General features: G+C 40.3%; 9 protein-coding genes and 1 long non-coding RNA gene across 16 annotated transcripts; 3 read left to right on the top strand and 7 right to left on the bottom strand.

Annotated features, from left to right (window-relative positions):
- Positions 1–21,503: 21,503 nt before the first annotated feature.
- fam199x (family with sequence similarity 199, X-linked) lies at positions 21,504–75,566 on the bottom strand. The gene is made up of 7 exons (XM_076292648.1): positions 75,456–75,566; positions 57,507–57,693; positions 34,164–34,383; positions 31,485–31,637; positions 31,098–31,259; positions 26,613–26,882; positions 21,504–23,214 (listed from the first exon to the last, which is right to left on the bottom strand). Exons 2-7 carry the CDS (start codon positions 57,671–57,673, stop codon positions 23,041–23,043), a joined length of 1,146 nt encoding a protein of 381 aa, XP_076148763.1. The 5' UTR covers positions 57,674–57,693; positions 75,456–75,566; the 3' UTR covers positions 21,504–23,040.
- A 21,308-nt stretch (positions 75,567–96,874) lies between these two features.
- commd5 (COMM domain containing 5) lies at positions 96,875–115,575 on the bottom strand. Its single transcript, XM_076292665.1, has 7 exons — positions 115,272–115,575; positions 109,563–109,723; positions 109,437–109,465; positions 109,301–109,351; positions 106,080–106,175; positions 105,804–105,879; positions 96,875–97,185 (listed from the first exon to the last, which is right to left on the bottom strand). The coding sequence occupies exons 1-7, from the start codon at positions 115,411–115,413 to the stop codon at positions 97,084–97,086; spliced, it is 657 nt and encodes a 218-aa protein (XP_076148780.1). The 5' UTR covers positions 115,414–115,575; the 3' UTR covers positions 96,875–97,083.
- Positions 115,576–143,876: 28,301 nt separating this feature from the next.
- Positions 143,877–146,381, top strand: slitrk4 (SLIT and NTRK-like family, member 4). The gene has a single exon (XM_076293060.1). It carries the CDS (start codon positions 143,877–143,879, stop codon positions 146,379–146,381), a length of 2,505 nt encoding a protein of 834 aa, XP_076149175.1.
- A 40,060-nt stretch (positions 146,382–186,441) lies between these two features.
- zbtb49 (zinc finger and BTB domain containing 49) lies at positions 186,442–221,967 on the top strand. Of its 4 annotated transcripts, XM_076292645.1 has the most exons (10): positions 186,442–187,248; positions 190,805–196,975; positions 200,255–200,414; positions 200,667–201,739; positions 205,627–205,673; positions 211,349–211,422; positions 211,973–212,055; positions 215,301–215,462; positions 216,023–216,091; positions 217,860–221,967. In XM_076292645.1, exons 3-10 carry the CDS (start codon positions 200,263–200,265, stop codon positions 218,354–218,356), a joined length of 2,157 nt encoding a protein of 718 aa, XP_076148760.1. In that variant the 5' UTR covers positions 186,442–187,248; positions 190,805–196,975; positions 200,255–200,262; the 3' UTR covers positions 218,357–221,967. The 4 variants fall into 4 exon arrangements, with proteins under 4 accessions (XP_076148760.1, XP_076148759.1, XP_076148761.1 ...); XM_076292644.1 differs by lacking the exons at positions 186,442–187,248; positions 190,805–196,975 and having other exon boundaries at positions 199,682–200,414; XM_076292646.1 differs by lacking the exons at positions 186,442–187,248; positions 190,805–196,975; positions 216,023–216,091 and having other exon boundaries at positions 199,682–200,414.
- Positions 221,968–224,692: 2,725 nt separating this feature from the next.
- rab33a (RAB33A, member RAS oncogene family) lies at positions 224,693–242,545 on the bottom strand. Its single transcript, XM_076292641.1, has 2 exons — positions 242,294–242,545; positions 224,693–225,139 (listed from the first exon to the last, which is right to left on the bottom strand). Exons 1-2 carry the CDS (start codon positions 242,543–242,545, stop codon positions 224,693–224,695), a joined length of 699 nt encoding a protein of 232 aa, XP_076148756.1.
- A 1,291-nt stretch (positions 242,546–243,836) lies between these two features.
- On the bottom strand, positions 243,837–287,485 carry LOC143132832 (matrix-remodeling-associated protein 5). Its single transcript, XM_076292643.1, has 7 exons — positions 286,939–287,485; positions 285,947–286,170; positions 277,974–278,103; positions 256,245–256,635; positions 249,742–252,621; positions 248,461–249,355; positions 243,837–246,372 (listed from the first exon to the last, which is right to left on the bottom strand). Exons 2-7 carry the CDS (start codon positions 286,144–286,146, stop codon positions 244,482–244,484), a joined length of 6,387 nt encoding a protein of 2,128 aa, XP_076148758.1. The 5' UTR covers positions 286,147–286,170; positions 286,939–287,485; the 3' UTR covers positions 243,837–244,481.
- Positions 287,486–293,481: 5,996 nt separating this feature from the next.
- stx18 (syntaxin 18) lies at positions 293,482–343,777 on the bottom strand. The gene is made up of 11 exons (XM_076292640.1): positions 343,576–343,777; positions 337,123–337,190; positions 330,493–330,608; positions 309,120–309,197; positions 308,308–308,374; positions 307,792–307,886; positions 302,981–303,072; positions 302,051–302,109; positions 294,448–294,517; positions 293,811–293,891; positions 293,482–293,723 (listed from the first exon to the last, which is right to left on the bottom strand). Exons 1-11 carry the CDS (start codon positions 343,726–343,728, stop codon positions 293,628–293,630), a joined length of 975 nt encoding a protein of 324 aa, XP_076148755.1. The 5' UTR covers positions 343,729–343,777; the 3' UTR covers positions 293,482–293,627.
- Positions 343,778–346,618: 2,841 nt separating this feature from the next.
- On the bottom strand, positions 346,619–390,899 carry LOC143132829 (histone RNA hairpin-binding protein-like). Of its 3 annotated transcripts, none has more exons than XM_076292637.1 (8): positions 390,755–390,899; positions 364,325–364,465; positions 357,898–358,002; positions 354,428–354,490; positions 354,201–354,332; positions 351,725–351,871; positions 351,548–351,632; positions 346,619–347,025 (listed from the first exon to the last, which is right to left on the bottom strand). In XM_076292637.1, the coding sequence occupies exons 1-8, from the start codon at positions 390,802–390,804 to the stop codon at positions 346,966–346,968; spliced, it is 783 nt and encodes a 260-aa protein (XP_076148752.1). In that variant the 5' UTR covers positions 390,805–390,899; the 3' UTR covers positions 346,619–346,965. The 3 variants fall into 3 exon arrangements, with proteins under 3 accessions (XP_076148752.1, XP_076148753.1, XP_076148754.1); XM_076292638.1 differs by having other exon boundaries at positions 364,334–364,465; XM_076292639.1 differs by lacking the exon at positions 357,898–358,002 and having other exon boundaries at positions 364,334–364,465.
- Positions 390,900–396,131: 5,232 nt separating this feature from the next.
- LOC143132827 (dual specificity protein kinase CLK4-like) lies at positions 396,132–521,874 on the top strand. 2 transcript variants are annotated; one of them, XM_076292635.1, is made up of 12 exons: positions 396,132–396,235; positions 403,292–403,552; positions 403,994–404,084; positions 405,178–405,247; positions 414,873–414,989; positions 442,266–442,432; positions 459,348–459,442; positions 459,637–459,766; positions 495,191–495,273; positions 504,652–504,731; positions 520,295–520,385; positions 520,514–521,874. In XM_076292635.1, the coding sequence occupies exons 2-12, from the start codon at positions 403,364–403,366 to the stop codon at positions 520,658–520,660; spliced, it is 1,260 nt and encodes a 419-aa protein (XP_076148750.1). In that variant the 5' UTR covers positions 396,132–396,235; positions 403,292–403,363; the 3' UTR covers positions 520,661–521,874. The 2 variants fall into 2 exon arrangements, with proteins under 2 accessions (XP_076148750.1, XP_076148751.1); XM_076292636.1 differs by lacking the exon at positions 414,873–414,989.
- On the bottom strand, positions 431,645–433,696 carry LOC143132828 (uncharacterized). Its single transcript, XR_012988374.1, has 3 exons — positions 433,468–433,696; positions 432,241–432,442; positions 431,645–431,706 (listed from the first exon to the last, which is right to left on the bottom strand). It is a non-coding gene; the product is annotated as an uncharacterized LOC143132828 (long non-coding RNA).
- Positions 521,875–559,011: the final 37,137 nt, after the last annotated feature.

Here is a 559,011-nt window from a genome sequence, read left to right as displayed (position 1 = left end):
GTTTCGCTGCCCCTCCCTTTCGATAGAGCCAGAGCGCTGAAGCCATGACATAGCGTTGTCAAGGCAGCAATTTCACTGGATCTAAACAAATAAATCTAACCGCTGTAGCAGTGGTGGCCAAAGATTCTAGAGCGGAGCTCTGTTCTAGAATCTTTGGTGGTGGCTATGTTTCCGTCGGTTCTCAAACAAATAAATGCCCAATATATAGGCCTACCAACGCCCAAAATAAACCTCATGCACAGCATGACAACAACATCAAAACAGCAGATGAATTAAATTGTTTCCATACGATTTTTGAGAAAGTAGTAGGCTAATGTATGAATTTCGGCTGACATGCACACAAAACACAGGAGTCCATGGGTGACCCCCGAGGAATTTTCTTAAATGCTTATCAAATACTGCACGGACACAAGCGTCTGACTTTTACAACACTGACTGTAGTCTATAAGTTTAACTTGGGCTAGGCGTGGTTCAAGCTTCTTTTTTTTTAAAGTTCTGGAATGAGGGAGGTTTCTCCACTGGGAATTTGGGCTGCTAATCACACCATCTAAAAGCAGTTTGGGAGGGACAGAATAGAGAGGGAAAGTGAATGATGCCTATTGGGGCAGGTTTCTTGGCACACTGCCTGATCTTTTCCTCCAGAATCTTAGTGTAGCCTCTTGCTTTAATGTTACTGTTTACTTTGAGAAGGTCACCAGCCCCCCCCCCGTGGTTGAAAAACATCCCAAAAGAATACTTTTGTAATAACCCCACAATTGAAATGGACATGGTGTCATTGGAATGTAATGCTTCTTTTTTATGCCAATCTCAAACTGTTTTTATGCCAAAAAAACTGTTTTTATGTCAAAAAACATTCAACGAAAGCTAAATTCTTTGTCCAGGTGTGCCCTTATAAAGGTTTAGCTGAGTTGTGCATGTTTGGAGTGATCCATGATCAGCATCCAAGATGACCAAGTGATTCATTTTGAGATGGAGTGAACATTTCAACCACCAAAACACCATCCACAATGTGGAGAATAGCTGTAGAAATGTAGGCCTATTAGTTTTTTTGTGTTTTTCAGACAATGGGATCTGGTGAACTTCTCAAAGTAAACGGTAACACTAAAACAAGGGACAAATTGAGAATTTTGGAGCAGAAGATCAGACTGTCTGCCGAGAAACCTGCCCAAATAGGCAGCATTGGACCATTAAACCATACAATGATCCAAAACATACAGATAAACAAGGCAAGAAATGGTAAACCGAGAACAATACCAACATTTTAGAGTGGCCCAGCCATAGTCCAGACCTCAATCCGTCAAAAAAGTGAGCACAAAGCCAGAGGGATGGCAAATAAACGGTAATTGTAAAGCAATTTACAAAAGATTCACTGAACAAAAATGCTGATGTGGTACATGAAAATGTAGCTAAAATTGTGGAGAATGCAATGCAATCAAGCATTTTGGACGATATATTGTCACAAGCTGGCAGTATAGGCAACAGGCCGATGTGCGTTTTATTTGGAGACTGTTTTGCGAGACAGAGACTGAGTTTGCTGCTGATATTCTGGGGATAGGCTACAACATAGCCAATGTACGACTTTAGCCTTTTAATATATTTGCTGCATTGGATCAGTCTTCCTAGAACAGGCAAGGGCTTTCTAGCCTCACGTCAGCAGCGCTGCATCACCCATATAGCCTACATTAAAACAACCAGCGGATGGTGGGCGGGTGCCGTTTCGAAGATTGGTCAAAAAACTTTGGTGTTGATGGATGGCTGATGGATGATAAGTTTTGCTATGCAGTTATGGTTGAAATAATAGCCCATCAGCGCATCTCTAGTGTGTGTGCCTCTCTCTCGCTCAGAGGGGAGGGAGAGGCTGAGGGTCGATCCAGCATGGATTCTAAACTCTGTGGTGGATAGGATCTACAATTAGGTGTTAACAATACTACTACGCTAGGTCGAAGTACTCCCAAGTGCTATTGCGCCACACATTGTAGTTCTCCGGTTTATTCGCTTGGAAAATCGCCACGTTTCATGTTGCGTGGCCGTAGCATTTCTATCAACTACTCGTGCAACTGTATTTAAGTCGGTAAAACGTGGATGTTTTTGATTACTTCTACGCTTAGTTGCCGTCAAAGCCCGCTAGCATAGCAACATGCTAACACAGTCCAGCCGCGCACCAGAGCGTTTGAGTGCACGTTTGAGTGCCTGCTGTCAGTCAGCCGCCCCCCAGGACGGCACTCCAGGTATGGGAGAGCATATATGCTCCCTCATCTCTGTTCATCGTCTTAAGTTCCGCTTTCTTATTTCAATCGCCTCCTTTATCCAGCGGTGGTATCGATTGTTCTCCTGCTTAATGACCCTGGCATGCAGGAGGTGTGGTCCACCTGTCAAAAAACTGACAGGTGGATCACACCTCCGTAACAACATCAGCTGATAAAAACGCGTCACACTACTCCACCGTGTGACCTTCTGATGAAGATGGAAGTATACGTCGAAACATGTCAAGGTAAAGAAAAAACATCTACCAATATATGTGTATGTGATAAAAGAAAAAACAAACTTATGGATTTTGTACTTCCTAACCAACAGACCTCAGTCTGTTAGGTTAGATAATCGCACCTCCTCAACCATCGAACACCAGTGTACCACAGGGATGTGTGCTGAGCCCTCTCCTCTACTCCCTCTTCACCTACGACTGCACACCTGTACATGGCTCTAACACCATTGTCAAGTTTGCAGATGACACTACGGTGATTGGGCTCATCAGCAATAACGATGAGACGGCCTACAGGGAGGAGGTCCAGCACCTAACATCGTGGTGCACTGATAACAACCTGGCTCTCAACACCAAGAAGACCAAAGAGCTCATTATGGACTTCAGGAAGTCTAAAGCTAGCACACACACACCCATTCTCATCAACAGGACTGAGGTGGAGCATGTCACCAGCTTCAAGTTTCTGGGTGTCCACATCTCTGAGGACCTCTCTTGGACCCTCAACACCTCTACCCTGATCAAAAAGGCTCACCAGCGTCTCTTCTTTCTGAGGTCCATCTGTCTCCTCAGATCCTGGTGAACGTCTACCGCTGCAACATCGAGAGCATCCTCACCAACTGTGTCACAGGTATGGCAACTGCTCTGCCCACGACCGGAAAGCACTGCAGAGGGCTGCCCAACACATCACCAGTTCCTCACTCCCCTCCATCGAGGCCATCCAGGGCAGGGATGCTTGCGTAAGGCGCGCATCATCAAAGTCTGTTCTCACCCCAACCACAGACTGTTCACCCCACTCTCCTCCGGGAGGCGTTACAGGTCTCGCCGCATCCGAACCAGCAGGTTCAGAGGAAGCTTCTTTCCTGCGGCTGTCACCCTACTGAACTCTAGCTCTGCATCCCGGTGACATCCAACGAACTAAGCCCCCATCACCCCCTGCCCCGCCCCCGCCTGATGCCTCCTTGTCTGTGCCTGTTGAGGTGTACACAACCATGGCAACCTTGACAGGGACAACAAGGAGGCGGACATCCCCTAGCCGCCCCCCCCCCCCCTACAACTGCACTACCCTATCCCACCCATCTATCCCATCCATCTATTTATTTACAAATGTACATACTGTAATTACACTTATACTGTACATAGCCATATTCTACTGCTTTTCATCCTGCACATACACTTATTATTAATACTATTGTAATGTTACTGTTTCTGCACTACAATGGTACTGTTACCACACTGCACATAGTTGTACATATCTGTCTATATGGTTCATACTAAATATCCATATTTATTCAGTTTTTCTGTAATATATTCTGTTAATTCACTGCATATATCTATATTGTTCTTACTACTACTATAATGGTACCGCCACTACATTGCACATACCTGTACATGTTGTTCATACATTGTTCATATTACAGTACATAGCCATATTTATTCTGCTCTTATAAGGTAACTGCTAATACACTGCACATATTTATATTTAATTTATGCTACTCTAAACCACCTTCTGCAAAACAACACTACTGTCTACACTGCACTATATTTCTTGTCCTGTCTATGCACCACCTGCCTATACTGTGTATATCACATTGCACTTTTCTGCTTTTTTGCACTTCTGGTTAGACGCAAACTGCATTTTGTTGTCTCTGTACTTGTTCTCTGCATAATGACAATAAAGTTAAATCTAATTTAATTTAATCTAAAAAAGTATCTGCCTCTGCTTTGCCTCTTTACGGATCATGCTATGAATAGCAGCAGCAATGTCTGCATAAGTTGAGACATTGTTATTGACCTTCTGGACCAGAGACATTCCATCAATGATTGTTGCTGTATTATATTCATCTGGAAGATTATCTGATAGTGATGCAAGTTTCTGCAAATGCTTTGCAAGTGCTGCTTTAGAGGTTTTCCTTGGGGTCCCCTCAGGTGTCGCCAATGACCATGGTTAAGGTCCAAGAGGGTGACAAAAGACTTATCTCATGTCCAATCTTTAACATCATGGTCTTGCCATGTGCCTGTATTTTCTTTTTTGACTCATGCTCGTAAATGTCTTTAATTTTTGCTTTGTCAATGTATCATGGAATTTGTGCTTAGGTGTATCTGACTCCAGCCTCTATGTCATGATCTTTGCCTGCAGTATGAGCCTGAATCAGATCAGATGCTTTGCCTGCTGTAGATATGCAAATTAACTCATGTTCCTCTGAAAATGGATTGATCTCATCAGATCTAACTGTGTAGAATTTTTAAAACTGTTGTAAATGTATGTACTTGTAGCTCAAGTCTTGAAATAGTTATTATTTATTTTTTCAATGGAAATGATTTTAACATCAGATGAAAGACAATTTTAAGTATGATAATAATAATAATAATAATAATAATAATTGTACATAATGACAACAATGTGTAAAGTATGAATATTTTCACCAACCAGTTCATCTACATCTCATTCCCACATTCTTACTAGTCAAAAGTACAACTGAAATGTATAATGTAGATCATTTTAGCACCTGTGATGCAATTACCATAATTTCCCAACTATTAGCTGCAGCTTTTTCATTGATTTTGCAAAATTTCTTCAGCTATGAGGTTAATACACAGGGGCAGTTAATATGGTATATGGTTTTGTTTCTTTTAACTTGCATAAAATACTGTCCTGTGGCTTATACACAATATGGCTAATACACAGGAAATGACTGTATGTATTTCATGTGCCCTGGACATTATAAAATTATACTATTTATGTTAAGCTGGGTACATGTGGTGATGTGAACTATTTTCATATGGTATTCCTTGAATGTAAAGGTAATATGTGATTGGTAATCATGATGCTTTGATCTCTTGGAATATCTCTTATGGGTAGTTTCAATAAAATACTAATTTACTGAATTTTGGGGTGTTTCCGAATAGTACATTTACAAATAGTAAATAGCATAGCAATGCAGACCTATGTAATCATTTGTATTTCAAGTCTCTGCTGAGAGGTAGGAGGGTATAAATACATTGATTAATGAGGTAGTGGGCATTTCAATTAGTGCTGCAACACGTTGTGTCTCTGAAAACGTAGATTTGCTCATTATTAGTCAAGTCAAGTCAAGTCAGTTTTATTTTTAAAGTGCATTTAACATGCACATAGTGCAACCCAAAGCGCTCCAACAAAGACACATAACAAGACAAACGATGCCGGATGGAGCGGCGTAATCGCCAGCGTACCCGTGACACCAAGACATACAAGACAGACAACAAAACAAATAAACAAATAAAAGTGAAAAAGAAAAGAAAATATAGGCTATTTAAAAAGGGGAAAGGTGATGTTAAAATTAGTCCAATTTCCAAACCAGCTGAAAATGTCCAAGGGCAATGACGACCCGTGAAAACTGCACAGAGTGTCTTCACAACCGATATGCCATGATCAACCCGGTGAATTCACTGGCAGTCTGGAGACCACGCCAACGCCAGGTCTTGTAGACCGCAGTCCGGAGATCACTGGAAGCACAGTCCGAAGCAGTGGGCGACTGTGCAGATCCGCAACTCGGTGGACTTCCAACAGCGACCGTCCGTTACTCCGCGAGACCGCAGCTCCTCACCGCTAGGCCAACGCTAGTCTGCAGTCGGCATGGCAGCTCGCAGGTCAGCAACAGCTCGGCGGCCACGGCAGATCTCCCGCAGAGCAGCCCAGGTCCAGCTGTCCCGAGAGATCCCCTCGACCAGACAGCGAAGTGCAGCACCGCTCACGGATGGATGGAAGGATGTCCGATGCCCAGCTAGCAAAAGCTAGCCATATCAAGCTCCCAATGGACAAACGTCAACGACGTCTCAGCTGACTTAGAAGCAGTAAAAAGGACTAAGAATAACACGAAAACTATCAAAAATAACGTAAATAAATAGGGAAAACATTTAACTAGACAAACCAATACAAAAAATAAACATGACATTACATAAAATTACGAACATTACATAAAAACAAACAAAAACATGATGCCAGACGGAGCGGCGTGACTCGCCAGCGTCCCCGTAACCTAGCAAATTTGGTTGAATTTTATCAACCAAAATGAAGGGCAAAATCACATAATGATTCAAAATATGTATGCCAACATCAAACACCACATATGCATCAGTAATAATGAGGTTTGGATTATTTTCTGGGCTCTTATGAGTGGTTTAACAAAAAAAAGCCAATAGGCGGAATTTCCTTTTTTCAAATCAGAGGTCAACTTTGAAGGCCTGTACAGCCACAAAGCTACAAGATCCAACTTGCTATCATACCATTTTATACTCCAGAGATATGTAGCTTTCAGAAAAATATAGTGAGAATTTGCCCCCCCAAGTGGTAGGGACACGCCCCTTTTTGGGCCTGTGGCTCATGGACTAACTGTTGGACTTACTCATTTGCACTATCACCATGACCACTATCACCATTGCACTACCATCATGACACTCATTCACACAGAGCACCTTAGAGCACCTTACCATACCTTACTATGCACAGAGAATCACAGGCTCAGTCCCTGCCTCAGTCATTGCAAGCGCCTCTGATTGATTAATCACCACTATGTGGATACTGTTTTTAGAATTTAGATTAAGTGTTAGTTAGCCCTTAAGAACGTAGGTTTTATTTAAACCGTACTCCACTGGGTGAGTTTTTTGGGCTGCGTCACTAGAGTTCTACACTGACATTCTAGTCATTATTAGGTGGCCTACAATCTATGCAGTGCAGCATGGCCTGATCTGTTTTATTTCACGTGAATATTGCAAAGTACCACACACACACATGCTTTCATCATGTGATCACATCATAGCTGTCAACCCTCCCGTTTTTTCCGGGTTTCTCACGTATTTTAACTTTTTTCCCGCTGTCTTCCCGTTTGAATATTTTCCCGTAAATATCCCGTATTTTAACAATCTCATAACATTAGCTCTACCATCGGACTTGTCAGTCTCTGTACTGTTGTCCTGTGTACTGTTGTCCTTGGAACGAAACAGATGTTTTCAAAGCATCGTTTTGCTTGCTTGAAGGCGACAGTGAGACTATTTAAGATGCACGAGAGCACGATTCAGTGGCACCTGCATAGTGTAGGCTACGGCCGAACGCTGTGTGTATCGGCCTACCACTCAGCTACGAGTAGGGAAAGAATTCCCCTGTTTGTATATTCACTCCAAGTTGGCCTACCATAACTTCCCAACTATCCAATAAAGCCCATAAACTGCATGACAGGCTATTTATATTTTCTCTCTAAAATCTCTAAAATAACCAAATGCATTTGTTCAACTTTATGAAGAAGAACTACGCACTATAGGCTACTTAACGCACACATTTTGTTTGCGCAGGAGAGAGAATGACAGCGCACAGGGCCATCGATTAGGCTACAGAACTTTAGCCTTGCTAGGGCTGTATAAAGTTGACCAAATTAATATAGGGGGACGAATGTTGACATTTTCCCGTATTCTGCGTGAGAAACCCGGGAAATCTCCCTTATTTTCAAAGCTCAATGTTGACAGCTATGGATCACATGTGTTGCATGCATGCACCTGATTACGCAAATGAAGTCGCGCTGACAACGTGTTACAATTGTCACGAGGATAACAGGACACGCGAATATCTCTGCTCTTACCTCAGACGGATGTTCAATGTCCACATCAGAGTCGTCATTAGATGTAAAAATAACCCTGATCTCTTCATCAGTAAACTGACGCCTTTTCAAATGTGCCATGACTAATATTATCGATGAAATTGTATAGCGTCTGTAAATACTACGATTGTTTTCTGAATGAATGAACTTCGAGATGCCGGTCGCTGTAATGTTTTGCATTGACGGACTTGATGGATCCACTGCTATTGCGCAAATAAAGTGATTATAATGGGACAAGATAAATATGTATGCGCATTTCTTGTGCGAGTTTTAATGTCATGAATGTAGCAAACTATGTTTCCTGAGCGGCGTGCGTTACTCAAAGCTACATAGCTCGTGAATGAACGATGTTTGTTTCCAGCATTCCGTACATTTCGCGGTCATTTTGATTTTCATCTTATCAGTGGCCATGAGATTTGACTAAACACTGAATAACATCATCATTTATTTTTTTAAAAAGCACTAATTTTGCTTGTTTTATTGTGCTTGGTGTAATGACTGACATTCAGAAATATGGCAATAAATGGCAGTGAAGCTAGCAACATTTGTAGCCTCCTGTAAGTAAACGTCTTCCCAATACTTGCCACTTCCGTGGATTTTGTCATGTATAGCCCGACCACACAATCATAATATAAACTAGATCTGCAAAATGTGGACATAACAAAATGGTAGTGGCAAAGTGATTTGCGAGAGATCTTTGACTTTGAGAATGTACAATGTCAGCCCACGTTAGCCAACAAGTGGTAGCCCATTGTTAAGCAGCAATTAGAATAGTTATGTAGCAACATTCCAAACACAAAAGTGTGACGGTACGCTTTTACGGAGTTAACGGCCGTCACACCAGTGTGACGGTACGTTCTTAAGGGTTAGTATAATTTGTATTTTTGTAATTTGTATTTTAGTATATTTTTATATATGGTATTTAAGTGTCAGTTAGTATAATTTGTATTTTAGTATATTTAGCATATTCTTTATCTTCTACTGTCCTTATTGCTTAGTTGTGTTTTTATATTATATACTTTAATTACTCTTTCTGCTGTTAAAGAATGTGTTTGTGTTGTCTGTATGCTGCTGAGACCTTGAATTTCCCCTGGGGATCAATAAAGTATCTATCTATCTATCTATCTATCTATCTATCTATCTATCTAAATGAAATCATTTTCCCATCAAAACCAGTTGCAAACTATTACAAAATGCTTTGTTCATCATTTGTTCAAGTATTTGTACACACAGTTATAAATGGTTTGTTCATAGTAAATAAGCCTATATCTAAAATATGTTTATAAATTATTGTTAATAATACTTAATCAATTATGTAATAATATTGTGTTGATGAAGTAATATTTCCATTATATAACAGTTGTTACATACACATGCACTAATGATTAGTTAGGGTGAGGATACATATTTTATAAACCACTTCCTAATACTATAATTCATGATTAACTCAGGAGTTACAAGTGGTTAGTTAATGATATCTTCATAAATGATGAATTGTGTGTAGTTATTATAAAGTGTTACTCTACACACTGAAAAATATTTTTGGTGGATAAATTCGCTGATTTAGCTTCATAATATATATATATATAAAGCTAATATGAAGCTAAATCAGCGAAGTTATCCACCAAAAATATTTTTCAGTGTGTAGGCTATACAATCTATTAATCTACTAACTGTATTGTAGGCTATACCTGTAGGCCCTATCCATAATTCTCAGTTTGAAGCACTGTCACTATATCTGTAGGCCTACTAAGTGTTGTCTCTGTGTGAAAGCAGCCGACTCACTCTACTGCAAACCAAATCTACCCTTGGGTATAAATAAAGTTACTTTACCTTAACTGTGAAAATGTCAGACCCTATTTTGCCTTCTTTAAAAAAAAAAAGAACGAAATTGCTCCTTTCGTTTCATAAACAGACTAGGCCTAAAACTAGAAGTCAGTGACTTTACCCTTCGACGTTAGGCTACTCATGTAGCATGGTTTGTTTATTAGTCTGGTTAGTGTTGACACTTAACACTTAGGCTACTGCCAGCTCTCATGTGAGTAGGACACAAGTTACCCTAACTTAACACAAGTTACCCTAACATAATGGTGGTGGAACAGTGGAACCAGTGCCCATGTCGGGGCACATCCTTATCAGGGTCCCTAGTCTGTCCAAGTAAAGGGAACGACCTTCCGATGTCATCCATTTTCGGCAGAGGAAACGATCCCACTTCCAGACACCAGTGTAATGCCGATGAGAAGTTAGTAGACGGGGAGGCTGAGATATCGTTCCAAAACTCCGGTAATTTATTTTCTAAAGGATGTACAGGCTAAGGTACGGGCAGCAGGAGGTGTCCACTACAAAGCAACAAACTGATCACTGATAAACCACGTCTCAATCACTCGTTATTCACTCTCATCGGCCAACAACACAACGCAACACAACCCACTCGCACGTAATTCACTTCTACTCTGACTAAACTTACTAGACGTCTTCTGGTGCATTCAGAGCACCTCGGAATGACAAGGACCGCCCCCATGGCTACTTTGTTTTTCCGACAGCAAGTGTTCAAGTGCTTTGCCATCGAATGTGTGACAAACACGGATGCCACAACAAAGGTTAAAACATACACTCACTAATCCTAAACAAACAACTGTACTTGCTTAAAATATAGTGTAAGATGCTCGGTAAAGAAAGATATGCAGCTTTTCAAGTGATAAAAAGGGCAAATTCCCAAGTTCACATTAAAACTGTTGGACATGAAAGGCCACATGGACTACAAACGGACTACAACGTGACGACAAAAGTGATGACGAGCCCCTAACTGGGCAACTCTGTTAGCAAAATCTAGCCCCAGTTTCCGACCTCTGACTCACACATTAAGTGACGTGAATGACGCGGAATGATGATGTTTTCACTCGGAGAAAGGTTTTTCCGAAGCACATGAACGCTAGGTTAGAACCCCCTATTCTATTCCCTCCCCTTATCAATCGCTAACCTATCTGAACCCCTAAATATTCCCTCCCGGACACCTCCCCCCAATCAAAACACTACAGAACTCATTGACACATTCTATGACACAGGAGGGAGAGGGAGACACAAACACTCTTGCGCACACACACACACACGCGCGCGCACACGCCGGGAAATCAGAAGACACAGAACACAGGGGAAAGTCCAACACGGGGGCAAATAGCCTCGGCGCTACAGTATATTTAGTATTTCGTTTTGTTAGTTTTTCTTATCTTCTACTGTCTCTATTGTACAGTGGAGTTTTGCTATATGTATATACTTATATATTTACCCTTTCTGCTGTAAGTGCATGTTGTGTGTGATGTCTGTATGCTACTAAGACCTTGAATTTCCCCTTGGGGATCAAACCAAATGCTGTCTAGGCCCTAATACTCTGACTTATGATGCAAGGCAGTGCCAGCATGCTCCAGGGCCTCTTGCAGCTGTCAGTCAGATGGACCTCCATGCACCAACTACTGCCATTGCAAAGGTGGCGAACAGTGTGCAAATACAAATTCTAAGATGGCTACACTTTCAGTGGAGGATACTGATGATGAATAATGGAGAAATGTCTGATTGAATGAGTGTTTTTTGGAGGAGACATTTGATGTTTGTGATGTGTACAAGGCCAGGTTGGCAACATGTTCTGTATATAGTTGCTTTCAGAATCTGACAAAGTACTTTGTTCCTAATTGTAACTTTGTCTATTTGATTAATTGTTGAGGGTTGAGACAATTTGTTGCTCAGCCTACCATTTCAGCGGTGTGACCTTACCAGACTTTACAAATATTATTTTCTCTGGAGGGACTTGAACTCATTTTTAACATTTTGTATTGACATAGTTTATTTCTGTTTGAGAAGAGCTTTCATTTGATACCATACATGATGGGTCTATACAGTAATGTCCATCTAGTTATTTTTTTATGGTAAAAAAAGGGGCGTGGCAGATTATGTCATTTAAAAAAATGCTCAAGGGTGCATCAGCCATCAGATTCTGAGTCTACACCCCCTAAACTATCAATGTATGCCAAAAATTTGCATTTGTACCTTATTTCACACCTATCCTGGGGTTCTACCTGACTAAGTGGGAACCAATTACTGATAATTTCTGTTCATATCTAATCTGTTTAAATTACGAGCTACACATTTTGTTTACCACCAAGTTACCATTAACTTCCTGTACCACCGGAAGTATTATAGGACCAAACATACAGTTTGTAGCTCCGACTCATGTGTGAATTGGCTAGGCTAGGGGAGAACTGGGACGGATTAAACACTTTTTAATTAAACATAATTTACAAAGACATCATAAAACACTGAAAGCTAATATTTTGTCACTAGCAACCTACAGTCCTTTGTCAAATACAGTTGCATTTTCAGCTCTGAACAAAACCGTTCAGGAGTTATTTAAGCAAAAGTCAAACGTGCATTTTGTTTCATTCGTCCCTCCTGGCCGGGGACGAAAGAAACATACTGCTTAGGTCCTAAGCTATGTGAGCTTCCCATAACTTCAATATTTGACAGCATATCATGAATGGTAGGTGTGATGTCCTTAGGGTGTTGAGGAATCCGCATTCACTTTACTACATTCCCTCCTCTCAAAAAAATAGTAACAATCAATAAACACATAGGGAAAGTTGGCATTTTTTTGCCAATCTGCAAAAAAGTTCTTACCAATAGCTTTTTTTTACTACTTGTTCCCTAGGTGTCTAGTAACATCTCCTATTTTATCCACGGCCAAATCCTCGGGGAAACGCCTGGAGAACCAATCAAGTTTGGGGTGCCCAGAGGGTCTGGATGAAAATAATGAAAATCTTTTATTTTACTAATATTAGCTTTTAAGATGTCTAACTATGGTTTTTTAGGGTTGCTGAATCTATCCCAGCCATTGGTTGGCAACAAAAGTGAGTACATCCCTAAGTGAAAATGTCCAAATCATGCCCAAAGTGTAAATATTTTGTGTGGCCACCATTATTTTCCAGCACTGCCTTAACCCTCTTGGGCACAATTTAGACATTTTCACTTAGAGGTGTACTCACTTTTGTTGCAAGCGGTTTAGACATCAATTATCAGATATTAATTATCATCATTAATGGCTGTGTGTTGAGTTATTTTGAGGGGACAACAAATGTACACTCTTATACAAGCTGTACACTTGTTAGATTGGGCTTTTACTAGACACCTATAGGAACATGTAGTAAAAAAGCTATTGGTAAAAAATGCCTAATTTTCCCTAACTATTCCAACAGAACCATACACACATGCACCATTTAAATTACTCTTTCAAATTAACAGCAACACACTGATGTGCTTTAAATAAAACACTGCAGTATTTGGGCCCTATCATGACATTCTAAAGTGCATCGTCACTCGTCAAAAGTCTATTCAAATTTAGTAGGATGTCCAGTTCACATTGGGAGGGGTTTCATTATCAAACGTGGAGCGCATGGCGCAACAAGGTGTTCCTAGGTTTTTTAATCAGTCATATGGGTGTGTTTGGGGCGTAACATCATTTTAAACCAATGAGAATGACATCTGTCATTCCCTTTACCGGCGCAAAGCGCGATATGTCAAATAAGTGCATCGGTATTTTGGCATTCAACGGCGCATTTGAAGGAGGCTGCTTGCGAGACCGTATGAAATAGTCATTCTTAAACCATGCTTTACTAAAACCTAGCATAGCCTTCACGCATTTGCACTCGTCTATTATTTGAACTCATTGGCAAAGTGAAACTAACTTCACCAAGGAGTCAGTAAACGACAAGACAGTTATATGCAGTTACTTTCACTATTGACTGACAATGGGTTACCACCGAACACATAGGCTGGAAAAAGCAACACTTACCCTAATATTGCTCAAATGACTGAATAAAACAACATTTATCCTGCAGAGAAGTTGCTTATATCTCGTGACAGTGCGTCTTCAGCTGTGCTCCATATGTGTCTCTCGCCTCTCCCCTAATCACTTTTAACCGTCATTACCAATTTGCAAATGATGGTGAATAACTACTCATCATGAGATGTACAGTATTTCGTAATATCTTTATTCTAATTATGTTTCCCATTGTAATGGTGCAATTTGTAATGCTTTGCATGGACGTGCGCTGGTGTGCGTTCATGAATGATAGAAGGATGGTGCGTGCACCTGCCAATATGACTGTTGACATGCGCTCTTAAAATAGCATATGAACAACTCGCCATTGACTTCTGACCAGGTTTAGGTGGTGTATGATAGCGATTTTTAGACAACGCGCCAGGCCCCTCTCTAGGTTGTTAATTGCCACACCCCTGGGCGCAATGCTTAAAAAATAAACGTGAAAAATACCAAATTAAACTTTCCGCGGGTGAAAAACGAACTTTACGCCATGCGCTGGTGCCCAAAATACAGCCCTTTGTGTTTCTAATTTTATTGTCATTTTCTCAGACTCATTCTTCTGTGAAACTCAAAAGTAGAATTTCTGCAGTAATCAGCTGACATTTTTTTTGCGAACAAAAGTTTTTTAGAAAAAAACAAACATTCTTACAGAATCACAGTTATCAATGTAATACTGTAAGTGAATGTACTGGAAGTGAATGTACAAATAAAAAGTAAAAGAAAAAAATACTGGAGAAATTGCTATTGAAAAAAAAATTGTGTGTGTGTAAGTGTGTGTGTGTAAGTGTGTGTGTGTGTGTGTGAGGCGGAGGTGGGGTGCGGGCGTTCTGGGATCCTGCCTTCTGTTCAGATCTGGCCACAAGTCCTCGTCGACATCCACCCTTGAACTGACCCCACCTCAATGTATCTGCATGCAGGTATGTGGTTGGTGGTCATATACATTCTTCAATAGGTTTTAGAAATGGGGAGTAAAGGGGCAAATACAGAACTGTACAAAGATACTCAATGTAAATGTACTCTCTTGAACAGGTACACAATAATTTACCCTAATGTCTATTTGTTTGTAGTGTTAAGCCTCAGACCAACAGTTTTCTCTGTTTTCCCAATGATAACAGGAGATTTCACTTCTGAACAAAGTGTCTAATGTAAGAAATTGTGTGTAATGTTGCAGAATTGCAAACAATGTGCAAAGCAGAAAATGTGTTAAGCTATGGTTACAGGGTGTTTAAGGTTTGCCACAAGAAGTATAGGCTTTGATCTAAGCATTCATTATTAGTGTGTAAGCAATGGGCAAAAACTGTAACAGTACAGTACGGGTAACAAAATATCAAAATATGTGACCTATCCTGCTGAAGTCCACCTGTTTACAGGAGTGATGTGAGCTCTTTGGTTAAAGAGGGATGGTAAGAGGAGTCACCTGAGATGGTTTTGTACGGCGCCCGGGAAGGGTCAGGGTAGAGATTTATTTAGGGCAATAGTTTTGTGTTCCCTCGCAGTACGTTTGCATTCCCTCGCAATGTTTTTGCATTCCCTCACAATACTTTTGCGTTCCCTCGCAAAGATTTTGCATTTCCTCGTGATACTTTTATATTTCCTTGCAATGCTTTTGTGTTCTGATCACACACAGGAGAGGGAGAGGCTAATGGAGGAGCTCATATGACCCCAGGCCATGTGAACAGGGAGCTGCAGAAGGTGGAGGTTTAGCTTGTGCTGAGAAGGACGAGGCCGAATAAAGCACCAGGGCCGGATCAGATCTGCGGCCACTTGCTGAAGGCCTGCTGCAGCCAGCTTGGCGGTGTCTGCTGTTACCTCTTCAATCACTGCCTGGCTGAACACTGAGGGCCAGATGTACTAACGTTTTTGCGCCCATTTCAGGCGTATTTGATTCGCAACGTGCACGTTAAAACACTGCGAGGTATGTACAAACAGGCCGCACTGAGGAAAAAGCGCAGACTGCCTGTTGCAGGAGCTGCGAATGGCTATTTGCGCTTTTCCGTGCATTCATAGGAGGGTCAGGGGAAAGTGGGAGTAGGCCTATTGCGCAAACACACGGGAGGAGAAGTGCTACACTGTAATACCGATTGATTAAGTATTCTGCCATATGTATGAAAACAGTTCACGTCTGTTTTGCGGTGAAAAACGTACGCCTGTTAAAAGCAGGTTTAATCCAAAACGCGGTTAAATGTGTCAATTAGAGAAACTTTTAGAGACAGCTAAATCAGTATTCAGAGCATCGCTTTTCTTCATTGTACTATATCAAAAGCAACCTTAACTTTTGTTTGCCTTTCTAATATTGTAGTTTCACTTTCACAACATACTTCCCAATCTGCTAGACTGTATTAAGTCATAGCCCTAGTCTACGTGCAGTAGCCTAAATAGTTCAAGTAGATTAGTAGAACTACTATGCCTGCTCTGTATGTCGCTGCTCGTTGACATCTTATTATCATGTATGATCGCTAAACTTTTATTCTTTTTAATGTCGCAATTGGTTAACTCTATTCAACTGCGCTTGTGGTTCAGCTGTTTGCACGCAATTAGCGTTGTAGAGGGTGCGGGGATGGACGGTGATGAGCGCTGTTTACGTAATGAAGTGACAGCTTAGTAAATTCCCTGCAACATGGCAAAGCACAGCGTTCGCTTTCTGCGCATAGAAAAACTCTGTATTAGCCCTTTCTCTGTACATCCGGCCCTGAATCCCTTTAGTCTGGAAATCCTCAATCATATGCCCTGTGGCTAAAAAGAGCAATCCCACTTGCGACAACGACTACCGACCTGTGGCCTTAACATCCCTGGCTATGAAAGGCTTTGAGAGGCTAATTCTCAACCAACTACAGGAGGTCAGTATGCATGCTGACCCGCTGTAGTTTGCATACATACGCCACATGAGATATGAGCAAAACGATTATTGAGATAAGGGCAAAACGGCAACATGAGGTAGTCAAATCTAGGCGCCAGCAGGAGATAGATGAACTCATCAGGGAGAGGAGGCAGCTTAAGAAGCGGTGGAGAAAAGCTACAGATGATGAGAAGGAAGGTATTGACTGTCTACAGGCAGATATGTGTGAGGGAGTGGTTGGCAGTGCTAAGAAGAGCCGAAAATATTAGGAAAAATAGGAAGAAGAAATCACGAGCTCGAATAGCATTCTATAAAGACCCATTTAAATTTGTTAAGTCGTTATTCGTCATGCAGAAGAGTGGTAGTCTTTTGGAACCTAAGCAGAAGCTTGAGGAGTATTTGGAGGGAGTGCACAAAGATAGGGAGAGGTTCAGAGAGATGGTACTTCCCGCTGATATCCCACCTATTGGTGAATTAAGTAGCCAGTGCGACGATAGTCCACCAAGGTGGAAGGAGGTGCAAGAAGTAATAAAACGTGCAAGGGCTTCTTCAGCCCCGGGACCTAATGGAGTGCCCTACCGGTTGTAAAAGAGTGCACCAGATGTTTTAAGATTTCTATGGCAATTAATGAAAATAGTTTGGAAAAAGCAGAGTATTCCCAAGGCATAGGGCTGGGGGAATATTTATTCCCAAAGAAAAGGACGCAGTGGAGATTAATCAATTTAGGCCAATTAGTCTAGTGAATGTTGAAGGGTTGAAAGGTTTTCTTCAGTGTTGTGGCATGGAGACTGACAAGTTATCTTGGAAGGAAGCACGCAACACGCCTTACTCTCTTTTAAATGTACACATTAGGTTGCACACATCATACTTCCACCAATAACAAGAACAACAAAACAGACTAGGGTAAGTGAGGTGTGCATGCAGATGCCTCAGCAGGTGTTTCACTGCACGCCTCGCTTCTTTTAATGCACACATTCCAGAGGAGGCATATATCCAGTAGTACGCAGGGTGAGTGCGTCGTGCAGGGGGAAATCTGGGCAGATATTCACCCTGCATGTCCACTTCTTTTAATGCATTACATTAGAGAAAGCCCACAATCTAGCCATTCACACTCATACATAGGACAAGAGTGGTGTGTTGGGTGATGGTCTGGGGTCGGGGTGTGGTTGATCGTGGGGGGGGGGGGGGGGATATGTGCTGGGGGCCGGATGGCATGCAGGGCCTTTCTTCCCTCTGCCGTCTCACCATGGTATACCTTGTGCAGGGGCCGGGCGGCACTGTGGCCATGCATGGGTGCCCAGGCAGTCTGTTTAATCAGTCTCAGACAATCAAATATTTCTATTTTTATTCCACTTATTTTTATCCTACGTAAAGAACATAACACTCATTTCCTCTGTAACTAGGGTTGCCACCTGTCCAGGATTTTCCTGATTGTCCAGGATTTTCATGGTCTGTCCACGAAAATAAAAATAAAAATCCTGGACACTGAATGTCCTGGATTTTTGTACATGATGTGCAAAATGTGTATTTCAGTTTAATTGAAGGGTGCCTACGTCCATAAACGTATGCACAGCCTTATTGGCTCTACAAAAATGACGTAGCATAACATGGGTGGTGGTGGTGGGGGCACGCACCGTGGAGGTTCATTAGAAATGGTAAGGTGGAGAGGGAGAGTGTGTGGGACAAGGAGAGACAGAGAAAGGAAAGTTTATTCCACATAAGCAAAAAAGCAGAACCTAATTATGTATTCCCCCTTTTTTCTCAATACTGCCCCCAGGTGTCCACAACTAAAAACTGTTGAAAATATAACAAAATAATAAAGGTCTGCTATTAAATAAAGCAATTAACTAAACAAATAACTAGAAATTGTCATTCTTACTAATTTTAGCTATATAATTGTCGCTTAGAATGACGGTTTTTATCTTGGGTTAGATGTGCGAAAGGCACGATTGGATGGTCAAAATGTCCAGGATTTTTGTCAGACACAGGTGGCAACCCTATCTGTAACCCTCCTCTTCTGTGATCCAGCTTCCATCTTCCCGGCCCAACAGTAAGCCAGCATTACTTATATACACCCCCCCCCCTCACACACACATGTAATGGTGAGATACACTGTTCTTTGACTGTATTGAGTCCCGCAAGATATTAGCCTAACGTTGTTAATCTTAATTTTAAACTATAGCCTAGGCTACTAAGTAACGTCAAGAGTATTCAATTTCCTGTTATGAATTAATTGTATACTGTTTGTTGTCTTTCTTAATGGGGTTTTGTAATGTCGGGACAATTTATCTTAGGATAGCTTAATGTTTAAACCATAGATTATACGTTGGAGAGAGATGCCGTTGAAGACACGGCGTGCGCTGAAAACGCTATTTAACATGTTGGTTGACGACAGGTAATTTAGGCTTGTTATGTATTGTCCTTTTTATTTTTCTTCTGAGTTGATGTTTATGCTGAGTGAGGCAGGGCTTGATCTGACTTTATCCCGTGCCTTCCTGTTTTGTGTGAACATGTTGGTTGACGACAGGAGCTGCAAACCCCTTAAATAAAAAAGCAGTTAACGCATTGGTGTGAGCGTCTACGTCCTTTGTGGTGGAGCTGGAGAGATCCGCTACAAATTGGTGCCGTGACCTTTGGACACATCATCACCAGTGCCTGTGAAACGAACTCGGTTGGAGTGCAGCTGTCAACATCGGATCACCATCGTTACCAGCACCTGTGGAGTGAACTCTGGGGGGCGTGGTAGGCAGTGCAGTGTGAAACTGCCGCAATTTGCATACGAAGGGTTCAGATGCAAAAGCCTCTAAATGCCACCTATGTCAAAAATGAGATAAAGATGGTGAGGGGATGCTCTCCACACATAGGCTAGTATACGTTAATCAAATAATTTAACTTCTAAACCCACTAAATACCACTCTCTTCCTGGTCTGAAATATCGATTTATAGGCAAAAACCTATAGGAGCGTGAATTTAAATGCTCATTTAAAAGAAAAGTGGTCAGACGGATTTAGAGGGTTTTGCATCTGAACTCTTCATACGCAACTCAGACATATAGAAAGTGTTAGAATTAGTACATAACGCAGACCTAGGAAAATTATCACAGCTTTCATACACGTAGAGTTATATAAATGATTTTGGTTTAGATACAACACTATACAGGCCTAAGCTACACCATGTCACATTCTGAAATGCAATGTAATGCAATCCCTGATAATGTGGTTAATATAGAGGGTGATTTGTCATGTTCACCTGGGTTTACCACTGGAGTAGGGCAGGATTCTCAGTTGAATAGCATGATCGGGCATGGTGTTTCCATTGTAGGTCCATCAGGATATAATACAAATGGACTAGGTCCGAGCAGTAACATACCAATTAGTGAAAGTGAGCCCAGGGTAGGCCCAGCAGGAGATAATACAGACGGACTAGGTCCAAGCGGTAACATCCCAGTAACATCCCAGTAAGTGGAAGTGAACCCAGTGCTTTAGGATATGAACAGGTCAACCAGTGGCAAGTAATGACAGAGTTAGTGAGACAAATGGGTTGTCAGATAGGTGACCAGATTGCAGCCAGCCTGTCTTCGTCAAGACAAGATACGCCAAGAACAGATAACACACAGTGCTCAGCTCCTGACTGGTCAAAAATTAATGTAGTCTTCAGATCCGACATCAAAAAACCTCCAACCTTCAGAGAAGATAGCTCAGACCGATACACTGCTAGAGAATGGCAAGAGTCAATGCAAGTTTACCTAAATAAGGGCTACAGTACAGCAGAGCAGGGCCAAGAAATCCTTGACAAACTAATGGGTCGTGCCAGAGATGTAGTAAGAGCTTGCATCCATAACAACCCTTGATTAACATTCAAAGAGACCCACAAGTCATCTTCTCTATTCTCAGACAACATTTTGGGGAAGCAATATTATCCACTACACCAATGAGAGATTTTTATGAAACATTACCTAAACAATCAGAAAGTAGCTTGGATTATTGGATCAGACTCAACAAGGCCATTGATATGGCAGATGAATCTTTGCAAAGACAAGGGAGGAGAGTAGAGAACGCTAGTCATGTAGTGACATGATGTTCATAAGGCATTGTCCCGAGCCTGGTCTGTACACAGCCTTCAGGAGTAAGCCATTAGAGGGGTGGAGTGCTACAGAAGTCCAGGCGTTGATAGAGAGCCACCACAAAGACAGACAGTCAGCCAGAATGGACAGATTACAGAGCAATGCCAAATCTGATGAATGGACCCCTGATATGTGTTGCATGACCCAACAGCAGGACACAAACAGCAACCAGTTGAATGGATTTGACCCAGCGTTGCTTGGGAAGGCAGTATCCCTCCTAGAGCAGATGCTTAGTGCGCAGCATTTATCTCCTGTTAGAACTAGAACCTTTTCTCCCACACCTGTTGCCGGGTCCACAGGCCCATGTAGAATATGCCAAGCCCCTGATCATTCCACAAAGGCACACTGTTTTAAAGAGGGATTGTGTTTTAAGTGCCACAAGGTAGGACACAGAGGTTTTGAATGTCCTGAGAGAAAGCCAGCAAGACAGAGTACAAGGCCCACCGCAACAAGTCTAGAACCCGCTTTAAACTAGACTAAACCGATTCACACAATCTAAGAGGCTTTGATGGAAATTCTGGCAGACATACCTGGAATACCTTTGCATCTAGATGGGACAAGTATCAAAACAGTGTCTAGAAATTTTATTTGAGACAAACACATTGTACATCTTATTTTTGTACCTATGTACAAAAAATAAATATGCGCTTTAAATATGAAGAACACAGATTATTTTGACTCCCTACTTTTCCTGGCTATCAACATCAAGCAAAATCATCCTGTATATAGTTCTCAAATGTTCCATTTCTTGTGAAATTGACCATTTATATCTTTTATACCAAGACATAAATTTTAGCTGTACATCATAAATGACGTTTTAGACAAGATAATGAAGATGTCAAACAACTTCAGAGTTCATAGTCCATTGATCCACAGGGCGCATTAAGACAGAGAAGTTCAAATAAACCATTTGTAGTGTGTACTGATAAATCTATTGAAAGAAGGTTAACATAAATCTGGTAGAGCCTTCAACACTAAAAGATCCTTAAGCATGGCATTTTATCAATTTGTCACTCTCCCAGTAACGGCTTGCCCCTTTTGCATACATCGATAAACTACTAATAATTGTGAATTATACATAAAGCAAAAAAATAAAAAGAATAGTGATGTTTTGTACAATCTGTGCATGAGATATTTAATTACCTTACATTGAATGTAGAGAAATCATAAAGTACTGCAAAGGTTTAAGTCCACCTTGAATACAGTGATTGCATCAGACATTAGGCTGATTTTATAAGATTCCTTAATCCTTATGTCATCTTACTTGAACTTTTCAACTGACCATCCATTTTGCAACATTTTGCCAATTTTAAAACCCAACAAAAACGCATAATAGAGCGTCTTTTGTGGAGGTCCAAGATGCTTTCTGTTTGAATAAGTCCCTTACTTGACAAGTTTCATGACTGCATTTTACTGCAGTCTTACCTCACTTCTGGACACTTGTGAGTTACACTAATATTTTTGGAAAAGGACATAATGAAATACAGAGTAATGAAATGTTTACTGTTTGATGGTCAATTGAAACATGCCTATAATGAAATAACAGGGTGGTGCAATCTCATGCAATTCAATTACTGATGCAATAACTGCACTCAGGAGAAAAGTACATTTTCTCAAGGGTACTCTTACACTTTTGAATACAACTGAAATGAAAATGTAATTAGGTCTACAACTGGACCATGGAATGTAAATCCATTTTCCATGCTTTGACAGCATTTTGGATAATGGTAATGATGCTTTTGAGATTAAATGTTATTCTGAAAGACAGGTCATCATTGCTTTAAATAGATTTCCAGACCTGATTTGAAAAGTTTCAGTGTTCCCTCTAAGGCAAATGCAACAATTATACTGATGAGTAGGGCAGAGGCTATAGGTAAACAATAGTTTGCGATAGGAAATTATAAGCATTATATATATTTAAAAAAAAATTACAAATAAATAAAAAATAAAAATAAAGCAGCCGCGGAAAAAGACTTCTTGGCCAAAACTAATGCATTTATTGACAGTTGATAACATAGAAGTGACAGGGATGGAACAAGGGTTAGTATGTAGCAGGAAGCTGCTGGTGCTCTAGGCATAGAGGGAACACTGAGGGATTCACTGTTGTCACATAAGGACATCTACATCATCAGCATGGTCCTCATCCTCAGTCACCTTGAGGGACAGCACTTCCTCATTAAGAAAGAGGCCACTGAGACGTTCCTTACGTGCCTGACGCTGTTCTTTAAGCTGCCGTTTTCGCAGAGCCTTCTGCTGAAGCTTCCTTTGTTTTGAGCGTTTCTGGAGAAAATGACAAAAAGAGAAATATAAGGTCCCAAAATTGCTATGCATACAATACATTTATTTCCAAACTGTGTAAATCAGTGAAATAAAATGATCCCACAACTGAGGTTGACTTCCCCACTCTATCTAATCAAAGTATGGGCAATAAAATCCTGGGGGGGGGGGGATTTTTGATCATTTTATGGTTTAATGGTCCAATGATGCCTATTGGGGCTGGTCTCTTGGCACACTGCCTGATCTTTTCCTCCAGAATCTCAGTGTAGCCTCTTTGCTTTAGTGTTACCATTTACTTTGAGACGGTCACCAGGTCCCCCTGGTTGAAAAACATCCCAAAAGAATACTTTTCTAACCCCCACAATAATGGACATGGTGTCATTGGAATTGAATTGAGTGATCCATGATCAGCATCCAAGATGACCAAGTGATCCATTTTGAGATGGAATGAATTTCAACCATCAAAACACCATCCACAATGTGGAGAATAGCTATAGAAATGTATACGTTTTTGGGTGTTTTTCAGACAATGGAACCTGGTGAACTTCTCAAAGTAAACGGTAACACCAAAACAAGGGGCTACAATCTTTTTTGGTGAAAAGATCTTTTTTGGTGAAGAGACCTGCATCAATGGGCATCATTGGACCATTAAAGGAACACGCCACCCAATGTCAGTAGTAATATATGTTCTTACCTTAACTTTCACGAGTTGAGTCATACCTCTCCCGTGTCCGTACGTGCACTCAAACGCTCTGGTGCGCGGCTGGACTGTGTTAGCATGTTGCTATGCTAGCGGGCTTTGACGGCAACTAAGCGTAGAAGTAATCAAAAACATCCACGTTTTACCGACTTAAATACAGTTGCACGAGTAGTTGATAGAAATGCTACGGCCACGCAACGTGAAACGTGGCGATTTTCCAAGCGAATAAACCGGAGAACTACAATGTGTGGCGCAATAGCACTTGGGAGTACTTCGACTTAGCGTAGTAGTATTGTTAACACCTAATTGTAGATCCTATCCACCACAGAGTTTAGAATCCATGCTGGATCGACCCTCAGCCTCTCCCTCCCCTCTGAGCGAGAGAGGCACACACACTAGAGATGCGCTGATGGGCTATTATTTCAACCATAACTGCATAGCAAAACTTATCATCCATCAGCCATCCATCAACACCAAAGTTTTTTGACCAATCTTCGAAACGGCACCCGCCCACCATCCGCTGGTTGTTTTAATGTAGGCTATATGGGTGATGCAGCGCTGCTGACGTGAGGCTAGAAAGCCCTTGCCTGTTCTAGGAAGACTGATCCAATGCAGCAAATATATTAAAAGGCTAAAGTCGTACATTGGCTATGTTGTAGCCTATCCCCAGAATATCAGCAGCAAACTCAGTCTCTGTCTCGCAAAACAGTCTCCAAATAAAACGCACATCGGCCTGTTGCCTATACTGCCAGCTTGTGACAATATATCGTCCAAAATGCTTGATTGCATTGCATTCTCCACATTTTTAGCTACATTTTCATGTACCACATCAGCATTTTTGTTCAGTGAATCTTTTGTAAATTGCTTTAAAATGAATTGCGCTGTCTGTCTGAAAAAGACGCGCTCTTGCAGTCAAAATGAATGGGAGTCTTCAGAACAGGCTTTCAGTCACCCTGACATAACAGTGTGTAAAGTAGCCTATAATATGAATGACTTGTTATTTTATCAAGGATTTCTTTCTTTTTGCAAAAAATAAAGTACAATAGGCATTAATTAGTAGGCCAGGAGCATGTTGAAATTATGTGGCAAATTGCGTTTTTTATTACAATGATAAAATTGTAAAAGGACGTGACCGAAGCTGAGGCAAGCCAGGCAATAGGCCCGACGGTAATTGTAAAGCAATTTACAAAAGATTCACTGAACAAAAATGCTGATGTGGTACATGAAAATGTAGCTAAAAATGTGGAGAATGCAATGCAATCAAGCATTTTGGACGATATATTTTCACAAGCTGGCAGAAAAGGCAACAGGCCGATGTGCGTTTTATTTGGAGACTGTTTTGCGAGACAGAGACTGAGTTTGCTGCTGATATTCTGGGGATAGGCTACAACATAGCCAATGTACGACTTTAGCCTTTTAATATATTTGCTGCATTGGATCAGTCTTCCTAGAACAGGCAAGGGCTTTCTAGCCTCACGTCAGCAGCGCTGCATCACCCATATAGCCTACATTAAAACAACCAGCGGATGGTGGGCGGGTGCCGTTTCGAAGATTGGTCAAAAAACTTTGGTGTTGATGGATGGCTGATGGATGATAAGTTTTGCTATGCAGTTATGGTTGAAATAATAGCCCATCAGCGCATCTCTAGTGTGTGTGCCTCTCTCTCGCTCAGAGGGGAGGGAGAGGCTGAGGGTCGATCCAGCATGGATTCTAAACTCTGTGGTGGATAGGATCTACAATTAGGTGTTAACAATACTACTACGCTAGGTCGAAGTACTCCCAAGTGCTATTGCGCCACACATTGTAGTTCTCCGGTTTATTCGCTTGGAAAATCGCCACGTTTCACGTTGCGTGGCCGTAGCATTTCTATCAACTACTCGTGCAACTGTATTTAAGTCGGTAAAACGTGGATGTTTTTGATTACTTCTACGCTTAGTTGCCGTCAAAGCCCGCTAGCATAGCAACATGCTAACACAGTCCAGCCGCGCACCAGAGCGTTTGAGTGCACGTACGGACACGGGAGAGGTATGACTCAACTCGTGAAAGTTAAGGTAAGAACATATATTACTACTGACATTGGGTGGCGTGTTCCTTTAAACCACACAATGATCCAAAACATACAGCCAAAAAAGGCAAGAAATGGTTAACTGTGAACAATATCAACATTTTAGAGTGGCAGAGCCAGAGTCCAGACCTCAATCCATCAAAAAAGTGAGCACAAGGCCAGAGTGATGGCAAATAATCGTTCCTGACTGAAAACCCGGATTGCTGTTGCGGTGCAGTCTAGAATCATTGTGGAGACATGGAGAGGCTTGGTAGATAGTATAAGAACCATTTTGAGAGTTGTGAATGCAAATAACGATGTTTCCATTGATTATTTTAAAAGGGTATGAATAATTTTGGACTTGCCATTTTTCATAAAAATGTTAAAAAAGATGAAAACGCTTCTTTTTTTAATTCCATGTTTCTCCCACATTGTCTTACAAACTTTTGGCATGTGACTGTCATTTTCAGTCAGAACAAACATATTGATAAAGAGAAAATCAGCATTAAATCAATATTTGCCAGGGGTATGAATAATTTTGTACAGTTAAGAACGAAATTATATATATATATATATATATGTATATATATATATATATATATATATATATATATATATATATAATATGAAGGTATATGAAGGTAAATCTAATCAAACCTTAGAGTCACGGATGCGCTCAGCTGCAGTTGGCAGGTTTCCTTCGCTGTGTGCGCGGCTTATGGAGTTGTTGGTGAAGTTAGAACCAGCGGAGGTAGCACTGCTGGCTGTGCTTACCATGCTGGCATTGCTACTACTGGTGTTACTCTGGCCACTGGTGGTGCTGCTCACACCACTGGTGCTTCCATTGTTGGTTAAACTGCGCTTCCAGCCCTCTCGTAGACTGCTGTTGCGCTGACGTGGTCCATGATCACAGATGTAGCTCCGCACCTATGCAAAATACAGGCAACAAAGCTTGTGATAGTGCTTTTTATGGCATTACATAAGCATAAGTGAGATCATTACGAAGAATGCCTAAAGTAACACATAGGGTGGGTTGCATCAACAATTATTCATCGGTTTAGGCCTAATCAAGGATTTGTTAACACGCTGTGTTGCACCATTTAATTTTATGCCCAAGTGCTGAGAGGTCCTCTGTAATGTGTGTGCCCAGGAATTTGAAGCTAGACACCCTGTCAAACTTCTCCCTGTTGATGTAGTGGTGCATGATGATCCTGCCTCTTCTTGAAATCGACTATGATTTCTTTTGTTTTCCTGGAGTGAGATTATTTCCTGTGCACCACTCTGTCAGCTTCTGTACCTCCTCTCTGTAGGCAGACTCGTCACCTTTGGTGATCAACCCCACCACAGTCGTGTCATTGACGAATTTGACTGTTGCAGTGTTGTCATGCGGTGGAGCAGTCATGGGTGTACAGAGAGTAGAGGAACAGGCTCAGCACTTGTGGGGCTACTGTGCTGAGTGTCAGAGTGAAGTAGTAGTGAGTGCCCATTCTGACTGACTGTGGCTGCTTTATTAGGAAGTCCTTAATCCATCAGGGATCAGGGGTGTGATTGGCAAAGGTAAAAAAAGGAAAATATACGTAGCACGGAGTGACCCCTCCCCCCCCCACCCCCCCACGGTTCGAGTACTATTGTGCACTATAGTGTTGGCTACCGTATGCATTTACATCACCTACACTTCATAAAATTCATGAGGCAAATCCTATGCAGGGGTGGCACTAGAAAAGGGCCTTAAAGGAAATATGGGCCAAATACTAGGGGGGTCCGGGGGCATGTCCCCCCGGAAGAACATTTTGAAAAATAACCCCTTAAATTATGACATCTGATGACTTTTATGGGAAGTATTGATACATTGAGATACATATATTTCAAACATTATAGCATATTACAATACATCCTATAAGGCCTAAAGAAAACTAGATGTAGCCTATAGACATACACAAGACTAAACCAAATATGGCTGAAATATATAGGCCATCATGATCATTTTGCCAACAGTGACGCAGAACCATGGATTTTTTCCATTTATAGCATGTTTTGTTTATAACTTAAACCAACATTGAGTTAATGTTGACTCAATTATTTACTATAGACCTACTTGATGAAAATATATAGCCTGCCCCCTAACAGTCCTCTGGGCCTACTATGTACAAAATAGTGAATCATGTGATAGGCCTACTGATATTGATGCTGATTGAAGAGGTTGCAACTTGAAGGTTGTTGATATTTCAGTTCCAAAGATAATCAAATTACATTGATTCCTCTTCTCCCAAAGTAACACTGTAGGTCCTACACCTCTCCTCCTAAAATAAATGGTAGGCTCTAACTGTTTTATGCTACAGCGCCAGGATTGTGTAGGCTACAACACTAGTTTTACAAGTGCACACACTAAATGGAGAGCTAGGGTTAAAATGCGGACTGCGGCTTTAAATAGGCGACAAATAAATAGGCATCAGCACAATGCTATTTCCACTAAATATTCAGCTCAATATTATGTGCAAGACTAATGTTTACTAAGCATGCCAAAGCTTTGATCTCTTAGCACTGTCACCATAACGTTAGGTTTTCTCATGGTGAGATGGCATCCCGAAATATGTTTTAGATGACAAACGCGAAATGACAAGGTGTTAACTTAACAATTTAGAAGGCCTAAGGTAGACAGGCTTTGTGGTTAAAACTATGAAAACCAGTAACGTTAGACCAGTGCGCCACAGCTAACTTCAAGTACAGCTTACACGCGCAGAAAATAAAATTCAATATCAGCATCTCAAGATTTATTATCGGAAAATCCTGACAGCGAACACGATGCACTTCATACATGAGGTCTTTTTAAATCAATTTGTTGACCTTTACCGTTTCATGGCTTCTGCTGAGAAACTAATTCGCCACACACACTGAACTTGAATCAAGCATTCTTCAGAACGCAGCTGATCAACCCGTCTACTTTCACTTTCAATGAAATCCACTAGTAAACGGACTAGGCTACTTACGGCGTGATATTCGGAAACAAAACCTGTCGTCATTGTCAGCGGCCTGTTACAGCCTACATAACAAAAAAACCCTCAGCGGATCTATACGAATTGCGTGGGTCTCATTTTCAGGTCGAAAAAAAAAAACAGAAAAATCACACCCCTGATCCATAGGCAGGTGTTGTGTTGTATGCCCAAGTCCAATACCTTGAAAAACAGTCTGCTCGGTAAGATGGTATTAAATACAGTGCTGCAGTCCACAAACAGCTTACGTGCGTATATGTCCCCTGCTGTTCCAGGTGGTGTATTAGTGTGGTGGGCATAGGAGATGGCATCTTCCATTGACCTGTTTGCTCTGTAATGGTGAGAGTCCAGGGTGGGTGGCAGAGCAGCCATGATGTGTTGCAGGACCAGTCTCTCCAGACACTTCATGATTACAGGTGTCAATGCCACAGGCCTGTAATCATTGAAGGTTGTTCTAACAGTCTGCTTTGGGACTGGCACAATTGTGAACATCTTCAGGCAAGTGGGGATAGTGCATTGTGCCAGAGAAAGGTTGAAGATATTAGTAAATACATCCCCTAACTCCACAGCACAGTCTCTGAGGACCCACCCTGAGACACCAACTGGGCCAGCTGCTTTCACGTGTTGATTTTACAGAGTGTCTGTATCCAATCAGCAAACTGGGATGACAAGTGCCTGGCTGTTGGTGGCTGGAGCTGGGTTGATGATCTGACTCTGGTTGAGCTGCTCTGCTACTGGGGCGCTGCTGCTGGTCAGGCTGTTGGTGTTATTCTGCCTGGTGATGTGACGTATCCCCTACCATGCCCGACAGGGGTCCGAGTGATGAATGGTAGAATCTTTCAATTGACGACATTCTACAACTGTCAATTGTAAACATTTTCAGTAGCTGGGCCCAGGTTGTGGAACAACCTGCCTTTTCACATTAGATCCACACCATTGGTGCTTTTAAAGCCAAGTTAAAAGAACATATGCTATCAATGGCTTTTAAACTTTTTGGCTCAAGGGCCACATTGGGTTTTGAAAAATGGCCGGCGGGCCGCACAAGACAAAATGCTCTGCGGGCCGGATGAAAGTGCTTGGCGGGCCGGATCCGGGCCGCAGTTTGCCCACCCCTGACCTTAGCGACGTTAGCTAACATGTTTAGTATGGTTAACATCATTAGCATAGTTAACATAACTGCTAAAACACATTAACTAAGTTAGCTAAGTAACATGGTTAACATAGGTAACATCGTTAACATAGTTAACATAATTGCTAGAAAACATTAGCGAAGCTAAGTAACATAGTTAGCATGGTTATCATTGTAAGCAGAATTGCTAGCAAACATAAGCTAAGTTAGCTAAGTAATACTTTTAGCAACAAACATGATTACCCTCGCAACCATCATAAAAACAGCTTTATTTAGCATTGCAACAACCATGTCTACCTAAGCAAACCCATTGTAACCATCTCTACAGTATCGGTTTTAACACTATATTTTACACCATTTTTGCATTTTCATGCACTGGTAATTCCTTGGAATTACATTTCTAGTTTAATATATTGTGCTTTTGACATTAATAAGTTATCCTAAATATATGCATACACGGTCAGTTAGGCTATTCTCTGCCAAGCAAGATCTCGTTCCTTGGACGCTCAAGTATTGCTCTTTTTTGTTATTACAGCTCTCTCCTCCTCGTAAGCCTCGAGGAGAACTTCACCCCACCTCTGAAAAATACAGTGCTCTTCATTTTGCCGTTTTCACTCATGGTTTGCACTCTCAATAGATGATGTCTTTATAAGTTTGCCGTGAACGCTCACAACTCTAGGTTAACACACGGGGTTGATTGAACTAATTGGTAACCAGTGTTTTGGAACTGACAGCTCGGGTTTAGTCGCCACGTGTTCAGACAACCCAGAGGTTAAGTTTTATCTGTGTTTGTTAAGCCTCCTTTTTGGAATACCCCCCTGGATAGGAAATTACTTCCATAGAAAGTGACACATTCCTGTTGCGGTACAAATGTACATGTTTTTTTTTTAAATAACAATAACGTTGGTTCTACTTTATTGATCTGAAAAACACTTAGCTTATCATGATCCCTGAACCCTTCCCTTTCGATAGACACCAGCGGCAGTTCTAAGGGTTAATGGTGTGAGATTGCAGGCTCCTTACCTGTTTGAGCTTCTCATCTGTTAGACGATTCAGCTCAATTATGAATTCACTGTCTGTGGGAGATATCTGTGCCATTGGGTCAATAATCTTTATAATGTCCAGTTGCTCTCGAAGACCCATTTCAGTACTGACTTTGCGGCTGAGGTATTCAATATATTCCACCTAGAAAGCAACACACCAGAGAAAGGTTCATGTACATAACTGAGAATCCATTATAACTAATCTGTGCAGAGGTAGGATCATTTTTTTGTGATCACAACACTGTTACTTAACTATTAGAAAATGTTGACATTTTTGCTTTTGAACAAAATTTTACATTGCAGATCTCAGAAGAATCAATAGTTCTCTAAATAACTAGGTACTTTGCGTAGTTTAGAATAGTTAGACCTGTTCATCATTGGTCATAGCACTCCATGGAAGTTCATCAAGGTTCCTGTGAAGTTTGCTCCTTCTCTTAGAGATCAGACAAGGTGAGCTTGGTATGCTGGGGATGATGTCAGACAGCACATCACTTCCACTGGCAATGTCACTTCCGGGCAACTAAAACATAAAATCATGACAGGAGTTCACATTCGTCATACTACAGTACAAATACCAGTGTTTACAGGTGCCAACCAGGTCACTTTTATCAATCATTACCAATTTGCAAATGACGTTCATGTAGTTTAATGGCAAAGACAACAAAAGGAGGAACATTTCACAACTAATTAGGCACCATGATATGGTATAAAAAGACCATCCAAGAGAGGCAAAGCTCAGATAGCTGTATGTATCGAAAAAAAACACAGTTACAATTTTAAGCATTTTCAAGCATTTTATCCAAAATTCAAGCACTTTTCAAACCTTGAAAACACAACATTAAAATTCAAGCATTTTCAAGGATTTCAAGCACCCGTACGAACCCTGCTTTAACCCAGGAAGTTAACCCAGAAGCTCCATGGAAGCTCATGTTGTGTTGCTGTGTTCTGCTCAGCTTAGCTTCCTAGCAAGCTATGGGTGTGCTGTATTAGTTCAAGCCAGTAGTTGCCGTTAGCATCACACTGCAATAGTTTATTTCAGCAATATCTCTAGAGGTGAAATCAACACTCTTTCGCTTTCTTTCAGGATACCATCCCTAAAGGCTAGAGGCCTCTTCCTCCAGCCTTTCCCTGCTGGTCACCTGCTCGTAAGAAATGTGTAGAGCCTATTATTTTGTTTATCTTACATGATCTTACATTACAATTATGTTGTATCCATTAAATTGAGAATAAATATTCTATAAGGTTAATAGCCCATATGATGTAGTGACGCTATCTGCCATATTGAAGCCTAATTCCTTGTTGCCTGTGGTTGCAGAAAAGGAGCGCTAAATAGGCTACGCATCATTCTAAAAAATGAGCAGGTGGCAACTAATTTATCTAGTTGACGGCACCTAGCATGGCACATGACACCTCCCAGCTCCTTTTCTGTCTTTTTAGCGATCCTTTTCCAAGATTGATACTTTGTATCTCTAATGCAGCTTTATGGTCAATACTCTCTTTTGTGCTTTTACGTGTCACACGCACACCAACCATGTTGCTGCATCTGTAGAATAATAACACTGGCCTGCACTTCACAACACCAGTCTGCACCTGAGTGCGTGTGCCTCCAAAGGAAGTGAGGTGGTAGTGTTGCTATGTTGCTTGTACACTTTCACTGCCCTCCTAGAACTCTGAGGTCCTCAAATAAACTACTGCTCTCAGTACCTCTGAGTCGTCTAAAAAATAAAGGTGACCGTGCTTTTTCAGTAGCTGGGCCCCAAGTTGTGGAACAATCTGCCTTTTCATATTAGATCCACACCAACTATTGGTGCTTTTAAAGCCAAGTTAAAAGAACATATGCTATCAATGGATTTTAAATGAAGTGTGGAATGTAATTATATAGACTATATATATGTACATATCATTTTAGTTTTATTTTCCTGTTGTGCTTTTTTGTCTTTATTCATTTTGTCTTCTATTATCTATTTCTTTTTTTTTGAGCACTTTGGTCCACTGCTTTGTTCATTTGGCAGTATGTTTAGGATAATTGTCGTGTTGGAAGGTGAATGACCTGCCCATCCTGTGTTTCGGGTGGTTTTCGCCAAACATAGCGCTTGGAGTTCAGTCCAAAAAGTTCAATCTTGCACTTGCAATCTTGCAAAAGAAAGCTCTACGAAGTATTAAATCAGGGGGTTGATGACTTTTCCAACCCTGCTATTCTAGTTTTTCATTTTTTATTAATTTTCAGAACTGTTTTTTGCCTTTTTTCCCCCATTATTTTGATGTTGTACAGCTAAATTTGTAAATAAAACTGGAAAAACATTTTTTTTTTAAATGGGTTTTGATTTCAGGCTGTATGACAAATAAAGTAACTATTTCAAAGGGGTATGATGATTTTCTATAGGCACTGTATATGTCCGACTTCGACATCGTTCAATTAATCCCTTTTGTTTCAAATTTGCGGATAGGCTGATGGTAAGCTTGTTTTTATGGTGGCAACAAAACAAAAGGGTTCACAAAAGTTATTCTCTATTCTAAATGCTTATCGCCATGGCGATAAAGAGAAAGAAGTAGGCTATGATATGAAATGTAAGCTGACTGTTGTCAAATTTGCCAAAAAATACGGGAGAAACAATATGGTTCATGCTCTCTCATGCTGTTTCATTCATGCCGAAAAGGAGGGAGAATTAAACATTAAGCATGTTCCACTTTTGCATAAATAAATCCTGAACGGTTTTGCTGAAAATGCAACTGTATTTGACAGAGGACAGATTGCTAGTGACAAAATATGAGCTTTCAGTGTGATACGATCTCTTTGTAAATTACATTTTATTAAAACGTGTGTCATCTGTTCTGGCTATCCCCGCTATTTGGATCTTATCTCACTCAATGAATAACATCTCAACACTATTATTATTTGGAGTATTTGGCTATTATTTGGAGTTTTACGGTATGATTTCTTGTCTTTTTAGGACCTACATTTTTTTTTTGCTTTGAAACATTGGTATTTCTTTCAGGACAAGCAAATAATGAAATAATGTTGCAAATCATGTAAACACCATCATACCTGCCATTCAAACTCACTGTCAGACCAGTCCCAGTATGTACTGATGGACGACGACACATCACTGCAGACACTGCCTTCTGGGAACAGATCATAGGAGGTAAACTCTTGGTCATCTAGCAGAGAGAAACTGTCATCCTGGTCTCCAACTGACACTGAGGAGAACAATTCCTCGCTGCATTCTGAACTTGCCACACTTGTGCCACAAGATGTCAGGTTCCATCTGTAAAAAAACAAAAAAAACAATTTCATTACATGAAATTCCTTGTGCTCAAGAGCCAGCAATACTTTTTAAGAATAAAAACTTTATTTTAAGAATAAAATGGTGTATACTTTTCAAAAAACCTTGGAGTGAGATTTGGTGGGGGCAACCAAAATTTTGCTGCGTAGGCTACATAGAATTTTTTTTGTTTGGCTCATTCAGCATTATTACCATACAGCAAAAAATAAATAATAAAAAAAAAAACGTACATCAGTGGTTCTCAGGTGTAGGGACCAGGGTCCCAGAGTTAAATTAACATTGGTATCAAAGGGATCTACTACTAGGACCTTGGCCCTGAACCTGCGTTCATCTGATGCGGTGTCGTCCTAATAGCCTAGAAATCTAGACGCGCCCCTAGCTAGTCTAGCAACTCTCCGTTGGCTTGTGAGCTCCAGATATCGAAACTTCTCCGGGCCAATGAAATCGTGTATAGAGTCGTTAGGTGGGCTTAACATAATGATTGATGGCAGAGTTGCAACGGTTTGGCTTGAATTCCCTGCTACTTGAAAACAAATAAGATGGATGTTGCTGTTGGCGAACAGTGTGACACTAGTTAAGCTTTTATTAAGTTGGCAAACGTTTGAACTAGCCAACTAGCTCCGCTGGTGGGAAACGCATGGGACTCATAGCGCTGCCGCTGTCCTATTGCGTGCAGAGGGAATTTGAAAGACAACTGATTATCCCGCCCCTCGGACTGAGCACTGCGAACGGTGAGTGTCCAGACCCTACATGTTAATGTGGGTCTGGCTCGCTAGGCTATCGTCCTAAGGGTGTTTTGTAAGAATTTAAGAAATGTTTGTATATTTTAACTTTTAAATGCATCAATCGGGTGCACTTTCAAAATACATTCAGAGGTCAGACTTGCTTATTATGCTTATTTTTATGGAAAAAAAGAGCATATTTTATATCAAGAAAAAAAATATTTGTGTCTCATTATTTGATTTGTCATATTTTTGCACTAATGTCACTAGGAAGTAGGGCTGTCACTTTACGTTCGAAAATCGATTGCACAATCGATTGGACCAAACAACACAAGTTTCGAAAACTAAAATAGGGAATCGATTTTAACCAAATATGTACACTATTAATTTTAAACGAATTAAACAACTAAAAAGGATAGATGTAACAAAATTCACAAACAACTATATAAGAATATATATACAATATAAGGATATAAGAATTAGAGCCCGACCGATAAAGGATTTTGAAGGCCGATACCGATACAAATATTTGTTGATTTAAAAATCCGATATTCCGATATATCGGCCGATATATTTATTTTTTTCAGAAACGCGCAACAAAACATTAACAGATATCCCTAACATTAGTTATTTGTAGTTATTTATGAGTATTGACAAAAATAATATGATAATGCATTTTAAAAACAAACTTGTTTATTTTTAAATAATATTGTCACAGTGGAACAGAGGAACATCGAAATATATTAAAGTTCTGATAAATAAAATGTATAAAACTAGATATGAAACAACCAAATCAAAGTTACCAGTATTAAAAGACTTGGTAAGCTTCATAAATATAACTTTGAACTAAGACTTAATAATTACAAAAAATAATGATGACATTATTACTATCATCATCATTTGTATTATCATTAAACAAGATAAATATACTATTTAGTGATCTAAATCCATTATGTAACTCGTTAATGCTGCGGCTGAACGACAGTCTGAAACGCACACTTGGCGTCATTGGATTTCACACACGTGTAAAAGAAAAGCTAACTTTTATGCACAAGCTACGTTTTGCACAAGCTACGTTTGATACTTTTTCTCTGTCTAAATGTTCACTCCTCGCACGTCTAACTTACATTTTACAATGCACGGACTGTAACTACAGATATACTAGTTATAAATACAGTAATCATTACTTTATTTAGGCAGAATAAGTTTGTTGTGGTTTCCAAGCTCATTAATGTTAACATTAGCGGTCTTCCACTGATATTCATGGCATTAGCTAGCTTTGTGGTTAGCTAGTCTATGATGAGCCATACTTTAGCAATGGATAACGTCATACTGCAAATTGTAAAACATGCGCTTTCAAAATAACAGGCAGGGGAGAGATGATACATCTCACTGCTATAACTGTCGCGCTATTAAAGAAATACATCTTCAGTCACATTGTCAAAAGTTAAAAGGACAGACAGTCAACTACACTGTAACAACGTAACGTAATTACTAACGTTAGCTAATTCCGCTTCACTCTCGACTTATTTAATAGCAGCAAAACTGGACATTGTTTTCACGAATTTTGTCATGCTTATTTGAGTTAAGAGAACTGATGGGGATGTTCTTTTAATTGTTATTCAAGCAATGTATGTCTCGTGACCAAATCACCATGAACACACTTCACTGATGATCTCACTCGCGGATAACTGGTTCTCTCTGCCCGACTCGGCTGGATCAGCAGGTTGCAGGATGTGTGGCGCGTTATACAGGAGTGTTGCCAGCAGGGACGGTGTAGAGTGCCCTCTGGTGGACAAACTATACAACGCCAACATTCATGACATGGTTGAAGTGTTTCGTCCGTTTTTATTTTATTTTTAAAATATTAATTTATCGGCCATTATAAATGCCGATACCGATAGTTTGGAAAATGCCTAATATCAACCGATAATATCGGCCCGCCGATAAATCGGTCGGGCTCTAATAAGAATATAAAAGTTCCGAAGTGCAGTAGGCTAAGCATTGCGAAAGCTAAAAAGAAAATTCCCACCAATTTTACGCACCGGAAACAGCTGTTTCAATCAGCTGCTGTGCTGCTCGTGTTTTGCCAAAAAATGGAGGACAACGCGATCAACCTGTGCGACATGAGAGAGACGAGTGATAGGCCCTAATAACTTGAGGAGTGAGATGTGGAAGTACTTCGGATTTTTGGTATATCAAACTATGGAGAAGAACAAAGCGGTAGGCAAACTGTGCAATCGAGTTCTACGTAGGCAAAATTTGCAGACACGAAACTGCAGACACGAAACTTCACGCCAATAAATCATCAGAAATATTGCTGGCTTGCGTCTACAAGCGCCCTCTTTACGTTCGTCCTAATGCCTGTTTGTGAATTGGCCTATATTTGCCGTTGAAACTGGAAACGTCTTTAGACATGAAAAATCGATTTTACAATCGATTCAATGAACACTTATGTCTCAAAAATCAAACAGGATTTTTTTCACAAAAACACAGCAATACTAGGAAGCATGTCAATAGAAATATATTCATGTATCTGTGTAAGTGGGATTGGCTGGAACCTGGCAATATAAGAACCATGAAAGTGGGATAATCAATGGCGGAGCAATTTACAAAAATTTATGTACTGACAAATAGTTTACATTAGAATACATTATAATTTCACCCCAATAAGACTATGTAGAAATGTGTTGCAATTTCAAAACCGGATTACTCAGGAACCACTTATTGTACAGAGGCATGCTGTGGTACTCAGGAACCACTTATTGCACAGAGGCATGCTGTGTGCATTGCTGAGGCATTCTTTGGGGCAGCCGTGGCCTACTGGTTAGCACTTTGGACCTGTAACCGGAGGGTTGCCGGTTCGAACCCCGACCAGTAGGCACGGCTGAAGTGCCCTTGAGCAAGGCACCTAACCCCTCATTGCTCCCCGAGCGCCGCTGTTGATGCAGGCAGCTCACTGCGCCGGGATTAGTGTGTGCTTCACCTCACTGTGTGTACACTGTGTGCTGTGTGTGTTTCACTAATTCACAGATTGGGATAAATGCAGAGACCAAATTTCCCCTCACGGGATCAAAAGAGTATATATACACAATATACTTATACTGTATATCCTCGTATTCGGTACGGTTTGCTGTTTATTGTGATATTGGGTTTGCCATGTGTTGTGTGAAGGGTTAGTGAGATATTTAACCGAGAGTAATGGGTGTGCAGTGTGCAAAATGCAAATATGATTAAATTGCATGTAAGTTCAATGTTAATTTTCTCGCGAACCATTTATCACAGCAACTTGGCGCTCATATCTGTATAGGTTTAGTTTAGTTGAACCTCATCTGCCAGGTATTTGACCTACAAGGTTGACACTTCAACGTAAAAAATACTCAATAAATACTCAAAGCATACCTGAAGCCGGGAAAATGCGGGGGGAAATGCGCCTGGGATGGCTTGTGAAGTAGCAAATGAGAGAACATTTTGAAAATTCCACAGACAGGGGGTGCTATTGAACCCCCTCACCGTCTCTGAAAGCATAACTAGTCGATCATGAGTGGCTCAACAGGTAGATCTATAGATAAACTCATCTTTCAGGCATTTGGCCAACCTGGTTGACACTTCAGCGTGAGAAATCGGGGGTGTGGCGTGTGAACCTAATCAAATGTGTAGGTCTCACGGCCAATGCGTGAGAATTGGCAGCACTGTGCTAGGCTGGAGCTAAAAGTGGTATCGCCACACTCAGAGAACGGCTGGATGAACTGGATAAAGGTAAAAATCAATTGTTTAACTCAAGGGGGTGTGGAAAATGAGTGTAATTCCCCAAATGGTGGAATATCCCTTTAAGAATAAAATAATAGTAGTAAATGTAATTCCGAGGAATTACCAGTGCATGAAAATGCAAAACATACGATGTAAAATATGCAGTTAGATAATGTAGAGATAGTTACAATGGTAGACATGGTTGTTGCAACGTTAAATAAAGCTGTTTCTATGATGGTTGCTAGAGTAATCATGTTGGTTGCTATGGAAACTGACATAGACTCTTTATATCAATGGTTGCTATGTTGGTTGCCAGGTAGGTGATGGTTTAATATAGTTGGCTGGAGGCATAGTATGCTGAGGCATAGGCATAACTGACAGTTGGAATGGCTGAACTGCTAAATAGTTGAGTAGTTTAAACGGTTACATTATTTAATAGTGAATTATTGTAGTGAGGACTTTTATCTTGAAATAGTTGTGGGTAGAGGAAACAGTTGGCGGGAGTCACAGTCAGTGTTGGGGAGTAACGGAATACATGTACCGGCGTTACGTATTCAGAATACAAATTATGAGTAACTGTATTCCGATACAGTTACAAGTTAAATAGTTGGTATTTAGAATACAGTTACATTGTTGAAATCAATGGATTACATGACGATACTTCTCTGTTTCATAAGTTTATTCACTCTCTAAATAAATTAAGGCAACTCCATTTCCCAGAAGCTCCTGAAAGCAATCTATGATGAAATTGTTTACATGTTAAATCCAAGCCCCGCCGTCTTGCACTAGCCTCAAAACGCAGCCAGCGCACATTATGGACGCGTCATCGGAGACCCTGAGATGACTGTTTGCACAGCAATTTAGGAGTAAAGTAAGTGGAGGTAACTCCTGTTCCTCACTGATTGTGGTTCCCGATGTCTGTTCAAAGGATATTTTCCCAAGTATTAATAGCTCAGGCTACTTCGGCCAATCGGTTACACAGTTTGCTAAGCAATAAGCAAAGCCTAGTTCACGTGTTGATTTAGACCTAGGCCTACAATAAAACCAATCTCTAAAATAGGCACTGCATTCGAAGTTTTTTATTTCTAACTTAAAATAGCAAAATAGCTTTATGGATTTTTTTTTTTTCTAATTAGATCTACATTTACGTTTTAAAATGAATTATATGGTGCAGCCTCTGAAGAATTATTCTTGCGAGTAGGCCGATCATATTTTAACGTGCGGTTTTTGATTGTCATTACGCGATCACGTTCATTTTGAGAGCACTGATATACAGTAGCTCATAGTGTTTACATTTACAGGTCATTTGTGTTCCACCTGTCATATGCGCCCCTCACTTGTACTGGGTTGATGCCACCGAAAAATCTCACAGGCACACCTTAATTATAATTTCTGTCTACGCCCTTAAAGTAGCCTATTTATTTTGTTTGTTTTAATTAGCCTAGTCACCTGCTGTAGTTTTAGTGGTCACCTTGCTATTTTAAACTTGTATCAGGTAGCTTAGTTGACTTTACATTCTCCTATGTGGGCCTAACACTTCAGCCATTTGGAACAGAAGAACACACCAGAATAGGCCTGTTTAGTAGGCCTAAGCAGGATTTGATGGCCGCATACCTACACTTATAAAATGCAATTCAATGCGGAAGTAATCTAAGTATTCAGAATACGTTACTCAGATTGAGTAACATAACGGAATACGTTACAGATTACATGTTTGGGCATGTATTCTGCATTCTGTAACGGAATACGTTTTGAAAGTAACCCTCCCAACACTGGTCATTGTTGATGACAACTGACAGTTGGAATGGCTGAACAGTTAAATAGTTAGATAGTTTAAATCAGGGTCTCAAACTACCGGCCTGCGCCCGGCCAGCGACCTACTGTCAAAATAATAATGTAATTCGGCCCTTGAGGGTATTTTTAATTATAACAAACAACAACACTGATTAAAATAGACGATAGATCCAAGTATGGTGACAAATCCCATTTGTACTCTCCTCCACTAGTTGCTAGACATCCAGAGCTTCGATTCAAGCCCAAATTCCCTGCACAAAGTTTTCAGGAAATACTTGTAGCCTATTAGGCTACACGGGAGAAACACAAAGACGTACTTTTGTTTGTAATGACGCAATGCAGTCAACAGTTTTGCATAAAGAAATAACAAGAAATAGGCCTACACCAAATGTTGAAATTTTTTTTATGTGTGATGAAGTTTTGGGTAGGCTATGTTATTCACCTATTCTCAGGGTGCGATTTGTGTAAAAGGGGGGGATGATTTTGAATAAGTTTGTAACCCCCCGCCCCCCAAAAAAAATAAATAAAAATTAACGAATGATTCATAGCCTAGTAATGTCATGGCTAATAATGGCCTATATTAATTTTGCCACCTTTGTAACATTTTAGTTTTAGTTTACCGTGGTGTATGACTTTAAACAGCGAGTGTGCTTGGTATGATGATCAGCTCCTCTAATGCAGGCTAGGACTACGTTTTGACAAGCATACAAATTCACCTTGTTCTTGCCTCATCTGAAATGACTCCTCTACTTTTGCTGCCTCCATCCTTTCTGTATTTGTTGTGTACAAAAACGTTGTATATGATGGCACTGAAGTCTTAAGTTAGTGAATTGGCTAACAGTATTAGTTGGTAACCAAATAGCCTACACATTGCGCTACACGCTGCGTAGGCTACGTGCACTCACGGAGGCGATTGCTCATCAGAGGCGATTGCTCTAAGACTACAGGTGAAGCTCAGCCTCCTCTAAAATATCACGGAATATCGCATCAAATAACACTATTACAATATAGCCGCAAGCGGCAATGGCGGGCCCGAGCACCTGCGGGCCGCAACCCGTGACATGTCGGAATCCAACAAAGCACCGACGTGGTGCGTTTGTGAAATGTACATATTTGATGCGTGTGCTATTTGTTTTTGTATTTGATTTTCTGCCACATGTACTTGCTTAGCCAGGTGGGGGCGCAATGCAAGGCAGGCCCATTGGGTGTCATTATAATCATAATATATATTAACCTGAGAAATTTCAGACCATTCATTTTAAGCAAAGAACATTTCTGATACACTTTTTGGTTGGCCAGATGGTGGCGCTATGATAGGCATGGAAATTACACATGTGAATATCATCACAATAATGATATCCACATTTTTTGTAAACTTTCAGATCAATCACTTAAGGCATTGTCCATTTTCTGGCACATTTCCTGCTTGACCAGGTGGTGGCGCTATGCCAGGCAGGCCCATTGGGTGTCTGGATATCATCATAATTATAATATTTATTAACATGAGAAGTTTCAGACCATTTATTCAAAGCATAGAGCATTTCTGGCACATTTCCTGCTTGGCCAGATGGTGGCGCTATGCTAGGCCTGTGAATTACGAATGTGAATATCATCACAATAATGATATCTGATATTTTATAAAGTTTCAGATCAATCACTTAAGGCATTGTCCATTTCTGGCACATTTCCTGCTTGGCCAGGTGGTGGCGCTATGCCAGGCAGGTCCATTGGGTGTCTGAATATCATCATAAACATGATATCTATTAACCTCAGAAGTTTCAGACCATTCATTCAATGAACTGTGATTTATGACACATTTCCTCTTTATGTGGTGAGATATTAAAATCATATCAAATATATAACATATCAAAAATCCCTTCACAATTTAACATCAGCGACATCTTGGCATAATGTTTGCCAAATTTCAAATGAATCTGACAAACCGTCTAGGAGGAGTATGTTCAAATTGATCATGTGAAATCAGCATAATTGCAATTCTTTCTGTTGCCAGTTGGTGGCGCTATGCCAAACATGCATTATGGGCATGTGAATATTATCATTAACATGGTCTTTAATGACCTGTGAAATTTAAAACATTTCAAGCCATGCATGGTGAATTATGACACATTTATTGTTTGTGTGGAACGGTATTAAAATTAACAATTTCGCAATTTTGTCAAATTACAACATATCAAAAAAAGGCTTCACAATTTAGAATCAGGAACATCTCGGCGTCATGTATACCAACTTTGACATGAATCGGATCAACCGTCTAGGAGGAGTACGTTAAAATTGATCATGTCCACAACGCACAAAATCTCAATTACCTCACTTCCTGTGGGCGTGGCTAATGGCATGTTAATACAAAAGTTGTTTGTTTTTGGGAGTTACATACACCCACCAAATTTGGTGTGTGTATCTAAAACTATATGCCAACCACAAGTCACTGTGACGTAAGGGGGCGCTATGGAGTTCCTGGGCAACGCCCGGTGCCAAGCTTTTATCCCTGTCTATTCACTGTACCACTTGATGTGTGTGCTAAATTTCATGCGTTTTCGACTATGTTAACCACCTCAAAATATTTGCCAACCACGAGAGCAGTCACCTAAGGAGGCGCTAGCGAGTCCCTGGGCCACGCCCGGGGTCAAGCTCTTGTACCTAACTGCGATGCATGACACCTGACGTGTGTGCCAAATTTCAAGAGGTTTCGACCATGTTAACCACCTCAAAAACAGGAAAGCAAAAAAGTGAAATAACAATAATAAATATAGCCGCAAGCGGCAATGGCGGGCCCGAGCACCTGCGGGCCGCAAGCCATGACATGTCGGAATCCAACAAAGCACCGACGTGGTTCATTTGTGAAATGTACATATTTGATGCGTGTGCTATTTGTTTTTGTATTTTATTTTCTGCCACATTTACTTGCTTGGCCAGGTGGGGGCACAATGCAAGGCAGGCCCATTGGGTGTCATCATAATCATAATATATATTAACCTGAGAAATTTCAGACCATTCATTTTAAGCAAAGAACATTTCTGATACACTTTTTGGTTGGCCAGATGGTGGCGCTATGTTAGACATGGAAATTAGACATGTGAATATCATCACAATAATGATATCCAAAATTTGTGTAAACTTTCAGATCAATCACTTAAGGCATCGTCCATTTCTGGCACATTTCCTGCTTGACGAGGTGGTGGCGCTATGCTAAGCATGTGAATTCCACATGTGAATGTCATCACAATAATATCCAATATTTTATAAAGTTTCAGATTAATCAGTTAAGGCATCGTCCATTTCTGGCACATTTCCTGCTTGACCAGGTGGTGGCGCTATGCCAGGCAGGCCCATTGGGTGTCTGGATATCATCATAATCCTAATATGTATTAACCTGTTAAGTTTCAGACCATTCATTCTAAGCATAGAGCATTTCTGGCACATTTCATGCTTGGCCAGATGGTGGCGGTATACTAGGCATCAGAATTACACATGTGAATATCATCACAATAATGATTTCAAATATTTTATACCTACCAAGTTTCAAATAAATCAGTTAAGGCATTACTCATTTCTGGCACATTTCCTGTTTGGCCAGATGGTGGCGCTATGTTAGACATGGAAATTAGACATGTGAATATCATCACAATAATTACATCCAATATTTTGTAAAGTTTCAGATCAACCAATAAAGGCATTACCAATTTCTGGCACATTTTCCTGCTTGGCCAGGTGGTGGCGCTATGCCAGGCAGGCCCATTGGGTGTCTGGATATCATCATAATCATAATATCTATTAACCTGAAAAGTTTCAGACCATTTATTCAAAGCATAGAGCATTTCTGGCACATTTCCTGCTTGGCCAGAAGGTGGCGCTATGTTAGGCCTGTGAATTACGAATGTGAATATCATCACAATAATGATATCCAATATTTTATAAAGTTTCAGATCAATCACTTAAGGCATTGTCCATTTCTGGCACATTTCCTGCTTGGCCAGGTGGTGGCGCTATGCCAGGCAGGCCCATTTGGTGTCTGGATACCATCATAATCATGATATCTATTAACCTGAGAAGTTTCAGACCATTCATTCAATGCACTGTGATTTATGACACATTTCCTGTTTATGTGGTGAGATATTAAAATCATATCAAATATATTACAACATTCAAAAATACCTTCACAATTTAACATCAGCGACATCTTGGCATAATGTTTGCCAAATTTCAAATGAATCTGACAAACCGTCTAGGAGGAGTATGTTCAAATTGATCATATGACATCAGTATAATTGTCATTCTTTCTGTTGCCAGTTGGAGGCGCTATGCCAAACATGCATTATGGGCATGTGAATATTATCATTAACATGGTCTTCCATGACCTGTGAAATTGAAAACATTTCAAGCCATGCATGGTTAATTATGACACATTTATTGTTTATGTGGAAGGGTATTAAAATTAATAATTTCGCCATTTTGTCAAATTACAACATATCAAAAAAACGCTTCACAATTTATCATCAGGAACATCTCGGCGTCATGTATACCAACTTTGACATGAATCGGATCAACCGTCTAGGAGGAGTACGTTAAAATTGATCATGTCCACAACGCACAAAATCTCAATTACCTCACTTCCTGTGGGCGTGGCTAATGGCATGTTAATACAAAAGTTGTTTGTTTTTGGGAGTTACATACACCCACCAAATTTGGTGTGTGTATCTAAAACTATATGCCAACCACAAGTCACTGTGACATAAGGGGGCGCTATGGAGTTACTGGGCAACGCCCGGTGCCAAGCTTTTATTCCTGTCTATTCACTGTACCACTTGATGTGTGTGCCAAATTTCATGCGTTTTCGACCATGTTAACCACCTCAAAATATATGCCAACCACGGGATCAGTCACCTAAGGGGGCGCTAGCGAGTCTCTGGGCCACACCCGAGGTCAAGCTCTTGTACCTAACTGCGTTGCGTGACACCTGACGTGTGTGCCAAATTTCAAGAATTTTCGACCATGTTATTAACCACCTCAAAAAAAGGAAAGCAAAAAAGTGGAATAACAATAATAATAATAATAATCCTTACAAAAACAATAGGGCCTTGCGCCCTTCGGTGCTCGGGCCCTAATAATAATAATCCTTACAAAAACAATAGGGCCTTGCGCCCTTTCGGTGCTCGGGCCCTAATAATAATAATCCTTACAAAAACAATAGGGCCTTGCGCCCTTCGGTGCTCAGGCCCTAATAATAATCCTTACAAAAACAATAGGGCCTTGCGCCCTTCGGTGCTCGGGCCCTAATAATAATAATCCTTACAAAAACAATAGGGCCTTGCGCCCTTTCGGTGCTCGGGCCCTAATAATAATAATCCTTACAAAAACAATAGGGCCTTGCGCCCTTCGGTGCTCAGGCCCTAATAATAATCCTTACAAAAACAATAGGGCCTTGCGCCCTTCGGTGCTCGGGCCCTAATTAGCTTCTAGCCTACTATTCCAACTACAACATGCTGAAAACATGTTCATTTTCATGGCTGGTTTGTTCAGCAATAAGGTTTTGCCGGTCATTTATTGTGATTTCGCACCCGTAATACATTGCTGTGACGACACGATCCATCAAAAAACCATGCAAAAAAAAACATAGACGCTCGGCTTCACTGGACTTTCAATGGCACTACAGAGTGGGCTGATCTCAGTGCATAAAAGCTAGATCTTTATTGGACAAACGCCACAAAATCGTCATTTCCAGGGAAGCCCGGCGTCTCTGGGAGTGAATGGGACAGTGGGATGGCTCGGACGCCGAGTTTCTGTATGATGATTGGAGGAACCGTCATAGAGGCTGGACTTTTTTTGATTGACAGCATATTTCGCGATCTGACAGGAAGTGGTTCAAGTTCAAGGGATGCGTTAACGTCAGTGTTGGCAGGTGAAGTCAAGAGGCAAAGCAAGTTGCAGCTCAAATTCTCATAACTTGTGAGCAATACAGTCGGTTTCTATTTGTCTTTGTAAATAGCATACTGTAAATAAAACCATAATGTGGAGTTACAGAGTTTGTGACTTGCTTTTGTTTCAGTTGTGTATTTAGGCTAAGTTAGGTAGCGTGCTATATAACGGTGTAGGCTACATTATGCTAATGTTTACTTGAATTTTAAAAGCCCATCATGGGAGATTAAAAAATAAAACAGCAAGGCAGATGAACATATACAGAGAAGTACAGTGGGCAGTGCTTTGACTTGGTCAGCTTCCCTCGTGGTCCGCGCGCGGGATCACGCGGTATTAGGGCTGGGCGATAAAACGATAGCGATATGTATCGCAATAGACATGTAATCGATATCAATAAAAAATGCGTTCGATAGAACATTCGATAAAAGCAACACACACCTCCCGCCTTACGTTGTCCATAAATAAATAGGCTAAATATATCTTGCATTGTAGCTAGTGTGCAACTCTACCAGAGTGACGATAGAAGTAGGCCTACCTCAACACAGACTCTCAATGAGTCCTTGCCCCGTGCGCTCTCTCTCACTCTCTCTCTCTAGGTGCATCCCTCCTCAGCATGCGCATGTAATCCAAACATGCACAATCGTGCAAGACGACTGAATTGCTATTAAATCCGGTTAGCATCATTAGCACGCTGCACGAATTTGTTCAAAACTGTTGCATTCAAATTGACTGCTAAATTCTAATCAACTCAATCCCGATGCAAATGGAAAAGTATTTTCCAATACTCAAACGGGCCTGTCCCAAGGAGAAAAAGTATTCATTTGAAACTTAAACACAGTGGGGAAACTGAACAGTCTAACCAGTAGACTTACTATGATAAACTAGCAAATTACTTTGTTTACAATATTTCCAGGCTTCCACCAGTGCTGCTCATTCAGACTTATGTGCACAATTATTTATTTGAGTGTTTTTCATGATTGTGTTGCTATTTCTTTTCCCTGTTTGCTTTGATTAATAACTGAGGTGATTCAAATCAGAGTAAGGTTAAGTTTAAAATAAAAGTGTTTAAAAAGTGTTTAAATTGAACGTTTTTCCCCTTCTGGTCCTTATCTGAAATAGATTTTAAAAAAATCAATAATTATCGATATCGACCGATATGAAATACTTATATTGTAATACAGTTTTCAGCCATATCGCCAAGCCCTACGCGGCATCACGCGACTTTAATTTGTATTTTTCCAGTGATGCTGCAACGACGCTGCAACAACCCAAACAACTGGCAGATGTCTCAAGTGAGCAGGGTGTCTCGTAAAAAGAAATGGAGCCTGGAAAACCCTACACCGACTTCACTACAGACTTTAGCAGACTGGTTTAGAAATAATTTAATAGCCAGAAATATGCCTGCCCTGCCCTAATAAAGAAATATTTGGTTAACTGTGAATCCCGTTTGCAGCCGTAGAAGAAACGCAGGACAAATTAAACATTCTGGTTTTCTCCGAGTGCAACGATGATAGACAGACATCATTTGGACAAAATATAGAGCATATTAACCTCCATTGCTCAGCCAAATGCCTTCCTGTTACGACCTGTTATCACGGAGTTACAGGCGATAAACGATTTTTGATGGTCACAAGTTTACTTCATTAGGGACTGTTCGTTATTTATTTAAGGGGCTACCGGAGGAGTTTTGGGAGCATTAGTCAAAAAAGACGTGACCCTCCCTCGCCAGCAAGAAATTTTTCTATGACCCTCCAAAGTGATTATGAAAAAACGCATGACCCTCCCCTTCAATTTATTGATGCCTTCTGTAGGCGTCTGGGTCAATTTGGGAGCTTGCATGCTACCACTCCTTTCTTAAAATGCCTTGAAAAGGCTGTCGTTTGCACAATTTCATAAATAATCACCGGGACCGAAACATAGCCTACATAAGGCTACTTTTAGAACATTTCCTAATTCACCCGACACTAATATTCAAAATGTTGAAAACTATTTCGGCATAGCCTATAAGCAGTTTAATTAAATGCAATGTTAGTTGTAAACAAACGGGCTACTTGGTGAGGCTTGGCCTCACAGATGCGCTCGTGCCTTAGATGGCAAGAAAAATCTTCACGATATAGGCCTATTAACTGACCGCCCGATTCACGTTGGCTGGGGGGCAGGGGGGGCCATCAGACATTTGTGCCCAGTGAAGTGAAATTCTTACTTTGGAAAACAAACATTTGCCGATATCATTGGATAGGGGGTAGGCCTACTTGTTTATTTTTTACGTAGCCTACAATGGCCAGTTCAGACAAAGCCGAAATGACTCATTTTGAAACATTTGTATGGTTATATTGCTTGACTTAAATCCCAGAGAGTAGGCTACCGCACCCCACAGTGATGGGCCTATAGCGGTCTTACGCGTTCAGTGGGGTATAATCAAGCTGAGAATTTAGCGGTGTCACGTCTGCCTGTCACAGATGTGGGGAGCTGAAGCTTGGGACACAGTTATTACTAGGGTTGGGCACGAAACACGGTTCTAATATGGCACCGGTGCCAACACAAACGGTAGTAACTGCATCGAATAACAATGTGGATTTCGGTGCCTCATTTCGGAGATTAAATAGCGTTTTTTTTTTTATACGAGGCATCACTGCATGTCATGCGCCATCTCTAACGCTCTGATAGCAACACACCCAGATACAGTTAGCTAACATATGATAAACACTGGATGTATAAACCAGAGGGGTGCACCACATAGGCGAGTGGACAGTTTGACAGCTTGCTGAGCCCAAAGTAGCTTACTTTTAAGCGATATCGCGAGCTCCTGTCAAAATATAGCAGTGGGCCTAACTACACACAAGCAAAAGGCTAACATCAACAGTAGGCTAGTCTATACATCACACAATATCCTTGCTAATGCGCTAACTGACATTTATTTGAAATGTAATCAGCAAAGTTGTAAGGTGAAAACTTTATTTCACGGTGTGTTATGGCATGATATTAATATTTCATATGCACGAGGCCCATATAGCATCACAATGAATATGAAGATTATGTTAAACGTTAGCTGGCAAAAACATAAATATGTAGGTTTACATACCTGAAGTCACTGAGCTGTCAAAGAGGCTACTAAACCATTTCCGTACATTATCGCTAATTAAACTCAGCTGACTGGTGTTAGCGCATAGCCATATTTGCTGTTAAAATGCCTACTAGGCTAGCGCTGGGAATCTAAACACTTCAACACCGACATGTAGCCTAACATGTTCAAAACTACTGCGTGTTATGGGTTAAGACATTAAATTTCTTGAAGCATTTGGGAACACACTGAATTAACTGGAAAGTAGAGTCCCGTTAGATTAGCTTGCTTGCAAATGCCATTGTCCATGACCTGGCAGTTTTATGGCAAGCGGTTTTAACATACCTTATAGCAAACCGCCTACACTGGGTAAACTTGAAAGCAGAGCTTACCATTGTGTGTGCATGCATGGCAAGCTGTTTTAACATTTAAATTTATTATTCATAGGAGCAATGAGATATTGATAGTAAATTGGATATAACAGTTAAATTTCATGTTCAAATTTGTCTTATTAATAAAAAACAGCAATTCATGCTTTAGACCATTTTAATTTAAAACATTTTAAAAACAAAGTACCGGTTCAGGCACCGTTTCGGCACAGGCACCGTTTTAAAAGTATCGATTTAGCACCGGTATCACCCAAACGATACCCAACCCTAGTTACTACAGTAACAGTATTTTATTTTACTTTTTTTTTCACTTTTATAAATGCTTTGTTTGAATGCTGTTGGAACACATAGTAGTTGATTATAAAGGCAACTTTCTGTTGCAATATTCTGTGTGTTCTGGACTGCAGGTAACTTGTTACAGTAAGCCAGTGGTTCTCAAACTTTTTCTTTCATTCCCCACTTTGATCAAGGGGGCATTGACTGATCGTGTAGATAACGTGTTATCCCGAGGCCTTTGCAAGTCAGCATCTCCGACGGTAGTCTACCCTATTAAAAATATGGTGGTAAAAATAAGTTTTCGATGTCCCAAACGGAGAGACATACTTTATTGTTTTAACGATCTCTATGCTACTCACCAAAATTTACTGAATTTACTGAAAGGTAAAAGAGATAAAAAAGATAGGGGATAAAAAAGACAATTTTGTGTAGTATTTGTGGAAAAAAAACATTGCATTTTTAGAAATAGCAGTTCTTTTATTATTCTTTAACACTGACGTGGCCCTCCAATCAGATGACATTGGCAGAAATGGCCCCCAGCTCATTTGAGTTTGAGACCCCTGGTTTAAATAGTTATTTAATACTGAAATATTGTAGTGAGGACTTTTATTTTGAAACAGTTGAGGGAAGAGGAAACAGTTGGCGGGTCATAGCTGATTACAACTGACAGTTGGAATGGCTGAACAGTTAAATAGTTGGCTTTCTGACACTAAATAGGATTCATGCATTATCATACCGGATATGTAACCATCCCACCTCTTCTAACATACACCTCAGGTGGCTTTAAACACCATGTCCTATTCCAGGGTCGGACTGGGAACAAAATTCGGCCCTGGCAATTTTCTCCTGGACCGGCCCACCACTGGACCGACGAACCCACCCCCCCCCCCCCACACACACACACACACACACAAGCCCACCGATACCAAAATCCCCCGATTCCCCCCATAAATAACAAACACGCAATATTATGCTGTAGCAACACTTCATAAACTGACCCCAAACATTTAGATTTGGACCTATAGCCTAATCACAATAACATGGGTGTCTGGGGGTGTCTCTCAGGGATTTTTTTTCATTCTGGTTGCTAATCACACCATTTTAAAGTGATTTGAGAGGGACAAGATTCAGGGATGGGCTACTAAAGACAGGCTCATCTTCTGTCTGTCTCACGTCATGTTACCCCATGCATTAAACCACCACATGTCACTGCTTGACTAAATGAAAAAATATAGGCTACTGAACATGGACATCGTCATAGTTGACAGAAATTACGTTTTGTGCCAACATGTTGTAGAAACACAACCACAGCCTTTATTTGGTGCAAATCATCTCCTTTACTTTCTTTGGTTATAGTCCGCGATTCACATTAACTGTAGGCTATCACCACAAGTGCATACTAAACGTTTTTGTCCAAGTTGGTGTGCTGTTGCCACATTTTGCAAAATTACCTTCGTAACTAACCTACCAGTTGATACTTTTGATTGATTGTGCATCTAATGTAACAGTCGGTGGAGAGACTTCCACTTTCCAAGTTTCACTTTCACTGTCGTTGTGAACTAAAAGGCTACTATGTGAAATACTTTGAAGTTCCTTTTGAGTAGGATCAGCTTGAAAAATTAATGGGTTTTCTTTAACCTGTGCTACACTTTTCCACCAAGTTGTGCGAAAATTGTACCGTAGTTTTTTTTATGTTGGCAGACAAACCGCACTACAGTAGCCTACATGGTGCAGTAAATGGAAGCTCTTGGTAGCGCGTGCAAATAACGTCTATAAAAACAATATATTTATGGAATAAAACTACACCTCTGATTGCTGTTCACGGTTCAACTGCGATGATGTGAACACCAGCCAGCGGAGGGCACTTTATATAGGCTACCATGCACTAGGCTGCTTGGACAAATCCACTTTAGGGGTGGGGCAGGGGGGCGCGATCGTAACACACACTGAACCGGTCATGAAGATGCCAAAAATATTGACCTGTCACCCCCCCAAGCCAAATGGATGCAACTGCATTTATAGGCTAGGCCTACATGACGGGCCGCAAATAGGCTAAATAACTTTAAAAATAAAATAAAAATCACAAAGGTCACCGTCCCACAAGTGGACCGGCCCACCGGTTGTACAGATTGCCAGTCGGAGCCTGTCCTATTCTCTACTAGGGGTGTAACGGTACATGCATTCGTATTGAACCTGCGTGTGAATTAATTAAAGCAATGCAGAACTACTGTTCGATGCGCAAGTTCATCAGGGACACCTAATCTGTAGTCCCGCTTTAGCTCTGTGAAGCTCTCATTGGCGCATAGGTAGCCGAGGTCCGCCTACAGTTTTTTGTCAGGTCGTCGGTCAGTGAGTCAGTCAGAAATAGCAGCAGCAATAAGGATGGGTATGGCGATTGGTGGCGACCCACAAAGGTTGCAAGTTTGGGAAAACTTCGGTTTCCCAGTCAGTTACAGTAGAGCAGGCGAGAGAGTGGTGGATAAGACTGTCGGCATTGTTTCATCAGTTGTTGGGTATGTGAGTGGAAATACATTGAACATGCTAACACACGACTCCATCACTCAGAGGTCTACCAATCACTGGAACGAGACAAAAAACATCTCCCTGCATTTCTTACCAGCCTTTAGTACATACAAATAGGGCCAAAACCAAATAGGGCCAAAACGCTTAAAATTATTTTGTAATAATGGAAAGCGGTGTAAACCGTGTGGTGATCACCTTTATGTTAGGGTAGGCTAACTTGTGTTGTGCTCTCACATGAAGAGCTGGCAGTAAGTGTCAAGTGTCAACGCTAACCAGGACAAACCATGCGAACGGTAAAGTCATGTGACTTTTAGTTAGGCTCTGTTTATGAAACGAAAGGAGCAATTTCGTTTTTTTTTCTTTTTCAAAATAGTGACATTTTCACAGTTAGTATATTATTACTGTATACACACTGACAAACTGTAGACCCTTCCATATACAACCAAACACGGATGTTGAAAATCTCGCTTAAGTGGCTAAAAATCATTATTCTATGTAATTTGCACTTTCATAAATAAGAGATGCTGTAGGCCTATTTTCAGTTTTATAGCTGATCCGTCTTATTTTGTTTACAAGTTACAGATTGAGTCTGTAGATAATGTGGGGTACTTGTTTACTGTTTACATCTTACTTTGCACACTTCAGTGGGCTATACTACGAATCTCGATTAGTGGGTTAGCGAGGTATGTTGCGTTCAAAGCCAGGGTATGCTGTGATACGAAAGTGGCTCTGTTTCCGCGTCGCTGTATCACCATGGTGTCTTATGCTGTCAAACAAACCTGGGGCCGTATTCACGAAAAAAATCTTAAGATAAATCTTAAGTAGATTCCTAAGAAAAAAAATAAGAAGTCCTTAAGAATGTTCTTAAATGCTATTCACCAATATTTTCTTAAGAACTGTCGTATTTCTTAGGAACTTCTTTATTTTCTCACTTAAGAACTTAGATAAGAAAGGCCTGCATCATTCATCAACAGTGTTAACGTTACCTATACCTAGTTTAAAACTATGAAACCACGTTTCAATGATACACACACCATTCAGTGCCATTCATAGACTGTATAAAGTGCCATTTGAATCTGACTAGCGAGTTATCTGCTACAAACTTAACGTTAGTTTTGTTTACAAGTGGCAACCGTTGCTAAGGGGGAAAAGCCATGCCTTTAACAGCACTCGCGTTAGCTTATGTTTGAAACGGTAGGCTAGGTCTCTATTATCTAGATCTAGGTATTTCTAGGTTGAAATGTGCAGTTTTTACTAGAAAATACGGTCATTTCCATGGACGTTGAGTTTAAGAAATGAAACATGTTCTAAACGCTGACGTCGATGTGCGTCACATTCTGCCAAGAACCCTTTGGTTATGCCAGTTTTCAGTAGCCTAGAAATCTAGACGCACCCTAGCGGCAGCAAATTCATTTGCTCAGCCTGTACGTCTAGTATCAAACCATAGGGATTTCTATTGGCTGACGCCGTGGACTTCATCCAATCACAGCGCTCTATTTTGTTAGAGAGTCTTAAGGCGGGCTTAACAGGATAACGACAGTCCTGCAATGGTGAACAACAAGGAAGGTGGCTATAACGAAGAGCGGTTGTTTGAATCGGCGTTGGCGTCAACTTTGGAGGAGTTGGACTTGTGCTTTTCTTTGAAAGTTGAGCAACACAATGCACTTAAGTCATTCCTTTCGAAGAAGGATGTATTTGCCGTTTTGCCGACCGGATAGGGATATGGTCGTAGCGCTGGCCTATTGCATGCCTAGGCAGTTTGAAAGACAATTCTCTGCCCGCCCCTTGGATTAAGCAAGGTGAATGGTTCGATTCCAGACTATACATTTCAATGATAATGGATGGCCCGCCAGGCTAAGTTTTCAGTATACAGAGGGCTTACCGAAAAGAATAGCAGTAAGCTAAAATTAGCAATAAATGGTAACCTTATATATTGTAAGTACAAGTAATAAAGGCTGATATTTTAAACGAGCTGTCTAAAACAGTTAAATGTGTTTATAAGAATGACTTTAAGAGGCTCAACTTCACACTAACATTTTTAAGACAGGTGCAGGGTTGTCTTAAAGTTACGAGGAAAATTGAGAAGAAATGTAAGAACTTTGTTTTTAAGAATCTCATTTGTTCTTAAGTGTTTTTCTTATGAAACATCTTAAGAAGAAAGTAAGGAAAAATCATAAGATATTCATGAATGTTATTCATGAATATCAAATCTTCTTAAATTTGTTCTTAAGACAAAAGATAAGAAGAAAGCACGACTTAAGAAGTATTTTTGTCTTAAGAGAGCTTTGTGAATACGGCCCCTGGTTCTGTGCTAAGTTATAGCTCAAATCGTGTAAAACTACCGCCCACTGACCAATCAATTATCTCTCACGTGTAGGATTCTGTCATATATCTTACAGGTGGAGCTATGCCTCTACAAACATTTTGGATATCAAATGCGCTCTAATAGTTTTGTGCGTGCAAATATGCAACTATGGATGTGCATACCATACAACATCTGATGACAATCGATTTATTTCTCCCCCTAGCGTCTGTACATGTCGATATGTGTACGAGCCCTCGCTTGGTCTGAAGTTCTTTTGCTTTTCTTTGCATCTTCCATCAAGGGTTTTCGCTGCTTCTTCGCCGGCTTTGCCATATATGCACACGTTTGCAACAATCGCTAGCGTTTCGTTAGCCTGCCTCTGTGCTGTGGATGCAGGATGTAAACTGATCCTGCTTCTCGCGATGTCTAAGACTTTGTGAGACTGAAGGTCGGCGGGTACGATACACTGAACTTGCAAGCGGGATATTATATTATATCCTTGAGTCAAGGCTTTGTGTAGCCTGGATATATCTAGATAGCCTAGATATGTCTAACGTGCTTCGTAGTATACCCCACAGGCTGTTGCAGCTAGCTCAGGGGAGAGATTTTATCACTAAGTAGTAGGCCCTACAGCCTGAGACATTCACAATAAAAAAATTGCCTTCTGCATTTTTTATTTGCTTTTCCCTCCATTGTACCAAACTTGTACTTTTACAGGATCCTTACGAGGCACCACTCTGCGTGTTTAACACAGTAATTGTGAAGAAAGAATACAATCCCAGTGTTTTGACTTTACAGGAAGCAACTAAGGGAAACGGAGGTATGTGACTGCTTGTACCAACACTGGATTTATACTGTTTCTTCACAATTACGGAGGAAAACACACATAGTGGTGTCGTGAGGATCCTGTTCATGTTGCACAGTAATAACATTTTAAGTCTGTTAAGATGCAGAAACACAGTCTAAAATCTGCCCCCATAGCATAACTTTGTAGCCATCACTCACACGCCAATTATGGGCAAAATGATTATCACGATTATTCATCACGATTCATTGATTTTAGTAAAAAAAAATAAAAAATTGTTGCACGGTCACATAAACATTTTGGACCGCTATCTGGCTCACCGCTTGGGAAGCTCCCAATTCTTTCACCTCTTCTTTTTCTGCTCCTTTATGCTCACTCCCTTTAACTCTCTTGCAGGTAGTTCTTGCAAAGACTCAAAGTTAACGTGAGGAAGAGCAAGCATGTGTGGCATGATGTTTTGTGAGATCTGTCAATTACGTGTCTCCTTTTAACAAGAGTTGTGTGCCCTGCTTAGCTTATAATTTGAAGGGTTCAGATGCAAAAGCCTCTAAATGCCACCTATGTCAAAATTGAGATAAAGATGGTGAGTGGATGCTCTCCACACATAGTATACGCTAATTAAATAATTTAACTTCAAAACCCACTAAATACCACTCTCTTCCTTGGTCTGAAATATCAATTTATAGGCAATAACCTATAGGAGCCTGATTTTAAATGCTCATTTAAAAGAAAAGTGGTCAGATGGATTTAGAGGGTTTTGCATCTGAACTCTTCATTTGTTCTTAGTTAATTTAGGTAAATCTGAAATATTTCCGAATAACAGATGATCCGCCTCAAGGGACAAGCTCCTTGCCTTCTTCTATGTCAGACATGTGCTGTCACTCTTTTAACAGAATGCTGCCTGCCCACACTGATCCACATGGTCAGACCGGTTTAGGGAGCGCTTGACTTATTTTGTTCTATGCACTGCAAAAACTGCTTATCTAATAAAATCTAACCAAGTGTTATTAATCTTGTATCAAGATGAAAAATCTAGTTAATATTGTTTTCAGTGTAAAGAGACTTACCTAGCTCTTTCACATAAAATCATTTAACTTAATTTAAGAAGAATTTGACTCCTTTTAAGACGTCTCATCCTGAAAAAAAGCAAATTTGTATGCCAGTGCGTTAAGCAAATTTGTCTGCCAGTGCGTTAAGTAAATTTGTCTTGATAAGACTCCTTAAAATAAGTCAAAGTCTTCCTAAATTAAGTCAAAATGATCTTTCGAGAGTGTGCTAGGTAAGTCTCTTCATACTAAAAACAATCCCAAATAGATTGTTTGATCTTAATATAAGATTAATAACACTTGGTTAGATTTTATTTTTTGCAGTGTGGGCCAATTTTATTATGGGTTGACAATGTTCATTTAATTGTGGGAGGCCAAAATTGTGATCAAGGTCAAAATTCGATTAACTGTGCAGGCCTCATTGTTGGAAATTAATCTCATGTAGGTACTGCATTGATACAGGTTTCAGGTGATGTTCGAATGTGGTAACCTTTCATTACCTGTTGGTGTTGAAACGATGCAGTGGATCTGTGCGATGACAAGAAGACAACTGACATTCAAACTCGCTTATATCCGGTGTGCCATCATCACTCAAGTTTACCCTCTGGGACAGAAGCGGGCAGGGATCCTCAGGTGTAAGAAACTTCTCATAAAGGTCCTCCGACATTAGGAACAGCTGAGACAGCACTGAAAAGAACAAGCAGAAATGTTTAACTTAAATGTACAAACCTTTTGCAAAGAATGCAAAAATGACATGCTAGTTGTTGACATCAAATGTCATACTGTTTAGAAATTCCTGAGGGTCCTTATTGGTCATTATTAGGCCATGACAAAATTAGCCTTCAGTGTAGATCAGTGATTCTCAAACTTGGGGGTGTGCCCCTCTGGTGGAACACAAAGACCTCACAAATGGTCGTGGACATCTCACTTGCAAAATGCACCAAGCTTGCTAGTGGGCAAGGAATAGGTGCGCTCAACTCAACGTAAAAAAGAGGATTTTGAGTGCGTAAGCAAAGGAAGCACTGGATGAAACAAAAAGTTAACACACTCTCGAGCTTTAGCTCATTTTATTTTTTCAGAAAGCATGTCACAAGACGGATGCGTTTCGGCCAATGTCGTCTTCAGCGTCTTACCGAGGATAGGACAAGCTGTTACTTAAGCTGGTAAGATGTGACATCAGCTAATTGACATTTTATTAAATAACATTTCAATAGCCTACCTTGGAACACCAAGGTTAGAATATATTATTGTATATCTTTAGTATATTATATCCTGATAGAAAAAGAGAAAATACTGAATTTCTGATTTTCATGAAAGCACACTTTATGCAGATTATAGCCTACTATTTCTATTAGGACTATTTCTATAATAAATACCTCTTTAATTCAGCTGTCTGGTTGAAGCCTGGAAATATTGTAATAAAATGTAATACATTTTCTCTTTGGGACAGGCCCATTTGAGTCTTGGAAAACATTGATATGAGATGATCAGTCAACTTGAATGCAAGAGTGAATGCATACTAATGAATGCATACTAATGATGCTAACCGGATTAAATAGTAATTTAGCTAGTCGTCTTATATGCGTCCTTGCTTTCACGATTGTGAATGTTTTATTTGGATTAAATGTGCATGCCGAGGGGCGCGTGTCCATTGAGCACACGCGAAAAAGAGAGGGAAAGAGGAAGAGAGAGAGCGGGGCAAGAAGAGGGGGTTTACTTCTATACTGTTTGGTAAAGTTGCACGCATAGTCTACAATGAAAACTACGAGAGCTATGAAATTTATTTACATATATTTTATTTTTGGACAACGTACCGGTAACTAAAGCGGGAGATGTGTGTTGCTTATGCAGCCGTGTAAGCTGCAAAGCGCTGCAGGAAACAATAAAAGGGTTGTGTCACGATTCTGCCTTCAGACCCCGACACAGGTTTGTGGATATGAGTGTCACAAATTTGGTTTTAATATGCATATCATTACAGCCCTAGTAAACGACAAAAAACGATCGACATTAAATTCTCCCTCTTACAGAGTATTTTCTGCCAGTGCGTGGATGAACAAATGAGTCGCCCTTTATCATTGCATTACAGCAGCGGTTTTCAATAGGTGAGGCGCGCCTCCCCTGGGGGGCGCCAAAGAGTCACAGGGGAGGCGCGACACGTGAAGAAAAAAATAACGGTCCACATCCAGTGTTTCCCATACATTGACTAATCTGTGGCGGGGCGCCACACAATAAAAATCGGCCGCCACATATAAATATTTTATGTTTAATTTAATGTAATTTAATTGAAATTAAATATAAGATCAAATAAATTGCCATTGAGCTGCGCTTTTTACGCACGCAGCCTTTCCTTGCCCCGCCCCGCTCTCCCTCTCGTAGCCTGCTGCCCCTCCTCTGCATGTGCATTTAACAAAATATTCACGATTGTTGAAGGATTGTTGTTGCCACATAGAAGCATTGCATAGAAGACGTCTGGCTAAATTGCTATTAAATCCGCTTAGCATCGTGACCATGCTGCGCAGATTTTTTCAAAACTGCTGCATTGAAGTTAACTCTGCTAAGATCTTATCACAACATAGTTTAGCCCAAGTTAAGTTATGCAATCAAGCAGTATCTCAAAGCTAACGTTAGAATAGGCTACTGTTTGGATGTCGAATTTAACATGCTTAGCCTACTTACAGCTGCTTGTCAATTCGTTGACATGCATAATATGTTCCCTATTCTAAAGTTGGGTCTTTGTTCACATTTAATTCACAATTAATTTGGCACTTATTAACCCCCATGTGTTCCCTAAACTAAAGTTGTCTCCTATTCACACTTTTTAAGTGTATTACAGCGCACACAAGAAGAAGAAGAAGACAGCCAAGTTAGCACAAATACAAAAATCGATTTTAGACCCAACTTTAGAATAGGGAACATATTCTGCATTACAAAGACTTAATTATGAGTTATTTGTACACTATTAGCACTTGTGGTTTAGTGTCTAGTTCCATTTGAAAAGAGCATCTTTGATAAGTATTATTAGGAGTGAATAACTGTTCTTGTGGTACTACCACCTTACAAGCCCCATACTGAGCCATGCATATTTAGGTCATAATTCACAACTTATTTAATAACTATGAATAAGGGGTAATTAGGAGCTTACATAGGGGAAATTCTTAATTAAGGGTCTAGTAAGGGTAGAATAAGGTCTTGCAGAATAAGGTATTAATTAGTGACTTATAATGACTAACAAATGGCTAGTATGCTACTAATATACATGTTAGTAAGCAGCTAATTAATGTTGAATATGTGTGTCTTAATATAAAGTGTTACCACTCTTTCAACTAGGCTACATGAAACTTAATTGTGAACCATCAGATACCCCCCATATTTCAGTGTCCATCAGTCCCAACATTTAGCAATATCAAACAGTCCAAAAGTAAATTAAATCCCAAACCAAAACAAAAATCTTCTGCTTTTTATATGCATGTAGGCGCTCCAAAAGAAACGCGTTATAAATATATCCAGAACTTGCTCTTATCTACGCTAATTTGTTATTGTTCATGAAGGCGTGTCTAGCAAGTTGTTATTTTATGAGTAGCCTTTTAGCCTACTTTATTTCTAAAAATAAAATTCTACAACAGAAGCCTAATAAAAAATAAAGGCCTGCCTCGAATATAAGCCTGTCCTTAAATAAAGACCTGTGCTTTCCTAGCAGTTGATGCCGCTTGTAGCGCAAATGACGTGAATGGCTTTTTGTTTGTTGTTTAAATCTGAGGTTTTATGTGGCTGAAATCATAAAAATAAAATGTGATGAAAATATGTGAATCTGTTCGATCTGATAACATGCATTCAATGCAGTTGACTGATAAATGTTATATATAAGTATATAAGTATATATACTTTTTTGATCCCGTGAGGGAAATTTGGTCTCTGCATTTAACCCAATCGGTGAATTAGTGAAACACAAACAGCACACAGTGAACACACAGTGAGGTGAAGCACACACTAATCCCGGCGCAGTGAGCTGCCTGCTACAAAGGCGGCGCTCGGGGAGCAGTGAGGGGTTAGGTGCCTTGCTCAATGGCACTTCAGCCGCGGCCCACTGGTCAGGGCTCGAACCGGCAACCCTCCGGTTACTAGTCCAGAGTGCTAACCAGTGGGCCACGGCTGCCCACTCACTCACACACTGTTATGTGTTCCGTATACAAACAGCGTCGTTGTTCATTGCTCAGAGAGCTGTCCATTGTGCGGATTTTGTTGGGGTTTTTTTTCCCTTTCTTTGACTTTTCCTTTTGTTTGGCTAAGTGTGTTTTTTTATTTTAGATAATTTAATGACAACTCTCCACTCAAAGCACATTGTGTCTATGTATGCCATATGAAATGTGCTATATAAATAAACTGACTTGACTTCGAGACGATGTTTATCTCCTTCACATGTGCGCTTATAAGGCCCAGACACCGCACCGATTTCAGCTGTCGGGTGTTGTCAGTTGTATCGTTGGCGCTGAATACATGTTAAGCATGTTTTGTTGACTTGTGGATAGGCCTACTGGTGTTCAGTGATTTTAAGCCTCAATTAGGCCAGCATGAAGTTGGAAATGATTTGCTGGCAAAGAATCATTTATAAATGCACTTTTAAAAAAGTTGTGGCAATAAAATGTCTTCAATCAGTTATTGAAAGTCATCATTGCCTGGAACACACAAAAGATGGCATTTACTGCAGAGGCGTGTGAGGGTTAGGGCCGGCGGACGGGATTTTGGGGGGCAGGGGGGCTCAGCTGTCCTTACCTACTCTAAGGGGAGGCTCACATTCACCCAATTTGAAAAGCCCTCAGTGCATACAATTTCGGCAAGGAAAATTACCAGGGGGAAGTTCAGTGAGCCATAGGGTTGTGGCGATGGATGAGATCATCCATCGTGATGGTTGACAGACATCACGATGGGAAGCAACCAGGCTAACAGGCTGTAACAGGCTAAAACATTTTAAAAAAACGAAATTGAGCCTACTTTAAAGGCTGTCAGCCAAACAGTTATGTAGGGGATAACGGCCGCTGAGGTGTCCTGTTATACGAAATTAATGGACGAGGCCTCCGCCTGAGTCCATTAATTCCGTATAACAGGACACACCTCGAAGGCCGTTATCCCGCTTATCACCCGGGTTGCCACTGTAAAGCAAAGGAAACACGCGGTTCCGTTTAAAAAGAAGCTCACTAGTTCAGCTTGTTGTACAACTTTCGTTGGCCCTATAACAGCGATAACATGGACAGTTAGCTTGTTTACAGTTGATTCCATTGTTGTGAATCCTGCCTCCAGGCTCAACCGTCGTCCTACTATCGTTGTTATAGTTACCATTCCTAAGCATTGATATGGAACAGCGATTAAACCTTTTTTACCAGATCTACTTCATAGCTGTCCCGTTATTCAGAATTAAAAGCCACCCCGCCAGCCAATCAGAAAAGAGGTCCTTCTCCACAAATAGGTCCTTCTCCTCTGTGTTAAAATAAACCATTTATTTCGTTAATTATAGGATCAGAAGGTAGCCTATCCATCTTTCACTGTAAGGCTTGTAATTTCATGCATTTAGCAAAAGTCCCAGACAGCAGCGGAGTGGTAATCGTGATTTGTTATTTGTAAAAGTTTTTTTACTTCGCCCTCCTATAGCCTGTACTGCGTGATCGCAGCCCTTTACTTTCACTTCCCGCCGCCCTCATAGTCAGCATAGACGGTAGCCTGATAACGTGGGATGCTGCATAGCGTAGCCTACTACTGAAGATTTTAAATGAGTGACCACGATAGGGCATAAAAAAAAAAAATTCTTGGGTTCCGGTTTCCGACCGACCCTGTCAATTTATGTGCGACCCAAATTTATTTTATGAGCTTGGGGAAGAAATAACACTAAATATATGAAATAAATCCACAAATAAAAGGCGAACTATAATTACATTAATTACCCCTTGTGTTATGTATAGGGATGAGCGTATTCTCTCTTTTACAAAGTAGCATATGCACAGCTGTTCACGAAGACGATTGTTTTCGTCACTTACCAAGGCACTCGCAATTTTGTCCAAACACCGCAACTTTTTCGCAAATTTGACCAATCATCGTAGTTTCACCGTGAAATTTCACCTACCACAACAGTCCCTCGCGCAGAATATTGAGCCAGATGGCACAATTACTTCTGCACCTTTTGCATATGACACCAAAGACTGCCCTAACGTGTTCGTTCCTCTACAGTTTTGATGACAATAAATAGAAGGCTAACGTTAATGATCTGCTTACTTGCATCTCTCAACCTGGTGTTGCTAACCTACCTAGGCTATGAAAGTAAGTTAATTAAGGCCTACTTGGTTTACTGATTTTTGAGTAGGCTATGCAACCCATTGGCAAACGTTTACCTGGATATGTCCTTTTATCTTATGTCATGTTTGCTAGCTTGTGGGCTTAGCAGTGGGCTCAGAGTAGTGCTACCAAAATCATAGAAATTAATAAAATTGCAAGACATTTACCTCTTCTATGATCCAAGAATGATTTCATTCGAGTTGTGTTTTTAACATTTATTTTAACTAATGACATAGAAGACATTCCCAATTGCATCCACATATCGTAATGCACTATGCAAAAAGTGATTTACACTCGTAGCCGAACACAGTGAGATGCAAGCCTTCCAATCCACTCAGAAATGTACTTAGGCTACTCTCACGTCCTTAAAGGGGCAGGCAGTCAATTAGACGTACACCACCAATAGTTTAAATCAATATGAAATTACTAGATACTTACTTGGCTATTAGTAATTATGCAGGCCACATACTATGAATTATTAAAAAGATATGAACTTAATATGAATTACAAAATATATGAATGTATTGAAACATATAACATGATGCCATCTCTTTAGGTGACTGTCTTTTTTGGACAGTTCTACTATAATGCTTTGTGAATGACCTCAGTCAAAGCATTTTCACAAATAAAGTAGGCCTACTTTGATTTTCTGTAATCCTTACTGTTTACCTTTGATTATCCTTTTTAATAAGCATCAAGATTATCAGTGTGATTTTGGTCTTACTAACCTTAATTGCCCTAAATTTAAACTATTTTTGCAATTTTCACTTCCTCCCGCAATTTCTCCACAAGAAACAGCTAAAATCACCGCAACTTCCATCAAGGCATTTTAGGTCGCAACAGTCTCAAAAAACCTCGCGAAATCCTGGTGGGTCAGGGAACTGTGCTCTCTCCAGTCCTGTTCACCCTGTACACATCTGACTTCTGCTACAACACCGAGTCATGCCACATGCAGAAGTTTTCTGATGATACTGCAATTGTGGGGTGTATCAGGAACGGGCAGGAGGAGGAGTACAGGAGCCTGGTGGAGGACTTTGTGCAATGGTGCAAACTCAATCATCTTCAACTTAACACGTCAAAGACCAAGGAAATGGTGGTGGATTTCCGCAGGTCTAAGCCCACTCTGCTACCAGTCCACATTGATGGGGTCAATGTGGAGGTGGTTAGCACCTACAAATATCTGGGTCTCCACCTGGACAATAAACTGGTCAGCCAACACTGATGCACTCTACAAGAAAGGGCAGAGCAGGCTGTACTTCCTGAGGAGGCTGCGGTTAGGGCTGGGCGATATAAACGGTATAAGCGGTATGCGATAAAAATTTGGCCAACGATTTTTGTTATACCGGCATATTGCGATAGGTCATTATGTCATCAAATTGCAACACGCTTGGCCTGCCGGGACCGGCAGCAACCACGAGGAGGCCACAGGTGTGGAAAAATGGCTGCGAGCGGTGAAGGTATTGTAACGATTTGATACCGACACAGACAGTTGTCCAATCAAAAGGTTTATTAGCTGAGAACGAGAGCAGGGACACAGACCCAGAACACAATACACACGGAGCAGGTCAAGTAGGCTACACACACACGCTACACATACAGGGGTGGACGCAGCCCCCCACACAAAAAGGATCACACACGAGGGAGAACTAAAAGGGAAACATGTCACGATAAAGACGCTAACTTTAGACTTATAACTTAGGAGAAATACAGACATAAACCCCCAAACAGGGTAGGAATTTCACGGCGGCCACGTCGTTGCCTCTTGCGTTGTCCGTGAGGCCCCTTTGAAAATCAGAGGTTTACAGGCCACGGTGGCCTTGGTGCCCCCTTCTTTCAATATTCTGCTTCCTACTAATAGCGTCCTACTAATAGCGATTTTTATTTAGCCTGTGTGGCCTGTCAAAATAATCTAAGCATTCACAGCGCAAATTAATTGAGTATTTTACGCAGTGGAGAAAGTGACAGCGCAAGAAAGAAAGTGCGTCCAAATTCCATTCATCTCAGTTGAACTACTTGCGAAGTAGCCTATTCATCACACAGACATCACAAGTATCACACGAAAGAGCTTTTTCTCAGCTTTTAAACGATGTTACCCGATAATTGCTTAGTGGAACGGTTCGCGAGAAAAGTAAATAATATAATTCAATTTAATCATACATTCTACTGAAGGTTTCGCGTCCCATGATCTCCCAACCCATTCATCTCGGTGGAATACTTCACGAACCCTTCTTTTAACACACGACCAACCTCATATCAAAATAAACAGCAGACCTTACCGAACACAAAGGTGTAAATCAGTCCCCTGTACAGTTAGCCGTTCCAGAGTAATCCATGCATGTCGAAATTTACTGCAAATTCAAAACTGTATGTCTCCAAATTTGTTTTACAATGTGTTTAAATTGTTCCACATGATTTCATAACGGGCCAAATACAAAATAAATGTTACAAATATCGCCTAGATATTGGTAAATCAGAGGACAGCTGACTGAGTTTGTGAAAGTAGCCTTAGCCTAATGATCACAAAATGCTAAGCATGCATCTAGGCTATTTGAGTTTATTAAAGCTGAGCTGTGGTTAAATTGTTCAATACATGATTTTATTACAGGCCAAATATAAAATAAATGTTATATATAGCCTAGATATCTGTAAATATTAGATGATTAGATGATTTACAGTTCTATGTAATATGTCAAGTTTCATGTTTTTGTAATGTTTCATACAGTGATGTCTACTGCAGTGAATAGGCTAAATAAAACTTTGATCATTTTTATAGCCAATACATTTTTAAATAAGTAACAATCTTGACTATTTTATGCAAGAACCTGCTAGACCTATATTGAAATTCACACACCAAATTATACCGCAATATATACCATTTACCGTCTGTGTCCCAAATTATACCGCAATATGAATTTTAGGCCATATCGCCCACCCCTAGCTGCGGTCCTTCAATGTGTGCAGTAAGCTCCTCAGGATGTTCTACCAGTCTGTTGTTGCCAGTGTCCTCTTCTATGCAGTGGTGTGTTGGGGAGGAAGCACAAGGAAGAAGGATGCGGGGCGAATTGACAGGCTGGTAAGGAAAGCTGGCTCTGTAGTGGGAGCTGAACTGGAGTGCATCACTTCACTATCTGACAAAAGGACCCTGAACAAACTGATCAACATCTTGGACAATGAGTGTCACCCACTCCACAGCACCATTGTTAAGCAGAAGAGCCTGATCAGCTGGAGACTTCGGTCACTGCCTTGCACAACGGACAGACTGAGAAAGTCATTTGTCCCCAGGGCCATTGAACTGTTTAATGCCTCACTTAAGGGAAGAGGAGAGATAGACTTCTCTGCATAGTCTGTCTGCCTCTTCACCCCTCCATGTTTGGTACTGTCTGTCCACTAGCCACTTGTATCACTGTCTTTATGCCTCACTGTTTGCGTGCTATATTAGCACATATGCATAACCCCCCCCCCTCCATGCCACAGCCAAACTGTGGCCACACTTATACATTTTCTTAAATAGTTAAATATATAGATTTTACCTTACTTTACTTCTGCACTGCTGCACTGTTGGACTTACTCATTTGCACCATCACCATGACCACTACCACTATCACCTATCACCATTGCACTACCACCATGACACTCATTCGCACAGAGCACCTTACCATATCTTACTATGCACAGAGAATCATTGCAAGCGCCTCTGATTAATCACCACTATGTGGATACTGTTTCTAGAATGACTTAGATTAAGTGTTAGTTAGTATAATTTGTATTTTTGTAATTTGTATTTTAGTATATTTTTATATATTGCATTAAGTGTTAGTTATATAATTTGTATTTTAGTATATTTAGCATTCTTTCTCTTCTACTGTCCTTATTGCTTAGTTTATATTATATACTTTATTACTCTTTCTGATGTTAAAGAATGTGTTTGTGTTGTATGTATGCTGCTGAGACCTTGAATTTCCCCTGGGGATCAATAAAGTATCTATCTATCTATCTATCTATCTACAACTTAGCCTGGTCAGTATGTCTCTCTTAGCTGTCCACTTTCATCAGGCCGTATAGCCTATATAATATAGTTTTTATTATGTTATGTAGAAAATTAAATGTATTTCTGTACAGACATATGGTAACTAATTATTACCATATGTCTGTACATATAACCCCCCCCCCCCTTTACTGTACACATCGTCAAATGCCAATTTAGTGGACATCGCCCAACCCTAGTGAGCCAATTAGAGGTTCCGGTTCAATCATCCGGTTCCGGCGCCGACAAGAGTGGCAGCGTGTCGAGGTAGCTCCGTGTCTGTGTTTTCTTCTACGTCTTTTGTTTACTTTTTACTTCGCAACCTTGAATTTCTCCTTGGGGATCAATAAAGTATCTATCTATCTATCTATCTATCTATCTAGAGCAGCGGTTCCCAAACTTTTTTCCCCGCGGACCACCTTCTACATCCTGACTCGGCTCACGTACCCCCACCATCCAACACATAAAAAAGTAACTCATTCTATTGACGCATTCCAGGCATCGTTGTTTAATTAGCCGCCCTACATGATAACATAATCAAAATGTGCAACTGGTCTATGAGCTCTCACGTTAAAAAAAAACAGTGTGGAGAACCACATTAGAATGGTTAGGTAGCATCTCACTGCAGACCACACACTGTGGCTTTGGGCAGTCTGTCTCCCAATTCACGTGAAGCCTAGGGCTATATGCCTCATCATACTTTCGTTTTCTTCACCTTCATTAGTCTGCCCCCCATCCCATTCCATCGTTACCTGTGTCCTTCTCTGTTTCTCTCGCTTCTCCTCTTCGATCGCTTTAATTAGGCCTTTTGGACAGTGTCCCTGTTTTTAGCCAGTTTTCCATGTTTACGCAGACTTCTACCTAGCCTATACTTCAACGAAACTAACGCGCCAGATATTCTGGCTGCCCGCAGGAAATCACATGTAGCCTATTGTGTGTAGCTTATTTTTTAATGAAAACATACCCTATTATAGAGTTTACAAATGATTTACTTTAATTTCACGTTTCCATATCATTATAACCCGATTTGAAATTATGTATTATTTATGAATTAATTAAAGTATTAATTAATTAATCATTTTTAACTCCTTTCCGCCATTGCCCTTTTCATCTCGCGTACCCCCTAGTGGCAGCTCGCGTACCACCGGGGGTAGGCGTACCACAGTTTGGGAATCCCTGATCTAGAGGGTGGGGTATACGAGTCTACTTTAACCAGAGTGATTATTTAATCTTGTATGAGCAAAATGTGGAGGGTTTGCAAAAGAATGACCAACTTGTGGATCAGTAGACAAAATATGCCAATGCTTTTTGATAATTAACTTGAGGTCGTCTGACAATGGAGAGAATGTGTTGACCATGGTCAATCGCGGCTCATCTTGCCTGACCACCCTCTTCTCCAATAGCGCAGTGTGAATGGTGCACGCCTTCTGTAGGCAAGAATCGAGGTTAGCCTTTAGAGAGAAAACTATCATGAATAATTTTGGCTGGGATTTCAAATTATATGTGCTCCTTTTCTTTAGTATAACTATTTGGAGTTTTGTTTTTATTTTGTAGCACATTTTGAGTATCATTTGAGTTTGTGATCTTTTTCCTTTTTTTCTTTTCTCCACTCAATCCTGTGCCAATTTGGCAATTAGCTGGCGTCACATCTTACCTCCTTAAAGGGATATTCCACCATTTGGGGAATTACACTCATTTTCCACCTCCCTTTGAGTTAAACAATTGATTTTTACCTTTCTCCAGTTCATCCAGCCATTCTCTGAGTCTGGTGATACCACTTTTAGCTCCAGCCTAGCATAGATCATTGAATCTGATTAGACCATTAGCTTCTCGCCTGCTAGCATCACGTTTAAAAGTGACTAAGATTTCCGGTAATTTTCCTATTTACTTGTCTCCTCTTAGTTAGATTGTAATAAGACCAACGAAAAATTAAACGTGGCGATTTTTCCATGATTTGACATGGAACTATACTCTCATTCCAGCGTAATAATCAAGGAAAACCATGGGCACAGCAGTACAATGATATCATGCAGCACCTGAAAATAGTCCCCGTAGGCTAACTTCCAGCAACAAGGTTGAGCTGCAGGGTTCGGAGTCAGACGAAAAGGTCTCAGATGAATAGTTATCAGAGTCAGGTTTCAGGCATCACGTCATAATACTGGTGCCTGACTGGCAGCCTGTTACAGTAACTCCATTACATTTGTACAATTTCTCGCTATTTTCATTGTTTTTTCTCACTTGTCACGGCTCTAGTTTTGCGCAGGACTGTGTATGTATATAGTCTGATAATTATGCTTCAGTTTTCAGTGCGTTTTTGATCAGTTTAGATAACTTTTGCATTTTTACGCTCATAAGTTGCCAGGCTGCGAGCGCTCCCCTGCCCAATATACCTGTAGAGATACGAAGGCATAGACGAGGTACCAGAGCTGGAGTGAGAGTGAGACGCAAACGAGGGGCTAAGGTACAGAGTCAGAAAACACCCGGACATTTAAAAAGTGACCATAGATGGAGAAGCTCCGTCACCATCGCCAGGTTCAGAAAGCGGCCCTATCGTCCGGCCTTGCCAGCTCTACTGCTCCCCAATGTAAGATCTATCAGGAATAAAATGGACGAGCTTTTACTTCAGACCCACAGCAACTGGAAGTACAAGGAATGCTCTGCTATCTGCTTGACTGAGACCTAGCTGGATGAGTACACCCCGGATGCGGAGGTCACACCTCCCGGCTTTTCAACATACCGGGCAGACAGGTCAGCTAATCTATCACTTAAGTCTAAAAGTTGGTGGTGTATGCTTTTTAGTCTACGATCAATGGTGCACCAACTTTACCATTGTAACACAGTTCTGATTCCCGGATCTGGAGTTTCTTATAGTCACATACAGACCCTTTTACCTACCACGAGAGTTTGCGTCTATCGTGCTAATTGGTGTTTACATCCCACCACAAGCCAATGCTATCACTGCCACCTGTGTACTAGAACAACATAGCCGCAACTGACACACACATTCAGACTCTGCCGTAACAGTTCTGGGGGACTTCAACCACTGCAATCTGTCTGACGAGCTCCCAAACTACACTCAACAGGTGACATCTGACAAAAGGAGATAACATTCTGGATCACTGCTACACCACTTTGGCTTACCGTGCATTCCCGAGTGCTCCGCTGGGAAAGTCTGACCATGCAACACTCTTCCTCGTCCCAGAGTATCGTCAGAAATTTAAATCTGTGAAGCCGAAGTCCAACATCGTGAAAGTATGGTCCACAGATGCTATCGATACCCTGAAAGGCTGCTTTGAATGCACTGACTGGAACATCTTTAAACACACGTGTGTCAGCCTAGACGATTACACAGAGGCTGTGACCTCATACATCCGGTTTTGTGTAGATGACTACTTTGGGACCGAATGCATCAAGTCATATGCAGGGCTCTCAAGTTTTGAGGGACAGGTAAGAGTGACATTCCCCGTCGACAATCACCCCCGTCCGGGGGTCAAAGGGGTTGCTGGTCACAACAGAGGTCATTTCGTCCGCCGCTCACGGCCCTTGAACCCGCCACCTCAACACACACCGGCATGGGAGTCGAGCGCTCTAACCACTGAGTTAAAAGCCCAAGCTTCCAACTCAGCGGTTAGAACCGTTCTTAAGATTAGGGGTGTGAAGATTTACACGCGCAACTAGCTTCACCATAGGCCTACACCAGCTAGCATACACCAGCCCCAGGTCGGTTACCAATTGATCCAATATTAGTTGTGCAGATATATAGTACATCTTATACACACCAATTGAATTGAAATAGAAATTGTAAAGATTTGTATTTTTGTGTAATTATTGCATATTTAGTGTAGTCATATCAGAACCTGAAGTACAATCCAAATGCAAGCATGAAACTTCAGAGTATTAGCTTTCATTTGAGGCCAAGCTTATGCTTATAAGCATTTGATTGTCAGTATGCATTTTGAATAACCAAAAGTCCTATGGGGTAGCCTGGCGGGGCCATCCTATATCATTGAGATGTATAGTCTGGCATCGAATCATTCACCTCGCTTAATCCAAGGGGCGGGCAGAGAATTGTCTTTCAAACTGCCTAGGCATGCAATAGGCCAGCGCTACGACCATATCCGTATCCGGTAGGCAAAACGGCAAACACATCCTTAGAAAGGAATGACTTAAGTGCATTGTGTTGCTCAACTTTCAAAGAAAAGCACAAGTCCAACTCCTCCAAAGTTGACGCCAACGCCGATTCAAACAACCGCTCTTCGTTCGCCATAGCCACCTTCCTTGTTGTTCACCGTCACAGGACTGTCGTTATCCTGTTAAGCCCGCCTTAAGACTCTGTAACGAAATAGAGCGCTGTGATTGGATAACATCCACGGTGTTAAGCCAAAAGAAATTCCTATGGTTCGATACTAGACGTACAGGCTGAGCAAATTAATTTGCCGCCGCTAGGGTGCGTCTAGATTTCTAGGCTACCTATGGGGAGTTTTCATAGGGCATTTTACAAAATGCATGAGCATACCTTGGCAAAAAATGGTCTAAAGTACTCATATTGTCATTCTATATTGATCTACTTTTGCACACAGCTTCACAAGACCTAATGCTAGGACTCAAGTCATATCAAGTCAAGACCTAGAGGGCTGAAATGTGGTCAGTTCAAAGATGCTTGTTATCTGGTAGAAAAATAAAAGAATATTCTAGCCAGGGCTTTGAACCGATTTTTTTTTCCAATCGGTTCGTCCCGAACAGAAACGGAATTATAACGTTTCCGGTTATGAGTTCCACCAATAAATTGACGTTCCCGAACCGGTTAGAACAAAAAAATACTCTTCCCGGAACGGTTAATTTCGTTCCTGCCAGCTGTTTAATGCTATAGAATTATGTCACATCTTTCTCATCCAGCTTAAACCAAATGTAATAATATTACAACTATTATTAAATAATAATGATTATATTATTAATAATAATGAAATAGGCCTACAATTATTTCAAATGTGTAGTTTATTGTTAAAAGAGAAAATTTCCACACAAACGTAACGACATTATTAAGACACGTGGTTATGCCACTCGGGCAACAACAAATTCCAACTGTCGGGGGGGAAAGGCCATCCAGTAGGCCTACTCATACCGTAACAAGTCTTTTGTTTTGTCTTGCTTAGAGGTGTTGGCGCCATTTAGCCAAATGTTCGCTAGTCCATCATTAACGTGGAGTCGACAAATATAGCTATTGATATTGTGTTTGGAATGAGCGTTTTAATTAACGATGGATCGTAATTTACCTCTTATTTAAGATGTGGAGTGGAGACTTTGTAATCCACCACTGTCTCTCCATTCAGTCAGCGAATGTCTGATGTGATGTCACACAGGAAGTGAACCTCAGCCGTCATGGTAACGTGCGCAGGAAAATAATTACTTTTTTTTTTTAGTTAATTAGGCAACGAAAACTTTGAGGAACGAAATAAAACCGGTATTAACCGGTTACCATTATTTTTAAATAAGTGTTCCTGTTCCAGAACATAAAAAATAATAACGTTTCCGGTTTCGTTTCTGTTCCCTGTAAAATACAAAAAGTTCCCGGTTTTCGTTTTCGTTCCTTGAACCGGTTCAAAGCCCTGATTCTAGCCAGGATATAATTATATAATATGACATGATTTTAAAAGTGACAATAGGCAATACGCTACACTTTAATTTGTTTAGTGCTACTAAAATGATTAAGCATATTTGGAGAGAGAGATGTTTAGAATGTGACAATATGTCAGTCATCGTGTGGACGAAAATATGAGCATAGTTGTTCTGAGCAAGTGTTGTCAATGAACAGGCTGTAAAACTGTTGACTAAGTTACAGACACTCATGAACTGATTCTAATTATCTGGGAAACATTCTCTAGCAGCAGTCCCATTGTCATTGTTTGTGTCAAACAAGTTGTGGATTTGTTGTAACATTAAAAGATGACTTACTCTGTGCTGAAACCATGAACTGATGCTCGAAGCTCCAGTGGTTTCCTCTGAAGGTGAACGAAGAAGTAGGTAACAGTTTCACGTCAACCCTAACCCTAACAATTCCAGGATACGCGTTTTTTCATTGGTTGTTGCGCTAAATCTTACCCAGATACAATAGTGCTATTTTCTGATTGGCTATTGTGTAGCCCCTCTCGTTATTTTTGATTGGCTGATAAGTGGCAGGCTCAACTCCAGGGGAGACGCGCTTGATTCCTGCCGGTTTCATAGTGAGAGCGGTGCGGCCAGAGACATTTTGGGCGCTGCGGCATATTAAATATATAAATAGTTTTTCAGCGTGAGAAATACAATGTGTGGCGGGAGAACGTGACAAAAGACTGAAATGAGTGACTGTCACGCTCAATGCGTGACACTTGAGAGCCCTGCATATGCCGATGGTAAACCCTGGTTCACCAAAGAGGTTGTTGCACTCTGCAGGAAAAAAAGTTCTGCATTTAAGACTTCGTTCTGCTATCAGAAAAGCTAAAGCTGATTATGCATTGACACTGGAGCATCAACTGGCCACCAACAACCCCAGGTCAGTCTGGAAAAGACTGAAGGAGATGACCAATTTCAATAGAGGGCCTACTTCACCACCAGATGAGGACCCTGAGCTTTCTGATAGTCTCAATGCATTTTATGCACCGGCAGTCCTCCCACCTCCCCCACTCCTCCCTTTGTCATCCAGGAGGCAGAGGTGTGCAAACATTTTAAAAAACAGAAGGCCAGGAAAGCAGCAGGACCAGATCAGCTTTCCCCAGCTGTTTTTAGATTGGAAACTGTCTTCACTGACATTTTCAACTCCTCTCTGCAGCAGGGACAACAACTGGGCTTAATGACTTCAGGCCCGTTGCCCTCACTTCAGTGGCTATGAAGGTGTTTGAACGTGTGTGTAGCCTACGGGTTCAACATGTTAATTAGGGGTTTGCACATGGTAGCCCAGCACGTGCGGCCATATTGGCAATATTCAGTAATGGAGTATTATGCACTTTGGATATCTTACGTGATTGTAGCCGTGTCTAAACAACAGAAAAGCTCATCAAAATGCGTCTAAGATGCAAAGGCATATAGGGCAGGACTTGCAGCGCAGATCCATAGGAGTTGGGTGAGGGAGACAAAGTACCAACCACAACCACAAGTTCAACCACAAGCGCCCCCCTTCCTCTGATAACTTCTGGCATTATTTCCTTTCTCCCTGTTTTTTTAATAACTTTTGGAAGTCGATACCTACACCAGATGTTTTTCTCAGTCGGACCTATTGGTACAACCTAAAACACGGCAATAATTAACCATTTTCGTTGACGATGTTAGGGATTTACTTCAGTGCCTAATGCTTTCTAATGAGGCGAGTATCTCCAATATGGCGACGTCCAGATCTGATGACACTCCGTGCAAACCCCTAATAGGAAAGGGACAGCATCTGTGACATTATCTTTAAAATTGACAACACTAAAAACAGGTTGCAGACACGTTTCTGTTTTATGGCAGTTGTTTACTGTTGTTTTTCCAGCTTGGTTAAACCTGTGTTTCATGTCACAACACTATGAATTGCTAATTCCCTTCCCTGCATAAATCCTGATTTATGGAAAGGCCACAGAAAGGGTGCGAGCGAACCCTCGTGCAATTCACAATTTCACCGTGGGACAACCCTAGGCGCACACGAAGTTAGCGGCAACGCGCAAGTCTGTGAGTCCGTGAGGGGTACATTGAGACTCAGGCAAAGTATGTAGAACTGGTAGCAAGTAGGAGCGTGGCTGGCAAGCAAACACAATACCAGTGGACGTGTCTAGACCCTTCTCATCTCTTTCCCGTGACGTCGATTCAACATGGCGTCGATCGGATTGCAAAACAAGAACAGACAAGTAATCTCCGTTTTAAGCGTTTAAGCTTTTTCGTTTTACATTTAGAGATAACAATACAGGCAGCAAGTGCTTAATATCGAGCATACATTTTGTATCTCCGACTTCAATCGCGTAAATTACTGTGTAGGAACCTAGCCTACGTCATATTTCCTGCATGGGGGGAAAACAGTATGATACAAACTGTGATTCGTAGCCCAATCAGCAGTATGTTTAAATACATAATCAACTATAGACCTTCGTGGATGACAAACCTGCGTTTGATTGTAGTCTGCTGGCGATTTATAACTGGACAGAACAGCTGCTGGTAACTCCTTCTGATACTGCAGCTCCGTGCGTGTAACTAGCGTCAACGGAAATTCTAATATGGCCGTCATTCGTTGTTTTTTCTTCCAAAATAAAAGTCGGAATTTTATCGTTTTAATTATACAACTACATGGGTAATAAAAAAAAAGGTCATCCTTACCATGAGAAAAACGTGTGAGCATACAAATAGAACTGTTGCTAAAATGTTCATTTATCGTTATGAGATTTGGCAGACGCCTTTGTCCAAAGCGACACACACAAAAACAACATATTTAAAATTTAACAGGGTACAAATTAGAAAGTTGGTCAAACTATAATAAGGAGAATAGCAATAATAAACAACAATGTCAATTCAATCAATAGCCTAATAAAATAAGCAATGAAAATGAGGGAAAGCAATAATAAACAATAATGTCCATTCAATCAATAATACATGTATTAAAACAATGACATGGTAAGACTACATTAAGGAGAATATCAATAATAAACAATAATGTCAAATTAATCAACAGCCTAATGGAAATAAAACAATATTATACAAACCATAACGCATAAGAAGCGCTTAAAGACGTATGTTGAACAGGAATGTCTTTAGACCCCTCTTAAACGACCCAAAACTACCACAGAAACGGAGAGCACTGGGCAACTTATTCCACCAACATGGAACCACTGAGGAAAAGAGTCTTGAATTAGACCTAGTGTTAATGACTGGTCAACACAACAGACGCTCATCAGAAGACCGCAGTGGGCGGTTGGGGATGTACGTCTTGATTATTTAGGCCTATTTATTATGAAACCTATCTGATTGAATTTGATAGAAAATTGCACTCTTTCATCATAATGTGTAGCCTACAGTCATACAGAAAAAAAGAGGATAAATGGATTTAAATGTAGCGAGTACGATGGGGGAAACTGGGAATGCAGCTTGGTGCCCTGCTTTCAGGTACCCTGGCTAACGCCAGACCTCATCTCATAGGGAGGGAAACCACCTACTGGTTGCGTTCCTAGAGTTTAGCGGAATGGATGGGATTTTTTTTTTTGAAAAAATATGTCGATGCACATTGGGAACTTAATTTAATGCCTTCCATTTGCTATGCACTGGAAGGAAAAAAAGTTTATTTCATTTTAGAACTATCTATGTTTTTTTCAATGATTATGTAATTGTCAACATTATAAAATCGAAATAAATCACAGAGGAGATGTATACTAAATCTTTGGGATAGTGGAAAGTATTATTGATCCCTATCCTGTGTGAGAATGTATTGTGCCAAACTTCATAACGTAACTTAGCAACAGTGCCGCCAGCCGAGCTAGCTGCAAGTTACCAGTGAACGGTTAGCCCGAGAATTCTCGTCGGCAAATAAAAAATTGCACTGGAGCTCCAAGCGGATTTGTACACGCAGCCTTACAACACTGTTTACAGCTCTTTGAGTCACGGTAAAATGTAATTTTTGGTACATAGCTAATTTAGATGATGAACTTATGGTGTGGGTGCTTGCGTTTCTTTAGGAATCCGCCGCCTTGGTTTGTATAGAAATGAATATAGGGAGGGAAAGTAATCTCATCGCCACCTACTGGTTGCGTTCCTAGAGTTTAGCGGAGTGGATGGAATTTTTTTTTAGAAAAAAATATATCTCGGTGCACATTGGGATCTTAATTTAATGCATTCCATATGCTAGGCACTGGGGTCACCTCTATTGCTTCTAGTGGTCATACCTTATTTTTAGGATCAGTTGAATTGTTTTGAGTTTTTGTCGTAACATGGTGATAAACTACAGTTGCATGTGACGTCACAGGTTTGGGCGCTTAGTCTCTAACTATAAATAGAGCTGGTAAGTCCCGCCCATCCGCTAAACCCCCAGTGGACCTCTAGATTGAAAAATCGTCAATGCAAGTGAATGTGAGAAAAAAAATATTTTCTGGTCTCGTTTGAATTGTGCCATGAATGTGAACATATGCTGTCTGTGAATTTTTTATATAATTTTTCATGTTACAAGTTTGACAGTATATTGTATGATTCTTCTTCTAGCAGTTGTGGAAAAGACATAACGAGAAAGACATATGTGACGTGAGCTAATCGCTAACATTAGCTGAGATGCTAGTTTTTGTAACGGCAAGAATAAACACTCAAGGTAACAAAAATATTCGAAACATGTCTAGCTTCACTCAACACATTAACACTATGATACAGTGTAATTGTCAAGTTGTATGGTTCACTGTGTTAAAAGTCGATCTTAATAACCCTCTTCATCTCGACCATCTGATGGTTGTTATGGGAAACTAGTTAGCTGTCGTCTAGGGGAAAGTTGTAGTCCACAAAGTGCTCTCACACAAAATCTAACCGCATCAAACTTCTACCCGCTAAATTGTAGCATTCTTTACACGAAAATTTATATTAAAAATTCAAAGACAACATATGTTGACATTCATGGCAAAATTCAAACGGGACCAGAAAATAATTATTTTCTCACATTCACTTGCATTAACGATTTTTCAACCTAGAGGTCCAGCGGAGTTAGCGGAAGGGGCAGGACTTACCAGCTCTATACGGCAATTTGCTTAACTGGCTTAACATATTTTTGTAATAACGGAGCGTAATGTAAACCGCGTGGTGATTACCTTTATGTCTGGATAACTGGTGTTGTGCTTCTACTCACATGAAGAGCTGGCAGTAAGTGGTAAGTGTCAATGCTAACCAGGCTAATAAACAAACCATGCTACCGTGAGTAACGTCAGAGAATGTCTAATAAGGGGAGAACTGCCACTCTCCGACAACTTCCGGTTGCAGTTCATTCTGTGGTTCCACATGAGGGCGCTCGTCCACGAGTGCAGAATGCATGGAGGTCTATGGAGCTGTACCCCTCAAAATCCACTTTTCTCGGGATATAATTTTTTTTCAAGTAATTTGAATATTATATTCGAAAGGGGAGGCAAAGAAAATACACTTGGTTGAGTATTATATTTTTTAAAGTCAATTGTTCTAAAAAGCCTTTCAAACGTGTCAATGACATCATTCATTAGCACAATGCTAGCGTGTTATGAGCAACAACGACCCAACCTATAAGAAATCAAAAGGACAAAAGTACTCGTTCATTCAACTTTTGACCTATAACCCATGTTGTTATACAAACTACAATCAAATCCGAGATTTGTCAACGACAATCAGGTGAGAGAGACAAATGTAGCCGTCTAGCTCCATTGACTCCGATTCATTCTGCACTCATGTCGATCGCCCCCAGTGGAACTCTGGTGGAACTGCAACCAAAATTCGGTACAATGGGACTTAATACGGAGTGGCCAGGCTCTCCATAGACGGGCTCTGGTAACGTCAAAGGGTAAAGTCACGTGACTTCTTTTGTAGTCCGTTTATGAAACAAAAGGAGCAATTTCGATTTTTTTAAATAAGGCAAAATAGGGCCTGACATTTTCACAGTTAGAAGATTATTAGTGTATACACACTGAAAAATATTTTTGGTGGATAACTGATTTGAAGCTGATTTGGCTTCACAATATTTTTTTACAAATAGGTCTATGGGACTTAACATTGGAGCTGCTCTTCGATAGGAATGCAACCACTTGGGGCACTGGTTTTCACTTTCCCTCCCTATTAAGTGACACATACACGTAAGAGGTTGGACATACGTGACGGTTGGTAATATGTGATGTCCCGATAGCTAACTTAACTCATTGAGTGCCAAAAACGTAATATTAAGTTTTTAGCTTTTTTTTTAAATTACGAAACTAGACACTCTAACACACCTTATATGTGATTTTGGGAACTCTGTGATGAATGGAAATGAAATATATGACGATCGAAAACTCATGAAAATGCACAATCTGGACATTTTATCTGGACATTTTATCATAACTCGGTTGCCGCTTTGGGTCGAATCAGTGACGCATGCACGTCATCTCAAAACCAGGCCATTTTCGTGGGTCTATCACTAGGTGGCAGTCTCGCCAGGTCTCGCTGATCACTTCCCGGAAAGTTTACAGGCAACACTTCATATTTCACGAAAGACGTTATATCTCCATTTCTAGAAAAAACAGCGATTTTGATGAAAACTAGCCACTGTTTAGCTTGGGATTTCTCAGGAACAGAGGCGTGTAGAAATACACGGTTTGCACCCACTGAGAGCTTAAAGTCTCACCTTTTAAAGTCTCACCGCCATTGTATGTGTTCATAGCTATAACACAGAATATGCTGTGGCTGTACAAAAACATCAACAATGGTCTAGATTGCTGGCACTCTTTGCTGGACAAAGCTTCTGAAAACAGCTTGGCATTCAATGAGTTAAAATGGACAGATTTGTCAGAATCGCTGCACGGCCCGAGCCTGATATGGGCAACAAAGCCAAACGTCGAAAATATGATGAAAACTCATTGCATTGCATAGTATAGCATAGTATAGCACCGATTTAAGTGGCTTAACTGAAGTGAATATCATTATGACCGCCGCACAGCGAAGCGGTGGTCATATAGGTTTAGTCAGATTTTTTTTTGTCCAAATTTCCGTCAAGGATTCCCGGGACAATGTAAGACCGGGGTACACGAAACTTGGTGGGCATGTAACCCCACATGGATAGCATGGAACCTCCTTTTTTCGTTTTGATCTGTAGCCCCCCCGCTGGACTGGACCCCCGAAAGGAGGGTAGGGCAGACACAGTTTTCTGTGAATATCTCGAGAACCGTAGGGTTTAGGAGGACCATTTTTTTTGTATGTTGATCTCAAAGGGCCATGTCAACCCATTCCATAACCACTCATTTCATGTATAGCACCACCTAGTTAAACACAAAAAAGTAAAAATGAGGTGTTGTAATCGCAGGTATCTGTGACCTAACATAGTCAAAACTGCACGAAATTGGAAGTGTAGGATCATTATGACACCCTCTGAATACACGCCCAGTTTCGTGTAATTCCGTTCATGGGGGGCCACACAATAAATTAATTTATGTTACTATACACCAACTGGCCTGTAGGTGGCCGGAGACAGTTTTCTGTGAATATCTCGAGAACTGTAGGGCCTAGGAGGTCCACCTTTTTTTGGTATGTTGGTCTTAAGGGGGCATGTCAACCTATCCCATTACCACTTATTTCATGTAGCGCCACCTAGTTAAAAATTAAAAAGCAAAATATTAGGTGTTTTCATCACAATATCTCTGGCTGACATGGTCAAAACTGCACGAAATTGAAAGTGTAAGATCATTATGACACCCTCCGAATGCATGCCAAGTGTCGTGGACTTTCGTTCATAGGGGGCCTTACAATAAAATAATTTATGTGTACATTTAGTGACCGTACACCAACAAGGATTCCCGGGACACTGAAAGACCGGGGTACACGAAACTTGGTGGGCATGTAACCCCACATGGATAGCATGGAACCATCGCTTTTCGTTTTGATCTGTAGCCCCCCCGCTGGACTGGACCCCCCGAAAGGAGGGTAGGGCAGACACAGTTTTCTGTGAATATCTTGAGAACCGTAGGGCCTAGGATGACCAATTTTTTGTGTATGTTTGCCTCCAGGGGTCATGTAAACCCATTCCATATGCACATATGTGCATAAACAGATACACACGCACACACATACATTCACAGTAATCCTACGTATGACACATACTCACACAGTAGACATATATACGCATGCATGCACATGCACGCACACACACCCACCCACACACACATAAACATAAACATGTACACGCACACATGCACACAATTCAAGAATTTCTCAGAATTATGAACAGGCAAGAAGGGGTTGGGGTTGTATAAAATGTATATTACATGTGAAATCTATGAACTAATCATGTTTTGGTACTTGTTGTCTAGCAGATACCAGTGAGAATTGAGTGTGCATAATGCAATTCAGTGAGACAGTTAGAATCATATATGCCTTTCAGCATTACTTATTTTTGTGGAAAACATGTGCTGGACTGGGCGGCGGTCATATTTTGTACCGCTCTGCGGTACATCTAGTTATTTGAAAATGATTGTCGGGGAGGGGTTTGGGAACCCATGGCCTATGGTGATGACACAGCCTTTATAACATTTATTTCACTCTCGCTGGAGTGAACGCAGAACGGGTTGTAAACAAATGAATTAGGGTGATCTGCATCTCCGTTCACCAAAAGCTATGGTTTTGTTAACCCATTCGCAAAATAAATCATTTCTGAAAAGTTCTCTCCATTGTTAACATGCAACATTTCTCCATGTGGGGTAGTGTCAAGCAGTGAAGTTATGGTTATGGTTATGGGATTTGGCAGACGCCTTTGTCCAAATCGACACACAAATACAAAAACAACATAATATTTAAAATTAAAAAAAGGGAACAGAATGTTGGTCAAACTATAATAAGAAGAATAGCAATAATAAACAACAATGTCAATTCAATCAATAGCCTAATAAAATAAGCAATGAAAATAAGGGAAAAAGCAATAATAAACAATAATGTCCATTCAATCAATAAAGTTTTATGAACGAATGAAGTGATAGCCTATTACAGGTAGGCAATGTTCAGACGGATGAAGGGCACTGCTTTCAGACAGATGATGGGCACTGCTTTCTCTGTTGGTATTTCTGTCCCTCCCAATAATTGTGTTTTTAGCAGTCAAAATACCCCGCTCACATCATCCGCATCCCGAATAGGTTAGTGACTGGATTATTACGCCTGAATGAGAGTATAGTTCCATGTCAAATGTCAGACAAGTTTTAAATAGGAAAATTACCGTAAATCTTAGTCACTTTTAAGCGTGATGCTAGCGGGCGAGATGCTAATGGTCTAATCTGATTCAATGATCTATGCTAGGCTGGAGCTAAAAGTGGTATAGGCAGACTCAGAGAACGGCTGGATGAACTTGAGAAAGGTAAAAATCAATTGTTTAACTCAAGAGGGGTTGGGAAATCAGTGTAATTCCCCAATACACCTCTGAAGTTCGCCTACAAAAAAGAACCAAAATGGCCATCTTTGCCCATATAAGGAGATCCGGTTGTTAATTGAAGCTAACTACCTATGGCAAGTTGCATTGCAAGTTAGCTCTGGGGTAGCAAAAATCTAAGTGTGCCGCTTTCACATACCGGAGATCACAGTATCCACTCGAAGGCAGAGGACAAAAGTGTGTTCAGGAAAACGTCTGTATTTCAGACTTTTTCATCCCCTCGAGAGTTTAACAGGTGCGATAATTATAAATCCCCATGTTATTTTCCCATAGAAAAAATTGGCAGATACCGGATGTCAAAGATGGCAGCTTTTTTGTAGGCGAACATCAGAGGTCTATTGGTGGAATATCCCTTTAAGTTGTTGGCTTCAGGGGCGGAGCCAGACATTGTAAACATTCGGGGCTTAGCCCATTTAAAACATTTTTTTAAATAACCCCTTAAATAATGACTTCTAGTGAATTTTGTGTAAACTAATGGACACATTGAGACTTAAAAAATGTGAAACTAACATTCAACAGATTCAAGGTATCTGACTGGCACTACACTGTGTAAAATTATAGTTTTAGGTCTTTCAAGAGGCAATATCTGTTCATATCGGTTTAGCATGTACTTAGTTAATTAAGCGTTTCTTATGGTTTGTATATTATAGTATTTGTTTATTTTCATTAGGCTATTGTTTGATATGACATTATTGTTTATTATTGCTATTCTCCTTCTTCCTCTTCCCTGATCTCATCTGTGTGACAAATATATAGAATATATTATACTATAATATACATAATATTATGATATATTTTACAGTATGGCCAGTCATCATGATACAAGGGTATTTTAGAAGGAATGCATTATCATCTTGACATAGGCGTTTCTAAATGTAATTTAGCAAGATTATTCATAGGTTTCATCAGGTCCCTTTACACAGGTGCATAAAATCAAGCACCTAGATTATGAATGCAGACTGCATGGTGCTTGATTAACACACTTATGGAAAGGGCCCTTTCCTCTCAATATATCATTGTAATGTTTTTTTTTTTTTAGTTAATAATTAGTTAGGCAGCCAAAACAACATAACATGACTTTTATATTTTGTGGACTCTTGGATTATAAGATCTGTGGTGGTGGATAGGATATCAACAAGGTTTTAAGGTAGGCTAACAGTTAACATTCTTTTGTGCAACATATGACACTGAAAAGTTGACATGGGCAGATAACTGTAACGGTTTTTCTGACATTTCAAGCCTAATTTATTAGCTACAAGACGAGGATCGATCACTTTGTTTTGGGAGCTGGAATTTCTTATTCTGCAGTAGGCTTAGCTAGCCTATGAGAGTACTGAATTTGCCTTTTCCGCCGACGAACGAGGACATTTAACGTAAACGTTAAGCATTTAGTGCTAGGGAGCTAGCCAAGTAGCCTAACGTTAGCCTGCCTAACTGACTGAAAGCTCTTAATGTGAAATCACCAACCTGAAACCAAGGGCGTAGGTTTGGTCTGAGCTTTGGTGGGGACACTACCCACTAACCCCCCCCCCCCGAAAAAACAAAACAAAAAAACACTCAACTCTTTCACCAGCCACTATAGATATATATAATTATTAAAATGTGCTACTGTCCAACTACTATCCATGATTGAAATGTGCTACTGTCCAACTTGATGTAACTACACTGTGTAGCCTACATAATCTGATTTTAATATGTAGGCTACAGATATATATTTAACATTTATTTTCTATTTGGTCTGTTATGAAATCATGCCCATTTAAGCACAGCTCAGTTTTAAGAAACTTAAATACATGCATGCTTAGCATTTTGTGAAAAGAAATCATTAAGGCTACATTGACAAACTCTTCACTGTGAGCTGCCTGTATATTCTGTGATTCTAATATTTACAGATATATAGGCGATGTAAGCACAGCTCAGTTTTAAGAAATGCAGCCAAAAGACCATGTTGAATTTTGCTATAATTTATTTCAAAATCGGATTACTCTGGAACAGCTAACTATACACGGGAATGCATTACACCTTTGTGTTCGGTAAGGTCTGCTGTTTATTCTGATATATGGTTTGTCATGTGTTGCGTGAAGAGTGTGTAGGCCTAATATATTTCAACCGAGACGAATGGATGTGGAGATGGGCGCAGAGAATAATTATTAAATCTCTTGAAGTTATTTTTCTTGCGAACTGTTTATTACAGCAAACAGTGGCTAGCTAGCACCGTTTAAAAGCTGAGAAAAGGCTCTTTCATGTTATACATGTGTGATGAGTAGCCTACTTCTCGAGGAGTTCAACAGAGAAGAATGGGTGAATTTGGACGCACTTCATGCTTGTAGTGAAGTAAAGCTGAAGCGCTGCATGCTGCGCAGGAGACTGCGGCTCACTGGTAGTTATTATAGGTAACTTCAAATCAGCGCGATTTACCCTTATAGGCTACTGCACATTACAAGATCAACCTGAATATTGGTGGGGACATTTCAGTCGTAATTTGACATTGGTGTGGACACGTCCTTCGGTCCCCACGCAAATCTACGCCCCTGCCTGAAACAACACTATCCGTCAGTTCACTGGGCAATGCTGTTGCTTGAACGGAGCTGGGTGGTCTTTTGAAAAACTTTCTAATATCCATAACGTTTCAACAACATGTACACAAAGTGTTTTATCACAGACTGTAAAAGTGACAGACTTCTGACAGAGGCTTTTTGGAACACCGAAGCCATGACATAGCGTTGTCAAGGCAGCATTTTCACTGGATCTAAACAAATCAATCTAACCATTGAAATCACCATAGCGGATAGCCCAGAGACCTGGCATAGATCGTGTAGCAAGTCAAATTATTTTTCAATATTGGGCTTTGAAAATAAGGGATATATTTCCTCAGTAATAGAGCATTTTGTGACATTTATAGAGAAACCGAGGGGAAGTTATATTGGAAATAAGAATTGCCGGGAATTTAAAACACTAAAAAAAGATTCGGGGCTTTTGAAAAAAGATTCGGGGCTTAAGCCCCCTAAGCCACCCCCTAGCTCCGCCACTGGTTGGCTTTTAGGCTGGGTATCCAGTAAACAATTTCAAGTTTAAAGGGCAAATTCTCTCACCTAAGAGGATAAACAACTTTTTGTTTTTCATGAAATCTGCATTTTGAGTTGATGGTCTACCAACGAGGCTGTACAATCACAAAGCTACCACATCAAACTTGAAAAGATATGCTCAAGAGATCCATAGCTTTCAGAAAAATGTTTTACTTTTGTTGTGGATGTTGTTATTGATGATGTTTTGTTTTTAGAAAGCTGTAATTTTCATTCATGTCAATAAAATGTTTTTCTCATAATCAAAATGTAATTTGTCATGGAATAGACTAGGTAGGAGAGTACCAATAGTACAATTCTAAATCATACTAATATTATACTTAAATTGCATGCCTTTATGATGCTTAAATTATCATATGACTATACTGTTATGATCATAATTGCAAACTATCAAGGCACTTATTATAGTCAGGAAGTACATTTGAAGTTAATTTCAAATATTACAGAAGCATGCTAAATTAATAGAAATGAGGATGATAAGAGTGTATTCAAAATACACTACTACACTATTATTAGTTATACTGTAATACCTTTTAAGTACATTTCCAATGCTCATGAATCACTTTTTGTATAATGTACTTAAAAAACACTTTGTAAAAAGTTTGTAAAAAGTTGTTCCATTTTAGCATACTATTTACACTTGGTGTAGTCAAGTAGTTATTAAGTTGTACTTAATACATCATTGAATACACTTCAGTACACTTGGATTTAACAAATAAAGTACAAACTATACTTATTACACTTTATAAAAAGTATAATTTAAGTAGATTTTTTTCACCTGGGATGTCAATAACATATTGAAGAGATGAGTTTGAAAAAGTAAAGCAGATAGAAAGAACTGTGCAGGGGAGAGAGAGCGTGCACAGGTCTTTTATGATTGTTGACTTCTGATGTTATCTTGATAATTCACTGAAGCCTTATGATTATGGATAGAAGGAACATTCTGAAAAGGAAAGGATTAAGGCAATAAGGAACAGTGCTATAGCAGTGTTAGACTCATGTTGCTGTATCAACAGATGAGAAGGACCTGAGAGTGCCACTGGCGTGACTACCTCATAGGCTCACAGGTTGGTGAAGGAGAAAGCTACATCTAGCTAGCTAGTTGAGCAGTAACTATGTTTTTGTGATAAGGCACACCATTCATGAAAGTAATATCCCTGGCAGACCTTCACAAAATATGACACCATACCTGTTACACCACAGTTTGAGAACCACTGCCTCCATTTACTGTCGGCTAATGCACTTTTAGCTGGAAGTCTGGTTGGATAGGCTATATCTTGTTTTTTTAACAGTGTGATGTCCCCATGAAATCTAATTTCTGTTTATAAAAACAAAGCAAAATGTTTTTCTTCTAGTTTGTGGTCAATTTCCCTTGTGAGTTAAACTGTTTTTATGCATATGTCTGGATAATGGGAGAGTGTTCAGGGAGAGTCAAACGACGGATCATGCATGCGTGTTTTAGGCATATTGCAGGTCCTGTTCTGTGACGAGAAGTGCGCAGAAAGTGTGCCTTTACTTAACAGCATTTAAGAAATGTCCTCGGGGGTGACCGTGCTTACACACAGTTGCGTGCAATGCAGTTCTGGAGACGCATCTCGTCCAATTTACATGAGCTTACGTCATCCGTTGCCGAACTGAATTGTGGGTCCGTTGATTCGCATTGCTCCCATCGCCCCCATCGAAAAAATTCAACTTTTGCTGCACCAACGGAGAGCAATGGAAGGCACCAGCCAATCAAATTACGGTTATAGGCCTACTTCAAGGCATTTGCATAGTAGGCTACACACCCCCGACCGTCTGGAACACCCACTGGCATGCAGTGACGGAACGCATTTGTGTGTAAGCACCTTGACTCCCATGGACACCCGCAAACTATTTTGCTGTTTTTGTGTGTGTGTCGGCTGCTGTTGATTTCCTAAGTAGTACTTTCTCAAAAATTGTACGGCAACAATTCATGCGCTATGTTTTTTGCATGCGCTTTATTTTGGACTTTGGTATTGGGCATTTAATTGCAATCACCCACCGATGGAAACATAAATCAGTGCCTATGGCTCAAGGGGAATCGGCTAATTGAGCAGCCAGACAGCTAGAGTGTAGATGCGTAAATTCAGCAACATAAATCCAACAGCACAAGGCCATAGCCATGATGTCAACATTGGGGGGGACCAAATCTGTGGTGCGGTGTGAATTTCAATAACAGAATTTCAATACATTTCCTGCCATGCAAAAATATTATTAAAATCACAAACAAGTCATTAGTTAAGTCAGTCAATTAGGATATACCAAACTTTTGGCGGACATAGGCATGGATGGATTATGAACCCCTGGGCATAGATGCAAAAAAACCCTCCCCTGTTAAGATAGGGGGGCCCGGGGGCATACTTCCCCGGAAGACTTTAAAAAAAAAATGACCCTTTATATTGAGTTGTGAGTTTTGTGGAAATAGAAGAAAAGGGCGGAGAAGCAACTTCACACAGTCTTAGGCTTCAGGGCCCCCTGAGCTCTTGGGCCCAGTAGGCCCATTCAATAATCCATCCCTGGATATAGACCTGTGGTATGACTCCATTTGTCTCCAAAATTTATATTTTAAAAGAAAATACAAACTAGAGTATCTTTGATAACCTCTATATTACACTGAATGCTTACTCATAGGTTTGGACCTAGCCCAATCATATTTTGTATTTTGATTTTATTATTCTGGCGGCTAATCACACAATTTTAAGGTTGTTTGAAAGGGATGGGATTTAATATAGGCTAGTAAGACCGGTCCCTTTTCTGTCTGACTCACCTCAAGTTACCCTATGCATTATAGGCTGGTTTCTGACAGAAATTATGTTTCGTATTAAAATGTAGAAACACAGCCTTTATTTGGTGAATGGAGGTGGAAATTCCTTTCTTTGGTTAATGTCCGCGATTCACATTAACTGTAGGCTATCACCGACATTGTAAAAGTTTTTTCAACTTTTGTGCCGTCGCCACATTTGAGTGCTGCTACGTTTTGCCTGCATGGATGCGCGATTGAGTCTGCATCTAAATGTAACATGCAAGATGCAACAGCCATTGACATTAGGCCTACTACTAGCATATGAATGCATTATTTATGTTGTAAGACATGTGAAAGAAATGAATGACACAGGCACGCACAAATTCAAATGAAAGGACACTACGTTTCACTTTCGCTATCATTGCGAGAAAATAGGCTACAATATGGAAAATGCTTCAAAGTTACCTTTAAGTCTGATCAGCTTCAAAAATGAATGGGGTTTCCTTAGACAGTGCTACACCTTTCCAACAAGTTTTGTGAGAATTGTACCGGTATCTTTTGCGATATTGTTGACAGCCTGCACCGCAGTAGGGTGCAGGAAGCTTTTGATAGCGCACGCCTCAAATGATAAACGCAAAACCTCCAGGACAAACCACTCACAGTGTACTCTCTGAAACTATGAATAGGTCACTAATTAGTGTGTTATTTACGTTTGATTGCATTTCAGATGGCGGGACTTGTTGGTTTCCTGTAATAGCCTATAGCGTTTTTTTCTTTATTTTTTTGTATGTCCGAATATTGGGGGGGACATTTTGGTCACATCTGAATATTGGGGGGGACACGTCCCCCGCAAAGTGTATGGTGACTACGGCCCTGCAACAGCATAAGTCTGGTAACATGGTCTAAATCCAACAGTGTAAGTCCAGCAGCATAAGTTCAACAACAAAAGTTCATATCGTTAGTCCATTGTTCCAAGGCCCCCGCAGCCCGGTTCCAAACCGCTTTTGATCTGGCATAAATTACTGTAAGCAAGCCGCAGGTGTGCCACTCACCTTCAGCCAGCCGGAATCAATCAGCCAGCCAGTCAGCAGGGGTGTGGTCGACACAGCCAGTAGACAGAGTTCACTACAGTACTATTGCAAACGATGCGACCCCGCTTAGAGTGAGGCCCTATTAACAGTTACTGTGACATCAAAATGATTTTAAAATAATAATAATAATAATAATAATAATTTGGCTGCTTTAAAAGGCATAAAATTTAATCACATCAGTGTTTCCGCTAGATTTTTTTTTAACAGTGACATGTTTTTTTTTTACTCTTAAGAACCCCTAGAACAAAGATATAATACTCTCCAAAAATTAACATGTGAATCCCACAAGCCCCCAAATTAGATACATACGCCCCCACACTATAACCCATGCATTAAACCACATGTCACTTGAACGCTTAAACATACCGGTAGTTCACGTTGACAATAGAGAAACGCTTAGCTTACTTCGTTTATGACAGAAATTGAGTTTTGTGCCAACATGTTGTAGAAACACAATCCACAACACTGCCTTTTGTTAAGACCGCTTGGCTCAAGGCAGACTCAACATAGGGGAGAACACACTTTAGCGTAACGTTTTAAATGATATTTATTAACATAAAAGTAGAGAATGTCAGTTTAGGTACAAAAGTAAAGTGTTGTGCAATGTGTGTCTAGGGGTAGATGAATAAACTAAATATAATATGACGGAGACGCAGAAGGAGGCGAGATCCCCAGAAGGGCAGCGAGTCGAGGCAGCTCCCAACGAGCTCTCCCGTCAGAGCAGGCCAGGGAAATGAGTGAGAGAGCGACATCATGCCAGAGCCGGCCCTCTTATGGCCACGACAATTAACCTCAGGAGGCGTCACCTCTGAACTCAGCAGCCTGTAGGAGACAGACGAAATAGCAGTAGCACAAATAGGGGCGGAGCCACCACACAAAGACCCACCGGGTCGTAACACTTTGTTTGGTGCAAATCTCCTTTACTTTATAGTCCGCAATTCACATTAAGCCTACTAGGCCATCACCGCGAGTGCATATAAAAAGTTGCCATTTACCTTCGTTACTAACAGTCGTTGCATTTTTACTGCGTCGATTCACGATTGAATGCGCATCTAATGTAACAGCGGTGTCTTCGCGGAGACATCCACTATCCAGTTTCATTTTTGCTGTTGTTGCGAGCGAGCTAATAGGCTACGATTTGGGAAATACTTTCAATATGATCAGCTTCAGAAATGAATGGGTTTTCCTTAGCCTGTGCTACACCTTTCCACCAAGTTGTGCGAAAATTGTAGTTTTTGCGATGTTGACAAACATGCGTAGCACATGGAAGCTTTTGATGCATGCCACTAACGTCTATAAAAAACAATATATTTATGGAATAAAACTAGACGGGTACCTCGGATAAGAATTGCTGTTTATTGTTAAACTGCAATTTTCAGCAGCCGGCGGAGGGCATTATGCTTCCGGACAATATTTTTGCGTCTCCCCTAATTCTGAAGCAGTGGCACCGCTAAATGAAGAGGAAACACTGAGAAGAAAGTTAATGTTTCAAATAGGCTACATCAATACAATATATAATATGTGAAGTGAAACTGGATGGGCCAAAATAACCTCTGAATAGTTTTAGGCTACTTATTGTTAAATTGCAATGTGAGCGGCAGCCAGCAGGGGAGGATATGTCTGATACGATTATTATGACCGCCGCGCAGCGAAGCGGCGGTTATATAGGTTTAGTCAGATTTTTTTTTTTTTTTCGCATGCCCAAATTTCCGTCAAGGATTCCCAGGACACTGAAAGACCGGGGTACACGAAACTTGGTGGGCATGTAACCCCACATGGATAGCATGGAACCATCGTTTTTCGTTTTGATCTGTAGCCCTCCCGCTGGACTGGACCCCCCGAAAGGAGGGTAGGGCAGACACAGTTTTCTGTGAATATCTCAAGAACCGTAGGGTTTAGGAGGACCATTTTTTTTTGTATGTTGATCTCCTGGGGCCATGTCAACCCATTTCATGTATAGCGCCACCTAGTTAAACACAAAAAAGTAAAAATGAGGTGTTGTAATCGCAGGTATCTGTGACCTAACATAGTCAAAACTGCACGAAATTGGAAGTGTAGGATCATTATGACACCCTCTGTATGCACGCCAAGTTTTGTGGAATTCCGTTCATGGGGGGCCACACAATAAATTAATGTATGTTACTATACACCAACTGGCCTGTAGGTGGCCGGAGACAGTTTTCTTTGAATATCTCAAGAACCGTAGGGCCTAGGAGGTCCACCTTTTGTATGTATGTTGGTCTTAAGGGGGCATGTCAACCCATCCCATTACCACTTATTTCATGTATAGCGCCACCTAGTTAAAAATTAAAAAGCAAAAAATTAGGTGTTTTCATCACAATATCTCTGGCTGACATGGTCAAAACTGCACGAAATTAAAAGTGTAGGATCATTATGACACCCTCCGAATGCATGCCAAGTTTTGTGTACTTTCATTCATAGGGGGCCTTACAATAAAATAATTTATGTGTACATTTAGTGACGTACACCAACAAGGATTCCCGGGACACTGAAAGACCGGGGTACACAAAACTTGGTGGGCATGTAACCCCACATGGATAGCATGGAACCGTCGTTTTTTGTTTTGATCTGTAGCCCCCCCGCTGGACTGGACCCCCCGAAAGGAGGGTAGGGCAGACACAGTTCTCTGTGAATATCTTGAGAACTGTAGGGCTTAGGATGACCATTTTTTTCCGTATGTTTGCCTCCAGGGGTCATGTTAACCCATTTCATGTACACACATGTGCACAAACAGATACACACACACACACACATACATTCACAGTAATGTAATACTCACACAGTAGACATATGTACGCTTGCATAGGCACATACGCAGGCACACACACAAGCACGCACACACACACATAACATAAACATGTATACGCACACATGCACAGAATTCAAGAATTTCTCAGAATTATGAACAGGCAAGATGGAGGTGAGGTTGTATAAAATGAATTTTACATGTGAAATCTATGAACTAATCATGTTTTGGTACTTGTTGTCTAGCAGATACCAGTGAGAATTGAGTGTGGATAATGCAATTTAGTGAGACAGTTAGAATCATATAGGCCTTTCAGCGTGATTTATTTTTGTGGAAAAAATGTGCTGGACTGGGCGGCGGTCATATTTTGTACATCTAGTTTAAAAAGTAACTGCAACTATTGTGCGTCTGCCCTGATTCTGATACCGTGTGAAAGTAATTGTAGGTGAATAATTACTTAATATTGATCTTAGACTGGCGAACTTCAGGAAAAACTCAGGAATCAGGTTTATTATGTTACAAGCTGAGAGAGAGTACAAAAAAGGTCTATGGTCTATGTAGGCCTAGCCCAGGCCTGAGGCCTAGGTTGGCCTGTAGCCAACTTATCCTCTCTTCCGCTACATCCTTAGTCCAAGTCTAGAAAATCTGATCTCACAAACATTGCAGTTTAGTTACTTTTAAATGGTTTAAACAAAGAACAAAGTGGCGCCAAGAACAAGCCCACTTGATTGGTTCTACAGTTGGTATCAGACACACCTACTCACACCCACTTCACACCTATGAATTCTTGTCAGAATAGCATGAGGAGAGATATCTTATATATCAGAAATATCACTTATAGAATGTTCCAAACATTCTCACAATCACATCATTACAATCCTTGTAATGAGACTATCAAAATGATACCAGACATGAATACATTTACATTTCATGATACATGGATACATTATATCAAGGAAGCATCCTTTGTCTTGTGTAAGTGATAGGCCTTAAACCAGCACATTAGCATTCCATTGGGGGAGGGGATAGTGTCTTTGTTTAAAACCAAGATGGGTTACATGGCTAACTAAAAGTAGTCTTGAAGTTAAATTATTATCCATTTTAACCATACATTTTATTGCTATCAATTCCCCCTTTTCAAGTCTGAATGACTTGAAGTTTAAAATAAGATTCCATAACATGAGCCTTCTTGAACAATTTTACAAAATTTTTTTGTTGTTTTTTTTTTTTTTATAAAGTCCATAATCAATGTAAGTGTGTGCGTGAGCAAGGAAAGCAGCGTTCAGCATACATCCTTTCTTGCGTTACTCTTCCGTTGAAGAAGGGTCCTCTTATGAAACTTGAATGTGTCTGCATTGTTTCAGTGTAAGTGTAAGTGTATGCGAGTGCAAAGGGTGTGCATGGCAGGCCGCGTTCGGCGTGCACCCTTGTGTCAGTCCAAATATGTCCACATGAACAATGGGCCATGAGTGTCTTTGATGATGCGGAGTGCGATGCTGCTTTCGGCACCCCCTTTCGTTGCTTTCAGTCAGTCCAGTTTTGTTGCTTCCAGAGTCATGGCAGTTGCTTCTGCCACAGGTTCCGTTGGACCTGTGGTTCCTGAGTCTCGTCCAGTCTCGTCTCATGACTGGCCTGGCCCCCACCGCTGCTGCTGGCTGTACCTGAGCCCAGGGCAGAGTTGTCTGGTCCATCAATCTCGTCCAGTGGCATGGCCTGGTCTCCACGGCTGCTGCTCTGGCGTGGTAGCTGAGCCTGGTTGGTGGAGCCATTCGCCATCTTGAAAGGATCTTCTTGAGATGTTTGCGTAGTGGTAGTCGAAGACAAAGGCATGTCACACCTCCCTTTGTCCCTTCTGGCATGAAAGAGATTCTGGAGAGTGGATTCACAACAACTTTGAGAGACATTAGCATGAGTGTAAACAGAGTCAAACAGTGTCTCGTGAATGCAGATTCACAAGTCAACAACAGTATGCTAATGTATTCAGTTTCTCAATTGGAGACAGTCACACCTACAGCATGGGTCTTCTAACATAGCAGGGCTATTTATCTCCAAACAGAGACTACACATTTGCATCTATTGGCAAAAGGCCAATATAAAGAAAATAAATAAACTTTGGTTAAGTTTAGATGTTTAAAAGAAAAATAATCCACAGACTCACGTGGGTAGGGTACCCCTGCATGTCTTTTAAAGAGATTTTGCATTAGAAGTGAGGGTCAGTAAAACAAAACAGTAGGCATTTAAAAAAATGACCATTTGAGCAATAAAACCAGTAAACTTAGATGGTATTTCAATTCAATACCATCTATCTCCCCCTTTTTATAGTTTCTTAACTATAACAAAAAAATACAAACTAAAAACAAATAAAAGGTAATTTCAAACAGAAAGAAACTCAAGTTGTGGGTATGAATCCATTCAATTGAACATTTGCCCACATCAAACAAGGCGTAAACATGTAGCAAACATTTCCCATTGGCATACAAGCAAAAATAAAAATATGTCTTAACATGTTAACCCCAAAAGATGTCCCTCAAATGAAAGAAAGAAAATGGTTGAAATCAACAATGGTTTCCCATTATCACTCCTCTTAGGTTCATATCTCCCCAGTGAAGTTCCTTTTGTGTCCATGGGGGAGAAGCTGGGGGGTTGGTTATAGAATACAGTGCTGCTAGAACAAAGGCAGTGAGATAAGATAGCAAAAGGTGTGAAAACTTTTGACCCAAGAAAACAAAGAAGGACTTGAAACAAAAAATGGAAACAAACACATATAACGAAATAAACAAATTTCACACACACAGGGCCGGCCCACACGCGCATTCATTCATACTGGACACACAGACACACACAGCTCCATGGAGCTGGAGGACAACTTTAAACGGGCTGCAGGAAGAATTTCCTGCTTAAAAGAACAAAAGAAGTTTAGTCAAGCCTTTTCAGTTAGCTCATATTAGCTCACAAAGACATCTAGACGCCCCTAGCGGCAGCTAGTTAGCTCAGGCGTACTTAAAAGAGGCCTAACCATGCTCTCTTGAGGTTATGCTGTTTGAGCTTATGCTGTTTGCACACTTGAAAAAGATTACGACAAAAATCCTGGATTCATCATCTGAGTGTAGATGTAGCCTAAAACAAAACACCACATCTACTCAAAAACAAAACAAGACTAGTGTTAGCTTGGATTCTAGCCGCTCATACGCTCTTGGTGATAAAAACAAAAAGGGCAGCACCAAGTTCTGTCTAATATTCTGTTTTGGTAGTGAAGGAATAAAATGTTCTGTAAACTCAAAGGGGCATAAGCTACGTAGCTTGTTAGGACATGATGTCCCTAAAACCCGCGAAAAATAGATTGCACACGAACCACCGTGTTTAATACTGAGCTGCCTAGCACACTCGCTAATCTATTTACTCCTTATATCCAATAAAGAGGCACCATTGGACTTCAATCCAACACATATATAGACGCTTTACAAAATATGGATTAATTCGTCTTGTGCGACGTTTTGCCAAAATCGGGGAAGCACAAATTTATGTCCACTATTAAATTACGGTTTTGCCAAAATATTGCCAAAATCGGGGAAGCACAATTTTGTGTCCACTATTAAGTTACGGTTTTGCCAAAATGTCTACTCACTTAGAATGCCTTTTCCGATATCTTACCGCCCATTCCAAACTGTGGTTAGTAGGAACCGCCCGGATTTACAGATACACCTTCATTCAGCACCAAAGCAGAAAAGCAGATAAAAAGCGTCCTTACCTGAGAGCTGTCACCAGAGCGATGAGGAAAAAAAAAAAAAAAAAACTGCGGCATCTTAGAATCAGCGACAAAAGTATATTATCTCTGCGGTTGGAACCTCCATGAAAGTAATTGTAGGTGAATAATTACTTAATATTGATCTTAGACTGGCGAACTTCAGGAAAAACTCAGGAATCAGGTTTATTATGTTACAAGCTGAGAGAGAGTACAAAAAAGGTCTATGGTCTATGTAGGCCTAGCCCAGGCCTGAGGCCTAGGTTGGCCTGTAGCCAACTTATCCTCTCTTCCGCTACATCCTTAGTCCAAGTCTAGAAAATCTGATCTCACAAACATTGCAGTTTAGTTACTTTTAAATGGTTTAAACAAAGAACAAAGTGGCGCCAAGAACAAGCCCACTTGATTGGTTCTACAGTTGGTATCAGACACACCTACTCACACCCACTTCACACCTATGAATTCTTGTCAGAATAGCATGAGGAGAGATATCTTATATATCAGAAATATCACTTATAGAATGTTCCAAACATTCTCACAATCACATCATTACAATCCTTGTAATGAGACTATCAAAATGATACCAGACATGAATACATTTACATTTCATGATACATGGATACATTATATCAAGGAAGCATCCTTTGTCTTGTGTAAGTGATAGGCCTTAAACCAGCACATTAGCATTCCATTGGGGGAGGGGATAGTGTCTTTGTTTAAAACCAAGATGGGTTACATGGCTAACTAAAAGTAGTCTTGAAGTTAAATTATTATCCATTTTAACCATACATTTTATTGCTATCACGTGGGGGTATTAATTAAACCGTGGCGGGCCGCCATGCTGAAATAAACGTAGAGGAAACACTGCACATGGACCTCACAGCTGTAATCTTCCCCACCCACATTTCCTCCACATTCCATGACAGACAATTGTTTATCCTAATATATAATGTTTCTTATTACAGGACATAAAGTTACAATACAATCGATTTAATATGTTTATTGTATTTGCAAAAATTAAAACAGCACATGATCATACAGTGGATTTCTGAAGTGTTTGTCAAATATTTTTTGTCTGTTATATACATCTGTCATGTAATATTTTGCTGGTTACACACATTTTTTTTATCCAGGCTGGTTTTCAGGACAATGACATGGCATAGCAGGCAATTGAATTGTTGAAAAAGTAATGTTTCAGTCTTGAATCTTGAGAATGTTTTTTCTTTCTAGGTCATTCATCTCCTTTAGAATGAGTGCAACATTATAGCGTAATTCTTGGAACTTCGAAACAGGAATCTGGAAAAGAAAAAAAACAGGTCATAAAATGATGTAAAACAAAAACACTTGATAGGGTAATGTTAGTTTGGTTTCTGATATATGCAAGGTGTGGTTTGTGGAATGGGGGATTTAGTGGCAGCTACTTCGGAGCGGTCGCTCTCTCTCCAGTTTCTCTCAACTAGTTTTGATGGACATGTCAAGATGAAATGTCAAGATTAAAGTCGATATGTCAACTTTATTTTAAAAAAAGAAAAAGAGTTTAATGTCAACACGTCGAGATTAAAGTTGACATGATATTTCAACTTTATTCTGGAAATTTCGAGTTTAATGTCGACAGCAAAGGGTTTCTCCTTAGCAAACCATAACTAAACAGTACTCCACCACATCTGTGGATTAACAGTGCTTACAACAGTTTCATGCAGTGCAGTGCTGGAGACACATCTCGTTCACTTTACATGGGCTTACGTCATCCGTTGCTTAACTGAATTGTGGGTCCGTTGCGTCGCGTTACTCCCGTCGCTCCCGTCGAAAAGTTCAACTTTTGCTGCACCGACGGAGAGCAACCGAAGGCACCAGCTAATTAAATCACGGTTATTAGGCCTACTTCAAGGCATTTGCATAGTAGGCTACACACCCCTGACTGTCGGGAACACCCACTGGCATGTGGTGACGGAACGCAACTGTGTAAGCACGGTAAGCCACACAGTCAACTCAATGTTAGTAAGATAGACAAGGATGTTTATTCTAATGTAAGCCAGCATTGTGTATAATATGATTGTCACTTGGAGGAGACTTGTAGATAATTAATATTAGGATAGTTCCACCTCCGCTAATGTGCTAGCATCGTCACCTCAGAAAACGAGTGGGTAAGGAGTGGGTAAGACTGTCTTTAGTGGCAGGCTAGCACATACCGTTGACTTGCGCTAGCCTAGCACCTGCGAACTCTGCAATTAGAAGGACTGGATGAAACGTGTTGAAAACGGTCTCCACTGATAAATATCACACTTGCTTACATGGAAATGAGGTCTTATGTCCAAAATCCTGAACCACCCCTTTAATGTACCCAGGGATTAAAGTGAAAAAAAAATTGTTTGACTGAACTTTTTTCAGGCCATAAGTCATACGTTGTTCTTATCTACCTATAGAGAAAACCTATTGGTTTTTAATGTACAAAAAGATGCAAACAGCAAAGTAAAGGGAGTATTCGCCTTATTCACACAGCGGCCATTGTTTAAACCAAAACGAGGCTACAGGGTACAATTAATGCCACCTACAGGTGAATGCATAGAACATAACAATCCTATGGGTTGTGTACCCTGTAGCCTCGTTTTAGCTGCCAATGGCCGCCATGTGAATAAGGCGAATTGAGAGTGTTCTTGATTGAGATTGAGCTTTCCTGATGAAAAAAAATATATTTTAGTACCATCCCTGACCATTGCTGATTAGCCATTGCTGTTCTTTTCTACTGCAGCAATATTGTAGAAAGGCTTTAACACACTCTTATTTAATTACTTCAGGCCAAAAGTGTTTACAGGGGAGATTTTTTTCTTGTTAATATGCAATTCAACACCAAGTAAAATCTATAAAATCAAGTTTGCAAGACTTCCCATTTCCTCATCAAAGTAACGAATCAGAACATTCTAGATATTTTTCATATTTCCATTTGTTGCCTCATCCGCATTTAATGAAAACATGGTAATTTTGAGTTTTACAGACAACTCAGTTTTCCAATGAGCAGCAATACTGTGTGTGCTCATGCAGGAGGTCTGCGCATTTGATAACGACAATCTGCGATTGTATAAGGTTGACAAGAGGTTGCGATGGTGAGGGACAGGTCGTGTTGCGCTATGAAAGAACATGCGTAGCCTACTTTCTAAACGTAAAAACGGTCAGCCATAGATAAACGTAGCCTACCTCTGTCGTGGTGGTTAGTTGCACCAGGTAGGGAAGATGTCCTGAAGTGCACGAACGTTAACCTTATGGCGGTCTTCTGATTGGTGACGTGCTAAAACGTTTTCCTATTGCATCCATAAACAATTTTCTTGCAGCGAACCGCACAAAAGCAAACCCCTGGCACTTTCATTTCTTTACACCATGGCTTGTTAGTTCTCCCCCGTTTCCAACAGCTGCCCATCTCCATTTATTTTTAAACTTTTGACACCTGCCTTCCTTTAGCAACAATGCATCCATGACAGCTAGTGGCCTTGCCAAATAGACGCACACAAATCATGACGCTAATATGCGAGGTTCTGGTAGGCCTACTGGTTATGGTTTTGTGCTATAAATTATTAATATTTTATAGCAAAGTTTTAAGTTGACTATTTTAATTGTATGGTTATTTTTTGTCAACGTACACTCACATCCTACTGTCGTTAAAAGTGAGGCCTAAGCAAAATAGGCTACAAGGCTGTCTGTGCTTCACAAACAGACTGACCCCCTTAAACAGTTCGCGATGATGACAGTGATATATTTTTTTTATGCTAACACGCTCAGTCAAAACCTTCCATCGCAAATTGTGAAAAACATTGTTGTACATGTCATAACAGACGGGATAATAAATTGCATAGGCTACGGTTTACATTGCGTCGCTTTACACATAATGTTAGTTGCATTGATTAAAAACTGTAACAATAATAGTAGCCTACATCGGGTGGCACAGAAGGCTATCTGTTCAAGTCATAGGTGACACCCAAAATGAATGACCTCCCCTGACAAGAGTTCGCAATAGTAAGAAATTGTCTACATTGATGCACGGAAAGAACACAGCCTACGCTTCTTCTCCGAATTCGCACATAGAGCTCACAATATCATATCCAAAAAAGTTAAACGGATTGGCCAACCTCATCAGCTGTATCTAATGTGTCACTATAATCCAACTTTTAGACCGTTATAGTCCTCCATACGTGTTCTTTGGAAAAGCAAAGGTGATAGTCCCCCCCCCTCATTTTTTTTCTCATCGGATCTGCATCGATCTCAAATATGACATTTCTAAAATCAAATTGACGGAAATCCGTCCTATGACGGAGAACTTTAATCCTTGTGTACCAGGTTGTAAGACAAATTATATTTAATTAAAATATCACTATAGTTATTAATTCCATCCTAACATTACTGCTCTCTCACTTCTTTAGGGTTAGGGGTAAGTAACTAGTTAGTAGTAATAACTATATAATAGTCGTATGGCAAAGGTATGTTTTTCCCCATCCAAGCAGTGACTCTCAGGTAGGCAGCCAACAGAAGGCACCCAGGGACCATGTCCATGTGCTCAGTCTGAGTCCTGGTCAGGGACACAAAAGAAGAGTTTACTGTTTTGATAATGAATACCTTCCCAATACAAAACATGCATGCATGCATCCAAGGGCATAATATAAATCTAATCTACAAAACAGGAAAAACAATATCATGCCAAATAATCTGAAACAATAGAGTTGCTAGCCTAGAAATCTAGACGCACCCTAGCTAGAAGATGGATCTTGCTGTTGGCGAACAGCTTGACACGAGTTAAGCTTTTTTTAAGTTGGCAAAAATTTGAACTAGCCAACTAGCTCCGCTGGTGGGAAAACGCATGGGACGCGTGCTAGCGCTGTCCTATTGCGTGCAGAGGGAATTTGAAAGTCAACCAATTATCCCGCCCCTCGGACTGAGCACTGCGAATGGTGAGTACCCAGACCCTACATTTTAATGTGGGTCTGGCTCGTCAGGCTATATAGTTGCATATAATGTGGCAAAACTCAATAATAATGATGTGAGTACCTGAGTATTCTTGCACCGAGCTGCACAGGCACATCCACATGTACCACTACAAAATATTCCACTTTTTTGACATTGCCTGGTACTGCACTGACTTCCACTTTCCTCCACATATCGTCAGCTCCAAGCACCTGGCCTGTACAGGTTCTTTGGTTAAAAGCTGGGGGACAAGCATTCCATCCTTCATGTGCCAACCACAACTGGTTGGTAAGGGCAACTGTGGATGGGTCACTTGTGACTGTTTCCAAACCTTTGTTTGATAGTGGGCCCTCATTAGGTGCAGAGACAAGGCATCCTGAGTTGGTGGTAAAGTATCCAAATTGGCTTTCACTTTCCAAAACAGGGCACAGTGAACATCATGGATTGAAGTGCTGGTCGTTTTTGGATCATACAGTTTGTAGTTTATCGACCAGTAGGCATGGCCGAAGTGGTAGATGTCAAAAAAGTGGAATATTTTGTAGTGGTACATGTGGATGTGCCTGTGCAGCTCAGTGCAAGAATACTCAGGTACTCGCATCATTATTATTGAGTTTTGCCACATTACATGCAACTACATTGTTTCAGATTATTTGGCATGATATTGTTTTTCTTGTTTTGTAGATTAGATTTATATTATGCCCTTGGATGCATGCATGCATGTTTTGTATCAGGAAGGTATTCATTCTCCAAACGGTAAACTCTTCTTTTGTGTCCCTGACTAGGACTCAGATTGAGCACATGGACATGGTCCCTGGGTGCCTTCTGTTGGCTGCCTTCCTGAGTGTCACTGCTTGGAAGGGGAAAAACATACCTTTGCCATACAACTATTAGTTATTACATTACATTACATTTGGCTGACGCATTTTTAAACAAAGCAACTAACAACATGGTTAACAGTTTAAGCTTTATAAAGCAATTCTCTCAACACTTATAGGACCATTTTAAAAAGTACAATAATAGTACAATAAGAATAAGTGCATCAGTGAGTGCTGTTTTTTAAACAATCGAGAGTCAGTTCTAGTCAGGTAAGTGCTAGGATCAGCAAGACTAGTTATTACTACTAACTAGTTACTAACCCCTTACCCTAAAGAAGTGAGAGAGCAGTTATGTTAGGATGGAATTAATAACTATAGTGATATGTCAATTAAATATAATTTGTGTTACAACCTGGTACATTAATGAAGTCAAATAGCACCATAGACTACCATCTACAGTTCTACATTGCTGCCTTGACATTAAAGAATTACAACTTGTGCAGCATTGCACTGTCTCTCCCTATAAGCTTTAAACTTGGCTTGACTTAAACTTGGCATTCCCATAGATAGGGGTACTGATTGATAGAGGTTTTGGGATACTATGTCATGTTTCCAAGCTGATATTCACTTTGAAAACTGGTTCTCTTTAGGTGAAGATTGTTTTTTTCATGTTCTAGTTCTGTTCTCTTACACTGTACAATACATGTTCATTCTGACACTTCTGCAGACAGCCCATGAGTGTTGTGATACCATTTCTATGTATATGGTCCTTGTGGTTGTGGAGATATTCAACATTTAGTGTTGGTATGTCATGTTGAGCAGGAAACCAACAAATTGGCCTGAAATTGCTTAAAGTCATACACACAAAAAAAAAATCAGCTTGACAACCACCCTAATGATCATGCTTGCACATAAATTGGATTATATTGCACATTTGCCCAAAATTACAGTAGGTAACATGGAAGAAAATGAAAGCACTTTGGGGGAAAAAATCCGCTTTTACCACTTATAAGAATATGGTGTTAAAATGGACAAAAAAACATTTTCTAAGCTGACAACCTGGCTAGAACACATGTTAAGGGGTTAAATGTTAATACTGGATAGGTTGTATGCTTGTACCAAAAAGTGTCCGACAGAGTTTTAATATCAGTTTTGGCCCCCTGACTAGACTGTTTCCCGAACATGCTCGTAGCGTGAACGCTCGTGCACTGCTCTTAAGATGCTCTTAAGGGGAGCTGTCCACGTTAATAGTTCTGAAATATCTACCGTTTAAACTTGGGGTCTACACTTTAATTCACATCAATGCGAAAATAGAAAAACTTTGACATCCCCATGTAAGCATCCTTCAAAGCCAACCTTCGTTTCCCAGCCCGCTCCATTTTCCAACTGGCCGGCTTTACACCTGGCTGTCACGGAATGAGGTTTATCCCCGACGTACAAAGTTAATTTGCCTAACCCCTTTACTAGCTGCTAATGAATTGACTTCTCTCCTTTTATCCTCAATTGCCGCTGCCACACATTTCAATACCTGGTTATGACGCCACGTATACCGCCCCTGGGTGAGACTTACCTTGCACCCTGATAGGATATGGTGGAGGCTGCCCACACCACAAACAAAGTGTGCATTTATCATCCTCACCAAACCATTGACTTAAGTTCTTGGGAGATGGGAGCAAATCATATGTAGCACCTAACATAAATCTGATCCTACCAGCTTCCATACCCCGTAGATCTTTCCATCTAATCCGTCTTTTTTCCACGCCTTCCCAGTTCACCCACTGCCCTCGTTTCTCCTGCAGAAGCCTTTACTTACGTCCACCCCTAGACCCCCCCGCCCATGCTGCACATGGCCCATTATATCCCTATGCCTCAATGCTGATTGAGCTTGCTTGCCTGTTCTGGGTTCCACTTCCTCCCTGCATTAACTGTGGGTGCAACTCTCCTCATCACTGGGTCCTTGGACTGAGTAAGAGTCATTTCCAATCTAACCTTAGCACACTTAAATTCCTGTCAGACTAGATATTGGCAACTCTACAATGCCCTGTTGGTGCATGGAATGGCTGACGTCCGCTTCAAAGTCATGATACCGTAAGGCTAGTAATAGCTGTGTCCTCACACTATCGCATGTGACAATTTACTTAAAAAGGTGATTTTTTTCCTCTTCTGGCGTATCGTGACAGGAGAACCATGGCAACTTTGGATGCGGTTATCTTAGCGATACTTTTTGCAATACCCTCGATATACATATTGTTGGAAAGCTTAGTCAATGGCCGTTCATGTGAGCACATTAACTTAATTTTGTAAATTTGACCAAAACGACTGGTTTCGCCTTGCAGGGTCACATTTAGGCCTAAACTGTTCACCAAAGGCCATCACCTCTGGCCCCAGTTTGATACAAAAAAGTAGGCTCTGATTTAGCCTAGTCTACTGTATGACTTTAACGAGGTGATCTTTAGTATCATTCTGTAGCTTACAGCAGTGTTTGCCCAACTTTTTTTCTGGGGACCCACTTTTTAAAAATGACAAGACTATCGCGACCCAATCCACTTCAGATCTAACATGCAACCACCAATATTGCCCAAAACGTCGATGTTTTAGGCCACAGGTTCTCAAACTTTTCTATAACCATTCTACAGTGCCATATCTAGGTGGTTGGATAGATAGCGCCTACTAGGTCTGGCCCACTACTATTATAGGGTTTGGTGATGCACTGACTCCTCAGTTTTCCCACAATTCTGCAATCTCAATTACACTCATGAAACAATGTTAAATATGTTCAAAGCTGTTCAATTCTAGCTCAGTTTTGTTCACACACACAACCTCAGGTTGTCCTCATCCTGCTTTGAACATGGTTGTGTTGCATTTTAGCACCATCAGCTTGTGAAGTTGGAAATGACTAGCCTACCGAAAAGATCAATTTTAATGTACATCTGGGAGTTTGGGGATATTCTGGCATGCTACGCAGTCATCACTCTTCAGCATATGCTCCTGTATTTCTTAAGATAGATGTTGTTGTAGCCATGTCGCGTTGCAGATAAATGGACCCATAACACCGTGGACAATTCCGATTTAAACAGCAAATAACTCAAGTCGTTATATTGTAGCCTATTTGTTGGTGTTGTGTTTATGTTGTTATCAGAACAAAAGACTTTTGCGAAATAGCCGAAAGATAAATGATAATGTGCCATACTGTAGCCTATAGTAGGCCTAGGCTAAAGTTTGCGAGATGGAAAGAAGAAAATAGTGTTTAAATGTACATTTAAATTATAGCCTAATCTAATGCACTGTTGTTAAATCCGAAACAAGAAGGAATGTGAGGAAACTGCTATTAACTTTAAAGAGTATAGGCCTATCTACAATTGAAACTACCGGTAGGCTATCTGCAGCCTGTGACACAAATGTAATAGCCTTATCCATCAAATAATTATATAAAATTAAAAATAAATGAATTGCTAATTGAAAATGGTAATTGTTATCTTTGCAAATTTCACAGTGGTTTACCATTACACAGGTAACCTTTACATCCTTAACAACTTGTGAACTTGAGTGCTTGGCGGAAGAATCATCACTGCATTGGGTGTTAGATGAGAACCAAGACTTGTGTTGCGCTTGGCGCCATGATGCACCAGGTGTAAAATGTATAAGGTTTCATTTCTTTAAGACTGTTTAAGCATTTTTTTATTCCTGCGCAAACGTGCACAAATGATGCACAATGTATCAACATACTTTTATTCTTTACACGGGGTGGCAACTTCACATGAGATCAATCTCTCCTTCTATCTACATCAATCCATTCATCTCTTATCCTAGCAACCATTTCAATTAACCTAGCAACACCCTAGCAAACACTTTCATAATGTCAACCGATCCACCATTACCAAGGGAAATATTCTCATCCCGATGTATTGTCTCTCTGTTTCGAGGGACAAGGGGTAAGGGAAGGGGAAGGGGTAAGAATGAGAAATGGGATTGGTCCTTAGTCCCTTCTGCACAGTGAGAGGGAAATCATATTCTGAGAGACAATGCAAAGAGAATATATGCATAGATTATATGAATAAATGCATAGAGAATATAACAATACTCCTTTGGGGATGGATAAAGTAACTTAGCCAGCTAGTGATACCTGCAGAAAAATTTGGAACCAAAGTTTACCTCAAAGCAATGTCTTGTTTCATCTGAGAGCTTAATCTGCCCAAGTATTGAAGGTTGAAGAGCCCGGGAAATAGAGCTTTATAGAAGGAAACAGACAGTTTATTATAGTACTTAAAAGCACTTGTAACAAAAACCTTAAATCAAAGCCTCTGGCTATTGAAATTAGAGAAGGAAAATATACGGCATGATTTGCACATGTTCATGTTGAAAGTTAAACATTTTAGATGACTATACACAAACATCTTATGTAGTTATGTTAGAAACATTGGGCTATACCTTGTAGAAATGGCAACATCTACTCTCCATGTGAATTCCTTGATGCTGGGTAACTGTGTAACCTGATGAGTGCCTATAGATTCCAGAACCATTCGTCTAAAAACAAATAACATAAGTTGTCAAACAGTCAAGATGTATGAATTAAATAATTCTGGTGATTTTTCACATAGATGTCTGTTTCTCAAGGTCACAGACTACTGTCTGTAAAAAAAACGGTTCTGAAACATTCGGTTCTACCTAGCTGGAGTTGCTGCAGCTAACAGCTGCCAGGCAGCTACAGTGCTACACTCTGGGGGCATGTTCCTGAGCCCCCATGTTCATGCCCCTAGAGTGTACACTGCAAAAACTGCTTATCTAACAAAATCTAACCAAGTGTTATTAATCTTATATCAAGATAAGAAAAACTAGTTGGTATTGTTTTCAGTATAAAGAAACTTACCTAGTGCTTTCTTGTGAAATCATTTGACTTAATTAAAAAAAATTGACTTATTTTAAGACATCTCATCTTGAAAACAAGCAAATTTGTCTGCCAGTGCGTTAAGCAAATTTGTCCTAAAAACAAGCAAATTTGTCTGCCAGTGCGTTAAGCAAATTTGTCCTAAAAACAAGCAAATTTGTCTGCCAGTGAGTTAAGCAAATTTGTCCTAAAAACAAGCAAATTTGTCTGCCAGTGCGTTGAGTAAATTTGTCTTGATAAGACTCCTTAAAATAAGTCTTCATAAATTAAGTCAAAATTATCTTTTGAGAGGGTGCTAGGTAAGTCTTTTCATACTAAAAACAATACCAAATAGATTTTTTAATCTTAATATAAGATCAATAACACTTGGTTAGAATTCATTTTTTGCAGTGTAGTACTATGGCTGCCTGCAGATCTAGCTGGTGGCTGAAGCAACTCGAGCTAAGTAGTCTGAGTGCTGTTTTTGTTTTTTTCATACCAAAAGTAGATCTATGTGAATAATCGCAGGAATTCTCCTTACCATAGTACATGTAGTAGTAAGTCAGGGACAGACAACTACAATTTCAACCACTTGCCAACAAGCTGCTGGTTCTCATAAACACTGTACTGTAAACAAGTTTATAACCCCTCCTCCAGCAAACGTTTTTAATTTCTTTAACAAAAGTAAACCTCATGGCTAAGTATTTCTGGTTTGGGAACCCTATCTTGACTGACTTGTGAGAGTCAGAAATATTTTCCAAATATTTTTTAGCTCCGGCTGCAGGCGTTGCAGTGTTTCCTGCAGGAATTTGGATGGGGGCCTTTATTGATACATTGATAATCAATTGATATACAGCCCCCTTGATAACGAGTTATGGATTATGAATTTTGTGCCACCATCACAGCCAATTAAACTTTAGACAGCCGAAGTAACTTCAAAGATTACTGGGCCAAATGCTTCAGACATGAAAGAAATAAGCAGTTTATCAACAAGGCTATCACGATTTTAGTGGTTAAGTTAAATTCTTAACAAACTAGAACATAAAACTTTCATGGAGTACTTAAACATGTATGACTCCTTTCTGGCCAAATTCCACAGTTTTCAAGTCTAACTTCTTTGTGTAAATGGAGTTTGAACGGAGAGAATAGAAAGTGTTACGATTGTGCCAGTTCTCCCCTACTCTCACATAGTAAACAAATGGAATGTTGGAACATTGCGCTCCCCAACACAAACGCAAAAAGGTTGGGTTTGCTTCATCTTTTGATGATAAGTTTTGAAGTTTTGTTTTGAAAACCTTGAATCAATGTCATAAGATGGTTCATCACATTACACATCACGACATTACACACTATGTGCACACATGTGCAGGCCAATAGGGGGATTCGACTTCATGTAGCCGCCTGCAGACGTCTTAAAGCTGACTGCATAACGTGTTTAATGTAATGTTTATTTCTGAGATTCTGATACATTTTCAATAGGGCTGTCAAATTAACTGATTCATTTCGATTAATTAATTTGAGAAAAAATAACTGATTAAAAAAAATAACGCCGATTAATCGATTCTGTATGAACTTTGACCCCGAGCCCTTGTAGTCTGTAAAATGAAGGAGAGAGAAGAAAATGTGCTGCCTAGATCATTGATTGGAACATTTACTTTTCAAAAACGGCTTGATGGTGTTGATAAAAATAAAGTGTTGATTAAAATAAAGTCCTCTGCAATGTATGTGATAAAAAAAACTTCTTCCCGAAGCACTTTTGAATTTATTTCCTCAGCATATTAGGTCATATCATAGTTTATTATGGCCATTATTAAAATAATAATAAAAGAGTTTTTGAACTTTAATGTCACTAAAATACTTTCACAGCGAAAATCATATATGCGATTCATTTAGATGAATTAATCACAGAGTATGTAATTAATTAGATAATTTTTTTTAATCGATTGACAGCCCTAGTATTGACAGATGCAGTACTAATTACTATCCAAGTAAACGAACCAATTACCAACCATTTTGTTTGAAAATTCTAAAACAACGATGTCTTTTAATACTTCAAAATAATATTTGATAAATGAACCTTATATTTTTCAGTAGCCATAGGTGTATAGATTTGAACAAAATCTGGTTTGGTTCTTACCGGGGCTTTTACTGCCTGAAATATCTGATTTTGTTTACCACACCCGGAGGTTAGTGCTGGCCTGGTGGGTCGCTGATTTCCAACCTTTCTCACGGCACATCAACGGTTAGACCAAGAATTCTCGTCGCAAATCAAAATTCTACTGGAGCTCCAAGCAGATTTGTACACTGTTTTTACAGCTCTTCGAGTCACGGTAAAATGTAACTTTTGGTACATAGCTAATTTAGATACTTATGGTGTGGGTGCTTGCGTTTCTTTAGGAATCCGCCGTCTTGGTTTGTATAGAAATGAATATGTGACACAAACACGTAAGAGGTAGGTAATAGGTGACGTTCCTATACTAATCTACCGAAGGTCTCCTCTGCACTGTATCTTGAATGCTATTCTCTTGGTGTAAGTCACTTTGGATAAAAGCGTCCGGTAGCGTCTGGTAAATTAATAAATGTAAATGTGACTGATATTTCCTTTATGAATATTATTATTTTTATTATTACAATTATTATTATTATTTACTCGATTTTGCATCAATTTTGTTGTTATTTACCTTGATCATAACAGTGGTCCCTTCCCTTGTCATAACAGTGTACCACCTTTTAACTTCAATACATAGAAGGAAATAGAGATCTCTGAAGCCTGAAAGTACCTTACCGGTTTCCAAACACAACACTAGAAAAGTCTGCTATACACTCCTCTGATATCCTGCAAATAAGAAGATAATAATTTAAACATTGATCAAATGAATTTCAGACCTAGATATCTTCACAAATTGGAAAAAAATGTATACCTAAGTGCCCGCAAGTCCTCTTGGAACACCTTTAAAGAAAAGACATATTGCATAAGACAATAAAGATGAGGGTGATTGTCCATCAGACCACTATCACTAAGTGTATGATTGATTTATCTTGATTACCTCGTGCTTTAACGATGACTTAGGTAGACGTAAAGCTTCTTTCAGCAGACCAAACATTCCTGCAATGATGTGACTTAATTTCTCTTCTGTAACAATGCCACTTTCAACAGTAGCCTTCAATGCTTCAGAACAGTCATTTCCTTCGATTGCATTAACCACAGCTGTGAAACATTGGGGGGGGGGGGGGGGTGCAGACAAGAACTATGTATTTGTGGCTTGAAATCTTTGCAGGGAACAATGAAATCTCTAGAAGGCATTCTGCAGCGCAACATACATCTGGGGCTTCAACTAGGGGTTGAGGTTCAAACAAAACAGAGACATAGCTCGCTACTCCCTCCCATGCAATTGAAACTCTCCTAAATGTGCATCTCATCGGTGATTGGTTGGAACGCAATTTATTTTGGTTTTGATTAGTAGCACCAATTGTTTTTGTGTACAGATCTCAGAGCCATAGGCTGCCAACTGAGACGCGTTTTTTTGAAAACATTATTAACGCAACTGTGCTTTATTCTGAATAACGGGTCCCCCACTAACACAAAACGTTAAGGGAACACTAACATCCTGTGTGAAGAAAAAATAAACATACCATAGCCTAAAATTTCAAATAATACACAGATATGGCCTTATTATGGCTTCTATGCAAGACCTGCTCAATAAAACAAGCGCCCTCTGTTTCATTTGTAGATGACTATATCTAATTTAATTGTTGTTATGAACTGGATAGTGATGATTCTGTGAATACTGGATATGGGGCCCCCGTTGTACAATAGATACAGTCGGTTAAGACGTTCGGAAAGGTTACCGCCCCCCACGAGGGGGAAAGCATGCTAACCTCACACAATGGAAGTCAATGGGCGAACTAGCTAACAGTTAGACTTTATACATTCGTTTTACATTCAGGTGGAGTTCTGCTTGTTTCTGAACACAATAATTTGAAGGAATTGTGTTTACTTAACTGCCCAGTGTATGCTAACAACTTAATTCACCCTCGATTGCCCAATGTTGACGACAAATTTCTCTGGAAGCTATATTTAATGGTAGCATCATTAGGTTGCTAACTGGCTAACTTTATACTGTCAGTGTAACATAACCAACTGGTACACATTACTTGTTAAAACTATTCCCACGGCCATTGTAGGGAATGTGCATTAATGTGAGAATAAATTCAGATGCAACTTACGAGTATGTGATGTTAAGGCAAAAGGGTTAGCTTGCTAAACTGAGCTACACAGTCCGGCCATTGAAAGCAGTTCTACAATGAGTACACTCGAGACAGTTCTGGCCGTTTAACTGGAATTAGCAAAATGAGGGAACTTAATGTTACCCTTAACCTCCTTGACACACAGATAACTCTCAGTTGAAACGTGTTTGTGCCGTTTAGTGATGTTTGCTAAAAGATTTAATATTTTTATAGGTGCTTTCTGTACTCCTCCATTAGATTACATGCAATCGAAACAAATGTTTTCCCCCTCGGGGGCTTTTCAGCCACGGTAACCACGGCAACTGGGGGCGGTAACCACGATTATGACTAGTTGCCGACTGTATGTATGCCTGCATACCACAAATAGTGCAATCATACAATCAATGGGCGCTTGTGGTTATAAATTCTTTGATGCAACAGTTGCTTTTCTGGACCAGTGAGTGACATTTGGGTAATTTTCTGCGGCACACCTGATGATCTCTCACGGCACACTAGTGTGCCCCGGCACAGTGGTTGAAAAACACTGTTGTAGTCAATGCCACACAGGCGGCGGCGATCCATACCAGAGGGACCAGATGGACATCCACTAAGTAAGTACACTATACAAGTTATGTTACATCGGAGCTATTATTTCTGATAGGCCTATATTGAGCAAATTACGTTTGATTTTAGTTCACATCGCCTGCCTGTATATGTGAACCAGACGTGAACGGTAATGTGTTTCTTTTTAATAAACTGCCTGTACACTTACAAAGTTCTCAATGCTTCGGTTTACATGTAGAGACCCTCATTATGCTACTGTGTAAGTGTGGTGCTATTTTGAGCCTTGTTAGTGGTATAGAAATAGCGATTTCTTTCTACTGTACGTGTGCCCCGAAGGCTAGCGTTAAACGCTAATAAGCGGTTTGCAATAAAACTGGTCACATTCGACCAGCATGAAAACAAATCCCAGCGAACGGTCGAACTCGGTACACATGTTATTAACCCCTAGGTTCATTTTGCGCCGGAATTGTCCTTTAAGTCCTTTCACTTGTAGGGCTTTGTTAAATTCCGATTCTGCCAAGTTTGTAATTTACCAGAGCACATTGCTCGTTCGTCTTTGTTTGCTGCAGTTCTCAACGTGTTATGTTTTGCCGCATTGTATGTTTTGTGTCATCGTGTTAACCTCCTCGCGTTGATGTTACAAATAATAGCACTAGGCTACCGTTTCTTTTAATTCGTTTTAGTGTACAGTCAGTCCTTTTAGGCAAGTCACTCGGCAGCAGTGGTGTAGTCTAGTAGGCTAGTGGATATACTGTATGTAGCTGGATCTAGGCTACTGTGATGTAGGCTAGTAGTTAGCTGTAGTGGGTAGGCTATACTGTGATCAACCCCAAATGTATCCTAGTCTATTTTAAGTGGGTATACTGAGATGGTGATGCTTTTTAAGTGGGTATAACCTACTGAACAGTCCTGCATATATAGGCTACACTAGAGCCATAGAGATGGCTATAGATAATGTATACACTGTCGGCGGCCATCTTGTAACACAGTTGATCGGATAGACGATTCAAGTGAATAGACCTCTGAATTTTGCCTTCAAAAAGCTAAGATCCGGTAGCCTATCTTACAATTTTTGCTATGGGAAAATAACATGGGGAGAGAATTATTGCACTCTCCCGGGGACGAAGAAGTCTGAAATGCAGACATTTTGCTCAACACACGTTTGTCCTCTGCCTTCGAGTGGTAGGCTAACTGTGATCTTCAATAGGCCTACGTTAAGACAGCAACTTAGATTTTTGCTACCCCAGACCTAACTTGCAATGTAACTTGTCATAGGTAGTTAGGTTAAATTAACACCCTGATCTCCTTATAGGCAAAGATGGCAGTTTTGGTTCCTTTTTGTAGGCGAACTTTAGAGGTCTGTTGGGAAGCATACAGTAAGGGGCGGAATGTGTGTAGTAGGCTATACACAGCTGCCATACTGGCTTTACAAACTAAGCCCATGCATTTCTATGGATGCTGTGTCTCCCCATTAGAAATGCTCTGGGCTACAATACAAAAATCAAGTCAAAAGCTGGGCCAAATATCCAGTCAAGAAAATCTGGTTGTGTACAGGTGACTGATTGCTGCAATACTATCAATAATAGTTTTCTCTGTATGGAAATACTGCTTTGTTCTACTACTGGCTCACAAAAACTTTGTTCTCTTAACGTAGATTCATACACCAAAGCTATGGAAAAATGTCAGCGGCTGATGGACACTTCTAGCATTGAGGCGGAAGAAGATGTGAGCGTCCACAAAAGGCAGTGCATGGTCACGTGATGGTAAGACCTCTTAAATACAGACTACATTATTTGCACAATTCAAATATTCTTTTTGCAATCAGTGCAGATTGTATGGTCTTTTATTTCAGATTAATCCGTTCCGCAAGCTAGAAAGCATTCCAGGATGGTGCGTGTGCCTGGAAGCCCTGTCTGTAAGTTCATTTATACATGTATTTAAGAAAACCAGTTGAGTCATATTTCCTACCATGGAACTACTGACATTCATGTTTATTAACCTGGTGCATATCATGTTACTGTTCTAATGTATTTGTCTCTTCCTGCCTTTTATTAGGTCAGCAGATGTCACTGCCTCCACCACCTGCATGTGAGTTTTTCTTTTTAGCGATTGTTTAATGTAACAGCATAGGTTTATCTTTTGCAAATGTCATGTGCAAGAAACCTACCATAAATGAACTGACCAATATTCATATTTACTTTATTTTTAGATGAGTCAACACCACACAGGCAACCAGCTCATTGCCCAGAGCTGGATGGGTCTATTATAACGCCTGCCACTTCATCTTGGGACCCAGTTGAAGGTACAGTGTCTTTGAATTTTCCATTTCCAAGTAAATACAATTTCATGACAAGGAACTTGAGAGTAACTAACTTTTTTTTTGTTGTAAACAGCACAAGTGACTCATCACACAGAGGGAGGTGGCTTGGCCATGGAGACGGAAATAAGAGGTAAGAAGACTTAATTTGTTCACATATGCAGGTATATAATGTATTTAACAACTAAAACTAACACCATCCATTTTTCCATAGCAATAAGGACAACCATTACCGCATGGCACAGCGAATGGACGCATTTCAGGAGAAGATGGATGAGCTGCTCATGCTCTTAAGGAGCTCCCAGTCACCTCCCTCTGCTCCAGTCGATGACATATTGCTGTCGTCCTGCTCGACAGTCACTGAGCTGCAGGAGAGGAGGAACAAAATGCCCTCCCTCCAGGACTTCTGGTACCTAAGCGGGCAGAGACCATCACCAAAGACTCCACATATCCTCACACACTCTTTAACTTCCTCCCCTCTGGCAGAGAACAAGAACAACTCTTTTCCCACTGCCGTCACTCTCCTGAACTGCAGATAAGTGGGGTCATCCCCACTTTGACCGTTTACCTGCACATTACATACTTTATCATTCCAATATGTGTCTTGCACACTACATTTGCACTATTACTTTGCACTCTACATCACACTCCATGTGTACTTATATTGGTATTATGTCTTATTTGTATAGTGTTTTGTATATTGTGTTGGTATCTGCCACAATGTATATTGTTGTCTCTATTCTACAGTATGTCTGTCTATTTGTTGAATGTATAGAGCACCTACCAAAGTTAAATTCCTTGTGTTAGTATACTTGGGTAACATGGAGTCTGATGTTTATATATATTTTTAGACCTTTTATATTTGTTTGTATTTTGATTATTTTATATTAAAGTTATAAATCCCATCAATTTTGCCTGTTGATTAATTCCTGCAAATATAAAATAATGCATTCCTGCTCATGCAGTTTGAAGTAGTTTAAAGTAGGCTAATAATAAAATTGGTATGCAAAGGTTGCAATGTTAGGGGAAGGTTCCCTAAATGCTGCAACGTTTAGGGAACAGTTTATGTTATATTTATATAACCAAGAACTAACGTTCCCGGAACATTCAGCAAACTTTCCATGGGAACCAAAACTTACTCAAAAACTAACCTTCGGGGAACGTTTGGGAACCAAAAACTATGGTTCCCAGAACGTTCTGGGAACCATAAATTGTTAGCTGGGTCATATTTCTCACTTTATTTGTATTTATGGTATATTTAAATATTTAACTAGTGCTATACATCTGTTTTATTTGACTGCTTCATTTCCACTTTAACGTTAGCTAAGGCCAGCTGCGCTTGTGAACAAGTGTTCAGCGCACCACTGTTTCCCTGAAATACTTTTTTGTCGGCCTTGAACTCACACCTGAACGTGCAGAAATCGTAGCAAAACTGTGACAACTGCGTTTTAAGTTGTAATTAAATAGGCTATTTTCTCAGTATCGATCTCATTGCGATAACATAAGCTAAGTTAATTGGACAACCAAATATTCAACATCCAACAGCCTAAAGTCAACGTTACAGGCCGAAAATCGGTCATAGACTATGACAACGGCTAACGTGACGTTACATTATATTTCCCATAGGCTACGTTAAAAACCAACCAACCTTTAAGTATGTAGCGAAACCGTTCCTTATCAAGTTCTTTCAGATATTTTGACATGATCTCAACCTCCGGGAGTACTCCACTGCCTAGAAAGGTGACATTATCGCCCATCGCACACCCCGCTTTCCCATATCCTGATGCCATCACTTCCCACCTCTAAACGTGGAAATACAAACACCTATATGGTCACTTGAAATAAAAAAAATAAGCTATGCAATTGCTTCTCGAATTAACATAGCAATCCTACTAAGAAGCCTCAGAGTTCAGCCAGAGCCCGTTTAACATTTTCTGGTTCAGCCTCTAGTTGAATTCACTGTCATGTGATCACTGGAAACGAAGCGCCGCCTATTTGGGGCACGTTCAATCTCAACATGTTTTGCACCGTTTTGCTACGATCCCCGATGTTTGCTCGAAAATGCGTTCAACAGTTTTCTCATTAAGGGCATAACATTTTTTGTCAGCGTAAATCATGGCTCGCTGTCTTTTACACAAGCACATTCAAGAATCTACGAAACAAGCAAATTGTGCAATAGGCGAGAAGGAAGAAATAGGCTGCATGCATGGGGAAAAGGTTCACTATTCACTATTATTTGAGGGCGTTTTTGATCAGGCGGTTACCAGGTACGAGGTACTAGGTGCAAACAAACGCTGCCATTGAGATCACATAGGCCCTATGATCCCTTCTTTTTGAAAACACCAATTTGACTTGTCTTATGCAAATCCTTCTTTTTTATTTTCCACCCTGAACATGGGCAAAATGCCTCATATATGTTTTATATAGAGTCACCACACTGCCACCTGTGGTTGTATAGAGTAACCTGTGGTAGCTCTATACAGTACAAAACATATTGATGTCAATGGTGCATTTTGCCCATGTTCAGGGTGGAAAGTGAAAAAGAAAGATTTGCATAAGACAAGTCAAATTGGTGTTTTTAAAAAGAAAAGATCATGGAGAATAAAGAAAAAATATTTAAAAATTCTTTATATATTCCCACAAGGTGTTTGGGTGCTCTAAAAATGAGAACCAAAACGATTTTTTAGACTTGTAAGGTCTGCTGTTCAGACCCTGAAGGAATTTATTTTCTGTTCATTGTTTTTTGTGAGAGTGTTTCTACTTATCTCAGTAAGGAAAATAAATCAAGAGCCTATGTTGAGTACAAATATGTCTTCTGAAGGCTTAAACAGAGCCCAGCCAAAAACTCCAATAAAATGTGTATCAACTTTGAGGGACAGCTATGACCATGCAGGATTATCCAGACCAAATGTGACGATTTTGCTACATACTATTCCTATTTATGTACCAGCATGCAAAATTTGAGCCTCCTACATGGTTTAGTTCTTGCGCTGTGGGCTTACACCCCCCTCCCCCTGTGAAACTGGCTGTATCTTGGAAAGTATTGATCTTACATAAGAGTAATTTTACAGTGTGTCTCCTGGGTAACATAGGTACACCTGGTAATTTTTTCAGAATTTTTTGAGACCTAAGTGCGTGGGCCCTGGTTGAATTGATGTGGAATGACCCAGTAGGCCTGCTGAGGAGGATCTCAGTGAGCGGGCAGGGGTGTAAACTTCCAGGACATCAGTGAGGTAGGTGGGGGTATAATTGTGTAGGGCCTTGTAGATTAGAATAGATTAGATTAGATTAAACTTTATTGTCATTGTGCAGAGTACAAGTACAGAGACAACGAAATGCAGTTTGTGTCTAACCAGAAGTGCAAAAAAGCAGAATGTGATATAAAAAATAGTTGGTGCATAGACAGGAAAAAAGGTATAGGGCAGTGTAGACAGAAGTATACAGTTGTTTTCAGAAGGTGGTTTAGAGTATTATAAAGTATGTGCAGTGTATTAGCAGTAACTTTATAAGAGCAGAATAAATGGCTATGTAATATGAACAATATATGAACAACATGTACATATATGTGCAATGTAGTGGCAGTACCATTGTAGTAGTAGTAAGAACAATATAGATGTAGTGTATTAGAATATATTACAGAAAAACTGAATAAATATGGATTTTTAGTATTAACCATATAAACAGATATGTACAGTATGTACAGCTATGTGCAGTGTGGTAACAGTACCATTGTAGTACAGTAACATTATAATAGTATTAAGAATAAGTATTATGTATAAGTGTAATTACAGTATGTACATTTGTAAATAAATAGACACTATGGATGTGATAGGGTAGTGCAGTTGTGTGTGTGTGTGTGGGGGGGGGGGGTGTCCGCCTCCTTGTTGTCCCTGTCAAGGCTGCCATGGTCGTGGACACCTGAACAGGCACAGGCAAGGAGGCATCAGGTGGGGAGGGGGGTGATGGGGGGCTTAGTTCGTTGGATGTCACCGGGATGCAGAGCTAGAGATTAGTAGGGTGACAGCAGCAGGACAGAAGCTTCCTCTGAACCTGCTGGTTCAGGTGCGGAGAGACCTGTACCGCCTCCCTGAGGGAAGTGGGGTCTGTGGTTGGGGTGAAAACAGTCTTTGATGATGTTGCGCGCCTTATGCAAGCATTGCTTGTCCTGGATGGCCTCGATGGAGGGGAGTGAGGAACCGGTGATGCGTTGATCAGTTTTCACCACCCTCTGCAGTGCTTTGACGTGTTGCCTGAACACCATCCGTATGGACCACAGAGCGGTAGCACAAAACCAATACGTCTTACAAGGCGAAAACGCAGAAAGGCTAGATTCAGCGCTAGCTATTAAGGTAATCTATCTAGAAAATATGATTAGGCAAATTAGGAAAGAAACTGACCAGGAATTTAATCGTAATGTTAAACCAATGACTTTGCAACCTACTCTTGAATTAAGTTCACCTGAAAGTGTGGAAGTGAATGAATGTGCTGTAACAGATGTTGAACAATGGGATTACTAAACCAGATTACCCTGACCTCAGAAATACTTGATGATTATTGAATGTGAATAAAAGAATGGAAAATGAGCCATAACTGCAAACAATGACCTCATAATAAATAGTAATGTGTGATGAATGAAATGTATCAATACAAGTACTTTAGTAGCCTGACATTGTAAAGTTTAGGGAATTATGTACTTAGGGAATTGGACTGTATGTCTCAAATCTGTGAAATATGTAAAGTGCCTTAAACTGTTTAAATGAATGTATTCAGATTGCATTGTGTGAAGAGTTAATGCCATACGTGTTTGTAACTTGTTAAAATGCAACCGAACTCTCTTGATGACTGTAAAAGTGTACATTGCTACATGTAATTTGTCACATTGTTATAATTGTTGTTGAATGTAAACTGTCGGTGTAACTTCTGGAAATGATCTGTAAACCTGCGGTACTGAATGTAATGTTAGCATCTCCGAAATGTAACCCGGAGAAGTAATGTGTGTCATTTTAAATTGATGTGACTTCTAGAATGTATTAGCTACCGTGAGAATATTCCCAGCTACCGTGGGAATATTCCCAGCTATTGTGGGAACCTTCTAGAAGGTTCTAAACTGTCGTGGGAAAGATTGATTTGCCTTAGGAATGTGTGGGGGAGGATTAGTCTACCTAGTATAAATAGGGGTCGAACTAAACGAACGGGGCTGCTGCTTCTTCTTTTTTCCTTCCTTCAACTCGTTGGGTTTTTGCTTTATGATGTCGCGTGCGGTTGTTAGAATTCGTCCTCCGAAATTCGTTGAGAAGCAAAGTGTTGGACGTCGTGCCAGGCTGAGTCGCGGACCGAAACTCCGTGGAACCTGTTGCAGATATCAGACCTGCTACTCCGACAGGGAGTGACTACAGAATGACAATCAGCTGATTTTTCCCCTTTTTGAGGACTTACTTTTTCCCTTATATTCTCTTTTTCTCCAGTTGTGGATGTAGCCTACCCTGGAAATCCAGAGTTCTCGCGAGAGCACAATTTGAATTGTGCCCGCAAGATACTCTGGCCCCGAACAATGATCCAAATTTGCGGCTTTGGCCGCTACAATAAAGGATTTAGATTTGGCTTTTCAACTAAAAGAGGACCAAATCGTTCCTTTGCAAGAACTGGATACGTCACACCGTGAATTGTTGTAATTGGTCGTAGCGTTATCCAACTGCGTGCAGTGAGAGTTTCAAATGCATGCTTGGTGCCGCCCCTCGAATTGGGCCATTTTCATTACTCGTGGCCAGACCCTTAATCTGAAAGATTCCAGGGTCTGGTTTACCAGGCTAGATGTAGCCTACAATTTTGATTGTATTCTCTTTTATTATTTGTGGATTTACTAATTTTTCCTATTTTGTGGATTTACTCTTTTTACATTTTCTACAACATTGTAACCTGCAAGTGGATATTACGCCACATTTTGTAACATCACCAAAGTGCTGAAAAGTAAAGAACTCATTTAACCTTGGCATCCAATTCTTCAAGCAGTATTTTTGTATTTTCTTGGTTTTTCTACGAATTCCAGCAGGAGGGTAAGATAACTTGACTCTTCTGTGGTTATTCATCTGCTCTGTCTAAGACTCGGGTTAGTTGGACTTTAGTACTGCAGGACGGTAATAAAATCTCCATCCTTATAAAACCTGAGCGAGAAGTAGCCTATAACCTGTGTCTGTAGATAATCTCTAGGGTCAAACATCTTTGCACGTTAGCCAACTGTCCGAGACCTAGGCGTAGCTGCTCCTTATTTTATAGCATCCCAAAAAATCCTCTACGGATCAACTTCCAAGGGGGATATTTATATAAAATAGGAGTAATAGGTTATCTGCGCCGCAGAAGGAAGACGTGCAACTTCGCTCGACAGTAGGTCCCTGCTACCTGCAATAACCTCTTGGGGGTATCGTGGGTCCTAACTGCCTAGGCCTAGTGTTACGTCTGAGAAACGTCTGACGTTGACTAGGTTCTGGGGGTTACCTGCAGGGGGCAACACAGCCTTCCGGTCATGGGTAGAGCAGTTGCCATACCAAACTGTGACACAGTTGGTGAGGATGCTCTTGATGGTGCAGCGGTAGAAGTTCACCAGGATCTGAGGAGACAGATGGACCTTCTTTAGTCTCCTCATAAAAGAAGAGACGCCAGGATGTATGCCAGGAGCAGGACTTGAAACATATTCTGTAGGCAACTGGAAGCCAGCAGTTGCATAAGCAATGGTGTTACACTAGTTGATTTGGAGCCTATTATAATCCTAGCTGTAGAATTCTGAATCAGTTGGAGCCGATGGAGTAGCTTATTAGGGATTCCAGACAAGATGGAATTACAGTAATCAAGGCGGGATGTCACATACGCATTTACAAGGACTTCTGCACTCTGCTGAGTGAGCACTGGGCGAAGCCGTGCAATGTTCCTTAGATGGAAAAAGGCACTTTGAGACATTCTGTTTATGTGCCACTATTGTCCAGTATGACATCAAGGCTCTTGACCTGGTTGGAGCAAGGGATGGTGCTGCCATCTACACAAAGAGTGAAAGGTTCCATCTTAGCAAGAGCTGATTTGGAGCCAACCACTAGCAGCTCAGTCTTACTGCTATTCAGCTTCAAGTAGTTTTGTGTCATCCTCAAGTTTATGTCATGGAGGGAGGCAGTAATTGCAGCTGGCGGAAGAGTGGCAGTGGGTTTTGTAGATAAGTAGAGCTGGGTGTCATCAGCATAGCAGTGAAATTGAACACCATGTTGCCTGAGGATAGTGCCAAGTGAGAGAAGGTAGATAATAAACAACAGAGGGCCCAACACAAACCCCTGGGGCCTTTTGTCAGAGCACTATTCTCAGACCTGCAAATCAGCATTTGTACATACTGTTTCCTTCCAGAGGGATAGGAGGTGAACCACTGGTGAACACTGCCCCGCACTCCAATATTGGCTAAACATTCCAGGAGAAGAGGGTGGGAGATGGTGTCAAAGGCTGCTCTGAGATCAAGGAGAATCAGAATGGAAATAAGTCCATCAGCAGCTGCACAGTGGAGGTCATTAGTAATCTTAATCATGGCCGTTTCAGTACTGTGCATAGGACGAAATCCAGACTGGAACGGCTCAAAGAGGTCATTGTCCTTCAGATGATCCTGGAGTTGAGTTGCCACTATCTTCTCAAGAAATTTGGAGAGAAAAGGCAAGTTGGAAATAGGCCTGTAGTTGTTGAAGTTGTCAGAATCCAATCCAGGTTTTTTCAGCGTTGGTCTGACAATAGCAGTTTTAAAGGATGGTGGTACAGTGCCAGAGAGAAGAGAGGTGTGAAATAGTGATGTAATCATCGGAGCAATAGATGGCAGGCAGCTCTTAACCAGCATGGTTGGAAGAGGGTCCAGCTGACAGGTGGAGGAATTGCACTTTTTGATGAGGCCACAGATGGTACTTTCAGCAGGGAGATTGAATTCACAGAGTTCATTGATGGAAGATGAGCCCAGAGTGCTCAGTGAGTATAGTTGTTTCAACTGAGTAATTGAACATTCTAATTGCTGGTGGATTGCCTCAATTTTGGTATTGAAAAAGTTCAGGAAGGCTGAGCAGCGTTCATCAGAGAGTTCCTGGTGGGTGATGTTATCAGGTGGCTTAAGGAGGCCATTAACAGTAGAAAAGAGAGCCCTGGTGTTTCCTTGTCCTTCACTGATTATCTTTGCATAGTATGACGTTTTTGCAACACAGAGTGCTTCTAGCTCTTTGGGTATGAATTTGGTAACTCTAGCGGACTATTTGAACACTAAACATATCGGAGGTGTTAATGTTGAGTTGCTCAAGTCTAATTTTTTTGACGTAATCACTCCTTTGATGTATTGCTATTGTCTATCCAAAGTAAAATGCCTGTTGCAAAGTTAACTGATGGTCAAATAACCAAAAATCCAATTGTTTGCACCTCCAAGTGGTCTGTGACGTAGGCATCTGTGACGTATCACCTATTTAAATTGCTAATATTGGACCTTTATTTTGTTAGGATTTATTTGTATATGTAACAGATCATGCTAGACATAATTTTAGCGGTAAACGCAAGATGACCCTGAATATTTGAAGTATGATATGGATTCACTTATTATAAAGAGATACGTATTAGTTATTGATATTAATTGTGGCTTCCGTCACATCTGTCCGGAAAGTTCTGTAAATTTGTTTTGTTGCTTGCTTCCCAGCAAGCCCCTGACATTCCGGGAACATTCCCTAAAGGTTAGCTGAAGGTCCTTTAGAAAACTTTCTGAGGACGTCCTCTAAAACAGTGTTTCCCAACCTTTTTTCCTTGAAGGCCCCCTTGCCTGTGACAAGCCAGAGCCCCCTACCCAAACTCCTAACCGCATACACACACTGTAATAAAGTGACTAGGCTTCACGGTTAACTTAAATGTTTTTATTCCGTTCCAACTTCAGGCATCCTCTACATCACTTTCTAGCATCCTGTAGATCACTTGCTGACCTGACTCACTGGACCCCCTAGTGGTTCTGACTGCCTAACATTCACGATGCAACATTCCCTCCCCCCCATAGTCCACAAAGATTTTTTTTCATTTTTTTTCAAACAATGAACAACAAACTCTAACTACGAGGTAGGGGTTGACTACCCTCCTCGAGACACCTACGGGGTTTATTCTGCCCCAGAAAGGACATAATCCTTGAGATAAGTAGGTGCCTTCCTAACTCTCATTTGATGACGCCCACCCTCCTCCAGACACTGTTCAGGGGGTGCTTGCTCAACAGTCTCTGGTGCCCGATGCTCAGGCTCTGCCAGAGGTGGGCCCGTCGGATCCACCGGTAAACTTTCTTGTTGGAGACTGGTGGGCTAAGTCAGTTTCTGATCATACCGTGGACGAATTTGATCCTGATGTCGTCTTACCAGCTTACCATCCTGTGTTTTCACCTTCCATGATACTGGTCCCGTCCTCTCCATGAGCATGGCCGGAATCCACTTTTGGCCCGAGTACCCTCTCACATAGACTGGGTCAGACTGTGTGAACGCCCGGTCATGCTGGTCATGATATTCTTTTTGTGTGGCCTGTTTCAGTCCAACTTTGTCAGCTAGTGACGGCCGCACTAAATCTAACTGAGTCCTGATTCTCCGGTTCATGAGAAGCTCAGCAGGTGTGACTCCAGTGGTGGTCTGAGGGGTTGATCGATACTTAAACAAGAATCGGGATAGCTTGGTCTCCACACTCCCCTCCCCCATCTTCTTTATTCCGTCCTTGAACACGCGCACAGCGCGCTCTGCAGCAGTAATGCTGTAGTTACGTGTTTTATGCCGTTTTTCTGTAGGAATTGTTTGAACTCAGCACTGACCATGCTTTCATCTTAGAAACTCCTGGATGGGCTTCATGCAACTCTTCAATCATGGTCTGTCTCCCTTGAGGTGGTATTACCACTCTACTCCCCCACAGTATGCACCCATCCTCCACGCTGAGTTCATGTTGTCGTTTCACATAGTGCTGCATTTTAGGGTCTGTGCACACATTTGGCCAAGAGCCTTGCATGAGCCACTGCTGTATTCTGGACAGTACATGGTCTCTCCGAGTCCAGTCCCGAATCTGCTTGACTTGCAGCGGTGTGCCATTCATGTGTTCCAGGAGCATCACCACCTCCCCTTCTCTGTGTGTGACCATGGGTGTGCTTGGCAGCGGAAGCCTGCTCAGAGCATCTGCATTCCCATGCTTTGAGCCCTCCTTGTACTCCAAGGTGTATTCGTAGGCTGCCAGTGTCAATGCCCATCTTTGCATCCTGGCAGCCGCCAGTTGCGGGATGCCCTTGTTTTCACCCAACAGGCCAAGCAACGGCTTGTGGTCTGTGACAATGGTACAGTGCTTTCCAAACAGGTACTGGTGGAATTTCTTCCTGCATGTAAGTTAGTTTTTTGTGTGTGTGTGTGTGTGTGTGTGTGTTTGTGCATGTCGTGTGTGTGCATGTATGTGTGTGTGCATGTGTAGTGTGATATTCAACTACTTTACCAATACCCTAGCCCATCTGTTACAATAATGCATACAGAACTGGTACCTTCCAGGGGCGTCACTAGACCTTATTCACTGGGGCACGTGCCTTAGTAAAAGTCTCCAGTGCCCCAGTAAAATTCTAGCGCGGCTCTAGCTGGAAACGGCATTCATGAGCGCATCTCCGTGCCTGCTTTACTCATGGCTCGAGCCTGTCACTTACCAGCCAATAAAAAAAAAACAAGGAATAAAGAAAGGGGCCATAATAGCCAATCAGGAAATAGCATCTCTGTAGCTGGGTAAGATTGAACGCAACAACCAATGAAAATCGTTCACATGATTCTTCCGAGTGTTTCGTTGTACTGCACACACATACACTGTGGAATCGGCTGGAGCTCATTACATCACTTTGAGCACAGAGTAAGTCTTCCCCTAAAATTCACAACTTGTTTGACAGAAAAAATGACAAGTTGATCGCTGTTAGAGAGTGTTGCACATAACTAGCATCTGTTTTTCAATGCTTAGCGTCATTGTAGCCTTAGCAACAGTTTACCAGCTTGTGCTCTCTCACTCACCATGCGTAGGCTGCATGCACACATGCGGACAATTAACAACGATTTATACTATACTGTAGAAAGAGTCCTGTAAAAGTAGCCTATACTGTTTGTTAAGCTGTCCTACTGTAAAACTAAACATAGCCTTCTGATAAACTATATAGAGATGGACATCATAAAATTCTTCCTGAACAGAGGCAGAGGGAGAGGAACAGTGAGGAGGATGAGGGAGGTATGATCATTTTGCCCACATTAACGGTAACATTAACATTTATGCTGGTAATAGCCAGTGCTGTGATTTGATCAATGATTTAATGGCAAACTCAAATAAGTTTGCTGCATTTGCAAATGTAGCCTATAATAATACACAGAATCAGATAGCCATCTGTGTAAATTATTATAGGCTACATTTGCAAATGATCACCAAAAGTCAGTATGAAGGCTTTAGTAGGCTATTTAAGCTACAAAGAACTGCAGTATTGCCAGGATGTCTATAGGACCCTTGCCTGGGAGGGAAGTATATCTCAATTTTGACTAAAAATAAGCTTCCCTTGTGTTAGTAGGAAAGCCTATTAAATTAATGCAGTGAGTATAGGCCTTATGCCTATGTGTTTGGATGTTGCTGGATAGTGGCTGCTACAACAATTGAGTGAGAGAGTGCTGGAGGAGGAGAAGGAGGAGAAGAAGGTCGAAGAGAGGGAGAAGAGAGGGGAGAATTTATTTATTTCATATTGCGCGCACAGTTATTTATTTAATTTTTTTTATGTATTGGGAGTTGGGGGCCTGTGCCCCAGCAAAGCTCTAGGTCTAGAATCGCCCCTGGTACCTTCCTTCAAAATACTGTAGGGGACTATTGAATCACCATCATGTAACAATGTTAACAAACATCAAATGTAAAGTTTGGGCAGCCGTGGCCCACTGGTTAGCACTCTGGACTTGTAGCTGGAGGGTTGCCGGTTCGAGCCCCGACCAGTGAAGTGCCCTTGAGCAAGGCACCTAACCCCTCACTGCTCCCTGAGCACCGCTGTTGAAGCAGGCAGCTCACTGCGCTGGAATTGGTGTGTGCTTCACCTCACTGTGTGTTCACTGTGTGCTGTTTGTGTTTCACTAATTCACCGATTGGGTTAAATGCAGAGACCAAATTTCCCTCACGGGATCAAAAAAGTATATATACTTATACTTACTTAAGTGTATATATATATACAGTACCCTCCAGAATTATTGGCACCTCTGCTAAAGTTGACTAAGAACCTGTATCATACATAATCTGTTGGTGATTTATTGTAATCTCACAATGAAAAAAATAGGTAAAATCCAACCTTGAAGGGAAGCAAATTTATTCTGAGAAAAAGGAAAATCTCATAAAGAAATAAATATTTTTAACAAAATCATGTCGCTCACAATTATTGGCACCCCTCATCATTGTTTTCATTGTGAGATTACAAATCACCAACGGATTATTTGTTATACCTGTTTTTAGTCAACTTTACCAAAGGTGCCAATAATTCCGGCGGGTACTGTATATATATAAGGGGTAGGGTGGGGTGAGAAGGGTTAATGTAAAAACAACATATTACAGTTATAGCACTTTCCTTGACACTCAGGGCCAGATGTACGTACATTTGCGTACGTAGCGTTATCAGCACCATGGACAAACTGCAGATTGCGAACGCTGTCAGCTCAAGTTTCCGTCGAATTTATCAAACTTTCAATCCATAGTGTAAACTGCGCCTTTCTCTGCCTTCCTCCGCCAATTTCCGCAATTTTACGAACGTCCACAACTGAACGGCAGAGCCTACAAGTGCAGTTGAATGAAGTTAACTGATGACAACATTAAAAAGAATCAAACGTTTAGCGATCATGAAATAATACCATACATGATAAGATGTTAACAAGCAGGGAGATAAGGAAGATCAGTAGTTCTACTCAAACTACTTGTGCACGTAGGCTATGGAAGATTGGTCAAATCTAGCAAGTAGGAGAGTTTTAAGTGAATGACGTGAAAGTGAAAGTAAGACATTCGAAAGGCCAACGAAAGTTAGCTTTTGCTTTTATTTTTTTTGGGGCTTTTTATGCCTTTTAATTTGATAGGACAGTAGAGAACGACAGGAAGCGAGTGGGAGAGAGAGCCGGGGCGGGATCTGGAAAGGACCACGGGGCGGGAATCGAACAGCCAGCCGCCCCACAGCCGGGGCCAATTTTTGCTTTTGATAGTACAAATACTTACAAAAATGCTGCTCTAAATAGCGATTTTGTCTTTAAAAGGATCAGTCTTTGTACATACCACGGAATACATAATTAGGTGCTCTTTACGCTTCCCCTCCCATCCCTTTATGCCAAAATCCCTCTTTCCCCTTGACCCTCCCATGAATGCATGAGCGCAATTTGCCATTTTCAGCTCCCGCGACAGGCAGTCTGCGCTTTTACCTCAGTGTGGCCTGTTTGTACATACCTCGCCATGATTTTACACGCACGTTGCGAAACAAATACGCCTGAAGTGAGCGCAAAAGCGTTAGTACATCTGGCCCCTAGTCTTGCCTCTGCATTGTGCCGCAACATGTCCAAACCTTTGACATTTAAAACATCTTAATGGGGGTGGCATGTACTCTCTTACTGGATAGCTCACATATCCCAGCTGAACTTTAGTAGACATTTCCACCTTAAAATAGCAAGATTGACAAACTCTCAACTTTCTCTTTTCCTTTAGTCAGCCTTTTTGCATCCATTAGTTCACCTCCTTATAGACTATTTTTGATTTCTTCAATGGAAACCGATATCGGTATTCCTGTTATCACTCCTCTTGATTTTGATGTTGTACCTGGTACAGTGTGTAATCTTGACCCCATTTAGTGTTTCTTTGTTTAATACTTTTGTATACTGTTCTTCAGATTCTGCAAAGATAAGCAATTTACCGTTTCCCATGAATCTAGCATGATTGCTAGATGTCTCAATTGGTTTCCTTGGTTGGCTTTGTAACGGACGCTGGCCAGATGTGCCGCTCCGTATGGCTATACTTTCTTTGATTTATGCTCATTATTTTCGTTACTCAGTGTTGTTTTTATTACAGTTTTTATTTGCCAATTTTTTTTTTACATTTATTTTCACACGATCTTAGTTTTTATCGGAGTTCAAGTTTTTGCCTATGGAACGTTGAGGCAACACTGGGATACTTTGTAACAAAACTCTGGATACAGATGTGCTGCAGACAAGAATAAGAAAATGCTGTTACAAAAACGTAGGCTAGCATTACAGCTGCACCTCAGACTGAGTCACAAGCAGCTGCTTGGGCTTGCCTTCTCTTCCTCATCCGCGCTATCTCCTCTACGAACATCTGTGGCTGCAATATAGTCGGTTGACTGTCGGCACAGCGGAGAAGGCGGTGTCTGCGGCACAACTCTTAGTTGAATTTGTGCTTTCCAGGGATGAAGGTCTTCCGATACTCTGCCCAAGAACTTCTGCAGTTCACCTTAACCCACGCCAAGATCAGCGACGGTGTGCTCAACCTATGCCGGATAGTGGGGATTGTTCGCCAGAAACCCTACTTACACCGTGGCACTGGCAGCAACTTCACTAAAACAAATGGCGTTCCTGCGCTATGCCAAGGACTCCAAGCCGTGCATCGAGATCTCATCTCCCCGGTGTCATCCTGCGGGCCTAGAGAAGAACCTTGTCCCCGGAGCGTGATCGCAGCGCAGATCAACCAGCCTGGATGGAGTGAGTCTTCTACACCCAACTCCCCAAAACTTCATTGTGAGATCACTACAGACAGCGCACCATCCTCTCAACATGCTGAATTACGGCATATGAATCATGCGGCACTGGTGAGACCTGATCCAAGACTATGCCCTCTACAGCATACTACAGGCCTATCTGTTCTGAAGATGGCTCTGTTAAATGGTGCCAGTTCACTACAACAATCAACAACGCGGCGAGACCCTGCCTTCAACCCTGGAGAAATGTTGGACGAGGTCGATTGAGATCCGGATGCCACCACAGCCTGGTCCGCAACACTCGATGCTGATGTCACAAGGTCGGTTTGTTCGCCGCTCACAGGCCTCGAACCCGCCACCTTGACACACACACCGGCATGGGAGAAGAACGCTCTAACCACTGAGCTAAAAGCCCAGGCTTCCAACTCAGCGGTTAGAAGCGTTCTTAAGGTTAGCGCTGTGAAGATTTACACGGGCAACTAGCACGCTAGCTCAGTCTGCCTCCGTTACACTCACCTCCCTAAATCCTCACTCCCATCCGGGTCACGGCACCAATATCACAAGGTCGGTTCGTTCACCACTCACAGGCCTCGAACCCGCCACCTTGACACACACACCAGCATGGGAGACGAACGCTCTAACCACTGAGCTAAAAGCCCAGGCTTCCAACTCAGCGGTTAGAAGCGTTCTTAAGGTTAGGGCTGTGAGGATTTATACGGGCAACTAGCACGTTAGCTCAGTCTGCCTCCGTTACACTGAGCCACCACATCTGAGAGCGCGGCCACGAACCAGCGAGACAGATGTCCAGTATGGGCCAGCTCGGCGGAGTTCCCCCTCAGGTGATGGCTCTCCCTCTTTGGGTGTGAGCCATGGACAACGGCCTTCCATGTCGGCGCTGCATGCCACCACTACCGACAACTTCAGTCGGCAGTCCCACCAGAGCTGCCTGTGATGCCATGCCCTGGCTGTCTACGGACTGCAGCTGTTTCGGCCAACTCGGGATTACGTGATACAGACTTAAAGTATGCTTCTCTAACCCACAGTACTAGACCACCAATTAGACTGGCACTTTTAAATACAAGATCACTTGCCGACAAATCACTATTAGTCAACGATCTAATCTCATCACAGCAATTCGATTTTTTGTTCTTAACTGAAACATGGTTAGAGAGTAATGGTAGTGCAACAGTTCTCATTGAGACAGCCCCCCCCACATTTTAATTTTCAAGAGGTCTCCCGTGTTGGCAGGAGAGGTGGGGGTGTTGCTGTTTTGTTCAAAGAGACTTTTGAATGTAAACAAATCTCACTTGGGAAATTTAATTCTATTGATTATCTCTGTACTGTGCTAAAAAAAAAAGTGTGCCTAAGGTTTTACTAGTTGTTTTATACAGACCCCCAAAATATTGCTCCAATTTCATTCACGATTTTTTCAGAAATGCTGTCAATAATATCTACAGATTTTGATTCTTTTTATCATTGCTGGTGATTTTAATATTCACATTGACAATCCTACAGACATCTCTTCTAAAGAGCTCACTGTTTTATTTGATATGTTTAATCTTGTACAACATGTTAACAGCCCCACTCATATCAAAGGTCACACCTTGGATCTAGTTATCAGTAAGGGTATCTGTATTTCTTCAATGAATGCTATAGACGTAGCACTTTCTGATAATTTTTGTGTATTCTTTCTGGACAGGTCTATCCAATTAGCCAAACTCAATCGAAAACTGTCCCTAAGAGGTATATTAATGAGAATACCTGCAGTCTGTTTAAAGAAGTCATGGCTATTACACCATGCATAACAACTCTGGGTGTGGAGGACCATCAAGCTTCAGGTTGACAATAATATATTCAAAGACAAACTTCAATCTTACAACTATGAGTTAAGAAAGGCTAGACAATGTTATTTCTCTAACTCTTTCTCAAGAGTTTATGTCATCTGATAAATGCAGTGAGTTTGCTTTCTTCTTCCAAAACAAAATTGAAAATATTAGAAAAAACATTAGCTCCACCTGCTTATGTAATGTCTTGGTTAAATCATCAAATACACATGTAGCCTCTTTATCTGAATTTACTGCCATTGATAGCAAAACTCTTAAAAAACAGTGATGCAGCTCAGCTCATCTAGTAAGTAAGTTAGTAAGTTTAATTTATAAGGGCACACAACACAGACATACATAGGATGAGCAGAAGTACAGGGTTAGGGAACAAGGAAGGCCATGGAGTAAAGATGGGTTTTTAGCCTGGATTTGAAGGCAGAAATGGAGGGAGCAGATCTAATATCCAGGGGGAGCTGGTTCCACAGACGTGGAGCAGCAACTGCAAAGGCTCTATCACCCCTCTGTTTGAGCCGTGAGCGGGGCACATGCAGAAGCCCTTTATTTGAGGATCTCAGGGACCTTTGAACTGAGTAGGGCTGTACAAGGTCGGTGATGTAGGTTGGGGCCTGCCCATTAAGTGCCTTAAAAACAAATAATAAAACTTAAAACTGAATCCTAAAAACAACTGGGAGCCAGTGCAAGGAGGCCAGAATTGGGTGATATGTTCACGCCTCCTGGTGCCAGTTAGAAGACGCGCAGCTGCATTTTGGACCAGCTGCAAACATCTAAGTGAGGACTGGGGGAGGCCAAGGTAGAGGGAATTGCAATAATCCAGCCGTTATGTAATAAAGGCATGGATAACTATCTACTTGCTGTCTTGACACCTTGCCCTCAAGTTTCTTTAAAGGTACACTATGCAGGTTTTTTAGCTGAATATGCACATTTCTTAGCTTTATTTACCTTCATTTAACAGCTTCAGAGTCATTGGAATTGTTATATGACTTTTTTCGGGTGGAATGGTGGCCGTTTCGCTTTCCCCTAGCGCCTGTGAGCGGAAAAACCACCCTTGCAACTGTGGGCCGGCGGGCCGACGGCCTCAGTGTCAGGAAGTATAACGAGTGTAACGAATTGCTTTACTGCATTCAAATACACATACACGCCAGGCACCGGCTAGAAAAAGGTAGCGATGGAGTTTCTCAGACATTCGTCATGACAGAGCCAGCGAAAAAGAAGCAAAAACCGAGAAAACAGTAAGGAAATTGCCAGTAGTTTACCTTTAAAAGCATCTTTGATTTGAGCTTCTAAAGATTGTGAATGGCTCTCTTATTTCAGGCATTTTCCCAGCCTCTCTTAAGACTGCAGTTATCAAACCCCTCATAAAAAAAAGAAACCTTAATCCCTCTGTGCTTAACAACTACAGGCTCATATCAAACCTCCCCTTTATAGGCAAAGTTATTGAGAAAGTTGTATTCAACCAAGTCAATAACTATTTAAATACAAATGGCATCTATGATCAACTACAATCAGGCTTTCGCCAACACCACAGTACCGAAACTGCACTTGTAAACGTATTAAATGATATCCGCCTGAATACAGACTCTGTATCTGAGAAACATACTATGCCATATGGGGTGCCACAGGGATCCATTCTTGGGCCACTCTTATTTAACTTGTACATGTTCCCCCTTGGTGAAATATTTCAAGGGTACAAGATTGCATATCATAGCTATGCAGATGACACACAGGTCTACCTTGCATTGTCACCAAACGAATTGAGTCCTATTGACTCCTTATGTCTTTGCCTTGAAAAAGTAAATACCTGGATGCAGCAGAATTTGTAATTCTTAATTTTATTTTTTAATTCTTAATCAGAGCAAAACTGAGACTATTTTATTTGGTAACAAAGAGGATAGAGCACATGCTTACTTAGAATCTAAAGCACTTACAACTAGGACTCAAGTAAGAAACTTGGGAGTCATCTTAGATGGGGACCTGAGTATGAATGATCACATCAAAAGCATGACTAAATCAGCATTCTGGCATCTCAGAAACATAACTAAGATCAGAGATTTTGTTTCTAGACAGGATTTAGAAAAGCTTATTCATGCTTTCATATCCTGTAGAGTAGATTATTGTAATAGTCTCCTAACTGGCCTCCCCAAGAAGTCCATTAGACAGATTCAATTAATTCAAAACGCTGCTGCTAGACTGTTAACCAAGACTAAAAAGAGAGATCATATTTCACCCATTCTTAAATCTTTATCGGCTCCCAGTTAATTTCAGAATTGATTTCAAGGTTCTACTCCTAGTATATAAGTCACTGAATGGACTTGGCCCCAAATATTTTTCTGAAATGCTTTCCCAATATACACCTAGTAGAGAGCTTAGATCTAGTGGAACTTGTCAATTAATAGTTCCCAGGGTTAAAACCAAGCAAGGAGATTTGGTCAATACAAATTCAATATATTAAAGTAATCAGTACCACTTTATATAGTTAGGGGAATCGTGTAATTTTAGGAACGGTTCATATAGATTTTTGCAACTGGTGATTTTTTACTTGCTAGGACCCCATTGAATACAAAACAACCTGTTTCCAATTTTTTTCTTCATTTTCACTGCCAAAATTCAAGATGACGGACAATATATGCGGAAAAATAATATAAAGGTTTAAAGTGGTCGACTTTTTGATAAATATACACTTAATAAGGTAGATAAGTGAGATACAGACTATTTTAAAAAGATGTATTTCATCATTTGCCAAAAAATTTGGAGAAAAAATGGAAAAAAATGAAAGATCTGCATCTTGTTTCATTATTGAAGAGTTCAACAAAACATTGTCATTGTCATTCAAGTATTTATCCTCACCACTGTCACTGTCTTTTTAATATTGGTGTACATCTCCTCAGAGCCTTCACACCTGCAAAGTTGTGTGAATGGTAAGCTGTTACTCTTGCAAGAACACCTTCTACTGCATTGGCTGGCAAGACAACAACACTTCACAAGTTCCACAACAGCCTCTGGTACTGGTGGAAGTTTTGACAGAACAGGAGCCCATTGCCCATCAACAATTTGTCTCCATCCCAGTGATAGTGAGTCAAGAATCTTTGGAGCAGGCACTGTAGCTTGTGCCCAAACATTTGCTTGCCTGTGTGCTCTCAGAATTTCAATTTCAATTTAATTTCACTTATAGAGCGTCAAAACAGTACACATGTCTCATGGCGCTTTACAGAGTGTTAAACATTCAGACAGGGGTGAGGGAAAACTCCCAAGAATTGGAGAAACATATAGGATGAAACCTCAAGCAGATCCACGACTCAAGGGCCTGACCCATCTGCCTGGGGTCAGTTACAGGACAGTATACAGAGAATAGAACATGGTATTTAGAGCCACCTGAGGTATATGTTACAAAGTGGTTGGATGGTTACATAACCAGTATGATAATGCATGAATCCTATTTAGTGTTAAGTTCAAATAGTCCAGTGTAGGGGATGAATTGTCCATAGGAATTAGGAGTTGTCGCTAGTCTGCGCAGGCAGGAATCCGAGCATGGGGACAGCAATAGGCGATGGTAGGGCAATCATAGGGATGGGATTTCCCTAGTTCCCGAGTTTTTCCACTCCCTGGTTGGGTTTTAGAGTTTTAAACATGTTCCACCGAAGGGCTTTAGCTGTTTGAAAACCATGTTTTGAGGAGCTGACACACAAATTTCTCACATCCAGCTAACACGTCTGGAGATGGATGAGGACCTACTACAAGCCTACAAAGTGTGTTAATGACACCATCATCACTTGATTGACTTGAAACAGAAACCTTTCCTTTCCCACGGGATAAACAGTAAATGGCGGGACAAACGGTTGACTTTCAATTTCCTGATAGGATAGGATACAATAGGATACCCAATAGGTCCACCGACTCTATACACGATGTGATTGGCCTGACCGAAGTTTGTTTTTTCCACCTCACAAGCCAACGGAGAGTTGCTAGACTACCCTGGCTGCAAATGACATTTGCTGCCGCTAGGGTGCGTCAAGATTTCTAGGGTGAGATGTATCTTTTGTCGAAGTTCTCCAGTGGCTATGATAATGAGACTGTCTTTGTTGATGTCTGGTACCCTGCGAAGGGCAAGCACCAATACATCTGTGTGACATGTGTAGATATGTGGGGTTTTGCCAAAATGACTTATTGCTACTGCCACCTTTGTGTGTGTGAACTGTGACTGGCAGTTTACATAGTTCAACAGCTTTATGAGCAAGATAGAGGACGGGGTTGGCTTTGGTTTCCTTCGGTCTTTGATTGATGTGGAGTCTTGTATTTTTAATCCCTTATCATGTGCTTTTCCCATTGTATGGATCTGTCTTGTCCTGTCTTTCATGGAGTTTGTGATGGTATAGTTGTTAAATAATAAGTATATGTCATTGTAGCCTTGTGCCTTACTTTCAACATTTTCAAAGAAGCATTCTGCCAGATCTTGGCAACAGTTTATGTCACTTTTCCTGACAACCATCTCCTGCACAACAGCCATACCATCTATTAAGATGCTATCCAATGTGTGTGTTAATTGCACTGAGCTACTCTCTGTAGATTGTTCAGAGGATGCTGTTTCTGAAACCAGTCACAATTCATGGATGAAGGCAGACTTAGCTGTAGTGGACAGCATTAGGCTTGCATATAATCAACAAATTCATATGTTCCCACAATTTCCGGCAAGTCCTGTTAACAGAATTATTGAAGACCAAAGAGCTCATTGTGGACTTCAGGAAGTCTAAGCACACACCCCCATTCTCATCAATGGGACTGAAGTGGAGTGTATCACCAGCTTCAGATTTCTGGGTGTCCACATCTCTGAGGACCTCTCTTGGACCCTCAACACCTCTACCCTGATCAAGAAGGCTTACCAGCGTCTCTTCTATCTGAGGAGGCTAAAGAAGGTCCACCGGCCTCCTCAGATCCTGGTTAACTTCTACCCCTGCACCATCAACTGTGTCACAGTTTGGTATGGCAACTGCTCTGCCTACGACCGAAAAGCAATGCAGAGGATGGTGAAAACTACTCAACACATCACCATTTCCTCACTCCCCTCCATTGAGGCCATCCAGGGCAAGCAATGCTTGCATAAGGCGCACAGCAGGTTCAGGAAGCTTCTTTCCTGCAGCCAGGGGCGGAGCTACGTGGTGGCCAGGGGGGGCCACGGCCACCACTGGTCAAAGCTTGGCCACCCTGCTGGCCCCCCCAGCTCCATTCAGTGAAAAGTAAAAAAAAAAAAATTGCTGCCGTTTTTCGACGGCACTTTGCCAACACTTTGCAAAGCAGGGACTGAACCAATTACTGCACTCTATCTACGACCATTGGCCCAGTCAGGAAGTGTAGCCCACAGTTGTGATCAAATCGTGAGTAGGCTAGTGCAGCAGTAGGACAATTCAAGTCATCTGTTAAAAGCACTTAGTAGATTAGCCTATTACTTAACCTCAGTAACAACAGGTGAGTTGATGATGAGTTGGAACATTAATGCTAATAAGATGTTAGAATGTGTCACGATAGCCAAGTGAGCTGCGTTGGGCTGTCCTTAGGTAGGCTCTGACATTGACGTGGGGCTGATCAGAAATAATCGGATGCCCGCGGTAACTCTTTACAAAAATATTTCGATAAAATTCGGGTGAAATGCAAGCATATTAGGCACATATCTCCGGATGGCTCCAATAAAAGTAGGCTAATAGGGCCTAGGCTAGGCTACTTTATAAAAAACATAATTTGCTGACTGCGTGTGGTTCTTGCCATAGCAGCTGGTCAGGCAGAGGCAGGCTGCTTTGCCTGAGTTCTTTGTTACATTACTCCAGAACTGTTCATCGCAACGAGATGAAACCTTAATTGCGTGACAGGGCAGAAGTGGGGCTTTCCAACGAGACTAAACTCTTGCCTGTGCGATCAAGTAGGCTATGAAAATCATGAAATTAAATCAAATTAATTCATATTTATAGTTTACCTGCGCACCCAATACTCTCGTTTGAATTACTCACGAACCCGTGATCGCATAGATATGGCAAGCATACCAGAAGAAAGAGGAGACACAGGGCTATCTATTGGTACCAAGTATATCGATGCTTCTGGGCTATAAAAACAGACAACGTGACTGCAAAATAACATCATGTACAAAAACCAACTCTCGTTTGAATTAGGCTACTCACGAACCCGTGATCGTATAGATAGGCTATGCCACGCATGTCAGATGAAAGAGGAGATAGAGAGCTACCATTTGATACCAAGTACATCCTTCTGGGTTATAAAACAGACGAAATGACATCAAAATAATAACTTCATATAGCTCGACTTACCCCACGTTTTTGTGTGTTGTGGTGGCAAGGCATGTACATAATCCAACGCTATCATGTGTTTCTCTATGGCAAAGTTCATACGGTTTTGAGATCCCAGCAAATTCCTGCATGGCATCCAATTCGAGACACACATTGCATCTCAATTTATTCGACAAAGAAACACCTTTTTGCCTTCACTTTGTTCATGACAGTAAAGTTGTTTTAGAATCATCATGAGTGTACACACATAATAAAACTGATTAAGTAAGGTGCATTATCATAATGTACTTTTTTATAGCATTGGCCTTTTTATGGAAAACGATTTGGAGTGGACAACAAACTGACCTGTGTATCAGTGTTGGCTTTACACAATTTATTGCCATTATTAAAATAGGCTATCCTAATCTTCAAAACTTTTTGAGTAGTTTTCAAATAGTAGTTTTGATTCCCAAGTGCCACCCCAATAAAAAGTCTGGACCCAGCTGGTCCCCCCTATAAAATAATCCTGGCTACGCCCCTGCCTGCAGCTGAACTCTACAGTAGCTCTCCATCCCAGTGACAACCAACCAACTAAGCCCCCCCCCGGTCCAATGCCTCCTTGCCTGTGCCTGTTGAGGTGTCCACGACCATGGCAACCTTGACAGGGACAACAAGGAGGCAGACCCCCCCCCCCGCCCCCAATGTATGTTGTTACATTCACATTACATAGCCATATTTATTCTGCTCTTATAAGGTAACTGCTAATACACTCTACATATTTATATTACTCTAAACCTCTCTACCTTATATAAATCAACTGTATACTACTGTCTACACTGCACTATATTTCTTGACCTGTCTATGCACCACCTGTCTATAATTTGTATATCACATTGCACTTTTCTCCTTTTTTGCACTTCTGGTTAGACGCAAACCACATTTCGGGATGTATTTTGGGTCACCAGCGCATGGCATAAAGTTCGTTATTCACCCGCGCAAAGTTGAATTCGGTATTTTGCACGTTTATTTTTTAAGCATTGCGCCCAGGGGTGTGGCAATTAGTTATTCACCATCATTTGCAAATTGGTAATGACGGTTAAAAGTGATTAGGGGAGAGGCGAGAGACACGTATGGAGCACAGCTGAAGACGCACTGTCACGAGATATAAGCAACTCCTCTGCAGGATAAATGTTGTTTTATTCAGTCATTTGAGCAATATTAGGGTAAGTGTTGCTTTTTCCAGCCTATGTTTTCGGTGGTAACCCATTGTCCTTGGTGAAGTTAGTTTCACTTTGCCAATGAGTTCAAATAGACGAGTGCAAATGCGTGAAGGCTATGCTAGGTTTTAGTAAAGCATGGTTTAAGAATGACTATTCTATACGGTCTCGCAAGCAGCCTCCTTCAAATGCGCCTTTGAATGCCAAAATACCGATGCATTTATTTGACATATCACGCGTTGCGCCGTTGAAGGGAATGACAGATCATTCTGTCATTGGTTTAAAATGATGTTACGCCCCAAACACACCCATATGACTGATTAAAAGACCTAGGAACACCTTGTTACGCCATGCGCTCCACTTTTGATAGCGAAACCCCTCCCAATGTGAACTGGACATCCTACTAAATTTGAATAGACTTTTGACGAGTGACGATGCACTTTAGAATGTCATGATAGGGCCCTTCGTTGTGTTCATACTTGTACTCTGCAATGACAATAAAGTTGAATCTAATCTACTCTAATCTAATCTATTGTGGTGAGTGCAGAACATTACTTTAATTCAAATGATTATTAGGTTATGTGAAGGAAACTTTTAATCAGTCAATGTGTTTTTCCGGGTATGTCAATAAATAGCATAATGGTGGTTACACCCATCACTGGTTGATAATCATGACATCTCATGTCACCCATGGTTATATTTATCACCTAAGTCATTCAATTTTATTAGAAAATGTATGTATATAATGATAATACCTAACATATATCCATTTAAAATGTTTAAAAAGGCGATTATTTGCAATTTTTGGTGATATATCCGCCATCTTGGATTTTGGACCATTTTGGAAGTTGCATCCACTAAATAGAATGTTGTGTTAACCAGTGTTGCCACAGTTACCTTGAAAAAGTAATCTGATTACTGATTACTCCTTTAAAAAGTAACTTAGTTACTTTTCTGATTACTTGATTTTAAAAGTAACTAAGTTTGATTACAAGTTACTTTATTAGTTACTTTCAGCAGCTGCCGACAACACCCCCAACGCCTCAACATAAAAATGATAACCGGTTTTGCCAATACTCACTATACTGGAAGTGCATTTTAACAGCAATGTATAGCAGACATCCCAACCTAACCTACTTAGATACTGAAATTCAGATGTTTGTTCAATAATGTCTAAGTACACCAAATAAGGAAGGCCTATTGATAGAAATTGTTATAGTAAATTATGTAGATTTTTTTTCATGTAGCCTTGGCAACTAGCCATCTTGTACAGGCCTGAGTAATATGCAAATGAAATTACACTTGTTAAACTCACCTCAACAAGTCTTTTGCAAATAATTTAACCTGCCGTGAGCAATGCTAAAGTCGCTGTTACAAACAGTGCAGTGTGCAAGATTATCATTATGTTTTAATCTTTTGAGACAATTGGGTACACTTTTGTGTAGTCTGATGTGAAATGGGTCTTAAATCTTCCTTTTTGAGGGGCACTGACGCTGCCATGACGCTTCTGTTCCTGACTGAACTGATTAATTATGTTTGGGAGAAAAGAGATAAAAGCACACTTACACTGAAAACTGATTGGTTGATTTAGCAAAACAGACCAGGATGCTCTCTGTCTTGGATGCGCTTCAGGCACAAACGCACCACTCCTCTCTCTCTCCCTCTCCGTTGTGTGCGCATTAAGCTCATATGCACACGCGATTCTAGAATCTTTGATTTGAAGTCCGGTCTGGCTTGCGTGCTCTTGTTCGCTCTAGGTTCCGGGAGATTTTATGTAATTTGCGGGCGTCAGGAAGCCGCTATCAATATGTGGGAGACTCCCAAAACTTCGGGAGACTTCGGATGTCTAGCTAGACAGCACTTTGTCGCAAGCACAGAATGTACAATGTACCTTAATGTTGTCATGTTTAGCTGACACAAACTCAAAGTAATGACTGATGAAATGTGCATCTCTCTCTCTCCCTCCATTGTTGTTTACGTTTGTGTCGCTGCACGTGAATTGTCTTCATGCTGAAAACGTGAGCATAGCCGCCTACATGACATTAATCCCCAAGACAAGAAGAAAGCAAAGAATATATCTTTTTATCAAGGAAAATGACAAAAATAGTAACGCACAGTAACTTAGATAAGTAACTTTAATCTGATTACTGGTTTTTTAAATAGTAGCGCGTTAGATTAGGCCTACTCGTTACTGAAAAAAGTAACGTGTTACTGGCATCACTGGTGTTAACAATGACTCCTTAGTTGATGGAACAGGTCTGTCAGATCAACTACACAACAGAACAACACAACTTAATTGCCTCATTTAGCTAACTGTATTCAGGGATGGGCAGTATTTCTATTTAAAATACGTATTTCAAATACAAAATACTATTTTGTAATTTGTATTTTATTGAGATGATGAAAAGGCCTTCATATTTTGTATCAAAATACTTCAGTGTGGTGTATTTTTGTATTTTCAAAATACTGTAAAATACTTTCTGTGAAACACTGTGATGACATCTATCTAACTATCTATAAAGCACACAATCTCTGTCTCTGTCTGTCTGTGGCACCCTCGCATGGTCAAGCCCCTCTGCTTAAAGGCATCAACTGAGGAGACAGGACTAGCTAAGGTTACACACACTCCTTTGCTCACACAAGGAAGGACTTGAGTTCACACTTGAGTTTGCTATTTTCCTTTCTTTTTTCTGTTTTACAGTCTTTTTCAAGACTTTAAAATTGTCTGTGTTCTCTGACCTATGAAATATGTCAGTGTATGGTAACTTGACAAGATACCTCAAACAAGGACATTTCCATAATAATTCTTCTAATCGGCTTAACTGATTGGATGGTATTAATGTGACCTGATTTTTTGTTTTTTATTTTTACTTTTTTTGTATTTACATTGATAGAGGTTGTGCACACACCAGTTTCAAATAACTAACAAACGTGAGGTGAGGTGCCCCCCGTCAGTGCTCATGCACCCCCCCCCCCTGCTCTGGCGGACCCTGGCAGAGGTTTGTATTGGGATGTCTAACATGAGGGGTCAGCATATCTAATCTGTTGACTGATTATGGAAGGAGTCTCTTGCTTTCAGATGTTTTTCCAGGTAGTGTACATGTGAAGGGATAGACGAAAAAGGCTTTTAGAAAGAAGTATTTTGTAGTATTTATTAGGGCTGTCAAAATAACTGATTAATTTCGATTAATTAATTTGAGAAAAAATAACTGATTAAAAAAAATAGTGCAGATTAATCGATTCCATATGACCTTTGACCCCGAGCCGTTCTAGTCAGTAACCATTAGACTGTAAAATGAAGGAGAGAGAAGAAAATGTGCTGCCTAGATCATTGATTGGAACATTTACTTTTAAAAAATGGCCTGATGGTGTTAAAAATATAAAGTGTTGATTAAAATAAAGTCCTCTGCAATGTCTGCAGCAAGGAATTTGCATATCACTGGAGTTCAATGCAAAGAAATAGTGTTGACATTGAGGGGAGTGTTAATTTATTTTCATTGTGTCCCCTAGGTTATATCTGTGGCCTGAAATGCCTTGTAGTGAAAAAAAAACTTCTTCCCTAAGCACTTTTGAATTTATTTTCTCAGCATATTACATGTAGGTCATATCATAGATTATTATGGCCATTATTTGAACAGTGAAAATAATAATAAAAGAGTTTTTGAACTTTAATGTCACTAATGATGATTATTCAATGATTCGATTTGAATTTAAATATTTCAAATACTGTCACAGCAAAAAATATATATGCGATTAATTTAGATTAATTAATCACAGAGTGTGTAATTAATTCGATTACATTTTTTAATCAATTGACAGCCCTAGTATTTATACAAAAATACAATATTTTATTTTGATACATTTTTTGGCTGCTGTATTTTGTAGCTTATTTTGATACATTTTTAATGTGGGTATTTGGTATTTTATTTGGAAATACATTTTGATGTATTTGTGCCCATCCCTGACTGTATTGTATTTAATTAACTCAACATTCCAAGGCAACCAGGTTACACACGTTTTTAAGTTGAATCAATTCATATTTTTTTACAGTGTAATTCATCTACTTAGATGCAGTGACTGTTGTAATTATATGCACTGCCAAGAAACAAATCACCTTTAGCCTACAATAGTAAGATAATAATGCATTATTTTTTTATTATATTTATTTTTATTTACATTGCTAAAAAAATTTGCTAAATTATTTGATGGGCATGGTGCAGCCCTACAGCACATACACTAACCCACAAAAGTAAAGCTAGTCAACAATAATTACCACCAGATGAGGGCGCCATTTTTGACGTCGACTATGCACTGAAATGTATCGTGACGCTTCATCCTGTAACCGCAAGCTAATTAACATGCGGTGCGGTAGTAGAACTTCAAAGCCGTTGATGTATGTCCTAACCTGTAGGTGATGTCCTCCGGAGAGAAATGCATGAACATGTTATATCGCCTGCTAAAAGTATTTTGAACATAACTGATCATGGCATGTCAGTAACACGAGGAAAAAGAGCACCTGTTGTATGATGGTTACTATCAAGCCTACGTCAGGTTGCAAGCAAAATAACAGTGTCTAAGCCAAATGAAAGTTCCTGCAAATGTACCTCTTCCCTGAATGACACAAGGCCTGCTGCAGCTCTTATAGAAACACTTTGAAATGCACCTCACGCGCTCTGTCGTTTTCAGTGGTCTTATATTAAAACAGATCACCACTGGTTGACTCTGACAGCGCGATCACCATATTTTATAATCTAAATATTGTAAGAACATCTTCTTTTCTAATTCCTCGACTATCAGGTATTCTCTAACACGATCACTGTAATATTGGGACAAAACATAGTTGGCAAATGTTAATTGTTATGTACATATTTCGTTTTGCTCCATCTCAATGCCCCCTCCCCCATCTCTGCATTCTATCTCCCCCCTCCTGTCGTGGGAAGCTCAATGCAGCTGTATACCAGTAGCCTACTCTTTGGGAGGAATGACACAAAATACAATTTCAAGCTAGGCTCTATAAGCTCGTCGAGGCTGATTTCTGCTGAAAGAAAATCTCGTTTTAACACTAGAATATGAGGAGGAACAGCCGTCTGCATTTGACTGAGCTGAATAATTCATTTTCCGCGTCAGTTCAGTCGCCTATCTTGCTTTTCTGAATGTCTGTTCACGTAAGCTACTTTCTTTCCTTCTTTCCGAGTAGCCTATTACCTTAGTGTGACAACGCACTGACAATCCTACAGACTGCAGAATCTGACATAAGGAGCCTGTCAAAAATTGTGTGCAAAGGGTGAGTAAAACGCAAAGGATTATATCGATTTTTCAGAATTCAACAGAATTAACCAAAGCAAATTCTAACATTTTGTAGATTCGTGGACGTATTGTTTTTTAGGGCATCATTTTGACGATTTTCTGGGGTGTTTTTTGCTGGCGAATGTTGGACTTGTGTTCCAACCAATACACCCCTCTCGAAGTATTTCAAGGCAGACGGTCCTTTGAATGCATTTATAACTGAAATACCTCAAGGACATACAATGGTCTGGGTTATTGGCCTACACAATAATATGCGTTTGAAGGAGGACAGCCTGACTGGAAGGGGCGCAGGGGCTGATATTTGAAACCACTGCGATACTGACGTCTCAATGGGAACAGTGCGTCTCTATTCTCTGCCGATTTTCGCTGTAATCGGATCAGAAAAATACATAACAGCCTCATTGGGTGAGTTTTCAATTTCTTACTAGCTAATCATAGATGCGTACAATTTCGTTTAATGATATGCCCATTTCATTCCTGTGATGCGACTAGAGAACGTTGTATCAGCTGTTGTGTATCTGGTGTGTGTGTGTGTGTGTGTGTGTGTGTGTGATGAGCGTGTGCACACGCGCGCACACGTCCATGTGTGTGTATGCATGTGAATGTGTTTTGGACACAACCAGGCTAATAAGGTTTTTTTTTTTTATCTCTCCCTTCAAATAGTGTAATGGCAGAGAAACACATATTTGCCATGGTGTGGATTCTATCTGGACCTATTATTATTACTATTATTATTAGTAGTAGTAGTAGTATTAGTAGTAGTATTATTATTATTAGTATTAATATTATTCGTTTGATTGAAAAAATAATGCACATTTGTAAAATTAATTTATCTTTTTCATTCCTTTAAGGTTGCTAAATGGTTCACTGGGGAATTTTAAAGGCAAAATGCTGCTGTTTGTTCTATTGGCACTTTCTGTATCAAGATCGTTTTCTAACTCGGATTCTGGCCTTTCCACGGAGACCTGCAGTGTTTGTTCTTGTATGTCCATTGAAAATGTCCTTTATGTGAACTGTGAGAAAATAACTGTTTACAGACCTACAGAGCTGCAACCACCTGCAACTTCTAGCCTGTACCATCTGAATTTTCAGAATAACCTCCTGTACATTCTTTACCCTAATTCTTTTCTGAATTTCACGCATGCAGTATCTCTACAGCTGGGAAACAACAAATTACAGAACATCGAAGGAGGGGCCTTTTCTGGGCTGAGTGCACTAAAGCAGTTGCACTTAAATAACAATGAATTAAAAGAGCTACGTGCTGACACTTTCCGTGGAATCGAGAACTTGGAATACCTCCAGGCCGACTACAATTTAATCAAATTTATTGAAAAGGGAGCCTTCAACAAGCTACATAAACTCAAAGTTGTTATACTTAATGATAATCTCATCCAGATCTTACCTGAGAACATTTTTCGCTTTGCTTCCCTGACACATTTGGATATTCGAGGAAACAGGATACAAAAGCTACCCTACCTTGGACTTTTGGAGCATATTGGTAGAATTGTGGAGTTGCAGCTTGACGACAACCCATGGAATTGCACTTGTGAATTATTGCCATTAAAGGCCTGGCTAGAAAACATGCCCTATAATATTTTCATTGGTGAAGCTGTATGTGAAACCCCCACTGACTTATATGGACGGCTTTTGAAAGAGACAAATAAGCAAGAACTTTGTCCCATGGGAGCAGGTAGTGATTTTGATGTCAGAATGCCACCCTCCCATCCTGAGGATGGCCAGGCAACATCAAATGTAGTATCAACCACAATAGCATCAACAGCTACCAAAGTACCCAAAACAACCAGCTCCTCAAAAGTTTATGGCAATGGAATCGTTGCTGGTATTCCATTTGGTAAAAATGGTCCAATTATTTCCTATCAAACCAGAGTCCCACCCCTTTCCTGTCCACAGCCATGCACTTGCAAAGCTCATTCATCTGACTTTGGGATTAGTGTCAGCTGCCAGGAGAGGAATATCAACAGTTTAGCAGATATTGCACCCAAGCCACCAAATTCCAAGAAGTTGCATCTCAGTGGTAATTATATCAAGGATCTAAGTCCATCTGATTTCCAGGGTTTTGAGGGCTTAGATTTACTACATTTGGGTAGTAATCAAATAGCTACAGTTCGAAAGGGAGTCTTTGCAAATTTGACAAACCTAAGGAGACTGTATTTAAATGGAAATCAGATTGAGCAGCTCCACCCTGAGATGTTTCTTGGCCTTTCTAACCTTCAATATTTATTCTTGGAATTCAATGCCATAAAGGAGATATTAGCTGGAACATTTGATTCCATGCCAAGTCTTCAACTCTTATATCTTAATAATAATGTCCTTAGGAGTTTGCCTGCCTACATATTTGATAATGTTCCCCTGGCTCGACTGAATCTGAAATACAACCAGTTTATGAATTTGCCTGTAAGTGGTGTTTTGGATCAGCTGAGGTCACTCACTCAGATAGATCTGGAAGGGAATCCCTGGGAGTGTTCATGTGATTTAGTGGCTTTGAAGCTGTGGCTTGAGAAGCATGATGGACAGGTCGCTGTAAAAGAGGTCAAATGTGCATCCCCTTTACAATTCTTTAATATAGAATTGCGCAATCTTAAGAATGAAATTCTGTGCCCCAAGCTTATAGCACAACACCCCCTTATACCGACCAGTTCCATGGCAATTCCTTCATCAGTTGTTTCACCGGGTGTGGGTAAGATGTCCCCTGGAGGCCCAGTACCCTTGTCCATCATGATTCTTAGCATTTTGGTGGTTTTAATTCTCACTGTTTTTGTTGCCTTCTGCCTCCTTATCTTTGTGCTGAGGCGCAACAAAAAGCCAGCTGTAAGACAAGAGGGTTTGGGAAGCCAAGAATGTGGCTCCATGCCAATTAAGTTACGCCGACATAACCATAAATACAACAAAAATGATGATCTAGGTGGGGAGACATTCATCCCTCAGACCATAGAGCATATGAGTAAAAGTCACACCTGTGGGATTAGAGACTCTGAATCAAGTTTTAAGTTCACTGACTCTCAAAGACAGAAAATAATCCTCTGCAATAGCGCTGACAAAGACAAAGAGTCTCTTCCCCTGGACCCCAGGAAGAGGCTGAGTACTATCGATGAGTTGGATGAATTTTTTCCAGGAAGGGACTCTACCATGTCCCTTCACCACTACTTAAGGAACAAAAAGGATTTCAATACCATAGGTGTCAGTGGATTTGAAATTCGTTACCCAGAGAAAACACAAGACAAAAAAGCGAAAAAGTCTTTGATAGGGGGTAACCACAGTAAGATAGTAGTGGAGCAGCGCAAAAGTGAATATTATGAACTAAAAGCAAAACTACAAGGTACACCTGACTACCTTCAAGTGTTAGAAGAACAGACAACCATGAGTAAAATTTAGTCATTAACCACCCTTTTTTTCTTTAGTCAAAAAGTGCCTTCTGAAAGAACAAATTGACTGGAGCATGACTGACGGACATGAATGTTAGAAACTGTAATTGTGTTACAAATTTGAACGCTTATCATTGTAATTATTCTATAATTTTATAAATGATAAATCATCTGATGAAACAAGCATTTATTTTTTTGTGTTGTCGCTGCTACCAGAATGACTTCTTTCTTTTTCTGTTTCTTTCTGTCTTCTGAATTTCTTGTCTTTTTTTCTCTTTCGTATTTTGTACACCAAATCAGTAGATATTTGAAAGTGTGTTGTGTTTACCTTTGCAATTCATTTATATATCAACCATGTTTGTTTTTGAACAATTCATAGGGTGCTGTAACTAATTTAACATATGGGGCTGTTCATTTTATCTTGTGGTAATTGATAATCTCTCCATCGTGGTAACAGTTTTCTCCTGGTAAGATGATACTAGTTATTAAATGTCATCACTCAGAAAGCTGTTGGATATATGAATCCATGAACTATTTCTGCAAAGGAACATTTTGTCATTATTCTCATAAATGTCATTGCTCTTGAGGTGTTTGGGGATGGCATATAAATGGACATTTCATCAGCCCAAGTGGAAAAGCTGCTTGCCATGTAAGCGTATATGAATTTATTTTGTAAATTGACATTGTTTGTATTTGTTGTGGAGTTTGTAAATTACAATGGTCAACAATGGAAGAAATAATCCCATGAAGAATTATATTGTGTCAAGAGCATAAAACTCTAATTATCATGTTTTATGGTCACCATCAAATGTAAATGCATAGTGTGATTACCCTCATATTTAATTTATTTTTCTATGCAGAATTATTTAAAGAATATATACTATTTAAATATTCAAGGAACATATAGAATGCTTAACACTATTTGGGCTTTGTCTATAGAGCCATGAATTACTTATCAGCATACAACTTTGTTTTAAATGGAGTTGCTGTAGGGAATTGATATAATGAGAGGATGCGAATTTACCATATTTTTCAATTTTACTGTATGTTTGCATGAGCTGATGCGTCATAGTTTCAGTCTTACAGTTTTCTTATTCTTACATCCCAGAGAAAGTTGTAAAAGGTTTCTTACGCAACCAAAAGAGTGCATTTAAGTGAAATGCTTTGAAATTCTTGTGAAACAGGACTTCAGTTAACTGCAACTTTGTGTAATATATCAAAATGTTTTTGAAGTGTATGAAATGAGATTTTAGCTGGAAATAGGAGGTATATTATTTTGATTACTTCATAAAGGCAGTTGGACGTTCATGGAGTATTCAAGATACAATGTGTTTAACATAGCTTCTGATGAAGACAGAATTATATATCACACCATGTGCAATATCAAAATGCTCAATTGTATTAGCTTATATTCTTCTTTTTTGTAACTGCTTGTTCAAGTAAATATTGTAGAGGTTTTCAGATATTCAGAAATCTTCATGAACTTGATTTATTTCATCCTTTAAGATATTGTTAAGTTAACCAGTGTTTGACATAGAATGTACCTTGAAAGACAAAAATAAATACAGTTTTTTATCTGTCTGTGCATTGTTTAATTATACGTTAAAGTTATTGATCACTGATATCAGTAATACTTATGATAACTGTAGTTATTTCCATCATGCTTAGGTCTTTGGAATGTGTTCACTCCACATAATGCCACAGCATCTTTATACCAAAACCTCTTCAATGCTATTTGTACAGCTCGTTACTGGAGTTTAGTTTCAATGAAGGATGTAAATGTATGCTTAAGCGAAATGAAAAGACAGAACAGACACGTGCCAGAAAATCACTCAATCACTAGTGCATTGGTTACTTCAGATAGTGTGTGCACGCTTGCTATTTCCCATCATATGAAATCCTACTCAAAATATGTAAATTCTCTTGAAAACCATATAGGGCACTTCCTGAAATGTTGGGTACTTCACGTTTTTTTTTTTTTCTAGAAACAGTTCTGCAAATACAAGGTTTCCAGAAATGCTTTACAGTAATGTAGGTTATGCATTTTTGTCAGACTCATCAGACTCAATTTGTAGTAATCATTTAATTCATTGTGGCTCCAGCTAATAATTTCATATTTGTTTGTTCATTTTCTGTGCATAGAGAGCTTTATGTTTGTTGGTACCTGATGAAAAAGTTATAAGTTTGCAGATCACCAATTATCTATGTTTTTCAATAATGTTAATGGACATGGAAATTTGACCATCAAATGCTGAAGCTGTGCTATTTCAGCATACTAATGTGCTATGCGTTTGAACACATCTGTTAATGTGCCTTTGCATTCTTTTGAGGTGGTGTTTGATAGTATTGACATTCATGTGTCTGCTCAATAAATACAAAGTTATTACTTTTATTTCAGTGACAGAATGGGTTAAAAATGGACATTACTTCAGTGTTTAGATGGACATAGATGACTTCACTTAATATTTCTCATATATTTTACTCAACAGAAAAATTAGAAACAGAAAATCACAAGAGTAATGGAATTTAGAACAAAACTACAAATCCAATCAAATCCAATACGCCAAATGAGAGATTATAATACTAGTCATATGCACAAGTACATATGAACAGGGTAGTGAATCTACAACAAAATTGCTAGTTTTCTGTGCGGTCTCCAAAAGGCTGCATATCTGGAGCTTGGCTTGTCATTTTATGAAAGAAATATCAGAATTGTTTTTGTTTCAAAAACGTTACAAACCTTTACCTTCAAATCATATGCAGATGATGGCATGTTGGAAAAAATAATAACCAAGCTGAACCTAATGAATAATTTGTGGAATGATTGCCATGTAAAAGTCAATGTTAACATTTAAGGGGATACTCCCAGAAGACACCCTGCACACACCTATATCAATTAGTGTAGTGTATCTGTAGGGGTGGGCTGTAGAAATAGAGCTGTGCTGACATCAATGCTCTTAAGCCTTTCAGCCTCACTGCAGAGACGGATGTCTCCTGACAGGTTAGGATTGGTTGTTGTGTTTCGGAATCTCATCAATTATTAATACATGTCCATGTCATTAGGTGATGACTTCCTCATGTCATGAGGTGTTGCTTTCATCTGTCCATGTAATTCAAGTTGGCCTTCTGTGGATAGTTTGTTGTTGATAAACAAAATATATTTACAACAAACACATGAGAGTTGACACCAAGTAATAATTAGCAAAGCCAAACTAAAAAGTCTAAGAAATGTTTCTTAGAACTGTGTAATTGTTATGCATGCTATATCTTGTACTACAAACAGGAATAACTAACCTAAGGTTGACCTGGATGAGTCTTCTGGCGAATGAGAGATAGAGACAGGGACTAATTTGGTGAGGGCATCAAAATTACAGTATTAGCAGTTGGGGTGTGCTACTGTGGTAGCACATGGTTGACAATTCTATGTGCATCAGTGGACACATAGGGTAACCTTTCATTCTACCCTAAATGTATCCTTTGAGAAATATGGACTTGCACTCATGAAAAATATGAAAAACATTTAAACTTGGTCTAGACATAAAGTATTACACATTTTTATTTTCAAACAAAAAAGTATACCCCATCCAATTTGAACAGATTTGTATGGAGCTTCCCCGGAAACCTTTACGGTTGTGGCAATTTATTGGCATGCCATATCTGCAGAAATGTTCATATGTGCCATATATGGCCTCATGCTATATAGGTTATACAATGCATGGTAATGTTCCGAATATGGACATTTTCAGTACTAATTCCTCTATCTTACACCATTTGTTTCTAGCAACCAACTGGCTTAGATTTCACTGGGTGTGAATTATTGTCATTTGGTTGCATAATCAACCCCCACATTAATCATGAATGCTTTTCCCCATGGCAACTCTTTTAAATAAATTAGTCTCTTTCCCCCTTGTGTCCCCAGTCCCAGTCTGGTTAATCTAATGTAAATGGATCAGTGGCATTTACTAGGGATTTCAATTTCAATTTAGCAGAAGCAGACACCCCATATCTTATATTTTTAGGCTTTGTTTTTGTTGTATGAATGGAAATGCCATGGATGAACATCTTAACATTTTCAGTGAACTAATTTAAAACAACTGTCAGATTAGTACTTTATATTTTGCCCCATGGCCATAATTCACTGACACAATATTCCTTTTGCACTGACACCTGGGTAACTCATGGGGATATCTCTGTGCTAAACCAAATGAGTTTAGGACCTTGTCAGCAATGGACAATACCTGTTGTATTATGGTGAACAGCCTTATGTATTCCAAATGGTATCTGTACATTATTAAAAAAAGGAGTAAACAAGAAACATAACCAACCTGTAATTATTATATGTTCAATTATCAACAATTATATGTTCAAGCCGGGTGGAATAAAAAATAAAAAAAACTGTAGCAAAAATTCCATCAATTCACAAACACAAATGTCTATGGGAAAGTGTAAGGAATGTAAGCTATAGCTTATGGCCAATTGTTGAAGGCCTACAGTTCACTTGGCCACACAAAAATGTTTGCATCATCAATGATGAACATATTAATATTTGTAACACCAGCTAAATATAGCTGAACTTTAATTTCAACTAAGGTGGTTTACACTTATCACTCACTACTCACTCACTACTCACTGATACTGGAGATGGGCCTGATCACTTTTGAATGTTGTATTCCTACCCCTGAAATGTCTATTGATTGGATCGTTCATGGCAGCATGTCTTACCTGATTTCCTTGCATTGCACTAGACCTTCTATATCCTGACATGTTTTTAAAGTTGATATAATTTTCTCCCCATCCAAACTTCTTAATTTAGGGCCATGTCTATAAGTGCAAGTGTGTGTGTGTTAGGGTCATATGGGGTAAGATGTCTATTAGTGTAAGTTTATGTGTGTTAGGGTCATATGTCTATAAGTGTGTGCATGCTTATGATTGATTATCAATTCATAATGAGTGAAATATTTATGTCAGTATATTTTTGTAAATTTCTAAGCCATAGAGTTTCCCACTATCCTGATCCTTGACCAGTTTCTGGACAATCCTGCCTATATAAATATGAATAGATATGTCTACTGGCATGCTTCCTGGTGACATGAATGCAAAAACATGTAAACATAAAGATTCTTGTTTATCATGATAAACAAATGATTATCCCCTGATATAATGGCTGACATATAACATGTACTGTATAGATGACCCATACAATGACCAAGATAAGAGCTTAAAAGTAAAAGTAGTAAAATTACACTGAAAATAGCCTAGGCCTCAAAGGGTTAATCCCAAAAACAGGTGTGCCTGGATTCATTGTTTCAATGAAAAACAAGGACAGAAACTAGTAAATGAGTCATGGACCTGAAGGAGAAATGAATATCCGTATATTGATAGAAATTAATATCATTATCTCTTATCAGCAAGGTGCAGTGCTATTAAAAGGTACTAAGTGGAATTTTTAGCTTAAAACTTTCAAAATTGATCTAAAAGTAAAAACAGAATGTAAAGCACAAACTGTTTATTTATCATGTAATATGAAAAACGTCAGTGGTCCAGTGTTGTCCAGATATCCACTAAAGTTAGCGTTCAAAGCAGCTAGTATCGGACTGGCTCTAGTGTAATAGCACATTGTACCACATGTGTTAATGTATTAAATACAAGTTAATGGAGGAGTGCCGTGTGGCTGTACTAAAGACAACTCCCATTACAAGTAAGGTCAAGTAAGGACAATTTTGTCAGCTTTATTTAACAGAGACAATGAACTCATTAATGAACATATTAATGAACAGAGAAAATGTGCCAGAAATAGCCTAAAGGCTTTTTTACATCTGCTATTCCTGGGCTAATGTTAAGAGGTCATGAACATAATTTAAAAAAATACATGAAACTGTAAAAGTCAACCATGTGGTGTAGAAGTACAATATGAAAGTGCAATATGATATGTTATCATGTAGGTACATGCGATATAAAAGCAACACTTAAGACATGTATTAAGACATGTAAAGGTTTTTTTTCTCATAATTTTCAATAGCTTTTTTAGGTCTTAATAAAACGTCTGTCATACCTTTGTCAAAATATTAAAAGGAAGAAGCACCACCTCACTGTTTTCAACCTTGTCTGAAGAGCCCTGTTCAGAGCATCCCATTTGTATGCTTGTGATACAAGCATATGTATGCTTGTGATACAAGCATACACAAGCATATTGCATGACGGCTTTGCTTTTATATTTACAACAACTCAAGCTTTCAGTATAAAAGTAAACTTTCGTACTTGTGCTCTTCAGTTGTGAGCGGAGACTTGGTCCTTGAAGACATGAAGGGAAGCATTCTGAATGACTCATTCTTATCTGGAATCACATGTGTCCAGACCTAGGACATTTCCATAATATGCAACCTTGTGAAGCTTGACTTGCAATGATGAGTAAAAGAAAAAAAAGAGGAAAATATTGAGAAAAAGCACAAAAAGGAAAGAGATGACAGTGGACTTTAGGAGAAGTCCCCCCAATCTCCATTCTCACCATCCAGAATGACACAGTGTTCACTGTGGATTCCTTTACAATTGGTTCTTGGGAACTACCCTTTCACAGGACCTATAGTGGTCTCCCCACATTGACTCTGTCCACAAAAAGGCCCAGGAGAGGTTATACTTCCTGCGACAGCTAAGGAAGTTTAATCTGCCTAAGGAGCTGCTGTCACTTTCTACTCAGCCATCATTCAGTCTGTCATCTGTACCTCCATCACTGTCTGGTTTGGGCAGCCACCAAACGGGACAGGGCCAGACTGCAACAGACAATTAGGGCTGCAGAGAGGATTGACTGAACACATCCTTTTCCTGAGAAAATACATGTATTATCTTGTCTAATTGCCTTCCCAGTAGTAGGTATTATACTCTTTGTGTGCAGTTGATTTTGTGTTCACAAATTCACAAAGGAGATAAACCATGCAAAAGTTGCACATGAGACTATCTGTGTATTTGATATGGTTTTCACAATTCTATAGTTTAGCATTTGTTGAAATTGGCAATGATTGTAATATGTAAACATGTAGAACACAATGAAAACATAATCTTTCACAAACAGAGTATGAGAGAGAGGGAGTTGAATCATTCTTTTTGAAACCTCCTGGACTGCTGCCACCAGTGACATTGACCTTGGAATCTGTGAATTTGTATGCATTATATGTGTGCTTTACTCCTTTTTTCCATCTTTCTCTATACTAAATGGCAGAAAAAACATGTTTGTTAACAACATGAACATTATTAATTAATGGTTGCTCCCCAGTAGCAAATAACAAATATTATTGCCACACATTTACAACAGCATAATCATTTATCATATGTTAGGAAAAAGTAGCAATTTATAAGGATATGTTAATGTAAAGGTGTCAAATGCAGTTTCATTTGTTGTTGTTGTTGTTACTGGGCTCCCTCTGTATCGGAGTATCAGTATTTTACTGTCTTAAATGACACTCTTGGATAGCACCCTTCCTTCTGTACACAGTACATGTGTATTTGTTAACAAACCGGTAAAGATAATTTCTGAAGAGTCATGTTATAAGTATAAGTATATGTATACAGTATATACTCTTTTGATCCTGTGAGGGAAATTTGGTCTCTGCATTTATCCCGATCCGTGAATTAGTGAAACACACTCGGCACACAGTGAACACACTGAGTCTGTCTCAAATGGTGTACTTACGTGAGTACACTTTTGTGTAGTACACTATGTGCACTGTGTGCTTACTGGCGGAGTGCGCAAATTTTAACAAAATAGTATTGTCTCATATCAAACACTAACTCCGTGCACTTCACGGAAATGACGATCGCAAACATTTTAACATAACTTTATTGGCGTCCTCAACACGACAGTGACATGGTCATACTGTGTCAAAACATGAACCGTTTATGTTATAACTTGCTTGTACCTCCGTAAAGTCTGTTTTCCACTGCTGCTGCTTCAGCTTTCTCAACCACGATTTCCACGAGTTTGAAAACGCTCCCTCCCCTTCCGCTATTTGGCCAAGATGGCGTCCGTTAAGGGCGAAAAGTGTCCAGCGTTGCACACTCAGCTTTTTGACCGTTATGAGTGCACCATCCGGGAACTTGCAGCGCCCTTCGTGTCGTTGGAATTGTCATTGCCCTCATGCACTCAAATTAGGTATTGTAAGTGCAGAAGTACGCGATTTGAGACAGTCACAGTGAGGTGAAGCACACTAATCCCGACGCAGTGAGCTGCTTGCTACAACAGCGGCACTCGGGGAGCAGTGAGGGGTTAGGTGCCTTGCTCAAGGGCACTTCAGCCGTTCCTACTGGTTGGGGTTCGAACCAGCAACCCTCACGGTTACAAGTCCGAAGCACTAACCAGTAGGCCACGGCCATGTTGATTGACAAGGTAATATCACACAATTTCATAGAAATAGTATGCTATTGCTGTATAGCAATTTGTGATTATCCAGGTTGGGGGAGAGCAAGTTGCAAGGCTGGTTCTCCGTGGATGGATAGCCTACGGTGAACAAAATTCACAAATAAATTGTCAGTAACCAGATTGATTCACATGAGAGGATGCTGTAATTGATTGCACTATATCAAGAGATACATGTGCCTATATCTTAGGATGTGAAGGTTCAAAGTTTCCAAAATTAGACATTCTGAATCACTATCACAATTCACCCTTCCAAAGCCAGCCCGAAAACCACCACAGGCTAATCGTGGCTTAGCAACCCGTAACTAGGCACGGGAGGTCTGGCAAGCTTTCGAGTTTTGCCATGTTAACCTATGGAGACTGACGGCCTGTGGGTCATCAAGGACACTTATTTGGATGTGTGGTGCCCTTACCCATGTAAAAATACAGTGAAATAACATGTTGCACAATAGAAACATGACATCATTGGGAACACGCATTGTTTTAAAGCAACACCAAAGAACTTTTCCTCTGTCGCACGCACTATTTGTTTATCCAGCACCAGCTTTGCAAATAACAATGTCCACAGACAAGGTAGAATATGTTGCATGATATTATGAAAGTACGATGTATTGCGACATCAGATGCAAGTCAAATTTGTAGTTTCTTATGTCTCATTCCATCGAACTAGATCCGCTACCCGATCCGGCAAACTTACATAGTGCGGTTATAGCCGATAGAGGGCCGCGAAGCGAATGCAGAAAGTGCCGTTCACCCTGTTACGAGTTGATGAACCACTGAAACGATTTTGGAAACATTATTTTAAGGTACAAAAAACTCTTTGGTGTTGCTTTAACTATAACAAAATGGCATATTGCATGATATTTCCATTTTCCGAGATACGCGCTTCACGATGACGGCAAGAAGTTAACAGACATTCACCAAGACGTACAGTGTAGCCCGTCAGCAATCTATCTAAAATAACACCTATTTGAAGTGCCATTCATGATATGTTGTCAAATATTGAAGTTGTGGGAAGTACGTAGCTTAAACTGTATGTTTCTTTCGTCCCCCGCATGTTTTATTTGTCCTGGCGAGGAGGGACGAATGAAACAACATGCACATTCGACTTCTGCATAAATAACTCATGAACGGTTTTGTTCAGAGCTGAAAATGCAACTGTATTTGACAGAGGACAGATGTAGGCTGCTAGTGACAAAATAGTAGCTTTCAGTGTGGTACAATGTCTTTGTAAATGACATTTCATTAAAAAGTTCTGGTTCTCCCCCTATGTAATAGACGTGAAGGGTGCGAAAGCTTGACAGTCCTAGCAACAGTAACTAAGGAGGGCCGGACTTCTGGAAGGGTCAATTGTTGCATGCACACCAAATTGCAACTGATACATTTCAATAGCTGCTGGGATCCTATGCTATGCTATGCTATCCTATCCTATCCTATCCTATCCTATCCTGTATATGGGCGTATGCATCGGTGCAAAATAGTTTGGGAGAAGCCTTTGTGCAGGCTTTTTACATTTACAATCATCAAAACTTTTCTATTGTAATAGACAACCCTGATAGCACAGGGGCGTTGAATCCACGTTGAATCAACCTCCGCCGCTTCAAACAAACGTGGATTCAACGCCCCTCAACGCCCCTTTGCTATCTGGGAACCCCCCCCCCCCACACACACACTCCACACACACAGGTAGGCCACAAATAGCCAAATGGCCCATCTGATACTCCAGTGTTTCTCAAAGTGTGGTCCGGGGACCACTGGTGGTCCGCAAGCTATCCCAAGTGGTCCACGAGCAGACGTGGTAAAATATAAGGATGAGTTGTTTGCCATATTGAACCAACGTGTATGTAAATCCAAACAGTTCTGCAACGCTGCCTATGTAAGCTATGGCAGTTTAAATCATATGAATCCTCTGACATAATAAGCAATGTGCAAAGACAATAAGCAAGGTGGTTCAGTGAGTAAGCCTATTGTGTAATGAACTGTTGAAGTAGGTCTACTCTTTTTTTAGCTAGGTGGTCCGTGAAGCTTTTTTTTTTATTGATTAAGTGGTCCTTGGTTTGAGAAACACTGTGATACTCCACCCAACTCATTGTGTGACTCATTGTGTGACCTCAACATAGGGGGTCTGGCCAAAGCTTAAATAATTACCATATAAGCAATTGACACCTATATATTGGAGAACCTCTGGTTGTGATCTGAATGTATGGTATGAATGTAATATATTCATGTTTGAATTGATCCTTGTATTGTGGGCAAGTCTGAAGTATCTGTGCATAGCTGTAGACAAATAACTACACTGTAGTCTGTACTTAAATCTCACACCTATCCCTTCACACTAGCTGACTAATTAGCAACAGGCCAGCTGGAAGGAGGACATTGTTATTGGGTTGGGGGGCATATTCAGGATAAAAAAATACCTGAATCTGGAGAGATGGGCTTCTTTCCTTTTGCTCTACTGGAGAAGGCCATTCTGCTCTTGAGCCCACCCCCCTCTCTCTGGTTTATTTTGATTTCTTTACATTTTATGCATTCTTGGTTTATCTGGTTTATTCAACATGTAACTTGTTGTAGTATACAAGTACAGGGGGAACTCAAAGCCAGGCTGAAAGAGGCTAAGGAGGAATACAGAAAGAAGGTGTAACAGAAGTTGCAGGAAAACAATGTGAAGGAGGTCTGGGATGGAATGAAGACCATCACTGGCCTGAGGAAGAGTAGCAGTTCTGTGGAGGGAGATCTGGACAGGGCGAACCAGTTGAACCACTACATAGTTTCTTTCAACATTCACCACTGATGCACTGTTCTGTCATATGATGTTCAACAGGGGTGGAGTGGCAATCGGGGCGATCGGGAGTTTTCCCGGTCGGCCAGTCGAGGAGTGTGCGCGGTGCAGGCTGGCCCATAGAGCTTTTGTCGCGGCCATCGAAATGATAGATTCATTATGAATTTTCCGTGAAAATCTCCAAGATTTACACTATACAGTTCTAAGAACTCCAACCAATATTTATACCACTTGCTCACTGTCTATATGTCATTCATGGTTACCCTGCACACTTATCTCTCCCATGCTGATTTTTGTGTAGGCTAGCCTTAATTTTTTATCTTAATTATTTTTTGTCTTATTTAGGCGTTACAGAACTTTCATGGTCACAAATAAAAAAAATGATAATTTAATTTGTTTGTTTGTTCTCAGAACGTAAACGTAGGCCTAGCTAGAATGGAGCAAAGCCTCCTGGGAATGGGGAATGTGTTTCTGGTTTATCCAATGAACCGATTGCAGGTCAAGTCTATTTACAGAAATTTAGGGGGGTAAATAAGCGGCCCCTCGTCTAATGGCATGACCCTACAAACGATCAAGTTCGAGGAAAACTACAGGATTTTTGACAGTCGACGGATTTGCGTGGTTGCTTGCTGTTTTACACATGGATGGAAGGCAGAGAGAAAGGTTAGCGGAGCTAAAGCATTGACGTTATTGCGAGGCGGAAACTAGCACAAGCTAGTCTTATGTTGATATGTAGGCCTAGCCTAATGACTAATTAGTGGGCCACTCAGGCTGATAAATGGTTTGTGGAACTCGTTGGAACTGTCTATATCAGGGGTCACCTTTTGGTCAATTTTCGCTGGTATTACACTTTAAATGCATTATCGCTTCACTACCCAACACGCGAACAAGGAAAGAAAAGAAAAAAAGGAACCAATGAGTTTATGTCGCCTAGGCCTAGAGAAAAGACAGTTATGGTAACCTAACAATAAAGATTTGCTTACACTGCTGTTTGGTTGTCCAAAACTTTGAGATGATCCATACTCTATGCATTAACTGAATTTGATCAATTTTGTAACCCAAACTGCGATGTTCCAAACAGAGTGACTGTAGGATGCTATGCCTAATCTCACTGCCTTCAGCACAACTTCTAAGAACAGTGTGCCTTTTACTGTTAAACACCTGAAAAATATTAAGCTGCTGTTTTCATGACGAGCACTACGCTTCAATGATTTATGACTGAATGTAACGTTGCATTTTTAAGCGCCAGAACTGCTTATCATTTCGTGACAAAGTTTACACCAATCATCATCTTCTAATGTATCCTTATGTTGAGATGTCCATTCTCTTTGCCCTAAACATAGGCTATCATTTGTGTGCGAAGAATGTTTCAATTAAGACAGTACACAAGCTATTGTTATTGTAACTTTCTGGGGGCCGCAACAATATTTAGCCTTTTTTAATGCAAGAAGTCTTTATCCTATTCGTCTGAATTAGCTTTTCAACATCACCTGAATCAGGGATTAGCAAAAAGGCTAATCAAACAAGTTGAGGAGTGGTCACAAATAGATGCTTCGTCTTTAAGTAACAGTTGCTCCACATTATAATAATAATAATAATAATAATAATGATAACAATACAATTATTATTCAGATCTTGCTGCTAGCTATGTAAGCATGCAATCACCTTGACATTTTTGCTCAGTGTCCAAATGCAATGTTCCATGGCGATTTCTTTGTTTCCCTGAGGATCACACAAAAAAAGTAAAATTTTCATGAAAGTTTGAAAGTTGGAAAGCTGTAGCAAGGACAAAGGTAGAATCCCTTAAATGTTGAGTTCTGAATCATCTAGCAACTTTAACCTTCACAATGTTTCATAACTGCATTTGGCCTGCATGGATAGCCTACCTGCGCCAGGGCTCGACATTATGGTTGCCTGGTTGCCCTTGGCTACCAAATTGTTACAAGTGGCAACCAGGTTTGGTTAGCTTTGCCAACCAAAACTTCATGCCTGGTTGCCAAGCTGGCAACCACTTTTAACCACTTTTAAAAGTTTACGTTGAGCCCTGACCTGCGCTCTCTTACGAGTCTTACTCGTCTTACTTACGAGTTGTCTTTAAAATAATGCTACATTTCGCATGCCCTCTCGATGTACTGTAGATCAGACATAGCCTACCACTGGTTTTTCAGTCGCGGTGGTGAAGGCAAACATATTCGTTCAAACATTAAATTGATCTGTTTTACTGACCATGACTTATCTTTTTGGGGAGTTTGTGGAGACACCATTGTTTGCTTGTCCACTCAAGCCATGGCAGAGTTTGGTAAAGGGACAAAAGGATGTGACATATAAATGTGCGTTCAAGTAAACAACATAGGCAATGTTTTTTTATACACATTTTAAGTGGCGTATAGGCTACATATTTTCATAGGTTAATAATATAAAGCTTATCATTGATCAAATGAAATTGTAAAAGGTTTTTTATTTATTTATATGTTTAAACAAAGCCAGGGAACCAATAGAGAGTGGATAAAGGGCCGCGGGTTGCCGACCCCTGTGCTAAACCTGCTAGTGCTGCCTACAACACATATATTGCAAAAGCACCCACACACACAGGCACAATGGCAGTGCACACGAGTTTACACACACACACACACACACACAAACACACACACACACACACACACACACATACAGCCACACACACACAAACACATGCAGGTATGCATGCACACTAGGAATGCATGCACACACACACACACACACACACACGCACGCACGCACACAGAGGAACACACTGACACACACACACACTGGTAGATATATACACAAACACACAGACACACACACACACAGGCACACACAAACACACACACAAACACGCATGCACTCACACACACATGTACACGCACACACACACAGATGAACACACACACTAGTCAAGTCAAGTCAAGTCAGTATTATTTGTATATCGCATTTAACGTACACAGAGTGCAACCCAAAGCGCTCCACATATAAGACATTGTCAATGACACATAGACTAACAAAGACAATAGCGGACGGAGCGGCGTAGTCGCCAGCGTACCCGTGACACCAAGACAGAACTACATTTAAGAAATAACAAACGCAAAAGATGCCGGACGGAGCAGCGTAGTCGCCAGCGTACCCGTGACACCAAGACATACAAGACAGACAACAAACAAATTAATAAATAAAATAAATAAAAATTAAAAATAAAAATTAGTCCAATTTCCAACCGGCTGAAAATGTCCAAGGGCAATGATGACTCGCGTGAAACTGCGCACAGCTGTCTCCACAACCGATGCAACCCCAACAAAGTTCTTCATCTCACTGGCAGTCTGGAGATAACGTGAACGTTAGGCCTTGTTAGTCTGGAGATCACTGGAAGCATAACAGTCCGAAGTCATGGGCGATCTTGTAGATCAGCAACTCGGTGGACTTTTAACAGCGTAATGCAGAGTCATTCAACGTTAACGTTAGTCTGCTCAATCCAGACTCCAGGCAGTTGGCAAGGCAGCTCACTGGTCAGAAACAGCTCGGCGGCCTCGGCAGATCTTTCGCAGAGTAGCTCCAGCTGCTGTCCCGAGAAATCCCCTCGACCAGACAGTGAAGTGCAGCACCGGCTCACAGATGGATGGGAAGGATGTAGAAGCTAAGAGGCCCAGGGCAAAAGCTAGCCATAGCAAGCTCCCAATGGACAGACGTTAACATCAGCCAACTTGAAAGCAGTAAAAAGGACTAAGAGAATAACAGGAAAACTATAAAAAATAACGTAAATAAAGAGAGAAAACATTTAACTAGACAAATCAATACAAAAAATAAACATGATGCCAGACGGAGCGGCGTGTCTCGCCAGCGTCCCCGTAACCTAGCAACTGTATACACAAACACACAGATACACACTTGCAGTATACACTGGCACACACACACAAACGCACACACACACACACACAAACGCACACACACACACACACATATACAGGTATACACACACGCACACACAGATGAACACACTGACTCACACACACTAGTAGATATATACACAAACACACAGAGAGACACACAAATCGTTCAAACTGAACAATTGACATTTTTCTTTCTGAAATTGTGAAAGTGGCTCACTCAAAACTGGACAACAGCAAGGAAAAAAATGTTGATTGTGAAAACCGAGTTTAGGAATGAGGCTGAGGCGATTGCTCTAAGACTACAAGCTCAGCCTCCTCTAAAATATCACAGAAAATTGCATCAAATAGTACTGTATTACATTAGCCTATACTATTCCAACTAGAACATGCTAAAAACGTGTTCAACTTCATGGCTAGTTCGTTCAGCAATAAGGTTTTGCACAGGACTTTCAATGGCACTACAGAGTGGGCTGATCTCAGTGCAGAAAAGCTAGACGTTTATTGGACAAGCGCCGCAAAATCGTCATTTCCAGGGAAGCCCGGCGTCTCTGGGAGTGAATTGGACAGTGATGGCCTGGACGCCAAGCTTCTGTAAGATGATTAGAGGAACCGTCATAGAGGCTAGACTCTTTTTGATTAACAGCATATGTCGCGATCTGACAGGAAGTGTTTCAAGTAAGTTCAGTGGATGCGTTAACGTTAATATTGGAAGGTGAAGTCGAGAGGCAAGGCAAGTTGCAGCTCAAATTCTCATAATTTGTGAGCAATACTGTCGGTTTCTATTTGTCTTTGTAAATAGCATACTGTAAATAAAACCGTAATGTGGAGTTACAGAGTTTGTGACTTGCTTTTGTTTCAGTATTTAGGCTAAATTAGATAGCGCGCTATATAACGGTGTAGCCTGGCTAAAAGTCCACCAGGGGAGATTAAAAATGAAACAGAAAGGCAGATGAATGTACAAAATAGTCACAGAGAAATAACTCTAGTAGGCTACCCTATTTAAACTCCCCCCAAGCTGCCATGTCTCAGAACTCTATACTGTTTGGTCTATTCTGGGTTTTGGAATCATTTTTGCCCTCAAAGAACAATATAGCACCTTAATAATATTAATTTAATAATTGACCATTTTTATCAGAGCTTCCCCTATTCCAAAGAGCAGCAACCACCACTGGAATGAGGGGACGGGAAAAAAGGCCTGGCTGGCAGGGTTAAATGCATCAATCGCTATGAGATTCAGGGCCGAGCATAACACATTATTTGGGACGGGGAAATAGGCCTGGCTGGCAGCATTAAATGCGTCAATCGCTATGAGATTCAGGGCCGAGCATAACACGTTATTTTTTTTAAATCTCTTTAATCGTGAGCTGAAGTCCTAAAGATCTGAAGTCCGAGAAGTCCTAGAGATGCGCTCGGCTGAGCGCACCACTCTCTGCAAGGCGTTGCGGTCTTTTTCAGTGCTGTTGGCTTACCACACAGTGATACACTGGGTCAGTATACTCTCTATGACCCCAGTGTAAAATGTTTTTAAAATCACTGGGGGAGAACCTGAATTTCCAGAGTTGTCTTAGATGGTACATTCGTTGTCTGGCCTTTTTAACCTGAGCTTGGATGTGAGTAGCCCAGGTCAGGTCCTCAGAGATGTGTACTCTCTGTATCAAGAGAGGGGGGTAAGTCTGCTGCTGCCTCCTTCTGAAGTCAACAATTAGCTCCTTGGTTTTGCTAACATTCAGTTGAAGACAGTTTGCCTGACACCAGGCAATCAGCTTATTATTATCACTTGTGCTGTTATCAACAATTCTCTTTTGGGGACATTATTATGACCCTCTGATCATCATGAACAGAACTGTGTTGCTGTTTATTATCTCCATGCCTTCAGCAGGAGGACCAGGCAGAAGCCTACTAAGAAGTGTCTGAAGTGTCTTAGAGGAGGAATAGGACGTGGAGGTGAAGAAGTAGGAGGAAGAAGAGGAGGAAGAGGATGCAGAGGTGAAGAAGTGAGAGGGAGAGGATGACAAGGACAAGGAGGTGAAGAGGAGGACGAGGAGGGGGAAAAGGGAGGGTAAGAAGAGTAAGAAATAGCCCTTTTACAGGCAAAAAAATAAGTCTACATGTGGGGATATATGACCAGGCATCATGTCAGGCCTGGAGACGGCATTCCAGAATATATTTTCCCTGGTGCCTTGGACTAAGACATTGCATGTGATGTAGACGAAATTTTGAGATAGACGACACGATGTAGACTGATTTTTTTTGTCTCAGTGAAATTGCTATTTTGTATTTTGACTTGGAAAAACACACTTGTGTTTGTTTTGATGTGTGTAAATACAGTTTTTTTCAACTGCTTACACACTAAATCTTTGCTTGTCACACAATTTTCTAAACATGTCCTCCAAACATCATAACCCGACACCAAATCTGCAAAACCATACACTAATTTTCAGTGTTTGACTCAGTTTTCAATTGACTAAAACACATTTTGCAAAACACCACACACAATTTTCTACCTAACACACAAAAATCTAACAGGAAGTAACTTGATTTCGTTCTTCAAACACAACCCATCAAAATGCCACACTAAATCACCAGCGCTTCACTCTTTCTCTTCACATGTGCAAACACTCTTTACTTTACTGAACACCATCCAATCATTGCCTTAGTATAGGTCTATGAATAGATATACTCTCTATATAGGTATAGACCCTTTCAATCTGCTCCTAGAGGATTTCCGGTTGAAATATTCAGAACCAATGCAGATACTTTGAAAATAGAGAAAATACAGTAATCGGACTTTAGCTTACAGTGATGTTCTACAAAAAGTTGACTTTATGTAAAATTTGTCTTTTCACTCTATTTTTGTTTGTCCCCAGGTTACAGTACCATTAGCTCAATACATTTTTCTGTGCCTCCAGAAATGCCTTAGGAACGCTTACTGTAGAATTGTTTGTTTCTGCAGTTGAAAGGGTCTATAGGCCTATGAATACATACTGTACACAACCCCCCCCCTCCCACACACATACACACACACACACACACACACACTTGTCTTCAGAAAAAAACAAAATCAGTGTTTTCAAAACTCCATGTACATCTGGTGGTCACTGTATTCTTCTTTGCTTTTTTTCTTGTTTGCTGTAAAATATTGTATTCACAACAGCAAATTATTTGGGGAAAATCACTATTTTTGGTTTCAATATTGCTTGCATTTTTACTGTGTATTTCAACTTCTCTTTGTTGATACCATAACTTTCACTCTTGTATGGAAATACATATAGAAAGCCTAAGACAGAAGAGGTTTAGGTTTTGAGCAACAGTGTGTACATGATGTATCCAAAATGTCATATTATGACAAAGGGTGTTTGTAATGTGAGGCGAATGTTTGCTTTAAACGTGTGTTTTTGACATTTTGAATGTTGTGTGTCATTTTGCTGGAGATTTGGGGCATTTTGCATTTTGTGTGAGCAGTTGTGGGTTTTGTGTGTGGAGTTTGGAAAAATAGACACAGAGTTTTGAAAACGTGTGTAAACAATTGTAAAAAACTTTAAACACCAATACTTGAAGTTTGGATCCCTGTATGTTTACAGAACTATGACAAAAGTATGACCTCAAACTGACATACAGTAGTCTACCTTGTGCACAGAGAAAGCAAAAGCCAGATGTGCTTTTTATTCATACCATCAGTGTGTAGTTGGCACATTGTGTGATTATTACTGTATTGTGATGGCTTGTGTTTACTGTTTGATACGAAAACACCATTTTTACAAAGGTGTGAAGAGTTAAGCAAGGTGTGTTGGCTTTTGCAAGAGAACTAAAATGTTTTGCTGATTGGGTGAAAGGTTTTCCTATTTGTGTGTAGAGTTTTGCAAAAAAAGCCATAGTTACAAAAAATGTGCTTAAGCAATCAGAAAAAACTGTAAAAGGAGTTGTAAAGAAGTTGTGAAGTGTAATTTATTTTCTTTTGATAGTACAGGCAGCACCACACAGCAAGGGCACAGGAGGTGCAGGGACGCGGGGGATTTGTCCCCCACTGTTTTGAAGAGGCAGCATTCACCCCCCTCACTTTTGATAAAGAAAAAATAACCTATGTGCGAAATAAAACCTCTGACTTACTGTACAGCATCACATCCATACTAACCAGAGCTATGTGAAAAGATGACACAATCTTGCATTCACTCTGCTAGTAACAGTTAGATACAGTATCTAAAATTGCCTACTGTAACAACCATCACAAACTACACTGCTTGCTTCCCATTCCCCCGTTGTTAGACAGGATGTTTATCAACCAGCTCAACTACAAAGGAGCAGTAATGAAGCACATGGAACAGTGGTGTAGGTCTGAACAGCAAACATCTGTGTTACACTTTTTGGCCATTGCGTACACACTAAAAATGAATGCTTAGACCAAAGCCCCAATACCTAAATTTCTTGTAGAATACTTTAAACACTGTTTAACCTTAGCTTAAACACATCTTCTGCTTTGCACATTGTTTGCAATTCTGCAACACACTTATTGCGAAACACTACACAAGATTTCTTACATTTGACACTTTGTTCAAAAGTGAAATCTCCTGTTATCATTGAGAAAGCACTTCTACTCAAAATGCAAGCACATCTGGTAATTGGTAAAAACTGAACACCAATCAGTCTGAGGCTTAGCACTACAAATAGACTTCAGGTAAATTATTGTGTGCCTGTTCAAGTGTGTACTTTTACATTGAGTACCCGTGCACAGTTCTTTGCCCCTTTGCTCCCGATTTCTAAATCCTATCGAATAATTATTTTCAGTGGGCAAATGAAGTGAATGAAGTATACGACCACTAATTTCCCTGTTGCCTAGCCCGAGAGGACATCACCATCACCAAAGTGCATCATATGAATACACTTTCAGATAAGCAGCAACACACTAGTGTACTTTATATAAAACACAGTTTTTATTTTTCACTGTTTTATTGAGTTCATCAGTTAGCATTCTGTAAAGCTCTATGCTTATTATAATGCTCAATAGATTTTGACTGGTTGCAAGTTCATATCAACAAAGAACAAGAATCAAAGGACAAGTTTGTGAGATACAGGGTACTGTAAAAATAGGGGTACAAGGAGGATGCAAAGAGCAAAGCAAAGTAGTTCTACTTAATCTTTTCGTTCATCAAAAGACAATGACGGAAAAATATGAAATTTGTTTTGAGATTACAGTTTTTTCTGAATACTTAAACACAACCGTGATTCTTATAGCACAATTTCTAAAACTATTAATACTTATAGCAAAACCACTCACTGAGTTCGCAAAACTAAAAGCACAAACACTGCTTTGCACTCAGTTTGCAATTTTGTAACACACACTTTGCAGAACTGTAGGCACAATCCACTGCACAGCATTCTTTTTGCGGAGCTGTAAACACAACTCAGTGCTTTACACTCAATTTCCAAATGATCAACACACTCCTAGCAAATCTATACACATGTATGGCTATTATTTACCCTATTTTGCCAACTCTCTGCCACACTTTCTAATGTGAAAACTGTTTTAGATAATTAGTTCACTTTGCAATCAGCCTAAGCACTATAAATAAGCCACAGGTAATGTACAATGGGTACAATGGAGGGAGCAGGAAGAGTGAGAAGAGTAAGAATTAGAAGAGGCCGAAGAATAGGATGTGGAGGTGAAGAAGTAGGAGGAAGAAGAGGAGGAAGAGGACGCGGTGGTGAAGAAGCGAGTGGGAGAGGATGACAAGGACAAGGAGGTGAAGTTAGAGGAAGAGGACAAGGAGGAGCAAGAGGAGGACGAGGAGGGGGAAGAGAAAGTGTAAGAAGAGGAAGAAATAGCCCTTTTACAGGCAAAAAAATCAGTCTACATGTGGGGGATATTGTCATGTCAGGCCTGGATACGGCATTCCAGAATATATTTTCCCCGGTGCCTTGGACTAGGACATCGCATGTGATGTAGACAAAATTTTGAGAAAGATGACCCGATGTAGATGTAGACTGATTTGTTTTGTCTCAGTGAAATTGCTATTTTGTGTTTTGATTTGGAAAAACACACTTGTGTTTGTTTTGATGTGTGTAAATAAACACCAATACTTGAAGTTTGGATCCCTGTATGTTTACTGACATAGTCTACCTTGTGCACAAAGAAAGCAAAAGCCAGATGTGTTTTTTATTCATACCATCAGTGTGTAGTTGGCACATTGTGTGCTTACTATTGTGATGGCTTGTGTTTACTGTTTGAAAACACCATTTTTACGAAGGTGTGAAGAGTTAAGCAAGGTGTGTTAGCTTTTGCAAGAGAACTACAGTACAATGTTTTGCTGATTGGGTGAAAGGTTTTCCTATTTGTGTGTAGAGTTTTGCAAAAAAAGCCATAGTTACAAAAAATGTGCTTAAGCAATTAGAAAAAAACTGTAATACATTGCTAGTACATCCATCATTCCTTGAAAATATGGTCCCTGTTCTGAAGTAGAGGTTGGGAGTGTGTTGACAATGGAAAAAAGATGTGAAAAGTGACAGCATTGACAATGTTTATTTGACAACTTCTGTAAACATGTTTTAATGTACTCTTGTACCTGTTAGCAACTTAGTTGGTTGGCAATGGGAAATTGCATTGCAAACAACAAAGTTGCTAAACTTAGTTAGCAACTATGGTTTTGGGAAACGCGCCCCTGAACGGTCCTTCAAAACAGCATGCTGACTTTGCTTGAGTTTAAAAAAGTGTTATCCTAGCCTAAATGTAGTAGCATAGCCTATCCTAAAAGGTTCAGTAATTTGGACTTTGTTGGCCTGATTAAGAAATTTCTGCGAAGAGGGTCAGAAGAAAGGCACTAGCTGTTGCAGGTAGGATATTGTTCACCATTTTCACAGTTTTTCAAAATGGTAATCCATGAGAAACAAATAACACCAAACCATATCTGTAGCCTGTTAGATTGAGGGTTTCTATGTTATGCGCTGTAAACTCTGTGTGCTCTTTATGAGAGTTGGCTTGTAGGCTACTATTTGCCTGCGTGCGTGCATATGTGCTTCCATACAGGGAGGGAGGGGTGACCCATTCCGATTTTGTGCACAGAGCCTGTGGTCATTCTAATCCATCCAGGGTTGCCTTGCACAGCATTATGCCAGTGTGCTTGTGAATAGATGCAAATATGCAGTATGTAGGCTAGGACTAATATAATTTAGTGTAATGTTACACTAAGAACATGTGTGTCTAATTGTATGGTGTGCCTGAGGTGCTTGAGTGTTTCTGTTTATACTGTAGTATTCTTGAGACAGTTGGTAAATATATAGGCAGCCATTTTGGATTTCTTTTTACCCTCTATTGCATGCTATATGAAATACTGGATTGGGTTTAGCTGGAGGTGCAGGACTTACTGTAATTTTTCTTATTAGTTTGGTGTTGCACAATAACAAAAAAATAAAATATAATAAAGCAAATACACAATTGAACACCAAATAAAAAAATCCATATTTTCTGATTAATCAATCATATTTTATGAAAGTACTCATTATTAAAGAATTCATAGAATTAATGATATTTATACATATTTTATTTCAGTGAATGTTTAATGTTATTTTCAGATTTATAGTGATAAAAATCCCCTTGTATAAATACATTTAAATGAAACAAGAATTTTGAATGTGATGCTCAGTATTGTGCAACGGTATTGTGCCTAATCTAATTGCCATAACACAAGGAGTGGGTTTAGCTGAAGGTGCAGGACTTACTGTAATTTTTCTTATTAGTTTGGTGTTGCACAATAACGCTTACATGTCTTATACTATTTCTTTGTTTTTAATGCTGATTTACTTTGTTCGATACATTAACTGATATGCACTCTTTCTTGACCTTCAAGCATATACTATATAATTTCCAAAGCCCTCTTCAGCTTCATTATGCCAGGCCTACTGGTCACAGTGGCAAATATCCGTTTTGAGATGTGCTTATTGCAAACACCCCTCTCTGTATTTATGTTACAGCATGGGTTACTGTGTGTAGTTTGTTGATGTCTCTACTTTCCTTACAAGGCCCAGTGTAGTTTCTGACCCTCATATATTTTTTATTTGTTTTTTATGCATTTTATGAAACATTGTGGAACAAGTTTAATGATTCTGGCCTATCTAGGGTCACAGGTGATCCATATTAAACCTGAGGCCAATCTCCTATACATGAGGAATGAATCTCTCAGGCCAGGAGAGGGAAGGTAGATTTGTAGAGGGTACAAGATGGTACAAGAAGTTGTCTGACTAAACTACTGCAGACCTCTGTCTTTTTATACAGCACCCACAACATGGTATAGTATGTGCAGTAATCAATTTATTGGCATGGGTTCACTAATGCTTCTATGATGCATTTAGTCTATTTTATAGGAGATTCATGGTTCTTTTCTTGGAGGCAGTTGGATGGTGACATGCTTTTCACTTGCTCTCTTGAAATAGATGGAAAATGTTGTTTTGTATTGTACCAAATGCTGTACAGAACAACAGAACAATACCTACAGTATCTAGCTGTATAATGAGAATACAACCTGCGGGCGTGGTGGAGCTGCGGTAATGTCACTGACTGACAATCGCTTGACCCTGGTTTGATGGTGAGTCCATGTTGCTTTGGATAAATTTATTTAATATCAGTTAACTTTAACTTTAACCAACATAGGGTCCTAAAATGGGAGATCCATGTTAAACCTAGGGCTAAATTAGCGAGCATGACAAGTGACACCAGTTTTGTTCATTTAGATATCAAAGATCTGAGAACTGAGAGGCTATGTGTTAGTAACCCTTCCCAGCTACACAGGCAGCCTCATGTATAAACTTTATCAAGAAGCTAAGTCATATTATTAATAATTGTGACAATGTGTGAGAATGTGACAATGACAATCTAAGTTTAGGCTTTTGAAAAAGGATAGCACCCACCCCTCATAGTAGGCAGCAACTCTTTTCTCTAGAAATGTACACATCAGTTAAGACCAAAGCATGTTTCAGTCCAATGAGCAAAAAAAATAAATCTTTCCTATACAGACCTCTTCAGTTGCTCTTACCAAGCCACATACACATGATGTAGCCGCTTAAGAGCTGCTATGTGGCACCTTTATTTTCAAATGTCCCTCAGTGTGGTACAACTCAAAACTGTATCCCATCCACTTGCCTCCTAGTTCAATTTGCACTGAGAAACACAAATGAAAGTCAGATGTATCACCAAAAAGGACAGCTCCCTAGAACAAGAGACACAAGAGCTATATTCCCAATAGCAGGAAAAAACAGGGTCTTGCCTTATTCTAGAATTCAATTAAGGCTCTTGCTGCCCACAGAGATTATTGAGAAATGTGAAAATTCCAATAATATAAAGCAATTAAACACGGGGTCACATTGGTATTTTTGGATGACTTCAATTTAACTTTACTCAACAGATAAATAATGAGATGAGAAGGTTGGATGAAGGATGGTGCATTAGGGAATTTTGGGGCAAGGATGGCTTTCAGATAATAAAAAGGATTTTTCATTTGTTTGTGTCATATCCTTTTCAGCACACATTTAATCAACTGTTATTATTAACTGTTACTGTTATTATCAGAAATAATTTGAAATGTATTAAATGTATACTCCAAAAATGGTCACTCCAAACATACAACCAAAATTTAGAGTATACTGGAAAGTACTGTTATTTCTCCTCTCTGTACATTGATGAGATGAAAGAAGACATGTTTCTGCCATTGTATGTTCATATTTATTTCCTATTTGTGTTTATTGCAAAATACAGTCACACTCTAGTTACACTCTTACCATGTTTTAATGTGCCATACTATACACTGCACTGTACTGTACTGTTTGTAAAATGTATCTCGATCCATTCATTTGTCTTTCCTTCAGCTTTTCTAGTAAAACCACAGTAAGTAGACTATGAATGTTGCTGTACTATTGTATGTACTAGTTGAAAGGAACATGAACATAAAAGACACAATTAGACTAAACACAAAAGTTGGAGATTTATTGTATTTTTTATTTGCGGAGTGAGAGGAAATATTGGAATGTAATTTGAATCCATTTCTCCATATCACGCAATGTCGCACTGAAAAGCACTGCTTTGAAATACACAGACATAAACACAGCTAGAATTCCACAGTGCTTATTTGGTATGGGCTATAATTTAGAATCACCTTTAGAATCATATGAAATTATTGGTTAGCAAAACTAATGTAATATCATCTAAGAGTTATTTAAAACACATTTGCAGAAACTATCAAATGAATATGAAGATGAATTGATTTTGTAAATCATCTTTAAATCATCTATTAAGTGCACAGAGATTTCTAGCTACATTTCATTCTCACTATTTGCAAGACTCTAAACCATTTGGGTTTTGGTCAGCATCGTTGTTTTGTGAATGAATGCCTTTTGTGAATGCCGATTAAGGTGACATCTAATATACCTTCAATATATCTTATTACTTCTCCTTCATCATTGACAATTTCAGCCTCCTTAGCACACCATAAAGGGACATAGTGGGATCCACCAGAGGATTCGCCTCTTGTGAGCCAATCACCATCTATACATTTTGCCTTTTAGAGATGCCCCTCACCAAACAGCAATCGATGAAGTCTCTATTGGCTTTGTCTAAATAGCAGATAGCTTTTGGCTGTAAGTGAATAGCTTCACTTGGTTTAGCTACTGTAAAGAATAATTTGCTGTACTGCTAGCTGACTTTTAAAAGAGAGGTTACTTATGGATTCTGACAGGAAAAAGGACAGGGGCTACACAGTGTTGCTGACTGTGTGGAAAAACAGGACTTTTCTGGGTAGCTGATTGTGACTAGAAAGCAGAAGACTATATTGGGCTGTCCACTGTCTGCAATGACAGGGGTTTCAATTGGTTACTGCCAATTTATGACTGCAAAGATGCAAACAAAATGCTTTAATTAAACTAAATCCTGACACACTCCTACAGCAAAATTATTAATATTTTCCCCTGTTCCTATATTATAGTAATTGTATCACTTTTTTCAGAGACATAACATAATGTTAAATATGGCATTATATTAACCCACCACAAGGGCCATCCATGGATTGCATCTAGCTTATATGTGCTGCAGAAAAAGATTTTGTACACTGGGTGAGTGCCTATATTTGTTGGTTGCATTTAAGTGAGATGTATTTGAAATTGTGGTATCTATATATAAGGGTATGTGGTTAGTCGCTCTCCTTAGTCTTGTTTCCTCTAAGTGTTTGACATCTACAGCAGAGCTTGGTACTGTTGTAGGGGTGACTCACAGATTCTCTGGCAGGGGATTGTGTCATTATACCATCCCCCAGTGGATCAAGTGATACTATGAGATGTATTTATTATAACAGAAGAAACAAGACAGAGAGGGTCTGTTAAAAAAGACCCATCATCTTGCAGGCAGTGTCTGGGTCATGTTCTTTTACATTTCTGTAAATTTGAATAATGGCACAGCTGCACATACATAATCTAAACCTCCTTAATCCCACTTGCCCCTTTGCACTTGTCGTCTTTGACCAAGATGACTGCCCTTGCCACCTCCTGTGGTGGAGCCAGACAGGAGCAGATGCCATCTCTCATTGAGGACCAATGACCTTATTGTGTTAGGTTAGTTGAAAGGGGACTGCAGCATAATTAGACTCATTTGGCCTCCATTGTCCTCTGACTTGCTTACAATCACCATACCTGCCACAGCCCTTCTCCTTCTGTATAGTCAGTGTAATGCTACTAAGCACAAGTTTGAAATATCTTTCCCCTCGAATTTACCACTGCCACCACCGGCAACAACAACAACACTATATTTATTATTATTATTATTATTACTATTATTATTATTATTATTATTGTTATATATCTATTATACATCATATATATACTGCATATCTACCCTTTATTTATCTGAATTTTGTAACTTTCGTAAAGGAAATTTTTGTTTTATGTTTTTTGTACATACGTTTTATGTACTGCATATGCTCTTCAAAAAAGTTATACACCAGGAATAGTTTTCAAAGTCCTAAAAGAGTACCTATCTTTCTTTCAGAAAATTTGCTGATGATTTATATAACTGAGTTATTTGTAATCCAGTGCATTTTTATGTACAGTACCAATGTTGTTTCTCAAAACATTGTTGTTCAATTCACCTTTTTTTATCGCTTTATCCCTTACATGAATGTGTTAATAAGAAATATATTTATTATTATGACCGCCGCACAGCGAAGTCAGAGTTTTTTCTTCCAATTTTTTTTTCCTTTTTTTTCCGCATGTGTAATTTTCCGTCAAGGATTCCTGGGACACTGAAAGACCGGGGTGCACGAAACTTGGTGGGCATGTAGCCCCACAAGGATAGCATGGAACCATTGTTTTTCGTTTTGATCCGTCACCCCCCCGCCGGACTGTACCCCCCGAAAGGAGGGTAGGGTGGACACAGTTTTCTGTGAATATCTCGAGAATTGTAGGGCCTAGGAGGACCACCTTTCAACAACTTCGACAATGAATGTCATCCACTCCACAGCACTATTACAAAGCAGAAGAGCTTGATCAGCCGGAGACTTCGCTCACTGTCATGCACAACTGACAGACTGAGGAAGTCATTTGTCCCCAGGGCCATTGAACGTAGATTTTTTTTTGTATATTATAGTATTAAGTATTTTAGTATTTTTATTTTTTTTATCTGCTACTGTCTCTATTGTGAAGTGGAGTTTTTTATATGTATATACTTATATTACTTTTTCTGCTGTATGTGCATGTTGTGTGTGATGTCTGTATGCTACTGAGACCTTGAATTTCCCCTTGGGGATCAATAAAGTATCTATCTATCTATCTATCTATCTATCTATATATGTCAACCCATCCAATAACCACTCATTTCATGTATAGTGCCACCTAGTTAAAAATGAAAAAGCAAAAATGAGATGTTGTAATCGCAGGTATCTCTGACCTGACATGGTCAAAACTGCACAAAATTGGAAGCGTAGGATCATTATGACACCCACTGAATGCACGCCAAGTTTTTTGGAATTCCGTTCATGGGGGGCCATACAATAAATTACAGTAACATTTGCACAGCAGTTTTCTCAGTGCATTTCTCAAAACAATTAGTGCAAACTGCAAAACCTAGTGGATAACCTGCAAAAGCACGTCACTTGCTCAAAATGGATATAGTCCATTCCTCAAAAGCAAGTTTTTATGTCAATGAAACTGCCAGTGTCATCAAAATGAGAAGTCTTGACACCATCGTTTATGAACAAGACAGTAAAAAAAAATAGCTTTGTCATGTTTTCATTACGACAGTTTATGCTCTCAGTGTTTTCCCATGCAAAAAAAGGTCAGAACTCCGTGACACTACCTGAAAATGCTCAAGACAGCACTATACAGTACTTGTACAGCCATTTGAAAACTACAGTAAAGTTACAAATTGCTATAGTTAGGGGAGTAAGTGAGTACAAGACACTGAATATGTACGTTTCACAGTTTTACTGTATATGCTCTTTGCAATTCTACAGCATTGTGACAGAATTTGATAACTAGTTCACCAATTTTGTATGTAATGACTCAAGCAATGAAACGAACACTATTCGTTTTATTGAGAACGACTATTCAGCATCCATAAGTATAGTTAATTTTGACTGACATGACAAAGCAACTGATACATGTTCAAAAGCATTTGCAATTTGTTCAGAGAAAGGAGAAATTGCTGCTATGATGTGCACAAATGACTAAATGTTGTGGAGGTTAAACTAATAGTTATGAGAATTTTCATTCTGATCTGAGAAAAGCACCAAAGCGACTGAGAAAAACTGTAAAGGAAATGTACAAAATACAGCTAATTAATATACATAAACACAAACGAGATCAACAAATATGACACCACTGCCTCAGAACAGTTGCAAAAGAGGCAGAGGAGGGGGCTACATGAAAACTTAAGGGGTCCCCAGCATGGGAACCAACTTCTGCCACACCCAAGCCAGACCCCCCTAGTACCTACTGTACTTCAGAGGCGTGGGAAACTACAAAATGTGCATGTAAAATGTGAGGAAAATGGGGAAATTCAGGGAAGCATAATTACCCCTGCTACACGCGCACCAGCGCAAATCCATGCAAAACATTAGAAATTACACGATTAGGCTACAATGGGAAACATAATTACAGTAAATCTCTAAATTATCTCTAATAATACTGTCTCCATCATGGGGGAAAAAGTGGAGGTAGTGGAAAACTACAAATATCTGGGTGTACATCTGGATAACAAACTGGACTGGAAGTGCAACACTGAGGCTGTTTATAGGAAGGGACAGAGCAGACTATACTTCTTGAGGAAGCTTAGGTCTTTTAATGTGTGCAGCAGGATGTTGAACATGTTTTACCAGTCTGCTGTTTCTAGTACAATTTTCTTTGCAGCCATCTGCTGGGGTACCAGTATCAGGGCAAATGACACCAAAAAACTCAACAAGTTGATTAAAAGAGCTGGCTCTGTATAATTGGAAGTACACCTGAACCCCTAGAGTTAGTTGTTGAGAGAAGGATGTTGCAAAAGCTCCTTAACATTATGGACAACACCTTACATCCACTGAACGAACTAGCCTACTACGAAAGTTAAAGTAGCTGCGTCTTGACGTTGCTTGGCAACCATTCAGATAGAGGAAATATATTTCTTGGTGGAAGAATGATTATCTTCTAGTTGTGTGAAACTTTGCTAGGTATTTATAGTAACAGTTTTAGAAAAGCAATAAGCCACTCAAGTCCATAGGTAACCTACGGCCTCTCGGGGCTTATTGCTTAAAATCATCATGCCGACAGGATTTATTGAATGAAATGAATAATATCATACTGTACTTGCAATCAGTCAAAAGGGAACATCAATCCAGTTTGTGTGGGTTCCTGCCCATAAAGGAGTTGGTGGTAACGAGGAAGCAGACAGGCTGGCAAAAGAGGCAACTAAAGAAGAGGAGGAAGAAATTAAGGTAATCATCAAACACAAAGTTAACAGAAAGCCGGATGGGATATAAGAAAGGTAGACTATAGGGTGCATCATCCGCCTCACTTTTTCAAAAAAATTGAAAATCAATCTGTCCCTAGAATAATTTTGTTCCATTAACCAAATAAAACTTCCATGAGAAATTTTATTGAATTCTATTGATGTTTAGGTGGCCCACCGAGCCTCTGAAGTTTCCAACTAAAGCAAGCTAGGCTGAAAATAGAATTTTTTCTAACGCCAAAAATAATGGGTCTAGCCCTATAATGTCAATGGAAGTTAAATATAAATATGGACTTTCCACATCATTTGGTGTGGGTTGTGTGTCTATCTTTATTACTTCCTGAGATATGGCAGTAGTGTACATTTTGGGGGAAGCAGCCAGACCAACGGATTCCTTGTCTTAGCTGAATTACTGAAGCGCAGGTGTGGGCCTGGGGCTCGTTTCCAGAAAGCATCGTTTGCTAACTTGCGTCGCAACCTTGGTAGTTCACTCCATTGTTCTTGGATTTGGTGTTTCCAGAAAGGGTAGTTCGAACTCTCAATCGCAAACAAGGAAACAAGTTTGGCCGTTTGAACTACTGCCCCTAGGCAGTCGCACTTGTGTCGTTCCTTGGTAGTTCCTGTTGGTGTCCGGAGCGCCTAACCAAAAATCACAAGCGCCTAACCAAAAATGACGAAGTGGATGTTTATCTCGTGACTCAATGATTGATCTATGGTAGCTTAATTTTGATTAAGAGACTGACTCCCCTACTTGGCCCATACTTGCTACTTATGTTAATTCCAGTATTGCCTTGCTTTTTGAAAAGCTAATATTATAATCTTCTCTGCCTTTAAGCCACGAGACAGTTGGTAAAACTTGCAATACCCAGTAATTCGTCCAGGCTATATATTTTTTCCAACAGATATTTAACCCAAATAATGACTAATATTGGTCAGCTTAAGTTAACTGTTTTGTATGCTTGCAATAGGTTTAGGTTTTTGCTGATGACAATGCCAGCATTAATTACTCGGTTTAAATTAGAAAAATGTCGACATAGGCCGTGACAGGACATTTCTAGGGGGTGGGGTATTAGCCTACGCCAGCTTTTCTCAAACTGTGGGTCGCGACCCACTACTGGGTTTGCGGAGACATGCCAGGTGGGGCGCGAACTGACGTGAAAAACAGGAGTTTTTTTATTATGACCGCCGCGCAGCGAAGCCCACATGGATAGCATGGAACCATCGTTTTTCGTTTTGATCTGTAGCCCCCCCGCTGGACTGGACCCCAGAAAGGAGGGTAGGGCAGACACAGTTTTCTGTGAATATCTCGTAGGGTTTAGGAGGACCATTTTTTTTTTATGTTGATCTCAAGGGGCCATGTTAACCCATTTCATGTGCACACATGTGCACAAACAGATACACACACACATATACATTCACAGTAATCATATGTATGACCAGTGTTGTAATCTAACGGAGTACAAATACTTTGTTACTGTACTTAAGTAGAAATTTCACGTATCTGTACTTTACTTCGCTATTTAAATTTATGTCAACTTCCACTTTTACTCCACTACATTTCCTAGATAAAATGTATACTTTTACTCCGTTATATTTCCACTAAGCATCTTCGTTACTCGTTACTAAAACATAAATTTAGAAAAAATGATTGCGACTGCAATAAGGGAGGTTTGGCGAATCACTGCTCCTAGATTGCATTATGCATGCTCCGCACGCTGCGTGCTCTATTTCAGCTCTTGTTTGTTGCTAGAGGATGACCGCCTTGACCGCCATGGAAGCACGATCACCTACTGGAGGACCTCCCGTTATCATAGACGACCACCCCGACGATAGTGGTGAACTCGGTGAACAGGGTAGTGGTGAATATAACGTCATACACCCGTGGCCGTATTTGCAAGAAATGTTTCTGTACATCGGCTACCTGCCCTAGCGGCCTGTGAAAGGCTATGTATCCATAGCATCGCAGGAGTTGTCTTCAGTCCAAGAAGAGTAAGACTGAATCAGGCCTGGGGTGGGTAATCGGGAGAATTCCCGGTGGGCCGCTTCACTTTTGGGCCGGTCGAGGAAACAAATATTGACATTTGTCACGTTAGTCTATCTTTTCTTAAAGTAGGACACGTTCCGCATTCTGTGCATGACACCAATGCAATGCCTCTGCATGGGTAGCCGTGAGGGAGTTCTCCCCTCCCAAAAAGAGTTGGTTGGGTCCATATAGCCCGTCTTTTCCAAAAAGTTTTCTCAGATACGGATAGCCAAGCCGGCCCTACAGTAGACACAAGCGTCAGGAAGGATGGAGGGTAGAAAGAGGCCAGGAGAGACTGAGCAGCAGATCAACCAGTCGACCACTGAAAATGATGAGCCCGAAATTAGTGATGAGGAGGCCATGACTACAGGGACAAGTAGAGAGGATAAATTAAAGTTATTTAATGTAAGAAAGAGCAATTACCCTACATGATAAACCTATGCCTTGTTTGCTTAGAAGAGGGTGTAGTAAAGGAGTAGGCTAAATCACCAAACAACAATATAGCCTACCCATGCAAAAAACATGTAGCCTAAACATTAGTTCAATATGCCTCTTTGTGGAAGCATGGGATAGGCTACATTTCAAAGGCTTTCTTTCTTTCTTTCTTTCTTTCTTTCTGTTTTGGTAACTTGTGGAATAGTGGAATATTTTTTGTTAACTTCTCAGTTAAAGTGAATTATTATATAACCTTTACACATTTGTTGAACCATGGTACTAATAAAAACTACAGGATAGTAAGAGCTGAAATGTTGCTTAATTTATCCAATTTCCACCACTATGGAAAACGTGGGCCGGTCTTGGGCCTGAAAAGTGGCCCCACTCCGGCCCTGCTGCATCATCAACAACGTTGTTGGAACTACGGTGTTTGAACGTCAGAGGTAACGAATTGCGACACAGGTACTATGCTTTCTGGAAACAGGTGTAACAATGTCGTTGTCTGGTCGCAAGTTGCGTCGTACCACAGTGGTTGAGCAACGTCGTTGCTAACTTTTCTAGAAACGACCCCCAGGTTGGTACTTGGATGGGAGACCTCCTTGGGAAAACTAGGTTGCTGCTGGAAGTGGTGTTGGTGGGTGGTCAGTAGGTGGCACTCTTCCCTCTGGCCAAAAAGATCAATCCCAATGCCCCAGTGCAGTGACGGGGACACTGTACTGTAGGAGATGCCGTCCTTCGGATGAGACGTTAAACTGAGGTCCTGACTCACTGTGGTCATTAAAGATCCCATGGCACTTATCGCAAAGAGTAGGGGATTCCCCGATGTCCTGGCTAAATTTCCAACCTGGCTCATTCAATCTGGCCCCCTAATCATCCCCCACTGTAATTGGCTCATTCACTCCCTCACTCTCCACCTTAATCTAGTGTGTGGTGAGCGTTCTGGCGCACAATGGCTGCCGTGCATCACCCAGGTGGGTGCTACACATTGGTTGTGGTTAGTGAAGTCCCCCTTTCCATGTGAAGCGCTTTGAGTGTTGAGAAAAGCGCTATATAAATGTAACGTGTTGTTGTTGTTGGAAGATGCAATAAAAATTGCCTTTGCCAATCATTTTCGGTAAACAGCATGAAAGTAAACTATCAATAAAAGCTTGCTGTCATGGGTTTTCCCAGTACTAAATTTGAAGGCTGGAAAACAATATATATGTGGCCCACCAAGTCGATGTAAAATACGTATCATATTTGAAAGTTGCCGTTTATACTATAATCCGATCAGTCATTATCACTTCACATTCACACAATATTTGCTGATTCCCACTTTGTTCTGTTTTCTGATAAACCATCCGAAAGATACCACATGAAGCACCTGAGAACTTGGCGACAGTTTGGAAGACGGGATCCAGTGATAATCGAGTCATCCTGAACAAGGCCACTGTCCAAACCAAATATCCAATATTCAAATAACTACTCGCTAACAAATTGATAATAGTGAAATAATGTGAAATATACCCCCATAGTCCCCCATATTGCCAGGCGATTTCCTGAATTTGGCAACAATTTCGACTATTCATGGTTAATGGTGGGCCACCTAAATATTATCCAATTTACTTAAAAATTTACCAGGAATGTTTTTTTGCTCATTGGAACATAATAAGCATAGGGACAGATTAATTTGCATATGTCAAGGCGGATGATGCACCCTAGTAGACACTATACGATATACAAAAAAGTATCTCAAATAATAAACCTAGTTACCCAAACAGACAGGAGGGGGTTTGGTTTACAAGAATGAGAATAGGCCATACTGGTTTAAATAATAGCTTACACATTGTAAACAAACATCCATCTGGAAAATATGAGTTTTGTGGAGTGAGAGAGGATGTAGATCATGTTCTTTTACAGTGACAAAGAGAAAAGCTGAAGAGGGAAGTGAGTGCAGTTAAGAAAGCCTTTTTTTAGACACTTTATTAGGTGAGCCTAGATCAGGGAACATCACTAGTAGGGTGATTCTCCAACTATGGTACTTTTTCTGTCCTTGACATATATAAAAAAAAATAAAAAACATTTCCACGTTTTTATTTTTTTCACACTTACTACATATTTAGGGGAACCTATATATAAAAAAATCATTGTTCAATTATGTTGTTTTTTATAAAATAGAAGGCAGTTTTTATTATAGTTTCCACTGGATTTTTTGATTGTCGGTGCCGTTTAAGTAGTATACTATAGACCAGCGGTTCCCAAACTTTTCCCCCCGCGTACCACCGCCTACATTCCGACTCGGCTCACGTACCCCCACCATCCGACACATAAACACATATAAACGTAACGCATTCTATAATACCCCCCCGCGTTGACAATATTTGTCCGTTTCCCGGTTTTAGGTGTGTGCATTTGGTCAGTTAAAAACATCCACATACAATATCTTATAATAGGCCTACAACAACGCCTGACAAGGACGTACCCAGTAAACAAAATAAAGTCCTGGCGACGTCCCCTAAAGGTCCCCTGGCGAACGTCACCTCCTCGACATTGTGTATGGTTCCCTTTACGTCCCGCGGACCTCTGTTCGGGAGGTCTAAAAGACTTCCACAAGACTTTGAGAGGACGTCCTGTAATGGTCACCGCGACGTTATGCGCGCAACGTTTATATTTCCGCGATGGTAAAAAAAAAAACACATGTAGCGCGATTTAGTACGGTAGGCTATTACATCCTGTAAGTCTCAGCGTTGCTGGGAGAGAGGTAGACGGAACATGAATACGCATTAATGACTTGTTCTACAACTACACAATCAACTTTAGGCTACTCACCTCATATTTTCACGCATGTATGAAATCACGTCCTCCGAATGCATTACACTAATGATGAGTAGACTTGGATATTTATACCGGGCTAGGATGTCCTGCTTTCACATCTACGGTGTCATTTTCTTAATAAACTAATACGACATTTTAATGGGCATATCCCGTAGCATATTGTTCAAAACATCATCAGAGTAGGCCAAGTAGATAAATTGTTCAAACCATATTGTTTCAAATTATTAAAAACTAATAATAGCCCAAAATACTAAATGAATCGCAATGCATGCTGGGAAGCAAAACTCAACATGAAATAAGTACATGGAACATAGAATGCATTGACGTTATATCCACTCGTTTTCTTGGACCTTTGAGGGACAAAGAGGGACAGCCTATAAATGTAAGCCTATCTTCCTGGAACATTGCAGATAAAGAAAAATGTATAATTTTCTCTAGGCTGCTCTTTGTAGCCAACTTTAAGATGAAATAAATAGATTCCAGATGTTTCTATTCTATATCATTGTTTTATTAATAAACAGTAAGGCTCTGGTGAGGCAGAGAGCTTCTGCTCCCCGTCAGAAATCTCATCGGATACGTGCACTCTTTGCTGTTTCCACAAGGAGCTGCTGTAACATCGGGGACAGCTATGCGTGACACTTTGAAACGCGAGCATGCGTCAAATAAATTACAATGACATTTAAATTAAACAAGTCATGAAGAAGCAGTAGCCTATCCTTAAATTTTCTGCAATGTAGCATTAGAGCTAGATCGTTTTGCTTTACAAATTAAGTAGTCACTTCTGTTGCTAGACAACCCGAAACAAATGCTACGTGGTCTGTTTTTAACATTTCTCTAGTTTTATTGCATCGTATTCAGCTCCAAAAGTCAGTTCAGTCCCAATTCGGCCGTGTGTGTGTTTCTGAAAATAAAACAGATAATAAGTAGGCTACGTGACTACGTTAAATAAACCACTGTCTATTTAGAGCATGTTACATGAATCACGTAATGACAGTTATCTGAAGAAATGCGCATTGTAGGCTAAGCTAGAAGCTAAGAACAGCGACTTTGCTAACGTTACACCAAGCATCACATCAGCTAACATGAATTTGATAAAATCCCTTCCCTAGTTTGTAACGTTATACATTAACGTTAAACTCAAAATGTATGTGCTACATAATTCAGCATGTCACATGCTGAATTATGTAGCACATACATTTTGAGTTTAACGTTAACCCCTTCCCAGTTTATGAAGTTGTGCGTCTATGAGCAAAGTAGACATAGGCTACTTTGCTCATAGACGCACAACTTCATAAACTGTATGATATGTTGCCTTAGACTACGGTAGGCTAATGCAGCTACTGCTAGAGAGACTAGATAGATAGCATCCCCAGACGTGTAACGTAAAGTCGTGCATGGATGTGATTTCTTCGTCCTGCAGGCGGTAGCCAGAGTGCTCTCAACTCCGCTGCCATGTGTGAATAAACAAACGTCCCCCCCATGTCCCCGATATAACGTTATTGTCGGGTCCTTAGGAGGTATTTGAAATGACCAAATGCAAATGTCATCCGAGGGACCTGACGGTGACGTCCCCAGAAAGTCCTGCACCGGACGTCACGCAATATCCAAACGATAACTTGCTCCGGACGTCAATTGACATCGTGCCAATCATGTGTTGTGAACTCGCTACTGGAGCACACTGGTGTCGTAAAGCCTTGTGCACGCATATTTCTGCCGAATAGGATGCCCGATGAGTACCCAAAAAGTGTTGCAATATGACTGCCGAGTGGAGGGACTTGCCTAAAAGGACTTTGGAGCAGTCAAACTCAGCTAGCTAGACACAATTGTTCTTGTATAGCTGTCTATGCACACTTTTTCATTTCGCTTGATATTTTATTAAACTGTGAGTGTGTGAACAGAAAGTATTAAGACATTCTTACCTTTTTTTATTTTCCAGGGACCGAACTGAAGAGGGATCGATCCACCATTTTGGAGACAACCGGAGGCAACATTGATAACCCTGACTCAGTTGCGACAGCAGAACCAGCATCTCTACGGCTTAAGGACAACTTCAGCTTGATAGAAAACTTGCAACACTTAATTGACATATGAACTGATGTTGGATTGGCACCACTTAGCCTACTTGCTGATCGAATAATTTGGTGAATACAATAATAATTGAATTATAATTAAGCTGGTGTTGTAATGTAGAATTATTTTCTCATGCTATGATTTCATACAACATTTGGGTTTTATGGAATTATTTGTTTTCTTATTGGACAGGAGACAGCTATTCCCAAAATAATCTGGTGTTTTAAGGTTAATTAGTCGGCGGCAGAATTAATGTATTGAATCAACACAGCATTTGTGATCGCAGGGTTGTTACCTTCGCCACTCGGCCTCAGAACCTCGAGGTTACAGCCAAACAAAACACCTGTGATTATATCATTACCCAACACTCCTACTCACACAATTTCAAATTGCTTAACCTCTTTTCAGCCTTGGTAACTGAATACTAAAATTAAACTTAGGTTGATTGTCAGTTATCAGTCTTATCCTGTGGGTCATGTGCACTGCTGGTATTTTCTTATAACTTAATATAAAGCATAGTTTGGATTGGATTCTGATTAGCAGTCAGTGGTTTAGCTACTCTCCACCTCAGCCTCTCCAAGGTCTTTATGCTCTCTCCAGGTTGACCAATGCCTACCCTGCAACGTGGTTTGTTTGTACACATCACTTGAATTCATGAAACACATGAATTTTACTTCAAATGTTAATAGAAAGAATTGTCAGTGTGATTTATTAATGTGTTCCCTACATGCATTTAAAATAAATCATTCATCAATTCAGTATCTGAATATATTTGATTGCTATTTTTCAACTGGGTCAGAGTTTGTGGAAATTAGAAAATTGTAGTTCTGGATGGCAAACATTAATCTCAGTTTAGCATTATTTTTGTGGGGATGAGTCATCAGGTAGTAAATAAACAGTACAAACCAGTGGTCCATTTTTCTGGCTGGAAGATAGTTTGACTTAAAAAATAAATAAATAAATAATATATCTGATTATTATTGCATTTGATATAACCTCAGCTAAAAATTGGTGTTGGGAAACGGCAACATTGCTAAATGACCATAGGGCCACGTTATGGCCACGTTGCTCAAGTCACCAAATGGCAACGTTACCAAATGACCATAGCGCCACGTTGCGGCCACGTTATTTAGACCACTAAATGGCAACTTTGCCAAATGACCATAGGGCCACGTTATGGCCACGTTGCTCAAGTCACCAAATGGCAACGTTACCAAATGACCAAAGCGCCACGTTGCGGCCACGTTATTTACACTACCAAATGGCAACGTTGCCAAATGATCATAGGGCCACGTTATGGCCACGTTGCTCAAGTCACCAAATGGCAACGTTACCAAATGACCATAGGGCCACGTTGCGGCCACGTTATTTACACCACCAAATGGCAACGTTACCAAATTACCATAGGGCCACGTTATGGCCACGTTGCTCAAGTCACCAAATGGCAACGTTACCAAATGACCATAGGGCCACGTTATGGCCACGTTATTTACACCACCAAACGGCAACATTACCAAATGACCTTAGCGCCACGTTGTGGCAACGTTGCTCAAGTCACCAAATGGCCACTTCATAGTGGCAACGTTGTGGCCACGTTGCAGGAAGGTTGCCAGAATGTTAGTTGGCCGTGACCAACTGGCAACTTATAGGCAACGTGGCTGTTTAGTTGTGTGTTAGCTGGGAATAAGGTCACCGGAACGTCCGCTAGAGAACATGACGTTCGGGACCAATCGGGGACGTCGTGAATGTCGGCATAAGGTCCGGGGGACATCCCGTGTTTGTCGGGTATTCGTTTGGACAACATACAGTACAGCCTAGAAAGGCTAAACTTAGGCTACCTTTAGTTTGTTAAATGTAAAGCCTAGCTTAATGTTACCTTTCTTGCCCATCTGAAATAACTCCTAGCTTTGCTCCTTCCTTTCTGTTTTTGTTGTTTTCAAAAACCTGTTATATCCGCGAAACTTCCCCCCCACAGACCACGGACCATCCAACGCATTCAAAAGTAACGCATTCTATTAGCTATTCCAGGCGTCATGTTTAATAAGCTGCCCTTTTTTTGATGAACACATACAGAGTTTATAAATGATATCCTTTAATTTCATGTTTCCATATCATTATGACCTGATTCGAAATTGTGTATTTATTCATGAATTAATCACAAAAGATTTAAAATGTTAATTTTACACCTGTCCGCCATAGCCCTTTTCATCTCGCGTACCCCCTAGAAGCAGCTCGCGTACCACCGGGGGTACACGTAGGGAATCCCTGCTATAGACTATACTACTCAAACGGCACCGAAAATCAAAATATCCAGTGGAAACTAGATGGCAGAAGTGTGTAGGCCAATCTGCCCAGCAGCTTTTTCTACTTTGTCACCTACAGAGTTTGACAGGTACGATCTTTCAAAACGCCATGTTATTTCCCATAGACAATCCACGCCCGGAAGTTGGATGGATACGAAAGTTAGGAGGCGGGATATATTCTGGAGAGGTCTATAGTTGGAGAATCACCCAGTAGCATTTATCAAAGAAACACAACTATAGGATTTAGTTCCGTCAGTCCAGTAGATGGCGGTAATACACGTTGCTTGTAAACCGCATAAAACCTGACAGAGGAAGAAGAAGAAGAACAAGAGAGTTAACAAGATCAACAACAACTACTCGCAAATGAAACAGGTGTGGCATTCTATGACTTTCGTCAGTGACCTAAAATGATTCATTTGTAGGCTAGGCCTAGAGTCTGTCGGATCATTCAGTTTCCATGTACAAAATCGTTAAAAACGTAGGTTAATTTGAGCTAGGCGACTAAGCTAAGTGCAACGAAGGCGACGTTAGTCCACCATGGAATAGGATAACAAACGTGAAATGAAGTCTGAATGGATATTTAGCTGATTTTTGAATGCAGCGTAGACTAGCCTAGCTATTAAGTGCTGGCAGCAAACCCACCATCGAGCCGGGCCGAGCTAAGGAGATGTTCGAGACCTTGCGCCCCAACAAACAAAATAACGTAGCCTACCCTTAGGTCCAGAATATCGGTATTACAATAATTACATCGGTTGCACTGGTTCCCATAACTTTTTCATGTCGGGGCACCTAACGTTTTTCAAAGCACCGCTGTCGGCGTCAGAGCTAACAGAAACAGTATAGGGACTTCACAGAAAAACATTTCTGTCCGGTGGCATGCTTTTATCAACACGTTAATGTCTGAAGAAAGAAAACTCAGAAATAAAAATAATTTTGCAGATATCACTGTTGTGGCTAAGTAGCCTAAGATGTGTGGCATATCCATCCACTCTGAAGTGCGTATATGCTCGCTTTGATACCCTGACATAGTACATCCAGAGTACATCTCTATTTGCTGTCCATCTCAGCTGTTAATTGCACTCAGCACCATAATGGGTCATTCCACGCCAACTCAGCCACCCATGTACATGACACCTCTCAGATTTTGGTGAAAATATGCCTTATGTTACCAAACAAAGGAATCTGAAGTTTCAGGTCAGTATCTCAAACGGTTTGCCCGTGGCCCGTTGACGCATTGGAATTTCACAATTCATCTGTTCCCATTTTTGGAAGCCCATAACGTCTGTTCTAATAGTGGTAGAAGGCTGGAAACTGGTGTGGTAGTTCACTGTAGCCTGTAGCCTACTACCGAATTCTGCTGAATCAACATTCCTTACTGTTTGGGTGAGAGGTGGGTCACCAAAGTCCTAAAAAATGTTGACTGCATGTGTGATTTTTCACTTTTTGGGTGGCCCTAGCACCACAATTAATGATCATATTTATTCTAAACAGGATTATTTGTTATATATGGGAACCTTGCTCTTTCCTAAATGAATTTGAAGGGTATGGTACCACTGGTGGGGGTTTTATGGGGGTCCAAAAACCCTCTCTGGCAGAGGTGACACTTTTGGAACCCCATATTCGGACCCCCAAATGACCATGTGGGCACTTGATGATCCTAATGGGTTTTATACCAGATAAAGATACGTATTTGTTCTTTCTTTTAATGAAATAAAATCTTTGACTATGAAGCTCCATAATATTAATTTTATTCTTAGGGGTGTCACGATTCTCTAAATCCTCGATTCGATGTCATTTTCGATTTTAAAGTCACGATTCGATTCGATTTTCGATCTTTCTAAAATATTACTATTAATGCATTCCTTATATGTTATTTACTCTTTTTGGCCTTTTCTGTTTCGGGGGGCTTTTATTTTGAAACCGCTTTGAAACCGTTCCAACCGCGAGGTTGTAATGTAAACAGAACTAACATTAGGCTAAAACAGACGTGAACATATGAAATGAAACAACACAGAATGTTAATTTGATTGTTTCAGCACACTCCAAGGAGACCCAAGGTTAGTGTTCATGGAATATGTACTTATCAATGTGTATTTTAAGCCTTAAAGTAACTTTGGACTATAATTAGATCATCTTTTCACTTGCTAAATTGAGTAGGCTAAGTTAATTTTAATTGACGTGAATGAACAAATACTTCCACAGCGGTGATTTCAAAGTAGCAAGTTGATGTGTAGGCCTATATTTTAACTGGCTGTAGCCTAAAATTAGAGGAGTGACGCTGCAGTTCAGCAGGTGCATGTGTTTGTGCTTCTTGGCATACGTGACATTGGGGGTGTGGCTGCATCGTCGATTCTACTTTTAAGTTCGAAGTTCGAGATTGAGATGTTATTCGATCGATTTTGAAATAAAATCGAAATCGTGACACCCTTATTTATTCTTCATAATGCATTATTTTGGACATTGTAGTGCTGCCGCGATTAGTCGACTTAGTCGACCTAATCGACCATGAAAATTAGTCGACGGCAATTTTTTTAGTCGAAGAGTCGTTTTACTATTGACCGCCTATTTATTTTTGGTCTCACACGGCTGTAATGTTATATTAACTCTATGTTATTAACTCTTGAAAAGTACAATGACTGTCTTTGGATGTTAAACAGGCTACTAAGACTTTGGCATGTTTTAAACCCCACTATGCACGCAAGTGTTAACGCCAGCAGCAAAGCTGCGTGCCATGCCTACTTTCAGCGCAATTAATTATTAGTCAGAGCTAAGTGGGGGGAGCTAAGCTAGTAGGTTACGCTAGTCAAGACTCTGACTAATATAGTAGGCTAGCCTATTGTGGAAATTGAAATAAATGAAGTGAAGTGTCTCACGTTGACAACGCAACGGCGTGTCATTACTGTAATTCATTCATACAAAAAAACGTTAAACCGAACATGCCGCCGACCGTGATATCAACAATGAAGGTGCGCGTCATTTCGCATGGTCAATAAGTCACGACGCATATTTTTTTAGCGTTCAAGCCAACTGATAAAGTGAAGTAACCTATGTGGTAAGACGCGCAAAGTGCCTGTAGCCTACTTGTTTTGAACATGCTGATGTTAGGCTCATTTGCAAAGTCCTCAACTCCTGTCGCCTTTCAAAGTCCAGTGTTTCTCAAACTATGGGCCGCGCGGACCAGCACCGACCTTAACGTGGACATTGCTGGTCCGGAGCCGCGGAGTGAAAGTATTCCCGGGGCTTCGTCTGATAATTTGCTGCGCAATTGATCAAGGAACCGCGGACCGACAGAAAAAGAAAACAAACTTTTCTGCAATCAGTATGAATTACTTGCTAATTTGGTGTCATCAAACATAGAGGCATACAATTAAATGGTGGTATGAGCGTTCATTCAATGCGCGAGAGAAACTGAAACCACTTGATAACGTTGGTAGCAAATCTCCAATTCAACCTATTGGAAAGCTATTTATTTTTGAAACTACATTTAATAGAACAATGTGGATTTATGCAACTTCCATAAAAACAGAGCACAGACTATAATATACTATCTAGAGTATTGTATAGTCAAATTTGAATAACGTGGCCAAAAGCTTGTGGCATAATTAAATATGTAAATATTCTTTCCATTTGCCTACCAGTATATGATGCTTGCATGAGGGAAACATCCCAAAACGATGACACCCATATAATTGCTGTTGTTTTGAGAAGTATTTATCATGCAACCATGCAAAAGCAATGGAACTATTCTAATTATATTTTACATTAGTAAAGCAGTCCTCTGATGTGCATGTTTTCAAACTTTTTGTGAACAATGTTAGCACTTTAAACACTGGCTGCTTTGAAGTGCATGTATAACAATATAGCATAACAATAATAATTGTGATGTGATATAATGATAATTTGATGGGGGTGGGTTCATGTAGGTGGGCCCTATGACCCCAAAGTATGCCATGACCGGGCCTCAGGTCAAAGAAGTTGTCTATGTCGATGGCAACACTGGCATACAAATAAAGTCTATCAAAGGTCTGACATTACTGTAGATCTGAAGGTAGCATTTTAAATGGGTGTTTTTTTTAAATACATAATGTTTTTGAACAGTTTACTTACAGTAATACAGCTTCTAACAAAAGTAGGGTGATATATATTTTACGTTTTCCATTTAGTTGAGTTCAAAATAAAACGTACACAACAAAATAACAAACACTTGATTTAAAAAAAAATAGTCGTTTAGATTAGTCGACTAATCGAAAAATTAGTCGAAAGATTAGTCGTTAGAAAATTAGTCGTTAGTGGCAGCACTAGGACATTGTTTCCAGAAGTCTGGAATGTAGATCAGGGAGAATTTAGTGATGATAAAGCATGAACATAGTGGAAATAACTTAGTATTATGCTCAGTAATGGCAATCAATTAAATACTGAGACTGTCACGGATTAACCTCTTATCCCCCATAACAAGAATGTTACATAGTGTAAGAACACTACAAATAGAAGGGAGTTTTTCAACAGTAAGTAGTTTTCCCAAACAGTAAGGAATGTTAATGTGTAGATCCAAAGTTACGTTTTGCTCAACACACTTTTGTCCTCTGCCTTCGAGTGGCTCCTGTGATCTTCGGTACGTTAAGATGGCAAACTTAGATTTTTGCTACCCCAGAGCTAACTTGCAATGCAACTTGCCATAGGTAGTTAGTTTCAATTAACATCCGGATCTCCTTACATGGGTAAAGATGGCAGCTTTGGTTCTTTTTTGTAGGCGAACTTCAGAGGTCTATGGCCGGCGGATGAATAAGGCGAATGACCCAGCTACTCTACTCCTCTTAGCCATCCTGGCTGTCTCTTGCTGCTCCAGCTGCCAGTCTATTTTTTGAAACTGCCCCTTGGTTGAATCCTAATTTCTAATCACTGGTCTCCTACATTTGTTTTGTTAGGGCCCGCAAGTTATTTCTGGAAGAGTCATCATAATTTGTCTCCGTACGTTCTGCCTTACTTTGCCTTTGTCGACGTGGTTGCCATGGGTGAAAACTCATGAAATTTGACATGCTCCCAACAGGTGTCATGTGATTGTTCGATCCCAAGCCCCGCCCCTTTTTACTATGTCACCAGGGTAGCCGCGGGGTCTTAAAAGTCATGTTCCTAGATTAAGGCCTTAAAAAGTCTTAAATTCCGTTTCCCAAGTCTTAATTTTTTCAACGAAGGTCTTAAATTTAATTATACTAGCCTATTTTTTCATAGTCAACCAGACTACAACACAAGGTGAAATGGGCGGAAAAAACAACAATGTGAAAATTCTATACAACAGGGTTGTATAGGGGGTGTGGCGGTGCGTCTTTTTTCCTCACACACACATATGCGGCGCTGTCGTGCCAGAAAAAGCGAGACATGGCTGCTAGTCTTTTGTTTGCTGTGCCTCGTATTCAAGGATTAAAGTTCTCCGTCGTAGGACGGATTTCCGTCAATTTGATTTTAGAAATGTCATATTTGAGATCGATGCAGGTCCGATGAGAAAAAAAAATAGGGGGGGGGGGACTATCACCTTTGCTTTTCCTTTTTTAAGGCAACTACAAATATTAGGTCCGATGAATTAATGTGTGTGATGGTAAATGTTTAAAGACCTAATAGTGTTCTTGAGAACTTTCTGTGTCTCAATCAGTGACCGCTCAAGAAGATAGCCTACGTCAGCTATGAGTTTCGCTTTGTTTATGTTGTAGCTACACACTTGTCTCGGGCGTTTGCTTAAAAAAAAAAGAACACGTATGGAGGACTATAACGGTCTAAAAGTTGGATTATAGTGACACATTAGAGACAGCTGATGAGGTTGGCCAATCCGTTTAACTTTTTTGGATATGATATTGTGAGCTCTATGTGCGAATTCGGAGAAGAAGCGTAGGCTGTGTTCTTTCCGTGCATCAATGTAGACAATTTCTTACTATCGCGAACTCTTGTCAGGGGAGGTCATTCATTTTGGGTGTCACCAGAGAATGTCTTAATAAGGGGAGAACCGCCACTCTCGGGAAACTTCCGGTTTCTGAACTGGTTGCAGTTCCTGTTCTGGTTCCACATGAGGGCGCTCACGAATGAGTGCAGAATGAATGGAGGTCTATGGAGCTGTACCCCTCAAATCCACTTTTCTCAGGATATAATTTTTTGGCCAGAAATTGGAATGTTGCATGCGAAAGAGGGGGCAGAGAAAATCTACACCGCTGAGTATTATATTTTTTGAGTCACTTATTTGTTCTAAAAAGCCTTTCAAATGCGTCAATGACGTCATTCATTAGCAGCAAGCTAGTGAGTTGTGGGCAACAACGACCCAACCTGTAAGAAATCGAAAGGACGTAAGTACTCGTTCATTCAACTTTTGACCTATAATCCATATTGATCGATCTTGCAGAAACCACAATCCAATCTTCGATTTGTCAACGACAACCAGGTGAAAGAGACACATTTAGCCGTCTAGCTCCATAGACCCCCATTGTTTTTGCACTTATTCGTGATCGCCCCTAGCGGAACTGCAGCAGATTGCAGGTACAATGGAGTTAATAGGGAGTAATCCGGCTCTCCGTAAACGGGCTCTGGTGTCACCTATGACTTGAACAGATAGCCTGCTATGCCACCCGATGTAGGCTACTATTATTGTTAGCCTACAGTTTTTAATCAATGCAACTAACATTATGTGTAAAGCAACGCAATATAAACCGTAGCCTATGCAATTTATTATCCCGTCTGTTATGACACGTACAACAATGTTTTTCACAATTTGCGACGAAAGGTTTTGACTGAGCGTGTTAGCATAAAAAAAAATAATAATATTACTGTCATCATCGCGAACTGTTGAGTGACGGCTCCCACACACAGCTGCGTTCATCAACGCATGCCAGTGGGTGTTCCCGACGGTAGCTATGCAAATGACTTGAAGTAAAACCGTAATGTGATTGGTTGGTGCCGTCCGTAGATTGGCTTGATTGGCCAGTGCCGTTTGTCAGTGCAGCAACAGCTGAACTCCTCAACGCGAGCGGCGGGAGAAACGCGACGCGACGGACCCACAATTCAGTTTGGCAACGGATCACGTGAGCCCATTTAAAGTGAATGGGATGCGTCTCCAGCAACGCGATGCACGCAGCTGTGTGTGGGAGCCGTGACGGTACCGATCCACTTGCACGACCCGACATACGCATGGTGTCGCGCTACCTCCCCTCGTTCAGTCGTGTGTGGGCGTTTCGTTTAAAATGTCAGTTACCAGCTCATACTCAGTTCGTTTTAACGTATCTTAAGTGTTTTTCCACAAATGGACCACAATTTTAGGCATGTACTTAACAGTATACAACACATTAATAGCCTAAACAAACTATGCAAGCCATTTCGAAATCTTGTTTTATTTAAACTACTCAATGCAATCTCAAATCCTCACCAGAAACACCAACAGTCAATATATTCATCCAAATCCTAGTTTCGTTTGTTTTATGGACTACTAGGTGGTCGTGGAAGAGATCGTTAAAACATTATTTGTCTTGTAAGCGGAACCAAAGTTTCACAGGCACCGTTCTGGTAGAACAAAGGACCTACAAACTCGTCCTTTCATTGGAGAGTCGCCTCGCGTTCAACGGATTCATTTGCATAAAGCTGGGCATCGGCCAGCTTTTTGACGCGCGACATTATTTCAAATGCAGCGCTGCCTTCCCGGAATGCTTTGCGGGCACGTTAAAGTCGCTTGACGTCACCCATAGGACTAGAGTGGAATGCGACACGACAAAAAGAAGTGTCGTGCAAGTGGATCGGTACCGTGAGGGGTAGCCTATTTTGCTTAGGCCTCACTTTTAACGACAGTAGGTTGTGAGTGTATGTTGACAAAAAAATAACCATACAATTAAGATAGTCAACTTAAAACTTTGCTATAAAATATTGTTAATTTATAGAACAAAACCATAACCAGTAGGCCTACCAGAACCTCGCATATTAGCGTCATGATTTGTGTGCGTCTATTTGGCAAGGCCACTAGCTGTCATGGATGCGTTGTTGCTAAAGGAAGGCAAGGCAGGTGTCAAAAGTTAAAAAATAAATGGAGATGGGCAGCTGTTGGAAACGGGGGAGAACTAACAAGCCATGGTGTAAAGAAATTTAAGTGCCAGGGGTTTGCTTTTGCGCGGTTCGCTGCAAGAAAATTGTTTATGGATGCAATAGGAAAACGTTTTAGCACGCCACCAATCAGAAGACCACCAAAAGGTTAACGTTCGTGCACTTTAGGACATCTTCCCTACCTGGTGCAACTAGCCACCATGACAGAGGTAGGCTACGTTTATCTATGGCTGACCGTTTTTACGTTTAGAAAGTAGGCTACGCATGTTCTTTCATAGCGCAACACGACCTGTCCCTCACCATATCGCAACCTCTTGTCAACCTTATACAATCTGTTGCTGAAGACAAAAGCACCATCTCCAGATTGTCGTTATCAAATGCGCAGACCTCCTGCATGAGCACACACAGACTGAGAGACTGCTCATTGGAAAACTGAGTTGTCTGTAAAACTCAAAATGACCATGTTTTCATTAAATGCGGATGAGGCAACAAATGGAAATATGAACAATATCTAGAATGTTCTGATTCGTTACTTTGATGAGGAAATGGGAAGTCTTGCAAACTTGATTTTATAGATTTTACTTGGTGTTGAATTGCATATTAACAAGAAAAAAATCTCCCCTTTAAACACTTGGCCTGAAGTAATTAAATAACAGTGTGTTAAAGCCTTTCTACAATATTGCTGCAGTAGAAAAGAACAGCAATGGCTAATCAACAATGGTCAGGGATGGTACTAAAATATATTTTTGTTCATCAGGAAAACTCAATCTCAATCAAGAATACTCAATTCGCCTTATTCACATGGCGGGCTTTGGCGGCTAAAACGAGGCTACAGGGTACACAAACCATAGGATTGTTATGTTCTATGCATTCACCTGTAGGTGGCATTAATTATATAGTAAGTGTACCCTGTAGCCTCGTTTTGGTTTAAACAATGGCCGCCGTGTGAATAAGGCGAATACTCTCTTTACTTTGCTGTTTGCATCTTTTTGTACATTAAAAACCAATAGGTCGCGACCGCAAAAGGGGTGCTATCTCTATAGGTAGATATGAACAACGTATGACTTATGGCCTGAAAAAAGTTCAGTCAAACGATTTTTTTTCACTTTAATCCCTGCGTATTTTGAACCATTTTTTAATGAAACGTTGAATATTGTGAAACTCTATTCAGTGATTCTGTGGTAACACATTAATAAGTTAATATGAAGTTGATTTGCTCACTTGCATCTCTCAAGTTTGTGTTGCTAACCTACCTAGGCTATGGGATTTAGGTCATTTCACTATTGGGTTTAATGTTATTTAGAAATAGGCTACAACCTTGTCAGATTTTTACATCTTGAGACAGCTCCTTGCTAACTAATCCTGCTAGCTCAGGTCATGTCTGTCATTCGTGTAGTGCTCACTAACTTATCTCTTCTATGATCCCAGAAAGATTTAATAAAATAAACCTCTTGGAAATATATAGCACATGAGTAGTCGCTATACGATTTTTGAGAAAGTAGTAATGAAGTGCTGAAAGTGCTGAATGTATGCATTTCAGCACTGAAATCAACAGTGGCCACTACGCACACAAAAATGGCAATACAGTTTGCAAGAGTTTGTGGGTGTCACCGCCGAGGAAATTTCTTAAATGCTGTTAAGTAAAGGCACAATTTCTAGGCACTTTCAGTCACAGAATAGGGCCTGCACTATGCACCATGCATGATCCGTCACTTGACTCCTGAACACTCCCATTATCAAGATATGCATGAAAACGATGTAACTCACAAGGGAAATTCACATGGCCATATGTTACCCACAAACTAGAAGATAAACACTTTGCTTTGTTTTTATAAACAGAAATGACATTTTGTGTGGACATCTCGCTGTTAAAAGATTTTCAGCTAAAAGCGCATTAGCCGACAGTAAGTGGAGGCAGTGGTTACTGTGCCATATCGCACACACTGGTGTATCAGGTGTGTATGGTGTCATATTTTGTAAAGGTCTGTCAGGGATATTCTGGCTTTCACGAATGGTGTGCCTTCTCACAAAAGTATAGTCACTGTGTGCTCAACTAGCTAGCTAGATGTAGCTTTCTCCTTCACCAACCTGTGATCCTATGAGGCAGTCAAGTCAGTTCACTCTCAGGTCCTTCTCATCTGCTGGTACAGTCTTCCACTGCTATTGCAGTGATCCTCATTGCCTTAATCTTTTCCTTTTCAGAATATTCTTTCTGTCCATAATCATAAGCCTACCATCATATCATCAGAAGCCAACAATCATAAAAGACCTGTGCACGCTCTCTCTCCCTTGCCCATGAAGCTGTCTGTGTGCGTGTTGTAGGCTAGATTTACGGGAGTTCTTTCTATCTGCTTCACTTTGGCGACCTTATCACTTCAATATATTATTGACATTATATAGAGAGTGTTTAGCTGTGTCACAAAACAATAGGCCTTGTCAGACTACTTTTAAAAGTGCCTACACTTTAAACATTCGGGCTGGAGCCCCGACAAAATGCGTAGCTCTCATTGGTAGTTAGGATATGGAGCAGGAGATTGACAAATTATGACAGATGCTGCAGTTAGCAACAATTGCGATGTTTGATTTTAAATTAATGTAAATTTAGCCAGGACTGTAAGCTGGCACACGTGGGTGCTCAATATTGTCCGTGGGTGCTCGAGCCCCGGAGTGGTGCCTATGATTCGTGTCATCCCTCACAGTGTCTTTTAATTGTGCCTATAGTGCTCCACAAGCAAAGCGGAGAAGCTGCTTTTATCCATTATGCCGTATACGAGAGCTATTAGTTAACTCACTTTTATCTTGTAGCCTATTTCACATTATTTTACATTCTACTGCTGCTACCTGCTATTCACAGGTAATTGTTCAGTGTTCATTGTGATTTTAGTTTTCATTCAGACTTATGTGTACATTTATTTATTTGAGTGTTTTTCATGTGTAGCACCCCTCTACTCTACTTAATAATAAATTGTACTTTAAAGTAAAAGGAGGTGCTTCTATGGGTTACTGTTAAGTTTAGGCCAGTTCTAGGTTCAGCATTAAGGGGGGAGTAAATTGACAAGGACACCAGTATGTAAAATGTTATAAATAAATAAATAATGCAGGTTTATTAAATGCAAGAATATCTTTTCTCTAAGAGAAAAGAAGAGAAAATATTAGTAAATAGAAAATAAATAGTAAATAAATACAAAACCCTATAAAATAATAAAAGAGCTCTTAAAAATTCAAAGTATCAAATCAATAGTAAAAAACTCAAATGTCCAAAAGAAAAGAAATACCCGGGTAAGGTGGTGTGAGTGTACAATGTGTCCAGGGAACAGATCCAAGGGGTCGAGTTCAAGGGGTTGGTTCTCCAGTGTGAAAGATCAGTTCAAGGGGTTGGTTCTCCAGTGTGAAAGATCAGTTCAAGGGGTTGGTTATCCAGTGTGAGAACGTAGAACAGTTCAATCGATCCAAGGGGACTGACTCGCCATCCAGTGTTCCAGTATACATAAAAAACCAATCGGAGTTCGAGATTTAAAACAACACAGGTCTTCAACAATCCGTAGAAAAATAGATATTAGGAAAGGTAAGATGATTCAATATGATAGATAGATTTAGAAAAAGTTAGATTAGAGTTAGATAAAGTTAGTATTCATTTTCTTAAGAGGATTATCAGTAACGTCTAATCAATTTCATTCAAGTGGAGTCTCGAGAGTGAAAAAACAAACCCGTCACCTAGGAGATGACTATAACACAATAAAAGTATTTTAGAATACGCACTTTCAAGCAGACCAAAAAAGAAATACATATAATTATGTAAACTCAGCTTCTTGCTATTTATTCATATTAGGGCTGTCAAAATAACTGATTAATTTCGATTAATTAATTTGAGAAAAAATAACTGATTAAAAAAATTAGTGCAGATTAATCAATTCCGTATGACCTTTGACCGGAGCCGTTCTATTCAGTAGAAATTAGACTGTAAAATGAAGGAGAGAGAAGAAAACGTGCTGCCTGGATCATTGATTGGAACATTTACTTTTAAAAAATGGCCTGATGGTGTTGATAAAAATAAAGTGTTGAAAATAAAGTCCTCTGCAATGTCTGCCGCAAGGAATTTGCATATCACCGGAGTTCATCAACTCATAGTCACACATCAATGCAAAGATATAAGTGTTGACATTGTAAAAAGTGTTAATGTATTTTCATTGGTCATATGAAAAGTTTGAAAATCTGTGGCCTGAAATGCCTTGTATGTGAAAAAAAAAAAAAACTTCCCGAAGCACTGCTGAATTTATTTCCTCAGCATATTAGTCATATCATAGATTATTATGGTCATTATTTGAACAGTGAAAATAATAATAAAAGTTTAAAATAATAATAAAACTTTAATGCCACTAATGTGGATTATTCAATGATTCATATGAATTTAAATATTTAAAATACTTTCACAGCAAAAATGATATATGCGATTAATTTAGATTAATTAATCACAGAGTATGTAATTAATTAGATTAATTTTTTTAATCGATTGACAGTCCTAATTCATATTTATTCTATTTATTCTTATTTATATATTAAAATATTTATTGAACTCAAACTGTTCTAAAACTAAAGTTATGGTCTTAGTAACCAAACTTTAAGGTGGGTTACACATGGTTGTGTTGACAATTCTTTTCCCTGTGTGCCTTGATTGATAACTGAGGTGAGTAAGGTTCAGTTTAAAATGAGTGTTTTAAATTGTAAAAACTAAACAAAAAACTTTTATCGTGATTGTTTTCAGCCATATTGCCCAGCCCTAACTAGCGGTGGGAATCACCGCTAGTTAGGGAGTACCTTACGATATAATAATGTCAAGTCAAGTTTATTTATATAGCGAATTTCATGTACAGAGGCCATTCAATGTGTTTTACATAAACAACGGCAAACAGTAAAAGCAAATAAAAGTATGGTGGCCATAGACATATACACTAGATGCCGCTTTGACTACTGCTGTTCATTGGAACGAATGCGTCAATCGAGACGCCATCTTGCTTCAGTGATCCACTCCTCTATAATGCATTAGTGTCAATCTGGGCAAAGATCTAGCGAAAATAAAATCACCATAAATCGTCAAAATCTCAAGCAATTATCTAGTTTTTTGGGTTGTTCCAACTGACAGGCATGTATTTATGGTTGAGTCTAGAGAAAACTAAGCTTAAGACTATAATAAAGATAAATTTTACCCGTCTAGCCCCATAGACTCTCATTCATTCTGCACTAGCTAGCGGCGGCCCCTAGAGGAACAATGAGTAAACTGCAACCAGGTTCGATACAATGAAAGTAAACAGGCTCTTCTAGACAGGCTCTGGTTGAGGCCACATACCCCTCGTCTCGTTTACTCATGTAAGTTGTAATCTCACCAGAAGTTGCTGTAGATCTGTAGAACATTTACCTCTGCTACTACATAGGCTACGCCAGTCATTACTTTTATAATCATGGGTCAGTGCCATGGGCAAACGAGATGTAGCTGAATTCATAAATGACAAAGCCATGAGAAAGGTGATTTTCTTACGTTTCAACAACAAAGAAGCCGATCTGCCATCATTGTGAGAAGTTCCCAAATTTGTCGCTAATCGCTAAAAAGGTTTTCTATCGCTGGGGATGGCCAAACGTCGCTAAATAGGTAACGCTCACAATACAGGAGAACTAGTTTAGCGCTTCAGATCCCTGTACAAAGATGGCGGCGGTGTTGACGCATGCTGACATCTAGTGTATATGTCTATGTATGGTGGCAAGTTAAATTGTCCACAATAATGGTATATCACGAGACTATGATTCTGCAATGATATATGTGTAACTAGGGATGAGAGAACAAAAAGCAAAAACTGGATATGAACTAAATTTTGATGAATGTAACATACTTTAGCTAAATAACGCTATGCATAAACACATTTGCATTTATCTTTCCATTATTAGAGAATCCATATTCCTTCGCATCTTTAGCCCTTTGAAAGTTTGAAATCTGTCATACCGCAATCCGAACTCTGAAACTCATTGACTGATAACCCTTGTAGAGTAGAGTAATATGTTGAGTTAATTTAAAGATTTCATCACAATCGATTTCCTTTTTTTTGTTTAAATATGGGTGGTGTATTCAAACAAATCTACACAGCCAGAACCATGGAAGGCCTCTCAAGCCACAGCACCTACCTACTCCAGCAGCTGCAGGAACAGCGAATCCAGGGTATGCTCTGTGACTGCATGCTCGTTGTCAAGGGTGTGTGCTTCAAAGCCCATAAGAATGTCCTGGCTGCATTCAGCTCATATTTCAGGTAAGAATCAGATCTTTTCTTTTATGTACATTTGTCTGTACTTTTCAGATTTTGAGACAAATCCAGTTGTCTTTATTCTTTCAAGTTTCAAACAAAAGCCTGGCCAGGGAACCAGTCTGATCTAATGACACATTTGGTTTGGTGTTAGCCAGGCTAACAAAAACGTGTATCCTGGAATATTTCACTATACTTTTACTTATTTAACTTGTATCTTTGTATCTTTATTAAACTTGAATATTTTTATTCTTTAAGGTCTCTTTTCCATAATACAACAGGTCAGAGAAATGATGTTTTCCATCTAGTAATTCAGGATGTTGGAGGAATTGGCCAAGTACTGGATTATATGTATACCTCTCACCTGGAGTTGAATCATGAAAATGTTCAAGCCTTGTTGGATATTGCACAGTATCTACAAGTGCCCAACATACTGAGCATGTGCAACAGTTTCCCAAAGTCTTGTGCCTCATCTATTGATTCCTCCACATTCTCTATGCCAGGTGGCCTGTCACAAGAGCAGGACTGCATGATGAGTGGTAACCTACCTCCTGAGATTGATCTTATGCCCACAGAAACCCAGAAACCTCTGAACATTTCCGTTGAGGAAGATCAGTCCAAACAAGATTCACACATTCAGGAAAACATTTCAATTGATATGGTCACAAACATGACTACAGCATCAATAAAACAGCCATTACATGGCTACAAGCTGCGCAATTTCTCCAGCAAGCAATATTTTAAACAAAGTGCTGTACAGACATGCTACTCTCTTAGTAAGCAAAGTCAGGATCAGGTTTTGGTGGAAGGAACTTTTTCAGCTGAATGCACAAATAACACCATTGACTATAGCCCTGCCTGCCAAAGAAGTGCCATACCAATGGATCAGGATCCCTCTACACCTCGAGGTTCCATTTCAGTAGCATCTGACTCCACGTATCTTCCTGCTTTCAAGAGCCCTTTGTCTAGACCTGTGCGCTCCAAGAAAGCTGTATACCTGAAAAAGTACAACTACCTCTGCTCTGAGAGAATGGACGTAAAAATGCACATTTCGAAGAGTCAGTTCACTGAGCACTGTGTGAATAAGGGTCTGCAGGATGAGACCGAGCTAAGCTTGGATGAGCGGGTTGCACCAGAAAACCTGGAAGACTCAACGTCAGGCAGTAGTCACAAAGTCTCCATCCCTTCAACAGTAAACGCGGTGGAGATTTGCTCAGAATCAAGCAGGGCCCCTCCAAGACAATCAAGAAATAGGAATTACTGCTGTGAAATATGCAGGAAGGCATTTAAACACCCAAGCAACCTGGAGCTACACAAGCGCTCGCATACTGGTATGTAGAAAATTGCATACAAACACACACAATGAGAGAAAGGGAGATATGTATCAAAATAAACAGTTTAATTCATCAAGTGATGTGTTAAGACAAGGGCTTAAAAGTAAAGGTTATTTGGTCTGCACGTCTAGCATATAGGCTAACTTACTTAAACGAGTTCCAGACAAAGCTTTTAGCTAGATTTTGCATCGTTTGTGTTGCTAACCTACATAGGCTATGAAAGTAACTTTTACATCTGGAGAGAACTCCTTCTAGCTAACTATCCTGTTAGCTCTCGTCATGTCAGTCATTCATGTCATGCTCAACAAAATCACAGAAATGAACATTGCAAGACATCTCTTCTATGATCCCAAAAAGATTTCCTTTGAAGTTTTTTGAACATTTAATCTAATGACATAGAAAACATAATGAATTGCATTCACATATCCTTATGCACTATGCGCAACAATTTTTTAGTAGCCTAAAACCGTGAGACTGAAGGCTAATTACTTTCACGTTCTTCTTAAAGTGACAGGCACTCAAAGACATTAAAGACAATTGTAATAGTTTAAAAATCAATATGAAGTATTCAAATTACTAAGTATTTTTAGTCATCAGTAATTATGCAGATCAATTATTAGCAACATATATAACGTTTATATGAATCTCAAATATATGAAACATATGACATAAGCCCATTGGGCCTCATTCACCAATATCTTCCTAAGAATTTCTTAATTGTGTTCTTAAGGCATTAAATCGAGCTATATCGGCACCTTCCTCACTTACAGTGCCCCCCTCCTCCTCCCCGTACTGTACAATTTTATGCACCATAACATGAAGCACTATAGTCGTAATATACCTCGTTTTAAAGCTAAGAGTCTCAGGAATCGATTAATGTCAAGCTTTCTATGACAAAAAGTGTTTTGTGCATTACTGTATTTGATTAATAACACTAGATTTGATCAAACTACTATAAAATGCCCCCTTCCATCCCCCGTGAAGCTGTGACTCTTACTTTCAATGTAGATCAGATAAGGATGCCAATATTCCGATACGTCATAAATGGTCTTGAAATGTCTGTAAAAATCCATAGTAGTGGAATATCCATGTTGTTTTATTCATGATATGTTTGGTAGATGTATAATCCATCTTATACAAACACAAAGAGTTAGAAACAAATACATTTCAAACTTATTTCTTTGTGTTTTCCGTGGTCTGGAAGGCGCATACTTCCTGCTACAGACTAGTGATACGTGATCACATGACTCTCCCGGTTAGATTTAACCCACCCATGTGTCTCTGCGACCAATGGTTCTCGAGATATAAGAAACCGCATGGAATTGGGCAAACAAGCTGTCAATCAGGCACCCCAGCTTTGATTGACAATAACTTGAGCATACAGCAAGCCTTGGAAGACGACACCTGGATATCCTGGTAGCTTAGAAGCAGACCTTTATGGTGATTGGTGCGATTTCACCGTAAGAGTCCTACAACAACAGCCCTCAAACGTCATGCAATGAGGAAAATGGTTTCGTAGCTAAAATTTAATGGGAAATGCACTAATGCCTACTGACAATAAAAGTCCTACTACACAAGAACCCCTTTGAGCAGAAGCATAATCTTGGTGTCAAATGAAAGCTAAGCCTATCTAGCCTATCTAGTCGCCCAGCATCCTTCTTCTTTGTGCTTCCTCCCCAGCATACCACAGCATAGAAGAGGATGCTGGCAAAAACAGACTGGTAAAACATCCCGAGGAGCTTACTGCAGACATTGAGGGGCCGCAGCCTCCTCAGGAAGTACAGCCTGCTCTGCCCTTTCTTGTAGAGTGCTTCAGTATTGGCTGACCAGTCCAGTTTATTGTCCAGGTGTAAGCCCAGATACTTGTAGGTGTTTACCACCTCCACATTGACCCCATCAATGGAGACTGGTAGCAGAGCGGGCTTTGACCTGCGGAAATCCACCACCATCTCCTTGGTCTTCGAAGTGTTGAAGGTGGTTGTTTGCACCATTGCACAAAGTCCTCCACCAGGCTCCTGTACTCCTCCTCTTGCTGTGGGATGGCCTGGATGCGGAGCTTCTGTATGATGATTGGAGGAACCGTCATAGAGGCTGGACTCTTTTTTTGATTGACAGCAAAATGTCACAATTGGACAGGAAGACAGGTTTCAAGTTCAGGGATGTGTGAACGTTAGTGTTGGCAGGTGAAGTCGAGGGGCATGGCAAGTTGCAGCTCAAATTCCCATATATTTGTGAGCAATACAGTCAGTTTCTATTTGTTTTTGTACATATCCTACTGTACATAAAACTGTAATGTGTAGTTACAGAGGTTGTGACTTGCTTTGTTTCAGTTGTGTATTTAGGCTACGTTGTAGCCAGATAGCTCGCTAACGTTATAACTGTGTAGCCTGGCTATATTATGCGAATGTTTACTTAAATTTTAAAAGCCATTTGATAGTCTTCCCCACTAGGGGAGATTCAAAATAAAACAGCAAGGCAGATGAACGTACAGAATAGTCAGAGAAATAACCCTAGTAGGCTACCAAATATCCTATTTAAACCCAAAGTACATTGTGAACTAAAATGTAGCCAAGCCAGCTGCAATGTCTCAGAACAAAGTCTAGGATCACCACTGGTGTGAATGATCACACAATATTCAATATTACTGATGGTGTAAAGGTGGCGTGGACCCCCAAATCAAATAAAAAAAATTGAAATATTGAAGTATTGAAATAAAAATTCTTGACTTGAGTCGATACACCATGTTGAATTACTTTTTCAGTCAAGGGGCCTTTTGTTCCTACCCACTACCCCTTCGTTTACAGAGTGCACTCAGGTGGGAAGCACCCTCACAGCTAAATCAAGTTCCTTTGATTAACGCTTAGGGTATAATACCGCGCACTAGGGCTGTGCAGCTAATCAAATGAATCGATTAATCATCAATTATGACTTCCAACAATTCTGAAAACAACATAATGGAAATATAGTGATTATTTTTCTTCATTCAGTTTCCTTTCGTCTTGAGTTGTCAATTGAACTATCTTTTTGCATGTATTTTTTCAGTTGAATGATATTTAAAATTCAATTTAATTCACTGGAAAAAAAATGGAAGTTTTGAAAATGGATGATTCCAAAATCACAGAAATCTTGTTTAATAAACGTGATTGGAGGGTTTGTAACACACTACCACTTAACAGTAATTGGTTTCGGTCAGCCATTGATAAGGTGGACCCTCCATGAGAACGCACATTTGCTTGATTCTTGCACTGGTGCTTGAAAAGTTGATTTTCTCAACTTTTGCTGCAAGCAACATGAGCAAAGAGACGCCAACAGATCCACAATTCAGTTAGACAATGCATGATCTTAGCCATTCAAGATAATGTGAGTGTACTGTTACATGCTCTGTGTTGCCCAGATATCCAGATTGGCCATTCTTCTGGTAATACCACTTTGCCTGGCCTGGCCATATATCTGGTAATACAACTTTGTACTTTGTATGGCGCTGTGTCAAAATACAATGCAAGTTAATGGAAGAATGTTGTTGCAAACATGCGTTTAAGACTACCCAAGTCCTCCTGAAATGAAATTGGGAACATGGGAACATAGGTATGCCTCCACACGGGGCATGTGGATCAAGAAAGAATAATTTCTTACTTTCAAGTATAAGACCAAAATGTATCAAAGATTACAGTAATCTATGAATAAGTAGTACTTCATGTATTCTCCTTCAGTTATTAACTGGGATAATGCTTCATTAGTCATGTGAAGTAAACTGTATGTACTGTATGTATGATATTTCATACCAGCTAATGTGTCATTCAGTGTACAACACTGTGTAAAATGTGATGTAGTTATGTGTGGTTGTAAGCCCTTTAATAATGAAGTTCTATTTTTTCATTGAACAGGTGAGAAACCATTCCAGTGTAACATATGTGGAAAACATTTTTCACAGGTATGAAGTTCTTGTATCATTCATTTTAAAGACATTTCAGAGACATTTTGCTTTTCAGAGAGATTTCTTGAGCATTGTTTTATGACATAATCTGTCACGCCCCCTTTTTGACCATAAAAAATAACTAGATGCACATTACTGTATAAACCCATCATGTATGCGATCAAATGAAAGCTCTTCTGAAACAGAAACCAACTATGTCAATACAAAATGCTAAAAATGAGTTGAAGTCCCTCCAGAGAACATAATATCTGTAAAGTCCGGTACGGTCACACCGCTGTAATGGTAGGCTGAGCAACAAATTGTCTCAACGCTCAACAATTAATCAAATAGACAAGTTACAATTTGGAACAAAGTAGTACTTTCTCACAGATTCTGAAAGCAACTATAGAACATGTTGCCACAAAAACGAAGCACCAGCAACGTAGTTTGCGAACCCAGAGTTTATTAGAGCAGACTGTTAATCTCACAGAAGACTGAGATCTCACACGGAGCATGACGTCTATTGCTGGAAGGTAATGCCTAACAGTGGGGAGAATAAGTATTTGAACCCATGCTAAAGTTGACTAAAAAGAGGAATATAAAATCATCTGTTAGAAATTGGTCTTCATGCCTTAAATGAGTAAAAGTCCAACCTTTAAGGACAACAATTTTCTTAGTGAATGAAGAATGTATCGTAAATAAATAAATGTTCTTCCTTAAATTACAGGGGCAATACGTATTTGACCCCTATGTTAAATTCCCATAGAGGCAGGCAGATTTTTTATTTTTTAAGGCCACTTATTTCATGGATCCAGGATACTATGCATCCTGATAAAGTTCCCTTGGCCTTTGGAATTAAAATAGCCCCACATCATCACATACCCTTCACCATACCTAGAGATTGGCATGGTGTGTTTTTCAGTTAGCCTATTAGCCGCTTTGATTTGCATCAACGAGCATCAAATCGGACAAATCTGCGGACAAATCTGAGATTTCAGTTGCTGACATTAACGTTCACGTTGCTGACCTGACATGAAGAACTGTGAAAGCTTATTATTAGTTTATTACAGAGCTTTAAAGCTTATTATTAGTTTATTACAGAAGACTGTCCCCCTACCAGCTCCTCCAACCCAGTATCGCAAGGATTCGTTGTACTGTCACGTTTGGTTAATCTGTTATTCATGCTGGTGTTGGACCGGTTAGCCATGCCGGCTAGCTATAAGATGGCTTCATTTTTTAGATGTTCATCATGGCAGAGCCAGCGAAAAGACCAAAGAGGCGGTTGTGAAGTACAGTATGCACACCAAAGCTTTAGGGGGAGCTCCATAGAGGGAAATGTGGCAACAAAAGTGAGAAATCGGCCAAGAAAAGAAAAGTTACAGAACATCCCTTTAATGTCTTCATGTGTGTTTGTTGTGGAGACATCAAATGTTGTGTTTGCAGAAAAAATACTGATTGATGCCATGTGGGTACAAAACAATTGTTTACAGGGTCCCCAATATCAACAGTTTTGCATTTTTTCCCTAAATCTAGGGCCTTACATAACTAACGGGCATACAGTACAAACTTTTAATAATCCAGTCATACTGAACACATGTTTGTCTTCCATTCTAAGATGGGCTGGTTAGGAATAAAGCTTTTTTAAGATGGGTTTTAGGGTGGGTTTTACAGTACAAGTATACTCTTTTGATCCCGTGAGGGAAATTTGGTCTCTGCATTTATCACAATCTGTGAATTAGTGAAACAGACTCAGCACACAGTGAACACACAGTGAGGTGAAGCACACACTAATCCCGGCGCAGTGAGCTGCCTGCAACAACAGCGGCGCTCGGGGAGCAGTGAGGGGTTAGGTGCCTTGCTCAAGAGCACTTCAGCCGTGCCTACTGGTCGGGGTTCGAACCGGCAACTAGGGCTGAAACGATTCATCGAGTTACTCGATAAACTCGATTACAAAAATTACTCGAGGCAAAAACTCTGCCTCGAAGCCTCGTTAAATTCCTATGACGCGCACTATACGCGCAGGGATCAGATTGTTCCACACGGACTGTTGTTCAGGAAGCACACCACTAGCGCGTGATACATTCTGAATTTAGTTCGCGCGATGGCAGAGTCAAGATGTTTTCAAGTAAAGTTTTAGGATCATTACATACTCAAAAAGTAAGAGAACAAGCATCTGAACCGAAAACATACACTCCATGCTGTTTCACCAAGCGTCGCTGAAACAATCAATAAAGGATCAATAAAGTATCTATCAATCTATCTATCTATCTACGTAGCCTATACATTGATGTCCGCTGATTTTAATCGCATACTGTATTTGTAGCGATGCCGTGATATGGTGTTTAGCTTTGATGTTTTTAAGTAGTAAACTTATTCACGTTCAATTGCAAGAGAGTAGGCTATGCCTAAAAAAGAACCCCTTCACATACACACATGCATGCACCCTCATCTTCCCTAATGCACCGCACGCGTGCACACACACACACACACAGGTTGCTAGGTCACCATAGCAAATAGGCTCACTCCAGAAATAATATTTTAGTAGCCTAATGGTAAAATTATTTGTTAGTAGCCTAATGGTAGCCTAGGCTAATTTTTTGTAGCCTAATGGTAAATGCTGCAGGTGTAGAAATCTACATTAAACAGGTATTTACTTTGATGTCAGGTCTAGATTACAGCATGAAACTTGTTGTGCATATTAATAAATTAAATTGCTTTCCCTCTTCTCCCTCCCAGCACTTCACAACATAGTATGGGCAGCTTTGTTCGCCCAGCTCAGTCATGCACAATTGAACATTATTTAATTGTTGGCACTGGCACTTATAAACACTAAATGGGTAAATTGCATATAATTGGCTTAGTTGTGGAGCCAAATGTTGGAGTTAGAATAAATAACTCTGTGCCAATTGCTTGATCATTTTACAGCCACATCATTTTCGTTATGCATTATTTGTTTTGGTTGTTTAAAAATGCAAAAAAAATGTATCTGATTAATCAATCGATAAAGTGCTAGATTAATCGATTACAAAAAGAATCGATAGCTGCAGCCCTACTGGCTTAACCAGAGACTCATTGCACATCTTAATTATAACCCTGGATTAGTTAAACCAGTTTAAACAAAGATTAACATAAGATTAATTTATATTCATTGTCCGCCATGATGGATTCTGACAAGATGTAAACAAATCACAATGTTAAATGGCACCAAATGATAGCCTATCTGTAAACCATATATTTTTTAATAGCCTAATGTTAGCTATTTTTTAACATAAACGCAGCTGCTGTTCATTGTATCAATAAAGTTACCGTTACCAGTGTAGCGCTCTATAATCTTTGGTTACTAGTAACGTTAACTGTAGCCTACCACACGATATAGCCTACACTATGCGACGACAGAGAGGATAACATTTTTCCACTTTTAAAAGAATGGCCTCCGTGATGAGCCATTTTTTAGTGTAAAATGTATGAAACCTCAAGGGTGGTAAAATGTATGAAAACATTGTTCAAGTTCAAGTAGTTTATTGTCATGTACTCATAAAATGAATTATAAGTAATGAAATTCTGTGCTCAAGAGCCAGCTCAACTGTAGAGCTCCCTCTAGAGTCTCGATATATTTATATTTTACTCTGCTGTTGTAAATAGCAAACTTCTCGTGCCTTATCCCCCCTGTACACAATGAAAATGCTTTTGTTGTAGGGGTGAAGGATTAACAACAGGCAAATTGGGTAGGGGTATTGTGATTGGGTAGGATTCGGTGCATCCTGGTGCATGTTGTAGGAAATTGACATTAATACAAACACCAGGTTAAAATATGTCAAAAATAAATTAAATAAATAAAAAGTATCTTACTGTAATAAAAAGTAAAATAAAAATAAAAAGTAGAATAGCATTCATATTTAATTCATATTCTTTAACCCCACAGCACCCTGACACAGACTTGGTTGCAGCCCATTCATTTTGGCCTGTAGAAGATATTGTCAGTGAGATGATTTTTTTTCGGCATTTCCAGAATGCCAGATCGAATTTACAAACAATAAAACGCTGTAACTGGATGCTGCTACACTGTGTAGATTGTTGCAGTCATAGGGGCAAATTCTCCCATGTAGTCTAGCAGAGTCCTCTGGGAATTTTGGTATGAAAGCAAGTCACTATGCTAGATGTATCAAGGGGACCCTGATGGTTCATAAAAAGCATAGTCACACTCTGGGAAATGGTGCGGTAATATAGTTTTGACATATTTAGTGCTTTCGTCCGAATGGGCATTTTCGTGACACTTTAAAATCGATGTTGTCATTCTGTATACACTTAATAGAGTCCTGAAGCCATGACGTAGCGTTGCCAAGGCAGCAATTTCACTGGATCTAAACAAATCAATCTAACCATTGAAATCACCATTAGTGGTGGCTTTCTTAATCTATTTCAATAATTTTACAACGTTTCTAAGATGTTAGTATATTTTTTTACACTGTAGGAATCACATACTACAACATATATTCATACCAACACGATCAAATTTGTGACTACAGAGTTTTATTTTAGCATGGGTTTCCTATGTAAAAGAGATCTGCATGTAACTTCACAGCATGCGGTTAAAATCCTTAAATTCACGGACGTATTTTGGCTTTATTTTTTAAGCAAAAAACATCACTCTTAACAGCCGCCAGTCTTTGAGAAGACGTGAAATATCCACTGGAATTTTGTTTCTTTATATTACACCTGCCAGGGAATCCGTGTTATGTGCCTAGCAGGTAAAGCACATTTAAATGGCTATAGCCTACATTTAAAACAATTTATTAGCTAGAAATGATGCCACATGTCTACATTCAATGCTATTTAAGCCACTTCGAAAGTTTGTTTAGATCCAGTGATTCTGCAGTCATGGAAACGCTACGTCAGACTTCGGTACTCAATTATGCTCCAACAGCGTTATGTTTGGTATCAAACTGACCGGTATGAGACCACCTGCATCACTAGCATGCTTATTTGGCAATATCACCTACTACTTGAGTGAATAGCCAAAAAGTGTTTTTTTAACCAAGTTTGATATGCGGTTAAACGCCCCCTCGTGGGTTCCCCAGAAGCCATATTTCATTATGCCAGCCATCATTGGCTGGACGACTGATGTATACAATGCAGAGGAGGTACTTCCTTCTCTCTTATAATCCACGGCAGAACATCATTGTTTCAGTCTAGCCAATCAACCTCTTCTCGCCACCGGCAAGGAGGGTGGTCTAGTGAGATACCTGACTCATGCTATCAGAGAACCGGGGTTACGTGAATAACCTTACCCTGCTGAAACAGCTACAAATGAGCTTATGCTGGTAGTTGGTTTTAGCTGGTCTTTGCTGGTTTTCTTCCAGCTCTTGCTGGTCTTTGCTGGTGTAGCTGGTTGGGCCACCAGCTGGATATGTGAATATGCTGGTCTTGGTGATCGAGGTACAGGACATGCAATTACGGCAAGGAAAGAAGCCCGTTAGATCATCCAAGCATTCGCGGGGACGAATTGAGTGGTCAAAGGTGTCCGATCATTCTTGGCATAGAATGATCCAGCTAGCAATTAAAGTTTGTTTAGGTATATTATTATACCTATATGATTAATATAACTAGGTATAATAACATGAAAATATTTTAATGAAATAAAATATTGATTATTTGCAATTTGACTAAATATTATGTTTTATGTTTTTGTACAGTCAGGTAATTTGCAGACACATTTACGTCGGCATTCAGGAGAAAAACCTTACATATGTGAACTCTGTGGAAAAAGGTACTGAAAACACTTTTATCAATATACACATTTGAATTTGCTCAGTAGTTGAAAGATTAATTATTTTTTTTGTTTCAAAAAGCTAACTATGATTTTTCTAAATGTAAATATAATATTTAAATTGTAAATTAAATGAAAATGAAGATGTGTTCAGTATGATGAACATACCGATTTTCAGATCAAATAATCTGCAATAATTCTGCAATAATTTGGGTCAAATAAGTCCCTTCAGGACGAAGCAAGACCCCTCCACCTCGTGTCGGGATCCTGTTCGCCCTGTCAAGACTTATTTTCCAATAATGACTGGCGGACAATATATTATCCCTTTCAAATTCACCTTAGGCTACCTAACCTTTACATATAAACCAATGATATTTCAACGTCACTGTCATCAATGTGTAAGCCTACTTCTCTTTCTCGAGTTCACCACCCCCCCCCCCCCCCCAACCCCAACATCTACAATTTTAATTGTAGCTGTATGTTGGCCTGAATGTAACTACACAAACAATAGCAAAATGTAATGATCAACGTGACCTTTCTTTCTTGATAGCTTTGCTGCCTCAGGGGATGTCCAGCGTCACATTGTCATCCACACAGGGGAAAAGCCTCATCTGTGTGATGTTTGCGGACGAGGTTAGCGGTTCAATTGAAATTTGAGTGATTTTTTTTTTTTGTCTCACTCTGTCACTCACTCTTTCACTCTAGTATTTAACACATATCCCAGGGGTTCCCAACCTTTTTTGACAGGTGACCCTATTTTGATGGCGACCCCAATCATTCACAACAGGTTGTGAGAGAGAGCGCATCTTTAACATCCAGTTGAGAGTGGTACAGTATTTTCCCCAAATGTCCTAGCAAGCTAATTCGTTTGCTTGACCAACTCGCCTGGATGTTTTGCTTCTTTGTTTGGAATGTTGATTGAACAGTGCACATACACAACCAATTTGAAATGTGGAATCACTCAGAAAACATTTTAATTCATCAAGGGAGGGGGAGTGAGCATCATGAACAAAAATAGTTGGTGTAACACAAGAAACATTCAGCCTCTGAAGTCAGTTCTGGTTACCAAGAAAGTTTGCAGCAGTTGTGGCGACAGCTGTGTTCTGTCCACCCCAAGCCGATACTGATTAAGCACTTAAAGAACTACAAGATCATTGGCAATACCAAAAACTTACATCTAGAGGCTGCTTTCCTCATCACTGGATATGTCAATCAGGCATCTCTGAGGAAGGTATTACCTAAATAGGCAGAAACTGAAGCAAGCTGCACCCACTGTTACTGTTGGTCTAACCAATTGGACAGTGCATTGCAAGATTGTTTTGATTGCATTGACTGGGAGATGTGTCCATTTGTTACATAGATGACTACACTGAGGCAGTCACTGGATTTATCCTAAAGAGTTTTGTCCCAACTAAAACAGTCCAGGTCTATCCCAAACAAAACCACCAAATCGCTTAGTTGCCAGTTTCACCAAAGCGCTTAGTTGCTTGAGTCACAACAGTTGCCTTGACTTTGCACACCCTCAAAGAAGCAAAAAAACATAAACAAGAAGACCAGCTAACACGGTCAAGAAAGGTCTGATAAGTAGAGCTACCCTGGTCTCAACCCTAGTCTGTGCATGGATCCTGCACCTCCTGTCAGCTTGACTACAGGTAGAGAGAATGGGCTCCAACACTTTAGTTTCCTTGACCCTCAACATCGGTGCCCTCAGGGATGTGTCCTGAGCCTCCTATACTCCCTGTGTATCCTTGACTGCATGGCTATGCATGCTATGCAACTCCATCTTGGTCATAGGGTGAGAACAACAACTTGCCACAGTGAGGCCAGGAGAATAACCTACTGTATCTCTCAATGTTGCTAAGATCAAAGAGCTGATTGTGAACTTTAGGATGACAAAAAGATTAGCTGGACCCCACCACCATCAATGGTTCTACTGTAGAAAGAGTCAGACACTTCCAATTTCCTTGGTATCAACATCACAGAAGACCTTACCTGGTCACTGACCATGTAGTTAAAACGGCCCAACAACGTCTCCCCCAGATGGTTAAGAAAGTTTGACATGAGATCTAAGATGTATCTAAATGTAAAGCACTGCAAAGGGTTGTGCATACAGCTCAAGGCATCTGTGGATGTGACTGTACAAGACTTGAATGGACTGTACAATAGGCAATGCATCAGTAAAGCCAAGAAAATCAATAAGGACCCCAGCCCTCATAACCACAGCTTCCATCAACTGCTTCCATCTGGCAAACGGTATCAGAATCAGCTTTATTGGCCAGGTTTGTGTATACAAACAAGGAATTTGACTGGTCTCAAATATACTCAAACACTGTTCAAAATACAATGAAATATACAAAAATACCTTTATACAATAATAATATACAATAAAATACACAAAAACTATACAATAAGGTTCCCAACCTTTTTTGGCAGGTGACCCTATTGTAGCCTAAAGGCTCAGACCTGCAGACTCAGCAACAGCTTGCCAGGAAACCAGGCTTATGAATAGTGAACAATGAAAGCCCGTCTGTCTATGATCTCTCTATCTCTCACTCACTCCCGAGGTTCCCAACCTTTTTTGACAGTTGACCCTATTTTAATGTCACAAAATGTTGCCGACCCCAATCATTCACAGCACGTTGTGAGAGAGAGAGAGCACATTTCATCTCTGCTGTAACATCCAGTTGAGAGTGGTATTTCCCCAAATGTCCTAGCAAGCTAAATTGTTTGTTTGACCAACTTGCCTGGTTGTTTTGCTACTTTGTTTGGAACATTAATCAAGCATTATTACCCACGATGATCTCATGCATATAAATGTTTATGACACTTAAATCCAATTTGCATAATAATTTGGAACACCGTGTATTTGTGGTGGTAGCCGACTTGGACAGCGAATATAGCAAATGTATATAGAAAAAAATCATTGTGTGTCGGTCAATATATGGCAGCGGTTCCCAAACTTTTTTTCCCCGCGGACCACCTTTTACATCCTGACGGCTCGCGTACCCCCACCATCCGACACATAAAACGTAACACATTCTATTGACGCATTCCAGGCATCATGTTTAATTAGCCGCACTACATGATGACAAATTCAAAATGTGCAACTGGTCTATGAGCTTGCACGCTAAAAAAAACAGTGTGGAGAACAACAATAGACTGGCACCTCACTGCAAACCACACTCTGTCTCCCAATCCACATTTTCTTCACACAGTCTTTTCTATCTTGTCCTTTCTTTTATCCCCCTGCTCTCCACTTCCACCTTCATCATTCTGCCCCCATCCCATTGTTACCTGTCTCCTGCTCTGTTTCTCTCGCTACTCCTCTTCGATCGCTTTAATTAGTCCTTTTGGACAGTGTCCCTGTTTTTAGACAGTTTTCCATGTTTGCGTAGCCTTCTACCTAGTCTATATTTCCACGAAACTAACGCGTCAGATATTCTGGCTGCCCGCAGGAAATCATGTGCATTGTGGGTAGCTATTTTTTAATGAAAACATAGCCTACTATATATTTTTCAAATGTTTTCCTTTAATTTCACGTTTCCATATCATAACCCGATTAAAAATTATTTATTATGTATGAATTAATTCGATTATTAATTAATTAATAATTTCTAACACCTTTCCGACATTGCCCTTTTCATCTCGCGTACCCCTAGTGGCAGCTCGCGTACCACAGTTTGGGAATCCCTGATGTATGGGAAACACTACAGACATGTTATCGAGGTTGAAGACATCTTTAAAAAATAATTGTACTTGTTGCACATATGTTATATGTAAACATAGATACTAGCAGGTTTTAGCTCAACTACAAACCAGAGTCCATGTATCATGTAGATTTGTATCTCATTCTTCTGTCATTTTTTTTTACTCTACAGGTTTCAGTAACTTTTGTAACTTGAAAGAACATGAAAAGACACACTCAACGGATAAAGAATTTACTTGTGACCAGTGTGGCAAGTCTTTCAACATGCACAGAAAGTTGCAAAAGCATAAAATTCGTCACAGCGGAGACAGACCTCACAGCTGCCAAACCTGCGGTAAGGAATCTTAGAATTTCCCTTATGTCTTTTGAATGAAAAATGATTCACATGAGAATTGAGAATGATAAAGTAAAATAAATGAAATAAAAAGCGATAAATGTGACATCAGACAGTTATTGCAGCAAAGTGGCGAGGAGTAGATGCTCCAGTGTATGGAGTATGTGTATGCTCCAGGTGGTGGCGTCTCTTCTTTGTGAATTTGAGTGAAACCTTTTCACTGCAAAGATGCCACCTACTGGCCGGGCATATGCATTAAAGTGTTTCTGTCTAGATGAGGTTATTTTTTGGAAACAATGATATATGGACGTAAAACTTTTTGAATATGTAAAAATACAGTTTTCAAAACATTTCATTCTCGTGTGGATGAGGCCTGAAACAGTATCTATTCTATATGTGCAGAAAAGGGGTGTCTGTGAGATCATTTGGCCAAAGTTTGGTCATATTACCATGTGAGGTCATATTACCAAGTATGTCATAATGTACAAACTATTGCCAACGAAGCCGGTGTAAAATTAAGAATTGTGTCTACATAGTTGATATCATTCATCCCCATGTAGCCCCCTGGTCCCTCAGATCCTCCAGCCAAGGTCTCCTCCATGTCCCACGGTCCCGGCTTAAGCAAAAAGGTGACAGAGCCTTTTCTGTTGCTGGCCCTCAGCTGTGGAACCAACTGCCATCAGAATTCACATTCCCTTCAATCACATTATTCAAATTCAGGCTCAAAACACACCTTTTTACATTGGCCTTCCCTGTGTTTTAATTGTCTTACCCTATTATGTCTGTAATTAAGTGTTGTCTGTGGATGTCATCTTAGCTTAAATCATACATGGGCAACATACGGCCCGCGGGCCACATCCGGCCCGTGGGCTTTCCCTGACCGGCCCGCGTAGGTCCGTGAAAAAACAATAGTCAAGAGCCTAGTATAGAGATAATGCACACAAATCAATATTGTTGCTTTTATTTGGAAGCGACTGCTAATTGTACGCCCATACATTTGTGCGTGGATGCATAGGCTACTCGTAAACACCCTCACTGATGTGCTGGTGAATAGAATTTATGCTTCTGCGTCGACACAATGCAGCTGCCTTCATGTCGGCTTAAACCTTTCAAAGTTTTGTGTCTCTTATGTCTGCGTGGCTCACCACCGCAAAGGTTGTTAGAACGAACTCCTAATGTATACTGCTGCTCGTTGGCGATACGAAGTGTTCATTTCAAAACGTTACTGGCAGATAGACCGTATACAATCGGATAACCCCGTCATTGTAACCAAAATATGTCTGAGTTTATTCGCAAAGCTTATGTTAGCGAACTGGTATGATGCTACTATCCACAGGTTGCTTGAAGCAGCCTGCTCAACACACAGGGCGAGTTGACCAATCACAGTTTTGTGGATAAAGTTAAAGCAAAAACATAGCCTACATTTTCGAAATAGTTTTATTTATGCATGTTGATTAACTAATGACAGCCTACTATTGTCTGCTCCACATTTTCATAGTCTAATTCTGCATAGAGTTAATTTAATGATGGTAATGATTTAATGATGAAATATTGCTGAGTGTTGATGAAATGGTGGCACAGGCCTGGTTGTACTGACTCCTTCACATTTTCATGGCCTAGCCTAATTGTATAGATATTGTAGTACTTTTTAATATCAGTCTTTGAAAACTGAAAAAAAATGTCAAATAATCATTTTCGAGAATGAGGATTAAATACTGGACAGATTAAATATTGCTGTTTTTCCTTTGTCTCCCTCACATTTTCATCTGTTCTTACGAGTAGTAAACAAAACCATATGATTTACTTAATGTTATACAAGAACAAAATAGAATTGAACAGAATTGAGTTCAGACTTGAGTTTGGTATTTTGGGTCCGGCCCTCCTCAACAGTCCCAGTTTGTCATGTGGCCCCTTGGGGAAATTAGTTGCCCACCCCTGGCTTAAATCATTGATCTGTATGTGTATTTACTTATCTATTTTATATTATTTTATCTTATTTTTATTTTTTTTTAGCTGATGCACTATCGGCTCCCACACACAGCTGCGTGCATCGCGTTGCTGGAGACGCATCCCATTCACTTTACATGGGCTCACGTGATCCGTTGCCGAACTGAATTGTGGGTCCGTTGCGTCGCGTTTCTCCCGCCGCTCGCGTTGAGGAGTTCAGCTGTTGCTGCACCGACAGAGGGCAATCAAGCCAATCTACGGACGGCACCAACCAATCACATTACGGTTTTACTTCAAGTCATTTGCATAGCTACCGTCGGGAACACCCACTGCGTTGACGGAACGCAGCTGTGTGTGGGAGCCGTATGTACAGCACTTTGGTCAGTGTGAGCTGTGGTTAAATGTGCTCTAAAAATAAACTTTACTTACTTACTTTCTGTGTTTCCATAGGTAGGAGCTTTGGAAGTACAGGTGATCTACGGCGACACATCCGTTCACACTCGGGTGAAAAGCCCTATTCCTGTGAGATGTGTGGTAAAAGTTTCACGCGGTCTGCTGTTCTCCGTCAGCACCACAGCATCCACTATAAATCTGTCACAGGAGTTGGTCACAGTTCTGACAGGAAAGAGACTGATCAAGCAAACAAACCTCCACAATCCCACCCAGCAATGACTGTCAAAGCACTAAGAACTTTGAACCAACGTTATGGCTCCCGAATTCAACAAATACAAACGGCACCTCCATCTGATGTTCCCACTGAACAAAGTTCCTCTTCTACAGTCATGGAGTTGCAGCACACTGTGCCCAGACGCATTCTTGCTGCTCACTCTGGCAAATACCCTGTTTCTGACACTAGCTCAAAAAACCCACTTTCAATTGAAGTTTCCTTCTGCCCCTTCTCAGGTGACCATGGACCAGCTACCAGCTTGCAAGCTGCAGACCCATAGCACCAACTCCGCTCTCTCTTCTAGTAATCACAGTGGATCAACTAGCCAGACCACTGGTAGTCTCACTAAGAGCAATGAGCATATTTTTGAGCATATCAGTGTAACTCTGGAAACTTTACATGAGGTCACTGCATTCTAACATTTTAAGAAATTTCAATTCAGTTGAGTTTTAATTACTTTTATAGCACCAATTGAGCTGTAGCGTTTGAAGTCACAAACTATTGTGGTAAAAGGTGTAGGGCTGAAGAATTGACAGAATTTCTCAAAATGTGCTTATTTAAAGTGCTGAAGGCATTTTGGGTTAATTCATGACATACATGATTTAATGGGGTATTGATGGGTGCTGAATTAAAATCTGCTTTATGCCCAACTCATAAATGTCCCATAATGCCTCAAAATTGAGAAATCCAATAAGGCTGCCATCACCAGGCTGAAATCTATTGAAGCATTTTTGACTAACCAAGATATGTTTCTTTCATACATGGGGAATCCAATGACATAAAATATGAAGAAACTGCTTGAAACTCATATTGTGAAAATTATTGCCATTAATGATGAATAATTAATCAACCAAATAAGATACAGAACAAGGTTGATACTAATCGTGAAGAAACAGTTTGAAATAGGTATTTGGTTGTTTTTTATTTATTTAAGTACTTTTTAACATATCTACTGTCAGATTGTTGTTGTATACAGTCCTTCATAGTGTGTACAGGTAGATCTGCACACATCGACACATTCCCAATCATCATCAGTCTTCTGCAGGTTGCCAAGTTTCCTACAGTTACACACCTTGATGCATTATATGCAACTTTTCCTTTTACTTTGACTTGAGATTGAATCTTTTAATCTGTCTCATCCAAGATGCTAGTGCGGGTATTTAATTCATGGTCTCAAAAACAGATGAATCATCTGAAGGTACAACCATACACATAACCCGTCACACATTTGAACTTGCTTGTCTTCCCCACAGGGACCAACGAGTGGAGGCAGAGCCCCACTACTCACCAAGCCTGTGTAAAAGCTTTTCTGGGCACTTAAAATTGCAGCTCCTACAAGCTGACAAGCTCATCAAACTTATCGCTGCGGCCAACAGAGTGCTCAACCATGGCTTAGGGCTGCACTGGGTTTCCAAAAGAAAGATGCCGCTGCACTCCAGCCTGTGCTGCCACACAGAGCTTCCCCAGCACTGACTCTGGCTCCAGGTTAGCCACAAAAGGCCCTGCGCAGCCTCCTTCCTGACTGCCTGAGGCAGCATGAGAAGTCACCCACCCAAGCTCTGGGACAGCACGGTCTACCCGGTCTGAGCACGGCATTCCTCTCCCTCAATACCCCACACTGTTGTAGCTTGTGCTTTTCCCCGCCTGGCTCCACAGTTGTAGTTCTTGTAGTTTGGCGTCACATGAAACCCTTCACAAAAAAACCTTCCCTTACCATTACAAGTCCACATGTGGCCACACTGGCCCCTGTGGGTCCCACTTTGCCTCCGTCACTCACGTGGAGAGCGGCAACTTAATATCTCTCCAAGTACCTTGCCTTCCCATCTGAGCATGTGCCGTGCTTGCATAGACTCCGCATGGGTGTCAAGAGGCTAAGCGCTACAGTTTGCGGGCTCTCCACAGCACTTTTTTTCAGCAGATACTTCATTGTCCCAGACCCATCCTCAACCTGACATACCTGAATGCCTAAAACGGAAGCCATTCTGAATGATCACTCATCATCAAATACTCACCAAAATCTGCTTTTACAATGTGGATGACACCAGTACGTACGTCCCTAGCCTGCTCTGTACTTGCACTGTACTTCCACATGTCTAAAACTCTCGGGTGCCAGCAAGCTGCCGCTGTTCATTTATGTTACAACCGGTCTGATGTGCACTTGTCTGTGCAAAGCATGTGCAATATTGTTGACCAAACAAAATCAAAGCTATGAGCGAGTTGGAAGCCTGCTAACATCGAGAATGGATAGCCAAACCCAGTGCCAAACATTCCATCATACATAGCACATTGGAAATCTCAAAAACAAACTGCAAATAAAGTAAATTATTTCTATAATAAAACAATTTTCTGAAGGAGTTTCTGAATATGGCATTGGACTCCTAATATATGAAAACCTATAATAAAAAAAAATTTCATTCAAGTTTCTATTTTGTGCCATCAAACACATAAGGGGCCAATAATTGCTCTGTCAGTTAGCATGGCGCTAGCTGCGCTGCAATTTAAAACCATATTGTACTCCTTATAACCGAGGTTTTGGAGTTTAACACGCAGCTGAGCACTAAGTTGAACGTGATTGCTGTGTAACGACTAGCTGATTCCAAGTTAAACTCGGGTTAAACTAGAACTACTCTGAATTTTAACCCAGCAGATGCAGTCTTAACTTAATGGTGGACGCATTTCAGGATCTTGGGGGATATGTTTTTCTGATTGTTGCAGCAAAATAAAATAAAAATGTTGTGTTATAATTACCAGTAGTTTAAAAGAGATCTTGCACACTGTCCATTCCGCATGCAATTATAATAATAATAATAAGCTTTATTTGTATAGCACCTTTCATACACAGAATGCAGCTCAAAGTGCTTTACATTTGGAACATGTAACACAATAATAGTCAGTCATTATCAATCACTTTAACTTTTCTTCATTGCTGTGGCCGTGTATGATGTATATAAGTATAAGTATATACTCTTTTGATCCCGTGAGGGAAATTTGGTCTCTGCATTTAACCCAATCCGTGAATTAGTGAAACACACTCAGCATACAGTGAAGTGAAGCACACTAATCCCGGCGCAGTGAGCTGCCTGCAACAACAGCGGCGCTCGGGGAGCAGTGAGGGGTTAGGTGCCTTGCTCAAGAGCACTTCAGCCGCGCCTACTGGTCGGGGTTCGTACCGGCAACCTTCCGGTTCCAAGTCCGAAGCGCTAACCAGTAGGTTATTTCCTTGAAGACACAGCAATTGAGATCAAGGTAAAACGCAGCAACAGGTTAAACCACAGGTACATATAACACAGCAATGGAGCTTAAGACGTCACGTGACTTCTTGCGTCACCGGCGAATTCAAAACCGTGTTAAACTCTAAAAAGTGGCTAAGCTAATGACAGAGCAATTGCCCCAATTACTTCAATAGATTTTAGCGTGGTGGTGATGGCTATCTTGGATTTCTAAATTTTGAGGCATTATGGGATACTTTTGAGCTGGACATAAAGGCAGATTTTAATTCAGCATTATACCCCTAACATCATTTGTGTCATCAATTAACACAAAATGCCTGTGAGATTAAATATTTTGGAAAACTGACCCCTGACTTGACATAGGAAGGCAGACCATTCCAGAGCCAGGGAGCAGCTATAGAGAAGGTGTGGTCTCCTTTGGTTTGAAGTCCAGAGTGGGGAACAGAAAGGAGTTGTGAATTGACATAGGAGCACTATAAACTGGGCATACACTGCGATTTATGTTTTTTGTTAAATTCTTACTCTCACTGTATGAGTAATTATCATGCGATGTAAAGCCAAAGTTCATGATTTGTGTGCTCACATTTTACGGTCAGACGGTGAAGCTGTGACTTGATTGCTCACACTATACGTGTGAAATAAACTTGTCGGACCTACTAAACCCGGAACTGTGTGACTATTTCAAAGAAGTTTTCAGTCCTGTCACACAATGCTTGAGAAATGTGCTGCTCAGTTCTGAGTGCCAAAACATCTAAAACCCTAATTCAGAAAAAGTTGGGACGCTTTGTAAAATGTGAATTAAAAAAATAATGTTATGATTTACAAATCATATCAACTCTATATGTGATTGAGAATAGTTCAAAGACATCATATCAACTGTTGAAGAAGAGAACTGTTTTTTTGGAAAAAAAATATGTCTGAACATTTTTAATTTAATGCCAACAACATGTCTCAAAAAAGTTGGAAAATTTTTACCACCTCTTCATTTAACAACATTCTGTAAATGTTTAGGAACTGATAAGACAAGTTGATTGAGTTTTGAGAAGGAAATGTGGCTTCTTAATCCCCCCCCCCACATTCTATTATGCACCCAATTAGACAGGTCTGGACTGCAGACAGGGCATTTTAGCACCTGGACTTTCTCTACGGAGATTATGTAATATTCAAGGTCTTCCCTGAAAAGACAATGTCTGGATGACTATATGTTGCTCAAAACCTGTGTACATCATTCAGATTTGATTTTGTTTTGCCAGGTGTGCAAAATGGCCATGCCATAGGCATTAATGCATCTCCACACCATCATGGGTTCTGGGTTTTGAACTGAGCACTATAACAAGTTGGATACGTTGGATAGTTGAATAGTCCCTAAATGCCTAATCCAACCAGGTAGCTACAGCGCTACACTCTGGGCATGTAAATGGGAGCTCACAGACTCACTGGCTACGTTAGCTGCTGACTGTAACAACTGGAGCTAGGTAAAACTGATTGTTTTCAGGATTTTTTGTAACGACAGTACTCGGTAACCTCGAGAAATGGAGATCTATGCGGAAACTTGCCAGATTTCTCCTTTAAGACAGTCAAATAGGTTTTCCAATGAGCAAGCACTATCAGGGGTAGGTAAAATGCAGTGTCATCTGCATAACAGAATATAGAGCTGGGGGGGGAGCGTGTATAATAAAAAATAAAAGGGCCTAATATTTAACCTTTGGGCACTCTACACATATTAGGAGAAGAGCATGAACAACAGCTTCTTATCCTTACTGAAAAAGTTCTATCACTCAATAAGGATGTGAGCCATTTTAACACTGGGCCCCGCAGACCAAATTCATTCTCCAAATGTTTTCCAAAGGATGAGGTGATTGATGGTGTCAAATGCTGCAGAAGAAACAAGAAGGACTAAGAGGGCACAAGAACAAGAATCGACAGTAGGGCAGATTCAGTAATATGAAAAACATTCTATGTGTATGCGAGTGAGTGGTAAACACACAATTTCTGATGTACTAGGCCACCATCTTGCCTGTCCTTTGACCCAGATGTTTACATGTGATGTACACCCACACATCGGTACATGCTGTGAAAAATTTAAATCATCTTGGAGAACTTACCTCAGAGCAGAGACAAAGCCCAGTCATCCATCTTATTGTAGTGATACAACGATTGAACATAACTGGAATATGTCCCACACAGAGAGAATGACACTGACATCATCACTCGAAGGTATTGTAACAACTTACCCTTGTAGTTGTCACTATATAGGGATGCATACAATTTGAATCCTTTGTCCAGTCTGCTGTCTGGAATGGATGCCTTGCAGATCCGGTGGACACTGGAAATGTTAAATGCGAGGGGGACTGAGGAAATCTTGTGTAAAGGACCATTTCTGATCAAGCCAAATATTACCAGGGGTTTTTCACTAGCTTTAACGTTATTCTTTTCAGTGACGTAAGCCAGAAATTACCTGTTTACAGAACACAAATGAAAGGCTGGGAATGGAGGATTCTTTAAATGGAAAAAATTAAGAGACCACTGTAAATTTTGACGGTTGCTGAGTGACATTCAAATAAGTTGACGGTCATATTCAAAACTGTATTCCTTACATATAAATCTACTCACTCATGAACTGGCTGATAGTGGGTGAACATAAGAATGTTGTAAAATGCCTTCAAAGGCCTACACAATCCATACACTATATCTGAATGTAATTGATGATTGATGTTGTACTCTGACTATACACATACTGTAGTTCAGAAGCTAATAACAGCAAAAATGTTGCAAAGGATGGATGATCAATTAGTGCTATACTCTCAACTCCCCTGTCACAGGCCAACCATAAACTGGTTAGTATAAAAGCACTTTAACCAGAATTTCAGTAAACGTTTTAAATATGCTTTCAGACAGGGGACACGTTTGCTTAATGTTTGCTCAATGTGCTTTTTATTTGTATACTTTTTTGGAACTGCCACTAAGGCTGTGTCATTCATGATGTAAAAGCCAAAGAAAGAGTACTCTTTCAAACACCAGTATCGTCTCATTTTGTTTCAAAACCATGACTTGCCTTGTTAAGCAGGCCATGTATGAGTACAACAGACAAAAGTGGTGTACTAAGGGATGCAAAATTGTTTTCAGGCCATTGAGGGGAGGGGGGGGGGGTCAGATTGTATATTTCACTTCAAATGCACCATGCATCCACATTCACAGAGGCTTGTTAGAGCAGACTATGGTTTATCAGTTTCACTTAACAATGTTGTGTGAGACACATAGACATAACATTTTACATCAGTTTGTTATGAAGTCACAAGAAAATGAAGGATACGTGTATTTGGTTTAAACAGTTTTTATTATTATTTTCTGGTATTGATGTAAGGAAACCTCTGCTGTGGTGGCATTCAACATGAGCAGTGTTTTCTTGTATTTGTTTCCTGCGACAGCTTCACTTTGCCATCTTCCCTCTCCACATCCCTGTAGATCAGGGATTTCTGAGCTTTAAGCCGACAAACCAGGCACATAAATATAGAGTCCACATTTTGGCTCTCTATGGGGTCTTTGGCAGATGTTTCAAACAACAGCATGTTGTGAGCATCTGCAAACTTGAGAGCTGTGTTAGAAGGCACCTGAATCTGGCTCACCAAATCACACTTGTTGCCCACCAAAACCCGTGGAACCAAAGGTGAGACATGATGGCTATTGCATTCCTGTATCCATAACTTGAGATTCTGGAAGGAGGTCATTTTGGTGACATCATAGACAAAGATGACTGCATGTACATTGCGGTAATAGTGCTCCACCATACTTCTCCTGAAACGCTCCTGTCCAGCAGTATCCCATACCTGTACCTACAAGAGAATGGTGTTCAACATTTAGGCTATACAAATCAAATGTCATAAATTACAGTGAATACTATGATTTACTCTTATTTAAAAGTTGATGGTTCTCTTTAATTCAGCTTTGTCATATTTTTGCACAGTAATTCTATTCAGAGGAACTGTTCAAATCTAAATGCACATTAAAAAATGGAAATCTGAAATGGCATTGGGTTGTGGTACAGTGGTGCAAAACAGCAGAATCCATACCACATTTTATTTGCCCAGGGTTCGAATCTGACCAATGGTAATTTCTCAATCCTACTCCCATCTCTCTCTCTCACTCATACAGTATATCCTGTCAATCTCACCACTGTCCTATTAAAACAGCGCCTCACTTTTTCCACATTTTGTTATGTTACAGCCTTATTCCAAAATGGATTACATTTATTTTTTTCCTCAAAATTCTACACATAATACCCCATAATAACATCTTTAAAAAAGTTTTAAGTTTGTTTGAGATTTTTTGCAAATTTATTTAAAATAAAAAATGAAGAAATCACTTGTACATAAGTATTCACAGCCTTTGCGATCAAGCTCAACATTGAGCTCAGGTGCATTCTGTTTCCACTGATCAGGCGCGCCGTTAGACCTGGGCATTCGGGGCTATACTGTATATATCATCACTGATGATTGGAACGCGGGAATGATTCCAAACACCTCCCTTACGATGATGAGTGACAGGTGACAGGTCTGAGAATGCATGCGCTACACAAGTAGTGCGAAGGACGGAAGATGATTAATAACTGAATAAAGGCCTAGCCTAAATGAATAAAGAGTAAGGTAAAACAAGCCTAGTAGCCTAATGAAACATAGGCCTACGGATTGATGCAGTAGGCTAGGCTATCTTTGCAACATTATTAAATTAATCTGTCACCATATGCCTACGTTTGCAAAGAGGAGAACATTTTAATTTGATTCACAATGAAACGTTACATTTAATTTACATGTTGACAATGAGTAGTTTTGGTTGTTGTTGGTGGCGTTATAGCATCCCTTTTATGCCTACAATGCAACATTGTTCCCTCGCGATTGGAAGCTCCTGTTGCCGCATACCCATTTAAAAACATCGCAACGTGAAATGCCACAAAAAGCTGTTTGTGAATAGGTCTTAGTTAGTTAGGAGTCCTCTTGACTTCTTTTAAGCTGTCCCAGACTTAGGTGCTACTTTTAGGTCTAAAATGCTTCGTGAATTACTTTTAGTGAAAAAAATTAGGAGTCCTAAAGTTAGGAGTGACACGCCCATTATTTTTAGGAGTTACTCCTAAATTCGCCAGTTAGGAGCTACTTTTAGCCTTAAAATTCTTTGTGAATACGGCCCCAGGTTCAGGGAGTCAATTAGGCTAGAAAGGGGTCTCGTGTTCTCCTTCAGAGAACTGAAATTATATTCATAACCTTATGTTTTCTTTCAGTCAAGTTCACTCGACATTTAAGGATAAGTTCGGTGTGATATTGACCTAAAGTGTGTTGAAACATGGGGCAGCCGTGGCCTACTGGTTAGCGCTTCGGACTTGTAACCCGACCAGTAGGCATGGCCGAAGTGCCCTTGAGCAAGGCACCAAACCCCTCACTGCTCCCCAAGCGCCGCTGTTGTTGCAGGCAGCTCACTGTGCCGGGATTAGTATGTGCTTCACTTCACTGTGTGCTGAGTGTGTTTCACTAATTCACGGATTGGGTCGGCTTGTCCTGCATTCCGAAATCCGGCGCTAGCTAGCTGATGCTACCAACAGGCATTCAATGTGAGTGCCTTGGGCATCGGGCTAGCCATGCAAATAAATAACTATTTTAATGGCGTTTTACAAACGGAAGTTCGGGAGGAGCGTGATGGAATTTGCCACGCCTCCTTCTTCAATCAGTCAGGTTATTTATTCGCAGTCTACCTGCCGAAGTTGCAGCATCGGTGTTACTCCGCTCGCAGTGACTACCGGTTAGCTCGCTTGTCTCAAACAGAACTTGCTGCCCACTCTCTGTTACAGACTTTCATGGTCTAGGTTGCGTGGGAAACTACTGCAGGGAGGTAGTTCTTATCTTGTTGCTTTGTATTAGAGCTGTTGTAAAGCCCACTCGTTCCTGCTGAATGTTGAGATACATGTCACAAACATGTAGGCTATAGCCTACTAGATGAAGGCACTTGTTTAGCTATGCCTTACTTGTTTTTAGCTAACAACTTTTCGGTCACATTGGCTGTGTTAATAGTTAGCTGCTACAGGCTCACGGAGTGCTTGTCTAGAGGCATAGGGTGAACTGAAGTCAGTTTAGGCTAAATATCCTGTGAATCACACTTGAACATTGCAAGCGGCCATGTTATATAGACGTGACATTTCTGATAAATCAGGCTTCCAGTCTATCGTGGTTCTTTGGTAAAGTTTGCTTGGAATCGTGTTAACCAACGTGTTGTCTCCTAAGTTGTTTGTCACTCAAATTTGCTTCAGTAGCCAATGTGCCTGTATTCCTTGATTTGCATGGGTCCCAGCTTGTAACTTCTAACACGTTACATCTCTTGCCACTTTGTTTGTTTTAGCAAGCAACTAGCTTCCCTCGTTGCAGATGGCTAATGGTAAGCCTAGGCCTACACATGAAGTTGGCACTAGGCTACAAACTGCTGCCGTTTGCCAAGGGTAATTGTATAACGTTAGCTAAAATTACCTAGCCTACTGTTTTTAGTAGGCTACTGACTAGCCTACTCCTGCTAGTCCGTGTGTGTCACCGTGGGCTATGCAGTGGGTTCTAGCTTAGCTTGTAGGCTAATTCCTGCTACATGATTTCAATAATAACTTTAAAGTCTCAATTGCTGTGACGAGTTTCTCTCATTAAAGATAAGTAGTAGACCTACATAACAAACAGCTAACAAACTCAGCTGCGTTCTACAGCTAACGCATCTACATGTTGCTGACTGCTACCACTTTGCCTGTTTAAAGAGTCTTATCTCAGCATTTGATTTGTGATAAGAACAGTTTAATATGCATTAGTATTGAACGCATTGCGCTGCGGTGTTCATGATGCTAACCTTTAATGAACACCAAGCTGAACTGTCATTCGGCCAGATTCTGTGCCGCAACAATCTGGTATCATTCTGATCCATGCACAAATATGGAGTCCCAGTGTGTGTGAGATGCGGAGTTGAGGTCTGTTTTGCCGCTTTTACCCCCACCTCAATGCCGGCTTTGGCCGTAAGGCAGCTGATACACAGGAGCTGTTGCTCTGTCGCTCATTGCTAAGAGGGCAAGGAAGGAATTTTTTCTCCTTTAAAGTGTTTGGGAGTTTTTCGCCTTCCTCTGTGTTGAGAGTGCCAGCATATTAAAGCCTTCCCTAGCTGACCATGGGAGCACAGGTACACCAGCGTGTAGCTTTGCTCTGTTACACTCCTAGCTGACCATGGAAGCACCTACACCAGTGTGTAGCTCTGCTGGTCCTTGGAATCCTCTCTAATAATGTGCTGCTCACCACTTTTCTTGCTGTTAGCTACAATTTTAATTACTTCCTGGTTTCCATAGCACCTCATATTGCTAAATTGGCGCTATTGCTATCCCTGGATTACTCAAACTCAATTATCACAACTCTATGTAATTATATGCACTATCCTGGGGTGTTAGGCCTGTATCATCAAAGCATGTTGTAAGCAACAGCCTACAACTACTACTATCGTCTCCATTGTACTTTGTGGCTAAATGTAATTTGCTCATTTGAATTGCTTGATAGGTGTTGGCTAAAATATACATTCTTAAACAATTTCAAATCAAGGCCAACACTTTCCTGATTTTCTCCTGAAACTTGTCCTCAGTCAGAGTGTTGAGCTCAATCCTTTTCTCTTTCCCTCCTGCTAGCCAATCAGCCAAGCACCTGCGCCGTTGTGTGGAGCTCCGTTCCTCCGGCATCTCTCCCTTTGTCCATGCAACATGCTTTGTCAACCCAGCAAGTTATGGGTGCCCGCGTGCAGCCCTCTACCTTGCCTTCCACTACTGCGGTCTCTTTTCTCTATTCCAGCTAATCAAGCCTCTTCTCTTTGCAGACCCAGGGTGCTGTGCAACCTCCTCCCCCTCCCCTGTAGCGACCGCGTCGCTACCTTTCCCCTTTCCCCATCATCTCCCACCGGCGTGAACCGCGTTCGTGCCCGTGTCTCTTCCCCAGCCAGGGACCGCGTCCCTGGTTCTCCCTCACCCCTCTTTCCCTGGATTGGTGCCACCACCCATGGGGTCACCCAGTGTTTCCCATACATTTACTTATTTGTAGCGGCCTACCACAATATCAACATTGACCACCACACAATGATTTTCCAGGTTGTATTAAATTGTGCTTAAATCTGGTTAGCATCATAACCACGCTGTGCTAATTTGATAAACTGTTCCATTCAAGTTAATTCTGCAAACCAACCACCACAATTGGAATTCAATTCTGTGGGAAACACTGGTCACCGCATCCTTCTAACAATGTTTTCCAGATCACACCCAGGTCAATCTTCTCTTTCCGCTCTTCATGTTTTGCTCTTTACAAACCCTTTTGCTTCATTTTTTAAGGTGCCTTAGTTGCCCTCATCTTTGGGCTGTATACACGGATCCTGCTGACTCCTGCCTGCACAGTGACTCCTGCACGATCCCCCCAGAGCAATTTGGCCGAGCCATAGACTCCGCCAAGCATGGGTTTCTTAACATCCATTAATCAGTTTTAGCTTCAAGATGGCTCTTCAGGCTCTTCACTTGTACTAATCTACGTGTCAATGCCTAACCTACTCCAGCCTAGCCGCTTGCTCTCATTCTCTAAATTTCTTCTCATGCTCTTGAATGCAAACTGCCTCCATTAAAGTGTTTGCTACAGGTTCATATTTACTCTCTAGATTGGCTACCATAATGCTAGGTAGCTCAGTGTTCTCTACAAACTTAATACAGCAAAGTAGAAACCTGTAACACCCATTTATCACCTTTCAGTAACTATCCTTATATTCAGACCATGTGTATGCTATGTAATGTCTAAGATCCCCTTATAGCATATATTTGACATTTTTTGCACATGTAACCCTCATTGGTTTTAAGGGCAACTCGGATATCTACCAACGCATATTGGTATTGGCACAGACCGTTTGGGTTTCATTCAGGCAAATAACGGTCTACCCGAGTAGTACAATACTCTAGGCGCCTTAGATACCTTTCACCTTATCTATAACCTACATGGTCCTACCCAGGGTCTTTTCAATTGGGTTGCATTTTTTGGGGTGATCACATGACATGGATCCTGCTTGATTCCTGCCAGCGCAGTACACTCCTGCAAGATCCCTGCAAAGCACTCCATGACCCTGGCTAGGGATCTTGCCAAACAGCAGAATTGTAGATCGTAATTTGGAATGTTAACTTTATGAATCACTCACAAATCTTCGAATCACATGCCATGAGCATCAGCAACTACATCAGTCCTCTATTCCCACTGCACTGGTCCCAAGCTCTGCTACTGCAAGCTGTACTCCCCTGCACTGATCCCGAGCTCTGCTACTGCAAGCTGTACTCCCCTGCACTGACCCCAAGCTCTGCAACTGCAAGCTGTACTCCCCTACACTGACCCCGAGCTCTGCAACTGCAAGCTGTACTCCCCTGCACTGACCCCGAGCTCTGCAACTGCTAGCTCATTGCCCTGCATGTCATGTTAAGTGCATGTTATGTGTGCAAGTGCATGCCTGTTAAGTTAGCTCTCAAGCTTCCCATTACTTCAGGATTGGTACAGCCACCACCGCGGCTGGTGGTCTGACCAATCCGCTAAGCACTCCTTCACCCTGGTTAGGGATCTTGCCAAACAAGTTTGCTGTTTTGCATGTCAACTCATAGATTGGCATTTGCATCATCATTAGACCTCCATCTGCCATAGACGACAGGCGCCCCTGGCTGTCTTAATTCAAGTCGTTCCTCTATCGCATCCCCATTAGATCCCCCATTTGATACAGACGACGGACGCTCCGTCACTTGCTTCTGTTTTCAAATGCAGCTCAAAGCTGTTCTAACGCAAGTCGGAATCCCAGCAGACCGTTACTCAACTTATTCTTTAGGATTGGTGCAGCCACCACTGCGGCAAATAACGGTCTGTCCGATCAAGCCCTCAAAACTCTCGGCCGGTGGTCCTCCGACGCCTATCACTCATATATCAGATCAAATCTCTGATCTGAGGAAGCGCACCTCGCGCACTCCCATTGAATTTGCTCAGCGTGGTTCTTGCCATAGGGTCCTTCATCTTCAAATGCAATTTTTGGGGTGTATCCTGCCCGACTCCTGCCTGCGCAGTCGACTCCGGCACGATTCCGCGAAGCCCTTCAGGACCATGGCCAGAGACCTCGCCAAACATGCTTTTCTATTATGCTTTTATGTATTATGCTTTTATGTCTTTATGCAAATTCAGGAATGTGAACTAGTGAAATGGCGTTTTACAAACGGAAGTTCGGGAGGAGCGTGACGGAATTTGCCACGCCTCCTTCTTCAATCAGTCAGGTTATTTATTCGCAGTCTACCTGCCGAAGTTGCAGCATCGGTGTTACTCCGCTCGCAACCCACCACCTCCCCTTACGCCTCCCGTCTTCCATAGTTAAAGAATAAGGGGGTGTATGGCGGAATCCTGCCCGACTCCTGCCTGCGCAGTCGACTCCGGCACGATTCCGCGAAGCCCTTCAGGACCATGGCCAGAGACCTCGCCAAACATGCTTTTCTATTATGCTTTTATGTATTATGCTTTTATGTCTTTATGCAAATTCAGGAATGTGAACTAGTGAATTATTATATATTTCATTATTTCAAAGTAGCTCCACACTTCATTGGTAGACTTCCGAGGGCCCTGACATTTAAAACGAGACATTGAGAACTTTGAAAAAGCACTGGTAGTTTATTTACAAGACAATTTATACAGACAAAGATAAAGTTTTCCGGGCGCCGCCATCTTGAAATCTCGCGTGTCACGGGAAGTTGATTGACTAGAAACTACAGCTGATACATGAATACTCGCATTAGTAATGTTGATGGAAGACGTGCTGTACATGTGAAGAAGGAGTGACCGGTACATGTGCATATAGCCTACGGACTGCAGCTTCAGCTGACATAATGGAGGATAAGTTATGAGAATAAGACGAAGACAGGATGGTTCATATCACATATGAGCTGCAGTTTCGCTCTTTCTCGTCAATCCACTTCCCGTGACACGCGAGATTTCAAGGAAAACTTTGTGAAGGTACTGTCTGTATAAATCGTCTTGGAGGTTTTCAGTAATTTTCAGTAATCCCAATACGGATTCCTGGTCCGTACTGCTGACCCACCATTTGCCCTATGACAACTCCTAATTCCAATTCCATTTCCTACGCTGGACTATTTGAACTTTCTGACACTACATTAGGATTAATGCATTATTATACCGGGTATGTAACCATCCCACCTCTTGTAACATTCACCTCAGGTGGTTTTAAACACCATGTCCTATTCTCTACACCTGACTAACTTATGCATTTGTCATGTACTGTATACAGACCTTACTGTCATGCATCTGACCCTAGGCAGATGGGTCAGGCCCTTGAGTTGTGGATCTGCTCAAGGTTTCTTCCTATATGTATCTCCAATTCTAGGGAGTTTTTCTTTTCTTTTCTCTGATTGTCTAACACTCTGTAAAGCGCCATGAGACATGTGTAATGTTTTGGCGCTCTATAAGTACAATTAAATTGAAATTAAATAAACTACCAGTGCTTTTTCAAAGTTCTCAATGTCTCGTTTTAAATGTCAGGGCCCTCGGAAGTCTACCAATGAAGTGTGGAGCTACTTTGGGCCTCGTAAATGGTGTAAAATAGTGATTTGTGAGGAGTGCAGGGGACAAGCCAAGATGGGCTATGAGACAAAAATTCCCACTCTGTATCATGTTTCAACACACTTTAGGTCAATATCACACCGAACTTATCCTTTAACCAACGGAAATATGTATAACACAGCACTCATTGCTACAATGGCCACATATTCACAGCAGCGCAACACATCAGCTGCACATGTGTTGTGCCAAAACCGAAAATACAGCCCTGAGATCTAACAAATGTGATGCATCCATCCCCAGCGGTAGGTGGTCATTGTGAATTGAAAACCACGGCTCACAATAGCAGGTCACCTTCCATGCAAACAGGTCAACCTGTGCAGCACCAAAACGTTTCCCAGATACAACCCCAAATCAGAAAACGTTGCGGCGGTGTGTAAAATGCAAATAAAAACAGAATATACAAGTCTCGTAAACAGGACATGGACAACATATCAAATGTTGAAAATTTAAATTTGAACTATTTCATGGTAAATATTATGTTCATTTAAGCAATGAGCCCTGAGAGGCCATAGGTTACACTGATTTTAGTGTAACCTAGGCACAACGCGCTAGCAGAATGCCTAAAACTCCCCTTGTTCTAAAATCAGTGTAACCTAGACTCGAGTGGCTTATTGCTTTTCTAAAATGGTTACTACATATTTCTTGCAAGATTTCATAAAATAAAGGCACAGCAAGGAGACATGTAAGGCTTTATTCATAGATAATCATTCTTCCGCCAAGAAATATATTTCCTCTATCTGAATGGTTGACAAGCAACGTCGAGACATAGCTATTTTAACTTTTGTATCAAGTTATGGTAGCGCAGTAATATAGAACGAAATGCGGTCAAGGTGTATATTTGTGCTGGATTTTACCAGAACTATCCTTTTTAGAATTTGAATTTTATGCTAACAACATGTTTCAAAACAGTTGGGACAGGGAATGTTTACCACTGTAGTGCTTCACCCCTTTATTTAACAACATTCTGTAAATGTTTAGGAACTGAGGAGACCAGTTGACCATGAGAGACCATGAAATGTTGTCCCATTTCTGCCCGATATATTGCAGTTGCTCAACAGTATGGGATATTCTTAATCATGTTTTTTCATACCATGGTGCACCTAATTTTACAGGTCTGGACTGCAGGCATACCATTTTAGCATCTGGAATCTTCCTCTGTGGAGAAATACTGTTTAAATATGTGCAGAATTCATTTTGGCATTGTTTTCCTGAAATATTCAAGGTTTTCTCTGGAAAAGACATTGCCTGGATGACAGCATATGTTGCTTAAAACCTGTATACATCATTCAGAATTGATTGTGTCTTTCCAGATGTGCAAGATGCCCATGCTGTAGGCACTAATGCTCCTCCACATCGTCATATATGTTGAGTTTCAAACTGAGCACTAAAACAAGTTGGATAGGTTAGATACTTAGATACTGTAGGCCCTCTCCTCTTTAGTCCAGATGAGTCCATGATTTCCAAAAATAATTGCACCTTTTGATTGGTCTAAACACAGGACCTTTTTCCACATTACCTCAGTCCATTTTAAACAAGCTTAGGCCCAGATAAGACAGTGGTATTTTATGTATTATGTCTAAATACAAATTTGGCTGTTGCATGGTAAAGTTTAAACTAGCATTTCCGAATTGAGTATAAAACTGTGCACATTATGTAATGTATTAAAGGTAAAGAGTGTATTGATCAGGGGTTATAGTCTCTAGACTGTTCCCACCATGTAATTGTTTTTATCAGAGGGAGTGTAATGCCTGACTTTAGAATATAGAACCAATTCATGACTAGTAAGTACATACTGCATACTGTAGGTATTACTGATGATAACGTGCTTGCTGCTAAGGAACCAGTTTCCACTTTAGAATGGGAGCCAATCTTCCAGTTGTTAAGTGCTGTTTGACACAGCAACCTGGGCAGTGAAATACAGCAATGAGGTTGAGCCATATACTTGCTTATTCTACAACTGTTCTCCCACTATTCGGGATTTATTCAGACAGTATACTCGTGGGTTATACATATTCTCTTTTGGTACTTACTACTAATTAGTACTTAGAGATGAAGGCTTACTAGGTCATTATTAAGATTATATCAAGAATAAAGGCCTAATTCGTCATGAACAAGAAATTTGTGAATACACACCTAACAAATGATTAATGTTGCCTTACAAGTCACTAATACAGGTATAAATTAGGTATGTATTAGTGGCTAACATGTGAACCTTAAAATATTTATTTTTATAAATTTACAAAACACTCCAAAAACCTGCTTTTTTGTGGAGTGTTGGAGTATTGTGTGTAGGAATTGTTGATGAGGAAAAAAAATAATTGAATCAATTTTAAGATGAGCCTGAAACGAAACAAAATGTGGAAAACTTGAAAGGGTCTGAAAACTTTCTGGTTGCACTGTATCTCTTAGTTGTGCAGTGTGACTGTATGGTGTTTGTGGGGGTCAAGGTAAGAGTTAGTGTTAGTACCAGTGGGGGACCCTGGCTTTGTTTGTGAGGCCAACTGCAGTCGGGAAGAAACTAAGTTTGTGCCGTGAGGTTTTGGTTCTGATGGACCGCAGCCTCCTGCTGGAATGGCTCAAAGAGACTGTGTCCAGGGTGGGAGGGGTCAGCCACAATCCTACCTGCCCGCCCCAGGGCCCTGGAGGCATGCAGGTCGTGGAGGGATGGAAGACAGCAGCCAATCACCCTCTCAGCAGAGTGAATGATACGCTGCAGTCTGCGCTTGTCCTTGGCAGAAGCCGCTGCGTACTAGATGGTGATGGAGGAGGTGAGGATGGACTCAATGATGGAGGTGTAGAAGAGCACCATCATTGGCTTTGGCAGGTTGTATTTATTCAACTGTTGCAGGAAGTACATCCTCTGCTGTGCCTTTTTGGTGAGGGCACTGGTGTCCAGCTCCCACTTGAGGTCTGGGTGATGATGATGCCCAGGAAGCAGAAGGACTCCACAGAGTCTACAGGGGAGCCACACAGGGTGATGGGGGGGTGGGGGTGGGGCTGAGTTCTTCCTGAAGTCCACAACCATCTCCACTGAACGCATGGTCACTGGCGATAGTTTAAAACATTTTCGGGGTTTGTCCAGTACACATTGGGTGTGGTTTAGTTATGAAACGTTATCAAACGTTCGGCGCATGGCGCAAGAAGGTGGGCCTTATGTTTCTTAATCAGTCATGGGTGTGTTTTGGGCATAACAACCTTTAAACCAATGAGAGTGCCATCTGTCATTCCCTTTAACAGAAAGCAGCGCAACTTCAAACAGCGCATTGGTATTTTGATGGTCACCGGCGCACGTGAGACATGAAGGAATCAGCTTGCACGTAAGACCGTATGGAACAGTCATTCCCCTAAACCATGCTTTACTAAAACCTAACAGAGTATATAGCCTACACGCCTCTACACTCGTCTATTATTTGAACTCATTGGCAAAGTGAAACTAACTTCACCGTGGTCTCATAGTCAACGACAAAACAGTTCTACACAGTTACTTTCACTATTGACTGACAATAGGTTACCATTGCAAACATAGCCTGAAAAAAGCAACACTTACCCCAAAAATGTTCATACTGAATTTACTAAATAAAAAACGTAAGGGCATTTATCCTGCAGAGGAGTTGCTTACACCTTGTGACAGTGCGTCTTCAGCTGTGCTCCATATGTGCCTCTCACCTCGCCTAATCTGGAGTCTGCATCAAGCACAGACGTGTCCAGGAAATGGGCTACAAGTGGCATATTCCTAGTGCCAAGCCAGTCCTGAATCAGAGACCAGGGGCCTCATTTATAAAGCGTTCTTACGCACAGATTTGATCTTAGACCGTGCGTACGCTCAAATCCATGCCAACGCTCAGATTTATAAAAACCGTCTTTGACGTGGAAAAGTGCTTATCTCCACGTCAGGTTCAAACTTGACGTACGACCATTTCCTTGTGGTAATGCCGGGGTACTGCAAGTAATCTGAGGTCTAAGTGCGATGCATTTTCAAAATTCCAAGACCAACGATCTCATGTCTTTCTTTGCCATATGCATGATCAATATCAGAAGATTTTTAAAGACGTTTTTGGACGCAGCTTAATGTTTCATGGTTTGGCATAAAACTGCTAATGAGAACCGTAGCCCTGAAAAGACGTACAGTATATCTTACTTATTTCACAATATCTAAAAAAAAACCACCAAGGCGATAGAATAATTGAAACATTCTTACAGGTGATCTAGTATATTTAGTGTTCTCACCAATCTAATATTGACCATCAAATGTCCAATTGCCCTCGTTTAGGAGAGGAAGGCATTCAAAAAGGCATTCGAACAGTTTGATAATGTTGGAGGTTATTGTGCAGTATTGGGAATATAGGATAGTATTTGATCATACAGTTTTGAATGTTAAAAGTGAATAAACTTTTTTGAGAGGTGGATAAACTCTAATAAGAGGTGGGTAGGCCTAAACTCTATTTCTGAAATTTCAGGTGGATAAACTGCGTTTACTCGCGTTTAGCCTCCACTACATCCTTATTTGCGCTCATAGGCCTATTCCCAGCTTCGTAACAGAAAGGTAATATTTGACTGTAAGCTATACAATGTAGGCTATAGATATTTTATATCATATATAGCCTACACAACCAAGGGACGGAAGTTATCCTCTGAAAGCAGGGCATCTTCATATTTAGTGTTGCGTCGGAGTTGCGTAAAGAGGTGCAGAGCGCGCACCTGTTTGCTTTTTTTGACTGGCAGTGCCCAAGATCAGATGACAATACGTGAGTTGAATAATGTAGGATAAAATATAAAGGTAAGCCTAAAGCAAACAATAAAGGACAATGTTTAAGCGATTGGACATTATTAAAAGAAAATGATAGCAAAGATATGCAGAATGAATGAAAAACGACTGGCGAACTAGGCTACTTTTTCAGCAAAAACATAGCCTACCCTAAAAGAAACGTTAAGCCTACATGACATATAACGCTTATAATTTAGTCCTCTGTTTTGTAGGCTAAATCAGCATATTACCCTGGGTCATGTTGGAAACGTACAGTAGCCTACTGTACCATAACGTACAGGATTATATAGCCTAGGCCTAGAGGTCTTTCCTTCATAAGCTAGGCCTACCCATTTTTTTTCTACAAAGTAGGCCTAAACATACGAAATGTTGATTATTCACATTACTGCAAGCAAAAGGAATGAAAGCGAGCAGAGGACAATGGACATGGATGCATACGATCTCTTTCCAGAAAGCTTTGCTGGAAAAAACATAATTCGTTTTAGCTATTCGAACTGACGCATATAGTTAACATCAGATGGCATAGGCTAGGCCTATACAATGTTTTCAATATATAATTTTACATAAGCTACAGCTTTTACGCCATTGATTTCATTAAAACATATGCTAATGATATTGATGAGGGGGTGTTTACAAGGCGGACACCTAAAACCATCCGTCTGCGCACAAGTTGACGTTCATTTGTGATTTATAATGGGCACTTCTGGAAGGGTGGCATACGCACGTTTTTTTGTGCGTACGTTCGTTTTCTCTGAATCACACGTACAATCATTTCAGAAATTATCTAAGATCAAATGAAGGATGGTTTCTACGCAACCCTTTTATAAATGAGGCCCCAGGGCCCAGTTTCCCGATAACGACGGAGACGCGCTCTTAAGAGGGTTTTCTACGATTCATCTTACGATCGTTCATTTGGTTTTTCCGACTGTTTCCCGAACATGTTCGTAGCGTGAACGCGCGTGCACTGCTCTTAAGATGCTCTTAAGGGGAGCTGTCCACGTTAATAGTTCTGAAATATCCTCTAATTTGATGTCAGGTGACTGCACGTCACAGCTATAGGCCTACCATTCAAACTTTGGATCTACACATTAATTCACATCAATACGAAAATAGAAACACTTTGACATCTGCATGTAAGCATCCTAAGTAGGCTAGGTTACATACCACACACAGACATAAATAATTGTAATTATTTAAGATTAGATTGTTGCACCATGCAATAATTTTTCGCGGTGTCACTTAAGAACACGTTTGAAAATAAGAAAGAAGTCGAGTAAGAAAGTGAGGAAATGTGTAGGCTTAGATTTTGATGCTGTACAGACTAAACCACATGTTCCTTTCTCTGCTTTTACCTCATAGGCCTAATAAATTATAGCCTTCACTTAGCAAAGATAATGGCAAACTATTCTGGCAACGTCTCGTTTCATAACTGGGTTGCATTTTTGTCCGCTTTTCATCACATTATTATGACCATTAAATGTAGGCTATAAGCCTACTATTTTGCACGCTAAAATCTGATTCATCAGGTAAACACAATAAAGAATGGGAACGTAAATTGGATTATGTATTCTAAGTTGTAATTCCTCTGTATGTCCTGTTGGTGACCTCAGTGAGAAGTACTGTTAAGACGCTCTTAGCCGGTAACGAGAACTCTGGAGCACTCGTAGATCTACGAGTGTTTTCACAACGTTCTTAAGCTACGATGGTTTTGGGAAACAGTCGGCAAATCTTAAGACGTTCGTAAGAGGTCAAATATGACCAAAATGTCCCCCCCAATATTCGGACATAGAAAAATAAAGAAAGAATAAAGCGCTATACTAGGCCTACAGGAAACCAACACGTATCTGAAATGTAATCAAACGTAAATAATGCACAAATTAGTGACCTATGGTTCCAGAGTAGCCTACACCCCTGAGTGGTTTGTCCTGGTGATTTTCCGTTTTTCGTTAGTGGTGTGCGCTATCAAAAGCTTCCATTTACTGCACCCTAAAAAAAGTTTGGAATAACCTAATTGACTGACCTAACTAACGACTTTTATATATATTTTTGCATGGTAGGAAATGTATTGAAATTCTGTTTGGGGGTCCCTCAGACCCCACCACAGATTTGGTCCCCCCCAATGTTGACATCATGACAACTTGTCTGACTTAACTCCTTCGGTGCTCAGGTCCTAATAATGATAATATGTTATTTTAAGAGCGCATTATCAACAGTGATATGGGCGGGTGCACAACCCTGCTTCTCTCGTCCACAGGAACGGGCACCAGCGCACATCCATGCAAAACATTACAAAAACACGATTACAATGGAAACAATTATAATTATAAAGATATTACGAAATACGTCTCACAATGACTAGTTATTCACCATTATTTGGAAATTGGTAATAATAATAATAATAATAATAATAATAATAATAATCTTTCCAAAAACAAAAGCTTCGTGAATAAATATGTTTTTAGTCTGATTTTAAAACAATACACTGTCGGAGCAGTCCTTAGTTCAGGAGGCAGGGAAGTCCAGAGAGTGGGGGCATAGTGACTAAAGGCACCATGAGCTAAATTTGAGTTAATTCTGGGTAATGCGAGGAGATCTTTAATTTGAGGATCTCAGGAATCTGACCAGTGTATATGCAATGAGCATGTCAGAAATGTAGGAGGGAGCTACGCCCATCAATGATTTAAAAATAAGAAGTATTTTAAAATTAATTCTTTGCTTTACTGGGAGCCAATGGAGTGATTTTAATACTGGAGTGATGTGATAAGATCTTTGTCACAGACTTTCTAATGAGGAGACACAGCAATCCAAAAATCCTCCATAGAAATGCATGGGGTTAGTTTGTAACGCCAATACGGCAGTTGTCTACAGATATCCCGCCCCTTTTGTAGCAAAAAAATCTACATGTCAATACATTGTGCCAATCATATGGTGTGTTGTGAATACATCGTTCCAATCATGTGTTGTGATCTCGCCGCTGGAGCAAGGTTGGTGTCGTGAAGCCTTGCGCATTTCTGCCAAAACAGATGCCCGCAAAGTGCCCAAAAAGCATTACAATATGGCTGCCGAGTGGACGGAGTTGCCTAAAAGGACTTTGTCTTTGTGTTCTGGTGAGCACTCTGGCCACGGCATTTTGAATAAGCTGGAGTTTGTTTAAGGTCTGTTTTGTCAATCCAGCAAAAAGTGTTACTATAGTCTAATTATAAAAGCATGAACCAGCTTTTTAGAGTCTGCTTGAAATTTAAAAAAAAAGTATTTAACCTAACCTGTGCTTCTGAAAGTTAAATTTAGCATCTAAGATCACATCCACATTTTAGACATCCTCACAAGGTTTCATAGACAAGAGAGTTAGCAATGAATAAAACTGATGTCTCAAGACCTTAGGACCTACTAGAATAATCTCTGTTTTATTATCATTAGGCTTTAAGAAGTGTTGGGTCATCCAAGTTTTAATATCAGAAATACATTGAATGAGGTCATTCACTGGCCTAGGATTATTGGAAGAAACATATATAATTGTGTTTCATCGGCATATGAAAGATAAGAAATATTGTTCTGCTGAATGATAGTGAAGTGGGAATGATATGAAGTGGGAGCATGTATTTACTTGTGATGAAGCAGATTTTAGCATGCAAAATAGCATACATTTAATGTTCATAATAATGTGATTAAAAGCGGACAAAAATGCAATTAAGTTATGAATCGAGACATTGGCATAATAGTTTCTAATTGTCTTTGTCTAAGTGTAGGGTAGGCAATTTTTTAATAGGACTATAAGCTAAGAGCAGAGTAAGGAGCATGGTGTGTCAAAATCTAAGCCAGGCTATGTTATTTAAGCCTACACATTTCCTCACTTTCTAATTCGACCTCTTCCTCATCTTCAAACGTCTTTTTCAGTGATAGTCCAAAAGGCAGCACTCACAGTGGGACTCACAAGTAGCATAACAGGCATGGCAGATGTAGCATAGCCTACTGAGCAGGCTATAGCCTACTGTGTAGATCCAAAGTTTAAACGGTAGCTGTGACGAAGTCACCGGACATCACCAAATTAGAGGATATTTCAGCACTATTAACGTGGACAGCTCCCCTTAAGCGCATCTTAGCGGTGCACGCTTTCACGCTACGGGCATGTTCGGGAAACAGTCGGAAAAACCAAACGAACGATCTTAAGACGAATCGTAGAAAACCCTCATAAGTAGCCTACATGTATATCGTTATCGGGGAACCGGGCCCAAAAGTGTCACGCCACCGGCGGCAAGCCCCTGGCAGTGGCTTAGCCTACAACAAATTCGATTCGACAAACTAGCCTAGTCCTATTTGGGAAAATCATAGCCTGTGGAACAAGGGCCTAATATGCTGCTAGCCTAAATTATACCAAACAACAACACGAGCATTTGCCTATAGCCTAAATTGAAGTGGGCGACACTGTAAACTCGCTGAGTAGCCTAACCTAGGTTCGCATAATTTTTAGGGAAGTTGGGCGCATTTTTAAAGATGTTCAAGAAATGAAAACTAACAAATAAGATACAACTCTATCTAGTTCTCACCTTAATTATCTCGCCGTCAATCTCCACAGGTTTCTCTCTGAAATCCACACCGATCGTAGCCTCCGTTTTGTCAGGGAAGGTTCCACCAGTAAATCGGAAGGTTAGACACGTCTTGCCCACGTTAGAATCCCCTATTAAAATAATTTTGAATATACGCGTCTTTACACTGTGAACCAAAGACGAACTAAAATCTAAAGATGATGTGAGATCAGAATTGGTCCCGTTTTTCCTATCCTCCACTTCTTTTGCCATAATGAAGCAATGATGCTGTATATCAATGATGAGGATGTGAAAGGGAGGGGTGGGGAGAAGAGAAAATGTCAATGTGTGGGATAGGCTAACGTCCTCATTCGAAAAAGAGTTTAAGCCAGTAGGCTTATGTGCTAGGCCTAGCCTATTTTGAATATCGGTGAATAATGGGAAGCCTACCTGTCAAATCTTCTGTTGTGAAGGGCCTATTGCCAAACAGCCAGATGTGTGAACGGGCTTCTACTATTCCAGAAGATTCTGTCGGTTGAATTATAATAAACCAAAGGCCAATAGGCTATGGTGGAATAGGCTAGGCTACAACAGAAAACTGCACAGGCGATTATTATTAGGCCTATTATTATTATTATTATTATTATTATTATTATTATTATTATATCCCACTGCTTAGTTGGATTTCCTATTGTGAGCTATTTCGAACATAATTTAAAAAAAAATATTTGCACACTTATGAAGTAGCCTATTTAAGCAATAAGCACCGAGAGGCCATAAGCCTACGTTAGACCTACACTGATTTTAGAACAGCTAATAGACATTGTAAGGAACGACATGCTAAAAACACACCTCCAAACTATGCAAGAGGTACTCCCTCCCCCTCCCGTGCAATTAAAACTCTCCTAAATGCGCATCTCGTCGGTGATTGGTTGGAACAGTTTGTCATGTTTTTATAGTCCAGACTGGACCAAGTTGTTTTTGTTGTTTTTGGAGCCTGGGGCACAGACAGGGCACAGGCAGCTAGCAGATTGTGAAGTGATGTTTGCTGTATGTGACAAAAAATGTTTAACTTACAAACCGTGCAATATCGCTTAGAGCATCTTTAAATAAATATACAGTATATTTACTTTCTGTACTGGTAATTTTATGTCACTCTTATTTACTGTATCATTTGCTTCTATACAAATAAATGGTTTATTATTATAGACCAAATAAATCTAAACCATTGTGTCTGACTTCATTATTAGTTGTTATGCATACATTTTTGTTAAATATCCCACAAATTGCTCTTTTTTTTCTGTATCTTGTAGATACATATGATGAAAATTAATTTTTATGTGAATAAAATGAAATTTCGACAAATTTGAATATACATTTGGAGAGGACTTTCAAAGACTGTTCATTATTATATCAACATTGCCATATGTATTTTACATCATTTCATAGAACTGTTCATTCTGATTCAAATGGTATGTATTTCCTATTGATGGTATAGTATGTAATATTCTCAAGAAATACGTTTTTTGTATAAAGAGGTTCATCCAGCACCAAAAAATGTAATGTTCAGCACGGGCACATTATATCGGAAATGGCTCATCCATGGTGTATGCATGTCATTACTACAAATTAGCAGGACAGTTCTGTTACTGACATTGAAAGCTTTATTTTTATTAACTTTATTCATATGAAATGAAATGATCAGAAATCTACTTCATTTTGTGAGCTTTTTAATATTACCAGATTACCATTGTATGTTACATAGCATTAATAATAACATATATGGTGTTACCACAAGCATCAATAGACAATGAGAGTATAAGTAGCATGTAACTCAATGTGGGTATAGGAATAGTATGCTACACACTGGTAGCTATTCTTTATTATTTTTTGGGAATATCGGGAAATGGCCGGGTTGGAGAGTGGCACAGGCGCTGCAGCCAGTTTCTCCACAGCGCCCCTGACCAGTAGCTATTCTTATTTAACATAGGGAAGGTCACAGAGGAGGTGAAGATTGGGATTGGGATGTCAAGAAAAAAAAATGTCAAGGATAAAATGTCAAGGACCTAACTTAATTCAATTATGCTACAAACATGAAAATATTGTGTTTTGGAGTCTTGAGGCTTTTACCCACTAATTTCAATTAAAACAGTCACAATATATTCTTTATCCACAAGCAATATGTTCACAACTCTACTTTACTGCTGGCTTAGACCACTTGAAGGTATGTTGCTTTAAAATCTGTTCCAAGTACATTTTTTGCATTACATTTATAAATTCCAGAGTCCATCAGGCCTGAGTTTTGAATGACCAGGCTACCTTCCCCCGTCATATGAATTCCGCCTTGTGCTATGAAACGACTGTTGGGCACAAGTGTTGTGCGTCCGGGCAAAGTCCAAGAGATGTCAGGCTTGGGAATACCAATGGCAATGCAGTTTAGTGACACAGATGACCCCCTGTAAACTCTTATAACAGAAGGGGGTGCAGTTGTAATTTGTGGAGGGTATACCATGACTGTGACTGGGTAGGACAAGAAAGATGATCCATAAGTATTAGTAGCTTTGCATGTGTAAACTCCTCTGTCAAATGTGGCTGTGTCTTTAACCTGCAGTGTATTGTTTTCCAGAAATAATACTCTGCCAGTGATCTGTGGCTTGACCAGAGTTAGACCATTTGGAAGTGTCCAAGACACTGAGGCCTCTGGCCAACCTTCAACAGTACATGGCATGTTCAGGGTCTGCCCAAAAGTAATCTTTAGGGGACCTCCATTTCCTCGAATATAAGGTTTTTTTCCTGTTTGTAGTTCATATAGTTTCTCAGCTTGCCCTGCCACATTTTTTGCCAGGCAACGGTAAATGCCTTTATCAGTAGTCACTGGGCTGGTAATGTGAAGGATTCCACTCCCTATGACATGTGCAAACCTGTTTAGTCTCGTGCCTGGAATCAGCTGAGTATTGTTTGGCAGAATCCATACAAATACTGGTCTTGGCTTACCAGTTGCAATGCACTCTAAAGTTATAACACTACCATCTGACTTTATAGGATAAGCTTCTATATTCGGATTAGAGAAGCTGGGCTTTTCAGCAAGTGTTTCTACTTTTAAAGTGACTGTGAGACTAGCTTCTCCCAAGCTATTTTTTGCAACACACTTGAACTGACCTTCATCAGACTTTCTAACTCCTCGCAACTCCAGGCTGCCATTCTTATGTACTTGAAACCTACCACCCTCATATGGCAGTGGCAAGGACAAGCCAGATGATGTTGTCCAGATAATGTGTGCCTCTGGCTTGCCTTCACTTTTACAGTCCATTAGATTAGTTTGGTAAGACACTGCTGAGACATGTGTGCTGTGTGCACCCCTGTGTCCATTAATATATGGCTCCCTGTGTTCCACTTCCAGCTCTATGCTGTTAATGGCAGAATTCCGTGCAAAACAAGTGTACCTTCCTTCATCATTTAAAGTGACCTTTTGGATAATTAGTGTCCCATCCTTAAGAATTTGGTGATGGGTGGAAGTGGATGAAATCACATTTTTGCTAGGAGAAAGCCATGTCACTGGATTGGGAGGATTTCCATGATATTTACATTTCATATGTGCCTGCTTCCCAAGTTCAGCCCACACAGAAACCTTGTTCTTGGAGGCAATCATGGGAGATTCCACTCTGACACTCACTTTCATCTCATCTTCCCCTAATGCATTTTTAGCATAACATATATAGTCCCCCTCATCCTTTTTGCTAATCTGTTTCAGTAATAGTGTGCCATTGCTAAAGGTGACATAATGTGAATGGCTTCTGTTGTCATGTGACTGAAAGGCAGAGATGGCAACTGTGCCATCTGGAAGGCTCCAGGATACCTCAGGGTTTGGTACACCAGAAGTTAAGCAGTCCATCTGGAGTTTTTTACCATGTATGACACTTCTCTGTGGGACTTGTGTGTTTTCGATCTTGGGAGCCTTCATGAAGACTTCTACTTGAAAGTATTGTATATCCTCACCATTTGATTTCTGAGAGATACACATGTAGGTGCCTGCAAGCTTTCCCGTCAGTTGTTGGATTCTTAGGGTTCCATTAGGGAAAGCAGTGATAAATCTTTCAGGGCTAGAAAAAGACAAGTAGTACTGATTATTTAAAATATATCTACAATATAATCCACAATAACAGAAAGTTTAATATTTCACACATACAGTAAGTGCCACAGAGGCCCAGATGCCTCTGAGTCTGAATGGACTGATAAAGTGTCCCTTGAACAAAATGTTCAAAGCCAGGATATTGGAGCGTGGAGCAAACTCTTCATGGTTTTATTTCAGTTAGCCTATTAGCTGGTTTGAATTGCATTGAGCTCAATGAGCATCAAATCAGCTAATAGCCTAACTGAAATAAAACCATGCCAATCTCTAGGTATGGTGAAGGGTATGTGATGATGTGGGGCTATATTAATTCCAAAGGCCAAGGGAACTTTATCAGGATGCATAGGATCCTGGATCCATGAAATAACTGGCCTTTAAAAATAAAAATATGCCTGCCTCTATGGAATTTAACATAGGGGTGCCAATACTTATGACCCACTTATACCCCCGTATTTTAAGGAAGAACATTTATTTATTTATGATACATTATTCATTCACAAAGAAAATTGGTGTCCTTAAAGGTTGGATATTTCCTAATGTTTTACTTAAGGCAATCAGTTCCAAAATCAATTTCCAAAAGATGATTTTATTTTCCTTTTTTTAGTCAACTTTAGCAGAGGTGCGATTCTGGAGGTTACTGTATATAGTACACTACCGGTCAAAAGTTTGGGGTCACTTACATTTCCATTCCACTCCATTATACACAGAGCTGAGATCAGTTGCATTGTTTTTTTAATCAGGGCAGCAGTTTTCAGATTACATTATGTGCTTACGTAATTGCAAAAGAGTTCTCGACTGTTGTAGAAAGAAATGGCTGATCTTTAATGCAATATCTACAGTACATTGCCCATTAACAACAACCATTTATCCCATGTTCCAAAGGCACATTCTGATATCATTTTTAAAGGCTAACTGAAAAAACATTGGAAAACCCTTTTGCAATTATGTAATCACATAATGTAATCTGAAAACTGCTGCCCTGATTAAAAAAGCAATTGTTTTTGTGTACAGATCTCGGAGCCTAGGCTGCCTACAGAGACGTGTTTTTTTGACGCCCTGCTTATGGGGCAGGCAGCTAGTAGATCATTAGGAAAGATTAGATAAATGTGATAATTTATGTTTGGGCCTTTTTTGGGCCTGAAATCGCTGATACAATCTTTAAGTCTGAAGTATCACCTCAATGCAAAGCAACCCGAAGGTATGAATGAACACACCCCTTGACACAATATCAAATGGGGTGAGCTAAAGGGAAAAGTGCACAAGAGGAAATCCCTGGACAATCTAGAGAGAGATTTGGTGCAGAGAAATTCCATTCCATACTTCAATTCCAATATTCTCCAACCTTATAAGATGCTATTGGGGAATATGAAAAGCTGTTTTGTTGGGAAGGTTTGTTAAAATATGTTGTAATCATAATTATTATTTTTCTAGATGGTAATTTTTATTTGAAAAAATAGCCTCACTTTAAGGTTGAACTTATTAATTCAAAGATTATTCATATTTTATAACTCTTTTGTATCAGGGGTGCCAACAATTGTTAACAGCACTAAAAAATACAAACACAACTGTGATAAATACATATTGAATTTAAGTGTACATTTAGAGGGAACTAGTGGATACCCCAGTTGTATGCATCAGGTACATCTAGGAATTCTAGAACTCCCTGAAAAGTACCCTGTGTGAGAATTTCGCCTATGGTTAGGTCTTATTATTGCAATCAACCTCTCTAGCGCCACCTCATTCATAGTATGTATTAAAACTACGGGAGCTGTCGCACGACATAAAAATGTCTTCCACCACGTCCTCGTCGGATGTTCCTTCTGGATGATGAGGTTCGTTAGTTTAGCTAATGTTGTGATGTTGTGATGAGGATTTCTAAGCCAGTAGGTACAGTATGCTTCGAATTGGTGGTGGTGGTAATTAAACATGAATGAGGCCACATTTATGAAAGGGAAATGTTGATTTTGTTAACAAACAACTGAACATTTTCACACAGTGGACTTTTAATTATCAGTAGATAGATGTCTAATTACAATTACAACATTGTTACATTAATTACCTGTAATGATGTGAGAGAAGTGTCTTGGATGGCAATCTCCAAATTGTTGCTGGATAAGAACAGTGCAAGTATATTGTTGAGCCATACATGGCAGAAACATTATGTTGTTGTTGCTGTTGCTTTTTTGGGAGGTATGAGTTCTGTTTTGTATCAAGCAGAAATAACCGCTTGACAGAGCCCACTGCATTGGTAGCTGTGCACTCATATTTTCCACCGTCGGTCACTGAGGCACTTTTGATGTAGAGTGTTCCGTTAGGAAAGACAAAGAAACGTTGCTTAAGCAGTTGAGTGGGTTTTAAGCTTGTCCCATCAGGAATAATCCATTTAATGACTGGTTGGGGTCTCCCCATTGCTGTGCAGTTCGCATAGATACTTGTTCCAACAGATATTGTCAGGCTTTCAATTGCTTCCTCATTGATGTTTGGCAGTGAAGATATAATATTGATGTTATAGGTAATTGTATCTTCCCCAGCTGCATTGCTGGCAATACATTTATAGTACCCTTTATTTGAAAGAATTACTGATGGAATGTTCAGTGTGCCATTAGCAAAAAGTGAGCCTATTGCATTTGTTCCCACCTCTTGCAGTAAGGTCCTGTCAGGAAGAATCCAGGAAATGTGTGCTTTGGGTTTTCCCAGTGCAATGCAGTGCAGGTTAATTGACTTGCCTACATACACAGACAAATCTCTTGAGGGTGGATTTACAATTTTTGGAGTCTGAGCCACAACAAGTAGAGTGACCACACTATGGGCAGCACCAAATATATTTTGTGCTGAACACAGATACTGTCCTTCGTCCTCTGGCTGAAGAATTCTGATCACAAAACTGCCATTTTGAAGAACTTCAAACTTTCCTAAACTTTCCTCATATTTTATACCTGCTTGAATTGTAGCACCTACAAAGGAATAAACAAAATACTCATGTTAAACTGTGAGGAATACTCTAAGTAATATCACCCCAAATTGTGTTGTGCGATCATAACAGTTTCTACAAATCCCTGCTGACGACACATCACAGTAGCACACATCTTTTCTGCTTTCACAATGAAATAAAGGGACCAAGTTAATGTGAAAAGGTTCAGCATGTTTGATGTGTTTTGTACGGTTGGCTTGTCACCATTTTAGGCCACCCTACAATTCAGAGGGATCAATCAGGGGGTATATTTCACAAAGAAGGAACATTTTGCCCTGTCACCCCTTAAGCATTCTGATGGCCTCTGCCCACCCTCAAATGACCCATATGTTGTAATAATAATAATGATAAGATGATCCTCATGCTCACCTGTAGACACCCTCTTCCATGAAATCGTAGGTTTAGGACTGCCAGTGGCCTGGCATGGAAGAGTCACATCTGTTTCAGGTGGAGCTGAAACCACAACTGTATTCATAGATACAATCTGTGGCATCAATCCACTAGCTGTGGAGTATATAGTGTAAGTGGCGACTGGGGTAGGGGAAGGTGTTATAGGCTTGTAGGGATGGTCAACTTTAGGGGTCTGCTTAGATATGGGAGTGGGCATGATAATCTGTGGCTTTGGGGTGACAAGCTTCCCAAACTTCAAGAGAAGAGAGTTTAACTGTGACTGTCTGTATCGATTGCGGAGTCTGGAGAGCAGCAACAGGTCCTTGTCACTGGATGAAGATGAATGATGAGTTCGATGAGATGCAATGCTCCGGCCATTTACAATGTTATGGATGGAAGTTGTGGGTCTTGGAGACCAGTTTACAATTTCTGGACGACTGGTCATAAAAGAGGTCCATTGTTGGAAGTTTCTAGATGGCTGCAGTGTCAAGCCAACAGTGTTCAGAGTTGTAGCAGATAAAGGCATAGTAATGGTGGTCTCATTTTTTCTTGGACAGAAAGTTGTTGATGTGGAAAGCAAGGTATTTTCTTTGTTGTTATTTCTTTTGATATTTATGTTCTTACTATTTACATGTTCATTATTTGTATCCTTTACATGTTTCCCCTGTGAATAAACATTATATTCATCTTTTGATATTAGACTTATGCTCTCATTTAAAAATGTTACATATTTAGTCGTATAATTAATAGCTGCATTTGTAGTGTCCACTCCACTCCACTTCGTGCGCTCATGAGATTGTAGGAGATTTGTAGTTGCTGGAGAATTTATATCCCCACTTCTAAATGGATATTTTTCAGTTATATTCCTATCTGTAGGTGCTAGATTTATGTGATATCTGTCTTTTGTTTTACTCCAAGACGTTGCATTTATTGAGGTCTCAGTTGTTATGTCCTTATTAGAATCAGGAATATATCTGTTAGGGTGAATTCTTCGCAGTAGTGGTCTTCTGCGTCTTAAAGGTGGGGGTCTCCGTATTTGTGTTACATTTGGCTTTATGCTTAATCTGTTCCTCAACTTGATTTCAATTCTGTTCTCAGATTTTGACTGAAGTGTTGCTGTGTCATTGTTTCCTCCAGGAAACTCTGAATAACCTGTGTGATGGTTTATAGTTTTCATAACTGTTGAACCTAGGTTTTGATTTTGATTTGACTCATGTTCAAGAGCTGTGCTATTCATTTTATCTATAGTATATGTGTTGGTGGTACTTACACTAGTGACATTTGTTTGTGATGTCATTGTTGTTGTCTGGGTATTTGGTGGCAGTGATGGACCTTTAGCATTGACTTTTTCCACTTTCTTTGCCCTATACGTGGAGCCCATCTCTTGTACAATTGTGTTCACCTTCCTGGAGCTGTGCTTCCCTCGGTTTCCCTTCCCACCTCTGGAAATCCCAGGCCATATTTCTTTCCCAAAGGTTTTTTGTTGTTTTGGAAATTGATACTCTGTCTCTTCATAACCTGATCCCTCATGTTCAGTCTTAGTTTCAGACAGAGGAGATTCATTTTCATTTATGCTGACTTGTTCTCTCTTTCCCATTCTTTCACCTGTGACAACAAGAAGATGTGAAAGCATATCAACTCCATAGAGATTTACTGCCAAACAGCTATATACTCCAGTATCATCATGGCTGACATTTTTTAGAACTAGGGTATTATTCTGAAGCATAGACACTCTCCCCTTGGGCTGTGAGGTTGTAAGGATCTTGGAATTAGGGAGATACCAGCTGGTTTCACTCGGATGAGGTGATGACACTGAACAGTCGAGTGTAAGCACACCCCCACTGTCCAAAGAAATCCGCTTGCCATTTAGATCACTTTGCTTTGGCTGTTCTCTGACAGCTAGCCGGAAGGACGCTGTATCCACATCCATTTCAGTCTTCACTAAGCAGTGATAAAGACCAGAATCCGAGACAGTCGTATTCTTAATATGTAATTTATTGTCCTCAGTTACGATATTTTCTGAATCAACATTTTCAAGCAGCATCAAGTCAGGGAGCATCCATTCCACCTGTTGCTGTCCTGAGCTGTGTACATTACACTCAAAAGTCACATTAGATCCCTGAACGACTGACTTGATTTGTGTTGCCATTCCTCGTTGTATCACAGCCCAGGATGACATAACTTTGTCATATGTTTCTTTGTGACTTGTGAGGAATGTGCTGAAGTTTAAAACAAGCTTTTTTGTTGTGGTTTTGCGTCGGTTAAGCTGGAGTGTAATTCTTGGTTGTAACAGCCATGAGGGTTCAGCCATTATGTGTCCTTTAAGGTCTGTGAAATATGAAGAATCCTCATCAACTGCTTGGGAATACTGAAAACCAATCTTGGAAGTGTTCTCATGTTTTGCACCTCGTTCTAATAAAGCAGGACTCTCATAGTAATATGCAATAAGCCTCCACATGTTGTGCAGCTCATCCCTGTCAATGTCACACTCAAGGTGGCTCATCAATGTCACATTCACTATGATGTCAGAGTTCTTGAGGGTCTCCCATATCACTGATGTGCTCTCTGATGGTCGACTTACTTCACAGGCGACATGTGCTACATTCCCATGACTGTCTGACAATGTAAATGTAAGATGGCCCAGTGGTGGCTCAAGATCTTTGATATATGGAAGGTCTGGCTCAGTACCCTCCCAGTGGCTTATCTCTCCAGTTTTCAATGGGGAATCAATGGAGGGACGTTTGCAATCAAGCTGTTCAGATTTTAGCTGGAAGACTTGGCTGTTGTTCAGGAGTTGTGGTGAGACACATGTGGCACAATTTACACTGTCACCAGAATCCTTCTTGCAATTAATTACACCTGTGAAGGCAGAACGCATCAAAAGAGACAATCTGTCAGATGATTTTGATTACCTTTAGATATAGAAGGATTTTATAGATAGACTACATTGAAATATGCTTCCTATAGTAATGTTATGAGTGTAGTATTCTCACTGCATTTATTCTGATCTACTTCATATCTAGCACCAGTGGTGCCAGAACGAGTTCCAAAGTGCAGGGGCTAGATGATAATGTAAATGCTATCGTAGGCTAGCATAAAAAATAACATAATTCGGGCACCCAAATGCAAAAATTTCCCACAGTTTGGGACAGAAATGGAAAGACTAAAGGCAATGACTTTTCAAAGGGGTAGGCTAAGTCACCCAGGAGAAAAAAAAATATCATTACCACATATACATATACCACTTTTGGCATATTCTACAACAGCTATAGACCACCAATCAGTCCCTCCAGGAATTTGTGTTGTTGCGATTGCATCAATTAACACAATTTCAACTAATCCCTGCAAATTCTGGGCGACCTTAAAATTTTGTTCAAACACCACAAATTTGACCAATCACCGATCAATATACCCTCATTCAATATACCCTAAGATTCCGAAATCTTAGTCACTTTTAATTGGATGCTAGCAGGCAAGATGCTAATGGTCTAATCCCATTCAATGATATATGCTAGGCTGGAGCTAAAAGTGGTATCGCCAGACTCAGAGAACGGCTGGATGAACTTGAGAAAGGTAAAAATCAATTGTTTCACTCAAGGGGGAGGGGAAAATGAGTGTAATTCCCCAAATTGTAATAATCCTGCCAACATAATACTTTCCCACCAACAACTGTTGCCTACTGACAATGTAATAAACCAATTTCCCACCAACGTTTGCAAGAAGTTATAACGTTGGTGGGAAGGTTAAAAAAGTTATTACATTTACTTACCACCAATGTAATAAATGACTGATTTAGTGAAAATAATATCTGTTTTTATCAGTTGTAATGGTATGGTTGTTAACAATTGTCACCACCTAAACCAATCTCATGACCATAAAGCTTTGTACCCCCTAGGGCTGGGCGATAAAAATTGATTTTATCGATTAACTCGAACTTGACGTTTAGTCTGCTTTCTCTGTAACTTCCACCACATATGCTCCCCTTGGGCTTCCATAGTTCAGAGTGGGCTCAGCCCTCCCCCGCTTTCCTTACAGACACACAGACAACATGGCAGTTAACAGGGAAGAGCTCGTTCCAAAGAAAAGCACAGTTTCATCCGTTGTTTTCGGACTTGTAACTGGAGGGTTGCCGGTTCGAACCCCGACCAGTAGGAACGGCTGAAGTGCCCTTGAGCAAGGCACCTAACCCCTCACTGCTCCCCAAGCGCCACTGTAGCAGGCAGCTCACTGCGTCGTGATTAGTGTGTGCTTCGCATCACTGTGTGTTCACTATGTGCTGAGTGTGTTTCAGTAATTCACGGATTAGGATAAATGCAGAGACCAAATTTCCCTCACGGGATCAAAAGAGTATATATACTTATATACTAATACAATAGTTATAAACTATTTTTTACTAGTTTCAAAGGACAAATGGCAGTGTTGTATGGTTTTGTAATGAATGTATTATGATATGATTATGATTATGATGTAGTATGATTCTCTTTACGAAAATAAAGTCTGTTGCACTTAAATCGCTATAGTTTCCCGGGTTTCTTGATGACATTTTTCTAGCTGTCAAAATTAACAAGGTTCAAATTTGGCACAGATGTAGCTCAGGTCATACTGAAATGATTTAACTAGGGTGTCGGAGCTAGCGACCCTTGGGGCCAAGATGGCAGCCAAATCCAATATGGCCGCTGCTCGGGGTTCCGACTATAACTTTTGAACCACATGAGCTACAAATACAAACTTGATGTCTTTTTCATCTTAATTGATCATGGGAAATATATAGGAATGTTTATATTTATGACCCATTATATCTGGATGCCTTAATCATCCAATTCCAATATGGCCGCTGTCCAAAAAAGCAATTTTGACTGTAGTATGGGGCCTTACACCCCATTGTTTTCGCCAATTTATCTACAAGCACCAAATTTGGCATGGATGCAGCTGAGGACATACTGAAATGATTTAGCCAGGGCGCCCGAGCCAGTGATCCCTGAGACCAAGATGGCTGCCAAATCCAATACGGCCGCCACCTGAAAAGGGATTAGACTGCATATTTTGAACCAGATAAGATACAAATATAAAGTTGATAAATATTTCACCTTTTCTGGCTATGGGAAACACAAACAATATTATATATAATTTGATTGGGTATATGTGGACCCTCAAAGGTATATGTGGATATTATATATTTATGATTGGGTATATGTGGACCCTCAAAGTCCCCAAATCCAATCTGGCTACTGTCCGAAAAAGGGTTTTGACTACAACTTTTGAATCAAATAAGCTACAGATGAAAACTTAATAATATTTATTTTTTTACCATGCCACACGGGAATGCTTACATTTGTGATTATTTGTGATATGTTTAGACCCCCAGTTAGAAAGCAACTACCTGATAATTGATACTTTCCAAATATTCCCACCAATTTTCTAATTGAGAATGTAGGAAAACACACAATGCAAAAGAAAAATGGGAAAATTAGTTATCCATAAATATCTCGGAGACGGCCTGGAGTGACTCTCTGAAGGAACATTTTCAAAGTACACATTCAAAATACTGGAGAGAATTTGCTTGGAAAATAAGCCAGAGATTTGTTTTTATCACACCGAATATAACGAGTAAGATCTCTCCTGCAACAAGATCTGCCCAGATAGCAAGGCTGGCGGACCACTGTCGGTCCATTGGGGGCATAGCTGGCGGTCCGCTGGCATTTTGCTCATCGGTTCTCTGGTGGTCTGCTGGTGGGTTGCAGATAAATTGCCCAATATTTTGCCACTATTGGTCTAAAATCTTTTTCATTTGTTCAGTTATACTCCATACATCATTTTATTAACTTTTCCTAATATGCATGACAAGTTAAATTTAAAGAGATGGTGATCCAACAGCGGACCACAAGTGGCACGCCACCGAGGCATACCACCAGCGGTCCGCTATCTGCCAATCTGATTTTTCTATCTGGGTGGTTGCTGGAGAGGTTGTGGAGAAGTAAAAGCAAACCACACACACATATTTTTAACTTGCCCAGTAATAAAGTCTTTCGGGGTAGGGGTAGAGAAAGCCTGAAGCAGTTGACAAGGATATGGAAGCAACCTAAAACACCAGAACTACATCTGTGGTATAACACAATAAACAAAGTATTTGAAATGGAGCTTATTTATGGAACTCTGCTATCTCAATGTATCCAAATGGATGTACTGCTCAAGTGGAAGTTCAAACACAAAGCGGACAAAGTTTGCATGCGGAATAAAGTTAATAGCTTTAAATAAAACAATGAAATCACACTGTTTCCATTTTCTTTATAGCTATTCTTATCATCAGCCTGAATGTAACATTAAAGATCGTTGAAAATGATGTTTTGTCATTTGACAGGCCCACGCATGTAGTCAGAGGCATGGGGTGTAAATGGATTTTGACTGCACCTCCCTTAACTTGAATATCTTCCCAGAAAATGAATCACTACTAAAGCCACACAAAACAAAAGACTGTCACTTACCCATGTGCTTCTTATTCCACTCTAACAGCCATCTTAAGTTGCAGTCACATATCCACGGGTTTTCATGTACAGAGAGGCTCTCCAGTTTGCTCAATGGCCTCAAAATGCCAGGCAAAAGGTATTTCAGATTATTGTCTGCAATATGGAGGTGATGAAGGCCAGAGCTCCGGAAATGTCCGAGAAAAGAGAGAGTGACAAATGTGTGGGGATGTAGGTCTCTTAACTGGTTCCCATCCAGCTGTAACAGTTTTAGTGATGTGAGTCCATTAAAAGAAAAGGGCTCTATGAAATCAATGAGATTGTGATCTAGATGAAGACGAACAAGGCCTTTCATTCCCTCAAGCATGCCCTGGTAGATGGTCTTCAACTTGTTGTAACTCAGCTTCAAGATCTAAATAAATAAAACGTTCATGAGCCTTGTCAAGCCATTCATGTCAATTGACAATGTAATAATATTTCAGTTTTTAAAATGTCAGAACTTAGTACAGATACATTACATTTATTAATTTAGTTTAAGTTGAAAGCAACTTACAAATGAGGACATTCAAGCTACATCACAAAGGAAGACTGTAGGGTAACAACACTACTTTTACAAACACCACAAGACAACCAGAGGATGAAAGTGCAGAAGTACCAGAGAGATGTGCTCTAAGCGATGCTGGGCAACGTCACTTCTGTTGACTTTCAACAAAACAGAGAGCTAGCTCGCTACTTCCTCCCCCTCCCTCCTGTGCTGCTCCCGTGCAATTGAAACTCTCCTAAACGCGCATTTCATCTGTGATTTGCTGGAACAGTTTGTTATGTTTTTATGGGCTAGGTTTGCCCAGGTTGTTTTTGTTGCCATTCTTGGAGCCTGGGCTGTCAACAGAGATCGCGTTTTTTACAGTGTATTCAGGACACAGACAGCTAGCGGTTGGTTAGGTGATGTTTGCAGTAAGTGACATAAAATGTTTTAGCCTAAAAAACATGTGGCATCGCTTACAGCACCTTTAAGCAAGCTGGGAGTGTTTAGATGTGTTAGGAGACCTGTGGGGTGTACTACGAATCTCGATTAGTGGGTTAGCGAGGTATGTTGCGCTCAAAGCCAGGCTATGCTGTGACACGAAAGTGGATCTGTTTTAGTGTCGCTATATCACCATGGTATCTTATGCTGTCAACCAAACCTGGTCGGGAGGAGGTTATGTGCTAAGTTATAGCTCAAATCGTGTAATTTACTGCCCACTGACCAATCAATTGTCTTCAAAACGGAGTTCTCTCACGTGTAGAATTTTGTCACATATCTCACAGGTGGAGCTCCGCCTCTACTAACATTTTGGATCTCGAATGCGCTTTAATAGTGCTGTGCGTGCAAATATCCCACTATGGACGTGCATACCATACAACAACTGATGACAATTGATTTATTTGATGTTATAGGTTAGACACAAAAAATCACCGCAGTGTAGATTAAGCTATCGCTCATGAATGCGGAAGTAATTGTTTTTAAATAGAGGCGGTCTTGTGCGTCTCCACGTTACACGATTGGCCAAAGTCATGCCAACACCGAGAACGTGCACAGATCTGAGCTGAAAGCCTAGTTTGACAAATATATCACATAACTGCAATCGTAGTATCACTTAACGTATACCCCTGAGTCAAAGGCTTTGTCAAACCTCGATATGTCTACATAGCCTAGATATGTCTAACGTGCGTCGTAGTATACCCCACTGTTTGTAGAGAAGATGCTCTTGGAAGAGTTGAGTCTTCAGGAGCCTCTTGAAGATAGAGAGGGATACCCCTGCTCTGGTAGTAATTGGAAGCTCTTTCCACCATCAGGGAACTACAAATGAAAATAGTCTGGATTTCCCTGTGTGTAGGGGCGGCAGTACCATATGACATTCCTTGAGGGAGCACAGCGGCCAAGAGATAACATAGACCTTTAGTGACTTGAATTTAATGTGGGCGGCTAAGGGTGGCCCATGCAATAATGAGCATCAGGGCCGGTTGCACCAACTTGCTACGCTTGGTCCTAACTGCTAAGTTGGTCTTTGTTAAGACCAGTTTTAAGAATTGAACGTACGTCGGTTGCACCAACTGAACTTATGCCTAGGCTTAACTACGCCGGTCTTAGCAATGCACGTTCATGTGAATGCCTACAGGCTGGCGAGACACGCCGCTCCGTCTGGCATCATGTTTTTGTTTGTATTTATGTAATGTTCGTAATTTTATGTAATGTTCTGTTAGTTTTTTGTATTTATTTTTCTAGTTAAATGTAATCACTCTTTATTTATGTTATTTTCAATCGTTTTTGTGTTATTCTTAGTCCTTTTTTCTCATTAACAAACTCAGCTGACACCATCAACGTCAAGTTAACGTTAACCAGCTTCCATTGGGCTGATGAGCGCCTTGGCTAGCCTGCCTTATGTCTCTGAAGTCCCTCATCCATCCGTGACGCTGCACATCCAATGTCTGGACGGAGGGATTGCTCAGCAAGGGTGCCTAACTTCAATCTGCAAGAGATCTGCAGCTGCCACGACCACCGAGCTGCGGCTGACATGCGAGCTGCCATGCTAGCATCTACCGGTGCCTGGAGTCTGGATTGAGTGCTAAGAAACTCTGATGACAGTGTCAACCATGAACAACAAACAACAAACGGTCACTGTCTAGGACCACCGAGCTGATAATCAGCAGGGTCGCCCATCACAAATTCGGACTGACTAGTCCTTCCAGTGCTCTCCAGACTGCCAGTGAATTCTCCGGGTTGGTCAGTTATAAAGAACTTTGTTGGTGTTGCTTCGTGAAGACACAGCTGTGCGCAGTTTTCACGCGGGTCATCTTTGCCCTTGGACATTTTCAGCCGGTTGGAAATTGGACTAATTTTATTTTTAATTTTTATTTATTTTATTTATTAATTTGTTTGTTGTATGTCTTTTATGTCTTGGTGTCACGGGTACGCTGGCGACTACGCCGCTCCGTCCGGCATTTATTGTCTTTGTTAGTCTGTGTCAATGACAATGTCTTATATGTGGAGCTTTGGGTTGCACTCTGTGCATGTTAAATGCGCTATACAAATAAATCTGACTTGACTTGACTTGACTACAGAACAATGACAACAAGCATACGTACAAACATCATGCAACGTTGTATGTGCTGCACATACACGCCCCCTTTTAGGGGAAAGATGACCGTTTGGATTTAATGGAAACCTATGGAGCTGCATCGAAGTGGGGAGCAAAAAGGGCTTATACTTACTAAATCTTTGAACAAACGTGAATAAAAGGTTGGTGTAAGAGTTATCTGTCTGTTCATGGGATTAAGGTGACCATTACGTTCCTATTTTTTGTTTTGTTTACTAACAGGAGTGTCAAGAATGTATTTACAGTCAAGCTGCCCGTGACTGATTGTATAACTACCCAGATAGCAAGCACACGTTATCCAAACGTTGGTATTGGTTGGCAGTGTCGGAGGTGGAATTTCAACGGTGAAACAATATCACACGAACATCAACCCCTCAAGCAATTGTATATCGAATGTTGGTTTATAGGCTAATCATGTTCGGCAACAAAACCAACGGGTCACGTAGACATTACAGGTATATGCAACAGCCTTTCAAAAAAATATTAAAACAATGTCTAAATGAATAGTTGGTCAAAGTGGGACTTTGTATTGCCTCTTATAATCGCGACGCCCTGTGTCTCTCCGGATTTTGGAAATTAGTGGTAATATGCTTGTTTATTTCAAGTATTTTCGGTAATTTAGCGTAGTTTAGCGTACATATCGTACACCCGACAGGAACTTTTGGACATCGGTTCCTGCAATCCCGACATCTTTATCAGCGTAATCCCAGAGATTGCTAAATAAACGAGTCCTACGGACTCCACCACACCGACTGAAAGAAACTTAAGGCTGTCCAGGAAACGTAAACAAAGGAGGTCTCGTGGAGGAGTTTGAGCGAGGCTAAAGCTAACTCCACATCGACTCACTCTTCCAAGCCTTTTCCTTGCCAATGTTTGCTCCCTGGTGAACAAAATGGACGAACTGCGTCTGCGGATCACCACACACAGAATTATTATGGACTGCAGCATCATCATCAACAACGGGTTGTTCAGTTCCACGGTCATCGTCTTGGAGTAAGATGGCTCCTGCCCCCACCTTACTGGCATCGAAGTGCAATTTAAACGGTTTGTCTATTCGCGGCGCAGCAAGGAGAGGGGCAGAAGTAAGCAGGAGTTTGGCTTGTTCAAGCACGCTTTGGCCAGCGGGCGTCCAATCAAACATTTTGCTCCGATTGAGCAGGTCAGTGAGCGGAACGACGACTGATGAGAAATTCGGACAAAAACCCCTATAATACCCAACCATCCCAAGGAAGTTCTTTTTTATTAGTGGGCGGAGGAAACTTGTCAATGGCCATGAATTCTGTGCACACAGGGCGCACGAAACCTTGGCCCACAACTTTGCCTAAGCAGGTCACCGTTGCCCTGGTGAACTCGCACTTCGCCAGGTTAATGGTCAGATTAGCTTGGGCCAGGCGGGTGAAAAGCTGACAGATACAGTCCAGATGTGAAGTGTCACTATACAGAACGGCGTCGTCCAAATACACGGCACATCCATCAAGATGCGCAACTATTTGATTCATCAAGCGTTGGAATGTACTGGGAGCGTTACGTAACCCAAAGCTCATGACGTTGTACGCATACAGGCCACTCGGTGTAATGAACGCCAAAACCTCACGCTCGCGCTCCCCGTTAAGGGAATTTGCCAATATCCCTTCAACAAATAACATTTACTGACAAATTTAGCCGACCCTACTTGATCCACGCAATCTTCAATGCGCGGCAAGCGGACTGAATCTGGCTTAGTGACACTGTTCAATTTTCGGTAGTCGGTGCAAAACCTTTGTTCACTAGCAGGCAAGGCGAAGCCCAGCTAGAGAACAATTGTTCAGCAAGGCCATGATTTAATAGATACTGCACTTCTATCTCCAAAATGTTCTGCTTTTCACCCGAGACTCTGTAAAAGCGCTGGCGAATAGGGGAAGAATCCCCAACGTCTATGTCGTGACTTATTACATGAGTTTGAGTGGCCGTGTCCGAAAACAATGTCGGGAACTCTTTTATAAGAGCTCACAACTCAGATGCCTGGTCTGGGGTTAGATGACTCAAAATTAGCGGGATATTAGCCAATGATTCCGAATTTTTAAGTCTTCCTAACAAGACCGGATCGTCTGGCTCACACACGTCCACCTCATCCAGTGCTGCCACCACTGGATGGGGAAGGGCAGACGCTGCAGGACAATTGGAGGGACACTCAGGACTGCCTTCACCTGATGCTGCCACCAAAGGGCTAGGGACAGAACACATAACAGCATTAACAGTTGCAGTAGACCAGGGGTGTGAAACTCATTTTCATAGAGGGCCACATCATTGAATTTATAGGTTACTGAGGGCCACATAATTGGCGAACATGTGCATGGTGTAACCATGAAATCTGTATTGTATGGTTTATTCAAAATTGGTGTGAAATAATGGTCCTAACTACTTTAAAACAGTGTGGCTGAAATAAAAAACAAACATAGCATAAATGTTAGCCAACAGTAACATTTTCAAATGCAACTTCTAGGCCTATTAGTTAACAACTGATCAATATTCATTCATGGACTGACATTGATGAGAATAAACTGCAATAATGTGCATAACAATGTCCATAACACTTGTTTGTGCTAACCACTAAAAACTGTGGCTAAGACAGGTACTGTGTGTGTGTGAGAGAGCGAGAGAGAGAGAGAGAGAGAGAGCTATGGTACCCCACATCCGCAAAATAATTCATGCGTGGACAATATTTGTCTGTTTCCCGGTTTTAGGTCCGTGCGTTGCAAAAAAGTAGCCTACATAGCATAACCATTATCCACATACAATAATACAACAACAACGTCTGAGATGACCTATTTATTTGGACAAATTGATACAGCCCTATAGCTAGTTACCTTTAGTTTTGTTCTAGCGTACCGTGACGTCTGGTTTAAAACGCTGTAAAACGTTCTGACAAGCACACCTATTGCCTACCTTGTTCCCATCTGGAATAACTCCTCTAGCTTTGCTGCCTCCATCCTTTCTGTTGTTTAAACTTATGATATCCATGATGAGTAGCCTATTGAGTTAGTGAATTAGCTCAACATTGTGTGCTGATAACCATATATAGATAGCCGAGTAAAAGAAAACAACAAGTAGCCTAGTTGCGTGCCTGCGTGCGTATTCTGTCTCCTGCTCAAACAAAATGTGTGCGCGTTAATTTTGATAACATGTTCACTAACTTTACGTGATAGAAAATTGTAAATAGCCTGATGGCTATGCAAGCACGCCTGTTTTGAACAATATGCTACTGGATACGCCCTAGACAGGTTGACACAAAAAAACAGGGACTGACGTGCGGGCCGTTTAAAATCATCGTGCGGCCCTTACATGGCCCGCGGGCCGTATGTTTGACACCCCTGCAGTAGACGATTCATGGTCGGCAATCACGCATTTACGTTCAAAGTAAGGCTTCAGTAGGTTGGCATGACAGAGTTGCGTCCGTCTCTTTCTGTCAGGCGTAGCCACCGCGTAATTATAATTTTGCTCTACGCTCAGCACTCTGTAGGGACCTGCAAATCTCGCTTGAAACGGCGAGCGTATCACTGGCAGGGTTTGGCGTTTGGCAGTAACTGAACGGAGGGGATACGCTGCAGGGTAACGGGTTGTTTGGCAAATCACCGTCAGTAGGTACACACAACCAGTTCTCGAACGAGGCAGCGGACCCACACAGTCGATTACGAGGTGTTCGAAGGGCTTAGGTGCAGGGGCAATCAGCCGAAGAGGGACTGGTTTAGGCATCTGGTTTGGTTTACCAGTGAACTGGCAGATGTGACAGCTTTTCACATAAGCAGCGATGTCCCTTTTCACCCGAGGCCAGTAACAATTCCGCAAAACCGTGTAGTATGTTTTCTTCACTCCCATATGACCTGCGTCATCATGGGCCGTTTTCAGAACTAATTTGCGCAGCAAGTATGGTACTAACACCTGCTGACAGTGTTGCCACAGTTACCTTGAAAAAGTAATCTGATTACTGATTACTCCTTTAAAAAGTAACTTAGTTACTTTACTGATTTCTTGATTTTAAAAGTAACTAAGTTAGATTACAAGTTACTTTATTAGTTACTTTCAGCAGCTGCCGACAACACCCCCACCCCTCAACATAAAAATGATAACCGGTTTTGCCAATACTCACTATACTGGAAGTGCATTTTAACAGTAATTTCAACAATGTATAGCAGACATCCCAACCTAACCTGCTTAGATACTGAAATTCAGATGTTTGTTCAATAATGTCTAGTCAGTACACCAAATAAGGAAGGCCTATTGATAGAAATTGCGATAGTAAAATATGTAGATTTTGGTAGTTTGGCCTTTTCATGTAGCCTTGGCAACTAGCCATCTAGTATAGGCCTGAGTAATATGCAAATGAAATTACACTTGTTAAACTCACCTCAACAAGTCTTTTGCAACCATTTAACCTGCCGTGAGCAATGCTAAAGTCACTGTTACAAACAGTGCAGTGTGCAAGACTATCATTATGTTTTACTCTTATGAGACAATTGGGTACACTTTTGTGTAGTCTGATGTGAAATGGGTCTTAAATGTTTCTTTTTGAGGGGCACTGACTCTGCCATGACGCTCCTGTTCCTAGATACACTGACTGAACTGATTAATTAAGTTCGGGAGAAAAGAGATATAAGCCCACCTACACTGAAAACTGATTGGTTGATTTAACAAAACAGACCAGGATGCTCTCTGTCTTGGGATGCGCTTCAGGCACACACGCACCACTCCTCTCTCTCTCCCTCTCCGTTGTGTGCGCGTTAAACTCAGATGCACACGCGATTTGAAGTCCGGTCTGGCTTGCGTGCTCTTGTTCGCTCTAGGTTCCGGGAGATTTTATGTAATTTGCGGGCGTCAGGAAGCCGCTATCAATATGTGGGAGACTCCCAAAACTTCGGGAGACTTGGGATGTCTAGCTAGACAGCACTTTGTTGCCAGCACAGAATATGTCAGGGGCGCAGCTACCCATTTTTTGAGGGGTATGCAACAACAAATTGCCCCCCCCAAAAAAAAAAAAAAAACCCACAAACAACTTAAGTAAAACAAAAGGCCAATAATTTACACTATTAGTGTAAATTATTATTTTTAAAGAAATTCTGCCAATTTGAACTTGAAGTATTGTTAAATGGTGCATTGTCACTTTAAGACTTTAAGAGAGTCTAACCGGTTCTCATAACGTCCTTTTGCCAGCTGTTGCTCACAAAGGATAAGGCTGATCCAACTCTAGCCTTTGTTTGCCACATTATCAGCACAATATTAAGCTATTAATATTAGGATTGTTAGGAAATGGAAACATGTAATGAGTTGTTGCTAGCGTGACTTCTGTTTGCAGTTTGCCATTAAAAGTTCAGTATGAGCATGGTAGCCACCCAGTTTATGTAGCCACCTAGCTATCTTAATGGAATAGGTTGTTTCAATCGGCATATGCTTAGCAAACGCTAGTCTGTTAACATGAATATTTGCAAGCCTCCAAGCACAGACGTCACACTTTAAATCCTGTTGCTTTTCACCATCCACTTATTTAACTACTGTCGCATCCCTTGACATGCCATCTCATTTTCCCTCTTTCCTTTTCTATGTTTAGACCCCTACAGCTTTTTTTTGCTGTATCCATCTTTTTCCATAGACAAAAACTCACTACTCGTACCTGCTCACTCAGCGCTCACAGCGCCCCCACTCCCTTTTCTATGTCAAAATTCTATGATGGAATCTTATGAGATAGGGTGCCTACTCTAGCCTGTTAGTCCTCTAACATGTTATTTAACATTGAGGAAATGCAGAAATGATTTAGATGAACAGTAGCTACATATAGAATATACCAAATATATTATTATTAATATATGTACGCATATAGCGCATACACACTTTTTGCGCCACTGCTTAATGTTGTCATGTTTAGCTGACACAAACTCAAAATAATGACTGTAGCCTATAGATAAAATGTGCATCTCTCTCCTCCCTCCATTGTTGTTTACGTTTGTGTTGCTGCATGGTTTTACACGTGAGTTGTCCTCATGCTGAAAATGTGAGCATAGCCTACATGACGTTAATCCCCGAGACAAGAAGAAAGCAAAGAATATATCATTTTACTAAGGAAAATGACAAAAATAGTAACGCACAGTGACTTAAGTAACTTTAATCTGATTACTGGTTTGTAAATAGTAGCGCGATAGATTACTTATTACCGGAAAAAGTGGTTAAAATAGACTAAACTGGCATTAAACTGGCATCACTGGCTGCCGAACATGCTTATCGGGAGCCTCGCGAAGTGGTGGGTATTTACGCATTAGGACGCCACCCTCAACCATAGAACCGCAGGGTTTGCCTTCAAAGTCAAGCGCTTTGTTAAACAGTAATTGCAGTGAGGAGTCCAACTGTTGCGCATCAATTAGTAAATTAATAGTGAATAGGCCATCCAGCGAATGGTGTCAGTGTGTGGCAACCACCCCCCCCCAGCTGGTTCAGAGGCAGCGCGACTGGCTGAACGCATCACTACGGATATGGGACAGATGTGATGAGTTCTATCCACATCAGAGCGAGGTTGGACATAGACCTCTCCAGAATAAGTCCCGCCTCCTAACTTCCGTATCTATCCAACCTTCGGTCGTCAAATGCAGGGTTGGGTCAGATTACTTTGAAATGCAATCCATTACTGACTACAAATTACATGGCAATTTTTGTAATCAGTAACGTAATCAGTTGGATTACCAAAAACATGTAACGTAATCTGATTACTTTAGGATTACTTTTAGATTACTTCAATAAATATATCCCTTAAGAAAAAGACACCACCACTGAATTGATGAAAGAATTCTCATTCTATTTTTCTCTTTATTATTTCATTACATCTAAGAAATCTCTTTGCTCTGAGGAAAGCATTCCTGTGTGAATTAACTGATCTTTTCCTCCAAAAATCTTAATGTAGCCCCTTGTTTTAGTGTTACCATTTACTTTGAGGTCACCAGGTCCCATTGTTTGAAAAAAAAACCAAAACTAATACATTTCTATAGCTATTCTCTACTTTGGGGGTGGTGTTTTGGTGGTTGAAATTTTCACCCCATCCCAAAATGTATCACTTAGTCATCATGAATGTGATCATGGATCACTATTCTCCAAACATGCACAACTCAGGTTACACCTGGACAATGAATTTAGCTTTCGCTGGATTTTTTTGATCCAGGGACATGGCCTGAGATTGAATGACACCATGATCATTTCAATTGTGGGGGTGAGAAAATGATTCCTTTGGGATGTTTTTTTAACCAGGGGGACATGGTGACTCTCAAAGTAAACGGTAACACTAAAACAAGGGGCTACATTAAGATTAGGAGGAAAAGATCAGGCAGTGTGCCGAGAGACCTGCCTCAATAGTAAATAGTAAGTTTTGATCCCATGAGGGAAATTTGGTCCGAAGCTTGTCAAATTAAAAGATAGCTAGGCTATCATAAAAAAGTTGCATTGTTTGTATGATAAAATGTAATCAGGTAATCCCCAACAATGTAACTGTAATCTGATTACACATTTTTTTTATTGTAATCTGGGCTGATTATAGTTACTTGATTTTTGTAATCTGATTACGTAATCCAGATTACATGTAATCCGTTACTACCCAACCCTGGTCAAATGTCTATGGGAAATAACATGGCGTTTTGAAAGATCGTACCTGTCAAACTCTGTAGGTGACAAAGTAGAAAAAGCTGCTGGGCAGATTGGCCTACACACTTCTGCCATCTAGTTTCCACTGGATTTTTTTATTTTCGGTGCCGTTTAAGTAGTATAGTCTAGAGTATACTACTTAAACGGCACCGACAATCAAAAAATCCAGTGGAAACTAGATGGCAGAAGTGTGTAGGCCAATCTGCCCACCAGCTTTTTCTACTTCGCTATCTACAGATGTTTTACCGGTATGATATTTCGAAAGGCCATGTTATTTCCCATAGACAATCGACGCCCGGAAGTTGGATGGATACGGAAGTTACGGAGGCGGGACTTATTCTGGAGAGGTCTATTAGGCTAACCAGTAGGCCACGGCTGCCCCACAGCTGTGTACACTGTGTGCTGTGTGTGTTTCACTAATTCACGGATTGGGATAAATGCAGAGACCAAATTTACCTCACGGGATCAAAAGAGTATATATACTTACTTACTTACTTACTTACTTACTTACTTACTTACTTTTGAATTGCTCCACCAAAATCAAATTAGACAAATTTTCCTGAGTCTATTTCTGAAGCTGAACACCAGCGATTGAATTGAACAGAGAGTTCCTGTGCAAATTCAGTGTAATTTTGACAGGGGCGTTTACGCATTCCGCTGAATTTTTGGCGATAAACCTCCGGCACTCATTCATACGCTTTTAGCACGGCCTTCTTCACGCATGAATATGTCTTACTCTCCGCAACACCGAGAGCCGAATAGGCTTCCTGCGCGGCCAGTTAGGGTACATTGGAGCATTAAGGTGCGCGTTGCATCGGGCCAATCGCAGCATTCAGCCACACGCTCGAATAATTTGAAAAAGGTTTCAGCTCTGTTCTAGAATCTTTGGTCGAGATGTAGAGGGTTATTAAGATCGACTTTGAACACAGTGAACCATACAACTTTACAATCACACTGTATCATAGTGTTAATGTGTTGAGTGAAGCTAGACATGTTTCAAATATTTTTGTTACCATGTGTGTTTATTCCTGTCGTTACAAAAACTAGCATCTCAGCTAATGTTAGCGATTAGCTCACGTCACAGGCGACATGTAGTCTTTCTCGTTATGTCTCTTCCACAACTGATAGCCGAAGAATCATATAATATACTGTCAAACTCGTAACATGAAAAATTATATAAAAAATTCACAGACGACATATGTTCACATTCATGGCACAAATCAAACGGGACCAGAAAATAATTATTTTCTCACATTCACTTGCATTGACGATTTTTCAATCTAGAGGTCCACTGGGGGTTTAGCGGATGGGCGGGACTTACCAGCTCTATTGAGGCTGGACTCTTTTTGATTGACAGCATATGTCGCGATCTGACAGGAAGTGGTTCAAGTTCAAGGCAGGGATGCGTTAACGTTAGTGTTGGCAGGTGAAGTCGAGAGACAAGGCAAGTTGCAGCTCAAATTCTCTTAATTTGGGAGCAATACAGTCGGTTTCTATTTGTCTTTGTAAATAGCATAGCCTAGTGTAAATAAAATCGTAATGTGGAGTTACAGAGTTTGTGACTTGCTTTTGTTCCAGTTGTGTATTTAGGCTAAGTTAGGTAGCGCCATGGAGGTATTATATATAACTGGAGAGAGTGACTAAGTCCCGCCCTCCATACAAATGAATGGTGGAAGCTAGGCTAGTAAATCCGGCCAATTCATAGTCAACGCCATCTTGAACACTGGGGTTCGGATCCAGTCGGCTCTGACCATGCGCCAAGTTACAAAGCTGGAAATGACGCATGGACCAACGTCGATTTTTATTGGCTATTCTGTAAAAAGAGAGTCGTCCTCCAGTAAGAGGGTGGTGATAATGCACATAAAGTCCTTGCCTCATAACAAGAAGAAGAAAAAGTTGCTCGGGAACGCGCATGGAGTCCGAGTGGAGTCGCCCTGAAGCGCAACTTAATTTCATTGGATAACACAGCGGCTCTAACTAAGAGCGGTCTGCCTGCTGTACTGCTGCAAATATGCATTCGAACATGACGTGAAATATCCGTAGTCGAACTATAAATAAACCATTCGGTTTTTAGTGCCAAGTGTAGCGCATTTTTACAGTCTATGATTAGTTTGTTTTTTATTTTATTGTTTGCCATCTCATAGCGGGTGCTCTAAACGTATTCTAGCGTTGGCCCATGACCAAATCAAGCCAATAATAGCCAGTAGCCACAATAATGACTGGAGCCAGAGTCCTCAATAGCTACCCTGTTTTGAAAATAATATTGAAGATATTCAATATTATTGAAGATAGTATTGAAGAAAACGCACAGAACGGTCAGCCTGAGCGGACAATTACGTCCCCAACTCATCTAAAATGTGGTGTCTTTACTTTGAGTTGTAGGCTACACCGCAGATGGTAAAGTAACGGTTAAAGAGAATGTTGTCTGTGGACTCAGCAAAAAACAGTTTACTTACGCATCCACGACATCCAATCTTCGCGCTCACCTGTGGAGTTACCATCCAAATGAGGCAGCGGTGTCAGAGGCACAGTAGACGGCCAGAGCATCGCCAGGCGTCCAACATCGTATGATTGCATACTTTCCGTAAATCCTACATTATGTCCGGGGTCTGCTATTTACTTAGGCTGCAAAGCACAGGTATTTATTTGAGGTAGGCTTATTCGAGGCAGACCTTTATTTCTTACATTGTACGTTATTGTGAGACATGTGTTTTGTTTGGAGCGGCATACCAGGCTATCAAACGCAGACGATTTTCGGTTTTGGTATGGGATTTAATTTACTTTTTGACTTTTATTATATAGTTAAATGTTGAGACTGATGGGCATTTAAATCTAGAGGGTATTTGATGATCACTGTAAAGCTTCGTGTAGTTGAAAAAATGTTGGAATTTCCAGCTGTTTATTGCGAGACAAGGCCTTTCCTTCATTCATTGAACGTGCGCTGTGCTCTAATGGAAACCTTATTGCATAGCGAAGTAGCCTAAATTTTTTAAATTATGCATTGTTTACTTTTTATTAAATTCGTAGGCTGGAATGCCTCGCGGCAATAATTGTGTTTAAATGTAGTAGCCTAGTGCTTCAGCCTCTGGCAAGCTCCAAAGGGGGCGGCTATAGGTTGAGAGCAACGTGTTGAAGACCCATGGTGTAACGAGCAGTGTTGGGCAAGTTACTGAAAATTAGTAATTAGTTACTGTTACTAGTTACTTCTTTCAAAAGTAATTCAATTACGTTACCAATTACTGTATATCAAAAGTAATTAGTTACTAGAGAAAGTAACTTTTGAGTTACTTTTAAGTCTGCTTTTAAAATGTCAATATGAACAGTACTGAACAGTCACACACACAATAAACCTAATTTTTGGACCTATTTATTGTAGTTTCAACGGGCCTTCAAATCAATAGCCTTGTGCATGAGTTCTCAAACTTTTTCCGACCACAAAACATTCTACAATGCATGAAGGCCTCCCTGACCTTGTTTTGCGCCACCCTCACCATCTAGGTGGTTTGATAGATATGTACAGTGCACTGCCTACTGATTGCCTATTATTTGCCTTCTGCAATATAGTAATAAGTTATTATTATCATTATTATTGCAATCCTTCTGTAGGCTACATGGAATTCGTTCAATGGGATGTAATGTGAAACAATGTTAAATGGCCTATTTTCAAAGCAGTTATTGTCTGCTCACACACACATAACCTTAGGTTATCGTCATCCTGCTTTGAACACAGTTGTATTATATAGCATTTTAAGCACCACCAGTTTGGGAAAAGCCTGCGCTGCACAAGTGCTGACCTACCGAAATAAGTTCTAATGCATCCGAGAGTTTGGGATTGTCGCGCACTATGCAGAAGGTTACTCTTCAGCTGATAAGGTGTTCCAGAGAGAAGTTGCATGTTCCGTCGCAGACAAATGAATCCATAACACCATGGACGTCAATTCCGATGTAAACATAGCCTACTGTGCAAATAACTCAAGTCGCTGTTACGTACGGTAGGCTATTTGGAGGTTTCTTTATCTGGTAAGTGAAATCTGCATTTTCCTCTCGAGTTAAACGTGTGCTTGCTTGTGCCAAGGCTATATATAGGCTACCGTAGCCTATTGGTGTTGTGGCGTGGCTATGTTGTGAAATTGATATAACGAGGCTTTTGCGCAATAGGCGAAAAAGAGCGGAGATAAACAACAATGCGCTTTTACTGTAGTGGAGCTTACGAGATGGAAACGAAAGGGAAAAGGCTTTTAAGATGCCCATTTAAATTGTAGCGTAATGCACTGTGTTTTAGCATAAATCCGAAATAAGGAGGAATGTGAGGAGGCTCCTATTAACTGTAAAGAATGCATCTGCAATCTAAACATGAAACACAATCGCTGGAAACACAGCTAAGGTCGGGAGACAAAGCAGCAAATGTGCATCTTGTCTGCAGTCGTTCATTCAAGATCAACAGAGTAACGCAAGTAACGAATTCTTTGAAATTTCAGTAATTGTAATTGCGTTACTGGATTTACAAAAATACTTCGTTACATGCTCGTTACCACTAAAAGTAGTGGAATTACAGTAACGCGTTACTTTGTAACGCATTACTCCCAACACTGGTAACGAGACAAGGTCTTTATGCCGCTGTTGTGTAATTTATTGTCTTTAATCATGTTTAGGCTATGTTTGTTCGGGACAAACAACAACGAAACAAGATCAATACAATTTAATTTATTTGTTTATTTGTCATATGATGGATAAACAACCATAATATGCACGTCTTCTCATAGGATCCTCAAGAAATACGCACTGAATAACGTTTGGCTGTAGCCGCCGGATAGGTACCCGCCCACCAACATGTACGCGCATGAGAGCTCGTGCCCAACACGGATTTTCGTGCATGGAGCTGGTTCCAAATGCTCCATGCAGCGCCATATTTGAAAATGGCGTATGCTAACATGCCGAAGCTAATCTGCACGCTCTTGACCCCCTGGGTAGCGCGCTATAAAACGGTGTAGGCTACATTATGCCATGTCTGCCATGCCAACTCTATAGCCTACTGTTTGGGATCATTTTTGCCCTCAAAGAACAATATAGCACCTTAATAATATTAATTTAATAATTTACCATTTTTATCAGAGCTTCCCCTGTTCCAAAGAGCAGCAATCGCCACTGATGTCTACACAAACATAGCTGATGCCTACAAAGCCGTTCCCCTCCCCCACCTACATGTAGGACACTCAGATCACCTCTCATTGTTTCTACTGCCCAGGAACTCAGCACTCATCAAACGTGTGAAACCAACAGTTAAGACAGTCAAAGTGTGGCCAGAGGGAGCTGACTCGGCACTTCAGCAGCGTTTTGAAATCACTGACTGGAGAGTGTTCGCAACTCAGGCCACTCATGACTCCCACACAGACATTAGGCGAGTTCGTCTTGAGGCAGATCTGTGCAGATCTGACTTGATGTGATGCATGCTGGGTTGAACACAATGCATACTGGGATGGACGCAATGCTTGCTGGTTAGAAATTTTGTCCGACTTCTGTCAGCCGGGGAGGGACTTACCACCGTGACACCATGTCACATGGCCTTAAAATGTTGCGGGAGTCTTACCTAGCGTTCTTGGGCTTCGTAAAAACCTTTCTCCGAGTGAAAACATCATCATTCCGCATCATTCACGTCACGTAATGTGTGAGTCAGAGGTCGGAAACTGGGGCTAGATTTTGCTAACAGAGTTGCCCAGTTAGGGGCTCGTCATCACTTTTGTCGTCACGTTGTAGTTGGTTTGTAGTCCATGTGGCCTTTCATGTCCAACAGTTTTAATGTGAACTTGGTAATTTGCCGTTTTTGTCACTTGAAAGCTGCATATCTTTCTTTCATGAGCATCTTACACTATATTTTAAGCAAATACAGTTGTTTGTTTAGGATTAGTGAGTGTATGTTTTAACCTTTGTTGTGGCATCCGTGTTTGTCACACATTCGATGGCAAAGCACTTGAACACTTGCTGTCGGAAAAACAAAGTAGCCATGGGGGCGGTCCTTGTCATTCCGAGGTGCTCTGAATGCACCATCAGTCAAGACGAACAAGCCTATTGATTCATATGCCTCCTCCGTTTTGGACTGTCACCACCCTCAAACGGATTACGACTTTCCCTAATCAGAAGCCATGGATGAACAGTGAGGTCAGACTCCTGCTGAAGGCACAAGACATCGCATTCAGGGGCCTCATTTATAAAGCGTTCTTACGCACAGATTTGATTTTAGACCGTGCGTACGCTCAAATCCATGCCAACGCTCAGATTTATAAAAACCGTCTTTGACGTGGAAAAGTGCTTATCTCCACGTCAGGTTCAAACTTGACGTACGACCATTTCCTTGTGGTAATGCCGGGGTACTGCAAGTAATCTGAGGTCTAAGTGCGATGCATTTTCAAAATTCCAAGACCAACGATCTCATGTCTTTCTTTACCATATGCATGATCAATATCAGAAGATTTTTAAAGTCGTTTTGGACGCAGCTTAATGTTTCATTGTTTGGCATAAAACTGCTAATGAGAACTATAGCCCACTTAAGAAAGTGAAAAAACGAATAGCTTATTTCAGAATATCTTAAAAAAAACACCAAGACCTACGATAGAATGATTGAAACATTCTTACAGGTGATCTAGTATATTTATTGTGCTCTCACCAATCTAATATTGACCATAAAATGTCCAATTGCCTCGTTTAGGAGAGGAAAAGTAGGCCTACATTTGGGATGTAGTGGTAAAATAAGAGGTGGGTGATCTATGAATTCTGCGATCTCGGTGAGGTGGACTGCGCCATGCGGTATCGGATTTTTAAAAAAGGCATTCAGAACATGTTTGATAATGATGGAGGTTATTGTACAATATTGGGAATATATTGGATAATACAGTTTTGAATGTTAAAAGTGAATAAACTCTTTTGAGAGATGGATAAACTCTAATAAGAAGAGGTGGGTAAACTCTATTTCTGAAAATTCAGAGGTGGATAAAATGCGTTTACTCGCGTTTAGCCTCCACTACATCCTAATTTGCGCTAATAGGCCTATTCCCAGCTCGGTAGCAGAAAGGTAATATGAATGTAAGCTAATGTAGGCTATAGATATTTTATATCATATATAGCCTACACAACCAAGGGACGGAAGTTATCCTCTGAAAGCAGGGCATCTTCATATATTGTTGCGGGGGAGTTGCGTAAAGAGGTGCAGAGCGCGCACCTGTTTGCTTTTTTTGACTGACAGTGCCCAAGATCAGATGACAATACGTGAGTTGGATAATGTAGGCTAAAATATAAAGGTAGGTCTAAAGCAAACAATAAAGGACAATGTTTAAGCCATTGGACATTATTGAAAGAAAACGATCGCATATATGCAGAATGAATGAAAGACCGGCGAACTAGGCTACTTTTTCTGCAAAAACATAGCCTATCCTAAAAGAAACGTTAAGCCTACATGACATATCATGCAATTTAGTCCTCTGTTTTGTAGACTAAATCAGCATATTACCCTGGGTCATATTGGAAACGTACAGTAGCCTATACTGTACCATAACGTACATGATTATGCTGTAGGCCTAGAGGTCTTTCCTTAGGTAGGCCTACCCACTTTTCTTTTTCTACAAAGTAGGCCTAAACATAGGCTACTAAATGTTGATTATTCACATTACTGCAAGCAAAAGGAATGAAAGCGAGCAGAGGACAATGGACATGGATGCATACCATCTCTTTCCAGAAAGCTTTGCTGGAAAAAAAAAATTATTAGTTAAGCTATTCAAACTGACGCTTATAGTTAACATCAGATGGTATAGGCTAGGCCTATACAATATTTTCAATATATAATTTTACATAGGCTACAGCTTTTAGGCCATTGATTTCATTAAAACATATGCTAATGATATAGATGAGGGGGTGTTTACAAGGCGGAGACCTAAAACCATCCGGCTGCGCACAAATTGACGTTCATTTGTGATTTATAATGGGCACATCTGGAAGGGTGGCGTACGCACGTTTTTTTGTGCGTACGTTCGTGGTCTCTGAATCACACGTACGATCATTTCAGAAATTATCTAAGATCAAATAAAGGATGGTTTCTACGCAACACTTTTATAAATGAGGCCCCTGATCAGGTGATGCTCAAGCCTATAGCTCATCCAGGGCTAACCTGAAAAGGGGCATCAAGAACGACTTCTATGGCCGCTTTGATAGGGACAACAAGGAGGTGGCAGCGGTCTCTGCAGATCACCAGCCCCTCACACTCTTCACCACCGATGTGTATGTGGCACTGAGCAAGACTAATGCACGTAAGGCTGCTGGTCCTGATGGTATCCCCGGACGCGTACTCAGGGCCTGTGGTGTGCAGCTGACTGAGGTTTGGACTGACATATTTAATCTGTCACTAGCCCAGGCAGCTGTCCCCGCGTGTATTAAAATCACCTCCATCATGCCGGTGCCAAAACACTCCACTGCAACAAGCCTTAATGACTTCCGTCCAGTTGCACTCACTCCCATCATCATGAAGTGCTTCGAGAGGCTGGTCCTGGCCCACCTCAAGACCTGTTTACCACCCTCACTAGACCCCTTCCAATTCGCCTACCATCAGAACAGGAGCACAGAGGATGTCATCTCTACGGCACTTCACTCTGCCCTGTCCCTTGACAACAGCAACACCTATGTGAGAATGCTGTTCCCTCTGTAACTGGATTCTGGACTTCCTAACCAACAGACCTCAGTCTGTTAGGTTAGATAATCACACCTCCTCAACCATCACCCTGAACACCAGTGTACCACAGGGATGTGTGCCGAGCCCTCTCTTCTACTCCCTCTTCACCTACGACTGCACACCTGTACATGGCTCTAACACCATTGTCAAGTTTGCAGACGACACTACGATGATTGGTCTCATCAGCAACAACGATGAAACGGCCTACAGGGAGGAGGTCCAGCACCTTACATTGTGGTGCACTGACAACAACCTGGCTCTCAACACCAAAAAGACCAAAGAGCTCATTGTGGACTTCAGGAAGTCTAAAACTGGTACACACATCCCCATTCTTATCAACGGGACTGAGGTGGAGCGTGTCACCAGCTTCAAGTTCCTGGGTGTCCACATCTCTGAAGACCTCTCTTGGACCCTCAACACCTCTACCCTGACCAAGTAGGCTCACCAGCGTCTTTTCTTCTGCGACTTCTACTGCTGCACCATCATGAGCATCCTCACCAACTGTGTCATAGTTTGGTATGGCAACTGCTCTGCCCATGACAGAAAAGCACTGAAGAGGGTGGTGAAAACTGCCCAATGCATCACCGGTTCCTCACTCCCCTCCATCGAGACCATCCAGGGCAAGTGATGTTTGCGTAAGGCTCCTCAACATCATCAAAGACTGTTCTCACCCAAACCACAGACTGTTCTCCCCACTCTCCTCCGGGAGGCGTTACAGGTCTCTCCGCACCCTAACCAGCAGGTTCAGAGGAAGCTTCTTTCCTGCGGCTGTCACCCCCCCACACCACGCGAGGTGTCCACGATTTGGCAACCTTGACAGGGACAACAAGGAGGTGGACATCCCCCCCACCCCCACCCCCCGGACAATTTGCACTACCCTATCCCACCCATAGTGGTCTATTTATTGACAAATGTACATACTGTAATTACATTTATACATAGCCTTATTCTACTGCTCTTCATACTATCCATCCTGCACATACACACTTATTTTTAATACTCTTATAATGTTACTGTATCTGCACTACAATGCTACTGTTACCACACTGCACATCGCTGTACGTACTGTACATATTTGTGGTTCATATTTATTCTGTTTTTCTCATAATATATTCTGTTAATACACTGCATATATCTATATCATTCTTACTACTATTATATTGTTACTGCTACTACATTGCACATATCTGTACATGTTGTTCATACATTGTTCATATCACATAGCCATATTTATTCTGTTCTTATATAGTAACTGCTAATACACTGCATATATTTATATCTAATTTGTATTACTCTAAACCAACTTCTGTAAACCTACTGCATAGTATACTACTGTCTACGCTGCACTATATGTCTTGTCCTGCCTATGCATCACCTGTCTTTGTATATCACATTGCACTTTTCTGCTCTTTGCACTTCTGGTTAGACGCAAACTGCATTGTGTTGTTTTCTTGTACTCTGTACAATCACAATAAAGTTTAATCTAATCTGAATCTAATCTATGCTGCTGTTCTCTATAGTGTTTTATGTGTGTTGGTGCTGCTCTTAGATTACCTGGGGGGCTTTCCAGAAAGGAAACAAACTCTCTGTCTAACCCTGATCTCTGGGTTGATCAACCCTGAGATGGGGAAACTCTGAGATATCGGTTCTAATACAGCAGATAATGGTTAGTAGACCAAGTGTGAAAACAGCCTAAGAAAAGCCATCATCAGTGGAGCTCAGAAATGGCAGCTGGCTAGAAAACTTACCCCACTTCCTACGTCACTCCATTTAAAGGTTTTTTTCACACTTGGTCCCTTTCAGGCTTCTAAAGCAACCTACACCGGTTCGGGCCTGAACCGTGTTGATACAGTGTAGCTCAAACGCTCTAGGAGCAGTAGTCCGCACAAAAAGTGGGTGAACGGGAATAATAAATAAAGAAAGAAACAAACAAACAAAATTTAAGAAGAACAATAGTGGGCTTGCTGGATCAAACCCAGTAATAAGTAAACTTAAGAAGAACAATTGGGCTAGCTTGATCAAATTCCACTAATAAGAAAACTTAAGAAAAACAATTGTGGGCTTACTTGATCAAACCCACTAATAAAGTAAACTTAAGAAGAACAATAGTGGGCTTGCTTGATGAATGGATGATGGGGGTGAACATTTTTATAGGCATTGTATATACACTGTATACAGCTCTGGAAAAAAATAACACATCACTACACATTTTTCTGATGTCATCATATATTATTAATGCGTACCCACCTGTAAATGGCGTAAATTATAAAATGTTCCTGGTCCCACAAATTTGATATCATTTCCATGGAGCATGAGCATTTCCAACTTAAAAAGATTTCCAAAATCCGAAGCGGTCACACCTTTGAGACTGTTATAACTGTGAGAAAACAGTGAATGACATGTATATTGTTAGATGAAATAAACTACTGACATAATTAATTTAAGAGTTCCAACTGTAAATGTACAACACATTATTCCCTAGCCAAGAAATGAATAAATGTTGGCTCTTTGTTAAAAAACACTGTAGTTTGGTGTGTTTTGCTACACGTGTTTTGAGTATGAAGTGCCCTGTATGATAATTGCCACAAGAAGATTAACACCCCTGCATTCAATACTTTGTACAAACTCCCTTTGCCAATATAACAGCTGCTAGCACAATCCTGTCCTTGAGCACCTAATAAACGTATGGGGTTTAAATCAGGGGATTAAAGAAGCCCTATGCAACAATTTTAGCAAAAATGACCTTAATTATGCAGGTTGAGAGTCGTTCTGATGGTTCTACAACACGTTTTGGGTCGTTTGGTGGGTGCTTCGTCTCCCCCTAGTGCTTCTCCGCGGAAAAAACGAATATGCAACTTTCTGGTCGTGGCCCGAACACATCTGGATGTGACTCAGCGGAAGTATCCAATCGCGCCTTGAAAATGTAGTCAGATTGTAGTTTCTAAGAAGACTGCAAAACGGACTCCGACTTGGCTTTGTTGCTGTTGAAATTGTAAGTAGCCTACCCTTGGGTGAACTTCGTTTTTGTAATGTGATTTGATAGTCTCTTGAACGATGTGTTTGCTCAACCATTTTATTGTAAGCCCTGTATGTGTTTAGCTTGGTTTCTTGATGGCTAGCTAGCTAGTGGGGGTTTAGCGTAGCAGTCACTTGCTACCGAAGCTGCAGGGGGAGCTATGTCGTGAAAAATGCGAGCCCAAATCAGGCGAAAACCCAGAGTATAAGTATAAGTATATATACTCTTTTGATCCCGTGAGGGAAATTTGGTCTCTGCATTTATCCCAATCCGTGAATTAGTGAAACAGACTCAGCACACAGTGAACACACAGTGAGGTGAAGCACACACTAATCCCGGCGTAGTGAGCTGCCTGCAAGAACAGCGGCGCTCGGGGAGCAGTGAGGGGTTAGGTGCCTTGCTCAAGGATACTTCAGCCGTGGTTACTGGTCGGGGTTCGAACCGGCAACCCTCCGGTTACAAGTCCGAAGCGCTAACCAGTAGGCCATGGCTGCCCCAAACAAGTAGGCCATGGCTGTCGCCAGAAACAGCGAAGGAATAACCAGACCTGCATAGGGCTTCTTTAAGATGGCAGAAGTCCATTTTGAGTTGATCTTGAACATACTGTATGTATGTTTTGGATTGTTTTCCTGGAGGATCTAATGATAATCCCATTTTCAGCTGAATGGATTTTATTTACATCCTAAGTCTTTAGAAAAACAGCCACACAAATTGTGGTGCAGCTAAATAAGCAGGGTTTGAATTATGATTTGATCTTTGTGGGGGTATCTAAAAATGTGTAGCCTATGTGCATGTGCAGTGAGCTGCTAAATAAATAAATAGCCTAACAAGTGCAAGTTCCATGAGGGACAGACTATGTGGTTCATTATACCTGCATACACACACAGTAGCCTGTCTAACTTACTATTACTATTTAAGTTCTATAGTATTTCTTCCTATCTTGAAAATCAACTAATAAATCCAACGTTGACAGGTTCTTCTTCTAAAAGGTTTAAGGTGCGTGAGCTCTCATAAGGATAGTTTGTGCTTCTGTGCCCCATAGTGGCTTGGTGGTGAAGTGCAACCATGCTGCATTCACTAGAGAATGCACCTAGCAAATCCTAACTGCATGTAATACGAGTGAGCGTCAGTGACAAAATCAGTTTTATTACATTGTTTTCAATTTCAATGTCCTAACTGGACGCAATGCGACAGTGCATGATATTTTGAATAGAATTTTAGCCAGACTCTAGCCTCTAATTTCTTTCTGTCACTCACGTTGTTCTGCTATATTGAATGAGAAATATGATGCAATAAAAGGACCTATGTAACAGATTCAGTGTGGGCATAGAGCTACACGGCAGTCTCTCGCTCAGATGCAGTTAGGATACGCTGTAATGCGTAGTTCTTTTGGAAAGTGTGTTTCTTCTAGACCAGCGGTTTTCAAATGGTGAGGGGGAGGTGCAGCACAAGGGGAAAAAACAGCGATTCAAATCTACACTGCTAGCCTGCGTGTTATCCTGCCTGTTTTCATTGTGTGTTTAAAAAATGTATCGCTTTTTAGAGTACATGGTCTACGGTAAGAGGGGAGACTGGGCCAAGCAAAAGTGTAGGAAGTATGACCATGATTATTTAAAGTTGTAGTTAAAGATTTTCGTGGACTGGGCCTGATGATGCTCTACAGCCATAGTGTGTTATTTGATGATGATAGCTTATAGTTTAATGATAGCTGTAAGCTTCGGTGTCACCTTGATACCAAGCACCCTGGTTTGGGGGCCAAGCCTACTTGAGAGAGAGGATGACACTAAAGTTTCAACGCCTGCAACGTCTGCAAACATCAAAAATTGCAGTCAGAAGAAAGTGTAAATTTATTTACAGCAAAGGTAGGCTCACATACAGGACATGAACAGGACTCTTCTTTGGTTAAGTTTGCTGTCTTAAATGCTCGCTCTGTTTCCAACAAAGCATTTATTCTGAATGACCGTTTTACGTCCCACCATCTAGACTTTCTGTTTATCACCGAGTCTTGGCTCTCTGGTGATGACATCATTGCACTTGGTAACCTTTGCCCTGCTCACTGTAGTTTTTTAAACTCACCTAGGGTCTCTGGTCGTGGTGGTGGTCTAATTACATGTACAGTGTTTAAGAACAGTTTTAAATGTAGAATTGTACCAACTGATCTGTTTTCTACTTTTGAACTGCAGCTATTTAAGATCAATGCATCTGTACTTTGTGCCTTAGTCTACCGTCCACCAAAAATTAATTGTAATTTCATTCAAGAATTTGCTGAACTTCTATCGTTTATGGCCTCTCGTGCTGATAAGTTATTAATCTTGGGGGACTTTAACATCCACATATGCTGCCCATCTAAACCTTTGGTCAATGAGTTTTTAGGCCTTCTGGACTCTTTTAACCTTGTGCAGTCAGTTATGGCCCCAACACATCAGAAGGGTCACACACTAGACCTAGTGTTGTCCTCTGGTTTCTCAGTTTCCAATGTTAAAATAGTTGATATTGGTGTGTCTGACCATTTTATGATTTTATTTGAATCTTCACTGTTATGTCCCCCCCCCTCCACCCCCCTCATCCTACTCCCTTGTCAGAGCTATTAATTCCACCACAGCCTCACAGTTCACTAATACTTTTATGCTCTCTCTTTCACCTGCTGTCTTAGATTCTCTTTCCACCTGCACCGACACTGAGGATCTACTAACTCTTTTTAATACATCTTGCCTAGCCACTCTTGATTCTGTAGCTCCTTTAAAACAAAAGCGGTGTAAATCCAATAGGTCGACTACTCCTTGGCTAAATTCCACTACCTGTTCGCTCAGAAAGGCTTGTAGGAAAGCAGAGCGAAAATGGAAAAAAGATAAACTACAGGTCTATGATATATTTAGAGATTCTCTTAAGGCTTATCAAATCACTGTCAAAGCAGCAAAGGCAGCTTTCTATGCTGAGCTTATTCACAAATATGCTCACAGACCAAAAGTGTTGTTTAACACAATTAATTCTATCATAAATCCTCCTACTACAATGTCCTCTCTTCCTGCTACAACAGAAACCTGTGAGACGTTTCTCAATTTCTTTATTGACAAAATTGACAACATAAAGTCTCATATCACACCCTCAATTTCTGATCCTGCTTTGTATCAGTCTGTAGTTTGCCGCCTCCAACAAATTCAACCAGTCTCTTCCTCACAGTTGTCAGACGTGGTCTCTCATATGAAGCCCTCTTCTTGCCACTCTGATATTCTTCCATCTCACCTTTTCAAAGAAGCTTTTGCAGCTATTTGCCCTTTTATCTTGAGCATCATTAATAGCTCCCTGGCTAATGGAGTAGTACCCTCTGGCTTTAAACACGCTATTGTGCAACCTCTCCTGAAAAAACCTTCCCTTGATCCCATTGATTTGAAAAATTATAGGCCCATTTTTAAACTGCCCTTTCTCTCTAAGACCTTAGAAAAAGTTGTTCTGTCACAAGTCTCTTCCTATTTAAACACCTATAATATCCTTGACAAGTTTCAATCTGGTTTTAGACCACTTCATAGTACAGAGTCTGCCTTACTTAAGGTCCATAATGATCTATTGCTCTCTGTTGACTCTGGCTCTTGTGCCCTATTGGTCCTGTAAGATCTTAGTGCTGCTTTTGACACCATTGACCACAAGATCCTTTTAAAACGCCTGGATGTTGAAGTTGGTCTGCAAGGCACTGTATTAAATTGGTTCAGATCTTACTTAACTGATAGATCTTTTTCAGTGCATTTAGGCAAATGCTTCATCGTCATCTGCTCCCATTAAGTGTGGTGTCCCCCAGTGTTCTATTTTAGGGCCTCTATTATTTTCTTTATACATGCTTCCCCTGGGCTCCATTTTCAATCAATTCAATATTCGTTACCACTGCTACGCAGATGATACCCAATTTTATATACCGGTGGCCCCTGAAAATTCCTGCTCATTGACAAACCTTTTTCTTTGTCTTAATGACATTAAGAATTGGATGGCTAACAACTTTTTACAGCTAAATGACAGCAAAACAGAAGTAATCATTTTTGGACCACCAAATTCTGTCAACAATGTAAGCAAGTCTCTTGGCCCTCTGTCTGTTAACCATTACAGTGTGGTCAAGAACCTAGGTGTTTTCCTAGACTCTTCTCTGACTTTTAATAAGCAAGTCAACAGCGTTGTCAAGGGAAGTTTTTACCAACTTAGGACAATAGCAAAGCTCAAGTCTTCTTTCTCCTACAGTGATTTAGAAATCCTTATATATGCCTTTATTTCCTCTAGGCTTGATTATTGCAACTAACTGTATGTAGGTGTAACTAAATCTACTCTAAACAGACTCCAGCTGGTCCAAAATGCTGCAGCCAGATTACTGACTGGATCTAAGAAACGTGACCACATTTCACCTGTGTTGGCTAAACTGCACTGGCTTCCTGTGGAACAAAGAATTAATTTTAAAATTCTTCTGTTTGTTTTCAAAGCTTTACATGGTTTAGCACCTCAGTATTTATGTGATCTTTTTAATTCCTTACTGTCCTCCTAGACCTCTTCGATCATCTTCCCAGTGTCTTCTTTGTGTTCCTTCTGCCTCTCTTAAATCCAAAGGTGACAGAGCGTTCTCTGTCTATGCTCCCCAGCTTTGGAATAGCCTTCCTGATGTTGTGAAATCCTGCCCCACTATTAGTAGTTTTAAATCCAACCTAAAGACCTACCTCTTCTCCCTAGCTTTTAACACTCCCTGACTCCCTCACCTCTCCCTTTTTTTATATATTTATATGTATGTATATGTATTATTGTTATTATTATTATTTTTATTATTATTATTATTTTATGTAAAGCACTTTGGTGCAATGCTATTGCTTTGAAATGTGCTATATAAATAAATTTGACTTGACTTGACATACATTGTTTCCTGACTGCTGATACTGTTTATTGTCAGTTTATAAAGAGTAGGCGGAAGTAGGAAGTAAACAGGAATCCCTGAATCAATGTGATTGCTTACACTGGACCAATGATTTCCTAGTAAAAAAACTGAGACAAAAAATTGGTTTCTTCTACAGAAACAAAGCCTACCTCTCCCTATGCCTCCCTATGAAATGTAGGAAACAAGTTGTTGAAGCAGTTTTTATGTCAGTTCTAGACTATGGTGATGTGATTTATAGAAATGCTACTGCTTGATCACTTAAAGCCTTGGACTCAGTCTACCACTCACACACTATGCAGAAGTATGGTGCTATTTTGAGCATGATAAGTGGTTACAATTTGTTTCCTTTTGGATACGTTTGGCAGCCTGCCCTAATCACTTCCACTGTACAAACTGACAATACACAGTACTGGCAGTCAAGAAACAATGTATGTGGGCCTACCTTTGCTGAAAATAAATTTACACATTTTTGATGTTTGCAGGCTACTACCATTTACCACAGCGACTTTCGATTTCGAAACTATAGTGACACCCCCTCTCGTCACTGACTGCCGACCAACGGAAACGTTAGTGAACTGGTGTTCCAGACTAGTATCTCCCTGAAATGAGATCTCCGTGGGTGTGGCCAGGTAAATATATCAATGCAGACCCGTAGTTTGGCCAAGTCAACAATAGGTTCCATCTTGTACCCTACAGTCAGACAGCCGTACAATGTAATCCTATGAGACATACATGCATTGTTTATTTTCACCACTTACAGGCTCACAAATGTCATGCCTCTGAACATATAAAAGATCCCTACAGAAATACACTGTTTCTGTTTACTCCAATAACTGTAAAAAAAACAGTATAAAATGACTAATTGTATAAATGTTGTCACTTCTTTTAACGTCAGTCAGTACGTGTGGGAACCAATGCATACTGTAACCATGGTCATACATTGGACCTTTTTTTACCCATTATTAACAGGTTTCTGTAAATTGGTTTGCACATTCTGCTTGTCACACATTTTATAGTCTATGGTCACACGTGTTCTCTCTCCATTGCGTTGCTGGTGCGGCACAGTTGCGTGTGTGTGTTCACACCAGGACGTCTCTGGTGAGATGAACTGCTACTGTCTATCCATATAGATAGTTTCCCTGTAATAATGGCCATAAATACAAAACTAGGGACATTAATGTGCTGGAGTTTAGACCAGAAAGTTGCAACAGAGACATTCTGCATACACAAAACAGGAACTGCTGTGTTTGACATACAATGAACAGAATAAGTATTTGGATTGATTGTAGCTTAATTTAGGGAGAAAATTGCCCTATATTTTTGGTGATGAAAATATATTTTTTTATATAGATTTTCTTTTCAAAGTACATTCAACAACATTGCATATTGAATTGGTCACCGCTCTTTTATGGTTCTAGTGAATCCACTTTTTTCTCCACTTTTATCTCTCATTCCTTAATTTAATTCTTATTTTTCTACATTGACAAGATTAGCACATTCTTCTCCCAGTTTTTGTTTTCACATAGCATGCCTTGACTTTGAGCTCAATCAGCTCAACCCTAGTATTCATTGCATACGGAAAGTATTCACAGCGCTTCACTTTTTCCACATTTTGTTATGTTTCAGACTCATCTTAATAGAAATGGATTCATTAATGACATCCAGACATTCATGAATGACATCCACAGTTCCTTAGAGAGGATGAGAGAAGCATAAAGAAGGACAAACATCAGTGCAGCTCAGTGCCTTGTTTCTTCCACACACACCGTTGGGAATTGTGGCCAAATAGTTCAGTCTTCGTTTCATCAGAGCAGATGATTTTACTTCTCATGGTCTGAGAGTCGTTCAGGTGCTTTTTGGGAAACTCCCAGCAAAGAAAAACCCCTGCCTCGCAGGTCTACAGACAATTCTCTCGACCTTGTGGCTTGGTTTTCACTCTGACATACACCATCAACTGTGAGACCTTATAAAAAAGATGTGTGCCTTTCCTAATAATGTCCAGTGAATTGATTTAAGCACAGGTGGACTCCAATCAGGTTGTAGAAGCATCTCAAGGACCATTGATTGAAGTAGGATGCACCAGAGCTCAATTACAAGCGTCAAAACAAAGGGTCTGAATACTTTCTTTTATTTTTTAGAAATGTGTGTAGTATTGTGTGTAGATTGATGGGAAAAAAACAATTGAGTCCATTTTAAGATGGGTCAGAAACATAACAAAATTGACCAAGTACATACCCTAGATTAATACGCTTACGGCCAAGTACATACCCTAGATTAATACGCTCACGGCCAAGTACATACCCTAGATTAATACGCTCACTGTCCTTGGGCAGGTTGAAAGGGGGTGATGTAAGGTGACGGAAGGTGCAGTGCACCTCCCTTGTGTTTGGACAGTTACAGGATCTTGGACATGAAGCCTCAGCATTCGGTATGATAGGAGAGAGAAACAGGAACAGCATGGATGACATCAGAAAGACTGATGAAACACACAAGACAGCCATCTTTGTTTCATGTCATCATATCACCTGCAATGACAGTAACCTTCAGTAAGGAGGACATACTCCATCAGCAATTTGCACACTTTCCAGACACACAAAGTTTATTAAAATCTACCTAGTTTATAATTAGCTTTGTTTCATGCTGAAATACGTTACACTATACTGCTGAAATGGAAACTACAGAACTGTTTCTGGTTACTTCCTACATTATAGTCCCCTCGAGGCAGCTTCATCGTTATAGGTTATAGTTAATGGTACAATTCTTCTGCACCAGCTCCCACTGTTTCCACCATTAATATCACAAACCCATCATTGATGTTTAGCCCAAAAGAAACAAAGCAGCATTTCAAAACTTCTTCATCCCAAAAACCTGTTTGTATTTAGAATCACATCAATCTCTTCCTAGTCTAAAATAATTTTCCCAGTGTGGTAATACAAACTTTCTGCAAGGAGTCTTTGACATTGCTCACTGTTTACACTGGACATTAAACTCCTCCATTGTAGATTTTTTAAATTTGATAAAAAATCACAGGAGCAGTTGAGCTATTCCCACACACAACTGGCTCAGTGCCAACTTTAAACAATAAAAAAGCCTACCTTTAGAATTAAAAATCTGAGCACAAAACAGGTTTTAAGCACTGAAGATGTGAATAAAAGTGAGCATAGTTCTGTAAAATGCAAACAATTTATGACAAAAACGTCTTTGTGACTTGAAATCTTGTTAAATACATTTTTAGTCTGTCTTAAGATGGAAGTAAATTAAAACATAGCAAATCCACAAAATATATTACTTACTTTCAAATCTTTGCAGATATTAGTTCCATGAATATAGGTTTTGGTAAAAACTCTGCTTTGTTCACTTGGAACTGAAATGAGGTCTGGTTGGACTCAGACGAGGAAACAGAACTCCCACTGAAAAACATCAGCACTAACTCAAGAAGCCCTTTCAGAAAAGTCACATCTGGATTAGTGATTAAGTTTTTCTATTTTCTCTAGTATTTATTGACATACATTTGTAATACCTATAAATGACATACTTGCTTATTTGCTTTCTTAGACATACATACTATCAATTATACTCTAGTATAACTCTAGTATATTATATACTAGAGTTCTAGGTATCAACACAATTGAGCAAGAGTTTTGCAAGAACTAAAATCCATCTGGTAATGGTAGCCTGGAATACAGGGTTTTCTTTAAACACATGGTGAATGCATTAGGTTGGCTGAGGGAATTGACTGACCCATGTAGAAAATGGTATGGCTTTAAAGAATGTTGTTTGAAACGCAACTGAACGGAACTGGAAAAGAATTATGACATATAGATTTGAATGCATACGTCATCAAATCAGAATCAGAAGCAGGTTTATTGCCAAGTATGTTTTCACATACGAGGAATGTGTTTTGTTCTCAAGGTGCATGACATACAATAATGAATACATTAAATACAATAACACAATAAATATACATGTTAGAACGAGACAGACAACCATAAGTGACAACAAAGTGAAATAGATAGGTAATCACATATCTCTTAGTAGTGCAGTGTGACTGTATGGTGTCAGTGGGGGTCAAGGTAAGAGAAGAGTTAGTGTTAGTACCAATGGGGGACCCTGGCAAAGAAGCAGTTTGAGGTTGATTTAATGAGCATAATACACAATGCCTGGGATAAGTTTACTCTCAGATAAGCTTAACATCTTAATGACAGGCCAAACAACCTAAGGGCATTGTGTGTGTGTGTGTGTGTGTGTGTGTGTGTGTGTGTGTGTGTGTGTGCGTGCGTGCAAGTGTGTGTGTGTATGTGTGTGTGTGTGTGTAATCCAAGCACACAGCTCTACTGAAGACAGAAAACGGCACCAAATTGATTTATGATATATTCTGTGCACGACTTTCTAACATCCTGTTTTCCCATTTTGTACCCCAGATATCTTGAATGTCATTCTTAGTTTCTCTGGGAGTCATTTCTCCAATTGCTTAGTGCTCAGGATAGCAAACATATCTTTAGAAGACAAACTGATCTCTTCTCACCCGGGAATTTGTGCAGAGTTTGGCCACAAGGATGGAAAGGAGTAAAGTGGGTCAAGACAAAGAAAGTAGGATAGGATCTCTTTTAACAAAAGAGGACTTCAAAATACAAGAGCCACAAACCCACTAGACAGGCCAAGATAATGTGATATTCAAGCTTACAGGTCATAATTGGGGGATCAACATTTTCCCCCCCAATTATTAGCCTGATAGCCTCTCTATGTTGTCCTAAATCCCACCCACAATGCCACCTCAATGTTAACGTCATACCTATCAAAACGATGGAAGTTACTGTTACTGTCTTTTGCCCAGTGGATGCAAATAAAGCATTCTTCACAAGGTAGACTCCTCTATTACTTTATATAATGTGGTGTTTTGGAAGTTCATTAAGCAAGACATTTCATATAGGCAGCCTGAAGTCCTGGATCTAATATAAAACAACTAGGCAGTTCAGATAATGTCCAGATTTTTTCTTCAGTAATACTGTAGTTTCCCATTCTGATAATGCTCCAAACTTTGCTTAGCAAAGATGACATTTTGGATAAGGCACTCCTCTCTGATAGTGCACAGGTGGGTGTATTAAGTAGCTACAAAGATGGTTCTCGCTTTAAAGAGATTACTCTCTTGACAAAGGGTGAATTTAGGATTGCCCTTAGTTTGTACATCGACGACTTTGAGGTAGTAAACCCCCTGGGGACATCTAAAAAAGCACACGATATGTGCTTTCTACTGGGTCCTTGATAATGTTGCACCCAAATACCACTCTTCCCTTCATGCAATACAACTCGCCCTCTTATGCAAGGTCAACACAGTCAAGCAGTATGGGTTCGTAGATGTCCTTCGTCCACTTTTTCAGGATTTAGTATTACTTGAGAAACATGGAATGTGCAGAGGTGAAAGTGTGAAAGGGACAGTGTTGTATATAGCTGCAGACAACCTAGCTGCCCATGCATTAGCAGGATTTCAGGAGAGTTTTATTGTGAACAGATTTTGTCGTTTATGCATGGCAAAACGTGAAAGGTGGTTGTGCTCTGAGTACTCATTTGGAACATTTCCATGTTGTGGAAGGCTTCCCTCCTGATATACTCCATGATCTTTTGGAGGGCATTGTCTCATTTAAATTGTCAGTGAGTGATCTCATTAAGAAGCATTATTTCCACACTGGACTCACTGAATAACGCAATCCAGCTACACTACACATTTTTAGACAGAACAAACAGGTCTTAGTTAATTCCCAAGACATTTAACACCAAGCAGAGAATTGGAGGATATGGACATGAGAACTGGACCTTTATGAGATCGCTTCCTCTTATGATAGTCCATCATGTCCCTGTGAATGAGGAAACATGGGAGATGTTAATGAACGTAAAATATATTCTTGAATTGGCATTGTCAAGTAGATTCACTGAGGAATGTATTGATGTGACACAGGCAATTGTTTCAAAAAGTTTTCACAAACTCCAAGCTTCGTCCAAAACATCACTACTTGGAGCATTATCTCTATAAGGTTTTTGGGCCACTTGTCGATATGTGGACAATGAGATATGAGGGAAAACACACATTTTTCAAACGAGTCATCCGTGAAGCCCAAAACTTCATGAACGTCCCGCTAACTTTAGCTGAGCAATACCAGAGCATGATGGCTTAGATTTTTTTAGATTCAGCCTCATTTTTCAAGCCAAGTTTAGAAGTGAACAAAGTGAAGAGTGTAGAGGTTGCTTCTCTCCCAGACAATGTACAGCATCAGTTGTCAAAGCAGACTACTCAAAGTACAGTTCTTAAAGCATCATCTGTTCATGTTGATGGCATTAGGTATGCAACTGGTATGGTGATTTATAGGTGGGGTCATGTACAGGGCTTCCAGAGTTCAAACAGATTGATGAAATCTTGGTGTTTAACAGTGATGTTTTTTTTCATCTGCAAGTAACTGATTGCATGGTATTATGAGCATCTCCAAGCCTATGAATTGTGCAAGAGCACAGTGAGATTGGATGTTACTCAATTTAGGGATTTAGATGATGTGTTCCCTCATTTGCCTATGTAACGGAGGCGAACTAAGCTAGCGTGCTAGTAGCGCGTGTACATCCTCACAGCCCTAACCTTAAGAACCCTTCTAACCGCTGAGTTGGGAGCCTGGGCTTTTAGCTCAGTGGTTAGAGCGTTCGACTCCCATGCCGGTGAGTGGTGGCGGGTTCGCGGGCCGCGAGCGGCGGACGAATTACGACCTCTGTTACAGTGGTGCCGTGACCCGGATCATGGGAGTGAGGATTTAGGGAGGTGAGTGTAACGGAGGCGAACTAGCTAGCGTGCTAGTTCAGTGTAAATCCTTTTTCATTAAATCTTATGTTGATTTTTCATAATTACATGCTCACACATTTTGATGTCTACATATCTACATTCATATTCATGCACACTCTATGTTTAGCAACACTACAGTACGTAGCAATTAAGTAAAAACGCAACATATAGACTTTTGACTTCATACATACAGACTTGCTTAGTTCAATGGTACGTGATTGTGTGGTTGAGTGCACGCAACTTATCAATTGTGTTCTGTTACTAATCAGTTTAAGTTTGTTATTTAACATATTTTGTTGATTTACCATGTATCATGTTTGTGGCGTTCCTGATTGAGTGCGGCCGACTCAAGGGGGCAGGCGAACGTTCGGAGAGCGTAGACACTATGGCAGATCTGAGGCTAAATAGTAGACCAGTTCACCTAGCCATCCCCATTGAAGCCCGTTCAATTTTGGCGCCACTTTGACATCAAATAAGCGTTTTAAGCCTTTATATGAACTTTTTCTATTTCCGGAGTAATACAACATTGTGTGATTAACGTCATAACCTCATAACTGACTTACAGACTGAGTAATAAACTTTTTTCCGAAATCAATGCTAAAGTGACGTAATAAGCATACAGCCAGAGCGGGTGAAAGCGTCGCACAGGAGCAAAATAACCGTATTCTCTGGATAAGAACGAAAGCATCGGAGCACAACATTTCAGCGAAGTTTTGATGGATTGACAGTAGCCTAGGCTATGAATGTGGCGAGTGCTGTTTAAATTAAATCCCATTTATCTACGAACAACTAGGACATTTAGAACAGTAATGTAGACATGGTGGTAACGAAGTAAGTGGCTACATACCCAATCTCTCGGTGCAGCTATCACAAGAGTTACACAAGTCAGACTACGTGCCTACGTTACATTTACGTCCCCTGAGCCTGCGCAGAAAGCCTCGTCGACCAACAGGAAACGGTTGAAATTTGCTTCACCCGCCTCGATTGACATCTACGTGATGACTCTGTCCATATCTTTTACTCAAAGATTGTTAAAGCGGAGCAAGATATTTCATCAGGAGCCACTTCCGGGAACCCGGATCGCACAAGGGGGGGTCATAATCCCCCTTTATGCAGAGCAGAGGCAGCGACTGCTCCATTGAAGTCTATGGGCATAGCTCAGAATTTTACCACATATGCTAAGGTCTTGGTTCTATAGAGTTAGGAATGTGAATTTCGGGCACGTTTTCATGATCCTCAAACCCTTCTGAAAATTTCAGGTACATTTTTAGCATTTTTGAGAATTCCAGTCTAGAGAAAATCGACTTTATATCAGGTGTGCGCCGGTTATTTATGCCGCTGCTGTTGGCCGGTTGCAATGTACGCTCATCAATACGTCATCGACATGCCTCTTTATGCAGACAGGATTCGATCCCCATTTCGCGCCCATAGACATGAACTACGACAAATTATCTTGCTCCGCCTTAACGATCTTTGTTTTACTGTCTATGGGCCGACTCCGGGAGCTGTGTACGTCATGGCATTTGGTCTGGGCGGACTTCATGACCGTCAAGACAGAGCGGCACGTTCCGCTGGTTTAAATGATCTATGGCCACATCCATTTCACGTCTATGACATGGGGGAAGGAGGAGCCTTTTGTGTTTATTGTTTGGAGCTTTCTGGTTGGATTATTTTGTGTTTATTCCCAAATGTCTTTGTGTAGTTTATTTATCAAATATATTTAGCAAAAAGAAGAATATGGGATCTAGCCCAAAGGTTACATTGCATGAACATTGCATGCATCGTTGAATTGCTTAGCAATAGGGAATGTTTTGGCATTTATTGTTTGTGGTGGGGAGGCAATGAGGTTCATACACACTCTCAACGGACATACACGCTGCATTGGACATACTGTACAATGGACATACACAAAGCACTAATAGACTGTGTAGCAAAATCATTAATTCAGAGTATTTTTCACACTGGCTTAGTAATGACAGAATGTAATGGAACTCACTCTATCCCGTCAATTCAATGTGGAAGTGGTTCCTGTGTATATAGGAAGTGCACACACATTCAAAATGAGACACACAGAGTCAGAGACACAGAAACCATAGGAGGGAGCCTGAAGGAGTGGGCTTTTGTTTATAATAGTTGTTGTTTTGCGAGTTCACAACGTTTCTTTTGACTCGTTTAAACCTTATATGTTTCAAGACATTTCAGTAGCGTGCCTGCTACACAGGATTCTTATTTCGCGGTGTGGGCTTCACATGCAGGCCCAAGCGGAAAACCGGCATGTCGGTAGCCTACGCTACGTTTTGAAACTTCTCAGCTACTCACACTGGTTCTTACGGAGTAGGATGTAACGGTTGATTAGGACACATTGAACGCATCATGGCAGTGCTCGGAACGCCCACTATTAACGGGGGGTAAATGTTATCAGGAAAGAGTGAACAAATTATTGGTGGGCTAAATACCATAACATTTACAGAAAGAAATACCACTGGCAATGTCAGCAGAAATATGTAACAAACACAATGTAACAATAGTTACAGGTATTTAAACGCACACAGTGGAAACATTCACGGAAGAAACATTTAGAACTTTGGTAGAGCCGTTATTAATCAGAATATGCTGCGTGACATGTAAATGGTAATATGAACAGAATATTGTATTAACAACTCTTATTCGCAATATTGTTTTTTTCTGAATACGGTCGATATTCGGAATATTGTCAGTTTAAACGTTTTGTGACAGATGAGGCGGTGAAGTCCCCTCTATTTAGGCTACCTGTACAAAACGCACTCAAGCATGAAAACCCTTGCTTTTCTTGTTAGGGAAATGGTGGACGTTATGAAGACAAGATGAAGTATAAATTCAGTTTTGAAATCAACCTGAAAAAATCCCTCAACTGATTATACTGCCAGTGGTTTTTAAAATTGAAAAAACACCCTGGCCAACTTTCCTTGTCAATAAGTGAACATAACTCAAGTGTGACAAAAACAAAAAAAGATGTGTTTTAGTTTTTTTTTTCATTTCTGCCAGATTTTTTGAGAAAAAAAGACACATCTTGTTTACTTTAAAAAAATTTATTTTACAAGCATGTGGTTGTCTCAGTAAGAATATATAGCACTGGATAGCATGCACATTTGGATGAGTCGTTCTTCAGAAGCACACATAAAATTAGCTGTCATACCAATCCAGGAAGAGGAGTGAGAAGGAACACATCACCAAGAAGAATAGGATCCAAACACGGAAGCCAGCATTGTTTTTAATAGCCTGAGTGATAAAAAATATATATTTTTAAAGCAGACATTTGAATTGTTACTTATTCTTTATTATTTTCTATGAGAAAGCATTTCTTACTTCTCGGATATCCTCATTCCCTTCTTTTACATGTTCAGTGGCACCAACAACAAGCTGGTGGATACTGTCTATCTCGGTTTCCTGTGGGAAAATTTATTTAGATGTGTTTCATTTTCTCTCCAGTAATGTTTTCAAAAGTTGTATTTAGTAAATTAATGCATTTTATACAGAAGCGTACTGCATGAATGACTGTATTATCTTATTAATTCAGAAAAGCAGTCAAAAGGTCTTGAGGTGTCGGTGACAAGTTTATACTTATGTTATCTATACTACTAAAAGACATTAGTATTTTCCACAGTCTGCACCAACAATAAAGTAAAACTGAATTAAGTGCAAAAAAGGAAAATCTTTGCTTTTTGGAGCAATCTCTCCCGTGAGCTAAGGGGTGGTTTTCTGAATTCATGACTTGGTATTCATGTTATTAATTCAGTGAAAAAGGTATGCTTCTTTTATTAATTACTATAATCGTATTCATTCAGGAAAAACATGTCTGTTTATTTGTTTATTCAGAAAAAAAGCATTTTTCTGAATTAATGAGATATTAAAGTCATTCATTAAGAAAAATGCTTCCATAATGTATTATGAAATATTTAACAAAGCATAGTAACTTTATCAGACTAACAAGGTATTGACTAACCTGTTGCAAAACTTTCTCTGCAAATATTTCCTGTAGTCGAGAGATCTCTACCACTTTCCCCTCTATTTGCCTACAGTGAAATTAAAATAAAAAGAATGCAAGAGAGACAGAGAGAGAGAGGGGGGCATTATTAGGAGTACCTTAGGAGTACCTTTGTAGCTTGTGGCATGACCAAAGATAATGAGATAAAGTACCAATTTCTTTTTTACATTTTTACGGCACATGGGTGAAAGAGTGGAGTTGAAATAATGTCTGCATGCATGGCTACATAGAACAGGCTCCCATCTGTTTGAAACAAGCATTTTTCAAAAGGAGATACTCAAGATTATCAATTAAGGTTGTGCTATGCAGTATATAATGCCTTATATGCAGGGCTTCGAACCGGTTCAAGGAACGAAAACGAAAACCGAAAACGAACGGAATTTTACGGAATTTTACGAGGAGCGGAAACGGAAACGAAAACAAAATGGTCTCCAACTGTTCCGGAACAGAAACGTTATTCTGAAATCCATAAAACCGGTTAATAACGTTTTTTTTTCCGTTCTCTATATATTTTATAAAATTTCACAAAAGCATATCCTATGTCAGGGAGACTATTTCCGGTTGTGCGAAAAACAAGCCCTCATCTACACTGTTAATGTGAGCTAACAAGCCGCTATGTAGCCAACTACTGTAGGCGAACAGCCTAATAATTTGATTTCTGCAGTTTGAAAAAAAAAAAAACGAATAAATGGACCTTTGGTCCAAATGTGTATGTTTTGTCTTGCTGTTGTAATGTAACCTATCCGTCTGCCACTTCGGATCTTAGGCCAGCTTGTAGCGTATGCTACTGGAACTGATTTGGAAATTGTTTGTAGCCTATGCGTAATAGCCTATTTTGCCTGTCCACGCCTTGTCGTTTTAAAGTCGGGATTTGAAATGTTTGCGCAATTATAGCCTATTCTATGTAGAAGAGTTAAACGGGAAATTTGAGATAGGCCTTGTCAGCAACAGACAGGTTCGTTTATAAACAGGGTTGGAATTATAGCGCAAGCCTTTGAAGATCTCCATAATGATAAAACTTAGGCTACAACCAGGTAAGGAGTTTAGCACGTATCCAGAAATATTTTTGATAAGAAATTATTTATAGGCATAGGTTAGGACTACAGTAAGTCTGTAGGCTATGGGATGGATAGCCCATCTGAATGTTTTTGGATGCCGCCTGTGATTTATTATTTTTGGGCATAGTCTTCTTAGACTTGATAGGCCCGCCAAACACTGCCGGAACTTTAAGAACGAACGATATTTTGCGTTCCGAACCGGTTCAGGACCGATATGTTGGTGGCGGAACGCATGCAAGAACGAAAACGTTAAACATAGGCCTACCTGAACCATTCGGAACGGAACGTTTGAAAAATAATTTCGTTTTCAAGCCCTGCTTATATGTATATACATATATGTAAATAACGGAAAAAGTCCTGTCTGGTGATACCATATTTCATTTGTTCAAATTACAGTAATGTATTATCAGTAAATTCTTTCAATGTGTTTATGCCACTGGAATGACGCTTTAAGGCTATGTTTGCCCAACTGAACAACTTGATGATTGAAAAGACATTTTCAGACCTTGAAGAAATTTGTTGAGTACTACCTCAAACCGGGAGCGGGGGGCGGGGAGGGGATTGCTCACATTGGCTTCCATGCAAAGACCGACCAAACAACATAAATGGTGACAATCTGTTTTAAAGCCTAATACTGATCTATGAAAATCACTGGTGTTGACAGAAAGGCCTGAGGATGTTCATTTTCTGGCCTCTATTCTATCATGTCTGGTCTATTATTACCTCTTTTTTTGTGAAAAAAAATACATCTATCCCTCATGTTATGTCGGTGTCTTTCTGTTCCTCTCATGATTAGTGAAGGAGGGTTCACATTGTACACACCATGCGATGCGCTTGCCGCTAGGTTGCTCTTGGTTGAGGTTGTTGTGGTTGCCGCTGGATTCAGCGCAAAAGACCTTTAATTTACAGCACGCCAAGTTCAACCGCAAGAGCAGCAAAGCCCCCGAAGCAAGTTCTTGCATGCGCAAGCCATTGAAAATAATGGGTTTCATTGCGCAGCGCTGCCGCTTTCGCGTACAATGTGAACCCGGCTTGAGGCTACAATGATTACAAATTACATATTACAAGTGTTGGGTCCGTCTGGAAGCCTGGGTCTCGCTTCTTTGTGCACTAATAATCAATAATTATGATCTATATGTTACAAAGAAAACAGACAAATTACAAACATATAACTGAGCAGCTCAAAATATGTTGCTAGGTCCACTTTCAAATTTGTTGCAAATAGCTACGTTTGGCCTTGGAAAGGTCTGCGCTCCCTGAGAATGTTGACATGTCTAACCATCAGCGACACATGGAAAATATATATGCTAACTGAAATAACTCGTAAACAAGCAACAACTTTCCAAGACGACATCAGTGCAGATTATTTTTGTTTTGCAAAGTAATTCAAAATGGCCAGCAGTGGTAACGTGAATTTTTGAGTAACAATTATTTTCCGCTGCTGCAAGCAGGCTATGTGTAACAGAAAGTGAGAGCGATAAAAAGCCCACCTTCAGAAACAACTGAGAGGTAGGTCTGCAAAAATAGCAGAAAGAGTGGCCAATCACTATGTGTCACTCTCACTATATATCACCCTCACATGACATCGACGATAGTCTCACTCCAGACTATGGAAAATGTGATTCCCCGGCAAAAAAAATCAGATCTTCGGATCTACACGATTCAAGTGAATAACATATTTTGACTCAAAATGGCGAATTTCACTGAAAAGCGACTAGTTTGCAGGTATGCAATATCCAGCCAACTCCGATGCAATCGGTAATCCACTTGTACGGACTTTCCCCAGTGATGCATCTAAAATATGGCATGTGATGTGAAGGAACAGGTGTTTGTGTTTGTGAGAGCCTTTTTTGTTTGCGATTCAGCTGGATGAGTCTACCAACGTCGCTAGCTGCACTCAGTTGATGGTGTATGTATGCTACATTAAAGAGCAGTGTCCAGGAGGAGTTTTGCACTACAGCTGATGAACTCATTTCGATTTCTTGCAAGAGAATCACATTGATTGGGGCCGCTGTTGTGGAATCTGCACTGATGGTGCAAGAGCAATGACAGGCTGTCACAGCGGTCTGGTGAAACAGGTGCAGGCAGTTGCCCCTGCTGCTGTCTGGAAACACTACATCATCCATTGCCAGGCCTTGGCGACTAAGAAGATGCCCAAAGAGCTGCGAGCTGTTTTGGATGAGGTGGTCAAAATTGTAAATTTAATTAAGTCACGCAGCTTGAACACCCGTCTCTTCTCCATTCTTTGCAATGAGATGGGCGCTCACTTTCCACAGCTGCTCCTACATTCTGAAGTCAAGTGGCTCTCTCGGGGAAAAGGGAGCCCATGTTGGCATATCTGTCTGATATATTTGAGTGGATCAATACCCTGAACAGCTCACTGCAGGGCAAAGACTGCCATGGATTTCTGGCACATGATCTGGTTTCTGCATTCAGGAAAAAGTTGGACCTGTGGTGTGCCCGTGTTTGACGAGGTTGGCAGGAGGTGGTCGTTGGGCATCTCAATGGGTTGCATCAGCAGTCCGGGGAGTATTTTGGAGCGGAGATGATGGGAAATCAGTGGGTGAGATATCCTTTCTCTTTCCCTGTGACACCCTGTGATGGACTGACATTGCAGGAGGAAGAGGCACTGTATGGATTTGGACTCCAATATGGATTTGAGGCAAATAATGACTAAAATGTCACCTCTGCGTTTTTGGCTTTCTGTGGTAACTGAGTTTTCTCGCCTCTCCGCAAAAGCTATTAACATTCTAATCCCCTTCACCTCCACCTACTTGTGTGAGTTGCTTTTCAGCGTTGACCTTTATTAAGACAAAGTATCAATCAAGGCTGCAGTGGGAGGACAATTTGCATCAATTCCTATCTACAGTGCAGCAGACCTGACTTTATCTAACTATCCCACTAGACCTGGTACCTACTGTACTTTAAGGAAGAAGTCCACATACATTCCCCCTAAGTACAGGAATGCTTCATTAGACACCTATTGCCGTTTAGTTGATCATGATGTTAGATCTGCACTTAAAAACAAAAAGAGTATAAGGTGTATAACAACCAAGGGAACAGCTATGGGAAGTAAGATGGCCCCTAATTATGCCAATCTGTATGGGTCTTTTTGAAAATACCTTCATTCTCGATCCACTAACAAATCCATATTTTGGCAACATTCTGACCTATCAGCGCTACATAGACAACATTTTTCTCATTTGGCTAGGCACTGCAGAGACCCTAGAGAAGTTTCATCAATTTGTGAACTCCAGCAACAAGCATCTAAATTTCACGTTAGAATCTGAGCCAGAAAGAATCAGTTTTCTGGATGTCATGGTTATCAAACATGAACATAACCTTAACACTGACCTATACCGTAAACCCACTGAGAGGAACACTACTACGGGGTGACAGTTTCCACCCTACACACTTAAAAGTCTGTCCATCAGCCAGTTCCATCGGATTAGACGCATTTGCAGTTCAGACACCAGTTATGACAACCAGATCTGACGAATAGATTTCTGGAGAGGGGTTACAAAAGTGAATGGGTTGAGGCGACCGCTGAGAGGTTTAGCACCATCTCCCAAGAGGATTCTCTTAAACCCAAACCCAAAGCCAGCAGACAAAAGACGAATCCCCCCTTCTGTGTTACGAGATATTCGCCTATGGGCTCTGCACTGGATTATATACAAACACTGGCACATAGTAGAATGACCCCAGATCGCGAACATTTTTAAAGAACCACCTAAACTGGTCTTTAAATGCCCCCCCAACATCAAGGATCTAACGGTTAGAACATATATCCCTACGAGTTGACACACCAGTCTCATTAACATTCCCGATGGCAATTATAGGTGTGGAAACTGTGCACAGTGTAGTTTCACTATCAAATGCAAAACATACACACATAGCGGAAAACACCTCAGTGTTCGCGGTGTAATCACCTGCAACACCACCTTTGTGGTTTACTTAATTAAGTGTCCATGTGGTCTAGGTCACGTTGGCAAGACATGCAGACCCCTACGTACACGCATCAGTGAACACCGCAGTAATATTATGATGCGGGGATGAGCGAAGTCCTGTCGCCGCACATTTTAAGAATCAGTTCCCTTCGTTACATGGGCATAGAGAAGGTTGAAAGGCCCCCTAGAGGCTGTGACCATGAGCGGCTACTTCTACATCGTGAAGTATATCACATACACGCCCTCAACACCCAGACCCCATTTGGTTTAAATGAGGAGTTTGACATCCCTTTTTGTAGATGTTGTTGTTCTATACGGTACATATGTAGTGTGCCCCTCCCCCCTTCTCTTCTACACCACTTTTGTTATATTGCAATTTATTGGATAGTCCTATTACTATACCGGTATATGGGTTTCTTTATTATTATTTGTTATTGTTTATATTAGTTGATGGTTTTGGGATGACACTTGTAAACAGATATGGGTAGCCTAATATGTAAATGTTTTATTCCTCTATCTTCTGTGCGAAGAAGGTGTTATATAATGATGACAGTCTGTAGATCAACTAGCTCTGAGCCATGAAGCGGTATTATTGATAATGATCACCGACACTGACTGGATTATTACTCCTGAATGAGAGTATAGTTCCACATGCTGTTAACAACTAAGGCAGACATCCATAGACCGGACATAAGGCTATTAAATTTGCGTCATTGGCTGCAGATAGTTTCAATTGTAGATGCACTCATAGCAGCCTTCTCACATTCTTTCTCATTTCGGATTTAAAATGCACAACAGTGCATTTAATTAGGCTACAATTTAAATGGACATTTTAAACGCTTTTCCTCACATTTTCCATCTCGCTAACTGAACTATACAGTAGCCTAAATGCTCATTCATCTTTCGGCTATTGCGTAAAAGCCTCTTGTTCTGACATTTATTCATTTCACATTCTTACAACATAGCCTATTACAACACCAATACACAGCCTTAGCATAAACAAGCACACATTTAACTCCAGAGAAAAATGCGGAATCAACTTTTGAAATAAAGAAACCTCCACAAACAGGCTACAATATAACAACTTGAGTGAATTGCTGTTTACATCGGAAATTGACGTCCACGGTGTTATGGATCCATTTGTCTGCAACGCAACGTAGCCTACACAACAATCTCTCTTTAGAAATACAGGAACAACAGCCTACTATGCTGAAGAGTGACAACTGCGTAGCATGCGAGAATATCCCCAATCTTTCGGATGCACATTAAAACTGATCTTTTCGGAAGGTAATTATTTAGAACTGTCCAAGCTTATGGTGCTCAAAATGCAACACAACCATGTACAAAGCAGGATGAGGATGTGTGTGTACAAAACTGAGCGAGAATTTAACAGCTTTGAAAATATTTATACATTGTTTCATGAGTGTAATTCAGATTGCAGAATTGTGGGAAAAGTGAGGAGTTGGTGCATCACCAAACCCTATAATACTAGTGGTAATAGGTTAGACCTAGTAGTCGCTATTATCTATCCAACCACCCAGATATGGCACTGCAGAATGGTTTGGGGGGCCCGGCATTGACAAGTTTGTGTACCTTTGGCCTAAAACATCAAAGTTTTGGGCAATATTGGTGGTTGCATATTAGATCTGAAGTGAATTGGGTCGCGATGGTCTGTCATTTTTAAAAAGTGGGTACCCAGAAAAAAAGTTTGGGAAACACTGGCCTACACAATGCAGTGAAATAAACAGGAAAATAAAAGGGAGCCCACAAAATTCACAGTTTAATGAAAGAATGTTACATTGTACTGCTAGAGACATGTTGCTTAGCACACCGTGCTGGAAATACCAGACGCTTTTCATGTTATGCCCTAGAGAAATAACTGTAGGTTATTCAAATATAATATATTGTTATTACGCACATTGGTGACAAGTGCTTCCTAAATATACAGCAACGTTGTGCCTCGCGGGCGGCTTAGCCAGCGATAATAATAGCGAGATAATCTGAAGACATTTTTCCAGACACCTCAAGGTGTAAGAAATAGTTATTTGTAGAGGTCTCTTCAAATAAGATTTTATTGCCTGTCTTATGTCCTAAAGTTATGAATGTTTTAAAAATGACAAAACAATTTGTACAAATTATATAACGTTTCAATAAATGGCTTACTTTCTCTATGTCTTTTTCCTTTTAATTATTGATCCTAGGCACACCCTTGCAACCACTCCAAGAACCATAGCATCATCCTAGCAACCACTTTGCATGCACTGGTATTTCCTTCAGGAAATGCATTTCTAGTCTTAAATAATGATATAGGAGGGTATTGGGACCAATAAAAACTATGAACCATTACTATTGCAATTTGTTTTGGGTTGGGCCTTTTTGAGCTAGATTGACTGGACTAAAGCCTATGGCCTGCATCTCTGGTGCTTAGACCCAAAACATTTGAATAACAATCCTTACGGAAACAATAGGGCTTCACACCTTTGGTGCAGGACACAGCCTGCATCTCTGGTGCTCGGGCCCTAATTAACTGGAAATGGAAAAGAAAGCAAGGCCTACCTGACTTCATCCACCAGACTGCTCATTTCACTGACCAATCTCTGATTTTCCTGCTCAAACTGAGAAAAAGGCTTATATTAGAAATTCAATTGAAAAGTACATTAATGAATATGTGAATGAATGATGGAATTTCATAATCTTTTTGAAAATTCATAATTGAAATAAATAATTGGACACTCTAATTCAATATTATAATCTCGCATTTCAAATGTCCTTTTTCTTTTTCAAATTCGAATTTGAAAAAGGAGTCAAGAGTACGAAATCGACGCAGCGACGATAGTTTAAATACCGTTACAAAATCGATTTTTGGAATTCTATGAATCAATTTTTTATTGGTACAGCTTGAATCGCAATACAAATGTGAATCGTTTTTGCACACCCCTATTATTTTTTAGAATTCATTCATGCATTACTAAACTATGTATTTATTATGATTTATGTGAGAAATAAAGTTTCACATTTTAAGCATTCACACTATGTTATGTTGTTGTAATTATTGTAACTATGTAATTATTGGTTAGTTTGTGTGTGTGACTACTGGCCTGCTTTTAATGAAACTTGGCAGAAATGTGTAGCATGGACAAAGGAAGAATCAGTTAAATTTTAAAAAGTGAAATTAAACTCAAGAGGATGCCTTTGAGTGCCGTATACTGCAACATTAGCAGAAGCAAATTTGTTACATTTGTAAAAAAACTAGCTGAAAGGGAAACTAAATGTCTGTAAGCAGCATGTGCTCCATAATTCAATGGGTTCTTTATTAGCTCATGCCACACCTTTCCACCAATGGACACATATAAAAACATAACTCCATGGCAGGTAAGGAGGTAAAAATAACAAATAAGCTTCTGAAGCAATTCAATGTTACATGGCTAACAGACTAAGAAATTGCATAGTTGTTTTCCAGAATGACTTGATAAAACAGTTCTGTACCATCTGTATCTCTTCAGGAGAAAGCTCATCATCTGTTTTGCTGTCTTCCCATAAAGGTGCACTGCTTCCTGGCATTTCGGTCACTGTCTTCTCTGAAAGTGAATAGGTAAAGAGGACAAGCATTCACTAAATTTGTTCTGAAAATATTAGTTACATAAATTGTACTATAGGGCATGAAAGGTCTATTATGCGTGACAAAAGTAATTGCTAAATGCATTTATATCTGCCACAGGAAGAATATCGTTAATTGGATGTTTATGTTATGATAGTATGGTATTGACAGATGCTTTTGTCCAAATCAACTTATCGTCTAGAACGTTATACATCTATCTATAAATAACAGGAACGTCTGTCTGTCTGTGTTTGTGTGTTATTCGCATATCTGTCGAACCGTTCTGTCGGTAAATTTATGCATTTACCTTGGCATTATTCCGACAACCTATAATATTTCTGTTCAAATTCTATGTCTTCATATTATTTTCAGCCCTTGAAATGACTTCAGTTTTACAGCCTAAAAACTACATTTTAGGCTGTAAGGTTGTCAGGTACAGGCCCGTCGCTAGAAGGCAAGCAAACCAAGCAATTGCTTGGGGCCCCGAGCTGGCCAGGGGCCCCAAGACAACGACTGGTTAAGAATAAAATGCAACGACAAACTGTGAGCGCCCCTTTGATAGTCAATGCAGTAGTGCAATGACACTGTTACCGGCAATACCGGGATCCCCCTCAAGGGGGCCCCTCTCAGTAGTCGCTGACAGCAGCCAGCCAGCCAGCCAGGTTTGTGGTCTGCTGCTGCCGCGAAAATATAAAACAGTCATAATGAAGCGGAGTTATGTGTCCGGAAGCCAGAAGAGAAAGGAAGAGGATGACAAGAAAAAACAAGATAGTGGTAAGTGATAAATTACACTGGATAAAATAGCTCTACTTGTCTTGTACAAATGGTGTAATGTCGCAGCAGGAAGGCTAGCCTAGCAAAACATTTTTATGTTAACTACCTGCCTGACGGCCCATGCTGCTTGTAACAAACTAGAACAGTTAGTGCTAGCACAACTTTTTTTTCCCGAACGGACGAAATATGGTTACATACTGTAATATGTTTATTAACGGGATAAGGAAGACGCAGATCTGTTCCAGAATAACTTTTTATCGTATTTGATGACATAACATTGCTATCGTAACACCCCCAATTATCGCCACTTTTCCACCCCCAATTATCGCACACTTCAAAATAACATTTACTAAATGAACCTTACATTTTTCAGTAGCCATAGGTGTGTAGATTTGAACAAAGTCTGGTTTGGTTCTTAACGGGAGCATTTACTGCCTGAAATATCCGATTTTGTTTACCACGCTCGGAGTTATAGTGCTGGCCTGATGGGTCGCCTATTTACACCGTTTCAACGGCACATGGACGGTTAGACCGAGAATTCTCGTCGTGAAATTAAAATTCCACTGGAGCTCCAAGCGGTTGTGTACACGCAGCCTTACAACACTGTTTACAGCTCTTCGAGTCAAGGTAAAATGTCATTTTTGGTACATAGCTAATTTAGATACACCTATGGTGTGGGTAGTTGCGTTTCTATAGGAGTCCGCTGTCTTGGTTTGTATAGAAATTGATATTAAGTGACACATACACGCAAGACGGCGGAAATACGGGACCGGTGGAAATAGGGGGTGTTACGATATAGCTTTGTAATAGGTTTTGATAAAAGTGGCATAGCTTCTCTGCTATACTAACTATTCGACCGTGATAATCTATTTACCAAATGGGGGTTAGGAAAACCACACGATAAATCCCGTGCATCAAAGCAGACTGGAATTTTCATGTCTAGTAGTATTCATGCACGCCAGCTGTTTACTCTCTTTAAAGCATCAGGTGCGTCTGTCTAATTCTCAAACAGCAGAATGCTTAAATGCTATGTTAAGCTACAAGTAGGCCTAGGTCAATGTATAACATTAGCTTGGGATGTTTTTACAGTAAGCATTGGTAGTTGTGAAAGCAGCTGCATCCCTTCTAAATATCAAAATATGGAAATGCTAACATATCTTTTCTTTCTCCCTCAAGGTGCTTTGCTTAAATTTCTCAGCCCTCAGGCTCTTCCTAAGGATACCTCCACTGATGAAGATGGCCTGAAAGGTTAATCTTATGTGTGTGTGTGTGTGTGTGTGTGTGTGTGTGTGTGTGTGTGTGTGTGTGACTGTGTGTGTACTTGTATTTATGTTGGATTTTTAAATTGCTATACAACCTGCACTCTTTATAGTTTGAACAATGCATCCTTTTTCTGCATAAGATGGCAGTGTTTTATTTTCTCACTTTGTGAGAACTGAAAAATGTAAATGTGAGTGTGTGTGTGTGTGTGTGTTTAAGTATGTTGGATTTAGTTATTGTGCACTTTTTTACATTTATATTGGATTTTATGGTACGGTGGTGTTTTTGCAAATGTTCAAAACTAATGCACAGTATATATATGCAACTGCAGTATTTGCACTGTCAAAATTTTGTATTTATATAAACTGTGGGTGAACTTAAACTGTATGGCTATGCGGTGGTTCCTGTAGGCTTTGCATGCGGTGGGGGGGGCCTCCATGTCCATTTTGCTTGGGGCCCCCAAATTCCTTGAAACGGCCCTGGTCAGGTAAGCAATGTTTGGGCATTAATATAATGAAAAGTATTATTCATAGCCAGCCCAAACTTTGTAGGGTGGAAGACAAACATATTCTTAGTGTGAAACATTACCGTCTACAGCCGCGAGACGGCACTCTAGGCTTGTGGAATGAGATCGGGAGCTTGGTGAACTTGCGACAGGTCAGAATTTTTTTTGTACTTAAGCCCAAAAGTTAGAGGGGGTTCGGGATGTCACCACCGGGAAAATGTATTAAATATTGTTATGTAAATGCACAAGTTCTGCCCACTTTCAGTCAGAGATTAGGGCTTGCACTATGCCTAAAACCCACGTGAATACCGTAAATCCTCAAATTTACGGGCCGGGATTCTATTTATGAATAAAGGCCGGCCCCCAAATAAGCCGGGGTAATAACTGCCTACATGGTTTCGATTTAACTCGACATTTGACACGCAACTCAAAATGTTATTTTAAACATGCATCTTGTTTTCTCTCTCACTCTCTCGGAGGTAGCCTGGCGAGCATTTGCTCTGCTGCCGGCTTGTCCCTCCACATTGCCCAAAATGCTTGATTGCATTGCATTCTCCACATTTTTAGCTACAGTACATTTTCATGTACCACATCAGCATTTTTGTTCAGTGAATCTTTTGTAAATTGCATTACAATTACTGTCGGGCCACCTTCCTTATCGCCCAGTTCGCCTCAGCTTGATTAAGATTCCCGGTAGAATTATCTTTTTGGCCTCTATGTTTCCAGTTACATAATCTTTCTATTCTTGGTCTTGGATTTTGTGAAATAAATTTCTAAATAAATGCGACTTATATGTATTTTTCCTCTTCATGAGGCATTTTTTGACTGATGCGACTTATACTCTGGAGCGACTTATAGTCCGGAATGGTAAAACAACCATTTTCCTGAATTTTGTCTGATTTGTCACAGAATGACCCTTTTTTTGTGGTACATTAGATCCATTCTTTTTTGATAAGATTTTCTTTCATATGACAAGAGACTCAAAGCTGTATAAAATCTTCTTCAGCATACCTTCTTTTCCAAAGAAAATACAATAACATGTCTGTATCAGTGACTTGAAATCATGAATAATTGCTTGTGTCATCAATATGGTACCTTATGTATCACAGAAATTTTATATATATTTTTATAATGCTTCAGTGCATTTCTTTTTTTTTTTTTAATCATCAGGTCTGCAGGTCATTAGGGGCCTGCAGGTCAGTGTAGGTCTATGGTCTTACATGTATGTATGTTGTCTTTTACATGTATGCAGTCTTTATGCATGTATGTAGTCCATATGTCTGTGGTCTATATGTATGCACAGAAGCTCTATGTAGGCTTCTAATGGGTGTATGTCGACTGGTGTGCTTGTGTATGTGTGTGTGTTTGGGTGTCTGTGCATGCTTAGCAGCACATATGTCTCGTTCTTTGTATGGTGCACCCCACCCCCCCCTATACTATTTATTGCCTATATGGCATTATTGTGCTTCTTAGACCTCCCTTTTTACCCCCTGCAACTTGTGGCACAAGCATTTCACTGTATTGCAAAGTATGTGACAATTAAACTTTGAACTTTGAACTTTGTATCTGTTTAACCCTGTCGCCATCAGTGCAGCCCTTGGTTGTATTGAATGCATTGCTCTATCGGTGATCGGTGTTTTGTGCCTGGGTTTTTGAAATGTTGGACTGTACTGTACAGTGTAATGTACTGACCTGTACAGCGAAATCCTAACAGGTTCCTCTGGATTCACCCAGACTACCAAGAAGGTACAGCATGTTTGGAAGTGAGATACGATAAAACTATTATCCGCTTAACCCTCAGAACTCCAGCGGCACGGATCCATGCCACTGAAGCACCCTTGGGAAATGACTAACTTTAACAGACTTACTCTCGTTGTCCAGAGGTGCCACTGGTGTCTATCGAAAGGGGGTTACGATATAAACGAAGTGGTTTTCCGATCCATTAACTAGAATGTCTCAAAGACGTTGCGAAAATATAATAGCGGGGGAAAAACTCACAAAACATCGCTTTATCATTATTTTTGACCAATGTTGTTGTAATGTTGTTCTCTTTAAAAAATAAAAGTCCAATAAACACATTGGGAAGAAAAAAAACCGATGGATTTTGAATCTCCGTCAGCTGACATTTTAGAATTAATCACGCTGTGTGTTTCTGTTTACCTGCTGTACCACTGCTATCCTCTTTCTGTGCTTTCTGCATGGTCTGCTCTGAAGGAGTCTTCACCTTACTTTGGTGCTCAGGTTCAAGCCTTGAACTGGAAAAAGACAAACAAAATCAAATTATTATTCTTCTTTGACCTCTAGTCAGCAAGTTTTTTGGATTACAAAAAAATTATATTAAAATCATAAGACTTTAAGAGACTTAAGTGAGAAACATTTTTGAATACTTGAAATATGCAGGAGTTTCCCATGATTTGAAACATGTTTTACAGGTATTAGTTTTGGAAAATCTTCACATTCATTTCAATGGTATATGGACATGTAAAACACTTGTTGTTCTACCATATTTCAAGAAAAACTAGTGAACAATACATTATCATAAGGCAGAAACAATGGTATACAGTAGGCTCCCTGCAGTCTTAGCACTGCAATATAATAAATGAATCTGCTAGTTGACGCTTGATAGATTTCATGCCTTCCTGTCTTATTGTAATAAAAGTATGCACTCCCACTTACAGTCGCTTCTTGTCTACAACTCGTTTTACTCGTATAGCCCTCTGTTCTGAATACAGTTTGCACACACCTGTTAGAGAATAAAATATTATGTGAACAAAAATTCAAATAAGCCACATTTTAATATAGTTTATGTAAGAGATAATGGACAACATGGCTTTCGGTTATTAGAAAAATAATGCATGTTCATGGTGGTAATGCAGCCTCGATGTACAGATAACCAAATGCCGTGGAGTCCATTATCCCGCTTATACAACTGTTGCCACTTGTGTTGTGTTAATTTGCAGCTATAATTTCCAATTTTTAAATCACTAAAACTGTCTTGTTTGTAGAACTATTTCTTTTCACCACATGCCAACTAATTTCTCAACTTGCAGGACAAACTGTCGCTAGTAGTTCTAAATGGATGGTTACTATGGCCAAAGGCCAGTCGTTAGTTCCATCTTTCTCGTTGTCAAGTGGGCATATCCCTGGATTCTGTTGGACCTTAGCTTGTAAAATTGCTGTTTTACTTAGTCTACTGCAGTGCAACTGAGCTAAATGCCATCTGAGTCATATGTCCCAATGTCACCATGCTCTGAACATCTGTCAGATCACTAATTTGTAGCTCTGTTGCAACGTGACAGTTAATTTAAATTTTTCAAGGAGTTTGGCGAATTGATATACAAGCATAATGCGGCCAAAAAACTGGAACTACTTTGTAGGTGTGAAATTATCGGAAAAATAATTGATGTTCTAAACACAGCATCACAATATGAAATTCAACCAAGAAAAAAAACAAAAAATAAAATAAAACTTATTAATTCTGACCACACCTTTCAGGTACACTTCTACAAGGTCTAGCATGGCACCATGATGCTCCTTAATCTGTAGTGAGATGACTTGTCTCTCAGCTGCACACACAAAGAAACAAACACACAAGGACACAGTCATGTAGTACACAATAAGAATATTCATGCCTGACTCATTTATACACTGAATGAATAGAGAGTGCTTCAATAATTCAAGGGAAATTGTTGGTCAGAATTGTGCTCATATCAAAATCTTACATTTTATACAGCACAGCATATTAAAGACCCACTTCAGTCACCACTAAAAACTCTCTGTACCCACTAAAAAAATCTCTGTACCCAAAATGATATATGTTATACATGTTTATTTCATGAAATAACTCCCTTCATGGTCATGAAATGGCTTTGATCTACATTTTGAATATGTGTATTTGGTCCTTATTTATTAGGGCCCGAGCACCGACGGTGACCAAACATGCATTATGGGCATGTGAATATTATCATTAACATGGTCTTCAATGACCTGTGAAATGTAAAACATTTCAAGCCATGCATGGTGAATTATGACACATTTATTGTTTATGTGGAAGGGTGTTAAAATTAATAATTTTGCCATTTCGTCAAATTACAACATATCAAAAAAAAGCTTCTCAATTTATAATCAGGAACATCTCGGCGTCATGTATACCAACTTTGACATGAATCGGATCAACCGTCTAGGATAAGTACGTTAAAATTGATCATGTCCACAACGCACAAAATCTCAATTACCTCACTTCCTGTGGGCGTGGCTAATGGCATGTTAATACAATGAGAGTTACATACACCCACCAAATTTGGTGTGTGTATCTAAAACTATATGCCAACCACAAGTCACAGTGACATAAGGGGGCGCTATGGAGTTCCTGGGCAACACCCGGTGCCAAGGCTTTTCCCCTGTGTATTCACGGTACCTCTTGACGTGTGTGCCAAATTTCATGCGTTTTCACCGATGGGAAGCACCTCTTTTGGCATCATAATTCATCACATTTTAGTCCGCACAAAATCCCAAATACCTCACTTCCTGCTGGGCGTGGCTAATGCATTGTACATACGAAAGTTGTTCATCTTGGGGAGATACACACACCTACCGAATTTAGTGTGTCTAGATGAAAGTATGTGCCAACCACTGGATCAATCACCTAAGGGGGCGCTACTGAGTCCCTGGGCCACGCCCGGGGCCAAGCCTTTATGCCTGTGTAGACATTGTGATACCAGATGTGTGTGCCAAATTCCAAGACTTTTCATCCATGCTAACCACCTCAAAAATAGCAAAAAGGTGAACAAATAATAATAATAATAATAAATATAGCCGCAAGCGGCAATGGCGGGCCCGAGCACCTGCGGGCCGCAACCCGTGACATGTCGGAATCCAACAAAGCACCGACGTGGTGCGTGTGTGAAATGTACATATTTGATGCGTGGGCTATTTGCTTTTGTATTTTATTTTCTGCCACATTTACTCGCTTGGCCAGGTGGGGGCGTAATGCAAGGTAGGCCCATTGGGTGTCATCATAATCATAATATATATTAACCTGAGAAATTTCAGACCATTCATTTTAAGCAAAGAACATTTCTGATACAGTTTTTGGTTGGCCAGATGGTGGCGCTATGTTAGGCATTGAAATTACACATGTGAATATCATCACAATAATGATATCCAAAATGTTTGTACACTTTCAGATCGATCAATCACTTAAGGCATTGTCCATTCCTGGCACATTTCCTGCTTGACCAGGTGGTGGCGCTATGCCAGGCAGGCCCATTGGGTGTCTGGATATCATCATAATCATAATATCTATTAACCTGAGAAGTTTCAGACCATTTATTCAAAGCATAGAGCATTTCTGGCACATTTCCTGCTTGGCCAGAGGGTGGCGCTATGCTAGGCCTGTGAATTACACATGTGAATATCATCACAATAATGATATCCAATATTTTATAAAGTTTCAGATCAATCACTTAAGGCATTGTCCATTTCTGGCACATTTCCTGCTTGGCCAGGTGGTGGCGCTATGCCAGGCAGGCCCATTGGGTGTCTGGATATCATCATAATCATGATATCTATTAACCTGAGAAGTTTCAGACCATTCATTCAATGCACTGTGATTTGTGACACATTTCCTGTTTATGTGGTGAGATATTAAAATCATATCAAATATATTACAACGTTCAAAAATCCCTTCACAATTTAACATCAGCGACATCTTGGCATAATGTTTGCCAAATTTCAAATGAATCTGACAAACCGTCTAGGAGGAGTATGTTCAAATTGATCACGTGAAATCAGCATAATTGCCATTCTTTCTGTTGCCAGTTGGTGGCGCTATGCCAAACATGCATTATGGGCATGTGAATATTATCATTAACATGGTCTTTAATGACCTGTGAAATGTAAAACATTTCAAGCCATGCATGGTGAATTATGACACATTTATTGTTTGTGTGGAACGGTATTAAAATTAACAATTTCGCCATTTTGTCAAATTACAACATATCAAAAAAAGGCTTCACAATTTAGAATCAGGAACATCTCGGCGTCATGTATACCAACTTTGACATGAATCGGATCAACCGTGTAGGAGGAGTACGTTAAAATTGATCATGTCCACAACGCACAAATTCTCAATTACCTCACTTCCTGTGGGCGTGGCTAATGGCATGTTAATACAAAAGTTGTTTGTTTTTGGGAGTTACATACACCCCCCAAATTTGGTGTGTGTATCTAAAACTATATGCCAACCACAAGTCACAGTGACATAAGGGGGCGCTAGCGAGTCTCTGGGCCATACCCGGGGTCAAGCTCTTGTACCTACCTGCGTTGCGTGACACCTGACGTGTGTGCCAAATGTCAAGACTTTTCGACCATGTTAACCACCTCAAAAACAGGAAAGCAAAAAAGTAGAATAACAATAATAATACTCAAATATAGCCGCAAGCGGCAATGGCGGGCCCGAGCACCTGCGGGCCGCAACCCGTGACATGTCGGAATCCAACAAAGCCCCGATGTTGTCCGTTTGTGAAATGTACATATTTGATGCGTGTGCTATTTGTTTTTATATTTTATTTTCTGCCACATGTACTTGCTTGGCCAGGTGGGGGCGCAATGCAAGGCAGGCCCATTGGGTGTCATCATAATCATAATATATATTAACCTGAGAAATTTCAGACCATTCATTTTAAGCAAAGAACATTTCTGATACACTTTTTGGTTGGCCAGATGGTGGCGCTATGTTAGACATGGAAATTAGACATGTGAATGTCATCACAATAATGATATCCAAAATTTGTGTAAACTTCCAGATCAATCACTTAAGGCATTGTCCCGTTCTGGCACATTTCCTGCTTGACCAGGTGGTGGCGCTATGCCAGGCAGGCACATTGGGTGTCTGGATATCATCATAATCATAATGTCTATTAACCTGAGAAGTTTCAGACCATTTATTCAAAGCATAGAGCATTTCTGGCACATTTCCTGCTTGGCCAGATGGTGGCGCTATGCTAGGCCTGTGAATTATGCATGTGAATATCATCACAATAATGATATCTAATATTTTATAACGTTTCAGATCAATCACTTAAGGCATTGTCCATTTCTGGCACATTTCCTGCTTGGCCAGGTGGTGGCGCTATGCCAGGCAGGCCCATTGGGTCTCTGGATATCATCATAATCATGATATCTATTAACCTGAGAAGTTTCAGACCATTCATTCAATGCACTGTGATTTATGACACATTTCCTGTTTATGTGGTGAGATATTAAAATCATATCAAATATGTAACATATCAAAAATCCCTTCACAATTTAACATCAGCGACATCTTGGCATGCTGTTTGCCAAATTTCACATGAATCTGACAAACCATCTAGGAGCAGTATGTTAAAATTGATCATGTGACATCAGTGTAATTGCCATTTTTTCTGTTGCCAGGTGGTGGCGCTATGCCAAATATGCTTTATGGGCATGTGAATATCATCACTACCATGGTATTCAAAGACCTGTGAAATTTAAAACATTTCAAGCCATGCATGGTGAATTAAGACACATTTATTGTTTATGTGGAAGGGTATTAAAATTCCTAGTTTCGCCATTTTGTCAAATTACAACATATCAAAAAAAGCTTCACAATCTAGAATCAAAATCATATTGGCATCATGTATAACAACTTTCACATGAATCGGATCAATCGTCTAGGAGGAGTACGTTAAAATGGATCATGTCCACAATGCACAAAATCCTGATTACCTCACTTCCTGTGGGCGTGGCTAATGGCATGTTAATACAAAAGTTGTTTGTTTTGGGGAGTTACATACACCCACCAAATTTGGTGTGTGTATCTAAAACTATATGCCAACTACAAGTCACAGTGACATAAGGGGGCGCTGTGGAGTTCCTGGGCCAAGCCCAGTGCCAAGGCTTTTCTCCTGTGTATTCACGGTACCTCTTGACGTGTGTACCAAATTTCATGCGTTTTCACCGATGGGAAGCACCTCTTTTGGCATCACAATTCATCATCTTTTAGTCCGCACAAAATCCCAAATACCTCACTTCCTGTTGAGCGTGGCTAATGCATTGTACATACGAAAGTTGTTCATCTTGGGGAGATACACACACCTACCAAATTTGGTGTGTCTAGCTGAAAGTATGTGCCAACCACTGCTTCAATCACCTAAGGGGGCGCTACTGAGTCCCTGGGCCACGCCCGGGACCAAGCTCTTGTTCCTAACTGCTTTGCGTGACACCTGATGTGTGTGCCAAATTTCAAGACTTTTCACCCATGTTAACCACCTCAAAAAAGGAAAACGCTCTGAGACAAAGTTAAAACACTCGTAATAATAATAATAATCCTTACAAAAACAATAGGGCCTTGCGCCCTTTGGTGCTCGGGCCCTAAATATAGCCGCAAGCGGGAATGGCGGGCCCGAGCACCTGCGGGCCGCAACCCGTGACATGTCGGAATCCAACAAAGCACCGACGTGGTGCGTTTGTGAAATGTACATATTTGATGCGTGTGCTATTTGTTTTTGTATTTTATTTTCTGCCTCATTTACTCGCTTGGCCAGGTGGGGGCGCAATGCAAGGCAGGCCCATTGGGTGTCATCATAATCATTTCTGATACACTTTTTGGTTGGCCAGATGGTGGCGCTATGTTAGGCATGAAAATTACACATGTGAATATCATAACAATAATGATATCCAAAATGTTTGTGAACTTTCAGATCAATCACTTAAGGCATTGTCCATTTCTGGCACATTTACTGCTTGACCAGGTGGTGGCGCTATGCCAGGCAGGCCCATTGGGTGTCTGGATATCATCATAATCATAATATCTATTAACCTGAAAAGTTTCAGACCATTTATTCAAAGCATAGAGCATTTCTGGCACATTTCCTGCTTGGCCAGAAGGTGGCGCTATGTTAGGCCTGTGAATTACGCATGTGAATATCATCACAATAATGATATCCAATATTTTATAAAGTTTCAGATCAATCACTTAAGGCATTGTCCATTTCTGGCACATTTCCTGCTTGGCCAGGTGGTGGCGCTATGCCAGGCAGGCCCATTGGGTGTCTGGATATCATCATAATCATGATATCTATTAACCTGAGAAGTTTCAGACCATTCATTCAATGCACTGTGATTTGTGACACATTTCCTGTTTATGTGGTGAGATATTAAAATCATATCAAATATATTACAACGTTCAAAAATCCCTTCACAATTTAACATCAGCGACATCTTGGCATAATGTTTGCCAAATTTCAAATGAATCTGACAAACCGTCTAGGAGGAGTATGTTCAAATTGATCACGTGAAATCAGCATAATTGCCATTCTTTCTGTTGCCAGTTGGTGGCGCTATGCCAAACATGCATTATGGGCATGTGAATATTATCATTAACATGGTCTTTAATGACCTGTGAAATGTAAAACATTTCAAGCCATGCATGGTGAATTATGACACATTTATTGTTTGTGTGGAACGGTATTAAAATTAACAATTTCGCCATTTTGTCAAATTACAACATATCAAAAAAAGGCTTCACAATTTAGAATCAGGAACATCTCGGCGTCATGTATACCAACTTTGACATGAATCGGATCAACCGTGTAGGAGGAGTACGTTAAAATTGATCGATCATGTCCACAACGCACAAATTCTCAATTACCTCACTTCCTGTGGGCGTGGCTAATGGCATGTTAATACAAAAGTTGTTTGTTTTTGGGAGTTACAAACACCCACCAAATTTGGTGTGTGTATCTAAAACTATATGCCAACCACAAGTCACAGTGACATAAGGGGGCGCTATGGAGTTCCTGGGCAACGCCCGGTGCCAAGGCTTTTCCCCTGTGTATTCACGGTACCTCTTGACGTGTGTGCCAAATTTCATGCGTTTTCACCGATGGGAAGCAACTCTTTTGGCATCACAATTCATCACATTTTAGTCCGCACAAAATCCCAAATACCTCACTTCCTGTTGGGCGTGGCTAATGCATTGTACATACGAAAGTTGTTCATCTTGGGGAGATACACACACCTACAAAATTTGGTGTGTCTAGCTGAAAGTATGTGCCAACCACTGGATCAATCACCTAAGGGGGCGCTACTGAGTCCCTGGGCCACGCCCGGGGCCAAGCTTTTATGCCTGTGTAGCCATTGTGATACCAGATGTGTGTGCCAAATTTCAAGACTTTTCATCCATGCTAACCACCTCAAAAATAGCAAAAAGGTGAACAAATAATAATAATAATAATAATAAAAATAATCCTTTCAAAAACAATAGGGCTTCGCACCTCTCGGTGCGCAAGGCCGTCCCGGCCTCGCGCACCGTCGGTGCTCGGGCCCTAATAATAATAATCCTTACAAAAACAATAGGGCCTTGCGCCCTTCGGTGCTCGGGCCCTAAAAATAGCCGCAAGCGGCAATGGCGGGCCCGAGCACCTGCGGGCCGCAACCCGTGACATGTCGGAATCCAACAAAGCACCGACGTGGTGCGTTTGTGAAATGTACATATTTGATGCGTGTGCTATTTGTTTTTGTATTTTATGTTCTGCCACATGTACTTGCTTGGCCAGGTGGGGGCGCAATGCAAGGCAGGCCCATTGGGTGTCATCATAATCATAATATATATTAACCTGAGAAATTTCAGACCATTCATTTTAAGCAAAAAACATTTCTGATACACTTTTTGGTTGGCCAGATGGTGGCGCTATGTTAGGCATGGAAATTACACATGTGAATGTCATCACAATAATGATATCCAAATTTTTTTGTAAACGTTCAGATCAATCTCTTAAGGCATTGTCCATTTTCTGGCACATTTACTGCTTGACCAGGTGGTGGCGCTATGCCAGGCAGGCCCATTGGGTGTCTGGATATCATCATAATCATAATATCTATTAACCTGAAAAGTTTCAGACCATTTATTCAAAGCATAGAGCATTTCTGGCACATTTCCTGCTTGGCCAGAAGGTGGTGCTATGCTAGGCCTGTGAATTACACATGTGAATATCATCACAATAATGATATCCAATATTTTATAAAGTTTCAGATCAATCACTTAAGGCATTGTCCATTTCTGGCACATTTCTTGCTTGGCCAGGTGGTGGCGCTATGCCAGACAGGCCCATTGGGTGTCTGGATATCATCATAATCATGATATCTATTAACCTGAGAAGTTTCAGACCATTCATTCAATGCACTGTGATTTATGACACATTTCCTGTTTATGTGGTGAGATATTAAAATCATATCAAATATATTACAACATTCAAAAACCCATTCACAATTTAACATCAGCGACATCTTGGCATAATGTTTGCCAAATTTCAAATGAATCTGACAAACCGTCTAGGAGGAGTATGTTCAAATTGATCATGTGACATTAGTATAATTGTCATTCTTTCTGTTGGCAGTTGGTGGCGCTATGCTAAACATGCATTATGGGCATGTGAATATTATCATTAACATGGTCTTCAATGACCTGTGAAATTTAAAACATTTCAAGCCATGGATGGTGAATTATGACACAGTTATTGTTTATGTGGAAGGGTATTAAAATTAATAATTTCGCCATTTCGTCAAATTACAACATATCAAAAAAAAACTTCACAATTTATAATCAGGAACATTTCGGCGTCATGTATACCAACTTTGACATTAATTGGATCAACCGTCTAGGAGGAGTACGTTAAAATTGATCATGTCCACAACGCACAAAATCTCAATTACCTCACTTCCTGTGGGCGTGGCTAATGGCATGTTAATACAAAAGTTGTTTGTTTTTCTGGGAGTTACATACACCCACCAAATTTGGTGTGTGTATCTAAAACTATATGCCAACCACAAGTCACTGTGACGTAAGGGGGCGCTATGGAGTTCCTGGGCAACGCCCGGTGCCAAGCTTTTATCCCTGTCTATTCACTGTACCACTTGATGTGTGTGCTAAATTTCATGTGTTTTCGACCATGTTAACCACCTCAAAATATATGCCAACCACGGAATCAGTCACCTAAGGGGGCGCTAGCGAGTCCCTGGGCCACGCCCTGGGTCAAGCTCTTGTACCTAACTGCGATGCGTGACACCTGACGTGTGTGCCAAATTTCAAGAGATTTCGACCATGTTAACCACCTCAAAAACAGGAAAGCAAAAAAGTGGAATAACAATAATAATAATAATAATAATAATAATAATCCTTACAAAAACAATAGGGCCTTGCGCCCTTCGGTGCTCGGGCCCTAATAATAATCCTTACAAAAACAATAGGGCCTTGCGCCCTTCGGTGCTCGGGCCCTAATAATAATAATAATAATAATAATAATAAATATAGCCGCAAGCGGCAATGGCGGGCCCGAGCACCTGCGGGCCGCAACCCGTGACATTTCAGAATCCAACAAAGCACCGACGTGGTGCGTTTGTAAAATGAGCATATTTGATGTGTGTGCTATTTGTTTTTGCATGTTATTTTCTGGCACATTTACTTGCTTGGCCAGGTGGGGCAATATGCAAGGCAGGCCCATTGTGTGTCATCATAATCATAATATATATTAACCTGAGAAATTTCAGATTATTCATTTTAAGCAAAGAACATTTTTGATACACTTTTTGGCCAGATGGTGGCGCTATATTAGGCATGTGAATTACACATGTGAATATCATCACAATAATGATATCCAATATTTTGTAAAGTTTCAGATCAACCAATAAAGGCATTACCAATTTCTGGCACATTTTCCTGCTTGGCCAGGTGGTGGCGCTATGCCAGGCAGGCCCATAGGGTGTCTGGATATCATCATAATTATAATATCTATTAACCTGAGAAGTTTCAGACCATTCATTCAAAGCATAGAGCATGCGTGGCATATTTCCTGTTTGGCCAGATGGTGGCGCTATGCTAGGCCTGTGAATTATATGTGTGAATATCATCACAATAATGACATCCAATATTTTATAAAGTTTCAGATCAATCACTTAAGGTATTGTCCATTTCTGGCACATTTCCTACTTGGCCAGGTGGTGGCGCTATGTCAGACAGGCCCATTGGGTGTCTGGATATCATCATAATCATAATATCTATTAACCTGAGAAGTTTCAGACCATTCATTCAATGCACTGTGACTATATGACACATTTCCTGTTTATATGGTGAGATATTAAAATCATGACATATTACAACATATCAAAAATCCCTTCGCAATGTAACATCAGCAACATCTTGGCATAATGTTAGCCAAATTTCACATGAATCCGACAAACCGTCTAGGAGGAGTATGTTAAAATTGATCATGTAACATCAATGTAATTGCCATTCTTTCTGTTGCCAGGTGGTGGCGCTATGCCAAATATACATTATGGGCATGTGAATATCATCACTACCATGGTATTCAAAGACCTGTGAAATTTAAAACATTTCAAGCCATGCATGGTGAATTAAGACACATTTATTGTTAACGTGGAAGGGTATTAAAATTCATAGTTTCGCCATTTCGTCAAATTACAACATATCAAAAAAAGCTTCACAATTTAGAATCAGAAGCATATTGGCATCATGTATACCAACTTTCACATGAATCGGATCAATCGTCTAGGAGGAGTACGTTAAAATTGATCATGTCCACAATGCACAAAATCCCAATTACCTCACTTCCTGTGTGCGTGGCTAATGGCATGTTAATACAAAAGTTGATTGTTTTTGGGAGTTACACACACCCACCAAATTTGGTGTGTGTATCTAAAACTATATTCCAACCACAAGTCACAGTGACATAAGGGGGCGCTATGGAGTTCCTGGGCCAAGCCCAGTGCCAAGGCTTTTTCCCTGTGTATTCATGGTACCTCTTGACGTGTGTGCCAAATTTCATGCGTTTTCACCGATGGGAAGAACGTCTTCTGGCATCACAATTCATCACATTTTAGTCCGCACAAAATCCCAAATACCTCACTTCCTGTTGGGCGTGGCTAATGCATTGTACATACGAAAGTTGTTCATCTTGGGGAGATACACATACCTACCGAATTTGATGCGTCTAGCTGAAAGTATGTGCCAACCACTGCCTCAATCACCTAAGGGGGCGCTACTGAGTCCCTGGGCCACGCCCAGGGCCAAGCTCTTGTACCTAACTGCTTTGCGTGACACCTGATATGTGTGCCAAATTTCAAGCGTTTTCGACCATGTTAACCACCTCAAAAAAGGAAAACGCTCTGAGACAAAGTTAATATAATAATAATAATAATAATAAATATAGCCGCAAGCGGCAATGGCGGGCCCGAGCACCTGTGGGCCGCAACCCGTGACATGTCGGAATCCAACAAAGCACCGACGTGGTGCGTGTCTGAAATGTACATATTTGATGCGTGGGCTATTTGCTTTTGTATTTTATTTTCTGCCACATTTACTCGCTTGGCCAGGTGGGGGCGTAATGCAAGGCAGGCCCATTGGGTGTCATCATAATCATAATATATATTAACCTGAGAAATTTTAGACCATTCATTTTAAGCAAAGAACATTTCTGATACACTTTTTGGTTGGCCAGATGGTGGCGCTATGTTAGGCATTGAAATTACACATGTGAATATCATCACAATAATGATATCCAAAATGTTTGTAAACTTTCAGATCAATCACTTAAGGCATTGTCCACATCTGCACATTTCCTGCTTGACCAGGTGGTGGCGCTATGCCAGGCAGGTCCATTGGGTGTCTGGATATCATCATAATCATGATATCTATTAACCTGAGAAGTTTCAGACCATTCATTCAATGCACTGTGATTTATGACACATTTCCTGTTTATGTGGTGAGATATTAAAATCATATCAAATATATTACAACATTCCAAAATCCATTCACAATTTAACATCAGCAACATCTTGGCATAATTTTTGCCAAATTTCAAATGAATCTGACAAACCAACTAGGAGGAGTATGTTCAAATTGATCATGTGACATCAGTACAATTGTCATTCTTTCTGTTGCCAGTTGGTGGCGCTATGCCAAACATGCATTATGGGCATGTGAATATTATCATTAACATGGTCTTCAATGACCTGTGAAATTTAAAACATTTCAAGCCATGCATGGTGAATTATGACACATTTATTGTTTATGTGGAAGGGTATTAAAATTAATAATTTCGCCATTTCGTCAAATTACAACATATCAAAAAAATACTTCACAATTTATAATCAGGAACATCTCGGCATCATGTATACCAACTTTGACATGAATCGGATCAACCGTCTAGGAGGAGTACGTTAAAATTGAGCATGTCCACAACGCACAAAATCTCAATTACCTCACTTCCTGTGGGAGTGGCTAATGGCATGTTAATACAAAAGTTGTTTGTTTTTGGGAGTTACATACACCCACCAAATTTGGTGTGTGTATCTAAAACTATATGCCAACCACAAGTCACTGTGACGTAAGGGGGCGCTATGGAGTTCCTGGGCAACGCCCGGTGCCAAGCTTTTATCCGTGTCTATTCACTGTACCACTTGATGTGTGTGCTAAATTTCCTGCGTTTTCACCCATGGGAAGCACCTCTTTTGGCATCATGATTCATCACATATTTCATCACATATTAGTCTGCACAAAATCCCAAATACCTCACTTCCTGTTGGGCGTGGCTAATGCATTGTACATACGAAAGTTGTTCATCTTGGGGAGATACAGACACCTCCCAAATTTGGTGTGTGTAGCTGAAAGTATATGCCCACCACGGGATCAGTCATCTAAGGGGGCGTAAGGGGGCGCTAGCGAGTCTCTGGGCCATACCCGGGGCCAAACTTTTTTACCTAGCTGCTTTGTGTGACACATGATGTGTGTGCCAAATTTCAAGACTTTTCGATTATGTTAACCACCTCAAAATATTTGCCAACCACGGGATCAGTCACCTAAGGGGGTGCTAGCGAGTCCCTGGGCCACGCCCGGGGTCAAGCTCTTGTACCTAACTGCGATGCGTGACACCTGACGTGTGTGCCAAATTTCAAGAGTTTTCGACCATGTTAACCACCTCAAAAACAGGAAAGCAAAAAAGTGGAATAACAATAATAATAGTGAAAAATAATAATAAATATAGCCGCAAGCGGCAATGGCGGGCCCGAGCACCTGCGGGCCGCAACCCGTGACATGTCGGAATCCAACAAAGCACCGACGTGGTGCGTTTGTGAAATGTACATATTTGATGCGTGTGCTATTTGTTTTTGTATTTGTTTTTGTATTTTATTTTCTGCCACATTTACTCGCTTGGCCAGGTGGGGGCGTAATGCAAGGCAGGCCCATTGCGTGTCATCATAATCATAATATATATTAACCTGAGAAATTTCAGACCATTCATTTTAAGCAAAGAACATTTCTGATACACTTTTTGGTTGGCCAGATGGTGGCGCTATGTTAGGCATGAAAATTACACATGTGAATATCATCACAATAATGATATCCTAAATGTTTGTAAACTTTCAGATCAATAACTTAAGGCATTGTCCATTTCTGGCACATTTACTGCTTGACCAGGTGGTGGCGCTATGCCAGGCAGGCCCATTGGGTGTCTGTATATCATCATAATCATAATATCTATTAACCTGAAAAGTTTCAGACCATTGATTCAAAGCATAGAGCATTTCTGGCACATTTCCTGCTTGGCCAGAAGGTGGCGCTATGCTAGGCCTGTGAATTACAAATGTGAATCATCACAATAATGATATCTGATATGTTATAAAGTTTCAGATCAATCACTTAAGGCATTGTCCATTTCTGGCACATTTCCTCCTTGGCCAGGTGGTGGCGCTATGCCAGGCAGGCCCATTGGTTGTCTGGATATCATCATAATCATGATATCTATTAACCTGAAAAGTTTCAGACCATTCATTCAATGCACTGTGATTTATGACACATTTACTGTTTATGTGGTGAGATATTAAAATCATATCAAATATATAATTTATCAAAAATCCCTTCACAATTTAACATCAGCGACATCTTGGCATAATGTTTGCCAAATTTCAAATGAATCTGACAAACCGTCTAGGAGGAGTATGTTCAAATTGATCATGTGGCATCAGTATAATTGTCATTCTTTCTGTTGCCAGTTGGTGGCGCTATGCCAAACATGCATTATGGGCATGTGAATATTATCATTAACATGGCCTTCAATGAACTGTGAAATTTAAAACATTTCAAGCCATGCATGGTGAATTATGACACATTTATTGTTTATGTGGAAGGGTATTAAAATTAATAATTTCGGCATTTCGTCAAATTACAACATATCAAAAAAAACCTTCACAATTTATAATCAGGAACATCTCGGCATCATGTATACCAACTTTGACATGAATCGGATCAACCGTCTAGGGGGAGTACGTTAAAATTTATCATGTCCACAACGCACAAAATCTCAATGACCTCACTTCCTGTGGGCGTGGCTAATGCATTGTACATACGAAAGTCGTTCATCTTGGGGAGATACAGACACCTACCAAATTTGGTGTGTGTAACTGAAAGTATATGCCCACCACGGGATCAGTCATCTAAGGGGGCGTAAGGGGGCGCTAGCGAGTCTCTGGGCCATGCCCGGGGCCAAGCTTTTTTACCTAGCTGCTTTGTGTGACACCTGATGTGTGTGCCAAATTTCAAGACTTTTCGATTATGTTAACCACCTCAAAATATTTGCCAACCACGGGATCAGTCACCTAAGGGGGCGCTAGCGAGTCCCTGGGCCACGCCCGGGGTCAAGCTCTTGTACCTAACTGCGATGCGTGACACCTGACGTGTGTGCCAAATTTCAAGAGTTTTTGACCATGTTAACCACCTCAAAAACAGGAAAGCAAAAAAGTGGAATAACAATAATAATACAGAAATATAGCCGCAAGCGGCAATGGCGGGCCCGAGCACCTCCGGTCAGCAACCCGTGACATTTCGGAATCCAACATAGCACCGACGCGGTGCGTGTGTGAAATGTACATATTTGATGCGTGTGCTATTTGTTTTTGTATTTCATTTTCTGGGACATGTACTTGCTTGGCCAGGTGGGGGCGCAACGCAAGGCAGGCCCATTGGGTGTCATCATAATCATAACATATATTAACCTGAGAAATTTCAGACTATTCACTTTAAGCAAAGAACATTTCTGATGCACTTTTTGGTTGGCCAGATGGTGGCGCTATGTTAGGCATGAAAATTACATTTGCTTAACTGTGATTATCATCACAATAAAGATATTCAAAATGTTTGTAAATTTTCAGATCGATCACTTAAGGCATTGTCCATTTCTGGCACATTTCCTACTTGACCTGGTGGTGGCGCTATGCCAGGCAGGCCCATAGGGTCTCTGGATATCATCATAATTATAATATCTATTAACCTGAGAAGTTTCAGACCATTCATTCAAAGCATAAAGCATTTATGGCATATTTCCTGTTTGTCCAGATGGTGGCGCTATGCTAGGCATGTGAATTATATGTGTGAATATCATCACAATAATGATATCCAATATTTTATAAAGTTTCAGATCAATCACTTAAGGCATTGTCCATTTCTGGCACATTTCCTACTTGGCCAGGTGGTGGCGCTATGCCAAGCAGGCCCATTGGGTGTCAGAATATCATGATAATCATAATATCTATTAACCTGAGAAGTTTCAGACCATTCATTCAATGCACTGTGACTTTATGACACATTTCCTGTTTATAGGGTGAGATATTAAAATCATTACATATTACAACATATCAAAAATCCGTTCGCAATTTAACATCAGCAACATCTTGGCATCATATTTGCCAAATTTCATATGAATCTGACAAATTGTCTAGGAGGAGTATGTTAAAATTGACCATGTGACATCAGTGTAATTGCCATTCTTTCTGTTGCCAGGTGGTGGCGCTATGCAAAATATGCATTATGGGCATGTGAATATCATCACTCCCATGGTATTCAAAGACCTGTGAAATGTAAAACATTTCAAGCCATGCATGGTGAAATATGACACATTTATTGTTTATGTGGAAGGGTATTAAAATTAATAATTTCGCCATTGCGTCAAATTACAACATATCAAAAAAAAGCTTCACAATTTATAATCAGGAACATCTCAGCGTCATGTATACCAACTTTGACATGAATCAGATCAACCGTCTAGGAGGAGTACGTTAAAATTGATCATGTCCACAACGCACAAAATCTCAATTACCTCACTTCCTGTGGGCGTGGCTAATGGCATGTTAATACAAAAGTTGATTGTTTTTGGGAGTTACATACACCCACCAAATTTGGTGTGTGTATCTAAAACTATATGCCAACCACAAGTCACAGTGACATAAGGGGGCGCTATGGAGTTCCTGGGCAACGCCCGGTGCCAAGGCTTTTCCCCTGTGTATTCACGGTACCTCTTGACGTGTGTGCCAAATTTCATGCGTTTTCAGCGATGGGAAGCACCTCTTTTGGCATCACAATTCATCACATTTTAGTCCGCACAAAATCCCAAATACCTCACTTCCTGTTGGGCGTGGCTAATGCATTGTACATACAAAAGTTGTTCATCTTGGGGAGATACACACACCTACAAAATTTGGTGTGTCTAGCTGAAAGTATGTGCCAACCACTGGATCAATCACCTAAGGGGGCGCTACTGAGTCCCTGGGCCACGCCCGGGGCCAAGCTTTTATGCCTGTGTAGCCATTGTGATACCAGATGTGTGTGCCAAATTCCAAGACTTTTCATCCATGCTAACCACCTCAAAAATAGCAAAAAGGTGAACAAATAATAATAATAATAATAATAATAATCCTTTCAAAAACAATAGGGCTTCGCACCTCTCGGTGCGCAAGGCCGTCCCGGCCTCGCGCACCGTCGGTGCTCGGGCCCTAATAATAATCCTTACAAAAACAATAGGGCCTTGCGCCCTTCGGTGCTCGGGCCCTAATAAATATAGCCGCAAGCGGCAATGGCGGGCCCGAGCACCTGCGGGCCGCAACCCATGACATTTCAGAATCCAACAAAGCACCGACGTGGTGCATTTGTAAAATGTACATATTTGATATGTGTGTTATTTGTTTTTGCATGTTATTTTCTGGCACATTTACTTGCTTGGCCAGGTGGGGCAATATGCAAGGCAGGCCCATTGTGTGTCATCATAATCATAATATATATTAACCTGAGAAATTTCAGATTATTCATTTTAAGCAAAGAACATTTTTGATACACTTTTTGGCCAGATGGTGGCGCTATATTAGGCATGTGAATTACACATGTGAATATCATCACAATAATGATATCCAATATTTTGTAAAGTTTCAGATCAACCAATAAAGGCATTACCAATTTCTGGCACATTTTCCTGCTTGGCCAGGTGGTGGCGCTATGCCAGGCAGGCCCATAGGGTGTCTGGATATCATCATAATTATAATATCTATTAACCTGAGAAGTTTCAGACCATTCATTCAAAGCATAGAGCATTTCTGGCATATTTCCTGTTTGGCCAGATGGTGGCGCTATGCTAGGCATGTGAATTATATGTGTGAATATCATCACAATAATGATATCCAATATTTTATAAAGTTTCAGATCAATCACTTAAGGCATTGTCCATTTCTGGCACATTTCCTACTTGGCCAGGGGGTGGCGCTATGTCAGGCAGGCCCATTGGGTGTCTGGATATCATCATAATCATAATATCTATTAACCTGAGAAGTTTCAGACCATTCATTCAATGCACTGTGATTATATGACACATTTCCAGTTTATATGGTGAGATATTAAAATCATGACATATTACAACATATCAAAAATCCCTTCGCAATTTAACATCAGCAACATCTTGGCATAATGTTAGCCAAATTTCACATGAATCCGGCAAACCGTCTAGGAGGAGTATGTTAAAATTGATCATGTAACATCAATGTAATTGCCATTCTTTCTGTTGCCAGGTGGTGGCGCTATGCCAAATATACATTATGGGCATGTGAATATCATCACTACCATGGTATTCAAAGACCTGTGAAATTTAAAACATTTCAAGCCATGCATGGTGAATTAAGACACATTTATTGTTAACGTGGAAGGGTATTAAAATTCATAGTTTCGCCATTTCGTCAAATTACAACATATCAAAAAAAGCTTCACAATTTAGAATCAGAAGCATATTGGCATCATGTATACCAACTTTCACATGAATCGGATCAATCGTCTAGGAGGAGTACATTAAAATTGATCATGTCCACAATGCACAAAATCCCAATTACCTCACTTCCTGTGGGCGTGGCTAATGGCATGTTAATACAAAAGTTGATTGTTTTTGGGAGTTACACACACCCACCAAATTTGGTGTGTGTATCTAAAACTATATTCCAACCACAAGTCACAGTGACATAAGGGGGCGCTATGGAGTTCCTGGGCCAAGCCCAGTGCCAAGGCTTTTCCCCTGTGTATTCATGGTACCTCTTGACGTGTGTGCCAAATTTCATGCGTTTTCACCGATGGGAAGAACGTCTTCTGGCATCACAATTCATCACATTTTAGTCCGCACAAAATCCCAAATACCTCACTTCCTGTTGGGCGTGGCTAATGCATTGTACATACGAAAGTTGTTCATCTTGGGGAGATACACATACCTACCGAATTTGATGCGTCTAGCTGAAAGTATGTGCCAACCACTGCCTCAATCACCTAAGGGGGCGCTACTGAGTCCCTGGGCCACGCCCAGGGCCAAGCTCTTGTACCTAACTGCTTTGCGTGACACCTGATATGTGTGCCAAATTTCAAGCGTTTTCGACCATGTTAACCACCTCAAAAAAGGAAAACGCTCTGAGACAAAGTTAATATAATAATAATAATAATCCTTACAAAAACAATAGGGCCTTGCGCCCTTCGGTGCTCGGGCCCTAATAATCCTTACAAAAACAATAGGGCCTTGCGCCCTTCGGTGCTCGGGCCCTAATAATCCTTACAAAAACAATAGGGCCTTGCGCCCTTCGGTGCTCGGGCCCTAATAATAATAATCCTTACAAAAACAATAGGGCCTTGCGCCCTTCGGTGCTCGGGCCCTAATAATCCTTACAAAAACAATAGGGCCTTGCGCCCTTCGGTGCTCGGGCCCTAATAATCCTTTCAAAAACAATAGGGCTTCGCACCTCTCGGTCGGTGCTCGGGCCCTAAAAATAATCTTTTGGTGATTTATTGTACTCTCAAAATGAAAACAAGGAAAAATCCACCCTTGAAGGAAAGAAAATTTATTCTGAGAAAAAGGGCAATCTCGTAAAGAAATAATTATTTTTAACGAAAACACGTTGCTCACAATTATTGGCACCCCTACCCTAGAAAAATCTTATATATAAAACCTAACAGAAGGACTTTCCCATCTAATTTCAACTTACTTAAGTTAATCAGAGTGTCTGTGAACTTTCAGAAGTAGTTCATGACTTTCTTTTACACTAAGGCAGGGGTGGCTAACTAGTCCAGCATGAAGAGCCAAAAAAAAAAATTCCACACAACTCAAAAGAGCCGCACAACAAAAAAAGATGCCCACACTACAACAGCGACTTAGGCCTACAAAAATAGATCTTCTCTTTTCATTTAAAGTGAGACACTTGGCAGATGCTACAAATTATCGTTTTCAGGAATGAGTAGCAAGCAACAAAGATATCTGACACACATCACAAATCCCCCCTCACTGAATGACTTATTAGCATGAGAAATGGTCCAATGTAACAACTGATATGCTGCCAATGTGACCGTCAAATGTTCCGTCTAGTGTTCAGTACATTTTTTAAAAGAAAATACACAAAAAGAAAATGAGTCTGCTTCTCTGACTGACGTCTATATAGCCTACCTTTACCTTGTACTTGCAAAGGTCAGTGCCTTTGGGAAATGTTCAGGTTGGAAGCTTTATGCATCAGTTAAGTCTGGCATACCATGTAACAAACTAACGTGTAGAACACGTTTTTTAATGGTGTTATTTAGGTTACGTTGACATATTAACCAGAAAGGCTATGCTAGCCTACAAAAAGATGAATCCTCCTTTTGAATGTCCGTGTTCCGCTTTCTATTCACGCTTAGGGTCAGGGTTTTCCTAATTGCAACAGTATCATTACACCTGGCTAAAGAAACAAAGTCTGCTTCTTTTTGGGCTAGATTCCTATCCATAACATGACGGTAAAATTATTTTAATTTAAACATTGCAGCCCAACTATTGGCAGTACTATCAACTTATGAAAAGCATTTTCATTTACCAGAAATAATAGGCTATTTAAAAAAAAACTCTAAATCCAAGGAGAAGTGAGAACATCAGTTGAACAGCCGCGAGCCGCACGAGAGGAGACAAAGAGCCGCAGGTTCGCCACCCCTGCACTAAGGTATAAAAATAAAGTGACACAGAGGCTAAATCCTCTATTCATTTTTCAACATTGGAAAGACAAGATAATACACTAAATTTATATAAAAAGAAAGTGTGTTGACATTTGTAAGTCAGGGAATATCTATAAAAACGAGATTCTTTGTTGAAATGCCTATATTTACAGCTAAAACAATGATTAAAAGGTTCTAATCAACTGAAAATGTGACAAACATGCTTGGACAAAGACCCATGGTTATCTTGCCCCCACGTACAGTATGCAGGATGGTAAGATAGGCAAATCCACAAGAACCTCTGTTGGAGAGTTACAGAAAAAGGTATCATCTTGGTCCCCCAAAACATCTTCAAAAGTGACCTCACTGCTAATAGATTATTTAGAGGGCATGCCAGGTAAAAGCCTGTCCAGTCATTTAATTACCAATGTAAACGGCAGGTGTAACTGAATGGTACAGTGACTTCGTCTGGAAGTGTGGTCTATAATTGTCAGATGAAATTAAAATTCCGCTCTTTGGCTTAAGGCAGTGGTCACCAACCCCTCAATCTCGATCAACCTGTAGATCTTTAGGACTTACCCAGTAGATCCCGAGAGATTCCTGCATGTTTGCCAACATTTACAGGGCCTAAATTTCAGTGCGGGATTGCGGGTATAGCGCATGATTTATTCAAGACCCGCAACTCTAGCCATCATAATGCGAGAAATTCCCGCACACATTTTACATCGCTGTCTGATAACGTTAATCTAAAAATGGAGCGGCGTGAATGCGGGACCGGACGGACCAACTTCTGACGTAACCCCATGCAGACACACAAACGCACACAACAGCACTTTGCAGGTGTGCTCTCTCTGTCTCCATCTCTCTCGCAACAGGACTTGTCACCGCTGAAGTCAAATTATACTAGGTGCTTCTAGAACTACCTGACAGGAAATTAAAACAAAAGTTTAGCGATCAGGAACGGTCAGGAATTTGTTCTCCATTTGAAGAACGTAATCCATTGCGGACGTGCACAGACAGCTACAGACACGGAGCGCATCGTAGGCCTGGTTACTTTCACTTTCTAGAGTGCGCATTCATTATGTGAAAGATGCTTCATACCAAAACAGTGATCAAACATTATCAAATGTATCATGACATGTGTTGTCACAAACACTTCAATTAGAAAATCAAAACCAAAATCATGTAAGTAAAGACTATGTTAAGAGTTTTATATCATTGACGCCTGTATAAGGGGTTGGAGGATGTGGTATTTTTGACCTTATACATTTGCCTAATTAAAAGGCCTTAAATTGGAAGCATTTTGGTTTTGATTCTCTTTTGACGCTTCGAGGTAGATCTTGCCTTTGTTCAAGGCCAAGGTCAGGGATCTTGGGCTCAAAAAGGTTGGTGACCACTGGCTTAAGGCATTAAGATCAATTCCCAAAAGATGATTTTATATTCCTCTTTTTAGTCAACTTTTAGTCAACTGTAATTCATACAAACAATTATTTTTTTTTACATGTACTTTGGAGTCTTACCCTCCATTCGTAGCTGTTTAATAGCATCAGAACAGGTCCTTATAAAGATCTGAGCATCTTGATCAATCTGATCCCTCTCAGTGTCTGTCATGCGGGTTAAATCTGATGAGATAAGGCTGAAAAAGATGAGCACACCAATGTATAACCATATTAAAGGTAACAACAGGAGAAAATCACATGACATAACCTAGCTTGTATGATGCCCTGAACAACCACCCGCACCCAGACACACACACATTAGTCCATGAGCCACAGGGGGTCGTCACTACCACTTGGGGGGGCAAGTTCTCACTATATTTTTCTGAAAGCTACATATCTCTGGAGTATAAAATGGTATGATAGCAAGTTGGATCTTGTAGCTTTGTGGCTGTACAGGCCTTCAAAGTTGACCTCTGATTTGAAAAAAAAGGAAATTCCGCCTATTGGCTTTTTTTGTTAAAACACTCATAAGAGCCCAGAAAAAAATCCAAATCTTATTATTACTGATGCATATGTGGTGTTTGATGTTGGCATACATATTTTGACTCATTATGTGATTTTGCTCTTCATTTTGGTTGATAAAATTCAAGATTTATGTGCAAAAAAAAGCTAATTTGAGTTTTCAGAGCAACATGTTATACACTTTACTTTGAATAGACCTTATTGATCATTACTATTCTACCTTCCTTACTTTCAATTGCGAGTTGAAATTAATGTTAAATGATGACATACATAGGTCTGCAGTACAAATGTTTTTTAAATTGTAGCTGAAACGAGTACAAAGGATCTTTAATCTATTCATTGAATTCATCGTCAGAACAGGAGCACAGAGGATGCCATCTCTATGGCACTTCACTCTGCCCTGTCCCACCTCCGTAACATCAGCTGATAAACACGCGTCACACTACTCCACCGTGTGACCTTTTGATGAAGACGGAAGTATACGTCGAAACATGTCAAGGTAAAGAAAAAACATCTAATGTGATAAAAGAAAAACCAAACGTATGGATTCTGGACTTCCTAACCAACAGACCTCAGTCTCACCTGAGACCTCACCTCCTCAACCATCGAACACCAGTGTACCACAGGGATGTGTGCTGAGCCCTCTCCTCTACTCCCTCTTCACCTACGACTGCACACCTGTACATGGCTCTAACACCATTGTCAAGTTTGCAGATGACACTACGGTGATTGGGCTCATCAGCAATAACGATGAGACGGCCTACAGGGAGGAGGTCCAGCACCTAACATCGTGGTGCACTGATAACAACCTGGCTCTCAACACCAAGAAGACCAAAGAGCTCATTGTGGACTTCAGGAAGTCTAAAGCTAGCACACACACACACATTTTCATCAACAGGACTGAGGTGGAGCATGTCACCAGCTTTAATTTTCTGGGTGTCCACATCTCTGAGGACCTCTCTTGGACCCTCAACACCTCTACCCTGATCAAAAAGGCTCACCAGCGTCTCTTCTTTCTGAGGTCCATCTGTCTCCTCAGATCCTGGTGAACGTCTACCGCTGCAACATCGAGAGCATCCTCACCAACTGTGTCACAGTTTGGTATGGCAACTGCTCTGCCCACGACCGGAAAGCACTGCAGAGGGTGGTGAAAACTGCCCAACACATCACCGGTTCTTCACTCCCCTCCATCGAGGCCATCCAGGGCAAGCGATGCTTGTGTAAGGCGCATCATCAAAGACTGTTCTCACCCCAACCACAGACTGTTCACCCCACTCCCCTCCGGGAGGCGTTACAGGTCTCTCCGCATCTGAACCAGCAGGTTCAGAGGAAGCTTCTTTCCTGCGGCTGTCACCCTACTGAACTCTAGCTCTGCATCCCGGTGACATCCAACAAACTAAAGCCCCCATCACCCCCTGCCCCGCCCTCGCCTGATGCCTCCTTGCCTGTGCCTGTTGAGGTGTCCACGACCATGGCAACCTTGACAGGGACAACAAGGAGGCGGACATCCCCTAGCCCCCCCCCCCACAACTGCACTACCCTATCCCACCCATCTATTTATTTACAAATGTACATACTGTAATTACACTTATACTGTACATAGCCATATTCTACTGCTTTTCATCCTGCACATACACTTATTATTAATACTATTGTAATGTTACTGTTTCTGCACTACAATGGTACTGTTACCACACTGCACATAGTTGTACATACTGTACCTATCTGTCTATATGGTTCATTTTTTCTGTAATATATTCTGTTAATACACTGCATATATCTATATTGTTCTTACTACTACTATAATGGTACCGCCACTACATTGCACATACCTGTACATGTTGTTCATACATTGTTCATATTACAGTACATAGCCATATTTATTCTGCTCTTATAAGGTAACTGCTAATACACTGCACATATTTTTATTTAATTTATGCTACTCTAAACCACCTTCTGCAAAACAACTGTATACTACTGTCTACTGAAGGGAATATTTCTGTATGATAATTTCTTGCCCCAGACGAGGTGGAGGCTTAGCCCCATTTACATGGAGAGCGTATTCTATCCATTTTCCCTTTGATCTATTCAATGCAGATGTAGGTGTGAAAAGCTTCCCTGGCTGGGTACCTTTTGCTGTCTGTACCATCTGTTCCCCAATCTCCTTTGTTCCGTTTTTAGTAGACAAAGACCCTGGGTTAAACCTTAGCTGAATCATATGTTTGTGTAATTAACTGTAAATGTATTCATGTTTGGTATCATTTTTATAGTCTCAGTACAAGGAGTACAATGAATTAAGTGTAAGAATGTTTAAAACATCCTGTATAACATTTCTACCTGAGGAGCCTGTCTTGTATATTAATAAGTAAGTGGGTGTGTGTAGGTGGGTGTGTAGGTGTGTCTGGGTGTGGCTGACGGAAACGGCGGGAAGAGATAGCCAATCAGAGGACGTTGTACCTATGATCACCACGTGAACCACACCCTTGCAAATTGAGCATAAAAGGCCAGCCTCTTCCGGTAGTCTTTAGAAGAGAAATACTGAGAACATCTGGTGAAAACCCATGATGGGGTGACACAAACATGTACCTCTCTCCCATGAGGGCCACTGGCCCTCATTGAAAAGAATAAAGCCTGGATCCTGATCTGCATCGTCCTGATTAAGTCTCAAGAGAAATATGGTAGTAAAAAATATACTATCACTACACTGCACTATATTTCTTGTCCTGTCTATGCACCACCTGCCTATACTGTGTATATCACATTGTACTTTTCTGCTTTTTTGCACTTCTGGTTAGACACAAACTGCATTTCGTTGTCTCTGTACTTGTTGACAATAAAGTTAAATCTAATCTAATTTAATCTAAAAAATTATCTGCCTCTGCTTTGCCTCTTTATGGATCATGCTATGAATAGCAGCAGCAATGTCTGCATAAGTTGAGACATTGTTATTGACCTTCTGGACCAGAGACATTCCATCAATGATTGTTGCTGTATTATATTCATCTGGAAGATTATCTGATAGTGATGCAAGTTTCTGCAAATGCTTTGCAAGTGCTGCTTTAGAGGTTTTCCTTGGGGTCCCCTCAGGTGTCGCCAATGACCATGGTTAAGGTCCAAAGGGTGACAAAAGACTTCTCTCATGTCCAGTCTTTAACATGATGTTTGTAACTTTGTTTTGAAAAGTGCTATATAAATAAAGATTATTATTATTATTATTATTATTATGGTCTTGCCATGTGCCTGTGTTTTCTTTTTTGACTCATGCTCGTAAATGTATTTAATTTTTGCTTTGTCAATGTATCATGGAATTTGTGCTTAGGTGTATCTGACTCCAGCCTCTATGTCATGATCTTTGCCTGTAGTATGAGCCTGAATCAGATCATCCCTAACCTAGTGTTGCTTTGCCTGCTGTAGATATGCAAATGAACTCATGTTCCTCTGAAAATGGATTGATCCAATTTCAGTTTCTGTCTCATCAGATCTAACTGTGTCGAATTTTTAAAACTGTTGTAAATGTATGTACTTGTAGATCAAGTCTTGGAAAATAGTTATTATTTCTTTTCAATGGAAATGATTTTAACATCAGATGAAAGACAATTTTAAGTATGATAATAATAATAATTGTACATAATGATAACAATGTGTAAAGTATGAATATTTTCACCAACCAGTTCATCTACATCTCATTCCCACATTCTTACTAGTCAAAAGTACAACTGAAATGTATAATGTAGATCATTTTAGCACCTGTGATGCAATTACTATAATTTCACAACTATTAGCTGCAGCTTATACAATGATTATACAATGATATATACAAAATTTCTTCAGCTATGAGGTTAATACACGGGGGCAGTTAATATGGTATATGGTTTTGTTTCTTTTAACTTGCATAAAACACTGTCCTGTGGCTTATACACAATACGGCTAATACACAGGAAATTACTGTATGTATTTCATGTGCCCTGGACATTATAAAATTATAATATTTATGTTAAGCTGGGTACATGTGGTGATGTGAACAATTTTCATATGGTATTCCTTGAATGTAAAGGTAATATGTGATTGGTAATCATGATGTTTTGATCTCTTGGAATATCTTTTATGGGTAGTTTCAATAAAATACTAATTTACTGAATTTTGGGGTGTTTCCGAATAGTACATTTACAAATATTAAATAGCATAGCAATGCAGACCTATGTAATCATTTGTATTTCAAGTCTCTGCTGGGAGGTAGGAAGGTAGAAACACATTGATTAATGAGGGAGTTGGCATTTCAATTAGTGCTGCAACACGTTGTGTCTCTGAAAACGTAGATTTGCACATTATTACACATAAATCTTGAATTCTATCAACCAAAATGAAGGGCAAAATCACATAATGATTCAAAATATGTATGCCAACATCAAACACCACATATGCATCAGTAATAATAAGGTTTGGATTATTTTCTGGGCTCTTATGAGTGGTTTAAAGCAACACCAAAGAACTTTCCCTCTGTCGCACGCACGCTATTTGTTTATCCAGCACCGGCTTTGCAAATAACGATGTCCACAGACAAGGTAGAATATGTTGCACGATTTATGTAAGTACAATGTATTGCGACATCAGATGCAAGTCAAATTTGTAGTTTCTTATGTCTCATTCCATCGAACTACAGACCGCTACCCGATCTGGCAAACTTACATAGTGCGGTTATAGCCGATAGAGGGCCGCAAAGCGAATGCAGAAGTGCCGTTCACCCTGTTACAAGTTGATGAACCACTGAAACGATTTTGGAAACATTATTTTAAGGTACAAAAAACTCTTTGGTGTTGCTTTAACAAAAAAAAGCCAATAGGCGGAATTTCCTTTTTTCAAATCAGAGGTCAACTTTGAAGGCCTGTACAGCCACAAAGCTACAAGATCCAACTTGCTATCATACCATTTTATACTACAGAGATATGTAGCTTTCAGAAAAATATAGTGAGAATTTGCCCCCCCCAAGTGGTAGTGACACGCCCCTTTTTGGGCCTGTGGCTCATGGACTACATACAGTGATAATATACTAGTGGTTGAGGAGGTGGATGGCTCCTTCTACGGACGCTCCAAGACCATTTCTGAAGAGGCCTGTGTGGCTTATATTTCATAAGTGCCCTTTGCATTATAATGAATAACACAAAATCCTTGGTTAATGGGTAATTTCAGGCATAACACACTCCCAATTACTCAATAAGCTAGATCATAAAACATACAAAATATCTGTGTAATACAGACATCTTTAAAATTAGCTTTGCAAACACAGCTAGTTCTGTTGTACTGAAAATGGAAAACTGTCGTCATATGTACAGTATACGGCTATGTTCAGACTAGGCATCTTTTTTTGACAGGAAAAGTTGGCCAGGGTGTCTTTTTGATAAAAAAAAATGCTGGCAAACAGTTGATCTTTTCCTGCCATAATGCTTGCTAATCAACAGTTAATGCCAGTCACACACTGACCAGAAGTTTTGGGACACGTCCAGTTTAACTCCATAAATGAAAATGGCGATACAGTTGAACTCCCATACCATATAGCTCATTGTGCTCAAAGTCTATCATAATAAGTTACTTCAGTGCTTCTGTCTCCATTTCTGCTGGTTCTTATGGGTTAAGAATGTCTCATTACTCAGCTTATAATTAGTCAGCTGTCAAAAAAGCACTCGACGTTGGGTGCTTTTCTTATGAGAAGTTTAACTTTTTTCAGTACACAATATATTCCCAAATCGGACGGTACGCCCCCTACAGTTCAATACGCAGTGAACTGTGATAATTTGGCACATTTATCATGTTTTATAATTTTCAAAACTTACATAAAACTTGCGCAGTTAACTGCACCGTTGTTTCCTACATGCATAGAACATCTCTGGAGTCTATGAGCATTTCCCTGCAGCCCATCAGCTCTCTGTGCAAATAGGAGTTCAAGAAGACTGTGACACTTGAACAGGAGTCACTGTCTTTATTATGCGCTGTGAAGGAGCATCTTGGATTTCAGAACAGTGGCTAGGATAAGAAGACTGTGAAGTAACATAGTCTGCAAGCCTACCCAGCTAAAAGCTTCTATCATATCTGCTGCTACCAGAGCAGGGGCAACGAACATGGGCGCCGTGGCCATCTAAAAATTCCTACTCTGGAAATCACATAATTATGTCCAAAGATAATAAAGACACTTACCTGCCCAGGTTCACATAGTCCTTTCTGTGTTGCAGCAGGAAGTCTTTCAGTTTTGTGATATTTGAAATCTATGGAAATCAAAAACATAAAAAGCCTCATATATCACTTGTTTATTTGGAATTTTCAACGAATAACAAGATGACAAATTAATGTTTAACAAAATTTGTAGAAGAGAAAAAATGGTCATGCTACTGATTTATACGACGGAGTATTAGGGCCACACATGAAGAAAACAAGTATTTTTGCCATGACGAGATTAAACTCGACATATCGACATTAAACTTGACATTTCGAGAAAAAAGTTGAAATGTCATGTCGACTTTAATCTCGACGTGTCGACTTTAAAGTCGACATCATGCCAACATTAAACTCGAAATACAGTTTAAACATAGCCTACAGTTTAAGCTATGTAGCCTACACTAACACACAATATGTGACAATCATGAATAATAGGCCTAGCAGCTACTTCAAATAGGTGTTTTCAGATAGATTGCTGCTATCTTGTCTGTTAACAACTCATGATATTTCAACTTTATTCTCGACATGTCGAGTTTAATCTCGTCATGGCAAAATATTTGTTTTCTTCATGTGTGGCCCTACTCGTAGATTTACCAACCAAATTGCAGTTGGTTTGAAGTCACATTTTAGTCTTCTTGTCTCACTTTTGGATTTCATCAGTGGAAGTGGAACTTTCAATTTTAGTCTAATTTTAGACAGTGTTCATCAGTTTTAATTTTAGTTTAATTTTAGTCAATGTTTTAGTCATCATTTTGGAACAGAAAATCCTAATTATTCGTATAACTTCATGATACATCTACGTAGAACATTCCAGTAACCAGGTTAGACTAAAGTAGACACAACAGTCTTAACTTCAATTAACATTACAAACAATAAGTAAAAGCTGTAATCAATCATGTGTTTGGTGATCACATGTTCAGTTAGTTACATCAGAGACTTTCTAATGAGACACAGCACTCAAAAAATCCTCCATAGCAATGCATGGAACACCAATATGGCAGTTGTCTACGCATATCACACCCCTTCTGCGGCAAAACGTTGACATGTGAATACATTGAGCCAATAAATATGCTGTGTTGTGAATACATTGAACCAATAATGTGGTGTGTTGTGGAGACATCCTGCCAATAATGTGTTGTGAGATTGGTGTCGTGAAGCCTTGCGCATGCGCATTTCTGCCGAAACGGATGCCCGATGAGTGCCCAAAAAGCGTTGCAATATGGCTGCCGAGTGGAGGGACTTGCCTAAAAGGACTTTGGTTACATGCAGGGTGCAATTTGCCGTGGCATTTCCCTACTTCTGGTCTTGTTATCCCTGCCTCTACTTAATTATTTTATCCCCAGTGGGAAAAACATTTACGAAAAGGATTCAGTGCAGTAATGCTTATTGTCATATTTTAGAACCCTCAAAATCTGATAATTGAAAATGCAACGGAGCGCCACACAGATGAGAATGAACAGGTTGTACGAAGCAACTTACATTGAGCATTAAGCTATTCTGGGCCAGGGAGCAACATCATGCACCGGGCCCCTTTCATTAGGTCAAGAACCATATAACTTATTTGCGTTTTCTGGCTCATTTTTTTGTATTTTGTACCCTCCATTTATGTTCCCTTCTTTTCTGGCTACAAGATTTGTTTTACAGAAATGTTTTCCACTAGTTTAGCCTACCAAGAACAGAATGTTTTGATATCATGTCTTGACTCTTGCCGATGGGCTAATAATAATAATAACAATAATTATGTTATTATTATTATAAGGTGCGAAGCCCTATTGTTTCTGTAAGGATTATTAGGGCCCGAGCACCGAAAGCGCAAGGCCCTATTGTTAGGAGGATTATTATTATTATAGTTGGCGGTATCCTGCCGCGCTATGCCTTTTTTGAGGTGGTTCCCATGGACGAAAATCTCATGAAATTTGGCACAAACAACAGGTGAGCGATAAATCTGTCATGGACAAAGGCTTGGCCCCGGGTGTGGCCTATGGACTCCGTAGTGCCCCCTTGTCACTTAGTCTCGTGGTTGACATATACTTTCAGCTCTGCTCACCAAATTTGGTAGGTGCGTGTAACTACCCAAGACGAACAACTTTCACATGTACATTGCATTAGCCACACCCAACAGGAAGTGAGATATTTGGGATTGTGTGCGTTGTGCACATGAACGGTTTTGACGTACTGTGGTTGGCATATAGTTTCAGCTACACACACCAAATTTGGTACGTGTGTGTAACTCCGTAAGATGAACCACTTTCATATGTACACTGCATTAGCCACACCCAACAGGAAGTGAGATATTTGGGATTTTGTGTGTTGTGACATGATCAATTTTGACATACTTCTCCTAAACAATTCATCCGATTCATGTCAAATATGATGTCAAGATGTTGTTGATTCTAAATTGAGAAGTCTATGGAAGCAAATTAGGCTCAAATGTGTTGTACGTGTGCATCGTATTTTGAAACTGTAGAAATTATTTGTAACTGTAAAAATGATCTGTAAAAGTAATTGTTGATATTACAAATATACCCTACACAAATTTATTCTACGGGTACAGATCGGTTTTACAGCTATAAATCATCCTACAGTGACAAATATTTTACCATTACAAAAATATTCTACAATTACAAATCACTATTCTACACACAAAAAGTTCTATAATTCTACAAATCTTTTCTGCAGGTGCACAGATTTTTTTGCACCACCTTAGGGATGAGAAGTGTCTCATCTGCATTGTGTGTGTGTGTATCAGGATTTGTAACTGTAAAACAGATTTGTGACTTTACAAAAAAATAACATGAACAATTTTTAGTATTACCCATATTTCCTTCACTTACAAATATATTCCACAGGTACTAAACCTTCCACAGTTACTGTCTTTCAATTACAAATCTATTCTGCCATTACAAATCTCTGCTGCTCGCACAAGTACATTTTTTGCAAGTAGGAGTACTGTTCTAGCACTTCTTGTTGAATAGCCAATGGCGATGCTCAGGTTTGGCTAGCCAAATCATGAATCTCAGTTCATCCCGCAATCATCTCTTGAGGTAAGTTTATATCCACTAATCATTATTAATACAGCCAGTGGTCCTGATACATGGGGCAATTTTTTGAGCAATGTTGCTGGGAACTAATGAGGGCAACAGACAAATAACTTTGTTAGCAAAACCACCGCAACATTTCCTGGCAACATTGCCCAAAAAGTTGCCCCGTGTACCATCAATTTAAGAGATCTGGGGGTATTTCAGAAAGGAGGTTTAACAAACACTGAGATAAAACTTAACCTCTGGGTTGTCTGAACCTGTGGCGAGTAAACCCGGAGCTGTCGGTTCAAAAACACCGGTTACCAATTAGAGCACCGTATTTTTCAGAGGCGGAGTAACAAGTTCTCCTCGAGGCTTACGAGGTGGAGAGAGCTGTAATAAAAAAAAAGAGCAATACTTCAGCATCTGCCAAGGAACGAGACCTTGCTTGGCAGAGAATAGCCTAACTGACCGTGTAAATGCGTAAGTTTAGGATAGCCTATTAATGTCAAAAGCACATTACAATATATTAAATAATTCAGTGGACATTGCGTATTGACTGCTTTGAATGGTGCTTTCTTTAAATGTCATTTTATATTTTAACGCAGGTTTTGCACTCCAGCATCGGAATCAAGGTAAGCTGGGGTGATGAGTGTCAGAAGGCATGGGTATCCTCTATCCCCCAGTACCCATCAAGTTCTCCTGTAATTGCACATATAACATTAAGTTACAGCCTACACATTAATTAGTCTGTAGTGGATCTGATGATATTCCAGTAAGGTATAGGCCTAACGCACCCTTTTGAAATGTGTCGCTAGATTCCCGGTACATCCTGGCATCGTGTACTGGCCCAGGCCATAAATTTCACCTCCACGTTTATGATAAGATGTGAAGCATCACATATCATCTGGCAATTATTAAAGGGGCACCAGGCAACGTTGTGTTAATTAATCATCTTCGTAAGTCGGTATATGGTTAAATGACTCATTACAGGGCGAATGAAGACTCTCTCGCCACCCCTACTGCCTGTAGGAAGAATATCCCACTTGCAAGTTCGGTGTATCCTACCCGCCGACCTTCAGTCTCACAAAGTCTCAGACATCGTGAGAAGCAGGATCAGTTTACATCCTGCATCCCCAGCACAGAGGCAGGCTAACGAAACGCTAGCGATTGTTGCAAACAGGTGTGTATTGGTAGAGCCGGCGAAAAAGCATGCGAAAACCCTTGACGGAAGATGCAAAGAAAAGGAAAAGAGCTTCAGACCGAGCGAGGGCTCGCACACGTATCGGCACGTACAGACGGTAGGGGGAGCTTCGTAGAGAAAAAGCATCAGGCTTGCCTGGTATCCCTTTAAAATAAAAATGTGTTTTAAACACCAACACCATTAAGAGAGCATCCAAAATTAGAAGTGGCCTATAGCCTATCCATTAGACCTTAATTCTAATGTTAGGAAATCCTGAAATAGCCAAGGCCCATTAATTGAAAGCTCACCAGCAAAGATAGCCTATTGTCGGTGCAAATTTGGAAAACTTAAAATAAGTGCTGACCTGCTATTTGGTGAAACTACACTTTAATGATCTTCCTGGGTTTGTGGCCAGGAAAACAATGAAGTTGCGCAGGAACTGCTTTGCAAGGCAAACTTTACCCACCGACCGACAAAAACTCACAGTCGGAGAGCGATCGTCGATGCACATAATTTGGAGAGAGGCAAAAAGTGTAGCCTATTAAAAAACTACAAAAAAGTGAAAAAATATAGAAAATAAATAAACATCAACATTTTTCCCTTTCCTGTTCGACACATTTAAAATTGCACTGTTTTAAATGTTATTCTTATGCTGGGATACCCTGCCATGTCAACATTAATAAATCATTTTATTCTAACCCTCGTTTATTCATTTGGCTGACATTTTATCCAAAGCAACTTACATACATCGATTCTTACCAGAGCAAGTTGGTGTTAAGAAACAAAATCACAATTTTTCTGGCTACTGCATATCGTGCACACATTGTAGTTGTTAAATATATTTTAATAACTAGGAAAAACAGCAATTGGCATACAGTTTTACTCATTGCATAGTTTATTTATTGGATAAACAACTGGGTCTGGAACTCTGAAATTGTTGGACTATACTGCACTGAACTTGCAGAAAACTGGAAGGATGTGAATGCTAGATCAAGCCAAAACTGAAATGGCTTGACTTCAATGCTACATCCATAGATTCTTTAAAGATGTTGTATGTTCTGCTCCCTACAGGGAGTTTCAAGGTTGACATGCATGTTGATACAGTTGGCATTGACCCTGCCAACACCTCTACATGTGTTCTGGGAGGACAGATGATCCCATCCAGAAGACCACCAGGTCTTTCAATGTTTCTGAAGAACCTGTAATTAGGCTTGGAGGGGGGTTGTGGCTATGATGAAAATGCCTTTTGTATGCTGTATATGCCCCTGCAGAGCCAAACGTGTATTCTAATTTATACGATCATGTAACATGTAAAAATGTATTGAAGCTCACCTGAGCCTAATCCTGTGGTGATTATATACCATACTCATAAATATAAGTACCTAACCTAAACCTAACAGTGTAAAAAGTAGTTCAGAAAACAATTACATAGGTAAGTCGTGTTGAGAATGAGATTTTTTCAGCCTTGACTCTCTCATTTTGGATTAGTCTTGACTTGACTCGAAAAGCTTTGGACTCGGCCATGTCTTGGACTTGAATCTCTTTGACTCATATGTCTCGACTAGTCCTGGCTTGGACTCGACAAATAAAAGACGGTCTTGACTACAGCCCTGTACGTACTGCCAAAACTGTTCTGAGTATGGTTTAGTAAGCATTCCTAAAAATAAAGCATTTCATTCAGTCACAAGTCCATTATTTGGTAATGATCTAGTAATAGTCATTACCCTTATTTTTAGAGCTTTTCTTTCATATAGGCCTATTAAAATGAATTATTTGGATATTTCCTTGACACTCACTTTATGCCACCCAGGCACCCACCATGAAACATCTATACATTATGGTTTAGAAGACGTTCTGTTAACATTTGTTTAATTATAGGCCCTACTGGAATGTTATGGAAGAATGTTGGTCCTGGAAACTTCACGTAGTAATTTGACTAATTTAGGCTTCTACATGAAATAGCCTAGGTCCTTGCAGTGAATTGATCTCGGAGTTGTGTACTACGGACCGTGTCTTCAGAATTGTCACTGGGTCCACGTTTTTGATCATGACATCATGTTGTTAAAAAAGTTACGCAGTCTGTTCTGGTTTAGATGCAATGACTTGTGCTGAGTTTACTTAACAAGTTCCTCAATTCTCAATCAATTACGTTTGCTTTTTGCTTACGATTACTTAGTAAACTGGGTAGGTTGTTAACGTGAAATTGTCGTGACGTATCTGATGGATACTCACCACCTCCTTAGCTTTGGATGAAAATCCATTGATGGGGCGACTTCTTTTGAGTATTTCCTCTTTCTGTGATTCAAAAGCAAGACCTATTGCTTTATTACGCGTTTTCACAGTTTTGACACTAGCTTTGAACAATAATGTAATATCCACAGCCATTGCAAAGCTAGTAAAAGAGAACCGTCATATCAAAGTGGACCAACTTCCAGTCGCACCTCCTTAACTTCCCGTATCATAATAAAAGTCCTTATAGTTCATTCCACCGAATCGGTGCCTTTACTTTTGCGTCCCACAACATATAATCAGTTGTACAGTTGCTTTAACAACAAATACATGTGTAATTTAAAAAACGTAATGTTACCATAGATCATATGCATCAATATAAGACCAAGTAAACCCAATAAAATACAAGTTCAAAATTATTAAAATCACGATAAATCATGGCTAGTTCAACACGCCAAACTTTTGGGAGTGTGGCACCACACACACACACACACACACACACAGACACAGTAAGGTTGCCAATTGTCCCGAATTGTCCGGGACATGGATTTTGGGTGATTTTGTTTTGGCTTAGGCTAAACGCACCTGGAACAAAGTGTCCAGTGCCGCCGCTACCACCATGCACATCTCGCACTGTGCCAGATAGCTGCAAAACTGCTTTTCACTCTTCTTAGAGAACGTTTCCAATGTCAAAATGCACCAACAGCATCTTAGATAAGGATGATGGTTTTGGGTCCTCTTGCAGTCTCCATTTATGAAGCACATCTCACTTGAACGTTATGCTCATTTCAATTCGGAACGCGTCTGAGCACGCACGAGAGGGAGACAGAGTTCTAGCTGGCTTTACTGTAATTTATATCTCCTTTTTAATATAAGAAACTTTAAAAAGGAAATCATGATTACAACAAAAACAACGCTAGAGGAGATTGCGGAATTATCCGGTTCCCACTATTGACCATTTTATAAAATGTGAGGGCATTTTACATACTGTAGGCTGCATGCACTGTGATTTGGAATGTGATAGAATATGAAGATGGAATTGGTGAGCCTTGAGGTCTTCAATAATTCGTTTCCCTAAACTAAGCATTTACATGAAACACATTCCTCTCAGATAGCTAGGTGGCTACCAGGTTCACTTTTAATTGCAAACAGAAAATATCTAACATCATTACATGCTTCTATTTCCAAATAAAAGCAATGAAGGTTTATACCAACTTACAGTATGATCATCATTTTTAATATTGTGCTATAAATGTGGCACAAACAATGAGTTTGTGGATTAGCCTAGGCTATATTTGAATGGATGGCAAAATATTATGTATACCATGCTCTTAAAGGAACAGTGCACCATTTATAAATGATAAACAGCATCAAATCGGTATTATTTTTTAAGAAATTAATATTTAAAAAAAAATTACTTTGTCATTATTATCATTTGAATAATATAAAACAGTAATCCGGGACGAAGGGCCTTTGCCAGACAGGTAACAAAGGACCCAATGGTCACTATGAGATCCAGAGTTCCTTTGAGAGGATGAGAGAAGCATAAAGAAGGACAAACATCAGTGCAGCTCAGTGCCTGGTTCCTTCCACACACACCGTTGGGAAATTGTGGCCAAATAGTTCAGTCTTCGTTTCATCAGACCAGATGATTTTAATTCTCATGGTCTGAGTCGTTGAGGTTCTTTTTGGGCGAATTATTGAACTCCTGGCAAAAAATGGCTTCTACCTGTCCACTCTACCATAAAGGCCTGATTGGTGGAGTGATGCATTGATGTTTGTCCTTCTTTACACTTCTCTCATCCTCTCAAAGGAACTCTGGATCTCATTAATAGTGACCATTGGGTTCTTGGTTACCTGCCTGACCAAGGCCCTTCGTCCCGGATTACTCAGTTTGGCTGAGCGGCCAGATCTAGGAAGACTGTTGGTTGTTCAAAACTTTTCCATTTGAGAATGATGGAGGCTACCGCGCTCTTGGGCACTTTCAATGATTCAGAAATGTTCTTGTATCCTTCCCCAGATCTGTTCACACAACCCTGTCCCACAGGTCTACGTACAATTCTCTCTACCCTTGTGGCTTGGTTTTCACTCTGACATACACCAACTGTGAGACCTTATATCGAGATGTGTGCCTCTCCTAATGTCCAGTGAATTCATTTAGGCACAGGTGGACTCCAATCAAGTTGTAGACGCATCTCAAGGACGACTGATAGAAGTAGGATGCACCAGAGCTCAACTGCAAGCGTCATAACAAAAGGTGTGAATACTTAAATGTAAATAGAATATTTCAGTATTTTATTTTTTTATACATCCAAACACTAGCTTTATTGTGGGGTGTTGGAGTATTGTGTGTAGATTGATTAGAAAAATCAAGCAATAATTGAATCCATTTTAAGATGCGTCTGAAACTGTCAAAAGGTGGAAAAACTGAAGCGCTGTGAATACTTTCTGTATGCACTGTAGGTTGCATCATTTTCACTGTTAAAGATATACTATGCAGTTTCACATATTTTTGGTGACTGCAGAGCTCCCCCTAGAGTCACGATATATTTAAATTCTACTCTGTCGTCTTAAATAGCCTACTTCTCGTGGCTTGTTCCCCCTGTACGAGCCAAACTTGAAGATCAGACAAAATTTGTGACCTTTGAAAATTTTGTTTCACTTTTGCTAAAATCCAATATGGAGGATCCATAGAGGGCGTTGAACTCCAAGGATCAGTGTGCTAAATTCACAATCAGTGTGCAAAATCAGTGTGCTAAATTTCACAACATTTTATCAGACAGTTCTATGGGCTGCCATAGACTTCAATGGCGGAGGAAAGATGTGTAATAATAATAGTAGTAAGAAAAGATAAACATGATGGGGCTTCGCAGCTTGGCCCCCAATAACAGGAAAACGTAGAAACACAATGGGGCTTCGCTTGGACCCCTAAAAAAACTGCTTAGGGCATCCAAATGGCTAGTAGCGGCCCTGTTTCTCAATAAAGATCTTAGTTGAGCCATGATGCCCACATGGTTTCAAAATGTTTTACAAATGCAATGTATACTCTTATTTACTTCAAATTTATTACTTACAAAATGTTGAACCATTTCTAATTACAAGAAAATACACATATTACTTTTTAACAATCATTAAAACAAAGTCTAAATAAGTGTATGTACAAACTTCTCATACATCTGACAAAGTATTTAAAAGCAAACATTTGACCAACATCAGCCTTAAAAAAAGAATGAAAAAGAAAAACAGTAGCAATTCCCAGTTTAGGACAGTAAAATTACAAATTGTATGATCGGAATAATAACAATTGTTTCTGGTTGGTTTGGAATTGTCAAATTGCAGGCCAGTAATACTTGCTTTTACTCCACTGAACATTGTGTGTGCATTCTGTGCCTTCTACACTTGTGGCAGTTCCTCAGTTTTCTTCATTTTTCTTGGTGTTACAGAGAAGCAATCCTAATTCAAGAAAATAAGACACTTTAGTTAAATTGTATTAGTATAATTAGAAAAAAATATATTTTTCTGACTTTCTCTACACATGAAATTCCAGGAATCAAAGACATCTGTTTGCCTACAAAAAAACTACCATCATTGCCCATATAAGGAGATCGACAGTGGGGTAATTGCTTTTTTCCTTTGGGATTTTGAATAATTGTGTCTTAAACTCTTGCAGTGACAAAGAAGTCTGAAATGCAGACATTTTGCCCTACACACTTTTGTCCACTGACTTCGAATGGGTTTTTTGATTTTCGGAATGTTAAGACGGAGAACTTGCTTGCTTTTTGCTACATGAAGTTAAGTGAAGCTACTTGGGCTACGTCTACACGAAACCAATGGGTGTATTTTCTCTTACCACTTTCACACCTTTAACGATACCGGTAAAGAAAAAAACTTGCATGCAGAGGCTAAAAGTGCAGTAGTGCATATGCCAGACCAGTCGATGGCGCCGTGACAGCCGTGCAGAGGCTTCACATTTACTTTGCGTAGAAGACAAAACATTGTTGAAACAGTTTGTTAAGCAGTCACATGAAATAAGGAGACTACAGACAATTTGGTTTTCAATTCAACTGTTAAACAAATAAAGTTCATTTTCAAGGTAGCCTATGTGACTGCTATGTGGAATTACGTATGCTTACGTATTGCATTAGGTCTGGGCACCACTGGAGAAAACATTAACATGCCTAAGTTAAGTAATTTAAGTTAAGCTAACGGTGTGCTTCTAACTTAGCCACAAAAGGCTGATACATTGTGCCCATAAATCATGACAGGGGAAAGAAAAAAACATTTTAATATGATAAACAAATGGTTTGGTTTGTTATGACAAGCAGCGTGTCAGGTCGAGTTCGGTGGCTGAGTTGATGGGTGGGGCTGTCATCATAAAATTGCCGGCTGTGACGTCTACACGGCAAAAGTTAGCCGGCGGTTTAAAAAAAATCCCACTTTGGTTACAAAAACTACTGGTTACAGCCTCCTAAAATGCCGGCGTCATGTACACGCAAGGCCTAACCGATAACATAAATTCACCGGTTTAAAAGGTGGAAGGGTGATAAAATCTAAACGTACACTACATCTCAGTGCCTCTCCAACTTTGATTTACCTAAAGTTAACAATCTTACATTGCTGTGCACGTTGGTCTAACGTCAGGATAATATCTGAGGTGCTAGCATGATGACCAAGAGATGAGGCTACTCCCTTTTGTCTATTGAACTGTGAACTCTCCCACACCTTCAACTTAAGATAGATAACTCTATGAATCCCCAGAGGGGAAACAAGTTTGCTACCTTGGACAACACATAGCAACAGGACAGCAAAAAGACAATGACAGTACAGTACAATGTACAACAAACAACACAAGTACAGAAGAGTGACAAAGGACCACCTAAACCTTTCAGTGGAGCCAATGGGTAATAGGACCCCTTGACTCTTTCCAGTCTTTACAAAGATGCTATGCAGACAATGGTCCTCCTACGATAGAACACTCCCAAGCTTCATGGTTCTCTGCTGTAAAATAGCCTCAGGAGAAGTACGGCTCAGGCCAATAATGGACTGTGCCTTTTAAAGGACTTTGTTTATCTTGTTCCTGTCATCCACTGTCAAGCTGCTGCCCCTTCAACCAACAGCAAAACAAAGGACACTTCCTATAATACCATGATAAAAAATATTTCAAATAGGTCTGCTGATTTGAAATGACCCAATTTTTCAAAGGAAAAACAATATGGACTGGGCTTTCTTTAAGACAAAACTGCTGTTCATCTTCCAGCCCAGCTTTTGGTCCACATGCCAGGTATTTATACCACCTCAACTGACTGTCCTCTAATCAGGATGGGGGTTACCTCAGTTTTTCCCCCCTTCTAAAATCAATGATTAGCTCCTTTGTCTTATCAATATTAAGAATCAGGTGAGCTTCATCACACCAACTGTCAAAACTATATACCTCATTTTGGTATGATGAATCGTTATTATTAAGAATGTAACCAACTAAGGCAGATATGACCGGAATCACTGCTGTGTGCCTGCAGTCAGCGGTGTACATAAATGTACCAAAATAGTAACCAAAATGTAGATAAAACTGTACACTATGGTGCCCCCATGTTTGTGGTGATTTATCAGGCGTGGTGCCATGGAACCTCACATACTGATGTCTACTTGTGAGGTAATTCATGCAACAGTAGCTCTATTAAGGTTAAAACTGAGAAGCTTTATTTATCTTTAAGCTTAAAGGAGAATTCCGGTGTGATATTGACCTAAAGTGTGTTGAAACATGATACCGAGTGTGAACGTATGTCTCATAGCCCAACTCGGCTTGTCCCCTGCACTCCAAAATCTGGCGCTAGTTAGCCGATGCTACCAACAGCTTTTTCAGTTGTGGTGCTTCGGCATCGGGCTAGCCATGCAAATAAATAACTGTTTTACACCATTTACGAGGCTCAATGTATCTCCACACTTCATTGGTAGACTACCGAAGGCCCTGACATTTAAAACGAGACATTGAGAACTTTTAAAAAGCACTGGTAGTTTACTTACAAGACGATTTATACAGACAGTATCTTCACGAAGTTTAGCGTTTGCAGCCATCTTGAATTTAGTCACGATAAGTAGAGCGACGAGTAAGAATGAACAGGTATGATAAGGGATCAGATTCCAAAAATAATTCCGTGGAAATGCATGGATTCCAGTTGCTGCTACTGGAAGAAACTGGAATCCATGCATTTCCACTGAATTATTTTTGGAATCTGATCCCTTATCATACCTGTTCATTCTTACTCGTCACTTGACTTATCGTGACTAAATTCAAGATGGCTGCAAACGCTAAACTTCGTGAAGATACTGTCTGTATAAATCGTCTTGTAAGTAAACTACCAGCGCTTTTTAAAAGTTCTCAATGTCTCGTTTTAAATGTCAGGGCCTTCGGTAGTCTACCAATGAAGTGTGGAGATACATTGAGCCTCGTAAATGGTGTAAAACAGTGATTTATTTGCATGGCTAGCCCGATGCCGAAGCACCACAACTGAAAAAGCTGTTGGTAGCATCGGCTAACTAGCGCCAGATTTTGGAGTGCAGGGGACAAGCCGAGATGGGCTATGAGACATACGTTCACACTCGGTATCATGTTTCAACACACTTTAGGTCAATATCACACCGGAATTCTCCTTTAAGTTATATACAAATTACTGTGTGCACAAACACATATCCTCTCTGACAGAACTAGGCTATCGAGTTAAGTCTTGCGTTGCTTGGCAACGGAGAGACCAAGGCTAAAACTCAATGGGCTCCATCTTGGCAATCATAAACTCATGGTCAGTGGCGAAAAGCTTAAATACATTCGGGGTGGGTTTGTTATCAAACGTCAGGCGCATTGTTCAAAAAGGTGGTTCTTCTGTTTCTTAATCAGTCATGGGTTTGTTTTGGGCCCAACATCCGTTCAACCAATGAGAGTGACATCTGTCAATCCCTTTAACAGCAAGCAGCGCAACTTCAAACAGCGCATCTTAAAAACAGCGCATCGGTACTTTGCCAGTCAGCGGCGCATTTGAAGGAATCTGCTTGCATGCAAGACCGTGTATAGAACACCACAGTGGGATTCTACTAAACCTTGCTTTACTGAAACATTTTTGTGACCACATGCATTCTGCACTCGCCAATTATTTGAACTCAAAGGCAAAGTGAAACCATCATCACCGTGGTCTCTGCTTGTTAAGGTTACTTACATCTCGTGACCGTGCGTCTTCAGCTGTGCTTTACATGAGCCTTTCGCTATAGACCAGGTTTTTCTTGGTCAGTGCCGTAATCACTTTTAGCGATTTTTGGATCATGCGCCAGACCACACCCTCTGCTACACCCCTGGGCGCAAGGCTTAATAAAAGTGAAGCACATGGCTCAATTCGCCACTGACTGAGTGTAAAATAAGAATAAACTTTGCGTTGTGTTTCTGATAGTCAAAATATAGCCCGATTAATCTTAAAACTTGATTAGTTGGTGGTAGAACTTTTGTATAAAAGCAATATGGCACTCGTGATTGTGGCGTTGGTAGCAGATATTGCCATGGCAGTGACTACCTGTGCCACTCAGCCACCACTTACCTATAACCGATACCAACGGCACTCACTTCTACAATATTGCTTAAATAATTCTCTTTCCCATCTGACAATTATCAACTTTAATTTTAAAACTTAAAATGTCTATCGTCTCTTACACTTAGTTTTTTTTTTTTACATAAGATCTGCATACAGCACCATCTGTATGTAAATATTGGCAGAGTACATCATGGTACATTTCAATATCGATATTTTGAGCACAGCTCTAGTATCCAACCCTACTCTGCAAGAGGGCAAGAAGGGAGTGTTATGCCCTCTTGGGACTGGTTGACTGAGTGGTTCAGAGAATTGGTGACTGATGAACAGCACTATTTCCCCATTAAGATATCCACTGGTAATAAATCACTTTTAAGGTATTTTCCCCGCTTCATTTAAAGGCTTACCATCTCATCTTCTGCAGATGTTTTGCAAGTTTCCCCATCTGGGTCCAACTCAATATCCATGACTTCACCAAGGTCAATTTGTTCTCTGAAACAACAGATTTTGATTAATCAGTATTGAGAAGAAATAGCTGAAGCATACTGATGCACATTGACAATAAATAGAATAGCTATTCATACATAGCTTGAAGGTCTCCATCTTGAGCAGGGGGATCCCAGGTGTGGAGTTTAACCTTCCACATCTTGATCTGTTGATCCCACGAGCGGCGACTGTACTTCCTGAATTTGTTTGGAGTTCGGGGGTGGACTCCTGACTGTCTGAGATGTCTGACAAAAAAACACCATGCATTTTTAGTTAGCAGAGACTACCTGTCCATGCACTGATGATGCCTCCGAGTTGTATTTCATAAATAAGGTCACAATACAAGTAACCACACACACGGCACCAACAGACTAATTTACAGAACATTTATTTTAATTGTTTACTACCAAAACATAGCACAACAGGGGGCTTCTGTACCGTGTTCAGTGAAAACATTCAGATTCAGAGATTTATGTCACATGCACAGAATACGTAATAGCACACGCTTTAGGAAAACAGACAGTTTAAGCCCTTGTTTCTCCAATTTAGTGCAATAGCCTACTGCTAGTCAGAACACTTAGATGACTCCATGTTCACAACCTGTAATTTAGTGAAATATGACAGCAACAATTCCACTAAAATACCAGACGTTATTTATTACTTCGGTGACAATGTCAAACATTGGTAGGCTCACTGGAAAAAATAAATTTTCCAAAAACATCTAATGACTAATGTTAGGCTGCTGTTAACTAGCATGCTTGCTTGCTTCATCACAGTGGTCAGAAAGTCAGGATTAGCTTGAAGTTAACAGCCCTGTTTATGTTATGTGGTATGAAATTGTCCAACCAGGCAATGGTACCCAGCAAGTTGAAGGACATCTGACAACCAATCACCCATCACATGCCAACCAAAGTAGGGAAGGAGCAGGGGATGTTCAAGTGTGCAAAAGTGCCAGAAAAAGCACTGGAAGCTAGCTACCTGGTAGCCGAAATAATAGCTAAGGCTAAAAAGCCTCACACTATTGCCGAATCAGTCATAGTGCCAGCCTGTACGGCTAACAAAATGTTAGGCCCACAAGCAGCTAAAGAGATCAAAGGTACCACTTTTGAACTCTACCATTGGAAGGCGTATTAATGACATGTCGGCAGACAAAGAAGAGGTCTTAGCCTGATTTTCTCTATAGGGAAATTCTCTTTGCAAGTTCATGAAATCAACAGACATGAGTGGCCATGCACAACTTTTGGGAGTTGTGCGATTTATCGATGGAGGAGAAATTTGTTAGAATTTTTTATTTTGCAAGTGTTTGCCGCACAAAACAACAGGAGAGGAAATACCTTGAACAGGGAGGTCTAAGTTGGAAAAATGTATCAGTGTCTGCACCGATGGCGCTGCTGCGATGACCGGCAAATGCCAAAGGTTGCAGACGCGTTCTCAATTAAATGGAGTAGCATAACGTTCAAGTTAGATCAGCTGCAAAGGGGATAACAAAGAGTAGGCCTATCATCTCTATGTAACATGCTGTTTTGACATTGACATCGTAACCGTTCTCTAAAGAGTGAAAAGCAGTTTGCAGTAAAGCTAACCAACGTTGTCTATCGCAGGAAAAAAAAAAAAAGCGAGCAGCCTGATAACCAAATGAAATGCTCGGCGGGCCGGATTAAAGTGCTTGGCGGGCCGGATCCGGCCCGCAGTTTGCCCAACCCTGACCTGCAGCCTGTTATTTGTTTTGCAAAAGTCCACAGCTCCCGGTTCTTCTGGTCCAATCAGAGCAGGGCTGTGTGAGATCTGACTGTCAATCACAGTCTGGTGCAGTCTGGTGCGCCCTGACGAGCATAAACACGATGAGAGGGTGCTCGGTGGTAGTGGGGGAGGGGCATGAGAGTTGTAAACATTCAAAATTTTGGCTAAGTCCCCTCAATCTGTCAGACTTGCCAACTGCAGCTTTAAGAGAACATAAAAAAAAAATACAAAAAAGTTTGGGGTGCCTTGAGATTATTCATTCATGTAAAACGTAAAGCGTGCCGTGACTGAAAAAGGTTGAGAAACACTGCTATAAACGTCGTCGGCATACCTAAGTCACTTACGACTTCGTACCAGTTCTATGGTCAGTGCGAATGCAAATGAAAAAACGGCTTTTGGGGGAAAGTAGTTAGTAGAACTGATTTAGAAATGGACAGTTCCTATAACTAAGTTCCTGTAATTACTTGGCCCGAAAGGGACTTATGTAAGAGCAGAGGAGTACCATGTTTGATAGCCCGAGAGCTCATGTATCTGCAGAAATTAGCAGAACACCTGCAGCCAGCATCGAAGTTAACGGCACTTATGGTTCTCAAGTCTCACAAGAGACAGGTCTTTGCTTCCCCGATGTAATGCTACAATTTCATTATTAAATACAATCTGAAGACAGAATCCGTTCATTTTGTAGGCTACAGTTGGCTGATATTATGAATGCATGCAGGTAACCATTGCACTTACCTTTTAATATCAATATTTGTATAAAAGAAGCCTGTCCAAACAGCATAAAAGTAGAGAAGGGTAAACAAAACTACAATCATACATTTGTAATGTACTCACTTTGGAACTTCCTTGATGTATCGATCATAAGCAAGGGTATTCTTTCCATAATTTATTTGTTTTTGCCTCCTTAGTAGAACATTCTCATCTGTTTCCAATTCTGTAGGACTAGCAGAGTCTCTTGAGTCACAGCTGTACACAGAAAGGGGAGCGATCAAGACAACTGATGCAAACGTATCAATGTACACAAAAAACTGTAAACTGCAGTATCTCCTGAGAAACCTCACCTTCCTGAGGAGACTTTTCTTTCTCTAGAGGAAAACTCTGCAGTGAGAATTCTCCTTCTGTATCTAAAAAAAAACACAAAGACATATCCTTGATTTCAAAATTTCCAATGATAACAAAGCCGCAAGCAGCAATGACAGGCCCGAGCAACTGCGAGCACCTGCGGGTCCTGCACGGGGGGGTGGGGTGTCATGACCTTTCCACCCCATTCCACACATGTCTTGGGGAGACACACACACCTACTAACACCTACACCTGTGTGTAGCTGAAACTATATGCCAACCACAGGTTCAGTCACATAGGGAGGCACTAGAGTCTCTGATCCACACCCAGGGCCAAACCTTTGTCCCTGAGTAATGACCGACAGCTGATGCGTATGCCAAATTCCAAGACTTTTTGCACATTGGAAACACCTAAAGGAAAAGTACGGCAGAAAAGGATCAAATAGGACTAACTATTAGGGGTGCACCGATCCGATGTTTGGATCGGATATCGGCCCCGATATTGACAAAATAGCTGGATCGGGGATCGGAAAAATTTGCAGATCCATGGGCCGAACTTCAAAGACTAAGCCTCGACATGCAACCAGCCACTTGCCACTAAATAGTCTAGATTTCTTCTGGTGTTTGTCATTAGGCTACATCATTGTCTTTACAGTCTGCCCGTCATTATACTATTCATTATTTTATTAACCACCATTTGTCATTGACTAATGACGTTTGATTGATTCATGCATTTTGTTGCATTTTTAGGCAACACGTTCAATGCGTGACAGTCAACAAATACTCAAACCAAACATATTGTCTTTTTCATCTCTTATCTGTATAAACTGTTCCTGGTATCAAGAAATGGAAATGTTCACACTAGCTGTTAAAAACTTCTCATTTATTAGTTAAAACTTACAACTTTGTATACTGTTAGGTTTACCACCATTGAAACTCTGTGTGAACTTCTTAGTTTATCGCGGCTCGCAGGGAAACCGAGGGACCGTACCACTATGGGTAAATAGAGGGGTTTCACGGGTGAAACCTTTTTGGCAGGGGTGTCACTAATGTGGGATTTTTATCTGCACAAAACTGGTTTTGGTGGGAGAAAGTTGCTGCTGGTGCACAATTGTTTATTTTTTAATACTAATAGTAGTAGTAGTAGTAGTAGTAGTAATAATAATAATACTAATAATACTAATAATAATAATAAATATAGTTGCAAAGCAGCAATGAGGGGGCCAAGCTGGTTGCAGATACTTGAGCTGCCGAGATGGCAGATAAATTTGACATTGCCAAGGTTTCTACTGCTTCGCCTGACAATTGCCTAAAGGTCTCTACTGCACCACTTGCCCATTGCCCAGGGTCTCTCAACTGCACTTCAACTGACATGTATCAGCACTTCCTGTTCCTCTAGCGCCGCCCTAGTGGTCAAACATTACTAAATGTACCAAGTTTGGTGTCGATACGAGAAAGTGTTGCCAAGTATAGCGCCCCTTGTGGTCAACGGTGACTAAATGTATTGTGCGTCCTCAGGATGTGGTCTCGAGTCTACTACGTACCAAGTTTGGTGTCGATACGAGAAAGTGTTGTTAATTATAGCGCCCCTTGTGGTCAACGGTCACTAAATTTATCGTGTGTCCTCAGGATGTGGTCCCGGGTCCATTAACCAAGTTTGCTTTCGATACCTGAAAGCCTTGCCTGAATATTAGCTCATTTCCTGTAACTTTAGCGCCCCCTAGTGGTCGAAAGTCAAAATGTTTTTTTATGTCTTCAGGATGGTGTCACAAGTCCATGAACCAAGTTTGGTTTTGATACGTGAAAGCATTGCTGAGATATGACCTAATCTTCTGTTACTCTAGCGCCACCCTAGTGGTTGAAGGTCACCAAATGTATTTTGTGTCCTCATGATAAGGTTCCAAGTCCATATAATAAGTTTGGTTTCGATAGGTGAAAGCATTGCTGAAATGAGCCCACTTCCTGTGATTATAGCTCCCCTCTAGTGGTTAAAGGTCATTACATTTATTGAGCCTCCTCCTTATTGGATCCTGACCCCATGTACTGACTTTGGTTTTTATATGTCAAAGTGTTGCTGAAATATGACTATACTTCCTGTGATTATAACGCCACACAGTGGTCAAAATGCACCAAATTTATTGAGCCTCCTCCTAATTGGGTCCTGAGACCATGTACGGAGTTTGCCGCCAAACTTGATTGGTCGTGACGGGTTTTGAATATAGGTCCAAAAAGCAATGCGTTTGTGAGTCATGGCCTGAAGATCATCTTCGCCAAGTTTCATGAAAATCGGATGAACTTTGTGACCTGTGAAAACGTTTAAGTGACTTTGATTAAATCCAATATGGCGGCCGGATCAATTATGTTGACGTCACAAAATCAAATCTGTCAGCCTTAGGACCTCCAACAGACACCACTAGTACATTAACATTAACATTAACAGACACCAATAGTAAGTTTTAATTCCAAACAAATCACCCGTTACAGGCCAAAATGTAATTTTGCTTATTATAGCGCCACCTATGGGTCAAAAGTCATCAAATGTATTGAGCCTCCTCTTTATTGGGTCCTGACCCCATGTACGGAGTTTGGTTTTGATACGTTAAAGCTTTACTGAGATATTACTTCACTTCCTCTTGATTGGTCGTGACGGGCGACAGGTTTTATATATGGCTCCGAAGAGCAATGTGTTTATGAGACATGGTCTGATGATCATCTGCGTCAAGTTTCGTGAAAATTGGATAAACTTTGTGACATGTGAAAACTTTTAAGTGTTTTTGATGAAATTCAATATGGCGGAACGTCAAACATGGTGGATATTGACGTCATGGGGTGTGTCAAGTTCGGTCTCATCCAAGGATTCCAAATATACCTTAATGTTCAAAATGTGGTGTATGGTTGAAACTTTAAGTGCATAGATGTAATAAAAAATTTGAAACGTTGGTGGCGCTAGAGCACTCGGAAGTGCAGATATGAAACTTTGTGAAATTAAACATATGACTGAACCGAATCAATGTGCCAAATTTCCCAACTTTTTACTGTATGGTTCAATGGCAAATTAGCGTTTCGTTATAAAAATAATAAGAAAACTTACATAAATTACATTTATATCTAAGTGTTACTTTGTTAGATTTTGTCCTAGGAAAGTGATGTTTAGTTAGAGAAAGAATGTTTAAATCAGGCCTAATGCCCTTAGTCTTTTCCACAGGATGGTTTATTAATTTAACTATGGTATCGGATCAGTATCGGGGATCGACTGATACACAAAGCCCAGGCATCGGTATCGAGACTGAAAAAGTCAGATTGGTGCATCCCTACTTACTATAATAATAATCCTTCCAGAAACAATTGGGCTTTACACCTCTGGTGTTTAGGCCCTAATAACCCTTCCAGAAACAAAACAAAAAAATGCATGGTACGAGTCAATGCTCCAAGACATTAACAAGTGAGGAAAAAGAAAAAACAAATCTCACCTCTGCATATCACGGTTAACGCTCATTCTCATCTCGCTCTCTTCCACCTCACTTCCCCAATCTTTGCATCTTGATAAGGGTCGAACAGTCTCCGGAGTAGTGAAACTAAGTGTCAATGCCAGAAAGAGGAAGTGAGTGAAATGCTTCATGGAATATTACGTAACTACCAACAGCATGTTTAACAGTATCTGAACTATTGTTTTGTATTATTAACTACCGTAGACCTTTGCCTAGCCTGGTAAGTGAACATTAACACAGTAGCTTTGCAAGCTACGTTAGCAGCAAAGGTAGACCACTGTGGGCAAACTATGCTTTGATTCCCAACCTTTTTTGCTAAGAGGCCCCCTCACATGTAACTATGGAAGCTGAGCCCCCCCTCACACCCCAACCAGCATACACCCACACACAAGCACTCACACCAAAGACTAAAAATTCAGTTAAAAAAAACTTTACATTTCATCTTCTATTTTTTATACTTCATATCTGTGAATGTGAACACCTAAACATGGGAAAAACATTAGATTCATGCATTTAATTAACTCTTCTCTTTTGCTAAACTAATGGCCACCCTGGGCTTGCGTATCTCTGGCCATGGATGAGATGTCCGGTGTAATGCTAGTGATAGCTAGGCTTGGGTATCGAATATCGAGTATTGGTTGGAACCGGGACTATCTTTGCGATTTTCCCAGAATCGTTCAAAAGTTTAAATTTCGATTCCTAGTTTCAATTCCCAGTCCGCCGACCGGAAGAAGAAACGGCTGAACACCAACGAAGAAGCGCATAGTTAATAGAATTAAAATTCATGGAGAAGGTCAGACTATTTTATTCAGAAAGCAGGGTTCCCGCGGATCCTTAAAAAGTCTTAAATACAACTGAATTTTCGAAAGAGAGGTATTAAATGTGCGTATGGGACCGCCAGCGAGTGCAAGAGAGCAAGTGATGTCTCCATCCAGTTTCGTGTATTTAAAACGCAATTGTATAAGTGATAGGCTATTAGGCTACGGGAGGAAGTGTAGTGGTTGCAGAGTGAAGATGTTTTTCACGGGTTTGGTTAAAGGTGTGAAAACGGTAATAATACAGTAGGCCTATGTACAAAATAATATACCTGGCGTTTTCGTGGTGTAGCTGAGGCCTGAGAGATAGATAGATAGCCTACGTGGAATGAGGGAGCCTACGGTAGAATGAGCGGGAGAAAGAGTTGGTAAGCCAGTTAGCGATAGGTTGGACATATGTTCGAATTTAGGCCGGACATATAGATTTTAAAAGCCCTGTCCGGCGTCGGGCGCAGCCTCAAGCCGGACGCTCATTTGTTCTTCTTTTTGGAGTTGCGCTTGGCATCCAAAGTCTTTGCTCGGACGCAGCATCGTTTCACAAACTATGGACGCGAAGACTGCTGGTGAAATTATATGCAGTGCTTCGCAATTTAGGAGGAAATACTGTATGTTAAGTTGATCTGTTTGCATCTTTCCAGCGTGTGTTGCTGGCCTAGCCTAGGGAAGAAAATATCTGTCTAAGTTATAATAGCCTACCTGTTATATCTGCCAGCAGCTTGCTTGCCAGCGTTTCCCAGTAGGCTAGGCCTACTTCGCAAAAGTTGTGAAATATAACCGCATATGTTTTGAATGTCGGCGACTGCTACATAAAAGAAATACGTGCGTTCATAATACGTGCGTGCTTGAGATGAAACCAGCAGTTTTCAGCAGGATCATGCGAAGAGGACCTGTCTCTTAATTAATTTAAAACAAGTCAATGGTTTTACAATGTTTCAGTCAAGCTTTGGTTGGTTTAGATACAACTGGTATGCAAAATGTAAAGTAGTGGATTAACTTTAATTTGCTGTGCTGCATATTGGACAATAGATGCACATAGTAAATTATATAAAGTAGGCTTATTTAAATATGTAAATAGCTTAGTTATTTTTGAAAAAAATATTGAAGGGAATCCAGTCCAGTGCACATGTCTTTGGCAAGTAGCCCTAAGCTACTACAGACACAGGTGAAGAACAGCCTCAGCAGTAAGCAAAACCAAATATGTACAGCCAGCTTCAAAAGCAAGCAGTCCAGACCCTAAAATTGGGCATTTATAGCTGTGAAGGTAATTCACACACAATTATTTTCTTTCGCCAAAATATATTTGGTAACTTCTGTAGACATCCAAAATGGGATGGGGGTTAAAATTAGTAGGAAAAAAAAACTATTGCATAAACAGTCATATATATCTTTTTGCCGTGATATAGTCTTAATTTTCATTTAGATGTCTTGAAAAGGTCTTAAAAGTCTTTAAATTTGCACTTGGAAAATGTGCAGATACCCTGAGAAAGACCGTTGGTTAGCTAGCTCATTTAAAATATCCTAAACTTTTTTTGACCCTGCCTTTAAAAAAAAATCGGAATCGAGAATCGCTAGGAACCGGAATCGAAATAAGAAATCGGAATTGGAATCGTTCAAATTGAAACGATACCCAACCCTAGTGATAGCCAACCTAAAGTCCTGGTGGCCATCAAGCCCAGCGTTTCCCCTAGAATTTTTTCCAGCAGCTGTGCTGTTCCGTGCCGTAAGTTGTAATAAAGCCACGGTAGGGGGGTCCCCCCCCCCCCCCCCATTTTAACTACACTATTTTAAGGGCTTTTTCACTACCTTTAGTTAGAAGCATTTATCCTGGTCATTGTAAGTGCCATACATGCATGCTATATATTGTTTTTTCTAGCAGAGCAGTGTTTCCTCTTGATTTTTCTTTGACAGTGGCGGCAGGCCATACGCCCGCCCTTAGCTAATCCACTATTTGCGATTTGGGGCTATAGCGTATACCAGAGCAAGCTGTGGTGGTTGATTAACGAAAGATACTGTCTCCATGGCTTATTTGATGTGTTTTAACCCATTTACTCCTATGCCTGCTAAAATAGAATCCTATGGCATTCTAGACTAAATAACCTTATTTCCTGAGGGTTTTCTAAAATGTTTATTTGTTTTTGTTTATTTAAATGAAATATGTAGATTGTTGTACATAAAAGTAGCTTGTATATTTTAACTGGTGTAATTTAGTGTATGTGCAAATAAAAGAGTATGTATGCATAGTGCGGCCTCTCTCCTATTTTTCTTGTATGTATAACTATCCAGGCCAGCACTCTTAAAGTTTAGAAATAGACAAATTGAGTGAAGCCTGCTCCTATCCTCACTAACTGGTGTAATTTCTAAAGTATATATAAAAGCTTGTAGAATTTTAAAATGTTTTTTATTTTATTTGCAAGGTTGTGTTTGTTAAACGTGTTAATAAAATTAGCTTGTGCTTTTAATTACTAGTTCTGGATTTGTGTTTATTTTCAAGTACTTTTGGTAGTTATTGGGCCACATGTGGCCCGGGGACCTAGCTGACATTCAGCCAACACTCAGTTTTATAGTGTGTGGGCCAGTACAGGCCCAGGGACATAGCCGACACTCAGCATATCAGTTTTATAGTGTTTGGGCTAGTACAGGCCCGGGGACCCAGCCGACACTCAGCGAAACAATAAGTTATTTTACTGTGTGTGGGCCACAGCTGGGCCGGTCAGTCAGTTATCAGTGACCGGGCCATTTTTGGGCCGGGGACCAAGCCAGAAGTGGGCCAACACTAGGTAATCCTGAGGCAAGGTAGTGGTACAGACACATTTTGCTATGTGGGTTTGGAGTGTGGAAAACAGCCGCAAGAATAGACTACTTCACGTCACGTTAAATTGGCTTGCCATATCAACTCAGCTTTGCATCGGTGTTCTGTGCACCCGATGTTGACATGGTCAGGAGTCTTACAGTTATTTGGTTACCCTTTCGCGCATCTGCTGCGAAAACAAATAGATCGTCACACAAATTAGAACTTGAAAGTTTCAGATGCTGCGTAGAAACGTAGCCTATTAGTTGCTTACTTTCACTTTCAATGATGGCGAACAAACTCACAGAATGATCTAAAAAGATGCGATTCATATTTTTGCAGTGGTCATTATAGTAAAGATCCTTGATTAGGCCTACTAACCAAAATAGATCAACGTAGCCTAATTTGTTCGCTCCGCTTCAACACTGCAACATAAGCTACAAAATGATTGAACCTCCGAACATTAGGCAGGCCCATTCAATTGAATGAAATTTACAGCGGAACTTGCGATCTTCTGTAGCGTTCTGAAAAGCTGTATTAGGAGGCGAATGATGGGCTACTTTCAAAATAGTTATGAAAAAAGCATTGACTAGTTTTGGCTAATAAATAAATAATTAAGTAAGCCAAAGTAGTACTAATAAGTCAAAAAGTTCATTTCGACCCCTGGATGCACAAATAGTATCACCAGACTTTTTTTTTTTTTTTTTAAATCAGTGGAAATTGCTTTATCTCTCCTTTTGACATTTTTCAAACTCTGTACTCCAGTTTGCTCATGAAGCCAGAGGGCATCTTTGCACTGCATGACGTTTGATTCAGGACCCTGCGTTCTCTTGTTAGTCTCGCTGTAGAGAGCGATAGTGTCCGCAAGATAGGCCATTTTGATCAAAAACTGAAGTCAGCTGCTCGTAGAGTGCTCGATTATGATCTTGCAAGAATTACTAAAAAATTTTCTGCAGTTCTATAAAGCGAACAAGCACTTGTCCACTTGACCTCTCTGTGTAACAGCAGCGTTTGGTGTGCTTCATTCTCGCAGATGCGCAGTCTCTTGTTAATTGGACAAGCCTTGATGACATTTACTACTTTAACAATAATTTAGGTGTTGCTAAGGTCTTCCAAAAGTTTTTTTACTGGCCAATGCTTGGCGATGTAGCATGCAATGGAAACTTGCACACATACCGGAGCTTTTTCTTTCAATCGATTCTGAGGGCTAAAGCGGAGCAAGAGGCGTAAATGTTCGACAACTTCAGCATTTGACTATTGCTAGGGGAAAAATCCCCCTTTATGCAGACAAGAGTGAGCCCAGACTGCACTAATGTTAATGGGAGACTTCCATTGGAATTTCACCAATAAATTGGTCATTATGTCTTTCTGGATTTGCCGAGGGTTTTTTGGAAACATTGGTCATAATCCAGACATGTTTGTGATCATTTCAAGCCTAATACTGTAATTTGTCAGTGTTTAGATCTAGGAAAGAATTACAGCTAGCCATGCAGCTGCCAGTTACTGCCCGGTTGCTAGTGAGATAGCTAGCCTGCCAGCTAAGGTTACATTTTACACGGAGAAGTGCTATTTCTTTGAAATTACAACTAGCTGAATAACATAACTGACATGACCTAAAGTGTATTTTTTAAATCCAAGTGAATTTTATCTATATTATGTTTAAGCGAAGTCCCTTAACTGTCACCCACTAGTTTGTGCATAGTTTTATTGCCATAGCTACTGCCAACCACTTGTATAGCTTTTTAAGATGGCACTAGCTAGCTAACTCAGTTCACAGACTAATTAAATTATTACACGTCCCAAAGAGTAATTCGTTGGAATCATTCATTATTATAGACAGTAATACTGTACATAATTATGTTTTATCTGCTCTTATTTGATCTATTGATGCTACTTACTAATAGACAGTAAAATAACTTACTGCACTGCTATTGAAGACTTGCTGCCTGCTAGTGTCTCTCTACCTTTCCATCATGTCTATGCTGGGTTCCTAGTCGGTTGACTGTCCAGCTGAGAGATTGAGGCTTTGTGCTAGCTAGGCTAGGCTTGTTTTTGTTTGGTCATTAAGGTCTTGTCGCTGAACTCTTGCAATTAAGTATGTATAAGTATATACTCTGCATTTATCCCAATCTGTGAATTGGTGAAACACACAGTGAGGTGAAGCTAACCCGGAGCAGTGCTCAACCACTTCCCCCACCCACATTTTTCCTATTGGTCGGGGATCGAACCGGCAACCCTTCGGTTACAAGCCCTAACCAGTAGGCCACGATCGGCATCTTTTCTCTTGTATGCCATGGCACCATGAATGGCTATGTTTTGTTTTTGTTTGTTTGTAAATTCTTTTTATGTATTTCATATATTTTTTTGTATTATTGTGCGTCATGCATATTGAGACTAAAGCAATTTCCTTGTAGGTAAAAACTTACTTGGCAATAAACCTGATTCTCTACATTTTCCTCCATCCTTCCTCCATTGTGATTTTTAAATTAAAGATCTGTGCATTAAAGCAGAATGCCCATTTCATTTATTTAACTTTTATGTTTGCCCTGGGAGTTGTGCATGTTTGGCTATGCTGAATATATCAGAAGTTCTGCAAAGGTGAAAACTGTACAAAAATAAATAAATTAAAAACATTAAACAGCTACAAATAAATCAGAATAATGGAAACTGGAATAACAAATAATAATATTGGATTTCATAGGGCCCTAGTAAAGACGTGCCAAAATGGTGTCCTGGATATCAGGTGGAAAAAGTAGTTATTGCCATTAAACACACACAAATGAATTAAAAAAGACAACTTGTTAACCTAGCTTGCCTTTCAGATCTGTTGTCTGTGTGCCTGTGTTCTCCCTTTGTTCCAAGAGAAGGTTGTGGGTCTCCTTGTGACCTTAGTTGTCCATCTGATCCTCGTTTCCTACCATAGTGCGATGGTGAAGGAGCATTTTTCCTTAAAAAGAAAAACAAATCACATCCATAAAGATAACAGGGTTGTATTTGAATTTATCAACAGCATCAAACAGTCAGGGAAACATTTTTATTTCTTGTTGGTTTTGAAATAAGATATGTCAATATAATTTGGGGACAGGCTAGAACTAGGGATAGGCTTTTCAAAGTGGACTGTTCTCTTCCCTACCTGTAATGGCCAGAAATAGGAAATGTAATTTACAGGGTGCTTGCCCTTTTTTGAAAGTGAAACATTTTCCAGACTTTTTCTGAACTTATGTGTTATATTAAGGATGTTATTTTCTGTACTTTTGTATAGTAAGTGTGTATTCATGCTGGGATTTTGACCTATGAGCTCTGACTCGGTGCATCTGACTGGTAGAGGGAGAGACAATACAAATAGATAACTTATGCAGTTTGAACTGTTGGTCACTGAATAAAGCTGCAACTCATTTGACTGAAGTTGCATCTTGCGAGTGCCTGTTGCTCACAACCTGCAGTTGAAGTGAAGGGAGTTAGCCCCGATAATCCTGTGATAACATTAGTCAAATCATTATATGATGCTCCAGAACCATAATCAGTGTTTCCCCCAGTGCTTTACATCTTAGGTGGCCACCTAAGCAAAACTATGGTTTTGTGAAACGCACCCCTGTACAGTAGCTGCTGTTACCGTAATTCCCACAATTCTTAGCGATTTGACGACACAATCCCAAACTCTATTCACCTTATTCCGCACGCAAACATGGGGGGCGCTAGCTTTGTCCACATCGTCTCCGAACTTCCGATTGAGCCGCACATCCATTGTGATACACTGAGATAGCAGAGTTCTATCGAGAGGACTGGCATCATATGTTTTGGGTCCTCCTAAACTTAGGAATATTTATTTAGGATTTTGGTGGCTTTAGACATTTTTGTTATACACCTTTCCATCTGAAGTTAGGAAAACACTGACTTTGGAGTTCTGTAATGACTTTCTAAACATAGTTACCAAACAGATAAGGATTTGCGAGTTTCTGCAATGACTGTTTTAAACACCCCCTAACCGTGTTTCAGAAGGCTGTTAAATCTGCAATAAGAGAGAAATAGTTTGCTGATCTTATAGCTAAACATAGTCACCAGCCTAAGGTTCTTTTCAGCACTTTAAAAACCTTAATCAGTCCCAAGGAAACTGCAAATACTGCTCCTTCTTTGAACTGTGGTAATTTCCTTGATTTCTTTGTTAACAAAATGTCTAATATACGTGACCAAGTATCTACATTTGATGTGCACATGTATATCTAGAGTCACAGCTGAAACCAGTTGTATTTAATCTAAAACCCTCCTCTTACCCACTCAACTGTATTCCACCAAGGGTGGTGAAAGAGGCATTTGAAAGTGTGGGTCCCTCCATCCTCTCTATTATCAATTAATCACTTATCTCTGGCCAAGAACCAACTCATTTTACACATGCAATAGTGCAGCCCCTGCTTAAAAAGCCAGAGCTTGACGACACGGACTTAAACTATTATATACCCATCTCAAAATTGCCCTCTTTCTAAAATCCTAGAAAAGGTTGTCTTTCAACAACTCCAATCCTTTCTATCAGAGAATGAGATGTTAGACATCTTCCAGTCTGGATTCCGACCTAAACACAGCACGGAATCTGCTTTAATTAAAGTCACTAACGACTTGTTACCATCAGTGGATGCAAAGAACCATGCATTACTTATGCTGCTAGATCTTAGCAACGCCCTTGACACTGTAGATCACTGCATTCTTTTAGAGCGCCTTGAGCACTGGGTTGGAATTTCAGGAACTGCACTGAAATGGTTTGCTTCCTTCTTAGAGGGAAGAACCTTTTCAGTTTCTTTCAATGATACTTCATCTTCATCTGCCCCCTTATCTTATGGTGTCCCACAGGGATCAGTGCTTAGTTGTATTTTATTCTCACTGTGTAGGGCCCTATGATTTCCGCGATGCGGAAAACGCGGACGGAATCACAGAATCTACACATGAAAACAGAATTCTCTTATGAACACGGAATTGCAGATATTCTGTTGACACATTAAATAAACGGGTGTTTTTTCTACTTGCTTCACTTTTATTTCAGTTTACTTTAAAACAAAAAGCATATCAGAAGGTCTCTGCCTAAACCGTGACCGAAAGACAAGGCTTGGGCACAATTCAGAATTGAATTGAGAATGACTCCTAAATTCCAATTCAATTCTTGAATTTGAATTGAATTTGAATTAAGGTCAAAAACAGGATGTAGAATTACAATTTGAATTTGAATTAAAGGAAGTAGAATTGAAATTCAATGAAATTCGAAGAAATTCATATACACAATTTAAGGGTAGTGTTTAACAATGAAGCTTCACAGTATATGTCAAATGATTGCATTAAAAACACAATGTGTAACTTAAAATTACATTTCCACACTGTAAAACAATAGTTTTACTTACTTAAAATGTTCTAGTAAGTAGAATTCAGGTTTTGTCTTTTGTTGAGATTACTTGCGTAAAATGAGTGTTACTTCATTTTGAGGTAGAAAAGTAAACAAATAAGTAAACTATACTTGAATTGCTGAAGTTTGTGCTACACTGTAAAATTAGTTTATAACCTTACTTATAAAAGCAAGCAAACTGATTGTCCTTGCAATTCCCATTCCAGATTTGTCTGTAATGTCAAGTTGTGCAAACAAATGTCACTTAGTGTAGTGCACTTACACAGAATTGCTATTTCTACTAACTTGGTCATTACAATTACAAGTAGTAAGTATACTGTATGTTTATTAAACACAATAGGTGTATTGAAGTTGTGCTAACTAATGTCACAGTTCAGCTAACTGATTATGACAAAAATGCATTTCCAGAATGCCACATACCTGGCCTATATATTGTTAAAGGGATCACATATTAATCTTTACTGAAATTCAATCTTAAGTTACAATAACAAAGTGACAGTGACACTAAAAGCTATATATATACTGTTGTTTTGTAATTTATATTGATACATCACCCCATCAATGACTATCCAAAACAGACTAATCCTGTGAGTAGAACTAGTGCAGACAGTTATAGACAGACAGTGATCTGTAGCTGTAAACCATACATACAGGTATTCTGTCTCTGCTAAGCTTCTGAGGCTAAATGTGAGGATTTTAGGATTTTTATGGGTGATCTCCTTGCAAACTTAATTGCTGCTAGAAATGGTGGTGTTAGTGGCTGTCCATTAAATGGCACTCTCCTCTCTGGTCAGGATATTAATATCAACCCCAATGCCTTCACAACATCATGGATACACTGAACTGCAGAAATCAGGCCTTTGAATACAGTGGTAAAACAAAGTCCTGAGTCACTGTGGAAAGATGAGGGGGGTCCCTGAACCACTAGACAAACCCAAGTGTGTGCCACATATTGGTGGTACATAATGAGATTTCCCCTTCACTGTGCAGTACTTTCAGAGTGTAGTAAAATAATATACACATGTAACTTGTTGCTGATGTTCTACCCACAGCATTAGTGTTTTGGATAGTCATCTACTTGATGGTGCGATGCATCCACATAAATTACACACCAACAGTAAATATAACCGTTAGTGTCACTGTCACTTTATTGTAATTTAAGATTGAATTTCAGTAAGGATTAGGGATCAACCGATATGGTTTTTTCAGGGCCGATACCGATATCAATTATTACCAAAACAGGAGGCCGATAACCGATATGTAAAACCGATATGTCAGTTGTCAAAAAGGGGGGTAGATAGTAAAGGTGATATGCTGCAAAAAATTCATTCAAAAGCATTTAATTATGCAAACTTTTCTTTCTTCTTTTGATACACAATTGTCTATCAACTTGCATCACATGTAAATCCTGTGTATGATATTAATCCAAGAACTGAGTGATAGCAATTATTTTCATAGACTAGGCCTACACAATGGGCTATGTGCTTGTTAAGGGACCTGTCACAAAGAGGATGCTTTGCCATCGTGTGTGTGAGTGCATGAGAGGAAGAGGTGCATGCGTGATGGCAAGTGTTACGGTTGAACAGTTTAACAAAACAGTTTAAAAATAGTTCTTAGGCTATTTAAGCATGCAATTTGTGTCCATGTGTAGGCTACACTTTGGTGAGCCTAAAAGGCACGTTAATAGCCAGCTCAGGCCAAAATTTAGGCTACTTCAGGTCGAATTAAATTACGGCTGGCCCTGGGTGCCTGTAGCCTAGTCTTTTCTGACAGTCCGTTTCAAAAAGGAGCAACTAGACTTTTTGACGTTCGCTATCGCATAATTTAGGACTTGTCTACTATGTAGGTTTAAGGGATAACGTCCGCCGAGGTGTCCCGTTATTCACAATTAATGGACGAGGCAGAGGCAAAGAACTCCCAACGCGCAGCACCCAAGTTTGTAGGCTCACTAACGTGAATCAATCGGGAATTCGCTAAATGAAGGAAGTGGGTGCTTTACTTATTGATCTGGATCAGAGACAATAGCGTCCAAAGTGGTGTTTTTGTAACTTCAGTGTAGATGATTGTGATTCATTGCAACTTCAGCAATGTAAGGTACCTTCCTTACCTTCGAAAAACAGCTCCGTACAGCTGAAGCCCATCTGCACTCTGCCTCAGTGAGAATCCTAAACTTTCTCTGTGTTCAGTCTTCGATCCTGATTGGCTGCATTCGTGCTAACTAACAAATCAGACGGTGTAGTGGGCGGGACAATGCTCTCGACCACAAAGTAGCAAATGCAGGGAGTGAGAGACGCTTTACAGACAAAGTAGCGCGTTTCATTCTTTATCCATTTCAATATCGGCTTATCGGTGGAAAAAAATGACCGATACCAATTATTATAAAAATGCTAAATATCGGCCCTAATAATCGGCCCGGCCGATAATTGGTCGACCCCTAGTAAGGATTAATATGTGATATCTTTACAAATATGTGGGCCATGTAGGGCAGTGGCATTCTGGAAATGCATTGTGGGAAATGTTACATCAGTTAGCACACCTTGTGTTTAATAAACATACAATATACTTTACTTGTAATGACCAAGTTAGGTTAAATAGGAATTCTCATTAGTGTAAGTGTACTACACAAAGTAAGCATTTGTTTGCACAACTTGGAATTCCTATTCCAGATTAGCCTGTAATTTCAAGGCAATCGGTTTGCATGTTTTTTTTAAACTAAGGTTAACTAACAGGTTAAGTAAGGTTAACTAACTAACTAACTAACTAACTAACTAACTTCACAGTGTAGCAAAACTTAAGCAATTCAAGTATAGTTTACTTGATTAAATGATCACGTTCACTTTTCCACCTCAACATTAAATTACTCCCTTAAGCCAAGTAATCTCAAAAAGCAAAATCAACATAATCAACAAAAGACAAAAACTGAGTTATACTAACTAAGTAAGAATAGCTATTCGATTTTACAGTGCAAAGTAACTTTCCCAAAACTGAATGCATGTGACACATTCTTCCTGTTGTGTGACTGGAATTACTTTGAATTGCCATGAATTTAATTCCACTTCCTGTCATTCCAATTCAAATTCAAATTCAACTTCCTGTGGGGCGGAGCCAATTCAATTCAAATTCCAATTCGTGAATTGAATGGAGATCCATTCTAAAATTCAGAATTTTGCACAAGCCTGCAAAAGACATTAGTTAAACGCGTTCCGTAGCCTAGTAATTATATCTCAAATATTCATGTGCGTTGAGTTTGTTGATTGGTGCTTGACAAAGAAAATAAGCGATCCCGACAACGGTGGCAAAACACTAAACTGCTTGATTGCTAGATAACAGGGCTAAACAATACCCCAATGATTACTACGAGTCTGAAAACAACTAGTTTGCAAGTTCGCAACACATAATTGACTTGACTCGCAAATACACATGTAGGCCTATAGCGACCATAGAAATCAAAAGGGCAACTTAAGAACAAAGCTAAATCCACTGCGGGTAAATCCCTCCAGCCAAGACAATGACAAAATCAGTATGCAAGACATGAGTTTGTGGAAGACTGTTGAAATGTGTAAAATAAGATGACATACTACTACGTCAGTCTCTTGAAACATTGCAAGCAGTCCCATTCCCAGACAGGAATGTCAACAACCTCAAGCAGACGTGCAGACCTACCATTCAAAAAGTGCTGCAATAGATTCTCACCAACAGGAGAGTGCAACATCAAGCGCCTTACCATCATGTAGCCATACTTCAGTGGAGATGTGTGCTAAGAAAGGTAGGCTAAATGCTCTAGAAAGCAACACATATTTAAAATAAAACAAGTATCTACAAAAAAAATAGGCTAATTTTAAGTAGTGGGACATTTTGAGTTACAAAGTGCCCTTTTATTGAGATCTAAACTTGCAGCCTAGTTATGGCCATGTAGTTAAAGTTATGTAGCCTAGGCCCTAACTGTTTTTTGCGCAGAGATTTGCTGAATGTTTGGCTCAATGTTGGAGAATTTTGAATTATTGGTTTTGCTGAATATTTAAAAAGCTTTGTTGTTATAAATTGAATTTTTAAGTAAAAAAAAAAAAAAAATCCGAAACAACCAAAATTAAATCTGAAAAAACGGAATTTGGAAAATAATAAAACGGATTTCATAGGGCCCTAACTGTGCATGTCGCCAGTCAAATTAGGAAAAGCACGGTATATCCCATCATTGCTATGCGGATGATACACAACTGTATCTCCCATTTAAATGTGGTTCCTCTGGTGTTCTAAACCCATTGCTTGATTGCCTAAAAGAGATTAAACAATAGATGTCCACCAATTTTTTAAAACTGAATGAATCCAAAACAGAAATTCTATTTTTTGGTTCACATGAAGCTGCAAATAATGCAATTAGTGAACTAGGGTCTTTTGCCAGATATGTAAAACCGTATGCAAGAAATCTTGGCTTTCTACTTGACCCTGATTTTAAATTGGAGAAACAGATTAATGCTGTTGTCAAGTCATCTTTTTACCACCTTAGAATCTTAAGTAAAGCAAAAACTATGTTTTCTTTCAAAGACTTTGAGATATTGATTCATGCCTTTATTTCATCCCGCCTGGACTACTGTAACTCGCTTTATTTTGGTGTCACTCTGATGCAAAATGCAGCTGCAAGGCTGCTCACCAAGTCTAAAAAGACACAACATAACTTATTTCTCCAGTTTTGAAATCCCTGCAATGGTTACCAGTGAAATTTAGAGTAGATTACAAAGTTCTTCTTTTTGTCTTTAAAGCTTTAAATGGACAAGCTTCCCAATACCTACAGTGGGCATCGCTTTCAAATGGCCACTTCATTCGCGCATTACGAGGCGTGAAGCTGCGTGAAGCTTTAGTACCACTTTCAGCCACTGTGCGTCGCTCTGCCACTGTACATCGCTCTGTCAGTAGCCTGACTGCCGCCCCCTCTGAAAAAGCAGGAGGCTACCAAACATAATTGTTACCGAGAGGAATCCCAGCCTACGAATTCAATAACAAAATAAATCATGCATAATTAAACATTACCTCGATTAAGGCTACTTGGGTATGGCTTAAGGCTTGACTACACGGTGGTAGCGAAAATCGAAATCTGCTATGTTATTGTCAGTGTTGGGGGTAGGGTTGGGACTTTTCAGGAATTTTCATGTTCGAATATTGATAACGTTATCAAACAATTAATCGATTATTCACTAAAGCATGACGTCACTTGTCTCCGCTCAGAGCCGCATGGTTTGAATTTGCCTTCACCATCACCCCCACACAAATTAAGGTCAAAACACGCACATGACAGGACTGATTTATCAAAAATAGATTTATTAAAGAAATACGCCATTTAGTAGTCAACTTTAGTTTATTACAGTGCATTATGGCATCCGACGGATTTTTAACATGTAGGCTATGCAAACGCATCACTGCCTGCCTGATCACTTTAAAAAAAAAAGTAGGCAAGTAGACATTAATAAATAACACGGTCTAATGACTGTATTCTGTTAAACTTCAGCTCAACGCTGGCGGCAATTAGCCTATTTGACAATTGAGTTTTAACTTAGATTACGTTACTATGAACGAAATTGACGGCCATCAAACTCGACACAAATTCACAATAATGATATCAAAACCTGGCTTATTGCCATATTAGATCATTAAACTGTTATAAACTGACTGTCGTGGCAACGCATTGGCGAGATGCAGGCTACAGTAAGGTGAGAAACTGGCCTGCATGGACTGCCTGGGCATACATTACCTATCACAGACTCACCTATGTGTTCTTGTTCATAAAAATCAACATATTCACATGTTCTGGGGTAAGGCGTGTGCGCAATCGATTTACTGTCAGTCCGGCAGCTGAAAAAACTCGTTCAGATGGGACGGAGGCTAGTGTAGCCTGAATGGTTGGCTGCTGGATCCCTCCGCTTGAGCTGGCTTCGCAGGAATTAACGTTCGGATGTAGCCTACATTTTTCAGATGATATATTAGTGGAGACGTTGCACTATGGTAGGTAAACAGGGCGTCACAATAATTACATTGGACTTTATCGTCTTTTCTAGAGAAATCCCACACTGCACTTCTCCTAGCCCGCTTCATCTCTGCTCGTCTCGTCGTCTGTTGTCGCACAAGATACTGGAAGTTATAGCTGTTCTCATAATGCGCGCGACTAGAACGATTATTTATTAGGCTTAGAATTTTAGTCGAATAAATTCTTACAAACAAATAATCGATCATCGATTATTCATTACCAACCCTAGTTGGGCGCAATGCAACTACGCAAATCAAAACAGTGTCTTAATTGGCCCTACTTCTTGACTGCAATGTAGTCAATTGACTGCTTGACATGTCATTTTTATTTTTCTGTACAATAAACAAATACATCTGCTTTATGCCGCAGAATTACATTCATATTTGGCTGACTGCAGACGCGCTACTTCCCTCCCGATATTCCAAGATTAAGATCGTAGCCTATACAAAAAGCATACCATCATAAAAATTTGTTAAAACGAATAGCTATTTGCAATTTGACAAAACACTGGTCCTCATTTTGCGAATGCGAGGACGATATGAGCCTGTTGCATTTAGTTAGATGTCCGAGTCACGCATGTTTGAAAACCACTGGCACGTAATCACAATAATTTAACACACGACAGTTGGATAGCCTACTTCATCATGTCCCCATGCCTACATTTTTGTGAGTAGCATAGAGATCGTTAAAAACAATAAAGTAGCCTATGTCTCTCCGTTTGGGACATCGAAAACTTTTAATAGGGTAGACTACCGTCGGAGATGCTGACTGGCAAAGGCCTCGGGATAACACGTTATCTCCACTATGATCAGTCATGCCCCTTGATCAAAGTGGGGAATTAAATAAAAGTTTGAGAACCACTGGCTTAACAAGTTACCTGCAGTCCAGAGCAATATTCTGATGATCGGCGATGATATCGGCAAATGTTTGTTTTCCAAAGTAAGAATTTCACTTGACCATGCATCTTCGACAATGAATAGCTCATTACACTTGTTACTGTTAAACGTAGGCCTAACTGGTATCATTACAAACATTATTCTGTGTCCTAAAACTGGCATATTTTATGGCAATGTGTCATGTAAATTCGTTGCAAAATCTAGAGAAATGTGTGAGGTGGTCAGCGGGGGACAATTGAGACACACATTGGATTGTGTTATTACTTGAACATTCCACACATATCCACAGCTGTGGTAGGCCTATCAGGGGCAGGAGGATTACTGTTAGCGCAGGCTTTATACAATTCTTCAACAGAAGGCCTCGAATGCAGGCTTGCCCTGTGGTTTGCGCAGCCTACAGTAAATAGGCTAACAGACCCGCCACAATGTGCGGTATGATGCTTTTTTACAAGCAAGATGTTTTTGGAGCCCTACGCACACTGCATGTTCTTAAATAACAATGATCCATCAGTAATATTCGACCATTAATTTGTGTAAATGGGCAAGCGTGACCACCTTGATTGGCTGATGATTGTAACGCGGGCATGATTCCAAACACCTCCCTTACGATAATGAGTGACAGGTGACAGGTCTCAGAATGCGTGCGCTACACAAGGACGGAAGATGATGAATAGGCCTAACTGGGGCCGTAGGCTATTCAGAAAGGCTTTTATCTTACCACTAGGAGGCTACTCCTAAATCGCACTAAAATATTTTAGCTTGGAGTTTTCTCTTAAAAGATATTCACAAAGCCTTTCAGACAACTCCTAAACTAGGAGTGAGTCCAAAGAGTATAGAAGTAACATTCTTTGGTGAGTCTTCGTTGCTATAGATGACGTCATTACTCATGCACGAGCTTGACTGAAGTGACCACCTTGATTGGCTGACGATTGTAACGCGGGAATGATTCCAAACACCTCTCTTCCGATGATGAGTGACAGGTGACAGGTCGGAGAATGCGTGCGCTACACAAGTAGTGAGAAGGACGGAAGATGATTAATAACTGAATAAAAAGGCCTAGCCTAAATGAATAAAGAGTAAGGCAAAACAAATAGCCTAGTAGCCTAATTAAACATAGGCCTATGGATTGATGCAGTACCTTTGCAACATTAAATTAATCTGTCACCATATGCCTAGGCTACGTTTGCAAAGAGAACATTTTAATTTGATTCACAATGAAATGTTACATTTAATTTACATGTTAACAATGAGTAGTTTTGGTTGTTGTTGGTGGCGTTATTGCATTCCTTTTATGAATGCAAAATTGTTCCCTCGCGATTGGAAGCTCCTGTTGCCGCATAGCGCATTTCAAAACATCGCAGCGTAAAATGCCACAAAAAGCTGTTTATGAATAGGTCTTAGTGAGTTAGGAGTCCTCTCGAATTCTTTTAAGCTGTCCCAGACTTTTAGGTGCTATACTTTTAGGTCTAAAATGCTTCGTGAATTACTTTTTGTGAAAAAAATTAGGAGTCCTAAAGTTAGGAGTGACACGCCCATTATTTTTAGGAGTGGCTCCTAAATTCGCCAGTTAGGAGCTACTTTTAGCCTTAAAATTCTTTGTGAATACGGCCCCTGAATAAAAAGGCCTAGCCTAAATGAATCAATAATAAGGCAAAACAAATAGCCTAGTAGCCTAATGAAACATACGGATTGATGTAGTATCTTTGTAACGTTGTAATTATTCTGTTACTATACCTACGTTTGCAAAAGAGAACATTTTAATTTGATGCACAATAATGTTACATTTAATTTACATTTTGACAATGATTAGCCTAGTTTTGGTTGTTGTTGGTGGCGTTATTGCATGTTAGTTATGCCTACAATGCAAAATTGCTTCCTCACTATTGAAAGCTGCATAGGATTTCAAAACACGGCAAAATGCCGCAGGTTTGTGAATAGGTCTGTGAGTTCTTTTAAGCCGTCAGAGGTGGGAAGGTGTGATTTGTTGGGGGGCAGGGCCGGATTAACTGGTCACAAATGTCTGATGGCCCCCCTTCCCCCCCAGCCAACGTGAATCGGGTGGTCAGTTAATAGGCTGAAGATTTTTCCTGCCATCTAAGGCAGCGGTCCCCAACCACCGGGCCGCGGCCCGTACATTCCTAACCGGGCCGTAGCCTACGACATGAGTTTTTAAAAAATGCATGCAAACTAAACTCAATTTAATTCGCAATGTCGTCACGTTTTTACATGGCATAGGCCTATATGCAGTTGTTTGATTGCACGCATGTTTGCATTTTGCAAGGTCTATTTTCTAAACTAACGCAACGCAATGCAACACAACACAGACACCGCTTCTCTCGCGTCAGTCACTGACATGAACGAAACACAGAACCCGCTTCTCTCACGGCAGTCACTGACAGTAGCCTAGAATAAATGCATGGGGAAAAACACTTCCCCATGACAAAGACATCGTAAAACACTGAAAGTTAATATTTTGTCACTAGCAACATATCGGAACTCCCCCTACCGTCGGTCCCGTATTTCCACCGTCTTGCATGTAAGTGTCACTTATATCCATTTCTATACAAACCAAGACAGCGGACTCCTAAAGAGACGCAACCACCCACACCATAGGTGTATCTAAATTAGCTATGTACCAAAAATGACATTTTACCGTGACTCAAAGAGCTGTAAACAGTGTTGTAAGGCTGCGTGTACACAACCGCTTGGAGCTCCAGTGGAATTTTAATTTCACGACAAGAATTCTCGGTCTAACCGTCCATGTGCCGTTAAGAACCAAACCAGATTTTGTTCAAATCTACACACCTATGGCTACTGAAAAATGTAAGGTTAATTTAGCAAATGTTATTTTGAAGTGTTAAAAAACATCGTTGTTTTAGAATTTCTGAACAAAAGTGGTGATAATTGGGGATGTTACGATACATCTGTCCTTTGTCAAATGTGTTATGTTCCAAGTAGCCTATGCGTAATTCTGCTGCATAAAGTTGTATGTTTATGACATTCAAGTAAGGAAAACGATGATTTGAAGACATCTGTTTCGTTGGAAGGGCAAGGGGTAGCAACAGGGCAACACAGAGACAGGCCCAATGGCAGGGCTGTTATGAGAGTATTAAAATCTGGGATAGCCTATTCTACGGCAAGACAGCGGGGGAAAGTTAAAATACGTGATAAACACGGAAAAAGTTGGCATGCATTGTTTCGGTCCCCATGCACAGGGATTATTTGTCATATTATTAATCACATATGATTATTTGTGAAATTGTGCAAACAGGCGCAACACATTTGAAAAGGAAGGACTGGTAGCATGCAAGCTCACGAAAGATTGATTTAAGAACGTTATCACAGTGTGTGGCTGTGGCGCAAAGCAGCGCGGGCGGAAGACATGCGACAATTGGCAAGGGGAGGGTCTTGTCTTTAACAATTCTGTCGGAGGGTCATTGAACAATTTCTAGCAGGCAAGGGAGGGTCATGCAATTTTTGACTGAAGCACTCAAAATTCCTCCGGTGGCCCCTTCAATAAATAACGAACAGTCCCTAGATTGCTGCTGGGCTATATGTCTTGGTTCATGTCCGTTCACAACTCATTGCCGTCAAACGCGTAGCCTATCTCGCGGTTGCATCCATTACAAACAAACATGTAATGTGAACGTCTGGGATTGGGAAGAGCACTAAATGCTCTACTGAATAAGCACAAAGTCAAACCTTTAAATGAAAAACACTCTTTAATAATCAAAAAAATAAACCGCTAATGAAGTAAACTTGTGACCTTAAAAAATCGTTTATCGCCTGTAACTCCGTGATAACAGGACGTAACAGGAAGGCATTTGGCTGAGCGACAGTTAATATGCTCTATATTTTGTCCAAATGATGTCTGTCTATCATCGTTGCACTCGGAGAAAACCAGAATGTTTAATTTGTCCTGCGTTTCTTCTACGGCTGCAAACGGGATTCACTCGCAGTTAACCAAATATTTCTTTATTAGGGCAGGGCAGGCATATTTCTGGCTATTAAATTATTTCTAAACCAGTCTGCTAAAGTCTGTAGTGAAGTCTGTGTAGGGTTTTCCAGGCTCCATTTCTTTTTACGATACACTCTTCTCACTTGAGCCATCTACCGGTTGTTTGGGTTGTTGCAGCGTCTCACTGGGAAAATACAAATTAAAGTCGTGTGATCCCACGCGCGGACCACGAGTGAAGCTGGCCAAGTCGAAGCACTGCCCACTGTAAGTGAGTTTGTATACTTTCACTGCCCTGCCAGAACTCTGAGGTCCTCAGACAAACTACTGCTCTCAGTACCTCAGAGTTGTCTAAAAAATAAAGGTGACCGTGTTTTTTCAGTAGCTGGGCCCAAGTTGTGGAACAACCTGCCTTTTCACATTAGATCCACACCAACTATTGGTGCTTTTAAAGCCAAGTAAAAAAAAAAACATATGCCATCAATGGCTTTTAAATGAAGTGTGGAATGTAATTATATAGGCTATATATATATATATATATATATATATATATATATATAGTCAGAGTTTCCGCTAGAAAAAAATGGTGCCGGTCAAAGTGACCGGCAGAGGTTTTGTTTTCCGGACATTTTGATGATATGCCGGTCAAATATCCTATTATCGCTTCTTAATTAGTCAAATTGAGGAAAACTGGAGACAGGCTATGTAGCTTAAAGAATTACATTATCAAGCTGTATAGAATGCAACATGTTCAATAGCCTAACTTAAACATGCCAAACAAGATCTAGCCAGTTACCTTTTATGGACAGTAAGAGTCTGCTTCGTTCGTTGTTTTAAAAAGGCTACATTGTTTGTTGCTGCTACCCACGTTATCTCCAGTGGTGACTGTTTAACTTACACAGATGCGCACACACAAGAATGAGCGCTCACACCACTACCCCCTAATGCTATGCCTCTCTATTTGATACCAATAAATTTAGAAATGTTTTCTATTCTGGGAAATGTTTAGTTTCTTTTTCTTTCGGCCGTGGTTCAATGATACCGCTTAATTGTGCCAGAAATTATCCGCGGACCAGTAATCTCCTCGTCGAGGAGGCCCTAACCCTGCAGATCATAGACAGAGGACGCATAGGCCTACTGTATGCTTTGGGTAAAGAACACTTTGCATGTCCAGTGTAGGCTACGGAGAATGACAGTGTCTTGGAGCGACCGCATCCCCAGCAACTCCACTTCCAATGTCACTGATTCCGACAGATACGCCCGACACTTCTGTTTTTTATCTGGTGGTGGTGGAGTTGACCGGACATCTGATGCTTCAGACGTTACCAATTTATCATCATCCATCGCGTCTGGCCTCTGAAAAAACGTTTAAGGCTATCTGCCTGGGCCTGGCCATGTTTGAACCGCCTCACTCATTTGTTCGTTGTTTAACATGGACATTTTAAGCGTGCGCTTCCTATTTGAAATGCAGCATAGACTATGCATGTTGTTTAATGTGTGTGTGTGTGTGCATATTATTTTAGTTTTATTTTCCTGTTGTGCCTTTATTAATTTTGTCTTCTATTATCTATTTATTTATTTATTTTGGTCAACCACAGGTTGTTTTAAATTGTAAATAAACTTCACTATGACTATGTAATACGCCGAAGTAAGTGTTTTGGTTTTAGCATTTTAGACAGTAAATAATCAGATAATGCATTGGGCTTTTGATAAAAAAAAAAAGAAAGCACTTTATGAGAATATATTATGACAATTATGTATTGGCATACTGTGCTGAGAATGGCCAGTCCGTCTCTAAAATATATCTCCATACGATAAAGCGGCCACCCCTGCATATCATCTCCCCCCTCCGTAGAGGTGAATAGCCTTGGGTAGCAAAGTACAATATTTGACCTCCTGATGGCATTTTTCGTTTTCCGCACAAATTAGCCTCTCCATCCACTTCTGCCATGTTATCCCAATGAAGCTAACTAGACATGGCTAGCCGACCAGAAGTTTAAAGACAAAGTGGAAGACAAGAAATGTAAAAAAAATGGGCGGGGCTGAATAAGGTGAATAGCTAAAATAGCCTAGGCTGTGTTTGTAGAGCTGCGATGAATGAACTCAACTGACAACAGGTAAATCCATGATTCGGTCATTGAGGCTCTCTGAAAACAAACTTTTATCTGTTTGTCCTAATTTTATTTTTGTATCCCAGGGTACAGCAGTTTAATTGCCTAATGTCTTGACAATAGTTTTTCCTACCGGTTTGGCGTTTAAACTCGAGTTTAGAAGACTGGCGCCGCTCTGAACTTTCCTGACAATACTGGTTTATGACGTCAGCTGCTACATGTAGTAGTCCTACGTAGGCCTACGCTTTCCGGCTTTCCTACTCCATTCCAAAGATTCTAGAGCGATACGCGCAAGATGGATTACTGGCTGGAAAATACGTTGGATGTTGAAGTACGTTCTATGACTCTATGGGTGGTAGGGATCGACCGATATGGATTTTTTAGTGCCGATACCGATTTTTTTCCATCAGCCTTAGCCGATGACCGATACAGGCTGCCGATTTTGTTGAGCCGATATTTGGAGCCGATACTGCTTTTATTTTGCTCCCTCAATTTATATCATACAAATGACCCATAATTACACAAATGATGATAACAAATGTTATAAGTCTCAATTTAAAAAAGGAACATTTATTGAACTTATGGATGGGTGCACTGGATATGGTTAACTGTGCAAAATGCTTTCATCAACATCTTACAACACAGCCTTGATGATGCATTGCTTGCTGACATATTATAAGACATAAAGTCATTACAAAATGCCCTTTGTCAACACATTTAAATAATTTAAGAAAACAATAAGCCTGAAAAGTAGCTATTGAAATAAAGTGCTTGGTTTGTCATTTTAGACTGCATGGTTTCAATTTTTCTATGTCTATATTTTTCTAAAAAAAGCTGCCAGATTTGTCAATCACAGAACATAAATCAGCAGAGGAAAATAACGTGGAAATAACGTGGTGTCAGATGTTTCTGTTCTAAACGGCATCAACGTCAAAAGGTATAAAACGTATCTCAAAGTTTTAAAATCTCTCCTTCAGGTAGCGCAGCACTCTCATATCGCGGTGATGCGTGTGTCCCACTGAGTGAGACAGACCAGACGCACACACAAACTTCTGTTTGGTAGCTGGGTGGATGACAAATAAGCTTGAAAAAAGGAATTTTAAAAAACTTCAAATATCATCCATAAAAAGTGTTTATATGTGTTGCTGTATCTCTAAACTTGACTAATATACATTTTTTTTTCAAAAAAAAAAAGTGAAATATATATATTTATATGTGAATTTGTCATGTTAGTGCCTACAATTGTCATATGGTGTGACGTGAAAATAATTTGAAATAAAATGAAAATTAGATACTTTTTTCTACTTTAATTTATGTCACTGTACATTTTAATCATGTTTGCTTTGATATGCAACATTTCCTTGTGAATATTTAGAAGAAAAACCTAACATTTAACAAGTTATTTTGTCAAGGTGGAGAATGCTCCTAAGTGTAACCAGATATTTTAGCTTAATTCTGATATTTCTTGTAAGAACTCACTCAAAATTCTTGAGGTTCTTGCAGATACCATTTCCTTTGTGTGCTATTGATGTTTTAATGATTTTTCAATTATAAAGTCTTTTTTTGTGACATTATTTAATGTCACACCAAATGACATGGTGTCACGCCATACGATGAACTGCACCACTCCACCATGTGTCAGAGCAAAACAGGGTTTTTAATGACTATAAAATCATTAACAATGAATTTTGAAGTCACTGTATGAATGGTGTATGCGTGTAACAGCAAAATAGATGAAAGTTTAGTATTTATTTTTTAAACTTACATCGCATGGTAACATAAAAGAAAAAAGTATGAGAAATATGAATTGTACAGATACATTTTTTCCCAATTATCACAGATTTAACAAAAAAACATAATATCTGAATTTAAAATATGTTTTTACAAGAACTTTTATGTAAAAATGCAATTTGGTCATAGGGTGTGACAGAAATGTCATATAGTGTGACTTTTTTTTGTGTGAAAAAAGCTGTCACACCATATGATGCAGAGTCACACTATATGACATTGACAGTTAAGCTAATTTTCTAGACAGTTAAATACAGCTAACTATTATTTAGCATGCAACTGACCACATGGCAGCAGTGCTTTTTAAGAATTCATGAAGAATATTTGTGAAAAATAGCTACTTTTTAGGCAAATGATGTCACACCATAAGACACTAAAATTTGGCCACGATTGATGATGTCCAATTCAAAGCTTTTTATATAAAAATCTAAAAAGCAGAACTCCCCTCTTGACCATGCCAATTACTCCTGACATTCTATTGTTACTTCCTGGTTAAGCAGGGTCCTCTTCACAATAATAATGTCCAAATGAATGCCCGGTCAAAATATACAATATAGTGTCACGCCATATGACAACCATTTTATGGACAAAATATATTTGATTATAACTTAGTTGGACAGCATGCATAAACATCAAAACTTTCTGTGGTTGTAAAAAACATCCAATTATTTTATATGCATGATAAAACTTTAAAGTAATTATACTTTTTATGGATATACGCGCTTTTTAGGAAGTTCGCACACATGGTGGACAGTCACACCATATGACATTTTTTATGTTTGGATGATTATTTTAAGTCAAAAGTTAAATACAAATCCAATAAATTTAATATGACAGAACTTGAACCTACCAGACCTACAACATTTCCATATCAATTCTTAACAATTGCCATTTTTTATAAGTGTGTGACACATGGACAGTCTGAATTCTGCTATTTGTCATCTACCCAGCTGACGAACCACCATTGAACTGGATTGATAATGATAACGTTAGCAAACGGCTCTAAACAAGTAAGGCATACACGGTACGTGTACGGTATGTCTGGTACATGATAAACGTTAACACGAATTAATATTCAACTACACGTCTCTCATTATTAAAGCTCTGATATCACTGCGATGGCAACTCCGCCCCGCTCGAAGGAGAGGGGGAGGGAGACGCACACACACCACACGCGTCCAAAACTCAGCCAGGTGGTCGTTGAATAAAACTCCCACAAATATCTCGGAACAATGTCGGCATTACTTAATCATATTATTGACCAGTGTTCGTAACAGCTACCGCTAACGCATGCATACGGATAGCCTACAACTTAGCTATTTGCAGCTCCCTAAATACAATGGCAAGCATGTTTTATAGAACAGGCATTCAGGGAGGGAGACACACACACACACACACCACACGCGTCCAACACTCAGCCAGGTGGTTGCTGAATAAAACTCCCACAAATACCACGGAACAATGTTGTCATTAGGCTACTTAATCATATGAGCAGTGTTTGTAACAGCTACCGCATGAATATGGATAGCCTACAACTTAGCTATTTGCAGCTCCCTAAATACAATGGCAAGCAGTTTTATAAACGATCATTAAGCATTAAAAAAAGTAGCCTACCTATCTATCATTCGTGTTTTCCATTTGGACCCACAAACTTGCTTCCACCTTCAAAGTGTATGGCAATATTTCAGCTAAGTCAAACAGTTAAAAGATGCTTTGAAAGTTTAAAGTTTACTGTTGTCTTGAAGAGCAGGCTTTCAGCACTCCGCTTGTGGGGGAGGGGCAGTCTGCACGTGAATTGCAGCGTCTCCAGCAACACAGTGCTGCCTGTGGACGCCTGTATGTAAATAATGCGGGGGAAAAACTATCGGCGAATGCAGCGGCTTATCGGCCGATGCCGATACAAGTAAAAAACGCAAATATCGGTCCGATATGTCGGTCGATCCCTAATGGGTGGGCGCCATTTTAATAAGCTCAGGTGTTGTCACAGACGCTGGCTACCGTGGGAATCCTATGGCGCTGATCCTAAAATGTTATCAATATTTGTTCTTTAAAGCTGTATGTTGAAATTACGAGAAACCCAATAGACAACACTATGTCTAGACCAGTTAAAGATATTGTATAAAGACAATGTCGAATTATTTCCGAGGGTAAATTAGGCTAGGGCACTGACATCTGTTCATCATCCACCAAAACTAAGGTCAATAGGCCTATGTTTTGGATATAGCGTCGTTAATGTAATTTCGTTGGTAATTTCGCTAAGGAATTAACTGTAGCTTAATTTGTGGAGATCAAAGAGAAAGCATCTGTTTGACATAGGCCTACGCGTAGCCACGGACAGGCCTAGGCCCGTCTACTTGTCAGTCTTGCCCGTCCGATTAGAGGGCTTTCCTTCGTTTACGCTCACCATCTTAAAAAGACGCGCATGCAAGTCAACACTGCGCTGAAACCTCAAGAATCAGTCAAATCGCAAACAGCCACAGCTCCGTTTGGTGTGATGAAATGCATCGTTGAACGTTGAATGCCTATGGAAAGGTTTTGTGGTAGGATTGTCCAATGGTCAGTGTTGCTTCATTTTGTGTTTTGATTTATGCGACGCACCGATGCTGGGTTCATCAGTTTTGCGCAAGTTTAAAACGTTTAGCCGACTACCTAATTTATCATTTTCGTTCTATAAGTTCCATTTTTCATGTCATGAATGCAACATGCCTATGATAAGGCAGTGTTTCCCACAGAATTGGATTCAATTTGTGGCGGTAGCTGACTTGGACAACGGGGGGTGGTGGGGGGGGGGGGGATAAGATCCAAAACGGTGCCTGAACCGGTACTTTGTTTTTAAAATGTTTTAAATTAAAATGGTCTAAAGCATGAATTGCTTTTTTTTTTATTGATAAGACAAATTTGAACATGAAATTGAACTGTTATATTCAATTTACTATCAATATCTCATTGCTCCTACGAATAATACATTTAAACGTTAAAACAGCTTGCCATTCATGCACACACAATGGTGAGCTCTGCTTTCAAGTTTACCCAGTGTAGGCGGTTTGCCATAATGTATGTTAAAACCGCTTGCCATAAAACTGCCAGGTCATGGACAACGGCATTTGCAAGCAAGCTAATCTAACAGGGACTCTACTTTCCAGTTAATTCAGTGTGTTCCCAAATGCTTCAAGAGATTTCATTTCTTAACCCATAACAGTAGCAGTAGTTTTGAACATGTTAGGCTACATGTCGGTGTTGAAGTGTTTAGATTCCCAGCGCTAGCCTAGTAGGCATTTTAAAACCAACTATGGCTATGCGCTAACACCAGTCAGCTGAGTTTAATTAGCGATAACGTAGCCTACGGAGATGGTTTCGTAGCCTCTTTGACAGCTCAGTGACATCAGGTATGTAACCTACATATTTATGTTTTTGCCAGCTAACTTTTAACATGATCTTCATATTCATTGTGATGCTATATGGGCCTCATGCACATGAAAGATTAATATCATGCCTTTATGTTGTTTAACACCGTGAAATAAAGTTCTCACCTTACAACTTTGCTGATAACATTTCAAATAAATGTCAGTTAGCGCATTAGCAAGGATATGGTGTAATGTATAGGCTAGCCTACTGTTGATGTTGTTTCATAGCCTTTTGCTTGTGTGTAGTTAGGCCCACTGCTAGATTTTGACAGGAGCTCGCGATATCGCTTTAAAGTAAGCTACTTGGGCTCACGCAAGCTGTCAAACACTGTCCACTCACCTATGTGGTGCACCCCTCTGGTTTATACATCCAGTGTTTAGCATATGTTAGCTAACTGTATCTGGACATGTTTCTATCAGAGCAAGACGTTAGAGATGGCGCATGACATGCAGTGATGCCTTGTATAAAAAAAAAATTTAAAAACGCTATTTAAGCACCGAAATGAGGCACCGAAATCCACGTTGTTATTCGATGCAGTTACTACCGTTTGTGTCGGCACCGGTGCCATATTAGGACCGTGTTTCGGTGCCCAACCCTAGTTAAAAGGCTGCTGATGTGTGGATGCAATTCATAACGTTTTCGACAAAGTTAAAATAAAGGTTCCTACTTTTCCTTGGGACAAGCACTTTTAAATTTTGGAAAACACTTTTCCATTTACATCGGGATTTTGCAAACATTCAGTGTCAGAGTCAATAAAATGAGCCCTTCAATGAAATTGACAAGCAGCTGTAAGTAGGCTAAGCATGCTAAATTCTACATCCAAACAGTATTCTAACGTTAGCTTTAAGATACTGCTTGATTGCATAACTTAACTTTAAGTTTAGTCTCTACAGTGTAGCCTACTATGTTGTGATAAGACCTTAGCAGAGTTAACTTCAATGCAGCAGTTTTGAACAAATTTGCGCTTCAGCATGGTCACGATGCTAAGCGGATTTAATAGCAATTTAGCCAGACATCTTCTATGCAATGCTTCTATGTGGCAACAACAATCCTTCAACAATCGTGAATATTTTGTTAAATGCACATGCAGAGGAGGGGCAGCAGGCTACGACAGAGAGCGGGGCGGGGTAAGGAAAGGCTGTGTGCATAAAAAGCGCAGCTCAATGGCAATGCAAGGATTTGATCTTATATTTAAATTAAATTAAATTAAACATAGAATATTCATCTGTGGCGGCCGATTTTGATTTTGTGGCGCCCCGCCACAGATTAGTCAATGTATGGGAAACACTGTAAGGCTTTGCAGTTGTACAAGATGGTCAATCTATTGTCTCAATTGTGATTCATGTGACACGCACACCGATGCTGGGTTCATGCACTTGATCAGCCTAGAACAGGAACATTTTGGAGAGGGAATGAGAGAATGAACGCACGCAAGAAACACTTTAATTAAACGTAGGCCTAATTTACAAAGACATCGTAAAACACTGAAAGTTAATATTTACACCACGGGTCTCACGTCGCTCTCAAGCTCAGTCGCGTGCTTGCGAGAGGCTTAAGATGCACAATTGCGCAGCCTTTAAATATGCTTAATTAAATAAAGGCATGTGCTTACGCAGCCTATAAGTAAAGAAAAGACCCCTGCCATAATTTGAGGATTTACAGTAGGCCTAGATGAGTAGGCCTAAATAATAGGACTACAGCTATTTTATAACTCAATCAAATTGTTTTCAATTAACATATAATTGCACAAATTAAGTTCAACGGTTAGATTCATCTGGACGTGTTTTAAGTTGGCTGCAGCCTGTAAATAGGCTAATGATTTTTGAAAACGAACTTCTGTGGTCATATGCATTTTACATAGGCAAGCAAGCAAGACAATTTGGGAGTTTTTGACTGCATGGAAACGATACAATAGTGTCAAGCATGGTTGTGTTTAGCCTAGGCCTACCATTTGCATTTATTTAAGTTATGAACATCAGACGCTTGAGTGAAATCTCAGGCTATCAATCACTAATAAGGTTATCTTATGCGCTGTGTTTAAGCAGGCCGTGAACAAAGGGTTAACTTATAGCCTACAGGTAGAAAAAAGAAAAATGGTGATAATATAACGTTAGCTAAGTTAGTTTGCCTGCTAGCTTATCAGTAGGCTATACAGTCTCTCAATGGGAATTTATGTGATCTATTTACCAGTGCAATAGCTACTTCTGTCTAAATAATAGGCCTATTTACCTCTCCTCAGTGCTAATTCGGAAAAAGATCAATCGGGCCTTTCACACTGTCAGTTCTTGCAGTTCATTACCGAGAAAGAAAAAAACAGCCGCCATACCGGTGTATTTGATTACACAACGTTTGGAACGCTGCGCCACTCGACAGTGTTTCAGACGGGACTTTTTTCACACGCACGCATGGTGCCACTGTGAGGCATAGTGAGGGTAAACACTAAACACCTGAAGTTTTTCCCCTGAAGTATGACCCTTAAGGCTTAATTTCTCCTTAGATAAGGGGTTTATTTAAGGGTATTGAACAGAATACCTGAAATTGTTTCTTTAGTTAAGGAAAAACGTTAAGGGATACTGCATTGAAAGGGATTTACCTTCGCGAAAATTCTATTGAGATTGTTCAACAGCTGTAACTAGCTGGCTAGTGGGTGATGTCGTTAGTTAGCAACCCACCGAACACAGTGAAGTTTAATGAGATTATCATTCATCTCACTTTAAGAATATTCGCTGAAATTATCCAGGTAGCAAGTAAAGCATGTTATCTATGCACTGAGCAATACTAGCTGGCTAGTTAGAAATTATCCTGACTGTCATCAGTGCACCAAAACTAATTTTTTTGTTAATGTTTTGCCTAGCGAACCGAACCGAAGCTCATGGCAGGCTAACAAGACATCCACACTGACGTCAAAATATGCATCAATCTGTAAAGGGGTCCCCCAGGGCTCCGTTCTGGGCCCACTTTTATTCACTATTTATATAAACTGTCTGGGGGAGAATGTACAACATGCATTTTTCCATTTTTATGCAGACGACACTGTTATTTATTGTTGTGCTGCTACCATAAGGAAGGCATTTGAGCATTTGCAAACTGCTTTTCACAGAGTGCAAGCACAGCTTTATCAATTGAAGCTTGTGCTTAATGCTGAGAAGACCAAAGTAATGGTCTTTTCAAACTCAAGGAAGAATGAGTTAGACCTGAATATTGTTACCAATCAGGGTAAAACAATTGAGATAGTTTCATCTTATAAATACTTAGGATTTTTAATTGATGACCACCTTACTTTTAAGCTTCATATACATAACTTAGTGAAAAAGTTGAAATTGAAGCTAGGTTTTTTCTTTAGGAACAAATCTTGTTTTACTTTTTCTGCCAGAAAAAGGCTAGTCGATGCCACATTTCTTCCTATTATTGATTATGGTGATCTGTTGTACATGAATGCCCCAAAGTGTCTTCAGATGTTGGATGCTGTGTATCATGGAGCTTTAAGGTTCATTTCAAATTGCAGACCCCTCACTCATCACTGTAAACTTTACTCCACAGTGAATTTGCCCTCTCTGTCAAATCGCCGACTTACTCACCTCTATATCTTCATATATAAGGGCATTATAGGCAGGCTCCCATGTTACATATCTGAATTTCTTTCTTTTACACAGAGTACTTATGCCTTAAGGTCTCAGAACATTATTTTATTGAATGTACCTCAAGCCCGGACAGAGTTGTTCAAGAAGGCTTTCATGTTTGCTGCACCTTCTGCTTGGAATGAACTACAGAAAACACTCAAACTACAGTGTCTAATTTCCTTAAATGATTTTAAAGGTGTTGTTAAAGCCATAGAACATGAGTCCATCCAGTGCAAATGTTTTAATTAATGGCACTCTTATTTAATATGGAATGCACTTGAGTTGTCTTGGCCTCTTTTGTGTTTGTTTTGTGATTGTTATGTGTAACTATTTGTTCTGCTATCTTGGCCAGGTCTCTCTTGAAAAAGAGATTTTATATCTCAATGAGACTAACCTGGTTAAATAAAGGTTATAATAATAATAATAATAAACATGAAGTTAACGTTAGCCTACCACTAACGTCATGTAAACCGCACAATAACAATAAGGCATGTTTCTGATAGGCCTATTTGACAGAGTAAGGATATTAGCAGAGAGGTTTCATTTTAAATTGTATAATTTTCAAAAAAGTATAAAGTTGCACTACTTTTTGTATTGGTTTTATAGGCTACAAGATGTTTGTGAAATTTGAACAGTAAAAGTTCTGTATTTTGACTGCAATTGTCTTTGCATTCTGATTAGATTCTTCATTAGAATCATTAGTGGCTCTTTGTAAACAGCATCATTTTCTGGGGCCATGTAAAAAAATGCATTACCACTAGTGTGGAGTTATTCTACATCATAACAGTAAAATAGATAGACCATCCTTAGTCAATGTACTGCAGCAATTCCTCTCTCAACCTGTAGAAAATGCTGTGAACATCTGATTATGCATGGGAAAAAAATACCGTCATATACCGTGAAACCGTAAGAATTTAGAAAAATACCGTGATATACATTTTTGGTCATACCGCCCAGCACTAGCTCATAGAATTGGAACTGTATATGACATTTGCGCTGAGCTTATTAAAATGGCGCCCTGTCAGGCTCAGAGCGTACTTCATGCCTATGACGTAACTGATCTATCTTGCTCCGCTCTAGAATCTTTGCTTCATTCGTCGGAAACCCCGCGAAAACACAGAGAAGAACCGCGAAAGCCCTTTTGTTAAAAGGCACCAGCTGGCTTGCAACTGTTCTTCTCAATGCTGGGTGTAACGCTAAGACTTGTGTTTGTAAGCCGAAGGTATCGATGTAAACTCGCAAGTTTTACACTCGACAACAATTGCGTTTTCTACTATGCAACACAAACGTGGCAGTTATCATGTTAGCTTGATGGCCAATTTCATTCGATGCTTAGAAATCAAGCTAGTAAAACCTGCCAACTTTACGTTAACGTTAGTATTTTTCTAACGGTACAGCTCACGAACTTAGCCGTTATGAGTGAATTTCAACCTTATTATGACTGAATTACTCAACTGTGTTAAAAAATGCGTAAAGTTGTACATGTTGACTTAACAACTGACAGACATGTATAAGTTAATGTTTCCCTATTAACTAACGTTAGCCAATCAATAACGTTACCATTAACGTTAGCTTGCAGGGACACACAGACATGTAACTTTGACAAGACCTTTCACTTTACAAACAGTAACGTTAAAATCTACAATACAAGCTGTCTAAGGTATGCCTAAGTTAATAGAAGTAGCAATGGTTACACACAATTTCAACGATTGTGTACGTGACTGGCTTAAAATTCCGGAAGCAAAGGAACGCTAACTATAACGTTAGGTTAACTTACTGGCGTCCTGGCTTTAACATAATTTATCATTTGGTTAAACTCTGACAAAGCAACGTTGGCAAAAATTACGAACATTAGCGTTACATCTCTAACAACAATTGCATTAACGTTAACTAAGTTAAACGTTACAGAAAATTGACGTAGCTGCTAAGCGTTTAAGTTAATGAATTGCTTAAGGAAATTGACATTAGCGTTAAGTTAGTTAATTGCTTTAGAATTAACGTTAGCGTTACCTGTGACGTTACGGGGCCAAGGTCTAACATTAAAGTTATTTCCACCTACCTTAAATCGCCACCTGTAATTTGCCGACGTTTTTGACTGTTTGAAGACATGTCTTTGAATGAGAGAACGTAACTTATTGCTTTCTATGCGTGCGGTTCTGTGTTGTGCAGAAATACTGGCAGCGACAAAGCTGTATCTGGGTCGAAGCTGCATCGACTGCACATGCGTGAAGCCTCCTTCTACTTTTATTTTATTGGCGATTGGCATAACAACTTGGTGCATTACCGCCACCAACTGTTAGGGATGTGGATCTATGGGAATAAGGATCAGACGGGAGAAAAGGAGTTAAGTGATGTTCTAAAATCCTTTCACCTGTTGATTTTAAGTATGTCATAAGACGTTTTCATGCTGGTGGTTTTAAAGAAGAAAAAGAAAGTAAACCCTCTAATGTTAAACTTGTGTATCCTAATGCTTTTGTAATGGTAGCTGGTCTGTATTAGCCTGACAAGCCAGACCCACATTCAAATGTAGGGTCTGGGCACTCACCTTTGGGCTTTGGCAGTGCTCAGTCCGAGGGGCGGGATAATCGGTTGTCTTTCAAATTCCCTCTGCACGCAATAGGACAGCGCCATGAGTCCCATGCGTTTTCCCACCAGCAGAGCTAGTTGGCCAGTGCAAACTTTTGCCAACTTAAACCAAAGTCCTTTTAGGCAAGTCCCTCCACTCGGCGGCCCTATGGCAACGCTTTTTGGGCACTCGTCGGGCATCCATTTCGGCAAAATGCGCGTGCGCAAGGCTTCACGACACCAATCTTGCTCCAGCAGCGAGATCACAACACATGATTGGCACGATGTCTTCACAACACACCATATGATTGGCTCAATGTATTCACATCACACCACATGATTGGCTCAATGTATTCACATGTCGATGTTTTGCAGAGGAATGGGGTGTGATATGTGTAGTAACGGCCCCATGCATATCTATGAAGGATTTTTTGAGTGCTGTGTCTCCTCATTAGAAAGTCTCTGCTTAAACCCATCTATGGCCATAATGGTTGACAAGGGTTTCGTTGTAGAAGACTGTGCCCTGCAAAGTCCACATACCTACCTTTCTGTGTAAGAGAGCACAACTCTTTGAGCCAGAGGTCAGGAAGACACATCTGAGAGCAAGCGGAGGTCCGTTCCCATAGCAACCGGAACGCAACTGCTTGTGCCACTCCTTAAAGTGACAGTGTATATATATATATATATATATATACATATATATATACATAGAGATCATATTTATTTACTAATAAACATATGACCAATGTGGTCACCTGTTTTGGTTTCTGGTTCTGGTTTTGAAATTGCAATACATTTCTACATGGTCTCCAACTTTGGGCAGAAATTATAATGTAGGCTATATGTAAACTATTTTTGTCAGTACGTACATTTTTGTAAATTGCTTAGCCATAGAGTAGCCCACCACCACGGTTCTTATATTTCCAGATTCCAGACAATCCCACTTACACAGATATCAATATATGTTTCTACTAACATGCAGACGCAGATATATAGGCTGACATAAGACATATGCAAATATTATCACATTATACTTTTCTGGGTAGCCCAGACTGTCCTGAAAAAGGAAGATAGCATGTATAGATGGCTATTGCAATGACCAAGATAACTAGCTAAGATTAACTACAGTGCTGAACAACACAGGTGACCACTTCCACATAATTTCACTGAGTGCTAAAATGTACACTGTTTTTGACCAATTTTGAACTGTGAAACTCAGCAAATAGTCCAGTGGACAGAAAGGTGAACCCGGAAATGTTGAGTACACCAAAGTTTTATGATGGAAATATATAGTATGGCTTCCCAGCATGCAGAAACTGCCGGATGCTAATTTGCATATGTTGGGCAATTTGTGTAATTTAGCTAATTAGCATAAATTAGCATAATCACCTATATTGATCATATTATAAGAGCTGCTTGGCCAAAATGGACCATGTTAGTATGTTTTTAGGGGTTACTGGAGATGCTGAGTCCATATCTGACATTTTCAAGATTCAAAATCTGAATTGGAGGATAAAAATGTTCAGTGTTTAGGAATAATTTGGATTCTCAAGTTATTTCTGAATTCCACAATAATTTTGGAAATAGCTATTCACTGGCCCTCTGCTGTGACTCACAATTGAGTAAGAACTAGCCTCTACTACTCCTCACTGTCCTCATCTGTTGTCCTGTCACCATCTTCTCCAGACTCTTCATCCCTGTCCTTCTGCTGTTTTTGATGTGTAAATATATTGCCACATGTAACATCACTGCCTTTGCAGAAACAATAATTAGTACAGGCCAGGCCTGCAGCTGCACAGCTGCACTTTCCAGATACATGTATACACAGTTTTAACCCAGCTTTGCAGTTACAGCTGATAACATCTAACAAATCAGGAGGAGCAACAGGACTTGAATCGAGGGTGGGCAAGTTCCTCTTCTTTCTTCATACCTGTCTTCTAATCCCTCCAAACGCGGTTATATCCACAGCCGGTGGATCAGGACGGTCTGCTGCTTTCCAAAGCAGCACCTGTAGATGGGCACGTTTTCCATGGAGGAGCAAGACCTCACCGCCTGGGATGAATTACTGCACGGGCCTACCGGGCCAGGCCCAGGGGCCCAAGGGGTCAGGGGACCCTGAAGCCCAAGCCTTTGCATGAAATCACTGCCTCAATATCAACACATCAAGATGTAGGCTATGAATCTGATTGAATTTAGTATTGGCCATCCCCAAAATGCACCAGAATACAGGAAATCACATCAAACCAATTAAAATATTTCTGAGGAAGGACCCCCAAACCCCCCTTCCACATATGCGACAATTAATGGGGGGCCCTTAATACATCTGGGCCCAGGGGCCCGAAAGTTCATAATCCGTCCATGCTCACCGCAAGGAGGAGGCCCAAGCAAAAGGATCCGAAGAGAACCCTTGTAAGGGGTACTGAAAAGCTTACAGAGGCCTTCAGACCTTGAGCCCCTGCCCCCGCCGGACAGCTTTAGGTTGGAGTTGGCGGTGGCCCTGGCTGCGGAGCAGAGCAGAGGTGGAGCGGCAAGGAGGTGGTGCCTTGAGGACGGACAGTTGGCGGAGCCTGTTCCAGTCGGCCTGTTCGCCGGTGCTCTTTAGAAAAATAAGGGGGGAAAAAAGTTTGTTGTGTGAAATCCGATGGCACGAGCCAGAGAGAAGGTCTAGGCCTTGGCGCGATCAAGGCGGTGTGGAGCGGCCGGAACAGCGGAGGACAGCTCTGCGACAAGGCAGCAGAGGAGGGACGCCAACGTCGGTAGCTGTAGCCTGATTGCGCAGCGTGGTCCGGCTACGATGGAACTGGAGTCTGCTGCTCCGACTGGCGAGATGACGGAGTGGAGCATCGGAGGTGCAGTGCCAGTTACGGTGCTCAGCGCCGGAGAGTCTGTGGCAGTGGAGGCTAGGCCCCGCCAGGTGTTGGAGGAACGTTGCGGTGGTGCACACTGCGAAAGTGCGACCTGAGGGCGTTCACTGAAGGGAGCTGGGGACGAGAGGCGACAGACCAGGTGACTGCTAGCACGCCCCGCATTGGGCCGCTGGTGGTTGTGCTTCCCCAGGGTGAGTAGGGCTCTTGCGGTGTCTGCACCCCACCTGCTGTGTGGCAGTGCCAGAGACTAATTGCTGGACTGAATGTGGGAACGCCCGCGCCGAGGATGGCAATGGCTTGCTGGGGTAACTGTGCAACGCCAGCGTGCTGGACTGAGCTTGAGATTCCCACGATGTTTAGTGCTGGGGAGAACTGAATGATCATCTCAATACCAATGTTTCCCAAAAGGCTTGTCCCAAGGAGAACAGTATTACCTTAAACACATGAGGAAACTGAACTGTCCAATCAGTAGACTAGGATAAGTAACAACTATGCTACTTTGTTTACAATATTTCCAGGCTTCAACCAGACAGCTGAATGTGGTAGAGTTGTAATAGAAATAGTAGGCCTAAGCTATAGGCTAATCTGCATGTGCTGTCATAAATATCAGACATTCAGTATTCTCTCTTTTTATATCAGGATATAAAATAATACAGATATATTACATTATAATCCTCTGGTATTCTAAGGTAGGCTATTGAAATGTCTAGCCCCCCCCCTCTAAAAAAAGAAACATCGAGGTTCGTATCAAACCGTGGGTCAAAAATCGTGATACGAATCGAATTGTTAGGTTGGTTATCGTTACAGCCCTACTGTATATCGCTACAGCCCTATCCTCCAAATATCTGTCTAAATTGTACCAAAAAAAAGCTTAATGAGAGTAAAATGTGACCAAACCAAGTTTAAATAGTGATTTTGAATCTTGAAAATGTCAGATATGGACTCAGCATCTCCAGTAACCCCTAAAAACATACGAACATTGTCCATTTTGGCCAAGCAGCTCTTATAATATGATCAATATAGGCTATTATGCGAATTAATGCTAATTAGCTCAATTACACAAATTGCCCAACATATGCAAATTAGCATCCGGCAGTTTCTGCATGCTGGGAACCCATACTATATATTTCCATCATAAAACTTTGGTGTACTCAACATTTCCGGGTCCACAATGGGGCTCTATGGGATGTCCACCGGACTAAAATATGCTTTGAGGTTGTAGACTTATTGCAGTATCATCACAACTGTTCCACCTGTGTGTGCATGCGTAAAATGCATAATAGTGTAGGCTACAGCATAAATATTTCTATCCATAGATAAAACTAGATGTACCGCTGAGCAGTACAAAATATGACCGCCGCCCAGTCCAGCAGATTTTTTCCACAAAAATAAGTCACGTTTGTTAAATTGTGTTCATTTCCTACTTTGTTTCTTTTTTTGTGTTTGTAATTGAGTGTGTGGTTGTTTTTGTGTATATGTGTGCTTCTGTGTGTGTTTATTGAGTGTGTGTGCCTGCATGTAAGTTAGTTTTGTGTGTGTGTGTGTTTTTGTGTTTGTTTGTGTGTGTGTGTGTGTCTTTGTGTATGTAGGTGTGTTTGGCTGCATGTGTGTGAGGGTGGGTGTGTGTGTATGTGTGTTTATGTGTTTGTGTGCGTGTGCGTGTTTGTGCGTGTTGTGTGTGTGCATGTATGTGTGTGTGCATGTGTAGTGTGCTATTCAACTACCTAGCCCATCTGTTACAATAATGTATACAGAACTGGTTCCTTTCCTTCAAAATACTGTAGGGGACTAGTGAATCACCATCATTTAAAAATGTTAACAAACATATACACATATATATTAGTGCTGTCATTAACGGCGTTAATGTAAACCTATTTTAACGGCGTCAATTCACGGAGTCAATTCATATGCTGTTGCAACAACTAGTAACGTTAGAACAACTACAACACCACACTGGATCTAACTAGACCGTGCTGCATGTACACGCCCCCTTTTAGGGGAAAGGGAGCTGTTTGGATAATGGAAACCTATGCTGCATCAAAGTGGGAAGCGAAAAGGGCTTACTTACTAAATCTTGAAACAAACGTGAATAAAAGGCACAAAATAAGGTTGGTGTAAGAGTTATTTGTGTGTTTATGGGATTAATGTGACCATTATGTCCCTATGTTTTGCTCTTTCCAGTTTAGCCTACTAACAGGAGTGTCACGAATGTATAGGCACAGTCAAACTGCCCTTGGCTGACTATAACTAAGTTCGGCAAGCTTAACTTTACATGTCATAACATCAACTAAACATAAGTCACACATTCATTCTATCACTTGTAATATGAACGAACGTAGCCTTTTTCCTACAACTAGGTGAGATAATTGGCTATGCCTGTTATACTGAAGTTCCACAGTTAGCTAGCTAGCAAGCTAACCGTTTTACATGGGATATCGTGCTGAATGGGTAATGTACATAGTTTCGACATGATAAGTTACATACACATAATTCTTCATAACTGCCGTGTTAGTAAAATGATTTAATGGCCTGTAAATTAATAACGTCAAGGTGTGATTAGGCTAGCTGTCTTTCCCATTGGAATCAATGATATAATGTTAACTTGTTTTCCATGGGGCGTGATGCAGATTAAATGTAGCCTATCTTTATGATCATGTGCTTTAGTAGGCTACGTAAAGGTAACGTAAAGGCATGCTGCACACACTTGTTTGGGCTTATGAGCCGGCCAAAGAGTAGATTCGTATAATAAACACCAACGCAGTTCTGAACTCCTGATCAGCTGAATGGTGTTTTAAATTGCTGTGGACACCGATGCCGACATGAGTGCGATGCACTCTGCTTTCGACATTCATTTACTGTACATTAGATTCCATTCTTTTCAATACAGCTCTGCACACCAGCATCGCACTTTGCCGCCGTGTAAATCACAATTCAGTTATTTGGTCGACGCCACTCCATAAAATCCATTGTTCATCCAGTGTTTGCGTGTTAAAAACTTCGGCGCTGATGTGTGTGGCAAGTGACAGTGTAGGCCTATAAAATGGCAGTGCACTCATGTCGAAAAGTTCCTTATTTTCAACTGAACTCAAAGATAATGAATATAGTATTTTATGTTTGTTATGCCCTTTATTAGCTTTATTTTTGAAGAATATATTGTGTTGCCTGAGGTCTGCTGCACATCTTTTGAAATTTGATTTGAAATAATCAAATAGACCTACGTCTTAAAGTTAAGTTAATGAAGTAACTTGCTTTGCTTTCATTTGAATCCTAATCAAGATACACAATAATTGCTTTATATTGTTAATATGGACTCTATAGAATAATAGAATTTTAATCATGCGATAAAATATGTGATTAATCGTGATTAACTATAGGAATTCAGCGATTAATCGTGATTACATTTTTTAATCGTTTGACAGCACTAATATATATATATATATATATATACTTACTAATTAGTAGTAAGTACCAAAAGAGAATATGTACAGTATAACCCACTGTCTGAATAAATTCCAAATAGTGGGAGAACATTGTAGAATAAGCAAGTATATGGCTCAACCTCGCTGCACTTCACTGCCCAGGTTGCTGTGTCAAACAGCACTTAACAACTGGGAGATTGGTTCCCATTCTAAAGTGGAAACTGGTTTGTTAGCAGCAAGCACATTATCATCAGTAATACCTATGCAGTACTGTATGTACTTACTAGTCATTAATTGGTTCCATATTCTAAAGTCAGGCATTACTCTCCCTCTGATAAAAATTACATGGTGGGAACAGTCTAGAGACTATAACCCCTGGTCAATACAGACTTCTTTACCCTTAATACATTGCTAGTGCATCCAGTATTCTTTGAAAATATGGTCACTGTTCTAAAGTAGAGGTTGGGAATGTGTTGACAATGGAAAAAAGATGAGAAAAGTGACAACATTGAAAATGTTTATTTGACATTCTGAGACGTTCTTTAATTCGGGACCATTATCGCTCGTTTCAATTGAAGACCTTGCAGTTGGAAATGTCGTTTGCTTATTCAAAGTTTAAAGACAGCCCAAAGTAGCCTGGGCTATTCGAAGTGTCCGTTTATTGCACATCATTTTTTTACGTCATTTTGAAGAGCCACTGCATACCCGTGTGTCTTGGCGTGTTGTTGCAAAATCCGCGGAGTTCACTTTATTGTTGAGGTCAGACATGACAAGTTTTCACCCGTGTAACCTACACTGATCCAACTCTGCCAAAGCCCTGCTTCTATCCTCACTGGTAGCTTACAGTACAGTGGTGTGTGGGAGGGGGAGTGGCTAGCGGCGAAAGCCAATGTGCTTCTTTTACCGATATATTTAACGATATCTTTTGAATTTCTTATTCAAACAACGTCAAATTTGGCACTGCACTTACTCATGCCCATAGCAAGACACCTGTCAAGTTTGAAATCAGTCTGACAAACGGTCAGCGAGATATGCGTGCCACAGACACACAGACAGACAGACAGACAGACACACAGACGCTTCTTGCTTTATAGATAGATAAAAAGGGCAAAAGACAACAAAAAAAATTGTCATTCAACAGATCTTTGTTATAATATATTCTTCTTTGAAACGGGATCCACCTACCACATATCAAAAACTTGTACACACTTTTTTCCATTGTCAACACACTCCCAACTATTAGCAATGTATTAAGGGTAAAGAATGTCTATATATCAATACCAATACCAATGCAACAACACATCATCAGTAGGGTAAAACTAACCTGTCTCACGACGGTCTAAACCCAGCTCACGTTCCCTATTAGTGGGTGAACAATCCAACGCTTGGTGAATTCTGCTTCACAATGATAGGAAGAGCGGACATCAAAGGATCAAAAAGCGACGTCGTTATGAACGCTTGGCTGCCACAAGCCATTTATCCCTGTGGTAACTTTTCTGACATATATTTTACGACCCTTTCCGTTTCTGCTGTCACAACAAATCTAACATTACAGCGAGTAGTTGGTGAATAGCCTAGATTGTATTAATCAAGACAAGTGAAGTGAAGTCACACACACCAACCCCCCCCCTCATACACACACCATTTCATCAACAACACCCCCCCCCACCCTAATCACACAACATACCCCCTCCCCACACACACACAGATACACCCCCCACAATAAAAAAAATACTTATTTCTTCATGAGATTTTCCTTTTTCTCAAAATAAATTAGCTTCCCTTCAAGGTTGGATTTTTCCTATTTTTTTTTCATTGTGAGATTACAATAAATCACCAACAGATTATTGTTTATACCGGTTTTTAGTCAACTTTAGCAGAGGTGCCAATAATTCTGGAGGGTACTGTAGGTGTACGATACGATGATTTTAGTCTAGTGAATAAAAGTTTAGCATAGTGCATAAGGATATGTGGATGCAATTCATTATGTTTTCTACTGTATGTCAAAGATAAAAGTCGGAAAAAAAACTTTCTGGGATGTTATGTCCCCTGCTAATATAAAGACACTTTGGATGTTGGTGTTGTGTAAGTTTGAAGAAGGCCAGATGGCCGAAACGTCACTTCAACATTAAAACGTGGAGCAGAGTGTGTGACTTTCTCTTTATTTTCTTTAACATTTGTATACACAAGAAGCCAGCACCTCAGGAAAGACTTCATTGGTGTGCGATAACTCTTTTTTTCTATGTCCCCTGCTAGGGTCAGGGAACTATAACAAAACTAAATAAAGCAAGAGCAAAACATGGCAGACAATGGTGGATAAATTTGAAAATAATCAATAATTTATTATAATTAAACTAGAACATATATAAAGGCAAAAATTAACATTCAAAACAAAATAGCAAGCGAAGGCCAGAAGGCCAAAAACGAAGCCGCCCAATTTCCAGGCCTCTCTCCCAGACTCTCACTCTGAGAGGGACTTTGAGACTTGGACGTAGTGTGGGCTAGAGCGGAGCATGAAGCGTGGCGTGGCAGCGGTAGCGTTCTGCGAGGAACTAAAAAACGAGCCGGACCCTGGAGTGACGTCAGGCAGCACCTTTTATAGGGCTGGTCCAGCAATTACGCCCTCTGCTGGAGTGTCTGAAAAACAGCAGGAACACACAAATAGATAGGGACGTAACAGGGATCATAGAAGAGATAAGTGTCTTGCAATGTCCACTAAAATTACATTAAACCCAAATAGTAGGCCTAAATGATGTACATCCCACAGCCTAGGTTGGTTAGCAACACAAACTTGAGGGATGCAAGTGAGCAAATCAACTTGATATTAGCCTATTATTATGTGTTACCATAGCATCACTTAAACTAGCAGCCATGTCTCGCTGTTTATGGCACCGGATGGCAGTTGTCTACACATATCACAACCCTTCCGCGGCAAAACGTCGACATGTGAATACATTGAGCCAATCATGTGGTGTGTTGTAAAATACATTGAGCCAATCATGTGGTGTGCTGTGAAGACATCGTGCCAATCATCTGTTGTGATGTCGCTGCTGGAGCAAGATTGGTGTCATGAAGCCTTACGCACACGCATTTCTGCCGAAATAGATGCACGATAAGTGCCCAAAAAGTGTTGCAATATGGCCGCCGAGTGGAGGTACTTGCCTGATAAGGACGTTGAGAAATGGAGATCTATGTGAAAAATCACTGGAGTTCTCCTTTAAGTTTGAGCAGTAGTTGATTTTCAAAGTTAGTTGCACTCATCCTTGGGTCGCTTTGCAGTGAACAGTAATCCAGCACAACTGAAAAGCCCCTCATAGGCAGCTGAGGCAGGCAGGCCAATGTTTAGTTGCAGAGAGTTTTTTTTATATTTGGAAACGAGCAGAAGGTTCAGCAGATTAAAGGGCGTCGAACTGGGGGGGAAAGTGGGAAGTATAGGGCCCCAATCGAGGAGAGGGCCCTTGAAAAGTGGAATACAGGGGGCACAACATTTTCACCAGGCATTAGTAATAACTCAGGTAATCCACACATAAAAAATCCAAACAACTCCAAAGTAGAGTCATGTGTAATGAAGTGGAATAACACAGGGAAAAAGTATTGAACACGCTAAGAAAAAGCACTAAGGCAAGGGAAGGAACGAGCTGGAATCTGTAAGTAGTTAGAGAGTAGTTATCCTTTCTATCTGTGCAAATTAATATAAGCTTGGTTAGTAACCTACATATTGATGGGCTATAAAAAGGTTTTTCATTACCAAGGTGTCACACAAGAAACATTTCATGATGGATAAAAGCAAAAAGCTCTCCCAAGACCTTGCAACCTTGTTGCAAAACATATCAATGAAACTGGTTACAGATGCATTTCAAAACTTCAGAATCTTCCAGTAAGCAGCATGCGAGCCATTATCTGCAAGTGGAAGGAACATCACTGCATCATCAACCGGCCTTGCACAGGATCTCCTCGCAATATTTCTGACCAGGGAGTCAGAAGGATAGTCAATTCCAAGAGCCAAGGACCACTCGGAGAAAGCTCCAGAAAGACTTGAAGGCAGCCAATTCAATTAAGCAGTTCTGGAAGTAACTAAAGATCAGGATTCACAAGAGGGACCCCTGGAATCTGTTTAGAACGATGGGCCAAAATCACACCTGATACTGCGACTAATAAGTTTTGTCATACAGAAAATGACTTGAAGCTGTCTTTACAAACAAAGGCTTTTCCACAAAGTAGGCTATTGAAGAAATTTCAGTAGGCACGTTCAATACTTTTTTCCTGTGTCATTTCACTTTAATACACAAAACTCTTATGTTTGGATTTTTTATATGTGTGTTAATATAATGTGTGGTGAAAATTTCGACTCACTGGAAGTTTAGGCTAATTACTGAAAAAAATTTTTTCCACCATATATTTATTTTACCTGAATATTTTAACTTCCAAATTAAATGTCAAAATGAATGTCAGACGAAATTTAAAGTTTGACTGACTGGATTTTGTATACAAAACATAGTGAAAACTGTCTAAGGTCACTCTCACTCTTCCTTGCTAAAGAGCTAAACGGTTTAGTCCGCCTGCACAATTCATAAGGTAGTCTATCTTTTGTTTATTTAGTTGAGCATCGCTAGTAGTGGACCGCTAATTGTTGTGCTTCTGGTGCAATGTCTTTCTCCAAGAAAGCCAAGTCAGGTTACTAAAAACAAAGGCCAAAACAGGAAAAAGAGCAACATTAAAATGAGGGGAAACAACTGCTAATAAACTTCTTTCCAAAGAAAGGTGAGCACAAACGTCAAAACACAAAATCCCATGGTGTTTGCTTGAATATCTCCGCAATCATTGGTGCTAAAACGAACTGAGAAAACCTTTCTGTTTTCGTTAGTCTTAACTTTTTTTTAACTGTTTCGTTAGTCTTAACTTTTTTTTTTTACTCAAGTAACGGATGGGATTTTTGATGTAGAGAAGTACAATACTTCACTCAAAATGTAATCAAGTAAAATTTAAAATACCGATTTTATAAACTACTTAAAAAATACAAAATACACAGAAAAACTACTCAATACAGTAACGTGAGTACATGTATTTCGTTACTTTCCACCTCTGGCCACGAGACATTATAATTTACAGTGGATTATTTTTGAAACAAGCATAATATCCACTTCTATTTGGCCTTGACTGGAACAGGCTCAAGATGTGCTTACAGGATCCATGCCTTTTTTTAGAACAGGTGTCTATTCCTGGAGAACCGACACTGTGCACAGCTAATATAGATTTCAAAAATTTTCACAGCTATAAGATAGGATTATTAAATGTACAAGGTTTGTGAAGTTGACCAATGATTGTAGATGTTTAAATTAGTAGGTTTAGTCTGTAAGAAGGACTCATTTCATAGTTTGGAGTTTACCCAACTGCCTGGTCCTTTGACTTTTGCTTAGTGGCTTGAAATTCACTTCTCAGCTTCACAGATAGAACCGCTGTTGCTGTGTGGGTGCAGTAGTAGCAAATGGCTATTTATGATTTCTTGTCTCTAAGTGTGAGGGGATATGATCGTGTGGGAGTAATAAAAGCTTGATGTACTGCAGAGATCAAGTGTACCCACAGGAATTTCCTGCAGGTTCTCAGGGAGTAGATAATGAATCTGATATGTTGCTAATTAAAAATGTTTTGCATATATATCACAGGGCATGAAAAGGTCTGCTGTCACATTAGGCTGAGTATGGATTGAAATCCTTGACGTTAACCCATTTTGATCTGATCTTACAGTTTGTCAGGGACTACCTGGAGAGCAGAAGTTTGACTGACAGTCTGGAGACTGGAAACAAGTGTGAATGGGACATGGGGTACGAAAAAAAGAACTATCACATTGCTTCCAAGGACTTGGAGCACCATAGTGGCAGACAGAATGAGCAAGATTGGCACCATTTTACCAGATCTTCTGGACATCATGGATATAACCAACATAGCAATAGGAGATATCACCACGAACAATATCATAACATCGAAAACTGTAAACACTCAGACTCGGTATGGAGATTTCCATCTCATTTTCGTCAGATATAATAAGATATTTGGAGAGGAGAGTTGTTACCTTAAGTATTTTAATCTGATACGTATGTTAATGCAAGAGAGATGCAATGTACAGAAATGTCAGAGGTCAGAGCTTAGTTGAGAATGCCCAGTCAATCCAGTGAAGGAAAATGCCAATACCATGAATGCTTAAACGCTTATAAATACTTAATCTATTTTCTGAAAATGGTACAGATGTACTATGTGGGATTTCTCTTGTGTGTACCTTGCTACTTTGTTTTTCTTTAATGGTGACTGCGTCCTGTCTGTCTCGGAAATCGCTGGCTTGTGGGGCCACCTGATCCCCTTCTCATTGGATGAATGATACTGGTCCGGCTTCCCCAACTGTCATCGGTTTATGTTGCTCTTGGTGATGATGATGATGATAATAAACCACAGAGGACCTACCAAAGAACAAGAGCCACCAGTATTGGAGATGACGAGGAAGGTCACTTGATCTATCACAATGGAGACATGCTGACATCAAGATGTACAGAATATCTATCTATCTATCTATCTATGTATATATATTATGCATCTGTTTTGAGAGTTATATTTCAGGTATGTGCATGTACCATACTTGTCCATTACAATGACTGTAAAGAGCATGGATGTCATGACTGAAATTGGCCATGTAGCTGCAGTGATGAAGACTCGTAAGTACGTCATACGTAATTTGATGGTAAAATAACCAATTTTCATTCTCAAATGTAGTAAACAACATGTGTTTGCCACACTATATATTATTTTTCTTTTAAAAAAATCCTGTTATTAGTCATGTTTACCCAGTACTAAGGGTAAACACACTTTCACTATTACACACACTATTGTGTAGCTAAGGTCTCTGTTCTGAGCGTTAATGGAGCTCACAGCTATATGAGGGTAGGCATGGGCTCCAGGTATCTGTAAGCCATGTGTAATCTACCTCCTGAGTAACTCTGGCTCTGTCTGATTTATGTTTCCCTTTCATACAAACAATGATTCGTTTAAGAAAACATACAAAAGACAGATCAAAAATGAACGCAGACTCTGACCGTGTACTCTATTTGACCGTCCAAATAGTACAGTAGTACAAATAGCACACTGCAAAGAATCTGGCTGCAACTTTGATAAAATATTATATTACCCCATTTACCCCATTTTGATTAGTTTTGGCTTCATCACAGTGCAGTGTTCTGTTATCTGAAGTCTTCTTCTTCTTCTTCTTCTTCTTCTTCTTCTTCTTTTTACAGTGCATGAAAATCCACTGTACTGTTCTTCCTAGGCTTCTCATTATTATTCCGCTGACCGCTTTTTCTGTGCACAATTTCTCTTCAACCGTTTAACCTAGAAACTTCCTTTATGTAATGGTAATTCCTCGGAATTGCATTTTCTAGTTTTCTACTAATGTTAGTTAAGCCATGATGCCATGCTGTCCATGCTTTTTACAGTCATTAATCCATCAACTTGGTTAACATGATTGTGTGTAGGAGATCCTTTTCCATTAGTTTGAATATTGGAGTTATTTTTTTATCATGGAATTTCTTTTACAGAAGGTTTGGATGTCTGTATTCCATAGTTCTAATTCAGAATTCCACTTGCAGATGAAATTGTTGGTACATTAGGAGAAGGTGCTTTTGGAAAGGTGGTGGAATGCATTGATCATTCAATCAAGTAAGTGAGTTTTTCACTTTAAGTAAATGCTGTCTTTTTTGTTTAATAACAATAATACATTTTTGATTATATTATATTAATGAATTATTCACACACTGAAAACAAAATCAAATATAATTTAAGTATTTTGAATTTTGACTTAATTGTAGTCCGGTACTAGAAGTACAAAAGATGGTAAATGGATGGCTTGTGATGTAAGTGTTATGAAAGGAGAAAAAGGCTGCACTTTGCATGAAAAACTGTGTATTCCACAGAAGCGTTTCGGCATAGTGCCTTCTTCAGTGTGCTCAAGTAAATGAATGCTAGGCTACAACCTAACTTAAATACCTACACCCTCACCACTAATCAACCAATCTTCATAGTGTCATTCAATACAACAACTCAATCATTTATCTAATTGGCTCATTGGCTATGTCTTGACCAAAAATTAGTTTATGTTCCAGAACAGATTCTAACTGCAGATACAGGGAACTGCAATGGGTTCGACAATGGCAACCAATTATGCCAACCTGTTTATGGGAAAATTTGAGCAGGATTTTATCTACTCAGCTAATCCATTCAAAAAACATTTGAAGGTGTGGTACAGGTATATTAGTGATATCTTTTTTATATGGAAAGGAACAAAGGAGGAGTTGGATGCTTTTAATTATTATGTCAACACTCAATTGCCTTCCATTCAATTTACCTTGAACTCTGACCATGAAGTCATGGCCTTTTTGGATGTATTGGTTAAAAAATGGGACAATTCAGGGGTGTGGCAATTAACAACATACAGTAAGGTGTGGTCTGGGGCGTGATCAAAAAATCGCCATCTTACACCCTCTAAAAATGGTGGTGGACAGTAACTAAGTACATTTACTTGATTGCTGTACTTAAGTATGATTTTAGAGTATCTGTACTTTACTTGAGTATTTTTTTACTTTTACTACATTACATTTGAAAGGCAAATACTGTACTTTAAGCGCATTTGAAGTGATTATTTAAATGTGAATGCAATAGACCATATTCAAGTAAATTTTTTCAATAGTTCAATTTGAACTTGGCTGTGGTATTGATAGTGACAGCAGATTCTTCTTAAGAATATTCTCTATGATCATGGTGCATTTGGAATTAAATTAGACAAGCACCTGACATTCACCACATAGCTAAATCTTTACATCATTTAATAAAAAATAAGCTACTCATATTTGAGTTATCCTGTTTTGTATTTGGCGGTGAAAATGTTTTAGATTTTTGAACAGAGAATGAATAACAATTTAAAATGAATTATTGCATCCTTTTTAACAGTTGCAAAGTTATGAAAGTAAGCAAAACGTTACATTACAGCACATTAAAAAGGACAAATACTTGTACTTTTGAATATTTAAGCATTTTTAAAAGTAAGTACTTCTGTACTTTAACTCAAGTAAAATTTTTACATAACAACTTTCACTTGTATTTGAGTAATATTTGACAAGGTGTATCTTTACTTTGACTCAAGTAAAGGAATTGTGTACTTTGTCCACCTCTGCCACTGACCAAGAAAAACCTGGGGCTGGTTTCCCGAAGCCTTCTTAACGCTACGTAGTTCGTAACCTCTAAAACTCTACCTTAACATTTTCAGGCATTTCCTGAAAGGTACCTTGCTACGAATGTCTTTCGTACGTCGTTCGTTGGTAAGAGTGGTCTGGAGCACTCTTAGAACTCTCTTAGCTGCACCTTAGCAATGTTTCGGCTCGCGACGCTAGTCGCCACCACGGTAGCCTACAGAAGGCTCGGACTGGTAATCTGTACAACTGGGCAAATGCCCGGTGGGCCGGTCTACATGTGGGCCGGTGACCTCCGGGATTTTTTTTAATTTTTTTTTTTAAGTTATTTAGCCTATTTGCGGCCCATCATGTAGCCCTAGGCCTAGCCTATAAATGCAGTTGCATCCATTTGGCTTGGGGGGTGAAAGGTCAATCATTTTGGCCCCTTCATGACAGGTTCAGTGTGTGTTACGATCGCGCCCTCCTGCCCCACCCCTCAAGTGGATTTGTCTAGGTTGGGAAATACTGTATAGCCTACGAGTCCATGCATGGTAGCCTAGGCTATATAAGTGCCCTCCGCTGGCTGGTGTTCACATCATTGCAGTTTAACCGTGAACAGCAATCAGAGGTGTCTAGTTTTATTCCATAAATATATTGTTTTTATAGACGTTAGTTGCACGCGCTACCAAGAGCTTCCATTTAGGCTAGGTACTGCACCATGTAGGCTACTGTGCGGTTTGTCTGTCAACATAAAAAATCTACGGGTAGCCTACAATTTTCGCACAACTTGGTGGAAAAGTGTAGCACAGGTTAAAGAAAACCCATTCTTTTTTGGACTCAAAAGGAACTTCAAAGTATTTCCCATATAGTAGCCTTTTAGCTCACAACGACAGTGTTACATTAGATGCACAATCAATCGCGAGTCGATGCAGGTAAAAAGTATCAACTGGTAGGTTAGTAACGAAGGTAGCCTAATTTTGCAAAATGTGATGACGGCACACAAACTTGGGCAAAAACGTTTAGTACACTTGTGGTGATAGCCTACAGTTAATGTGAATGAATCACGGATTATAACCAAAGTAAAGGAGAAGATTTGCACCAAATAAAGGCTTGTGTTTCTACAACATGTTGGCACAAAACGTAATTTCTGTCAACTACGATGTCCATGTTCAGTAGCCTATATTTTTCATTTAGTCAAGCAGTGGTCCAGTGGTGGGCCGGTCCGGGAGAAAATTGCCAGGGCCGAATTTTGTTCCCAGTCCGACCCTGGCCTACAGCAATCTTTAGAAATCTCTGTTGCGCATGCAACTCATATGGTACAATATCACTAATTTTATGTAAGTAGGCTAATAGTTTGTAAGCTAAAAGTTATGTAAGTAGACTAACAGTCAATAAAAGTGGACTGTCAGACCAGATACTAAAAGCCATGCCGAGTGTCCTGTTCGCTCTTAAACTTTCCATCACATTTGTTGCCTCTGCCTAGCCACATAGCCTGGCTAACGCCAGACCTCGCCGGAACTACACATTCATTTTCTCGTATTTGAGACGTGGTTTACGAATGCTCAGAGACATTTATTGGGTGCTACAAACGTCTATCAAATGTGTCTGTACGTAACTCATAACCGCTTCAGTGTGTCACCATCGTCTTGGTGTCCCCCCTCAGTTCTGTGATTGGTTCCTTTGTTGAGGTGAAAATCGGGTCCATGGAATCCATCCAATCGTAAATGTGTTAGAGTTATGTACTTTAAAGAACATTTCGAGCGATCACATAGCCTACGTTCAATGTTGCAATTTGAGCAGGATCTTACAAGAACATTTCAAAATGAATGGAAAGACAGAGTGATGATGAGATTTTGCACTCAGCTGTTGCCTAGGCCTGCTAGTGGTGAGTCTGTTATAGTCTATTTACTTGTATTGTAGCCTATGCAACTATTCTATTTAACGCTGTGTGCTAGTCTATTAAACACTATAGGCTTTGACCACTAGGTCCTTGCACTATTTTCCCCCATGATCATATTGTTTCAATTATCCAAAAGCCTCGAAGGATGCCTCCCCCCCGTCAGTGCTCATGCTCCACCCCCACCCGCTGGCACCGACCCTGGCAGAGGTTTGTATTGGGATGTCTAACATGAGGGGTCAGCATATCTAATCTGTTGACTGATTATGGAAGGAGTCTCTTGCGTTCAGATGTTTTTCCAAGTAGGGAAGGGATAGACAAAAAAGGCTTTTTTAGAAAGAAGTATTTTGTAGTATTTTGAAAATACAAAAATACAGTATTTTATTTTGATACATTTTTTGGCTGCTGTATTTTGTAGTTTATTTTGATACATTTTTAAGGTGGGTATTTGGTATTTTATTTGGAAATACATTTTGATGTATTTGTGCCCATCCCTGCTTTAGGATTAGTGAGTCTGGCCATGCGAGCACTCTCACGTCCTGTTACCTGCTGATCCAGTAATATATTCACCTTTAGCTTCGTCTCTGGTCAAAACGTGTGTCATATTCATAGCATGTAAGCCTTGTCTGCATTAGATTGCAATCTATACCTGGCATTAACAAACACGAATGCGCTCGCTCTATGCGTAAAGCCACTAAATTATGTGAAAGGCTAGGCAATCAAGGACATGGGTAGATGGAAGAGAAATCAAAAATAATAAATAAAAAGTTCTATTGAGATGTGCAAAAGTTGGAGAAAGTCAGATATGTGTGTGTGTGTGTGTGTGTGTGTGTGTGTGTGTGTGTGTGTGTGTTTTGACGTGTGATGAAATAAGAAAATAATAAAAGGTCTATAGCATAGGGTGAGGGATGTAAAAGTGCTAAAAGTCTTGTAGGTGTGTGTGTGTGTGTGGGGGGGGGGGGGGGGGGGGGGGTCATGAGTGCTGAGGAGTGAATGAGTGCAAAGTCAGGATAGTGTGAGTTCAGAGTTGGGAAATGTTTGAGAGTGCTGAAGAGTGAATGTGTGCAAAGTCAGTATAGTGTGAGTTCAGAGTTCGGATGGCCTGGGGATAAAAACTTCTCCTGAGTCTCTCAGTTCTGGCTTTGTGACTACATAGGCGTCTTCTTGATTTCAGTGGTAGGAATAATCCATTGTTAGGATGAGAAGAGTCCTTCAGAATCTTTTGGGCTCTTAGGAGTACTCTTCTGGAATAGATATCTTTTAACAGTCACAACTGACACCTCAGTGCTCCCAATACAATCATCCCGCCCCATTTTGGATGTCTATGGATGTTACCAAATATAGTGTTTTTCTCCATAAATGACAAGGAGAAAGAAAAATAATTGTGTGAATCACCTTCACAGCTATACATGCCCAGTTGTAGGGTCTGGACTGCTTGCTTTTGGTGCTTACTGTACCCATTACAAAAAATAACTGCAGTTTTATCAGTACAGTGAAGTACAGTTCAGTTATACAGTAGGCTATAGTGCAGTAGCCTATTTTCATGTCCATAATACTGCATTTCTGCAGTAAAGTACAGTACTATGCAGTTTTTCCATGTCCAAAGTGCATTTCCTCCTTAAGAACTTCAAATATTTCCTCCAAAACTGTGGTTTTGATACACAGTTTGACACTTGAAGTAATGCAGTTTTTTGTTGTTTTTGGCTGGCTGAGGCTGACTGTTCTTCACCTGTGTCTGTAGGCTACTTGCCAAAGACATAGGCCACTGAACTGGCTCCCCCTGATTCCCTTCAATAGTTTTAAACAATTATTTTAATACTTCATATAGGCCTAATTTACGATGTGCATCTATTGTCCAGTATATGCAGCAGAAAATCAAAGTCAATACTTTATGAAACTTTCCATTTTGCATAAGTTCAGTTAGGCTATCTAAACCAACTAAAGCTTGACTGAAATATTGTAAAACTATTTACTTCTTTTAAAAATGTCTAGGAAGAGTGAAATCACCAATTATTTTTGACAGGTCCTGTGTTTCTGCTGAAAACCTGTTAGATTTATCCCGAGCTGCACGTTATTAACGCATTTAAGGATGCGGTTATTTTTTTTTTTTAAATGTAGCTAGTCGCCCGCATTCAAAACATGGAATATGCAATTACATTTCACAACTTTGTGAAGTATTGTGACTGGGAAAGGCTGGCAAGCAAGCCACAGACAGATCAGGGGATTCGCTGACCTGTTAGGTAGGCCTAGGCTAGGACAGCAACACGCGCTGGAGAAATATACTGTATGTTGACATCAAACCATGGAACGAACTCGAAAGTTTACCCGACTGTTCCCGCTGTTCATTCTCGTGTTTGAAGTTTCTTCTTCCGTTGTTCATGCTCTGAATGGTAATTTGGTTTCATGATCATCTTAATGTATGAGACACTGTCGCTATAACTGTATACATGTCTGTCACTAGCTTGACTCAAGGGGAGACGGGGGAGGGGGCCTTCATTAACTTGCGGGGCCCTACACAACTTGCGTAGTGTGCATATAGGGAGAACCGGCCGTGGGTTAAACGCAAACTGCATTTTGTTGTCTTTGTACTTGTACCCTGCACAATGACAATAAAGTTGAATCTAATATAATCTAGGAGACTTCATTTCACTTGCCTGTTTGATGTAATTCTGTTTATAACGTGTTGAAACTAATGAGTGATGGACTGTTTTAATTGAATTATTGTATTAAGTGACACTGTATCATCATTGGCTGATAAAGGGGGTATATGTAAGGATGTGGGTTAGGTTATAGCCAAGCATTCATTCACTTGAGCACACTGAAGAAGATGCTACGCCAAAACGCGTTTGTGCAATAAACACCTTCATATGCAAAGTGTGGCCTTTTTTCTCCTTTCTCATCATTTATAGGGTTGGCCTAGCCCTCTAAAAGACAAATAAGAGACTGAGTGAAGCCTGCTTCTATACAATTATTTGTGATGTAAATGTGCCATGGAAGTGTAACACTTTGTATCCAATAAATAGAGTGATATTAGTATATTATTACACTATCGGCTCCAGCTATTACATTATTAAAGGATTTCTTATTTTACCAAGACAATAATGTATTATTATTGTACATAGATATGTTATTCACTGTTGGCAAGCTATTACATTATAGACTTTATTACGTTAAAAACGGCCAATATTATTACCGTATTTTCCGGACTATAAGTCGCACTTTTTTTCATAGTTTGGCTGGTCCTGCGACTTATAGTCAGGTGCGACTTATATATGAAAAAAATTATATAATTGAACATGTTTTTAAATGTTAATTTATATTAACTGACATGAACCCTACATGAAACATTATCGTCTACAGCCTTGAGAGAGCGCTCTCAAATGCACAAGTCGTGAAACACACGTGCATAGGCCTACTTAAATCCTCAAATTACTGCCGGGATTCTATTTATAGCTGGGCCTCAGATTCGGACAAATAAAAGCCAGTATAATTTTGTTTAAATTTAACTCATAAAATAGCTCTTCTTAATAATGTATATTGTTGGTTGGTTTAATATTGTTGCCAACTAAGTCATTGTCCTACACCATGAGTCTCCAACACATTGCTCTCAAGCTACCAGTAGCACGCAGCCCCAGGTTAACCTACATTTAAACACAATTGTTGCTGCCAGGCATCAGCCTACGAATTTTATAAAAAAGTAAATCATGCATAATTAAAAAAATAACTAAATTTAGACCTCTTTGGCTATACGGAATAAGGTTTCCCTTGCAGCACAGCACACGTTCCATGAATGAATGAATGAAAGCGGATGCCTTATCTCGCAATAAGCAGATGGACATCCCGACACTCTAACCCTACCGGTGCAAGAAATGAAGCCCTATAGCTGACTCGAATAGGCTACAAGCCATGGTCCAAATAAAGGTGCTGTGCTTTGCCCAGCCATAAATTCAGGATTCACGATAGTCTGTCCCCTAAACATTCCTCACCCGTTATCTGGACATGCACGAAAACATTTGAAAACAAAACTCACTGCCATGTAATATTTGATCGCTGTTTTGCTACTAATTATCTTTCATGTGAATACGCACAGAAAGTGAAAGTAGGCCTACTATGCGCTCCGTGTCTGTAGCTGTCTGTTCACGTCCGCAATCGATTATAACGTTCCTCAAATGGAGAACACATCCATGTTCTCTCGCGTTATATTATAGGCTGTCATGCTTCTGTGTTTGCGGTTCCTGATCGCTAAACGTTTGTTTTCCTTTCCTGTCGATAGCGGTTGATGTAGAAGCACGTAATAGGCTATAATAATTTGACTTTAGCGGTGACAAATCCTGCTGAGAGAGAGAGAGAGCAAAGAGAGAGAGGCACCCCCAAAGTGGTCCTGCGCGCGCGCGTGTGTGTGTGTCTCTGCATGGGGTTCAATTGAAGTCAGAGTTGGTCCGCTTTCAGGCCGCTCCATTATTAGACTAACGTCAGACAGCGCTGTAAAATGTGTGGGAATTTCTCGCATTATGATGGCTAGCGTTGCGGGACTTTTATTAGTATGCTCAATACTTAGTAATAATTTATGCGCAATCCTGCGCTGAAATTTAGGCCCTGGTTTTAAATGCGCATCTTTTTTTCTCTCGCTCTCTTGGCGAGCATTTGTTCTGCTGCCAGCTTGTGCCAATACGCTATATCGTCCAAAATGCTTGATTGCATTGCATTCTCCACATTTTTAGCTAAAATTTCATGTACCACATCAGCATTTTTGTTCAGTGAATCTTTTGTAAATTGCTTTACAATAGCGTCGGGCACTTGTCAGCAGCCTTCGGCTTGCCTCTTGCCACTATTCACTCCTTCGTCTTCAAGATTCCCTGTAGAATTCTCAATATTTTTGGCCTCAATGTGTTTAGTTACATAGTCTGTCTGTTCTTAGTCTTGGATTTTGTGAAATAAATTTCTAAATATCACCTGCTTGCTGCAGCTTCGGTCTGCACGTCCTTTTAAAACCGCATATTTTTCTCTCTCGAGCATTTAATCTGCTGCCGGCTTATCTCTCCACATCGTCCAAAATGCTTGATTGCATTGCATTCTCCAAATTTTTAGCTAAATTTCCATGTACCATATAAGCATTTTTGTTCAGTGAATCTTTTGTAAATTGCTTTACAATTACCGTCGGGCCTATATGCCTATTGCCTTGCTTGCCTCAGCTTCGGGCACGTCCTTTTAAAACCGTCTTTTTCTCTATCGTGAGCATTTAATCTGCTGCCAGCTTGTGACTCCACATCGCCCAAAATGCTTGATTGCATTGCATTCTCCACATTTTTAGCAAAATTTGCATGTATCATATCAGCATTTTTGTTCAGTGAATCTTTTGTAAATTGCTTTACAATTACTGTCGGGCCTATAGGCCTATCGCCTGGCTTGCTTCAGTCACGTCTAAAACTGCATCTTTTTCTCTCTTGTGAGCATTTAATCTGCTGCCAGCCTGTGACTCCACATCGCCCAAAATGCTTGATTGCATTGTATTCTCCACATTTTAGATACATTTTGGTGTACCACATGGTATTTTCTTTCAGTGAATCTTTTGCTTTGCAATGACCTTCCTGCCCTCCTCTTGGCTGCCTTCACTCCTTCATCTTCATTAACATTAATCTTTTTGGCCTCAATAATCCAGTTACATAGTCTCTGTTTTTGGTTTTGGATTTTGTGAAATACATTTCTAAATAAATGCGACTTATATATGTTTTTTTCCTGTTCATGATGCATTTTTTGACTAATGCGACTTATACTCAGGAGCGACTTATAGTCCGGAAAATAAGTATGTTATTTGCAATTATTACGTTATTGGTTGCTACATGGGCCTTTGCATTTCTTTGTATATATTGTTTTAATAATTAATGGAAAACAATTAGAAATGATTTTCTTACAAGAACAAAGACATTTCCAGGTGACTCCACAAAGCACTGAATAGGAATTTGGAGAGAAATGAGAGACATGCTATGGTCTTTCCTTGTCTTTGTATAGTTTTAATTAACTTCACATTAGCAATGTGAAGAATTCAGACAGAAGTTTTCTGAGTGAGTTTCAAATTTCTCTGAACTGAGTTTAAAAATACTCTGGATTTTTTTTTTATTCTCAGTGAGTGAATAATTCTTATTTTCAAATAGGGTTCTATTAATAATGTAATTATTTTTTCATTGAACGATAAATGTCATCTGTATCTTCCTGTTGAAAGTGACTGTGTCCATGTGGCCATGAAGATTGTAAAAAACATTGATAGTTACCGCGATGTTGCCATGTCTGAGGTGGCAATATTGAAGAAGATGAATACCCTGGATTCCGACAGTCACTAGTAAGTCTGTTTGTAGCCACATCCATCTTGAATAATTTGACAAACAATCCTTGAAATAGAGTGAATCAAGAATGTACATTAAGCTGTGTCTTTCACAAAACCCCTGTTAAAGCATTTTAGCATTCTTGTATATAGTGATTCTTGAGATTAGAGACAAAACAGGTTTCAATTTTCTAAAAGAAAGTTTTGAAGATTTTCCAAAACTATTAACACATCTTTGTTAAATGTAGTTTTGGCTACCTAACCATGTTTTGGTACAACCTCCCAGTTGTACATTATTTTAATAAATGACATGTTTGCTGGACCCGCACTCGATTTTTGTCAACACCATCAGACAAAGACTCAAATTATTTTTTTAATAACTTATCACAAATAGTTTGACTTTTTTTTTCAGTCTCTTGGTTCCCTTAATAATGCACACAGATTTTGAAATTAATTATATCGCATTTTTAAAGTCAAACAAGTCAGTGTTTAATGCAAAAACAATGTGAAGTCCATCCTACGGAGTTGACAAGGTTATCAACGGAGAAACATTTTACATTTTTCAAAATGACTACAGGCGACTCACATGTTCCTCTTCAATGAAATCCATCACCTTGGCAGATATACAGTGTCTATAAAAAATATTCATCCCCTTGGATATTTCCCCCTTTTACCACTTTTATAAATTAAATCTTGATCAATTTCATTTGTCCCCTTTTACAATAATGTACAGAATTTCCTTGAATTTCCCCTGGGATCAATAAAGTATCTATCTATCTATCTATCTATCTATCTAGAAAAAAACTCTTTAATGTCAAAGTGAAAGCAGATTTAAACAAATTCTGATGGCGTTGACACAAATCCTAATGGTGTTGACAGGCGCGGATCAATGCATAGGCTAGATGTGGCTGCAGCCTAGGGGCCCCATATGTGCCAGACTGCCAGGGTTCAAATTTCTGTATGTAGGCTAGTTCATAACTGCTGTGGCATTTGTTGTCGATTATTATAAACTGTCTGCTGGTGTAACAAATCGCAGGCTATGACTTTTGTTTGATGTTGGTTGTTGCTGTAAGGAAGTTGTCTGCCCGGATGTCTTGTCTGTGAGTATTTGGTGGTTCAATTGCTGCATTTTAGGATGCTGCCTGATGCAAGTAGGCCAGTTGTTACTGTAAGGACGTTGTCTTATGTGTGAGTAGGCCTAGTTGGTGGTTCAATTGCTGGTCTGTAAAGATGCTGCCTGGTGTGAGTAGGCCTGTTTGGTGTTCAGCTGTTGCTGTACCAACATTGCAGTGATGTTGTATGAGTATCTGGTGGTTCAGTTGTATGTTGTCTTATATAGGCCATTTTGTGGGAGGGGGCCCTCACAGAAAATGTAGCCTAGGGGCCCATGACCACCTTAATCCGCCCCTGGGTGTTGACACAAATTATGATGGTGTTGATAGTGTTAGGAAAGTTCACTTTCTACGTGAACTAGTTCATAGTTCAGTTCATACATTTTAAAATGAACTAGTTCAGTTCATAGTTCATAATTCAAAAATTTGAACTAGTTCACAGTTCCAAAAATGAACTAGTTCATAGTTCTTTTTTTCCATATGTTGCTGCGAGCTATTATTTTTCAAAATTATAGCAGACAGCAATTATTTTACCAGGGTTTACATTAGCATTGAGGGGACAGCATTTCCCCATTGTTGCTTTAACTAGATGTACCGCAGAGCGGTACAAAATATGACCGCCGCCCAGTCCAGCACATTTTTTCCACAAAAAGAAATCACGCTGAAAGGCCTACTGTATATGATTCTGTCTCACTAAATTGCATTATCCACACTCAATTCTCACTGGTATCTGCTAGACAACAAGTACCAAAACATGATTAGTTCATAGATTTCACATGTAAAATTCATTTTATACAACCCCACCTCCATCTTGCCTGTTCATAATTCTGAGAAATTCTTGATTGTTTGTGTTATGTTTATGTTATGTGTGTGGGTGTGTGTGTGTGTGAGTGTGTGTGTGTGTGTGTGTGTGTGTGTGTGTGTGTGTGTGTGTGTGTGTGTGCGTGCTTGTGTGTGTGCCTGCGTATGTGCCTGTGCATGCGAAAAAAAAAAGAAAAAAATCTGACTAAACCTATATACCTTCGCTGCGCGGCGGTCATAATTATGATTATGATTAGTCAGATTTTTTTTTTTTCGCATGTCCAAATTTCCGTCAAGGATTCCCGGGACACTGAAAGACCGGGGTAGACGAAACTTGGTGGGCATGTAACCCCACATGGATAGCATGGAACCATCGTTTTTCGTTTTGATCTGTAGCCCCCCCGCTGGACTGCACCCCCCGAAAGGAGGGTAGGGTAGATATTAAAGCAACACCAAAGAGTTTTTTGTACCTTAAAATAATGTTTCCAAAATCGTTTCAGTGGTTCATCAACTCGTAACAGGGTTATTACAGAACATTTTTCACAAATGTTGCATTTAGCTCATTTCGGTGTTGACACACTATGGTTGTGACATGCCAGGTGTTAATAGATGGATATTAAATACACAAGATATGAAAAACTTACCAGAGCTAGAAAGGTATCATGACATGAGGAAGAACTAGGAAGTGCTAAAGGGCTCCTGTGTGTTTTAGCTGCCCACAATTATTCCTGATTTTTTTCATTATAAATAAAAGTCTGACTGTGTTGACTCCGGACAGAAGTTCAATTGACACAAAAGTACAGAGAATCAAGTCCAGTTGGAGTGCTACCAGGAACTTAGTCAAAACTTTGTAAAGGTGGTGCTCTTTGGTGACAGGCTTAGTTCATTTTAGAAAAGTTGTAGAATACCAAGGAACTCATCTTCTTTGTAGTTAAAATGCCTTTATTTTAATGGGCACAACATAATTAAAACACTTCGACGCGTTTCGGCATGAAGCCTTCGTCAGGAAGTGAGCAGTCTCTTGTGTGGCATACTGAAATAAAGGACATCAATTCCATGAGTGTTCTCAGGTGTGTGGGTGGGACCAATTAGCTAATGGCAAACCCCTCATTTACAAAGGTAAACCCACAGAGAAACAGAAAAACAAACAGGTATTAATGGTGGTCAGCAGGGGGCGTCATTCCCACAAAAGTACATTTAAAACATATACAATTTCTAACTTTTGATACTGATGAAATTATTTACTTAACTATACATTATAATCATTATGATACATTTTACTAGCCTGGCGGGCCATCCTATATCATTGAAATGTATAGTCTGGAATCGAATCATTCACCTGCTTAATCCGGGGCTGGCAGAGAATTGTCTTTCAAACTGCCTAGGCATGCAATAGGCCAGCGCTACGACCATATCCGTATCCGGTCGGCAAAACGGCAAATACATCCTTCTTCGAAAGGAATGACTTAAGTGCATTGTGTTGCTCTACTTTCAAAGAAAAGCACAAGTCCAACTCCTCCAAAGTTGACGCCAACGCCGATTCAAACAACCGCTCTTCGTTCGCCATAGCCACCTTCCTTGTTGTTCACCGTCGCAGGACTGTCGTTATCCTGTTAAGCCCGCCTTAAGACTCTCTAACAAAATAGAGCGCTGTGATTGGATGAGGTCCACGGCGTCAGCCAATCGAAATTCCTATGGTTCGATACTAGACGTACAGGCTGAGCAAATTAATTTGCTGCCGCTAGGGTGCGTCTAGATTTAACATTTTACATTAAGGTATGTAGAAATGAGGAAATCTGCTTCCAGGCTACATTCTAAGTATAAGTATAAAGTATATACTCTTTTGATCCCGTGAGGGAAATTTGGTCTCTGTATTTATCCCAATCCATGAATTAGTTAAACACACTCAGCACACAGTGAACACATCGTGAGGTGAAGCACACACTAATCCCGACACAGTGAGCTGCCTGTTACAGCTGTGCTCGGGGAGCAGTGAGGGGTTAGGTGCCTTGCTCAAGGGCACTTTACTGGTCGGGGTTTGAACTGGCAACCCTCCGGTTACAAGTCCGAAACGCTAACCACTAGGCCACGGCTGCCCCGTATTCTATATTATTTAGAACAAAAACTATTTATAAGGGAACATGAAATCATGCCTTATTGTGCAACCCTTGTCCTGTTTAAGATTTTGAGTAGTTTTTTCAAATTAATATTGTTCATATTTGTATCCCAAAACCTTGTTTTATCTGGCAGACATGTTTTGTCCCTAATCTCAAGAATCACTAGATGATTTCTCAATTCACAAGGCAAAGAAATGTGCCTCAAAGAAGACCTTAAAGAGAATAAAGAATCAGATTCAGCTCTCGGCTCCCTGTACGGGTAAACTGAGTAAAAAGAGGTACTAATATGCAAGCAGCAATGAGGGGGCCAAGCAGCCAAGCCTTTATACTCCTGTGTATTTGTGACCTGAAGTAAGTCGTGCTTGCATATGTGCAGATGGTATGTAGCCACAAGCACAGGTCTGTACATGCTATGACCAACTTTTGATTCTTTGATATGAAAAGGAACTTCATTATTTTAGGGTGCTATTAGAATTTCAGCCCAAAGTTGTTGACTCTGCACTGTCAGGTGTAGTTTGGAGTGGGTAAGACTGTCTTTAGTGGCAGGCTAGCACATACCGTTGACCTGCGCTAGCCTAGCACCTGCGAACTCTGCAATTAGAAGGACTGGATGAAACGTGTTGAAAACGGTCTCCACTGATAAATATCACACTTGCTTACTTGGAAATGAGGTCTTATGTCCAAAATCCTGAACCACCCCTTTAAGTTTATCGAACTACGTCAAGAAATAAAAGGCAATTGTCTATTGTATGTATATCTTATCACTCGGTTACAAGACAGACAGAAGAAACAATGAATTCTTAAGTAAATATGGCAGATTCAAAAAGGAAATTGTAGCTGACTACGCCACCTGGTTGAGTATGGTTACCCCTAGGACACTATTACCAATTCACCAACTCAAGTAATTGGCAACACAGGTTCGTTACACATAGGGCAGAGACATGAATGATGCAATACATATGTTTATTTAGTAGCAAAAGGACAAATGCATAATTAATTTAATAAAACACAGCGATGGACAAGCTCTCCCGTTAAAGTGGAAGGGAGGCCGGGGGTATGGCGAGGACGTGGCCCTAAAAGATGGAGATGTCCAATTGACTATTTAATTAATCTCTATTAATACCGTAGACAGGACTGACAGCTGATCACTGGCAGGAGGCAGAAAAAGAGAGAGAGAGAAAATATCTTGCACACACTCTCACACACACACAACTCACACTGCAACCAGGTGACGACACTGCAACGTCAGACACACCACGTGGAAGTAGGGAGGCTAGTGAGGAAGACCACCACCCGGAGACTGCGAACCACCAGTGTAGGCCAACTATTACTGTCGAGGAGGGAGAGAGAGATATATGCATATAAGGGTGGAGTTGCCACCCAATAGATAATGAATTATTAATTAGCTCTGATATAAAGAGGGTACTTAGCTTGTGGCACAATGCTAGGAGAGGCCCAGAGCCCTGCTATAAGGACCACGTTGGTTGAGACCCCAGGCGTCCTCCACCACTACAGGGTAGCAGAAGTTAGGCACATAGGACCATATGCACACACAACCACAAACACACACACACACACAAAATATGGAGTAATACAAAAGAAAAGAAAGCAACACTCAGATGATACAAAACTCTCACTCTCAGCAGTACATAGCAATCATCGTAACAAAGCAAGCTGTAGACAAAGCAAGCTGTAGATAAGCAGCAAGCGTGAGGTAAACAACCAAGCCCCAGCAACCAAAGCTAGCAGCCCACGCTAGAATGACCAGAGTATGGAGAGATGAATCAATTGATTAACCAAGTCACAAAAACAAGACAAAACGGACAAGACAAAACAGCAGCCCCTTGTGAGAGCGGACACTCACCTGGTGGCCAATCTTGTCTTTGCCGGTGAAACATGCAGTCTCTATAAATGTAAACGTTACAGTTACTCTATGTAAATTACTATTGAATACATCAACTATGGCAGTGCTTGCGTATACGTACCAGCTCACAAAGTGCAGCTATCTTAGCAGTAGAGTAAGCCAAAGGATGGACCAGAGGTCATAACCACCACCTAAATACAGACAAACCGGCAGATAAACAACTATGCATTAACTAGCCATAGTGCTATGATTCATGGCTCATGACAAATGTGACTTCAACGCACCTGGAGTTCTGAAAGTGCAAACGCACTGAGGATAGAGACAGGGCAACGGACTACTGCATCCTTGATAATGGCAGAACAGTAGTGCTTCAGAAGAATGTCAAGACTGGGACTCTCAAATCCACACAGTTTACATTGCATTCCAAACCTAGCCTAGAAATCTAGACGCGTCCCTAGCGGCTAGTCTAGCAACTCTCCGTTGACTTGTGAGCTCTAGAAATCGAAACTAAATCTGGGATTGAAATCGTGTATAGAGTTGTTTGTTGGGCTTAACATAATGATTGATGGCAGAGTTGCAACGGTTTGGCTTGAATTCCCTGCTACTTGAAAACAAATATCCTATTGCGTCCTATTGCGTGCAGAGGGAATTTGAAAGACAACTGATTATCCCGACCCTCGGACTGAGCACTGCGAACGGTGAGTGCCCAGACCCTACATTATAATGTGGGTCTGGCTCGCCAGGCTATTCCAAACCTGCAAACAGACACAAAAAATACAGTTAAAATGTATTACATTCAATAATCCTGAAATAAGATAAAACACAAATTCAATAACCAAACACATCTTTGCAAAAAAAAAAAAAAAACTCTTACTGCAAGTCTGTGTAAAGTAACTTGTGAATGAAGGTGAATGAAAATGCAGTCCTAGTATGTCCTGCTTACTATGCAATGGAATAATAAAATTAGAATGTAAGCATCTTTTGTAAAGTTTAGCCCTGTCTTTCTGGGACTGCTGCAAAATAGTCCTCTATATGATCATAACACACTTACAGTGAAAGTACTGTTTGATTTGTAAGATAAATAATAACTTTCCTTGCTGGAGATTAGATGTTTGACTTGCTAAAATTACTGACACAACTTTTTGCAAACCTTCCTAATGTTAAATGTTGCTATAGAAATCACAACCTCAAGAAATACATTCATTTAACATCTCGAATATTTTTGTAGGCCTACACGAAGTAAACACTTCATATACCGAATAACATCGCTATGTTTCTAGAAAATTCTGAAATACAATGCTATCATTAGTTAGTTGACGTTAGCGTTAACGTAACGTCATGCCTCCCGCCACTTTAAGGTCACTATACTAAGATTTATTTAGCAACGTCGTTAAGGTAAACCAAACGTACACACGTTGTTACCAATGTCAATTAGTTCATTCTAAGAAGACTTTTCACACCGAAATTACTAAAATGCTTATATTTTCATTTGGTAGTGAGCTAAATGGGAAGCAAAGACTGCAAGCTTGGCTAATATCTAATGGCAAATGTTAGCAAGCTTGAAGCATTTGACGCGAAGCTCCGGTTAGGAAAATCTAATTTATTCTCTAACTACAACTTTACATAGCAATAGTTTCTGTTCAAACTATCCAATATAAGGTCACATCAGTGGACAAAGTGCAAAAGTAGTGGTGTCTCTTACCTTTATGCTTAACCAACAGCCAATATTAGTAGCAGCACTGAAATTCAGCAGCCATTTCCATCCTTTGATTCGAGAGGGAGAAGATTTGCGCATGCGGAATGTCATCTGTGTCAACGAAAACTGAAGAACGCAATTCAACACAACTTACTTTCCCATTTCTCTTGAACATCAGATGAAGAAAAATAATTAAACCCATGTTTAGAAGTGAACTTTATATTTGTTCATTCAACATTGCATCCTGATTTCAGTTTACAATTCTCAAGTTCTGTTTTTTACAGTGTGTAGAAACTTGCTCCAATTTCAAAACCGTATTACTCAGGAACACTTTATTGTACAGAGGTACATGCTTTATATCCTTGTGTTCAGTAAAGTCTGCTGTATATTTTGATATATCCATGTGTTGAGTGAAGAGTTTGTGACATATTCCACCAAGAGTAATGGGTGTGCAGAGATGTGTGTAGAATGTAAATATGATAAAATTTCATGTAAATTCAATGTTATTATTAGGGCTGTAACGATATGCATATCGAAACCGAAATCGACACTCATATCCACAAACCTGTGCTTCCCATAGCGCTTACGCGGCCGCATAAGCAACACACATCTCCTGCTGACTCTCTCGCTCTCCCTCTCTCATGCACGCTCTATGGACGGCATGCATGGACATTTCATCCAAATAAAACATTCACAATCGCGAAAGCAAGTACGCATAGAAGACGGCTAGCTAAATTCCTATTAATTCCGGTTAGCATCATTAGCATGCTGCACACATTTGTTTAAAACTCTTGCATTCAAGTTGACTGATCATCTCAATACCAATATTTTCCAATATTAAGACTCAAAAAGACCTGTCCCAAGGAGAAAAAGTATTACCTTGAAACTTAAAGGTTTATTCCAGGAATATGGGAGTTTTTCCTTGCCACTGTAGCCATACAGCATGCTTTTAGGGGGTTAAGGCTGTCAGTTTTCCGGTCATTGTGTTCCTTAAACGTCTGTATATAAATTCATATAATCACAACAATTACTAAGGACATGACCGCTGTATTTCTGAAGTATTTCTGATATTGTTTGGTATGTTAATATGTTGCTGGTTGGATCATAAATGGCCACAGCAACGAAGAGGAATTACTGAAGAACTTGTAGGAAATTATTGGTATACTGTGGGGGCCCGCAACAAGGGCTTGCGGTTTGTAGGGTTATGTAGCCATTTGTTAGCAAAGCCTATATACTACCGCAACAACTTGCTGCATTAGACTAAAACATTTATTATTGTTATTACTATTTTCTTCTCTATTATTGTGTTAAATGTTTGAAATGTAAAGCACTTTGAGCTGCATTCTGTGTATTAATAATAATATTGTTATTTGTATTATTATATTATTACATTACATTACATTTGGCTGACGCATTTTTAGCCAAAGCGACTAACAACATGGTGAACAGTTTAAGTTTTAAAGCAATTCTCTCAACAATTTTAGGACAATTTAAAAACGGTAGAGTACAGTAAGAATAAGTGCATCAGTGAGTGCTGTTTTTAAACAGTTGAGTGTCAGTTCAAGACGGGTGGTAAGTGCTAGGATCAGCAAGACTTGTTGTAAGTGGTGCTATGAGAGGAGATGTTCTCTAAAGAGCTGGGTCTTCAGGAGTTTTTTGAAGATGGAGAGGGATGTCCCTGCCCTTGTAGGAACTGGCAGTGTGTTCCACCAACGAGGAACAACAGATGAGAAAAGTTTGGATTGGCCTGAGCGTACCGGTGATAAGAGCTAGACGTCGTTCGTCTGAGGAGCGCAACGGTCTGGAGGTAGCGTATGTCTGTATGACGGCATTCAAGTAGGTGGGAGCAGAGCCGGAGACTACTTTGTAGGCAAGCTTTAGAGCCTTAAATTTGATGTGGGCCGCCATAGGTAGCCAGTGTAGCTGGATGAGCAGTGGGGTAACATGTGCCCTTTTTGGTTGGTTGTAGACCAGGCGCACCGCCGCGTTCTGGGTCATCTGAAGGGGTTTCACTGTGCAGGCTGGGAGACCTGTCAGGAGGTCGTTGCAGTAGTCAAGTCGTGAGATGACTATTGCCTGAACCAGGAGTTGGGTAGCATCTTGAGTCAAGTAAGTCCTGATTTTCCGTATGTTGTAGAGTGCGAAACGGCACGACCGGGCGACTGAGGCAACATGATCTGAGAAGGTTAGTTGGTTGTCGAGAACAACTCCTAGATTTCTTGCAGTCCTGGTAGGTGAAACAGACAGGGAGTCAAATTTGATGTTGATGTCGTGGTGTATGGTAGGTTTAGCTGGGAGGACCAGCAGTTCAGGTTTTGAGAGGTTCAGCTGGAGGTGGTGTGCCTTCATCCATGTAGCTACTGTATGTCTGAGAGGCAGTCCGAGATCCGTGCTGAAACCAAGGGGTCATCAGGTGGAAAGGACAGATAGAGCTATTGTCGTCTGCATAGCAGTGGTATGAGAAGCCATGCGAACGGATAATCTGTCCCAAGGAGGTGGTGTAGATCAGTGTTTCCCAAACTTTTTTTCTGGGGACCCACTTTTTAAAAATGACAGACCATCGCGACCCATTCACTTCAGAGCAAACAATCATCCACCAATATTGTTTTATTGTTTTAGGCCACAGGTTCTCAAATTTTTCTATGCCACCCCCCCTTACTAGGCGCCTACTAGGTTTGGCCTACTACCACTACTATTACAGGGATTGGTGATGCACTGACTCTTCAGTTTCCCACAATTCTGCAATCTCAATTACACATGAAACGTAATGTTAAATACTTTCAAAGCTGTAAAAAGTTTTGTACACACAACCTCAGCTTTTTCTCATCCTGCTTTGAGCACAGTTGTGTTGCATTTTGAGCATCATTAGCGTGGAAAGTTGGAAATGACTACCGAAAAAGATATGCCTGTCACGGTATGTTGTGACAGGCTATGTTGTAAGAATGGAACAAGAGGCTTTTGCACAATAGCCAAACGATAATATGCCTTTATTGTAGGCTAGCTTAGTAGAGTTCACAAGGTGGAAAACGAGAGGAAATAATAGCGTTTAAAATGTCAATTTAAATTGTAGCCTAATATAATGTGCTGTAGTGTGTTTTAAATCCGAAATATTAAGGAATGTGAGGAGGTTGCTATTAACTTTAGAGTGCATCTACAATTGAAAATATCTACAGCCTACGACGCAAATTGAATAGCCATGCCCGGTACAGGATGTGTGCTTTAGTTGACAGCATGGTAACTAGATTTTAATCGGTCAACGGAAGCAGCTGTCCGTTAATGTTCATGCTGATTTTGCAACTGCGAGGTCCATGGCAGGCGCCCCACAGAAATGTTTCATTTTGCGAGTGAGATGCACGCTGCCCCCTCTGCGGCGCGTTCGCCCCTAGTTTCAGAGCTATTCTAGGGCCGTGACTGTGGTAAACAAACTATGCAACTCTGCACAGTTCTTGCAGGTAGCACATTTCTTGCTCACCAGGTTTATTTGTGTATCTTCCTATATCTCCGCGGCATCATCAAAGTCCGACGCTTTGACTGTATAAGCCTACTCGTTTAGAGGAGACTTTTTCAGGCTGTCCCAGTGCGTGGCGAGATGTGTCAATTTCCGACTGTAGATTTTCAACCGTAGCACCTTAACTGAATTTAAGCAGACATTCTCTTATGTTTCGAAGTGCATTTGGGGGCAGTTTATTAGCTTTTATAAGGGTAAAATTCCGAGGATCAAGGCATGCTAGATCAGCAATTCCCCGTGCTGAAGGAAGTAGACGCATTCGGTTTTGAAATTCCCAGAAGTCATTGCTTCATGTAGCCTAACTTTTGTAAACTAATAATAAAATAAAAGATACAGGCAGCATATTTATTGTATTCCAATTTCAAACAATGCACTTTTAAATCATTTGATTGAATAAGGTTACAAAAGAATGTAGACTGATGTAAATATTGAGGCTCACCATGACTGTAGTATAGAGACTCATGTCTGGTATAAATACTGATCAGTTTCCATCTGTGAAAGAGGAATAGGGAGTTAGAGATAAATGGCTTATTCGTAAACCATGTAACATTATTGATGCTTGATAGTGGGCCGAGAGATATTGTAAAACCGTCTTTACGATAAATGGGCCGCGCAAACCCGACAAACATGCCGCTCCGTGATTGGCCGGCCCACGAGGGGCTGCGGCCCTTCTGGCATCTGCCCAAATGCCAGACCGTCCAGTCCGTCACTGCGCACTGCCATCGCCCGATGTAATTAGAGTGCATGAAAAATCTGTTATCCGATTTCTTCTTCTTATTCTTCTTCTTCTAACGATTTTTCTGCGTCTAATGCGGCTTCAACCGTTTAACGTAGAAACTTCATTCAAACTGCGTTACGTAGGTCTTACTTAGGACAGGTGTGGAATGTATTTTTCATATTTGTAACTTTTATACTTTTTGAACTATTAATTAAAAACTACTGAAAATTTCCCCATAGACTTAACATTGCCGATTATGGCATCACAATAGGGCACTTGGAATCCTAAGTCAAGTGTTCCGGCCAGAGCCATATGGTTCCGGCCACCTCCAGCAACTGTCTGTCTCAGGCTTTAAGCATACAATCTGGCTCTCTTAAGACTACAGATCCTGTTCAACTGTTTCCTCTGCCCACAACTGTTTAAAAATAAAAGTCTCCACTACAATAATTCCCTATTAAATAATTTAACCATTTAAACTATCCAACTATTCCAACTGTCAGTTATCATCAACTATGCCTACAGTACTATATTAAACCACCACCTACCTAGCAACCAATTTAGCAACCATTGAAATTAAGCATCTATGCAGGGGCGGAGCTACGTGGTGGCCAGGGGGGGCCACGGCCACCACTGGTCAAAGCTTGGCCACCCTGCTGGCCCCCCCAGCTCCGTTCAGTGAAAAGTAAAAAAAAAAAAAATGCTGCCGTTTTCGACGGCACTTTGCCAACACTTTGCAAAGCAGCGACTGAACCAATTACTGCACTCTATCTACTACCATTGGCCCAGTCAGGAAGTGTAGCCCACGGTTGTGATCAAATCGTGAGTAGGCTAGTGCAGCAGCAGCGGGACAATTCAAGTCATCTGAACACTTAGTAGACTAGCCTATTACTTAACCTCAGTAACAGCTGATGAGTTGGAACATTAATGCTAATAAGATGTTAGAATGTGTCACGAATCATAGCCAAGTGAGCTGCGTTGGGCTGTCCTTAGGCTCTGACATTGACGTGTGGGGCTGATCAGAAATAATCGGATGCCCGCGGTAACGCTTTACAAAAATATTTCGATAAAATTCGGGTGAAATGCAAGCATATTAGGCACATATCTCCGGATGGCTCCAATAGGCTAATAGGGCCTAGGCTAGGCTACTTTATAAAAAACATAATTTGCTGACTGCGTGTGGTTCTTGCCATAGCAGCTGGTCAGGCAGAGGCAGGCTGCTTTGCCTGAGTTCTTTGTTACATTACTCCAGAACTGTTCATCGCAGCGAGATGAAACCTTAATTGCGTGACAGGGCAGAAGTGGGGCTTTCCAACGAGACTAAACTCTTGCCTGTGCGATCAAGTATGAAAATTAAAAAAAATCATGAAATTAAATCAAATTGATTCATATTTATAGTTTACCTGCGCCCATTACTATTCTCGTTTGAATTACTTGCGAACCCGTGATTGCATAGATTAGATATGGCAAGCATATCAGAAGAAAGAGGAGACACAGGGCTATCTATTGGTACATCGATTGGTATATCGATGCTTCTGCGCTATAAAAACAGACAACGTGACTGCAAAATAACATCATGTACAAAAACCAACTCGTTTTTAGGCTACTCACGAACCCGTGATCCGATAGATAGGCTATGCCACGCATGTCAGATGAAAGAGGAGATAGAGAGCTACCATTTGATACCAAGTACATCCTTCTGGGTTATAAAACTGAGAAATGACATCAAAATAATAACTTCATATAGCTCGACTTACCCCACGTTTTTGTGTGTTGTGGTGGCAAGGCATGTAGCCTACATAATCCAACGATATCATGTGTTTCTCTATGGCAAAGTTCATAATGCGGTTTTGAGATCCCAGCAAATTCCTGCATGGCATCCAATTCGAGACACACATTGCATCTTAATTTATTCGACAAAGAAACACCTTTTTGCCTTCATATGTTCATGACAGTAAAGTTGTTTTAGAATCATCATGAGTGTACACACATAATAAGACTGATTAAGTAAGGTGCATTATCATAATGTACTTTTTTATAGCATTGGCCTATTTATGGAAAACGATTTGGAGTGGACAACAAACTGACCTGTGTATCAGTGTTGGCTTTACACAATTTATTGCCATTATTAAAATAGGCTATCCTAATCTTCAAAACTTTTTGAGTAGTTTTCAAATAGTAGTTTTGATTCCCAAGTGCCACCCCAATAAAAAGTCTGGACCCAGCTGGCCCCCCCTATAAAATAATCCTGGCTACGCCCCTGCATCTATGTCAGTTTCCATAGCAACCAACATGATTATACTAGCAAACCACTGTAGTGACTCCTTTATTTCTGATAGTAGCCACCATGGACACCCTAGCAACGACTTCAAGTACCCTAGAAACAGCCTAGCAACCACATTCACAGTTAAAACCTAGCAACCAGCATAGCAACCACCATACTACTCTACTACTCTAGCAACAGTCAGTTGTCATCAACTTTGACTCCCGTCAACTGTTTCCTCTGCCCACAACTGTTTCAAAATAAAACTCCTCACTACAATAATTCCATTTTAAAAAATGTAACCATTTTAACTATCCAACTATTGTTCAGCCTTTTAAACTGTCAGTTGTCATCAACTATGACTCCTGCCAACTGTTTCCTCTGCCCACAACTGTTTCAAAATAAAAGTCATCACTACAATAATTCTATATTACATTTTTTTACCATTTTTAACTATCCAACTATTTAACTGTTCAGCCTTTCAAAATGTCAGTCGTCATCAACTACAACTCCCGCCAACTGTTCCCTCTGTCCTCAACTTCAACTTCAAAATAAGTCCTCAATACAATAATTCCCTATTAAATAATTTAACCATTTAAACTATCCAACTTTTTCAATGTTCAACTATTCCAACTGTCAGTTGTCATCAACTACAACTCCCCACCAAACTTTTTTCTCTATCTGACCTCCATCTTTTTACTTGGATTAGATTTTAAACAATATTCAACAATATTTTATTCAGCAGCCATTTTTTCATTTTCATGCACTCGTAATTCCCAGGAATTACATTCTCTAGTTTCTGAGTCATATCACTCTCTGTCTCTCTTTTAAATGCCTATTCCCTGAATGGTAGGCTACAATTACTATGTGTTTTATATATAGGCTAATATCGAAACAAAATAACCCAGGCAGTCTCATCTAGGATATAACACAGGTTGAAGTCAACGTCAAGTTGGTTCTGTTTAGGGAGGTGAATGTGTGTAAACATCTGTACACTGAAAAAAATGACATGCAAGAATTACTTAATTTTATTTAGGTAACCATTTGCACTCAATTTAATTTAGCTACATCCAGCCATATAGATTTAGTTGAATTTGCTTAATATTTTCTTGCAATTAAAGCTAAACTAAATTGAGTAGTTACAACTAAATCAAGCCAAGCAAACTCCAATCAAATATTTTGAGTAAAAATTAGTATTAGGTAACCATTTGCACACAATTTAATTTAGCTACATCCAGCCATATAGATTTAGTTGAATTTGCTTAATATTCTCTAATGCAAGAATTACTTAATTTTTTTTAGGTAACCATTTGCACTCAATTTAATTTAGCTACATCCAGCCATATAGATTTAGTTGAATTTGCTTAATATTCTCTAATGCAAGAATTACTTAATTTTTTTTAGGTAACCATTTGCACTCAATTTAATTTAGCTACATCCAGCCATATAGATTTAGTTGAATTTGCTTAATATTTGTATATAATTTCATTGGTAAAAATTAAGTTAAACTTCAAATTCTGGTTAAATAGTATTAACTTAAATCTCAAACAGAAATGGTATAACTGTCTTTATTAAAACAAATGTTCAACACAGAAACACACATATGAACACACATTGTGACCCTTTGCTCTAAAAAATAATAATTTTCCCGCTCTCAAACCAAAGCAAAAGCAAAGGCAGTAGTGCCAAAGAGAGAGAGTGTGAGCACCAAAAGAGAGAAAGAAAGATTCAATAAATGGTTGTGAACCTTTGACCAAAGCCAAACACCTTACCAGTGAGTGATTGTGTGTGTGTGTGTGTGCGTGCGTGCGTGTGTAAGTAAATGTGCCGAGATAGAATGACAGAAAGACAGTGAGAAAGAAAGAAAGGTTCACAACCATTTATTGAATCTTTCAAATCAAGTCAATCATGACTGTGTGTGTGTGTGTAAAAGTGTGCCGAGAGAGAGAGGACGAACGATAAAGACAGAGAGAGAAAGAGAGAGACAGCAGGGAAGAGAAAGAAGAGGCCCACTTGCCCATCTAATGATTTGGTTCTTAAGATTGAGAACCTTGGGTAGGAGCTTATCACCATCCATCTGAATGACAACTTTTTGCATGAATTTGTAATAGTATTGAAGAGTTCAACATTGATTCAATGTGTATATGACCCCTAGCTTCACCAAAGTCCTTTTAGGCAAGTCCCTGCACTCGGCAGCCATAATGCAATGCTTTTTTGGCACTCATCGGGCATCCTATTTGGCAGAAATGCGTGTGCGCAAGGCTTCACGACACCAACCTTACTCCAGCACCGAGTTCACAACACATGATTGGAGGATTTTTTGAGTGCTGTGTCTCCTCATTAGAAAGTCTCTGGCTTCACCGCACAGCCTTGTGCAACAGACCAAGGTTCCTCCAAAATGATGCCTCCATCCACAACGATGCCGATGTCCTCATGTTCCAAGGGGTGGTTTTCTCTTGACACCTCCTTGCCATGGATATCCTGTACAAAATTTAAAAAGCTGCTTTAGGTTGACGCTTGAGAAAAGGAACGAGCTGGGAGCTGGCTTAAAGGTTTTTGGCTTAAAAATTGGCATAAAAATGCAATTTTTTACCCACTCACCAAAATAAAGGCACGGGGTCTTGATGGCTGCCTCCCTCCTCAGATGTACAGTCTCTGTCTGTTCAGATACAGGGATATTAATTATTTTGTGAAAATACAATCAATACTCTAAATAATAATAACCTCTATTTATAAAGCACTTTTAATACGGAAGATTCAGTTCAGAGTGCTTTGCAACAGAAAACAGGCATTTGGCATTTCTTTCCCCTGTATTGGTTGAAACACACCCCATAATCACGTCCCAACGAAGCAGCGCCAGACTTAAATTCTGACAGGAATTGAGTATAACGACATCAGGCTAATAAGTGAGTGTACCAGTTGGGGAAGGAACAATGTGAGCAACGGGAAAATGAGTGAGTGGGTAAATGTATGACGACTCATGTAGTCGTATCAACCCTGAGGAGTCCAGTTATAGTTAGACACAAAATTATAATGCCTCTATCTGTCGCTATGTTGTAATAAGGAACATAAGAGCAATGTGTGAGTAGGGTGACTATAAGTGATGGCAGTTGCAAATAGCAGAAACAGATCCAATGTGATCATTGTATGTAATATGTAAGAGAAGTAAACAATAATAGTAATACAAACTTACACCTTGCAAAATCCTCAAATGTTTGGTCATTTTATGTCCTTTAAACCTTCTTCTGGAACTTATGACCTTCTTCTTCTGGAAAACGGCGGTCACTGGACATCCAAGGTTACGCATCTTTGACCTGTAGCTTGCCTGAATACCCAAGCATCACAGGCATTTCCTGATCCAGTCATCAAGCAAGGACATTTCTCAATACCTGTAACTAAAGAGGATAGAAACACATTTATAATATAAATATAAAGTATACATTTATGAAATATACTTATTTAATACATACACAAATGGTACTAGTTAATCAAACGATTTTGACACTTCATTTAATTGACATTTGACACATTATCTTACAATCTACCAACAATAGCTACACAGCCCTGCTTGTTGGTCTGACTGTCCCCTTGAAGGGAAAACATTTCGAATTTCAACACCATGGAACCAATAACATGTTCAAGCAATATCTGCTTAACAGGTGCGTAGCATCAGCCTGTCCAGATCTTGCACTGCTGTTGAGTTTGAGAAATGCCACCACCACCTCCATGCATATTCAGCGCTGGCGATGACATGAAATAGTGGTACTCCATTACTGACAGAATAAATAAACACGTTTCTAAACCTAGCGTAAATGTGGCTTTTGCCCAACATTGTCCGAGTTAAGACCTGACCTAATCACTCACAAAACATGCGTCCTATTTCTTTCCTTTTTACATGTACCTTGGCCTGCATTCTGAGTCTCCAAACAAATGTATTTTGCAAACTCGGCATTGCTCAAGTTAAGTGTCAGTTGACTCCACAGGGGTCGGTGAAAACGTGTTTGGTCTGCTGCATAACGTGTTCGGTTAGCTAACTAGCAACGTTAAGGTCAACCATATTTCAGGCAAGATCTGTGTTCCAATTCAGTTAGCAGCTAATGTTAACTGTACAAACTTTAATGGGTCCACTGAGTTTCAACGACCTAAATTGTCTAACATTAAGGTATATATTCATTTTGAAGTTATTCAATCAATTACGTCGAGGAGGTAATAAAAGTAAACTTTAAGATGAACTTGTTAGCCCAGTTAACATTATATTGGAGTAGAACTGCTAGGTAAAGTTAACTTTAGCTAGCTTGCTAGACGATTTCTTAAATATTCAAGAAAACAGCTCTATCGTGTCAAATAAGGCAATTAAAGACACTCCAAATTTGTAATGGTAAACTGACTGTCAAATGACGTTTAATAATATACCACTTACCGTTAAAAGTCAAAAGCGAAGATTTCAAGTGCAGATCCCTTCAAGCCAACGGAACCGTTTGCAAAATGGAGGACAATCATCTTTTGGCAGCCAAATAAACGCATGCGCAGCACTGCCTCTGAAGCAAAACCCTTTTTTCTTGCAGATATTACTTAACTGAAATTAGTTTTTTGTAAAACACAAACAAATCTGAAGCAAACCCCTTTTTTTCTTGCAGATATTACTTATCTGAAATTAGTTTTTGCAAAACACAAACAAATTGAGTATATAAATACAGTTTCATTTAAGAAAAAATTACTACATGTCAAAATCACTTTTTTCAGTGTAGATGACTCGGAAGACAAGGAGTGAATAGCGGCAAGAGGCAAGCAGAAGGCTGCTGACAAGGGCCCGACGGTAATTGTAAAGCAATTTTCAAAAGATTCACTGAACAAAAATGCTGATGTGGTACATGAAAATTTAGCTAAAAATGTGGAGAATGCAATGCAATCAAGCATTTTGGATGATATATTGGCACAAGCTGGCAGAATAGGCAACATGCTGATGTGCGTTTTATTTGGAGACTGTTTTGCGAGACAGAGACTGAGTTTGCTGCTGATATTCTGGGGATAGGCTACAACATAGCCAATGTAGGACTTTAGCCTTTTAATATATTTGCTGCATTGGATCAGTCTTTCTAGAACAGGCAAGAGCTTTCTAGCCTCACGTCAGCAGCGCTGCATCACCCATATAGGCCTACATTAAAACAACCAGCGGATGGTGGGCGGGTGCGGTTTTGAAAATTGGTCAAAAAACTTTGGTGCTGATGGATGGCTGATGGATGATAAGTTTTGCTATGCAGTTATGGTTCAAATAATAGCCCATCAGCGCATCTCTAGTGTGTGTGCTGAGGGGTCGATCAAGCATGGATTCTAAACTCTGTGGTGGATAGGATCTACAATTAGGTGTTAATTAAGATTACTACGCTAGGTCAAAGTACTCCCAAGTGCTATTGCACCACACATTGTAGTTCTCCTGTTTATTCGCTTGGAAAATCGCCACGTTTCATGTTGTGTGACCGTAGACATTTTTATCAACTACTCGTGCAACTGTATTTAAGTCGGGAAAACGTGGATGTTTTTGACTACGTCTGGCTACGTCTGAGCCCGCTAGCATAGCAACATGCTAACACATTCGCGCCGCGCACCAGAGTGTTTGAGTGCACGTACCCACACGGGAGAGGTATGACTCAACTTGTAAAAGTTAAGGTAAGAACATATATTACTACTGACATTGGGTGGCGTGTTCCTTTAAGAAGGTATTACAAGCAGGGGTGCCAATAATTGTGAGCGAAGTGTTTTTGTTATAATGTATTTCTTTATGAGATTTTCCTTTTTCTCAAAATAAATTTGCTTCCCTTCAAGGTTGTATTTTTCCTATTTTTTAATTGTGAGATTATAATAATTCACCAACAGATTATGTTTTATACTGGTTTTTAGTCAACTTTAGCATAGGTGCCAATAATTCTGGAGGGTACTGTATACTTATACATGCTGCTAAGAACCAGAAGCATGTGTTTGTGGTTTGCTTGATTTAATTTCCATTTCCCTCTGACTGAGTTTTTTGGCCAGAGCCACTTTGCAGTCCTTCACACATCCATCAAACCCACAAAGAATCACACTTCGGTTGAGGTGAAGTGTGTGTGTGTGTGTGTGTGTGTGAGTGTGTGTGAAAGAGATGTGGTGTGTGTGTGTGTTTGTTGCATTTCTTGATAACTAAAAGGTACAAACAGGTAATTATTACCAAGAAACAAAGGGGGCTTTTAAGTGTTTGTGGTTGAGGAGTGTGAAGTGCATATACTTAAAGGAGCATGCCACCGTTTTATGAAATTAGTCTCTCCCTAGAGTTAAAGGTCAGATTATTAGGCTACTATTAGGCTAAATGAATTAATATTGTCCGCCCAAAGAAAGTGCCCAAAATCGCCATTTTGGCAACCATTTTGTTTATGTTAATTAGATAGTCAAAAACTCAAAATTCAGCTTGGGAACAGGGCTAGTTGGATTCAGCACATCTTAATTATGTTTAAAAGTCCTGTTCCCAACTTTTACTAGGATGCACATATCTCAAAAATAGCACTTGTCTAAAACAGGCCAATCAGGATGCTCTCTGTCTTGAACAGGCGCCACCTCTCTCTCCCCCTCTTGTCGTGTGCTCGCTAGCCGCATGGTTCGAATTACGGGGGGTATTGGGGGGGTCCGACCCCCCTAGATGAGACTTGGACCCCCCCAAAAGGGATGAAAATAATAGTTTGGGGGGTACTGAAAAAATGTAATAAAATGTAATGTTATCCAATATTGCATGTAATTAAATGCAGTATTACCATCACATACCAAGAATTCAGGATATAATCTAATTAAATACGATTTTCAAACCCTCACCCCCATTGGGCTGTACCATTTCTCGTCAGACTGTATTGTTTGCTATGATATAATACTGACGAATTAAAACAAATGCACAGTGTAGTAGGCTGCAAAAGCCTGAAACGAATGGGTTAACAAGCGGTGGCTAACTGGCCATACATTTGTCTAATATGTCACTGCTTTTGTAACATAGTGATATTAGCCAACCTTAGAAAAACATTGAGTAGCAAGATCGCTATGGTTTAACCGTAGGTCTCCCTTCCACTCAGCGGCCACGACCATCGCTGCTTCTTAGCTTAAAAATCAGGCCTACAATCACACGCCATAGGAGGAGTTCCTATACTGACACGGGGAGAGGTTTAATGAGGCTATTTATCATTTTGTGCAATTTCATTCTTAATATCTTAACAAGAGGGAATTTGCACTAATATTCAGGGAATTTCGCATGTACTGTAGATTACCTTTTTTACGCAAATGCATAATTACAACGTTACCTACAGTTTGTTTGAAACGCTACGTGAACATATAATAATCAATTGGACGCGACATGTCTTTCCTCGTTGCCATTATTAGAGATCAGCCTTTCTTAAAAGTGTATTGCTGCACAAACGTTTTGTGATATAACAGACATCCCAACCTGCAAAAAGTAATTTCAGGGAGGTATCCCTAAACTTTATCCTACTTAGATACTGAAATACAGATGATTGTGTTTCTTCAATAATGTCTAGTCAGTAAACCAAATAAGGGAGACCTGTAGTTAGGAATTGTGATAATAAAATATGTAGATTTTGGAAGTTTGGTCTTTTCATGTAGCCTTGGCAACTAGCCATCTAATATAGGCTTAAATAATATACATGAAATGAAACTTGTTAAACTCACCTCAACATGTCTTTTGCAATCATTTAACCCGCCATGGGCAATGCACTGTTACAAACATTGCAGCGTGCAAGACTATTTTTTACATGAGACAAGGGTACACTTTCGTGCAGTCTGATGTGAAATGGGTGTTAAATGTTCCTTTTTGGGGGGGCACTGACTCTTGTTCCTAGATACACTGAAATTATGAATTTAGTTTAGAGATAAAATCCCGCCTGCACTGAAAACTGATTGGTCAAGATGCGTCTTAGATATGAAGGTATATTGGGTGCAAAAGTGGCGAGCACATTTAACTGCAGATTTTGCATGTGCACACTAAAGTCGTAAATGTGTAACAGTAAAGTTGAAGTTGTACATATTTTTTTATATCTTGTTAACACAAAATAGGGGCTACGGGTTCACAAATCCTTTTTACAGGTACACAAATCCTTTTTACAGGTACACAAATCCTATCCTGTGAGTCACAACTTTCAAGAGTCACGCACTCAACACTTTTGCTCCAATCGTTGCAGCGCAGTAGGTGCGAAACACATTTGCACATCCGTGTTTCATAATCTGAGAACATGCACAACATTCGTGCATTTGTAAACCCAAATGTGAACTAATGCATCCGAAGTTGTGCATCTGTGAAATAATTTCTCATTAATACAATTCTACAGATCGCTTTGATTTTCTTGCACGACTACAAGTCAATTGATACAAGTGCTCGAATCTTCTTCTACGAGTGACGATACTTTTGCTCCTGGCTAGGTGATATAATAGGAGCAAAACGATTTGTATGTGTGCACGTCGAGCAAATCGATCGAGAAAACAAGGCGGCCGGATCTGGATCGCGCTCAGACTACCATTGCCTGCTCATAAGGTAAGTAACATGATAATAATATGAAGAAAGTTATCTTGTTTGTTGGTTTACATTATCATGACAGCTATGTTTAGCTTAGTTTACCTGCTTGCTAAATCCTCCAGTGCCAGATCAAGCTAGCTATCGCTAGATAAATAACTAGTTTAGAAGTACAGAAATATAACACTGCCCGTCCAAAATCGTTAGGACACACAATCTGACACAATCGTTCTGCAATTTTCGAACAGCTGACTTGTATCTTGCACGAAGACTATTGGATAGTGCAAGGCAAGTTAGCAATTGTTTGCTGTGCAGACATTATGAATAATAAGGTCGACTTAACACCGCACACCGCAACATTTTTTTCCTCGCTTTGTGCAAAGAAAAACTATAAATCGTGTGTCCTTCATTGATAAGGAAACATGCTGAGGTTACTTACTTTATGAGCAGGCAATGGTAGTCTGAGCGTGATCCAGGATCCAGATCCGGCCGCCTTGTTTTCTCGATCGATTGCTCGACGTGCACACATACAAATCTTTTTGCACCTATTATATCACCTAGCCAGGAGCAAAAGTCACTCGTCACTCGTAGAAGCAGATTCGAGCACTTGTATCAATTGACTTGTAGTCGTGCAAGAAAATCAAAGCGATCTGTAGAATTCTATTAATGAGAAATTATTTCACAGATGCACAACTTCGGATGCATTAGTTCACATTTGGGTTTACAAATGCACGAATGTTGTGCATGTTCTCAGATTATGAAACACAGATGTGCAAATGTGTTTCGCACCTACTGCGCTGCAACGATTGGAGCAAAAGTGTCGAGTGCGTGACTCTTGAAAGTTGTGACTCACAGGATAGGATTTGTGTACCTGTAAAAAGGATTTGTGTACCTGTAAAAAGGATTTGTGAACCCGTAGCCCCTATTTTGTGTTAACAAGATATAATAAAATATGTACAACTTCAACTTTACTGTTACACATTTACGACTTTAGTGTGCACATGCAAAATCTGCAGTTAAATGTGCTCGCCACTTTTGCACCCAATATACCTTCATACTTAGATGCACTGCAAGCACATACGCACCACCCCTCTCTCTATCCCTCCCCATCATCTGTGCGCTACACTCAGATGTACACGCCATTTGAAGTTTCGGTCTCGCGTGCGTGTTCTTGCTTGCTTGTTCTAGATTCCGGGAAATATCTCATTTGCGGGCGCCAGGGAGGCGCTATCAATATGCGGGAGACTTGGAATGTCTGATATAACACCAGGCGCAAAATGCACTAGGCTACATCATGATATGAAATGCCTAGGCTAAACCACGTGAAGATATTTGTTTTTCAACCGTGAACAGGTCATTTTTTATTTGCATGTTTTGCAGGCTTAGGCTATCCTAAGAAAAACGAATCAAATGAACCAAAGGCTGGTCTTGTATTAGGCTAGGTAAACTTGCTATTAAACGGGAGACTTTCTGTGGCCCATCTGTAAACAATTCTGGGTCTTAAATTTAAGTTGTATGTTAGCCATTCCCATGCTATTGCTCTGTATGCATATCCATGTTTGCACTGCACGGCTATACCAAAAAATATTTGACTGTGGCACGCAATTTTACGCACAGGGCGCACCTTGAAACAGTGTTCACCCAAATCCAACCCTTCCCATAACGTGTAAGGTAAATTGTGCTTGCTAGTATGATTAGTTTCTTTTAACTTGTCGGCCAGCCAGCCACGGTCATATACCTATATTTCGAAGGAAATTTGACTGTGAACCACAAGTGTGAAATCATGTGTGTAAGCCTATATAAAATGGAGAGTGACGTCACCAGTCGAAATAGCGGTACCCCCCGAAGCTCACGGTATAATTCGAACACTGCACACGCGATTAGAAGCTTCGGTCTCGCATGCACTCTCTTGCTCGCTCGCTCTAGATTCTGGGAGATTGTCTAAATTGCGGGCATCAGGGAACCGTTATCAATATGCGGGAGACTTCCGGGAGACTTGGGATATCTGGTTAGAGGTGAGGCTTCCAAAGCGGTGACGTCACATACAATTGAGTTCATTATCACCATGTTACAAAAAAACTCAAAACAATTCATACTGGCCCTACAAATAAAGTATGACCATTAGAAGCAATAGAGGTGACCCCAATGCATATCATATGGAAGCCATTCAACTAACTTCCCAATGTGGACCGGGATATAATTTTTCTAAAAAACGAGCTATGTAGAATCCCATCAACTCCGCTCTAGGAACGCAACCAGTAGGGGGCGATGAGATTACTCTCCCTCCCTATGCTCCTTACTACCCATGATCCTTTGCAGCAACATCTGAAACAGCTGTGAAAAGTAAACAAAGATGGCGAATGACACCGTAATGGCTGATGAATCTGTTGAAATGTGATGTTTATACTGATTATGCCATTGTTGTAACCATTGATAGCTTCTGGTCTGATATATGTGCCGCCTGTCAAACTACTTTATAGCGTTAGCCTGCTAGCTTCCGTAAGCTAGTTTAGTTTTAATGTTCCAGCTTTTGCTAACGTCATTCAATATAAAGTCATGTCTAGTGAGACAGCTCTTTATTTAGGCAGGGAGGCAGCGTGTCGCTGCAATCTGTTTCGAACGGAGCCGAAATGACTATAAAATGAGCTATTCCCACTGTTTTTTGTGTTCTTTCTAGCTACCCCACATATCATTTTAGTCTATAAAAATGACCAAAAATGCAATCACTCCTCAATTTATCCTTAATATCTTCATGTGTATTTTGTTCCAAATCTAGGGCCTTATGAAACTAATGGCCATGCCGTACAAACTTTTAATGGTCCAGTCATACTGAGAACATGTTTGTCTTCCATCCTACAAAGTCTGGGCAGGTTAGGAAGAATACTTTTCAAGATATCAATGCCCTAACATGTCCTCCAAGATACCATTAGTTAGACTGGAAAGATAACTGAGAACGTTCATTTATTGTTTTACTAAAATAGTAGTCGTCGCTCCAAAAACATAAAGCTGATCAGGTGGTGTGCTGCTATCCATGAGTCAGACCTGCTTCTTGCACTGTACAGTCAGCAGCTAGCAGGGGGAGGGAGGAAGAGTGACACAGTGAAGAAGGTGGCACAGCATTTGCTGCATTTTATTTTGGGTAAGGCTATTTGCACCCCTGGTACAATTAGTAGTGTATGCTATTCGTACCCTGATTCACTTAGAAGTAAATTCTATTTGTACCGCGGTGCACACAGCAATGTGTTCTATTAATACTCTGTCTGGTACAAATATCGATGTATGCTATTCGTACCCCGGTGCACACAGCAGTCTGTTCTATTAATACCCCGTATGGCACAAATATCAGTGTATGCTATTTGCACCCCTGTGCATTTACTCTGGCATATTGATCACACAATGTAATAAAAAAAAAACGAAAATGTTTTTGTTGTTACGTCACAGGGTGAATAGCTCAGCTGTGTAATAGACACTCTAAATAAGGTATGCTGTTTGCATCAATGTATAGTTAGAAGTGGATGCTATTCGTACCCTGGTGTATATAGTAATGTATGCTATTTACACCCTGGTGCGTGAACTAGCTAATTGTTGCAATCAAAACTTCTGTTTGAGAATTTCTTGTTCAAATTGCGTGCCTTCTCTCCAGAGACGTTGGTACACGTGCACACTCACTCGGCCGAAATGCATCATATGGGAATCGAACTCTAGTCTCCCATGTACCAAACTAAGTGCAATCTACTTCCATAACTACAGTGGTGTTTGCAGGTAAACTTATAGTTCATAGGCCTGAGTGTCATATTCACAAAATTTCAAAACTAACAAACTGATGGTTGTATGTGTTCATTGAATACTTATTATAGAAGATTATGAAAATAAAACACAACTTTTCAATCTAAAACTTAATTTCAACAGATATTAGTGCCGAAACCTTTCAGAATTCTTCACTTTCTGCTGACGAAAAGACGAATGTCCACCATATTTTTTTTGTGCACGTGAGCAACGTCTTTTTGTTGTTATGTCACAGGGTGTGAATAGCTCAGCTGTGTGGCCAAGGCTATTTGTACCAGGGGTGTAAATAGACACTCCATTTTATTTTCCTATACATCATTCTATATCAGTGCAACAGCCTTGACACCATGGTCTCAAAGTTTTTTTCTAATTTTGTCCAAACATTCCCCCATGTCTTATGCCTCCTCAATGATGGATAGACAAACCCTAGAAAATTGCATAGAAGTGTACTTTTAAAAACATTCCTCTCCTCTTAATGAAAGCACTTTTTTACCTGAAAATTGACATGCAAACTAATTTCTTCTTTTTTTGCAACAGTATGCTGTCATTGTAGACAACCTAAAAGTGTTATCTCCAACTTTTCTATTTTACCATCCCCTCAGGCTATATCTGAAGTTGGAAAAAATGAAAAAGAAATGTCAAGTGAAGCCAGAATGGTCACCTTTATGACCCTTCTGGAAGGACATGGGGTGCAAACCCAATTTCTCTGTTTGTGGCAATACTATGTCATCCTGTCAACAGCTTGAAAGTGTTAGACCTAACTTGTCTTTATTATTGTCCCCTTAAAACATGTGAAAACGTTAAAAAATGGTATAAACCATATAAATGTCTTGTTTTAGAGAATGACTTCTTTATATTAAAATTTCACTTGCACATACTCTGTGCTTTTACACTAGTGCCTGTGTGAGGATGTTGGACTGGTTCAACCACCATGGCCATATTTGCATCGTCTTTGAGCTATTGGGTCTCAGTACATATGAACTTCTGCAAAAGAACAACTTTCAGCCCTTTCCTGTGGAAAACATCAGACATATGGCCTACCAGATCATCAGAGCTGTCAGGTGTAAGTTCTTTTATATTTTAGAAATTTATTTATTTGTTAGGCAGATACCACTGTTTGGTAACTCAAGGATTTCAGGAACTGTGGGACATAATTTGACGGTCAGTGAAATCTGAAGTGTGATGCATGTACCAAACATTATAGATGGGTTTCACATTTACCAACATTACGTGTGCACAGCCACAGAGCAAGAGATGCTCAGAGGCAGGTCACAACATTATAAACTTAACCTGATAGTCGGCTGCTGTAACCTAGATTTGGCATGGTTTGTTTACTCTTGCTGACTCAATAATAATAATTTCAGCGAATCAATAGTCATTTCAGAGTTGGATCTGTTTGTCTTTTATTTGCATTATTAATTGGACATTATGTAGCCTGTTAGCTAGACTATCACTTTCCAGGCAGGCTATGTTTACACCTTGGGTTTTAGTCTCAACATATCACTTCTCTCATTTATCGTTTCTGAATGTGCGAAAGGTCAAAATTAGATTAATTAGATTGTACAGCTCTGCATAACCTCCGCTGTGGTTTTGGTGAAGGCGTGCATTCCTTTAGGAATATTGAACATTCAAGTCAAGTCAAGTTTATTCGTATAGCACATTTCACACAGAGGTTATTCAATGTACTGTACAAACTTTTCTCATCTGTTGTTCCTTGTTGGTGGCATGCGCTACCCGTTCCTACTAGAGCAGGGGCGTCCCTCTCTACCTATTCTCTGAAGACCAAGCTCTTCAGAGAATACTGTATCTCCTCTCGTAGTACTACTTAAAACTAGCCTTGCTAATTCTAGCACTTATCACCTGACTAGAACTGACACTTGACTGTATGGAAATACAGTCTTTGGGCTTGTGATTATAAGTGTTTTAAAACTTTTCAATATGTAAAGTATGAGTATAGACAAAGTATACTGAAAGCATTATTAATGACATATTAATATGTGGTTGCATAATATGACAATGACTTGTTTAGGATTCAAAGAAAATAAGGACTTGGACTCGACTTGGCCTTGGTAAGACTTGACTTGGACTTGCTTGGGACATCTCTATCTTAAAGGAGAATTCCTGTGTGATATAGACCTAAAGTGTGTTAAACATGATACCGAGTGTGAACGTAATGATAAGTCGAGCGACGAGTACGAATGAACAGGTATGATAAGGGATCAGATTCCAAAAATAATTCTGTGGAAATGCATGGATTCCCGTTGCTTCCAGTAGCAGCAACTGGAATCCATGCATTTCCACAGAATTATTTTTGGAATCTGATCCCTTATCATACCTGTTCATTCGTACTCGTCGCTCGACTTATCGTGGCTAAATTCAAGATGGCAGTGAACGGTAAATTTCCTGAAGGTACTGTCTGTATAAATCGTCTTGTAAGTAAACTACCAGTGCTTTTTCAAAGTTCTCAATGTCTCGTTTTAAATGTCAGGGCCCTGGGAAGTCTACCAATGAAGTGTGGAGCTACTTTGAGCCTTGTAAATGGTGTAGAACAGTGATTTATTTGCATGGCTAGGCCGATGCCCGAGGCACCCCCTTTGAAAACCTGTTGGTAGCATCGGCTAACTAGCACCAGATTTTGGAGTGCAGGGGACAAGCCGAGATGAGCTGAGGCATACGTTCACTCGGTATCATGTTTCAACACACTTTAGATCAATATCACACCGGAATTCTCCTTTAACTTGGGACTTGACTCAGACTTCAGCCTTAAGACTTGAGACTTACTTGTTACTTGCCAAACAGTGACTTTGTTCCACCTCTGCTAGAGACCCTCCCCTTTTTAATGACATCCCCCATGACCATCCCTTTCGGAAAATGGGACAAAATGTCAATTTAAAACTCCTTTGATAGTATATTTAAGCAATATGACACGAGTGGGAGTGGCATTGATAAAGGATATTCCCACGGCTGTAATTCGGCTGTAGGTATACGAGGCCGAAGGCAATTAGAGCCGTGGGGATATCCTTTACCAACCCCTTGACCCCACAAGTGTCATATTGTTTTTATACAACAGTTCCATTACCAACTACTTTAGTTTTAAGATACAAAATTGTGGCTTCTATTGTTTATTTAGATGTTTGTTCGTTCATCCTCCACCCACAAAAGTAGTTCTAATCTTTAGCCTTGTTGTTTACCGTTACCAAGCAACGTGACACCACTCGAGAGCAGAGCAGAGGTAACTCTAAAACTGCTCTAATTTCTGTATTAGCAAATAAGTTCAGGGTTTGTGTCCTTGTATTTTATTAAAGTTAGTGAAACACAAGAACTATTCAATCTAAAAACTCACATCTGAGCTCATTTACAACCCATCTGCCAACCACCTACTTTATGTTTTTCTCACTCTAAGGTCACATTATGAAATTGCTGCACTCTCGCTATGAATGAATGGAATGTTGTGAGGACACAGCAGAGACACAGAGAGACACAGCATTCAAAGAATCCTCCATAGAAATGCATGGGGTTAGTTTGTAATGCCAATATGGCTGTTGTCTACACATATCCTGCCCCTTCCTGTAATGTAAGTAACCAACCGCATTTGTATCCTTTTTAGCCTTATTTTAGTGATTTGAGGGGAGAAATTCTAGCCTAGAAATCTAGACGCACCTTAGCGGCATCAAATGTAATTTGCAGCCAGGGTAGTCTAGCAACTCTCCGTTGGCTTGCGAGCTGGAAAAATTAAACTTCAATCAGGTCAATCACATCGTGTATCAAGTCGGCAAATTCCCTGCTGATGGATGCTGCTGCTGGCGAACAGTGGTCTTTGAATCGCGATTTGAGTTAAGCTTTTTTTAATTAAAAGTTTGATCAACTAGCCAACTAGCTCCGCTGATGGGAAAATGCATGGGACTCATGAGTTGTAGCGCTATCTATTGCGTGCTGAGGAAATTTGAAAGACAAGCGTTTATCCCACCCCTCGGATTGAACACTGCCAATGGTAAGTTCCCAGACCCTACATCTTGATGTGGGTCTGGCTCGTCAGGCTAGATAAATTAATATTTAAACACAGATTCACTTGATGTACTTTTTATGTCAATATGACCTCCCTTACTAATGACTCCCCATTCACTTGACTTGGAAAATAGATGCCTAATAACTGCCCAAAGTGACCAAGTATACCCTATTTGTCATGGTTACTTATAGTGGGGGGCCTTAAGCACATTTTCACGCAAATTCATCTAAAAGCGCCAAATTTTGCATAGATGTAGCTTAGGTCATACTGAAATGATTTAGCTAGGGCGCCGGAGACAGCGACCTATCACACCCTCAATTTCTGATCCTGCTTTGTATCAGTCTGTAGTTTTCCGCCTCCAACAATTCCAACCAGTCTCTTCCTCACAGTTGTCAGACGTGGTCTCTCATATGAAGCCCTCTTCTTGCCACTCTGATATTCTTCCATCTCACCTTTTCAAAAAAGCTTTTGCGGCTATTTGCCCTTTTATCTTGAGCATCATTAATAGCTCCCTGGCTAATGGAGTAGTACCCTCTGGCTTTAAACACGCTATTGTGCAACCTCTCCTGAAAAAACCTTCCCTTGATCCCATTGATTTGAAAAAGTATAGGCCCATTTCTAAACTGCCCTTTCTCTCTAAGATCTTAGAAAAAGTTGTTCTGTCACAAGTCTCTTCCTATTTAAACACCTCTAATATCCTTGACAAGTTTCAATCTGGTTTTAGACCACTTCATAGTACAGAGTCTGCCTTACTTAAGGTCCATAATGATCTATTGCTCTCTGTTGACTCTGGCTCTTGTGCCCTATTGGTCCTGTTAGATCTTAGTGCTGCTTTTGACAACATTGACCACAAGATCCTTTTAAAACGCCTGGGTGTTGAAGTTGGTCTGCAAGGCACTGTATTAAATTGGTTCAGATCTTACTTAACTGATAGATCTTTTTCAGTGCATTTAGGCAATGCTTCTTCGTCATCTTCTCCCATTAAGTGTGGTGTGCCCCAGGGTTCTATTTTAGGGCCTCTATTATTTTCTTTATACATGCTTCCCCTGGGCTCCATTTTCAATCAATTCAATATTCGTTACCACTGCTACGCAGATGATACCCAATTTTATATACCGGTGGCCCCTGAAAATTCCTGCTCATTGACAAACCTTTTTCTTTGTCTTAATGACATTAAGAATTGGATGGCTAACAACTTTTTACAGCTAAATGACAGCAAAACTGAAGTAATCATTTTTGGACCACCAAATTCTGTCAACAATGTGAGCAAGTCTCTTGGCCCTCTGTCTGTTAACCATCACAGTGTGGTCAAGAACCTAGGTGTTTTCCTAGACTCTTCTCTGACTTTTAATAAGCAAGTCAACAGCGTTGTCAAGGGAAGTTTTTACCAACTTAGGACAATAGCAAAGCTCAAGTCTTCTCTCTCCTACAGTGATTTAGAAATACTTATACATGCCTTTATTTCCTCTAGGCTTGATTATTGCAACTCACTGTATGTAGGTGTAACTAAATCTACTCTAAACAGACTCCAGCTGGTCCAAAATGCTGCAGCCAGATTACTGACTGGATCTAAGAAACGTGACCACATTTCACCTGTGTTGGCTAAACTGCACTGGCTTCCTGTGGAACAAAGAATTAATTTTAAAATTCTTCTCTTTGTTTTCAAAGCTTTACATGGTTTAGCACCTCAGTATTTATGTGATCTTTTAATTCCTTACTGTCCTCCTAGACCTCTTCGATCATCTTCCCAGTGTCTTCTTTGTGTTCCTTCTGCCTCTCTTAAATCCAAAGGTGACAGAGCTTTCTCTGTCTATGCTCCCCAGCTTTGGAATAGCCTTCCTGATGTTGTGAAATCCTGCCCCACTATTAGTAGTTTTAAATCCAACCTAAAGACCTACCTCTTTTCCCTAGCTTTTAACACTCCCTGACTCCCTCACCTCTCCCTTTTTTTAAATTTGTTTGTATGTATATGTATCATTGTTATTATTATTTTTTTTATTATTATTATTATTATTATTATTTTTATTATTTGTATTATTATTATTATTTTATGTAAAGCACTTTGGTGCAATGCTATTGCTTTGAAATGTGCTATATAAATAAATTTGACTTGACTTGACTTGACTTGACCCTTGGGGCCAAGATGGCGGCAAAATCCAATATGGCCGCTGCACGAAAAGGGTTCCGGCTATAACTTTTGAACTACATGAGTTACAAATACAAACTTGATATCTTTTTCAGCTTAATTGATCATGGGGAATACATAGGAATGTTAATATTTATGACCCGGTGCATCTGGACCACTTATTCCTCTGATTCTAATATGGCAGCTGTCCAAAAAAGCAGTTTCGGCTGTATTATGGGGCCTTACACCCCATTGTTTGTGCAAATTAATCTACAAGCAACAAATTTGGCACGGATGCAGCTGAGGGAATAATGAAATGATTTAGCCAGGCCGCCCGAGCCAGTGGTCCCTGAGACCAACATGGCAGCCAAATCCAAAATGGTTGTCGCCTGAAAGGGATTCGGCTATAGCTTTGGAGCCAGATGCGATACAAATACAAACTTGATGTCTATTTTACCTTTTTTAATGATGGGAAACCCATAGGAATACTTACATTTATGATTGGGTTTATCAGGACCCCCCAAATTCCCTAAATTCAATATGGCTGCTGTCCGAAAAAGGGTTTTGGCTTCAAATTTTGAACCAAATGTGCTACAAATGAGGATGTTGTGTCTATTTTTAGTTTATTGACCACAGGAAGTCCATTGGCATATTTATATGTATGCTTGTGTAAGTCTGGAACCTGTATTCTTTTCAAGACTTTGGTTGAAAATCTTTTTTTACCACAACTTTGAAGGTTATTCTCAATGTGGATTAATTTCCTTATAAAAGTGAAATGCTTTCAATGTACCACAGGTGAATACATTTTGAAATCATAAAGAATAAGACACAATTATTATTGCAAGGCAATATTTATAATATGTCAAATTGTTAAAAGAATAATATAGTCAATTTGTCCAAAACTCTTCAAAGGTTTGCTTAGCATATCAAAAAAACAGCAATAACATAAAAACAACAACAGTGAATTCTCATGGTCTCTCTCATGAATTTTTGCCTGAAGAAGACCCAGCAGGGTCGAAACGTTGCCTGTTGTCCATTAAGTATATGGGAGTCAAAAGCAGTGTTGCGGACATTATATTTTTTCAATTGAGTAAGTTTTAATTTGTCCTGCACCTGCCAGAAGGTGGGATGTGCACACAATAACTGTTTGCTCTCTCATGAATTCTCATTCTTATGGTCTCTCTCACAATTGTAGTCATAAGAACAAAACACTTATGGAAAAAAGTACACCTGGTTAGGAAGTTAGTTGGTAGGAAAGGAAGTAGTTGGCTAAACACTGTTGTTGAGACCACAGGTGACCACTACATGAACCCATTACAATTTGCATACCGTCCAGAGGTGGGTGTGGAGGATGCCTTAATCTACCTGCTTCATAGAACACACTCTCACCTGGACAGGGGCTGGTAGTATTGTGAGGATCATGTTCTTTGATTTCTCAAGTGCTTTTAACACCATACAGCCTATGCTGCCACGTGACAAGCTTTGAAGGATGCAAGTAGACACCTCCACAACTTCATGGATTACTGATTACCTGACTGACAGACCACAGGTTGTGAGAATGAAAGGGTGTGTGTCTGAACAGGTAGTCAGTCGCATAGGAGGGACTGTGTTGTCTCCTTTTCTTTTCACACTGTACACCTCAGACTTCCAGTACAACTCTGAGTCATGTCACCTGCAGAAGTTCTCAGACAGTTCACAGACTGCAGTTGTGGGGTGTGTCAGTGATGGTGAGGAGACGGAGTACAGGCAACTGGTGGACCACTTTGTGACATGGTGCAGAAACAACCACCTTGTCTTGAATGTGGCTAAGACAAGGGAAATGGTGGTGGACTTTCGTAGGGCCAGGCCTGAGCTAAATACCATTTCAATACTGGGTGAGGAAGTTGTTGAGAACTACAAATATGTGCGTGTTCTTATAGACAATAAACTGGATTGGAGGTACAACACTGAGGCTGTATACATAAGTATATATACTCTTTTGATCCCGTGAGGGAAATTTGACTCTGCATTTAACCCAATCCGTGAATTAGTAAAACACACTCAGCACAAAGTGAACACACAGTGAGGTGAAGCACACATTTATCCCGACGCAGTGAGCTGCCTGCTACAGCGGCGCTCGGGGAGCAGTGAGGGGTTAGGTGCTCAAGGGCACTTCAGTTGTTCCTACTGGTCGGTGTTTGAACCGGCAACCCTCCGGTTACAAGTCCGAAGCGCTAACCAGTAGGCCACGGCTGCCCCAAAGAAGGGTCAGAGCAGACTCTTATTTTTTGAGAAAGCTTAGGTCATTTAATATGTGGTCATGGTAAAAAAAATAGTTTTCATCTGTAGCTTATTCGGTTCAAAAGTTGTAGTCAAAACCCTTTTTCGGACAGTCACCAGATTGCATTTGGGGACTTTGAGGGTCCACATATACCCAATCATAAATATATATTTCCCATAGCCAGAAAAGGTGAAATATTTATTAATTTTACATTTGTATCTCATCTGGGTCAAAATATGCAGCCTACAGTAATCCCTTTTCAGGTGGCGGCCATATTGGATTTGGCAGCCATCTTGGTCCCAGGGGCCACTGACTCCGGCATCCTCGATAAATCATTTCAGTATGCCCTCAGCTGCATCCATGCCAAATTTTGTGCTTGTAGATAAATTGGCGAAAACAATGGGGTGTAAGGCCATATTGGAATTGGAGGATTAAGGGGTCCAGATATACTGGGTCATAAATATAAACATTTATATGTGTTTCCCATGATCAATTAAGCTGAAAAAGACATCAAGTTTGTACTTGCAGCTCATGTGGTTCAAAAGTTATAGTCGGAACCCTTTTCGGGCAGCGGCCATATTGGATTTGGCTGCCATCTTGGCCCCAAGGGTCGCTGGCTGCGGCGCCCTAGCTCAATCATTTCATTATAACTTGAGCTATATCTATGCCAAATTTGGCGCTTTTAGAAGAAATTGCGCGAAACGACCTATTTATGTGCTTAAGGCCCCCCACTATTATAGATTTTATAGTGTAACGATAGTGCATGAGACACTTGGAGACGACACCAGAGACGGATGCGTTAAGTCAAAGACGTACCCTATTTTCCGCTATAATCAATGGAACTGGCACAGCGAAGATTCTGAAAAAAAAAGCCATTTAATTTTGTTTAACCCAAGTCAGTAGAACAGTCAGAGACAGTTGAGCCATTTGTCACTTCATTCACATGGAGTTGACAGACTGGACTGTGACGAGGGCAAGCAGAGTTCGATTCCTGATCAATGCATAATGGACGAAGTTTGCCAGGGCAGATAAGCATAGTTGTAAAGGGCATGAATAAAAAAGGCAAAAAACGTCCTTTGCCGAACCCAAAATTTAAATAAGAATTTTATCTTAACGAAACAACGCTAAATATCAGAGTGGGATAGGCTGGGATATTGTAGAAATTTCACTTAAATTGCAACCGCAACATGCCTGCTTGCCGACCTTCAAACAAGAGATATCAAAGCACTTTTTGCGTTTGAATGTTAGGCCTAGGCCTAATAATGGTTGGAATGGAAAGATCCAAGTTATGTTTTAAAAACAAATGCTCCCGTTACCCCGCAGAAGTTTCAAAGTATCCTACACCCAGCCTAAGCCTACTTCAGAACTCTTCATCGACTGTCTGTAGTAGGCTACAACTTCGATTCAATAAAAAGATTTCTAAAGAAAAACGTCACATCATTACTCCTGCCTGGATTCGAACTCAGGACTGCCTGAAAGTTGCAGACCTGTTCTGGAAATACGTGCATTAACCCACTCTACTGTCAGACAACGTTAGCTGCATCGGGTATTAGGTAGGAATGTACAGGCTCGGACTGGTAATCTGTACAACCGGGCAAATGCCCGGTGGGCCGGTCCACATGTGTTTTTTGTGTTATTTTATATTTTTTTTGAGTTATTTAGCCTATTTGCGGCCCGTCATGTAGGCCTAGGCCTAGGCTATAAATGCAGTTGCATCCATTTGGCTTGGGGGGTGACAGGTCAATCATTTCGGCCTCTTCATGACAGGTTCAGTGTGTGTTACGATCGCGCCCCCCTGCCCCACCCCTCAAGTGGATTTGTCCAAGCAGCCGCTAGGTTTGTGGGGAAATATACAGGTCCACAACTCCTCGAAATATAGCCTACGAGTGCATGGTAGCCTAGGCTGTATAAGTGCTCTCCGCTGGCTGGTGTTCACATCATCGCAGCTTAACCGTAGCAATCAGAGGTCTAGTTTTATTCCATACATATATTGTTTTTATAGACGTTAGTTGCACGTGCCACCAAGAGCTTCCATTTACTGTAGGCTACTGCGGTTCTGTCAACATAAAAAAAACTACGGGTAGCCTACAATTTTCGCACAACTTGGTGGTAAAGTGTAGCACAGGTTAAAGAAAACCCATTCATTTTTGGAGCTGATCCTACTCAAACGGAACTTCAAAGTATTTCCCATATAGTATAACCTTTTAGCTCACAACGACAGTGAAAGTGAAACTTGGAAAGAGGAAGTCTCTCCACCGAGTGTTACATTAGATGCAGTTGATGCAGGTAAAAAGTATCAACTGGTAGGTTAGTAACGAAGGTAGCCTAATTTTGCAAAATGTGATGACGGCACACAAACTTGGGCAAAAACGTTTAGTACACTTGTGGTGATAGCCTACAGTTAATGTGAATCGCGGACTATAACCAAAGTAGGCTAAAGGAGATTTGCACCAAATAAAGGCTGTGGTTGTGTTTCTACAACATGTTGGCAAAACGTAATTTCTGTCAACTATCTATGACGATGTCCATGTTCAGTAGCCTATATTTTTCATTTAGTCAAGCAGTGATGTGGTTTAATGCATGGGGTAACATGACGTGAGACAGACAGAAGATGAGCCCTTTAGTAACCCTGAATCCTGTCCCTCTCAAATCACTTTAAAATGGTGTGATTAGCAACCAGAATTTTTTTTTAAAAATCCCGGAGACACACCCCCGGTTATTGTGATTAGGCTATAGGTCCAAATCTAAATGTTTGGGTTCAGTTTATGAAGTGTTGCTACAGCATGTGTGTTTGTTATTTATGGGGGGAATCAGGGGGGGAGGGGGGGTCGGTCCAGTGGTGGGCCGGTCCAGGAGAAAATTGCCAGGGCCGAATTTTGTTCCCAGTCCGACCCTGGGAATGTACACTGGTTGCTGTGGCACAGCCTTGAGTGACCGTTTTTGTTTTTCTTTGTCATATGAATGCTGTCATTTTGTTAACATTACTGTTAAGGAGATGCTGTAGGCAAAGGCTATATTTCAACCTCGTTAGTGTAGTAAAAAAAAATTCTGAACTATTCACAAGGTTTCTGGCCAGCATATTTATGTTCTGTTATCAAGCGAACTTCTCATGACTGCCAACAAAGTAGCCTACTGCCAGCTGACGAAGCTCTCATTTTAAAAGTTGACTAGCATGTTGCAGGGGCTGCTAAAAACACAGACAAACAACACACTGAAAACTCGGCCAATCACAACCCTTGCTGTCGATCGCTCCGTCCGGTTCGACCGCGGAACGCCACAGCGGACTTATGCTGCCCCCAAGCGGCTTCAGTTGTACTTACATTTCACGTAGCTGCGTGAATCACGTTTTTCGTGAGTGAAGTAGTGTTGCACGGTGTATCGATACTAAAAAGGTATCGCGATGCCTTCACGCAAAAAACGATACGATTTCAGACGTTTTTAGAATCGATACTTTATTAAAATAATAACGTTCTGTGTCTGTGTGAACTGCTGTTCTCACTGCTCCTTTCACGCATCTAGGCAAGTGGGCGTGTCAAGCAGGCAGCTCTGAGTGAGTGAGTGCGCAGCCAACGTCATAGTTCTTTGCCGACAGTTCTAGGCCTTGTGGATAAAACAAAAGGTGCAGTGAAATCTGCAACTATTTCGGATACATCGCGAATTAAGGCAAGCCATCAGGTACACAAAGTCATTTAAAAGCAGTAGGCTACGCATGGAACTTGGCAAAATACCTCGCAGACATATCCCAACATTTTTAAAGAGTTCAAAGAACGACAGGTTAACGAATATGCTATAGAAAACACGACTACATGGTTAGTGCCAAGTTCTTCTCTTATGTTTTAGTCTAGCCTAAGTGAAACGAGTATGGTTCTCTGGGATAAAGCGAACCTTCCTTCATCAATGAATTTTGACGAGACATAACGAGCTGTAGGCCTAATCATTTTGACGAGACATAACGAGCTGTAATCATAGGGTGCTAACGTGATGAAAGCGCAATGTTCACGCCAGAATAACATTACCATAACTTGTAAACTATCTATTTCATGTTCGGTCAGTAGCCTACTACTGGTAATATTTGTCATGGCATGTAGACTGCAATTTGTTCAATAATTATTGCCCAGATGTAGGATAGGCTACCCGAAATGCGCTAATTAAAGCCCACAGCATAATACCACCAAAGCGTGTTGAGTCCTAATAATAATAGCGGCGTATTGTTACAGTACGTGCTAGCAAATCATGTTATCAAAGAAATAGACGTAATGTAGTAATGCACACAGATATATTGCAACAGGTAATGGTGTAGGCCTATCTGACGAAGACCTGAGTGGTTGGAACGTCGTACTTGCACACTGGGCGCAAAGAAGACTATCCTCACATTTTCCCCTTTGCAACTGTCAAAGAAATCCCATGAACACGGGAAGGCCTAGGGTAGCCTATACTGTACATCAGATGGCCTAAAGATTAGGCCCCTCTGCATAGTATTCAGTGATTTGCATGCAGTAATTTGAACACTGACCTTGATCTAGCCTAGTTTGGCTATTTAAAGCTACTTTATTGCCAAAACACAACACAATGTAAATTAACTATAACAAACAATAAAGGACTTAATCACAGAAAGTAGGCGTACTATTTTACTGACTATAAAAAAATAATCATTATGTAGGAAGTTTAGAAGTTTAGAACCCAGAATTGACCTACACACTACAAAAGTGCACCAAATTTAACACAAATGACTCAATACACTTGGAGGAGGTATGAGTCCTTTCTTCTCCAGATATCTTAGGATTTCGCCGTAGTATCGTTTTAGTATCGACCATCGTGATATTTATGGCAGGTATCATATCGAAGTCATAATTTTGGTATCGTGACAACACTAGAGTGAAGTGTCCATTTTTAACTAGAACCCACTGTAGGGGGTTACACCCTACTGTAGTACCAGTTACACCACATTCACTATAGTACCCACAAGGCCACACAGATTCGTACACTCTTAGGCCAGAGACATGAGTTCAGTCAATATAATTTATTTATATGTGACCGGGGCCAACACCAGCCTCGAAATTACAATGACCCGACTACGCCACCCAGAGGGACAAAAAGAGGGGAGGAAATCCCACCTGACAGTTCTAAGCTAGTTTAACAAGTTTGTAAGTAAAACAGAAGAGAGCAGAGATCAGATTCTCAAGTTCAGTACTTTATTGACCTTAAGTGGGACAATAAGCTGGGGAAGGAAGCCAATTAGTAAAAATATATATATTTTATTACAGGTCCAATAAATATATAACAATAAATGGAGCTACTGATACATCGATCACACCTAATAAATGCAGCCTGGAAAATTAGCCTAGTTATAGATACTTATGTTCTAGTAAATACCGCTGTGGAGAGAGAGAGCATCAGGTGAGCCACTGGAGGGCGAAGGAGGACCAAGACACCACTCACCTGTGCAAGAGAAAATATTCACACACACCAAACAAACGGTTATCTACACTCACAGCAAGCAAATAGTGTAGGCACACATTTATGGGTGAACACCAGAAAGCCTCGCTAAGCATGCAATGAACAGAGGGGAGGAAGAAAAGGGCTTGCACCATCCGTGGGCCTGATGCGTAAACTCTCCAGCAACAGGACTAATAAATAGGCTACGAGAGAATACAGTTTTTTAGAGAGATTGAACGAACACAGTTGGCTTGACAAACAAAACAAAAGAAACCGCACATGTATCCAAAAAAACCCAAGGACACAGACATACATTCATAAGCGACAGGACAAGCCAACCGTAGCCTACACCAGAAAGGGCACCCAGATTCAAAGACCCAAACGGATCTACCACTGTACTGGCCTGAACAGACTGGACATTAATAGTGGTGGCTGCTTCCGGTCTCCCAAAAACCCCTCGAACCTCGGTGACCCCAGATGGCAAGGTTATAAGTTGAGCAGGCGTCAGAGTGCCTAGAGCACAATGAGGGTACAATTTAACATCTACTTGCCCCACATTTACCATGGGGACATAAACTGTACCCCGAAATATTTTAACCATGGATGGAGAGGCTAATAAGCCTGCAGGCAAGGAGTCATGATTGGCAAATGGTTCAAACATTACCGTACCAAATGGAGAGAGGATTTTCTGAGAGCAAGTAGCAGCCACCAGCTTAATAGTTCCCCCTGGTATGTAGACAGGATACCTGCCCCTCACCTTAGCAATACCATGTGGGTGACAAAAGTTCCACATAACCTAAATATGGGATATCTAGCCCATTTGCTGCACGGAGCTGTCTGATGAAGAGCGTTTAGCTCGAAACGTTACACACGGGTGAAAATCAATAAAAATTCCTGATGGGAACAAGTGTGCGGACAATCCACTCTTTGACTGCACGGAGCTGTAACCATTGGCATTCTCTTGGAGAATCACAAAAATGTGCATTGAAAAAGTCCTCTGTGACTGTGGAAACCATTGACCCTGTATCCAGCAAACATTTCACATTTACCCCTCCCATGTTTACAGTGATGTTAGGACATGATCCCACAATTTGTGAAAATACTTGTCTAGGCACCTCAGCCCCATTACCTGAGCCAATACTGCCCCCTTCTGAGTCGTGGCTCATCAACACAGAGGGAGCTAGTTTTCCGGACGCTGCCTTTGGGCACCCTCCCCCAACCCATCATATGGCTGAGAACCAGTACTCTGGGTTACCCGTGCATTGTCACAGTTGCGTGCATAATGCCCAGGTTGTTGACATCTCCTACAGATAACAGGACCAGGACGAATGGATTGAGGTCGTCTAGAAGGGTTTTGCAAAAGTGATACACTCTCTGTAAGTTTGTCAAGCTGTTCTTGTTGCCTCTTCAGCATTACTTTCAGTTCAGTAAGCTCTGAAGTTTGTTTATGTAAGACCCCTGCTTCTCTAGGGACGTTTGATATCTGGGTAGCACAAATAGATGGAACTGAGAAACTCCTTACCCTACCTTCAGCTGGCCTACCTTCTCTTTCCCACCTGATGGCTTCGCCCCTTACGTCTAGCAGGGTGGCATCTGGTTGGGTGCGGCCCCACTGTTTCAACGCTCTGCGGAGATCTGGATCATAAACATGTTCCACAAACTGATCTCTTAATAAAATAGCAGAATTAGGTACATTATCAGGAGCAGCCTTCAGCACTCTTTCCATCAATTTGAATAACGCATGTGAGTATTCCTGGAGAGACTCGCCCTCCAACTGTCTCCTAGAGAAGAAATCTTTCTGGAGGGCAACATAGGACTCAGCGCAGCCATACAGCTCCTGTAAAATAGATAGCACTTTAGTTGGATTTTCCCTATCCTCCCTAGGCCTATACTTAATTTCATCCTTCGCTTCTCCTTCAAGATGGTCAAAAATGAAATAAGCCTGATCTATAGGAGCCAAATGTCGAACCCTCATACTGGCTTGGACTTCCTCAATCCACTCCAAAACACCCATACCACTCTTACCCCGAAACACAGGACATTTCCGTTCCCTGGGTACATATAAAATACGTTCAGACGTCGTTAGGTTGTCAGTCACTAACCTAGGACCACCAGGGAGATTAACAGATGCAGAACCAGAGGGCTGTGGGTGTGTTCTCGTTTGGTCTCGTTTAAACTGTTCATTTTCAGCTCGCAACCTTGTCACCAGGTCTTGTAACTCCTGCAGTTCAGTTTCCATATCTACAAGACAGGTTTAAAAGTCACTTCAACCAATGGCACAGCTTGCAAGGTCCTGGCAGGGAGGATGGATCCGTCAGGGATGCTGTGCTTCCAACTGCTGTTTTGCCTTAGAAACAAACAATGCAGTACAATCTTACAATAAACACACATAGAAAATAACCAAAACCAACCAACTGTGCTGTGCTGCGTAATCTAGTTGGGGGTGTAGCCCCCGGCTACAGATACATACAACAAGGATTCAACAATAAAAACAATGCATTATTTGTAGACACAGTAGACACATGGGTCATATTCAATCACTCCCGTCGTCCCACAAATACACCATATACTGGACGGCTAATGATGGTAACTACACTGTTACGCCATATCTTGACCTGTGACCCGTAAGCAAAAGGAGTGGAGCAGGGCAGGGGGCTTACCACAGTGAGCAGGACTTTCCAAAAGGGGAAAAGGAGGGACCCAGAAGACACGCACCATACGTGAAGGAAAATGACAAGTACACTGCAATCCAAAATAAAGCACCCGTTGTACACAGCAGAGAAAAGTGAGGGGGAACTCTTTTGGCCTGCCGCCTCCGGGAGACCCACCGCACCTGAAGAGAGAGCAAGAGAGAGAGAGAGAGAACAGAGACACAGGAGTTGGTAAAAGGCTTGACAGTAATTAGGTGGCAATCATTCACAAATAGCCTATTTATCTAGCTAGGCTAACAAGGCTACTTATCTCAGGCAGGGGGAGGGGAGGCCACCACCTGTCCACCAGGGCCCAGAGGTTGATCCTGACAGTGAAGCTGCCCTGGTCACAGTAATTTAGGTTACAGTACACATATACACACACACACACAAACCTCAAAGACACCAATAAACCAACAAATAGAAAGGCATGCCAGTCAAGCATAGGGAAAAACAGCGCATAACCGCATGCACCAAATCAAAGAAAACAACAAATAGACATGCATTTCAAGCAAAGGACAGGACAACACACCATGGCATAGCCGCCGATAGGCGCCAGATCAAAAAAAACAACAACCAGATGTAAGCATGCGGGTAGAGCGATAGAGAGGGCAGTACACCACTGCGTATCCCCATGCGTTAAATTACAAATAGTCAAAAACCACTTCACACACGCGGGACCGCAGGTCATAAAGGGAGCTATGAGAGCTTGCCTACGGCTCCAGCTGATTCCCACCGAGCACCCAGTGCTCGCTAAAACAGCCTTGTCAGTGAAAATGAACCACTCAAGCTTAGTTAAACGCATTCATCGAAGAAGTGGCTACACAAGTCAACTTGCCAACACACGCCACCGACTAACGACAGGCACCCCAGAAGCAAAACAAGAACAGGAGAGACTACCTCCCGTTGATATCCACTAAGCTAAATACCCAAATAAGAGTCCGCCCTGTAATTAGTGTGATGGTAGTTCCACCAATCGTGCACAGGGGAAATGGCCCAGAAATGATTGTGGAGGTGTAGACCAATCTGCCACAAAAGAAAAAAAAGTTGTGTTGCGCTTTTGGGGGCCAAACAGGAAAGAGAAAAGCAACAAACTCCATTTCTATATAAAACCATCCTCTAATGCCTCCCTAAGTGTTTTTCTTTACAATTTTAAATCAGTAAAAATATGATAATTTTGTCAGATATTTGGGTAACACTTTACATGAGGTATCTACAAGTTCATGACAGTGTCATGTCACTCTTATGCAGATACCTTCAAGTAAACTGTAACCGATATGTGTCCAATATCAGGAATCAAAAGTAGGACTTCGCAGTTGCTTATTGACGCACTATAAATAAAGGTCACGACGGGCTGACCAGATTAAGCCCTAATATCGACGTTAATGGATGTCTTGTGCAGGGTGGAAAACGCCTTACTGTTGCCTAACCTGTATTTTTATGTATCTGTCTTCTCCATAGTCCTACACAAAAACAAGTTGACTCATACTGATCTGAAACCGGAGAACATTCTCTTTGTGGATTCAGACTATGCTGTCCTGTACTATTCGAAAGACGTAAGACTGCAGTTTTCCACAGTTGTACTAAAATATTGGTGCAATGGTTGGCAAGTTAAGATGATAAAAACGAATTAAAAGAGTCCTCCATCAATTTTCATATTTATATTTACAAAGTAGCAAACCTAGTTCATCAGAAGTGTTGTTTTGAAATTGTAATGATCTACTCTCGTCTCTTGACCGTTTTCTTACAGAAATGGAGTGAATCGACCCTGAACATCCCAGAAGTGAAAGTAGTTGACTTTGGGAATGCAACATTTGATCATCAGTACCATTCGTCTGTGGTATCTACCCGTCATTACCGTGCTCCAGAGGTCATTCTAGGTAAAGGATTGATTTGATCTAATTTCCTTTCCTCTTTTTAAAGGAACATGGCAACTTCTTGGGAAATTAACAAGCTGCCTTTTAGCTATAGGCTAACTGCTGTGACACACTTCGAGTGAATTATGCTAAGCTAGGCTAACCGTGTCAGACTGAGCTCAAGTTGCTGCAGCTAACAGCTAAAGTAGCCAGACAGCTACAGTACTATTTTCAGTACAGTACTTATTTCTAAAATCATGCCCTCGGAGTTTTTTTTTTTTTCAGACCGACAGTACTCGGTGACCTCAAGATCCATGTGAAAAATCACCATAAAACATCACATCTGTCTCACCTGGCATGAGACGGCAAGCCTTTGTTCACTATCCATCGCCTGTGCCGGCAGCAAGCCGTTTGTGGCCGTATTTACCTTGCAAATCCCGACTGCTATTAACTCACAAAGGAGCATCTCTGGTGGTGAGAGCCCCGCTGATTAGGCCACCAGGAAGAGTTTGGGTAGCGTAGACAGGTCATCCCATGCTGTCCTGTCTAGACCAGGCGCGGCCTGTTTAGTCCAGGCGTATTGTTCAAAAGGGTTGTTCTTATGTTTCTTAACTCATTGAGTGCCAAAAACGTAATATTACGTTTTTCCTTCCCATACGCTGAGTGCCAAAAACTTAATATTACTTTAGCTTATTTTAATAGCTTATTTAATAGCTTTTTTTTTTATTACGAAATTAGACACTCTTACACACCTTATATGTGATTTTGGGAACTCTGTGATGAATGGAAATGAAATATATGACGATCGTGAAACTCATGAAAACGCACAATCTGGACATTTTATCTGGACATTTTATCATAACTCGGTTGCCGCTTTGGGTCGAATCAGTGACGCATGGACGTCAGGTCAAAACCAGGCCATTTTCGTGAGTCTATCACTAGGTGGCAGTCTCGCCAGGTCTCGCTGATCACTTCCCGGAAAGTTTACACAAGTAAGTAACAGGCAACACTTCATATTTCATGAAAGACGTTATATCTCCATTTCTAGAAAAAAACTGCGATTTTGATGAAAACTAGCCACTGTTTAGCTTGGAACAGAGGCGTGTAGAAATACACGGTTTTCACCCACCGAGAGCTTAAAGCCTCACCTTTTAATCGAGCTATTGTATGTGTTCATAGCTATAACACAGAATTTGCTGTGGCTGTACAAAAATCATCAACAGTGGTCTAGATTGCTGGCACTCTAGGACAAAGCTCCCGAAAACAGCTTGGCATTCAATGAGTTAATCAGTCATGGATGTGTTTTGGGTGTAACATCCTTTTAAGCAATGAGAGTAACATCTGTCATTCCCTTTAATAGCAAGCAGCGCAACATCAAACAGTGCGTCGGTATTTTGACAGTCAGCAGATTTGAAGGAATCTGCTTGCACACGAGACCGTGTATACAACACAGGGATTCCACTAAACCTTGCTTTACTAAAACCTGTATGTGACTAGCAGAGTATAGCCTTTCATTTGAAAGTTCTACATGCATCTGCTCTAGCCTATTATTTGAACTCATAGGCAAAGTGAAACTAACTTCACCATGGTGTCATAGGCAATGACAAAACAGTTCTACACAGTTATTTACTTTTACTATTGACTGGGGTTACAATCGAAAACATAGCCTGAAAAAGCGACACTTCGACAAATGTTGTGGGACTTGTTGCTAAGGGCTGCTTACATCTCATGACAGTGCGTCTTCAGCTGTGCTATATAGGTTTTTCTTGGTCAGTGGCATAATGATTCTTGCAAGACCACATCTGGGTGCAATGTTATGCGCATGGCAAACAAATCATCACTCAATTTGGTGTTAGATAAGAACAAGCCTTGCATCGCGCTAGGTGTACGATAGGGCCCTCAGTGTGTTAGTTGCATAGGTAACATTCTATACAGGGTTAGTGCAATAGTACGTGGTTATGCCTATTTCAATGCAATGTACAGCTGTCATAATAATACTGTGACAATATTTAACCTGTTTGCACATCATCTGTCTGTCTTCCAAACCCCTGATAAATGTCCTTTTGCATATTGCAAGTTTGTACACTGTATAGTGACAATATTGAATACTCCTATGTATTGCCTGCTGTTTGCACATTATATGATGTTATTAAGATCCCTGACAATGCTTTATGCTGTTTGGGTTGCACTCAATATAAAAATGCGCTATCGTAAAGGCACCAATTTCACCCCTTTCATTTTAAAATTCTAAATAAAGATGTTTTTTAATACTTCAAAATAACATTTGATAAATTACCCTTACATTTTTCAGTAGCCATAGGTGTGTAGATTTGAGCAAAATCTGGTTTGGTTCTTATTACAGGGAGCTTTTACTGCCTGAAAAATCTGATTTTGTTTACTGTGCTCGGAGTTTGGTGCTGGGCTGGTGGGTGCCCTATTTCCGCCAATTCACATCAATGGTTAGACCGAGAATTCTCGTTGTGAAATCAAAATTCCACTGGAGCTCCAAGCGGTTTTGTACACGCAGCCTTATAACACTGTTTATAGCTCTTCAAGTCACTGTACAATGTCATTTTTGGTACATAGTTGGTGATAGAATGCAAAACAGAGTTTACCTTGGCATAGTTGAATATCAGTTCTTGTAAAATAAACATACAGGGAACTTGAAAAAACAGTCGTATGGAAATGGCACAACTTGAAACTGGCACTGTAAAACAGGCGAATCACAACGAAGCTAATAGATGTCGACAAGTCGGCGGCTACACCTTATTTGGCTCTAGTGTTAATTTTGTCACCTATTTTTAATTTAATCTTAGTCTTAGTCTTGTGACGAAATGTCCTTTTTAGTCTTTGTCATATTTAGTCATTCAAATATCATTTTTGTTAGTCAAGTTTTAGTCGACTAAAAGTCTCGTCATTTTAGTCTAGTTTTAGTCAAATGAAAACTAAAGGTATCTTAGTCTTAGTCAGTTTTAGTCAAAACAGTTTAGTCTTTTTTTTTATTACAAATTATTTCTGATTACCATTTGAGTCAAATAGTGTTTCACACATCTCAATTTTCAACAATATTGTGTGTCCACAGAGCTACTCGTCTGTTATAATTACTCATTCTGATTTTTTGTCAGTCAGTATGTTTACATGCACAGGTAAGTCAAGCTACAATTATAGCTCGGCTGGGATTTGACCATAGACAGTAAAAGATTTGACTGGACCACTGTCATGATATTCGTAGACCAGTGTTTCTCAAAGTGTGGTGGTCCGCAAGCTATCCCAAGTGGTCCGCGAGCAGACGTGGTAAAATATAATATAGATGAGTTGTTTGCAATATTGAACCAACTTGTATGTAAATCCAAACAGTTCTGCAACACTGTCTATGTAAGATATGTAAGGGATAATGTATAGAACGCCGGTAATTATCGGAACATAAGTCCCGACAGGGCGAACAGGACCCCGACGCGCAGTGGAGGGGTCTTGTTTCGTCCTGAAGGGACTTATATTCCGATAATTACCGGCGTTCTATACATTATCCCGCTTATTACACGGCTACTTGCCAAAACGAAATAATCCCCACGATATGACTTTAGCCTACATAACCTAGCCTATTTGTTACCGTTCATCGTGGCATTTGCTGAGAAACAAATAGTTCGCAACAACACACACTGCTGAACTTGAATCAAACATTCTTTAGAACACAGCTGATCAACCGTCTGCTTTCACGTTTGAATGAAGTTCCAGTCCTTGCGTAGTGATATGAAAGACATTAATCAGAAGCACAAAACCCGTTGCCATTGACAGCGGTGATTAAATGCTTTGCCGGTGATTTATGTAGATTTAACATAGGCCCGAACGTTGGGAAGGCCCATTCATGTGAATGGAACTTTCTGCAGCACTCTGAAGAGCCGTGTAATAAGCCAGTTTAAATCATATGAATCCTCTGACACAATAAGCAAAGCGCAAAGACAATAAGCAAGGTGGTTCAGTGAGTAGGCCTATTGTGTAGACTAATATACTGGTGAAGTAGGTCTAATCTTTCTTTTTTTTTTAGCTAGGGTTAGGTAAGTGGTCCTTCGTCTGAATAGGTTGAGAAACACTGTCGTAGACCCAAGTATTAATGTTTTACTCCGCCATGCTAGATGGCGATATGCGCCCAAAGGCAACACATTCCCCAAACAAACTGTTATCCACTTATCCATAGCTAACTTGCTAGCGAACTTTCCATATTAGCTTACTTGCTAGCAAACTTTGCATCATCAGTGTAACTAGTCAAATAGTTGACATTACATGCTAAACATTTTCGTATGGACATTCTGGGGGATGTTAGTTTGTATGAGAGAAGCTTCAACTTCTGGGTATGTAGCATTGTGTCATAAAGCTAGGTAGTTAGCTTAACTCTGGCAGAAATCTCCAGTGTTTTTGTTCCATGTAGTTTCGTGTTGCAGCAACAGCATGTAGACTAGCCTACAGGAGCATGAACTCATTAGGAATATTTTGAAAACGTAACAGCTAGATATTCTGTCTTCTCATTTTGTAGAGATTTTATCTTAGTTTTTATTTCATGCAAAACATTTTAGTCTCGTCTTTTTTCGTCAACAACAATGCATCTTAAGATAGTCTTAGTTAGTGTTTCAGGACATTAGTGCCGTCTCGTCGTCGTCTCGTCTTAGTCATGAAAAAAAAGGTTGTTGACGAACATATTTCCTCTCGTCTCGTCTGACGAAATTAACACTATTTGGCTCTGGTCTGTACCTTTGTAACGCCCCTGAAATGTACATACACACCAGCCCACTTCCAGCTTCACGCAGCAGCTCCTTCACCGGAAGTTCAATGATGCCAGGAAATGAGTGGGAGATGGGCTGGAATCGGGAAATTACCATGGTCGGACTTGAACCCCGGTCCCCGTGGGCACTTGGACCCATATATGGTATGAGTGCTGTAGTCTGTGTTGCCCCCTGCAGGTAACCCCCAGAACCTAGTCAACGTCAGACGTAACCCTAGGCCTAGGCAGTTAGGACCCACGATACCCCCAAGAGGTTATGCAGTACTAAAGTCTAACTAACCCAAGTCTTAGACAGAGAAGATGAATAACCACAGAAGAGTCAAGTTATCTTACCCTCCTGCTGGAATTCGTAGAAAAAACAAGAAAAGACACAAATACTGCTTGAAGAATTAGATGCCAAGGTTAAATGAGTTCTTTACTTTTCAGCACTTTGGTGATGTTACAAAATGCGGCGTAATATCCACTTGCGGGTTACAATGTTGTATAAAATGGAAAAAGAGTAAATCCACAAAATAGGAAAATAGTAAATCCACAAATGGAGAAGAGATTACAATAAAAATGGTAAATCCACAAAAAAAAAGAGAATATAAGGAAAAAAGTAAGTCCTCAAAAAGGGGAAAAAGTCAGCTGATTGTCTTCTGCAGTCACTCTCTGTCGGAGTAGCAGGTCTGATATCTGCAACAGGTTCCACGGAGTTTCGGTCCGCGACTCAGCCTGGCACGACGTCCAACACTTTGCTTCTCAACGAATTTCGGAGGACGAATTCTAACAACCGCACGCGACATCATAAAGCAAAAGCCCAACGAGTTGAAGGAAGGAAAAAAAGAAGCAGCCCCGATCATTTGGTTCGACCCCTATTATACTAGGTAGACTTGACCTCCCCCACACATTCCTAAGGCAAATCAATCCTACTTTCCCACGACAGTTTAGAACCTTCTAGAAGTTCCCACGATAGCTGGGAATATTCTCACGGTAGCTGGGAATATTCTCACGGTAGCTGGGAATATAGCTGGGAATATCCTCACGATAACTAATACATTCTAGAAGTCACTGATCTTAACCAACAATTTAAAATTACACACATTACTTCTCCGGGTTACATTTCGGAGATGCAACATTACATTCAGTAATTATGGTTTAGATAGTTTCAGAAGTTACACAAACAGTTTACATTCAACGACAATTATAACAATGTGACACATTACATTTAACAACGTACACTTACAGTCATCAAGAGAGTTCGGTTACATTCTTACAGGTTACAAACACTTATGGCATTACAATGCAATCTGTATACATTCATTTAAACAGTTTTGAGACATACAATTATCTAAGTACATAATTCCCTAAACTTTACAATGTCAGGCTACTAAAGTACTTGTATTGATACATTTCATTCATCACACTTTATTATTTATTATGAGGTCCTTGTTTGCAGTTATGGTTCATTTTCCATTCTTTAATTCACAGCACATCTCCAGCACATTGTTCATCATCTGTTACAACACATTCAGTCACTTCCACACTTTCAGGTAAACTTAATTCAAGAGTAGGTTGCAAGGTAATTGGTTTAAAGGTAAACTATGCAGTATTGGCAATTTCCTTACTGTTTTCTCGGTTTTTGCTTCTTTTTCGCTGGCTCTGTCATGACGAATGTCTGAGAAACTCCATCGCTACCTTTTTCTAGCCGGTGCCTGGCGTGTATGTGTATTTGAATGCAGTAAAGCAATTCGTTACACTCGTTAAACTTCCTGACACTGAGGCCGTCGGCCCGCCGGCCCACAGTTGCAAGGGTGGTTTTTCCACTCACAGGCGCTAGGGGGAAGCGACATGGCCACCATTCAACCCGAAAAAAGTCATATAACCATTCCAATGACTCTGAAGCTGTTAAATGAAGGTAAATTAAGCTAAAAAAACTTGCATATTAAGCTAAAAAACCTGCATAGTGTGCCTTTAAAGGAATACGCCACCCCTAGGTGAAATTGGGTCTCTCCCCGCAGTCCCTAGAGTTGGATGAGTGAGCCAAAGCGTTTTATAGCCGACCCAGCCATTGTCCTAATCTAGAAACGGCCCGGTTAGCTTTAGCTTAGCGTAGTCGCTGTAATCCGGCGCTGCCAGCTAGCATGTCGTTGCAAAAGTGAATCAAATAACTCAAGATTTTTTATAATTATTTCTCGTAACCTGTACATTCACATCGAGTACAAATATCAATGCAAATTAACACGAAGGGATTTACTAGACCAATTTAGATTTGGAACTATTTTCAGGCATAGCACCGGCAAAGCACCGCTGCCAGGCGCAAAGACATCACGCAGCATCTGAAAACCCTCAACTTCACGCAATACACCAGTGTTAGTATTTTGAAGTTAGTTTCACCGAAGGACTTTGGTTTCACATCTACTGGGGAAAAATGGCTACTTGCTGTGTGAAGGGCTGCGGTAACAAGCAGAGGACACGAACATAATGTTTCACAGAATTCCAAACCCAGTGGAACGAAGAAATCTTTGGCTTGCTGCCCTCGGCATTCCTGCAACAACTCCAGTGGATAAAATCAATCAGTATCGTGTTTGCGAGGAGCATTTCAAACCGGAGGACTACAAAGAGAAAATGCAGTAGGCCTATGCTACGAGAAAAATGCTGTTACATCTGAAGGATACGGCCGTCCCATCCATTTTCAGTACAGAGGCAGAACAGTGTTCATCATCCATGCCTGTAAGTATAACTTCTATCCTTCTTTAGGTTATACGTTGCTAACGTTATAACTGAAACGTTAGTCTGACTCACATTGTCGCTTCCAGTTTTATTGTATAACTTCATTAGGCTGCCGTTTCACCCTATTGACAATATGACGACTTTACCTTTTACCGTTACCTGTCAGTCGGCATGGGTTGGCACACTCCACACTCACACCACCTGTTCGTGTTTGCTCTTGTTCGCTCATCCGACTCGCCTTGACCAGTCGCAACGTCCTCTCTTCACAGATCCAAAGCTCGCAACTCCTCTTCAGTAAACTCAGGTTCGAAAAGGTAGGGTCTTGGATCTTGGTAGTCGAAGTCATCATCTTCGTCTATCGTGTAATCTTCCATATTCATCGGCATTAGAACTCTTAGAGAAAGCCCACCTGTCAGTGTCAGCCTAGTAGCAGAGAACTTGGTAGTCATGCTGGTGTATTGCCGGAAGTTGAGGGTTTACAGATGCTGCGTGATGTCTTTGCGCCTGGCAGCGGTGCTTTGCCGGTGCTATGCCCGAAAATAGTTCCAAATCTAAATCCCTTCGTGTTAATTTGCATTGATATTTGTACTCGATGTGAATGTACAGGTTACGAGAAATAATTATAAAAAATCTTGAGTTATTTGATTCACTTTTGCAACGACATGCTAGCTGGCAGCGCCGGATTACAGCGACTACGCTAAGCTAAAGCTAACCGGGCCGTTTCTAGATTAGGACAATGGCTGGGTCGGCTATAAAACGCTTTGGCTCACTCATCCAACTCTAGGGACTGCAGGGAGAGACCCAATTTCACCTAGGGGTGGCGTATTCCTTTAACATTACGATTCAATTCCTGGTCAGTTTCTTTCCTTATTTGCCTAATCATATTTTCTAGGTCAGACAGATTACCTTGATAGCTAACGCTGAATCTAGCCTTTCTGCCTTTTCGCCTTGTAAGACGTATTGGTTTTGTGCTACCGCTCTGTGGTCCATATGGATGGTTTTCAGGCAACACGTCAAGTCAGTTGCGCCACTTGCAATGTTTTGTATTGTGAGATGGGAGTTGAGAGCGTGGATGTGTGAGGGGAGTGAGTTCCACAGTTTGGGTGCAGCATAGGAAACTACCTTTGCTCCCATTATGGTGAGTCTGATGTTTGGTACTGACAAAAATCCAGCTGTAGATGAAGGTAGCGAACGGGAGGGTGTGTAAGCCTGTAGGAGTTCTGTGACATATGGAGGGCAAAGGTTATGAAAGGCTTTAAATGTCATCAACATGATTTTAAACCTGATCCGTTGAGAGCTAGTGTAGCGCTATCAGGAGAGGTGTAACATGTTGGGAGGACTTTGTGCAGGCGATAATCCGTGCTGCAGAGTTTTGAATCAGTTGGAGGTGATGGATGAGTTTGTTTGGGATGCCTGTCAGGATTGCATTGCAGTAGTCGATACGAGATGTTACAAGGGTGTTGACAAGCACTTCAGTGGAGCATTGTGTGAGTGATGGAGATGTTCCTGACGTGAAAAAAACCCAGTCCGAAATGATTAGATGATGATTTATTGTAGATGGTACAATATGAATAACAGAACACAGGCTAAGTCTCGAACAGTAAAACTGTGCAGTCTAACAGTTGTGGTTGTTATTAGAAGCGGCTACTGAGCTTCCAGACAGAAGATGCTCCTTGAGTCGCTTCCTCGATCCGTCTCCGAGTCAAAACCTATATACTGTAGTATCACTGTTGATAATGCGCTCTTAAAATAACAACTCATCGCCCCAGCTGTGGCGCAACTGGCTGGGGCACCTGCACCGTACGCAGGGATAATAACCTGTTGGAAAATAGGGCCTTAAAAATATGTATAATATTGGCATGTGAAAAATGTTGTTTCTGTATGGTTGCACACCATATTTATGATGTAGAGTGTAATTCTCCATCAAATTCAATCAGATCAGTTACAAACATAGACCTAAATTAACATTTTAATAACAACAGTTCTATTTGTGTGTGCACAACTTTTTTTTCCATGCTAAGGATGACCCAGCTACCTTCCATAAGCTACCTGATGTAGCTGTAGCCAAAATGTTACATTTACACTCATGCATTTACACTTGGCATGACAATAGAAACACAATTACATGTACACATCTACCTAACAAACCAATGAAGTTCCATGTGAGGAATTTTGGCCAAAGTCATCCTTTTTAGTTTAGCCCTGAAATCACATCCAACAATGAAGTAGTATGGGTAAAGCATACATTTCCAGAATCCTTGGAGTCCAGACAGTATTTCAGTTCCTGTCTTGTATCTGTAATATTCTCTGATACCACAGGGCATAAAGAAAGTGTATAGTTTAGGCAGAAATTGTGGGAAATGTTGTGTTTCTGTTGGTTCAAAGAGCACCAGTGACCTCTGTGTTTGTCAGAGGGCTTCACCAATGTGCTTAAGGTTAAGCTTAGGATGTACTCTTTAAGATGATACCAAACAATATTATACAACACTGACAAGTGTCTTAACCATGGGTTCAACCAGGATATGTACCAGGCGTCTAAAATGCGATTTATATTAGAGCAGAGGTTCCCAAACTGTGAGGCACGTTGTGCCAAACTTCATAACGTAATTTAGCAACAGTGCCGCCAACCGAGCTAGCTGCAAGTTACCAGTGAACGGTAACTTGCAGCTCCAAGCGGATTTGTACACACAGCCTTACAACACTGTTTACAGCTCTTCGAGTCACGGTAAAATGTATTTTTTGGTAGGCTACATAGCTAATATAGATAAACTTATGGTGTGGGTGGTTGTGTTTCTTTAGGAATCCGCCGCCTTGGTTTGTATAGAAATGAGTATTAAGTGACAGATACACGTAAGAGGTTGGACATACGTGACGGTAATATGTGATGTTCCGATAGCTAACTTAAAATGGACAGATTTGTCACATTTTATCGCTGCACGGCCCGAGCCTGATATGGGCAACAAAGCCAAACGTTGAAAATATGATGAAAACTCATTGCATTGCACAGCATAGTGTAGCACCTATTTAAGGCGAGACACTACAGGTGAATAGGGTAAAATTTTTAACAAGCAGATATCACTATGAAACTTCCCCAGTTGATTACTTACATTAATATGAGAAAAAAATGTATTACAAGTTTGCTGTAATTTAATGTTTACATATGCAAATTAGGCATTATCTAATTAAATATGCGCTAATTTGCATACATTTTAAGGCACGAAACCTGAGCATTGGATACAGCCAGGTTCAAAATTATGTTTTCATTGTGTTCAGATATTAGATGGGAAAACATTTACAGAGGGATTTATGAATATCTACTTTTGTTATCCTGTAAATCAGAAAATTATGTCACTAGCCCTAAAAAATCCCTAAAATGTCATGTAAGTCAGGCTAGGAATAATATATCAACAAACCCCTCTGTAGAAATCTTCAACATATAGTTAGGCATAAGTCTGCAAAGTTTGGTGTATGTACGTACTTCTGAAGTGGAGTTTTTGAGCTCAGAGTGTGAGCGGAAACTCATTTTGAGAAAACAGCCTTGAAAGACAGCCAATGAGATTCTGTTCTTAGCCTAGACTCGCCTTTGAACTTTCGCGATTGGTTGCTGATACAAAGGAAGTGTCCATATATGGATCACATAGCGTGATACAGGAAAAACAGAGCTTTCCAACGGTAGTACACATGTTATGTTTTGGACCACGGTCGCGGGAGTGCATGCAAGGTTAGAATGCTAACTTTTGCTGAATTTAGGAGAAATATACAGGCGCGAGTAGACACAATATAATGAAATAAACACCTAAATGTGTAAATCGGACTTTTTTGTTCGGTGAGTTGCACAGTTTTGAAAACTAACGTTAAGGGTTGTTTTAGGACATGTTTGAGTAGCCTACTACAGTATGCCCATTGCCAGCCACCCTGAGAAGTGAAAAGGCGATTCAAAACGAGTCAGAAAAGTCGAGACAGGACCAATCGTCAAAATTTCGGTGTCCACCACTCTAGTTCATCCAAAACAAACCAGAAAAGGGCCTTAAAGTGCTAAAAACCGGAATTTTCCTTTAACTGAAGTGAATATCATTATTTGAAAATGATTGTCGGGGAGGGGGGGGGGGGGCGCGGAGGTGTCACTGTTTTCAGAGGGGAGGCCCACATTGATGGAGTTTGGGAACCCATGTATTAGAGGGTGGTTTACTTCATTAGGTGATAACCACTAAAAAGCTACCAATCTCAGAGGTCTATCATATCAAAACATAAACTAGGGATGTGTAGGTATAAAAAAAAATCACAACTAGAATTTGCCCACCCAGATGGTACCGGTATGCTATATTTTGGGTCTTTGGTCCAAGGACCACTAAGACAAAGCCTGTTATACTAAAACATACAAACGTCAATCATGCCAATGTGGCAGGTGCCAACCAGTGTACAAAAACCGGCTCTGGCCAGATGGAGATACTAGCCTGAACAGGCCGACATGCTGTCTCCCTCGGCCCATGTTACCACTGATGTTCCTCGGATGTTCCTAAACACCGAGCTGTATGACCTCCCTGCTGGTACACAGGCTCAAGGCACAGTTATGTACAATGGTATGGACCTCTCCCACAGAACTAACATACAGTGATGGTCAAAAGTATTGGCACCCATGCTAAAGTTGACTGAAAAGAGGAATATAAAATCATCTTTTGGAAATTGATCTTAATGCCTTAAGTGAAAAATGAGGAAATATCTAACCTTTAAGGACACCAATTTTCTTAGTGAATGAATAATGTATCATAAATAAATAAATGTTCTTCCTTAAAATACAGGGGTCATAAGTATTCCCACCCCTATGTTAAATTCCCATAGAGACAGGCAGATTTGTATTTTTAAAGGCCAGTTATTTCATGGATCCAGAATACTGTGCATCCTGATAAAGTTACCTTGGCCTTTGGAATTAAAATAGCCCCACATCATCACATACCCTTCACCATACCTAGAGAATGGCATGGGTGTTATTTCAGTTAGCCTATTAGCTGGTTTGATGCTCATTGAGCTCAATGCAAATCAAACCAGCTAATAGGCTAACTGAAATAACACCCATGCCAATCTCTAGGTATGGTGAAGGGTATGTGATGATGTATGCACACATCAGAATACACACACATCAGAATACAGTGATAATAACCCAGAATTCTACAGTACTGTCCAGGATAATTCCAAGGCTCTTCACCTGTTTGGAGACAGGTATGATGGTCTCACCAATGGAGATTAAAGAGATAATGTTTTTTGCAAGCATATATGTGGTGCCCATTAATAACAGCTCACTTTTCTTACTGTTGAATTTCAGGTGATTGCTTGTCATCCATGTCTGTATGTCATGGAGACAAGCAATGAGGGTATTTGGAGGGAGAGTGGTAGTGGGTTTGGTGGATACACAGAGCTGTGTGTCATCAGCATAGGAGTGAAAGTGGATGCCATAGTGCTTGTTACCGAGTGGAAAGAGGCAGATGATGAACAGAAGTGGCCCCAGTACTGAACCCTGTGGACTCCATGGTGGAGTATGGAGCTTTCTGACCGGTGGTCCTGCATTTGGACATAATGTTCTGTCTGCTAAATAGTGAGAAAACCATGCATGAGCTGTGCCACAGATTCCAATGCTTGCTAGCCGCTCCAATAGTAGTTGGTGTGAAATTGTGTCGAAAGCAGGACTGAGGTCTAGAAGGATGAGGATGGACAGTAGACCATACTGATAATCTGTGATCTTAACCAGGGCTGTTTCAGTTCTGTCTTGGGGGCAGAAACCAGATTGAAATTCCTCAAAGAGATTATTTTTTTGGAGGTAGGTCTGAAGTTGAGATGCTGTGCTCTCTCCAGTCCTGTTCACCCTGTACACATCTGACTTCTGCGACAACACATGCAGAAGTCATCTGACGATACTGCAATTGTGGGGTGTATCAGGGAAAAGCAAGAGGAGGAGTACAGGAGCCTGGTGGAGGACTTTGTGCAATTGTGCAAACTCAACCACCTTCAACACTTCGAAGACCAAGGAGATGGTGGTGGATTTCCGCAGGTCTAAGCCCGCTCTGCTACCAGTCTCCATTGATGGGGTCAATGTGGAGGTGGTAAACACTTACAAGTATCTGGGCTTACACCTGGACAATAAACTGGACTGGTCAGTCAATACTGAAGCACTCTACAAGAGAGGGCAGAGCAGGCTGTACTTCCTGAGGCTGCGGTCCTTCAATGACCGTTTTCAAAGTCAAGGATGGGTCCTTCAAAGCCGCTCTTCATCGAATCTCGCCAAGCACTGTTCCAATGTCAAGGGTGCTTTAATATTCTATCAAGTACTTAGTCCTTCATTCTGAGATTTTAGAGGATGCATGCGTGTATCCTCTGCGTGCTTGGAACACCCACAATCCTGTGCGCACATGATTTTAAATAATGCACCTGCAGCTTCCTGCACACTCGCTAGTCTGTTCCATTATGTGTTTTCCATATGCTAAGAAGAAGCCTTGCTCTTCTTTGAAGGATTCGACTCGGCAGGACTCGCACTACCAAGCACGAATCCTTGACTTTGAGAAAAGCCCAATGTCTGCAGTAAGCTCCTTAGGATGTTTTACCAGTCTAGTTGCCAGCATCCTCTTCTATGCTGTGGTATGCTGGGGAGGAAGCACAAAGAAGAAGGATGCTGGGCGACTAGACAGGCTGGTAAGGAAAGCTGGCTCTGTTGTGGGAGCCGAACTGGAGTGCATCACTTCAATATCAGACAAAAGGACCCTGAACAAACTGATCAACATCTTGGACAATGAATGTCATCCACTCCACAGCACTATTACAAAGCAGAAGAGCTTGATCAGCTGGAGACTTTGCTCACTGTCATGCACAACTGACAGACTGAGGAAGTAATTTGTCCTCAGGGCCATTGAACTGTTCAATGCTTCACTTAAGGGTAGAGGAGAGATAGACTTCTCTGCATAGTCTGTCTGCCTCTCCACCTTCTCTATGTTTGTGTACGTACTGTCCACAAGCCTACTGTTTTACTGCTACACTGTTTATATGCTATATTAGCACATATGCATATCCCCTCCCTCCCACAGCCTGGATTGTGGCCATACTTAATACTTAATATTTAATACTTGACCAATGGCTGTAACCCTATTACTTCAACCTATTCTTGCACTGATATAGTTTTTATATTACTTGTCTATATTATTCTCTTATATGTCCATATTTATTTTATGCTGGTCTCTAGACTTTATTCTTGCACTGTTGCACTGTTGGATTTACTTATTTGCACCATCACAATGACACTCAGGGCCAGATGTACGTACATTTGCGAACGTAGCGTTATCAGCATCATGGACAAACCGCAGATTGCGAACGCTGTCAGACCCAAGTTTCCGTCGTATTTATCAATTGTTCAATCCTTAGTGTAAACTGTAAAACAATCCTAGTGTAAACCTTTCTCTGCCTTTCTCCGCCCATAAACACAATTTACGAACGTCCACAACTGAATGGCTGCGCCTACATAGGCTACAAGTACAGTTGAATGAAGTTAACTGATGACAACATTAAAAAGAATCAAACGTTTAGCGATCATGAAATAATACCACACATGATAAGATGTCAACAAGCAGGGAGATAATGAAGATCAGTAGTTCTACTCGGGTAGCGTATTCCCACATAAAAGAGTGCACAAAGCCACTTGGGTCTCCCCAGACCACAAAACTGAAAACCAGATTGACCACTTTTGCATCAGCAAGAAGTTCAGGAGATCCCTCCTAGATGTCAGGGTGAAAAGAGGAGCTGACGTGTCCACAGACCATCACCTTCTAGTAGGGACTCTCCACTTAAAACTCAAGAAATTTGCAAATTCGGCAAGAAAAATCGGCACCAGATATAATGTCAGCCTTCTTCAAGATCAGAACACTATTCCAAATCACCCTCTCAAACCAGTTCCTCCCCCTGTGCTAATTGGATGTAGAGCATCAAACCGTGGACCAACAATGGCAGAACATGAAGCGGGCTTGGACAGAGGCATGTGAGATCACATGCGGGAGGAGGACAAGGCAACACAAGGAGTGGATCACAGGACAGACCCTACAGAAAATACAATTGACTGCTTGACATGTCATTTTTATTTTTCTGTACAATAAACAAATACATCTGCTTTATGCTGCAGAATTACATTCATATTTGGCTGACTTCTGCAGACGTGCAAAAAAACACTGCCAGGCCATCCTTAAAAATATTTTCGTTTGCCGTAACCCGACCGACCCTGTCAATTTAGAACCGACCCAAATATTTATTTTTTTCCCCTTTTAGTCCGACCGACTCGCCGGTTGTAAACTTGCGTTAAGACCGACCGATTTTTTTTTACTCTAAACAACCAATAAAAATAAAATACTATTAGTAGGCCTAAGTATTGTGAATATAAATTGCATACATACTGTACAAACGTAGGCTGTCTTAAATAAAACCCTGTGGCGTTATCTCTACACCATTGGTTTACGCATGTCACATTATGGCCTATACGCTTCGTTTCATTCACACAAACATCTCGACTCAACGCTTATTACTTGGCACGAAGCTCTGGAAGAACTGTGCCCAGATATTTTCCCATTCTTTCTCCCCTCTAGTCTAACGGTGACCGTGTTGAAGAATTGAAATTGGTTGTGGTCTATTCAGCATTTCTCAAATTATGGGCTTAACCCAGATTCAAACTCTTGGACAGGGGACTGATAACTGCTGCGTAACGGCGGCTGTCATCAGCCGGCCTTAACACACTGCGCCACAGAATTGACGGCGTGGGTGAATAGGGATAAATAACACATTTAAATAGAACATTTAACTCATTGAATGCCAAGCTGTTTTCGGGAGCTTTGTCCTAGAGTGCCAGCAATCTAGACCATTGTTGATGATTTTTGTACAGCCACAGCATATTCTGTGTTATAGCTATGAACACATACAATAGCTCGATTAAAAGGTGAGACTTTAAGCTCTCGGTGGGTGCAAACCGTGTATTTCTACACGCCTCTGTTCCTGAAAAATCCCAAGCTAAACAGTGGCTAGTTTTCATCAAAATCGCTGTTTTTTTCTAGAAATGGAGATATAACGTCTTTCATGAAATATGAAGTGTTGCCTGTTACTTACTTGTGTAAACTTTCCGGGAAGTGATCAGCGAGACCTGGCGAGACTGCCACCTAGTGATAGACCCACGAAAATGGCCTGGTTTTGACCTGACGTGCATGCGTCACTGATTCGACCCAAAGCGGCAACCGTGTTATGATAAAATGTCCAGATTGTGCGTTTTCATGAGTTTTCGATCGTAATATATTTCATTTCCATTCATCACAGAGTTCCCAAAATCACATATAAGGTGTGTTAGAGTGTCTACTTTCGTAATTTAAAAAAAAAAGCTAAAAACGTAATATTACGTTTTTGGCACTCAACGCATGGGAAGGAAAAACGTAATATTACGTTTTTGGCACTCAATGAGTTAAATGACTTGACTAAAACCGTGCATAACTGGAGGTACACCTGTTATCTGAGCAGTCTGTATGTCCTCATTTTGCGAATGCGAGGACAATATGAGTCTGTTGCATTTCGTTAGATGTCCGAGTCACGCATAATGTTTGAAAACCACTGGCTCGTAATCACAATAATTTAACACACGACAGTTGGATTCTTCATCATGTTCCCATGCCTACATTTTGGTGATAGAGATCGTTAAAACAATAAAGTATGGCTCTCCGTTTGGGACATCGAAAACTTATATTTTCAATAGGGTAGACTACCGTCGGAGATGCTGACTTGCAAAGGCCTCGGGATCAGAGTTTCCGCTAGAAAAAAATGGTGCCGTTCAAAGTGACCGGCAGAGGTTTCGTTTTCCGGACATTTTGATGATATGCCGGTCAAATATCCTATTATCCCTTCTTAATTAGTCAAATTGAGGAAAACTGGAGACAGGAATGCAACATGTTTATTAGCCTAACTTAAACATGCCTAACAAGATCTAGCCAGTAGCCTATCTCTTCATGGACAGCAAGAGTCCGCTTTGTTCGTTGTTTTAAAAAGACTAGGCTACTGTACGTTGTTTGTTGCTGCTACCCACGTTATCTCCAGTGGTGACTGTTTAACTTACACAGATGCGCACACACAAGAATGAGCGCTCAGTCGCTCACACCACTACCCCCTAATGCTATGCCTCTTTATTTGATAACAATACATTAAGAAATGTTTTCTATTCTGGGAAATGTTTAGCTTCTTTTTCTTTCGGCCGCGGTTCAATGATACCGTTTAATTGTGCCAGAAATTATCCGCGGACCAGTAATCGCCTCGTCGAGGAGGCCCTAACCCTGCAGATCATAGACAGAGAACGCATAGGCCTACTGTATGCTTTGGGTAAAGAACACTTTGCCTGTCCAGTGTACACGGAGAATGACAGTGTCTTGGAGCGGCCGCACCCCCCGCAACTCCACTTCAAATGTCACTGATTCCGACAGATACGCCCGACACTTCTGCTTTTTATCTGGTGGTGGTGGAGTTGACCGGACATCTGAGGCTTCAGACGTTACCAATTTATCATCATCCATCGCGTCTGGCCTCTGAAAAAACTTTTAAAGGAGAATTCCGGTGTGATTTTGACCTAAAGTGTTTTGAAACATGATACCGAGTGTGAACGTATGTCTCATAGCCCATCTCGGCTTGTCCCCTGCACTCGGAAATCCAAAAATAATTCCGTGGAAATGTACGGATTCCAGTTGCTGCTTCTAGAAGAAACTGTAATCCATGCATTTCCACAGAATTATTTTTGGAATCTGATCCCTTATCATACCTGTTCATTCTTACTCGTCGCTCGACTTATCGTGACTAAATTCAAGATGGCTGCAAACGCTAAACTTCGAGAAGATACTGTCTGTATAAATCGTCTTGTAAGTAAACTACCAGTGCTTTTTCAAAGTTCTCAATGTCTCGTTTTAAATGTCAGGGCCCTTGGAAGTCTACCAATGAAGTGTGGAGATACATTGAGCCTCGTAAATGGTGTAAAACAGTGATTTATTTGCATGGCTATGCCGATGCCGAGGCACCACCATTGACCGCCTTGTTGGTAGCATCGGCTAACTAGCGCCAGATTTCCGAGTGCAGGGGACAAGCCGAGATGGGCTATGAGACATACGTTCACACTCGGTATCATGTTTCAAAACACTTTAGGTCAAAATCACACCGGAATTCTCCTTTAAGGCTAGTCTGCCTGGGCCTGGCCATGTTTGAACCGCCTCACTCATGTTCGTTGTTTAACATGGAAGTTTTAAGCGTGCGCTTTCTATTTGAAATGCAGCATAGGCTATGCGTGTTGTTTAATAGCTTAGGCTACTTTTCAAACGGTAGAGCCTGTTCATTTAAAAACATAGCCAGAGGACGTATAATATAGGCTTACATATTAAGGCTTATTCTCAAATTCAGATTGCGTTAGGGGACGGGATAATTAGTCAATTTCAATCGGACAATTTGACCGGAGAGATTTAATTTTGTCGGACATTTCATTTTTTTTTCGGCCAATGTCCGGTAATTACCGGACAGCGGAAACCCTGCTCGGGATAACACGATGATATCCACTATCATCAATCAATGCCCCCTTGATCAAAGTGGGGAATGAAAGAAAAAGTTTGAGAACCACTGGCTTTACAAGTTAACTGCAGTCCAGAACACACAGAATATTGCAACAGAAAGTTGCCTTTATAATCAACTACTATTTGTTCCAACAGCATTCAAACAAAGCCTTTATAAAAGTGAAAATTATTCCATAAGAAGTAAAATAAAATACTGTTACTGTAGTAACTGTATCCCAAGCTTCAGCTCCCCACGTCTGTGACAGGCAGACGTGACACCGCTAAATTCTCAGCTTGTTTATACCCCACATTGAACGCGTAAGACCGCTAGGCCCATCACTGTGGGGTCCGGTAGCCTATTCTCTGGGATTTAAGTCAAGCAATATAACCATAGGCTACAAATGTTTCAACATGAGTAATTTCGGCTTTGTCTGAACTGGCCATTGTAGGCTATACGTAAAAAATAAACTAGTAGGCCTATCCCCTATCCAATGATATCGGCAAATGTTTGTTTTCCAAAGTAAGAATTTCACTTCACCATTGGTAATGAGAAATTTTGGCCTTAAAAGGTGTCCACCATATAAGTACATGCTATATTCAACCATTTACTCTTTTGGTGTGGTCTGTGCAAAGCTGAAGAAAGAGACACTGCTGTAAGCAGAAAGGGAAGGTGAGATTTATGAAGTAACATCTGTGGAATTCCATGTTCAAGGTGTTTGTGCAGCTATGCTGTGTGTGTGTGTCATGCTGTGTGGGTGTATGTGTGTCCTCGAAGGAGGCTGAGTAGGCCTAGCTCGACGAGCTGGCGCCCCTAAGACCTTATTTACTGTCTTGGGGTCAATCTTGACTGGATTCCATAGGCCTTGGTCGTTATGGGATACAACCTTATAGATATGGTTGACTCTTGGGTAACTATGTCGTAAACAAGTTTGCGTACCATTAATGGAGATGTCATGTCTTGTCTGACCTGTCAGGGGGGTATAAAAAGTGTTTCCTTATTTGTAACATCAGACTGCGTCTGTTAGCAACACGACATAGGTCTCCGGATTCGTGAATAAAGCTCTCTGAGATTTCTGACTTGACTCCTGGCTGACTGAGACTTCATTTCTGAAACAATCCCTAGTCAATTTCTGTTCCTACACCATGCACCTTCGACAATGAATAGCTCATTACACTTATTTTACTGTTGAACGTAGGCCTAACTGGTATCATTACAAACATTATTCTGTGTCCTAAAAACTGGCATTTTATGGCATTGTGTCATGTAAGGTCGTTGCAAAATCTAGAGAAATGTGTGAGGTGGTCAGCGGGGGACAATTGAGACACACATTGGATTGTGTTATTACTTGAACATTCCACACTATCCACAGCTGTGGTATCGGGGGCAGGAGGATTACTGTTAGCGCAGGCTTTATATAAAATTCTTCAACAGAAGGCCTGCCTCAAATGCAGCTTGCCCAAAATAAAGGCCTGTGGTTTGCGCAGCCTACAGTAAGTAGGTTAAATAACAGACCCGCCACAATGTGCGGTATGATGATTTTTTACGAGTAGATGTTTTTGGTGCCCTACGCGCACTGCATGTTCTTAAATAACAATGATCATCAGTAGCCTAATATTCGACCATTATTTTGTGTAAATGGGCTATGCATTGGGTTAGACACCAGGGGCCATATTCACAAAGCCTTTTATCTTATCACTAGGAGTAGGCTACTCCTAAATAGCAATAAAAGATTTTAGCTAGGAGTTTCTCTTATTAAGTTATTCACAAAGCCTTTCAGACCTACTCTTAGTAAGGGAAAATGACAACTCCTGAACAGATTCTGGAGCTGAGCGCTCTAGAATCTTTGACTAAGAGTGAGTGAGTCTTCGTTGCTATGGATGACGTTATTACTCATGCACGAGCTTGACTGAAGTGACCACCTTGATTGGCTGATGATTGTAACGCGGGAATGATTCCAAACACCTCCCTTACGATGAGTGGCAGGTGACAGGTCTGAGAATGCGTGCGCTACACAAGGACGGAAGATGATGAATAACTGAATAAAAAGGCCTAGCCTAAATGAATCAAGAGTAAGGCAAAACAAATAGCCTAGTAAGCCTAGCCTAATGAAACATACGGATTGATGTAGTATCTTTGTAACATTATTAAATTAATCTGTTACTATGCCTATGCCTACGTTTGCAAAAGAGAACATTTTAATTTGATTCACAATAATGTTACATTTAATTTACATGTTGACAATGAGTAGCCTAGTTTTGGTTGTTGTTGGTGGCGTTATTGCATGTTAGTTATGCCTACAATGCAAAATTGCTTCCTCACGATTGGAAGCTCCTGTAGCCGCATAGGATTTCAAAACAGGCGAAATGCCACAAAACCGGTTTGTGAATAGGTCTGTGAGTTAGGAGTCCTCTCGACTTCTTTTAAGCTGTCACAGCTGGTGGGAAGATGTGATTTGTTGGGGGCAGGGCCGGATTAACTGGGCACAAATGTCTGATGCCCCCCCCTGCCCCCCAGTCAACGTGAATCGGGTGGTCAGTTAATAGGCCTATATCGTGAAGATTTTTCTTGCCATCTAAGGCACGAGCACATCTGTGAGGCCAAGCCTCACCAAGTAGCCCGTTTGTTTACAACTAACATTACATTTAATTAAACTGCTTATAGGCTATGCCGAAATAGTTTTCAACATTTTGAATATTAGTGTCGGGTGAATTAGGAAATGTTCTCAAAGTAGCCTTATGGCTGAAAGCTGCTTGGGATCCCCCCCTGTCAAGCAATATAACCATACAAATGCGCGCACTCATTGTTTCAAAAGGAGTAATTTCGGCTTTGTCAGAGCTGTGGACATTTTGTCACTATAACATACATCTTTCCTTTGTCAAATGTGTTATGTTCCAAGTAGCGTAGTGCGTAATTCTGCTTCATAAAGTTGAACAAATACATTTGCTTATTTCACAGAAAAATATAAATAGCCAATTAGGGTCTACAGTGCAGAGTTGGTAAGTTATGGTAGGCCAACTTGGAGTGAACATACAAACAGGGTAAATTCTTTCTCTAGTAGCTGAGTAGCCTCAGGTGCGCACGTAGACATAAGGCCGAACATGCAAGCGCCAATGAATCGTGCTCTCACGACAATCACGCCGTTAAACTTAAATAGGTTAACATCACTCTAAGTTTGCCTTCAAGCAAGGAAAACGATGATTTGAAGACATCTGTTTCGTTGGAAGGGCAAGGTAGCAACAGGGCAACACAGAGACAGGCCCGATGGCAGGGCTGTTATGAGAGTATTAAAATATGGGATATTCTACGGGAAAACATTAAAACGGCAAGACAGCGGGGGAAAGTTAAAATACGTGATAAACACGGAAAAAGTTGGCATGCATTGTTTCGGTCCCCGTGCACAGGGATTATTTGTCATATTATTATTCACATATGATTATTTGTGAAATTGTGCAAACAGGCGCAACACATTTGAAAAGGAAGGACTGGTAGCATGCAAGCTCACGGGAAAGATTGATTTAAGAACGTTATCACAGTGTGTGTGGCTGTGGCGCAAAGCAGCGTGGGCGGAAGACAGCGACAATTGGCAGGGGAGGGTCATGTCTTTTTTAACAATTCTGTCAGAGGGTCATTGAACAATTTCTAGCAGGCAAGGGAGGGTCATGCAACTTTTGACTGAAGCACTCAAAATTCCTCCGGTGGCCCCTTCAATAAATAACAAACAGTCCCTAGATTGCTGCTGGGCTTTATGTCTTGGTTCATGTCTGTTAACAACTCATTGCCATCAAACGCGTAGCCTATCTCGCGGTTGAATCCATTACAAACAAACATGCAATGTGAACATCTGGGATTGGGAAGAGCACTAAATGCTCTACTGAATAAGCACAAAGTCAAACCTTTAAATGAATAATTTTTATTAATCTTTAATAATCAAAAAAATAAACCGCTAATGAAGTAAACTTGTAACCATCAAAAATCGTTTATCGCCTGTAACTCCGTGATAACAGGACGTAACAGGAAGGCATTTGGCTGAGCAACGGAGGTTAATATGCTCTATATTTTGTCCAAAAGATGTCTGTCTATCATCTTTGCACTCGGAGAAAACCAGAATTTTTAATTTGTCCTGCGTTTCTTGTTCGGCTGCAAACGGGATTCACTCGCAGTTACCAAATATTTCTTTATTAGGGCAGGGCAGGCATATTTCTGGCTATTAAATTATTTCTAAACCAGTCAGATAAAGTCTGTAGTGAAGTCTGTGTAGGGTTTTTTAAGCTCCATTTCTTTTTACGAGACACCCTGCTCACTTGAGACATCTACCGGTTGTTTGGGTTGTTGCAGCGTCGTTGAAGCGTCACTGGAAAAATACAAATTAAAGTCGCGTGATACTGCGTGATACCGCGTGATCCCGCGCGCGGACCGCGAGTGAAGCTGGCCAAGTCGAAGCACTGCCCACTGTACCTCGCAATGATTTTACACGCACGTTGCGAAACACATACGCCTAAAGTGGGTGCAAAAGCGTTGGTGCATCTGGACCTCACTCTCATAGAGCACCTTACCATGCATATGGAACTACAGGCTCAGTCCCTGCCCTATCCCTGCAAGCGCCTCATGCTTGATCATCCTTAAGCACACATGTGGATATTTGATTCGTTTTTTTTAGTATATTTAGTATTTTTTTTTATCTTCTACTGTCTCTATTGTGCAGAGTTTTTTATATTTATATACTTATATTACTTTTTCTGCTGTAAGTGCATGTTGTGTGTGATGTCTGTATGCTACTGAGACCTTGAATTTCCCCTTGGGGATCAATAAAGTATTTATCTATCTATCTATCAACTATCTTCTCCATTATTTTGGAAATTTGGCAGGTTAGATATAGGACGATAATTATTGAAATCGTTACAGTCAAGACCAGGTCTCTTCAGAGGTCTAATAGTGGCAACTTTCAGTGAAGAGAGAACTGTGCTACAGTAGTTGACAAAGAGGACATGATGATGAAGGTTATCAGAGGTAATAAGGAAGACAAGCATGCATTGACTAGGGAAGTGGGGATGTGATCCAGATGACATGTGGAGGAATTTGATTTATAAGTATAAGTAATTATATTCTTTTGATCCCGTGAGGGAAATTTGGTCTCTGCATTTATCCCAATCCGTGAATTAGTGAAACACACTCAGCACACAGTGAACACACAGTGAGGTGAAGCACACACTAATCCCGGCGCAGTGAGCTGCCTGCTACAGCGGCGCTCGGGGAGCAGTGAGGGGTTAGGTGCCTTGCTCAAGGGCACTTCAGCCCTTCCTACTGGTCGGGGTTCGACTGGCAACCCTCCGGTAACAAGTCCAAAGCGTTAACCAGTAGGCCACGGCTTCCCCCAGTGATAAGTTTAAAAATGTAGTGTTCAGTTGGAAGACTGAAGTCACATAAAACAGTTGGTGAAGATAGTTTTGTGACACTTACTGCTAGCAGTTCGGCCTGGGTGATGTTTACAGTGGCCAGCTGTTCATGGATGTTGGTCATTTTAGAATTTAAAAAACTTCAAAAAAGCAGAGCAGTGACCATCAGAGAGGTTGTTGTTGAAGTTGGATTCTGGATTCTGGTTTTAGTAGATGTTTTACAGTGGAGAAGAGTCTCCTTGTATTCCCTTCACCAGTACTGATCAAATTTGAAAAGCAGGAGTTTTTCACCATTGACAGCATATCCTTATAGTGGAGTATGTGATTAGAGTACATTTGTTTATGAACAGTAAATCCAGTTTTACTGCTAAGCCTCTCCAGGCGCAGTCCTGCTGCCTTAAGCTGTCGTAGCTCAGGTGTTTACCATGGGGCAGTATGGGCAAAGGAGACAGTCTTGGGTTTTCACAGGGGCTAGGGCATCAAGTGCAGTAGACAGACAGTTATTGTAATATCCCACTATGTCCGAAAGGGGGGAGAAGGAGGTAGGGCCTGGGGTTGAAGCGATTAAACTTATGAGTTCTCTTGAAATGGTTTGGAGCACAGGTTGTTGGACAGCAAAATAATTGGTATATTTTTGTATATTGGTATTTTTTTTGGGGGGGGGGGGGGGTGGTTCACAACATTTATAGGCTACTAGTAGTGAGTAGTCTGTAATTCTGTGGGGAAATCCAAGGACAGTTATAACTAGACTGCATTTCCGGCGGGAACTGCAAAAGTGTGCTTGCCCTGGTCCGGTCACCAACATGAGCAGACAGTGACATACGCTATGCTGAACCTGGCTTGATCAAAGCATTCTAACAGTGCCTTTCAGTGTTGGAGCAGTGGCAATACCTCAAAAGCTCTATTCAACTATTGCCTTGTGGGGTGAATGCGGTTCGTTGGCTTTTACCTGTGGCCTGCCTTTGAATTTAGCTTCTATGACTAAAATCAAATCAATAAAATAAAACAACAGCAGTGATTGGCTGCAAAAATAAATAATGTCACGCGTCTTGCACCTCTCAAACTGGGCTATCAGGTAACCTAGAGAAAAATTTGAAATTATGAAATATGACTAAGGCATTAAAATGCTGCTTGTTTGTCAGGATACTTTTTCACTGATTTATTTTAGAAATATGAGCTATGAGTGTTAATGTTATATATTCCATCCCCTAATTCTGTTTTACTGGTTTATTTGACAAATAATCTATATGGATTTGCTCTATAAAGACCTTATGTCTGTTTGGGATTGTTTTGAGAGCCTATTGATGTATCTCAGAATAAAGGAATGTCCACAACATTAGTGATGGGTTTTTTTTTTGTGTGTGAATGTATTTTACTTAACTCACTGAATGTAGCTGGATACTCATGAACGCATGTCTCTAATAGCCACAATAGGAGTAATTTTAGCAACACCGTATTTACTGATTACTGATCCTAGCACTCACCAGCCGTCTTAAACTGACAAGTAACTGTTAAAAACAGCACTCACTGATGCACTTATTCTTACTGTACTCTAATGTTTTTTAAATTGTCCTAAAATTGTTGAGAATTGCTCTAAAACTGTTTACCATGTTGTAAGTCGCTTTGGCTAAAAATGTGTCAGCCAAATGTAATGTAATGTAATAATGTAATGTAATAATGTATTTTGTGTGGCCCATAACGATCCAGTGGATCATGAAAATGTGCCAAAATTCACATTCCTTGCTTGTTGTTGGTACATTAATCCCATTCAGATTGCCACTTATCTGAGATGTAAGAGTTCAGTATAGGTTTAAGGTCTGGGGCAGGGATTTGACATTCTGTGACTTCCTCTTTATTGAGGGCTTGCTTAGCAGCACTGTCCGCTTTCTCATTTCCCCTCAGACCAACATGGCCTGGGACCCAGCAAAAAACTACACTCAAGTTCTGGTTCTTTAGACGTTCTAGTTGATCAAGCTCAGCTTTGGTTGTACTTTTTGCGTGACATTAAAGCCTACTGGAAAGATTTTTAATTGCAATTTAATTGAATGCAATTTACTTTTACGATTAAATAAAATTAATTTATCCCTCTCACCCATAGTTTTCTATTTATTTACAAATGTGCAGTCGTATGCAAAAGTTTGGGCACCCCTCTGAGATTTCATGACAATTTGCTCTTCCTTTATAATAGATCACAGCAACAAGATTTGTTTTCCTACAAAGATGTAGACGTTTGAGTGTTTTCCAGACCAAAATTCTTAGAGTAGCATTACATAGTTTTATTATAATAAAATAAAATGCAAAAAATGGGATGTGCAAAAGTTTGGGCACCCTTTTAATAGCATTCATTTCAAGACCTGTACGGATTTGTAGCTGACAGGTTGCAGCACAAAACTGCTTTGAATAGCTCTTTAGACCTTCAATTACAAAGACAGATGGAACTAATCATGAAAAAGGCTATTTAACATAGGTAATAGCTGGCTGTGCTTGTCCTAGGTTCTTTCTTAAAGAGTGGCAACATGGGGACCTCAAAACAACTCTCCACTGACCTGAAAGCTAAGATAATCCAACATTATGAATTAGGAGAAGGGTACAAAAAATTATCTGACAGGTTTAGACTGTCTGTCTCCACAGTCAGAAATGTAGTTGTGAAATGGAAGGCCACAGGAACAGTCCGTGTGAAGGAAAGATGTGGTAGGCCGACAAAAATAGCGGAAAGGCACAGGCGAAGGATGGTTAAAATAGTCACAGAGAAGCCACAGACCACCTCCAGAGAACTACAACAACATCTGGCTGCTGATGGTGTAGTTGTTCACCGTTCCACAATCCAGCGTACTTTGCACCAGGAAGAGCTAATTGGAAGGGTGATGTGCAAAAAGCCTTTCCTGAGTGTTCGTCACAAGAAGAGTCGCATGAGGTATGCAAAAGCACATCTGGACAAGCCAGAAGCATTTTGGAACAAAATACTGTGGTCAGATGAGACCAAGATTGAGTTATTTGGTCATAACACGAACAGGTATGCATGGCGGAAAAAACACACTGCATTCCATGAAAAGAACTTGTTGCCCACTGTAACGTTTGGTGGAGGATCCATCATGTTATGGGGCTGTGTGGCTAGCACAGGTACTGGAAAACTTGTTAAAGTTGAGGGCCACATGAATTCCTTACAGTATCAGGAGATTCTTGACAAGAATGTTCAAGAGTCAGTCACAAAGTTGAAGCTACGCCGGGGTTGGATCTTTCAGCAGGACAATTATCCTAAGCACCGTTCAAAATCCACCAAGGAATTCATGCAGAAGCACAGGTACAATGTTCTGGAATGGCCATCCCAGTCCCCAGACCTTAACATCATTGAAAATGTATGGATGTATTTGAAGAAGGCTGTCCACACACGGAGGCCAATAAACCAGACTGAACTGGAGGCGTTTTGTGTGGAGGAATGGGCCAAAATACCACCTGCCAGACTTAAGGGACTTGTCCTTGGCTACAGGAGGCGTCTACAGGCCGTTATTGCAGCAAAAGGAGGCAATACTAAATATTAATGGAATTATTTCTTAGGGGTGCCCAAATTTATGCACATGCCTATTTTTCTTTAAATGCACATAAACATGTTTCTGTTGGACCAATAAAAGTTATTTCACTACTGAGATGTTTCTGTTACCATAAGGTATAACATATGTTAAAATGAAGTTGCTGCTTCAAAAGCTCAGCAAGTGACAAACTGATGCAGTGGTTTTCGTAAGGGCTGCCCAAACTTATGCATACGACTGTACATAGGCCTACTGTAATTACATTCATACAGTTATTCTACTGATCTTTATACTATTCATCCTGCACATAAACTTATTCTTACTACTCTAATGTTGTTTCTGCACTACAATGACACTGTTTCCACACTGCACATAGCTGTATGTTATGTACATATCTGTTATATATTTGTCATATTGAATATCCATATTTATTCTGTTTTATTATATTCTGTTAATACACTGCATATATCTATATTATTATTTCTACTATTATAATGTTACTACTACATACATTATTCTACTTATTGTATGAGATAACTGCTAATACACTGCACATATTTATATTTAATTCATATTACTCTAAACCACCTTCTGTACATCAACTGTATACTACTGTCTACATTGCACTATATTTCTTGACCTGTCTCTGTATATTTCATCACCTTTCTATACTTTGCATCACATTGTATGCATACTGTAGCTACATGAATCACAGCTAAGATCCTTGGTTGCTATGAAGGCCAGTCGTTCTAAATGGAGGGTTGCTATGGCCAAAGGCCAGTTATCTCTGCCGTTGTCAAGCGGGCATATCCTAACTTTATCTTATTTTAAACATCTCTATTTTACTTAGCCTACTTCCATACAGTGACTCCTATTAAGAAGTGGCCACTTCATTCGCGCTTACCGTGATTCACGCAGCAACATTATTAAATTAATCTGTCACCATATGCCTATGCCAACATTTGCAAAGAGGAGAATCTTTTAATTTGATTCACAATGAAACGTTACATTTAATGTACATGTAAACAATGAGTAGGCTAGTTTTGGTTGTTGTTGGTGGTGTTACTGCATCCCTTAGTTATGCCTACAATGCAAAAGTGTTCCCTCGTGATTGATAGACGCATTTCAAAACATCGCGACGTGAAATGCCACCACAAAACATTGTTTGTGAATCGGTCTTATTAGGAGTCCTCGCTTAAGCTGTCACAGACTCAGGCGCTACTTTTAGGGCTAAAATGCTTCCTGAATTACTCCTAGTAAAAAAAAAATAGGAGTTCTAAAGTTAAGAGTGACGAAGTTACGAGTACAATCATCTCATATCAAATGACCATGGCATTACGCTAAGCAACATAAATCTCATAACGTTACAGCAACATCTCCTCCCTATGACCTAGCTAGCTAGCTTCTAGCCACACAAGAAATGAATGAAATCTCCGCTTAACGTTAACTGTATAAAACACTTACTTTCATAAAGGAAGCACACCATCCAGCACATACACATGGAAACCGATATTTTAGCCTTCTTGGCCACGAACTCAAAACGTGTCTCTCTGAAGCTCTGTTCTAGAATCTTTGCTCTGAAGTCTGTCCCCGTTGCTAAGCAACATCAAATAAACGAAATGACAGTCTTCCAGTATTAAATGTGTACGTGTGATTACGAATGGATGTGTGTGGTTTGCAATTAGAATAAACAAGAAATAACATTTCCAATAATTTCCCATGATAAATTACATAATATTTGCACCTTCCTTCCTTGTGAAGCTCACGCTAATTCCACCGCATTTAGTGAAATGTAATACAACGTTGCCACCTAGCGTTCATGTAGACTATTTAAGATTAACGTGGCATTTCCTGCTTATTCTTTTGTCAACACCATGCTTTTAGGAAAACAATCGTTTTATCATAGTTCCCTCTTCAATGAGTGATTACCAGCTCGTTTTTGTAACAGAGATAGCTGTTTATTGTCCCTAGGTTTACAGAAACACCTATTCATATTAATATGTAGCCTATGGAGTGCTGCCGACCACTGTTTATTACGGCCCAGAATGCCTTGCATGTCTTTACAAAAAAACAACACAGTAAAACCTAATTTCCCGTAAACATATGAATTTGCATACTTGTAACATTTTTAATAATACTCTCCCATCATGATATTTAACAATAATGAAAAATTTAATTTGAATACCATCAATGTGAAAACAACTCTATTATGTAAGCTATATATAGCTACTGTTCTCCTTGCTATTTCAGTTTGTAAGTCCATACTATTCCATGGCAGAGCAAGGATTTCATGAGTGGGCAAGGTTGCCCAGAGACATTGTGACTGCCCAGAGGCATTGAGCATACTTGGAAGGCATTGTGATAGAAGGTGAATGGTGAAAAGGTGAATGGTGAGAGATACCAAATACCTGTGGGTGGTTTGCAAAATGATGGTATCTTTTGGAATATTTCTTTTTTTTTTTTTAGCTTATGCACCCTCACATTGGAGTCCATGGAGTTCATATACAAAATTTGGTATCGATATGTGACAGTGTTCCTGAGATATGGACGACTTCCTGTTTCTGAGCTTCGCCGCGGATTTTGTTTGGCTGTGACGGGCAAACGCTTTCGAAAATCAAAAATCCTTCCGGTAACTTTTGTGAGGCTTGGTCCAAGGATAATGTACGTCAAGTTTCGTGGCGTTCCAAATTTGTGACCTGTGAAAATTTAGTTTCGCTTTCTGTTCAACCCAATATGGTGGACGAACGACACGCCCACCTGACGTCATCTTTGCGACCAACTTCCACCGGTACTGACCGGACGTTTTAAAGTTGGAAGCACACTTAATTAATGTGCTAACTAGTACCTCACAATATTGCTGTCTGAAATTCAGCGAATTTATGCAAAAAAATTGCATTAGTACCATATGTCACACTTATGCCCTAATTCCACAAAATTCTACCTGACTATTAGATTTTTAGTTATTCTTGGTTATTTGAAATGTTTCTCAAATTGCCTTTTTCTCTTAGAATTCCCAGGAATCTGGGGCATTGTTGTAGAATTCCACTGGACAAACAGTTTAATTTATGTTGATAGACAGATAGTTTAATACATGGTTTAAAGTAGGGCTGTCACTTTTGAGACATAAGTTTTCATTGAATCGATTGTAAAATCGATTTTTCATGTCTAAAGACGTTTCCATTTTCAACGCAAATATAGGCCAATTCACAAACAACTAACAGGCATTAGGACGAACGTAAAGAGGGCGCTTGTAGACGCAAGCCAGCAATATTTCTGATGATTTATTGGCATGAAGTTTCGTGCCTGCAGTACTGCTGCAGGCTTCAACGTAGCTGTGTCTGTGTTTACGATTAGAAATTTCAAACAAATTTCGCCTAAGTAGAACTCGTTTGCACAGTTTGCATAGCCTACCGCTTTTGTTCTTCTCCATAGTTTGATATACCAAAAATCCGAAGTACTTCCACATCGAACTCCTCCTATCACTCGTCTCTCTCATGTCGCACAGGTTGATCGTGTTGTCCTCCTTTTTTTGGCAAAACACGAGCAGCACAGCAGCTGATTGAAACAGCTGTTTCCGGTGCGTAAAATTGGTGGGAATTTTCTTTTTAGCTTTCGCAATGCTTACTGCACTTCGGAATTATTTTATATTCTTATATTCTTGTTTGTGAATTTTGTTACATCTATCCTTTTTATTTGTTTAATTCGTTTAAAATTAATAGTGTACATATTTGGTTAAAATCGATTCCTTATTTTAGTTTTCGAAACTTGTGTTGTTTGGTCCAATCGATTGTGCAATCGATTTTCGAACGTAAAGTGACAGCCCTAGTTTAAAGTAGATGGATGGAGAGAAAGGATGGAAAGTGCCTAGATGGATGGAGACAATGTAATAATGTTGGTTGCTATGGTGGTTCCTAGGTTGACATAGTGGTGGTTGCTAGTTTGTTGCTAGGGTAATTGAGATTGTTGCTAAGACACATATGGTGGTTGCTAGGGTAATCATGTTGGATGTTATGGTGGTTGCTAGGTTGACATGGTTTAATAGATGTTGATAGATAGTTTAATGAATGTTGATAAACAAATAGTTAAATGGATGTTTATAGGTAGACAGTTTAATGGATGTTGATAGACAGATATAGTTTAATGGATGAATGAATGGTTTGAAGTAGATGGACCTTCGTTCAAAAACTGTTGTGTAGGTCTTGTAAAGGACTTGCTATGTATTCTGGTGGTTGCTTCAGTAGTTGATTGATAGCCTAGTTACTGTGGTTGTGAAACGTTGAAAAACATTAACAGTGGGCAATATAGGTTGCCTATACTATTTTATGCTGCTTGTAGGTTATTGTATTCCTAGTTGGAATGCAGGAAGCCATTGAATATAATCTATTTGAATCAGGGGCGCCTGCAGGAATTAATGCTATGGTACGCACACCCATCACTACCACCCCCCCACCCCCCCGGGGAAAAAAAATTCAAGCGTGGAAAATACTTGTCCATTTCCCGGTTTTAGGTCCGTGCATTGGTCAGCAAAAAAGTAGCCTACATAGCATAGCAACATTCACATGCAATAATACAACGTCTTAAATGACGTATTCATTTGGACAACTTGATACAGCCCTATACAGGCTAAAGTTACCTTTAGTTTTGTTCTAGCTTACCGTGACGTCTGGCTTTAAACAGCGGTCTAATGCAGTATAACGTTCTGACAAGCAATTGCCTACCTTGTTCTTGCCCATCTGGAATAACTCCTCTAGCTTTGCTGCATCCATCCTTTCTGTTTTCGTTGTTTAAACTTGTGAAATCCATGATGAGTATTGAGTTAGTGAATTAGCTCAACATTGTGCGCTGATAACCATATATAGATAGCTGAGTAAAAGAAAACAAGTAGCCTAGTTGCGTGCCTGCGTGCGGATTCTCTCTCTCCTGCTCAAACAAAATGTGTGCGCGTTAATTTTGATAACGTGTTCACTAACTTCAATAGAAAATTGTAAATTGTAGCCTGATGGCATGCAGCTAATGGGATACTGTCCATAGTTGGGATGGTATGGTGGGCCAATTTGGTGTGAAAACACACACACACAGGAAATTTTCTCTTGTTGTTGAGTAGCCTGATGGTACGCACAGTGCGTACGGACATACACCTGCAGGCGCGCCTGATTTGAATGGTAGGCCTAGGCAACAAAGCAGAGGATGTTCTTGTCGGTTCTGTTAATGGTAAGCCTATGTATGTAGGCTAAAGCAGACCGTGTTATCCCCGAATATAAAACAAGGTTTTTTTTTCTCAAAATAAGTCTGAAAAAGTGCCAGCCACCAACCTTCTTCACAACAGTGTCACGGGCTTGAATGATGGAGAGACCAAGAGATCATCTCGAACAAAGTGGTTCAAAAGTAGGTCAAGTTAACCAACAACTGAGAAGGAGCTTTGATGGCAATTTAAAAATCATATGATTAATGCGATGGTGAGCCCATGTATGTAAGAATGGGCATCACTTGTGAATGTGTTATATGTGTATGTAAGAATAGGCATCACTTGTGAATGTTATATGTGTGTAAGAATGTCCATCCATGCAGGCACTATGTGGCAGGATGCTACAGTTGGACCCATAGTAAAATACAGACCTGTTTGTACAATCCCTGATGTACAGTCCTGATTGAGGCAAAAGGTTGTTGATATTTGAGTTCAACAACCAATTAAATTTCACCCCTGCCAGCTGCAATGCTAAAGCAGGAATTATACACAAATATCAGCAGTCTACATACTTTTGTTTATTGACTCTGTTTGTTTTTGTGAGGTCACAGTAACAGTGACCCACGGCATGACGATATTTCAATGGTGTTAAAAGTCCAATTAAAATTTTTGTAATCGGAGGGTTGCCGGCTGAACCCCGACCAGTAGGAATGGCTGAAGTGCCCTTTAGCAAGGCCCCTCACTGCTCCCCGAGCGCCGCTGTAGTAGGCAGATCACTGCATCGGGATTAGTGTGTGCTTCACCTCACTGTGTGCTGAGTGTGTTTCACTAATTCACGGATTGGGATAAAATGCAGAGACCAAATTTCCCTCACGGGATCAAAAGAGTATATATACTTATACTACCTGTGCTCTGTATCAATGTACTTTCATGCAATGTTGAACGTGGTGTGTGTTAAATGCAGTGTGTTTTGATGCTTTGATGCAGTGGTCATAGGTTAGTGTGTGTTGGATGCAGTTGTGGTGCTCTGATGATGCATAGCTGCTATAACAAAGTAATTTCTTGTAAAGGATCAATATAAATAAATAAATCAACGTTGCATCACACATTGTTATTTCTTCATGAGGTTGTAGTTCATTTGTCTTGAATATTGCACCTAAAACAATGTATGGACCTAATGTTTTTCATGATACGAATATGTCCATGTAAAATTTTAATTAATCCACTAAATATCCCCTTTGGGCAGCATCACTCCACCTCAGATGGAAGCAATTGTACTGGGCCCGGTTTCCCGATAACGATGGATACACACAGTTACGAGGGTTTTATATGATTCATCTTACGATCGTTCGTTTGTTTTTTCCGACTGTTTCCCGAACATGCTCGTAGCGTGAACGCGCGTGCACTGCCCTTAAGACATGGGAGCTGTCTACAGTTCTGAAATATCCTCTAATTTTATGGTGATGTCAGGTGACTGCACGTCACAGGCCTACTGTTTAAACTTCGGATCTACACATTAATTCACATCAATTCGAAAACAGAAAACAATTGACATCTGCATGTAAGCATCCCAAGTAGGCTATACCACACAGAGACATTAATAATTATTTAAGATTAGATTGTTGCACCGTTTATGTCTGTGTCACTTAAGAAGACGTTTGAAGATAAGAAAGAGGTAGAGTAAGAAAGTGAGGAAATGTGTAGACTTAAATAACATATAAGCCTATAGACTTTGCCTAGATTTTGATGCAGCACAGACTAAACCACATGTTCCTTTCTGTGCTTTTACCTCATAGACCTAACAAAAGAGCCTACACAAATTCTGGCAAAGTCTCGTTTCATAACTTGATTGCATTTTTGTCCGCTTTTAATCACATTATTATGACCATTAAATGTATGCTATTTTGCACGCTAAAATCTGATTCATCACAAGTAAATACAATAAAGAATGGGAACATAGTTGAATAATTGTATAATACAATAATTGTATTCTAAGTTGTAATTCCCCTGTATGTCCTCTTGGTGACCTCAGTGAGAAGTACCTGTGAGTTAAGACGCTCTTAGCCAGTAACGAGAACTCTGGAGCACTCGTAGATCTACGAGTGTTTTCACGATGCTCTTAAGCTACGATGGTTTCGGGAAACAGGCGGCAAATCGTAAGAGGGACTTTACGATGCTCTTAGGCTTACGATGCTTTCGGGAAACTGGGCCCTGGCTACTGATGTTAAAGAAGGGCAGGATCATAGTTTACTTGCTTTGTCATTGCAGAGTTAGGCTGGAATCAAGCTTGTGATGTCTGGAGTCTGGGCTGCATTCTCATAGAGTATTATCTGGGATCAACAGTCTTCCAGGTAAGAGTCAAGGAACTTTTCCAAATTAGGAAATGCAGACTAACTGCCTCCAACTTAATATAAACAAAACAAAGGAGCTTGTGGTGGATTTCAGGAGGGGTCAGCACCCTGCTCCCCTCAACATCAACGGGGCCCCAGTAGAACGTGTGAGCTGTTTTAAATATCTTGGTGTCACCATCTCTAAGGATCTCACTTGGTCTGCTCACACCCAGACTACGGCCAAGAAGGCTAATCAGTGCCTGTACCATCTAAGGCAGCTGAGGAAGTTTGGAGCCTCCCCAGCCATTTTAAGATCTTTTTACTCCACTGTGGAGAGTATCCTGACACAGAGTATGGCAGCGTGGTATGGCAACAGCTATGAGAAGGACGGAAAGGCCCTCCAAAGGGTGATCCATGCTGCTGAGCGTTGCTGCGGTTCAGCTCTCCCATCCCTGGACGAACTCCATCAAAAGAGATGTTGGAGTAGAGCTATCAAGATTTTAAAAGACACCTCCCACCCCGGCAGCAGCCTATAGAGCATCACAGTCCCGCCCACAGCCGATGCCGGAAGTACGAATCCAATACAATTTCTCCATTGACAATTGGGGTATAAGCCATAAAAACGTAACTGTACATAGTAGACAAACCAGCTATGGCTGGACTAAGCGATAGTATATGCTTATGTAGACGCCAAAAGTTCATGGGGCACTAACCTTGTTTTGAGATAAATGTCTTTTATTCGCGATGTGTTGGATAAGTACTTCATTACCCACAATCCTGAACAATCCCACAATCCCACAGTGATGCCTCTGATTGGTGGAAAGGCCGTTATGGTAAAATTTGAAACTTTCTCAGCGAAAATTGTTGACAAAGATGGCGGAGTCTTTTGCTGCCTATGCCGAAAATCTTAATGTGATTAAAAACTTTCTTGACGAACATTGGTACTTGTGTCAACAAGGATTGTGGTTTATACAGCACACCAACTTAGTCAGGGCCAATACACTATCAAATAGACCACTGCAAATGTTAGTTTAAACACTCAAACTTTTCAGGTAGCCGACAGGCTAACCTTTAGCATTAGCCTACATGCTGCAACACAGGTATGATATATATTATGTTTTAGTGAGTATCCAAAGGGGTGAAAGCCACTTTATATTGGGTCCCGAAAGTCAGCTTGTGGGTTTTTTAAGGGCCAGCATGAGGGACAAGACCTACAAAGTTATTGAGAGTTTTGCAGGGAATGCTAATGGTAATGCTAGTTAACATTAGCTAGGCTACTGTAGCCTTCATACTGTATGAGTCATATCAATCATTAACCTAGGAATACTTCTTTGTGCATTTAATGAACATTTTGTGTAATAATTCACGGCAAGTTAATAAACTGAATATGGTGGTCCAAGAGTAGACCATGCACCGGTCCATGCATCAGCCCGACTGAGCGGTGATGGCAGTCAGGTTAGGTACGAAGCACTGCACCATGTTGGCACCTAACCCCTCACTGCTCCCCGAGCGGCGTTGTAGCAGGCAGCTCACTGCGTCGGGATTAGTGTGTGCTTTACCTCACTGTGTGTTCACTGTGTGCAGAGTGTGTTTCACTAATTCACGGATTGGGATAAATACAGAGACCAAATGTCCCTCACAGGATCAAAAGAGTATATATATACTTATACTTACTTATACTCATTCATCAATTGTGTTTTGGTTCTCATAAAAATTATCTGCTTTTAAGAATATTCTTTAAAAAAAAGAACATGGAGCTCTTGTTCACCTCTGTCTGATCGAACATGGAGCTCTTGTTCACCTCTGTCTGTCTGTCGAAGACTTATTTCACTGCTTGGGTTTGAGAGTGATAAATCCCTATGTAAACAAACTTTTCTACCATGTAGATTGGGTTATTAATTAATCATTAATAATTTAATAATTGATAACTTTATATTCTTTCAAGGATTCTGGGTGATGAGGGATGTTGTTCTTAGTTTCCAGTAGCAACCTCTACAGGGTGTCCAGTAAGAACACGGAAACCAGATTGTTGTTCAAAGAGTTATTTTCTTTTTTAATGCTTCACACCCACAACACAGAATAACGATTGATCAGTTGACTGAGAGTGTGGGGTGATATGGAATGTATAAGATTGTGTATGTGTGTGTGTGTATGTGGTTCTAAAATAAAGCAACAAAAGAACAACAATCAACAATGAAACAAATAAGAAAGCTAGCAAATTAGCAGGTATTAGCATCTAGCATAAACGTTAGCACTAATGAACTAGCACACTGTAGCGGATAAGCTAAGTCACAGAATTGCGGATCTACACAATCGCTCAGTACTTTGGACTGTGCTTCCATCATCTCCAGACTGCAGTCCAGCAGGCCTAGCTTCTAACATTAACGTTATCTCCAGACTGCCAGTGAATTCACCGGGTTGGTCAGTTGCTAAAGAACTTTGTTGGCATTGCATCGGTTGTGAAGACACAGCTCTGTGCGCAGTTTTCATGGATCATCATTGCCCTTGGACATTTTCAGCTAGTTTGGAAATTGGACTAATTTTAACATCACTTTTTCCCCTTTTAAAATATTTTCTTTTTTTTATTTGTTTATTTATTTTTGTTGTTGTCTGTCTTGTATGTCTTGGTGTCACGGGTACGCTGGCGACTACGCCGCTCCGTCCGGCATTTTTTGTATTTGTTATTTTTTAAATATTATGTATTTGTCTTGTCTTGATGTCATGGGTACGCTGGCGACTACGCCGCTCCATCCGGCATATTTTGTCTTGTTATGTGTCTTGTTTGTGGAGCGCTTTGGATTGCACTATGTGCATGTTAAATGCGCTTTAAAAATAAATCTGACTTGACTTGACAGTGAAACTTATGAATTTCCCCTTGGGGATCAATAAAGTATCTATCTATCTATCTATCTATCTAATAAACAACTGTAATGTGAGAGCTAGAAGTATACATCAAGTTATTGGTATCAACTCACCATTAGATGCACGCACACCAAATAACTTAACACGATCTGTGGAGGCAACCTGCTGCTGCACAGTCTTGCCCTTCACTGGTGGGAATGACCCAAGGGGGCAGGCGAATTCCCGGAAGTAGAAAATCAATGGAGGCTGGAGGGACCACTTCTCTGCTAACCCCCATAGAAGCCATTCATTTTAGGATTTTTTTTGAAATACCATACTTCATATAGCATATATCCTGTGCCAACATTGTAGCTTCTGTATTATCTACATAAAAAATACAAGGCAAAACAGACTCGACTACCTCGTATGTAACGGTAGGTCCCCGTAAGAAGAATGTATAGCATGTCCGGTTGTAGGGAAGCTAACGCACCGTAGGGAGATAACCGTATTGTTTGGATAAGAAGCTCAGTCCAGCCAGCACGGAAACTCACGAAGCTATGTAGCCTACGATACCATTGTATGTTAAGGTAAAGCATTGCATAGAGGCAAGTGAACCTAATGAAAAACAGCACTAACAATAATAATTTCAGAGGTTTTCGATGGATTGACCGTAGGTCGGAAAAGTGGAAAGAACATTAGCTTCTAGCCTATAACTTTTTTGTTTTGTTTTACCATGACTGTTTTTGAAGATGATCATGTGTGGTAGTTTCAACATTAACACGACTTGATATCACTTGTGAGGATGATATTAATAATAATACTTAAATACATGTTTAACTTTGATGACTTTGAAGGCGAAGGAAGTGTGAGAATTTCTGTGTAGCCTATCTATCATATGAGTTACAAGATTCAGTTCGATGGCTAACGTCACAAAGTTAAGTGCGAGTCTGCGCAGTACTGGGGGGACCAACGGAAAAATCTTTCAATTTGCCTCCCATTGAAAATGACGGAGTCTGTTTGTCTATTTCTTTTACTATCTATGGAATGACCCTGAAGAGGAGGGTCCTAAACTGTGCTTCAGGCTTTATACTACCAATAGGTGGCCAACTAAGTGCCTAATCACATAATAATAGGACCTATTCACAGAAATAGAATAACAATGCCTGACAAAAGTACAGGAACAAGAAAACAAAGCCAACAGAACTGACTCAACACACAGCACAGCTGATGGACTTTTGGCCCCCAAATCTGTTGTGCAAAGTCTGAAAGTCCATCTATCCATGGTCGTTTGGAAGCACAGGAAGACTGATCAATCTGGCCACCGGTAGAGAGGAGGTAGATACGGTCCCTGACCAGCACTTCAGCTGTCCTCACTCTTCCGTCAGAGCCGGGATGGACTGCCTTAACGGTTCCAACAAGCCAGAGGGCTCTCGGTGCCTGAGGGTCCGCAATCATCACCACTGTGCCATTGGTCAGATTCTCTTTCTCCTTTTGCCACTTCTGTCGGGTCTGTAGCATTTGCAGGTACTGGCATCCGAGGACACGTAACCTTAAGGTTTGGAATTAAGTATGCCTTCAATCTCTACCAAGACTGTCCTGAGCACCTCTTCTGGCACAGTCCTCCAAGAACTGTGTACAATGCTGCCTTAATGGATCATATTTCCCATTCCCATAAGCCGCCAAAGTGGGGAGCACTTGGTGGGTTGTAGCGGAAATTGATCTGTTGGGCAGTCAGCTGCTCTTTCAGGGTGGACTGGAGGGCCTGGAATGCCTCTTTCAGTTCTTTATCATCACCCCTGAAATTTGTTCCTCTGTCACAAAGAATCTCATGTGGCTTATCTCTCCTGGACATGAAACGACGGAGTGACATGAGGAAGGAGTCAGAGTCAATGCTTGAAAGAAGGTCTATGTAGACTGCTCTGGTTGTAAGGCACTTGTACAAGATGCCCCAGCGCTTTTCATTGCGCCTCCCTACTCTGATCTGAATTGGCCCAAAACAGTCTATTCCTGTGGAGTAAAAGGCTGGCTTGTAGAGCCTTAGACTGGAGGGGGGCAAATCAACCATCCGTGGGATGTCAGGTGTTCCACGCCACTTACGGCACTCGGGGCAACTGTGTTGGAATTTGCAAATTGCCTGCCCGCCTCTCAAGATCCAAAAGCGCCGCCTGATTTCTGCTTCTGGACCGGGGTGGTGTAGGTCATTGTCGTAGCGTTTGATGATCAACTTTGTATTGGGATGGGCAGGATCAAGCACGATTGGGTGTTGCACTACCTGATCTAGTTGATCACATCTATGTAGGCGGCCTCCAACCCGAATGAGCTGGGTATTGGTGTCAAGCTCAGGGGCTAGTGTGACTAGTCTACTATTTGCGGAGACTGGATTTGCCGCCTGTAACCTGGCCATGTCATCTGGAAAACTCTCAATCTGAGCCTGACGAAGAATATCTAACTCAGCTTTCCTGAGGTCGTCTGCTGACAGGCTGTGGGTCTCTGAAGCCGCCCCGTGTAGTGGACAGGCTACAGCTTCAAGGAGTTCCTGGAATGTGCTGTACTGACTGACATCAAGCTGGGGTGAACCACTGTTGACAGCCGTAGCTCCACAAAAGGTTTGCTTTCGCAGCTTCTCAGGAGAATCTGCTGAACTTTCAGATGGCTTCTCAGGCCAATAGGTCTCAGGCTGCTAAAGGAAGGCTGGGCCTTGAAACCAATGGGTGTGTTCTACCAGCTGAGTCAGAGTCTTCCCCCTGGTGATGTCATCAGCAGGGTTTCTTTGCGAGTCAACATAGTGCCAGGTTCCAGCATCAGACAATTCCTGAATTTCTGCAATCCTAGTACCCACAAAGACTTTGTATTTGCAAGATTCTGATTGCAACCAGGTAAGAATTGTCATAGAATCTGTCCAGTAGTTGTAGCTGTGAACATTGAGGGTTAGCTTTCTCTTCAAGACTGATGCCAGCTGGGCACCTGTTAAGGCAGCAGACAGCTCCAACCTTGGAATAGACAGTTGCCATTTGGGAGCCACTCTAGAGCGTGCGGCAATGAACGCAACTTGGATGCTTCCACTGTTGTCTTCAGTGTGAAGATACGGAACGGAGCCATATTCTTGAAGGAGGTCATGAGGTATATCCGGATCATCACATTCACGCTTCCGATCCCAGAGCCTCTGTACCAAGATCTTGGCCCTGGTGGTAAATAGCACAATGAAGCCAAGTGGATCATACTGCTTGGCAAGGATCCTGTAAATATTGCGCATTGTGGGCTGAGTGTCAGTCTCCAACTGACCATGCTTGCAGCCAAGTGTGTCCAACTGCCAATGCCATATCAGTTCGAGAGTGTGCTCCTCTGGGTCGGTCGTGTCTTGGTTGAACCAGAGTTCACTACTTTCAGACCTGGACTCTGAGGGCAGAGGGATGATAATGCTTGGGCAGTTGCTGGCCAATTGTTGCAAATCGAACCCACCTTCAGCAAGGAGATGGTGAAGATCATCCACCAGTTGCCTTGCTTCCTCAGCAGCGCTTAGACTCTAGACAATTGTCTACATAGAAGCACTGTTCAACTGAGGTACGCAACTTGTCTCCAGCCTCCGTGTGGTTGGCCACGTGTTTCTTGAGAGCAAAGGTGGCACAGCAGGGGCTTGAGGTTGTGCCGAAAGGCAGGACTTGCCACTGATAGATATCAGGGGGGTCATTCCTCCTCATGTCTCTCCAAAGGAACCTAAGGAGTGGCTGGTCCTCTGGGAGAAGGCGGACCTGATGGAACATGCCCTTTATATCTGAACTGATCACAAAGGGATGTTCACGGAAGCAGAGGAGAACACCGAGCAGTGTAGCACCCAAGACAGGTCCAGGAAGGAGGTGATCGTTCAAGCTGATGCCCTTGTGAGAGAAGGAACAGTTGAAGACGATTCTATTCTTCTCATTATGGTGGACCATATGATGAGGGATGTACCACCCGGGACTTGTGGCTACTTCCTCCATGGGGATCTTCTTAACGTAACCAGAGATTTTCTAATGAGGAGACACAGCACTCAAAAGATCCTCCATAGAAATGCATGGGGTTAGTTTGTAACGGCCGTTGTCTACACATATCCCTCCCCTTCCTCGGCAAAACGTCGACGTGTGAATACATTGAGCCAATCATGTGGTGTGATGTGAATACATTGAGCCAATCATATGGTGTGTTGTGAAGACATCGTGCCAATCATGTGTTGTGAATTCGCCGCTGGAGCAAGGTTGGTGTCGTGAAGCCTTGCACACGCGCATTTCTGCCAAATAGGATGCCCGATGAATGCCCAAAAAGCGTTGCAATATGGCCGCCGAGTGGAGGGACTTGCCTAAAAGGACTTTGACGTAACCAGCTTCAACCAACTTGCTTATCTCCATGTTCAGGATCACTAGCAAGCCTCTTCTCGGTACCACGCAGGTGAGCCATGACTGATTCCTTCGGAGCAACCAGGGGAGGTAGGTCTCTTTTCCACAGTAATGGAGTAGCATACCACAGAACTCCTTCTACTTCCACGCGAATGGTCTTCTTCAGAATCCGAATGGCCTCTGTGTCTTGCCTTGAGCGTCTCACAAAATATCTAATTGCCATAACTTTTCTACATGGCTGAGTAATTCAGAAGACACAGGAGCAATGGATGTCAGAAGGCATTGCTGGGTAGTCAGGCTGTGTTTCAGCAGCTTAGAGGGACGCTGAAGTGACCGTCCCAACTGCGTCTTGACTGCAGCCGGCCCTGCTGGGGGGCCCAGGTGAACAGGCTCAGTTGCCGTTATGAGATGTGGATGGTCTGATCCTATGAGGAGCAAGGTTTGTGCACAGTCAATAGGCTGGAGTGGTAAGTTCTTGAGGTGCCGATATGACTTCTTCATAAGTGTGTGGTGCCAGACCAAACTCTTTGGCAGTGAATGCCCTTCGAATGTGGAAGGTCTGATTGGGTTGGTTGGCAGGTGAAACTGAGAGTTACACTGTGGCTCCATGGATAACTCGAACATCTTGGCGCACTGTGTGCAAGGACACCTCTTCAGGTGTTCCTTGGAGGCCGACCTGTTGAGCTGCTTCATGCAGTAAGATAGTGTGCTCTGAACCGTCATCTAGTAGAGCATATGTGTCCAAAGAGTTGTCACCGCTCCTCAAGATGACCTGGCTCATCTTCAGTAGCACTTTGCTGCTGCCAGTGGGTCTGTCCACATAGAGGGTTTCAGCAGTGGAGCTGGTTGGTTTGGCACTCTCTGAAAACTTGGTAGTGCTCTTCATGGAAGTGGTGGTCTTACCTCCACCTGTGTTCACCTCATGAAGGATCTCCAGATGCTGCTTGTCACAGTGGCGCGCACTTTAAGAGCAAATTGTCGAAAGGCCTTTGTATCCCCTATCCTGATATTTGGCTCCTCCATTAGCTTCGAGATGCGCTGAAGTGCAAGCTGGTGAGGTTGGCCATAATATCTCTGTCAAAGCTTCCATTGTCTCAGTATATGGATCTCGGCTGTGACTGTAGGAATCAGCGATGAGCAATGCTTCTTCCAGTTTCAGGTGATCCAGTAGAATCTGGAACTTAAAGCGCTCAGTGGCGTCGGGAGGAAGGAGGTTGTCAAGAGCAACTTTGAGCCTTGCGAACTCACGTGGATCTTCATGGACAAAGTCGGGAATCTTTGGCTTTGGGCCCCGGTATGTGAGCTCCTTTTCCCCTGCAAGACGTTGAGGATGGCGCTCAGGTGAGTAAGAAGGTTCACGGTGTCTGGGGCTGTGACACCGACTTGTGTTATAGCCTCTTGGAGAGTCATATCTGTGTTTGACCAAACATAGTGCAAGTTTTGTACAATACAGAACTATGTGTTGTGCATGGTATGGAAGAAGGTGGGACAAATTGCAACTCACATGTTAAACACGTCAAATGTTAACTCACATCTAGAGGGTGTAAGCTTTAAGACTATGTAATTTTGGCTGTTAGTCATTCGTTTTTTTCTTTAATTAATTTCACTCAAATTTAGTTAAAGTCTAGTAAACAGTGTGTGAATAGTGAGCATTTCACCTTTATATTCACTTCACAAGCAACAGCTGTGGGGCACATTGCTGCAGTCAGCATGCCAATTGCATGTCCCCCCACAGTTCCCGGATGACTGATTGTACCAATCAGATAAACGAAAGGGACTGAGAGAATGAGACCAATTTTCGGTCCTAAATGAAAACAAAATGAGCCCACCTGTAACAGATATACATAATACATTTGCATTGATTCCCCACAATGATATTGTAGGAATATGGGAAGGACAAAAATTAAGCATTTAGATTGTTTATAAAGATATTTCTTTAAACTACTGTTTTTTACTTTTTCTAGACTTTGTATAGAGCCCTTTCATATGTTAGATAATGATTGTATTTATCTTATGGAGTATGGTGCCATTAACACTATTGTGATTAAATTTGAAGTGGATAAATGAATAAGTGGTATCAAATGCGGTCCATTTATATACAATCCATTTTCCACTCTATGCCTTTGTGCCATTAAACTACTATACATGTACCTTTATAAATGTATGCTTTATGTCATGGTCTCTACAGACACACAGCAATAGAGAGCACCTGGCCATGATGGAAAGAGTCCTTGGTCCCATCCCAACACACCTTCTACAGAAAACCAGGCAAGTTATGTGTAAAGATCTGTTGTTGTTGTCTGGTGTGGCACAACAGTATTTATTATACAGCTCTTCAGAATGACGAAAAAAGTTGACTCAAATTGACTGCTTTCTCAGTGTTGTTGTGAAGAAGTATGAGCACTGTCAATGGCAACAGTTCTGTTGGCTCTAATTCATGGAACCTTGTTGAATGCGCACAAGCTCAGTAAAACATTGATTTTATGTAATGTTCTATTATTTTTTGTATTTATGCAGATGGCACAACAAGGCGTTCCTATGGTTCTTAATCAGTCATGGGTGTGTTTTGGGCGTAACATAATTTAAACATCTGTCATTCCCTTTAACAGCAAGCAGCGCAACTTCAAACAGCGCATCGGTATATTGATAGTCAGCTGCGCATTTGAAGGAATCTGCTTGCACGTGAGACCGTATGGAACAGTTATTCCACTAAACCATACTTTACTAAAACCTAGAAGACTATAGCCTACACACACTTGCACTCGTCTATCATTTGAACTCAAATGAAACGAACTTTACTGTGGTGTCAGTCAACGACAAAACCGTTATACACAGTTAATTACTTTCACTATTGACTAGGGCTGTCACTTTACGTTCGAAAATCGATTACACAATCAATCGAAACAACCATGTAGTGGGGGGCCTTAAGCACATAAATGGGTTGTTTCGCGCAATTTCTTCTAAAAGTGCCAAATTTGGCACAGATGTAGCTCAAGTTATACTGAAATGATTTAGCTAGGGCGCCGGAGCCAGAGACCCTCGGGGCCAAGATGGCAGCCAATCCAATATGGCCGCTGCCCGAAAAGGATTCCGACTAGATTTTTAACCACATGAGCTACAAAAACAAACTTGATGTCTTTTTCAACTTAATTGATCATGGGAAACACATAGGAATGTTTATATTTATGACCCAGTATATCTGGACAGCTTAATCCTCCAATTCCAATATGGCCCCTGTCCAAAAAATCAGTTTTGACTGTAGTTATACCCCATTGTTTGCGCCAATTTATCTAAAAGCACCAAATTTGGCACAGATGTACCTCAGGTCATACTGAAATGATTTAGCTAGGGCGCCACAGACAGCGACCCTTGGGGCCAAGATGGCAGCCAAATCCAATATGGCCGCTGCCCGAAAAGTGTTCCGACTATAACTTTTGAACCACATGAGCTGCAAATACAAACTTGATGTCTTTTTCAGCTTAATTGATCATGGGAAACACATATAAATGTTCATCTTTATGACCCAGTATATCTGGACCCCTTAATCCTCCAATTCCAATATGGCCTTACACCCCATTGTTTTCGCCAATTTATCTACAAGCACAAAATTTGGCATGGATGCAGCTGAGGGCATACTGAAATGATTTAGTGAGGATGCCGGAGCCAGTGGCCCCTGGGACCAAGATGGCTGCCAAATCCAATATGGCCGCCACCTGAAAAGGGATTACTGTAGGCTGCATATTTTGAACCAGATGAGATACAAATGTAAAATTAAAAAAATTTTCACCTTTTCTGGCTATGGGAAACACAAAATATTTATGATTGGGTATATGTGGACCCTCAAAGTCCCCAAATGCAATCTGGTGACTGTCCGAAAAAGGGTTTTGACTACAACTTTTGAACCGAACAAGCTACAGATGAAAACAATTTTTTTTACCATGACCACACATTAAATGACCTAAGCTTTCTCAAAAAATAGAGTCTGCTCTGACCCTTCTTTGGAGCAGCCGTGGCCTACTGGTTAGCGTTTCGGACTTGTAACCGGAGGGTTGCCGGTACGAACACCGACCAGTAGGAACAACTGAAGTGCCCTTGAGCAAGGCACCTAACCCCTCATTGCTCCTCGAGCGCCGCTGTAGCAGGCAGCTCACTGCGTCAGGATTAGTGTGTGCTTCACCTCATTGTGTGTTCACTTTGTGCTGAGTGTGTTTCACTAATTCACGGATTGGGTTAAATGCAGAGTCAAATTTCTCTCACGGGATCAAAAGAGTATATATACTTATGTATACAGCCTCAGTGTTGTACCTCCAATCCAGTTTATTGTCTATAAGAACCCGCACATATTTGTAGTTCTCAACAACTTCCTCACCCAGTAATGAAATGGTATTTAGCTCAGGCCTGGCCCTACGAAAGTCCACCACCATTTCCCTTGTATTAGCCACATTCAAGACAAGGTGGTTGTTTCTGCACTATGTCACAAAGTGGTCCACCAGTTGCCTGTACTCCGTCTCCTTACCATCACTGACACTCCCCACAACTGCAGTCTGTGAACTGTCTGAGAACTTCCGCAGGTGACATGACTCAGAGTTGTACTGGAAGTCTGAGGTGTACAGTGTGAAAAGAAAAGGAGACAACACAGTCCCTTTTGGTGCTCCTATGTGACTGACTACCTGTTCAGACACACACCCTTTCATTCTCACAACCTGTGGTCTGTCAGTCAGGTAATAAGTAATCCATGAAGTTGTGGAGGTGTCTACTTGCATCCTTCAAAGCTTGTCACGTAGCAGCATAGTCTGTATGGTGTTAAAAGCACTTGAGAAATCAAAGAACATGATCCTCACAATACTGCCAGCCCCTGTCCAGGTGAGAGTGTGTTCTATGAAGCAGGTAGATTAAGGCATCCTCCACACCCACCTCTGGACGGTCACCTGTGGTCTCAGAAGATGACCAACAACAGTATTACAACAAAATTTGAAGCCAAAACCCTTTTTCGGACAGCCATATTGAATTTAGGGAATTTGGCGGGTCCTGATATACCCAATCCTAAATGTAAGTATTCCTATGGGTTTCCCATCATCAAAAAAGGTAAAATAGACATCAAGTTTGTATTTGTATCTCATCTGGCTCCAAAGCTATAGCCGAATCCCTTTCAGGCGACAACCATATTGGATTTGGCTGCCATGTTGGTCTCAGGGACCACTGGCTCGGGCGGCCTGGCTAAATCATTTCATTATGCCCTCAGCTGCATCCGTGCCAAATTTGGTGCTTGTAGATTAATTTGCACAAACAATGGGGTGTAAGGCCCCATACTACAGCCAAAACTGCTTTTTTGGACAGCGGCCATATTAGAATTGGAGGAATAAGGGGTCCAGATGCACCGGGTCATAAATATTAACATTCCTATGTATTCCCCATGATCAATTAAGCTGAAAAAGATATCAAGTTTGTATTTGTAACTCATGTAGTTCAAAAGTTATAGCCGGAACCCTTTTCGCGCAGCGGCCATATTGGATTTGGCCGCCATCTTGGCCCCAAGGGTCGCTGACTCCGGCGCCCTAGCTAAATCATTTCAGTATGACCTAAGCTACATTTGTACAAAATTTGGCGCTTTTAGATGAATTTGCGCGAAAATGTGATTAAGGCCCCCCACTAATGTGAAAAACGAAGGTCTCGCTTTCACGGGCCCCTCCGTTAGTAAACCTTAATTCCCTACACGTAGCTCCCACATAGCATTTACACTGATAAACGCATACAGTTCCCGACGTGCATCACATACACGACCCGCTGCGTTTCAAAGCCTACCCTGCTAGCGACCGCTACAAACATTACGTCTAAAACAACCACAATGCATGTCAGTTCAGTCTACTACATTTATTTATCAACATACATAGCGAACAGTGGGGTACCCACTGATTCAGCTCCATTGTTCATTCCGTAGTAGCAATAACATCACTTTTGAAACATACACAACACTCACGCATCTTGTTTGCCGACTTTCTGTTGGGTGCGTCCGAATACTGGTCCCCTGGGGAAACACGAACCGCATTGGAGCCAGTTCCTTATTCACTGTCCCGGGACAGTGGAAAGTGGGTTGTTTGGCGCGGGGGTGGTGAGTTGGCATGTGTTTAATTAGTTTGTTATTGTTTGTTATGATTGTTGCATGTAACGTCCCTGTCTGTATGTGAAGTATATGTGTGGCCATTTATGTACTTTGTATGGTCAAATTATGTGTTATGTCATATGTTATGTATCTGTATGGAAAAGGTCCATAGTCATTCCTCATGTATTACACCCTGTTGGACAGTGAGCTCTACCAATTCACTTTTGATTGGTAGACCTATTTAAGGGAGAAAGAGAGAGTGGAATGGAGAAGTTGTTTGGAATGGCAGAGTACTGCGTCAGCTAGCTGTGAGGCTGTATACAGTGTGAGTTTGGAACGCCTATGATGGTTTTGTTTTCTTTTTCAAAGTATTTTTGTTTGTTTGTTATTTCATATATTGCACCTGTGCACTGTAAATAAACCTGCACCTTTATCACTTAAAACTCGAGAGCTATTTGTTGTCTGCCAACCCTTCAACCACTGGAGTTTTCTGGACACGCCCATCCCTTAAATGTGAGTTGGGGGTTGCAAAGCCTCTCTCTCTCTCACAAACCAACACAAGTTTCGAAAACTAAAATAGGGAATCGATTTTAACCAAATATGTACACTATTCATTTTAAACGAATGAAACAAATAAAAAAGATAGATGTAACAAAGTCACAAACAAGCGGAGAAAGAAAAGAAAGAATTCCAAAAGTGCAGTAGGCATTGCGAAAGCTAAAAAAGAAAATTCCCACCAATTTTACGTACCGGAAACAGCCTATAGGCTAGTTTCAATTGGTCACTGCTGGTGTTTTGTCAGAAAATGGATGGCAACGGCAATCAACCTGTGCGACATGAGAGAGATGAGTGATAACTCCTAATAACTTGAGGAGTTCGATATGGGTCTTGGACTGTAGATCAAACTATGGAGAAGTTGTATGCAAACTGTGCAGTCATGAGGTCCTTTGACATTTCTAATCGCAAACAAAGCCATATTGAAGCCTGCAGTAATGTTTTTCATTGATGTTATGGTTTTTCGAGAATGTTGCACTCCTGTTTGTCATTGTGCACAAAACTTCACACCAATAAATCATCAGAAATATTGCTGACTCAAGCGTCTTCGGCTGTGCTATATATTTTCCTCTCGTCTAATCACTTTTATCTGTCATTACCAATTTGCAAATGATGGTGAATAACTACTCATTGTGTATTTTGTAACTACTCATTGTGTATTTCGTACTATCTTTATTCTAATTATGTTTCCCATTGTAATCGTGTAATTTGTAATGTTTTGCATGGATATGCGCTGGTGCGCGTTCGTGAATGAGAGAAGCAGGGTGCGTTGTGCACCCGCCCATACTGTATCACTGTTTATAATGCGCTCTTAAAATAACATAAACAACTCGCCATGGATTTCTGACCAGGTTTCTCTTGGTCAGTGGCGTAATGCGTTTTAGGTAGTGTACGTTAACAATTTTTAGATAATGCACCAGACCCCTCTAGACCCCTCCTTAGGTTGTTAATTGCCACACCCCTGAGAGCGTTGCTCAATAAAAGAGACGTGCAGGATAAGAATAAACTTTGCACTGGGATAATAATCTGCTTTCTGCCAGGTTTTGCATCACGAAAATAGGGCCCTCATAGTTCTGTTTATGAAATGTCTGAAATGCAATGAACCAGGCTTCAATTTTTATAGGCTATTTAATCTTGACTTTGTAGCACACAGAAGATTCGACATTCATGGACTATCATCAACACATGAAACGGTTTTTAATCATTAGTATACAAAATTATAGCCTAATTGGTTTGGATGAATTAGATTTAATGTAGCCCACTGGCATAGCCTATAGGACTAGCCTTAGGGTACGTTCAGACTAAGCGTCTTTTTTAGCTGCCGGCGTCCGTTTTCCATTATAACTCTATGGAGTAGACCGTGTTTTCAAAAAAGTCGTCGGCTTCTTTTAAAACGCGACTGCAACCGTCTTTTTCTGCAGCTCAGAAGTTGAGAAATGTTCAACTTCTAGCGGAAAAACGCCATACGTCATGCTGTCTTTTTTACGGATGACCAATCACAAGCAGATTACCGAGACCTGTGGTTTCCCATGACAACAAGTAAAAAATGGAGAAGGTGACAGAACACCGGTCGAGAGACTCGTTTTAGTGTCTGAGCATAGGGAATTGTTTGACATGACTTCACAACTTTACCATAACATACCAAAAGCAATAGCCAACGTGAGTTTTCTCTTCCGCGACATTTGGTACCCACACGTAACGTTAGTCACTTTGTCTATCGCAAAAAGACGCTTCCAGCTGCTTTTTGGAACAAGAACGCTGGCAGATTTTTTTTTCAAACTGAAAAAGCGGTCTGCATAACTTCTTTTGTCAGAAAAAGACGCTAAGTCTGAACGTACCCTTAGCGTGCTTGATGGAATACCCTCCTGTACTTGTATTATGGTAGGGTGACCAGACGTCCCCGGTTTCCGAGGACAGTCCCCGATTTCGGTGACCTGTCCCCGGCTGGAGCTGTCCCCGGAAAAGTCCCCGGTTTTCATTGTGACTGACAGACCCGAAATTGGAATAAAAAAAAGAAAGAGAACACTGACTAAACGTACAGTTGCGCACCCTTCACGTAAAGGCTCAAGCCAGTCAAAGCAAGCGCTCAGCTCAGACCTCAGAGATGTTCTAGAATGCCCATATTTCTGGTAGGCTATTTCGATTGGTGGAATAGCAGCGCGGTAGAATCTTTGAAATAAAACCACTTGTGCGGGGAACTTATTAAACTATTCATCACGAACGTGACAGCTGCTCAAGTCCAGGTTAAACTAAAATTGCGGAGTACTCGTCACACAGATAGCATAGGCTACATGTCATACGCAGATATCACGTGAACGGTCGGAATCTAAGCTTTCCAATGATATTAGCGCCAAGTTGCTGTGATATGGTTTGCGAGAAAATTAACAATGAACTTATGTAACAACTCTAGCGTAGGCCTACAAAAAGCGGTTCCTGAGTAGTCCGGTTTTGAAATTGCAACAAATTTCTACATGGTCTCCAACTTTGGGCCAAAATTATAATGTATACCTATTCTCATGTAAACTATTTATGTCAGTACAAACTTTTTTGTAAATTGTTTAGCCAGAGTAGGCCTATCCCACCATAATGGTTGTCATTTGCCAGATATTTCTACTGGTATGCTTCCTAGTGACAAAAATATAAAGGAACAAAAAAAAAAATTCTTGATATAAGACTGACAACACATAGGCCCTATTAGGCTACCTAAGACAAATATTATCATACATTCTCAGATCACAGACTGTCCTGAAAAAAAGTGCTGAAATGTAGCCAATACTATTTTGGACCTTTAACTGTGAAACTGTGAAGAAAATATGCTTTGTAGTGGGGTTGTTTAAGGCTCAGTCATTTCAAATTTGTGTTAAAGTTTGGTTTTCACTTCCAAGTTGTAGTTTAGGGTCTATAGAACAATTTGAGTCCGAGTGTTAAACACACAGATAAAAAATGGCCTCTGGGGGCGCCGTAAAATATATAAACTGCTACAACTTTTCATTAGATTATCCAATTTTAACATATGAGGTATGTATGGATTCAGAATTAAAAGGAGAAACTGGTGTGCTAAGCATTTGGTTACCAGATTAAAAACACACTTTATAATAAACACACTTTTAGCCCATGGACAGCAAAATTGTGCTTTTTTTTTAGATAAAGGGTGGAAATGCCCTCAAAGTTGCAATGAAACATCATTTTTAACTAAATTCTTTGATGCAACAGTTGCTTTTCTGGACCAGTGAGTGACATTTGGGTAATTTTCTGCGGCACACCTGATCTCTCACGGCACACTAGTGTGCCCCGGCACAGTGGTTGAAAAACACTGTCGTAGGCCTAATCCCTTGCATTGCCACCAACAAACATTAGGCCTATGATATCCATAGATAGATAAATAGATAGATAGATAGATAGATAGATAGATATACTTTATTGATCCCTAGGGGGAATTCAAGAAATTAAATGTTTCATGTAGTCCAGGCAAAGTAAGGTCTGACCCAAAACTTTTTGCAACAGAATGTATTTTCACATTTTTATATTTCAATTAGTGATTTAAACACCATAGTAAAAGTCCATGAAAATCCAGTTGGTGGAAATATGTTAAAATGAGGGTTGTTTTATGCATTATCTTTCAGCAAATACTGACAAAAATTGCATAGAATGTTGTAGAATAAGCATTCTAGAATATCTGATTTTTAGAATATTGCATTGTTGAGGAACATTCTTTTATTTTCAAAGAGTTAGTACATTTCTCATGCTTATTTCAGACTGGTTTGTTGCAAAATTGGTGTCTATTTTTACATGTTGGCCCTTTGAATCAATGGAAATGGTTGTTGACGGGGATTGACTGATAGACTGTCTGTCCAATCAGAGGGGCCTGTATGATGCCTCTTTACTTTGTACAATTTTGGCTAAAACAGTAGACAGTATGTTTATGTAAGTGAATGAAGATAAATTGTAAAGGTTGAAGATGGGGTTGAATGAGGGTTTCTGGGCTATAGGGCCAGATAATAGCGGTATTAAACCGATGATGTATCATCTTGAGGGTCACCAAGTCCCCAAAAAATCTTCAAAAGTGACCTCACTGCTAATAGCTTATTTAGAGGGCATGCAGGTAAAAGCCTGTCCAGCCATTTAACTACTAATGTAAACGGCAGGAGTTACTGAATGGTACAGTGACTTTGTCTGGAAGTGTGGTCTATTGTCAGATGAAATGAAAATTGAGCTCTTTGGCTAGAAACTTTAGATGTGTTTGGTGTACAGAATGGCTATACTGAAAAGAACCCCATGCCTAATGAGAATTATGGTGGAGGGGCTGTGCTATTGTGGGGCTGTTTTTATTCCCAAAGGCCTTGAGAACCTAATTAAGGTGCATGGTGTCATGAACACCAAGAAAAACCTGAACATTTTCAAAGGAAATCTGCCAATCTCTGCCAAGACACTAAAAGTTGGTCATGATTGGATCTTTCATCAGGTCAATGAACCAAAGCAAATGTCCAGATCAAAACAAATATTGTTTGCTGAACACAAAATCATGCTCCAGACATTGCCATCTCAGTCCCCTGATCTACTGTAAACAGTGGGGTGAGTCAAAGACCTAGGAATCTGGACGATCTGGGAAGATTTTGTAAAGACGAACGGTCTTAAATCCCTTGCTTTGTATTCTCCAACTTTATGGGGTTTTATTGGCAAAGGGAGGCTTAAGAAGTTATTACAAGTAGGGTTGCAAAATTCCGGGAATTTTCAAAGTTGGAAACTTTCCATGGGGATTAACGGGAATATACGGAAATTAACGGGAATAAACAGGAACTAATGGAAATAAACTGGGAATTTTTAATATGGCAAGTTAGTCTATAACAGGGAACTTAAATGTAGTGGACAAAACCCCATCTTGCAGCATAATATTAGTTAAAACAACCTGATTTAATGCAATTTCAGTCAAATTTCTACCCTGCACATACGTCAATCCCATGCACACAGCAATCAGCATAGGCTACTAGACATAAAGGAAACCTATGGTGGGTTAATATGCATGGGGAAAATCAATTCCCAGTGAAAATGTCATCTCATGTGGGAATAACTGGTGTGAAACTGGGGGAAGTTTGCAAACAGAGTTGCCTAGTTATGGGCTTGTCGTCACTTTTGTCCTCATTCAAATGGGTGTACGTCATTTTGCATAAACTGTAATGGGACGATTAATCTGTCTGATTAAGCTTGACAATTTATGTATAATTTACATAATCTATAAGGTTTGGTTGGGGTGGTATGTTGTGTCATTGTATTTTTATTTGTTTTACCATTTTCTGGAATTCTAACTGAACAAACTGATAGTCAGTCAATGTTCCAACCAATTGGATTTTGTTGTTGAGTGGCATGGTGTATCTTGGGCTGTTCAGTGGTTTCTGTGTTGCTATTTTAGCACGCTAGTAAACCGTAGGCAGAGAATGGGATTCCCGCTAGCATGGTAGCTAGCGTTGTATGCTAAGCTAAGCAAAAATACGAACAAACAAATCATATTGCTTATTGCGAAACAAAAAGTTAATGTCTGTATATGAAACAGTAGGAATTACCAAAAATTCCCAGTTAATTCGCATAAATTCCCATTAATATTTCCAAAATTCCCCAGCTTAACTTCCCATGGAAAGTTTCTGGTAAGTTTCCGGAAATTTACTGGAAATTTTCCGCCACTTTGCAACCCTAATTACAAGTAGGGGTGCCAATAATTGTGAGCAATGTGTTTTTGTTACAAATATTTATTTCTTTATGAGATTTTCCTTTTTCTCCAAATAAATTTGCTTACCTTCAAGATTGGATTTTTCCTAATTTCTTTCATTGTGAGATTACAATAAATCACCAACAGATTGTTTTTTTTATACCAGTTTTTAGTCAACTTTAACTGAGGTGCCAATAATTCTGGAGGGTACTGTATATAATTGCTATAATTATTGCTATAATTTTAAACTATATTTTCTGATTCAAAGCTGAACAACTGAACAACAGCTGAACTACAGCTAAAAACTGACTAAAAGCTAGATTCATGTCAATTCAGGTTGGTTTTTACAAAGTTAAATTGTGTTTTGTTTTATAAATCATGATATTGAATTATGCAGTGCAAGATGCCTCAAAGACAGTAGACAAATGCAGAAAGAAAGCCACAAAAGGCAGTGGATCTCTCTCTCTCTCACACACACACACACACCACACATACAAACAAATAGATAAAGATTTCACCTGGTGGGATAAATGATCTATATACTATTATAATGTAGTTTGTTGTAAGATTCCATGTTGAATTTTGTTTCAATATGGGTCGCTTTAATTTAACGGATTGAACTGTAAATTATGCTGACATATGTTGAAAAATCTTGTTTCATGTGCCCCTTTTTCAATTTGAGCCCCTGGCCCTCCAAAGGTCTCTGCACGGCCCTGATATAGAGAGCTAGGCAATGTCCATGATGATGACTGAGCTGTGTAATGGGTCTGTTGCCTACTTCATGACTACCTAAAACCGTCTTTATTCAGAAACTGTGTCATTGGTCATTGATTTATGTACTCAAAAATAGCCCTCTAGCCTTTTTCACAAGCCTGTATTACGCAATGGATTCCTCAAAATTCCACACACATTATTATTAATTTACTTTCTTCCAGATATAAAGTTCTTTTGTGATTTATTTTGTGAATAAAATGATGGCTTGATTGAAAGTTGGTACTCATGATCCTAAATTCATAAACTCAAAGTTGCAAATTGGGTGCTTAATATCACATCGGCTTTATGCAGCCATATTTGTGTATGGGTATCCTAGGTATCTTTGTGCTTCAGGGATATTCTGAACAACGATTTAAATCGACTTCAGTGATTACCCTGGCTTTATTTACAATAACTTTAAAAATATGTTTCACTGCAACTTTGAGGGCATTTCCACTCTTTATCTAAAAAAAGCACAATTTTGCTGCCCATGGGCTAAAATAGTGTTTATTATAAAGTGTGTTTTTAATCTGGTAACCAAATGCTTAGCTCACCAGTTTCTCCTTTTAATTCTGAATCCATACATACCTCATATGTTATATTTGGTTAAACTAGTCAAAAGTTGTAGCAGTTAGCAGTTGTAGCAATATTTTGCAGCGCCCCCTAGAGGCTATTTTGTTATCTGTGTGTTTGTCTCAGAAATCTGGTCACCTTATGGTGCTTGATCAGTCATTGAACAGTTGTGTCAGAATGCAATATCAGTTTAGGACGGACCCCTGAAATGGAAGAGGGGAATGAATGGGCTAAGGCAGCAAACAGTATAGATGCGTATGTTGACAGAAATCTGAGGAAAAACTATGGTGAATTTGTTAGAACACCCGCCAACCCGCCAAATGCGGGTTAAAATTCATTTTGGTGGGTGTTAATAAAAACTTACTAGCCAGTTTGGCCGGTGATGTATTAGGCATTAATGTACATGCATGATACATAAGGCTCATTTATCCCCCTGGCAGTACTTCCTACATTTCCCATGAACACTGTGCACCATAATGCTGCGTGATGACGTTTCATACGCCCATTGGCTGCACACAGTTTGCAGTGAAACCAGGAAACCATGGAAACCAGGAAACCATGGAAATGAACGGAGCGTCTACTAGAAAACACAAGGAAAAAGAAGAATGAACAGAGCAAGAGCAGGGAGCATAGACAAAGAAGAGGGAGTTAGCTAGTAAAAGTAAAGTAAAAAGTAGGGCTGTCAAAATTCACGTGTTAATCGCAGAGATTAATTTTGAAATACATAACGCGCGGCGTTACTAAATATTAACCCAATTAACACATTGTGTTTAGCCTACCTATTTCCTTTGTGGGGGGCTGATGTCATGTAACTGAAGCCGCAAGATCGTTTATTTTACTGTCTATGGAGTTAGCTGAAGATGGAGAGGAACGTGAGAAGCTTGTAGGTAAAAAGTTTCAGTTTAAAAAAGCTGCCTGATCAGTGATCAATGCTGCCGCTACCACCACACGCATAACGCACTGTGCGTAGAGCACCAAAAGACAGAGGGACCAACATTTAGCCAATAAATAGTAGCTTTACTGCAAACTGCTTTTCACTCTTGTTAGAGAAAGTTTACAATGTCAACATGCACCAACAGCAAATATGCTAGTTTTCGGGTCCTTCGGGTCCTTTTCATTAAGATCCACTTGAACAAATGCTACTCCATTTAACGCTCCAATTAATTGGCTAGTGGAAATTCTGATTGGCTGGTAACTTTAGAAAGATCAAAAAAGTTAATTTAGAACCCTGATGGCAATATCAGGCAATGATTTTCAGGTAGTCTGCAATTAGCCTTCCTGACACATTATTATGCTTTTCTGTTTGCCCCTTTGTCATCGAACAATGAGCCTGAAGTATGCAACTTGGAATATAAATACGGAGTGTCTATTTGCACCCCTGGTACGAATAGCCTTGGCCACACAGCTGAGATATTCTGATTTTTTTTTCTTTGTGCTATGCAGTGCTATCTTTTCCTTTCTGTACCACAATGACATGGTCTGTCAACAAATGACAGTACAAACAGTAAAAGCGTAAATGTGAATCTTGTCCAGTCTCTTGCAATCAAACTCCCATATACACTAAGGTGTAAACTACAATTTACAATAATTGACATCAAAACTTTAGTTTACATCAGAACATCCCTCCAGAGTACACTGTTATATTGACAACATGACTAAGCAATTTGACTGTCTTATCCGCACACAATGACACAAGGACTTGTTATTCTGATGGCACTGACATGTTCATTGACACAGATATTTAGATGAACTAAGGATATTGAGCAAGAAAGTGGCTTTTGCCAGTAATCCATGGTGTTTTGCTATTTGTACGAATTGTTTTGAGAAAGGCACTTACTGTTTTGCAAATGTTGAGGATGATTCGAGAAATGTACCAAAGCGACTGAGAAAAACTGTAATTGACAGTCAGGCTATCAGTATATTATGCTGTATACATTTTATTTTTACTCTGATGTATGGAAGTTACTTTATGTGTGTAATGGTTCCTTGGCAGTATGAGTGCAATGTGTGAGGTCAAACCTCGGAGACTACTCTTACTGTAAAATTATTATTATTTTTTTCAGTTTTATACACAATTGTATTCTGTTAGCTAGACAAAAAAAACTAGTACAGTAACCATTATCAATGAAGGACTGGGCTAAGACTGAGAGGTGGACATGAGGGATATTTCAATTGTCCTCTGCCATAGAGTTTTTTTTTCTGCCTGTTTTTGTATATAGCATATTTTTGCACAAAACTCTGAACTCTGAAGTTGCTGCTGTTTTTTGTATATAGTATTTTTGCACTCTGACAATACACATCTCTTGCATTATTGCACTTTTGCACATCTTTGCACAGCTCTATCACAACACATCATGTAAAATTTCTTTGCTAACTGTTACATACTTGTGTTTTTGTCTTGATATTGTTGTTATTTGTTGTTTAGTAAAAATGTCCTTATCCACTGCACTTTTTGTCTTATCTGTTCCGTTTTTTTTACTTCACCGTGGGATAGAGAGAAACACAATTACAGTTCCTCTGCATGTCTAGTATTTGTGAAGAAATTGACAATAAAGCTGACTTCGACTTTTTTGACTTTGACATAGTGATAAAACATCTTAACATTTTGACTTGCAGTTCTTACACAATGCCAAAGGGACGATGCATTTTGGGGGCACTGACTATTTATATGAGAAAGAAATTTCGTTTTGACACATGAGTAAACTGTTTTGGGAGAGATATGAGCTTTTGCAGGTGAACCATGGTGTTGCGCAGAACCATCCAGGTTATTTTGGCAAAAGCACCAAGTGTTGAGAACGTCCGGGCTGTTTCAAGAAATGAGCCAAAGCAATTGAGAAGGATCTTTGCTATTTCGTGACACTGACTCTTTATATGAAAAGGGAATTTAGGGCTGTATTTTGCACACCAGCGCATGGCGTAAAACTCATTTTCCACCTGCGCAAAGTTTAATTCGGTATTTTAAGAGCGCATTGTCAACAGTCATATTGGCAGGTGCACGCACCATCCTTCTATCATTCATGAACGCACACCAGTGCACGTCCATGCAAAACATTACAAGTTGCACGATTACAATGGGAAACATAATTAGAATAAAGATATTACAAAATACTGTACATCTCATGATGAGTAGTTATTCACCATCATTTGCAAATTGTTAATGACGGTTAAAAGTGATTAGGGGAGAGGCGAGAGACACGTATGGAGCACAGCTGAAGACGCACTGTCACGAGATATAAGCAACTCCTCTGCAGGATAAATGTTGTTTAGGGTAAGTGTTGCTTTTTCCAGCCTATGTTTTCGATGGTAACCCATTGTCAGTCAATAGTGAAAGTAACTGCATATAACTGTCTTGTCGTTGACTGACACCTTGGTGAAGTTAGTTTCACTTTGCCAATGAGTTCAAATAATAGACAAATGCAAATAGTGCAAATGCGTGAAGGCTATGCTAGGTTTTAGTAAAGCATAGTTTAGGAATGACCATTCCATACGGTCTCGCAAGCAGCCTCCTTCAAATGTGCCGTTGAATGCCAAAATACTGATGCATTTATTTGACATATATAGCGCTTTGCGCCGTTAAAGGGAATGACAGATGTCATTCTCATTGGTTTAAATGGTGTTACGCCCCAAACACACCCATATGACTGATTAAAAAACCTAGGAACACCTTGTTGCGCCATGCGCTCCACGTTTGATAACGAAACCCCTCCCAATGTGAACTGGACATCCTACTAAATTTGAATAGACTTTTGACGAGTGACGATGCACTTTAGAATGTCATGATAGGGCCCTTAGTTTTGAAGCATGACTGAACAGTTTTGAGGGAGATATGAGCTTTTGTTTTGTTTTGTTTTGTTTTTGTAAGACTGTTTTGCCAAATGATCTAAGAGTTTTGAGATTGTGATTTCTTTTTCAAGAAATGAACCAAACCATTGGAGAAAAACTGTAATAGAATACATTGCTGTGTGCACCGGGGTACAAATAGCATACATTGATATTTATACCAGACGGGGTACTAATAGAACACATTGATGTTTGCACCGGGGTACGAATAGCATTCACTTCTAATTGCACCAGGGTACGAATAGCATACACTGCTAATTGTACCAGGGGTGCAAAAAGCCTCACCATAAAAATATAACTTTTTCCTAGGAGGAGGTGTTATGTCCATCGTAATCGACTGGATTGGGATGCGCGTAGCTCCTCAGGAAGATACGTCAGGAAACAATGCAAACCACTCAAGGTGAATCAGAACACTCTGATGGCTAATTACAGATCTGAATAGAGGGATATTTCCATGCATCTAAATACAGTACATTGAGTGTGTTGAAATAGAAGTATGTTGACTAAATTGTTGTCCACCACTTTCAGGAATACATGACCTCTAGAAGCCCAGAGCATCGCCAGCTTTTTGATCTAATACAAAGGATGTTGGAGTATGATGTGACCCAGCGCATCACCCTCAATGAGGCTTTGTCACATCCCTTTTTTAAGAACATAAGGAAAAGTAGAAAATGAAAGGCCTCAGGGTGATCTTTGATAAACTAGGCCAGTTGACAGATATATTCTCCTAGACAACAGACTTCTAAAGGCACTAAGGGGTAGGTATATTGGAAAACTTTACGTAAATCATTTTGCAGAAAGTGTATGCTGTGCCTTTTCATTTCATGTGGAATTTACTATTCATCCACTTAGTAATTCTGCCGTTAATTGTTTATTCTGTATCAACCACAATCAGTGAAAAACTGTTTCCTGAAGCACTTCAGTTGTTACTCCTGAAGATCATATTTGCCTCAGTTTGGTGGTCATGGTTGAATGCTGAAAGAAAATGGGCGGATGTTTTTATCCTGTATGTAAATGAACGTGTGTATAATGAGTAGCCTACTTGATATATTCTGTTTTCTGTGGCACATGTCAGGATTGGACTGTGACCATTAAAACTTTTCCAATAAAATAGCGGAATTGAGTATATTTCTTTCTGTGGGTCAGTGGATGAGCAGTGTGTAACTGTTTGTTGCTCACTAATTCTTTCAAGAAAATGAAATGCTTACAATCCTTTGGTCAATATTGTTTATTTCTTCTTTATTTGTTCTTTTGCACAGACCCTGTAGATAGTTAACTTGTCTACACTGCTGATTCAATTGATAAAACAACATTCAACAATTTTGCCACTTTTTGGGATATTTTATCAGGCAACTAACTAGTTTTGTTATTTTCTTCAAATTAATTTTAATGGTATAGCTCAGAGCTATTCCACTAGTGACCCGTTGGATTTTACCTCATGCCCGCCCGCAAATTGCCTTCAAATCTGGCTTCCATGTCTACAATAAAATAAAAAAAATACTATTTTAAATTAATACTAAAATACTGCAGTGATTGGATGCAAAAGTAAACAATGTTTACTTGCTTGCGCTTCTCACACTTGGCGGTCAGATAACCTACACAGGAATTCCCATGTTGGCAGCAGTAATGTTACATTGTTGTTGTTTTTTTTTCAAATATTAAATATGACAGAAGTTGGATGTTAATGATAGTTAGCCTATTACTTGATTGAGGCATTAAAAAGCTGCTTATTGTTTGTCACTGTTTCACTGATTTCTTTTAAAAATATGAGCTATGACAGAAGTTGGGTGTAAATGTTATATTCCATCCCCTGATACTGTTTTACTGGTTTATTTAGAAAAATAATCTATATGGACCTGCTCTATACACACCTTTATGTTTGATTGAAAGTGTTTTGAGAGCCTTTTGATGCATCTCAGAATAAAGGAATGTCCACCAAATCCAGTTGTGAATATATTTTACTGAACTCATTAAAATGTAGCTGGATACTCATGGACTAATTTTGGCAACACCGTTTTTTGGGTGGACTGCGAAGACCCAGTGGTTTTCCTGTCTGGCCCACTTGGTAATGAAGTTGAATAGCCTCATGGTCATGTAAAGCAGGGATCCTAACCTTTTATGTACCATGGACCGGTTTGATTCCCATTTTTTTTTCACGGACCGGGGGGGGGGGGGGGGGGGGGTTTGGGGGTTCCATGTTCCATATGTGTTGTGCATGCATTACTTGAAAAGAACTAGCTCCAGTTATGTATGAACAGTGAAGGTAACAAACTCTAAAAAAAAACGTGAACTTGAAGAAGTGAAAATTGAAACTTGAAGCTACATCTATCAAGTGCTTAACAAAATATGGGAACAAAACATGGCAACTAAACGTGCATTACGAATATAATCAGTGGGAGCCCTGTGCTTGTTTCCCTGCAACAACAAGGTTCCATCTGGGAGTGATGGAAGACAGTGACACCCTCAGGGCCCTATTTTAATGGTCTGAAACGGAAGTGTCTTCGCGCAAAACGCAAGTGACTTTGTGGGCGGATCTTGGGCGCTGATGCTATTTTATCGGCGGGATATTGACTGTTGCGCCCGACGCAAATCTAAAATGGGGTGGTCTGAAGTAGCTACATTAATCATGGGTGTGGTTTGGGCGTAACGTGCAATAAACCAATCAGAGCGTCATCTCACATTCCCTTTAACAACAGGCACGCTTGTTCCATAGCTGATTGCTATTATGGTGACGTATTTGCCAGGCGCAGCCAGGAGCGTTCACAGCGCTATAATCACTGTTCAGTTGGGAACAGTTAGCTATTGATTTTTCATCTTGACAAAATGTAATACAGAATTGTCACAAAGACATACTTTCCGATGTTTTGGGATCATTCTCACTGAATCACGAGGTTATGAATGCATGGTGATATATTTGCAATGTACAATGTAATCTAACATTACCTCTCTATACTGCCCTACAAAGCCAAAAGGCAGTAACTGCATTTTTGGTCGAAAATGAGTTAATGTCATTTTTGGGATATTAAAGACTTCCTTTATCATATGGATAAATATCTATACTGAATTTGACTGTTTTTTAAAAAAAAATAGAGGGTTGTGTTCACCGTAACTCCCAAAACCATACAAGCAACCATGGCAGAGAGCCACAACTGCAGTTACTGTTCTTTGGCTTTGTTCTTTGACGTGCAAGTTACCATACTCTGCCTTTGGTAGCAAATATTGATTATATGTCAGTTACTGCCTTTTGCCTTTGCACGACTCCTTATTTTTAGTACATAATACAAAGGCAGAGTACAGTATCTGACAAATAAGGGTCAAAGGTCAACTTTGAGCAGAAGTTTTTTTTATATACACACATTTCTTCATCAGGGCAACAATTCACCAGATTTTCATTGCTCTACCTATAATACATTTGTGTAGACAAAACAAAAAACTTTAAAGTCATTTTTCTCAGTTTGACACTCTGGTCAGTTACTGCCTTTTGCCTTTGTAGGGCAGTATAGACAATGCATATCTTCCGTCAGTTAATCACTTCTCTCCCGTGCTGCCGCTGGGGCATTTGGGTTAAATGGCATCGGCATGCAGTTCAACATCACGTCTCCTTAAGTCCTCTAACATTTCCTAATTTATATCATCAACACATCAGTGATTCGTGAAAATGTGTACGCTAGATTTATGCCTATTTTTTCACATGGACACCACACTGATTTCCCTCGAGTGGTAATATTTTTCTTTGAAATTATGTATGGTTTACTGAAATGGGAACTACATTGTATAGATGAGAGGAGCTAAGTGTGCGTTGCGCAGCACAGGCGGCCAAGCAAGGGCTTCGTTTAAGTTGACCTAACTTTCAACTCTGCACAGTATCCCATTAACTGCGTGACAGTAGACTATTTACAATATTTTCTGTAAAGCAGAGTTTGTAAACACATTATCATCAACTTAATTCACGCACAACATTTATTTGAGCAGGAGAGAGAATAACAATGAATGGATGCAGCAACTACAGAAAATGTACAGAAATTGTAACCATACTTGCTGCTTTCTTGTACTATCTGTTGCTGGTTAACAGCACATGAAAAGATGATTTAAGATAATTCACTAACTCAAGACTTCAAGGCCATCATGGATATAAAACGTTTTTTGAAAATAACGAAAGGATGGAGGGAACATAGCAAAGCTTGGAGTTATTTCAGATGGGCTACAACAAGGTAGGCAAAATGATGGTGCTTAAAACCTTACACAACGGTAAATTGGAACAAAACTAAAAGTAACTTTAGCCTTTATAGGGCTGTAGCCTATAAAGTTGTCCAGATTAATAGGTCGTAATTAGGCGTTGTTGTAAAGATATTGCATGTAGATGTTGTACTTTATAGGCTACTAAATATTTAGGTCACCAATGCACGAACAAAACCGGGAAATGGACAAATATTATCAAGGCTTTGAATGTTTCCGTCTGTGCACGGGGGTGTCTGTAGATTGGTGTGCAACGCATTCATTCATGCAGGCCTGTGGTCATGCATGCGCCCTTAAAATAGCATCTGCATTTTCGCCACAGACTTTAGACCCGGGAGTTCCCGGTCTGTGGCGGAATTGTTTTCTGAAACTGCAAAATATCAACAGTTAACGTTTGCGCCGGAACACGCCCCGTCTTTTTGCTGAACCGCCCCCGTGGGCGCAATCGAATTCCCTAATTTACAGGCATGTACCTGTGGAGGGAAAATTCCAATATGCGCTGACTGCAAAATAGGAAAGACAAACGCGCGAGTATACAAAGTCAATTGCGCCGGGACGGAAGATAGAGCCCTCAGTGTGTTTGAAATGTCCAGTCGATTGCGCAATTTGGTCTTAGTTGCAGTCATTGCCGAAAACCCGGCCTCGCATAGATACGTGGTGGGAAATGGTAGCAACGTTTTCAGCGCTTTTATGGCTCCCACACACAGCTGCGTGCTTCGCGTTGCTGGAGACGCATCCCATTCACTTTACATGGGCTCACGTGATCCGTTGCCGAACTGAATTGTGGGTCCGTCGCGTCGCGTTTCTCCCGCCGCAGCTGTTGCTGCACCGACAGACGGCACCGGCCAATCAAGCCAATCTACGGACGGCACCAACCAATCACATTACGGTTTTACTTCAAGTCATTTGCATAGCTACCGTCGGGAACACCCACTGGCATGCATTGACGGAACGCAGCTGTGTGTGGGAGCCGTTACGGCTATCTCGGGATATTCTGCTTTGGTTTTGATCCAAAAACCCGCCAGAGGTTTCTCATACACACTCTTAAAACCACTTGCTTTGCAGTCATATTTCAGTAATTCTGACCAAAAGGCACTGCACGTATTAGAGAGGCCACCATGCCCACATCGTTTGGTCTACAAGCACATGGCTGGTATCATTGGAAAGCTGAGACCATGTAGATTTTTTTGAAACAGTCAGGATAACCCTGTGAAGTTCTCAGAAAGAGCCACAGAGGCTGGAATAAAGTTTTTTTCGCACCAACAAGCGCTTCTTTTGTGCATTGAGATACACGCGCATTGACCTCTCCAGAATAAGTCCCGCCTCCGTAACTTCCGTATCCATCCAACTTCCGGGCGTGGATTGTCTACGAGAAATAACATGGCGTTTCGAAATATTATACCGGTAAAACATCTGTAGGTAGCGAAGTTGAAAAAGCTGGTGGGCAGATTGGCCTACACACTTCTGCCATATAGTTTCCACTGGATTTTTTGATTGTCGGTGCCGTTTAAGTAGTATACTATAGACTATACTACTTAAACGGCACCGAAAATCTAAAAATCCAGTGGAAACTAGATGGCAGAAGTGTGTAGGCCAATCTGCCCAGCAGCTTTTTCTACTTTGTCACCTACAGAGTTTGACAGGTACGATCTTTCAAAACGCCATGTTATTTCCCATAGACAATCCACGCCCGGAAGTTGGATGGATACGGAAGTTAGGAGGCGGGATATATTCTGGAGAGGTCTATGGTCAAAGTCAATGACGACATCCCATACGTTGTTTAAAAGCTCTGGTCATTGGCTACAAGAATATGTCCACAATTTCGTTCTTACTTGTAAGAGGCCCACGTGGCTGCCATTCCAAGCTTGCATGTCCAATAGAAAGGTGTAGCTGACCAAGCTTGTCTCTGCCTCGTCTTTGCTTCGTTTCTCGTGATTGGTAGATCCTACAGACACGTGACATGGCTCTTTGTGTTCGTGAGACTCAGGGGAGCGTGGGGAATACGCATAAGTAGGGAGTTCGAAACCGAATGGTATTCAAAATCACCGATATTCACCGGAAAATCTTTGAAAGTTTTTTATTTCTATTCTATAAACGTTTTGAATATGGAATCTTACACACTCACAGTTCAACATTGGACTATAACAACACATATAATCTTGTTCTATGGATTCTTACGGACATTTCAAGACCAGGTTAGCCATATGAATATATTGTTATGAGTGTACACAAGGATTAGAAGGCAATGATGCGGGGGGGGGGGGGTTTGAGGGGGGCATATCAGCATAAATTACTTACTGTAGCTCACACCACACAGTTTGACATGGAATGGTGGATACCTTTGGAATCCTGAGACCCGTAGCTTTTTATTGATGTATGGGATGTCAATATTACATGAAGTAATGAGCCTACCCATTGATTTAATACACCCCACCACCCCCCTCCTCCCCCCAAATGGCGCGACGGCGTTCCGCTGCGAGTTAACTGGTTTTAAGACCATAATTTGCAATTTCGATCAACTGCTCTTCCTCCTGCGCTGGCAAGTTAGGACTATTCGGGATATTGACAAATGGGTTGCGGACCCACTCATTGGTTTGCCGTGGATCTTTGGAGGATGGGAAGTAACGCTCAAACTCATTTGAAAGCGCAACAAGGTGATCGCGCACCAGCTGCGAGAGAAAGGGCCCTGCCTCAGTCTCTCCCAAAACCCCCACTACTGTTTGGAACATATCTGGTCCACTCGTCGTCCCCACAAATCAAGCTTGGCTTTAAATGCAGCGACTTTATCTGCCAGTTTAAAGACAGTCGTCATTCTCCCCTGGAGTGACAGGTTGAGGTCATTAAGCAACCCGAATATGTCACACAGGTAAGCGAGTTTTGACACCCATAGTCTAAGCGAATTAGCCTAGAAAAGGGTCAAAGGTGGAAGTAAATACAGCAAAAGCATATTTGGTATCATTTGAATCGTAATTTTCTGTAGATTAAGAATTTGTGGTGCCTACAGCGCAGATTTGTACCGCTTTGAATGGAGCATGGCACAATGTTTTTTGGGCCAAAAACGTATGTTAGTACATCTTGATATTAGCTGATATCTCTTAAGCCAATTGAAAGATATTCATCAAACTTGGTCTACTTACCCACTACAAGTTGTCAAAGAGCTGGCAAGAAAATTTAGGTCTTGAGGTCAAAGGTCAAGGTTACAAGGGGTCACACAAATAACTCACATGCAGTATTTGGTTCATATCTCCAAAGCAGACTGATGGATCTTCATTAACTCTAGTACATTTATTAGATGAACTTAGGGACTCAGGGCCATGGGGTCAAAGGTTAAGGTCAGTTTCATCCCCTGACATACAAGGTTATAGACGGTGGAGACTATCAACATGCCATGTTCAATTCAATTACTGTAAATATAGTGAACTTTTTTTTATGTTGCACAACATAGACTTGGTTGTTTTTGACATGGGGAGTCCCTATCTACAGCACAATGAATTTAATACCCCTCCTTTGTATATAAGAATCAAGTATCTGATTGCAATTACTGTAGGTATGGAAGAATATTAGACTCAAAAGTTTTGTACGTGTGTATCACGTTTAAACTGTAGAAATTATTTGTAACTGTAAAAATGATCTGTACAAGTAATTGTCAATATCACAAATATGCCCTACACTTACAAATCTATTCTACGGGTACGGATCGGTTTTACAGCTACAAATAATCCTACAGTTAAAAATATTTTACAATTACAAATATATTCTACAATTACACATCAATATTCTACGCACAAAAAGCTGCTCTACAGTTCTTTTCTACAGGTGTACAGACTTTTGCACCACCTTAGGGATGAGAAGTGTCTCATATGTATTGTGTGTGTGTGTAACAGGATTTGTAACTGTAACAATTATTTGTGATTTAACAAAAAAATAACACGAACAATTTTAAGTATTACTCATATGTCGTTCACTTACAAATATATTCCACAGGTATTAAATATTCCACAGTTGCTGTCTTTCAATTACGAAACTATTCTGCCATTACAAATCTCTGCTGCTCGCACAAGTATTTTCTACAAGTACACAAATACTTTTGAGACTGTTCTGGCGCTTCCTGTTGAATAGCCAATGGCGATCCTCAGGTTTGGCTAGCCAACCATGAATCTCAGTTCACAAACCAATCACAGAGCAGGAGCAGCGCCGTCGTGGCTAGTTGTGTGGGTGCACCCAAACTTGGAGTCTACGCTTGGAGCACGCTAGCAGAGAATGTCTAAGGAACGGGCTCTGATGCTAGTTTCCTATGGGCTAGTTGCACGAAAGGCTCCCGGTGAGCTTGTTTGTTTCCTGTGGAGCCAGGTGTGTTTGAAGCTGCCGCTATTCTGAATGTAATTAGTGTCTACACGGACCCGGCTAGGTGTTGCACCTAGAGAATCAGCACGTTACGATAAAGAAGGGCGACTTAAGCTATGTTAATTACAGTCATCGTTTTACATTTCTGATGGTTCGTTAACTTTGATAATTTGCCAACTGTACCTGTGCAAATAAACTACTACAAATACAATCATGCTTTTCCAGAATGCTCTCTTTCTACATAGTGTTTCAGTGTGCATGTAAATATGCATCGTTGTTTTTGTCTTCATGTAGCCTAAGCCAGTGTTTCTCAAAGTGTGGTTCGCGAGCAGGCATGCTAAAATATAATAGGCCTAGATGATTTGTTTGCGATGTTGAACAACTTTTATGTAAATCCAAACAGTTCTGTAACACTGCCAGTTTAAATCATGAATCCTGACAATAAGCAAGGTGGTTCAATGAGTAGGCCTACTATTTTTTTGTTTAGCTAGGTGGTCTGTGAGGTTTTTTTATTTATTGGTTAAGTGGTCCTTGTTCTGAAAAAGTTTGAGAAACACTGATGTAATATCTCTTATCAAGGGCCTTCAAGATCACTCCACTGGATCACTGGACCATTCTCTACATCAGCATGGAGAACATGTAGCCTACCACTGAATAGAAAATACATCTCCTTCCTATATTTGTTCTTTAAAATGTGTTTCTTAGGTCTATTGTATTCTAGTCTTTGAACACCATTGTAGACTTCTCCCCTGTCCTGTCTGATACATTTAAAATTGCATTTTTAAATATTATTCTCTAATGCTGGGATATGTGAACTTTAATAAATCATTTTATTCATTAGGCTTACGTTTTTATCCAAAGCAACTTAGACATCAATTCTTACCAGAGCCAGTTTCTCAGAGCAAGTTGGGGATACACGTAGGTGCCTTGTGGCAGCTGAGAAACAAAATCACAACTTTTCTGGCTACTGCATATGGTGCACACATGGTGCACACATTGTAGTTAAATATACAACTAGGAAAAATAGCAATCGGCATACAGTTTCTCATTGCATAGTTTATTCATTGAACAACTGGAACTCTGGTCACCGTCTGAAACACTGAAATTGTTGACTATACTGCATTGAACTTGCAGAAAACAACACTAGATCAAGCCAAAACCATAATTGCTTTATTTCAGCGTTGCATCCATAGCTTCTTTGAAGGTGTCCCGTCCAGAAGACCACCAGGCCTTTCAATGTCTCTAAAGAACCTGTAAGAATTAAAAGACAATATCAGAAAATACTTTTAGTAGTAGTTTGTTTGTTATACAATGCTAGCCTGGTTAGCGCTTCGGACTTGTAACCGGAGGGTTGCCGGTTTGAGTCCCGACCAGTAGGCACGGCTGAAGTGCCCTTGAGCAGGCACCTAACCCCTCACTGTTCCCCGAGCGCCGCTGTTGTTGCAGGCAGCTCACTGCCGGGATTAGTGAGTGCTTCACCTCACTGTGTGCTCAGTGTGTTTCAGCAATTCACGGATTGGGATACTTTCACATATTTTTCAGTCTGCGAGTGGTTCAAGTACAGATCTCTCATCAAATCCAAATCACTCTGATCAGCCCCACTCTGATCCTAAGATTCCTAAGGGATCTTAGGAAATATTTGTCATACCACTTACAACGTATTGTCTAAGGTAGGCTGTGACACGGCATGAGTCTTCCATTTCATCTTCGTCAACCTCCGTTTCATCTGGTCAAACCACTCTTTTCAAAATCATCTGCAACAAAAACAGTGCGCAGATTTAGCCTAGTCTACTGTATGACTTCAACGAGGTGATCTTCAGTTTCGTTCTGCTTACAGTATCTCACTGCCACTGCAACGCCTTTGAATGCACTCCACTGCCCTGTTTACAAATGCTACAGTGGACTTAAACTGCCACCTTGTGGCGATAAGTTTTAATACATTTCACACAGCTGCATGAATCACAGAAAGTGCGAAAGAAGTGGCCACTTCTGAATGGGACCCACTGTATGTGGTAACAGTCAATATTTTTTTTCAAATGTGCTTCATAAACATACAATCCTGCACTGTGAAAACAAAAAACATCTGAATTATACTTCTCCCTTCACCCAAATACAATAATGAAGGTGAAAGGAAGTTATTAAGCATTAATGGTGCTTCCTAAAGGGGGTATTGATCAATAGTCTAGGTCCAGAGGCTGCCTTTAAAGAACCTGTTCCAGTCTGGTTTTCAGCCTCTCTAATAACCTGCCAGTGTAGATAAATTTATCATAGATAATGATCTATCACTGACAGGAACCAACAAAAATGTTTGAAAATAAACTGACTTTTAAAGATAGAATAGTAGTGATTTCTCTTTAACTTTTACAAAATATAAAACATACACATCCGAGGATGTTGTTTTAAGTAAGAATACTGCCATCAACAAGTTCAAAAGGTATGCTTTTTGAAACTCACATCGGGCGGCGACCTATTTTCATAGACAGTAAAATATATTTTATGACCCACCTGTGCTTCAGAAGGGGATCCATAAGAACCTGCTTACACAGAAGAAATAGATACATAGACAGATGAATGTCTACCAATGCCCAGCACAGTATTTCTGTAGGGTCATTCCGTGTCAAATCACCCAGTGGCTGGCAGGTCACCCTCTCCCAAAAAATCTGAAAAAAATCACAGGTGTTTGTAGACCAAACCTATGCATAAATCTTAAATAGTATATCTGTATCACTAATGGTTCCAAAACTACAGCCCTTCGAAGTTTCAAGTCATTTTAAGCATCGTGGTGAACAATCCTTTTTGTTCAACTTCCAACATTATTGGCTCTTTTGGTATTTCACACACATTAGTGAAACTATGTGAATAGAAGTACATTTTCCTGTTGAATTAAACAATCCAATCAAATCAGGTGTATCTTGTGTAATTTCCCCTCTGCAAAGCTCTGAAAATGGCTATAAATTCATTATGTGAAAAAACATCACCACCTTTGAGGGATTGTCATTCAAAAAGTATGTGACACAAATTCATCAGATTTTTTTCCCACTCATGTATGGATTATTAGGTCATGTCCATGCATTAACTTTGGTTGTTAACATTATCATATTGTCAGAGCATTTTTATTAAATTGGGCTTGATTTTCAAAAAGCCCGTTTTCATCTTCTCATTTCACCACGTGGACAGTTAACAGGATTTTTTTTAATTTTACCATATATCATTCTGTATGTGAGGATCATCTGCCCAAAATTTGGGCTTGTTGCTGAGTTTCTTCATTGAGATAAGATTTTTTACAAATATTGTCTATAAATCCACTGAATTTGTACTTTGTCTGCAGTACCACTTGTCTCACCACATGTGGTGCTCTTTTAATACAATGGAAGTCAATGGAAGAGTAAGAGAGTCACTTGTTTGCTGCATATATCCAATCTAAACACACAGTTTATGGTTCATATGGTTCAAGTAAAAAGGGGTTTCTAAAATTCAGTGCATTGTCAGATGCAGAAAAATCAATACTAAAGATTTATCATCTTTTTACAAATGCCTCTTGGATCCACGAGTCCTCAAACCTTGTTATGAATACTTGTGATGGAAACACACATGGTCATCTTCATCAAGTGAAATACCTTGATGAACTGAATTTTAGAAACCCATTGTTTGATTGTTTGTTAAAACACTGATCTCCATCTTGATGCTCGTTGTCTATGTATCACAGAGGACTGCATCCCAAGCATGACGATGAATATAGACTTTGCCTAACCAGCTGGCTAGAAATTATTAAAGTGCTCACATAGGCACTGATAGGTTGAAGCTGGTGTAGAAAACTCATTACAAAGATGGTAATTATGCTAAATCCTCTTGCTGCATGTATGATGACCAGTCAGTCTTATGTGTGTATAATTTACTTGATCAGTTTATTTTCTCTAAATAAGATTTATGTATGAGTAGTATGTTGTTCATATTGCAATAATTATTTGGACCAATTCAACTATGAACCATAAACTGTGTGTTTAGATTGGATATGTGCAGCAAACAAGTGACTCTCTTACTCTTCCATTGACTTCCATTGTATTAAAAGAGCACCACATGTGGTGCAAAGTGGTACTGCAGATCCAGTACAAATTCAGTGGATTTATAGACAATATTTAAAAAAAATCTTATCTCAATGAAGAAACTCAGCAACAAGCCCAAATTTTGGGCAGATGATCCTCACATACAGAATGATATATGGTAAAATAAAAAAAAATCCTGTTAACTGTCCACGTGGTGAAATGAGAAGATGAAAACAGGCTTTTTGAAAATCAAGCCCAATTTAAAAAAAATGCTCTGAAAATATGAAAATGATAACAACCAAAGTTAATGCATGGACAGGACCTTATAATACATATATGTGTAGGAAAACAATCTGATGAATTTGTGTCACATACTTTTTGAATGAGAAGCCCTCAAAGGTGATGATGTCTTTTCACATTATGAATTTATAGCCATTTTCAGAGCTTTGCAGAGGGGAAAGTATACAAGATACGTCTGATCGATCCGATTGGATATTTTAATTCAACAGGAAAATGTACTTCTATTCACATAGTTTCACTAATGTGTGTGAAATACCAAAAGAGCCAATAATGCTGGAAGTTGACCAAAAAGGATTGTTCACCACAATGCTTAAAATGACTTGAAGTTTCAAAGGGCTGTAGTTTTGCAACGATTAGTTATACAGATATACTATTTAAGATCTATGCATGGATTTGGTCTACAAACACCTGTGATTTTTTTCAGATTTTTTCGGAGAGGGTCACCTGCCAAATTGCGCTGAAATTGGGTGATTTCACACGGAATGACCCTGTATTATTTATTTTGTACCTTATGATCAGTCATGAAGAACCATCAGAAAATGCCAACATAGCCTAGCTGATGTTGACACCAGTTGGTATGTTTTGTCACACATATCAATGGATACTTATTATTAACTTATAACTAACTCCAGAGCAATCTGTTGAGCATCAAACCTACAGTACTACGGTTTTTCTGCAGTAAGGAGTTTCTGTTGCCTACTATAAGAGTTCGTCAAGTCCGAAGTAGCACCTCACAATCTGGAGGTAGACCTGGCATACGAGGCCTAATGGTTAGCACACCTCTTGATAATAATGCTGAGCCTACCTTATGACTGACAAACTCCCTTAAAACTTTGACCGCATTTGTTAAAAACTTGAAACAAAATGTCTTCAAAAGTATGTTGAGTGTTGTTATTTATTTCCATCCATCCACACACTACATTTCCGTTCGCACTTGTATGCTGCTTAAACTGAAAATTTAGCTACCATTGCTATTCTACATTGAGATTGAGTGGGATTTGGCTAACTAGCGGTAGCTTAGTTATTTGTCTGTTGCCCACATTAGTTGCCATTGATTGATCTCACCTCGTTGCCCCGTATATCAGGTACACTGGCTGTATTAACAAGGAATAGTGGACATAGAACAAGTTTGTGTGGTGTAGGCTACCAACATACCTCAAGGAATACAGGAAACTAGCGTGCTCCAAGCGTAGACTCCAAGTTTGGTTACACCCACAGACAACGACGGCGCTGCTCCTGCTCTGTGATTGGTTAGTGAACTGAGATTCATGGTTGGCTAGCCAAACCTGAGGATCGCCATTGGCTATTCAACAGGAAGCGCCAGAACCATGGAGGTATTATATATAACTGGAGAGAGTGACTAAGTCCCGCCCTCCATACAAATGAATGGTGGAGGCTAGGCTAGTAAATCCGGCCAATTCATAGTCAACGCCATATTGAACACTGGGGCTCGGATCCAGCGCCAGTCGGCTCTGACCATGCGCCAAGTTCTAAAGCTGGAAATGACGCATGAACCACGTCGATTTTTATTGGATATTCTGTAAAAAGAGAGTTGTCCTCCAGTAAGAGGGTGGCGATAATGCACATACTTTGCTTGCCACGTAACAAGAAGAAGAAAAAGTTGCTCGGGAACGCGCATGGAGTCCGAGTGGAGTCGCCCTGAAGCGCAACTTAATTTCATTGGATAACACAGCGGCTCTAACTAAGAGCGGTCTGCTTGCTGTCCTGCTGCAAATATGCATTCGAACTTGACGTGAAATATCCGTAGTCAAACTATAAATAAACTATTCGGTTTTTAGTGCCAAGTGTAGCGCATTTTTACAGTCTATGATTAGTTTGTTTTTTATTTTATTGTTTGCCATCTCATAGCGGGTGCTCTAAACGTATTCTAGCGTTGGCCCATGACCAAATCAAGCCAATAATAGCTAGTAGCCACAATAATGACTGGAGCCAGAGCCCTCAATAGCCACCCTGTTTTGAAAATTATATTGAAGATATTCAATATTATTGAAGATAGTATTGAAGATAACGCACAGAACGGTCAGCCTGAGCGGACATTACGTCCCCAACTCATCTAAAATGTGGTGTCTTTACTTTGAGTTGTACACCGCAGATGGTAAAGTAACGGTTAAAGACAATGTTGTCTGCGGACTCAGCAAAAAACAGTTTACTTACGCATCCACGACGTCCAATCTTCGCGCTCACCTGTGGAGTTACCATCCAAATGAGGCAGCGGTGTCAGAGGCACAGTAGACGGCCAGAGCATCGCCAGGCGTCCAACATCGTATGATTGCATTTCCGTAAATCCTAAATTATGTCCAGGGTCTGCTATTTACTTAGGCTGCAAAGCACAGGTATTTCTTTGAGGTAGCCTATGCTTATTCGAGGCAGACCTTTATTTCTTACATTGTACGTTATTGTGAGACATGCGTTTTGTTTGGAGCGGCATACCAGCTATCAAACGCAGACGATTTTCGGTTTTGGTATGGGATTTAATTTACTTTTTGACTTGTATTATATAGTTAAATGTTGAGGCTGATGGGCATTTAAATCTAGAGGGTATTTGATGATCACTGTAAAGTTTCGTGTAGTTGAAAAAGTGTTGGAATTTCCAGCTGTTTATTGCGAGACAAGGCCTTTTTCATTCATTGAACGTGCACTGTGCTCTAATGGAATCCTTATTGCATAGCGAAGTAGCCTAAATTGAGTTTTTTTTAATTATGCATGGTTTACTTTTTATTAAATTCGTAGGCTGGAATGCCTCGCGGCAAAATTGTGTTTAAATGTAGTAGCCTAGTGATTCAGCCTCTGGCAAGCTCCAAAGGGGGCGGCTATAGGTTGAGAGCAACGTGTTGGAGACCCATGGTGTAACGAGACAAGGTCTTTATGCCGCTGTTGTGTAATTTATTGTCTTTAATCATGTTTAGGCTACGTTTGTTCGGGACAAACAACAACGAAACAAGATCAATACAATTTTCTTTATTTGTTTATTTGTCATATGATGGATAAACAACCATAATATGCACGTCTTCTCATAGGATCCTCAAGAAATACGCACTGAATAACGTTTGGCTGTAGCCGCCGGATAGGTACCCGCCCACCAACATGTACGCGCATGAGAGCTCGTGCCCAACATGGATTTTCGTGCATGGAGCTGGTTCCAAATGCTCCATGCAGCGCCATATTTGAAAATGGCGTATGCTAACATGCCGAAGCTAATCTGCAGGCTCTTGACCCCCTGGCCAGAACAGTCTCAAAAGTATTTGTGTACTTGTAGAAAATACTTGTGCGAGCAGCAGAGATTTGTAATGGCAGAATAGTTTCGTAATTGAAAGACAGCAACTGTGGAATATTTAATACCTGTGGAATATATTTGTAAGTGAACGACATATGAGTAATACTTAAAATTGTTCGTGTTATTTTTTTGTTAAATCACAAATCATTTTTACAGTTACAAATCCTGTTACACACACACACAATACATATGAGACACTTCTCATCCCTAAAGTGGTGCAAAAGTCTGTACACCTGTAGAAAAGATTTGTAACTGTAGAGCAGCTTTTTGTGCGTAGAATATTGATGTGTAATTGTAGAATATATTTGTAATTGTAAAATATTTTTAACTGTAGGATGATTTGTAGCTGTAAAACCGATCCGTACCCGTAGAATAGATTTGTAAGTGTAGGGCATATTTGTAATATTGACAATTACTTGTACAGATAATTTTTACAGTTACAAATCATTTCTACAGTTTCAAAACGTGATACACACGTACAAAACTTTTGAGTCTAATATTCTTCCATATGTAGGCAAATGTGCTTAGCAGTTACATAAGTGAAATACTTCCACTAGCATAGTCATGACCTGACCAATATCTTTTTCAATATTGCCCATGCAGTCCTTTCCACAGTACAGGCAGTGCTACTTCCAGCTGTAAATTATAGCTTACTCTGCTGTTGTAACTTACCATAAGTTAGTATGACTGTTAACTGTGGCCCTTGCTATTTTTCCCTTCATGGACAAGGTGTTGTCCACTTTCTCCTGGCAATTTCTGTGACCCTGAAGACTAGCATTTTCTTCCAGTTTTGATGTTAGTAATGTGGCATGTCCATTGTTCTCTGTTCAGTTGAAGTTAGGGGTGGGCAAAAAATTATATCTAAATATTTTGACGGTAGATATCAATAATATAATTAAATATGAATTTGTTACAAGCCACCTTATAATTTCTTACAAAGCACATAAAGGGACACAAAGTATTAGGATAGCAGTTCATTTTCTAAATTTTGTTTCTGAAAGATGAGACTGTTGTAAGAAGCAATATTTTCCCCTGGGATGAATATCAGTGTTTAGTTGTGCTCAGTACTGTCTTGATTCATTATTTTCCATTTCACTGCAATGTATGATGAGACTGACTCGCCAGATGAATTTCGTTCCACATAGCTCCACTAATCCATCTGGGATCGATCCATTGGAGTGGTGTTTCGGAAGGCTGGGCCTTATCAAAAATCCTTGCATATGATTGGATAAGCCACTTGTCCGTCCTCTATTAACATGCAACTTCAACCACTCACATTGAAGCCAACCCGTGACACTGAGAACAGTCTCACAGTCGCTTCTACGCTACGTCACATCTATGAAACTCCCGCCCTGCGTACTGATTGGCTCTACCATAAAATCTGGTGCCGAAATCACTCTCAACGGAAGCGATCCCAGATGGATGTGAGTGGAGTAAACATTGGTCTAGTGTTATCCAATTGCGTGCAGGATGGCTATACTGTACTCTATATTTTATACTCCTCAGCCCTTGAGAAGTGCCACCCTCTCACGCCATCTCCATCAACACCCTTCACCGATCAGTATCAAGCAGGGTCGCTTACATTGGTGGAGACCATCTTCCCATCATGCATAAAACTATATGCAAACCTATGTAATGCATAGGTAACATATGTAAAATAGTGTAACCCTAAGTTTTTCTGGTTCCTTCCAGTTTGGTGAAATAAGGCCTTCTTATCTTATTCTCTTCCTAGCTGGACAGGCCCTAACTCATAAGGCACAGTGGCCTCCTCATCCCTGTCCTGTCCAGTCCTCACTAGCTTGATAACACCCCCTCTCCCACAACACCCTTCACCAATCAGTACCAAGCAGGGTCGCTTACATTGGTGGAAACCATCTTCCCATCATGCATAAAACTATATGCAAACCTATGTAATGCATAGGTAACATAAGTAAAATAGTGAAGCCCTAAGTTTTTATGTTTCCTTCCAGTTTGGTGAAATAAGGCCTTATCTTATTCTCTTCCTAGCTAGACAGGCCCTAACTCGTAAGGCACAGTGGCCTCCTCATCCCTGTCCTGTCCAGTTCTCACCAGCTTGATAACACCCCCTCTCCCTTAACCATGTAAGGAGGAGATCCTCTCATCCTGGTACCCCCAGTACTTTATGAAACCCATGATTACATCCCTTCACATCCTGAAAACCCACCATAATACCTAGTCGAATCCTATCAGTCCGCTGCTGCCGTTGCTTATATGCCTACTACCAACTATATATATATATATATAACTATTGCAATGTGATGCAAGGGTAGTTTTTATTTCTAACAGTATTCTATCAACATAGACATTTACATCAATTCAGGGGCGGAGCCAGACATTGTAAACATTCGGGGCTTAGCCCATTTAATTTTATTTTTTTTTAAACAACCCCTTAAATAATGACTTCTAGTGAATTTTGTGTAAACTAATGGACACATTGAGACTTAAAAAATGTGAAACTAACATTCAACAGATTCAAGGTATCTGACTGGCACACTGTGTAAAATTATAGTTTTGGGTCTTTCAAGAGGCAATATCTGTTCATATCTGTTTAGCATGTACTTAGTTAATTAAGCGTTTCTTATGGTTTGTATATTATAGTATTTGTTTATTTTCATTAGGCTATTGTTTGATATGACATTATTGTTTATTATTGCTATTCTCCTTCTTCCTCTTCCCTGATCTCATCTGTGTGACAAATATATAGAATATCTTATACTATAATATACATAATATTATGATATAATTACAGTATGGCCAGTCATCATGATACAAGGGTATTTTAGAAGGAATGCATTATCATCTTGACATAGGCGTTTCTAAATCATATTCATTTTGTAATTTAGCAAGATTATTCATAGGTTTCATCAGGTCCCTTTACACAGGTGCATAAAATCAAGCCCCTAGATTATGAATTTTAGTTAATAATTAGTTAGGCAGCCAAAACAACATAACATGACTTTTATATTTATGTGGACTCTTGGATTATAAGATCTGTGGTGGTGGATAAGATATCAACAAGGTTTTAAGGTAGGCTAACAGTTAACATTCTGTTGTGCAACATATGACACTGAAAAGTTGACATGGGCAGATAACTGTTAATGGGTTTTTCTGACATTTCAAAACAGTGTAGCCTAATTTATTACAAGACGAGGATCACTTTGTTTTGGGAGCTGGAATTTCTTATTCTGCAGTAGGCTTAGCTAGCCTATGAGAGTACTGAATTTGCCTTTTCCGCCGACGAACGAGGACATTTAACGTTAACGTTAAGCATTTAGCTTCTAGGAGCTAGCCAAGTAGCCTAACGTTAGCCTGCCTAACTGACTGAAAGCTCTTAAAGTGAAATCACCAACCTGAAAAAACACCATCCGTCAGTTCACTGGGCGATGCTGTTGCTTGAACGGAGCTGGGTGGTGTTTTGAAAAACTTTCTAATATCCATAACGTTTCAACAACATGTACACAAAGTGTTTTATCACAGACTGTAAAAGTGACAGACTTCTGACAGAGGCTTTTTGGAACACCGAAGCCATGACGTAGCGTTGTTAAGGCAGCATTTTCACTGGATCTAAACAAATCAATCTAACCATTGAAATCACCATAGCCCAGAGACCTGGCATAGATCGTGTAGCAAGTCAAATTATTTTTCAATATTGGGCTTTGAAAATAAGGGATATATTTCCTCAGTAATAGAGCATTTTGTGACATTTATAGAGAAACCGAGAGGAAGTTATATTGGAAATAAGAGTTGTCGGGAATTTAAAACACTAAAAAAAGATTCGGGGCTTTTGAAAAAAGATTCGGGGCTTAAGCCCCCTAAGCCACCCCCTAGCTCCGCCACTGCATCAATTGTCTGGCGTTATAATTTAAGTTGAAGGAAATAGCTGTAGATGACAATGTTTATCAGATGTTTGACAGAAATGGTTTGGATTTAATCAAAAACTGAAACAGGTATTTACACAGATGTTTGCATTTTTAAAACAGCAAATTATTTAGATTCCCCTGGTTTCAGAAAGGCTACTACTACAATACTAAACCTAGAAAAGCATTTCCTGAAGGAAATACAGTGCATGAAAATGCAAAAATATGATTTCATTTGGTTAAATTATTTGCTTGGTAGATAAGATTTAATATAGTTGGAATGACTGAACAGTTAAATAGGTTGATAATTGAAATGGTTAAATTATTTAGGCAGATAGTTGACAATAACAGTTGGAATGGCTCCAATGTTTGCTAGCAGTTATGCTAACTATGTTAACAAAGATAATAATGTTAACCAAGTTACTATGCTAACCATATGACCTAGCTAATAATTTTTATTAGTTATGCTAACTAACATGCTAATTATGCTAACCATGTGACTTAGCTAACTTCGCTAATCATTTTTAACAGTTATGCTAACTATGCTAACTAGCATGCTAACATGTTAGCATGCTAACTATGCTAACCATGTGACTTAGCTAACTTCGCTAATCATTTTTAGCAGTTTTGCTAAAAATGCTAACTAGCATGCTAACGTGTTAGCATGCTAACTATGCTAACCACATTACTTAGCTAACTTAGCTAATCATTTTTAGCAGTTTTGCTAAAAATGCTAACTAGCATGCTAACTATGCTAACCATGTGACTTAGTGAACTTAGCTGATCGTTTTTAGCAGTTTTGCTAAAAATGCTAACTAGCATGCTAACTAGCATGCTAACTAGCATGCTAGCATGCTAACTATGCTAACCAAGTTACTTAGCTAACTTAGCTAACTAGCTACAGTGGGTAGGAGTCATAGTTGATGACAAGTAACAGTTACAATGGCTGAACAGTTAAAAAGTTCAGTAGTTTAAAGGGTTAAATTGTTTAACAGTGAAATATTGTAGTGAGGACTTTTATTTTGAAACAGTTTTTGGCAGAGGAAGCAGTTGAACAGGATGTGTAGTCTTAATAGGGCCAGTTTGTATGCTTAAAGCCTGAGACTGGCAGTTGAGATCCAGGTGGCCTGAACACCTGCCATAGGATTCAAATTGTTAAATTATTTGCTAGGTAGATGAGGTTTAATATAGTTGGAATGACAACTAGGTAGATGAGGTTTAATATAGTTGGAATGACTGAACTAGGTAGATGAGGTTTAATATAGTTGGAATGACTGAACGGTTAAATAGGTGGATAGTGTAAAAGGTTAAATTATTTGCTAGGTAGATGAGGTTTAATATAGTTGGAATGACTGAACTAGGTAGATGAGGTTTAATATAGTTGGACTGACTGAACAGTCAAATAGGTGGATAGTGTAAAAGGTTAGCCTGAGAAACTGATAGGGTGCAGGTGGCCTGGCCACCTGGCCTAGGATTCTAATTGCTTAACGGCAGTCTTAATAGAGCCATATTGTATGCTTAAAGCCTGAGACAGAGTATATAGTTTAAAAGTTAAATGTAGATAGTGTAATGGATGTTGATAGACTGGATGTTGATAGGCAGATTGTTTAATGGATGTTGATGGATAGTTTAATGGGTGAATGGTTTGAAGAGGATGAATGGATAGAAAGTTGGAGGAAATGTGTCTTATATCCTTGTAGAATGGAGAGACAGAGAGAGTTGGTCTAGTTCAGTAGAAAGCAGTTGATACAGGTGCAATCAGTTGAACAGATTCTTTGATGGGGCCTAGATGAGCAGCTGGAAGATGATACCAGGTGCAAATCAAGTTAATTAGTCCATTGTGATGTCATCAGCCCATGTTAAGTCTATGGGGAAATTTTGAGCAGTTTTTAATTAATAGTTTAAAAAGTATAAAAGTTACAAAGATGAAAAATACAAAGCCCACATGTCATAAGTAAGACCTACGTAACGCAGTTTGAATGAAGTTTCTACGTTAAACGGTTGAAGCTGCATTAACTGCGTTAGAAGAAGAAGAATAATAACTAGAAAAGCATTTCCTGAAGGAAATATAGTGCATGAAAATGCAAAAATATGATGAGTTCATATGGTTAAATTATTTGTTTGGTAGATAAGGTTTAATATAGTTGGAATGACTGAACAGTTAAATAGGTTGATAATTGAAATGGTTAAATTATTTAGAAAGATAGTTGACGATAACTAACAGTTTGAATGGCTCCAATTTTTGCTAGCAGTTATGCTAACTATGTTAACAAAGATAATAATGTTAACCAAGTTACTATGCTAACTAGCATGCTAACAATGTTAAAATGTTAACTATGCTAACCATATGACTTAGCTAACCTAGCTAATCATTTTTATTAGTTATGATAACTATGCTAATTAGCATGCTAATATGCTAATTATGTTAACCATGTGACTTAGCTAACTTCGCTAATCATTTTTAGTAGTTATGCTAACTATGTTAACATGCTAACTATGCTAACTATGTGACTTAGCTAACTTAGCTAATCATTTTTAGCAGTTATGTTAAAAATGCTAACTAGCATGTTAACATGTTAGCATGCTAACTATGCTAACCATGTGACTTAGCTAACTTAGCTAATCATTTTTAACAGTTTTGCTAAAAATGCTAACTAGCATGCTAACATGCTAGCATGCTAACTATGCTAACCATGTGACTTAGCTAACTTAGCTGATCATTTTTAGTAGTTTTACTAAAAATGCTAACTAGCATGCTAACATGCTAACCATGTGACTTAGCTAACTTAGCTAATTGTTTTTAGCAGTTTTGCTAAAAATGCTAACTAGCATGCTAACTAGCATGCTAACATGCTAGTATGCTAACTATGCTAACCAAGTTACTTAGCTAACTTAGCTAACTAGCTACAGTGGGTAGGAGTCATAGTTGATGACAAGTAACAGTTACAATGGCTGAACAGTTAAAAAGTTCAGTAGTTTAAAGGGTTAAATTGTTTAACAGTGAAATATTGTAGTGAGGACTTTTATTTTGAAACAGTTTTTGGCAGATGAAGCAGTTGAACAGGATGTGTAGTCTTATAGAATGAGACTGTATGCTTAAAGCCTGAGAAACTGACAGTTGGCCACCTGGCCTGGCCACCTGGCCTGGCCATCTGGCAGAAGATTCTAATTGCTGTGATGTCATAAAGGCCCAATGTTAAGTCAATGGGGAAATTTTGATTAGTTTTTAATTAATAGTTTAAAAAGTATATAAGTTACAAAGATGAAAATTACAAAGCCCACATGTCCTAAGTAAGACCTACGTAACATAGTTTGAATGAAGTTTCTACGTTAAATGGTTGAAGCTGCATTAAGTGCGTTAGAAGAAGAATAATAATAAGAAGAAGCCTAGGAAGAACAGTACAGTGCATTTTCATGCACTGTAACTAGAAAAGCATTTCCTGAAGGAAATACAGTGCATGAAAATGCAAAAATATGATGAGTTCATATGGTTAAATTATTTGCTTGGTAGATAAGGTTTACTATAGTTGGAATGACTGAACAGTTAAATAGGTTGATAATTGAAATGGTTACATTTTTAGGCAGATAGTTGACGATAACTAACAGTTGGAATGGTTCCAATGTTTGCTAGTAGTTATGCTAACTATGTTGACAAAGATAATAATGTTAACCAAGTAACTATGCTAACTAGCATGCTAACAATGTTAAAATGTTAACTATGCTAACCATATGACTTAGCTAACCTAGCTAATCATTTTTATTAGTTATGATAACTATGCTAATTAGCATGCTAACATGCTAACTATGCTAACCATGTGACTTAGCTAACTTAGCTAATCATTTTTAGCAGTTTTGCAAAAAATGCTAACTAGCATGCTAACATATTAGCATGCTAACTATGCTAACCATGTGACTTAGCTAACTTAGCTAATCATTTTTAGCAGTTTTGCTAAAAATGCTAACTAGCATGCTAACATATTAGCATGATAACATATTAGCATGCTAACTATGTTAACCATGTGACTTAGCTAACTTAGCTAATCATTTTTAGCAGTTTTGCTAAAAATGCTAACTAGCATGCTAACATGCTAACTATGCTAACCATGCTAACTAGCTACAGTGGGTAGGAGTCATAGTTGATGACAAGTAACAGTTACAATGGCTGAACAGTTAAAAAGTTCAGTAGTTTAAAGGGTTAAATTGTTTAACAGTGAAATATTTTAGTGAGGACTTTTATTTTGAAACAGTTTTTGGCAGAGGAAGCAGTTGGACAGGATGTGTAGTCTTAATAGGGCCAGTTTGTATGCTTAAAGCCTGAGACTGGCAGTTGATGCAGCTGGCCCGAACACCTGCCATAGGATTCTAATTGCTTAACGGCAGTCTTAATAGAGCCATATTGTATGCTTAAAGCCTGAGACAGAGTATATAGTTTAAAAGTTAAATGTAGATAGTGTAATGGATGTTGATAGACAGAAAGTTGAATGGATGTTGATAGGCAGATTGTTTAATGGATGTTGATGGATAGTTTAATGGGTGGATGAGTGAATGGTTTGAAGAGGATGAATGGATAGAAAGTTGGATGAAATGTGTCATATCCTTGTAGAATGTAGAGACACAGAGAGAGTTGGTCTAGTTCAGTAGAAAGCAGTTGATACAGGTGCAATCAGTTGAACTGATTCTTTGATGGGGCCTAGATGAGCAGCTGGAAGATGATACCAGGTGCAAATCAAGTTAATTAGTCCATTGTGATGTCATCAGCCCATGTTAAGTCTATGGGGAAATTTTGAGTAGTTTTTAATTAATAGTTTAAAAAGTATAAAAGTTACAAAGATGAAAAATACAAAGCCCACATGTCATAAGTAAGACCTACGCAACGCAGTTTGAATGAAGTTTCTACGTTAAACGGTTGAAGCTGCATTAACTGCGTTAGAAGAAGAAGAATAACTAGAAAAGCATTTCCTGAAGGAAATACAGTGCATGAAAAGGCAAAAATATGATGAGTTCATATGGTTAAATTATTTGCTTGGTAGATAAGGTTTAATATAGTTGGAATGACTGAACAGTTAAATAGGTTAATAATTGAAATGGTTAAATCATTTAGGCAGATAGTTGACGATAACTAACAGTTGGAATGGCTCCAATGTTTGCTAGTAGTTATGCTAACTATGTTAATAAAGATAATAATGTTAACCAAGTTACTATGCTAACTAGCATGCTAAAAATGTTAACTATGCTAACCATATGACTTAGCTAACCTAGCTAATCATTTTTATTAGTTATGATAACTATGCTAATTAGCATGCTAACATACTAACTATGCTAACCATATGACTTAGCTAACTTAGCTAATCATTTTTAGCAGTTTTGCAAAAAATGCTAACTAGCATGCTAACATGTTAGCATGCTAACTATGCTAACCATGTGACTTAGCTAACTTAGCTAATCATTTTTAACAGTTTTGCAAAAAATGCTAACTAGCATGCTAACATGTTAGCATGCTAACTATGCTAACCATGAGACTTAGCTAACTTAGCTAATCATTTTTAGCAGTTTTGCAAAAAATGCTAAATAGCATGCTAACATGTTAGCATGCTAACTATGCTAACCATGTGACTTAGCTAACTTAGCTAATAATTTTTACAGTTTTGCAAAAAATGCTAACTAGCATGCTAACATATTAGCATGCTAACTATGCTAACCATGTGACTTAGCTAACTTAGCTTATCATTTTTAGCAGTTTTGCTAAAAATGCTAACTAGCATGCTAACATGTTAGCATGCTAACTATGCTAACCATGTGACTTGGCTAACTTAGCTAATCATTTTTAGCAGTTTTGCAAAAAATGCTAACTAACATGCTAACATGCTAGTATGCTAACATGTTAGCATGCTAACTATGCTAACCATGCTAACCAGCTACAGTGGGTAGAAGTCATAGTTGATGACAAGTAACAGTTACAATGGCTAAACAGTTAAAAAGTTCAGTCGTTTAAAGGGTTAAATTGTTTAACAGTGAAATATTGTAGTGAGGACTTTTATTTTGAAACAGTTTTTGGCAGAGGAAGCAGTTGGACAGGATGTGTAGTCTTAATAGGGCCAGTTTGTATGCTTAAAGCCTGAGACTGGCAGTTGATGCAGCTGGCCCGAACACCTGCCATAGGATTCTAATTGCTTAACGGCAGTCTTAATAGAGCCATATTGTATGCTTAAAGCCTGAGACAGAGTATATAGTTTAAAAGTTAAATGTAGATAGTGTAATGGATGTTGATAGACAGAAAGTTGAATGGATGTTGATAGGCAGATTGTTTAATGGATGTTGATGGATAGTTTAATGGGTGGATGAGTGAATGGTTTGAAGAGGATGAATGGATAGAAAGTTGGAGGAAATGTGTCTTATATCCTTGTAGAATGGAGAGACAGAGAGTTGGTCTAGTTCAGTAGAAAGCAGTTGATACAGGTGCAATCAGTTGAACTGATTCTTTGATGGAGCCTAGATGAGCAGCTGGAAGATGATACCAGGTGCAAATCAAGTTAATTAGTCCATTGTGATGTCATCAGCCCATGTTAAGTCTATGGGGAAATTTTGAGCAGTTTTTAATTAATAGTTTAAAAAGTATAAAAGTTACAAAGATGAAAAATACAAAGCCCACATGTCATAAGTAAGACCTACGCAACGCAGTTTGAATGAAGTTTCTACGTTAAACGGTTGAAGCTGCATTAACTGCGTTAGAAGAAGAAGAATAACTAGAAAAGCATTTCCTGAAGGAAATACAGTGCATGAAAATGCAAAAAATATGATGTAAAATATCATACAGAGTAAAAACAAACTATATTGGTTGCTAGGTAGATGAGGTTTAATATAGTTGGAGTGACTGAACAGTTAAATAGGTGGATAGTTTATATGGTTAAATGATTTGCTTGGTAGATAAGGTTTAATATAGTTGGAATGATTGAATGGTTAAATAGGTGGATAATACTTAACTTTAGTAGTTATGCTAACTAGCATGTTAGCAATGCTAACATGCTAACTATGTTAACCATGTTACTTAGCTAACTTAGCTAATCATTTTTAGCAGTTTTGCTAAAAATGCTAACTAACATGCTAACATGCTAGCATGCTAACTATGCTAACCATGTGACTTAGCTAACTTAGCTAATCATTTTTAGCAGTTTTGCTAAAAATGCTAACTAGCATGCTAACTATGCTAACCATTTGACTTAGCTAATCATTTTTAGTAGTTTTGGTAAAAATGTAAACTAGCATGCTAACTAGCATGCTAACATGCTAGCATGCTAACTATGCTAACCATGTGACTTAGCTAACTTAGCTAATCATTTTTAGCAGTTGCTAAAAATGCTAACTAGCATGTTAACATGCTAGCATGCTAACTATGCTAACCACGTTACTTAGCTAACTTAGCTAATCATTTTTAGCAGTTTTGCTAAAAATGCTAACTAGCATGCTAACATGTTAGCATGCTAACTATGCTAACCATTTGACTTAGCTAACTTAGTTAATCATTTGACTTAGCTAACTTAGCTAATCATTTTTAGCAGTTTTGCTAAAAATGCTAACTAGCATGCTAACATGCTAACTATGCTAACCATGCTAACTAGCTACAGTGTGTAGGAGTCATATTTGATGACAAGTAACAGTTACAATGGCTGAACAGTTAAAAAGTTCAGTAGTTTAAAGGGTTAAATTGTTTAACAGTGAAATATTGTAGTGAGGACTTTTATTTTGAAACAGTTTTTGGCAGAGGAAGCAGTTGAACAGGATGTGTAGTCTTAATAGGGCCAGTTTGTATGCTTAAAGCCTGAGACTGGCAGTTGAAACAGGTGGCCGAAACACCTGCCACAGGATTCTAATTGCTGTGATGTCATAAAGGGCAATGTTAAGTCAATGGGGAAATTTTGATAGTTTTTAATTAATAGTTTAAAAAGTATAAAAGTTACAAAGTTGAAAAATACATAGCACCCATGTCCTAAGTAAGACCTACGTAACATAGTTTGAATGAAGTTTCTACGTTAAACGGTTGAAGCTGCATTAAACGCGTTAGAAGAAGAATAAGAACTAGAAAAGCATTTCCTGAAGGAAATACAGTGCATGAAAATGCAAAAATATGATGCGTTCATATGGTTAAATTATTTGCTTGGTAGATAAGGTTTAATATAGTTAGAATGACTGAACAGTTAAATAGGTTGATAATTGAAATGGTTAAATTATTTAGGCAGATAGTTGACGATAACTAACAGTTGGAATGGCTCCAATGTTTGCTAGTAGTTATGCTAACTATGTTAATAAAGATAATAATGTTAACCAAGTTACTATGCTAACTAGCATGCTAACAATGTTAAAATGTTAACTATGCTAACCATATGACTTAGCTAACCTAGCTAATCATTTTTATTAGTTATGATAACTATGCTAATTAACATGCTAACTATGCTAACCATGTGACTTAGCTAACTTAGCTAATCATTTTTTGCAGTTTTACAAAAAATGCTAACTAGCATGTTAACATGCTAGCATGCTAACTATGCTAACCATGTTACTTAGCTAACTTAGCTAATCATTTTTAGTAGTTTTGCTAAAAATGCTAACTAACAAGATAGCATGCTAATTATGCTAACCATTTGACTAAGTTAACTTAGCTAATCATTTTTAGCAGTTTTGTTAAAAATGCTAACTAGCATGCTAACATGCTAGCATGCTAACTATGCTAACCATGCTAACTAGCTACAGTAGGTAGGAGTCATAGTTGATTACAAGTAACAGTTAAAATGGCTGAACAGTTAAAAAGTTCAGTAGTTTAAAGGGTTAAATTGTTTAACAGTGAAATATTGTAGTGAGGACTTTTATTTTGAAACAGTTTTTGGCAGAGGAAGCAGTTGGACAGGATGTGTAGTCTTAATAGGGCCAGTTTGTATGCTTAAAGCCTGAGACTGGCAGTTGATGCAGCTGGCCCGAACACCTGCCATAGGATTCTAATTGCTTAACGGCAGTCTTAATAGAGCCATATTGTATGCTTAAAGCCTGAGACAGAGTATATAGTTTAAAAGTTAAATGTAGATAGTGTAATGGATGTTGATAGACAGAAAGTTGAATGGATGTTGATAGGCAGATTGTTTAATGGATGTTGATGGATAGTTTAATGGGTGGATGAGTGAATGGTTTGAAGAGGATGAATGGATAGAAAGTTGGAGGAAATGTGTCTTATATCCTTGTAGAATGGAGAGACAGAGAGAGTTGGTCTAGTTCAGTAGAAAGCAGTTGATACAGGTGCAATCAGTTGAACTGATTCTTTGATGGGGCCTAGATGAGCAGCTGGAAGATGATACCAGGTGCAAATCAAGTTAATTAGTCCATTGTGATGTCATCAGCCCATGTTAAGTCTATGGGGAAATTTTGAGCAGTTTTTAATTAATAGTTTAAAAAGTATAAAACTTACAAAGATGAAAAATACAAAGCCCACATGTCATAAGTAAGACCTACGCAACGCAGTTTGAATGAAGTTTCTACGTTAAACGGTTGAAGCTGCATTAACTGCGTTAGAAGAAGAAGAATAATAATAAGAAGAAGAAGAAGCCTAGGAAGAACAGTAGAGTGCATTTTCATGCACTCTAATAAGAAGAAGCCTAGGAAGAACAGTACAGTGCATTTTCATGCACTGTAATAAGCATAAGAATAAGAAGCCTAGGAAGAACAGTACAGTGCATTTTCATGCACTGTAATAAGAAGAAGAAGCCTAGGAAGAACAGTAGAGTGCATTTTCATGCACTCTAATAAGAAGAAGAAGAAGAAGAAGCCTAGGAAGAACAGTAGAGTGCATTTTCATGCACTCTAACTAGAAAAGCATTTCCTGAAGGAAATACAGTGCATGAAAATGCAAAAAATATGATGTAAAATATCATAGAGTAAAAACAAACTATATTGGTTGCTAGGTAGATGAGGTTTAATATAGTTGGAGTGACTGAACAGTTAAATAGGTGGATAGTTTATATAGTTAAATGATTTGCTTGGTAGATAAGGTTTAATATAGTTGGAATGATTGAACGGTTAAATAGATGGATAATTTAAATGGTTAAATTATTTAGGTAGATAATTGACGATAACTGACAGTTAGAATGGCTCTAATGTTTGCTAGCAGTTATGCTAACTATATTATCAAAGATAATGTTAACCAAGTTACTTAACTTAGTTAACTTAGCTAATGTTTTCATATTTAGTAGTTATGCTAACTAACATGTTAACTATGTTACTTAGCTAACTTAGCTAATCATTTTTAGCAGTTTTGTTAAAAATGCTAACTAGCACTTAGCTAACTTAGCTAATCATTTTTAGCAGTTTTGCTAAAAATGTTAACTAGCATGTTAACACGCTAGCATGCTAACTATGTTAACCACGTTACTTAGTTAACTTAGCTAATCATTTTTAGCTTTTTTGCTAAAAATGCTAACTAGCATGCTAACACGCTAGCATGCTAACTATGTTAACCACGTTACTTAGCTAACTTAGCTAATCATTTTTAACAGTTTTGTTAAAAATGCTAACTAGCATGCTAACATGCTAGCATGTTAACTATGCTAACCATGTTACTTAGCTAACTTAGCTAATCATTTTTAACAGTTTTGCTAACTATGCTAACTAGCATGCTAACATGTTAGCATGCTAACTATGCTAACCACGTTACTTAGTTAACTTAGCTAATCATTTTTAGCTTTTTTGCTAAAAATGCTAACTAGCATGCTAACACGCTAGCATGCTAACTATGCTAACCACGTTACTTAGCTAACTTAGCTAATCATTTTTAACAGTTTTGCTAAAAATGCTAACTAGCATGATAACATGCTAGCATGCTAACATGCTAACTATGTTAACCATGCTAACTAGCTACAGTGGTTAGGAGTCATAGTTGATGACGAGTAACAGTTACAATGGCTGAACCTTTAAAAAGTTCAGTAGTTTAAAGGGTTAAATTGTTTAACAGTGAAATATTGTAGTGAGGACTTTTATTTTGAAACAGTTTTTGGCAGAGGAAGCAGTTGAACAGGATGTGTAGTCTTAATAGGGCCAGTTTGTATGCTTAAAGCCTGAGACTGGCAGTTGATGCAGCTGGCCCGAACACCTGCCATAGGATTCTAATTGCTTAACGGCTCTATTGTGATGTCATCAGTCCATGTTAAGTCTATGGGGAAATTTTGAACAGTTTTTAATTAATAGTTTAAAAAGTATAAAAGTTACAAAGCTGAAAACATACAAAGCACCCATGTCCTAAGTAAGACCTACGTAACATAGTTTGAATGAAGTTTCTACGTTAAACGGTTGAAGCTGCATTAAGTGCGTTAGAAGAAGAAGAATAAGAAGCCTAGGAAGAACAGTACAGTGCATTTTCATGCACTGTAATAAGAATCAGAAGAAGCCTAGGAAGAACAGTACAGTGCATTTTCATGCACTGTAATAAGAAAAAGAAGAAGCCTAGGAAGAACAGTAGAGTGCATTTTCATGCACTCTAACTAGAAAAGCATTTCCTGAAGGAAATACAGTGCATGAAAATGCAAAAAATATGATGTAAAATATCATACAGAGTAAAAACAAACTATATTGGTTGCTAGGTAGATGAGGTTTAATATAGTTGGAGTGACTGAGCAATTAAATAGGTGGATAGTTTATATGGTTAAATGATTTGCTTGGTAGATAAGGTTTAATATAGTTGGAATGATTGAACGGTTAAATAGGTGGATAATACTTAACTTAGTTAACTTAGCTAATGTTTTCATTTTTAATAGGTATGCTAACTAGCATGTTAGCAATGCTAACATGCTAACTATGTTAACCATGTTACTTAGCTAACTTAGCTAATCATTTTTAGCAGTTTTGCTAAAAATGCTAACTAGCATGTTAACATGCTAACTATGCTAACCATGTGACTTAGCTAATGTAGCTAATCATTTTTAGCAGTTTTGCTAACTATGTTAACTAGCATGTTAACATGCTAGCATGCTAACTATGCTAACCATGTTACTTAGCTAACTTAGCTAATCATTTTTAGCAGTTTTATAAAAAATGCTAACTAGCATGCTAACATGCTAGCATGCTAACTATGCTAACCACGTGACTTAGCTAACTTAGCTAATCGTTTTTAGCAGTTTTGCTAAAAATGCTAACTAGCATGATAACATGCTAGCATGCTAACATGCTAACTATGTTAACCATGCTAACTAGCTACAGTGGTTAGGAGTTAATTAATTAGGAGGTAATTAACTCCTCCTTACACCCACTTTGCCTACATTAGTATATTGATTTTATCCCTATTTTTACTTTTCTGTTGTCTGTGCCATCAGTTGAATGTTTCCTTTTTTGTTAAGCAACCTGGGGTCTTTTGAAAGGCACTTAAGTTATTACTTCCATTTATTACTTCCCTTACACAGCTGTCTCCCAGGGCACTGAGGGAGATGGTCCTGGAGGATCATATGCTGCTGACCTCCAAGGAGGTCTATGTTGGACAGGAGGCTGACACGTTCAGGAGCCAGAATCCCAATCATGCTGTAAGTACCCTGCATCACCTGCATGACCTTTTTTCTCAATAGTTTTTTAGACTTAAAATAATGGTCAGTTTTTGGTGTTTTGTGTCAGCTGTTGGTGGCATTCCTAGCAGACGTCAGGAAAGCCTACATCACCACTGCAGTGTACCTCCAGAAGAAGCTCCCCTTGGCCAGTCCGACTCTGACAGCTCTGTCTGCTCTGGACCCTCTTCTGAGAGGTCACTCACAGGCAACCATCCAGTTGAAGAGGTAAGAATAACATTTAAAGTTTTTTGCCATATTTCCAGGTACTTTGGGATTTTGTTACATCATGTCCATTTGTTACATCATGTAACATCATGTTGTTACGTCATGTTTCTTGAATTTCCCCTTGGGGATCAATATCTATCTATCTATCCTTACACTGATTTCAAATTCTCGTCCATTTCTTGGCAGGCTGAGTGGTATGCTGAGGCACCTCTTGCCAGCAGACCAGGATGTCCAGAGAGAACTTGTGCGGTTCAATGTTGACCTGACCGTCCCCAGTTTCAAGGAGGGAGAGAGCATCGTGGAGTGGTGGGGTCATGTCTTTGATAAGACAGATAAGTACCCCTCCCTGAGTGCGATGGTTAAATGTTGCCTCTCCATCTTTCATGGACCTAGAGTTGAGTCTTCTTTTAGTTTTATGAACGAGGTAATAGACCAAAGAAGTGGCAACATGAATATCCCAACATTTAATTCAATCCAAACGGTCAAGTACACCCTGCAGTCCAGGGGGAAGACAGCCATGCAGCTCTTCAGAAGGGAGGATATGAAGTTCGGGGAGGTGGACAGAACACTATGTAAAAACATCAACTCTGCAGCAGCCACATACAAACGCCAGCAGAAGATGAATCAGAAAGAAAAGCAGCAGCAGCAGAGCAAGTATGACTCCCAAGCATCTGGCAGTGCTCAGCAGGCCAAGAAACAGACTGCTGAAGAAGAGAAAAGGGCCCGGCTGAGACATGTGGCAAAACAGCGAAAGCGGGCCATGGAGACACTGGTGGTACAGGCAAAGAAGAAAAAATGAGATCTGGTTCTTATAACTGTGTCCTTAAAGGCCGTGTTGCAGGGTTCATTTTCGAATTTGCACAATTTGCTTGTTGGTAATAAATATTTAAACTGTTATCCATTGTATTTGATGTTGTTGGGTATCACAAAACGGAATATAATACGAAAAAGCAGGTACTATTTCACAGCGGTTTGAAGTGATTCTCCTTTCCCCCACAATGCATTGCATTACGTCACCTTGGGGAGACTACAGACCAAAGCCCACCTTGAGACCCTTGAGAGTAAAGAGAGAGGAGTAAAGAGAGACGAGTAAGGGAGTGTTCAGCAGTAGATAGCGTAGATTATAGATAAATAGATATAGATAGCCTAGATAGATATATAGACAGGTAGATAGATAGCTAGATAGATCATGTCATCTGCTGGTCGCGGGGTGAGCTCCTCGACCAGCGGCCAAAACGCACTCGCTTCCCTAGTTAAAGCAGCTCTCAAAAAAAATTTCTTCCGGGGGGGCATGCGCCCGGACCACAGCTACAGCTTGTTTCTTGTGGATGCAAGGCAGTGCCAGCATGCTCCAGGGCCTCTTGCAGCTGTCAGCCAGATGGACTACCATGCACCACCTACTGCCATTGCAAAGGTGGTGAACTGTGGGCAAATAAAAATGTGAAGATGGCTACACTTTTCAGGGGATGATACTGATGATAGCGAGGGAGAAATGTCTGATTGAATGAATGTTTTTTGGAGGAGACATTTGATGTTTGGATGTGTACAAGGTCAGCCTTTGCTCCTTATAACTTTGTCTATTTGATTAATTGTTGAGGGTTGATACAATTTGTTGCTCAGCCTACCATTTCAGCGGTGTGACCTTACCGGACTTTACAGTTATTACGTTTTCTGGAGGGACTTGAAATCATTTTTGTCGTCAAAAAAAGGGGCGTGGCAAATTGTCATTAAAAAAAATGCTCAAGGGTGCCGGAGAGGAGTCTATACCCCATAAACTATCAATTTATGCAAAATAATTGCATTAGTACCTTATGTCACACCTATCCTGGGGTTCTACCTTATTGTGTGGTTTACATGACGTTAGAGGTAGGCTAACGTTAACTTCATGTGGATGTGGATGTCTTGTTAGCCTGGCATGAGCTTCGGTTCGGTTCGCTAGGCAAAACATTAACAAAAAAGTTTGTTTTGGTGCACTGATGACAGTCAGGATCATTTCTAACTAGCCAGCTAGTATTGCTCAGTTCATGTCTATAACATGCTTTACTTGCTACCTGGATAATTTCAACGAATATTCTTAAGGTGAGTTGAATGATAAGATGTAGGGCTGTCAATCGATTAAAAAAAAAAATCTAATTAATTACATACTCTGTAATGAATTAATCTTAAATGAATCGCATATATAATTTTTGCTGAGAAAGTATTTTAAATATTTAAATTCAAATGAATCATTGAATGATCAGCATTAGTGACATTAAAGTTCAAAACTTTTTATTATTATTTTCACTGTCATTGCCATAATAATCTATGATATGACCTAATATGCTGAGGAAATAAATTCAAAAGTGCTTCGGGAAGAAGTTTTTTTCACATACAAGGCATTTCATTCCACAGATATAACCTAGGGGACACAATGAAAATAAATGAACACTCCCCTCAATGTCAACACTATTTCTTTCCATTGATGTGCGACTTTAGAGTTGAAAAACTCCGGTGATATGCAAATTCCTTGCTGCAGACATTGCAGAGGACTTTATTTTAATCAACACTTTATTTTTGTCAACACCATCAGGCCGTTTTTTTAAAGTAAATGGTCCAATCAATGATCTAGGCAGCACATTTTCTTCTCTCTCCTTCATTTTACAGTAATGGTTACTAACTAGAACAGCTCGGGGTCAAAGGTCATACGGAATCGATTAATCTGCGTTATTTTAATTAATCAGTTATTTTTTCTCAAATTAATTAATCGAAATTAATCAGTTATTTTGACAGCCCTAATAAGATCATTAAACAGCTGTTGAACAATCTCAATAGAATTTTCATGACGGTAAGTCCCTTTCAATGCAGTATCCCTTAACGTTTTTCCTTAACTAAAGAAACAATTTAAGGTATTCTGTGCAACACCCTTAAATAAATCCCTTACGAAAGGAGAAATTAAGCCTTAAGGGTCATACTTCAGGGGAAAAAATGTGTTTTGTGTTTACCCTTACTATGCCTCACAGTGGCACCATGCGTGCGTGTGAAAAAAGTCCCGTCTGAAACACTGTCGCGCGGCGCAACGTTCCAAACGTTGTGTAATCAAATACACCGGTATGGCGGTATATTAAAAATTCAATTTCAATTTCAATTTATTGTGCTTATAGAGCGCCAAAACATAACACATGTATCGTGGCGCTTTACAGAATGTAGGCAATCAGAGAAAGAAGAAAGGAAAGGAAGAAAAGAAAAGCAAGAGAGAGGCCCATGGGTAACAGGGGCGAGGAAAAACTCCCTAGAATTGGAGATATATATAGGAAGAAACCTCAAGCAGATCCACGACTCAAGGGCCTGACCCATCTGCCTAGGGTCAGTACATGGCAGTAAGGTCTGTATACATGACAAATGCATATGATAGTCGGGTGTAGAGAATAAGACATGGTGTTAAGCACTTGAGCTGAAAGTTACAAGAGGTGGGATGATTACGTATCCGTTATGGTAATTCGTTATTCCTGATTTAGTGACAGAAAGTTCAATAGTCCAGCGTTGGGATTGTCCAGGGGAAGGGAGTTTTCGAGGGGCATGTGGTGGGTTGGCGGATGGGCCAGTAATCCGGGCAGAGTTGTCATAGGCTGGTGGTGGGTCGCTAGGCTGTACGGGCCAGGAATCCAGATAGGGGGCAGTAATAGGGCAGTCGAGGATGGGACTTCAGGTGAGATGGGTGAGAGGAGGGCCAACACACGGATGGTTGATGACTGGTGATGATATACCTCACAAGTGAGGTACAGTAAGGGGGAAGAAAGAGAGATGTAGAGTGGGTTAGTATTACTGAAAATCAAAATGGTTAATGTCAATAAGTAATCAGTAGTACTATATATTGTTACAGTATACCATGGTGGGAATAGGCAAGAGAGGGAGAGTTGAGAGAGAGAGAGAGAAGGGGGGAGAGGAGAGGGGGGGGGGTTGTACGGCGTGACACATGAAAAGTCCATGACAGCACTATGCTATAGCAGCATAACTAAGGCATGGTGAGGGGTAGTCGACACCAGCGCAGGTATGGTCAGTGACCACCATCGCACGCGCGACTGGGGTGCCAGTCACACGAGGACTCAGCAGGGTGGTCCATTCCAAAAACCCTGAGGTGGGTGAATTTCCACGCACCATACCTAACTATGGGAGGCAGTAAAGAAGTATGTTTTAAGTCTAGACTTAAAAATACGGAGGGTGTCTGCTAGTCGAATTGAGGTAGGAAGATTATTCCAGAGGAGGGGTGCGCGATAGCTGAAAGCTCTGCCTCCTACTGTAGTTTTTGAGATTCTTGGAATTACAAGAAGGCCAGTATTCTGTGATCGTAGCGGTCTGGGTGGGTTATATGGGACTAGGAGATCTTTAATATATTCTGGTGCCTGGCCATTAATGGCTTTGTATGTTAGAAGTAATATTTTGAAGTCAATGCGACTTCTAACAGGCAGCCAGTGTAGAGATGCCAGGATAGGGGAAATATGTTCATATTTTTTAGTTCTAGTGAGTGTGCGAGCAGCTGCATTTTGTATAAGCTGTAAGCTCTTTAGACAGGTTGCAGCCAGCAGCCAGCGTATAGAGCATATAGAGCATTGCAATCAGTGTTGCCAGATGCCAGCAAGGTTTTCCAGCCCAAAACCTCGTCAAAAACCGCGAGAATGCACAAAAAACCGCCCAAATTTGCTTTTGCTTGTTTCTCATTTGAACACATTGAAATCATTAACAAGCTTTAAAATTACCCATTTTTCGACTTAGCCTATCCAATTTCAGAAACAATATGCAATCAAATGAACGCAAAAGTAGGCTACACGGACGTCAGACTATTCTTCTATAAGCTTATGTTACGGAAAATAATGCAATAGGCTAAACGTAGACTATCAATGAGTGTTTGTGTCAATAGACGCTTCAAACAAAATATTCAGTAGGCTATATGAACATACAAAATAGCCTAACGCACAACATTTCAATTATTTATAATAGCAACATGACACATGCATATTCATGTATAACATTAGATGAAAATCGCATTGATTATAGAACAGGGGTGTCGACTCTTTGCAGAGGCAGTGCGTTCATAACTGGTGGGCCAACTCTAGGCTACACAAAAAATATTTTCATAGGCCTACCCCAAATGTAGGCTAAAGGCTTGAGTTAAACTTGAGTCTGACACCTGTGATTTAGAACAATTAATTAATACCTAGGCGCTATCTATTCCCTGAGACAGGCAGTTAGGCCTAGAGTTTTCATGAAAATCGCGCTGAATAGGCTATTTAGGACAGTGTCAGTGCGCTCTTTGCAGAAGCAGTGCGTTCATGCATGGCAACTCTATACACGCAAAAAATATTTTCATACGCCAGATATAGGCTAAAGGCAAACTTGAGTTTGACACCTGTAATTTAGAACAATTAGTAGGCCTACCTGACAGGCAGTTAAACCTAGAGTTTTCATGAAAGTCGCGTTGAACGAACAGGGGTGTCAGTGCGCTCTTTGCAGAAGCAGAACGTTCATACATGGCGGGCCATCTCCACAAAAAACATAGGCCTATGGCCCTAGGCCCTTCGTGAAAATCGCTTTGAGCAATTGTTATTAGGCCTAAAAATAATAAAAAAGTTCTAGTAGGCTTTGTCAAACTTCCTCAACAACTGTCGGGCTGGACGGAACGTGGGCCGTAGTCCTATGTCAAGCCATTCGCGCAAGACCTGCGCACATCCATCAACCCTGAAAGAAGGGGTAAGTCCATCCTGTCTCGTAGGTAATCTTTCAGCAGTGTGCACACTCATGAAGAGATTGACTGTAATGAGAAAATGCTCTTTGCCCACTTTGGCATATTGACATTGTCAGCTAGCTAAGTTTGAAAACCCCGCGAGCTGTGTGTTTGAAGGGCGGTCTGCGCCGGAGTAGGGGAGAACTGGACTCAAACACTTTTTAATTAAACGTAATTTACAAAGACATCGTAAAACACTGAAAGCTAATATTTTGTCACAAGCAACCTACATCTGTCCTCTGTCAAATACCGTTGCATTTTCAGCTCTGAACAAAACCATTCAGGAGTTATTTAAGGAGAAATCGAACGTGCGTTTTGTTTCATTCGTCCCTCCTGGCCGGGATAAATGAAACGACATGGGGGACGAAAGAAACATAC

The sequence above is a fragment of the Alosa pseudoharengus genome, unplaced genomic scaffold, assembly GCF_046254945.1.
Source record: "Alosa pseudoharengus isolate Yale_2024_CS ecotype anadromous, Long Island Sound unplaced genomic scaffold, YU_APseudo_1.1 YU_APseudo_1.1_scf_19, whole genome shotgun sequence".
Classification (NCBI taxonomy): Eukaryota; Metazoa; Chordata; class Actinopteri; order Clupeiformes; family Clupeidae; genus Alosa; species Alosa pseudoharengus.
This window is presented reverse-complemented; position numbering and strand designations above follow the sequence as displayed.

Bases quoted from the DNA above. Each gene is read 5' to 3' on its own strand.
- LOC143132832 (XM_076292643.1), bottom strand. From the start codon at position 286,146: ATGGCTGTCTTGTGTGTTTCATCAGTCTTTCTGATGTCATCCATGCTG. The intron at 252,622-256,244 runs GTAAGTGACAGT...CTGCCTTCACAG, and splicing joins GTGGAATAAGAAGCACATGG to GTGTAATTAATTGCAAGAAG. The intron at 249,356-249,741 runs GTGAGCATGAGG...ATTCCTTTGTAG, and splicing joins ATGGAAGAGGGTGTCTACAG to GTGCTACAATTCAAGCAGGT.
- rab33a (XM_076292641.1), bottom strand. From the start codon at position 242,545: ATGGCAAAAGAAGTGGAGGATAGGAAAAACGGGACCAATTCTGATCTC. The intron at 225,140-242,293 runs GTGAGAACTAGA...ATTCTCTTGTAG, and splicing joins TTGACGGCGAGATAATTAAG to GTACAGGTATGGGATACTGC.
- slitrk4 (XM_076293060.1), top strand. From the start codon at position 143,877: ATGCTGCTGTTTGTTCTATTGGCACTTTCTGTATCAAGATCGTTTTCT.
- fam199x (XM_076292648.1), bottom strand. From the start codon at position 57,673: ATGTCGGAGGACCTTTATGAGAAGTTTCTTACACCTGAGGATCCCTGC. The intron at 26,883-31,097 runs GTAAGGAGCCTG...TATTTTGCATAG, and splicing joins CAGATGAGAAGCTCAAACAG to GTGCGGAGCTACATCTGTGA. The intron at 23,215-26,612 runs GTTTGATTAGAT...CATTTTCTCCAG, and splicing joins AGCGCATCCGTGACTCTAAG to AAACGCTCAAAACAAAGGAA.
- zbtb49 (XM_076292644.1), top strand. From the start codon at position 200,224: ATGGGTGGTGTATTCAAACAAATCTACACAGCCAGAACCATGGAAGGC. The intron at 205,674-211,348 runs GTATGAAGTTCT...GTTTTTGTACAG, and splicing joins GTGGAAAACATTTTTCACAG to TCAGGTAATTTGCAGACACA. The intron at 212,056-215,300 runs GTTAGCGGTTCA...TTTACTCTACAG, and splicing joins GTGTGATGTTTGCGGACGAG to GTTTCAGTAACTTTTGTAAC.
- stx18 (XM_076292640.1), bottom strand. From the start codon at position 343,728: ATGGCTGTGGATATTACATTATTGTTCAAAGCTAGTGTCAAAACTGTG. The intron at 303,073-307,791 runs GTAAACAGAAAC...ATTCACTTTCAG, and splicing joins GGATAGCAGTGGTACAGCAG to AGAAGACAGTGACCGAAATG. The intron at 293,724-293,810 runs GTAAGAAATGCT...TTTATCACTCAG, and splicing joins GGAATGAGGATATCCGAGAA to GCTATTAAAAACAATGCTGG.
- LOC143132827 (XM_076292635.1), top strand. From the start codon at position 403,364: ATGGGGTACGAAAAAAAGAACTATCACATTGCTTCCAAGGACTTGGAG. The intron at 403,553-403,993 runs GTATGGAGATTT...AATAAACCACAG, and splicing joins ACTGTAAACACTCAGACTCG to AGGACCTACCAAAGAACAAG. The intron at 442,433-459,347 runs GTAAGTTCTTTT...TCTTCTCCATAG, and splicing joins GATCATCAGAGCTGTCAGGT to TCCTACACAAAAACAAGTTG.
- commd5 (XM_076292665.1), bottom strand. From the start codon at position 115,413: ATGGCATCAGGATATGGGAAAGCGGGGTGTGCGATGGGCGATAATGTC. The intron at 106,176-109,300 runs GTAAGGTACTTT...ATTTGTTTTTAG, and splicing joins AGTGTTGTGTTTGGAAACCG to ACGAATGGTTCTGGAATCTA. The intron at 105,880-106,079 runs GTATAGCCCAAT...CCTTCTATAAAG, and splicing joins GATGTTGCCATTTCTACAAG to CTCTATTTCCCGGGCTCTTC.
- LOC143132829 (XM_076292637.1), bottom strand. From the start codon at position 390,804: ATGTCTTCAAACAGTCAAAAACGTCGGCAAATTACAGGTGGCGATTTA. The intron at 354,491-357,897 runs GTGAGATTTGTT...GTTTTTTTTTAG, and splicing joins GTTAACCGTGATATGCAGAG to ATACAGAAGGAGAATTCTCA. The intron at 347,026-351,547 runs GTAAGCCTTTAA...TTCTTGAATTAG, and splicing joins CATCTGCAGAAGATGAGATG to GATTGCTTCTCTGTAACACC.